Genomic DNA, 576,136 nt, shown 5'->3' with positions numbered 1-576,136 from the left:
ATTGTCGTTATTTTGTCATTCCTTTGTCCGGAGGTCGCGCCTAGCTTTGTTTACATTGTATTCGAATTCGCCGGTAACACAGCACGAAGTGCGTGAGACGTTAGGCGGGAATCCTCAACCTAGGTTCCAGTAGCGGCCGCACGAGCGCTATTAGTTAGAGCGACAGCGCCGCTAAGTGGCGAGTTGGGGGAACCCAACTCGGAACCTCGAAGAGACTCTGCGCAGGCGCACTCCGAGGCAAGGTAGGTCACTGTGCTTTGAGCACATAGATAACAAGGCGTCGTATAGTCACTTTTAGGTGGATTCAACGATTTATTGACTAAATGACAGCCTGTTACATGGCGCCCAACGTGGGGCTAGGTGCCTATAAATTAAGGGCACTCTACGACACCGGGGCCTCATCGACGGTAATGGGTCAACTCGGGCTTAGGTTGGCATCTGATATGGGACTGGGCCTGGACGTCACGCGAGCGGGAGAGGCGAAGCTCGCTGACGGCCGTCCATGTCCCATCTTGGGTCATGTGATTTTCCCCTTCACAGTAGGGGGAATCACAAAAGATGTAAGGGTCGCTATAACGCCACTGCTGTCTGATGACTGCTACGTCGGCGCGAATTTCGTGAGGGAATTCAGCGCCAACCTGAATCCTGATACGGACCAGCTGTACTTGGCGAAAGCCAAAGTGGCGGTACCGTTGGAAGTGGCAAGCGTCACTGGTACGTCGTGCCTCGCACCCGTAGGCCTGGTAGAAGCCACGGAAGCACAGCGTCAAGAAGTGGCTAGCCTCGTCGATGGATTAATTCCAGACGGAGGCGAGTGTTTAGGCTGTGCTGTGGGGGTCGAGCATGAGATAGACATCGGAGACGCTCGACCCTGTAAACAGAAATACTACCCGGTCTCCGACAGGGTGCGAGACGAAATGCACGCGCTGGTCAAGGCCATGCTGGACAACGACGTCATTGAACCAGCAACCAGCGGGTGGTCAAGTCCAGTGGTGATGGTTAAGAAGGCAGACGGCAAATATCGGTTCTGCGTAAATTACCAGAAGGTAAACGCAGTAACCAAGCCGGACGCCTACCCATTACCCTTCATGAGCGACATCCTGCGAAGGATCAGGGATGCTAAGTTCATCTCGACACTGGACTTGAGTAGCGCGTACCACCAGATACCTCTTAAAAAGGAGTCGCGCCCCATTACGGCGTTCACAGTCCCCGGCCTGGGGCATTTTCAGTTCAAGAGAATGCCCTTCGGATTGTCCTACGCCGGCGCGACTTTCCAGAGGTTGATGGACAGAGTGATTGGCCCGGATTTAGATCCTTTCGCTTTTGCGTACCTCGACGACGTGATTATTATCTCGCCGTCTTTTGAGGAGCATAAGCGACACCTGGGATGGGTTTTACAACGAATCCTGGGTGCGGGCCTCACTGTGAATAAGACCAAAAGCCACTTCTGTAAGTCGGAAGTCAAGTACCTGGGGGTCTTGGTGAACCGTGAAGGGGTAAGGCCAGATCCAGAGAAGATCAAGCCCATTATGGAATACCCAGTACCACGGACGATCAGACAGGTGAAGCGATTCATGGGGATGATGTCGTGGTATCGTCGCTTCATACCCGACTTCGCAACAATCGCTGAGCCGATAAACCGCCTGACGAAGAAGAGCATCCCGTTTGCTTGGCAGCAGGAACAGGAACAGGCTTTCGGACGGTTGCGAGACGCAATGGTCTCGGCACCGATCTTGCAGTCGCCAGATCCCAACGCGCAGTTCGTGTTACAAACGGACGCGAGCGATAGTGGGATAGGCGCGGTATTGACGCAAGAAGTCGATGGACAGGAGCGCGTAATCGAGTACGCCAGTCGCTTCTTAAACAGTGCGGAGAGGAATTATACAGTCTCCGAACGAGAATGCCTGGCAGTTGTGTGGGCTATCGGGAAGTTCCGGCCCTATGTTGAGGGGCACCACTTCAAAGTCATCACCGATCATAGTTGCCTTAAGTGGCTCCACAGTATGAGGAATCCTACAGGAAGGCTGGCGCGTTGGGCGCTAGCCCTGCAAGGACACGTGTTCGATATAGAGTATCGAAAAGGAGACCTCAACGTGGTGCCAGACGCTTTATCTAGGGCCTATGAGGAGGGGGTGGTAGAAGTGGGTGCCATGACTCATCAGCCGGAAACTGCCGATGCCTGGTACCTTCAGAGGTACAGGGAGGTATGCCAGGACCCACATTCTCAGCCTACCTGGAAGGTAGTGGGTGGGAGACTGTACCATTACCATCCGTCTGAGGAGAGCGAAGGATCCATCGACAACGAGGAAGCCTGGAAGCTAGTGGTTCCTGCCGAGAAGAGGCATCAAGTACTTGAGGAGGTGCACGATGCGCCAGCAGCGGGACACCAGGGGAGAGAACGAACGTTCTCCCGGGCTAGGCACCTGTATTTCTGGCCAAAGATGTACGATCAGGTCAGAGAGTACGTGAGGAGTTGCCCGGTATGTCAGCAATGCAAGGCAGAGCAAAGGCCGCCTTGCGGGCTGATGGGTCGTCGAGAGGTCTCGCGACCCTGGCAGGTGGTGGCCAGTGACATCACTGGCCCCTTCCCAAAGAGCTCGAGAGGGTTCGAGTATATTTTGGTCTTTTTAGACCTGTTCACTCGGTGGGTGGAATGCGTGCCCGTACGAAAGGCCAACGGAAGGACCATCGTACGGGAATTGCACGAGAGGGTGGTCACCAGGTTTGGGGCGCCAGAGATTTTTCTTTCGGACAACGGGACCGAATTTAAAAATCAAGAGGTCGATGCCTACCTGTCGAGGAACGGCATCCAGCGCGCCCTTACCCCAGTTTACCACCCACAGGCAAACCCCACGGAGCGAGTGAACCGAACCCTCAAGGCCATGCTCATATCGTATGTGGAGCGGGACCATAAGAGCTGGGACGAGCACCTGCCTGAGTTCAACTTTGCGTTGAACTCGGCAACTCACAGCGCGACAGGGTACAGCCCGGCCATGCTGGTCTTCGGTAGACAGCCCACTCCCCCCTCGACCTTTAGGAGGGCCCAGGATCAGTTGGCTCGGGAAGCTTCCGAGGGCCAAGAACTGACCGAATGGGGCGAGCACATGCGCCAGTTACCAAACTTGTGGGAACGCGCTGGCTTTAAGTCCAAGGAGGAGGCGGCCCGTCAGGCGGTCTACTACAACCGGAGGAGACGTCAGGCCGACTTTAGGGTTGGGGACTGGGTGTGGAGGCGGAACCGCGTCTTGTCTTCCGCAGCTCAGGGCATTTCGGCGAAGTTGGCACCGAAGTATGCTGGTCCCTACGTGATTCTGGAGGTATGCGGGACGAATACCTACCGCCTAGGTAACCAGCAGGAAGAGTTGCCCGAGCTGATCCACGCCAAGGACCTCAAGCCCTATTTCGGCCCATACTCAGATGAGGACGACGAGGAACCAGGAGGCGGGGACTCAGCACCGTTGGACGAAGAGGAGGGCGTAGGCGACCCGCCAGCGAAGATCGAGGAATCCAGCGAGGATCCGATATGCGAGCGCGTCGCGAATGCAGCCCCCTCGAACGAGCGTGAGAAACCCGCGGCGGCTCCGGAAGTACTGATCGAGGCGCCGGTTAAGCGAGGTCGAGGAAGGCCGCGCAAGAACCCCGCGCGCGAACCTCGGGAACCAGGTGGAGACAACCTGGATGGCAATGCGGTAAGGGGAAGGGGCAGACCACGTAAAACCGCTCAGCACGTGCGGAAGGTGGTGCTGCTAGCTGCCCCCGCAAATGGGCCATGTCCGCGAGGAAAGCGCCGGGGACCGGGACGTCCTCGTAGACAATAGCGCCGAGCGTTACACGGCGAGGGGTAGGTTAAGGGCTGAGCCTGAGAAATCCCTTGACCCCACTTCTTCTCTTTTACAGATGGAGAGGAAGCTGGTCATCAGTGAGGAGGCCCTCGAGACGGCCACCCAGCTGCTGCTCGACCTGGGATTGGGTCCGGGCGCCGATCGGCTGATCGGCGACTTAAGAAGATTCGTCCGGGCCCAGGTCGAGACGGCCGCTCGCGAGGGCCGCTCTCGCCAGCGGGTGGATGACTTCCTCCGGGAAGGTATGAGGGCCCAAACATCCAGGCCCTCGACCCGGGAAGCATCCACCCAGACCGACGGCCCATCCGAAGAGCGTCGTCGGTCTCAGTCCACTACGGACCAGGGTGTGCAGACCCAAGGGTCGAGCACGACAACAGTGGAGAGCTCGACCCAGTGCCCCGGGCCAAGGGAGGCCTGCGGCCAACAGCACTGGGTCTGCACCCATCCACGAGTCCCCCAGCAGGTAGGTCTCGAGAACACCTGGAGGCACGTGAGGTTGGGCCTCCAGGAGCTCGAGAACGCCTGGGAATTCGTCGGGGAACTCCAGCGCCAGGTACACGTACACCTGGGGGAGTTCCTCGACTTCCGAGGCGCCCAGGAGATGCTGGGGGAGTGGGCTCCTGTAGTCCGGCGGCAGAGGGCCTACGGTGAGGCCCTCCTGCGCGTTGACCGGGGGTTGGAGTCCCCAGAGGCCGCGGGCCCGCCGGCAGTGTTGCCACCGGCGGCCCCGACAAGTAGAGATGCGGCCAGGACTCCGGCCAAGCCCCCGACCAAGACCCAACCCAAGAAGGTCTCGGGGGCCCCCGGTGCCGGGCAGGAATTTGTGGTCCGAGTGGACGGGTCGGTTTCCGACCCGACCGTGGTGGTGCGAACCGTAGGGGGACGCACATCTGCCACGGTGGGCGGCGTTACCTTCATCGCCGCCCCGGCGTCAGCAGCCACGCCGCCCCAACAACCGTCCGGAAGCCAGGGCCATGGGGCGGAGCCCAGCCTCACCAGGAGACCGGGCAGGGGCTGCTACATTTGCGGCCATCCCGGCATCACGACGACGTCGAAATGCCCCAACAAAGCGGAGCACTGGCGCTACCCCAGGCACAAGGCGCCAGGGGGCTCCGGCAGGTGACGGGGGGGCATCGGTGGTCCGGGATGGGCCAATAAAATGTATATATTGAGAATAGGATGTGTTGGTTTCTCTCCTTTACCAATCCTATCCTTGGGGCGCGAGTCAATAGGGTAGTTCGATCCGGTAGTTCGAAGCTAGGAGGGGGCTGCAACGATTGCCGAAAATCGTAGGACTCGCGCGAGGTTAACGAGCGGCTAAACGAAAGTAGCCGCGCTCGGTTCGCGAGAGAGAGAGCGCGTAAGGGGCAATGACCGGGACGGGAGGTAGCAACCAGCAGTACGACTGTGAGACTCAGTCAACCCGTGCGCCTAACCTCCATCCGTTCGAGTTTTCTCGTTTGTTTTCCCTGGTGACATTGCGAGCGTGAGTGCGTGGGTGCGTTAGCAGCAGCAGCAGGAGCAGCAGCGATAACTGCGTTAGCAGCGACAGCAGCAACAGCAGCAATAGCAGCAACAGAAGCAACCACAGCAACAACAGCAACAGCAATAGTTCCGGTGGTGCGGCAAGCAGCGAAGCGGCAGTTTAACAATTCGCTAGTCGGATACGGTTGGCCACCGTATCCACATCGTCCTTGCGGTAGGTGCACCTTCCTTTTTCTGAACTGTTGTTACAATTTGGCGTGCGAATCCGCGCAGCGAGCGCGAAGAGTTTATACATTGCGTGCGAGCAGGTAGTTCGCGTTACTCGCGGTCTTTTCTCTCTCTCTCGCAGTCAGCGTGTTTTGTCAATCACGCGTGCGTGCGTAAGTCTCTCGGCCAATTTCCCGTATAAGTTAATTCGTTTAATAAAGTGCATCTGAATCGTTATTTCCGAGTAAGATTGTCGTTATTTTGTCATTCCTTTGTCCGGAGGTCGCGCCTAGCTTTGTTTACATTGTATTCGAATTCGCCGGTAACACAGCACGAAGTGCGTGAGACGTTAGGCGGGAATCCTCAACCTAGGTTCCAGTAGCGGCCGCACGAGCGCTATTAGTTAGAGCGACAGCGCCGCTAAGTGGCGAGTTGGGGGAACCCAACTCGGAACCTCGAAGAGACTCTGCGCAGGCGCACTCCGAGGCAAGGTAGGTCACTGTGCTTTGAGCACATAGATAACAAGGCGTCGTATAGTCACTTTTAGGTGGATTCAACGATTTATTGACTAAATGACAGCCTGTTACAGTATAAATAGGCCCACCTTTGCACAGGCTAGATTCTTTCACTTCTAGCCTTGCAAAGTGAGCGCATGAGTCTGAATAAACTTGGATTAACACCTAAGTTCTTTCTCTCATTGTGATTAACTAAGCAAGACTAACCTTTCCATATAATTTGAGCTCGACTTATAGAACATCTCGCGCTATAAGAAACTTGGGCCGAATTATATCCTATTAAAGAAAGACTTTAGCTCTGCTTATGGGACAATTCGCACCATAAGAAACTAGGGCATTGTCTGACTTTCCTCGATATATTGCAATTACTTATGTATATTTGATTTACTTATTTATTATATTTGATTTATTTATCTATTTTCTTGACAATTAGAGTAAAATCATCGGAAACAAATTCTTACTCATTAGCTAGATTACGAGAGTTCGAATTATTTTATTTATAAGTGATACGAACATCACATTTGGCGACCGTGACAGGACTCTTGTTACATTAGTTATTGTTAAGTATTTGTTATTTATTTTATATTAGTTTGTAATTTAATTGTGAATTTTTATTTTATTATGCCGAAAAGAAACAAACATATGCGAGCAATACTATGTAAAAATGCGTCACTGGAAAAAGAAATAAGTGAACTGCGTACATTGTATATGGAACTTGCGGAATCGTTTGTTAATTTAGGTAACAATTACAAAAAGAACATGAAATTATTTGATACAAGTTTGAGAAATATGAGCTCTGATTTGAATCATTTGGCTGACACCGTAGAACGTATATTAGTATCTAGGCCTGCTCCAGGCGCATAAATTGTATTATTATTTATAATAAATTTGATTACTACGATATATAATTTGAATTTGTTCTATTATTTGTTAAATCCTATATATTGTTGAAAATTGATTGATTAATATCATCTATATATATTATTTATTATTGGTGTTGAATTAATTGTATGATTTGGATTTTTTTTTGTTGATATTACAATGTGAAACGAAAAACGTTCAATGTATAATTCTACTGAATGTGCTCCCGAAACAATTCTTAACGAACTTAGTGAATCACTAATTGGTGAAGAATTGACCGTGCAACAAAAAAGAACGCACGAATGGGAAAGAGCTGTAGTAGATGAATTAAAAATATTTCATACTGATCAGTTTAAATTACAAAATGATTTTAAAACAATTTGTGAAACTATTAACAATTTAAGTAATAAAGTTGATAGATTAACGAATAAAATGGTTGAACAAGATCAAATAATTAAGAGTTTAGAATCAAATTTAGAAAAGTCAAATGAAATTATTTCTATTTTAAAAGATAGATGTGAAGATAATTTTAATGATATTGTTCGAGCGAAAAATAATGTTACTATGGAAATGAATGAAACATTTTCAGTACTTCGTGAGAATATTGATAAAATTAAGAATAATGAACAAAATAGATCAATTGTTAATGAAACTATTATTGAAACTATTAAGCAACCTGCTTTAACGTGTCCAGTTTTTGACGATAGTTATAAATATCGACCAGTAAAGTATGTAACGGGTTAAAACCGCTTAATTATTATATATTCGCGCGATTATATTAAAAGGACACGCGTAATTGTCAATGCTCACTACTTATCCGGGAGAGCACGAGAAAGTATGCGTCAGTCAACCAATAATCGTTAATAACCTATACCTAAATGAGTGGAAGCTATAAGATATGAGAGACTCAAAGAAAACACTTGTTAGTAATATAAATTGGATCTTTTATTATCCCTCAAAATCTACAAAAGGTCGGCCCGCGCGTTTGTTTACATGAACGCTCGCTCGTCGACAACACGCTTTGCCGGTACGCTCGCTGCTCTTTGTTATTAGAGCCGTTGCATGCACGCATCGAATGTTAGCATCAAATTATTATTCTACGCTCGCGATCGCGATATTAAGCTGGCCAGCTTACCTTCTACTTGCAGGCGATCGGAGAAAAACAGCGACAACTCGCACAGCACGGAACAGTTTTTATAGTGTTTTGTTTTGCTCGCGGGTCGCGGATGCGCGCACGGAGTGGTTTCGCCCTCGATGGCGAAACCTCACACACACACGCACACTACTTGGCCTTAAGCTGGTGGCTGGATGGCTCCTTGGAGGCAGCTGTCACGGCTATCTGGCACTCAGGTTATTGCTGATCTGGCGTACGGTTGACAAGGGCACGTGAATCGGCAAATGCGGTAGCGTAAGCGGACGAACACTATGGTGGTCTAGGCTTCACTGGTTCAAATTACCTATTTTGTCCCCCCCGGCAGGTGCTGCCCTCACAGACAGCAATTAAGCTAAATAGTCAGCGCTAATTTGACGTTTACCGTCACAGCCCCCTTCCAGTCTGGACCTATAGGGTCTTCGACGATAATTCTATTAGCGCTGCCTTTTCCGAGGAGGAGAAGAGGAAGGATAATAAAGGGTTGTAGCCCAAATGATGTTGAATTGGTACTTTATTGTACGACAGGGCGATATATCGGTGGCCCTGCCCACGGGGGCAGGGCATCATCACCTAGCTGGTCTCGGTGGCAGCTCCTGGCCCTGGTCGTCTAACGGGGGTCGGCAGCGCGCCTCCCACCCCAGCCTCTCTTGGACCGGGTCGGCGTGCTGTCGCACGCGTGGGCAGCGGTCCGTGCGGGTCACCCCGGGGTAGTGGCACACGTTGCACCCCTCCCACTGAGCGTGGGAAAGGGTGCCCCGTGGGAGGCCTCGCTCTCTGGGGGTCAGAGGCAACCCGTTTCTACGGTTCGGGGCGGACCATAACGGTCTTTCAACCGTGGAGTCCGCGCCCGCGGGGCCTAAAACCACATTAATGTGGATGGGCCCCGTTGCTTGACCGCCCTAGCTCCCGTCCACATTTGCCACCAGGTTTACCCCGCACTTTTGCGGGCCCTGGTGCGACGTACTCCCCGACCTGGTTTCCGGAGCTGTTGTCCTGGCTCCGGCGATCGGAGACTGGGGGAGGCTCGTGGTATCGCCACTCGCCGGGCCCTCGATGGCCTGGCGGAGGCGCCGCTGGACCTCCCTTAGTGTCGACGCGAACTAGCGACGGCGGGACACCACTTTCTCCCAATGATCTAGATCATCTGGGTGGTGCCCCGCGGCTGTGTACGCGTCGTACTCGGCGTACACAGCCCGTTGGAGGGCGTTGAGGGTCGTCCAGCCTCGCTCGACCTCCCTCAACCCCTCGACTATCTCCTCCCAGGTCCTTTTGCCAGACGGTGGTGTCTGGCTCGGGAACCTGGGGGGCCAGGTCGCGTCGGGGGCACCCTCTTCCGTCTGGGTGCCCACGGATGTCGTCGGGGCCTTCATGGGGATTGGCCCCGCTGGTGGTCTCGACGGTGTCGCGGCGTCGTCACGCGCGATGCCGGGTGTCGTCGATGGCGTTGCAGCGGTCTCCTCCGCCGGGAGCTCTTCTATGAGCACGGAGGACGAGCTCTCGTGAGCTCGAACCCGTGCTCGCTCCTCTTCCTTTTGCTTTGTGGCGAGCAGGTGGAGTGCGGCATGCACCACCCCCTCGACGGCGGGACCTAAGTCCAAGCCGATGAGGGCGGCTGCCGCTTGCTCGAACTGTTCGAGCGTAATCTGCATCCTGTAAATGTCCAGCGAGTTAGTATCCTGAAATAATTTTGGATATCGAAGGTGGGCGCCTGTTCGGCTGCCCAGGGCCTTCGTCGCCGGAGTCGAAGGTGGGGTCCTTGGCGTCGGTCTCCCAGGTCCTTCGTTCGCCGTGTATCATGCATTCACGGTGGTCGCTTTCGGTGGTCTGCCCCTCTTCCTCTTCACGATGATGGGAGGAGGGGCTCGTGTTGTTTGCCGATGTTGTGTAGTGTGTGTAGTTTGCGCGGACTTACGAGGTCTTCCTCGTGGGCGCTTCGTCGGGTTAGTAGGAGGGATATCTAGCGGGACTCGGCTGGGGGGATTACGGTGAGTACGGCGAGGTGATTGCGGAGTTGTCGCGTCGTCATTTCGGAGTGTATTATCTGAAGTGTCGGCGCTCCCGTTTCCGTATATCGATGTATCGCTCGCGTTGGGCGTGACGCTCATCGCCTCGGTTCCCTCGGTGGTAGCGGTCTCGTCGTCGTCTCGTGTTCGGGTCCCATTTTCCGGTATATCGTCATCTCGTCCATAATACGGTTTGAGGTCCTTCGCGTGTATTAGCTCCGTGACCTCTTCCTGTTGGTTGGCGAGGCGATATGAGTTGGCACCGAGTACCTTCGTGACGATAAAGGGGCCGATGAATTTGGGTGCTAGTTTCGCGGAAATGCCCTGCGCCGCGCAGGACATTATGCGATTCTTTTTCCACATCCAATCACCTTCTTTAAACCTGTGGTCCCTGTGTTTGGCGTTGTAATACTTAGACTGCCTCAGGGACTCATCCGAGGCGCTCTCGTGAGCTTGCTGAATGGCGGAACGGCTATTCTGCATGTGCTCGTTCTATTGTCCGATTCGAAGCAAACTCTCCTCTTGCTCGGCGAGCTCGTCCATCCGTTTCCGGAGAGTATTCGGGGCTCCCGGTTGTCTGCCGTAATTGAGCATAGCCGGACTAACCCCGGTGGAACTATGGACGGCCGTATTCAAAGCGAACATGAGTTTGGGTAGCGCTCGGTCCCATTCCCTATGATTCCCCTGCAGATACGACGTTATCATCGTCTTCAAGGTGCGGTTAACCTTTTTCGTAGGGTTAGCCTGAGGGGTATAGGTTGGGGTGAAGGTCCGTTTTATCCCCTGATCTCTCAGGTACCCGTCCACCAACTAATTGCGGAACTCGGTGCCGTTGTCAGACAAGAAGATCTTGGGCGTGCCGAAACGTAGGATTATTCGTTCCCGAAGTTCCTTCACGATCGTCTTGCCGTTAGCACTACGTATTTAAACGTTATGCACTAAGTATTTAAATGATCTCAAACGTTATTTGCAAGCGAGTAATTACAATACTGCTTAATTGTTATGTTTGTTATCTCAATCTATGACGGGAGTAAATTCTTCTTGGTATGATTTAGTACAGCGGGAAATTAGAAATTTTGAAAATTTTGAAATGTTATTTAAAGAGAAATTTTGGAACGCTGAAATACGTAGAAATATTACTCGGGAAATAGAATTTGGAAAATATTTTGGTGGAAAATTATCACGTTATAATTATGCTATACGTAAAATTAATTTAGCTTTTGATATAAATGAAAATCTAGATGAAGAAGAATTAATAGATAAATTATCTGGACATTTTGATAGAGATATGCGTTTATTAGTTCAAGCTAGACATATAAAAAAGATATCAGAATTTATTAAAGTTTTATCTTCTTTGGATAATGATGATTATATTAGTTCACGTCATGCTCAAAAAGATAGCGGCGGAGAACAACAAATTAATAGCATAACAATTGAAAATAGTAAGTCGAATAATAAAAATAATAAAGTAAATAAAAATAAGAATATTGCAAAACCGATTTTACAAGATGTACCTAGTACTTCCTCGGGAAACGAGTAAATGTTGCTTCTCGGAAATCGGATAAATGCAAAAGCTTGCAACGAGTTGTAACAATAAAATCAAGTAACGATTTATTATCAAAAGAATTATTAACTATTTTTGAAGATCCTAGACATGAAATTAACGGTGAATTATCAAATAACGATAATAGCAATGGGGGCAGAATTTGTCCTGAAATATTTCTTTTATTAGAAAACATTCCAGTAAAAGCTCTACTTGATTCGGGTAGTGAAGTTTCTGCTATTTCAGAAGAATTTTACAATCAAAACTTAAGTAATTTTAAAGATAAACCTACTTTGCCGATTAGTGGACACGTTATTAAGGTAGCTACAGGCCAAAAATCGGTGAGATTAAAAAAGCAAATTTATTTGAATGTAAAATGGGGTAGTCAATACATTGATATTATCTTCATAATTATTCCTAGATTAATAAAAGATTGTATTATCGGTTATGATACTATGAAAAATATAAAAACTCAAACTTGACACATTTAAAGTGCAAATTTATTTTGAAATTAATAATACTTTGGAAAACATGAAATATAACGATGCATTTATAGATGAAAGTACATATCAAAGCTTAACTATTCAGTATGATACTGTCTCGGATTTTGGGGAAGACATACCATCACTCATTGACCTAACTCGTAATGAAATAGATGCAGGCATCACAAATGATGATTCTGAAAATCTAACTCGAGGGGAAATTGATGAGAAAGTTGATGAAAGCTCTAACCTTACCGATGCTCAAAAAAATGAGATAGCTTCGCTTGTGTACGAGTTTAAAGATGTATTTCGTAAAAAATTAGGTTTATTGAAAGTATATACTCATAAATTGATTTTAAAAGATAAAGAGCCATATTTCTCAAAACAGTATCCTATACCGTTAAATTATCGAGAAAATGTTCGAATTGCAATCAAAGAAATGCTAAGAGACGGCGTTATTCGTCGATCAATTAGTAATTATATTAATCCAATTGTTATAAGCATTAAAAAAGACGGATCAGTGCGATTTTGTTTAGATGCTCGAAAATTAAATAAAAAATTAGTTAAAGATTATGAAGGCCCACTACATATGGATGATATTTTTCAACATTGTTTCGGAGTAAAGTTCTAGTTTTGATTTGACAAGTAGTTTTTGGCAGATTCCTCTTGATGAAGAAAGTAAAAAATATACAGCATTTATTATCGAGGGCAATACCTACGAATTTAACGTAGTTCCTTTCGGTACATGTACTAGCACTGCAGCTTTAGTGAGAGCTTTAAATTTGTCAATTGGCGATTTAAAACAATTCATTATACCATTTGTGGATGATATACTATGTATTTCTAAAACCTTCAATGAACATATATATCATTTACGAACGTTATTTACATGTTGTCGTAGAGATAATTATACATTGAAATTTTCAAAGTCTAAATTAGTTCAAGAAGAAATTGAATTTTTGGGACATATTATAACTCCACAAGGTATAAAAGCTCAAAAAAGCAAATTAGAAATAATTCAAAATTATGAAGCTCCAAAAAATTTGAAAAGCTTGCAAAGCTTTCTTGGTTTTGTTAATTTCTATACAAAATTTGCAAAAAATTATGCTGAAATATGTAGACCTTTAATGAATTTATTGCAACAAAGTAAAGGCTATCAATGGTTACCTGAGCATGAAACAGCTTTTAATAACGTGAAAAAAATATTTATTGATACAATCACTTTAAAATTTCCTGATCCTAATAAACCTTACATATTAACTACTGATGCCAGTTATCATACTATAGCCGCTGCTTTGTCATAATTAAATAATGAAGGTGATGAAGAAGTTATAACATTTATATCTAGAACTCTAAAAGGAGCAGAATTAAATTATTTTACTACTGAAAAAGAACTATTAGCTGTAGCTTGGTCATGATTAAAATTAGAAACGTATCTAAGAGGTGCGAAAGAAATAATTATTCGTACTGATCATGAAGCGTTGAAATTCTTAACGACTTGTAAATTTACAAATGCGAGATTAGTGAGGTGGTGCTTGTTTCTTCAAGATTACAACATTACGTATGAGTATCTACCAGGAAATAAGAATAAAGCCGCCGATTTTCTATCTAGACATATCACAGACTGCAGTAATAATTATACAGATGAAATTCAAATTGCTATGTTGATAAAAGAACCTTTACGAAATTTGATGAAATACTTCAAGAATATGGAGTCATTACAACAAAATGATGGTTCTATACAAAATTTAAGAAATAAAGAAAATTTCAATCATAGATATATAGTTTATAACAATTTAGTATATAAAAAAGATAAAATTAACAATAAATTATTACTACCAGAAAAAATTGTTCAAGAATTGGTCCAAGAAATACATGAAGTATATGATCATATTGGAAAAAGAAAAATTACAAAGATGTTACAGGAAAATTTTTATATCTACAAACTTCGTAAAAAAGTAGCTGTAACAATAAATCGTTGCGATTTATGTCAGCACACGAAGTATTACACAAAACAGACATTACCTGTAAATCCATACCAATTTTAGCTACTAGAAGATTTATCTTCACTCCAAACAAATTTACAATATATGTAAATATTGGAGAAAATGTGCTAATAATTTTGAGACAAGGAGGGATAAATCAACTTGGATGGTTGTCCGATGTAAAGAACTTTATCTTCCTCCCTCAATATAAATTTTAAAACACATATATAATAAAAAGCTCATAAGGAACTCATTCATGAGACTTCTTATCAGAAATCATTCAGTCTCAAGACGGGACTATGTAACGGTCCTATATATGAGCTATTTATTAAATTATTAAATGACTGCAACTAGTCTAACGTATTTATCTGTTTAGTCAAAACAATACATTAAGCGGCGCTACCTCACTGTTTACGCGACTGTATACAAATAAGAGTCGAGTCAAAACAAACAGCGTGACGTCACAAAATAATAGACATAGATATAATGATCCATAATATTGAGAAAAATATGTTAATTATAGATAATTTGAATATAACAAAGTATCGATTATATAGATTTTAACATGCAGATTCACAATATCTCATTCAATTATAAATTAATAATGAATATCAATATGTAAAGTTAATTTATTTATTAACATATGAAATATTAGAAAAATATAAATAATTTATATGTAAAATGAATAAGCATAGAACATGAGTAAGAATTGGTTTCATTAATAACAGCTAAATAACAACTGTTATTAATAAATAAACAATTAATAATTTATTTAAACAATAAGCTATATATAGAACGAAAATATTAAGTTAATACTTGATAATGATAATTTTATGATTTAGAAATCTTAGATAATTAATCTAATAATCGCATATTAAGATTAGAAGAAAACCGTTACAAATATGAAAAATTAGTCATAATTCAAATGTTATTAATTAATTTAAATAATTAATTTTGGAAAATACTTCCAAAATTAATCAACTATAAAGTTATATGAAATTTTAATAATTTTCTATTGTAAATAATGTAATATCACGTTAATTAACTTTATTAGTTAATAACTTTTGACGACACTATTGGCGATAATTGTATATTGTATAAAATCAACAAATAACTAATTCTGTAAAATTTACATGTGTTAAAAACTTAATATTAATGGTTATTTACTTGTAAATTAAGAAAAATCATTTCTCAAAATTCGCGAATGTCTCTCGAATTTTCGACGAAATCTCTCCTGCAATAATAAGCGGGAAAATCTATGTATAAATAGGCCCATCTTTGCACAGGCTAGATTCTTTCACTTCTAGCCTTGCAAAGTGAGCGCATGAGTCTGAATAAACTTGGATTAACACCTAAGTTCTTTCTCTCATTGTGATTAACTAAGCAAGACTAACCTTTCCTAATAATTTGAGCTCGACTTATAGAACATCTCGCGCTATAAGAAACTTGGGCCGAATTATATCCTATTAAAGAAAGACTTTAGCTCTGCTTATGGGACAATTCGCACCATAAGAAACTAGGGCATTGTCTGACTTTCCTCGATATATTGCAATTACTTATGTATATTTGATTTACTTATTTATTATATTTGATTCATTTATCTATTTTCTTAACAATTAGAGTAAAATCATCGGAAACAAATTCTTACTCATTAGCTAGATTACGAGAGTTCGAATTATTTTATTTATAAGTGATACGAACATCACAAGCTTTTTCTAATTGTTTAAACTACTCGGAAAAGTGATATGACGAAATCGGCGAATAAGTTTAATAGATTTTATTAATAAAAAATCTCTACAGTCTTTGTCGGGCCGAAAGACTGACGCACGCGAATAGGATTTACAATTAAATAACTTTCGGTGAGAAAGAGAGAGAGAGAGGATACGAAAATTGGCGCGATCTAACGCTCGGGGCGAATACAAAAAATATCAACGCTAACACGGTTGAACAAAATACTATATGTATTTTGTCACGCGGTAATTAAGGGAGGTGCACCTACCCTGCGGTGCAATTACGGTAATCAGCCGCAATTGTTGAAGCAAATTAAAGGTGCTCCTCAGATCAGAATCAGCTGTGCTGCCTCGTTCGCAAATCTGCTGTTTAATAGCTGTCACTTTTGCCGCTGCTTCTGTGATGCTGCTACTGTTGCTGCTTCCTCGCTCATCCTTGCACAAGTATCCAAAATCCCAGTAAACTTTTTTATTGGCAAATCGTTGTAACACTGTGCTAAACTATTTTGGCGGTACTACACACATAACAGCTGAGATGTAACTGCTAATGCAAAAGATCGCGCGCCCCCCCTCTCTCTCAATACTTAGAACTAACGCGCGAAAATCAGAATCGCGAACGGTTCGATTAATTGAATCGGCTACCGTTGCAGCCCCTTCCAAGTCCTGACTACCCGGGCAGGACGAATACCCGCGATTCGTTGCCATCAGGAATCTGAAAGTAATAAAGAAGGAAAGGAAACAAAATAATAACTCCCTTCTTTATTTCGGCTAATTTATTTGCCCTCCAGGGCCTACATCATCGTTTAGCAACACCTGGCGCGCGATGTTTCGGGTAGCGCCAGTGTGTAGCCTTCTTCGGGCACCGCTGGGAGTTGGTCACCCCAGGCTCCCCACAGATGTAGCAGCCCCTCAGCTGCGACCGAGATTGAGCAGCCTCCCGATCTTGTGATGGCTGCTCAGCAGCCAGAGGGGACTGCTGGGCACTGACTCCCTGTGAGGCGGTGATGGTCACGCCTCCCACCGTGGCGGTCGCACGTCCATATTGCGACCTGACCACGATGGTGGTATCAGGAGCCATGCGCCCGTCCACATGGACCGTGAGCGTCGGTCCAGCGTCAGTAGCTCCCGAGGCTCTCTTCTCTTGAGCCGGCGCCGGGAGCGCTGCGGAGGACTCTTGTCCGTTATCCACCCGCAGCAGGGCCTCTCCGTAGGCCTTCTGACGCTGAGCCATTCCTGCCCATTCCCCGAGCAGTTCTTCTGCGCCCTGGCGGCTCAAAAAGCATCTCAGGTGCTCCTGCACCTGAGACTGGAGTTCTTGAGCGAACCGCCAGGCACTCTCCACCTCGTTGATCGCCAGACGCACGTGTCTGAAGTCGAGGAGGAGAGTAGGCTGCTCAGGGATCCGGGGATGATTGCAGACCCAGTGCGAGGCCCCACAGGTTTCCCTGGGTCCTGTGCATTCGCTCGCACTGTCCGACGTAAGGAATACGCCGGACTTGAGGGTCTGCACCCCCTGGTCCACTGTGGACTTGGGACGTTCGACACTGTCCTGGTCCTCGGTCTGTGTCGAAGCGTCCCGAGAAGCCTTCTTCGGGGCGACCCACGATGAATCCCGGAGAACCTCTGCCACCGAGGCATTGCGTCGCTCCCTTCGGGTGGTCTCTTCCAACTGGACCCTGGCGAAGCTCCGCAGATCTTCAATTAGCTGCGTCGCATCAGGGCCCAGTTGCAGATCTAACAGCATCTGCGTGACCACCTCGAAGGTCTCCTCTTCGACGACGATTCTCCGGTCCATCTGAAACATCCAAAACAACAAATTTCGGATGAATCTCCCTGCGCGAAGAAAAAATCCTAATAAAAGCCGCATCCCACCGAGTTATACGCTCCCTCGCGATTCTTTGTGGGAACATCCTGGCCCTCGTCGGTTACCGCTTGGTTTTATCGGCCCAACCGTCCTTTGTACGACGGGCACGGTCTTTCGAGGCCTACCTCTCCCTCTATTCTCCTTCACGGGAGAGTTGTTGCTCCTCGCAGGACCGGTGACCGTCTCTGGAACCTTTCGAGGTCGACCTCGACCTCTCTTAGTTGGGGCAGATACCGGTAAATCCGACGTCTCGGTGGGAACTTTATCTACGGCCATGGGGGCTGCTAATTGGATCCGCTCGCTATCCGATAAATCCCCTCCCGGATTTTCGCGCGCATTCGCGGAATCGTTCGCTTCCTCCGACGGCAGTTCATCTGACGGCTCGCGAGGTTCGATGACCTCCTCGCTTTCCCCATCCTCACCCGGACCGTAATATGGTTTAAGGTCCTTTGCATGGAAGAGCTCAGACAGGATCTCCAGGTGATTGCATAGCCTGTACGTGTTGGATCCATAAACCTCTTCAATCACGTACGGGCCGGCATATTTCGGTGCTAATTTAGCTGAAATACCTCGAGCAGCTGAAGATAGAATCCTGTTCCTCTTCCAAACCCAATCTCCGACCTTAAACTCGGGTTGCCGTCTCTTCCGGTCATAATAAGCCGCCTGACGCGCAGCTTCCTCCTTTGACTTGGAGTTAGCTCTCTCCCACAAATTAGGAAGCTTCTCCATATGTTCGGCCCAATCTTCCACAGCCTGACCCTCCGAACATTCAAGGGCCTGCTGATCTTGGGTTCTTCTGAACGTCAAAGGAGGTACCGGCTGACGCCCAAACATGAGCATCACAGGACTATATCCGGTGGCGCTATGAGTTGCCGAGTTCAACGCGAAGTTGAACTCTGACAGGTGTTCATCCCAGCTCTTATGATCACGGCTTACGTAAGACGTGATCATGGCCTTGAGTGTCCTGTTTACTCGCTCTGTGGGATTCGCTTGGGGATGATACACGGGAGTCAAAGCGCGCTAGATGCCGTTCATCTGCAGGTATGAATCGACCTCCTGATTCTTAAATTCGGTTCCATTATCCGACAAGAATACCTCTGGCGCACCAAACCTAGTGACGATCCTCTCGTGTAATTCCCTTGCGATTGTCTTCCCGTTGGCCTTGCGTATCGCAACACACTCTACCCAGCGAGTAAACAAGTCTACAAATACTAAGATATACTCAAAACCTCGAGAGCTTTTCGGAAATGGACCAGTGATATCACCGGCCACCACCTGCCAGGGTCGTGATACTTGTCTACGACCCATCAGCCCGCAAGGTGCTCTTTGTTCCACCTTGCACTGCTGACATACCGGGCAACTCTTTACGTACTCCCTGACCTGATCATACATTTTAGGCCAGTAGTACAAGCGCCTAGCCCTGGAGAACGTACGCTCTCGTCCTTGATGTCCTGCAGTAGGAGCATCATGGACTTCCTGGAGCACCTGGTACCTTTTCTCCCTAGGCACCGCAAGCTTCCACGCTTCATCGTTGTCGATGGACCCTTCACCATCCTCATCAGTCTGATAATGATACAGTCTCCCTCCCACCACCTTCCAAGTAGGGTGAGAGTGTGGGTCCTGGCATACTTCCTGGTATTGTTGCAAATACCAGGCATCAGTGGTCTCCGGCCGACTATTTATAGCACTCACTTCAATTCCCTCCTCCTCATAGGCCCTAGATAAAGCGTCTGGCACCACATTGAGATCCCCTCTTCGATATTCGATATCGAAGACATTGCCTTGCAATGCTAGCGCCTATCGCGCTAATCTTCCCGTAGGATTTCTCATATTGTGGAGCCATTTCAGGCAACTATGATCAGTGATGACCTTGAAGTGATGCCCTTCAATATACGGCCGGAACTTTCCAATGGCCCATACCACTGCCAAGCACTCTTTCTCGGAGACCGTATAATTTCTCTCAGCACTGTTGAGTGATCGGCTGGCGTATTCTATTACACGCTCCTCTCCATCAACATCCTGTGCGAGAACTGCCCCGATCCCACTGTCACTAGCATCAGTTTGCAGTACAAACTGACCGTTCGGATCGGGTGATTGCAGTATTGGGGCGGAAGTCATCGCCTCCTGCAATCTCGTGAAAGCTCGCTCTTGCTCCTCCTCCCAAGAGAAACGTACATTCTTCTTTGTCAGGCGGTTTATAGGTTCAGCGATCATGGCGAAGTCGGGTATAAAACGTCTACACCACGAGGTCATTCCCATGAACCGCTTCACCTGTTTGACAGTCCGGGGTGTTGGATATTCTAATATCGGGCGTATTTTCTCGGGATCTGGTCTTACTCCGTCCTGGTTCACAAGAACTCCCAAGTACCTGACTTCCGTCTTACAGAAGTGACTTTTATCTTTGTTGATGATTAGGCCCGCACCAAAATTCTTTTTAATACCCTTTCTAGGTGCCGCTTATGCTCCTCAAAGGACGACGAAACCACAATTACGTCGTCAAGGTAAGCAAAAGCGAATGGATCCATATCCCGGCCTATTACCTTGTCCATCAACCTCTGGAAGGTCGCTCCTGCGTATGACAGTCCGAAGGGCATTCTCTTAAATTGAAAGTGCCCTAATCCAGGAACTGTAAACGCTGATATTGGACGCGATTCTTCCTTTAAGGGAATTTGATGGTACGCACTGCTCAAGTCCAAAGTAGATAGGAAATTTGCATCCCTTATTCGTCTTAGGATGTCGTTCATATACGGTAAAGGATAGGCATCAGGTTTGGTAATTGCATTTACCTTTTGATAATTCACACAAAACCTATATTTTCCATCTGCCTTCTTTACCATTACTATTGGACTTAACCATCCGCTGGTTGCTGGTTCGATAACATCTTTTTCCAGCATATCTTTGACTAGCGTGTGCATTTCCTCTCGCACTCTATCTGAGACTGGGTAGTACTTCTGTTTGATGGGTCGAGCATTTCAAACATCTATTTCATGCTCAACCCCCACGGCACAACCTAAAGCCTGACCCCCGTCAGGAATCAATCTTCTGACGAAGTCTTCAATTTCTTCAAGCTGTGACTCCGTGGCTTCCCATAGTCCTACCGGTGCGAGAAATGCCGTACCATCAATTCCAGCCACTTCCATTGGTACTTTCACTTGGGCGTCCTTAAGCCATAATTCATCCTCATCGGGATCCAAAATTGCGCGGAACTCTCTTATAAAGTTCGCGCCTACATAGCAGTCATCTGTGAGCAGCGGCGTAATGGCGACTCTGATTGTTTTCGTGATTCCCCCTACTTTAAAAGGGAACATCACGTGACCAATTATAGGGCACGGGCGTCCATCAGCAAGCCTTGCATCGCCCGCCCTGGTCACATTCAACCCGAGTCCCATCTCCGATGCCAATCTTAGCCCTAATTGACCCATGACCGTGGATGAGGCGCCGGTATCATAGAGTGCTCTAATTTTAAAGTCATCTATGTCTACCCGCAACCACCACCTGGTCTCATCCTCTGGGTCATATCCACGAGTCCCATCTTCGCCTCCTTTCATCGTGCTTTTCAGCGGCTTTTTTCTTTCCGCTGCCGCGACGACGGTGGGCTGGCTTCTACTCGTGGATCCCTTCGACAGAGGAGCTTTTTGTGTGGAGAGGCTCTCCCTGGAGTCTTCCCCCTCCTGCACAACCTGTATGTGGCCATCTGGTCCTTTCAGAATAACCACTCCACTATTCTGCCGAGGGCTGACATCGGGTTCAATTGCCTTCCGCTCTAATATACTGCTATGTCCTGGGCTCTCTTGATGCCCTCCCAGGACTTGTTTGGATCCCTGTGTCGCCGACAACTTGCTGTTTTCCATCGGCGACCCGCAGCGAGAGGTCGAATTTACTGGAGGCGCGAAGATGACCTCTTCTCTTCGCTCTCCTTGTCGTTTCCCTTGTTGCAATCTGGGCAGAACTTGCTACTAAAACCCAGCTTGCCACAAGCGGAACACTGGAGAGGCTTAGTAAAGTCTATCTTCCGCCTCTGCCCTTCTCGCCGCTCGCCAGGAGACCTGGAAGAAGGAAAATTTTTCCTTCCTCCACGCCATCGGCTCTTACGCTGTTCTGGAGGGCTGCCTTGTTTGTCAGTGGCCAACTTGCGCAATATCCGCTCGATGCCCTCCAGACGTTCTTCCATCTTCTTATCAGAAGTGAAAGCTTGCGTAGCCGATACCGATGCTTGTTCGGTAGGCCTCCTGGCGAGGTTCTCCACGCCCAGTCCGCGCTGCGGATCTCCCTCCTTCTTCGCACGCGCCTTCCCTTCGCTTGCCATTGCAGCGGTTTGGGATTTACTACCAGCCGTTCTTTTGCTCGGCTGGTATGCATGCTGAGGGAAGATCGTCGAGTTGGGGTCAGTGAATACACGTGGGCGGCGACCATAAGATAAGGTGTTCTGTACCTCGGTCGCCCTCCTGTTGAATTCGCGTATCGACGTCATCTCGCTCCGACGCAGCTGGATTTGGATGCTTGGAAGGAGGTTTGCATGGAGCAGGTCTAATAACCTCTCCAAGGGCATGGGCGGTTCCAGTCTATTGACATGAGCCACCAGGTTGGACACGTAGTCTCGTACTAGTTCGTCCTTACCCTGGAACTGGTTCTGAGCTTCCTGCAACAGCCTTTGTTGCTGTTGCGTACTTGTGCCAAACCAATCCCGGGCGTCCGCGACGAACTCGTCATAACTGATCCACTGGTACTTGTTGTTATCGTACCAGGTCCTCGCGTTACCTTCGAGGATCTCTGATACGGAACAAAGCACTTCGTCGTCAGTTAGTCCTGCATCTACGCGCAGATCCTCCAACCTCGACAGAAACGTATCTACGCTCTGTGCCCTACTGCCCGCAAACCTCAATTTCCATCCGCGGACAATTTTCCCAACATCTCAGGTTGTGGAGAGCCCTGAGAATATCTGATGTCCGATGCCAGATGATCCGCTTCGACTCCTCTGTCGAACGGGTGCGGATCTCCCATAAACTTCCGGATCCTCTTCACCTCCTCTTCGTTGGAGGACTTCCGGTGTGGTGACGTCCTTTCTCCTAGGTATTGGTCTTGGAGGAGCCGGTGTACTCCCCGGAATCCCCGAGTCGTAGTGACAGGTGAATGTGTCCTGAAAGTCCACATTACGTCCGGAGCGCGGTTGAACCGAGTCACGCTGAGAAGCACGGTTAGCACTGGCCATATCATGCATTGCGTCTTCCAGCTCTCGAATTCGTATGCGCATGTCCTGCGCCTCGCGCTTCGCACACACCTGTAATCCCTGCAGAGTCTGAAGGGTTTCTAGGATTCGACCTACCAACTTTTGGTTATGGTCTACTCCCTCCTTCAGATACTCTATTTCCCGGAAGGCTTCACTCAAGGATAATTCTTCCTGAGGTTCCTTCCGAGTGCAGGATTCCTGCGACCTGGGATCCGGATTGCTCTGTCTCCTCTCCCTCTCCTCCTGCTTTTGCGTGCGGAGGGCCTTCTTGATGAGTTCATCCTCTTCTTGGCGGCTGGCTTCACCCTCAGAATCCTCATCCGGGCAGGTGAATGTCCTTGACATATCAGTCAATGATATTCCCTCCCTATTGATGATCTTGAGGGGATGGTCGCTGTTATCGTCCGCGTTGGAGTTTTCCAACTCGTCACAGACTGTGTCGAGCCACGCTTGCTGTGCGTGGTCTCTTAAAAATCTGTGGCGGTGTACTCTCCCAGCAACCATCTCCCAAGCCTAGCCGCCTGTTGGATGACACTTCCATCCTTGCGCAGCTCCAAATCCGCTAAATAGTGTTCGCGCTGTGCGGAGGTCAGCTCTAATGCCCAATTGTCAATTTGAGCTGACAACAGAGCCATCTTGCCTCCGCACGGGTGTAGGATGCGGTTGAGGTTTAAAATTTCAGCCTAATAGACCACTACCGCTTCCTATCACCCAAGGTATGAGCGGGGTGTACACTATTTAGTGTTACTACTTTTAATGCCTCCTTTTATAAGGCTTTTTAAAAGGAGATTATGATCGCGTGCAGTCTCCGCAAACTTTTTATAAATATTATAAAAATATCCTACCTAAGGTCGGAGCCTGCTGTTTGCTTGCTCCGCCTGGCTAATATTTGGACTGCACGCTTGGGTCGCGCTCTCTGCTTTATCGTTGATCAGGTGCTACCAACCCCCCTTTATCCACCAAACTATGGCTGAAATAAGTTAACACCTGATTATCCCGTACGATCTGAAATCACTTCGACCTACCAATAATTATCGCTTTCGGTCCTTTTTAAAATAATCTTAACAATTTTTAACAAAAGGTTCGAAGTGGTTTCGTTTTTTCCCCAGCAGAGGGCGTACCGCCGACGATCTCGCTCTACCACCCGCTCAAACCTTCCTAAGCGCTCGCGCAATCGTCTCTCTCTCTTGTGCGTCGATTACCTTCGACGCACAATCCTATTCGCACGACACGGATCTTAATACCAGTTGGGCGCCATGTAGCGGGGGGATAAGCTGCAAAATGAGAAATTTATTTAAGAGCAAACTCCCACGATGCAGAGCAAACCGCCGCTCCGTTAACACGTATGTTAATACGTGTATTCGCCTTAACGTCAGCTGACTTAACTTAGTTGTCTTCGATCAAGCAGAGTTGAACTCACCTTAAGTCATGTGCCTTGTGACACACGATGTGTTTAAGTGTAAGCGACTTTACTTCTAATCCACTTGATCCCCTAGCTATAATAGGATTAAAACCTAAGCTTTTTCTAATTGTTTAAACTACTAGGAAAAGTTATATGACGAAATCGGCGAATAAGTTTAATAGATTTTATTAATAAAAAATCTCTACAGTCTTTGTCGGGCCGAAAGACTGACGCATGCGAATAGGATTTACAATTAAATAACTTTCGGTGAGAAAGAGAGAGAGAGGATACGAAAATTGGCGCAATCTAACGCTCGGGGCGAATACAAAAAATATCAACGCTAACACGGTTGAACAAAATACTATATGTATTTTGTCACGCGGTAATTAAGGGAGGTGTACCTACCCTGCGGTGCAATTACGGTGATCAGCCGTAATTGTTGAAGCAAATTAAAGGTGCTTCTCAGATCAGAATCAACTGTGCTGCCTCGTTCGCAAATCTGCTGTTTAATAGCTGTCACTTTTGCCGCTGCTTCTGTGATGCTGCTACTGTTGCTGCTTCCTCGCTCACCCTTGCACAAGTATCCAAAATCCCAGTAAACTTTTTTATTAGCAAATCGTTGTAACACTGTGCTAAACTATTTTGGCGGTACTACACACGTAACAGCTGAGATGTAACTGCTAATTCAAAAGATCGCGCGCCCCCTCTCTCTCTCAATACTTAGAACTAACGCGCGAAAATCAGAATCGCGAACGGTTCGATTAATTGAATCGGCTACCGTTGCAATAGATATATTATTTGAAAAATGTTTCATAAAAATTTATATTTTATTCATTTTTTGAATAATTACTGTTTATTGTTAATTTTGTAATAATCTGAATTTCATTTCCAGGGTTACATTTGCGAACCACAGTTGTCATGAGTTTTCTCCCGTTGCCGGAGAACACGACAAATTCCTCAGAGATCGAGGCCCGGAAGGCCAAGCTGCTTCGCGGGGAACGCGAAAGGCAACGTTTCGACACGCGCAAGAAGGAACAGGCAGGAATGGTCAACACAATAATCACTCACAAATTCGTTTAATACATATATTTATCTATACAGTCTAACAAGTCTAATCAGTAATTCGACATGACAACAATCGCGCTCTCGCACTACCGCAGCCGCGAGTTCCTGCGGAAAATCGCATGGAACCCGGCTGGCGCGACGATTACGAGCTATTCTCCACATTTCTCCATAGACCCTCGAGCGAAATAACCGCTGAGCCTCCCTATCCTCCGCGGGTTGCCGGTGACGTGATCTTACGAGAGTGAGAGAAAAACTTGACCAACCTTGAGGGAAAACTGCTCTATGTCCTCGGGTTGTACAGATGCTGAAAACTCGTTCAAGGATCTTCAAAGCTTCTCTCTTAAAAACAACAGGTCTCGTGGCAAACACCTGCACCACGTTGCACATGCGTCACAGAATCAAATCTCGCTCGCTTTACAAAGGCCACAGAAAAACCAAGTAATCAAACGGCGCGGACAAAGCGTGCTACACTCACTCTTTGTCGCAGTCTATCGCCTGGCACCGAGAGCCTCCTACCAAAAACCCTTGAGTAGCGGGGTAGCGGGCAATCGGCGGCGCCTCACGCGTATCAACCCTGCCGACGTCCAAATCATACTCTTGGTTCTCTCTCTCTCTCTCTCTCTCTCTCTCTCTCTCTCTCTCTCTCTCTCTCTTTCTGTCACCGGGAAGGGAGAGACGTTGACAGAGCCAACGGCGCAAGCCGTGGCTCTCATCACACAGTTTAGTGTTTCATAAATAAGTAACCCATCAGGAATATGTATTCTATTATTCTAAACCTATTTATTTATTTTAATTTTTATATTATTTTTTGACATTTTTTCCCGCTGATTTTTTATCGCATTTTGAGGCCATTTTAACTCATTAAAGCCCAGGCCAACAGTAGCAGTATTAGTATCACACTAACTACGCCATCATTTCCATATTCGAAAAAAAATACCCGTGTTTTTTCTTCTGTAATTTGCAGTTGTTTATAACGTTACATTTTTTTATAGTTAATTCTTATTATTAGTTAATCAGAAAACATGCGCTTTTTTAATTCAGCTTATATAAGTTAATCGTATTGCATTACAATAGGTCTCCAACTTTTAAGTTAGGTTGCCACTTCTTATTAATAGTATGAAAAAAATATTTTAATTAAATACGCTATCAACTATTTTCGTTAAATAAGAAATAATACATCTTATATTAATTATTTGAACCCGTTAAAACACATGTTGATATGATTATAAAATGACTTTTAGTCTTTTATAAAAAGGTGCCCATCAAGAATGTGGATTCTATTATGCAATACCTACAGGGTTGATTAGCTAGAACAAAATGGGTTTATGAACGAACAATCTTCCACGATGAAGAGCTAACCGCCGCTCCGTTAAACACGTATAAGTATACGTGTATTCAACAATACATTTGATACTTTCGTTCCTATGTCTTCTTTCCAAACCGAGTTGAACTCACCTTAAGTCACCTGACTTATGACACTCGATCTATCTTATGTGTGAGTGGCCTAATATTTATTCCAACTAATCCCCTAGATGAAATCGGTTTAAAATTTAATCGGTGACGGATCCCTTTTAAACTAAAAGGGAACGAAAGAACGTAATGCGGCGAATAAAATTAAGATCGTTTATAACTAAAAGACTAGTCTTCGTTGGGCCCAAAGATTTACGCACGCGAATAGGATTGAAAATTTTCAATAATACGGGGGAAGAGAGAGAGAGAGAGAGAGAGAGAGAGAGAGAGAGAGAGAATTCGAAATTAGACCGCGAAAACTAAGGCTCGTCGTGAACACAAACGGTCGTGGTAAACAAAATATTCTCCTAAATATTTTATCTCGCAAGAAAACGGAGGTAAACCTACCCTGCGCTGCAATTACGGTGATCAGCCGTAATTGTTGAAGCAAATCAAATGTTGGTGCTCTTCTGGAACCAACTACGCTGTCTCGCTCACGAAGAGCAATTGTTGCTCCGACAAATGCTGCTGTTCGCTCGCTGCTGTGTTTTGCTGCTACTGTGATGCCAAAATATTGTGAATAAAATAAATTTGATATGTAAATTCTGCAACCAATGTGTTCTTTCAGTCTACGTTTGACATTTAAGGAATCTAGACGTGTTATTGCGCTTTGTTCTCTAAAAATTAAAATCAATAAATAAAGTGTAGTAACAGTTGAAAATCAGAAGTAGTGTTTATCTCAACTTAAATCTCATAATAAAAGGGTATAACAAATAGTAACGGTCAAAAATGGCCACACAATCAGGGGACAATATGTCAACCCCAATAACAAGCAACAATAATCAGTAGAAACACACAAACTATAAAAGGTTACCCAGGAGACCAAACCTCTAGTAAAAAAACAAGCGCCACTAATAGTCCGGTCATTCTAGTATATTGATCTATATTTTTTGCGAACAGCGAGATTTTTTTTATTTCGATGCGGAATAACATGTAGATAATGGGAAAAATAGTTTTGATTTCCAAAAGTTTCCGGAACATTATTTTATTAACAATTTATTGCAAAAAAAGGCACTTTTTTTAGTTATTCGCTTATATCTTTTTCCCTAATTACCTTTAAAAAAAGTATAACAGGAAGCCGGTTCGATTTTTCGAAAGTTAATGTTTACGAGCTAGAGCCCGACAAAGTTTCAACTTTGACAGTGTACCGCGGCCGTCCTGACTAGATTTCGAAAAAAAGACCAAATGTAACTAGAAAGGACGATGAAATTTATCGCTAGAAAAAAACTTGATAATTTTTCAATAATTAGAGAAAAAGACGAAAGACTGAAATTGCTTAGTTATAAAATAGAATTTAACAATGAAGTAATAAACATATTAGAATTTAATAAAATTCATTGGATTGGCAATTAATAGATCTTTTATTTTAAAAAAAAGGATCTTTCTACGATAATTAGGAGCCGAGATATTATTATTTTAGTTTTTAATGCATAACTCATCTTGTTTATAACTTTTTTCAAATGCAATTGTTGATTTTGATTTGAGAAGAATTTACTTACACTGAATTTTTTTAAGCTATGCAGGATTTTCATTTCTATAAGCAAAGTTAATTGTCGCAATTGGAGCGCGCCCGCCGCGGCGGTGGTGGGGGTCAGGGGAATGATCCTCTCCTCACGGCTTCGAGGCTTTCCAGCTATCTTAGTTGCAAAATTAATTTACACCGGTAGGGAAAAAATACTTAAAAAAAAAAGAAATTCTACCATATTCAGAAGTGGCTTCCTGTTATACATTTTTTAAAGATGTATCGGCCTTGAAAGTTTAGACAAAATTTATTGAAAATTAAAGAAGATATAAGCGTTTGTTTTTTTTTTTGCAATCTTGGAAAAACCCAAATTATTGTTATTAAAAAAAAAAATTTAATTTTCGAATATGCTTATCCTTATCTAGAATTATCTCAGGAATCGAATTACGTTGAGTTTATATCGATAGGATAATTAGGAAAAAAGATATAAACGAATAACTAGAAAATGTGCCTTTTTTTTTGCAATAAATCGTTAATAAAATAATGTTCCGGAAATTTTTGGAAATCAAAACTATTTTTCCCATTATCTACGTATTATTCCGCATTGAAATAAGAAAAAATCTCGCTGTTCGCAAAAAATATAGATCTATTTTTTTTTGGTACCAGAATGACCGGACTATAACAGATTATTGGCTAAGCCAATCAGTAAACAGATTTTCAGTACTTCAACAAGATGACAATGAAACTCAAAGCCAGCAAGAGAATCCAGCAAAACCAAAGAAAACACACTTCATACATAACAAAGTACCTTCGATATTTGTTTATTATGTGGAGAATAATTAATACAGTAGCCGAAGACGGTTACACTTTGAAAGTGGTAGCATCCAACAAAATGAAAATCCAACCTACAACGTCTGAAAAATACTTGCCGATCTTAAGTCACTAAAAGAAAAAAATACTCTATTCTACACTTATCAGCGCAAAGAGGACAAAGGTCTCAAAGTCATCTTGAGAATTGGGCACCCATCAGTCGTGTAACGGTCCTATCTATGAGCTAGTTTATTATTTCACTGAATCACTGCAACTCGTCAAACTCATCTATCTGTTTACACAAATTAGTATCTTAAACGGCGCCACCTCACCGATTATTCGATTGTCTTGGTATAAGAGTCTAATTTCATAACCCAATAAGGAGCGTGACGTCACAAAGTGATAGATATAGATATAATGATTTTTGTTATTTGAATAAAATATGTTAATTAGACGTAATTTTGATATAACAAAGTATTTCTTATATCGATTTTAGTAAATAAATTGCCAGATTTGATAAAAATTGAATATGAGGAGATTACATACTATATTTATCCAAACACAGGCAATCTTAAATGCCACTTTTGCAAAGAGGACGGACACATTGCCGCTAACTGTCCTAAAGAAAACAACATGCGTATCAATGATACTCAAGACAATCATACTCCAGTAAACAAGATAAATTCAACACAACAATCCTCCTCTGAAGAAAAATCAAGTAATGCCCAATCTGAAAAATCAGACGACCTTGAAAACGATTTACATGACGACACTTTCGCCACTCCTCACATAGAAAATCAAATCCCTCAGACCGAATTCGCAATGCCGCCTGTACCTCAGCAGTCAACAAAGCGCTCTGCTCCCAGCTCGCAGTCTTCTACTCAAGGATCTTCGGAAAATTCCAAAACAAAAGCTAACAAAAATCAACGAGCTCCTCCTAAAAAAAGCAAAAACTCTCACTCTATTAGTGAAGATGAAATTTCTGCCAAACTACTACCCAACGAAAAGCTCTTCACAGATAACAGTGAAACTTACCCGCTAAATTTAACCTCAATGGCAAAATTCCTGTTTACAATGTATGGAAACTCGAACGTAATCCTAGAAGCACAAAAATATACAGCTGACACCCAAGGACTCATTACAGAATTGAATGACATTCATGACCACGTGATGGAAGACAAAAATCTCAAATCGAGAATCAACAGACTTATCAAACGGCTAAAAAGTCAAGCGCCGACCAACGAAGGAGATTCAAGTGCGTCGGAAGATTTTTCCTAAAAATAGATAAGACAAATTGCTCAACTTACTCTTTCTCAAATTTAAAAATTCTATTCTGGAACACGAAAAGTTTTAAAAAGAGAACTTTAGAAATTGATTTAAGATTTAAAAAATTTGACATCATAATCTGTATAGAGTCTTGGCTTACAACCAGAGATACCATTCGGTTTCCGGGCTACCTGACACTAAGAAAGGACAGAAGGAGGAGGTATAATATTTATTATTCCCAAAAATATAGCGTATTTTGAATTATCCTATCTTGCGTTTAATAGTGATCACGTCGAAATGTGCGGCATTCGAATTAATAACGTAAACCCCACTCTCGATGTTATTGCTTGTTATAGACCTTCCGGTCTCACTCTTACTCAACAACAGTGGCACGCTATTCTTGATAATGTAAACAACCGTGAAAACTGCCTTCTTGTAGGTGATTTTAACGCTCACAACGTTAGTTGGAACTGTGACTATAGCAACTCTAACGGTGAAAGCCTTTTTAGTTCAATAGATTCTCACATCCTCCTTATTCACAACAGTGATTCATTAACCTACATCGATATACACCGCGACATCTCATCGAATTTAGATCTAGATCTTTCTTCCGCTGATGCTGGAGACAAAGTCAACTGCCGAATAAGCGATGAGACCTGGGGATCTGACCACTACCCCATCTTTATTAATATAGACGCTGAAAAACAACGATATGAAAAAAAAACGTTCAAATTAAGCAGTGTACAAACAAATTGGACTAATTTCCAAAATCATTTAGATAACAATTTTTGTTTTTTCTTATCTCGAGAGTACGATCAGCTCAAAGCTAGCGAAAAATACGATAAATTTATTGAATTAGTTACCGAAGCGATTCAAATCAGTTCACCCCGGAAAAAAAAACATAAACAAAAATAATAAGATGATGAGAAATCCTGTTGCTTGGTGGGATGCGGAATGCGCGCGTTTGAAAAGACTACGTCGTGCTACTTTTAAAAAATGGCAGTTCTCTAAAAATCTAGCTGACTTGATCGATTATAAAAAACATGCCGCTATCTATCGTAAAACCATCAAACTTAAGAAAAAAGAACGCTTCAAAGAATTTGCGGCTAGTCTAAACGCTCACACCAATCCCAGCTACGTCTGGAACACAAGCAAAGTTTTGAAAAACAGCTGGGCCAAAACCTTTTATCAAAACACTAGCGAAAATCTTCAAAATGATTCGAAAGCTGAAGTAGCTTTAGATAAGTTCAGCCCAGCATGGGCACAATCGGACCCTTCATGGATACCGCCATGCAATACTAATGAATTTTTCGACTCTCCTTTCAAATTCCAAGAATTCAATGTTGCTCTTGATCCGAAAAAAACCAATTCATCGCCGGGCATGGATGGCATTGATTTTTTAACTCTACAAAACATGCCGACAAAAATTAAATTAATTCCAACAGATCTATTTAATGATATGTACCGTAAAAACGATTATCCCCATTGTTGGAAGCAATCCTATGTGCATTTCATTCCTAAACCGGATAGCGACAGCGTGCGTCCCATTGCTCTGACTTCTTGCGTTTGCAAGCTGTTTGAGTCTATGTTAAAAAATCGTCTGACATGGTGGACTGAACATTTCAACATATTTCCCCAAAATCAAAATAGCTTCCGAAAAAATAAATCTTACAGCGATAATCTCTCAGCTTTAAGCCTAAAAGTCGAAGAAGCATTTATCGAAAAAAAAGATGTCTTGGCGGTATTCTTGGACGTTCATGGTGCATTCGACAACATAAACATAGATATCCTTCTCTCGATTCTTGCAGAAATTGGCTGTTCTTTCTCTGTTCTAAACTTCATGAAGTTCCTAACGCACGAAAGACTTATTTTCTCTGAACACATAAAAAGTGGATATAGATGAGTCCACAAAGGAGTCCCTCAAGGAGGAGTGTTAAGCCCTCTTCTTTATATTATATATGTTGCCCTAATCACCTCGAACTTAGCCAAATCTGCAGTTTCATCCCAATTTGCTGATGACCTCTCCCTATATATCAAATGCAAAAACATTTCAAGAGGCAAAAGGATTCTTCAAAATGCAATAAAAAAAATCCAGAAAAATCTGCTAGCTCTCGGTCTCGAACTCACTCCAAGCAAAACTAAATTTATTCACTCCAATAGAAGGAACTTCCGGCCTGGCTCCACAGAAATAAAAGTAAGTGATTGTAATATTAAATCCTCTGAATCAGCACGCTTTTTAGGAGTCATCTTTGATTACAAATTTTCATTCAGAAAACACGTGGACTACGTTGTGAAAAAATGCTCCAAAACACTCAACATTATTAGATTTCTATGTGGTACGTGGTGGGGATCGGATCCTGCTACGCTCATTATCTTCTTCAAGAGCTATGTACGTTCAATTATCGACTACGGGCTCTACGTCTATTACCCGTCGATCCTTAGTCTAGCTGAGAAAATAGAAAAAATTCAACGAAGAGCGATTAGATACGCCATGGGCTATCGCAACATCACCCCTAATAATGTTGTAATTTCTGAGTCCAAACTTATTCCGATTAAACAAAGGGCTACATACCTATGCCTATGCTTCTTAGCAAAAACTCTTTCAAATAACAGTTCAGCTACCGCCAAGATCATTAACAACTTTTCGAAACTATGCAATAGGAAAACCAAGCCCTTCTCTATAAAATATCTAATCAGCAATTGTTCCCTTTCCATCATGTCAGACATAAACAACATAGAAATTAACGAAAACCCCCCCTTGTATACTCATGATTATAATACTATTATCACGACGATACCCATCAACATTGATTTGGGACGAGATATGAAAAATATAACCAATCCTAACACGATTCTCAACGAATACATCAGCAAAAACAATGCGGTGGCCATATACACCGATGGCAGTAAAATTGCAAACTGCCCTGCCGTTGGCAGTGCTTGCATATGACCATCCTTAAATATTTGTATAAAAAAGAGTATCAACTCTCTTGCATCGGTGTACACAGCAGAGTGCATTGCCTTGTGTAACGCTCTAGACCTATCGAGAAGCCCAATTAGAACCTGACAAGATAGCCCTCGAAAATAGCGTTAAAACTGGCTCTAAATACTTCCACCTTTTTCACAACAACAATAAAAAACCTTGGTTCGCAGACAAAAAACTCCCGCGAGAGTTCGTGGTCACCATTAATCGATGCCGAGCTGATCACTACAACTTAGCAGAATCTCTTCATAGGCTTAACTATATACGTGATCCAAAATGTAAATGCAACGCTGAAAATGAAAATCTCAATTACGTGCTATGGCAATGTGCCCTTTAAAACTCTCAAAGAGAACAAATGCTCAATTCTCTTATATCTATTAATATTTATCCTCCGTTCAATACCGAATCCCTACTCACTTGTCCGTCAAGCAATGCGTGTCAATATCTGGCAAATTTTCTTAAAAAATGTAATCTTAAGATATAATGTAAAATTATAAGCGTCTCTGTAATCATAAGAATTCGATTTACTGTATTCATCCTAATGCCAGCCTAATTCGAAGCCTTCTTGGTAACTAACTTTTTGCATACTGTGTATATATAACCATAAAATTATAATGTATTTTCTGCAAAAACATGTACTTTCTACTGTAGCAGTGATAAACCAACAGGTGAAAACTGCTTAATAAATGAAAAAAAAAAAACAAAAAACAATGTGATTCATAGACAATAAAACCAAAAAGTATATAAATATTTAAACATATAAATAGAAATTTATATATTATATATGAAAGTTTAAAATAAGCATAACACCTCACTACAATATTATGCTTCAATATTTGTTAATTTTCGTAATAGCAAGCTCATTTACTTGTTGACTATCTTGTTAGATAGATTGTAAATAAATCTAGAAGAAATTAAAAAAAACATACTGTTATAAATTAAACAATACATATTCATGAGTTTAATTATTGTTATGATTCTTAGTTTCATATTTTCAACGATCCGTTTCATAGCAAGTATGAATATACAGTCAAATGTAAATTAATGACGAGAGTAAGGTGCAATGCTTATTTTGCACGTTTCCGTAGAGCATTGTTTTGAAACAGATTCCTATCTAATAGAAGCATTTACAACGTTTTTCTAAAATCTCTTTGTTTCCTGAATTACCAGATTAAATTTTTATTGTTCATTCTGGCAATAAAAAGCATTCGCTCAAGTATATTCAAAAAATTTGTTGAACTTATTGAAGATGAAATTTGAAATGCATAGTTAAGTTTTCGATTTCGTAAATAGCAACGTGCAATTGATTTAAAATCGCAAATTACGCGGTTCAACAAAATATAACTTTTATCACCTAAGTGGAACATATCAACTTTTCTAGATTTTTTGGCGCTGAATCCAAATCTAGGTACAGAACTCCTCTAGTGCGTCAGATTTTTGATATTTCCTATTTTAAAAGGGCAAAAATCAACGTTTTGACTATATTTGAGGTTATTGTGACGGTAAACGTCAAATTAGCGCTGACTATTTAGCTTAATTGCCGCCTGTGAGGGCAGCACCTGCCGGGGGGACAAAATAGGTAACGAAGGAATTCGGCACGCGAGCAGACGGAACGCGCGCGACAGAATTTGAACCAGTGAAGCATAGACCATTGTCGTGTCCGCCCGCTTTCGCTACCGCATCTACCAATTCCTGTGCCCTTGATAGCTACGCACCCCAAATCAGCAGCAGCCAGTGACCCGGAATTGCAGCCGTCAAGGTGTTATCCACCCGACTGTTCGAGACCAGGACGAGAGAGAGAGTGTGCGAGGCTTCGCCATCGAGGGCGAAACCAGTGTGTGTGCGCGCATTCGCGATCCGCGAGCAAAACAACAATAAACTGTTTCGTGTAGTGCGACTACTCTTCGTTTTCTCCGATCGTCTGCAAGTATAAGGTAAGCTGGCCAGCTTAATCTCGCGATCGCGATCATATGAATAATAATCTGATTCTAACAATCGATGCGTGCATGTAACAGCGTCTCTATTAACAAAGAACAGCGAGCGTACCGGCGAAGCATGTTGTCGATGAGCGAGCGTTCATGTAAACAAACGCGCGGGCCGACCTTTTGTGAATTTTGAGGAATAATAAAGGATACCATTCATATTACTAACAAGTGTTTTTTCGATCCGCTTTTACCTCATAGCTTCTACTCACTCCCGATTGAATATAGGTTATTTACACCTTTCTCGATAAGACGAATTACTGGTTGACTGGCGACTTTCTATACATGCTCTCCGTTTCGTGAACTGAGCATAATTAATTACGCGCGTCCCTTTAGTGTGATTACGCGATTTAATTAATTAAACGGTCTTACCCCGTTACATTATATATCATTCCGAATGTTTTTTTCCAATAATTATATATAGTATCTTAAAATGTAAATTTTGCTCTTTCAAATGTCGTAGAGTTTGTTCAAATATATATTTTTTTCTTCTAGATATTTAGTTTTTAAGTTTTTAAGTTACGTGGATTTCATAAGCCACTAACTATTTAGGTATTCTGGATCTAATTGATAAAAATACTTTTTTATTTTAAAAAGTGCTTTAAAATTCATAGTCGATGATTTTCGGTATCGCTGAAAACGAAGATGACGTCAAAAAATAGCAAATTTTGTTTACAAGATGGCTGATTCAAGACGATGCCGTAAATATCGCTAAAATTACATTTTTATCTGGAAAGTCTTATTATTAATAAATGAATATGAGGTTGGAAAATCGAAAATGAAAAATTTTTTTTCCAAGATAGCGGACAAAATCATTCACGTCAAAAACCTAAAAAATCCACTAGTACATTTTCAGGGTGTAATAGCAATTAAGGTAAGATAAAATATTAATCATAACGAACAAGTGAGTAGGCAGGTAAATAAGCTTACAGGTTATCTAGCAGGCGAGCAAACTAAAAGGCGGGCGAACAGACCAGCGGGAAGGCAGGCAGGCAAATAGACATGTAAGCAGATAGCAAGTCGTACACCAACTATTTTAAACCCTTATATTTCAAGCCTATGAATCAGTGTTATGTGACGGAACATTTTCTTTTTTTATATATGCCTTAATGTATAGCGTAGGCAATTTAGATTCGTACATTATTATTTTCAGACAAATTTCAATTATTTACGAAATTTTCTTTTTCTTTTATTTCATATATAAGAAAAATACGATATAAAGACAATACCTGCAATATGAAAGTTATAACTATAATTGAAGTTGAAAATAAAACATTAGTTATAAATGTCTGGTACATTATGTTTGAAATGCACTATTATATAAGCTTAGAAATTATTAAATTGTCATTAATAGGTGCTTATTCCTGTGAAGTGAATACGCCCTGTAAAATATAGGCCCTTTTTAACAGCTGAGCGGCCTCTGACTCGGGCGGTTGCCAAGCTTTATCGGTAGCCCGGCCCGCCCGCGCTTTGATTATAGAATATGTAGTTATAAGACGATCGCACGATATCGCGATTCAATTTTTTAAATGTATTAAATACTAAATATTACTGTATTAAATATTAAATTAATTAATTATTTAAATATATTATATATATTTATTTATTTATTTATTTATTTATTTATTCATTTACAGATAATTTTCAGTTGCAAAGATTCGTAGACGACAACAGTCCGCAATCCCTACAAATACAATATGAAAATAATAGTTCAACAAGTTAGCATTTTCATTAGCGATTTATATAAAATTATATCGATTTATATTTTTATTATTATTTAATTGTCTTTTCTCTTTTTTCTTTTCAGTGGATCAAGGTGTTACGTCTTACGACGCATCCTTTTTTGTAACAAATGCACATTCATGAAATTCAAAGCTGCTAACCTACTCGCAGCCGAATTTAGAGATATTACTAGCAAAAGCAAGGTCAACATAGATTTATTCACATAAGTAAATTCTAAATTTGTATACGTCGAAAAGCATTTGGGCAGACAGCTGAACGACCTTTACAGAAAAGTCATTACAGATAGGTGCGAAGTAGAGAGGAAAACAATACAAAACTCCCTATCCCTTGCAACCCTCTCCCCTGACGAATTCGCATACAACATCACGAAGAAACCTGGATACATTGCCAGGATCGCAGGAGAAGCAGTTCATGTCATAAAATGCACCCCTACTGTAGTGAAGGCACAGCACCTTAGCGAATGCTACAACGAATTACCAGTAATTTCAGGCAATGAAACCTGGTTTCTTACTCCAAAAATACATATCCTCAAAAGAAGGGGTACTCCAACGAACTGCAACTCCATAATACCTACATACTACAAAGTAAACAACAAATAAATAAAACTAACGCCCAAACCAATGGAAACAATACCACCACAAACACTCAAACCTAACACAAACATAAAATGGAAATTTGAATCCATAGATTGATTAGCAACTAGCGGCATATACTCACAACAAGAATTGGACCAATTACAACAACAAATAATGTTCCCCATGGAAAAAGCATCTCTGTTAAATATTATAGCTAAAGAAATATCAGGAGAAGGAACAACAAAGAACATTTTTACAGAAAATACACTTACAAAATTGGCTGAAAGCATGTGGAATCAGATGTTCAACAAACTAATCACGTGCGGATCAATCTCGTCAGTAATCATAATGATATTAATATTACTGCAAATAATAAAATTGACGATTGATACCATCATCAGAGGATATAAGCTGCACATGGTATATGGCTGGTCTATGAACCTACTATGGGCCTTCTTCAGCTCAATAACCCACCTGCTAGTGATACTAGGACGACAAAACCATGACAGTATGACAAAAAATAACAAACAAAACGCAGAAATTCAACTGGACACAGTACACACAAACGTGAACGACACAGACGTCAAATTACAAATTTACCCTGATACCCACTGTCCTATTCCTCACCAAAGCTTAACTCTCGAATCAACACTAGTCAAATACAAACATGACCTATTTTCAACAAAAGTCTAATTAATTGTCGTGTCGTTCAGCACCCGAAATGCTTTACGTCATGGCTACATTTTAAGCGGGGAGGGATGCGAGATAATCACTTTAAGATATTAGGCTAAGACTGCAAAAAAAAGGAAAAAAATATTACAAAATTACAATTATGTTTACAAATATAATTACACTTATATACAATTACAATTATATCGATGGTCCACACTTGGATCTATGATTACATTGTAAAAATTTTTTACATTGTAAAAACCTCCACACATACTCGACGAAAACCGTTACAATATACTAACAAATCATAAAAAAATAATTCACGAAGATTCCAAGTATCTTCATCTGGACCGTACTCCCCAAGAAGAAGGCCGTCTGCGTCACTCGATCGCAATGCCTCTGAGTACGCACTAATTTCCATCTCTGAAACTAACAAGCAAACAGGAAACAAATTAATCAGATATATCAATATACCAATATACAAATATACATTGTAAAACACTTACATCTATTCTCACATATTTCCGGATCCCGGGTTTGGGCGCGACTGGTAAAGGCAAGCCCTCCCGTCTGGCTTTCTTTACCGCACGGGAATGCTGCCAATCCGCAAACTAGAAAAAGGAAAATATATAATGATAATAATAACAACAAATAAGAAAAAATAGAAACTAAGTAACAAGAACCACAATCAATTTGTAAAATACTTACGCAGACGCTTCCTTGGAAATCCAAACATTATAAATTACAAGTCAAAATTGAACTGTACAAAGTCGAGCAACCACGCTCCTTATATACTAATTAAAGTGCACACATCGCAAAATTTCTGTATAAACCGCTAGTAGCTTTGAATTTCAGAAGTATTTTTATGCAAACATTGCAATATCTTAGGCCCTGGGGTGTTACGTCTTACGACGCATCCTTTTTTGTAACAAATGCACATTCATGAAATTTAAAGCTGCTAACCTACTCGCACGTCAGCTGACGAAACGCGAGGTGAATGACACTCCGAAATAAAGTGTTACGCCTTACGACGCATCCTTTTTTGTAACAAATGCACATTCGTGAAATTCAAAGCTGCTAAACTACTCACACGTCAGCAAAAAGCTGACGAAACATGAGGTAAATGACACTCCTAAATAAAGTCACTAAACGCAAAAATTTATATTCAGCGAAAACAAAATGTCACACCATATCGCAATACTGACCTGAAAAGAGCTGTAAAAGATATAAAAAGGAATGAACAAAATTACTCAGGCAGTTGATCAGTAGTCCGTTAGTCAGTAAATAAGTACCTGTAAGACTCAACTCCGTACACACCGGTCCGACAATTGGTGATTACTTTACTTAATAAACTCGCGACTGTTACAGAGTAATATCGTGCAAGTAATTATTCAACGACCTATCCAATACAATTCAACAAGTAGTTAGAGCCTGCTACATTTATACAACTCTACAAGTAGTTAGAGCCTGCTGCATTTCTATCAACAATTAAAAACTACGATTATCAAGGTAGTGCAATTATCATACATACATATTTACATTTCCACATACTTTTATTATAAGTGAGACATATCCAACCACTAGTCAACGTATTGGAACGTTTCATTCATTAGCTATTCGTAGTTGATGCACGAGACGTAACAAAGGAATCAATAGCGGCAAGATTGTTAGCGCAGCAAGTCGCATACTAAATCGACAAGGTCGTTAACGATCGCGTGAAGGCACAGATATATCAACATAAATATGCGGACGCGATGAGGAAACAAGAATCCGCTCGATTGGAGCGGAAACGAAATGCGGACTTGACCAAGGCAGAGCAAGATGAACTTACTGAGAAAGTCAAACGGAGGCTTTCTAGCTCAAATAAAATTTTAACTAAATCAGTTGGACCATCATCAACCACCATCATGATGGATCATGATGAACCGCCTTCGACAACGTCAATATCATCATCGACGTCGTTAAAATTATCGTCATCGTCGTCATCATCATTAGCAACGTCAACGTTATCATCATCATCAGCACGTCATCGTCGTTGTCAACATCTACGTGCTCTCAAAAAGTAGAAGCACAAGTCGATGTGCCACTCAATTTGACTGCTACGGTAAGTACTTCAATAATAATCATTGTATTCGGCATATGTGTTATTAATTGTTACATTGTCTGTTGTTTTTCTAATATTTATGTCATTTTCAATTTCTATGGCTTTTTTGGACATTTCTTGTAATGTTGTCTCATTGCCCAGTTCGTATTTTATTTCCGTTCGCATTCCTTTTTTAAAACATTTTGCTGCGTCCGCATCTAATTCTTCGTAGAAATTCTTCCTGGCTATTTCATTTGTTTCTTGTATTCTATATATTTCTTTTATTTCTAATACCAATTGACATAATCTATTTGTGTATTGGATAATTGATTCTGTAGTTCCTTGTGTTATTTTGCGTATCCTAGCACGCAGTTCGTGTATGTCTTCTTGAATTGGGTATAAACTTCGTATTGCTGTAATTAATTCGTCTATTGTTTCTACACAGCTGTTTCCTAAAGCTTCTTCTGCCTCTCCCTTCATTCTCACTTTCAATAATTCTACTACATTATGTTCATCTTGATCTTCTACTAAATTTTTTACTCGTCGTAATCTTCTGATGTACTTTGCGGGTGGCATATTTTTGCCATCGAAGTCCGGAACATAATTTACCAATTCTTTAAGTGATAATTTGATTGGGTGTGAATTTGCCATGTTTATTGGGTTTGTTGCTGGACTTGTGATACGTTGGTTTTCTTGAATTTGTCTTTGAATTTGCTGAGTGTTTCTTTCACTCTCCTTTTCGTTTATGTATTGTGTTTTGTTTATTTTTCTAATGTCTTTTTTTGAATTTTCGATGTTCTGTTGTTGGTTAATAGGTTCGTCAGAGTTTTTTGGTAATGAGTATTTTGTGTAGACAGATTCTTCGTTTGTGTTTATGCTGAATAATATATCTTTTGGTGTCCCTAATATTAGGCTTTGTTCACCTAAAAATCCTCCAATGTCTGAATATCTATCGTGTTTTTCTGAGTCAAATATGTCAAACGTCTGGTTTAATAGTGAATATTTGTCTGAATCAGTGTAGTCGGTTTTATTTGTTTGTTTTTCTGTTAAATCAACTAATTGGTCAACTGTTGGTATGATTTTCTTTATTGCTCCTGTGTTTTTCTCTTTTCTTACGATTTCTTCTTGGGTCTTGGTCTTAATAGGTGATCTTTGTAGCTTGTTACTCTTTTTGAAAGCTATCTCATCCAGTCCTTTTTCTAAAAGGTCTTCTAATTTTGGATTCTTGTCGATTTGTGATCGCGTAAGTTTCCTAATTATGGATGATGTGTCCTTCGTTGTGCTGGACTTCTTGCTCATTTATTGCACTTTCGTAATAAACGGGATAAACAAAGGGAATTCGACAAAATCAAAATAGATGAAGCAGGAAAAATATATAAAATAAGATAAATTATTGTTAGCAAAAAATTATGGTAGAAGTATATGGAAACACAATTGCTTATTGAGATGACAAAAATAAAAGGGGAAAAAGAAAAGAAAAAAGGAAATTCTATCTACGTATGGTATTTGACCTACTGGCTGAGAATTATTTCTCGGTCACTTATTTCTGCTGTTGTCTTAGTTTCATAATTTTGCAAAATTGCAATTTTGAAATTCGGTCACTATGAAAGAAAGTGACGTGTGCTGCTTACTTCTGTAATACGACGCCTACTCGTATATCCGCGGTTTTTGAACTCTTTCTTTTATGTTTGATACGTTAATTCATTAATAAGAACTAAGTTTTAATATGTATAAAAATAATTTCCTTTATCTCAATCGAATGTATTTTTCGTACCGGAACCAATTGTTACGTCTCGTGCATCAACTACGAATAGCTAATGAATGAGACGTTCCAATATGTTGACTAGTGGTCGGATATGTCTCACTTATAATAAATATATGTGGAAATGTATGTTTGATAAGTGTACTACCTTGATAACCGTATCCTTTAATTGTTGATAAAATGTAGCAGGCTCTAACTGCTTGTTGAATTGTATGAATGTACAGGCTCTAACTGCTTGTTGAATTGAATAAATGTAGCAGGCTCTAACTGCTTGTTGAATCGAATAATTGTAGCAGGCTCTAACTGCTTGTTGAATTGAATAGGATAGGTTGTAGAATAATACTTGCACGAATATTACTTTGTAACAGTCGCGAGTTTATTAATTAAAATGATCACCAATTGTCGGACCGGTGTGCACGGAGTTGAGTCTTACAGGTACTTATTGACAGACTGACGGACTACTGATCAACTCCTCTCGTAATGATGTTCATTGCTTTTTATATGTTAATTTTCAGGTCAGTATCGAATTGACATTTTGTTTTTTGCTGAATATACATTCTTGTGCTCGGTGGCTTTATTTCGGAGTGCTATTTGTTTCGCGTTTTGTCAGCTTTCTGCTGACGTGTGAATATTTTAGCAGTTTTGAATTTCACGAGTGTGCAGTTGTTACAAAAAGGATGCGTCGTAAGACGTAACAATATAAATAAGTAAATAATTAATCAACAAATATAAATTAAAATTAATATATTTTTTTACAGAGAAATATTCCGATGAGACCGACGGTGAAGAGTGTCGAATGTGTTTGTCGAAAAGTAATTTTAATTCCGGCCCAACCAACGATCAGGAAACGAACTCGCGAAGGTCATCGGATCGAGAAAATTAAAATAATAATAATATTAAAAAAGAAAAACATTTGTAAGATTTTTAAAATAAAATAAAATAAACTAAAAAATAAATAAATAATGCGTTACTTTACTTTTGCGACAACACGTGAGACAGCGCGAAAGATGTATATAGCATATACAGGGTGTCCAAAAAGAAACGATACACCTGAGAAATTTTCTAAGCCGGTTATTTTTTTAACCGGGTGAAGGTTGTTCTTGAAGTAACTTTTTACGAGGAATCCGATGGTATCCTTGGATTTGACCTTGAACCTCATTTTCAAGGTTATTTTGAGGTCAACCTCATTTTTTTAAATGGAAACCTCTATTTTTTATGGCGGAATCGGAAAGAGCGGAAAATTTTACGTCCAGATATGTATTGAGGTATGAGGTTGAGGTAACCCCTAGAGGTCAACTGGAGGTCAAAGTATGAATTCTTAAAAATCTCGCGAATTCAGTGGTTAAACAAAACAAACAAAAGGATAACCCCAGGTAACTTTCAACGGTGCTCTTTAATTTGTCCTTGAACCTCATTTTCAAGGTTATTTTGAGGTCAACCTCATTTTTTTTAATGGGTACCCCTATTTTTTATGTCGGAATCGAAAAAAGTGAAGACTCTCACGTATGGATGAGTTGAAGTTTGAGGTTAATGTGACCTCTAGGGGTCAGATGAAGGTCAAACTGTGGCTTTGTAATAGTACCGGGATTTTAGTGGTACAAGGAAGCAAATAAAGGTCATGGAAACCCCCATTTTCGACAGCGGCAATCGAAAGAGCGGAAAATTGCACATCCAAATATCTACTTAGATCATAAGTCAAGGGCGAACTTAAAGTTTAAGATCAGTCGAAGGTTATCCAAACTTAAAGACGCCCTAAAATTTTTTAAAGTTTTTTTCATAATGGAGAAGGGTATTTATTTAGTAATTGCCCATCGGAGATCCGTGACCTTGAATTTAACCTTCAACCTCATTATCAAGGTTTTTTCAAGATCAATTTTTTTTACTTTTAGCGTTACCCAGGAACAACGACGTGAACGTAGTAAAATCTGTCCCTTTGGGGTGCTTTATTTTCGTGAGTTCCCCTCGCCTATCAACAATGATTTTTTACGCTTATTTTCTTAATAACTTGATTAGCCGGTTAAACTTTTTAAGCTTACTATCCCATACCTATTCATTGAAAATCCACTAACAATTTCACTTGGTTCTATCCTTAGGAAATGTACTATGCCTAACTTTATCGTTTTGAGCTTATTCTTCGGGACAATTGCATTTTCAAAAATTAATATTTAAAAAAGCAACATATTTAAAACGATTTTACCATTCGAAAATCTCCATAAAGCATTAGTGCATTAGTCGGACTGTAGTAGAACTTTTTTGTAAAAGTACACAAATTATAATTTTCATATTTTGAAAACATTTATTTGGGTTGCAAACTTTTTGTTTTTAATTCTGATTGATTTTTGAGTAAATTTCGATTCGCTGACTTAAAATAGAACGCCTCACTAAACGAGAAAGAATATCACTTCTTATGATGAGAGGCTGGGGTGGAGTAGGAAGATCTTACAGGGCAGTGAGAAATCTTTTTAATGAGACATTTCGGGTTAATAGAACTCCAATTGCTGTGTCTACTGTTCAGAATACTATTTCAAGGTTTGTAAATTTTGGCCATGTCAGAAATCTACCTGAGTCAGGCAGACCATGCTCAGCAACAAATGGAGAGAATTTATTAAATGTTCTATTATCATTCACTGAAAATCCACATAATTCCATCCGCAGAGTTGCTCAAGAGCATGACATAAGTACATCGTCCGTACATATCATTTTAAAAACAGCAAAATTCCATCCGTTTAAAGTACACCTGGTTCACAAGTTGAATGAAGACGATTTCGATCGTCGTGTTGAGTTTTGTGAAGATATGATGGCACGCATAATTGAAAATCCAAATCTTCCATCAAACATAGTTTTCTCTGATGAAGCAACTTTTCAACTTGACGGAACATTAAATCGACATAATTGCAGGTACTGTACTCGCTTAAGCATCTTTACCACTTCAATAGTACCTAGTTCACTGTAGGAATACTTATTTAAATTTTGCTTCATCTCAAGTCTATTTTCCCTCCAGCTCATACACACTTCACACCTGTTTATCAAATGCTCAATAGGACCGTATTCTCTTTTATAAAGTTTGCATAATCTGTCCTCAGCTTTTATCCAATATTTATTGCATTTTTTCAGGTTTTCACACCTTATTCTCGCAATTATAACTATATCACTGTCTTTTGTACATCTACCTAGGTATTTTGGTACATCTTTGGACATTATGTTTTTAAAAATTACATTATATCTGTACTCCCTAATTTTGCAATCTAATACCTGATTTTCAATATCTTTCATCCTACATACAATTTCTGCTGCCACATCCATTTCTGACTTTAGTTTTACATTTACAACTGAGGTGCATAAACCTATTGAGTTACAAAATTTTTTTCTTTCCACACTGTACGTATCTATCTCTCCTTGTTTTTCCTTTTCTTTCCAACATAATTTTACAAGTCTATTCTCTTCCATACTTACAATCTTTTATTCATACCTTAAAGCTCTCGCCCGCCATGAATTACAAAGTTTCTCTACGCTAGTTTCCCTATACACGATGTATCTCGATGTACCAAAATCCAGCTTCAAAACCCATCTAAAATAATCAAACTGTATTTTTTATAGCTCTTTCCGTTCTTTCCACCTCCATATTTCAGCACCATAACCCATAACACTTTTGACTAGGTAATCAAATAACATTTTTCTTCTTTTAAAGTCATTTTTACATCTTCTCTCCCCCAATCCCCACACTCTCTTTGCTGCCACAATCCCCTTTTTCTTTATTTCCTCCATATGCGTTTTATAACTAGTATCACTATCAAAAGTAAACTCTAAATGTTTAAAAGAATTTAGCTCTTCTATCTCCTCTCCCTTATACAATAATTTTTCTTTTTTACTATTTCTACTTTTATTGAATACTACCATTTTTGACTTCCCTACGCTCAAGATTAGATCCCTTTCTTCCAAAAATTTTTTTAAAGTTCGCAAATTATCTATTGTTGCTTCCTTGTTTAGTCCTATAAGAACAAGGTCATCAGCATAAGCCAACGACCATATTCTCATCCCTCCAATAACTACACCTCCTATATTTCTATTTTCAAAAGCTTTCTCCAATGCTGCGATATATAAACAAAACAGGATCGGACTCAGAACACATCCCTGCCTCATGCCATGCGTACTCCAGAACCGACTCGAGTAATTATTGTCAACCTTTACCGTAATAACCGTTTCTTCATAGATTTTCTTTAGTCTTTCAATCAGGTATTCACTAACTCCTTCTTCCTCCAGCACCTTCCATAGTTTCACTCTATTCACAGTATCAAATGCAGCCGAAAGATCTACAAAGCACGCATAAATCAGTCTTTTCCTCGCCTTAGCTACTTGCACTATGTGGTTCAAAATATAAATATTGTTCGTTGTCGACCGGCCTTTTATAAATCCAGCTTGTCCTTCTGGGAGGATTCCTTTTTCTTCCACCTCCTGTACTAGTTTATCTCTTAAAATTTTTGTATAAATTTTATGTGCCGTCGGTAGTAAGGATATCCCTCTAAAATTCTTTATATCCTTAAAATCTCCTTTTTTATGTATTGGTACAATATCTGCAACCTTTCAATCCTCTGGAATACCTTGACCTGTCCATATCTTCCTAATCAAGGAAATCAGTCTGTTAAAGAACTGTTCTCCGTAAAATTTACACACTTCATTTGGGATCTCATCAAAATCGGTGGCTTTCCTAGCGATTTAACAGCCCGTAGTATATCTTATTCCGTTAAATTTTCCGATTCCGAATCTTTGACTTTCCTTTTTATACCAACTAATTACTTCTTACTTCCAGCATACAGCTTTCTAAAGTGATTCTTCCACTCATCTAATTTGATGTCATTTTCAATTGTATTTCTCTTCTTACCACAACCCAAAAACTTCCATACATCTTTCTCATATTTAATGCTCCTTAATTGTGCCGCTTTCATTGCCTTGAAACTCTCCTCTTTCGCTTTACACAGCTTCCTCCATTCAGCTCTTTCTTTTAAATAAGTGTTTCTATCCGCCAGGTTCCTTCTCATTTTAAAAGATGTTTTTTAACTCTTCTTTTCTTCTTTTTACATTCCTTGCCCCCCCCCCCCACTTTCTGACTCCTAACCTATATTTTTTGCACTTCATTTCCTTTTTCACTACAGCGTTTTTTACAATATGCCTAATATCGTACCAGATTTCCTCAACTGAGTCCGAGTCTACAGTCTTAAATGTTACTCATAAATCTTCAGCCGCCTGTCGAAAACACCGAATATCCTCTTCCGCCCAAGTTGTTATTGATTTCTTAGTATTTATCTCACTCGCCAACTCCGAGGCTGTACAAACTTCGTTCAGCTCCAGGCTAAGGGGCATGTGATCCGAGTCCGCTGTGCCCCCTACTTAAAAAATGTTAACCCAATCTAAAGCATAAATATTAACTAACCCATAATCAATTACCGTACTCCCCCTCCCCTTATATATGTAAATTTCCCACCCTCATCCCCCCAAACCACCTATTAAGTATATATAGACCCTTATTTTCTATTATCTTCAGGAATTGTCTTCCTTCGTTTCCAATTACCGTATCCTTACTTTTTCTTTCAATCAACTCACCCTGATCCCTCCCTACAAAACTGCCTAGATTATCCATTCTGATATTAATATCACCACCTATTAGAACCTTCATTCTTTCAATGAACTCTATAAATTCTAAAACCTCCTTTAACCCATTAACGTCCAAAATGTCAAAATTTCTTGCACGTTTTCAAAGTGATTTTTTCCTATGTAATTGGCATTGAAAAAATTCTTGAACCACATATTCTGATGTAAAATTGCATGCTCTTTCAGAATCCGTTGCCAGAATCATGATAAAACTCACAGGAAAAGAGATATGCTCGATTGAAACATAAAAAACACCTAAATTTTCGAAAAAAAAAATTTTTAGGATTTTTTTTCGAAGTGTTACGGTGAAGATATCACCTTGCGACCGTGATCAAAGGTGATCATGGGATTTGAAGTTTAACAGGGAATTTTTTTGTTTACCTTGAACCATCGCTTCTTTACAAAATGTCGGAAAAAACGAATTTTTTTTTTTTCAATCTTCATCAACTTTTTTCTCAAAATCTATGATCTTTAGAAAAAAATTCATAAAAACAAAAATGCCTTAAAATCGCTCGAGGAACATTCTGAAAAAATTTTAGGATGTTTCTCGAGTGATTCTAAGACATTTTTGTTCTTATGAATTTTTTTCTAAAGTCCATAGATTTCGAGAAAAAAATTGATAAAGTTGAAATAATAAAAATTCGTTTCGGCCGCTATGTTCACTTTATCAATTTTTTTCTCGAAATCTATGGACTTTAGAAAAAAATTCATAAGAACAAAAATGTCTTAGAATCACTCGAGAAACATCCTAAAATTTTTTCAGAATTTTTGGAGACATTTTTGAAAATTCCATTTCCCAAATTTCCCGGAAAATCAAAAATTGTCTCAAAAAATTCTGAAAAAATTTGAGAATGTTCCTCGAGCGGTTCTAAGGCATTTTTGTTTTTATGAATTTTTTTCTAAAGACCATAGATTTTGAGAAAAAAGTTGATGAAGATTGAAAAAAAAAAATTCGTTTTTTCCGCCATTTTGTAAAGAAGCGATGGTTCAAGGTAAACAAAAAAATTCCTTGTTAAACTTCAAATTCCATGATCACCTTTGATCACGGTCGCAAGGTGATATCTTCACCGTAACACTTCGAAAAAAAATCCTAAAAATTTTTTTTTTCGAAAATTTAGGTGTTTTTTATGTTTCAATCGAGCATATCTCTCTTCCTGTGAGTTTTATCATGATTCTGGCAACGGATTCTGAAAGAGCATGCAATTTTACATCAGAATATGTGGTTCAAGAATTTTTTCAACGCCAATTACATAGGAAAAAATCACTTTGAAAACGTGCAAGAAATTTTGACATTTTGAACGTTAATGGGTTAAATTACCGGAATTGTACACCGACCATACATTTACAGTATTATCATTATAATTATTACAGCTGTCGCCTTTTGTCTTGAAACTACTAATTACAATATTAATTTCAATCGATACATTCCATACACCTTCCTCATTCAGCCAATTCTTACTTACACCTAGCAGAAAACCGCCTTTTGCTCTGCCTTTTTTATTGTCTCTGACTACGGCTATACATTTCCATATAAATTTGCTTGACAGCTTGCGGTGGAAGCTTTCCCAATTCTTTTCTTCTAACCATGTTTCGCACAAGCTAATAAAATCATACCTATATATATAGTTCCAGAAGTCTGTATCTTTATTTAAAACGCCTGCGCAATTCCAAAAAATAAGCTTTCTATTTACCTTACTATTATTAAAAAAGCTTCTATTACCTACAACCTGAAGTTAACCTGAAGTCTGTAACCTTCTTCTAGGCCCTATTAAAAAGATTTTTCTATGTTCCTGCTGATTCTTTGTTTCATATTCACCTTCTTCCGATACTCAATTTCTTCGCCCTCCTCTTCAGTTACACACCTTGTCCTCAGTCCCTTCGTCTGAAAACTGTCATCCCTTGGAAGTGCAACGCTGCCGAAGATCTTATCGTATATTCTCTCCGACGCCATCTCACCAAGCCACTTGTACCATCTATTGTTAATCCAAAAACCTCCAAGATCACACCTTATTTGCGCACCAGTCACTTTCTTAATTTTTATCCATCTTGCTACATTTTCTTTCCTTTTCCTATCCTCGTAGCTGAGGTCATTTTCGATGAAAATTTTCGAACCCTTTAGTTTGTATTCGTTCTTCCAAATCAAATCTTTGTGTTCCTTATTTCCACATCTAACTATATATACACTACCACTTTTCCTTACCTGTAATATCATCACCTCAACGCCTAGCATTTTTTTAATAAATCTATTTAAACCAATACGCCATTCCCCGGTTAGAGACAGGCCTCTAAAAACCACGTTATCTTGCCTATCCATCTCATTCTGCCATTTAACTAACTTTCTCATTGCGCCTATCTCGAATTCCAAGAGACAACTTGTACCGACCACCGATTTCGTTTACCCATTTACCGACCTATCTTGTACTCTTATCGTCCCTATACTATTAGCTATACTACCTTCGTTTCTTAAATTATTTGTTTCGCGCGAGGAAACAGTATTACCGACTAACTTTTCGAACTCATCTAATCTAATACACAATTTTAACCTAAATTCCAGCCATTCGTTGTCCGGTCTCTCCATTTTTTCATTTAAATCTATTTCCAATGCTTTAATCTCTACTTTATTTTTTTCTTCCGTAACGATTTTTTGTCTAATCTTTTTAAGTTCCGTCTCCATCCTTTCTTTTATACTTGCCCTTTCTACAATAAGCGCCTCCCTTTCCTTATTCATAGTTTCTTCCAATTCTCATATCATTAACCTTAAACCTTCGCATCCTCGGCATTCTAATACTTTTTTTTATTATCAAATTTCACTAGCTTCGCAAAACTCTCTGTGATCGGCACCTGTTTATTTCCGGGCACGCCGGCTTTTTCACGTTTTGACTCTGTAGGGCCTTTTAGTTCCCCCTTCCCCCCGGATTCCGCAATAGCGCTAATGTTTTTTTCACACGGACTCATCTCACTTTTCTCACCTCTATCGGTACTTCTCTTAGTGCCTATCACTTTTCTATCTTCCTTTTCCTTAACTTTTCCATACATTTATGCAATTTATGGAATTTCCAGTTCCTGCCTACCGAACCAACTGCCCTATCCTCCACGCACACACAACTTTTTTCTCACTACAGATCACATCCACGCCCTGCGCGACGGCCCATACGGACACGTTTTACAATCAACGCACGCAGCATTACAATAAAACACTAAAATTGTTACACTAAACACTGAAAAATCCAATTACAGAAACAAATACCATGGAGCTTCCTCACATGCGATTATTCACATTCGCGTCACCTAACCAAGTCCAAAATAAAACTTATATAAACTACCCCGATTAGAAGAAAAAGAAAAAAGAATTATTCACACCTGTTCTTGTTAGTAGGACGTCTCTTGTTGCTCTGGTGAAACTAAGTTTACCAACAGCGGTAGAGGCGTCGTAAGATCGATCACGGGTGCTGGAGGTGTCACCAGGTCGACGTGTATCACGCGTCGTGCTGGTGATGGTGGACGTGAGACAATAACCTGGAAAACCATCATCATCATCAGACCTGTAAAAAAAATTTTTTATGAAAAATTAATTGATACCTCTATATACAGGGTGTCCCATTTTAAAGGAACCACCCCGAAATTTTCGACGGTTGGCGTTGTACAAAAAAATTGTTCAGACAATAGTTGTTTGGGACAATGGGGGCAACCTTTCTGTAAAATCCGATTTTACCTTGAGATTCATTTTCAAGGTCATTTGAAGGTCAAAGTCATTTTTTGAATGGGAACCCATATTTTTGATTCCGGATTCGGAAAGAGCGGAAAATTCTACGTTTAGATAACGTATTATGTGTGGGGTGGGGTTAACCCCCGCCCCCTCGCCTAAGGTCATGTAGGGGTCAAATTTATGATATTCTTCATCTATCCACAGGGATGATCGGGCAAGAGTAAGGTTAATTGTAATAACCCAATAACTCAATAACCCAAATAACCCAACAATCCAATAACCCGATAACCCTAACAATGTAATAACCCCAATATCCCAAAAAAATTGTAGGGTCAAACAAGAGTGATCTTGAGCTTAAACTTCAGGTTGATTTTCAAAGTCGACTTCATGTATTCAAAGCCTTCATGAGAAGTGTCATTTTCCAATTTGTGGGATAACATGTTATTTCCATTCTTTTTTCTGGTGTGATTCCGGACAAGCCTACAAAGTTTCAACTAAATTGTTTAATAACACTTTTTTAGTATTGTTTATGACAATAGTGATTCGCGAACAGTCCTTCTCAGGATAGTTCAAGTGTAATTTTCATAGTCGACTTAAAAGGAGGGAATATGCCGGATTATTCGAGAAACGAAATTGTTGATATTCTGTTGTCTCTCGGGGCATGTCAAGGCCGATATCGTGCTGCGGCAAGGTATTACCGCCAAAATTACCCAGGGAGGCTTCACTATTCGAACCACGTGAGAATCCGAATCATCGAGCAAAGAGAGAGACGTCGACCCCGAATACACAGAAATCGTCGTCGCATTATGATGCCGAACAACGATGATCCACGAATTCTCGTCGTTTTGGCAATGGTTGATTTGGATCATCATATCTCGTTGCGTGAAATTCAGAGACGTATTGGAATCCCAAGATCAACAGCCGCTAGATTTTTGCGGCTGTACAGATTTCATCCGTATCATATAACTTTGACTCAAGCTTCGATGCCAGATGATCTCCGCCGCAGACTCGAATTCTGCAATTGGGCACAAGCAAGGATTCGTGAAGATCCTGAATTTTTCCGATACGTCATGTTTTCGGACGAAGCTACATTTCATGGTAATGGGCAACTCAATCGCCATAATAGTCATTATTGGTCTATCCAGAACCCTCATTGGGTACGTCATGTTGATAATCAGCATAGATGGAGCCTCCTAGTTTGGTGCGGTATAATAAATGGTTATCTGATAGGACCTTATTTTTTTGATAGGAATGTCAACGGCGCAGCATATCTTGATTTCCTGCAGAATGAATTACCAGAATTATTGGAAGATGTGGACTTGTAAACCAGAAGACGATTATGGCTTCAACAGGATGGTGCACCGTGTCATCGCTGATTAATGGTTCATCACTTCTTGAACCAACGATACCGAAGACGATGGATAGGCACTGGTAGTGACATTACTGAGTGGTGTCCAAGATCACCAGATCTGACAAGTCCAGATTTCTTTTTATGGGGCTATTTGAAAAATGTTGTTTATGCACAGCAACCAACAACACGGCAAGATATGATGCAACGCATCATACAAGCTTGCAGAGCTATTCCGCGTCACGTTTTGATGTCCACAGTTGAAAATTTTGAACGTAGAATTCAACACTGCATAAATTTGAACGGGGGTATTTTTGAACATCTTATGAGATAAATGTTTGTGTTACAATCTTGACCATAACTCTATCTAGTCAACGTCTTGTCTTGATCGGCTAAGCATTCCCACCTTGCCTTCATTGGCTTGGTAATCAATACTTTGCCTTCACTGGCTGAGTAATCAATACCTTGCCTTCATTGGCTGGGTAATCAATACCTTGCCTTCATTGGCTGGGTAATCAATACCTTGCCTTCACTGGCTGGGTAATCAATACCTTGTCTTCAGTGGCGGGGTAATCGATACCTTGCCTTCACTGGCTGGGTAATCAATACCTTGCTTTCGTTGGCTGGGTAATCAATACCTTACCTTCGTTGGCTGGGTAATCAATACCTTGCCTTCACTGGCTGCGTAATCAATACCTTGTCTTCATTGGCTGCGTAATCAATACCTTGTCTTCAGTGGCCGGGTAATCGATACCTTGCCTTCACTGTCTGGGTAATCAATACCTTATTAACCTCACCCTTGCCCCGGTGGGATTGGTGGGGGGTGTGAACCGATCCCCCAACGTAATACTTTATCTAAACGTAGAATTTCCCCCTCTTTTCGAATCCGGGATAAAATATAGGGGTCCTTATTCACAATATCTCTTGGTTACTGGGTTATTGGGGTTATTGGGGTTATCGAGTTATTGGGTATTGGAGTTATTGGGTTATTACAATTAACCTTACCCTTGCATCATCCCTGTGCATAGATGAAGAAAATCATGAATTTGACCCCTATGTGACCTTAGGCGAGGGGGCGGGGGTTAACCGCACCCCACACATAATACGTTATCTGAACGTAGAATTTTTCGCTCTTTTCGAATCCGGGATCAAAAATATGGGTTCCTATTAAAAAATGACTTTGACCTTCAAATGACCTTGAAAATAAATCTCATGGTCAAATCGGATTTCACAGAAATGTTTACCCCATTGTCCCAAACAACTGTTGTCTGAACAATTTTTTTGTACAACGCCAACCGTCGAAAATTTCGAGGTGGTTCCTTTAAAATGGGACACCATGTATATAACAATATAATAAAAATTAATACACACTAGTGGAAAAAAATAAGGGATCAAAAAAATATTCCATTTTTTTGACGCTTTTTAACTGGCTGTATTCCCTTGAAAATGGTCGTACTGGAATTCTAATAAAAGCGTTTTAAAGTCTGAAGCTTTTAGTTTTGACATCTCATAATCAAAAAATTTTTCAAGCAACTGTTCTGCTCAATCCTCATGAATACCAAAAAAAAAATTTTTATGAAATTTCTTCAGTATTTTTTTTAGTCTACAAACTTCGAAAAAATTGTTCTAACTCAGCCACTATGTGGATCGGATAACTTGTTACTTCAGCTTTAATTTACATTTTTGAAAAGTTCAATATCACCACCTCTTGCTGAGATATCGAACTTTGAATGGAAAAGGATCTTTTTGTCTTTAACCATTAATATCTCAGCAACCGCTGATTGCACAACAAAATGAAGGTAGGTTTTGAAATCTTGAATAAATTTCCCAAAAAACTGAACTACTGTTTTTGAAAAAAAAATTTTTTTTTATTCTTTACATTAATTTGAAAAATCAAGAAAGAAAGGGTATTTTGTGACTTTTGGGATAATCAAGCGCTAAGTTGGAACTATCGAGAAAACCAGAAATGTCAAGCGTGTCTTTTACAGTTCAATATGTCCACAAAAACCCCACAAAGTTTCAATTCAATCGATCATGCCGTTTTTTTGTTTCATTCAATCGAATTTTTGAAGAAAATTAAAGAATCACAATTTTGACTTTAAATGATCATAATCTTGAAAAAATGGCAAAAATTTTTTTTTTTAATTTTGAAGCAGTTTTTTTTAATGACTCCAAAAAATTTTGAACAAAACTACCATCGGCATCAGCATTACCCGAAGCGTATCACATGGAGGTTGCCAGGTCGGATTTACGATCATAAATGATTATAATCTTTGCTCTTTTTAACGCGATTATGTTATTGCATTTCATCATTTTCCTGATTTGTAAACTTCAACGGAATTATTATTTTAATTAATGGTCGCCATCGTGTCACGACATTTCGCGATGATCGGACGATTGTCCGACAAGTTCGATGTTAATCTTTCATCAATGCGAATATCGTGGTAAGAAATTTCTCAACTTGGGTACAACAGCGACCAAGACATCGACAGCAGCATCAAGTGCGAAGCATTTCTTCCCGAACAGTAATCAATCGTTTTCACAAAATTGGGTTAAATGCACGACGTCCTAATCGTGTACCCCTTTTGACAGCGAGACATCGCCGAGCATGCTTAGCATATGCTAATGCATATAGGGCTTGGATATTAAGACAATGGGGAAATATTTTATTCACTGACGAATCCCGGTTCGTCCTTCATGGGAGCGACCGACGCCCCCTTGTTTGCCGTCGTCGTGGAGAACGTTTTCGCCAGAATCTTGTTTGACCGATTGTTGCCTACGGCGGTGCATCAGTCATGGTCTGGGGCGGCGTTTCATGAAATTGGAGAACACCTCTGCTGATTGTACGCGAAAACTTAACAGCTCAGCGCTACACTGACCGGCGGTTGCAATCACGACGCTCTCAGGAAGCTCGATTATAATCCGCTTAGCAAAAACATGGATGATGCACATAGGGCACCATATGGCCAGCCGCGAGGCTGGCCAGGTCACTTTGTGCAAAAATCTTTTGTCAAAGCGGCGGACAGTAATTGTCTTCCTTAGCAGAGAACGGAGACTCCTCAAACAAACAACTCGTTGTTTTAGGAGAGGACGTCGAAAACTTCTCTCTTTTGTGTACGAGCTTATACAAATTCTGAAGTACAAAATGCGTCACCGATTGCCCTCGACAAGCAACTAATGCTAGTCGACCCGAAGTGAATGCAATGTATATTTGAACGAAGACTTGCAATCACAAGTGCGGATGTGTGTACCTTCACTCGGTGGGGCTGAAAACGCTGTCTCTGTAAAGAAACAGTAGGCAAAACACACAACGCTTGCCCCCAGGGCAAAAGGCAAATCGACCAAACAAAAGAAACAACACGGACCATGACAACACGTGGTGAGGTGCGGCCTGTAAACGCCCAAACATTCAACGCGGAGTCTACCACACCCCAAGAGCTCAACTCGAGCCCAGAAAAGCCAAAATCCGGGAGTCACTTGAGGGGAAATCTCTTAGGATTGTGGTACCGCGCGTCCTCTTAGAGGAGCTCCGGGAGCTAGTTGCAGAGGACCAATGGTCCCGGCAATCCAAATTTAATTCGGGTAGATAAGAAATTACTTCCTATCGACTGGCAATCGGTAGGTGCCAATACTGTGGGTAAAGAGTCGCAGCCGTGGTCATAGCAGCCACCCAAAGTTCTTTGCCTCGAGCTCCTGGAGTAAGGCCCCACACCTTTGTGCGAGAGAACAGTCCATTGGGCCGAGTAACTCTCGATGACTAGAACGCACTACGGATGCCGAAACCCTTAGGAAAAATATTTCCACAGAAGGGCAGCATCCTTCCTGCTAAGGAACTGATTAAGCCCTAATAGCTAAAACAATTTTACATTTGAAAGCGAAATTAGTGGCTGTCAGCTCCCTTTGAAAGCGAAAACCATGCACTAGACGTCCATCAGATCCAGTGCTGCTAATGGTGAACACAGGCCAAGATGACAGAAAAGGCAGAAACCCGACATGCTCACTCAAATGCTACTTTGGTTGCAATTCGTCAAATACCTAACCCTGACTTGACCAAAACAAGGTTTGATTAATATCAAACCCAGCGTGAAAGATAAACACGCTGGTACACTCGTAATTAGTTTTAAGTTATATTATAATCAAATTAGTTCTTAAGTAGTTAACAATAATTTAAGCAATAATATAAGCAGTAGTGTAGTAAATAGTAAGAAAGTTACCAATCAAAGTAAAAATAAATAAGAAAGAATCAAAAATTACAAAAAATTATAGATTTAAACCTATAGATTTAAAATCTCTAAATCAAATCAAAAAGAAATAAAATAAAATAAAACAAAATCAAAATAAATAATCTAATAACAGATTAAAATGCTAGAAAAATAACTAGCTTAATCAATTTGTAAATAAAAGAGCCATGGGAAACCATGGAGAAACCCGCCAAGGTAACTAACGAAGCTCACGTCAACACACACAAGTACTCACTGCTCGCACTCGAATGCCACTCGCTTAATTGAACGCGCACGTTAACGCCAGAACTAGAATTGAAAGCCACCCTTCAGAATCGCCAGCAGCGATTCCAAAGGAGGAAATATATAACTAGACATTGCGTTGTACCTTGAAAGCGATATGGTCAACCATTCTAGGTATAATAAGGCGAGAAAACGTAAGCAGGAGGCGACCGTCGAGAAACCAGAGCACTGCTCCAATACTCCGGCGTCAACTCAGTTTCCTTCGCAACCAAACAATCTTGACGAAAGCAAAGACGATTGCCCACCAGTTAAGAGGTTTAAGTTGAACGCACAACAAAACCCTGAACTGGGCCTGAAACTGAGGATCATACAATTGAACCTCAACAAAAGGCAAGTAGCCAACGATGAGCTGGGAGAAATCATGACAGACAGAAATCTTGACATACAGGTGGCACAGGTGCAAGAACCATATCACTGGAATAACGCGATTTCAGTTATGGGCAGCATCGCAGCTATTCATGGAGCCAAAAAAGGCGAAAAGATCCAAGCTGCGATACTTTACAATCCGCACAAAGTCACTGCTACCAAGATTTCTAATCTGTGTGACTCCCACTGTGTTTGTGCACAAGTAGTCCGAGCCTTTGGTGAAATTTATTTCATAAGCATCTACTGCCAGTTCAGCCACAACAGGAAGACCTATCTTGACAAACTAGCTAAGACTCTCAAGCAATTGAAAGGCAAAAGAGTCTTAGTTGGAATGGACGCAAATGCCAAGTCAAAGATCTGGTCTAATACACAGGACAAGAATGGAACAGTCATTGAAGAATTCATAGACCAATACGGGCTAATAGTGGCCAACAGGAGGGGCCAACTTCCAACGTGCCGTAGCACGAGGGGCGAGACGGATATCGATGTAACTTTACATACGTCAAATCTGTCAAACTTCTTGGCTAGCTAGGCGGTGAAAGAATGGATCACCAGTGACCAGAGGCCCATAGTGATCGAACTGGATTTTGCCTCACAACCAGCCAGACTCATACGAACCGAAGAAACACTAGAACCAAGGTTTAACATGAGAAAAGCTGATTGGGAGAAATTCGGGAAACTTTGTAAATTCGAGAACCTAGCTAAACTCCCTTTAAGAACCTCTGAAGACATTGAAACATATGTTTCAAAAATTGAAGAGGTCTTAGTAAGGGCAGCAAAGAACTCTACTCCACGAAAAAAGAGAAGAACGCGCTCTCTACCCTGGTGGAACCCTGACTTGCGAAGTAAGAAGCGAGCGATACAAAAAGAACGCAAAATCGTCGCTCTGAAAGACAAGGAAGGATCGAATAGAAAATAAAGGAAAGCCCTCCAGAGATCACTTGACAAATTGAGTCAAATGAAATCAGAATATGCAACGGCTATTAAAAAAGCCAAACGTAACAGCTAGAGAGACTTCTGCACTATTGAAAGCGAAAAGAATGCTTGGGCGTATCCATACAAACGAGCATCCAACAAAGTCAGAATCTCAAAAGCAATGTGCACGCTTAACCATAATGGTTCTGTTACAAAAGATTGGAAAGAAACAAGCATGACTCTACTAGAAGAATTAATGCCTGATGACGACCCAAGCTGCGAAAATGATACACACGCAAAGATTCGCAGAGATATGCGGGAGGTTCCAGTAACCGGCGACGCAAAGCCTTTCCTAATAAGGGAAGTTGAAATGGCCCTTAAAGCGAACAAGGCAGGGAAATCACCAGGCAAAGATAGAATAGATTCGGAAATGCTTATCAACGCAAAACCATTACACCAGGAACTGACACGACTTTTTAACGCCTGCCTAAAATGCGGAGTGTTCCCCAGAAGATGGAAAAGTGGAATGCTAATCACGTTGCTCAAAGGGGCTGAAAAACCCGAGAACGAGATTAAATCATATAGACCCGTATGTCTACTCCCCATAGCCGGGAAGACACTCGAGAGGCTTGTGATTCAAAGAATTTCCAACATTCTAAACAGCTCGGACTGGTCTTCGGAGGATCAATTTGGCTTTAAGGCAAACAGATCCACAGAAGACGCCATCAGAAGACTATATAAAATAGTAGAAGAGGCAGAATCTGATCCGTCGATTAAGTACGTAGCCGCTATTCCACTGGACGTCTCAGGAGCATTCGATGCCTTATGGTGGCCAAGCCTGCTCTCCCAATTGAAAGAAAGAAACTGCCCGAGAAACATCTATAAGCTCCTCCAGAGTTACTTCAGTGAAACACTGAAAACAGTGACGAAGGGGTGCCCTCCGGGTTCAGTTTTCGGACCGGTAGGCTGGACCGTCATCTTTGACAAATCACTCCGGGCAATCAGGGACGCAGGATACGAAGTACTAGCCTACGCAGACGATGTGCTTCCTATGATTAAGGCAAAAACACGCATTGACTTTGAAAGACAAGCCCAAGAAATCATTAATATAATGACGGACTGGTGCAAGTCTGACAAAATGAACTTGGCAGTACAAAAGTCAGCACTAATATGGCTAAAAGGCCAACTAAGCGAGAGTAGGAACCCTACAGTCAAAATTGGGAAAGACAACATTAGAACGCACAAAACAGTCAATCACCTAGGAATCACAATCTCGAAAGGCTTCCGATTGGAAGAACATATTCGAAACGTGATTCAAGACTGCAATAGCACCTACTTCGATCTAAGTAAAATAGCAAAAGTAAATTGGAGCCTAAAGTTCAATTCTATGAAAGAGATATACAATGGCTTCCTACTATCGAAAGTTACATATGCCGCTGCGGGCTGGTGGCAAAGGACCAACATCAAACAGCAATCTGCTTTAGAAAGATTGCAACGATCGGTTCTTTGCAAAACACTCAAAGCCTACAGATCGATCTCTCATGAAGCGGCGCACATGCTTGCAGCCTCCCGACCGATAGCTCTAGAGCTTGGCGCGAGAGTTGCAAAGTACTGCGTCAGGAAAGGGAAATCGATTAAAATGCACGGCATCCGAATTAAATCGGAGGAACTTCGATCGGGCAGACTAAAAATCTCGAAAGCCATACAACTCATCAATGATGAAATCGAAAGGGTATGGCAAGAGAGATGGCAGTCAACCACAAACGGTAGGAGAACGTACTGCTATTTGCCAGTAATCAAAGACAGATTAAAGAAGAGCTGGCTAAACCCCAATCACTACACAGTACAGTTCATGACTGGACATGGTGCTTTTAAGTCATACCTCCATAAAAGAGGATTATACGAAGACCAACTGTGTAGCTGTGGAGAAATAGAAAGCGAAAGCCATATTCTCTTTAACTGCGAAGAATTAAGGGAATTAAGAAAGCCATTAATAGAGGCTGTTGAAGAAGAAGGCCACATATGGCCTTGCCCAGAAACAGCCCTAGTATCCAGCAGGAAATTCTACAAAGCCTTTGGAGACTTTGCTAGAAAAGTCATAGAGCCCAGGGAAGGAGCACCCATAAAGAAGAGAAAGCGCAGAAACGTAGTTCTAAACTACGGTAGAAAGATGCCGCCTCTTACAAGGTCCCTAACCAAAGGACAAAAACTCGCACAATAATCTAATTTTTGAACCCAGACAAGCTTATAAAGCTTGAAATTTTTGTACGATAATTTTTGAACATCAACTTCAGAACTAAATTCTGAAGTTCGAATACTTGAACGCGATGAACCCCATTTAACCCAACGACGGAGTTTTGAACCGAATGCGTGGCATGACAGGCAAGAATACTGAAAACTGCCTGGAGAGTCGCCTTGTCGGCTAGACGAGACCCCGCCCTGACATAACAGTCAAAAACTAAATCGAAAGAGCAAATATCAGTATCAGCCAAGTCATAAAAACCATTCTTTAGAAAACGAGATCTGAATTTGGGACAAAACGGGGTAACAACAACCTTTCGAATGACGGATACCCACCAGCGTGAGCGGGGATGACCGAAACGCAATGGGAAGACGTACCTCGGTACGTCGAAGCGATGGACCTGTGAGTCGTGGGAGAAATCCTTTAATACAGGTACGCAGGGTGGGATGTTTTTCGAACGCGAGCCCAGGAGGGGAGACTTAGTTGGTTGATCGTCTTAGGAATCTTCCTCTGGCTGTCCTGGCTGAGTCTCCCTTCTGACATCCCAACTTGGGTTGGCCTCTGCGGGGTAGTGGTACCAGGTCAAGCAAATCTCGTAAGATTTGTATGCTGCATGCTTCCGACGCAGTAGACGTTGGGGCAACTAGAGTCCCGTCGTGCCCAAACCAAGGGTCAAGCCTTTAGTTCCGCTCTCCTTGAGCGTCGAACCGTGAAAAGATCGGTACTCCTTTCAAGGAGGTCACCGCCTTAGATCAAAAAGGTTCCGACTCGCTGAGTACGTCAGGGATGTCGTAGCAAACTTGACTTCCGGACCCCTAATGTATTTGAAAGCGAAGGGGTGAAAGACAGTGGGCTATGCCAACTTATTGGCGCCCATAGAGAGGGGTGGAAATGTCTTGATTACGCTATACCACCCTTAAAACGGAAAAGTGTAAAACAACGCATACACTAGCTACATTGACCAAATTTTGAGAACGATTGTATTGCGCAGACGACAACATCAGAGGGCATTTATTCTAATGCAAGATAACGCACGTCCACACATAGACAACATCACCAGACGCTTTATAGAACGACATGACATCACATTGCTGCGGCACCCACCAATGAGTCCAGACCTCAACCCCATCGAGTATATTTGGAACATAATAGGTCGTCGTTTGCGCAGAGAGTATCCAAATTTGTACAACTTGGCCGCATTAGAGCGTGCACTTCTGCAAATTTGGAACACCATTCCGCAACCCCAGATTGCTTGCTGCATTAATATGACTGAACGCTTGGCAGCCGTTATTGAGAACAGGGGTGGCAATACCCGTTATTAAGAGAATTGAAATGCTTTTTTGGAAAAATTATTTTTCCTCATAACATATACACGCACACCCACACACACACACATACATTCTTAGGAGAATGAGTTTGGAGTCATTAACTACGGAGGAACTGAAGGGCCTCCGGGTCTCATTTCTTCTAAAGAAACACACACATGAAGCGTGAATCCAACCGGGTAACCTCCATGTGGTACGCTTCGGGTAATGCTGATGCCGGTGGTACTTTTTGTTCAAAATTTTTTGGAGTCATTAAAAAAAACTGCTTCAAAATTAAAAAAAAAAATTTTTGCCGTTTTTCAAGATTATGATCATTGAAAGTCAAAATTGTGATTCTTTAATTTTCTTGAAAAATTCGATTGAATGAAAAAAAAACGGCATGATCGATTGAATTGAAACTTTGTGGGGTTTTTGTGGACATATTGAACTGTAAAAGACACGCTTGACATTTCTGGTTTTCTCGATAGTTCCAACTTAGCGCTTGATTATTCCAAAAGTCACGAAATACCCTTTCTTTCTTGATTTTTCAAATTAATGTAAAGAATAAAAAAGAAATTTTTTTTTAAAAACAGTAGTCTAGTTTTTTGGGAAATTTATTGAAGATTTCAAAACCTACCTTTATTTTTTTGTGCAATCAGCGGTTGCTGAGATATTAATGGTTAAAGACAAAAAGATCCTTTTCCATTCAATGTTCGATATCTCAGCAAGAGGTGGTGATATTGAACTTTTCAAAAATGTAAATTAAAGCTGAATAAACAAGTTATCCGATCCACATAGTGGCTGAGTTAGAACAATTTTTTCGAAGTTTGTAGACTAAAAAAAATACTGAAGAAATTTCATAACAATTTTTTTTTTGGTATTCATGAGGATTGAGCAGAACATGTTGCTTGAAAAATTTTTTAATTATGAGATCTCTAAACTAAAAGCTTCAGACTTTAAAACACTTTTATTAAAATTCCAGTTCGATCATTTTCAAGAGAAATACAGCCAGTTAAAAAGCGTCAAAAAATAATTTTTTTTTTATCCTTAACTTTTTTTCACTAGTGTTAATGAAACTTACACATTCACCGTCGAACATGATCGGGAGGATGGAGACGGTGGCAGTTCTTGAAGTGGCAACCGACTCCTGCTGTAATAGTATTACATATATATTAATAAATTGATTAAATATACAGTGTATAATAGGAACATATCTATGCTTCATATGAAATTTTCTATATTATAAAACTGAGAGTGCACGAAGCAATCGTGCACTATGCTGATAACGACGACGACGAAAACCGAGGTGTAAAGTAACGTAAAAAGAATGCGATCGAAAACAAAACAAGAAATGTTAAGTAAATTAGAGAGAGAGAGAGAGAGCGAGAGAGAGAGAGACAGGGAACTTAAATTTGAAATTGAGTATATATATACTCTCTCTCTCATATATAAACACACATACATACGTATACATATATAACGAATAATACTATTACATTAATAAATTGATAAATTATCTATATAAAATTTTATCAATTTATCATTTTATTAATACAATATTATTAAATATATAAATTTTTAATAATAAGAGCACATCTAGTCACTATATTAAGACGATTCTCTTTCAAATTTAGTTTTACTCTCTTGTACTCCCTTATCTCATTCTCTTTCGCACTGTTTTTACTTTCGACTGCCTATTTGACACCTCGGTTTCCGTCAGTTTACTTTTGCTTTATCATTTTCTCACATTCCTTATTTAATGAAAAGAACAGAATCTTTTTTTAATGTAAAGAACATATACGAGGTGTGTTCAAAAAGTAAGGAGACTTTTCAAATTTCACGCGCAACGTACTTTCGATTATCGATTTTTTTGTTTTGTTATGTTGGTACACTCTTTCCGAACATCTGTACCAAGTTTCAAGTGTATAGCATTTTTTATTTGGTTGTAAGAGGCGTAAAGGTTATAAGTGTTTTGCTTGCTCGGCGATTTCTTGCTATCGAAAAATATGGATCAAAGGATTTGCATCAAATTTTGTGTAAAAAATAAAATAAAGTGCTCTGAAACACTTGAAATGTTGAAGGTGGTATACGGTGAAATTGTTCTGAGTAAAAAAAATGTTTACAAGTGGTACAAACTCTTCAAAGATGGCCGGGAAGATGCCAACGACGAGCCTCGCTCTGGACGCCAAAGCACGTCAACAATTGATGAAAACGTTCAAGCAGTGAAGAAAATTGTTTTGGAAAATCGTCGAATCACTATCAGAGAAGTTGCTGAGGATGTTGGTATATCGCTTGGCTCGTGCCATGAAATTTTTTCTAACGTTTTGGGCATGAGACGTGTGTCAGCGAAATTTGTTCCGAAATTGCTAAATTTTGACCAAAAGAACCGTCGCATGAGCATCGCTCAAGAACTGTTGAATGACGTCAACGACGACCCAGATTTACTCAAAAGGGTCATAACTGGTGACGAATCATGGGTATATGGTTATGATAACGAAAACAAAGTCCAATCGTTCCAATGGAAGAGCCCAGATGAGCCAAGACCGAAAAAAGCACGCCAAGTTCGATCAAATGTCAAAGTTTTGCTCACTGTTTTCTTCGATTACCATGGCGTGGTGCATCAGGAGTTCTTACCATATAGACGTACGGTCAATAAACAGTATTATGTTGAAGTTATGCGCCGTTTTCGAGAAGCAATACGAAGAAAACGCCCAGAATTGTGGAAAAACAATTCATGGCTTTTGCATCACGAAAATGCCCCTGCTCACTCATCTTTGCTTGTGAGAGATTTTTTGGCCAAAAACAACACCACAATCATGCCTCAGCCACCATATTCACCGGATTTGGCCCCATGTGACTTATTCTTATTCCCAAAACTAAAGAGACCTATGATAGGACGGAGATTTGTAACGATTGAAGAGATAAAGACTGCATCGCTGGAAGAGCTCAAGGCTATACCGAAAAGTGCTTATGAGAAGTGCTTTGAGGATTGGAAAAACCGTTGGCATAAGTGTATTGTATCTCAGGGGGATTACTTTGAAGGGGATAACATAAATATTGATAAATAAATAAATATTTTTTCTTAAAAATACAAAGTCACCTTACTTTTTGAACACACCTCGTATGCTCTTATTATTATAAAATTTATACATATCGTAACTAATACCATTGTTACGTCTCATTTTTCGTGAGGTGGGAATTTCTAATCCTTTTCGGGCTGTGATTTCTCACTTTACCCGGGTAAGGAAAGATTGGTGTTTGCTAAAATACAGAAAAATTTGATGCGAACGGCGCGGGTACTTTTCTAATCACTGAATCTAAATCGATTATTCTAGCGCCAATCTTTTCAGAAGGCACAGAGAATTATCAATTATAGATTCCACTCAGACCTATAAAGATTCTAATGAACCAAGTTCTGAGCGTTAAACTAATGTATCAAGTCTATCATACTCGTTCTTCAACGAGAGGACCGAGCGATACGGAATTTGGAAAAACGAATTGTGAAAGGTGAAGAAATGTAAAAAAATTTAATATTTGAAATAAAATTTACTTTTTAATTTTCGAAGAGTCCTTTAAAAGCTATTTGGAAACTTTTATGATTTTCGAAAAACGAATCCTTGGGCTGCTTGAGAGAGTGTGTATCCTTTGAGCGTAGCACTTCTTGCTGCGGAGGGCGTAGCAGTGGCGAACAGTTCGCGCCTTACTTAGCACATTCCCTCGGGATGCGCTTTCTTTCAAAATAAGGCCGTAAGGGGCTCTGAAGGATTTGGATATGAAAACTTCAAAACTGATTGGTGGAAGTTTTCCCACAATAGGGAAACGTACAGTTTCCTTAAGAGAGATGGAGTTACTCATGCCAAATCGCGTATAAAAGTTCTATTTTACCGTGCAAGGACTTAACATACTTATATTACTTAATTATTATCTATTATAAGTCACTAAATATATATATAAATAACAATTTGAGAGTTATTTTTAATTCTCAAATGTTATTTATTTACATCTTTAAATATCTAAAATAAAATGGAACTTAAATGAGACGTAGCTTAAATGGTAAATCGTACGATTTAATTTATCTAACTGCACAAACTACTCAATAGAATAAAATAATTTTCTAACTTTTGATGACTAAGCTAAACGGAAAAATGAAAACTTGGTGGAAAACGCATAAGAGGAGCTTTCTCTTTTTTTTCTGCATTCCGTATAGGATTTGGGCATCGGCAGCCCATGCTGTTTGTACAAGGACATCTTAAGCATATGGACGCATATAACAAAGGACTAGATCGAGTGATGATCTTATGTAAACGTCAAAGAGTAAAGAAAGAACGAGGATTGGTCAATGATATCATCAATAAACTTCCATTTGAATTCCATATTCCAGGCTATCAATATTGCGGACCAGAAACTAAGTTACAGACATGTTTAGCTCGCGGCGATCCAGGAATCAATCCTCTCAACGCAGCTTGCAAGCAACACAATATAGCGTACTCGAAAAATCGAGAAAATATCCAGGCTAAAAATATCGCAGACCAAATTTTAGCTAAAAAAGCGTTAAATAGAGTCTTCGCTATGGATTCTAGTTGTGGTGAGAAAACAGCTGATTACGCTGTATCTAATGCCATGAAATTAAAATCAAAATTTGGTATGGGTTTCACGAAGAATAGAAAAAAAACCAAGTCGAAAGGACGCAAGAAAACTAAAAAGTTAGTTAATTTGAAAAGCGTGATCAAAGCGGCCACATTCAAATGGTCCAAGGGTAAATGTGCGAGCAAAGTCATCGGTTCTGCTTTGAAAAAAGCTCGTACAACCGTTAAAAAAGCTGGTGGAAAAACAAACATCAACGTTCCACGAATTCTGCTAATATGAACTAAAATGGGTGGAGCTTTGTCCTTCCTCATACCACTTTTTGCAAGCTTGAGTGCAACTGGTGCCGGTCTAGCTGGTGGTGCCGCGGGAATCGCAAAAGCCATGAACGATGCAAAGTCTGCAAAACAGCAATTGGAAGAGAACAAAAGACACAACTAAACGATGGAGGCCATTACTCTGGAAATAAGCTTGTATCTCAAACTTTATACAAAAAGATATGGACTTTATCTCAAACCTTATCTGGGATCAGGTTTGAAAAAAAAAGTTCAAAATAAATCTACCGGATAGAACCCTCATAAACACCGACTTGATGAAGTATGCAAAAATTTTGAATATACCAAATTTCCGCAAAGTCTTCATGAGAAATGACTTACCGAGTTCTAGACCATATTATTACGAATCAGCTATAGTCAATCTTGATGACGTCGAAGGAACAGGACGCAATGGGTGGCTTATCGGAAAATCGGAAAAAACGTCACATAATTCGATAGCTTTGGAGATCTTAGGCCATCTATTGATTTAATGATGTAGCTTGGTGATATCAAGATCAAATATAATACGAAAAGATATCAAGATTTCATTTTTCACGTATATGGTAATCATTGCTTACAGTTTTTGTGCAAGGGTAAAAAGTAAAGACAACGTCAAAATATTGGTTCGGACAGTCATGAAGGATTCGTTAACTCTGACTCTCTCGGGTAATTCTTCACTGTTGGAAGAGCACTATTTCCCACCAATTGAACTATCATAGCATAAACATTACAAGTTGGACTTAGTCGAGTTCCTAGCGTTCAACTCAATACCTAATATCGACGTACATAATAATAAATTTTACATCGTAAATCAAATTATCGATATACGTACCTGTCGGGACCAACGAGATCGACGACATTGATAAATTTCTTCGTAAAGCTGTGCAGTGTCTCTGCACTGATAATAATAATAATGTAATATTAAGTTTGAAATCATACAACAACACCTTGCATTGTACAATCAAGTGTTCTGAACCTATCGATTTTCGACCGCAGAATTCTATCGGACGATTGTTGGGTTTTTCACAACATACATTAAAGGCAAACGTTTCTCACAACTTTGATCTGACCGTCAGTATTCTCAAGGTGAACGCTGTGAGAATCGAGTGTAACATAGCCGCTGGAGCTTACTTGAATGAAAACACCGTTCACGATATTCACGAATTTTTTTCAGCAGTACCCCCTGGATATAAAATTATTAAAATTCCCTCTCACGTGATTTATCTTCCAGTTACGAAAAAGTCTGTAGATTATTTACAATTACGCATCGTCGATCAAGTCGGAAATTTACTTAATTTTCGTGGTGAAGTCATAACCTCAGATTATACCTCAAACGCGTATGATGGAAATTGTTTACGATTCGAAGAGTGGTAGGGGCTATATAAGCACTGAAAAGTGCAAACCCACCATCAGTTGTCGACTGAAATTGAAAACGTCAAGACGGCGAACTGTGGTCATCAATCGTCATCGGAAAGCGAAAGCTTTAAGTTTTAACGTCAAAGCATAAAGTTCCTAAAAAGTCTTGGGTTAAGAGTAGTTGCTGATAGAAAATAAATTGCCTAATTTTTTTTTGCTGCTTTCAACGAAACAAAGGAGAACATTCTAGAAATACAGTCACCTGTCGTCTTCGATGAATCTTTGGCTCATTACGAGATCCACGCTCATCAACCCTATATCAATTCATCGTTCAAAAATAGTGACGAGATTCGTATATCAATTCAACATCAAGACTTATGACTTATACCATGACGCAGCTCGTTACACATTTGTGGACGATTATATAACAACAATAATATTTTGTTAACGAATACTAATTTTGTTAATAATGTCATTTGTCACATGTTTGAAGAAATTAGGTATGAGCTGAACGCTATAGAAATAGATAAATGTAAGAACGTTGGTCTCACAACAGTTATGAAGAACTAGTTATCTCTCACTCCAAGTCAAACCTTGATTGCCGAAAATGACGGATGGATAAATATAGAATAAGAGGACCGTAAAATAACTAATGCTAATCACGACTTCGATATTTTGATTCCTCTGAGCTTCATACTTGGATTCGCTGAGAACTATCGCAAAGTGCTAGTGAATATGAAACGTGAATTAATTATTATAATATCGAGTAGCCATGTAAATGCAGTTTATCAAACTAAGAAGAGCATTGCCGACGTTGAAGCTTACGAAGAATTCAAGATTGTTGTAACACGTCTCGAATGGCTTATGCCCTATGTGACTGCATCGAATGCAAAGAAATTACGTCTATTCGACTTTCTAAAAAGCGAATGGAATATTTTAATGAGTTTTCGTAGTTGGAAACTGTATGAATATCCAGCGCTGCCTGCAAACACAAATCATGTCTGGACAGTTAAAACGATAAATTAGTTGGAGAAACCACGCTACGTCATCTTAGCTTTCCAAACCAATAGAAAAAATGAACCAAACTCTAACGCTAGTATATTTGATCATTGTAACATCAGAAATATAAATCTGTGCTTCAACTCTCAGTGCTATCTATACGGTAATCTCAAATTTGATTTCAGTAAAAACCAGCACGCAATGTTGTATGATATGTATGACAATTTTCAAAACGTATACTACAGTAAGAATGCCGAACCGATGCTCAAAAAACTCGAATATAAAAATTACATGTCACTCGTAGTGGTTAACTGTTCGAAACAAAACGAATCATTAAAGACTACTCTAGTAGATGTGCGCTTGGAGTTCGAAACCAGAGAAAATATTCCCGAAGGACCTATAACGTATTGTCTTATTCTACACGATCGCATCGTTCAGTATAATCCGATAAATGGAGATGTGAAGAAACTTATTTAGAAGAGAGGGGAAGGGTATTAAAGAATTGATTCTTTCTTTAAGTAGCTCAGTAGTAGCTTTCTATCGCAATAGAGTACGTAGTGGATATGCAAGGCTTCATGATATCTGGCAAAACTTATGCTGTGAAAGAGTTAGTGATACTTCCACTTAACTACAACGAAGAACCACTCGTACGCTTGTTCAAACCTTCCTTTCCATGGCGAAGACTAACGGAGAAATATAAGCGAGAAAATCTTTGGTTAGAACTCTACTATCATGGATTAACATGAAACTCTGGAGATTATAAATACGAAGAGCATAAATTCGTCATCACAGAAACACTCAAAGATGCCACAAAAATTTTCGTTTCCGGAGATTTGAAAAAAAATTGGTTAAAATGATATGGCCTCAAAGTTTTCGATTTAAATGATTGGGGCTATTCAACTTTCGAAAAATTAGAATCAGTTGCCGTGTCCCCTAATTATAATGGTAAATACATAACGACATGTGCACATCAAAACGTTAAATTAATGAAAAAGTTTCACATCGATGGCGGTTGTATGGATTGGGAAGAGAGCGATGAATTGATTTCTGAATTGATTTCTGCATATTGAAAGATTTCTATAGTCATTTTGTTTTTTAAGTAAATAATTTATGTTCATAATAAGCAGCAGCAGCAGTTCATCTTTTTATAATAAATTTTGTATTTTTTATGAATAAAAAAATTTATACAACATAGAATTTAGATGAAAAAAAAATGTTTATTTTTGTAACTGAGGTGGTGTAAAATGATTACATGTGTACATATGATTATTAGTTCTTCTTTTCGTTATTGAACTGCTGATAGTCTTTTTATCCAGGAAAATTATTTGCTGTAATGTATTGAACTGTATTGCTCCAAAATTTGGAAATACTTTGTTTCCATGTCGATGATTCTTTGCTCTTCTTTTCGTCCGGGTCTTTCTGTGGAAGACGAGAGTACTTTACTTTAGAGTAGCGATCCATTTTATTGGAATATCGGTTGATGAATGATTCGATAATACCTACACCGAGATATTTTTAGTAGCTTACAACCACGAAGGCTACAAATAAACGAAAGTAAGCAGGATTTTGTGTTACGAGTACATTTTTTCCATCTTTGTCTTCACAGGTACTTGCACTTTTATCTATTAAACCATCTTCGATAGATGAGACACAGACACACGCACACATACATACGCTCGCGCGCACGCACAAATTATAATAAAATTATTTAGGGGGTGGATATTAGTATCACCATAATAATAAATTAATAATATATAAGCCATAAGAACTGTCTGGGGTACCAGTGGCAGTGGCTCTAACGGTAGAGCATTGGCCTGCGGATCCAGAGGAAGTGCGTTCGATCTCCCGACCTGTCCGTCCGTTTTTTTTCCGATAATATTTATCTTATTTTACGTCTAAAAATTTAACACACACACGCACACACTCACACAATAAAATCAAAGCGTGTAACACAGGACGCATGGGCATCAAGAGCACATCAGCTTAGTAGGGGAGGGGGAGTGGGGTGCATAGAACACACGGGTATCAGCTCAATAAAGGGAGGAGGTAAGATGACAGTAAAATGCACGGGCATCGCCTTAGTAGGGGGAGGGTGAGGTGAGTTGTCAGTGCTGAGTTGAAAATGCACGGGCAATAGCTCAGGGAGGACATCTCAGCTCAGTGAGCTGATACCCCTCTGAGCTAAGGCCTCTCTAGTTTACCTACTGATCCTTTTTCCGTCTGCATTTAAGTGACCATCTACAATGATTTTTTCTATACCAGGAGTACCACGAGATCACTTTTTTTATTCAATTTATGACCAAACACGTCAATGCTTATTTTAATACTAATAGATAGTTAGAGCTTATTAAATGTATATATATCTTGCTTCACGTAATTCTTTAAGGATGAAGTGAATTTTATTAATATGACTTGAATTACCAGCTGCTTATTCGGCTTTAAGTAATCTTAGTTGATCAACAAGCTCATTCGTGTCATCTAAGTAGACATAGTCAAATAACGTTGTTTTTCTTGCCACTTTGTAGCGAGGTAAAAGATCAATTCCATCAATAGATTTTCGTTTCTTAGTATCATCGCAACCGTTCCAAGAACAGTTCAGTCAAAACCAATGTAGGTTTTGAATTGTTTTACATACTTATTTGGATATTATTCATTTGATTCCAATCGCTTCCGATGAACATTAATGTTGTCAAGAATTTTCATATAATTTTATTCATTCAATGAACTAATAAATTTAGGATTGGCTTCTTTATGAAAAAGAAATTCCATTAAACCTTGAATCTTGGTATATCTTTCATCATTCACTGTCACTTTAATACTTTCGATGTGAATTGGCGGATTGCCAATCATTATTTTTCTTTAGCTGAATGCCAAATGTTTTATCTAGATTACTTTTCATATTAGGCTGGTGTAAAAGTCAAATGTAGTGTAATGTTTCAAATTATATTACTTTCAAACGCTTAAAAATTTTTTGTTATATTTGTTTGTAACCTGCATTTAAAGAGAATTTGAACTCAGTAATGTATGATCAATTTATTGTTACTTAAAATTAAAAAAATTAATCTTTACATAAACACGCAAATGTGTGACGAGAGCAGACCGTGTGCCGGTCTCTCGTCTGCGTTCTCCCTCCCCCACTCGGCAAGGCGTGTTAGCCAACGTTAGGCGCATTAAAGTATGCGCCTAACACTTGGTCTTTTTGTTTCAGCGCCAAGGATGGGCCAGCGCAGTTGAGCGCAAGAAAAAGTTGAAGAGCGCGGAGAGAGAGTGAGAAAGAGAGAGAGAGAGCGTATTAGGCTCACGCAGGGATTGGCAGGCGCGCAACGCGTGACCGATAAGCGACGCGTCGCGTGCCGTCTAACTAATAGGTCAAGGTAGGGAGAGGAGCGAGCGCCGCTGAGCGGCTGCAAGACGAGCGCAAGAATTAGTGCGTGAGAGAGTCGAAGCCTAGTCCTACTAGAGTGAGGGAGTCGAAGCCCAGTCCTACTAGAGTGCAGTAGTCCCACAGAGAGTGCAGTTTGGGATAGCCGGAAGGAAGATCAACCCTACCGGCAGCGGCTTTGTCAGCAACTGCAGCCAACCCACCTGCTAGGAGAGTCAACGTCGCCTGCGGATATCTGGATCAGCGATAGCAGCCAGCAGCTACCAGCGATCTGACCAGCGACGACGCCCGGTACTTCCTGCGGCAGCGCATCGCTCAGGATTCTCGACGTTGCGAGGAACAGGAGATAAAAGGTCAAGCCTTCCTTTTCTTCTTTCTCTCTACATTCTCTCTCTCTCTCTGGTGATGCGACGGCCGGTGCGCGTTGAAAGAGATAGCCTGGCACTCACGTGCCGGCTATCTGAAGGTTCGCGCTAAGGTTAATTTGTAGTGATGTAAGTTGCGACCGGTGAATTGTCCAGGCGCCCACGTGCCGGGCAATTTACCCGGTATTAGTTCGCGTAGTTTTTAAGTAAGTTTGTAATAGGTTAAGTACGCGATTAGGTATTAAGATGAAATGCGAAATGTTCATTTGTGATTATCTTAGGTAGTTTATTGTTCTATTTGTCGTTTGTTGGTCAGTAATAAGATTATGTTATGCGCGCGTATGTTTAGTGTGAATAATTATTAATAATAATAGGTTGTAAGTGAGATTTGAATTCTGTCTTTCTATAATTCATTTATCAGCCTCTCCTCGTTCTCTTCCCTCAATTGCCTTGAGCGAAAGTGCCTCACTTACCCCGCAAAGAATTGGTAACAAAGGAATGAGTTTTGTTACAAATGTGATGATGATGATTGTGTAAATCGTGAAAAGCAACTAGCAGTTGCTCCAAAATAATATTACGGAGCAATAATTAGTTACAATGGGCTATATGATCAATTCTTTCTACCCTCATCATAGGAAGATAGACCAAACAACATCGGGCCATTAATGAAAGGTCACTCCCCACACTTGTTGATTATGAGAATATAATGATTTGACAATAATCTTAGAAGGATACCGTCTCTCGAATAGAAATAATTATCCGGAGATGATCCGAACTAAGATGAAGAGCAAGGTTCTGAACTAACAAACAGAGAAACAGAATTATTAAATAAAGACTGTTGTCAGTCATTTATTCCACATCAGTCTAACTGCCTGCGTGGTGCTCAGATCAATGCTAATCCAAGCGACGTACGCCGGCCAATCTATATATAGTAGTGGATTGCAAATTTTACCCCACTACTTCAGTTACAAGTTTTCGCACATCGAAAATGCTAGAGCTCCGTTTTGCCTATAAACTCTCGCAATTTTTCATGTATTTTGCTTTAATTAATAGAATTTTATCAGTTTCGATACAATCAATTATTTATTAAACTGAGTAGTCATTGACTTATAAGTATTTTCTAGATATCTACTTATTTTCAATTGACTTATACGTACATGGGCAAATCCACGAAATTCTTAACTTTAGATATCAAGAAAATTTGGAAAAAAATTTAATCGCACACTCTTGTTATTTTGCACATATGTTTATCTACCATCGAGGAGTAATATTCCACGTTTGTGCAACATTTTTACCGAGGGCAGTCAAGGTCCGAAGGTCAAATATAAGTAATTCGAACAAAAATTAAATTTTATTAAATTAAATCATTCTTTATAATCTCTCATTGATAAATAACGTAAATAAACTCAGTGACAATAATAAATAACGCAAATAAGCACAACTATACATAACAATAACAATAATTATACATAACAAGAAGAATCGCAAACAAAATTATTTAAAAAATATAATATGTCGCGTAAAGAATACTTTTCTGCACATCCAATTTTTGTTTTCTTTGGGAATGTATAACTTTGATTTTATCGTCGTTTTATTAATATATATCCATTTTATTTTATAGCAACGGTATAATAACAGGGGTTCTTGCGGCCCTCGTATTTTATGATCATAATTAATGGATTAATGGAATCACAGGCAACAGAAATCATATTAAAATATTGTTAAAGATGTGCTATATGATATTATGGAATTTTTTATGGTTGCACGAATTTTCTTATCTACTTAAAACTCATCTTGTCACGCGTATATCATGCGCACATATTCGTGTCACGGCTAGATCTATTCGTTTTGGTATCAGGAATAAGTAATACGTTCAAATGCTTGGTTATATTGAGGGCCGCGATCACAAAAGAAAAAAATATTGATAAAACATCGATTTCACATAAAGTTATTTCACGTAATTGGCATGGTGTAGGATTGTTATGGGGATTCGCACATCGACATGACTCATGCCACGATTTCCCATTATGGTTAGTTATCTATCTAAAGTTTAATCAATATGATCCTTGAAGGGCCGCGAGTAGGGCATGCGAAAGATTGAAAAAAATGTAGGTTATTTCATTAAAAAATTTCCAGTTTTCAAGGTTTTAACGGCCTATTTTTTTTAAATAAAAAAGACTTGGGCACTCAATTGTTTGTATAAATGTTAGTAATAGAATGCTCTATCGAAATGGCATATAAGTATTTGTTTACAATTTCACATAGCTACAATAATTGCGGTGTTATGGCTATTTCACAAAAGTTAAAAGTTCCGTGGATTTGCCCATATAGCGATATTATCAATCAACATCGATTAAATTAACCTTAGCTGTTTCTCAAGTTATTTGTATTATTTACAAATGCTTATGATAACTTCATGAATTTGTGTAACTACATTTCTTAGAGTTCATGGCTTTTTACTTCATATAACACGTCTATCGACTTAATACGAGTATCTAGTTTTGTTGATGACTGTAGAGTTAAACTGTTATCAACGTTCAAATTTGTGAAGAGAGCAATCGTTGCGTTTGTTCTCGTCGGTATTTTTCCCCATTTCCTCCTCTTTCAACAAGGCACGGTAGCCAGCGTTGGGCGCATTTAAAAATGCCCCTAATGCATGATTTTTGTTTCAGCCGACGGAGATTGCCGAGCAAGGCCGAGCCGACCCGAAGCCGTTTAAGTGGACGACAGAGAGGTGTTAGAAAAAGAGAGAAAGAAAAAGGCATGCGTGCCCCACGCAGATTTAGGCAGGCGCTCGACGCGTAACCAATTAGCGCTTTGGTCGCGCGCTGCCTAATAAGTAGGTCAGATGGGGAGAAACAAGGTAAGTGGAAGGTCGCTGTCGATTGCGAGTTAGTTTCGTGAAGAGTGCAACAGCCGATCGACGAGAGTCAAGGAAAAAGAGAGCGACAGCGATTATCAGAGTATTGTCGCCATCATCTTGGCTACACGAAGCTGTTCCTGATATTCATTACAGTGACAACCACCCACACAGCAGCTTGTTCCCATGGACGTTTGGCCTGCAATAATAAAGGTTACGGATCCCTTTATATTTTTCTTTCTCTCTCTCTTTGGTCGTACAGCGAGTGTATGTAAAAGTCAAGTAGGGGGCAAGGCGTTAGCGAGCCGGCTACTTGCTTGTAATTACATGACCGGCAGTATTTGTTAAGGTAGCGTACCGTCAAGACGATCTGTCGCCGGGCAGTTTCACTTACAAGGGAAGGCAGGGAGATGTCCGTCACCGATTTTCTTTAAACTTTGCATACGATTAGAATATCAAAAAATATTAGACACGTATTTTTTTTTAGCGGGCCATACGGTAATTTAGGTGGTAAAAACAGGGTTGCCAATTATAATTATCTACATACGCTTGAAGCGCATAAGTTGGCGAGACGCTAAATTCAAATTATCATATCTCGGTGAAAGAAAAAGATATCTGAACGATTCAAAATTCATTTTGAAGGGAAAGACTCATACTTTAAGATATATTAATTAGTTTGACCGAAAAAAATTATCTTATAATCTTACATAACCTCAAATATGTTTAAAGTGGTGTTTTTTTGCATAAGTTGGCGAGACGCTAAATTCAAATTGTCATATCTCGGTGAAAAAAAAGATATCTGAACGATTCAAAATTCATTTTGAAGGAAAAGACTCATTCTTTAAGATATATTAATTAGTTTGACCGAAAAAAATTATGTTATGATCTTACATAACCTCAAATATATGTAAAAGTCGTGTTTTTTGCACTTGAAAAGATTTAGTGTTTCTTTTGTAATGTTTTTCGTTCTTTCAAATGGGAAACTCAGTTTTTTTGGGTCCAATTCCAAAAACTGGCCCAAATCTGGCTCAACTTGAAAATTTCAAATGGAAACTACTGTTGCTTATGGCAGATTCGAATTATGGGGGAAATTACACGTTCAAACGTGATATCAAATTTTACCGAAAAAATTTGTATTTTGAGTCCCAAAGTGGCACCAAAAACCTGTGGTTTTTGGGACTTTTTGAATTTCACAAACTTCACTTGTTTTTATTTCTTAATTTTTTTCTATTGTTTATTATAAATATTATGCAAATTTTTTTGAAAAATGATTTTTACGCAGTTTTTCTGGCTCGAAAAATAATTTTATTTTAGTCAAAAATTTTTCTGAAAAAACTATCAATCAACCAGTTCACAGTTTATTATGATTTCTGTTATTATTATTATTAATATATTGTTATTATTAGGAGATGTATTATTATGAATTGTTATTAATTTTCTTATGTTCCTCATCGTATTGTATACCTATAATCCATGTATTACATTGATGTGCATATGAATATAAAATCTTATCACCAAATAAATAATTTTGTATTTTGACAGCATTAATTATATATATAACAATAATAGTAATAAAAATATTGCAGACACTTTGTTGTTATTCTTTTATTGACCACTGTAAATGCGGAAACCGTGATTGATTAATCATATTGATACTAATATGCGGAAGCAGTGCCGCAATAGTTAACGACTGGATATTTTTGACAATGTTGTTCGGTTTTTGTTATCTTTATAATATTATTTTATTATGCTCATAAGGAAAAATATAAAAACACGTTTTATGAAAGGTCGAGTTTAGTTTAAAATTATACTTGTATCACATAACATCTGTTATATTCAGTAAGTGCCAATGCATTTAGATATACAATTCATATAAAAGATTGTTCATAAAATTGTTAAGACTACTTGAAAATAATTAGTTTTACTATCATCGAAAATTCTGTGCTCAGAATTTGATTGCGTGACTTTTCAAATCAGACTTTTCACTATTCGTACATATTGGATACTATATATATTTAAAAAATGCCTGTTGATGCAAAAGTTGTAACAACCTTTCAATGACATTTGATCGGAGCAATAATGGCGAGCCAAAGTTTTTAATCAGTGACGAAGAAATGCAATTGCACAACATACTGAAGAAAATAATAAGACAGCATGCAGAAAATTATGATGTTGATGTTCAAGAAGAAACGACATTGTATTTTTGCGATGAAAATAAAATTAATCCAGAAGCTATTGAGTACATGAAAAACGAAGAACCTGAGGATTTTCTAGAAGAATTAAATAATCCATGTGAGCAAGACAAAATTGACTTTAAATATAAAGAAGAAGCAGTAAAGTTTTGGTTGAGTGGAAAAGGTAAGCCTTATTCATTTAATACTGTAACGCACAAATACAAACAAGTAACTAGCGAGCGACAATTACGACGATGGAAACAGCAAGTTGAAGCAGGAGGCAGTAGATATGATAAATTATTCAAGATATCAGAATATGTTTTTAATAATTTTAATGAAGCTATGATATCGAAGATGACTGTACGAGGTGTGTTCAAAAAGTAAGGTGACTTTGTATTTTTAAGAAAAAATATTTATTTATTTATCAATATTTATGTTGTCCCCTTCCAAGTAATCCCCCTCAGATACAATACATTATGTCAACGGTTTTTCCAATCCTCAAAGCACTTCTCATAAGCACTTTTTGGTATAGCCTTGAGCTCTTCCAGCGATGCAGTCTTTATCTCTTCAATCGTTGCAAATCTCCGTTCTTTCATAGGTCTCTTTAGTTTTGGGAACAAGAAAAAGTCACATGGGGCCAAATCCGGTGAATATGGTGGCTGAGGCATGATTGTGGTGTTGTTTTTGGCCAAAAAATCTCTCACAAGCAAAGATGAGTAAGCAGGGGCATTATCGTGATGCAAAAGCCATGAATTGTTTTTCCACAATTCTGGGCGTTTTCTTCGTATTGCTTCTCGCAAACGGCGCATAACTTCAAGATAATACTGTTTATTGACCGTAGGTCCATATGGTAAGAACTCCTGATGCGCCATCAATTACAGCAAGAAGTTTGTTCAATGAAGTACGGCCCCCTCCTCCGTTGAGAGTAACTGCGATAAACAATCGAGTGAAAATAGATAACAAACAATATTTTGTAAACAACGTATGCAATGACTTTATACTGCAGGCGTATGTGTAGCAAGAGTAAATCGCATTCTTTATATGCTGTTAGTATATGTGTTTAGTTACTATACAATAGGTATAGTATATACAATCCTTACTTACCGAGAACAGCTTTCGTATTAGAGTTGAAGGTTTTTCTCTGCGATGCTCCAATATTGTGTTGTTTGTCTGTGGTGACGTCGTTAGTAAAAAAACATTTTCGTTTTTCAACGTAGTAGGTAGCTCCCAAACCAGAAGCGACGCAACTTTTTGCGTCCAGCAGTGACAATATATTGCAGCATTTTTTGCAAATTAGTTGACGAGCAGTTTCTTCAACATTGATTGTAACGTTTGAGTGTGTCTCGCGTTATTAAAATAATAGTTCGGACTTTTTACATTAAATTCGCATTAACGTCTCCGAGAAAAGCAAGAAGTTGACACGCGCGCAATCTAAATAACAAAAGAAAATCTTTCGAGTGGCAAACCACGAGGCTTGCCAACTCGATGAGCTGCTTCGAAGTGCAATTGATAGCAATCGCATCTATCCGGGAGAGGCCCGACAGCGCCGCGATCACCACTCAATTTGACTTCTCAACAATAAATATGTTTCAGGAGGGAAGATCTCTAAGGCTGCTTTTTTCTCATGAGAGAGATAGTCTCATGAGTTGAGCTCTTAGAGATCAGTAGGAAAGGAGTTCAACAGGCTAACCACTGAAAAGAAATTCGTCTCAGGAAATAGCTGAGGCTTTATTTCTACACAGTGCTCGTGCTGCTAAGCAAGGTAGGAAAGTGAGTCCTCTTGCCGCAACGACGAGCGAATTTATACATGCGAAATGGGCTCCTTTCTACGCTTGGTAGCCCCTACAACGCTATTTTTGTGATTGACGCAAATTTTGTATACGTTTTATCGCAAAATGGCTCGATCGAAATTACAATTATGCGATTTAAAAAATTAAACTGGAAAAGATGAATTTTTTAACATAAATTGCATCTCGAGGAAAAATCGACTCTTAAAGTTATAAGCTATGCAATTTAATAATCAAATTACGCCATTTTTACAATAAAATTATGGAAAATTTTTCCATGGAAAAATCGCTTGTGGTTAGAAGATTGTTATCCATATAAAAGATGATTAATGTTGCTCTCTAATTTTGAATAATAATTAAAAAACAGATTTGCAAATTTCTTTTTTAGCGGTTTAAAAATCAGCAACATAGTGGCAATCATAATCATCAATTTTGCAGATACGTATAATCGATTTGCTATCTAACCGTGTTATTTTAATTGTTTAAAAAAATTATAAATTGTTTATTTATTGATAACTTAATGAGTAATTAGTTATCAAAGTGTCAAATTCTTGCTTTTCTGTTTCAATACGTCGAGATTGTAATCGTATGCTAGAAATAACAATATCATTGTTTATTGCTAAATAACTAACAATGTTAACTTGTAGATTAGATTTGACTAACAAATATCGATTTGAGAGTTATATCAACATGAAATTCAGAATCAGCGCAACAAATTTAACTAAGACATACTTTTGTTCGTTTAAAAAACTTTATAATTGACGATTTTCTGTTGTAAACAATAAATTTTCCCACGGTCGTGACGTCACGCTCCTTATATGGTAATGTTTTCGCAGAGTTGCCCTAACACATTTGCATATACGTGTGAAAAGCGCCTACGCTCAATTTCCGCTTTTCTTTAATTGTCTCGTGTGTGACGAGTTGTCGTTTTGCAGAGGAAAATAGGAGACAAATCAGACCGGACCGTTACATTATGATTCTGTAGCCTTCATCTTTGAGGTCAATAAACTTTCGGTTCGATCTTAGATTCAAATGAGATTTTGTATCAAATGCTAGGTTATGTAGTTCACTGTTCTTCGTTCCGTATATTGAACGAACATTTCTCCTAGATTTTTGCTGATTTAAACGAGCATTGTAGACTTTTTCAGAAACGCGTTTACCTTTCCAATACAATCTTTTTGTTTTTTCTTTAGGCATACTAATATCTGAATATTCTGACTAGGTTTCGATTTTGTTTACACGAGCTGCATAAATGGTATACATGGACACATGCTTGAAAAAGCGACGTTGCCAGATCGAATACTACTTGAGACACTTAGGAGTCAAGCTTTATTATGACTACTACGGTGCCTGAACAACTCCCTTAAGTATGTTATTCGTTTGGTAGATTAAAATTCGCTGCGTAAGATATAATTTCTCCTTAGTTTATATATTAATTCGGAGTTTGACGGAACTTTGAGCGGTCTTTCACCTATTGTGTTTATCTAATTTGACTTTTCGCGCGTGATGTCATAGAGAGATTTGCTGTTTTGTAAGTGCGAAACGTCCGATAGTTTATTACCTCGGCTCGAATATAAAGCGTCCGTTACAGTAGTTTTCTAAAATTGTGTCATCCAGCTGCTGTGATAGATAAGTTTTATTTAAATATGGAGTAGTGTCTATAGAATCATAATCATCAACAAACTTGTAGAATTCTTCACAAACTTGTCGAATTAACAGTATTATCGGTACCATCAGTAGCAGATTCAAATGTAGTATCCAACGGTTACACGGGAGTATTAAAGTCATTGGCTGTACTATTAAAAAATATAGATCTCTTAGAACTGTCTACTTTTGACTTGAATATTTTTTCAAAATTAATTCTACTTTTTTGTTTCAATAGTATTAGTATCTGTTTTCTCAGTAGCTCTCTCTACAAGTCTCTTCAATGGATCAATAACCGGTTTAAATATTTTATTCAGAGTCTTTTCTAAATCTTCTTTCCACGTTTTTATAACTGATATTTACGTCTAATTGCATCACGAGCCTCAGTTAGTCGTTAAAGTGCTATCTTTTCTTGTTCAAATTCAGCCATGTTGTTGTTGAATTAATGGAAGAGAAATAACGCTCGTTCACTTAGTATATATTATTTATAGCAAAAGAATCAAATTCTTTTCCATATCTTCCATGATTTATTAGTTTATATCTATCGATAAGTAAAATCTATGATTATCATCTCTCCAACATTTTGAACAAATCTCCTTAAACCGTTCGAAAGACATATATGAGTTGACGTAATCATTGTAAACATGTTTGATGTTTGAAAGATGCTTTGAAATGTGTACATACGATTGACATAGGAAAAACCTATCTACTTTCTTGTCTTTTCATACAGAGTAATACTCTTATGTTATTTTGTTTCTCAGTGGCTATATTGTCAAAAATCATGATAGGTGTCAAAAATTCGGTTGTGTTTTATCTGGTGAAACGACTGTCTCATGTTCGCTGAAAGCATGATACTCTATGCCACTAAAACTGCACGTATACTGTTAGGCAATAGTTCGTCATGTCTTTTTTCTCATTTTTCCACCTCTACCACTCCATCGAAATTTATGACTGGAAACTTTGTAATAGCGTTGGCGTGCAATGCCGATATATTCACTACTATTACTAATTATTTATAAAGGGGGAAGGCAAGGGAGGTAGTGTATCGCTCCAGGCAAAGCAGGAAGGAGAACAGCGGGCAAATGATTTCACACACACAACTCGTTGACAAACCGTTTATTACAACGCACTACCTAGAGTGCCGGCGAAAGTACAAACACTTATTAACAATAACGCGCAAACTTAATCTAAACGAGATGACCGGCACGTTAGCGCCATGTCACCTCGTTAACCGGCTCAAACAATTACTTAAATTACACACTGCCGAAAACTACGCCGGCTCGGAAAAGCCTGGCGTAGCAACGCGAACCGTGAGAATCGCCGAGGAAAGGAAGAGATATAGAGAGAAAAAGAAATCGGTGACCTGACTAAATTCTGGTGGACGTCGCTGTTGCTGGCAGCCTTGAAGGTGTCCCACCGGCGGCTAGGCTGGAAAACCCCTGGCTGCTGCGTGGCCGGCGACCTGGCAGAAAGGGCTGTTGGGTGTTGCCTCGATGACGGCTTCTTGCAGGGCAACTCCTGACTGCTGCGTCGCTGGCAAAGGAAGTTCCGTCCGGCCAATCTGCTGAGGAATGCTGACTTCTTCCCGAACAAAGGGCAGGCAGCGATGGTCACCAACTAGCTCGTACGACTGATTGCTGTCGCGCGCGTCGCGTAACTCTCTGTAGCGAGTGCATGAGAGCCGGCTTCTCACGCCTTCTCCCACCACTCGCCTCCTAATCGGCGGCACGCGGCAATGCCGGTCGCGACAAGTGCCGCGCGCCGAGCCCAACTTAGACTATGGTTTCTCTCTCTCTCTCTCTCTCTCTCAATACTCGATCACGTCGTCGCGTCCACGGTTTCTCCTTCCACTCTCGTGCGTTGCTGAAAAATAAAAGGGCAGGCATCAGGCACGTGATAATAACGTGCGCTTGATGCCGGCCGTGCGCCTTTGCCTAAGAAGGAGAGGGAGGCAAGCACACGGTGCAGGCCATGACAGGCCTACACCGTCACAACTTAAGAGGCTGCTCTTTGAAATCCAGTTGTTTGCTCCTCACTGATACATTGATGAATAAGTTCGCAGACTATAAAAAGGCTATTTACATATTTTTTATTATTTATATATATTTTTTATATATTTATTATATATTTTTCATTAACGTTGTCTTTCACTAACGCTGTAAAAGAAAGACTGGTACTGATCTAGTAAACAAGATTATCAATAACTTTTCTGTTAAAGTTCATTTGCCTAGATACGAGTATGCTGTGATTCTGGTACTATATTAGAAAAATTACCGTTAATCGTAATAAATTGTTCGAAACGAAATAAGTCTACCAAAAATGCGTCTGTAGACGTTCGGATCGAGTTTGACTTAATCCAAATAAAAGGCGTCAACTAACTAAACAACAACAAAAATATTTATTCTGACGTTGCCGTACCGAAAGGAGTATTATGGGGGACATATAGGAGATTGAACTTGGTTGAGAGTTGACGCTCTATGGTCCGACCCAAGTTTCTGTTCTGGCATTTGCCCTTGAGGAAAACCACAGCACCAAAAACTCAAGCAGAACAGTTCTCAAATTAACAACGGTCACGTATTTCGCAAGTCTATCAGCGTGACGACGACTTGATCTTTTTTTTTTGACGTTCTGACGGACCAATATACTAGATTACTCCCTCTCCTTTGAGATTGTCGTCCCAACAATTTCTTCTTTCAAACCCAAGCCAAAACAGCGTCTTCCAAGCGGACTAATCCTTCGGAAATTGGCCTCTTATCTTCCGGACAAGAGTAGGGAATTGCGCGTCGTAAATCCTTGTTTCTGTCCCTGCTCCAACACTCGTCCAACGGGTCACGGGAAAACCATGGCTCGAAAGAACCGTAAGCAGAGCAGTCTGATCGTAGCTTTTAAGTCAAGTGCCACTTTGCATCGACGCACAGAAGAACCGAGAACCCACGCGGCATCAGACATCACGCGTCGATCAAATCTAGAAATTCGAAAAATAGTGAGAGTAAACAAGTTTCAGATGTTATCGGTCATTAACCTCGCCAGAATCCTATCGAATTAAGCTACGTGACTCGCGATAACTACATTTTTATTAAACAAATTCGTTATCGACACTCACAAACCTAACTATATACGCGGAAATTGACTTAGCTGGTTTATATCGTAGACATGTAATCGACGGAGCAGCAACGCCAACATGTTTTCAGCTTCGAACTTTCAGCTCAGCGCGCAATAGCCGTAGTACATGTGAATCTCGTCTATTTTTTTTTTGACTGCTCCGATGAATTTTTCCAATCTCAGACGAACCCCAAAAATGTTACGTTTACGTACAATCAATAAAAATATGTAAATAACATAAACTAAAACTTTATTGAAGCACACGAAGACTTCGGTAACTTTATTAGTTTTTTAGATTAAAGCTAAAGTGCCTTTCGACCGTGAGTCTACCGGAGCGCTACCGCAGCTGTACACCGAGGCATCTTCTTTTGATTAAGGCTACGCTTTCCGATATGTCGGGCTCTTCAATTTTATGATTGATTTCGATAGCAAAAATCCTCAGGAATACGTAGGAGCAAGAATTTAAAAAAAAAAATACTTTTTAAGATATTAGCAATTGTTTAAACAAAAAGTTAATAACTTTCGAAAAAAAATTTTTATTGTTTATTGTTGTAATTATTTCGAAATTTTAAGGCATTATAAGTATTTTCAAAAAAATCCGACTTCGATATCTTTATTAGTTTTTAAAATATAGCCGTTTGAAAATTTTTTATCATTTTTCTTTAATTGTTAATAACTTTTGATATAATTAATGTATCGTCTTCAAAATTTGGGAAAAATCTCACTTTTATGTGTACAACAATTGTGCCAAATTTAAAAAAAATCCGTAATTAAGGGTTACAAGTCAATCGAAATAGCCAAGAATTACCCATATGCCAAAACCAGCAAACTACAAAGCAATATGATAGTCAACCTGGAATCGCTTTTAAAAAAGGACCTACTATACGATTTATTCCAGAAAATAGGAATATTATGACCGTTTTTGACATCAACTCAGTAATTAACTCACATTACAATTTCACCCAAACACTGGAAAAAATATCTGCAGTTTGCAAGACAATCGAGACATACGATTTCATCAAAAGTACTATATACACAGCCTACGAAGAAACAAAAAAACTCCAATACGCCAACGAAGCAGTCAGCACCTCTCTCAACGCGTACGCTTTTGACACACCCAAGGGGCGGGATGCCCTAGCATCGCCAGACGGCCTCTTACTCGAACATGCCGATAAAGCCCTTGAAGATGTTCTGTATATGCGCGAGAGTAATTTGACCGAACACATGGGCGAGTATGACTTATATTATATTACCGAAAATAATTTACAATCAGAAACAAATCTTTTGCTTTTTAGAAAAACTCGTGCAGATTTCATTACTAGCGCAATGAACCCAGTATATATTCTACACACATTAGCCTTATTTTTAGAATTATAAAACAAAAAATAATAATAATAATAATAACAAGAAAAAACACAAAAAATATATAAGACACAAAAAAATATATATAACAAAACATAACACAAAAAATATACATAACAAAAAGATAACAAAGCTCAACACAAAAAAAAATATATATATAAAATAATACGACATAATACGATAAAAATATGTATGTAGAATGATAAGACACAAAAAAAGATAACAAAAAAAAAAATATATATATATAACAAAAAAAATATATACAAAAAAAGGAGACAAAACTCACCAACAAAGTAATTACAGTAGCGCTCGGAGAGCGCTAGTCCCTTATTTTATCAGCAAAGGACTCCGGAGGGTGGGCATGTCACGTCGATACAAAGAAAACGTACGTGACGAAGTATGATAAGTAAATGTCGAACATAACGGGTTATATATATTATACAGCTTTTCAAAACCGCATATACGACGACAATGTTATGTCTAGGCGAGAAGATGTTACGGCTTGACGTAATATTTAAAATACTGTCACGTTGGTAAAAGTTGGATCTCACAAGGGAACCACCCCAACCCTCCGCCTCCGCTTTTTCTGCAATTAAGATATGCTATAGTTCGTAAAAAAATAAAAGACCCGTATTTTTTTTCATCGGCGAAAAAAGCTATCTAAGGGATGAAATCCACCCCCAAAAAACAGCCCCAAAAGCAGTTCTATAGCAATACCTTTAGTTGTAATAAATATTTTTTATGAAACCGTGCGCGAGCGGAGAGAACAGAGAGAGGACCGTGAGAGGGGGGAGTAGGCGCGAGCGACATTCACGTGTGAACCGGCTTATTGAGAGGATCAGGAAAGAAAGAAGGAAAGTGAGAATTAGAAAAAAAAGAGAGTTCTAGGAGGAGAGCTAAACAGTGCAAAGGTACGAGGATTGGAAGCTGGATCCGACAGGCGTGTCGAGCTAAGTGCACCAAGAGTGAGTGCCATCGCCCAAGTCATAAAAGCTTCAGCGAGTGCCGAAGGAATTCGAGGAGAGAGAACGAAGCACCTCCTGGGCGACGAAAGTCAGCGCACGGGGCCGGAAACCGAAGAGTTGACAGAGGTTTTGTGCAGGACTACAACGAGAAGAAGTGAGTAATCTCACCGGCGTACGATTATCTGCGGACAGATTACGTTTTATTAAGCGTGCGAGGATCGGTCCGTTTATATATATCTCTCTCTCTCTCTCTCTTTCTCTCGCGGCGAAACCTAGCGTATCGTCGTTGCGCGACGCAGCGACGCGTCACCCGGCAACGCTCTCGGCCTCTTTCTCTACGGGATGTAATCAAACCGCTAAACGAATAAAGGGTGTCTGCAACTAATCGGCCGCCTTGTTTACTGACGTGGGCAGAAGCACACGTACCTCCTCTGCCCAGCTATCCGAACCCACCGACTTGCCCGCGCAAGCAGTGTGTCGAGCACGCATCCGACGAAGCAGTCGGTACCACAGCCGGAAGGTAAGTCTCCCTTCAACGAAGCGGCGGTTAGCTTCGCAACGTGGGAGTGACGGTGACCTATTTTGATAACGAGCACCGATTTATTATTTAGATAAATCACGACCGTTACAATGGCGCCCAACCTAAAGTGACTGGGCACAGGAGTACAAAGTCTCCTACGAAAGTGTCAAGGGCGTGCGTGTTTTCTAGCTTTGTTTTGATTCTGAGAGAGAGAGTCGCGGCGACCGACACGCGTGTACACGTGAGTGCGAATGGTAAACACCGAGAGGTAAGCGAAGCGTTGTTCGTCGCATATACTCTGGCCTAGGCATTTCGAATTTTGTAAAACTCTTGTAAGGCCGAGAGTAATACTAACAAATCGAAAGCCAAGGCCAGAGGCGAACAGCAATCGGTGAGGCAAAAGCTCGCGCGACAGACGGAAGGTAAATACTGCCGCGCGCACAATTAGTCAGAAAGACGCACCGACACATATTTACAAAAATAAACACAAAAGTCAACAGGTGCCCATTTACAGATTTGATGTCAAAATTACAGGGCTACTTGCGTTTTTTTTTAGGCTACATTGAGAAAACGAATTAAAGAGTAAAATTTTTTTTTCTATAATTCTTATTTGATTGCAAATAACATTGGCAAAAATTAAGATACCACTTTTCTTTATAATTTTTTTTTTCGTATCTGATCGAAAAGAAAAAAACCTCAATTAAACCGACTGCTAAGAAGCGACGAACAATAGCGAAGAGGGCGCGACCAACAAAAATTAACACAGCTTTACTAACAAACAGTTAGCAAAGCTGATAGGTAGGATTATTGTTTTTATACTTTGCGTAGAAAGGGCGCGCCAAGACAACCTCGCGGGATAGAGCCAACGATTTTGTACGGCTAAATCAAATCGAAGCCGTGGCAATCAGACCGTTTGTTTTTTTTACATAGATTTTTTTCAGAAAAATACGAAACACTCGCACTCACAGGAGCGGACTAGCCACTGTTTAAACAAAACGAGCGCGCGTAAACAATGGCTAAGTCAACAAATCAAACGCTGTTATTCGACTTAGACACCACGTCGGATGAAATACAGACATGGGTAAGCGAATTAGATGACAGACGTCTAAAGGAGACGCTGTCCGGACTAGAGCTGCGAAGCGAAGGCGACAGAGCCGCGCAAGCTAACAGATTGCAGAAGTGGCTACTCGGCAATTACTCCGAGGCAGATTTGGAAGACATAGAGGAGGAGATGCCCACGTTAAAGGATGCAAAGAGCAACCCGATAACAGTGCCACCAGAGATAGCCAAGGTAATGACGGAATGGATAAAACGCCTCACGAAAATCGAAAGGGCAATGACGAGAGAACGGGAGTACGTCCTGTCAATTGCGCAAATGGCACAAACAATTTGCGCAACACAGGCAACGGAAACCACTCGTTTATCCAAAGCACTACACCGCATAGGAGTACTAGAAAATGAGATGTACGAACTACAAGAGAGCAACACGTGCACAACAGAAACCAAAGAAGAGAAACAGTCAAGTAAATCAGTGAATTTTCAAGACACACTGACGTTTCACTACGATACGGTGGTACCGGGCAGCACGCCAAAAAGGCCACAGCCGCCCGTAGGGGCCCGGTGGCCTGCAGACGACCCCCCCGCACAGCCCTTAGGAGGGGGCAGACAGCAGAATTTCACCGCGAATTCTTCTGTAGGCGCCTATTCAAGACCAACAGACTATTCAACGCAGAATTACCCATCAGGGCTGTCGACCACCAGAGATATCGGCAAGATCGTCAGAGGCTGGCGCGTGAAGTTCTCCGGCGGAGAAGAGCAAAGCGTCGATGTATTCTTGGAGAAGCTAGAGGCACAAAGAGTAGCGGCTGGGCTATCCGAGGAAGAGATGTTGTTGGGGCTACCAGACGTGTTAACTGGAGTAGCCCATACATGGTACATCAACAACTACAAGGATTGGATCGGTTACCAGGAGTTCGTACAGGATGCGAGAGAATGGTTCGGCACGAGCATCCAGCAACAACAGAGGCTGAAGAGAGAGGCTCAAGCCAGATACCAAGGCAAGCAGGAACCGGTGAAGGTTTATCTGACCAAGCTACAGGCCATGGTAAATAAGATACAGCCTCCGATGCCTAGTATAGAAGTGCTGGAGCTGATGTACTCGAACCTACTCCTCGAAATAAAGACGAACGTCAAGCGAAGAGACGCGACGTCGGTAAGAGAGCTGTGCCGGCTGGCAATGGAGGCACAGAATGACATTGCCCAGGCACGACAGAAAAGAATATCGTTGGAGCCGAAGGCGACGCTATTCCCAGAGTGGGCATATCAACCCGCACAAGCTGGAGCGGCGGCGAGTGCTCGCAAGCCTAGGGTATCGGCGATAGCAGCCGACAATGACGAAGCCGAGGAAGACGACGCAGAGATCGAGATCGCGGCGCTGAATGAGAAGCAGCCTTCACCGACGGCAATGCAACGTCTGGAGACGATGATCGCGGACATGATAGACCGCAAGCTGCCAAAGCCCTCACTTGTCGAGAAGCCCAATGGAGCGGACGGCGGAAACGGCCAAAGACAGAGGCCGAGAACGCCCAGGCGCGACGTAGACTATACGAAGCCCCTCGCTTGCTCCAAATGTGGGAAACTGGGCTTCAGCGTTCGATATTGCCCCGACTGCAAAGGAGCAGCATCATCGGGAAACGACAAAGGAAGCAACTAGACGGGGTCATAGTTGCTTCGAGTAGTAAAGAGATCCCTTACTCTGGGCGGCAGCGCGACGAGATTCCACGCGAGTCGCCCCCGATATCAACAAGCTCCGCCATAGATGAAAGGGAGCCTACAGAGAAAGTATCAAGAGTGAGAGACAATGGTGATAATGAGATCCAGCCATTACGAGTAGAGGAACATGCGGCCGAGAGTCAAGATACCAACCCGTCAAGCGGGATTGAAGGAGCTACTTCCTCCCCCAGGGTCCGACGTGCGATACAGGAAGATCCTCAGAACATGGCAGGGAAGTGCAGCCGAAGATCGTCGGACGACACAGGGGCGTTGACCAGCGGGGTGCTGGTCAACACTAGTCCAGACGACGACGAAGGGCAGACTTCCGCAGCCATAGGATCAACCGACGGGAAGCACGAAGGCAGCCAGCGAGGAAGAGCTTATACACCCGAAGATGAGACGAGATGGTACGTGCCCATTAATATTGCAGATTACCGAATCAGAGCTTTGTACGATTCAGGTGCATCTTGTACAACAATGGGCACGTTAAGGATCATGATTGCTGCTCAACTGGGGTTAGAGCTACAGGCGCGCAACGCAGGTACTTGCCGCCTGCCGGACGGCTCAACCGTGGCAGTATTAGATCATGTTCGCATGCCCTGGACCGTAGGTGGAGTGACAAAGGACATCAGAGTGGCTATAATCCCAGATCTGAAGGACGAATGCTACGTCGGTGTCAACTTCATCAAGGCATTTAAGATAATGGTGGATCCAGAGGAGGACGTGCTATTCATGAAGGATGAAGAAGTCAGAGTCCCATTAGCATTAGCGAGTTTGGAGGGCCAAATTCGCACAGCCGCGGTAGGCATCGCGGAAGCAACGGATGCCCAGCGTGAGGCAATTAGAGAAATGGTTTCGAAGATAATGCCGGACCGGAAAGTTCTGGGTTGTATCACCGGCGCAGAGCATGTGATTAACGTCGGGGATACTAGACCAATTAAGCAAAGGTATTACCCAGTATCACCAAAGGTAGAACAAGAAATGCACCGACTGGTGAAGGAAATGTTGATCGCGGGGGTGATTGAGCCGTCCAAGAGTGGATGGTCCAGCCCTGTAGTAATGGTCAGGAAGTCGGACGGTTCGTGGCGATTTTGCGTAGATATGCGTCAAGTGAACGCAGTGACAGAGCCCGATGCCTACCCGATCCCCTTTATGCAAGACATACTGCGGCGATTGAGAGACGCAAGGTTTATCTCGACGCTGGACCTCAACTCGGCCTACCACCAGATCAACTTGAAAGAGGAGAGTCGACCATTGACGGCCTTTACGGTGCCAGGGATGAGCCACTTCCAGTTTGTCAGGATGCCCTTCGGCTTATCCTATGCCGGAGCCACCTTTCAGCGGGCCATCGACTCAGTGATAGGGCCGGAGATGGCCACCTTTGCCTTCGCGTACCTCGATGACATCATCATAGTGTCGGCTACGTTTGAGGAACACAAAGAACACCTCAAACGAGTATTAGAGGCCTTAAGGAGCGCGGGAATTTCCGTGAACTTGGAAAAAAGCGCCTTTTGCAAGACGGAAGTGCGATATTTGGGCGTGTTAGTGAACCGGGACGGCGTTAGGCCCGACCCTGAGAAGACGCGCCCTATATTGGAGTTCCCAGCACCCAGGAATGTGAAGAAGCTGCGTAGTTTCATGGGCATGGCCTCGTGGTACCGACGTTTCATCGATGACTTCGCGACAGTAGCGGAGCCATTGAATAAGTTGTTGCGCAAGTCAACGCCATATGAATGGGGCCCAGATCAAGAAAGAGCCTTCTCCGAGTTAAAGAACCTCATGGTGTCCGCCCCGATATTGCAGCCCCCACATCCGAACGGAGAATTCGTTGCACACCGACGCCAGTGATACGGGCATCGGCGCCGTCCTGACCCAGATCGTGGACGGGCAAGAGCGGGTGATTGAGTTTGCTAGTCGCACCCTCACCCGGGCTGAGCGTAATTTCTCGGTGTCCGAACGGGAATGTCTCGGAGTAGTATGGGCCATCGAGAAGTTCCGGCAGTATGTGGAAGGCTATCATTTCAAAGTGATAACTGACCACAGTTGCTTGAAATGGCTGCGGAATATGAAGAATCCCACGAGCCGCCTAGCAAGATGGGCCCTGAAGTTGCAGGGGTATGTTTTCGATGTGGAACATCGGAGAGGGGCCCTGCATCACGTGCCCGACTGTCTGTCACGAATGTATGAACCCGAGGAGGAGGAGGAAACGATGATCAGCGCGGTGTCATGGTCCGAAGAGGTAAAGGATGAATGGCTGCTGGCTAAGAAGCAAGAAATACTGGATGAGCCGGAAGCGCATCCGACATGGAAGGTCGTGGGCGGTAATGTCTACACTTACCGCCCAGACGGATTACTTGGAGAACTAATCGACGACGCTGATGACTGGAAGATAGTGGTACCTAAGGAACATCGAAAGAAAGTGTTAGAGGAATGTCACGACGCCCCCACAGCCGGCCATCTCGGACGTGATAAAACGATTGCCAGAGTGAGGAGGCTGTATTACTGGCCTACACTGATCGACGACACGTCACGTCATGTGCGTAACTGCGTGATATGTCAGCAGTGTAAGGTCGAACAGCGCTCGCCGTATGGGCTAATGGGAAGGCGACAAGTTAGCAAGCCGTGGCAAATCGTCGCCGGAGATATCACTGGACCTTTTCCCCGCAGTGCGAAGGGCTTTGAGTATATCTTAGTCTTCGTTGATTTGTTCACAAGATGGGTCGAGTGTGTCCCTATTCGGAAGGCTATCGCCAAGACAATCGTGCGAGAATTACACGAGAGGATCTTGACTCGCTTCGGGGCGCCAGAGATATTCCTCTCAGACAATGGCACCGAGTTCAAGAATAAGTTAGTCGATGAGTATCTGCACGAACAAGGAATTCAGCACGATCTGACGCCCGTGTATTGCCCACGAGCCAACCCGACCGAAAGGTATAACAGGACCCTGAAGACGATGATAAGGTCATTCATCGAAGACGACCATAAGAACTGGGACGACAAGATAAGCGAACTGATGTTCGCTCTTGACACCGCAATACACAGCACAACTAAGGTGAGCCCTGCCATGCTCAACTATGGACGGCAACCTTCGCCGCCCGCTACCCTTCGGCGAGAACAGGAACAGTTAAGCCAGTGGCGGCTCGAGGATCAGGCTCGTCATGAATGGGCTGACCACATGGGCCTGCTGCCCGGGTTGTTAGAGACAGCGGTCGAGAACTCGCAACGAGAGCAGGCCCGACAGGCCAGATCGTATGACGCGAAGCGTCGGAAAACCCCGTTCGAAGTAGGAGATTGGGTATGGCGAATAAATCGAGTGCTGTCATCAGCCGCTAAGGGAATCACGGCGAAGCTGGCCCCGCCATATGCGGGACCATACGTCATATTCGAGAAGTTGGGCGCGAACACCTTCCGCTTAGCAAACCATCAAGAGGAGTTGGAAGGGGCAGTACACGCGGAAGATCTCAAACCCTTCTATCAAGGTCCCGAAGACGATCAGGAGGAAGAAGAACAACCACCGATGGAAAACGGGGCGAAGAGCGACCCGCCTCAGACGTGCGAGCGGCCGAGCGACGGCAGCGAAGGCGAAGATGCGACGGTCACAGGCGCGGGCCTGTCCAATGGCGGAGAAAAATATCCGGCACGCGCGGACAGGGAGGCCTCATCCCCGCGACGCGGGCGAGGGCGAGCTCGCAAAGTAGCACTGCCAGGAGCAACCGCCAAACCCAGCGCCCGAGGGAGAGGCCGGCCAAAGAAATCGGTGACGACGGTGCGTCGAGAGATAGGTCGCGTTGCGAAGCGAGTCGACCTTGACGCGAATGCTGCGACGCGCGCAAGGGGACGACCCCGAAAATCATAACTATTCTGCGAGCGAGCGTTTCATACCATTTCATTTCCCTCCTCATCCTTCATCACCATCATTTCACCATGTTGCAGTATGGAACAGATCATTAAGGACACCGTGAAGTATTTTATGGGGATGATCGCAATGTTCGACATCCCCGAAGACATCAAGGAGCTGCTCGACGTCGCGATCATCGCCCTAGGGCGACGCTTCGCCGAAGCCGCGGAAGCCCATGGCCAAAAGAACCGGGAGCGGGAGCTCAGCGCGGCCGTTCAGGAGCTGGCAGACACCCTGATGGATCAAAAGATAGGGAGAACCATCAGGGACTGCCTTGGGCACGCGGGGGCGAAATTCCTCGTGGAGGTCCAGCGTGCCCAGAAAGACGGCCGTCTGCTACGCCCGCTCAAAAGTGAGCTCCGCTACATCCCGGCTACTCTGACCGAGGTAGAAGAGGCGCCGGCGAACTGGTCGGTGAGGGCAACCGCGTCCTTCGGAGGTCCTCACTCTTCAATGAAGATATCGGGGGATGAATTGTTTGGGCGCTTCTTGTCACGCGAGTCAGCGCGAGTCACGAGTGCCCCCATACCATCGGGGGGCCGACTCGCGCTTCCCTACAGCCGAGCCGCCGGAGACAGAAGAGGGCGCGAGACAGCCCCCACCGCTCGCGCCCAGATACCGGGGAGAAAGACTCTCCCGGTCATCCTCCGCGACCAATATCTCGATCGAGGCTACATCGTCGGGGGCCCACAGCACGATAAACATGGCTGTGAGCAACAACGGCAGTATTGGGCCCTCTGGGCAGTGCGGTTCCGCGCTGCCCCGAGACTTCAGGATCAAATGGTCCAGGAGGAATTACGACCCGGCCCGCCAGCCCAACCCCAATGAACGGGATCCACGCGGGATAAGAGGCGGCGAGTCCCGATCGGCGGCCGAGGGATGCTCAAGGATACGGGACCATCGACGCTACCGAGAGTGACACGAAAATGAAAATGTAAATAAAACCAGCATTTATCCCTCATTTATCCCTCCACCCATCCACTCCTTGCTTCCGTTAAGCGATTTTCCCCTTTCCGGTTTTATTCGGCACGTGGGGGGGGGGAGTAGGCGCGAGCGACATTCACGTGTGAACCGGCTTATTGAGAGGATCAGGATAGAAAGAAGGAAAGTGAGAATTAGAAAAAAAAGAGAGTTCTAGGAGGAGAGCTAAACAGTGCAAAGGTACGAGGATTGGAAGCTGGATCCGACAGGCGTGTCGAGCTAAGTGCACCAAGAGTGAGTGCCATCGCCCAAGTCATAAAAGCTTCAGCGAGTGCCGAAGGAATTCGAGGAGAGAGAACGAAGCACCTCCTGGGCGACGAAAGTCAGCGCACGGGGCCGGAAACCGAAGAGTTGACAGAGGTTTTGTGCAGGACTACAACGAGAAGAAGTGAGTAATCTCACCGGCGTACGATTATCTGCGGACAGATTACGTTTTATTAAGCGTGCGAGGATCGGTCCGTTTATATATCTCTCTCTCTCTCTCTCTCTTTCTCTCGCGGCGAAACCTAGCGTATCGTCGTTGCGCGACGCAGCGACGCGTCACCCGGCAACGCTCTCGGCCTCTTTCTCTACGGGATGTAATCAAACCGCTAAACGAATAAAGGGTGTCTGCAACTAATCGGCCGCCTTGTTTACTGACGTGGGCAGAAGCACACGTACCTCCTCTGCCCAGCTATCCGAACCCACCGACTTGCCCGCGCAAGCAGTGTGTCGAGCACGTATCCGACGAAGCAGTCGGTACCACAGCCGGAAGGTTAGTCTCCCTTCAACGAAGCGGCGGTTAGCTTCGCAACGTGGGAGTGACGGTGACCTATTTTGATAACGAGCACCGATTTATTATTTAGATAAATCACGACCGTTACAATATATACCATGGACAGGCTAACCCAGCTTCAACCTAAATTACGTCATCCCCACGAACCCTTACAGCCCTTATAAACCACCCCTACCTGAGGAGAGGTATATCAGAGACAATGTCAATGAGATATTCATTTTTTTACAGAAAAGCAGTTGATTAAAATCGCTCTACCAAGGGTTAGGTGGTTTAGTTTGCTTGGGGGTTGGTAGAGGGGGTTTCTGAGGGTTGTTGAGTTTTCTGAGGATAGAGTACATCAAGGAGACAACAGGTAAGCCTATCTGGTTGAGATTTTACGTTCCTCATAGAAAATCAATTGATTAAACTCGTTCTAACCAGCGTTAGGTAGGTTAGCCTGCTTGGGGGTTGGTAGGGCGTTTTATGAGGGTTGTAAGGGTATCTGGAAATAGAGTACGTCAAGGAGAAAACAGATAAGCCTATCTGTGGTTGAGATCTTAGGTTCCTCATAGAAAAGCAGTCGATTATACTCGCTCTACCCAGATTTATCGTAGGTAGGTTAGCCTGTTTGAGGATTGGCAGGGGTGGTTTTTAAGGGTTGTAAGGATTTGTGGAAATGATATAATTTAGGTTAAAGGTAGGTTAGCCTGTCTATGGTATATATCTTAATTTTCTTGCAGAACAGCAGTTCATTGAAGTCGTTTGACATAAAATTCGACGTCGAAACTTTCAAAGCTGTACGAGTATGTTCTGAGAGGTTCAATATTTATGAAATCGAAAAACTTTAAAATACAATATCTCAAAGAAAAAATAAGCTATTTGAGCAAACTCAACGGCGTTTGAAAGGACTAGGCTGCTACTTTAAGATGTCGTTTGTAGTTTTTTGTGTATAGAGAATGTCGTAGTGCTACATAACCTCAAATATAGGCAAAATCGCTATTTTCGCACTTTTAGGCTAGGATATCTTAAAATCCTGACGTGTTGGAGAAACTCTGGGACCGGATTCGGTTTCAGCGCCAAAAATTCTTCGGGGAACCATGTATGGTTTGATTGAACAAAAATCTTGTCGGACTATGTTATCTATTATTTCGAGGGTGAACTACCCCTTAATGTTATTAATACAATAAAGCAGTTGTTAATCGCAGATTATGCTGGTTATTTCATGTTCTATGACGCTCACAAAAGCCAAACAAATGTATACTTTTGTTCTGCTGAATAAACTATTTACAGGGAGAAAGCTACCCCCGAAAGTTACCCCTCAACACCATTTTATAGTGAAATTTTCGTATTTTATAAACAGTTTTCAACGAAACAAACTCTAAAAAATTCTTTTAAAAAATTTCAGCTACAGAAGTTGCAACCCCCTAAGTCGTCTGAAAGAAAAGCTATGTTTTCAAATATTTTCTTGCAAAATTTTTTCAGAAGAAATGAAGTTTATGAAATTCCGTTAAAAATCTAACACAAAAGTATACAGTATCCGTCACCAGGGGCTGCTGCCCCTTCATTGGAGAGTGAACAGAGCATTCATTTGTTACCCTGATCCCCTATCACCCCGAACCCTATTTCCTTAAACCTCGACCTGGTTACCCTGCCACGCTCTAACTCCGAACTTTTACACACGAATTTCATCAACCCTCGAGCTGGTTACCCTGTCAGGCTGTAACCCCGAACTCCTACACCCGAATTTCATCAATCCTCGAGCTGGTTACCCTGCCACGCTCTAACCCCGAACTCCTACACCCGAATTTCATCAACCCTCGAGCTGGTTACCCTGCCACGCTGTAACCCCGAACTCCTACTATTAAAATAGCCTGTACGTATGACTATCACAGAGGTAAAAGGGAAACATATATGTAGGAGTTAAGGAAAAAAAAGGGGATAAAAGTACATTTATCCAATGTATAAGTTGGTAATCAGGGAGAGCGACAGTAGCGCCACCATTATATATTTTCTCTTGCATATGGCATGCATGCTAGCTGCGAGTTGAGTTGAGCTTATGATCTTGTGTCGGTCGGAGCACTGTCGGTCCTCTCTACGATTGAATACAAAGAGTGGTCTCTCTCTCTCTCTCTATATATATATATATATATATATCTTTTCTCTGTCATCCATAAGTGTATTCCACCAACCTCACAATCAATAAAGTTCTTACATCAACCGCATCCGTCTGCCATTTCCTTGGTTCTATCTTTTTGCGAAGGTAAACCAAATAACCGATTATTCTTAAAACCTACACCCCAATTTCCTTAACCCTCGAGCTGGTTATCTTGCCACGCTCTAACCCCGAACTCCTACACCCGAATTTCATCAACCCTCGAGCTGGTTACCCTGCCACGCTGTAACCCCAAACTCTTAACCCAAATTTCCTTAACCCTCGAGCTGGTTATCCTGCCACGCTGTAACCCCAAACTCTTAACACCAATTTCCTTAACCTTTGAGCTGGTTACCCTGCCACGCTCTAACTCCTAACTCCTACACCCGAATTTCATCAACCCTCGAGCTGATTACCCTGCCCTTTCCAATTTTCTAGTCCGAAACCCGGTTCTCTGTTATTCATAATCCCAATTTCGACATATTTTTAATATCTCTGAAGAAAAGGATATAGGCGAAATAATTGTAGAAGATAACGTTAAATTTATTTTATTTTTATGTTTTATTTACGTTATATTAATTCGTCATTTCATCTGATATTGAGATTAGATTTTTTGAGTATAAAAAGACGATCCGCGCTCATTATCACTGTACATATTGTGAATAATAATGATACTCTATAAATAAATGCTGTAGACATATTAGTTTCTTGCACCATGCACATTTTATAATTGCTATTTTCTCACAAATCTCGCAGATGGGCTGTTCTGAAATTTCGAAGCAATATTTAACAGGATCGTCGAAAGAATCAGGTTTTTATCCAGTACCCACTTTTGTACCAAGCATATTTTAATACGCTTTTGAATCTAGGTGAAGATAACACAGGTTTACAAAATAAAAAAAGTTGATGCCTATTTGACCAGACCATATAACTTTTATGTATTTCGATGCGCTGAACACGAATCCGAGGTCCGTTGATCTCCATCACGTCAGGTTCAAGGTCTTTCGAAGGTCAAATGTATTTAATACAACGGAATTCAAAATTTGACTACGGATTCGGAAAGAGCGGGAAATTTTACGTTCAAATACATATTGTTGGTTTTTTCCAACATGACCTTTGAAGGACATCTAGAGCTCAAACAAATAATAAATAGACCTTATTTGCTTTTCATCCATATGAACTTGTTTTTGAGACTTCCGATGGGCTTCTATTGTATACTGTCATGTATCTTTGTATTCTGAACACAAACCTGGAATCCATTTGACCTCATCCAGTTAGGATCAAGGTCATTTCAAGGTTAATTCGTTAATTTTGCACAAAATAACAAATATAACCCTAGTCTTTGAACCCTGGTTGCTTTAACCCTCGAGCCCTGCAACTCTCTATGACCTTCGACCTCCGCATCCTAATTTCCTAAAACCCCGAGAACTTGACCTTAAAACGCCCTGAACCAATCCCTCATACCCCCAATCCCATAACCACCGAGCACTTAATCCTAAGACCCGATTCCCCATACTCCAATGTTCTTAACTCCCCAGCACTTAACTCTGAGACATCTTACACCCAATCCCTAATACTACATTTTCCTTAATAACCGAGTCCTATAAGCTATAAGCGTGCACCAGCGGCTCCGTCCGACGGTCCTTTTCAGGATAGTTGGATATCCGGTGCAGCAGCGGCTCCGTCCAACGGTCCTTTTCAGGATAGTTGGATATCCGGTGCAGCAGCGATTTCTCCAGTTTTTATTTAGTTATTTTGTACAAATACAGCAGGACTTGATTTATGATCTGCAAAAATGGATGAGTGCTCAAAAAGTTTCTGTGTTCTGTGCGGCAAATACAACGTTCATAGAAACTTAATTTCTTTCTCTAAGAAACTTCGCATGATCTACGACGAGTGTTTTAAAACCACTGATGTGGATCTAAACCAACCCTGGATTCCAAAACTCATCTGTCGAGTTTGCGATTCACGTTTAAGACGTTGGAAAAGTGGAGAGCGACAAATGATATTTTCATAGCCTATGATTTGACGGACCTCGAGATCATGATAATGATTGCTATTTTTGTAGAAACACCAAATTTGGATTTAATTCAAGAAACATTCGATCTGTGACTTACACAACTACTTTGCCTGTCACAATGCCAGTCTTAGTAAGCGATACCAGTCATGATGAAGATGAAGCAATGGAAATCGATGTAAGTGATGAAAACATTACAGAATCTTTGGGGAACACGGACCAAGAAAATGACAAAGAAGATAAAGAAGAAGATGACGCAGAACATGATGAAATGAATGACCGAGAATGTTACGAAGAAGATGACGAAGAAACTGATTGTGATGTTAGTACAACGGGTAACGAGATAACCCCTTCAAAGTTCAATCAGAGTGAACTCAACGATTTGGTAAGAGATTTAGGGCTATCTAAAGCGCAATCGGAACTATTGGCATCACGGCTGAAAAAAAAGGTTGTTTACACAAAAAAACAAAAGTAACATACTACAGAAACAGAGATGAGCCTTTTCGAAAATATTTTGTTTAAGGTGGTTCTTTGGTATATTGTAGTGATATAGACGGGTTGTTTAGAACATTTGGAGTTGAACATGATCCTAAAGAATGGCGGTTATTTATTGATTCTTCTAAGAGAAGCCTTAAAGCTGTATTATTAAACAATAGGAATAAACTAGCTTCTGTTCCATTGGCTCACTCTACGACAATGGATGAAAATTACGTGAATATGGAATATTTACTTGATAAAATTAATTACGAGTTGTATAAATGGAAAATCTGCAAGGATTTAAAAGTTGTCACAATCATTTTGGGACAACAATCTGGTTTTACGAAATACCCATGTTTTCTATGTGAATGGGACAGCAGAGCTCATGAAAAGCATTATGATGTAAAGGAGTGACCAGCAAGGGATAGTTTTGTTGTAGGGAACAAAAATCTCAAATACAATAAATTGGTTGATCCTGATAAAATAATACTGCCTCCTCTTCATATAAAATTAGGCTTGATTAAACAGCTGGTAAAAGCTTTAAAGAAAAGAGATAGTAAAGCTTTTCAATATCTCTTCTTGAAATTCCCAGTTATCCGAAGCAAAACTCAAAGAGGAAATTTTTGATGGACCTCAAATAAGAGAACTCATAAAAGATCTCGAATTCCCGAATAGAATGTCAGAAGATGAACGAAAAGCTTGGCAGAGCTTTATTGACGTTTGTACGAAATTTTTAGGTAACAACAGAGATCAAAATTATAAAGAAGTAGTCAACGACTTGGTCGTAAACTACAAAGCTGTTCAATGTCTCATGAGTCTGAAGCTCCACTTTTTAGATTCTCATTTGGACACATTTCCAGAAAATCTAGGAGATTATAGTGAAGAGCAAGGTGAAAGATTTCATTAAGACATTAAAGAGATGGAAAGGCGCTATCAAGGATTTTGGGATGTCAATATGATGTCAGATTACTGTTGGAACCTTAAGAGGGATACTTCAGTTAAGCACAAGAGAAAAGCGCTGAAAAGAACATTCGATGAAAGATGTAGACCTAGCAAGAAAGCACGTTTACATTGAAGAGTGGTGGCTTAACAGAGTAAGAGACATAAACCTCGATGTTAAGAAGTACCCTCCATGAGATTATAATAAAAAATGATTGTTTCACCATGACATTGAAATACTTAATATAAATTTCAGAGACTTCCTGATTTTCATACCTTTAACTGACTTTAAAAAGTTAGAAGATCTTAAATTTCGATTGGATTTCAATTCGATTTCGAGAATATCAAGGTCGGGGCGTGTAGAATTTACTATGCCGTGTTTGGGATTTTTTATGCGGTGGTAAAAAGCAAGCAAATCCTCCTATCTAGAACCCTGTTCTCTACTTTACTATTCGGAGAATCCCAGTAGCATTTGAAGTACCCATAGCACGTAAGCATCTGCGTAAGGTAGAAGTTCACTTCTCCGAAGCTCCTCTCCATCCACGCCCCAATGTCGAGAATTAAGCTTCTCGTCCATACGCCTTTACCATCTCTCGACCACCGTTCTCGCCATACCTCTATTGTTCTATCACTCTCCTCCTTGGCTACTTCTACTTTATTTTCGTTTAACCTTCTGTCATAGATCCTCTTGCGCTCCCTAGCAAGAAGATCTACGGGGATTACACCATCGACAACCAGAATAGCTTACCTCGAGACCGTCCAGTATGCGCTAGATGTCCTCAAGGCCCCTCGCCTCTGTACGCTCAAAAGCCTTTCGCGATATAGATCGAAGTTCATCGCATCAGGGGTTCATGAAATTAGGATGTGAAGGTCGGGGTTGTAGAGTTGCAGGTTACCGGGCTCGGGGCTGAGAAAATTAAGATATGGAGATCGGAGGTTGAGAGTCCAGGGTTATAGTCACGCAGAGATGCAGGGCTCGAGGGTTAAAGCAACCAGGGTTCAAAGACTAGGGTTATATTTGTTATTTTGTGCAAAATTAACGAATTAACCTTGAAGTGACCTTGATCCTAACTGGATGAGGTCAAATGGATTCCAGGTTTGTATTCAGAATACAAAGATACATGACAGTATACAATAGAAGCCCATCGGAAGTCTCAAAAACAAGTTCATATGGATAAAAAGCAAATAAGGTCTATTTATTATTTGTTTGAGCTCTAGATATCCTTCAAAGGTCATGTTGGAAAAAACCAACAATATGTATTTGAACGTAAAATTTCCCGCTCTTTCCGAATCCGTAGTCAAATTTTGAATTCCGTTGTATTAAATACATTTGACCTTCGAAAGACCTTGAACCTGACGTGATGGAGATCAACGGACCTCGGATTCGTGTTCAGCGCATCGAAATACATAAAAGTTATATGGTCTGGTCAAATAGGCATCAACTTTTTTTATTTTGTAAACCTGTGTAATTGATTATGTGTGATTTTATAATATTATTCCTCTCATGTAAACTGATGTCTGATGCGAATAAAATAATGGCATCAGATATTTTTCTTACAAAGCTTTTCCAAAATCGAAAACCGAATACATCCAGTGGTTGAATTTTGCCTGTCGTACCCTTAGGAATTGTCATCAATCGAAAATTTGTATCTGCTTATGTCACTTCTCTTACAGTTCGTTCACACTGTCCACTCCATGAGTCTAGTAATAAAACTACTGTTTTCCCACAGTTAGGAAAAAATACATGTTGCAACCATGTTTCAAGTAATTCACTCGACAGCTTTCCTGATGCACTTACTTGCAAAAATATACTAGATGCATTGAATAGTTTTTTTGAAACAATGGGTCCAAACTCTCCGTTTGTTTCTTTTAATACCATCAAAAGGGGTGATAGCAATATACCTTCTGCAGATATTGTCGGTTGAATCGTATAACTATACGTAGTCGACGATACTGATTGTACTACTGATTCAACTGTCTTCATACCTTTTTCGCTCAATGTTGTGCTAGTATGCTTTTCTAAATTGAATCCACTTTGATCGGAATTATATATGTTACTTGCACTTTTGGTTGATAATTCTGTTTTTATGAAGTTGATAAAATTTTGACAATCTAACTTTAAACTAGCCTCATTTTCAACAGATACTTTAGTCACATATTTAGTTATTTTACACGATACAATTTTATGATTTTTTTTGAATAGTAATATCTAGTTGGGTGAAGCTTTAAACCAAGGCATATCTAACTCATACTTTTTTGTAAAGACCATCTTTTAAGATCTAAATCATGCACTGTTAACTTCCGATCTAAAGTATTTTTGAGTTGTTGTAAAGTATATTCTGAAACTTTAAACGGATTCTCTCTTTTGGTCCCGTCTGTCAAAATTTGCTGTTTTCATGTTCTCAACTGACGATCTGATGAAACTTGTTTATATTTACTCTGGACGGAACTTAAAGACAGTTTCATCTTCTTACCACTTTCCCAGTAATCAACAGCTTTTCTTTTATATCCATCGTCGAGTACCGTATTTGATACCGTACAAGTAGGTACCTCGGTATAGTCTACACCATGTATTTCTTCAAATTGATCGTCAATTACTTCTGGAATAATATCAAAATCATCATCCAGGAAACATAAGTTCTTACTTTTCTCACATTCAATACCTGAATTCGTTTCAATGCTTTTTCTCAATATATCTTCAACATAATCGTGTAGCTGCTTCTCTGCATCGTTTAATATACGTATGCTTTCTACAACCGCACTTATGTGGAATGTTTTCAGTAATTTTTGAATGACGTTGTGAATTTCAATTGCCATTCTAACACAATTTTGATATTCAAAAACGTAGATGTAAAGCAAAGTTCTATTACTAATTTACTGAAGTATGCTGATCTAATATGCTTATATATACTGTAAGTAAATAAAACATGTTTTGAAGTTGTCACCACACAAACCGATATCAAATCAAGGTGCCCGAGGTTCCTCCATTGTTAGATCTTGGCTTATCACATAGTCAACGATTGCGATTTCTATCAAGCAAAAAAACAGTTGCAGTTCCAATCTTGCTATTTGAACCACATGAACAGCATTCGTTGATTGTGGTTTCCACGTCATGCCACAGTTTGATTTTGTTTTGCCACGCACATACTCGAGTGTGTTTAAGGTGGAAAATAAGAGTAACATATTATCTCATGTCAATATTTTTATATTGGCTAAAACGGCCTCACGAAATACGTATATATACCTATTAGTATGGTAAAATCAGTTTGTCTAATGAATTTTTTCGTAATAACATAATAATCGAATTTCCTCAGAGATAGTAGTAATATTTGTTGAACATAATGATTTAAAAATGAAATTCCCCGTAGCTATTTGGAACTTCAAAAATTTGCATAATTTCGTAGTAGCATTTGCTATTTCCTACCTATACATAAATATACATAATTAATTAAACGTTATCTTCTACAAAAAATGTGCATATGTCCTTTTATTTGAAGATATTATAAATATTTCGAAATCGGGATTATGAATGACAGGGAGCTGGGTTCCGGATTTCAGAAAATTGGAATGCAGGAGTTCGGGGTTACAGCGTGGCAGGGTAACCAGCTCGAGGATTGATGAAATTCGGCTGTAGGAGTTCGGGGTTAGAGCGTGGCAGGGTAACCAGCTCGAGGGTTGACTAATTCGGGTGTAGGAGTTTGGAGTTAGAGCGTGACAGGGTAACCAGGTCGAGGTTTAAGGTTCGGGGTGGTAGGGGATCAGGGTAACAAATGAATGCTCTGTTCACTCTCTAATGAAGGGGTAGCAGCCCCTGGTGGCGGATACTGTATACTTTTGTGTTAGATTTGAAACGGAATTTCATAAACTTCTTTTCTTCTGAAAAAATTTTGCAAGAAAATATTTGAAAACATAGCTATTCTTTCAGGCGACTTAGGGGCTTGCAACTTCTATAGCTGAAATTTTTTAAAAGAATTTTTTTGAGTTTGTTTCGTCGAAAACTGTGCATAAAATACGAAAATTTCGCTATAAAATGGTGTTGAGGGGTAACTTTCGGGAGTAGCTTTCACCCTCTAAATAGTTTATTCAGCAGAACAAAAGTATACATTTGTTTGGCTCTTTTGAACGTCATAGAACATGAAATAACCAACATAATCTGCGATTAACAACTGCTTTATTGTATTAATAACATTAAGGGGTAGTTCACCCTCGAAATAATAGATAATAGGAAAACCCCGAAACACGTCAATTTTGTTTTATCATTTTCTACTAGAATATCATTTTAAAAATTATTTTAACATAATTTTTTGATTTTGTAAGGTAAAAATACACTAAAAAATACAGTTTTTCCTCTATACAACGTAGGGGTTGCAACTGCGGGGACCAAATTGATGTGTGTCTGTTACTTTTTTTATAAGTATCTTGTGTTTTTTTGTTTGTGTATAGAACTGCTTTTGAGGCCGTTTTTTGGGGGTGGATTTCATCCCTTAGATAGCTTTTTCTGCCGATGAAAAAAAATACGGGTCTTTGATTTTTTTAAGAACTATAACATATCTTAATTGCAGAAAAAGCGGAGGCGGAGGGTTGGATTGGTTCCCTTGTGAGATCCAACTTTTACTAACGCGACAGTATTTTAAATATTATGTCAAGACGTAACATCTTCTCGCCTAGACATAACATTGTCGTCGTATATGCGGTTTTGAAAAGCTGTATAATATATAGGAGTAAAAGATAAAGTGGAATATGTTATTCTTTTATATAACTTTTTTTACCTAGCTTAAAAAATGCAGAACAAAGAATATAAAAAACGTGTACGCTTCTTACTTGTAGAAGGATCTTTTTCGATCGTTTACTTCTTGATAATTTCGACATACTCAACACCGATTCGGCATTTTAAAAATTTTTAGTTTAAACACAAACAATAAAAATAAACTACCCATTGACAGTAAAAGCGTACGACTGGTAAGAAAAATGAAATGCGATCAACTGTTGACTTGTTTAGTTTAGTGGCAAGCAACAAACGCGAATAGGTCCTGGCGCGATCGAGTTTTGTTTATTGCGCGAAAATTTGGATATGTAATTTCTTTGCGTATAACTGGAGAAGTGCAGAAAAATAAATTATACTTACTTTTTCCTGACAATTGTGATACTATATAAATGCACTATTAATTTCGATGTAAAAATTTGAATAAATCTAGTTTCACATACAGCGTTATCTGAAAACTATTTAAATAATTTTATAAATCATTTGTTGATTTCAAATGTTCAAACTTATTTTCAAATACTACATAAGTGAACTATTATAAATATACATTTTTTCCATTTCCATTCAATTACGAATATAATATGACGAATATAATATGTTAACTGGAATAGCTCTCATCGAGTTACGAAAACTTTTCTCTTCAATAATTTTCCACGTTTGAAAAATAGATAGTTATAGAATTATTATAGCTTGCAATATGCTGTTACTAAAAATATTTTTTACAACGGTCCTATCTTTGTTCTATCTGTCCTATTTTTGGTAACGGTCCTATCTATGAGCTAGTTTATTATTTCACTATATCACTGCAACCCCTCAAACTCATCTATCTGTTTACATCAATTAGCATCTTAAACGGCGCCACTTCACCTATAATTCGATTGCCTTAGTACAAGAGTCTAATTTCATGACCATATAAGGAGCGTGACGTCACAGATTGATAGATACAGATATATAATGATTTTTGTTATTTGAATAAAATATGTTAATTAGACATAATTTTGATATAACTTTTGGAATGTTAAGCTCGTGGAAATTATTGGCAGGATATTTGAATGACTAAATATGTTTTATAAGTTGAACTCTTAAACTTTATTTACTATTAAAACAACTTTCTAATTCTCTTTTGTTAAAATAAACTCTTATCAGAATAATCTAATACACGCTGTTCATTACCAGCTAAACTCGTCATTCAAAACTAAGCAAGTGAGCGGAGAGCGGAACCTCATGAAGAAAGAAGTAGGCAGCGCTGACTGATAGATGGCGTCCTCTAACCCTCCTATTTCAAGCCCTTCATTCTAGCACTCCCTCCGCTTAAAATAAACAATTTCTAATTCTTTTCTTTGGAATAAAAACTACACTACTTTTACAGTGAGAAACACAACAATCTAAATTTCACACAGGGTGCCTTTTAATTTTTGATTCAAGCTTCGTGGTTTCTCTTTACTCTCTATTTTCTTCCGTACCTGCGAACAATACAAAATGCAAAATGATAATTATCCATATAATTTTTATTCTCTTATTTCAACAGTTTTTCTCTTAATTTTAAATGTGAGGGAGACGGCAGGGGTTTCGTCATTATATCTGCGGTATCATCTGCGGTTGCTACTGTGACATCCGGGTCACTATCTCAGGTACGTCTGAGGTGGACGTAATCTCAGGCGCTCTATTTGGTTTGCGTGCGTACGCTTAAACCGGGACGAGCGATTGGAGAATTAGAGCTTTTCTACTTCGCGTTTCGCGTAAAAAGAGTGAAAAAATTAAACTGGACTACAAGCCTTCCATCAAACACCAGGGTCCAATGGAATTGGGACTTGGATGTGAAAATCCCAAACCTTGCCGGAATTATCACATAAAAAGTATTTTATTTTAGTTTAACAGCGCGACTGTCTTATTGAAAAAGTATCCCAATTCCTGCTGAAATACTTTTTCGAAGACCTATTTTTCACGAGTTTCGATCAGCTACTCTAACAAGAAGAGGAAAAGGAGAGATAGTGAATAAAATTTTGTTTCAACTTACTTTTCTTTTATTTAGTTAACTGGTACTGGAGAAGTCAATCTGGACCTGGCACTTGGTCAATGAGATGCACTTAAAACCTTGTGTGGAGCGTGAGAGCGTGAGAGAGCGATTTTCGCTTGCGCATGCCCTTTTAAACCCTGGGGGTGGTTGGGAGGAAAATCCCTCTTTCAGTCCCTCGAAATTTGGGAAGAGTGGAAATGCCAGTGAATTCTAATTGGCCAACCGAGATTTTCCCTCCTTTTCTCTTTCGGATTTCGGGCCCTAATTGGTTCGGGGGCGTGGTGAGAATTGGGGGCGCGCGTTCAAGAGTTTGGGCCTTATCTCGCTAGATGACTCTCCAAGTACCATTTTTAGTACAGTTTCTCTTATAATTATTAAGTTATTTATTATATAAAATTATTACAATTAATTCTTAAAAATAACGCAAGTTCCTTATTATTTAACATATTTTACGCGAAAATCTGTTGATCCTACATGTTTACAATTAGTAACTTAATTAATTAACTCACTTCGTTGTTTAAATAAATTCGAACGAAAAAAAGGGTATTATTTAATTGTGGACTGTATAACTGATTTGCTAAAATTCGTTCAAGTAACTGTTTTCGACTATTTACCTCATTTTTCTAATTTGTAATTTAAAAACTTCGAGTTATTTTCAATGATTGCGCGGCAACTATGTTTCTAATCAAAAAGTGTGTGGGAGGTTTCAAGAAGCTGCGAAATTTTCCTATCATGCTGTTATTTTCCCGATTCATTTATGTAAAATTAGTTATTAAGGTTTTTTTATATAGCAAAAGTTTTGACTTCTAAAAGTGGAAATCTTTTGGGTGAAATCGAGTAACAGGATGCAGGTGGAATTCCGCGGCTCCTTTACTCTTTATCTAAACCTACTCAAAAAACTTTATGATCGTGCGAGGTAAACATCGGAAAGCGCGCGATAAAGGGACGACTATTTTCACGTGTCCTCCAGCTGCTTCAGCTGAAGGCTCTCCTTCGCTAGTTTACCGAGTTAAAATTTAAGCTACACAAAAGTACATGAGGGAAAAAAAAATTTATTTCTAATAAACGGCCCGACGTTACACCCCCCCCCCCCCCCCCCCACTTGAACGGTTACTTAAGGAGCGCAGCGAGGCAAAGTAATCGCTAATTAAGATGTGATTGTAGAGCATGGTAACCAAGATTTATTAACATTTACTGTCGAGAAAAGAAACTATTGTTAGTTTGGATTGAGGACACTGGATGTTCTTTTGGTACGTTGGCATCTGTTTCTTGAACCTGAACTGGTATGTAATGGGGTATCTGTATTGGCATAGGAACTCTACTTGGTTCTTCCTGGGATTTTTCATTTTCCTTCTGCGTTGAATGGCCTAAGTGGATAAGGAAAGTTGTGAGACTGTTCCATATGGCTCCAAAAAGTTGGTAGGACCACCCATAAATACTATGCAGAGCCATGCCGTTGATAAAGATTTCTATCACCTTTTTAATTATTTGAATAATAAAAAGGATAGCTATCACTCCTGCACTGAATGTTCCAAACGTCATGAATTTACCCCACATTCGGTTCCAAGTGGTATGAACTAAGCGTTCTAAAGTGTTCTCATTGAGCAATTTATTAATTACTCCTTCTTGATCTTTCATCGCATGACCTTTGATTTCTCGAGCAACATCATTGATGACAGCTGATTGTTCGAGAGGATACATGATTCGATTTAGAAGATCCTGCAGATCTTGTTCAGTATAAATACCACTTGTAGCGAGAGTTGGAATATCTTGATATTTCCATGTCATTTGGGCAAAAGGCTTCAAAATCTCTGGTGTTCTGGCGTCTACAGGACGTGGCATGAATTTATACCAATTTTCGTTGACATAAAAGTGAGTGGACAGCAGAGCGTTACAATCCACTATTGTTCCTTGAGTCTTGAGAATATGTATTTTGGGTGTCATAAATTTGGTGATATTGTTATGGACTACTTTTAATTCTTCATAACAGTCGGTCCCCGGCGAAATCTTTACGTCTACCGGGATACATTTGACGACGTGAACTACTTCGCCAGCCGTTACCGCCATATATCCAGGTCCTTTCATTAAATTGTACGCGAATTGATCAGGTGAATACGTGGCTATTGCTAAAGCATTTTTTAAAATTTCGCGTTCTTGTCTACAACGCTGTACAACTACATCTCTATACAAACTATTTATTTGATTTTTGATATAACGCTCGACGAATACAAATTTAGAATTAACGTACGCAAATATGTCTAAATTGCTTAATGATAATTTCTTTGCTACGGCAAAGGTTGAGACTCCTCTAGTGGTTTCAAAAATGAATAATTTTGGATGTTCTGTTTGAACTATTTCATATCCACAGATTTGTCTTTTTCCTTTGGCCATTAAGGCGAAGGTAATATCTTCTGTTATCAAGGAATATATACGGTTCTGGTGCTCGTCTATTATTTTGTTAGCTATGCCTTCATATAATATCCCGTAATGATTGAATTTACATATATCCCGTGGTATCGTTTTCCAGAAAGTATTACCTCCTTCCGGGTCTATACAGGTTTCTTCAGTTAATGTGCATTTGATACCTGAGCGTAGTCTTACTTGATCGTTATTTAAGTCAACTGGTGCAGTATAGTCTTGCACGGTTATTTTTACTAAACCTTGAACTACAACATTCTCCCAGGTACCATATGCATCAGAATACACACCACCGTTGCAACTACCATCGATTTTTAAACTACCAGCTAGTGTTAAGGGTCGGATTATGGTTTGGTTAACTTTAATATCGCGTAGTACACGTATCTCATCGAAATATAATGTGCCGGTATTATACAAGTCTGAACAGCGTTTTTGGCTGATCTCGACCATATATTCGTGTATTCCATCTTTGACAGCCGAACTATGGGAGTGCATTCCACAATGATAAATGTGACGTTGTAGTTGTATCTTGCATTGTATCACGTGTACATCCTCGAATTGGTTTAACTGTAATAACTGTATATGGATCTGAGTGCTATTAATTTTTCCGGGAGGTATATCGCATTCTTCTACGCCAAGCAAAGAAACAGTGGTAATGTTTAATGATCTCGCTCCGCAATCGTATCCTATGATGGCTTGGCCTTGATATGCAATGGTAGATAAGATTAATATGTAAAATCCAAATTTATTCATATCCATTTTCTGAAAAATAAATAATGTTAATTCTTATGTTAACTATTAATTGCTGGAACGGAAAACCAATGATTAATTCGGTATATTTATTTATACTTATTATTACTATCATTTTATTACTATTATTTTACTATTATTATTTTACTGGAAATGATATTGTTCATTTTATCTATGATTTATTTATAAAAAAAAAATTTTTTTTTTTTTTTTTTTTTTTTTTTTTGTGTTTTCTAGTTTTATGCCTCTCCTCCTTTTTATGAATTATTATTATTATTAATATACGATATTCTAAGCCTATTCGCGTGAACTACTTTGGTTCCTTTTTTCATTTGTATTTTGACATTGTTTTTCGGTAAAATTCCTATTATTTTAAAAGGGCCTGAATAATGATCTTCTAATTTACCGGGTTTTGGACCACTTTTCAAAAATACAAAATCTCCAAGCTTAAAATTTTTCGGATTAAGGTGTCTGTCATAATATTTCTTTGATTTTTCTTTTGATGCTATTAAATTGTCGTATGCCAACTTTTGAATTCCTGTTATTCGGGTGACTAACTCTGTAATGTACCCTTTATAAGTGGGCAATAAATCTCCTTCTTGTAATGGATAACTTGAGGGCAGTCTAGCTAATCTGCCAAAAACGACTTCATATGGAGTGTGTTTGGTACTCTCTTGAACACAAGTATTATAATTCAATATGGCTAAGTCTAACCATTCATCCCAATTGTTATCGCTATTGGTATATTGTTTCAGAAATTCTGCTAAAACATGATGGGAGCGTTCAAGCGAACCATTAGATTGTGGATGAAAACCTGTGGTCTTTAACTTCTTAATCTTGAAACGTTTAGCCATACGGCTCATCAAATTACTCAAGAAATTTCTTCCTTGATCAGTTAAAACGGATTTTGGACAACCAAATATACAAATGAATTTCTTTATGAATGCATCTGCGATCGTTGTGGATGAAGTGTCGACTAGAGGTACGGCTAGGCAAAACTTACTTAGTTGGTCTTGCATGGTTAAAATGTATTCATTGTTCTTCGGGGTTTTTTTCAAGGGTCCTACAATATCCATTGCTATTTTGTCAAAAGTAGCGGCACAGGTATCGGTGATTACCATAGGTTGTTTGGTCTGTAGGCGAGTTAATTTCTTTAACTGACACTCAAGGCATTGTTGTATTCGTCTTTGAATATCTTCCTTCAAATTCTCCCAATAAAAATTCTGTCGTATTCGATAAAATGTTTTAGAAACACCACGATGTCCTCCGACCGGAGATTGATGACATTCGTAAAATACTATATCACGTTTCTCTAAAGGCACGTACTCAAGGCTATTCATACATATTAAAATCGTTATTCCTGTATTTCTGAAGACAGTATCCAATAAATTTACTACTTCTCCCCATTCTAGATTTCTTATCTCTTTACTTTTGGCGATACAAATTTCCGTTAGCTTTAGGCTAACCAACATATCTCTTAATACATTCAAAGTTGTAAGCATATTGTCTCTTAAATGACTCAACGACTCCGGGTGTTCTCCGCATATACAGAGTCCAAAACGATAGTATTTTTTTCCTTTTCTTTCTTTCACAACTTCTCCTACATTAATAATCTGTTTACTTTCTATCTGATTGTTTTCGATCATCATTTTGGCGCCTTCGTCGCATGGTGCGCCATTACTATCAATAAAATAAACTACGCTGTCAGTACGCATATGGATTGAATCCTTGATCTTAACCAGCTTAGTGTGCCCAGTTGAAGATTCATCAAAGTCACTAAGAATCGATTCATCGTCAGATTGGTTAGAAGCATCGGCATGATCTGGTTCTTCTTCACTTGTCGAAGATAATTGTATCTTCTTTGGTCTGCCTCGAGGTTTTTTTGAATGGCTTTCCGGTGGTTGAAATGATTCGATTGGCGCTGGTTCTGTGTTTCCGGGAATTTGGAGTGGATTTTTGCGAGACCTTCCTCGGGGTCGTTTCTCAGGACTTATCCTTTCGTTAACAGTCGGTGGGGTAGGTATAGCAGATGGTAAATTATCTAATCTTTGTTTTTGTCCTCGTGTCATTATATTTATTTCCGGTATTTCACGGCTTGTTTGTGGGAGTAAGTTTTTACAAGAGTTTTGATTGTCAATTCTAATATTCCGTATACGAAATGGGATAATCATATTTCCAAGGCGCATTGTTCTGGTGTTGAAATTTAGTGCCGCTTTACTCCTAATGAGATAATCAATTCCTAATAATCCTTCGGAATTTATAGGAAAGTCATTAGGTACTATGCAAAATTTATTTATTATGGAAAAGATTTCTATTTGTATGGTACCAAGTGTTTGATAGGTTTTCCCACTAATGTCTCGTAAGATAATTCTGTCGCTTTCATCTATCTTCTCTGTTTCAGTTACATATTGTTTCTTAATTATACTTTGTTCACATATTGTATTAATTGAGAGTTGTATCCGACATTCGAGATTACGAATGTATGAATCCACTAACAACAAATCATCTTTGACAATGTGTAAATCAATATTTCGCATTGCCCTAAATTCTGTTTCATTGTTTTTGCTATATACTGACTTAAGCGGTGTGACTATTCCTGAGTGTGTTAACTGTAATTTATCAAAATCTATTCTACTTCGTATTTCATATAAAAATTTGGAACCAAGGATTCCATGATACGGCAAATCATATTTATCTTCTACTGCATAAAATTCAAAAGTGCGTCCTAATATAGCCAATTCTGTATAGTGTGTTACTACGATATTATTTGAAAAAAGTCCTTGTAGTAATATTTCTTTATTCAGCTTAATTAATAATCCATTGGGTATAGAACTGATTTTGATTATATTTACACTGGAGATTGTATCGATAAGAAATTCGAATTCTTTATCGATCAGACTATTGGTGATGTTCACTACTAGATTTCCTAATTCAATTTCAGGTAAAAACTCTTGAAGAGTGGGCGCTTTTTCAATAACATTTACATCTGCTGGATTTCTTGAGAGTGCATCTGCTGCGGCATTAGATTTTCCTTTGGTGTAAATTATTTTATACTTAAATTGTGATAACCAAAATCGCCATTTTTGTACTCGCGTGTTTAAATCTGCTGTTTCAAACCAAACTAATGGCTGATGATCGGTAATAATTTGGATAGGCCGGTCATATACATAGGATTTGAAAGCTTTGACACTCTGTATGATCGCTAAGGCTTCCTTTTCATATACTTCATAGTTTAGCTCTGATCCACGCAGAACTCTAGAAAAATATGCAATAGGACGGTCGGATCCGATCGGGCCTTGGGATAATATTCCAGCGATAGCAGTGCCAGAGGCATCGGTACATATGTTATACCCTTTGGACAAATCAGGGAATTGTAAAAGAGGTGCATTACATAACATCTCTTTCAATTCAATAAATGCCTTTTCGGCTTTCTCATTCCATTCGAACTTTATATCCTTTTGTAATAATTTAGTTAATGGTTTAGCTATCTTGGCAAAGTCTTTGATAAAGCGCCTATAGTACCCAGCTAGTCCTAAGAATTGGCGGACGTTTTTAACGGTTTTTGGTCTTGGGAATTTTTGTACGGCTTCAACCTTTTTGGGATCTACTTCTAGACCATCCTCACTTATAAGGTGCCCTAAGTAGCTGACTTTTCGCATGAGGAATTTACATTTATTAATTTGTAATTTCAGTTTTGCTTCTCTTAACCGTTCGACTAGTAACTTAAACTTCCGATCGTGTTCTTCAATATTGTTAGCATAAATGACTATGTCATCTAGGTAAACAAACAAATCGAGGCCTTGTAGTCCGCGTAATAAAGTATCCATAAGCCGTTGGAAGGTTGCAGGTGCATTCTTTAAACCAAATGGCATGCGGACAAATTCGTAATGATCAAAAGGGGTACTAAACGCTGTTTTATGAGCGTCTTTTGGGTGCATCTTAATTTGATAGAATCCCATTGCGAGATCAAGCACGGAATAAAACTTAGCTCCTCCTACTTGGTCAAATATCTGTGTGATATTTGGAATAGGATAAGAATCTGCTACGGTTTTTTCGTTAAGCCCTCTCATGTCGAGCACCATTCTGCCGTTCGGATCTGTAGCTTTTGGAACTATCCATACAGGTATATTATACGGTGAATTAGATTCTTTAATGATACCAGCTTTCAATAATTTGTCAATATGATAATTAAGCTTATCTTTCATTGCATGTGGGAACTGGTATTGTTTACAATTCACGGGTATGTCATCAACAGTATGTATTTCATGCATTACTAATTCAGTACCTGGTAGTTTGTCTCCAGGCAAGTAAAAAACATCGGCGACTTTATTGACCAAGTCTATTACATATTCTTTTTCTGTGTCATCTAAATGACTCAATTCTAGATGATCTTCTATTTTTTTCTCAACATCGTTTGTTTCTTCTTCGATGTATAACTCAGCTATGTTAAAATCGACATCGTCAAATTCTTCAATGTTAAGGTCTTGAAAGATTTCACTCTGAGATATATTAAACACATGGCGTACTGCGAAACTAGGTACTTCCATAGGGATTAATTCCTGTAATAGTTTATCGAATTCTGCCTGTGTAAGTTTCTTGTCCAATGTTTCTATGATTAATGGTGCTAGGAAATTTTTAACTTCAAAAGTATTATCTTTGAAGTTTATTCTTGCTTTACTGTCTTCAAAAAATACGGCACCTAATATTCCAGCATGAATCATTTCAAAATTATCCTCGACTACATGGAAAATTGTATCCGTATCGAAAAGCTTAATTTCGGTTATTCCCAGAGTTAGTTGCATATTTCTACCTATTCCTTTTAGGTTAATGATGAGTGAATCGTCAATACTATTACCAGGTGGTAATAATCCTTTTTTAATCAAATTACATTCTGATCCTGTGTCTATTAAGAAATATTCCTTCGAGCCAGTGGGTGGATTCTTTACCTCGATTCTTGGAATAACTCGGTCTATTTTTGATTCATCTTTAACATTATACATGCAGCAAATACCAGTATAAACTAAATCTTTGATTTCTTTGAAATTTATTGTTCTATCTGGTAGGATGAACTGTCTGGTTTCGAAATCAAGAATTATTTTGTTGGATGACAGATAACTTGCTCCTATCACTATATCACAGGGAATTGGGAAATCATTCTCAACTATTAAAAATTCAGTTTCCCTTCCATACACATAGAGAGTAATTACTCCCATGGTTTGGAAACTTTCTAGACCAATACCTTTCAATGTGTGTCGCTTAGTCATGTCTACGTATTCTAAATATTGTTGTAATACTTCAATCTTCATAATATTAACTTCTGATCCGCTGTCTAACATTGTATCATATATAGTTCCAAAAAAACTGACACTTATTATGGGTACTTTGGCGGCAAATCGAGGTTGATTTTTTATGGGAATAGTCGAACATCCTCTGATTCTTCGCTGTTGTCTATCCGAGTCATATTCGTCCTCTGTGTCGGAATTACAGAGGACGGCTTGTCGTTTCCCTGGTTCTGACCATCGACCCATTTCTTCCTATAGCAATCAGCCATTATGTGCCCGCGTTTTTTACAAAAAAGGCATTCTATTTTGGATTTATCAAATCTATTAAAAGAAGGTTGACTAGCTAGAAATTGATTATTGTTAAAATTGGGAGTTTTTGTTTTACAGTCTTTTGCAGTATGTCCTCTGTTATTGCAAAGTTGACATACGATTTCGCTATTTACTTGTGTCCTTTCTATATCTCGACAACTTTGAGCACTGTGCCCCAAATTATTGCATAATTGGCATTTTATTTCATGTATAGCCTGTGTCCTAATTCTATTCCTACACTCTTTAGCAGCGTGTCCCATCTTTTTGCAAATTTGGCATTGTAATCTCGATTTACATTCGCGTGCATTATGTCCTTTTTTTCCGCATATTTGACAAGTTAGGTTATCTAACCTAATTTTAGCAAAGCAATTATTTGTATCGTGACCTGTTTTATTACAGAAATTACATAATTTTTGTTTGTTCACGAGCGTGTTGCAGTTTAAAGCTTCATGTCCGTGTTCTTCACAAATTTGGCATATTCTTACATTTTTCTTTGGTTGTAGATAATCTGAAGTGTAGTTAATTTTTCCTCTTAGATTTCTTTGTAATTCTAATTCTTTTTCTACTTTGATGGCTTCCTTTAAGGCATTAGTGGCAGTAATCCCTGGTGGGAGATTTATTTTTATTTCTGGCTTTAGTCCTCGTTTAAAACATATAAATGCATTTTCTTCTAAAGCATTTTTCTCATCGATGTTTATAGAATCGGTATTGTCTTGTCTTTTTTTTGCATCTATTATCCTAGTGGTTAATAGGCGAATTCTATTAGCGTACGTTAAGACTTTTTCATTATCTTTCTGATATTCATTTCCTAATTCTCCTAATAATTGATTCATGGTTTGAGGTGGCGCAAAGATATCAGCTAAATGAGATATAAGTTCGTTAATGGTTTTAAAATTGATGCCAACCATTGTTGATCTGGCCTCGCCTTCTAGTTTACCTTTTATTAATTTTACTAGATCTTCTTCGCATTTTGAAGGCAGCATATTTAAAGCTTCCCTACAACCTTCTGTAAATGGTACCCATTGGTTAGGGTTTCCATTGAAGTTGGGTACAACGTTTAAGGCATCTTTCAATTGGATGGTTTGCTTCATGGTCCTTTGAATTTCTTGATCCATTTTAGCCGAGTTTGATTTTATGCCGTGATTTTCGCGTATGGACTTATTTAAAACCTCGTCGCTGATCTCTATAGTGACGTTGTCTAAATCTTCACTAGATCCTAATTGACTATTTGGAGCTGACCTCCCTATTAGCCCTTCCAATTCGTTATTTATTTTTAGACTATCTAATTCTTCGTTAAATTTTTTTAACTTATCTAGGTCAGGGTATAAGTTATCGCCTATGTTAGATTTTGGGTTTATGGTTCCTTTCTCGTCAGATTTCTCCTGTTGAAATTCGTCGGAATGCCTAAGCCGCCCAGAACCAATACCTACCGTCCAAGATGTAGACGGATTTCGGGCTTGGCTACGCGTCAATCGTTTGTCACCCGGTTCTTTATTATTCATTAAGAGAGGAAAGAATATTTTATAATTTTATAGGGGAATAGAGAGAGAAAAAAAAAATAACACCAATTTATTATTTTAACTAAAATATATTTTTTTTTAAAAAAGACAAAATAAGTTATAAATTTTTTAAAATTGCTTTTATTTCTTTTTCTTTTAATTTTATTTTCTTTTCTAGCTCTTCTATTTCCTTCGCTCTATCTTCTTCCCTTTTTCTGTTTTCTTCTGTTTTCTTCCTTTCTTCTTTGTGTTGATTTATTTTTTTCAATATTTTTTTATCTGGAGCAAATAGTTTTTTATATAACCTGTTTGGGTCCCTTTTTCCACAATTTTGTTTATTAATTTGTTCCGGCTCTTGCAGACTCGGTGGGGTTATTACTTTCTTAGGGATAGGCCCTAATTTTTCGAACGTCTGCACGCAAAGCCTGCAGTAATACGGGTCGTTCCCGTGTTTGCAGCTGAATGGTTTGTTGTCGGCTAACAAGGTCTTTATCCGCAGGTCTAAGTCTCTTCTTTCCTTATTTATTTGAAACTGTTTTTTTCTTTCGGCCTCATAGATGTGTTTTGGTAGAGCGTCGGGATGTTTTTGGATCTCCCTCGCTAACCTTCTGCGTTGACACTTAGTCAACTTCTTTCTAATGGGCCGATTTTCTGCGTTCACTAAAATTGAACAGGCAAAAGAAAGGAAAAAAAAATTATTAATTATCACGCTTAGTCAAAATACAAACGAAAAACTAACACTATCTTAAATTTCCCTATTTTTTTTTTCAGGCTTAACTAATAAGATTACTATGTAAAAAAAATATTTTAAATTAATTAATTAATAATATTATTTTATAATTTTAAATTTTCTAATTTTAAGGTTAATTTCGCGATTTTTGCGGTTAAAACTTTATTCGAAATTGCGGTTTTGGAGATTAATTTATCTTTAATTCCTGATCGCTTCCTAAGTTTTTTTATTTCCTTTTTTAAGGCTGTGTTAGATTCAATAAGGTTGACGCAGAGATGTCCTAAACTAGCTATCTGGTAAATTCTATTCTTATTTTCTAGCTCTAATTCCGTAACACGTGCACTTAAACTACGACCGTTCTGATTTATTTTCGCGATATCGTTACTATGACTATTTACCCGACTTATTACCGCGTCCTGACTTTCTCTAATTGTTGAAATATCTTCTACAACTTGGTCTACCGTTTCTATTAAATCGTACGAAACACCGCTAAATTCTACAAAGGGAGGCATAACAGGAGGCAGAAGAGAAAAGAAAAAAAAAAAAGGTTAGATTTCACTAAAAAATTTTTTATTTTATTTAATACGTGATAATTTTCTCTAATTTTTCGCTTTTGATTTATTTTATTAATTAAATCTTTGCAACTTCTCAATTTTTGCTACCTCGTTATTTTATTTCAAATTTGTTATATTTTTCAAATTCGTTACTTTATTTCGAATTTTTTATATTTTTATCAAATTCGTTACTGTATTTCAAAAAATTTTTTTTTTTATATTTTTATCAAATTCGTTACTTTATTTAAAAAAATTTTTTTTATATTTTTCAAATTCGTTAATTTATTTCGAATTTTTTATATATTTATAAAATTCGTTATTTTATTTCAAAAATTTTTTTTTATATTTTTCAAATTCGTTAATTTGTTTCGAATTTTTTATATATTTATCAAATTCGTTATTTTATTTCAAAAATTTTTTTTTTATATTTTTCAAATTCGTTAATTTATTTCGAATACTTTGTTTTTATTTCGAGCTCGTTGATTTTTTTTCAATTTCGTTAATTTGTATTGAATCCGTTACTTTTTCAAATCCGTAATTTTCTATACAAGAAAAAGAAGACAGGAAAGTATGAGGTTGTTAGTACCCTATAAAGCTCTTTTTCTCCAACTTATCCCTCCGGGGCCTCCAAAAATTTTATGTGACATCCGGGTCACTATCTCAGGTACGTCTGAGGTGGACGTAATCTCAGGCGCTCTATTTGGTTTGCGTGCGTACGCTTAAACCGGGACGAGCGATTGGAGAATTAGAGCTTTTCTACTTCGCGTTTCGCGTAAAAAGAGTGAAAAAATTAAACTGGACTAGAAGCCTTCCATCAAACACCAGGGTCCAATGGAATCGGGACTTGGATGTGAAAATCCCAAACCTTGCCGGAATTATCACATAAAAAGTATTTTATTTTAGTTTAACGGCGCGACTGTCTTATTGAAAAAGTATCCCAATTCCTGCTGAAATACTTTTTCGAAGACCTATTTTTCACGAGTTTCGATCAGCTACTCTAACAAGAAGAGGAAAAGGAGAGATAGTGAATAAAATTTTGTTTCAACTTACTTTTCTTTTATTTAGTTAACTGGTACTGGAGAAGTCAATCTGGACCTGGCACTTGGTCAATGAGATGCACTTAAAACCTTGTGTGGAGCGTGAGAGCGTGAGAGAGCGATTTTCGCTTGCGCATGCCCTTTTAAACCCTGGGGGTGGTTGGGAGGAAAATCCCTCTTTCAGTCCCTCGAAATTTGGGAAGAGTGGAAATGCCAGTGAATTCTAATTGGCCAACCGAGATTTTCCCTCCTTTTCTCTTTCGGATTTCGGGCCCTAATTGGTTCGGGGGCGTGGTGAGAATTGGGGGCGCGCGTTCAAGAGTTTGGGCCTTATCTCGCTAGATGACTCTCCAAGTACCATTTTTAGTACAGTTTCTCTTATAATTATTAAGTTATTTATTATATAAAATTATTACAATTAATTCTTAAAAATAACGCAAGTTCCTTATTATTTAACATATTTTACGCGAAAATCTGTTGATCCTACATGTTTACAATTAGTAACTTAATTAATTAACTCACTTCGTTGTTTAAATAAATTCGAACGAAAAAAAGGGTATTATTTAATTGTGGACTGTATAACTGATTTGCTAAAATTCGTTCAAGTAACTGTTTTCGACTATTTACCTCATTTTTCTAATTTGTAATTTAAAAACTTCGAGTTATTTTCAATGATTGCGCGGCAACTATGTTTCTAATCAAAAAGTGTGTGGGAGGTTTCAAGAAGCTGCGAAATTTTCCTATCATGCTGTTATTTTCCCGATTCATTTATGTAAAATTAGTTATTAAGGTTTTTTTATATAGCAAAAGTTTTGACTTCTAAAAGTGGAAATCTTTTGGGTGAAATCGAGTAACAGGATGCAGGTGGAATTCCGCGGCTCCTTTACTCTTTATCTAAACCTACTCAAAAAACTTTATGATCGTGCGAGGTAAACATCGGAAAGCGCGCGATAAAGGGACGACTATTTTTACGTGTCCTCCAGCTGCTTCAGCTGAAGGCTCTCCTTCGCTAGTTTACCGAGTTAAAATTTAAGCTACACAAAAGTACATGAGGGAAAAAAAAATTTATTTCTAATAAACGGCCCGACGTTACACTACCCTAACAACTGTTAGTCTTCCCTGTATTACGCAAAACTTTACAAAGTCCCCTGCGTTTCTACCATTGGAGGCTTTTTACATCCCAATTCTCTTTCTATCAATCTTCTCTTTATCTCATCTATGTCGTAGTCAAAAGATTTCAACTTATGACTTCCCTCCATCTGTGTACATTTTCTCGAAGAATCATTATCTATTCTTACTGTAACTGGGTACATTGTTTTTCCCAAAATATCTCTAATTGGCTTATCCAATGCAATTATCTCTTTACTTACTCCACTTACAGCAAGATATTCTGCTTCGCAAGTAGATGTTGCTGGATAAGACAGTTTCTGACTTTTCTAAGCTACCGTATCTCCAAATAGCTTGATTACATAGCCACTTGTCGAATCTGAATTTTCCAAGTCTCGGAAACTTGAGTCTGTCCAAGCTTCCATTACTTTTTCATTACTTTGGTATACCAGTCCTAAATCAGATGTACCCTTGAGATAACGGAAAATTCTCTTGACATCTTGCCAGTCCTCGTTTGTTGGTGATTGTTGCTTTCTTGACATAAAATTTACTGCATATGAAATGTCTGGTCTCGTTGTACCTGCAAGGTACATCAGACTTCCTATTGCTTCTCTGTATCGTGCTGTTGTTGGGGCTTTTAGCATTTCTAACTCTTTGGTGTTCTCTTTGTTTTTTAAATTTCTCTTCTTTACTTGTCTCCTCACCATAGGTGTTTCTTGTGGTTTACATTCTTTCATATTGAATTTTTCAAGCATGTTTTCTATATACTCTGGTTGAGTGATAGTCATTTCTCCTAGTCATTCTATTTCTCATTATTTTCATGCCTAGAAAATTCTCTGGTTCTCCCATTTCCTTTATTTCAAAAACTTTATTTAGATGCGTTGATACTTCATCCATTTTCTCTTTATCGTTGCCAGCTGTTATCATGTCGTCGACATACAATAAAAGCATGACCATTTTACCTTCTTTTCTCCAGGTAAATAAACTTGGGTCGTGGATATCATTCTCTAGTCCCAATTTTGTTATTTCTTCTTTGAATTTTTCGTACCATCTTTTTGGGCTAAATGGCAAACCGTATAACGCTTTGTAATGTTCGTATCACTTATAAATAAAATAATTCGAACTCTCGTATCTAGCTAATGAGTAAGAATTTGTTTCCAATAATTTTAATCTACTTGTCAATAAAATAGATAGATAAATCAAATGTAATCAATAAGTAAATCAAATATATATAAATAAGTACAATATTTCGAGGAAAGTCAGACGATGCCCTAGTTTCTTATGGTGCGAATTGTCCCATAAGCAGAGCTAAAGTCTTCTTTGATAGGATATAATTCGGCCCAAGTTTCTTATAGCGCGAGATGTTCTATAAGTCGAGCTTAAATTATAAGGAAGGAACAGTCTTGCTCAGTTAATTACAATGAGAGAAAGAACTTAGGTATAATCCAAGTTTATTCAGACTCATGCGCTCACCTTGCAAAGCTAGAAGTGAATGCTAGCCTGTGCAAAGGTGGGCCTATTTATACACAGATTTTCCCACTTATTTTTGCAGGAGAGATGTCATCGAAAATTCGAGAGACATTCGCGAATTTTGAGAAATGAGTTTTCTTAATTTACAAGTAAATAACCATTAATATTAAGCTTTTAACACATGTAAACTTTACATCATTTGTTATTTGTTGATTTTATACAATATACAATTATCGCCAATCGTGTCGTCAAAAGTTATTAACTAATAAAGTTAATTAACGTGATATTACAATATGTACAATAGAAAATTATTAAATTTTCATATAACTTTATAGTTGATTAATTTTGGAAGTATTCTCTAAAAATAGATATTTAAATTAATTAATAACATTTGAATTATGACTAATTTTTTATATTTGTAACGGTTTTTTCTAATCTTATCATTATCAAGTATAAACTTAATATTTTCGTTATATATATAGCTTATTGTTTAAATAAATTATTAATTGTTTATTTACTAATAACAGTTATTATTCAGCTTTATTAATGAAACCAATTCTTACTCATGTTCTATACTTATTCACTTTGCATATGAATTATTTACATTTTTCTAATATTTCATATGTTAACGTAATAAATAAATAAACTTTGCATATTGATATTCATTATTATTTCATAATTGAATGTAATTTTTGTTATTATATTATGAATCTACATGCTAAAATCTATATAATCAATACTTTGTTATATTAAAGTTATCTCTAATTAACATATTTTTCTTAATATCCAAAATTATTATATCTATATCTATTACTTTGTGACGTCACGCTGTTTATTTTGATTCGTCTCTTATTTGTATACAATCGCGTAAAGAGTGAAGTAGCGCCGCTTAATGTATTGATTTGAATAAACAGATAGATACGTTAGACTAGTTGCAGTAATTCAGTGATTTAATAAATAGCTCATAAATAGGACCGTTACAGCTTTCTTCAGCTTCCAAACTTTGTTTCTCTTCTCCTCTTCAGGGTAATCATATCCTTCAGGTATTTCCAAATATATTGCTATAGTCAGTTTTCCGTTTAGAAATGCTGTCTTAACATCAGACTGTCTAGCCTCTAAATTTTCCATGTTAATTATGGATCTCGTTATGGACAGAACTACTCTAACCAATGGCATTCTCGACACTGGAGCATAAATTTCTCCTAATTCATACTCGTTGTCGTCTTGATATCCTCTTACCACCAATCTGGCTTTGTGTGTTACTTTATTCTCGACTGTATACTTTCTTGTAAAAATCCATCTTGAGTTCAACACTTTTGCATTTTCTGGTCTATTGACTATTTCATAAGCTTCGTTTTTGTCAATCGACTTTTTCTCTTCTGCAATGCTTTCTGACCATTTTTCTTTCTCTTTGCTCTCTAACGCTTCTCTATAGTTAGCAGGATCTTTGTTTATTTTAGCTAGCATTACATGTCTTTCCTCTTGAGTAATTGTGAATGGTTTATTCTCTTGAAATTTAGATATGTACACGAACATGTTATATTTATTGGGTTTGGGGTTTCTCTTTGATACTCTTGGTTTTTTAGCTTCATTTTCATTTTGTTCTTTACTCTCTTCCAATTTTCTCTTCTTTGGTCTACCTCTCTTAGGTTTTGTCTTTGCTGTTCTCTGATTGTTTAGTATTTTCTCTTTCTGGCTCTTGTTCTACATTATTTTGTTCAATTTCGCTTGCATTGTTTTTTAAATCATTTTCCTTGTCTAAGACTGAGATTTCAAACTTTTGTTGTGTTTCTTTTAATTTATATACATCTTTGTAAACTAATTTCTCGTTAAATTTAACATTTCTCGAGGTTAAAAATTTATTAGTAGTAGGTTCCCATAAAAGGTATCCAGTATTTGTAAAACCTACTAAAATTACTCTTATTGCTCTTTTAGAAAACTTACTTTCAATTTTAGGTAAATGTGCATAACTTACACATCCAAATCTTTTAATTTTCTCTAAATGTGTTTTTAAATTTGGATTCAATTTATTTAAAGGGGTATCAAAATTTAATCTCTTATGTGGTGATCTATTATATACATTAACAGCTGCTTCAGCTGCTAATGCCCACATTTTCTCTGGTAATCCTGAGTCAATCAGCAGGGCACGTATTTTCTGCTGTATTGTTTTATTAAACCTCTCGGCTGTACCATTGAGTTCTGGGGTATAGGGTGGGGCATAATTACCTTCTATTTGATTTCTGTGATTCCGGTGGTTCGGATTCCACCTTAAACTGTAGGTCCAGTCATGATTGTGTTCAACTTTATCCTCCTACATCATTTAAAAAATGATAGAAAAGGTGAGTCTGCATATTCATGACTATAGGGAACCAAGACTAATGCGTACAGGTACTTAGTTTACCTCTGCAGCGTTCCACGTGGACGTAGTTCTTGAAGTAATAACAATAACAATAACAATAACAATTTTCTCTTATTCCATTACTTCTAAAAATTCACCTCCTGTAAATTCTCTCGCATTATCTAACTTCAAATAGCAAATTTTCTCATTTTTACCTAATAGATTTCTCGTCGTATTTATAAAGTTCTCGAGACTTTTTGATGCTTCGCTTTTATATTTAATAGAATATAACTTTGCAAATCTCGAAAATTCATAAATAAAAACTATTATATATTGAAAATTGCCAGGAAAGGATGTTGGTGTGATTTTACCCATAATGTCAGTATTTATGGTATGTAATGGTCTATCTGCTAAAGTTCTCGTCTCTTTATGTGATATCCTTTCCATTTTTGCAAATTTACAGGTTTCACAATCTAATATATTTTTATCAAAATGAATATGTCTTAAAATCTCGTTTTTTCTCTTTAAGTTATTCAGGTATTGTAAATTTGGGTGACCTAATCTAATGTGTCAAAGCATGCCCATGTCTATTTTATCTAATTTCTCATTGTTGGGATTTAACTCTATCATATTTATTTTTTGTAACTCCTCAGAGTGTTCTAGTAAATCTAAATTGCATATTTTTCTATTTAAAATTTGGACATCTAGGTCAAAATCGGTAATTTCTGTATTCTCTATGATTTTACTACTATCTTTCTCCCTCCCAACCTCAAATGGTATCAAATCTGCTTGTAGTTTCTCTTTTTCTCCCTCCGTATCTTTTTCATTTTTTGATACAGATTGAGATTGCGGTGTAAAATCGTTTTCTGAGGTTATTTCTGCATTACAAGTATGCTGTGTATGTTGGGTCATTTTTCTCTACATTTTTAACTGAAAAATTTATTCTCCAATTGGGTTTAATATATTCTCCTGATAAATAGATTTCTTTAGTAATTTTATCAAAAATTTCTAGTTTATCGTTATCAAGATAAATTCCTAGATCTAAATCAGCAAAACGTCTTAGTGATATTAAATTTTCTGAAATATTTTCTGCTGCTAATACGTTAGTTAATTTTATTTTATTATTTTTCGTTTTTAAATATAAATCTCCGATACCGTCAATTTCAATATCTGCTGAATGACCTTTATTCGCGATCTTAATTACTCCTTTAGTACTCTTTTCAAAATTACTTAAAATTAAGCTCTTATTTACTATGTGCTCTGTCACTCCTGAATCCGCTAGGAAAGATATATTATTTAAATATTTATAATTATTATTGACATTACCTTGTATCTGTGTTTTCCTTTCTCTTTCTTCCAGCTGCATGTGCTGCTGCAAGTGCTACTTGTGCTAGTTTGTTGTTGTTCTTAAAATTTCCCCTATTCTTTTTAAATGATCTACCTCTATAATTTCCTCTACCATTTCTCGTGTTATTATTTTTATTAAATTCTTTATTAGGTTTTGTAACAGGCTGCCGTTTAGTCTATGACCCTGCAGACGTACCTTTAATTGCGACTAAACGACGCTTTGTTATCTCTGTGCACAAGGCACAGTAACCTACCTTGCCTCGGAGTGCGCCTGCGCAGAGTCTCTTCACTGTTCCGAGTTGGATTCCCCCAACTCACCGCTTGGCGGCGCTGTCGCCCCTTGCTTGTAGCGCTCGTGCGGTCGCCGCCGGAACCTAAGTCGTCGACTCGCGTCTATCGATAATCGCACGATCCGTGCTACGCAACCGGCGAATTCGAATCCCCTGAAAATAAACACTGGCGCGACCTCCGGACAAAGGAAAGACCAAATAACGACTATTTAACTCGAAAGTAATGATCAACATGCACTTTATTGATGCAATTTAACTACACGGGAGTTTTGCCGAGAGACTTTCGCACGCTCGCGTGAATGACAAGACACGCTATTTGAGAGAGAGAGAAAAAAACCGCGATTACCGCGAACTACCTGCTCGCACGCAATAGATAAATTCTTCGCGCTCGCTGCGCGGATTCGCACGCAAATTATAACAGCGATTGACAATGGGAAGAAGGTGCACCTACCGCGATATCGATGAGGATACGGTGGCCAACCGTATCCGACTAACACGCTGTTGATCGACTGTTCCGCTGCTTGCTGCGCCGCTTCGATTGCTATTGCTGCTGTTGTTGTTGTTGCCACTGATGTTGCGGCTGTTGATGCTGCTGCTGTTGCTGCTACCGCAGTTGCTGCTACTGCTGCTGCTGCTATTAGCACACCCACGCACTCAAGTCCTCAACGTCAATGGCAAAACACAAAACTCGGATGGCTCGGGAAAAACGGAGGTTAGATCGGCACGAACTGACTGAGTGGCACAGTCATACTGCCGGTCGGAGCCTCCCCTCCCGGTCATTGCCCCTACGCGCTCTCTCTCTCGTGCTCTCGCTCTCGCTCGCTCTTAATCCAGTACGCGGATCTAAACGATTTTCGATAATCGTTGCAGTTTATTATTTCTCTTACCATGGCTACCTTTATTAAATTTATATCCTATCCCTCTACCACTCCCTCTATCTACATTATTAATATTATTGTTCTCATTATTATTTTGACCATACCATTTTCTCGTTCGGCAATCAAGTTCCTCTCGTGTATTTTGCTACAGCGGTAGCAGTACCACTTGTCTTCTGGTAAGTCGCAATCAGGTTCCCAGTGACCGTTCCTATGGCATCTGTTGCAAGTTGATTTTGTGCGGTACTGTGCCACGTGGACTTTCTTGTCCTTCTCGTCTGCAGGTGGTACTGTGGCATTTCTCTTCGCCTCCAGCTGTAATGCAAAGCTCTTTATTTCTGCTAACGGTAATTCTCTTTGGTTAAATTGCAGATATGCGATACTATGTAGTGTTAATTCAGGTATCGCTATATTAAGAGCTTGTAATAGAGCTGATCTTTTTTCTTCATCTGTGAGTGGTATAGCTTTATCACAACATTCATATTCAGTAATTAAATTGTCAAACTTTTTACAAAAATCTCCAAAATTCTCATTTTTTCGCATTTTTATTTGATAAAGCTTTGTCCTCACCGAAGTATGCGTTACATTATTGGCTACCCTAACACATTCTCTTAATTTTTCTAGCATTTCTCTTGGCTCTTTTAATGTTAAAACCTGTCTATAAAATTGATCGTCAATATATCGATCAATTACCGAAATATTTGGCTCGTTATTTGAAATATTTGCATTATGAGCGGTAGAGTTTAGAATATTTCGAGGTACCTTGGTTTTCAAGCTTTCAACTTCCTAGGTTCTCTTTTGAAGTTGTGTACGGAGGAGCTCGTTTTCATTTCTCTTTTCCTCCAGTTCTCTTTCTCTTTTTCGTTCTTTCCTTTCCACGTCTATTAACATTCTCTTCAATCTTTCTATCTCTGTTTCCTCTTCCGTATCTTGGACTTCGTTTGACTCCATTTCCTCGTCTCCGTCTAGTCCTTCTTTCGTTTCATCCATAGCATCGCACTCTAGCTTTTCGCCTCTGTCCCTTCTTTTGTGCCTTTTTCTTTCGATTAGGGTATTGCGTAGCTCTGCTTCGTATGCTTCAAGCGCATCTTTCTTTTCCTGGTTTTCAGGATCGCTTAATTGCGCTTGTAGCAATTGATTCAATTTCCTCGTCTCCGAGGGAGTTTTTGTACCCGGCTGTAAAGCTGTCTTTAATATGTCTTCGTCCGAGGTGCGTTTATCCATTTTGTTTTCGTAGCTAGCGAAAAATTTAATTTATTACTCTTTTAATTATTTCTCTTTTCTCTTTATATAAATATTTTTGAAATTCAAATATTTATATTTTTCTCATTTTTGGATATCCAATATAATTTATGAAAAAAAAAAAAAAAAACACTATACCTTTTGCCTAATGCTGTTCTTATATATTATCCTCTTTCTTTGTAGTTTAGTTTTTCCTTCTCGTTTGACAGCATAGAAAAAAAAATAAAATCTATTTTATTTAGGCTTTTGACAAAATATTTTTAATAAATTTTTAAATCGCACCGCAAATCTAAAATTTTCGCATTAAAAATCTGATGAAGATCTCACATGCCCGATATATGCAACACGCACACTCCCCGACGCCTGGTTTTCAAGCACCGCTATCGAAAATCTTCGGGGAGAGGCGTACGCGCACGTACTACACACACTCGTAGCTTGCTCGAAAATTCACCCGACGCCGAATGAATGTTATCCCTTTACCACAGATTTTCGCACGAATTCGACGTATTCTGTCAATGGTATATCATTTTCACTTTTCTCCCCTTCTAGTTTGCTATTATTTACCTTTCTTAATAATAGCCTCTTTTCTCTATTTAAAAAAAAAATTTATTTTCTCGTTCTCATTTCGTACTACTTCTATTAGAAATAGAAACTATCTCGTTTTGGTACTCTTTTATCATAAAAAAAACGTGATTATTAAATCGTAAATTCATTCAATTTATTCTCATTTTTTTTTTAAATTTAACTCGTTATCTTACTTTCGTTTTCAAAAAAAATACTTATTATATTTTCTCTCGTACGGTCTCGAAAATTCTCTGTTTTGTTCTTCATTATATGTTCTATATTTTTAATCTAAAACTTCTCTTCTCGGAATGCGCCGACCTTTGTGTGTTTACGTTGTGTAGCTTATACAGCATGAGCGTGTATAGCTATATCTCTATTTATTGCGCGCCAGTTTCGACCTGCATGTCGGTTGTCGCTTTGTCTTAAATAAAAGAAAAAAAAAAAAAAAACACCCAACGAGTTTCCTCAAAATTTCACGGCATTCATGAATGATCCCGTTTTCTCATTTGATCCTTTTCTCCTATTTTCTTTGTAATTCATTTTTTTTTAATCGCTATTGCAACGATCGCCGAGAATCGTTTTGACTCGTATAAGTTACTAAGCGGCTGAGCGTAACAGCCGCGATCGGTTTGGGTGAGAGAGAGAGAGGGCGCATTAGGGGCAATGACCGGGAGGGGAGAGTTAGCTAGCCAGTATGACTGTATCCTTCAGTCCGGCAGCATCATAGCGAGTGAGCGTAGAGAGAACATAGTGTTTACCCTTTTTCGAGCGAGATCCAGGGAGTGCATCGAGTGCGAGTGTGGAGCGCGAGTGCGAGCACTGATTAACGTGCGTGACCTCGACTCCAGCGAGCGCAACCTAATTGTCTCCTGCCACCGCGCAACAGCAACAGCAGAATCACAACAGCAGAGCAGTAACCGCAGAGGCAGATAATCCGCAGCTGGTGAATCGGGTACGGTTGGCCACCGTATCCCCGACAACTCCGCGGTAGGTGCACAGAATCGTTTACTGCAATTAACGTGCGATCCCGCACAGCGTGTGCGGCGAATTATAAAAAGCGTGCGAGCGACTAGTCCGCGGCAATCGCGAGTTTCACTCTCTCTCTCTCCGATTATATTGTCATCCGAATTTGCGTGCGTGAATCTCTCGGTAACACCCTCCCTTGTATTAGATTCAAGTAAATAAAGTGGTCAGTGGTTTATACGTAACGATCGTATTGTTTTGTCTTCCCTTTGTCCGAGAACCGTGTTATTGTTTACGTTCAATTCGAACGCGCCGGTAATATAACACGGATCACGTAGGCAACGTAAGAAGCGGCTCGCCAACCGAGTTATCAGCAGCGGCCGACGGAGCGCTGTTAAGCAAGCGCGCCAGCGCCCCAAGCGGAGAGTTCGAGAACCCAACTTCGATCGGTAAGGAACTCGGCGCAGGCGCACACCGGGACAAGGTGAGTGAGTGTGCTTATAGCGAACGATAACAAGGCGTCGTTTGGCCAATTGAATAAGTATATTCAATAGGGATTATAGGTTAAACGGCAGCCTGTTACACTATTTACCTATTTACCTAATCTTTTTATTCACTTACACTATATATTTCTCTTTGTTTCACACTTTTTCTCATTTGTCCATTTTTTTTTGCATTTCCCCTATTAAAATTTTCTATTCTAAGCACTTTTCGCATTGCACTTTTAACACACACTTTCTCTTATATTCAGCACTTTACTTACTTGGAAAACAGCTTTTCTCGTAATTAATATCCACCAAATTCGCGGGCTGGCCCGTAACCTTTTGGAATGCTCGTGGAAATTATTGGCAGGATATTTGAATGACTAAATATGTTTTATAAGTTGAACTCTTAAACTTTATTTACTATTAAAACAACAATTCTCTTTCTAATTCTCTTTTGTTATAATAAACTCTTATCAGAATAATCTAATACACGCTGTTCATTACCAGCTAAACTCGTCGTTCAAAACTAAGCAAGTGAGCGGAGAGCGGAACCTCATGAAGAAAGAAGTAGGCAGCGCTGACTGATAGATGGCGTCCTGTAACGCTCCTATTTCAAGCCCTTCATTCTAACAATAACAAAGCATTTCTTATATAGATTTTAGAGTACATTGATTTAGAATATAATAATACGAATTGCTTTTAATTATTAAATAATAAGGAATTTTAATATGGAAAGTTAATTTGTTTATTACTCTATGAATATTAATTATTAGAAAAATGTAAATACACCATATTCAAAATGAATACCTGAAGAACATGAGTTAGAATTGGTTTCATTAATAACAGTTTAATAATAACTGTTATTAATAAATAAATAATCAGTAATTTATTTAAACAGTAAGTTGTATATAGAAAGAAAGAGTTATTTTTATACGTAATAATGATAACTTTAGAATTTATAAATCTTAAATAATTAATCTAGTAATTACGTTACAAGATTATAGAAAAAACCGTTACAAATATGAAAATTTGTTATAATTCAAATGTTATTAACTAATTTGAATATTTCTTTTTATAAATTACTTCTAAAACTAATAAACGATAAAGTTGTGTAAAAATTTAATATTTTTCTATTGTAAATATTGTAATATTGCATTAATTAAATTATTTAGTTAATAACTTTTGACGATACTATTTATGATAATTGTAAATTACACTAAATCGACCAATAATTAATTCTGTAAAGTTCACATGTGTTGAAACTTTAATATTGAAGTTTATTTACTTGTAAATTAAGAAAATTGATTTCTCAAAATTCGCGAATATTTCTCGAAGATTCGAAAACTTCTCGAAGAGAACTCTCTTGCGAAAATAGGCGGGAAAATCTGTGATTAAATACGACCACTATTGCAAAGGCTGGGATTCACTTCTAGCCTTGCAAAGTCAGCGCATGAGATTGAATAAACTTGGATAATACCTAAGTTCTTTCTCTCATTGTGAGTAACTGAGCAAGACCGTTCGTTTCCTATAATTCGTGCTCAACTTATAGAACATCTCGCGCTATAAGAAACTTGGGCTGAATTATATCCTTTACAAGGAAGACTTTAGCTCTGCTCATGGGACAATTGGCACCATAAGAAACTAGGGCATAGTCTGACTTTCCTTGGAACTTTACTCATATTTACATATACTTGATTTATCGATTTATTTCATATTGACAATTAGAGTAAATTTGAATAGAAACGAATTCTTACTCATTAACGCGACTAGACCACGAGTGTACGAATTATTATTTATACTATGAGTGACACGAACATCACAATTACTGTTTGTAACAGGCTGCCGTTTAACCTATAATCCCTATTGAATATACCTATTCGATTGGCTAAACGACGCCTTGTTATCTATGTGCTATCAGCACACTCACTCACCTTGTCCCGGTGTGCGCCTGCGCCGAGTTCTCTTACCGGTCGAAGTTGGGTTCTCGAACTCTCCGCTTGGGGCGCTGGCGCGCTCGCTTAGCAGCGCTCCGTCGGCCGCTGCTGATAACTCGGTTGGCGAGTCGCTTCTTACGTTGCCTACGCGATCCGTGCTATATTACCGACGCTTTCGAATTAAACGTAAACAATAACACGGTTCTCGGACAAAGGGAAGACAAAACTATACGATCGCTACGTATAAACCACTGATCACTTTATTTACTTAAAGTTAATATAAGAGGGGGATTTGCCGAGAGACTTTCGCACGCACTTCCGAATGACAATACGAACGGGGAGAAAGAGAGTGAAACTCGCGATCGTCGCGGACTATTCGCTCGCACGCTTTTAACAATATCGCCGCGCACGCTGCGCGGGATCGCACGCTAATTATAATTAATATGGCTGGGCACCTACCGCGGAATTGATGGGGATACGGTGGCCAACCGTATCCGACGCACGCGTTTCGGATCTGCTGCCTCAGCGGTTACCGATCTGCTGTAGTAGCTCCGCTGTTGCTGTAGCGTGGAAGTAGAGGACGATGATGTTGCTCTAGCAACTCCTGTAGCCGGGCACGTTCAACAGTGCACACACCTGTCACTCCCCTAGCTCTACTCTCGCTGATTACGCTGCACACCCTGGTTCTCACTCAGAAATCGGCAAACGTCGGAAAACTAGATCGCTATTATGCAGCCGGACTGAATGTCACAGTCATACTAGCTAGCAAACTCTCCCCTCCCGGTCATTGCCCCTACGCGCCCTCTCTCTCTCCAACCGATCGCGGCTGTTACGCTCAGCCGCTCAGTAATCTACGCGAGTCAAAACGATTCTCGGCGATCGTTGCATGTTTCAATATTATTGCACAGAAACATTGAAAAAACATCAATTGAGAATCGTCATATTAATTGATATATCTATTAATTTTAAAATTATTTATTCATAAAAAAATATTGGTTTTAAAATGTACCAAAAAATATCGAATCGATTTCTTGATTCGATTAAATTATATTGATTAGTATATCTTTTTTATTAAACTATTTTGTTCCGTTATTGCCATTTTAAGTTATTGCAAAATAAATCTGTATACAATAAATAAAAATATTTTTGTATTTAAATAAAAGATCGTTTCAATTTTTATTCCGCAAAAGCGTTTAAATAAAGTACGAAAAATATCGAGTTAAAAAAACGACAGGACGTGTCACGTCGATACAAAAGAATAAGTACGTGACGAATTATGATAAGTAAATAACGGATTATGGTAACAAACCAGGTATCGGTAATATAATTTCCTATTGTATCAACTCTCCCGGGAACATTTGTAAATCTATCTAGCGGGATGGATTAGGCTAAGCACGTCTCCCATAATATTTCCGCGAATATTACTCGCCGCATATTAATTCAGCAAAAACACAGGAAGGGGCACATCAGCCTACGGTATAAAAAGGCTGGATCGAAATCCGCAATACACAGTTGACAGTTCAGCAGTTTGACAGTTCAAAGCAATTCAGTTCGCGCAACATACGTTTCGCAAAGTACTAATATAGTTATTTTTAAAGTCTAACTATCCGGCTATTCAGAACCGGGATTATACTCTGCTAAGCATTATAAAAATTGTCTTTAAACAATAAATCATAAATCAAGCGCAAACACCTAAGACTGTTCGTAGAAACCTCTTCTGACATCAAATCCTTATAAGGTGAGAAACTAAGTTATCTACTTAAAACGCGCTACATATAATAACGGCGCTATCCCTTTAACCAACCTCTGCTTAACTCCTGACTAAGATCCAACTTTTACCAACGTGACAGTATTTGTATTCATTATTACGTTTAGCAGTAACATCTCCTCGCCTAGACATAACAGACGTAATCCCGAAATCTCGAGCTTTCTGCGGCTAAAAGCATTAGTCGTCCTTCACTGATCAGATACACAGCACGTGTACCCTTTTGTCGACGAATCTTTAAAAAATTTTTTAACTTGTACATCCTCAGGACTAGTGTTGAAAAATATTCGTATTATAATTAATTTGTATTGATAATTCGTGCAATTGAATATATTTTTTTTGCGATATATTATTTAGGTCAATATGCATATGAAAGTTGAAAATATTCAATTTATAGCCGATAATAATTCAAATACCGCTCAGCTAAGCATGCGAAGCGCGTGCGCGCCGGCAGCCAATGAGCGTAAATTAGAACGAGACAGAAGCTTCATGTTATTTGTAGCTATCTTTCTCATTCTACGAAATGATATCGTAACCTAGCATCAACAGTCTATTATTTATCTGTTATGAGCATGGAGACTGTATACAGGAGGCGAGGCAGAGATGATTTATCTAGGCAACTTTCTCTTTTTCTCGGAGGGAATTAGCCGATTTTAGCGCCGCACTCGGTAGTTAGTGAACCACTAGAAGACTTACAATATGAGCGCAGCTTATCGACCATGGAGATGTATACAGTCTCCATGTTATCGACCACGGTACTGTAGGTGACGAAGATAACCCGCTCTTGCATATCATTTTGTAAAAAGGAATCCCTTAATTTTATAGAAAATTAATACTATTTTACGATGAAAAAGTCTTCCAATATATCGTTTTTGTTATTTTTTTAAAATGGTAGAATACGCTTTTCGATCACTCGATTTTAATTATTTTATAGTTTTTTTTGTTTTTATATTTCATTATTAAACAATATAATGTCTAATAATAAATAACATTCGATATACTTAACTTTAATGATAGTTACGATGATTAATGTGGTCATTTGTCAACTATCCACGAAATTTTTACCGTGTAAAATAATTATCTTTTTAATAGAAAAATATTGTTACGAAAGCCATAATTCAATTGTATAAAAAGCATAGATTTTTAACATAAAAATTTACAATAATTATAAATATTTTTTAATTTGTTAGTAATTGTCACCTGTTTTGAATTTAGTAAAAACTAAATGTTGGCAATTAGTTTGATTTTAAATGACAAAAAAAATGAATCAATTATCTTCTTTAGATTGGGAGACGCGACATTTGGACTATTGCCTAGACTAAATGTTACGAAGGCACCCTCCAAAAGATAAAAATTAGATATATTTCAAACTGTCTAATGTTTACACGTTACCAATAGTCAAAGATTTTTTCTGTAGCCGATATTTTGATCCCATCGTGGGTGTGTGTGTGTGTGTGTGTGTGTGTGTGTGTGTGTGTATTGAAAGCTTATAATAACAGCTTTGAAATATTGTCACACGATTAATCTTATAATACTTACACTAAGTTATTGCATTTTGAATAACATCTTCGAAATATAATAACAGCTTAATAACAAACTAATAACAACATAATAACAGCTTCGAAATGTTGTCACACGATTAATCTTATAATACTTACACTAAGGTATTGCATTTTGAATAACACAACTATATAGTAATAGAAAATCGGTACGTTAGTAGTCAAAGTGTTTCATTCTGTTTATACAAATATAGTAAATTTTCGAATTGGTTCAATTTTTTATTATTTATATTTTTATTGTTGTTATTTATTTATATTTATATTGCAATTTTATTAAATATTTATATTTATATTATACTATAGTTACATTTATATAGTTATTGTTTACATTTTTCATTGTGCAATTTTATTGTTTTCAATCATGGTGAAAGTGTGTGTAGTTCCTGGTTGCAAAAGTGGATCAAATGCTGATTTGAAGCAAAGGGCTGAGGAGAAGATACGAAAGTGTAGTTTATTTCAAACACTAAAGGTATGTGTGTTATACATTTTATCAATTAAATAAATATTTTGCAAGTGGCCAATACAAAATTTCATGTTATTGAAAGCTTATAAGCAATTAAAAAATACTTATTTAGAAAACTTATTTTCGTCGACTCTCATTATATGTACATAAAGCGAAAGTATTTGTTTTATTCTAACAAAAATTCAATACAACAATAGAAATGGTCCGAGATATTAGGAATAGAATTAAATGATAATAGTAGAGTCTGTGAACTACATTTCCTATATGAAGATTTGCAATTATATGACGATTGGTTTACGATCAATAATGAATTGACTGTTTCTATTCGAGAAAGAGTAGATCTTAAGAAGAATGTTTTGCCTCAAACAGCGACTGGATACGATACTGTAAGTACTATATATGGATCACAATTATGCATTTTACAAGTTTTCATTAAATGTATGGGTGCGATTTTAGTTTGAACGAAGAAAGCAACGAGAACAGGAGTATTGCAAATGACGAGCAATAATTCGGCAGCAAGAAATGGTGTATAGTAATGCATCCCAGGTAGAAGTAGAAAATACACTCGCAGATAATAAAATGTCTGATGAAGTATTCTTGCAGCATGAGAACAATATGAATATAAATTCAGATTTACCAAATATTCTTGAGACTATGCCATTAAGACAAAACTGGGGATGGACCAAACTAGAAGATGTGATTCTTTTCACATTTTTTGATGTAAATATTTTTCAAATTCGGTGTCTCTTGAAATTGCTCTCTAATGGGAAGATTCAGACATTACTTCCCAATCAAATAAAATTACCAAATTTCTCAACAGTACATTCGGTAGATTATTTAGATAGTCTTAATAAGGTTCTTTCTTATTTGGAAAGTCAATGTTTTTATATCGGCACTTCCACCAGCTCAAAACAAACGTAAGACCTCATATTCTGCAAAATATTTTATAGAAAAATGACATGAGTCTAAGTAATATTGATAAAATTATGCTTTTAGGTGGTCTGAAAAATGTTGCGTAACTACATCATCATTTGAAAACAGTACGTGTTCTCAATATAATGTAGAAATCACGGCGTCCGAACACTATAAAACGTCTCTGAAAGACAAATATTCAGCCTTGATGCAGAAATACAAATTGTTGGAAAAGAAATATGCTTATTGTAGTAAACAAGTAATTTTTATTCAGCTACTATTACATTAATAATATATGTACGTATATACATACGTCCGCGCGCGCGCGTGTGGGTGTGAACGTGTAAGTTGTCATATCAATGAAAGATATAATAATTAACACAGGCCAACAAATCTCAGAACCTGAGACCGGACCTAGTGTACCCGAAGTATTTTGGTGCGCTGAAAACGAATCCGAGCTCAGAATTTAGCCTATACGTCTGAGTTGCGAGATATCCTAACCTAAAAGTGCAAAAAACACCGTTTTTTGCTATTTTTGAGGTTACATAGCATCTTGAATAAAATTTTTTTCCAAAACGAGTAGAAGCATCACAAAGGAGCACTCTTGTCCTTTGAAATCCATTTTTCAGATTCAAGATGGCTTTTTTTTTCGTCGAGATATCATTGATTGAAGTTAAATATATTCGGAGTTTTGTAACAACGTTAAAACAGCCTATGTAGCATATGTGAGGCTATAAGCCCAATTTATAAGTGATCGTATTCGATCGAAAAAATCTATATATGGGTTTTTGAGGTTGCTGTTAAAGAATATAAGGACAGATTTTGAAAATTCAAAATGGCGGATCCAATATGGCGCACGTTTTGAATTTTCAAAATCTGTCCTTATATTCTTTAACAGCAACCTCAAAAACCCATATATAGATTTTTTCGATCGAATACGATCACTTATAAATTGGGCTTATAGCCTCACATATGCTACATAGGCTGTTTTAATGTTGTTACAAAACTGCGAAAATATTTAACTTCAATCAATGATATCTCGATGAAAAAAAAAGCCATCTTGAATCTAAAAAATGGATTTCAAAGGACAAGAGTGCTCCTTTGTGATGCTTTTCCTCGTTTTGGAAAAAAAAATTTATTCAAGATGCTATGTAACCTCAAAATGAGCAAAAAACGGTATTTTTTGCACTTTTAGGTTAGAATATCTCGGAACTCAGACGTATAGGCTAAATTCTGAGCTCGGATTCGTTTTCAGCGCAACAAAATACTTCGGGTACACTAGGTCCGGTCTCAGGTTCTGGAGTTTGGTCAAATTTTGTCGGCCTGTGTAATTGACTAAAATGTTCCAATTGTTTCATTATGAGGAGGCGAAGTTAAAAATCATTGAATTGGAAGCTCGAATAAATAATGAGTGTAATAGTGAACAAGTGCTGGAAAATCTACCGGACATTCAGCAAGAAATAGTTCCTATGTTTTTAAATTTTGATGATATTAAAAAAAATAGGTACCGTTATTCGCGAGAATGGATTTGCGAAAGTTACATAATGCACATAAAGAGCAGTGCTTTGTACGAGTATCTACGAGATAGAAGAATTCTTCCATTACCTAGCGAATATACGCTTCGTTCTTACACTGGATCCCTCGGCTCCAATTATGGTTTTCAAGAAGTCGTTTTTGAAAGCTTAAGAATCAAAGTTGACTATTTAGAAAATAGTGAAAGGCACGTTAAGTGGTTAAAGAATTAATCATTTTCTTATAAATCAGTACATTAAGTACTAATTATAAATATATTTTCCTTTGTAGGAATATTGATTGCTGACGAAATTTCGCTAAGCGAGGCTGTAGCCGTCGATAAAAATTGGATAGTGCAAGGATTCGTAGATTACGGCCCTTATACTTCCGAAAAATTACAACAAGTACAAGCAGACCATGCGTTATGCTTGATGTATATACAATTTAGAGGAAGATGGGCACAAGTAATAAATTCAATCATTTTTATTATAACAATTAATTTAAAAGTTCACAATAATTTTACATACACTTTAACATATTTTACAGCCAATAGCAGCTTTAGCAGCAAGCAAGACAACAGGTGATATACTGGATTGCATTTTGATTGACTGCATTAAAAGAATTGAGCAGGTCGGATTGTATGTGGATGTAGTAGGAATGGATGCTGCAAATGTAAACAGAAAAGTTTGGACCAATAATAATATAAATGAAAATAATATTAGTTGTTTGCATCCTTGCAATTCCTCAAGGAAATTGTGGTTCATTTCCGACCCTTCTCACCTTTGGAAAAATATCCGCAACCAAATAATGAGGGCTTTAGAATTTTGGGTGAGTATGTTTGCTGCAAATGGTAATTCATTTTATTAACTAGTACTATGTAATGTGTAATAACAAAATTTTTCTTGTTTAGACTCCGGATGGTGTAGTAAAAAAAGCGCACTGGGAAGCTGTACTGAAATGCGAATCGCATTTGCAGTACAATCTTAAATACGCTTATTTTTTGACGCTAGACCATTTGGATCCAAAAGGATTTATGACGATGAATGTGCTTATGGCCATTCAAGTAAGTCTAAAAAAAATATAGTATATATTACATATTGAAAATGGATTTTAATGAAATAAATTTGTTCAGATTTTTTCTGAAAGGGTGCACCAAGCAATGACATTATACAAATATGATACTAAAGCCGGAGGGAAATTGCAAGATTGCGAACCAACAATCATTTTTATACGGAGGATGAAAAATCTCATTGATGCAATGCGGTCTAGGAGTGCAAAAGATACTATGTATGCGAGCGACGATTGTGCAACGTTAAAGGTAATATAAATATAATTGTTATATTTATCTATTATGATTAATTGTATGAATATATTTTATTATACTTCTTCATGATTTATTATAATATAATATGATATAATATATAAATCAAATTTTATTTCAGACAATTGTTACTTTTATCGATTACCTGCAGATTTGGCATAAAGGAGCAGCAGATAATAACGTTAAATTCCCATTAACGCAAAATACTTTTACGGGTCTTCTAGTAACTTTGAAAGCATCAGTAGAATTACTGGAATATTTAAATAAAGAGCATAGTTATGAATATTTATTAACAAACCACTTATGCTCTGACCCAATAGTGAGGTAAAAAATAATTTTTTACATAAAATATAAATTGATTTTATAATGATAGCAATGAATTGTGATTTTTCGTTTTCAGAGACTTTTCGGAATCTTACGTATATCTGCTGGCTCCAATGACAATCCAGATCCGACCATGTTCGCGCATTTATTTAAAATATTTTGTACTTATGGGTTGATTAAGGCTCCAAAAGGCAGCAACGTTGTAAAAGGCGAAGTGCTTCAAGTCTTAATTAACACCGAAAAGTCAAAAGCAATGCAACAGGACAATAAAATATCTTTGCAGAATGCAATTTTAAATTGGATCAGCAAATATAGGGAGTTGATACCTGCTCACAAGGATGGCGAATCGGACCATATTTATAACGTGATCAATACAGACGATCGATTGATATCAGACGTATCTGGCTGGGTCGTCCGTGAAATAATCAAGTCCAACAAGTGCGAAAATTGCAATCTGCATTTGGAGTCGTTCTCCAGTGATGCTGCACGCCATCAACTTACAAATGCTAGAGATAGTTTTGGTGGCTTAATTAAATCTAGCGACAATGTTTCTGAATTAATTAAGATGGTTGAAAATTGTGTGACCTTTATAATTGAGTGTAATAATGGCATGACTAGAGATAGTATGCAGTTCATTGTTCAAAAAATAATAAAAACGAACTCTCTAGCGTTTGTTGGTTGTACAGATCATGTAATAAAATTAACATACAAATTCATAATTTACTATTTAGAAAGACGAATGAAAATGGCATGCAAGCGACACAATATTGTCCATGATGGGTGCAAAAAAATTAAAATCTAAAGAACTACGCAAACAGTCAAAATATTAATTTCAGTTTTTATATTCATTATTTAATTGTTTATATTAAATATATGCGGGATCATCATCAATCAAACCCCACACATAATACCTCATCCAAACGTAGAATTTCTCGTTATTTCCAAATCCGGAATCAAAAATAGGGGTTCCTATTCAAAAAATCACTGTGACCTTCAAATGACCTTGAAAATCATTCTAAGTGTGTGTGCGTGTGTGTAACAATCTCACTTAAACAAACTTCTAAAACTTTTTCGAACAATTTAATTTTATATATATATTTTTTTTTCAAGATAGGAAATTCAATATTATTCACTCAACTTTGAAAATGTACATTTACGAACAAAATAGCAAGACTTTTTTATCGTAAAACAGTATTCATTTTCTATAAGACTAATTTATCCCTTTTTATAAAAAAAGATATTCGCGTGCGGGTTATCTTCGTCACCTACAGTACCATGATCGATAACATGGAGACTGTATACGTCTCCATGGGCGATAAGCTGCGCTTATATTGTACACCCAACGTGGATTGAATCGCGACCTCCCCAGTTAGGTTGGTATGAGAATTCCGTCGTTTCATCGGAACGAAGAAACCGCGGGAATATTCAAAAATGAAAATTCGTTTTAAGATACGATAAAAAGCTAAAACGTTACTAATTTGTTTTTAGGTTTAAAATTAATTGTTTGCCGAACAATGAATTTAGATGCATGATTATTTGATTTTAGGTTTTAATTATATAATTTAAGAACGAGCGCTATACTATGGCCGATCTGAAAACTACCGTTACGGACTGAAAGTAGCACTCATAGTCTCATACCAACCTAACTGGGGGGGTCGCGATTCAATGCACGTTGGGTGTACGTCTTCTAGTAGTTCACTAACTACCGGCACGCAGCGCTAAAATCGGCTAATTACTTTGGGACTGTGACTTGAGTTTGCCGAACGCTTTAACATGGGCGGTATAGGTCTGCCTCGCCTCCTGTATACAGTCTCCATTTTCAAACAATCAAAAAATTTCGCCACCGATCACTTGGTGCTCCTCAAGCAGGAAACAATTTGAAGAATATCGAAACCCAAAATCTTACGATTGACACTATTTGTCCTAGTTCCTGCACACCACAGAACTTTCCAAGCTCATTCCTTGCATCAGAAGAAACAACGCAATTATTCAACAAACCATTCTCACTACTTGAGATCAAATCTGCCGTAAAATCATGCTCAAAGAGGTTAAACTCTGCTCCAGGTCTCGATAAAATAGATTATCGGATTATATTCAACTTACCGGATAATGTTATTCATGAACTACTCCAATCTTTTAACGAAATCTACTTCTCAGGTTCATTCCCGAAATCTTGGAAGGAATTTCTCATTTTCTTTATTCCCAAACCAGGTAAAAATAAATTCAGACCAATCTCACTCGCATCTGCAACGTTTAAACTATCCGAAAAGATGATTCAAGTTAGACTCTCTTGGTGGCTTGAACACAACGTCAAGTTACCATTGTCACAGTTCGGTTTCCGCAAATCAAGATCTTGTGCTGACAACCTCTCGATTCTTACTACAAAAATCTATTCAGGATTCACCAACGGACTTTACACCACTGTAGCCTATCTCGATGTCAAAAGTGCTTTTGATGACGTAGACCCTACTTCCCTCGTTTATTTATTGAAAGACCTAGGTCTTCCAGAAACAATTTGCAAATTCTATTACAACCTAACAGGTGAAAGACTGATTTACTTCAACATAAATGGTGAAATTACTGGCCCTTTTGTAACCAGAAAGGGTGTCCCACAGGGTTGCGTCTCCAGCCCGACTCTTTATAGCATCAGTGTTAGTCAACTCATCTATATTCTCATTGGATGCGACTGTCTACAATTTGCTGATGATATCGCCCTTATTGTCACTCACAAAGATCCAAAAGTTGCTCTTAAAATTCTAGAACGTAACTTGAAAAGAGTAAACCTATTTCTCCAAAAGATTGGTCTTTCTCTATCGCTAGAAAAAACCAACATAGTAATTCACACAAATCACAAAGATTCTGATTTTTCGAACCTTTCAGTTACAGTTGACTCTATTCAAATACCTGTCTCTAACAGCGCCAAGTTTCTTGGATTAACACTGGATAAGAATCTATCATGGTCAACTCATCTTAACCACATAGTTAAAAAAATTTCACCGAGCATAAACATTATAAGATCTCTACGTACCACATGGTGGGGAGGTCACCCCAGATCGCTCTTACTCATTTACAAATCTATAGTCTCGGCAGCTATAGACTATGGTCTATGCTGCATCCCAAGCAATACAAATTCTTTCTTCGAAAAAATTAACGTTTTACAAAGACGTGCTCTTAGATTTGCTTTAGGTTTAAGAAATACGACCCCTAATCGAATTGTATACGCAGAATCGCAAATTTATCCTCTTCAGCTTCGACAAGAGAAACTTGCGTACAACTATATAATACGCTCATTCTCGACAACGAATCATCCAGCGACTATTGCTATCTCAAACTTGGTAGACTCGTTAAAAAAAAGCTCTCCTCGATATATTCACAATCTTCCTCTTCTTAAAGCCTTTACTAAGCTCAAACGCTTTCAAAAAAAGGTTTATTCTAGCCCTATACCTCCATGCTACGTTTTTTCCTTGGAAGCACAACAGACAGAGTCAACCATTATCCTCGACAAAGGTGAAACCATTGCCAAAGCTGATAACCCGCCAACTGAGTTTATTCATCAATTTAGCGATCTTTTACAATCACACACTCCATTCTATACAGACGGATCAAAAAAAGATACTGGATTGTATGTTGGTTTAGCCATTCATAGCCCAGACCATGGCCCAGACCCTTTAGACCTTAATCTTAAATTTAAAATTGATCCACACAATTCCATCTTCTCAGCAGAAGCTTTAGCAATTCAATTTACACTAGAACTAATTATTCTCAAGAAAATTAGCAAATCTATCATTTTCACGGACTGTCTTAGTGCGCTCCTCTGCCTTACCCACCAAGAAGCAATTATCGACTCCACGCATATTACAATATTCAGAATAAAAACAAGACTTCTAGAAATTCTCCAGAACCATCAAGAAGTAATTTTTGCTTGGATTCCAAGTCATAAAGGTATTCCTGGCAATGAAACAGCAGACATTCTTGCCAAACAAGCTTGCGGTTCAGGTATTAGTCCATCCAACTTAATACCTCATTCGGACCTACGCCAATTCACTAACAATCTCTGTAGAGATAAATTCAAGAAATTCCTAACACGAGTGGACGTAAACAAAGGAGTCCAATACTTCCAAAACTACTTTAGTCATTCTTCCAAACCCTGGTTTAACAACACTACCTTGTGCAGGACACAAGTTGTAACCACAGTACGCGTGAGAAGCAACCACTACAGTCTAGCATACAGCTTACATAGAAAAAATTTAGTTCAATCTCCCTTATGTCCTTGTGGCAAGGACAATGAAGACCTTAATCATGTTTATTGGTCCTGCGAACGCTTTGACAATCATCGAAAATTGTTACTTTTTAAACTGATGAAAACAAAGATCTTCCCGCCTTATACAATTTCACAATTCCTTTCAGATCCCAAACCATCCCATATAGAAATTTTATGCAAATTTCTCAAAAGCGCTGAGATACTTTTATGATGTACTTAATTTTCACTACTAACACTATTACTACTATTATCACTACGAACTAATTATCAATCTTTTCCTCTTTTCTAGCTTAAACTTTATTCTATTCAATTTCTGATCTTTTCTACTCACTTTTTCAAAAGTTCCGCCAAATTCGCTCTCTCGGCGCACAAGCGCCACATGTCAGTTGATGGCCGTATGGGAAACCGGAGCCAATAAATATATATAGAATAGAATAGAATACAGTCTCTATGGTTATGAGCTTGACCTAGCTTCTTGACTTGAATTCAGTAAGAAGTAAGGATTTGATTACTTGTGATTTTAAATGGTTCTTAAATTTGTATCTATTATTGTTGAATCAAAATTATTATCATGCTATATTAATTCTTTAAACTAATTTCAATAAACAATGTTGTTTATACGTAATGATAATTTCTTTTTTAATTATGCACTATAGTGTACTCTTATACATTTTAAAAGCTTGAAAACATAATCTTTTTATTTTAAAAACAGTTTCTATAAATTATAATTGTAATTACTTCTTTTATTAGAAACTGTTTTTGACTATTGAACTAAATTAAATATGATTGAAAATTACTTTGTCACACACACGCTTATACATTCATTAAAAGTACATTTGAAAAGGGCAATGATATTTATATAATTATTTTGTAAACTTCATTTAATTGCAAATTGAATTTATTAATGTATAAGTTATTTTAAGTTATGAATGAAAATCATGCAATTAAATTCCATTAATTTTAGTATAGATAACTTGAAAGATATACAACCCACTCTTATTATTATACTACAATTGTCATGAAATTGTTTCAAAACAAGATAGCAATTTTTTAGTAAAAATTATTATTGTAGTTTTAAAAGTTTATATAACAATTTATATTGTCAATTCAAGTTAATTATTCATAATGTATACGCATATCAACATTTCTAATATATAATAAAATAGTTTTTAATAATAATTTAAATTTTTTAAATGAAGATTGATTTCAATTCATGAGAGTTTTAGAATGAAATAAAATAAAAAGAATAAAGCTAATGTTTCAAATTGAATTATAATTGGTGGGTTATCATGATTGCATGTGATTGATGTGTGCTTTAAAGTAGTAAACCTTATTAAAGCCTATTATTATTGTTTTTAAGTTTAATATAAGACTTTATTGATATTATATTAATATGGTTTATTGTTGCTTCTCTATTGCTTATAGAGATTAATCAACAGTGTTAACTCATCTACAAATGGCAGACAAAAATAATATTCAAACAAATTTTAATCAATGTTTAAAGTGTTTTATAGTTTTTCAAATATTAATCGTAATATATATAAATACTGATTATAAATGTTAATAAAAATGCATTCTTCTTAATGTTAAACTGTTTTATGTTTTTTATGTTTTCATATTTTATATAAATATGAAAACATAAAAAGCACTGTCATTATTTTTAGACAAAACTAAATTACTTATAGAACTTATGATAAATAAATTATGAATATAAAAATGATCAGTAAAAAGTTTTTATGGGACCCAAATATATATACTCTTCAAAATCATTTAACTTGAATACCAATTAATAATTCAAGAAACTAAATGAATCAATGATTGAGTAACAATTACAGAATATATCTATTTCAACAGAATTCAATGATAATAAGATTGAACAATAAAAAACTACCATTCTTTTCAATCGTAATAAGTAATTTTTAATAAGGCTATGAATAAAAAGTAATTGAATAATATTTTATTGAATTATATTTTATAAATTCTAATAAATTTGTCAGAAAATTATCGATGAATTGTATTTAATCAAATAATTTTTAAAGAATTTTAATAAATAATAAATAAATGAATTATATAACATATTTAATAGATTTTTATGGATTTAAATAAGTAATGAATAAAGGTAACATTTAATTAAATCTGTAACAATTAGAGTTTGTTCCCTATTGAAAACAGTGACGTAATTAAAAGACGTCATTGACAGACGACTTTTAACCTTTAGCGGGCCGGAGAATCAATATACATACTCACGCTACCCGTGATCGACACTTTCTCTATGGGGCAATTCTTGGCTATTTCAAACAGTTTAAAACATCAAATCACCAATTTTGTTCAAAGTTGGTAGATTTGTTACCTATACAGAGAGGTCAACATCTGTGCAGAATTTTAGATCAAAATATTGATAAAGGGCCGACTTATCAACTGTTGAAAAAATATTGGACTTTTTTTTATTAATTCGATTTCTCGGAGACTAGTAACGATATGGACATGATTCTTTTTTTAAAAGACGCGGAAAGGGTTTTACTTTTAAAATGTAAATAGTAAAATACCAAATCATTTATTTATGTCATTGTTATAAACAATTTTTTCAAAAAATTGACGATATCTCCAAAAACGAAATTTATTTTTTTAATTTTTGCACCATCGTGTGGTTCCAACGTTGCTTGCTGCAATTGCCTTCAACGAATAAATAATTTCATATTCTATCAGTCTATATCTATTTATTTAAATAATATATAAATTAGTTAATTAATAAGTAATTAAATTTAAATTAAATTTAATGACTTATTTACTTAATATAACGTAATATAAGTAAAGTAATATAAGTAATATAAATGAACTATTGTTTTGCATAATCTGAAACAACATTGAATGAAACATTTGCTCGGTGCGTTTCATCAGGCGTGAGAATGACGTATATTCAAAAATATATGGCAGAAAATAGGTTAGAACAAATTACTTGTAAATAACTTATTAAGAGTTATAACTATTATGGTAACTTATTATGGTGTAGGTGCGATAAAAAAAACAATTTAATGCGGCCACTTCGTAAATATGCACCGGTCTCAAGCCCGATCAAACGCAAAGAGCAAATATTTTATTTCAATATTATATCAGATTGTATAAAAAAATAGTTCATTTACATTACTTATTTAAACAATAAATTTATATATTATTTAAATAAATACATATAGACTGATAGAATATGAAATTATTTATTCGTTAAAGGCAATTGCAGCAATCAACCGCACGAGTAGCGGACGTTCGAGCAGCCGAGCGGCTGGCGCGCGGTTCGTTTCATTTTAGTGCTGTCTTAATCCTAATAGCGGGCATTTGATTTTCTGAACGGTTTCTTATGTAAAAAATTACAAGGAACACGATGGTGCAAAAATTAAAAAAATAAATTTCGTTTTTTGAGATATCGTCAATTTTTTGAAAAAATTGTTTATAACATAGACATAAATAAATGATTTGGTATTTTACTATTTACGTTTTAAAAGTGAAACTCTTTCCGCGTCTTTTAAAACAAGAATCATGTCCATATCTTTATTAGTCTCGGAGAAATCGAATTAATAAAAAAAAGTCCAATATTTTTCAACAGTTGATAAGTCGGCCCTTTATCAATATTTTGATCTAAAATTCTGCACAGATGTTGACCTCTCTGTATAGGTAACAAATCTACCAACTTTGAACAAAATTGGTGGTTTGATGTTTTAAACTGTTTGAAATAGCCAAGAATTGCCCTATGATCAATCAATGACATAAGATACCTTTTATACCAGTTTTCTGAGAGCGATATGTCCCTTGAAATCTCGCTCTCTGAAAGTTAATTACGTCATTTTCTGATAATGACGTCATTTTCAGCAAGCTTCAAAGTGCGCGTGAAGAAATAGTGTTAAGTTTAATCACGGAATATCGTTATGGTTTTGTGTTGGACGAAGGGGTATGGTGACGGAATTAAATCAAAATTTTAGGTTTTTTACAAAATAAAAATCTTTATTTTTTCGATACTCTGTGCGCAAAGTGTGTCTTTCCCTCACGCTCGACAGAAAACGTGCGTTGAAAATCGCACTTTCCACACGTCATATCAATAAATACGGTACGACACATGTTCGGGAAAGAGTTTCTCGTCTTCTGTATCTTTCCACCATGGAGATCTCATACAGAAGGCGAAGTGGCCTATCTCTGCCTGTGTTAGAGTTTAGGAGCTTCAAGTCCCCCAAGGTACCTTAGAGGGCTACCGCCATCGAGTGGTAACAGCCGACGCATCGAGTTATCGACGCGCGCTAACACATGGTAACTGATCGGCGTTATCGCCAGTATAGTAGTACCCTCAAGAGATTGAAACACAAGCTCTAAAACCCAAGTGCCCTGTACTCTGAGAGTTTATAACGCCATGAGGGATTGGGCCAAGCTCCAAAGCCCGAGAACGCAGTACTCTGCGAGTTTATAACGCCAAGATAGATCGGACCAAGCTCGAAAACCCGAGAACGCAGTACTCTGGGAGCTTATAACGCCAAGAAGGATCGGGCTTGCAGTCCATGTTTTATGATATTAAGTCCTAAAAAAATATTACTTCTTACACGATGACGGAGATTACTTAGTTTCTCAACCTTACCTCACGAAGGTTATATCAAGGTCAATTTAGGAACTTTTCACTTCACTTTCAAATCACTTTTATAATTAAACATTGCAACGGTAGTCGATTCAATTAATCGATCCGTTCGCGATTCTGCTTCTCGCGCGATAGTACAAACAATTAAGATAGAGAGGGGGCGCGCCATCATTTGAATAAACAGTTACGCCTCAGCTGTTTACGCGAGTTTACCGCCGATTTCGTTTTGCACTTTGTTTTCGCCGAATATTAAAGTTTTCTGGGACAATTACGCGCGTGAGTGCAACAACGGTATTGCAGCAGCAAGTAGCAGCAGCGCAGAAGCAGTATTGTAGGAGATTAAAGGCAGAGTGAAGCAGCGCAGCTGATAAGGAGGAGGGCAGCGGCAGTTGATATATTTCATCAACAATTACGGCTGATCACCGTAATTGCACCACAGGGTAGGTGCACCTCCCGTCATTATTGCGTCACAAAATACATTCGGTATTTTGTCAAACGTGATAGCGATTTTTTGTATTCGCGTATTTTTTGTATGTCTCTCTCTTTCTCTTTCTCTCTCTCTCTCTCTCTCTCTCTCTCTCTCTCCCTCTCTAATTTTATTAATTAAAGTTAATTAATTGTATTTGCCGATTACGTCATTTAATTTTCCCATTAGCTTAAGTAATTTGTAAAAAGCTTATATTTTCATCCGATTATATCTAGAGGATTAAGCGGATTATTCGTAAAGTCGCCCACACATAGATTCATCGAGTGTCACAAGGCACGTGACTTAAGGTGAGTTCAACGCCATTCGGTAAAAGACAATTAAGCGAAATCATCTGACGTAAAGGCGAATACACGTACATGATCGTAGGTATGACCTGTTTAACGGAGCGGCGGTTAGCTCTGCATCGTAGGAGTTTGTTCTTAAATAAATTTCCCATTTTTTAGATAACTTCCCCCATTACAACATTAAAAAATTTTGATAAAAATTAATCGGTATTGGATAAATTGCGATGATAAGTCCTAATTAAAAAACAATTCATTGGAATAGATTACAATTATTAAATTGAATTTTATGTATTGAATTGTCCAAACATAGTACCATATAAAATATATTTACATTTATTATTTAAAGCTTTATTGAGTAGCATATATTTTATAAAAAGTATTACAAAAAATTAAAAAATATTAGATTTGTCATAAATATTCTTTACTGTTATATTTATCAATCAATGTTACATAATATTCAATTAATTGTTATTGAAGTTGACGTACTGAGCATTTATAAAAATAAATTTATAATGATTAGATTGAATGAGATTAAAAATTACATTGTATTCAAAAATATTGAGAAATATTAGAAAATATTCCATTAAACGTGATTGAATATAATGTTCAATTAGAAAATATTTAAAAGTATTAAAAGATATTTAATTAAATACCGCAGTTGAAGTACTAACCATTTATTAGAATAAAATCTTAATGATTAGATTAAATATGATTCAATATTTTTTTTCATTGAAAAATATTGGAAGGTATTAAAAATCCTTCTTGGCGTTTGAAAGTCGCAGAGTACAGGGCACTTGGGACTAGAACTTGTGTTTCAATCTGTTGCGGGTACTACTATCTACCGGTGGTAACGCCAACCAGTTACCATGCGTTAGCGTGCGTCAGCGATGAGCATTCGGTCACCCATCCCAAACTTCTTTTTCTCCTATTCATAACGCATCTAGGTCTGTTGTACACTTGTGGCTGTTCTATCATTATACCGTGTCCGAATTCCGTGTTTTAAATTAGTTTTGTTTAAAAGAGGGAAAATAAGAAAATTCTCAATTGTTCAATATATACCTATTGTTCCATCATCAGCATATCAAATTGAAGTCAGCCTCGGCAAGTATTGATTATATATTTTCAAGTACAATTCGATATGTACCCTAGTAGTAAAAGTAAGAGTTCAAAGAAAGAGGTATTGTACCAAATATAATTTATATTCTTATACTATTTTTTGAAGAATTAAGAAAAATGTAGACATGTCATAAATTGTCAAATCCTAATTAGTTTATTCTTATTTAAGCTCTGTAAATTCTTATAGGTCATATGATAAATTTAGTAAATTATAATTCTTGTTTAAAACATTTTAAATTCTTTATTATAGCTAGAAAATGTCTAAAGTGTAATGCTAAATTAAAATTTATAGAGCAAATTGAACAGAGTATAAAGAGTTAACTTTGTTACTGTTATCGTCAGCAGTATGTTTTGACACTTCAGAATTTGGTTCAGACCTGTAATATCTAAATTAAAAAATAATTAAAATCAATCAGTATCAATCTATAAAATTTTAATAATTAAACATACTTTGAAACTGTTTTACAATTACTTTCAACATTTTCAGTGTTAGACTCTGTTTGGACCGAAGTGAACTCTTTCCATTCTGTTCAATTTGCTCTAGATAGAATTATCTTATATTTATTGTCTCATTTATTGTCAGCTGTTCTAGCTATAATAAAGAAAATGTTTCAAACAAGAATTATAATTTACTAAATTTACCATATGACCTACTACTGTGGGCAAAAAGTAAGGTGAATTTGTTTGTAAAATGAAAAATCTTTATTTATTCTTCTACATCAATGTCATCCCCTTCGAAGTAATCCCCTCCCGATAAAATACACTTATGCCAACGTTTTTTCCAATCCTCGAAAAATGCCAAATAGTCCCTTTCCGGTATAGCCATCAGCGCCTTCTTCGATTCAGCTCTTATCTCCTCAATCGACTCGAAACGCGTTCCCCGGAGTGGTCTCTTGAGTTTTGGGAATAGCCAGAAGTCACACGGAGCCAAATCAGGTGAATACGGTGGTTGCGGAACGATATGCGTCGAATTTTTGGCGAATTTTTTGCAAGAAAGTGAGCGTTTTCGGTACCAAACGAGATTTTACTTTTCGTAGGCTCAAATGGTCTTTCAAAATTGTTTTCACAGATCCTTCTGATATTCCGATCATATCAGTAAGGTCTCTAACAGTCAACCGACGATTTTCGAGCACTAATTCCTTCACTTTATTGACGTGTTGGTCATCTGTTGACGTCGATGGTCGTCCGGAGCGCTCCAAGTCATCAACACGTTCTCGACCCTCTTTGAAGTCTTTGTACCACTTATAAACATTTTTCTGCGACATGGTAGAATCACCAAAGGCCTTCCGCAACATCCTCAACGTTTCCGCAGCCGAAATTTCATTCCGCAAACAAAATTTGATGGCACTTCTTTGCTCAATTAAATCAGACATTGTAAAAATCGAAACATGCACTCTTGGTCGTTTGGTAAACACAAGCGTAAATATATTACTGATGATGACATTGACATGAAATTTGTCCCAGATGTCATTCGCAGTCCTACCAACTCAAGAAAAAAAGAACTAGCCCGAAATGTTAAGCCCGCGAAGTTTAAATTGAAAATTCACCTTACTTTTTGCCCACAGTAGTATATGAATTTACAGAGCTTAAATAAGAATAAACTAATTACGATTTGATAATTTATAATATGTTTACATTTTTCTTAACCCATTAATACCCAAGCCGAATCTGGTAGAGATAGCCTTGAAATAACTATTGAGTTCATGTTATAGCTCAAAAATAATTTACACGTGTTTTTTCTTTTTGCATTTCCAATTGTTTATAAAAAATTATTTAAACAAATTGACAAAAGTTTTAGTTTTTTGAAAAACTATTTACGGTAATCGGTTCGACGGGAAAAACCAAGGCAAAAACCTCTTTAGCCTTTTATCATACAATTGTAATTAGAAATCAAAAACCAGTTTCCATCATTTGAATTTTACGAACCGAATGTGAACTAATAATAACTTGAAAAAGATTTTCTACGGTTGTACTGAAATAATCACACCATCAGTAGAAATTCCTCATAATTTTATAATTCTTTCTAATTTTCATTCCTATCTTCATTTCAAATGTAAATCGACTAAATTGTTCGGTGTCATATACTATTTCGACGATAGCTTGTCACTCAGTGAAATAGAAGACCATTCTATTATATTGAATAAATTACTGATTTTGTTCTTTTTACATACTTCAATATAAAAATGTAATACCATGACGAGGCGAAGACTTACTGATTTGAATGAGATTGTTGACGGTGATATAGATGGTGACCATCATGTTGATATTGTATTTCTTCCAACAGAGCATGAGAGCTCAGATGAAGGTTCAATTAATGAAGAAGAAGAATATACTTCACTTCGGCCGCTTCCTACAGGATCGTATGAACATATAAAGAGTTCTTATACTAGTGACCAGAAGTTACTAGAACCGAATCAAAAGTATGATTGGCGTGATAATGCTTTGAATTATGACGATCTTCCAGATGATGACTATGATCTTTCATCTATTTCATCATTTTACTCAAAAAGTTCTTTGGAATTGTTTGAACTCTTTTTTTCTCAATCAATGAAAAACTTTATTATAGAAGCTACTTCCGAAAACCACTTTGAATTAACCAATGATGATTTAGACCGATTCATCGTGATCATTATGATTACTGTAGTCAATTCTAGGAAAAAGCAGTCTGACTATTGGTCCAACAAACGACTTTTGCAGTGTCCATTAATAAAAGAACTTATGCCAAAGGCAAAATTTGTAAAAATAAAAAAAAACATTAGGTTTTATAAACTTCAAGACAAAGATGAAAAAGATAAAGTCTGGAAAGTCAGATATTTATTTGAATTATTTAGGGAAAATTGTATGACATATGGATTTTTTGATTATAATTTGTCAATTGACGAAGTTATGGTCAAATATTTTGGAAGATTCAGCATTAAGCAATGCATTAGGAACAAACCTATAAGATTTTGGATAAAGCTATGGGCATTATGTTCTTCAGATGGATATATATATATGATTTAGATATATATATACGGGCAAGTTTGGTACTGAATCTGAAAATCCTTTAGCTTCTGTTTGTTTGGGATCGAGAGTGGTTATCAAATTACTTCAAAGGTTCCTGGAGACGGTTAAAAATGAAAATCTGGCAAAATATCATTTGTTTTTTGATAACTTCTTTACATCTCCAGATCTCATGATTCACTTAAGAAATATTGGATTATCGGCTACAGGAACTGTTCGTCAAAATCGCGTCAAAGCAAAAATCGATATGTCAAAGAAAGCTGATAGAGGAACCACTATCTCAGTTCACGAAGCCAATTCAAAACTAAATTACATAACGGTGATGGTCTCAAAACCCGTATCAGTTCTCTCAACTAAATACGGAGATGGACCGAAAGTTGAAATGAAAAGATGGCATAATAAAACTAAACAAAAAATTCTCTTTCCTCAAGCTTTCTCAATGTATAATAGGCACATGGGTGGAGTAGACTTACACGACCAGCATTGTAATGCACTTATGCCTACAATCCGAAGCAAAAAATGGACGTGGTGTCTCTTCATGAGACTTATTCAAGCTTCATTAGCTAATGCTACTGTTATTTACAATAAACTCCATCCAGATGAGAAGAAAGGTTCAAAAGATATTGTGGAGGAAGTTTGTGAATATTATATTCAAAAACTCGAAAATACTCATCGACCCAAATGACAGAAAAAAGTTAAAACTCCGACAGAGGAACATCAGATAAAGGTTGGGAAATGTAGAAAGTGTGACAACGAAAATTGTTCAGTATTGACTGAATATTGTTGTTCAAAATGTGATATTTATTTTTGAAAAACTCACAGAGAAAATCATTCGTAATTGTTTTTAAGGATCTGTTTTGAAGAAAGTAGTTCTTTTACCCATAATGATTAACAAAAACAGTTGGGTCGAAAAAAATAATGTTAGAGAGGTTTTTGTCAGCATCACTTCTCCGTTTCAAATTGTTTATAACGAATATATACCAACAAAATCGAGTCTGACAAGAAAATCTTACAGAGGTTTTCTCCTTGGTTTTTCCCGTAGAATCGATTGCCGTAAATAGTTTTTCAAAAAACTAAAACTTTTGTCAATTTGTTTAAATAACTTTTCATAAACAATTGGAAATGCAAAAAGAAAAAACAGGTGTAAATTACTTTTGAGTTATAACATGAACCCAATAGTTATTTCAAGGCTATCTCTACCAAATTCGGCTTGGGTATTAATGGGTTAATTTTTCAAAAAATAGTATGAGAATATAAATAAATATAATATTTGTTACAATACATCTTTATTTGGACTTTTACTCTTATTACTAGACTACATATCGAATTGTACTTGAAAATATATAATCAGTACTTCCCGAGGCTGACATCAATTTAATATGCTGATGACCAAACAATAGCTATATATTGTACAATTGAGAATTTTCTTATTTTCCCTCTTTTAAACAAAACTAAATTAAAACGCGGAATTCGGACACGGTATAATGATAGAACAGCCACAAGTGTATAACAGACCTAGATGCGATATGAATAGGAGAAAAATAAGTTGGGGATGGGTGACCGAATTCTCATCGCTGGCACGCGTCGATAACTCGAGTCGCCACTAGATTGCGGTAGCCCTCTAACAAGGAAAGTACCCCAGTTGTTCCTCTCCGATTTCAATAATACTGAGATATGTTATAGTGCATCAAAAAATAAAAGACACGTATTTTTTTTATCGGCGGATATGCACTTTAAGGTGATGAAAACCACCCCCGAAAGTCACCCTCAAAATATCATTTTTTTCAATATCTTCAGTTCTGTTGATTATTTTTCAATAAAACAGATTGGAAAAGAATTGCCATGAAAAACGCAACAACAGCATCTAGGTTTTGATAATAAAGGTTGCAACCCTTAGATTTAATAGGGGTAAAACTGTATTTTTCTAGAATATTTTTCGTGTAAAATTTCCACAACTGTCACAAAACTATAATAAAATGTTTTTCAAATACAAACTGATAAAAAAAAAGTGATCTGTTTCGGTGTTTCCGCATAATCTTTTGTTACGGGGGTGAACTACCTCTAAACCCTATTATAAAGAAATATGGATAGATAACACAATAAACGAATCCTCGATTTTGATAAAATTGTAGTATGTTACAGAGCACTGAAAAGTAGGGAATATATATCTTTAATTAGCTAATATTCACTGCTAGGGGACGAAAACCATCCTCGAAAGTTACCTTCAAAATCACATTTCCATCAATATCTTCGGTTCTATTCAACATTTATCAATAAAACAAAATGGAAAAGAATTTCCGTGAAAAATGCACCAACAGCATATAGGTTTCGATAATAAGAGTTGCAGGCCTTAGATTTAATAGGGGTAAAACTGTATTTCCCCAGTGTTTTTTTCGTGTAAAATTTTACAGAACTGTTACAACAATATAAAAAAATGTTTTTCAAATACAAAATGAAAAAAAAACTACTCCTTTTTTTTTTGTTTTTTTTAGGAGAGTCTGAATCCATTTACGGACAACTGACGGAAGCCCACCAAGTGTGGGACTCACAGTAGCTTAGGCCACCAATACCCACCAAACATATCTCTCCTTGTTCGCACCGTAACCAGCCCGGAACTGTTTTTCACATTACTTCAGACTGGGCGGCTGTCATTGCGTGTCCAAGCACACATTCATCCCTTTAATACTTATTCATTCCCAAGTAGGCTCTGAAATGTTCTCATTCATTCAATTTTCCAAGCATCCATCCGTCTTTTTGGTTCGAAACACATTCTAAACCTACAGCGCGATCTTACGTCATGCGTCGGCTGCTGTCAACATTACGTTCGTTACGTTTTCTGGCGTAATCGGACCTACTTCTGTCTCCAATCTCAATCTTTGCTCGGCCCAACGGTCGCACATGAAAAACGTGTGCTCCGCGTCGTCTCAAGACCCCCTACAGTACACATAGTCTGGGGAAGTTACCTTACCCATTCTGTGTAGGTATTTTCGGAAGTATCCGTGTCCGGTCAGAAACTGGGTGAGATAGAAATCTACCTTTCCGTGTTTTCTGTCTTTCCACGGACCAACGTCTGGTATCAGTCTGTGGGTCCATCGTCCTTGAACGTCTGTCGTCCATCTTGTCTGCCATTGTTCTGTCATTTTCGTTCGTTCCTCTGTTGCAGCGTCGGCCCTCCCTACGGTCGCATTTCGGTCTTAAATACGTTTCCTCTCGCCTGCCAAGAGGTCGATCGGGATAACGCCCGCGATCGCGAATATCGCGTTTTCCGAGACTGTTCGGTACGCGCACGCGATTCTTAGCGCTCCCGTTCTTTGTACGCTCGTCATAGTCTTTGCGCGTCTCCTCACCAGTAATAATAGTAGTAGTAGTTGTAGTAGTAGTAGTAGTAGTAGTAGTAATTTAATAATAATAATAATAATAATAGTAATAATAATGATGATGATGATGATGATGATGATGATGATGATGATGAACTATAAATAATAATAATAATAAATTCAATAATTTATAATAATTATGTACATAGAGTAATAGTAATAATATGTGTGTGTGTGTGTGTGTGTGTGTCAGATTATGTTAATAATATAATATATAAAGCAGAATAGTTTTAAAAATGTTTACTGTGTAAAACAATCATAATATATTGGTTCAGACTATTTTTACCATCGTATCTTATCTTGAGAATTTATAATGTAGTCAGTATGTACTGTAACGTTTGAAACTATCTCGCGTTATGAAAATAATAGTTCGGACTCTTTACATTGAATTCGCAATTACGTCTCCGAGAAAAGCATGAAGTTGACACGCGCGCAATCTAAATAATAAAAGAAATTCTTTCGAGTAGCAAACCACGAGGCTTACCAACTCGATGAGCTGCTTCGAAATGAAATTGAGAGCAATCGCATCTATCGGGGAGAGGCCCGACAGCGCCGCGATCACTGCTCAATTTAATTTCTCAGCAGTAAATATATTTCAGGAGGGAAGATATCTAAGGCTGCTTTTTTCTCATGAGAGAGATAGTCTCATGAGTTGAGCGCTTAGAGATCTGTAGGAAAGGAATTTAACAGGCTAACCACTGAAAAAGAAATTCGTCCCAGGAAATAGCTGAGGCTTTATTTCTACAACAGTGCTCGCGCTGCTAAGCAAGGTATGAAAATGAGTCCTCTTGCCGCAGCGACGAGCGAATTTATACATGCGAAATGGGCTCGTTTCTACGCTTGGTAGCCCCTACAACGCTATTTTTGTCATTGACGCAAATTTTGTACATGTTTTATCGCAAAATGGCTCGATCGAAATTGTAATCATGCGATTTAAAAAATTAAACTTGAAATGATAAATTTTTTAACATAAATTACATCTCGAGGAAAAATCGCCTCTCAAAGTTATAAGTTATACAATTTAATAATCAAATTACGCCATTTTTACAATAAAATTATGGAAAATTTTTACATGAAAAAATCGCTTGTGGTTAGAAGAGTGTTATTCAAATAAAAGATGATTAATGTTGCTCTCTAATTTTGAATAATAATTAAAAAACAGATTTGCAAATTTCTTTTTTAGCGGTTTAAAAATCAGCAAATTAGTGACAATCATAATCATCAATTTTACAGATACGTATGATCGATTTGCTATCTAACAGTGTTATTTTAATTGTTTAATAAAATTATAAATTGTTTATTTATTGATAACTTAGTGAATAATTAGTTATCAAAGTGTCAAATTCTTGCTTTTCTGTTTCAATACGTCGAGATTGTAATCGTATGCTCGAAATAACAATATTGTTGTTTATTGCAAAATAACTAACAATGTTAACTTGTAGATTAGATTTGACTAACAAATATCGATGTTAAGTGACAACTTTTAAAATTCACTTAATCCTGATATATGTAATGTAAAACTTATATGTATTAGTATTATGTATAATCGCGCCGCGCGTATTAATTGTACACGTTAAGCACGCGTAGGCGGTTCGGCGGCCGCGTAGTAATGCGGTGACGGCGTAGTAACAGTCTCGCGTGGGATGACTGTATCGCCCACGCCTGACAAAGGCAGTCTAGCGCCAGAGCTAATCACGAGCAGTCGTATTCCGTTCAGATTTACATACAGTTTTATTCAGTTGCTTTCATATAGTTTTGATCTCAGTTCTTTTTGTCAATCAGTTTTTATTTATTGTTAAATTCATCAAATCAGTATATTCATATCCTTGCTATCAGCTATTAACGCATTATTATAAAATACACACACACACACACATATATATATATATATATATATATATATATATATATATATACGTATACGGCGTACGTTCAGATCGATTACAGCATAATTACTTGTATAAGGATAACAGTTATTATAAGGACCAAAAAAAAAATAAATAAAAGGATTATATTTCTTGGACGAATATTTTGACAATATACACAATTATATAACTATATAATTTCGAGGACAAGCCTACTAATAATAATAATAAATAAACTTCTAACGAGTAAGTAACTCAAGGTTTATTAGTGTAAACTTATTTTCTTCTTACCTATTTTTCTATAATAATAATAATATTTGGATTAATTACCATTTGGCAAATTTCCGCATATTCATTTTGTGTATAACTACATATATATATAATATACATATATATATATGTAGACGTGTATGCGTTCGTTAAATTTTTAATTATTTTGGCTTTGGTATTTTGCTTTCGCGACTCTTTCCATTTATTATCATAAATACCGGTCGCGCCAGTGTAACGCGATCTTCTCAATTACATAGCATTATAGCCTACGCTGACTAAGTATTTAAAAATTAAGCACGTCCCCGGATAACATGATATGCATGTGTACGGGATAAATCGTACGTCTACGATATTTCGACAAGCTCGGTTCCAAGCTGCTAAAATTCCCGAGTAAGCTTTAATTCGAACTTTATAAAGAACCCCTATATACATATATATTCCAGTTATTTGATTTTTTCCATAAATATACTTATACGTTCAAATATATTTAATAATTAACTAGCGAGTGTTAAGTGAGCGGGGCCTCATGTATGCAGCAATACACCACATCGAGTTATAGTGTCGCTCGTTTGCTAGAAAGACACTAACGACATGTGTGTCTATTAGAACACACATAATAAATGGTAGCAGAGCGTGGTTTCTTTGCTGTTTTGGCGCTCCTAATTAATTAATTATTAACATTTAATATCAAAAAAAATAATATAATAAAAAAATATTATTTACCAAATAAGGTGTATGATTATAATTATAATATATTTATACTATATTTAATATTTGATAATTTAATTAATTTAAATTAATTTTAACTAATTAAGATAGTTATGAATTGATTTAATTAATTAAAATTTATTTATTCTAATTTAATTGATTAATTTAATTATACTTTAATTTTAATATTTAATTTTATTATTTTAAAATTTTATAATAAACTCACTATACCGTCTCCGAAATAAGTAGTAATATTAAATAACGCGTAATAAATCACGTTACCTTAACGACCTATAAGGACACACGTTCGGAATATTAAGTTTTAACTAATTAAGCATATATATATCCTAAAATCATATATATACATATATGTGTTTAATTATATATGTATCTTAAATCGGTAAGTGATCCCTATGATAACGTTTTGAACACATTAAAATAAGAGGATAATATTATGCGATTAGCGTAGAAATCAGGAATAAGACTGACGCATTAGCGTTACTTAACAAAACGAAATGGACACTGCAGCGGTAGCAGCAGCGCAACAGCAGGCGCAAGAACAGCAACAAGCAACTCTAGTTATGCTGCAATCGGCATCAGCGAGTTTTGCCTTACAAAATTCCTTGTTAGGAATCCCGGAATTCGACGGAAAGAATCTTCCGTTAAAAGATTTTATTCAAGATATAAAAAATGGATCTGCCACAGTACCAGTCGCCCAAAGACCGAATTATGTAAAGGCCGTTATAGCAAAATTAAGGGGACCGGCTAGGGACTGTTTGTATGGCAAAACCGTTAATACTGCGGAAGAATTAACGAAAGCTTTAAAGGAAAGATTTGCACCGTGTAAGGATTTTGCTTATTATGATGCAAGACTACATGCGTTAAGAATGAAACAGGGTGATACTGTCGGAGATTTCCATGACCGAATAAATATATTGTTGAATTGTGCAGAACACGCATTAAAAGATGAACTGGGAGCACAATTTAACGAGATTATGTTGACACCATTGAAGTCAGCCGTAGTAAAAATATTTGTAAACGGTTTACCTAAAGAAATAGGGGACTTAGTGGATGTCAAATGCCCTACTTGTTTGAGCGATGCTTATAAAGAAGCCTTGAGAATTGAGGCTCGAAATAATATGAAACCTAAATTTGATGCTAACAAATGGACTGGTTTCAACAAAAATTTGGACGTTGCTTACGTGCAAGAGCAGGGATTGGAATCAGAAGAACAGTTGCCCATTGAATTCGAAGAATTGCCCGCTGAATTTCAACAACTCTACATCCAAAAGAACCAGTACCAACAGAGGCAATTTCAACAAAATCCAGAGAACGGTAATAACTATCAAAACAATAATAATCAGTACTTCAATAACTGAGGCTACTCTGGAAGTAACTCTCAGCATAATAGATTTCAAGGACAGAGGCAATATCAGCCTAGGACTGGGAATTGGAGTCCGAGATTCCAAGGCTCGCAAGGCCGCTCGTATGAATAAAATAACGGAAGACTATACAATCCGGATACAGACACTTATCTGTATCCTACAGGAAGACCGTATGGCATGATTAGTTATGATCAACCGAGACTTGGATCGCCCCAAGGACAAAACGGCCAGTTGAAACAAATTGGACAATATCAACGAGAATTAAGACCGAATCCGCCATATAACCAACCGACGAATGCTGAGCCTTTAAACTCGCAAACGGCTCGTCCCGACATCAAGGTGACGAGCCTCGCAAAACCGACACAAGCAATTATCGAGGAAGCCAAGGCAGTTCTGGCACGACTGGCAGACCAGCCGAGTCAGAAAGAGGGAATGCCATCGGCACCTGTAATGACAGTATTACAGAAACCCCTAGCTACCAGTATGGAGGACCAGGCTCTGCATTGCCGCGAATCGGGGATCTGGCGATGGAGATTGTGATGGAGATCCATGAGCCGACGAGAGTAAGGTTCTGTATACCTGAAACTAATCAAAAATGGACAGTATTTATGGTAGACAATGGCGCTTAGGTAAATATAATTAAATTTAAGACTCTGAGGTGGACAACGACTTTTAATCCGAGGGAAGCTACTTCGCTTAGTGGCATTACAGCTCACACAGTACCGACGTTGGGGACTGTTATGCTAAGCATAAATGGACGAAGTACTAAATTTCATATTGTTTGGAACAATTTTCCAATACAAGAAGACGGAATGTTGGGAAGAGCATTTCTGAAAACTACAAGGGCTGTGATATCTTATCACAACGATGCCTTAATGTTAAACAGCGATGTGATGAACCCAGTGCCGTTCCTACCAGAGAATGTTCCAATAAACAATCTACGTAACGATCTTATCGCTATGTACCCCATCAAGTACCAAGAAATGCTGAAAGAAGGTAAAATACCTCCTTATGAAGGGGAGACCGATTCTTCTGAAATTAATGTAAATGATGCGAACATAGCAAGGTAAAATATAAGATACCTGCAAGGTCGCGCCAAGTTATCCAAATAAACTTGGTACGGACAAATCTAGTGGAAGGTTATCTCCTCCGAATCAACGTAGGAGACGATCGAGTATACATGGGACAAGGAGTAGTAACAAACCAAAATGGAACTTGTAAAATTATGGCTGTTAATACTCATTTTGATAAAGACGTGACAATAGAAGTGGACCCGAGGATCATACTGCCATTCGAGCATATAAATCCCGAGGGTAGTTCGCCTTCGGAAAGTGAAAGCGAATGCACTAGTCCACGGAATGCTGAAATACAGCTCAAACAAAAATATAAGAGGCTACTTAAACTATTGAGAACAGGACATTTGGCACCAAACGAATACAGAAGTATTAAACGTTTGATAAAACAATACCCAAATGTATTTTTACTGCTAGGTGAGCCGTTACCATGTACAAATATTATTGAACATGAAATTCACCTGGAAAACAATGTGCCCATTAACACTAAACAATATCGACACCCACCGGCTCATAAGCAGTTTATAGAAGAACAAATTACGAAACGACTTAAGGATGGAATTATAGAGGAGTCAAATTCCCCTTATAATTCTCCTTTATGGATTGTACCGAAGAAAGCCGGAAGCGATGGCAAACCGCGTTGGCGAATTGTGATAGACTTCCGTGAATTGAACAGTAGAACTATTGGAGACGCTTACCCTCTCCCTAACATCGCAGATATTCTAGACCAGCTAGGAGGCTGTACCTATTTTTCAACTTTCGATCTTGCAAATGGCTTTCAACAAATTCCTTTGAAGGCCGAGGACAGAGCTAAAACTGCATTTTCTACTTTACGTGGACATTTTCAGTATATACGTATGGTCGAGGGTTTGGTGAACGCCCCGGCTACGTTTCAACGAATGATGGACCATTTACTAAGAGGATTGCTAAACGTCGAGATGCTAGTTTACCTCGATGATATAATAGTTTATACAAAGGACTTGGACGACCACGAGAGAAAGGTCAGAAAACTATTCGAAAGATTATCTAATGCAGGACTGGTCCTACAGCCGGACAAAGTAGAATTCTTGCGTAGAGAAGTCAAATTCCTAGGACATATAATTAGCAAACGAGGCGTGGAACCGGACCCAAAACTGGTCTCTGCGGTCATGGACTTTCCACGCCTAACCGGTGTAAAAAGTATCCGATCCTTTTTGGGACTATCAGGCTACTATCGACGTTTTATTAAAGATTACTCGAAAATAGCGAAACCACTGAGTGACCTAACTAAAAAGGACAGAGAATACGAATGGGGACCCGAACAAGAAGAAGCTTTCAATACACTAAAAGAACTCCTATGTAAAGCTCCCATACTGACATTCCCCGATTTCGAGAAACCTTTCACTTTGATTACCGATGCTTCGGACTATGCTGTAGGGGCTATCCTATCACAGGAAGTAGACGGTGTGGAGCGCCCGGTGGCATATTTATCGAGATTATTAAACAAATCTGAAAGAAATTATACGACGACAGAAAAGGAATGCATTTCGTGTCTATATGCCATGAATCAATTCCGCCCATACCTGATGTGCAAGAAATTCACCCTAATAGCCGACCACGAACCATTGAATTATATGCACAACCGTAAAGACCCGGGACAAAGATTGATGAGGTGGATGTTCAAGTTCACCGATTTTCAATACACCTTCAAATTTAAACCCGGTAAATTGAACTGCAATGCCGATTCACTTTCCCGCAATCCAGTGGACCTGAACGAGTATTTAAAAGAGAAAGAAAAGTGTGAACAGGATCTCAATGACAATATACCTAATATACAGGTAATGATGTTCAAGAAGTGGAAAGACAAATCAAAAGAACAGGAAGCCGCTAAAGAAAAGTTAGAGGAAGAAAAGAAAAGAATGCGCAGACGAGCAAACTCGATTGCTGGCGAACCTAGACCGATAGGTAGACCTTTAGGCTCTAAAACCAACAAACAAAGGCCGGAGTTGGAACATAGTGTGATAGCTGGGAGAACGAGGAGTAAGAATCCTGCTCCATTGACGACTGCCGCCGACCCACGGGCTAGTACATCCGGCCAAAGGTCAAAGGCAGGGACTAGATTGCCTACGGATAAAAAGGATCCTACGACACGAGCTTCGGGAACTAGACCGAAGATACCGCAAGGTCAAAACTCGAGTAATGTCTCGACTAACCGAGAAAGCGGAATTAGGACTGACTTTTACCGGAAGCCGCTGGTGCGGAAAGATACGCCCCTAACGACGTCTGAAATAAAAAAAAACATCCGAGAGTCCAAGAAATTCAGAGTCAGGTTGACACCACAGGATCTTATGAGGCTCTAACGGACGAATCTAGTGTAGAAGCCGATAGGATCACTACTAAAAGCCCGACCTTTTTTCAGAGGTCTATGATGTCGTCGACGGGTATAGAGGAAACGGACGTTAGCACACGCAAACAAGGGAGTTCTGAAAGCGAACCGCCGATTCCAGATTTTACTCGTACTGGATTAAGGGAACAGGAGAAAACCGAAAAGTTAGAAGATTCAGCTCAAAATATACAGGACAAAACATTAGTTGAAAATACTGAATCGAGTACACAACAAACGTCGCAATCTGACGAAAGTGATGGATCGTTGGATATTGAAGTGACTGGCCCTCAAACGAGTAATAACACTGACAGTACTAATGACGACGACGTCTTTGAGAATAAACACGATTCTACCGAAAAGGAATTCGTGACCAACCTAACTCAAAATGAACTTGCAGAATCGTGTGCTAGGTTCGAGGAGAGTTTGAGACGGCATCGTAGTGCCGAAGACGTGACGTTTTATTGGGACAATAGAGATTTAGAACCGTACGAAATCAGCCACTTCTCTGATGGGGACGAAGTAGATCCTGAATTACAGAATGTGCTAGGAGAAATGGATCCATACAGTGACGAAAACTCAGACGAAGAAATGGAAAGAAGAATAAAAAAATTAGTGGAATTGTCGCAACATGCTGTGGAGTCCGAAATAGAACAAAGAAATTCTGAACCACAGAGCGATACAATAACGTCAGACAACGACTCTGTTCATATCAGTGAACATGAAAAATCTAACGAAAGGTATGAGCTAATCCCTTTGCAGAGACGAGAACTATCGGTGACGCCTAATGTGAAAATTGGTGAACCTAAAAGCCGAAGTACTCTATTAAATAAGGCACAAACGGGTATTAAATTCAAGGGACTCGAAGAAATACCGGAAGAAAAGGAAAGTGTAAATACCGAGACTACACAATCCCCGGTCGAATTGAATTTTTCGAAGGCTCCCATAGATGATGACTTCTTTTTCATCCTGCCTCACGCAAAGGGACCCATAAGTCAGTATAAAAGATCTAGTGATTATAATAATCCTAGTTCCTCAAATACAGAAGATAGCGAAACCCTTTTGGGTCCTGGGTATTTCACTTTGCAAAATAATGTGAGAAACTCTCAACAATGCTTGACGTACCAGAGAGACAACATAGTACATTTGATTTCACGGGATTGTGATAATACTACGGCAATAGCCAGATTATTTAGCGAGATAGGCGCTATTGACCTACGTAATATGAAAAATAAAAAACCTAAGATTGGACAAATTTTAACGACAAATTATAAAAAACATAAGATATATTCCGTAGTGGTAAAGGACAAATATTATAACTCAACGAGCGTAGAAACTATAAAGGTCGGATTGGCGAATTTAAAGAAGCTCTTAATTCGTGATAAGGTTAATAGATTCCGCATATCTAGGAAAGGTGATTACGCAGATGATTTGGGACCAGGTTTGTTAATGGAACTATTGATCGGAGCCTTTGAAGGTAGTCCGATAACAGTTACTGTATGTTACGGGAAAACGACTTTGCCTCCCAAAGAAGAGAGAACAAATATCATTAAAACGTTACATGATAGTTTAATAGGAGGTCATAAGGGAGTAAACCAAACTTATCAGAAAATAAGGGCCCGATATTACTGGCAGGGCATGAGAAATGATGTACTGGACTATGTTAGGAAATGTCCGAAATGTCTAGAAAAGAAAATAGACAGACATAAAACCCATGAACCGATGATTGTCACCGATACTCCTATAGAAGCTTTTGAGAAGGTCTCAATAGACACGGTAGGCAAGCTGAGGACGACACCTCGTGGTAATTGTCATTTATTAACAATGCAATGCCACCTAACGAAATACGTAATCATTGTACCCATAAAGGATTTAAAGGCGACTACTATAGCCGACGCACTCGCTAGACATCTGATATGTCAATTCGGAGCCCCTAGGGCTATTCTTTCAGATCGAGGGACGAGCTTCTTGTCGGATATAGTTGAATCTTTGTTACACCTCTTTAAGGTAAATCACCTTACTACGTCCGCATATAGGCCTCAAACGAACGGGTCATTGGAACGTAGCCATGCCCCTCTTATGGACTTTATGAGGACTTATTCAGAAAACTTCGATGATTGGGACAGGTTGGTTCCATTCGCAGTCTTTACTTATAACACCAGCGTTCATGCTGCAACGGGCTATACGCCTCATGAACTTGTATACGGACGAATAGCCCGATTCCCAATGATGATACCGCGGGAAGAAAAACTGCGTACTTATAATCAGTACTTAATAGACCTCGTTAATAGATTATCGGAACTAAAATTAGCTGCCGGTACGAACCAAATAACTGCGAAAGTACGATCTAAAAAACGATACGACAGTAAAATAAACATGTTTAAGGGTAAGAAAGGCGATTATGCCTGGGTCTTAAACGAGCCCCGCGTAGGCAAGGCAGATAGTTACTATAAGAACCCTCTTAAAATTATTGAAATACTAGGACACAAAAATGTTATTTTGGAGTTGCTAAATGGTAAAAGAATTAGAAAGCATGTAGACAAGCTTAAGTTAAAACTATAGTATATATATTTTGTTTTAATTTTATTATGTATTTATTAATCACTATTAGTTGCACTATTATACATGTTGAAACTCCTTTCTTCTCTTCTTTTTGCTCCTATTTATTTTTTTTTACTTTTCCCCTTCTATGACGAATCTGTATTTTTGTTCTTTACATGTGATTACATCTATTTTCAGGACTATCCTACTATATTTTTTTTTTCCTCCTCTTTTGCACTAACCGATATGTGTATTCAATTCTATCTACTGTCGTTGCTATTTCTACCTTTCTTATGGACAAAAGGACAGGAAACATATACAATAGAAAAATTAGACAATAATCCTGGACTGTACTATGAACAATTGAGTCAGGTTAAAATGAAAAGAGCTGATTGGAAAGTTTATATAGCTCTCGATATCGCTTATTTAGTAACACAGTCGCGACAATCGGTAGATTTCCGCTCATTTTATGACAAATGTGTTATTCATCTACACATGGCGACCTGTGCCAATACGTTGGGAGAACAAGTACTGGACCTAAAAATGAAAACTTTAAATAGTTTGCACAAGGACGTCATTCATGTTTTTAAAACAATGGACAGTATTGCTCCGCCCAAAATAAGGAGCCCACATAGTATAAGAACTAAACGTCTAACGCCTTTTGGAGGCATTGGTACGCTTAGCCATAGCTTATTTGGACTAGTAACAGAAGACGAAACTAATGAGATAAATAAAAATATAGATCGGCTATTTGCAGACCAGAAAACTATGGCAAATCTAGTAGAAAAGAAAACTCATGTAATATTAACCGGCATGGACAAATTATATACTATGATGGACAAACATAGCGAAATTATAACACGCCTAGAATCGCAAGTTACGGATGTACTAAATAAAATGGAGGACGACTGGAAACAATGGGACTACATTATGCTCTTGTATTCTTACGGAAGAGCACTAGAGGCGCGTTTAGATCATTGTATTGATGAATCCAGAAGACTATTGGACATATTACATAATGTCAGAGAGGGTAGGACACATCCAGACCTGCTTACCGCCGACGTACTACATCAAATAACCTCTGATATCAATCACGCATATCATGACTTGGATTTTCCGATACCTTCAGAATATTTAAGAATGGAAGAGATTGTAAAAATTTCTAAGGTAGATGCAATTCACAAATCAGGACGGACATTCATAGTTTTGCATCTGCCCTTAGTGGACAGAAATTCATATAACCTTTACAGGTTGCATTCCATATTAGTCCCACAACCATACACGTCTACAGGAAATTCAGCCTATATAAGATACAAATACCCATACCTGGCCCTGAACAATGACCTAAAACAATATATGCGTCTGGATTATACCAATCTAAAAAAATGTATAAGTACACATTATGCATTTATTTTCCCGACCAAGGCGCCGCTACTGGACATTAACCTCAACCAGGATTGTGAAGTCCGAATGCTATTACAACCGTCGCAAAAGGAAATCTATAATTGTGACTTGGTAATTAGGACACAACGAACGACGCAGTGGAATTACATCGAATCTGACGGATCCTGGTTGTTTTCAGCGATAAAACCCGACAACTTACGTATCAGTTGTCCGGGTCATAAAGATGAACCTGTCCGTCTGGAGGGCATTGGTATTATTAGATTAGCGCCAGGGTGTATAGGACACACAACTGACGCAACATTAATGACCGAAATAGATAGAAGTGCTACAGAGCAATATATCTACAAACCGGACCTCACCCTCAATGTATCCTTCCTTTACCCTATACTAAACGAATCCCCCAATAACCTCCAAATAACATCATCTAAACGACAAGAAACGATAAAATGGGCACCTCAATTGGTCGGTTGGAAAAATAAAGAAAGAACATTAACCGAAATAATGGACAAAATGGAAATAGTAGGCGAGCATAAACGTGTTACGTCCTATCATTCGAATCTAATCTACGGAGGGTTGGGAGTGAATGGAATTATATTCCTAACTGCTACACTCTTGCTAGCTTATAAATGTTGCAAAACAAAGAAATGGGAAACGTGTACTAACAATACTAAGAAAACTAATGAATTGGACATAAAACAGAACCCTGCTACTATGATTACCTTCACCAATACGCCAGAAACAACTAACGTCACTCGACATGATCTTACTAATATGTTACCCGACCCCGAAATTCCCTTTTCCTTAACCAACCAAGAGACGAAATCGGGACTTCCGAAACAAAGCCCTGTAACAATCTAAACTACTGACTAACACAATTGGGACCATTAGTACCGGACTTTATCTCGTGTATGGAAACAGTATGGACGGACCCGTATATTTTTTTTTAGCCCTAGCTTTCTTCTTGGACATAATGAATAATCAGCTTGCTTTGAGTATTGAAGATCCAAGAGGCATTAGATTCTTGTATTCGACCGACATAAAATTGAGCGACTTACTCATAAAATTGGAATCTGTAGGGACGATTATAGAATTCCACTCCATAGAAAGTATATCAGGACCGGATACAAAATTGGCTCTGTGCCGATACCAAGACACCAAACAGGCTGAAAAGGCTAGAAAGCTGGCGCAAGGCATTACCGGAACCTCCCGAAAGGAAGCCGTATATTCAGCTGACTTGAGATCTCGAATATACAAGAGTATAATAATAAAACCAAAGACACCCGTTAATAAGAAAAGATTATTTTGTAGACTACCTTGGACAGTCCCGGAACAAAATAGGGAAATTGAATTTTTCGAACATTTTGCCGAATTTGGACGACTACTATATCATAGAGTAGTAAGGGACAATAGAGGACGACTTTCATTGGGGTATGTACAATACCGTGATGAGAAGGATGCAACTAGAGCTTTACAACTCAGTAACCCTGAGTATGGTGCGCAATATGCTAAAGACCGTGAACAAGAGGCGAAGCGAACCGTATTATGCTGGTTATGTGACGATTATGTCGATGCAAAACGAGAAGATGAACACTTCTATACTTGCAAGTGGCAATATCAGAGGACATTGTGGTTGAACAAAAATAATTCTGCATTTAACAACGAACAACGTGAAGTTAGCAAAAAACGGCGTACATCGAACTCACTCGAACGACTGTCGGAAAAACCTAGATACATGCCAAATCTATTGGTACAAATAACAAACACCGGAGCCGCCGGCTCCTCTAATACATTGACCGAATCACGAATAGGACATGGAATGGACGTTACTGAAATATACAGGAAGAAACCAAATTCAGAATATGACCGTCCAGAAAGAACGGTCATCGAACAAGACTTGGAAATGACTGACGGAGAAATCAAGACTGAGGTCAACTCGGAAGATGAGAAATACTTAGAAGATACAGCTACGTCATAAGAAAATATTTTTTTTATTATTTTTTTTATTTTTTTTTACTCCTCTCTTACATGAACTATTTTATATATGCAATTTTATATAGCTTCGTAATGTTACGAACATTTTTATTTATCAAAACCTGTATTATTTTACCTTAAATTTTAGTATGTAAAACGGGTAAAAGGACAATAATCATATAATCGGACTTCACAGACTGTCTTTATCACTCACAACTTCATTCATTCATATACTCTCTTTAAAACTCTTACTAATGTCTCTCTCTTGTATATCCTTATCCTACTATTATTTTCTTATAAATGGACATAATCTTACAGGACATAATCATGTCAACGCCCAATAGGATGAACGCCTTAACGAAAGGGGTCACAGTAGCACCCTACCATCAAGAAGAAAACACCTTAGTGATTACTTTCCCTTGGACTACCGCGGAATTTGATGTAGTCCAAAACCTTCTAACTTATGGGCCTATCGAACAACTGCATCAATTAGAGTCTCGACTGGATGGACACAAGTCCCTACGTATACGCTACTGCGCCCACGCGGACTATCATTTGGCCTTAAAAAACTACCTGAATGATAGTATCCAGTCCTTAAATCCCAACTCTCCCAGAGTTGTGATCAGAGAAAACGAATTTGGACATCGGGTATTCCTCCGAATCCCGATGTACTGTTCGCGGGAACAAGTATTCAAAGACTTGGCACTCTGTGGGACTCTGGACTATATGTATTTCACACCTATCACGACATATGGTTCGCACTTCCATTTGACCTGCAGTGTGCGATTTGTGTCCAAAGGTTCTGCTGCTGAGGCTGTCCGACTATACCATAGGGTATATGGGGCCAAATTGAACGAACTGGAGAGGATTGTCTCTACACAACAAGAATCAGTACGTCTTTCATGCACAATGCAAAGGCATTGTCATGAAGAGGGATTTCGAAGCCCATAAAAACCTATGCAACAAGCAAATAGGTAAGGATTGGAAGAAACACTGGATATGTGACAAGTCCTTCGAAAAACGAAGCTTCCACCTCCATCTACGTCAATGTCAATATGAGGACTGGGTGGAACCAGAACAGTCCGAAGAATCTGTGGGACAAAACTTAGTATTCACCACCATCCTAGAAAACATTTTGGACGAGTTGGCAGCGATGCCCATAAACGCTACCAACCTTTAACTTTATCAATCCTTAGAAACCTTTTTTTTTCTCTTCTTTTCTCCTACCTTTATAAAAAAAAATATAATAATAAATAATAATATAACATGAATAGTAACCATTTTAATAGTACATATATTACCCGTTTTCGTCATCCTTAATCATTCATGTTTATTCATTCTCATTGGACATATAATTCCCGAGGACGGTAATCATTCTAAGGGGGGGAGGATGTTAAGTGACAACTTTTAAAATTCACTTAATCCTGATATATGTAATGTAAAACTTTATGTGTATTAGTATTATGTATAATCGCGCCGCGCGTATTAATTGTACACGTTAAGCACGCGTAGGCGGTTCGGCGGCCGCGTAGTAATGCGGTGACGGCGTAGTAACACTCTCGCGTGGGATGACTGTATCGCCCACGCCTGACAAAGGCAGTCTAGCGCCAGAGCTAATCACGAGCAGTCGTATTCCGTTCAGATTTACATACAGTTTTATTCAGTTGCTTTCATATAGTTTTGATCTCAGTTTTTTTTGTCAATCAGTTTTTATTTATTGTTAAATTCATCACATCAGTATATTCATATCCTTGCTATCAGCTATTAACGCATTATTATAAAATACACACACATATATATATATATATATATATATATATATATATATATATATATATACGTATACGGCGTACGTTCAGATCGATTACAGCATAATTACTTGTATAAGGATAACAGTTATTATAAGGACCAAAAAAAAAAAATAAATAAAAGGATTATATTTCTTGGACGAATATTTTGACAATATACACAATTATATAACTATATAATTTTGAGGACAAGCCTACTAATAATAATAATAAATAAACTTCTAACAAGTAAGTAACTCAAGGTTTATTAGTGTAAACTTATTTTCTTCTTACCTATTTTTCTATAATAATAATAATATTTGGATTAATTACCATTTAGCAAATTTCCGCATATTCATTTTGTGTATAACTACATATATATATATATGTAGACGTGTATGCGTTCGTTAAATTTTTAATTATTTTGACTTTGGTATTTTGCTTTCGCGACTCTTTCCATTTATTATCATAAATACCGGTCGCGCCAGTGTAACGCGATCTTCTCAATTACATAGCATTATAGCCTACGCTGACTAAGTATTTAAAAATTAAGCACGTCCCCGGATAACATGATATGCATGTGTACGGGATAAATCGTACGTCTACGATATTTGGACAAGCTCGGTTCCAAGCTGCTAAAATTCCCGAGTAAGCTTTAATTCGAACTTTATAAAGAACCCCTATATACATATATATTCCAGTTATTTGATTTTTTCCATAAATATACTTATACGTTAAAATATATTTAATAATTAACTAGCGAGTGTTAAGTGAGCGGGGCCTCATGTATGCAGCAATACACCACATCGAGTTATAGTGTCGCTCGTTTGCTAGAAAGACACTAACGACATGTGTGTCTATTAGAACACACATAATAATCGATTTGAGAGTTATAACAACATGAAATTCAGGATCAGCGCATCAAATTTAACTAACAAGGAAGGTACCCGAGGTGTACCTCACCGATTTTCTTGAAATTGTGATATGTTGTAGAACATCAAAAAATATTCGACGCGTATTTTTTTATACGTGCCCATAAGCCTATTTAAGGGGTGAAACCCACCCTTGAAGTTCACCCCTAAAAACAAATTTTTTTTAATTTCTCGAATACAATTCGTAATTTTTTACTGAAACAAAGTGGGTAACACTTGTTATTGAAAGGCACATATTTATGCATTGTTTTTAGTCATCAGACTCGTAACCCCCGTTTTTTATTAATGAAAAACTATATTTGATGACCATTTTTTTCACTATACACATTCCAAAATCTGTTAAATCTTGACAAAATTAATTGTTTTATGCACAATAATCAAAAATAAAGTTGACCTGTTCCGGCATTTTCAAAAAAAAATCCCTTGAGGGGGTGAGCTACCCCTAACATTTATACTATTATATTTCATTATTCCATTACGATATCATGGTGTAAATCTCTTGGATACTATTAAAATTGTTAAGTAGTTGATGTAGTTTGAAATTTTCTGAAATCAGCCCTTACAAATGAATTCATCCCTAAAACTCAATCTCAAGTATTATTTTTTCATTACTTGAAAATACCCTAGGACTATTCAGTGGCGTAAAACGTGTAATAATATTAGTTCACATCCTTGGTATTGAATTAGAATTCTTCACCCCACTAATGTATCAACCCCTATTTTTCAATAAAAAAATGACACCCTTTTCCATATGAAAATACTAGTTTCTTGAGTTTGACGAAAAAAATTTTGGCAGTATGCACAATATTCAAATACGAAATCGACTGTTCTCACCTTAATAAAAATAACCTATAATAAGGGGTGTACCAGCCCCACAGGAGATATTGTCGTATCTCTATGATTTTATTCTTTTTCTATGGGACTTTCAAAAGTAATAAAAAATTAATGATTCAAAGTACAAAAAAATTTTAAATTTAATATTTCAATAGTTTCGAGTTTTAATGTTACTTTTTATAATCCTGGCAATAATGATAATAATTAAAAAAATGTTTCAAGCATAATGATTTCTTACACCAAGAGCATCTTACAATTTCTGAGTTAGAGCAACCAGGAACTTCACAACGCTCATTACAATCATTACCAAAACTAAAATCTAGAGTTTCATTTTTGAGAGCAAGAGTGATGCTATTATTTTTAATTAATCAACGCAAACGAATGTTAATCAGAGTACATAATTGTAATTTTACATTATCACTTAATACTAGGGAATCAATTACAAGTTGAAATAATACTAAAAATGTAAAAATTCTATGATTAATTATTATAAACGAATTTATAATATTTGTGTATTTGTCTGAACTTATTGTTACGTTATTAGTTACAATAGACTATTGTTGCTTATGATTCTATTATTTAACTTAAATTGTATATTTTGATGTTTGAAAATGGTGAGCCGATAAAAGAATGAGGAGAGCCATAAATAATTATTTATAATAGAAGGTGAAAGGTTAATTTTTATAATTTCAATATTTATATTTCATTCTCTTTGAATGGTAAAAAATTTTGTTGTCTTCTTAAAAGAGAAGAATTCGGTGGGAAAAATTAGAACGGGAAACAGATTGCAGTTTTATGGCCCTCTTCTCTCATCGGTATCTGAGCGCTCACGTTTTCGGAGGCTGCATGCACTTCATATGTAAGTGCGAAGGTACGAAGGATAGAATAGCGTATTGAAAAAATTTAGACTATAGATTCTATTGCTTGGAGACTATCAAGAAGAATTTCCCTGCGACACTCGGCTCGGTTCCCACAGCTCATGGGAAGCGGGTTCAACTCTGCCGTTGGTCTTAGAAAAATTATTTTTGTGAAATTAAAAAATTTTAATCATATATGGCCCGCCGTCACAAAGTAATTAATTAATTTTATAGTGTTCAATATGAATATAAATCTAATAAACGCGATCAATGTTGTTCTTACGACTTTTCAATCTTTAAATTTTCCCGAAAGTCAAGTTAACTTTAAAGAAATTGAGGTCGCAAATAAAATTGAAACGATTTTATTAGATGCAATGAATGATTTTAATGAAGTGGAAATAATAAAGGATGAAACGTTAGATTTCCAAGAACCATTTAAGGCCGATTCCATCTCAAATCATACGGAGCTCCATGGGCACCCATGAGCAAACCACACCAAACTATTTTTTGGAGATTCTATGATGAAAATAAAGCGACACGTATTTTTTTTTTGCCTTAGACGCATATTTGATTTAATATTGAATTTTGAAAATTCACTTCTAAAATTCAAAGTTAAAAAAAAATTTTGAGAGTTGTATTTCGACTTTCTACTGCCATCTTTTTTTTGGCCCATTTTTTTTTTGGAGATTCGTTGTACCATCGTGTTCAAACGTATACCAGTCCGGTTTCCGGTTTTTGCTTTTTTATGGAGAAAAAAAATTAAAAAAAAAATTTTTTCTTCCGTGTCGAAAATTTGAATAATCTACGTAAATGTATGTTACTTCTATAAAAAAAACTGTAAATCATTGAACGCTCATGTTTACAAATAGTGCCGCATTCTTTGAGTACGCGAGTACTATCCACATACGCATATCTGGAATTTGACGACAGTAGAACCTTGGCTTTCTTGTAGTTATCATGTCTACTCTCGAAAATTATTCTGCAAAGAGACTGAAATGCCCCGATTATTTTCAAATATATCTAATTTTGAATATTTTAAAAATAAAGTTACCTTCATTTGAAGAAATTTTTCTTGCTTTATCAACCATGTAAGCCGTAACTTGTGGAAACAAAGATAAGATTTGGCATTTAGATAATATAGGAGCTATAATGGTCAAGAGCTTGATCTTGTCTGAAATATTCCGACAACTATCAAAGGCTTTAGCTACGTTATCCTTTAATTCTTTGGACATATGACCCAAATAGCTTTGCTCTTCCTCAAGTGGTGTATCATATATTTTTCTTAACTTCCGGCTCGTAGCTTTAGTAAACGATGACACGAATTGTCTTTTTTTTTAAGAATATATGTTTCGATGTTCATGTGGGAAAGATTTCCTTTTTTTCGCAAAGGCGATACTGGATTTTCCAATTTTGAAATAACTGCATTATTGAATTCATCAACATGTACAGAAGAATCCAGTTCAAACTCACTATCACCACCAACGTTAATCACATTCACTTCCACCGAATCGGGGATCTCAACCGTATCATTATGATCTACACTATCATTATGAGCTCTGTAAATACGCTTGTAGCAATTACTACATACACTACTGTTAGCAGTTATACTTTCATATGCAAACTTTGTTTGCAAAAATCCTGCGTAATCACCCGCAACTTGAAAGTTCAATGTTCTACTTTGATACACGCACTTTTTGTGAACTTGAAAATAATCGGGGCATTTCAGTCTCTTTGCAGAATAATTTTCGAGAGTAGACATGATAACTACAAGAAAGCCAAGCTTCTACTGTCGTCAAATTCCAGATATGCGTATGTGGATAGTACTCGCGTACTCAAAGAATGCGGCAGTGTTTGTAAACATGAGCGTTCAATGATTTACAGTTTTTTTTTATAGAAGTAACATACATTTACGTAGATTATTCAAATTTTCGACACGGAAGAAAAAATTTTTTTTTTAATTTTTTTTCTCCATAAAAAAGCAAAAACCGGAAACCGGACTGGTATACGTTTGAACACGATGGTACAACGAATCTACAAAAAAAAATGGGCCAAAAAAAATATGGCCTTTTTGAGATAAATCGGTATTTTTACAGGATGCAATTTTTATGCAAAAGTGCATAATCTTCTGAAAAATGCATTTATGCACATTTTTGATCACGTACATTTGAAGGCCTTCAATTTTGCTACAATATGAAAAAAGTTTCATCCGATTTGGACTAATAATGACCGAGCAGTAGAAAGTCGAAATCCAACTCTCAAAATTTTTTTTTAACTTTGAATTTTAGAAGTGAATTTTCAAAATTCAATATTAAATCAAATATGCGTCTAAGGCAAAAAAAAAATACGTGTCGCTTTATTTTCATCATAGAATCTCAAAAAAATAGTTTGGTGTGGTTTGCTCATGGGTGCCCATGGAGCTCCGTATGATTTGAGATGGAATCGGCCTTAAATATATGGAAGCTGATATTGTTGAAGATGAAATCTTGCATCACTTTCCAGATCGTCCTTTTTCACCAACAAATGAATGTACTAAATATGAAGAAGATATATCGTATGATCATAAATTAAAAGCAGTGGAATACTGGAAAAGCAGTAAACAAAAAAAATTTGAGTCTTGAATCAGTGAAACAAAAAGTTTAAGAAAGTAAGTTCTATAAGGCAGTTGCGACGTTGGGTTGACGCTTTAAATAAAAGAGGGACATATAGAGAGAAAATATCTAGAATATGTCGATTTACATTGGAAAATTTTCAAGCTTCAATTGAAGCGGGATTGGTTGTTCATGATTCAGAATTACGTAAATGGGCAATACAAGCTCAAAAGAAGATAGGCTATGAAGATATTAGATTTAAAGCTTCAAATCACTGGCTTAATCGTTTCAAGAAATACAGAATACAGAATAGTATCAAGAAAAATTAATAAATTCGTAACCAGGAAAACTTTATAAAGTGCCGCAGAGTTAGAAAAACATGCAAATGAATTTGTAACTGATGTTAAATAATGTGCAGAAGAGGTAGGAATGGAAAATGTATTCAACTCTGATCAAAGTGGATTCCAGTTAGAGACACATTCTGGTAGAACATTAGCTGTTAAAGGAGAAAAACAAGTGCAGTGTGTTGTACCATCAGTTTCGTCTACAAACATAGTTATACAATACAGCCTCTAATATCAGGTCATGGAGAATTACTTTCACCACTTTTCCTAGTTTTAAAAGAAAAAAGTGGCCAGTTTGGACCAGTTGTTGAATCTAATTTATTTTGACCTAAAAATGTACATGTTGAAGCATCAAAATCTGGAAAACTGACTTCAGGTATTTATCAATATTTATTTACCGAAAGTAAAATTTTAACGAGAATACCCGCAAACTATACAACAACATTAAAAAACATAATTTTTTCAGATCATTTTAAAATTTGGTTAGAAAAAATATATTTTCCAAAAATTGGTCCTAAAAGTATATTATTATTAGAATCTTGCAGTGGGCATTGTCCTAAAATAGTAGAAGAAGTTACACCTGTTAATAAAGAAGTAAATATAAAAAAAATTCCTAGAGGAACTACAGGAAAAATTCAATCTTTAGACGTATTTGGCTTTCGCATTTGGAAAAATTATGTTAAACATTTTTCAGAGAAAGTAATTTTAAAGTAATTTTAATGGATTATGATATGCAATTGTATAAACGTAATAATATTATTAAACTGCAATCTCTAGTCCACAACCAATTTTCATCGCTAAGATATGAAAATCTTATTAAATATTCTTAGTACAAAAGTGGTTATCTTGATGTAAACCCTGGAAAATTTGAGAACTCTGTTGACTTCAGCTTTGGCGATTCTTGCAAAACGCATTGCGAGATTGAAGGCTGCAGTAATATTGCAATAGTTCGGTGTGCTTGGTGTAAAAAATCTTTATGCTTCAAACATTTTTTTTAAGACATTATTGTTCATCATTTAAAGAATAAATAAAACTAATTGTGAAAGTTCACAAAAGTTATTGAAAATTAATTGAATATTAGCTGATTAAAGATACGTATTCCCTACTTTTCAGTGCTCTGTAACATACCATAATTTTATCAAAATCGAGGATTCGTTTATTGTATTATTTATCTATATTGTTTTATAATAGGGTTTAGGGGTAGTTCATCCCTGTAACAAAAGATTATGCGAAAACACCGAACCTGGTCACCTATTTTGTCATTTTGTATTTGAAAAACATTTTTTTATATTTTTGTAACAGTTCTGTAAAATTTTACACGAAAAAAATACAACAAAATACAGTTTTACCCCTATTAAACCTAAGGGTTGCAACCCGTATTATCAAAACCTATATAGTTTTGTTGCGGTTTTTATTGATTGGCCTAAGAATCAACAGCCTAATTGCCGTAAAGTCCAGGTGTGAAATAGCCCGAAAGAGGGGTTACAATGTCAACGGCGCTAGTTCCGGATGAGAGTGATTTCATTGGTCGCTAGCTAATATAGATGGGTTTCTACCCTCTCCCCGGAGTCACCGTTCGAGATACTTAGCTTGCGCTATGTCTCGTCTCTCTTGACACTTATTCGCTACTTAACCATTACGAATAAAATTACACTGTCTCAACACTGATTGTTCGATATTGTTTTAATGTGTTCTCATTTTTATATTTAAATTGGTCCTTAGTTTAACGCGCTACTATTTAATTAATTTGTTAATTTTTACATGCGAATGTGCATACGTGTATTGTGTAAGTGGTTAGTGTATTGTCTGAGGACTGTACCCTCTTCCTTTTCACAGGGCTACACCCTGCTGGATTACTGCTCAGCTTCATTGTGTCAAGTATGCGTCTATATGTCACTGTGTTGTAAGTGTTTTAGTTTAAGTTTGATTAATTATAAGTTTAGTTTACACTCACAGACTGCAGGTTTTTTATGCCTATCTTTCTTCGTGTTAAATATACGTTGTTTTAATGATAAATTTTGTAATGATGGAACGAAGGGAAATAGTGATAGATGGAAAATCACTTAATTTTAATTACATTCAGCAACGTTTCATTAGCACATTTGCTGACCTTTCAGGCTTTATTAATAAAAAAATACAACAAATTATTAACAATAGAGTTTTCACAAGTAATTTTAAAAGTATATAATTGTAAGTATATGTGTATACCTGATTTATCTCGTAGTTAAATTATTATAGGCTAAAACGAATAAATCGTAGCACAGTCAAAATTAAAGTGAGAAATCAAGTATTTCAACTCATATATATACTCTCCATCTATTGTCTCTTCCTCATCGATCTTAATAAAGGCTTATAGGTGTGACTAAGTTATTGTATATCCTCTTTTCTATTTAACGTATTTTTATGTAAGCCAATGTGTAACATTTCGGATATTCTTCGTTTCTTATAATTCTTTTCATAATCCAATATCTTAGCTTTTTTCCAGTCAAATTCGTGTGAGAACGTTCTTCTATGTGTAGCTACTACTGTATCAATGTTTTTTTTTGTGTTGGTTTAATCTAATTTTTAATGAACGTTTACTTTCACCTATGTAGACCGCTGAACATTGTTTGCAGTTAAAACTGTAGACAATACCATTGTTGTCTAATAAATCAGATTTGTCTTTTCCTAAACGGACAAACTCTTGTAATGGTTTTTGTAATAACGGGATAGGCATAATGTTATGTTTTTTTAACACAGATGAACATTTTTTGAAGATGATGCAATTATTAGGAATAGCGACTGTAGGTAATTTTTGATTTTTTAATTTTTTAGAATTATTATTAACTTTTTTGTATTTATTGATACCTTTTTGTATATGTTTTTTGATAAATAAAACTGGATAATTATTCTTCTTCAGAATATTAGTAATAATTTTTAAATTGTTGGAATAAAATTTTTTATCAGCAAGTAAAAACACTCAGTCAACTAAATTTGAAACTATATTAACTTTTTGATGAATTGTATGTTATGAGTTAAAATTCAAAATTTTATCAAACTTCAAAATATTTATATACTTTTAAAATTACTTGTGAAAACTCTATGTCAATAATTTGTTGTGTTTTTTATTAATAAAGCCTGAAGAGGTCAGCAAATGTGATGACAAAACGTTGTTGAATATAATTAAAATTAAGTGATTTTCCATCTATCACTATTTCCCTTCGTTCCATTATTACAAAATTTATCATTTAAACAAATCATAAGGGAATCAAGACAGTATGTTACGTATACGTTGTTTTATTGTTCTTTCGAAATTATTCATTTTTATTTCTTTTCCTGTCCACACACTTACATACATATATATATTAAGTATTGAGGTCGAGGTCAACTCACGAAAGTTAAATTCAAAACAATTATTAAAAAATAAAAAAAAACCAAGTTAACCGAGGATCGAATCCGCTTCCTTCGTATTACTAAACCAGCAGTTTACCACTTTGCTATTAACGACTGTTAGGAGTAGTAATATTTTTGTTGGAGATATAATTTAAACAGCCTATTTACTTCTACATATTTAGATTATCTTAATTTTTAATTAAATGTGTTGTGTTTTTCATATTTCTTATTTAAGATACTATTATTTAGTAGAGCCAAAATATTAATAAGTAAAAAAAAAATATGTCTAAAAGATACATATATAAAATACTTAAATTTTATTGAAAGTCCTTTTATAATTGAAAAAAATTATTTTCTGCAGCAGCTATGATATACAATTAATATTATATTATAGAAAACTTGTACAATTCTAAAAACTAGTAAACTGAAATCGATTAAATAATAAGGTCAAAAATATCATTTTAATAATCTTAAGTTACGTCTGGATTATTTATCCGGATTAAATCTTAAGTACGGAAAGCAAACGTATGAATATTGACAGCTTATTTTTGCTTTGCATTCTCATGTCTAAACAGTTTACTGAAAAAGCAAAGGTTTGATCTCAAATTGGTAGTATACGAAATTAATAGTCATACGATTATATTATTAAAAGTTTATGTATGAAAACATATAATTATTCTTATCTTTATGTTAAAGTTGTTATGACCAAGAAAAATGTATAGGACACGCATTCAAATTCACAACTTTCAGCTGCACACCTGAATGCCTTTCTTGGGAGCACAAACTAACAAGCGTAGGCTAGTAAGGGGTACAAGAAAGCGTCATCGCATTTGGAACCTATGCAATTTTTTCTAATAGAGTTTGTAGCACGTTCGGCTTATCTAGAAACATTGAAATTTTCAAAAGGTGAATAAACCTCTTCTCTACCTCTTTTTCTTAAAACGAGAACGAGTGAGAAGCTTCTCGATTTATTTTAAAAATACCGAAGTAAGAGAAAAACAAAGATGAATACTTTTATTTTTCATTTTTTAAAACAAATTGTAAAATTTTAATGTAACATTCACAAAAAATTTCACAAAAATACAGAAAAAGACACAATAAAACTAATGAACGAATGACTTTCGAAAAGATTTTCGAAAAAAATTAGGATGTTTCCTACTCTCCAAAAGATACTCTCATCAAATTACAAAAAATCTTTGAAGAAAGAACATCGATTTCGCTTTAGACATTCAGCATGTGAGGGTTTGTTAACGCAACTCAACAAGAAGCTAACTTAAAACCTTATCTCTAACAAGGGAACCACCCCAACCCGACCTCAACGATTTGAATGATTTTGAGATATGTTATAGTACTTGAAAAAAAATTCGATACGTTTTTTTTTATCGGCCCATAAGGGCTTTTAAGGGATGAAATCCACTCTGAAAATCAACCCCTAAAATCAGTTTTTTTAATATTTCTCAGCATCAAATGAATATTTTTCAGTAAACTCAACGTTAAAAAATTTCTTATAAAAAGGCGCTTTTAAAGACATAACATTTATACCGAAGGGTTGCAACCCGCTTTTTAATAGGGGTAAATACACTATTTCTTGTACTGTTTTACGACATGTAATATAGTAAATCAGCTCGAGTGATTTAAAAATCGCATTGATAATAAGAAAATACTAAAATTAAATTGACGTGTTTCCGGATTTAAAAAAAATATATTTAAGGGATGTTTCACCCCCTAGAAACCACCCCCATCAAACTATCAGCAGGTTAATCTACCTAACCCTGGGATAAACAAGTTTAGTCGTTTGTTATTTCTTGAAATAATTTAATCCTATGCATGAGCGAGCTACCTCAACTAACCGACCTGCCTCTAACTCACCAAACCCCCATAATAGTCCAGGCGGTATAGACTCGAACGCAATGTTGGCTCGGGGCAGGCTGGAACTTTGTGTGTGGGTCGTATATAGTATGTACAATAACCAAAAACTATTCGTGGTAATTCGTAGAATGTGTTTATTGTTTAAAGCCCGTTAATTTGACGAATTTTTGTAAAGTTTCACGTTATTTGCTAATAACTTCGAAGCTATTGATTCTACAGGAAAAAACCTGGATACTTTTTTGTTTGTCTTGAAATACCGAACAGAAGTAGCTGTTGCACGAAAAAAACAATTAATTTGTTGGAAAGTTACACGCAAAAAACCAATCAATAATTAATTATAAATAAACTATCGAGAGACGATTATATTTGTATTGTAACGCCTCGTAATTGACATAAATTACTCTCTTCTAACTAGAGAACACGTGTGCGAAATCTGTACTCGGTAAGTGAAATAGTTTACGACTAATAGCGTTATAAACAAATTAACGAAAGCTCACTCTGTACAAACCTGAGTTGAATTCGTGGTGACGGTGATTTTTTCATACGTAGATTTCGTTATGATATATGGAAAACCGTTATTACTTGGCAAAAAAATGCAATTTTGCGACTAAGAGAATTTTTTGTTTGAATTTCCTTAGTTGCAAAATGCAATTAACACTGTTTGCAACTTTTATTTTAAACTTTTGATTACACACGTTGATGGCAAATTCAAAGAGCAATTTTTTGTTCATCCAGGCTGATTTGCTGCTAGTATACTTCACTGGTAACAAAATATTTTCTCCTTTACACTTAGCGAAACATCTTGGTTTTGCAAATTTCCCGACGACTAAAGGCGTAATTTTATGCGATCCCGTCACATTGGCGCAGCACATGACCGTGACTCGTTCCTTTGGCTCTTTAAATCCCGCTCCTTGTCTTTCGTGGCCTGCAGCTAAAGTTTTCCGTGGCAGCGATCTGAAGTATAAGGCCGTTTCATCTGCGTTGTACATTTGGTCCAAAGAGTAGCCTCCTTCTACGATGCAATTCTTCATTTCACTTTTGAAGTCTTCTGCTCCAATACTATCAGCAGACAATTTTTCTCCTTGCATGAATAATTCTCTGATACCATAGCGCTTCTTGAAATTGTCGAGCCAACCGCTGCTCGCCTTGAATTCGCCTTCGAGTCCTTTCGCTTTGTGGAGCTCCAAAGCCTTTTCTTGAAGGTAACTACCCGAGATTGGTGTTCCAGCAGCACGTTCGTCCTCGAACCAAGAATATAGCGCTGTGTCACGGATGTTTTCTTCTGTACGAATTCTTTTACTATCTAATGGTTGCTTTAACTGCTCCAGCGCCAAGCTACGCTTCAATATATCTGATTTTGAAGATCTGGTATTTCTGATAGTTGAAGAATCGACGTTATAGAACTTTGCCAAATCATCCGTCGATTGTCCTTTCTCAAGCTTGGCGATGATGTCCAGTTCGTCTTTAATCGACAAGTTCACCTGGTGCTTCCTGATGATTGGGGATTCTAGGCCTATCTGCTGCTGGCCGTCCATGTCCCTCACTCTCCGGATTGTCCTTGATTATACATTATATTCCTTAGCAAGACTGGCCATCGACTGCTTTTCAAACAGTTTCTGTTTGATATCGGAGATTTGCGCTGCTGTTAAAGACTTAGACATGGCAATCTGAAAAAGAAATTTTTGTTAATAAATAATACAGTAAACAATAGTATATATAAATGAAACATAATTCGTCATTTATTGTACATATAATAAAAAAATAAAATATACGTATTTTTTCTTTTGTAGTTTTCAATGGTTTATAAAAAAATTATTTAAAGAATTTAGTGGAAAATTTTTCATTTTCAAAAAATAAAAGCATCAATCGAAGCTACGAAAAAAATCAAGGCGAAAATATCTATGATGTTTTTACGTCAGATTTTGATTTATCGTCATAATTTTTTTCCATAGAATCGATTGGCATAATTAATTGTCGAAAATCACAATAATTTTAATAAATTTCAATTGCTTATAAATATTGTACACTGACAAAAAAACGTCATAGTGATTTTCGTCTTGGATTTTGAATAGAATCGATTGGTGGTTTCAATTTTTCACGAATGAAAATTTTCATTTTAAATAATTTTTTTCAAACAATTGAAAGTTCCAAAGTAGAAAAAATATATATAATTTATTTTTAATTATACGATGAAAATCGTAATTAATTTGTCTCTACATCATCCATTTTCTGCATGGGCCTTAAAGGATATATACATATGTATAAACAATTTATAATTGAATTTTTCTACTGCAAATAAACTGGATAAAAATTATAAAACTATCAAATACTTGTTTTTACAAGTTTTTTAATAAGTGTAGAAAGATTCTTAAATTTTGATTTATTTTAAATTGTTAATTAAAATTTACTTATAACTTTGTTTTGATAAACAAATTAATTAGCAGATATATAAAATATGTACTTTACGGGTTAATACAATATAAATATCAAATTAAAAATACATTCTTGCGTTATTTTGTAAAGGAAAATTATAAAATTATTAAAACGTAATACACTTACCGTTCAAATATTCACTGCAAAAAAGTCAATCAACATGTACAAATCCTTAAATATATACGTATACATGTATATATATAGTGTATACAACAAACTGACTGACTATGTAAATATAATCAACAGGAAACTAAGCAATGCTTCGAGACAAAATTTTCTATGACACAAACAAACCTACGACTGGATAGATTTGAAAGTCAAAATAGACTGATGTAGCAGACGGTTAGGTAGAGCTAAGCGCGAATAATTAAAATACATCTGACCGATAGATGTCGGACGCGCCGGGAAAACTTCTGGGCAATCCCAATGTTTTCCACAGCAGGTACCGACAGGTGTTGGGGTAATTATTAAGTAATTATATTAATATCTCGGAAAACATTAAGTGTAAGCTGGTTGATTCGACGTGGCAAGCGTCTGCCTGTTGTTTTATGACAACATATTAGATGCGGCATGCCTCCTCAATGTTTCGCTCGTCTGGCGGTGTGGCGATTAGCCAGGGCCGCACGCAACAGCTTGGGTGAAATGAGTGCCGCGTTTTACGCAAGGCTGTCTCAGTCTCTACCAGTTTCGGCTGTGATTCGGGGATGGCCGAGGGTTATCTCGAGATCATTATCACATCTTAGTTCTAGAAGTAAGAGAGGGCAGGTGAGGCCTGCCGGTGAGGCCGTAAGAGAAAGAGAGGGGTTCATAAGTTTAAAATCGGATTATCTGCATCCATAAAACTAAAAGTTTAAAGTCGGATTATGTATGTGTATCCATAAAACTAAAAGTTTGAAGTCGGATTATCCATACATATTCGGAAATCTATTGAAATTATAAAGAGGGAAGAATAAGCCTTCCAATAAGGCCGTGAGAGAAAGAGAGACCCCCTGGTACGCAAGGGACAGTGTACGGCCCTGCCCCTTGAGAAGTGCCGCGGCGCAGCCAGCGAGAAGTGCGGGGGCACAAGAAATGCCGCAACGAGAAGTGCCGGGGTTCGACTGTATTGATTCAATTCTGGGCCTTCTTTCACCAAAACATTATTCATAATTTGTTGTTCTTGTTGGCTAAAATCGCAACTATCCATTATTAGCTTACCCAAGACTGCGTGTACCATTAAATGAGCTCTGTCTGATCTTGAGTAGGCCGTTCCATTCAGTACTTTCTCACAAGAGTTCTCGGCGAAGAGCTCGCAAAATAACTCTCTCAAACCGCTGTCGTTCATAATAAAGTGTACAGAGCTAGTAAATGAAAACCATAAATGGAAGCCGCCTAATCGCAATATTATTTTGTCAAACTGTTTTTGACTTTGATCATCTACAGCTTGAGCTCGACTGTGTGTAAGAACTTCTTGAGCTTTCCAAAAAAGTGGCGAATCGAATGTTATAAACATGTACTCCTGGTTAAGCGTTTGTCGTAATTTTTCTGCCTATATAAGTGCTGTATATATTGTATTGTGATTACTTGCTGGGGCATTGATAAATGGCATGATTTTAATCTTGCTTATTTGATAAGGCTCATTTTTAGTTAACTTTTCCATAAATCCGTTAAAAACCCCGATATTGTTCATTTTCTGAAATACTCCGGCCATACATCCAAAAAAAAATCTTGTTTTGATAATCGAACGTCTCTTGAAATTTTATGGATTTCATCTAAATCTTTTACTTCAATATTCTTGAAGCCACCGTCGTTTGTCTTACGAAAACTTCGAAGATCTATTTGACCTAATTTTGCAAGTTCTTCTGCACTCAATGTATTTCTCAACCGTACGATTGGCTGACTATCGGATACAGCACTTTTGGGTGTAGTTATTTGTATCCGACCCAACACGTGCAACGTGTTTTTGCCATCAGCAGTTTCCGAATTATGATCAGCGTTATCTAGAACGAGTTGAGTGAATGCGCCTTCGCTATATTCATGGTCACTATTGTGCGAGATCACTGACGATAAATATCGCCGTACTTCCTCGTAGGACTCGCAAAATCCATTAGCGTACAATAATTAAATTAATTCTTTAGAACCATACATGTGGTGCAGCACGTTTGCAACATTTAGCAGCACAGGTGATACGAATGACTTGGGTCTTGTTGCTCCAATGATTGAATGTGCTATTGAATTTATAAGATCTTTCCAATCGTCCGGCTTCGTTTTATGAGTAGAAATAATATTTTTTAAAACTCTTCTCAATGATTCGGGAACAAATCGATGACTGTTTTCCAAAAACTTATCTTATGCCGGATAATTGAGCAAATCGTATTTCATGTTCATAATATCATTGAACAGTATTGTAGAACATTCATCAAGTTTTCTCGTTCTCTCGCCGTCAACGTCATTTGGTTTATTACTTGTAAAATTAACCGCGAGTAACGAACGTGCCAAACTCAATTTTGAGATAATAATATCGTCGTTTAATATTTGAATGATAAATTCTGACCCAACTCTTTCTTGCAATTTGCTCTTCAAGTGTGGAAAAGTAGGCCATTCTTGAATATCTTTGTTCGTACTTATTATACTTTTAAGTGAAAATTGACTTTGATCTTGCATTGAGATGTAATTACAAACAAAGTCTGCTACGTCTACCTCGGCTGATTCAGAGAAATTTACAATTACTTTCGTGAATGGAGGATGTTTCATACACTTTTTGTGATACGCAGCACTAGCCTTGACTAAACATTCGACTAACGACATACGATTTATAAATGTTATTGCTTCTGTAGTATTTAATTGACCATATTTTTTTAACAATGAATTTTTCAAATTAGTATTGCATACTTGTGATACTTGTACTCGCGATTGTAAGAACTTCTTGCCACAAAATAAACAATTGTTTGGAAAATCAAAATGAGCGATCGTAGCACGTGTCGTAATTTTTGCCTGCGGTATACCTTCGCTTTTGACTTGAGTTGAAATGTATTTTAAATTTTCTTTCGAACTACACGACTTCTGGCAACTATTGTGAACTTTAACTTCACTTTTTGTTGAAAGAAATTTTTCAACGTGTAAATCACCTCTTCTTCTACTTAACTTTATTAAAGTTTGAATGCCTCTCTGTTTGACCGTCAATGTCTCATCATCGGACGCAATTGGGTTCTCACATAAAACGCATTTGACAGTCCAATCATTCTCGGGCTCACATGCTTCGGCCATCGCAAGAAATTTATTCTCTCTGGAAAAAAAAAGAGTCGTTAATAATTTAATTTTAGTACGCCAAATTAGCAGCATTTTAAAAGAAACAGGCAGCGAGGACAGTGATTTTACTACACAAGAAGAACGGCATGGATATGAAGTTGGTACGTGAATTCATTTAGACAGGTAGAAGGGACAGCACCCTTGTGGCGCACCGGAAAGAACCGTTATTGTACAAGGCTCAGCCAAGTAATTCCAATAGTATATTATACTGTGGGTGCACAGTATATTCGCAGGCATACAATAATTTACTAGATGCCGAAAACAAGCGACGAAGTTGCGACTTTTATGTTAGTGGCAGAAATAAATGTTATTTATAATAAACCTCTTAATGTACTTCCAGAATTACGTGGTCCTTCGTACGTTGATAGAAACAGACGCTATGCCATCACAATTGCTGAATTACACGATATGCCTGTAAAATTGAAACGTTGCATGGTCAATTACATGAGATACACGCTTGAATATACTGTTACATTTAAGCTTTCTTGTTATTATTCAAATATTAAATAAAAATTTGATTGGCTATCAAAATCTCATCAAGTAAATTGGATCTAAAATTTTATTTAAAATAAGAAATTCAATACTTACGGATGATTTGTAAGCGTCAAGATTATTCGTGCGACTCAGCTGCGAACTACACTGTCTGAAAGTCAAGGCACGACTGCCAGCTGTACATATAAACAGTCTAGTCATGGCGCCTTGGGTTCATAATGTGCAAAACCTTTTCTGTATACCTGCGTTCGTCCTTCAGATTTACGAAACCGAAAGAGAAAGTGGCGAATATTTTTTTGAAACGTTCGAATGGTTTGAATATTCATATAAACACGTACTAAATACGCTTATGAAAAAATATGCATCGACAAATTTTGTATTGTAATAATACATTAAAAATATTGCAATCATCATGAATAATTATGAAGTTGATACGAATAATACACACTTTTATTCAATTGGGAAATGATATACAATGTTTTTGTTACAAAAATGTCAACTCATTTATTAATTGTTAATTAATATATTAGATATAATTTATTTAAAGTCTTAGCATCACGTGGACATTAATATTATACAATTTACCTAAACGCGAACGAATTCCTCACATTGCGAGGTATCAAATTAAAAAAAAAACATCAATTTATCTCAACTAGTTCCCGAGTAATAAGTTATTAAAGTCGCGCAGTTGAATTTGAACGTCCGAGTCGACTTTCGCTCGGACTCGCAGCAGCTTCCCCCACCCTGCCGCCACGCAACTGCGCAACGAAAGCATCCGTGTTCCGCCGATGTTAATTAATTTTTTTTTTCAACTTACCTTTACATCGTGCATACGATCTTTGGAGTAATGATATTGGAAAAGCTACCGATCATAGTTATAATTTTTGTTTCTCGCTAAATACTAAAATTGTTGAATAGCTGGTTATAATGTTTATCGAGCCGTAGCTCTTTCAATTTTCAAGATAATTGAAATTTTTTTTTTTAAATGAAAGCTCTTTGAATTTGCCATCAACATGTGTAATCAAGTTTAAAATAAAAGTTGCAAACAGTGTTAATTGCATTTTGCAACTAAGGAAAATCAAACAAAAAATTCTCTTAGTCGCAAAATTGCATTTTTTTGCCAAGTAATAACGGTTTTCCATATATCATAACGAAATCTACCTATGAAAAAATCACTGTCACCACGAATTCAACTCAGGTTTGTACAGAGTGAACTTTCGTTAATTTGTTTATAACGCTATTAGTCGTAAACTATTTCACTTACCGAGTATAGATTTCGCATACGTGTTCTCTAGTTAGAAGAGAGTAATTTATGTCAATTACGAGGCGTTACAATACAAATATAATCGTCTCTCGATAGTTTATTTATAATTAATTATTGATTGGTTTTTTGCGTGTAACTTTCCAACAAATTGATTGTTTTTTTCGTGCAACAGCTACTTCTGTTCGGTATTTCAAGACAAACAAAAAAGTATATAAGTTTTCTCCTGTAGAATCAATAGCTTCGAAGTTATTAGCAAATAACGTGAAATTTCACAAAAATTCATCAAATTAATGGGCTTTAAACAATGAACACATTCTACGAATTACCACGAATTTTTTTTGGTTATTGTACATACTATGCACGACCCACACACAAAGTTCCCGCCTACTCCGAGCCAACATTGCGAAATACTCATTTTCGGGCTATAACGCCTGGACTAATAAACCACCCTTACCGAACCACATGCAGGCAACCCGCCTAATCCTGGGATAAGCAACTTTAGTCGTTTGTTATTTCTTGAAATAATTGAATTTTACACCATAAGCGAGCTATCCCAGCTCAATCACATACCTTTTATCCACCTACCTCTAATCTATCTCACCCCTACCCTTATAAAACACCCTTACCAAACCACATGCGGGCTAACCTTATATAAATAGCGAAAAATAAATGTATTTCTTGAATAACATTCATGTTGCATAACAATATGTTCCAAGTCTTACAAATTTTATGTAATAATTATTATTTTCTTTTCATTATAAATACAAAAAAGATAAAAATAATTAATAACGGCTTATAAATATACGATTTGAGACTAAAATAAATTATAAATAATTATTAACTATTTTGTTTTTTCGAAATTAATAATAACAGTTATAGTATCAGTTTTTTTTAAATATTATTTGCATTGTATTACATACGAGGTGTGTTCAAAAAATAACGAGAATTTTCGTTTTATGAAAAAAATATTTATTTATTCATCTACATTAATGTTGTCGCCTTCAAAGTAGTCCCCTTCGGATACAATACACTTATGCCAACGCTTTTTCCAATCCTCGAAACACATTTGAAACTCGATCTTTGTAATAGCTTTTAGCTCTTTCAGCGATTCGCTTTTAATGTCATCTATGCTTGTAAAACGACGGCTTTTTAATGTCCTCTTTATTTTTTGAAATAGAAAAAAGTCACATGGAGCCATATCTGGCGAATATGGAGGCTGAGGCATCGTTACAGTTTCGTTTTTGGCCAAAAATTCACGAACAAGCAATGAAGTGTGAGCAGGCGCATTATCGTGGTGCAAAAGCCATGAATTGTTTTGCCACAAATCCGGGCGTTTTTTTCGGATTGCTTCACGCAAACGACGTTGAACTTGTAGGTAGTACTGCTTATTGATTGTTTGACCTTGTGGCAAGAATTCATAATGCACTATGCCATTAAAATCGAAGAACACAGTGAGCATAACCTTCACATTCGACCGTACTTGTCGAGCCTTTTTCGGTCTTGGCGATCCAGAATGCCTCCACTGGGACGATTGAGCCTTAGTTTCGACATCATATCCGTAAACCCATGTTTCGTCACCTGTTATAACACGTTTTAGTAGTTCTGCATCGTTATTGACTTCATTTAGCGACTCCTGAGCAACTTCCATTCGCCGCTGTTTTTGTTCGAAATTCAACAATTTTGGAACGAATTTTGCTGCCACATGTTTCATACCCAAAACATTCGAAAAAATTTGATGGCAAGAGCCAACTGATATGCCAACATCATCAGCGACTTCTCTGATTGTGATTCGGCGATCGTTCATAACCATTTCTTTCACTTTTTTCACGTTTTCATCGGTTGTTGATGTGCTTGGGCGTCCGGGTCGTTCGTCATCTTCAACGTTTTCGTGGCCATATTGGAAACGCTTATACCACTCATAAATCCTTGCTTTACTCATAGCAGACTCACTATATGCCTTTGTTAACATTTGACAAACTTTACTACACTTTATTTCATTTTTTACGCAAAATTCAATACAAATTCTTTGATCCATTTTTTTTCACAAACGAAAATCGCCGAGCTCGAAAAACACGTCTAACGTTAGCGGCTGCCACTTAAAAAGTAAGCAATCAATATTGCTGAAAATTTTATCCTACTTCAGGGGCATGTGTACCAACATAATAAAAAAAAATTTTATACAAGCGGACTCTCCAAACCCGCGAAATTTAAAAATTCTCGTTACTTTTTGAACACACCTCGTATAGCTATTGTAACAGGCTGCCGTTTAACCTGTAATCCCTCTTGAATATACCTATTCGATTGGCTAAACGACGCCTTGTTATCTATGTGCTAGAAGCACATTAACTCACCTTGTCTGAGAGTGCGAAAATGACCCTCAAGGTCGAAGTTAAGATCACCACAAGATGCCCCTCTCAAAATGCAACAACTTTTGTCTACATCATTTTTCTCTAAACCACACCGGTCTTAGGTTAGTTAGGTGGAAAGATTAAGAAAAAAATAACATTGAACTTTACGTGATGTTGGGGGCGACCTTGGTGGTCACCCAGACCCCACGTATAATAGGTCATCTGAATGTAGAATTTCCCACTCTTTCTGAATCCGAGGTCAAAAATGGGGGTTTCTATTTAAAAAAACAAAGTTGACCTTCGGATGACCTTGAAAATGAGCCTCAAGATCAGAGTTAAGGTCACCCGATTATGTCCCTCTCGGAGTCCAGCAACTTCTGTTTGAAACATGTTTCACGCATCCTTACCTGGAAAAAGATTTCTGGGTGCTTCGATTAAAATGGTCCACCCTGTATAGAAGTTTTTTATTTCGACCCTGAAATGTTTCTCTACATACACAAATTTGCTATTGAAATACGTGAATAGATCATAGCTAAGTATCCCTTGCTTCGTTTGAATATCATTGTCGTACAAAATATTGAATTGCGTTCGTTCATATATAAAAAGTTTTGGATGTTCAGTTGTGATTAAGATTCTGTTGCAAAAACTCATGTTCCCTCTAGTTAACAATGCAAAGAATACTTCGTTCGTACTTATGCTAAAAATGGTTTCATGATCGGGTGAGCTTATTTTAGTGAACGTTCCTCTATACAGTATATCGTATTGATTCTCGAAACAGTCCTCGTGCGGTAGTAATGACCAAAAGGTGTAACCTCCTTCCATATCGATACAATGTTGGATCGAAAATTTACATACTGTACCCGAATTTAATTTTAATCTATCGTTGTTTAATTCGACTGCTGCATAGCTTTCTAACAAAGTTATTTTTATAAGTCCCTGTACGAGAACATCGCTCCACGTACCAAATCGGTCGGCGTAGGCTGCCCCTGAACAAGTTTTTCCCTTAACGTTTCCTGCTAGATCTAAACATACACTTTTTGTCAAGTTAATCCTTAGGTCGGCTATTGTATGTGCGTTATCATATTTAAAAATACCCGTTTCATGTATAGTTTTACAGTTGTCGTGTGATATTTCGTAAATGTATTCTTGGATTGCATTTTCGGTTGGGCCTAAATGACTAAACATACCACAATGAAAAATTGTTCGCCTTATTTCTATTTTACATTCTATGATTTTCATTTATTTGAATTCCGTTTTTTGTAATAGTTCGATAGTGGCTTATGTGCTATTTACTTGAGTTTCTTGAAAATTGCATTCCCCTGCATCCAAGAGTGAGTATGTCGTAATGGTAGGGTTCGTTGAGCCGCAATTGAAGCCAATAAGTCCTTTGCTTGTTGAAAAGAAGGTGATTATGATTAAGATAGTCATTGATTGTTGCACCATAGTGTTTCCTGGAAAAAGAATAAGATTACAACACTGCCTTTTTCAGTTATTTTTAATACTTCAAAAGGTCCTGAATATTTATTTTTCTCTAATTTCTCCGGTTTTGGTTCTTTCATGAACCATACTTTATTTCCAATTTTAAAATTTACTGGATTTGTAAATCGGTTATAATAATTTTTTGATTTTTGTTTTGAGGTTATTAGGTTTTCTCTAGCCATGTGTGATATTATATTCATGTTTTTTATTAAATTCTCTAGATATCCATTAAAAGTTGGTAATTGTTCGGATTTTTTTAATGGTACACTAGATGGTAATTTAGCTGGAAAAGCAAAAACTAATTCATGTGGTGTGAAATTGTGACTAGTGTGTACGCTGGTGTTGTAGTTGAATTGGGCCAACTCTAGGAGTTCGTCCCAATCACATTTTTTTTATGTAAATTGTTTGATGTATTTGCATAGCGGATGGTTAGCCCTTTCGACAAATCCATTAGATTGAGGTGAAAACGACGTTGTTTCAATTTTTTCGAAATGAAATCTTTTGGCAATTTGCTTTAACATCTTGCTTCTGAAGTTTTGTGCTCTGTCCGTTAGTACTATTTTTGGAGTTCCGAAAGTACAAATAAACCTTTTTATAAAAGCTTCGCTGTTGGCACAGCTTCTGCTGTTTGGTCTTTTAATGCTACTAATGTGATAAATTTAGAAAGTTGGTCTTGAATTGAAAGTATGTACCGATTATTACTTTTTGTAATATGAAATGGCCCTATTATATCCATGGCAACTTTATCAAAAGTTTTGAAAAGTGTATCTGTTATAATCATTGGTTGTCGTGTAGGTTTACGTTTTAATTTGTTTCTTTAACATTCTATACACATGAAAATTCTCTTTTGTATGTCATTCTTTAGGTTTTCCCAACAATATTTATCTTTAATTCTATTGTAAGTTCGATTCACTCCCGAATGACCTCCCAATTTCGAAGAATGATATATTTCAAAAATTTCATTCCTCTGGTCTAACTCACATATATATTCAACGTGATTCATACAAACAATAGTCTTGATGTTAGTTCCTATGAAAGTATCATTTATGATTTCTTCTATTTCTGACCATTGTATGTTTCTTATGTCAATATTTTTTGAAATACTCAGCATAGAGATTTTATTTTGTAATAGAAGTTTTTTCAAATTTTTGAACAATTCGGCTAAATTTTGTTTTACTGTTTCCGTCGCTGTGGCAATGTTCAGACACAAAACAAATATTTTTCGCTTACCGTAGTTTAATGTTTCCAAATTATTACTGGATAAATTTTTGCTTATTTTTAAATTTTTCTCTGCAGGTATGTTACTCGTATTTCTGTCCAGCCCCTCATGTTTTTCAGAGACTAAATAGATAATGTTATCATTACGAAGTTGTATAGAACTTTTATAATAAATGACATGACCTCTATTATAATCATTATTAATGCTACTATTTTTGATACATTTTTTATCTATATTGTTGGATTTGTATGTACGAGTATGTTTCCGTTTGCTCTTTTTCTGAATGCATTCGTGATTTGTAATTTGTTCCTTTTTTTCAATATTTAATGATTTTGTCTGTACAACCTCGTCTAAGGTTCTTTTTCTTTGTGCTCGTGTCATAACACAAATTTTTGGTTCTACCGCAATCCGCGATAAACAGCCAGCTGGACCGTTTTCTTTGCCTGGGCGATAACTTATGTTAAAATCGTAATCAACTAGTTTTAGTCGCCATTTGTGTACTCTACTATTATTATCAGACAACTTTAATGAAAGTAGAGGTTTGTGGTCCGTTACTACCGTAAATTTATTTCCGAATAAGTACGTTCTAAATGTTTTAATAGCGAAAATTATTGCAAGAGCCTCTCTTTCATAAGTCATATAATTCTGTTCTGTTTTGTTCAAAACCCTTGAAGCGTATGCGATGGGTCTATCGTACCCTAATTCTCCCTGGGAAAGGACCGCGCCCAAACTATGATTCGATGCGTCTGTTCTAACGATGTAAGGTTTGTTAAATTGTAGATATTGTAGGATAGGTGCTTCGCATAGTAGTTTTTTAAATTTATTTAAAGCTTCCTGTTGTTCATTGTTCCAGAAAAATTTTGTGTTTTTATGTAAGAGTATAGTTAATGGTTTTGCAAAATTTGGAATAAAACGTCTATAATAATTGCATAGTCCTAAGAATTCTCTAACGTTTTTCGTAATTGTCGGTGTTGGAAAAGCTTCAACAGCTTGTACTTTTTTTTTATCTGGATTAATACCATATTCACTGATAATATGTCCCAAAAAGGATACTTCTGTTTTGAGCCATTCGCATTTTTGAGGTTCAAGTTTTAGGTTAGCTTCTCTTAGTTTTTGAGCTATTTCGAAAAAACGATTATTGACCTCATCCACTGTTTCTCCAAAGACGATTATATCGTCAATAAAACAAAACATGTATTAGCGATTAAGTCCCCCAAAATTGTATTAAGAATTCTTTGAAATGTTCTAGGCAAGTTTACTAATCCGAATGGTAAAACGAGTAATTCAAATCTTCCTAATGGATGTATGCTAAACGCTATTTTGAAAATATCTTTCGGGTGCATTGCCACCTGATGGAAGCCGGATTTTAGATCGACAACATGATAAAATTTTGTTTTCCCGAGTTAATCAAATATTTCTGTTATGTTTGGAATTAGATATGGGTCAGGAACAGTTTTTTCATTCAATTTCCTGTAGTCAATTACTAATCGCCATCTAGCTTTTCCGTCTGCTAAGCTCTTTTTCTTCACTACCCATGTTGGTGCATTGAAAGCACTTTTCGATTTCCTTATTAAATTATTAGATATTAATGATTTTACTTCTTCAATAGCAATATTTCGTAATTTGTGTGGCAAGGGAAATTGTTTGACGTAAATCGGTTTGTTGTCTGTTAAATTAATTTCATGTTGTTCTATATTACATGTACCTAATCTGTCGCCATCGGCCCAAAATACATCTTCGTTTTCCTCAATAAATTCTTTCATTTTCTTATTGTTGTTTCCGACTAAGACTGTCAAATTTATTTTTTCTAATACTCTTTCCTTGTGACTTAATTGATTTCCTTCAATTTTTTTTGTTCCTCTCCTAAAAAATTTATACTACCCGCGTATACAATTTCATTTTCATTGACATTGAAGTCTATATTTTCCGTTAGTTCAATACTGTTTGGAAAGTTTTCTAAGTCAAAAGATAAATATTGATATGTTTGAATTTCTTCTGAAACAGTATTTTCCGAAAGGAATTCTATTCCTATACGAGGTGTGATCAAAAAGTAAGGTGAATTTTTATTTTTCTCAAGAATATTTATTTATTCATCAATTTTTATTTTATCTCCTCCAAAGTAATCCCCCTCAGATATAATACACTTGTGCCAACGCTTTTTCCAATCCTCAAAGCATTTCAAAAAATCATTTTTTGTGATCTTGTTTAGTTCATCCTTCGATGCCGTCTTTATCTCCTCAATCGTGGTAAAACGCCGTCCTTTCATGGGCCTCTTCAGTTTTGGGAACAAGAAGAAGTCACAGGGGGCCAGATCTGGGGAATACGGTGCCTGTGGCATCGTTACTGTGTTGGTTTTAGCCAAAAATTCGCGCACAAGCAACGATATGTGAGCAGGGGCGTTATCATGGTGCAAAAGCCAATTTTTATTTTTCCACAAATTCGGACGTTTCTGGGGGATTGCTTCGCGCAAATTGCGCATAACTTGCGGGTAATATTCCTTATTTACTGTTCTACCCTGTGGCAAGAACTCATGATGCACCACGCCCCTGCAGTCAAAGAAAACTGTAAGCAAAACCTTTACATTTGATCGAACTTGGCGTGCTTTTTTTGGTCTTGGTGATCCAGAATGCCTCCACTGGGACGATTGCGTCTTAGTCTCGACGTCACAACTGTATACCCATGTTTCGTCACCTGTTATAACTCTGTTGAGTAAATCTGGATCATCGTTGACGTCATTCAGTAGCTCTTGGACGATGCTCATGCGACGTTTCTTTTGGTCGAAATTGAGCAATTTCGGAACAAACTTCGCTAACACACGTCTCATGTCTAAAACACTCGTCAAAATTGATTGGCACGAACCAAATGAGATGCCAATATCATCAGCAATTTCTCTAATGGTAATTCGACGATTTCCCAACACTATTTTCTTCACTTCTTCAACATTCTCATCAGTTGTTGATGTGCTGGGGCGTCCAGAACGAGGTTCGTCGTCGGTGTCTTCTCGGCCTTCTTGGAAGAGTTTATACCACTTGTAAACATTTTTTTGGCTTAAAGTAGACTCACCGTATGCCACTTTCAGCATTTCAAGTGTTTTGGAACATTTGATTCTATTTTTCACACAAAATTTAATGCAAACTCTTTGATCCGTGTTTTTAGACAGCAGCAAATCGTGGAGCACGCAAAACACTTCTAACCTTGATGCCTCTCACAAACAAACCAAACATACTACAAAGCTGAAATTTGGAACGTATGTTCTAGACGAGTGTACCGACATAACCAAATAAAAAAGTCGAAGATCGAACGGATGTAGCCCACTAAATTTCAAAATTCACCTTACTTTTTGATCACACCTCGTATTTTCTTTTATAACCGATATAAATTGTTTATAATCATAATTGTCTGCATAATCATCCTTTGTGTTAGTCATTTCATCAGTACTCATTGCTACATTTATATCAGTAATCATATGTTCAATTTTCAAAGGGTCTTCCTCTAATTCAGCTTCCAAATTCGTTATTCCCTTGGAAGAAATGGGTATTAGTAATGAGTTTTACAACTTTTGATCTCGCGTTCTACTTTTAAATCCTTTACAGTCATTGTTTCGTTATTTATTTTATCCGTTGTTGTTGTGCAAGAAAATGTAACAGATTCGGGGTCCTCTAGTATATTTTCCCTTTCTAGTGGATAAGATTTGTTATTTTCCTCAAAGATTTTCAATTCTTCATACTGTTTATCTTTTTCGTTTTATTTTCCTAATTAATGCCATGTAAAATTTTACTTAAAAATCCCTTTTGTTTTTTGTTATCCTTGATTCCTCTTTCTATTTGTTTTCGGTAAAAACGATTGAGTTCATTTGAGTCAACGGTATTGATACAAGTTTTATTTTCTTACTACTTATTTCCAAATAACCTTCATCTAATCTTAACTTATTTTCTTTCAGAACAGGTATGCCAAGAATACCGTCATAAGGGATTGAAAAATCTCTTGGTACAATATGAAAATCAATTAACAACCCATTAATTGTTATTTTTATCAAACCTAATGTTTGAATTGCTTGATCAGTAATACCGGATAATGAAATTTTTTCTGAGTCCAAAATAGCGTTTGATGGTATACAATCGCTTTTTATGATATTGATTTGAGCTCGGCTATATATAAGTAAATTAAAATTAATACCCGAAAACGGATTCGGTACCTGTATGTATTGTAACAAATTTTTTAACTTTAGGAAATACATTGGCATTTTAGTTTCAATGATACTTGTAAGTTCTATATTGCCATTACATTCATTATAGAGTTTCTTTTGTTTGTCATTTCGGAGGCATACTTTATTATTTTTTTCCGTTTTGGTTTGCGACTCATATTGTCTTGTTAAATTTAATGCGTGAGTTTCATTTTGGTCATCAATGTCCATTTTTCGTGTTGTCGTTATTTCGTCTCCTAATTCTGCAGCGATTGACTTTTTATTTATTTCCTCCGCGCACTCATGTTCGGAAGAATCTATTCGTTTCCCTGATATATCTGAAACAACTCGATTCTGTATGATCAGTGCGTTTACAAATTGTACAAAATTTTTCTTGGTTATTTTCTAGTGATTTTATAATTGGACATGACCTATGACTTTATGACCTGATTCCTTGCAATAAGTACAAATACTAGTAGTTTTTGCATTTCTTTCTAAAGCTATCAATTTCAAACAATTTTCAATTACATGATTTTTCATGTGGCAATAATCGCACTTAGTGTTATTATTTCTTTTCCCAAAATTATTGAATCGTGAAGGTCCGTTATCGTGACTAAAATTTCCATTTCTACGTCTATCGTCACTAAAATTTGTATTTGAACTAATTTTATTATCGTTACTTCTATTGTTCTTACTATAGCTAACCAGGATTCTTGCCAATTCACAATTATTGGCTTCATGACCTTTTTCCTTACAGATTGTACACATTGCAAATCTACATTCTTTCATTTCGTCCGCGTTTGGGCAATATTTTACTGAGTGACCGATTTCATTGCAACGCCTGCATGTCACATTCGGGCAATTGCGTATCGTGTGGTCGCTGCTGTCGCAAGCAGCGCAAAAATTGGCTGATTTGAAAGATTTTGAACAGTTGGGTGGGGCGTGTCCGCTTTCCTTACATTTCCAACATACTTCAAAGTCAATAATAAATGGGCATTGTGTAACCGTATGACCCATCACCTGACAATATTGACAATGATTTTCTTTGACTCTGTTAAATTTGCAACCGTCTATAGAATGCCCCTGAGCATTACAGAATTTACATATCAATTCGATCTTTTTATTTACAATTTTACAATTGTTTGACAGGTGATCTTTGTTTTTACAATATACACAAGCTCCTTTGTATCAAAATAAAGCTTCATGGTTATAGTCCTGACAAATTTGACAATTGTATATGTGAGTAACATTTGCCGAAGTATTAACCGAGTCTACATTACTATGAAAAGGACTAGCGATATCACCCCTCAACAATCTTTGTTTTTTTAAGTTTGTTTCAATTTCAATAGCGTCTTGTAAAGCAGTACCCAAATTAATGTGATTTCCTAATTCTAAATGAATATCTTGTAGACCTTGTTTAAAAATTTTTAACGCGTCAGCATTTAATACTGTTTCAAACGTTTTGAAATCTTCGTCAGTTACGTCTGTTTCTAACTTTTTCATTTCTTTAATTTGCAAAACTATTTCCTGTAAACGGTTTGCATATGCTAAAACGGGTTCATTTGGTTTTTGGATGATTTCCGTATATTTCCCATATAAACTATGAATATTGTCAAAGGAGGGAAATAGCTGCCTTATCACTTTGATATAATCATTTATCTTATCAATTTTGATGTTCACTAATGCTTTGTAAACTTCTCCGCCCAATTTAATTTTTAGAATTGATATTAAACTTGGTTCATCTAACTCAGAAACAATTGTTTTTATCTGTTTCAATTTTTCAATATATTCATTAGTTGTCATATTTTTTCCATCGAACTTTGGAACTAAATCTGCAACGTATTTAAGCGGTAAACGCAACGGTTGCATCATTTTGTTGCCTATTTCTACACCGTCGTTATCGACTTGTTCAATGTTATTTATTTGAATGATTGGATTATAGAATGCTACTTGTCTGTCCGTTCCGTTCGTATCTATTGTACGTTTCGCGTATTTGCAAATACTCTCTTCGTTACAAATACCACCAATATCTGTGTATATTCGTTATTATTAAATGAAAATTCGTAATTCCGATCAAGAGTAAAGTCCAAATATAATAATGAATTTAAGTGTTCAAAATTTTGTGTTAATCGTTTAAGTGGATTTTCTACAGAGTTGTTTACGTCCAACGTATTAAATACTTCTTGTCCCGTGCTTTCGTTAGATGTTACTATATTATTTAATGCTTTTTCCGTATTTTTCCTAGTAATTCCTTTAGGAGAAGAGTGTACCAATTTCCTTGATCGTTTGAAAGGATCTATAACAGATGTGCTCGGTTGCACTATATCACTTTTCAACTCTGGTTTATTTTTTACCTGAAGCCGCATGAGTCGTTTTGCTTCAATAGGGCTAGAGAGGTTTTTGTTACTCATTAAAATGTGATTTCATCTAGGATGTTATTTTATATAAAATAAACGCCCATTTAGTACCGGAACCAATTGTTATATCGCGACTACGTAGCCGTGACGTGTGATTTTCGAATATGTATGATCATTCATTTGTTAATAATTATTATTGTGACAGGAATTTACCTGGGTTTATTATTGTCGAGTTAAATTGGCTGCTTAGCTCTATCTCGATGAAGTATATGTGAGGTCGGTAGGTAATGATGCACGAACACTCGATTCAAGTAATTATTTATTTATTCAAGGGACAGAAATGATTTCTCAAAAATAACAATAGATAAATTGTAAGTTATTCGGCCGTCGCGCATCGCGAATCAGCTCGTAAGAACTTTAACAATTTTTTTTAGTGCTATTGAGTAGTCGCGCGTCGCGAATCAACTGCCGAAAAGTCGAGTCTCTGTTTGGACATTGACTTTTCGGCCCGTATTAATGTGTTGAGTAATCAGAAAATCAAAGCGTCGTGCGCCTCAATTTTCGGACTACTCATCTTTTAATTTCGCTGAGTTTGTATTTCGTAAAGATGCCGTTCGTTGTTTATACATTATTTCGTTTTCAATCGATTGCTGATGAAATCAAAATGAAGAAATTTTTACGTCTCAAGATGTAACAACTATAAACAAAGAGCCGTAGAATTTTAGAGAAGCGGAAAAAATAAAAACTTAAAACTGGATACTGTACAACATAGATTGAAAAAAGTTTCATCTATAAGTCAACTTAAACGTTGGGCGAAAACAATTAATAAAAATGGAACTTACCGAGAAAAAATAGCGCAAATTTGCCATACACGTTTGATAATTTAAAAGCCGCTATTGCAGCTGGTACGATAGTGCATAATCGAGATGTACGGAAATGGGCATTGCAAGCTCAAAAAATTGTTGGCCATGAAGATATAAGATTTAAAGCTTCTCAAAATTGGTTACTAAAATTTAAAAAAGCTCATAGAATAGTATCTAGAAAAATAAGTAAATTTATCACCAAAAAAACATTAGAAAGTAAAGAAGAACTACAAACTAATGCTGGTGTTTTTGTAGCTGATGTTAAATCATGTATAGCAGAAATCGGCATTGCAAACTTTTATAATTCAGATTAGAGTGGTTTCCAATTAGAAATGCACTCGGGAAGAACATTAGCAGTTGAAGGAGAAAAGCAGGTGCAATGTCTGGTACAGTCGGTTTCATCGACAACGCACAGTTATACAATTCAGCCAACTATATGAGCAACCGGAAAACTTTTATCACCACTTTTTATAGTATTAAAAGAAAAAAGTGGTTAATTCGGTCCCATAGTGGAATCTTCATTATTTAGACCAGAAAATGTGCATGTGGAAGCATCTAAATCTGGAAAATTAACGACAAGTTAGTATATTTTTGTTTATTATAATGCAATGACATAAAAAAAGTTTGACATTTTTTTATTTTAGATCGTTTTAATATTTTGTTGAAAGAAGTTTTTTACCCAAATGTTGGACCTCAATCTGTACTTTTACTCGACTCTTGGAGTGGACATTGCGATAAAACTGTAAGGAAAACGATGCCGATAAACAAAATTGTTAATATAACAAAGTTGTTAAAAAAAATTTCCACAGGAACGACAGGGAACATTTCGTATCTGGAAAAACTTCGTTCGACGTTTATCAGATCAAGTAATTTTGATGGACTATGAAATAAATCTTCATTTAAGAAATAACATTATAAAAATACAGTCTCTTGTCCATAACCAGCTTTCTTCACCAAGATATACAAATATTTTTAAATACGCTTGGTATAAAAGCGGCTACATTGCTGAAAAACCAGCTAAAACAGATAACCCTGTTGATTTTAGCTTTGGTGATTCTTGCAATATACATTGCAAAGTACAAGCATATAAAAATGTTGGTTGGTGTAATTCTGTTTCAAACACTTTTTCGATGATTATCATTTCTGTAAGGAATTTGTTGAATGATACATTTTAATTTACCAGTAAATAAAAAAAAGAAAAAGATGAAAATTATTATGAAAAATCAAAATATATGTAGTATCGCGTACGATGGCTCTTACGTAAATATATTTATGTATCTACATACGAATGTAAATATATATGTATAGATCTATAAATGATAAGTAGACCTCGTGTTATTCTCGTATTTATTTTTAAGAGATATATCTCGCCATTTTGATACTATTAAAATAAAATGCATTAAACATATTTTTTTTGTCATAAATTATGTTTAAGCTACAGATATATTTTATCAAACAAAAATGGGATACCCCACGTACGGTGTAGAAATCAATTATTTGAAGAAAAAGCAACTGATAAACTCAATTCTCCCAAAGTTAGGTCTATTAGCCTACATTTGATTGGGTAAGGGTGGTTTATGGTGGTTTCGTGGGTTAGAGACAGGTTGGTTAGTTGAGGTAGCTCGCTCAGGCATAGGATTAAATTATTTCAGGAAATAACAAACGACTTAACTCGTGTTTCCCAGGGTTAGGAGGTTTAGCCTGCTTGTGTTTCAGTAAGGGTGGTTTATAAGGGTGGGGGGTTAGATAGGTTAGGGGTAGGTGGATAAGAGGTATGTTATACAGCTGGGATAACTCGGTTATGGTGTAAAATTCAATTATTTCAAGAAATAACAAACGATTAAAGTTGATTGTCACAGGATTAGGTGGGTTAACCTGCATGTGGTTCTGTAAGGGTGGTTTATGGGGGTTTGGTTAGAGGCAGGTTGGTTGTTGACTTTCACGACGCGTGAGCATGCGCAAATCCCTATGTATGTTTCAAGCCATCTGGATCCCCTACGAGGTGGCTTGAAATATATATTGTTTAACTACTCGCTGATTAATCATGATAGTCGCAACTATTTTGTAAAGAAAGAGGACAGGAATCATCAATAACAACAGTCCTTTTCATAGACATTTCTTTTATTCGCATTTTTATGGTTCGCCACTTACAAAGTTTCCGATGCGAATCTAGGCATCAGAAAAATTCCGGGCGTGCTGTCTTCGTGAGAATTCACGCACCGAAAACTAAGTGTTACCTCACAAATAACCGTAATTGATGCACGGGTATCATGCAACTCAAATGTATTCATACCTAGTAGTCGGTATCTCATCGGTTTTCGCGGAAAGAGATAAAACAATGGGCACACCAAGAATAGAGTGAGGCACCTAACCTGAGAAGGGTTGATGATGGTACGGCGAGCTGCTGTCGTTGTTGCTGTCCATCGGCGAGCCCGATTAGTTGTCGCTGCTTCTCCTCAGCACGGCCTTACTTGCTGCTGTAGACCATTGTTAAGAGTAACGTTAGCTAATCGTTTGACCCGACGTGGCTCTTCTCGCTCCTCTGATTTATGCTGCTACTAGAGCCAGTAGCTGATGGTTGGTGTCGACTTACTCTTCCTTAGCAATTCTTCACCTTCCTTTCTTCGTCTCACGCAACTTAAATTCTTTTTATAATCACGGTCGCTGATCAGATCAGTACTGTCTCATGCTCGTACTTCTTATGGTATTCTTTTTCACCCCTTCCTATCGGCCTCAAATGGCCGAGCTTTGCACAGTTACGCACACATGTGCGGGTCGCGCCCGGCGATACTACCTCTCTCGCTCTCTCTTTCTTCTATTCTAACCGCAGCTCTCTCCCTGTCTTAGCACCGGCCATCCCGCTGATTGTATCGCCCGTCACAAAAGCGGATTTAATATGGCGATTGGAAAGCTTGACAAATACGGAGTTTTTCAAGATTATCAAGATAGTATATTTCCGAAGGTATTCAATGGGCTGTATCCGAATTTGACTTGAGAATTGATCCATCACCTAAGGTTCTCGAGATATCCTAATCTAAAAGTGCAAAAATCATGGTTATTTGTTATGTTTGAGATTATGTAAAACTGTGAATATATTTTTTTCTAAAAATCAGTAAAACTATCACAAAGCAATTTTCTGGCCCTTCAAATTCTATTTTTAGATTAGTCATATCTTTTTATAGTAATTGATTGATATTTATTGTTTTAGTAGTTTTAAAACAACATTGAAATCACAGGTTACAGGGGTCGGGTGTTAAGATAATCGAGATTTAAGGGTCAAGAGTTATATGGTTACAGCTACAGTAGTCGGAACTTAAGGCAACTGGGCTTTAAAGGTTAACGTACTCAACTGTAATTAATGATATCTTGGTGAAAAAAGGATACCTGTTTGTCACGACTCTGCTTGTTTTTAGAAAAAAATTTATTTACATAACCTCATAGCAAAATATGGTGATTTAATTCACTTGCTCATTTTGATTCTGTTTGATTCATATGATTTGATACAATTTCAGTTCAGGATATCTGAATAATCTTAAGAGGTAGATCAATTATGAAGCCAGATTCCGATTCAGCACTTAGAAATCTAACGAAAATATACTATTACCTATTCGGAGTTTTTCCATTTTACTTTATCTCTGGAGTGTTCATTCGCAAAGACGAGCTCGTACGGCCTTTTCCTCCAATACTTAAAGCCGCATCGGAGTATTGTAATTGAATAATAAGAGTGAATAAAGAATGTTAGTAGATGAATAATTCTCGATAATCCCTGTACTCTCTCCCTGTCTCATAATTGCAGTACTCAAGATTGCCAGAAGATGAGAGCCCATTGACGCCTTCCGCAACGAAGCAAATGTGCCTTCTGTACCCCCACTTTTATAAATAAATAGGGATGCTACGTTATTTGGGCTATTTTTTTTTTAAAAGTGAATTGTGAAGTCAAAAATTAAAAAAGCGAACGTGTTACCTTAGAATTTTTATTTTTTTTAAATTTCCTTCATTTTTGTTATTATTTTTATCAGCTTGCATACAAGTAACAGGTTTCTTTTGGCACGAATGTACTATAAAGACTTTTTAGTCTACTTTATCGATAATGAATTGAATTGATAATAAAATTTATAAGGTGAAAATTTTTGTCAAGAACTCTTCTTATAAACCAAAGAAGGTGACCACTTACCTTTTAAACTATTTAGACTATACCTTTTACTATAATTTGTTTTTAATAACACTATTTTTAATATTTTCCATTGTGTTTTTAATAATATAACCTTTATTTTTATCACGTTAAATCGATACTAAATAACAGATACTTTTCTGTAATAAATTAATCTCTGTTAATAAATATGAAATATTATAGATAAAACATGTTCTAAGACATTAAATGAGGTTTTTATTGTAAAACATTTTTGTTACAGGTGCATGTTGAAAAGATTTTTTCCTATAGATATATATGATATTTTTAAAGAGGTATTATTACTGGAAAAATCATGTCGAGTATACGATGGGCCTTTAACATATCAAGATGGGAACCTACAGAAACAGAATTTACTTTAGCGTCTTCATGTTTACAACAAGAAGAGAAAAACCGCATTGGAAAATTTATTTTCAAAAAGGATATTAAAGCTTCTTTAGCTGGTCGATTGATGATTAGAAAATGTCTTAGTGAATATACTGGAGTACCATATAATTTAGTAGAAATCTCAAGAGATGTAAACGGTAAACCCATTTATAAAGACAAAAATTCAAAATTACCATCAGTAAGTTTTAATGTTTCTCATCATGGTTCATTCACGGTTTTCGCTGGTGAATATAATCACAGTGATATTGGAATAGATGTTATGAAACTTGAATATAATGGAAGAAAATCTCTCGACGAATACTTTCAAGTAATGAGTAGAAACTTTTCTTTATTAGAGTGGAAAAATATAAACGGAACTTTGAATACGACTGAACAAGAAAAAATTAAAATGTTTTGTAGAAATTGGGCTTTGAAGGAAAGCTATGTGAAAGCTGTAGGCTTAGGACTGAAGATTGATTTATGTCAATTGAATTTCGATATCCATTCAGATTTAAGCATTGATAATATAACTACAAATACTTCACTTTACATAAACAATGCTTTACAAGCTTGGAAATTCGAAGAATCGTTATTAGATCCTTTGCACTGCGTTATTGTTGCGCTGAAAAGAACGACACTTCAAGAAGACATTAATAAGAATGAAGCAGTTTTTAAACAATTAACATCGATTGACTTATTAGAATCAGCTATTCCAATTTTACCACCAGATGACCAATATACCAAAAATTTCTTTAGTAAATTATAAAATAATTATTGAATTTAACAATCACAAAGTATTGTAAACTATGAAAGTGATTATTCCATATTTATATCATCTAATGTTGCTTTTTTTAAAAAAACGTTTTTCGGTGATTTTCTTTGATGGTTTCCATTTATTTCTGAAGGGATACCCGAATATTCTACACTGGATAATCACCGATATAGCTATAAACATAATTATTCGAATTTCTAATACAATTGTTGAATATAATAATTAGGTACACTATTGTACACAATTTTATGAAATATATAAGTGAAATGATTTTTCACATGTTACTTCGTCTTAGCCAGCCAGATTGGAGTTTCTAGAAAGGTCTGGTAAAGTTTATGAGAAACTATAAAATAATTGAATTCGTAAATTTAACTAAACTTTAACTAATTGATTTTTTTGTTTCTGTTACCTATCATTTGTTTCCTTATTATATATTATTTCATTATAGTGCGTGAGTGTTACGTGCCAGTTTTGATGTCTCTTCAAAACTGGCGCGTGTTAGACCGTTTTTAGCTCCGAGTGGTCCTAACTCGGGTGGACCAGCCCTTCAGTACGGTACCCCGACCGTGTCACCGAATGGATCGCGTCTTCACCGATAATATCCGAAGTTCGTCCTTGCGAGAGCCAGGCGGCAGTAATCAGGCGGGAAAAAGGGAGGGGGGGGGCTTCGCCGATTGACTTAAATGAACTTACGCCGGTATGTTAGATAAGTTTATATATATATATATATTTTAATACGTCGAATAATACTTCTAATAATAATATCGCGCTACTATGTGGTTCGCGATTTATTAAAATAAATATTTTAGTTAATAAATATTTAGTAGATTTGAATGAAGTGCCGCGGTTACGTATGCAGGTAAGTAAGCGTGAAAGAACTATGAAGCATGAAAGCCAGAATTTTTAAGCAAATAGGTTTAACTAAAATGAATGCAAAATCGGCGACGGGAGAATCAATTGTATTGAGCTACAGTACAAAATATGTATAAAATAAAATCCTAGCTGTTCAAGTTCTCTAGATTTTCAACTTGAAGTTATTGGACACAAAATATTTGGTGGCTTCTGACAATTCATTGTGAAAATATTTTTTTATCAAAAAATTTTCAAATAAAAGCTGTTTCCCTCCCTCCCCCCTTAGAATCGTTGCCGTCCTCGGCAATGTATCAAGAGCCACAGGGTCTGCAATAGGTCGGTAAGGAATAAATTAGTGACTAAATTAGTAAATATACAAGGTCCTTTATTCCTAGTCCATTAGTATAATCGATGATAGCGTATAAAGAGGGGGGTGGGGGTGTGTACATGTATTTAACAAGGGAATAACCTGGTCCTAGATTATTATCCGTGCTAAATCATCCGAGATGTCCTGCGCCGTATCGTTGGTCCTTGCTGCTGATTCTGTAGGTTCAGCGAGGTCGACTAATGTCTGTTCTTTTACGTTACTGACATAATCAACATTCTTCATACTACAGCCCTTTAGGTGCTGGTCCCATTCTCTCAATTCTATGGACCTGCCGCAGAAGTGGTGTTTTCTTAGGTTACTTCCAATCTGTATATCGCAGAGTAACACGTGCTTGCCACGTTCGTTAGAGGTAATCCAGTGGCCGCAGAGATCGTGCTTTTCGTAGAGGTCCAACACGTTTTCGCCGTATTTTACGATTCTGGGGCGAATAAGTCTGGCTTTCAAATGGTGGCCAAGCTTATTCGCGACCACCCTTTCCGCGTCGGAGGTATGGATAAATGCGGCGAACCCCATTAAACCGTTGCCATTCCGCATCGGGACGTACTTTATGTAATCCATAGGGCCAGACTTTAGTAAGGTCTTATTTGCCATTACTTCGGTCCAATTATAGTGTAATAAGCAGTGAATCCTATTTAGGCGATTGTGTTTAGGACCAAGATTTTTTTGTTGGGGGACCAGGGCGGCACTACTCACGCCGGTGTTTTGCCCATCCTCGTCATCAGATAACTCTGGTTCATTAGCGGCTTCCGAGAGGTCGTTGCTGTCAAATATTACCTTCTCAAGGTGATAATAGGTCGGTAAGTCCTCTTCCAGTCCCAGAATTTCCTTGGAAAACGGTTTCCGATTGTTGAATAAGTGCTCGATTGCTTCCAGAGCATGAGTGGGGTCCGCAAAGTAAAAGATTGTGCATCCTATGCTTTCCCTGAATTTCTCGGGAATCGCCACGTCAATCATCTTTTCTAAGGGTCCATATTGGCAAGCGAGCCACATTGCTTCCGCTTTCCTGTTCGGGTCCATGTATATCATTGTAAGACCATAGTTTTCGTTAAGCATTGGCTCAACGTCATATCTGAGCCATGGGTCCATGTTAAAGGTCTTTCTGAAAATTTTAAGTATGGTCCTTTAGAGAGATAAATGATAAAATGTAGATAAATCGGAAGAGGGATGTACTACGAGAAGCGTTAAACGGGGTTTTACAATTAGTTCACGGGTAGTAGCTACAAACATGCAATTATTCAAGATATTATTTAATCGTCGGCGCGCGTATAACTAAGATTAATAAAAGTGACAAAGGTGATCACACTTGGTTTGAAAGAATTTCCTTTAAGCTACAAAAAGTTCATTTTTTTTTTTTTTTTTTTTTGAATAGATTTATATTTATATTTTAGTGTAATCAGCTTTCTCCTTTTTTCCCCATTTTATACATAAGTTTCTAAATATTCTCGCTCTTGGTCAATGTTTATGTTTATTTCATCCTCAGTTGGAGTATCAGCTTGGTCATTGGATTTCACGTGCTTGGATTCAGGATCAATCGTGGTATTGTTCGTGTTTATAACTATAAGGTTTGACAATGGTCTTCTAACTTCTGATTTTGGGTAACGTTCGTTAGCCTTTTTCTCTCTTATCCTTTTCTGATGTTGCCACGTGCAAGTCTTGTCATGGTCTGCGTAAATCGTAACCTCTATTTGTTCGTCGCATAACCAATGGTGTTTGGTTTCGTAGTCCTGATTCCAACGCCGTTTCTGTAATTGCGCGAATTCTGCGCCATATATTGGGTCACAACCTTTTACTGCTCTGTCTGCGTCAGTCGCATTGTAGTATTGGACATATCCCAGAGCCAATGATCCAGACTTATCCTTCAATACTTTATGATACAGTAAGGGTCCGAATTCTACGAAATGCTCGAAAAAGGCTACTTCTCTTCGATTTTCTTCGATACTCCACGGACGTCTGCAGAATAAGCGTGTGTTATCAAGCGGTCTTGGTGAAGATTTTCTAAAAACTCTGGTCCTTTTTGTGTGCGGCGAATCTTTAGTTATTAGGTCAGGGGTCCATGATTTAGTCCTCATAGCTATTATAGCATGTTCGACCTGGACGAATTTACATAACACAACCTTTACGCAGTTATTGGCCCTTTTTTTTAGTACATGAAACTCCTGAACTGGTCCGATCTGTTCCAATATGCATAGAAGTCCATTTAATGGCAGGTGGTCTGGATAAAGAATTTTTATAGTTTTAGGTTCTTGTACCATATTATTGATTACTTCACTCATGTCGTGTTTTCTTCTTCCCTTTTTTTTTTCTGAAACAAATCGTGAGTTGATCATATAAATATGTTAATAGTCATTAAATTAATTCTGCGATTTGGGTCTGCAGTGCAAGGGTATTGTCGTGTCGTTTTTGGGGGTTAGGTTTCGGTGCAGATGATGCTTTTGATTTTGTTTCGTTTTGGTCCAATGAATTGTCGCTTAACGTATGAACACTAGATTGTCTTGGTTCATCCGTACGTTTAGAATTCTTCCTGGTCCTAGTCATTTTTAGACTTTGGAAAATTGATGTGGTTCTTGCTATAGAGTCTCGGTTAGATTTACGAGCGTCGAGTGATTTGTGAGTTTTGGTGCTATGCGAGGTCCATGTGCAGTTAGTGCACCATCTATACGCAAGTGCAATTAGTAACATTATCATAATAATATTGATACTTAGTCCTCCGTAGATCAGTCCGGATTGGTAGGTAGTAATTTTATTGTGTTGACTTATAGTTTCTGCCTTCTCCATAATATCATTTAAGGCTTTTTCCTGGCTAGTCCACATTCCGGATTGCGGGACCCATTTTTCTAATTTTATATCTGAATCGAATAAGTGATGTACGGTAGGGTATAGAGTCGTTAAGTTGAGGTTCAAATCTGGTTTATATAGGTAAATGTTCGTGTCATTCCTTTTTGCTTCTGTTAACAGAGTCGCGTCACTCGAGTATCCAATACAGCCTGGGGCGATTTTGAGTATCCCTAGCCCTTGTATGTGGATCATCTGGCCCATTCGGTCCGGGCAAGCGATTCGTATAGTGTCCAGTTGATGAGCAGAGAAAATCCACGATCCGTCCATCGAAATATAATTCCATTGTGTCGTTTCCTGACTTTTCAGTACTATATCACAATGGTACAATTCATGGGCGGATGGTTGTATTAGCATTCCTAATTCACAGTTCTTATGCAGATTAACATCTAGAAGGGGTCCTTTTACTGAACATACAAAGGTGTAGTGAGTTCGAGTGCAATCTAATAGAGATTGATGGTCCATTTGCATATACTGTTTTTGATCTGAGCTCAAGGCTAAGTAAGGGTAATTATATTTTATGTATGCTGACCCCTTTTTAGAGATCGATAATTGTGGTACTAATATAGAATGCAATCTATATAAATTATAGTAATCTCTGTCCACAAGGGGCAAGTGCACTGCTATATATGTCCTTCTTTCGCGATGCGATGCATCGATTTTCGAAATTCTAACTATTTCTTCCACTCTGAGATGCTCCGTTGGAATAGGAAAATCAAGGTCCGTTACAGTATGTTTGATATCATTAACTATTTGGTGCAGCACATCAGTGTTTATTAAATCTGGGTGCACTTTTCCTTCTTTTAATGCGCGGAGAATTTCTAGGAATCTTTCTGAGCCTTTAATGAAATAATCTAATCTAGATTCCAACATTCTTCCAAAAGATTGTACAGAGATCATATATTCTAAGCGTGCGTTTTCATTTTCTAATTTTTCAAATTTTTGCTGCATCTGGGTTCCAAGCTGGAAGATTTTGTCACCATGTATGTCTATCATTTTGAATAATCTGTTTATTCCCGTGGTAATAATGTGTGTCCTTTTGTTAAAGAGGTTGATTAATGATTTCTGGTCTTGGTATAATTGATCGATGTTCGCGTCTATTTTATTCGTTTCGTCCACAGTTACTAATTCAAACAAACTGTGGCTTAAACTTCCTATCCCTCCAAATGGTATTAATCTTTTGTTCCTGATGCTTCCGGGCCCCCGAACTCTGGGTGGCTGGATGTTTCCCATGTTTCCGATTGATTCAGTAATTTCCGTTTGTAACTGTTGAAGCGTGAGCTCTTTTATATCCAAAATATCTTTATTTAATAGGTTGTTACACGTAATTCCATCTAGGTGTTTGGTGCAATTCCCAAGCAATATATGAAAGTCATGTATTATGGTGGTCCTTGCCAAGAAGTACTTCGTATCAACCGTAAGGTATACTTTACAATCTGCTCTTTTTATCCTTATGGGGTCCAATCTTTCATAATATAATCCTGGATTTTGGCTCAAATTTTCTATCGTGTAAGCTTGGGGGTCCGCAATAGATAATGCGAGTAAAGAGCATAGGAGAAGAAGGAGAAAGTTTTGCATGTTGGAAAGGAAGAACTTTTTTTTTCTGTAAGGTACGAGATAGTAAGTGTAGATTTATGGCCTTAAAGGGTAGAATTTAAATAGCATATAGTCAATGTTTCAATTTTAGCTTATCCACGTGCTTGCGTACTTTCTTTCCATTCGGAAATTCTAATAAAATATTTTTTCGATTTAAAATTTCGATGATTTTCAAAGGTCGTTTGTAGTAACTATCGGCCTTTCCTATTCGTGGTTCATTTAGGACCCATGCATAGTCTCCTACCTTCCCATTGAATGCGTTAGAATGTCTGTCATACCGCCCTTTTGATTTGATTTTCTCACGTATTTGATTTTCGCCGGCCGCTATCTTTAATTCGGTAAGACGTAAAATAAGATCTTTCAAATATTGGTTATACGTTCGTAATTTTTCTTCTCGCGGTATTTTCATTGGGAACCTAGCAATTCGTCCATATACTAATTCGAACGGGGTGTAACCGGTTGCTTTATGAATACTAGTATTATAAGTGAAAACCGCGAACGGCGTCAAACGGTCCCAATCGTCAAAGCGCTCTGAATATATACGTATAAAGTCTATCAAGAGCACATGGCTCCTTTCGAGTGACCCATTGGTCTGAGGCCTATAACCGGAAGTGGTTAAATGATGGATTTTGAATAGGTGTAGAAGTGATTCTACAATTTCCGACAGGAAACTGGTACCTCGATCTGACAATATTGCTCTAGGGGCACCGAATTGGCATATTAGGTGTCTGACTAGCGCGTCAGCAATAGTGGTTGCTTTAAGGTCCTTTATCGGTACTACAATTAAGTATTTAGTCAAATTACATTGCATCGTTAGCAGGTGGGAGTTTCCACCAGGGGTGGTCCGTAGCTTCCCTACAGTATCAATTGATACTTTATCAAACGCCTCTATCGGCGTATCTGTAATTAACATTGGTTCTTTTGTTTTATGCCGATCAATTTTTTTCTCGAGGCATCTCGGGCACCTTCTGACGTAATCCAGCACATCATTGCGTAGTCCAGCCCAGTGATACCGGGCCCTTATCTTTTGATAAGTTTAATTGACTCCCTTATGTCCTCCAACAAGACTATCATGTAAAGTTCGGATAATCTCTTTTCTTTCGTTCTCTGGGGGTATAATGGATTTACCATAGCAAATTGTAACCTTTACAGGACTGTTTTCGAATATTCTTATTAATATTTCGGTTAATAGTCCGGGCCCTAAGTCATCAGTATAATCTCCTCTCCGGGCTATACGAAAACTGTTCAGTTTTTTCTGCAGGAGCAATTTTTTTAAGTTTATTAACCCTATTTTAATGGCTTCTATACTAGTGGAGTCGTGGTACTTGTCCTTAACGATAATTGAGAAGATATATTTGTTTTTGTATTCGGTTGTTAAAATCTGTCCAATTTTGGGCTTCTGATTCTTCACGTTCCGTAGATCTATCGCTCCGATTTTCTCTAATAGTTTGGAGACGGAGGTCTTATTGTCGCAATTCCGTGAAATAAAATGAACAATGTTATCCCTCTTATAAGTTAAGCACTGTTGGCTCGTGCTGACATTATTTTGAAGGATATAATTCGCAGGTCCCAACGTTTGGTCACCGCTAGTTCCCTCGCTACTAGAACTCGGATTTTGATGATTTTCGGGTCTTTTATATTGATTTAATGGTCCCAAGGGTGGGGGTATCATGAGGAACAATTCATCCTCTACGGGTGCTTGCGAAAAGTGTAATTCTACCGGCGTTTCATCTTTCGTAGCCGGTTCCTCAGTGATAGCGTTTAGTCCCTTAAATTTCACTACAGGACGTCGCCCCTGAACCATGGGTGTACTTTTGGCAGTCGGCGCTCCTACCTTTATGCTTGGAGTCACTGAAATTTCTCTATGACGCGGTATTTCCGCCACCTCGTCACGGTTCTCTTCGTTGATTTTGTTCGGATACTCTTCATCGCTATCACTACTTTGTTCAATTTGTGAGGCAACGACCTTTTGAGATTTATCCACCAATTTTCTTATTCGTCCAGCCATTTCTTCATCAGTCTCATTTTCGTCATCGTATGGGTCGAGTTCCCATAGTGTTTCCTGTATTTCCGGAAACGGTTCATCACCGTCTGAAAAATGTGAAGGCATCTCTATGGTTTTGTTATCTTGGGCTAGACCCAAATCGTCCCAAAAGTACGATACGTTGTCCAAGCTTCTATGTCGACGTAGACTGGCTTCGAATTTCTCTGCCGATGTCCAGACTTCGTCTGGTGTTAGACTGGTCCTTGGCCCCCTCTCTGAACCGTCGTGGTTCCCTTGACCTGCGCTCTTTGCGTTTTCTTCGGAGGTTTCATCCTCAGTTTCCTCAAAACTCGCGCTAGTTTGGGGTCCAGTGATCGGTATTTCAATTGACTCTTCGTTTGTTTCAGATAAAACTCCCTCAGTCGTCGTACCGCTAGCCTTATTTGTCTTCGGGCTCTTCATTTGGGATTCTTGATCCTCACTCGCTTCTATTTCCGTTTCTTTACCTCTTCTTAGTCCGCTATATCGCGGGTCCTCTACGGGAGGCCGGTTGTCCGTACTGTCATGAGTTTCTTCGCGTCCCTATCCTCTACACCAGTCGAGGATACCACAGAACGTCTCGAGGAACTGGGCAGTAGTTTGCTCATATCCGCCTCAGAGTCCGACATAATCGAGCTTTGACTCTCTCGGTCCAATCGATTTAAAATTTCTTGCACGCGCCAATGTAATTTAGGATGAGCCGACTTTCGTTTCTCGTCCTCAATTGCATTTTTGTTTACAACTACTTCTATTTCGGAAGTATTTGCCACGGACTCATAGTTTTGGTCGGCCAGTTGTTTTCTCTGTAGGGTCTCCTCGATGGCTTCTGTACTTGAGTCGTCTGTAGGAAGTTCTGCTTCGCAATTCTTTGGCTCTTGGACTCTTTTCGATCGCATCTTTTCTTTATCAACTGACGCCCAGGTTTTCTTGTGTATTCCAGTAGACTTTGAGGTCGTGGGTACAAGCTTTTTACTTCTCGTTCTTTCCGCTACGGTGCTATGGTCCAACTGTGGTCTTCCTTTATTCGTTTTGGCCCCTACTGGTCTGCCTTTCGGTCTAGCCTCATTGGACGCGGTATGCGCTCTTCTTCGTATCTCTACCAGTTGTTCTGGATCTTCTTCGGTCTGTTCTTTAGTGATTTTCCTTTTAGTCGCTTTGTTTTTCAGCATCATTACTTGAATTTTCGGTATGTTTTCATTCAGTTCTTTCTCTTTTTGTTCCTTTTCATCCAAGTATTCTTGTAAATTTACCGGGTTCCTTGACAGTGCGTCGGCATTACAATTCAATTTTCCCGCCTTATACTTGAAGGTGTATTGGTAATCCGTAAGCTTGAACATCCATCTCATAAGGCGTTGTCCAGGGTCCTTGCGCGTATGCATATAGTTCAAAGGTTCATGGTCACAGACTAGCGTGAATTTGTTGCATAGGAGGTATGGCCGGAACTGATTCATCGCGTATAAAACTGAGATACACTCTTTCTCAGTGGTCGTATAATTTCTTTCGGGTTTACTTAGCAGTCTCGACAAATAAGCTACAGGCCTATCGACTCCATCTTCTTCTTGTGAAAGTACCGCTCCAATCGCGTAATCTGAGGCATCTGTAGTTAGCTTAAATGGTTTATTGAAGTCCGGAAATGTTAGGATCGGAGCTACACATAGGAGTTTCTTGAGCTTTTCAAAGGCTTCTTCCTGTGCAGGTCCCCAATCATATTCTTGTCCCTTTTTAGTAAGATCACTGAGGGGTTTGGCAATTTTTGAATAATCTTGAATAAATCGCCTATAGTATCCGGATAGTCCTAGAAAAGATCTAACACTTCTCACTCCTTTTGGTCTTGGGAACTTCATTACAGCTTCGACTAGTTTAGGGTCTGGCTCGACTCCTCGACCACTTACAATATGCCCAAGGAATTTTACTTCCCTACAAAGGAAATTCACCTTGTCGGGCTGTAGGACTAGTCCCGCATCCGATAGTCTCTCAAAAAGTTTGCCAACCTTCACTTCATGTTCATGAAGGTTCTTAGCATAAACTATTACGTCGTCTAGGTACACTAGCATCTCTACATTTAGCAGCTCGCGCAGCAATATATTCATCATTCTCTGGAATGTTGTCGGCGCGTTCATTAATCCTTCCGGCATCCTTTTATATTGGAAGTGCCCATCAAACGATGAAAATGCTGTCTTGGGCCTGTCTTCTTTTCTTAAGGGTATTTGTTGAAATCCGTTCGCAAGGTCAAATGTTGAAAAATAAAGGGATCCCCCCAGTTGATCTAATATATCCCCTATATTCGGTAAAGGGTAAGCGTCACCGACAGTTTTTTTATTTAATTCTCGGAAATCGATGACCATTCTCCACCTCGGGGTTCCATCACTCGCCGGGCTTTTAGGTACTATCCAAAGTGGCGAGTTATATGGTGAATTCGATTCCTCTATTATTCCGTCTTCCAATCGTTTTCTTAACGTTTGAGAAATAAATTGTCTATGAACAGGAGGGTGCCTATACTGTTTGGTATTTACGGGAATTCTATTTTCAAGATGGATTTCGTGTTCTATTAAGTCCGTGCAGGGCAATGGTTCTCCGGGTAATAGGAATACGTGTGGATACCTTTTTAGTAGTCGCTTAACGCTTTGGAGCTCGCTTGGACTAAGATGTCCGGTCCTGATTAATTGTAAGAGGTTCTCTCCCCTCTTCTTATATTGATCATTGACCTGCCTGGCTACTTTAGATTCCGAAACATCTTCGCCGCCAGAGCTGGAGAACTGCGATTTAAACTGTTCGAACGGCAAAATTTCTCTCGGGTCCACTTCAATGGTAACTTCCTCGTCATCATGTGTATTAATTGCCATGATTTTACAGGTATTATTTGCATTTGCGACTACTCCCTCTCCAAGAAATACCTTTTCGTCCTTCACGTCAATCCTAGGCAGGTAGCCTTCTGTCAACTCGGTTTCGATCAAGTTGATTTGAATAATTTGACGAGATCTTGGTCCTATAGTGTATTTGACCGTACCGTGATTGACCACGTTCTTCACTCGTCCGGGCTTAGAGTTACTAATCCTTTCATTTGCAAGCTGCTCTATCGCATAATCCAGGTCCGAATCAGTTTCAAGTTCTGATATTTCATCGTCTTTCGGTACTATGCGCATAGTTTTGATAAGATTGTCTTGTAAGTGTTCCATAGGCACATTAGTAGGTAGGAATGGTATCGGATTCATTAAATCACTGTTTACCATTAGGGTTCCATTATAATACGATATAACTGCACTCGTGTCTATTAAATAGTCCCTTCCTAACGTGCCATCTTCTTCAATGGGGAAATTATTCCACACTATATGGAATTTAGCAGGCTTGCCATTTATCGTTAGCAATACAGTGCCTAGAGTCGGAACAGTGTGTGCAGTTATCCCGCTCAGTGTAGTCGACTCTCTTGGGTCGAACCTCGTAGTCCAATGTAAGGCATTAAATTTTATAAGATTTACAGCCGATCCATTATCGACCATAAATACAGTCCACCGTTTATCGGTCTCGGGTATTCGAAATCTTACTCTTGTAGGCGCATGGATTTTATTATCTCTTGCGCCAGGTCCCCGATCTGCGGCAACTGCGACGACTGACTCGGAAGCAACGTCTCCGAATTTTTCAGTATCGTCATCACTTTCGCTGGCGGTACTCCCGACTTCTCCGCTTCCGGCGTCTGTCGAACTTCCGTTATCAGAGTTTTCGCCTGTTGCTGCCGATAATTCTGAGCCGGGGATGTCTGAGATGGGCCCGCCGCAGTCACTCCAGGGCGAGCCCCATCGGAGTTTAAATTACCGGGATTTCCTCCAAAGTGTTGATACGGTGGGTTCGGTCTCAACTCATTGAATCTCTGTTGTTGATCGTAGGCAATTGCCCCGTATCTTCGTCCCGTAGGGTTTTGAAACATGTCCGTATCAGGATTGTACAATCGTCCTGGGTGACTGCCGTTATCTTGAAAATTTTTATTCCGCTGGCGTCCCCTCCAATTTCTAAACATAAACTGCCTCTGCCCCTGGGACTGATTTTCCTGTTGTCGAGCCTGGCTTTCCTGGTTCTGATTTTGGTATTGTTGTCGTTGATTATTCTGATAAAATCGTCCGTTCTGTCGTTGGATAATAAATTGTTGCACTTCCGCAGGTAACTCTTCCCATTCTTTGTAGTATGGTTCCTCAGCTTCAACTTGCTGGTCCTGAATATACCCAACATTAAATCCACGGTTAATCGACAGCCACTTACTCATACTAAGGTCCTCATGTTTTGGCTTGTTCTTATTTCTAGTCTCTATGCGAAGGGCTTCCTTGTAAGCCTCCTCAAGAGACTTCGGCTGCTTAATATCGACTAAGTCCCCGATTTCTTTCGGCAGCCCGTCAATGAAGGTTTTAAGTGTGGAATTCTTTATCGGGGTCATCATGACATCACTATAATCAGTTCCAAGTTCTTCTTTCAGGGCGCTCTGTGCGCAGTTTAATAGAATATTGATACGGTCGTGAAAATCTCCGACCGTGTCCCCATTTTTCATTCGCAAATTATGAATATTTGAATCATAATAAGAGAAGTCCTTACACGGGGCAAATCGCTCCTTAAGTATTTTAACTAGTCCCTCGGTTGTATTTACGGTTTTACCGTAAATGCAATCTCTCGCTGGTCCCTTTAATTTCGCTATAATCAAGCGAATAAAATTTGCTTCTTGTTTATCATCTATAAGTGCCCTTCCATTACGGATGTCCTGAATAAAGTCTTTTAGAGGAACATTTTTTCCGTCAAATTCCGTGATTCCTTGCACAATACTTTGCAAAGTGAAACTTGCTGACATACTAGTTAGAAGATTTAAGGTCGCTTGTTCAGTCGCCATTTTCTGTCGTTTCTTGGGGTCAGATGGTAAGAGACAAAAATACGCGAATGGGAAGAAAGAGAAATAGAGGGGAAAGAAACTCTAAAAAAAAATAATATAACACGCGGTCACTAAATTGCGACCAAAATGATTATATAATATAAGAGTAAATAGTAATCATTATTATAGCTAAGGAAAAGCAAAATTCGATTAATAATGATAATAATACTCAAATAGGATCTACACCAGGTAAAAAGTAAACTCAAATTTGAATCGTTATTTTGGGTCTGACCTCCCTAACAGGAGAGAATAATATAAATTTCCTAGTAAGGCGTAAGACAATAAAACGGTCTAAACTTGCAAATAAATTTCTATCGGTCGCTCCCCATTAGTTAAGACTGTTGGCGTGTTACTGATCCCATCTAAATTTTTCGCTAATCCTTATTATTTAAAAGAAATAAGAGAAGGGTGAAATTAATCATTACAACCCACTTATCAGCAAAAAGAAAAATAGATAGAAAAAAAAACTTCACCTTCATAAAAGTATTAAAACAAAAGTACTTAGCGAAAGTAATTGTTTCAATTAAAATTGACCAAAAGGCAGGTGACCGCAAAACCTCTAGCTCAATTTCGTTAATATTTGCAAGCTAATTAGAAAACACGAGGAATTGACTCGAACAGGAAGAATGCAGAAGAAAAGAAAGAGAGAAAAGAAAAAAAAAAAAATAAACTCAGTCAGCAAAAGAAATTCGAGCGCGTTCAAATTTCCCGTTGGTTTCAGCTAAATCAAACGCGTGAGAAAGAGCGAAAATTTCTTCCTCGCTAAACCTCAATTATACGCCGGAAGAAACGCTTCGGGTTCCAACTCCGCGTGCCGCTCCAAAAGAAATTCCAGAGCCAATGTGTTAATTTATATATATATATATAAATATATATATATATATAAAAGAAATCAATAGAATTAAAAGTAGACACAATGATTTTACGGCATTTAATCGAAGGCACTAGCCACGCTCTGCTACCATTTGTTACGTGCCAGTTTTGATGTCTCTTCAAAACTGGCGCGTGTTAGACCGTTTTTAGCTCCGAGTGGTCCTAACTCGGGTGGACTAGCCCTTCAGTACGGTACCCCGACCGAGTCACCGAATGGATCGCGTCTTCACCGATAATATCCGAAGTTCGTCCTTGCGAGAGCCAGGCGGCAGTAATCAGGCGGGAAAAAGGGAGGGGGGGGGGGGCTTCGCCGATTGACTTAAATGAACTTACGCCGGTATGTTAGATAAGTTTATATATATATATATATATATTTTAATACGTCGAATAATACTTCTAATAATAATATCGCGCTACTATGTGGTTCGCGATTTATTAAAATAAATATTTTAGTTTAGGCGGTCAGCGGTGTTTACACACTTGGTCCCGGTACACAATCACGTGGATTCACCGAAAGGGGAACCTTGATTATGCTTAGTAATATTAGAGCGAAGAGAGAGAGATAATAAAATTACGATAAGGAAGAGATTTCACCTTATCGAGGATAGAGCTCAAAAGTACTCACTCTGTCGTCTAGGTCCGAGATATTGTTAGGTTCGTTTTATAGGTAATTACTGGTTTCGAATTAATTCAATAAGCTGGTCCAATATATTTTCTTTATCCAATAATATTCCAATAATATTCCAATGATATTCCAATAGTATTCCAATAGTATTCCAATAGTATTCCAATAGTATTCCAATAGTATTCCAATAGCAAATAAAAGGTCGTTAGAAATAACGATACTCGGCACTTCGATATAATTTTATTATAATATTCTCAAACTCTTGCAGGGAGCTCTTAGTCGAGCGCTGATTCCTGACTGACTAAGGATTGGTTTCGTTGTTTACGCCGGTTCGTTATATATCTTTTGTCCCTCGCTTTTCGTCTCTCTCTCGCACATATACTTTAAACGTTTACGCTTCTCGTCTCGGATCGTCTTACCTAGCTAAGCACGCTGACCGAAGCATGCCGTCGCAGCATGCTGGCGCAGCGTGAATCAGCCTCTGCCGCACGTTCCCACCGAGTCGCGCACACGAATACTGCTGATTATACTATGTCCGAATGGAAGTCTCGGGTCCGAAATATTATTTGACAAAATAAAAAAATAATACAATGAAGCGTCACGTAACAGTGAGTAAATATTATTAAGAGATTAATAATAGAAAACTAGATGGTTATCTATGCTAAGACTTTCCTTAGAGTGACTTAAACGTTGCAAATATTTGTAAATAAATAAAATATTGAACCAAATATCGCGCTGCTACATTTTAACCGAAATATACCTACGAAAAGCTAAACTTTCTTTTTATTATTTCATCTTTCTCCTACGGTACAATATTAATTTTTGAAAACTAATTAATCAGTTCCTTCTTTTCTTTGCGAGCAATTCGGCTTACTCCATGAGAAAGCGTTAAAAAGTTTTCTAATCGGATTAAATCAGCTGCGTTTGCATAAAACGTTTTTGTATCGTAAGAACGAATTCGATCTCGCAGCGCGCGTATAAATGTAAAAAGATATTGCCTGTTTACGAAAGTTGGAAGGAGCACAGAATTCATGTTTTCGTACTTTTTCCAACGGTTCGAGATTTGAATGAAGTGCCGCGGTTACGTATTCAGGTAAGTAAGCGTGAAAGAACTATGAAGCATGAAAGCCAGAATTTTTAAGCAAATAGGTTTAACTAAAATGAATGCAAAATCGGCGACGGGAGAATCAATTGTATTGAGCTACAGTACAAAATATGTATAAAATAAAATCCTAGCTGTTCAAGTTCTCTAGATTTTCAACTTGAAGTTATTGGACACAAAATGTTTGGTGGCTTCTGACAATTCATTGTGAAAATATTTTTTTATCAAAAAATTTTCAAATAAAAGCTGTTTATTCTGACGATTATTAAAACTTCTATTCTTATCGTTTTTGAAATACAATAATTATGCAGAAAATTAGATAGTCATAAATATAAAATGAATAATGAAATGAATAAATGGATAATAAATGTACTAATTGATTCAAATTTATAATGTGATGAATATGGTAATCAAATAAAATAAATTTAAAATAATATTAAGTTTCATAATGGGAGTGATTGACCCTATCGTTATGCCTGTCTCTTCCAGCACTTCAATATATTTTATTTAATTATTAATGATATTCAAACTATCTTATGCTTTGTATAAAATTTTGAACGAGTAACGGTGTGAAAGGAGAGGCAGCAAAACACCGTAAGTTGTTATGAAGAGGAAAAAGAAAGATAAAGACAGGTCGCGACAAGCGTGAGGACCAAAATCTTAACTAATTGCCGCAGTTCCCATAGGCCTCACACGGAGAGTACTCAGAACATTTTCAACTACGCTACCGCATGCACGTGTTTCTACGTCCTGTAAGCGATATCATCGATATTATTATTCTAGCGACTTCGTTGTGCATGCGAGAGACAGTTGTGATCGTCGCTTTCTGTGTTATTGCTCGTGCCGATTTGTTTTGCGAGTACGATTTGTACAACTGGCGAATGGGTGGTACGTACGTCAATGCAGTACTTCCGCAATACACTCATATCACAATTTTCCATGACCAGCGCTTAGCGATTTAGTAAGACACGGCGACATATTTGTAAGTACCGGCAATTACTCTCTTTCTCTCTCTCACTCTCTACTGGCTTATAGCTAGTTCTCTCTCTCTCTCTCTCTCTCTCTCTCTCTCTCTCATACATATACACACACGCTTACGCTATATAACCTTTTTCTTTGTGTAATTATATTGTTTTATTATATCGCTACTCTTACCATAACGCTGCTGAATTATTTATTTTTCCTGGCTCGTGATTTTTCCCTCTACCATGTTACGATCGCGTATTTCGCTCTTTTCACTTTCGCGTTTTTAACAGCGAGGCATAACTGCACGACACTCTCCGCGGGTCTAAGAGCTGGACCGCTTCACGCACAGCATAGCGGTACTGCTGGGTCGGATGTCAATCGACCCACGTCGAGATCTTTTTCCATCAATTGCATTATTGCTTCCTACTTTCACAGAATTTTAAATATATTTCTTTCTGACGGCGATGGCTAAAGCGAGGACGCTAACACTATCCCCGTTAAGTAAGTTATTAAAAATGAATAGACATTAGTAGCTTTATATGTTATTATTTATTTTTGATTACAGGTTTATAATATTTTTTTAATTGATATAAAAAATAAATAATTCCTTTTTTCAATATGGATCATAATACACTACGCAACACAATTATCGCAACATAAATTTAATCAAGATTTTGCCCTTATTTGAATGTACATAACTGCGTCAATTTTCCTCGTATCGAAGCCATTTTTTTTATTTTGTACTTACTGCATGTGCTATTCATACGAATTTTACCCTGGCAGTGGTCAAGTATCAGTTCGCGAATATATAAATATGCGAAGCATGACGTCATTTGGAAGAGCGACTAGATTGCAAATAAGCGACAGATAGCAAACATGAGTGACTACGTAATAAACACGAGCGAAACATATGATGCAAAATATCACTAGCAAAAGTGTTGTTACGTCTCACTTTTCGTGAGGCGGGAATTTCTAATTCTTTTCGGGCTGTGATTTCTCACTTTACCCGGGTAAGGAAAGATTGGTGTTGGCTAAAATACAGAAAAATTTGATGCGCACGGCGCGGGTGCTTTTCTAATCCCTGAATCTAAATCGATTCTTCTAGCGCCAGTCTTTTCAGAAGGCACAGAGAATTATCAATTATAGATTTCACTCAAACCTATAAAGATCCTATTGATCCAAGTTCTGAGTGTTAACCTAAGTATCAATTCTATCCAACTTGTAATGCAACAAGAGGACCGAGCGATATGGAATTGGGAAAATTTGATTTGAAGCCAGGTTACTAAAAGGAAGTTATGTGTTCTATAAATTTAACTTGAACTTACTTTTATTGAAGATCGAAATCCTTCCTCACAATTTGAAGTTACAATTAAAACTTTGAAAATTGAGCCTTGCACGTTCACAACTTAAAAGAATCAAATTATGTTTGACTCTAAACTAGTCCTTGCCACTGAGAGAGAGAAGGTCTGGAGAGCGTGGCAGTCCTGACTGTGGGTGGCGTAGCAGTGGCGAATAGTTCGCGCCTTACTTAGCACATTCCTTCGGGATGCGCTCTCTTTCAAAATAAGGCCCCGAGGGGCTCTGAAGGATTTGGGCATGAAAACTTCAAAACTGATTGGTGGAAATTTTCCCGCAATAGGGAAACGTACAGTTTCCTTAAGACAGATGGAGTTACTCATGCCAAATCGCGTATAAAAGTACTATTTTACCGTGCAAGGACTTAACATACATATTACTTAATTATTATCTATTATAAATCACTAAATATATATATATATATATATATATAACAATCTGAGAGTTATATTTAATTCTCAAATGTTATTTAATTACATCTTTAAATATAAAATGGAACTTAAATGAAACGTAGCTTAAAAGGTAAATCGTACGACTTAATTTATCTAACTGCACAAACTACTCAATAGAATAAAATAATTTTCTAACTTTTGATAACTTAGCTAAACGGAAAAATGAAAACTCGGTGTGGAACACATAAGAGGAGTTTTCTCTTTTTTTCCTGCATTCCGTATAGGGTTTGGGCGTCGGCAGCCCATGCTGTTAGAACAAGGACATCCTAAGCATATGGACGCACATAACAAAGTCGTAAAATTTTTTATGCCTATTTTCTAATCGCAAGCTATTCGGTCAGCTTATCTTCTCTTGGAATTTGAAAAAATCTTGAGAAGAGAAACCATTCAACGTATTTTCGTTTCTCGAAATTGTGCAGTTTAATGCATTAATGTTGTAATACAAAAAAATTTTTTTAAATAAAATAAAATGGCACTATTAATTATCCGACGTTACAATTGGTGCAGATTTACCAATCGTAACATTTTTCGACGGCCATATTGGATTTGCTATTTTCAATTTTCAAAATCTGATTCGTAATAAGTGTCCGTAAAAACTCATGTATATATTTTTAGGTTCACATTTTATAAAATCCAAACAAAAAATTGGCACTTGCAATTGCTAGTCAATCTCCCGATCAGTTTTCCTATAATTTCATGAAAGGACCCAGATATATGGCTGTAACAGCAGGAGAGGTAGTACACATCGTTAAGTGTATACCCGTTGATGTGAAAGTATCGCAAGGAGACGAATGTTACGCTGAGCTGAAAGTAATCCATAACAACCATACCAAATTCTTATCTCCTAAAACTCATATTTCCGAAAGCTTATGGGACAGTGGTTGATTGTAATGCTCTACTACCCACATTCTTTTATTTCAATGACGACTGGTATAAGTTTTTGCCAAGAGCAGTAGAAGCAAAAACTTCCACCACTCTTAAGCCTTTTTCTGGATTAACCTGGAAATACCAGAATATTCCTTCACTAGCCACCAGCGGAATATATACAGAAAAGAATCTACAAGATTTAATGAACAGAATCCTGTTCCCTTTGGAACAACCTGCAGTAATAAATGATGTAACCCGAGAAATTCGTGGACACACCATAAAAGACAGTAACGGAATAATTGGAAAGTTAATGAACGAGAATGTAATGGAACAGTTAGTAGTCAATACCTGGAACAAAATGTGGATGGAATTCATGACCTTTGGTACTTTCAGTGCCGGTATACTTGCAATTATACTAATTGTTCAAACCATTAAAAAATTAATAGAAGTCCTCATCAATGGAATAACTCTACATAGCATTTATGGATGGTCTTTTCATCTGATCGGGGCCATATGGAATAGTTTAACTATATTTCTGATACATTTAGCACCAAAACCTACAGATGCAAAAAGGGATGTAGAATCACCAGCAAATATTGCCACCGCTCCTGGACAGGAATTATATCCAACTCTACATACAAAAGAAAAGAAAATAGCACAACACAACCAGAATAATCCTATTCCAGCATCACAATCTCAAGCAGTTAAACCATCGTTTGGGTTTCTCCCATGTTAGACCAAGACCTTTGAGATTTTTAAATATAAAATATAATGATAAAACCTTGATTACAGCATGATACGATAAGATCGTTATAATCAGAATTAAAAGTTTGATTGCTCTTCCTCGTTGCACTCCTCTAGTAATCGTTTAAATGTGAGGTGTGACGGCGGGCCATATATGATCAAAAATTTTTTAATTTCAAAAGAATAATTTTTCTAATATTAAGACCAACGGCAGAGTTGAAACCGTTTCCCATGAGCTGTGGGAACCGAGCCGAGTATCGCAGGGAAATTTTTCTTGATAGTCTCCAAATGGCAATAGAATCTATAGTCTAAATTTATACAAGCGTGCATTTCTTTCATTACGCTCTTCTGCCTGTCGTACCTTCGCACTTACATATGAAGTGCATGCAATCTCCGAACACGTGAGCGCTGAGGTGCTGATGAGAGAAGAGGGCCATTGGATCGCGTTTGCATTCTATTCACTATAACGTTGCGGATGAATATGTCGCAGATTCGTTAAGTAGATGCGTGTTAGCGCTTGGGCGCCAGGCACTGAGTATATGCAATGGAGCAGTGCCGCTCCTTAATCACCGACTAGATTCGAATTCTCCTAGTGGGAGCAGGTTCCTGTTAATTAGCCAAATAAGAGGGATGAGGAACATAGGGTTGCGAAATAGTCTGATGCGAATGTAAAAGCATGAAAGGTGGATCATTGATACTTAATTTATTATAAATCGAATAGTAATTTAATTGTTGAACACAAATAGGCAAGTATGCAGTATCGATTATTAACAAGTGACAAAATGATAATTAAACTTTGATTAAGTAGTAGTTCGATGAGTAATCTAACAAGTAATTCAAAGATATGTAAATCTACGCGTTGGCTCTAATCGGCTTGACTTCGCAAGAGTCAAGCCAGGCACGGAGCAAAACAAAATAAGGAATCGACGCGAGGTCACTTACAAACGCAAATTAAATAATTGATTCTCTGATAATCAAATCACCTACAGTGCCGCTCACGCCCTTTTACCCCCCCACGGGCAAAATCAGTCTAACTTCAAAGTTTCATATCTCTGGTAGAAATTAGCGTACAGAGACGCGCGTGGGTGCGTTTGAAAGGTCTTTCGGAGAGCTTTCAAATGATATGACTCACGGTTGCCATCGATTGTTTTTTTAAATTTTGCAACAATTATGCAAAATTGAAAATTCTGAAATTTTTTTATTATTTTTGACAATTAGCCAATTTTGGAAAAAAAATCGTACGAAAATTTGAAGTACACCATTTTTTAGCTATTACCAAGCCCTATCTGAATCACTCATCAAAAATTTATTTTCGTCAAATATGACGCGCGCACGGGCATTTTTTCCTGGAAATGACAGTTTTTTTCAACATTTTTTATCTCCGTCAAATTGTAACAATCGAAAAAAATTTATAGGAGAAAAAATGTTTGTTTTTTCACGTAGAATACTGCAATAATTTTTTTTTTGGTTTTTCGAAAAATTTTTTTTTTCGGTTTTTTTCAATTTTTTTTTCTCACAGTCGGTACGCTAAAAAGATAAGAAACCACAAAAAAAAATTTTTTTCCACCCATTCAATAATACTACATAACAAGTATCGTAAATTACATAAAAAAAAAAATCTTTTTTTTTTCGACCTTGAAAAATAATTTAAACCGAAAAAAAAAATTTTTCGAAAAACCAAAAAAAAAATTATTGTAGTATTCTACGTGAAACAACAAACATTTTTTTTCCTATAAATTTTTTTCGATTGTTACAATTTGACGGAGATAAAAAATGTTGAAAAAAACTGTCACTTCCAGGAAAAAATGCCCGTGCGCGCGTCATATTTGACGAAAATAAATTTTTGATGAGTGATTCAGATAGGGCTTGGTAATAGCTAAAAAATGGTGTACTTCAAATTTTCGTACGATTTTTTTTCCAAAATTGGCTAATTGTCAAAAATAATAAAAAAATTTCAGAATTTTCAATTTTGCATAATTGTTGCAAAATTTAAAAAAACAATCGATGGCAACCGTTAGTCATATCATTTGAAAGCTCTCCGAAAGACCTTTCAAACGCACCCACGCGCGTCTCTGTACGTTAATTTCTACCAGAGATATAAAACTTTGAAGTTAGACTGATTTTGCCCGTGGGGGGGTAAAAGTGCGTGAGCGGCACTGTATATGAGCCGGAATTGAGTCACACGCCATGGTTATTCAAGCAATTCAATAATTATAAATATGGCTGATACCTTTGTTGCTTATAGAACCCTGATAACTCACTTACAATGTTGCGCTCGCAGATTAAATCGTGGCAAGATCGTTTACGGTAGGTAATCATATGCGCAATGTATCGACAAACAATAGATAACAATCAAAGCAAATTAATGAGGCACACTTTAGCCAATTAATGGATTATTATGAAACAAAGATTTGAATGCCGGAGAAAGCGTTATCTCGGCGCAGTACAATAACGCGGGTATAAAACGTCCGACATTGACCGCAGCCTAGAACTCTCTGCCCAATTCTTCTCTTCTCCGCCTTTGCTAGCAAGTCTTGCCCCTCATCTCGTTGTGCTTAGATTTCGGGAGTGGGCTTCCTAATTGTTTGTGTTCGTGCGTGTACTTGGTAAGTGTACTGAGTAAGTGCGTGGTGTGACGTCATTTGGCCTTGGCTCAGGGAAACATGAAATCAATACGAACTGTACGTGTAAAATGTGACCTGTACTTTGTCAACGCTTCGCAAGAGCCAAAATTATTAATAACGCATGCGAGAGTCAGCAGCGGTCACTTTGCCTACCGCTGCCGGATCTTGCCGCGCGTTACATCACATCATAACTAATGAATTTTTCCCTTTCCAACTAGAAAATTAGGCATTAGAAATTATAAAATAATATTTTTTGAACTTGAATATTTTGACTTCAACTATATATCAAAAATAATTTTAGCCTCTCAAAATCTCTTATTGAGTTTTCGCTCCGGAGCTTAGTTTAAGCAGAAAATAGAAAAAAATAAAAAAATACGTTAATTTTAATGAATTCACTGTTATTTAGCGAACTTTTACTATAAGAAATTAATCTACGAATTTATATAACGTGGTGTGCGAGATAACAAGCATCGCTCTATTTTTATTATATTTAATTATTAGATAATTATTGATAACTGTATTTTGCGGCGAATTTAATTATAATATTAATTGTTAATATAAGTAGTGTATAAGTTATGTATTCCTCGATTATGTTTGTTCCAACAGCGACCCCAAATACCTTAAGATAGTATATTACTATGACGATCAAATAATCATGCTAATTACGTGACTGAAAGGTTAAGCAATTAACTGTTGATTAAAAAATAAATAATCCTTGAACGTAAACGAATATTACAATAAATCACGAAAAATTCTACAATTAATTAAGTTTAATAATTTATAACTATGAAATTTATTTGTTTAATATATTTTAAGATCCTAAGAAAACTAAAAACTTTAACTCGATATCATAAAAATTGTATTTGTAAAATATAAATTATTAATTAAATATTGTGACGGTAAACGTCAAATTAGCGCTGATAATATAACTTAATTGTTGCCTGTGAGGGCAGCACCTGCTGGGGGGACGAAATTCGTAACGAAGGAACTCGGCACGCGAGCAGACGGAACGCGCGCGATTGAAACCGAACTAGTGAAGCTTCGACTATCGTTGAGTCCGCCCGCTTTCGCTATCTCTATCGCCAATCTACGAGCCGTCAATATCAACACGCTAGAGCAGCAATAGCCAGTCATCCGTGATCGTAGCCGCCCAGGTGCCATCCAGCTACTAGTTCGAGGCCAGGACGAGAGTGTGTGTGAGGTTTCGCCATCGAGGGCGAAACCATATCCGTGCGCGCGTGTTCGCGACCGGCGACAAACAATTAAAAACTGTTCCGCGCTGTGCGGTTTGTCTGTGCTTCCTTAAGGCAATAATGCAATAATAAGGTAAGCTGGCCAGCTTAATTTCGCGATCGCGGTTGCATGATTAATTATTAATTTCCGACATTCGAAGCGTGCATGCGGCGACTCTAATAACAAAGAGCAGCGAGCGTCCCGGCAAAGCGTGTTGTCGATGAGCGAGCGTCAATGTAAACAAACGCGCGGGCCGACTTTGTGTAGTATTTGAATGATAATAAAAGGCTCCGTCCGTGTTATTAACAAGTATTTTTGACTCGCTCTTTTCATATAGCTTCCACTTACTTTTTCCAGATTAGAGGACTTACTGGTTGACTGACGCACGTTTCCACATGCTCTCCGATTTATGTATTGAGCATAAATAATTACGCGCGTCCTTTTAGTATAATTGCGCGAATAAAATAATTAAACGGTTTTACCCCGTTATAATATATAATTATTAGTACTTCTCATTGTACATAATTTGATAAAAAATCTATTTCAAACAGGTTAATCGTTCTCAATTGAGCACAACTTTGATGAATGCTCATTGTGATTATTAATTATTCAATAGAATATTTTACACAAAAAAATTTTTTTTTTAATTTGTAATTAGGTGACTGTGATTTCACTGATAAGATTATGCGATTTTGAAGAAAACGTTGTATTGTAAGTGAACATTGTTTTTCGCCATATTTGTGAAATTGATATTTGATATATACAATAAATTTATTACCTGATGAAGCCTCAAACAAGGGCGGCGAAAAATTGTGCAATTTCTAAGGAGAACTTGTTTTTGAGAGATATTCACTCATTTTACATCGATTTTTATTGAATTGTTAGTTAAATATTTATTGCATTGCTTATGTACATTTGAACTGTATTTTAATTAAATTTTAACACTTTATAAGCGTTAATAACAGAAAAGGTCAATGGTAAATCTAAATACTAACCAATTCAAAGAACGTCTTATCCCGATTAGCACAAAACGTTTTAAAAACGTCTAATAAACGTTTTGTGGTAAACTTTTAAACGTTGATGACTTTTAATGAAAAAAACGTTTTTAAAACGTTTTTAAAACGTAATATATGTCCGCGATTATGTCCAACTAATACGTTTGAAAAACGTTTAAAAAACGTTTTAAAAATGTTTTTCATAAACATTTATACAATAGGCCGATATCACAATACATTTTGAAAACGATTTAAAAACGTTTTTAAACATTTTCAAAACGTTTTAAAATAGGTGTCATAACGTTTTATCGAAAATTTTCTATAATAGGCTGGTATCAGAATACGTTTTAAAAACGTTTTACAAACGTTTTAAAAACATTTTTTGTAAAAATGTATACAATAGGCTGGTATCGGAATACGTTTTGACAATGTTTTAAAAACGTTTTTAAACTTTTTCAAAACGTATTGTGATACTGACCTATTATATACATTTTTCTATAATACGTTGGGACACCCGTTTAAAACGTTTTCAAAACGTATTGTGATACGTATTGGTCTATTGTATACATTTTTATAAAAAACGTTTTTAAAACGTATGTAAAACTTATTCAAAACGTATTACTCGTGGACATATATTACGTTTTAAAAACGTTTTAATAACGTTTTTTTCACCAAAAGTCGTCAACGTTTAAAAATTTTCCAGAAAACGTTTTTGTGTTATTGGGGATGTTGCAAGAAACAGCACACTTAATCCAACCTTACTATAATACTCTTTGATCTTTGTTTAAATTTTGCTTGCTGTCTTATCTAGTGAGTTACTCCTATCCATTAATATTGAATGGATATCTCTGGAGGGTTATATTCTTTCAAGAAAACAATTCCATGAGGCCATTTCCTTTGTAGTGTTATTAATGTTTCGATATCATTTGTCGTACGACAATGCATCTGTTTGAATAATAACAAGGAGGACGTTCTGTTAGTATTTTGCGCCTATTACAAAGGTTATTATTACTGTATTTATAATTCCAACATTCAACAGTAGTCATACGTAAATTCTAATAATAATTAATTCAAATTTTCATTTGCAATAAAACAAAGAAATATTTTTAACAAAAGTCTCAAAATATAAATTAATTATACATATTTCAAATGTATAAAATTAATCCAATTTTATAACAGTCAACGTCGTTTCTTCGATTTTATTCCATTCCAAGCATTCTTTTTTTAATAAAAAATGAGATAGTATAAAGCGCTATCTGAAATTCTCCATTTTTTTTCGAAAATGTCATGTAAACTACCCACGGATCCCGAGAAAAGGGGCCAACCTAAAATTTCTGTCACTGAGAATTTTTCGATTGAATATTAATTTTTAAATCATTATAACTTGAAAAACGTTCATAGGTAAATCGAAAGTTATCCTTCGTTCTAAATATTTAAGAAAAATGATTTTATGTTGATTTTTGTACGATTTTTGCATATTTTACATGTTTTATTGATAATATATTATATATATATATATAAATATATACACACACACACACATACATACATAGATGAAAAATGTACTTTTATATTTAGGAATATAAATTATATATATATGTATAAAATTACTTTTTATTCCTAATATTAATATTCCCATTAATAATGTTATTTTCCACTCGAATATATTTTTTGTAGTCTGAAATATATTAAAGTAGAAGTTTTATTGTTATATTATAGCTTAAAACTACTTTTAAAGTTTCAATTACTATCAAAACATTACATTTTATAATTATGATAATGACAAATTAGAATTTCAATATTACTCTGTAAAAACAAATGTAACATTTTGAATTGAAAAAGTGCTATAGTATTTTTCTTATTGTTTCTGTTATTATACGTTGCAACGGTAGTCGATTTAATTAATCGATCCGTTCGCGATTCTGCTTCTCACGCGTTAGTTCTAATAATTAAGAGAGAGAGAGGGGGCGCGCGATCTTTTGAATAAGCAGTTACGCTTCAGCTGCTCATGCGAGTTTACCGCCGATTTGTTTTTCGCACTTAGTTTCGCCAAAATAAAGTTTCCTTGGAAGAATTACGTGCGTGTTATAGTTGTGGGTGGGGTTGAGCAGAATTATTTTCCGAGTGAAAAAAGGTGTTTCAATTATTTATTTGAACGAATAAGACATAAACAAATTTATAATGTCGCAATACAAATCTGCGAACTAAACAGTGAATTATCTTAAGTTCTAACGGAAGCCGAAGGGACGAGCGACTTGCCCATTTGCCGGTTGATACCGCAATACAATTTTCTTGGCAGCGCGCCACGAGTGCCGTGTCGCGCGTCTTCCCTCTCCCCGCTACGAATTTTCAGCGGTCCCCGCCCCACTTCTGGGCCATAGCGCGGGGCGCTTTTCTTCTCTTTCTCTCTCTCTTCCTCTCTCATCCTCTCTCTCGGTACAGTGCCTCCGGTCCTCGGGTTGGCCATAAGCCTTCCGTCTCCGTGATTTGGGTGATCCACATAGACAGGGAGGACCGCCTCTCCCTGAGGGATCTATAGCCCTCAAGGAGTAAAACTCCTTGAGGCTAGAAAAAGGCGCCATGGCCTTAGCGGCGAGAGAACGCAGGTGCCATCTATTCCGAAACCGAGTTTTGAGAGGAATAGAGATAGAGAGACGCCTCATGGTCGGTTTTTTCAGCTGAAGCTCACGCTGTGAGTAAAGCTGTCGACTCAATTGCACTAATGGATATGAACAAATTTATCATCTTCTCCGATTCAAAAAGTATACTGTCAGCATTGAAGGAATTTAACTCAAAAAATACTGCAATAAAATCAATCAATAACAAACTTTTAGATTTAAAGCACAGGAATAAAATTGACAGCATTGTTATAGCATGGATACCTTCACATTGTGGAATCAAAGAAAACGAGATAGTTGATCAAGCCGCAAAGGAAGCAGCAGCTATGTCCAATGACACTGTGAATATTAAACCTTACCCTCATACAGAGAAAAAGAAAGAACTGTCGTCTGCCATAAATGAGTATTGGAACGAGCTGTGGAAGAAGGCCCCTGCCTTAAAAATTCATGAATTCGTACAAAATTTCTTCGACAATAGGCCAACTCTCGATGTCACACGCAAAGAGCAAGTCATTCTAACAAGACTCAAAATCGGACATACGAACTTAACCCATATCCATCTAATCACTAAGGACAAACCAAATAAGTGTGAAAAATGTGCGGTGTCGCTATCAGTGAAACATTTACTATTGGAGTGCGCGGATCTAGCTGAAGAAAGAAAAAGTTGCAACCTTCCAATTGAATACTCGAACTATTTTGCAAAAAAAAAATCCTGCTACAGTGTACTAGAACTTCTGAAAAGAACTAAGTTTTTTCATTCAATCTGACTGCCTTTACTTTTCTCTTTCCTTAATTTATATGTATATGATCTACTATTTAATTATCTCTATCAATTATTTCTCTTGAATCAATCATGTATACCAATGCAAATGAAAATATTATACCACAATCATGTAAAACGCTAACAATTACATATCTCGACTATTCTTAGGTAGAATGCTATTAATCCTGTAGTCACTAATAACCAATTGCCGGGCTGGTCCAGTGAGTGGTAACATCTCACTGGGCAAATGCTAGCTTCCAACGTCCACGACGTGCCCGGTGGAAACGTTGTCCGTCGCGTCAATGCTCTGAGCAGCAACGCTATAACGGACACGGCCAAGAGGAAGATATGGCTCACAAATGACGCAAAAGATAATGGTATTCTGCCGATGTGTCCAACCATTAATCACTCATACACATACACATACACACACTACGCAAACACTCACACACACACGCCTTCTGGCAAACCGGAGAAGTGAATGCTCGGTGACCCTATAAACGGGTCTTACCGAAAAGCGAATGGTCGGGGACTCCTATAAACGAAGCCGCCCGAAAGCGAGAGAAGGGGAATTCTCTAAACGGACTCTCCCCGTGAATGAAGCCCGGTTTCGCCTATGGGCACTCACGTACACGCACACACCACAGGGGGGAACACTGAACACACAGGGTAAACATACAGGGGGGGGGGACCTCAGGGGCCGTGCGTTGTCCCAGCGCGGTTCGTGGAGTCGCGACCACGAGGGACCTTCAGCACAACGGGACAAAACCAACAATATGAATATGCACAATGAAAACATTGATGTACCTCAAGTGGTAACTCCTTCTCAGGAGGAATCCACCCCGGGTTCCGATCGGGTGAAAGCCCCGGTGGCCACGGGCAGCGGCACGGATTTTGAGGGCCGCACTTTGTGCACGGGAATGGGGGGAAAGACAGGAAAAAACGACAAGAAACTACTGAACATACCGAGACGACAGAGGACGGACAGTGGGTCAAGCGGTGGCAGCGGGGTGAGCTACGTCTCTGCCGCTGAGGGCCAAGAACCGACGACAGGACGAACACCGACAAGAACTAGTGATACACGAGACGTGACGCTACCGCTGCGGCGCATACAAGTGCCACCTGCGCGGAAAAACGAGGGCTCCGAAAAGCAGACCTCCAACACTGACGCCGACATGAAAGACGTGGACAATGACAACGGACATATGACAGAAAACCTCCAGCTGTTTCGCACGCAGCTCAGGCGCATTGATGCCGCGCTCGAAAAGATGGAGGCACGGACTAAGATACAGAGAAATATTAGTACGGACATAACGACTAGTATGGCTGTAATAAAGGAGGCGGTGGAGATTGCATGGAGTGAATGCGACCGCCTAAATCCCCTCCTGGAGTCCGTAAACGATAGGAGGACAGAAAGACAGAAAAGAAAGAGGGAGGACACGGGGGCCAGCCCTGAGCAAGCCGTGGCCTATCAAAGGGTTGCGGACGAGTCAGGCTGGACCACGGTGAACTCCGCGAACAGAAAAAAGAGGAAGTCTAAACAGAAGACTAATGACCAAACGACGGAAACGACTTCCCTCAAACAGAAGACGCAACAGACTACCCCTGTGGTGGCGCTGGGCGCGCGGAGGGAGAGGCCACTAGCTTCGACATCCGCAGCGGCGACGCCTATCCACGGGAACAAACAGCCCGAACTGGACAAGAACCGGCCCAGTGCGGGTGGTTCCCGCCGGAAGGGGGGGACCAACGTTATACTGGTACGGCCAAACGACGGACGAACGTACGCGGATACCCTGCGCCGACTAAAGACGGAGATTAATCCCGAGGGCTCTAAAGTGAGTATCTCGGGATATCGGAAGACTAAGGAGGGAGGACTCCTCATGCGCTTTCGCTGTAACGCAGACGCAAGACGGAAGTTCCAGGAGAAACTCCAGGTTACTCTTGGAAATGAGGGTAATGTACGAGACATGACACACGGACAGACGCTAGAGATACTAGACCTCGACTGTGTTACAGAGACGAATGATGTACAGAACGCATTGAAACGAGAAACAGGACAAGATGCGGACTTTAAGATCCACATTTTTGGACCGAATAAACACGACGTTTGTATGGCAGTGTTCGAAGCAGACAGAGACACGGCCCACAAACTGCTCAAGAAGGGCAGAATCAAGATCGGCTGGGTCAACTGTCGGCTGAGAGAAAGATTGACGGTCCCGAGGTGCTACCGGTGCCTCGGATACGGACATAGACGAACGGACTGCACAGGACCTGACAGAGGACAGTGCTGTTGGAGGTGCGGGGGGACCGGCCATGTCGGGAGAGCCTGCCCCACCAAACAGCCGACGTGCTTCCTATGTTCCGAGGCGCGTGCAACGGAGAGGGCGCACGTCCCGGGAACGGGAGCGTGCGCGGCCTACCGGGCAGCGCTGGAGGAGTGCCGGAAGCAGACACGACAATGACAAGAATCTTACAAGGAAACCTGCGTAGGTGCGAGGCAGCCCAGCTGCTTATATCACAGACAGCGAAGGAACGAAACGTAGACATACTGATACTGAGCGAGCAACTGTAGGACTTACGAGAACAGGACGGCTGGTTCTCGAATACCTTCGGTACGTCGACCATATGGGTCAAAGGTAAACCGGCTAGGAGAATACAAGCGTCTGGCAGGGGGGAAGATTACGCGTGGGTGAGGGTAGATTCCGTCACCTACGTTAGCGTATATTTGACCCCAAACTGCACGATGGCAGTGTACGAGGAAAAAGTCGGTAAGCTGGAAGACGCCCTCACAGGTCTCCCGGGTGACTTTGTCGTCGCGGGAGACATGAACGCGAGAGCGGTCGAGTGGGGTATGACAACGACGGACAAACGAGGAAGGCTGCTTCTGGAAATGGCCGCAAGGCTTGATCTGGTAGTGGTCAACCAAGGGACGACAACGACCTATAGACGACCGGGCTTCGGATACTCAATACCCGATGTGACGATGACGTCAGACAGGATCTCGTCGCGGATAAGAGGATGGCAGGTGACCGAGGACTATACAGTCAGCGATCATCAGCACATCGTCTTTGAGGTGACAGATCAATCGACGAACATACGAAACGGACAAACTAGAGACAGGACTTCAACGTATTGGAACTTACGACGACAAGATATAGAGCTGTTTGACAAACTGCTAAGGGAGGCACCGTTACCCGCCGAGTCTGTCCCGGCAGAGCTTGGTCTGCGGGAGCGTGCCGAATGGATAACGGACAAGACAATGGAACTGATAACGGAACTGTGCGACGCCACGATGACTCGACGCAAGGGCCGAACGCACAAACGAACAATGTACTGGTGGACGGACGAGATTGGCCTCCTCCGTGGGGAATGCATTGCCTGCCGCTGGAGGATGAACCGCGCACGGAAAAAGAGCAGACCAGACGCGGACGAACTATCGACAGCGTACAAGATGGCACGTAAGAGACTGACTACTAAAATAAAGGACAGTAAAAACCGATGCGCTAGACAGTTGTGTGAAGAAGTGGAGCGGGACCCCTGGGGACTTGGCTACAAGATTGTGACCAAGAAACTGGGGGCCCTTGGCCCTTCTGAACCAAAAGACAAAGACACCATGAAAGCAATAGTAGATGGACTTTTCCCAAACCAACCAGAGACGGAAGAAATGACGAACGAACAAGAGACGACAGTGCCAGAGTTTGTCGGGGCAGAGCTTATTAAGGCTGTGTCCACGATCAAGCCTGGTAAGGCACCCGGACCAGACGGTATACCGGGAGAGATCCTCCAGCAGATCGTGGGCGTACGTCCAGGACTCCTCCTGGATAAGTATAACGCGGTCTTACGTGCGGGCATCTTTCCCAGATGATGGAAGACTGCTAGACTGGTTCTCCTGCATAAAGGAAAAGGAGAGCCGAATAGTCCGTCTTCCTATAGGCCCCTGAGTCTACTAGACACAGCGGGTAAACTTTACGAAGCGTTATTGAAACCAAGACTGACGAACGCGGTAACTGCAAACGGAGGACTTGCAGGAAACCAGTACGGATTCAGACGGGGCTGCTCAACTATAGGGGCGATTCGACAAGTGACCGACGCCTTTCGGCGGACGAGGCTCGTGTGCTACGGAGCGAGGCCAATAGTACTTCTCGCGACTCTTGATGTCAGGAATGCCTTCAACTCCGCTCGGTGGGGGGATATTCTGGAGGCCCTACAAACTTTCAGGGTTCCCGAATACCTGATGCGGGTGATGAGGGAGTACCTACACGACAGATGGATTCGATACGAGACGACCGACAGAACAGTGACCAGACGAATCACAGCAGGAGTCGCCCAAGGTTCAATCCTTGGACCCGACTTCTGGAACATACTGTACGACGCACTACTAAGACTACCGATGCCACCGGGGGTGGAGCTGGTTGCCTACGCCGATGATGTGGCTGTGGTGATAATAGCCCGTACCCCGGAGCTGGCGCAAATGCTTCTGAACCGCGCGATGTTACGAATCAATAGATGGATGACTGAACGCGGACTTAGCCTTGCCCTGGCCAAGACAGAACTCATCCTTCTGACGGGAAGCAGGATTAATACCCTGATTCCCATGACAGTCGGAGAGGTATCGCTGCGGACCAGTAGGGCGGTCGAGTATCTGGGGGTGACCCTAGATACGAAGATGACCTTCTGGCCGCACATACAACAGACAGCGAGGAAGGCGGCAGAGAGGACTTCCGCTCTCAGTCGTCTTATGGCAAATACATTTGGACCGAGACAATGGAAGAGACGACTACTGATGACAACGACCCACTCGATCATGCTCTACGGGGCGGAGGTGTGGGCCGACGCGTTGGGGGTCAAGAAATACTGCAAACGACTGACAAACGTACAAAGACAGGGAGCACTGAGGATAGCCTGCGCCTACAGGACAGTCTCGGCTGAGGCTGTCCTGGTGGTGGCGGGGGTTATCCCGATAAACATGCTCGCCAGAGAGCGGAAACGCGTGTACGAACGAAACAGCGACATGACCAGAACGGAAGCTGCCCAGGACGAAAGAACTAGGACGATGACGGACTGGAACAAACAATTGAGGATGAGCACGAACGGAGCATGGACTAGACGACTCATTGACGACCTGAGACCGTGGACGGAGAGGCAATTTGGGGAAGTGAATTTTTACCTGACCCAGTTTCTTACCGGCCACGGGTACTTCAGGAAATATCTGTTTGACAGAAACAAAGTTAACAGCGCCGACTGTAAATACTGTGGATACAAATGTGATGACGCAGAGCATACATTTTTCAAATGCTCACACTGGAACGACGAAAGGCAAAGACTGGAGACGACACTTGGAAACATCACGCCCAACAACATTGTGGCAAAGATGCTACAAGACAAAGACTACTGGACGGTAACGGCAACGTACGTTGAGACTATCCTACGAGGGAAAAAGGCGGACGGTTGCCTGGAAGTCGAGTGTTAGACGAGAAGAATGCGAGATAAATGGTATGAACGAATGGATGAATGTGAATAAACGGACGTAACGAAACGATACAGGACCCGTGGACAACGAGAGGACTTGACGCGGTTCTCCAGCGGGAAGTAATGCTTACGCGGTTCCCCGCTGGAGAATGGTGTAGGTGGACTTTACTACTCTTCCCCGGATGGTTTACCCTCCGGTTGAAGAGAAGCGGGATTTGGGCGGTCAGCTGGTCTTCGACGACCCGGAGGCTCCTTGCGTTCGATTGATAGATCGCTTGAAACAGCCCGGTCTGAGAGGATCAGCGAGTCACGTCACACGGCGGGTGGGAGAGTGTAGGTGGGTAGCTTCGGTGAACTGCCGTCACACTCCAACCGTTATGGTCCATGAGGATTTACCCTGTTTTTTTTACCACCATAAAAAAAAAAAAAAAAAAAAGAGATAGAGAGACTAACGATATCGCACAATGGTATCCAACCGATGATATCGAACACGCGTCTAAGCAATCAGGCATGTCCCTCCCCCCTTTTAGGCACAACTTCAAATCCTTATTCATAACGGCGTATCCGCGCTTATGCTAGTTAACATATCGTGGGTTATTTTTTTTACACAAACTCGAGTCTTATCTCTATCTTAAATTTAGGTTCACGCGCGCGTCGCATTCAAACTAATAAATCAATGCGCAAAGCACTCAGAGAATTCCTCGAGAACAGCCACGCATATTTTATTTTTCGCCGCGCGACAAGAACGGGGCGAGACAAATTAAGCTGTAAAACAGCAGCAAGAAACCTTTCGGCGCCGAGACCTTTTCTCTATTATACACACGGTACACATCTGCGGCGCACGTGTGACTTTCGCGGTGTCCGGGAGTGTGCGGCCGATACGATCTTTTAGACTCATCGACGAGACTCTTTTTATGGGACCAACCGCTTTGCTCGATGCCCAATTAGTCTCTCTTGTCTGCGGGTTTTCCTACGATTGCCCTACCGTGCGCGCGCACCGCGGACCACCCACATATTTTATTACCAGTGCGCGTGACAATTCAAATGAGCCCAACGCTTCTGCACCGCGCCGCCCTTCTCGTCGCTGGTCCTTATTTTTTACGTTTTTAACAGTGCGTGTGTGCAACGACAGTATTGCAGCAGCAAGCAGCGGTGCAGAAGCAGCAAATAAAGGCAGATCGAGGTAGCGCAGCTGATAAATCGAGGGGCAGCGGTAGTTGATAATTTTGCATCAACAATTACGGCTGATCACCGTAATTGCACCGCATGGTAGGTGCACCTTCCGTCATTATTTGCGATTCAAAATACATTCGGTATTTTGTCTAATCGTGTTAGCGTTATTTTTTGTATTCGCGTCGAGCGTTAGTTTGCGGTAGAATTCGAATCTTCTCTCTCTCTCTTTCTCACCGAACATAGTTAATTATAAAATCCTATTCGCGTGTGTTAGTCTTTCGGCCCTACAAAGACTGTAGTGATTTTTATTAATTAAAGTCTGTTAAATTTATTCGCCGTTTTCGTCATTTAATTTTCCTAGTAGCTTAAGTAATTGAAAAAGGCTTAGGTTTTAATCTTATTAGATCTAGGGGATTAAGAAAATTAAGAGTAAAGTCGCTCACACTTAAAACTCATCGAGTGTCACAAGACACGTGACTTAAGGTGAGTTCAACTCCGTTTGATAGAAGACAACTAAGATAAATCATCTGACGTTAAGGCGAATACACGTACTATCATACGTGTTTAACAGAGCGGCGGTTTGCTCTTCATAGTGGAAGTTTGTTCTTAAATAAATTTCCCATTTTTCAGATAACCTCCCCCGTTACAACGTGAATAATTCAGTTAAATATTTAAAAAGTTAATCTATTCTGTTGTATTTTATTATTATTTTTATTTTTGATTCAACAAAAATTAAAATGCAAAAGCTAGCATTTGACGCGAGGGTCATGAGTATAGAATGGAAATGACTGGGATGGTGGAACGAGCGGAATAGGAAAAAGCTCATTGGATGTACACAGTCATGAAAATCCGATGACGCTACAAAAATTATCATTTTCATGAAGTCGAGACGAATCTATATCGTTTGTACGTCGGTTAGTTGTTCTATTTCTCATTCCAGCTTTAGTGATACATTTTCAAAAAAGATTCCGCGAAAACATTTTTATTGAAAAGATGCAAATGTTGTACAAATAGATAATTTTGTAAATTAATTAATTATATTGGTATAATATACTAACTTAATTAATATTATATTCAATGATATGCAGATCAGAATTTTCAATTCATCACTGGTGTACACACGTACTGAAGTTCGCTGCACACTCGGAGCATAGAGCCCTTTTTTTCAGCGATGAGCATTCGGTCACCTACCCCAAACTTCTTTTTCTCCTAAAAAATTTAAAGCATTTTAAACAAGAATTATAATTCTATAATTTATAAAGAATTATATAATTTATAAAGAATTATATAATTTATAAAGAATTATATAATTTATAAAGAATTATATAATTTATAAAGCATTATACAATTTATAAAGAATTATAATAAACAAGAATTATAATTTACCATATGACCTATATGAATTTACAGAGCTCAAATAAGAATAAACTAATTAGGATTTGATAATTTATGATATATTTACATTTTTCTTAATTCTTCAAACAATAGTATGAGAATATAAATTATATTTGTTGCAATACCTCTTAGTTTGGACTTATACTCTTACTTCTAGGCTACATATCGAATTGTACTTGAAAATATATAATGAGTACTTTCCGAGGCTGACATCAATTTGATATGCTGATGATGAAACAATAGCTATATATTGAACAATTGAGAATTTTCTTATTTTCCCTCTTTTAAACAAAACTAATTTAAAACGCGGAATTCGGACACGGTATAATGATAGAACAGTCACAAGTGTACAACAGACCTAGATGCGTTATGAATAGGAGAAAGAAAAGTTTGGGATGGGTGACAGTGCTGGGCATCGATGGTTTATATCGAAAAAAAGAGCTCCCTAGAGCTGACTTCAGTTTGTACACTGAAAGAGCTCTTTCCGATTCCACTCGTTCCACGGTTCCGTTCAGTTTTGAATTGAGAAAAAAAAGATTGTCATGCACTTGCATATAAAAAGTATTAAATTACAATTATTTTCTAATTTTTTTTTGTATATCTTAATTTTTGTATTAATAATTTTATTTACTTTATTTGGATTATTGTTTATATTTTTGTTTTATAAATTACTGAATTGTGTAATGCAGAAAATTTATTACTAATTATTATTATTGTTTTTATAAAAATGTTCTAATTAAAAAAAATAAAATGATACTATCAGTTATTATATTTTGTTATAGATTATCTAGAAGAAATTATGATAGGAGTAGTATAATTATAATTTATATAATAATTTATAATAAATACACATTTTTCTTACGTTATTTATTCAACATTGATCAAATTATATATATATATATATATTGCAACGATTGCCGAAAATCGTTCGACTCGCGCGAGGTAATTAGCGGTTAAGCGAGGTGAGCCGCGTTCGGTTCGCGAGAGAGAGAGAGCGCGTAAGGGGCAACGACCGGGAGGGGAGGCTCCGAGCGCCAGTATGACTGTGCCACTCAGTCGATCCGTGCGCCTAACCTCCATCCGTCCCGAGTTTTGTCGTTTTGGTTTTGGACATTGACATTGTTCCTGGTGAGCGTGCGTGGGTGAGGTGCAGCAGCAGCAGCAGCAGCAGCAGCAGCAACAGCAGCAATAGTAGCAGCAGCAACTGCAACAGCAGCAGCAGCAACAGCAATAACAGCAGCAACAGTAGCGGCAACAACAACTCCGGCAACAGCATCAGAGGCAGAGCAGCGTAGCGGCGTTTCAGCACTTGTCTTTTGGGTACGGTTGGCCACCGTATCCCCTGCGGTATTGCGGTAGGTGCACCTTCCCCTTTTGTTGATTGTAATAACGATTTTGCGTGCGAATCCGCGCAGCCAGCGCGGAGAGTTTATTGTTTTGCGTGCGAGCAGGTAGTTCGCGGCAATCGCGGTTTTTTTCTCTCTCTCTCGAAAAGCGTGTGTTGTCATTCACGCGTGCGCGCGTCAGTCTCTCGGCCAAATCCCCGTGTAATTGATTTTATTAAATAAATCATCCCTTGGTCTTTATTCGAACGAGTTTCCGTTATTGTGTTTTCCCTTTGTCCGGAGGTCGCGCATATTTGTTTACATTCCGATTCGAATTCGCCGGTAGCGAAGCACGAATCGCGTAAGTATCGCTAGACGCGAGTCGACATCCTAGGTTCCGGTGGCGGCCGCACGAGCGCTAATAGTACGAGCTACAGCGCCGCCAAGTGGCGAGTTGGGGGAACCCAACTCGGAACATCGAGGAGACTCTGCGCAGGCGCACTACGGGCAAGGTAGGTTCTGTGCTCTAAGCACATAGATAACAAGGCGTCGTTTAGTCACATTTAAAGGTACGTTTGCGTGATTTTAGACTAAATGGCAGCCTGTTACAATATATATATATATATATATATATATATATATATATATATATACTGATAACAATTCCTAAATACTCTTATAAAAAATAATAATATATATATATATATATAATTTATCGAATAACTTAATCTTATTGTATTTAACCGAATATCGAAAATTATGAAAAATACACATAGCTAAATTGTTTAGATGTTTAAATTTATATTTATTATTTGCTTAATTGTTTAAATATACAATATGCAAGTCGGTCCAGACGATCTCCTTGCAATGAATGCAATAAAAAATCATTTTCAATTATTAGCAGATCATAAATGTTGCATAAAACTAAAGAAATAGTTGATTCAACAGGTTTCCATACTTTTTTTTGAAGAAATATTCGTTTTACAATTATCCTAGAATAAACAGCTGTTGACAGTCTAATAGTTGGCCCAGATGATCTCCGTGCAAAGAGTGCATGAAAAATACATTTGCAATTGTTAGCAGATCATAAATGTTTTATAAAACTACGGAAATAGTCCATTAAACAGTTTTCCATACCTTTTTCAGAAGAAATACTCATTTTACAATTTACGCCAGAATAAACAGCTGTTGACAGTCTAATAGTCGGCCCAGATGATCTCCGTGCAAAGAGTGCATGAAAAATACATTTGCAATTGTTAGCAGACCATAAATGTTTATTAAACTACGGAAATAGTCCATTAAACAGTTTTCCATACCTTTTTCAGAAGAAATACTCATTCTACAATTTATACCAAAATAAACAGCGATTGACAGTCTAATACTCGGTCCAGATGATCTCCGTGCAAAGAGTACATAAAAAATAAATATGTCAATTTTAGCATATCATAAATGTTCTATAAAACTAAGGAAATAGTCCATTCAATCTAAGATGGAGTTTAGCTAAACATGAATATTAGAGTTATTTTTATTGAGACAAAGGTTACATTAGAAAATATTGCTAAGAAAATAGTATACTCAGCGTGGGTGTAATCACCGCAACTAAAGAAAGTATCAACTTCGAAAAGAAATAATTAAACTTCAAATGAAATTTCGTTTGTGAATGTTACTTAAAATGACAATTTGTGACTACTTTCGTATACTTGCCGAAACATATTCAGATAATGGCTTCAGTAAATGGAAAATCAAAATTAATTTATACTTCGATTGCTGATAGCGCTACCATTTTAACACACGATATAGCTTTTATAGAACGTTTATCGGTACCTAAGCTCGAAACGAACATTCATGCTCTTGATGTGAAAGACATCGCAAATAAAAAGAAACATCGTTGAAGACAAACTATTCATGTAAAATTCGACAGTTTTCATAACCCTGATTTGACAGCTAATTTGTATAACAAACTTCCTCGTTCCTCTCTTTGAAGCATCGATGTTCGATTGAATCCTACAGTGAGCAAAGATAAATTGAATTTAATAAGACGAGAAAAAAAGCTTACTATTAAAACACCATTTACATTATTGGCTTAATTTTTTAAAATTACTCACCACTGTTAGTTTACCTTAAAGTTGAATAAAAATATAAAAGTCTTAAAGAAGCCTTTATGAACGATAGATCGTTTGCAACCTGAAAAATGCATTGATAATATTTTAATATTTACCAATTAATTACGTATTCGTAAAACGCTTGAAAAAAAATTTATAAATGAATCTTTGACTCTGCATTAATTGTATATATAATTATAAATATTATTAAAGAAATGTTTATTACTTACGTGTATTGCAATGTACGTATAACTTTTTAAATAAAATCCACACCTATCAAAAAATGGATCTACACAATAATATCAATAATGTCAATTTCTGAAATTAATACAATTTTTATGCACAATAAACACTCTTTATAACCGTTAAAAAAACAACTGATACTAATAGAAGCACGATGTTGCTCTCTAGCCGGCACAAAAGAAACAAATTCGCTCGTTCGATCGTCATTCGGCGGGAAGGCTCGGGTTGTTTTGTTTACATTGCGAATTGCGGAAGTCGTGTATATCATAATAGAATGGGAGTCTGGTATTTAAATAATTTTTATAATTTCATTTCAATATTTAATGACAAATTAAATAATACTCTGTAAATGCTAAAGAATAATTCATTTTTAATAATTATAAAATCAGAAAAGAGTGAAAACAAGGTTACTAAAAAATTACTTTTTATAATTAATTACAGTTTTTATTATTTATTATTTATTACTCTTCAACAATTTTACAATACATTGTATATATAAATAAAATTTTTTTACATGCTAATATGCGAAAAGTATTTTCTTTTAGGGAGTGTCTACACGGGATCCGTCCTCGGATCCGTCCCCGTCCAAATTTTTATAGGCACACGCCATCTTCATAACTTCAAGTTCAGTGGTGAGTTTCAAATTTGATGTGAGAAACGCATCTATACAGTTCTTATATCCGTGATTTACAGCTCCAATTTTATTTATACGTTACACGTTGAACGGTACACTTTCAACGTGTAACGTATAAATAAAATTGGAGCTGTAAATCACGGATATAAGAACTGTATAGATGCGTTTCTCACATCAAATTTGAAACTCACCACTGAACTTGAAGTTATGAAGATGGCGTGTGCCTATAAAAATTTGGACGGGGACGGATCCGTCCACGGATCCGAGGACGGATCCCGTGTAGACACTCCCTTAGAATTCATAATTCAGTGGAACCTTGGAACGAACGGAATCGGAAAGAGCTCTTTCAGTGTACAAACTGAAGTCAGCTCTAGGGAGCTCCTTTTTTCGATATAAACCATCGATGCCCAGCCCTGATGGGTGACCGAATGCTCATCGCTGCTTTTTTTCCAAAGTCAACTATCGAAACTCCACACTGCTGACTGCATCATATCAGCGTACAAAGTTCCAATCGTAAAAATGAATTAAACTGATTGGCGATAGTTAATATATGTTAATATATATTCAAAAATAGAATTGACATTTTTTATGTTTGTCGAATGTGCGAATTAAATCAACCCAGCATTAATTTTTAAAATTTACTTCAAATAAAAATATCAATAAATAATAAAGGTAAAGTTGATTGATGTGAAATCAAGCAATCGTTGCTATTAATTTTTTCATCAAAAAATTCTAATTGAATATTAGACAAATTAATTTTATTGCATATTTAAATTGGAAAAATCTATATCTGTCAATTATAATTTTTTATAATGTATAAAATACAATTATGTTGGCTGTAACAGAAAACGGGACGAAGAATGTAAAATCGTTTTATGTAAATAAAGTAATAAAATTGTCAATTAAAAGTAAATGATTAATGATATAATTGTTTAGTACGTTTCATTATATTATTCAAACTAACAAGCTATTTTTAATCTATATTGATACATGTTGTTAAAGTGTAAAATATTGAACATATAAAAAAATTGCATGTGCATGAAGTGAAAACTACTGTTAGTCGTCTCACTATTAAACATGTTTATACTGAATTCATTGCACTCTTTGGGGAGTATGTATTTCTTTTATAATCTAAATTCTACTATATATTCAACAATTTATCTTTTTTTTCTTATATCAAGTTTATATTCACTAAAAATAAATTTTACATTACCATTAGATTTTATCATTAAGCAAGCAACATTATATAATTTCATGATAATTTTTTTGCTCTTCTAGATATCATTAATTTTGTAGAGATATTTGTAATTAACCATTTACATTAATCATTGTTTTAAAATTAAGGAGTTTTTTCTTTTAATAAAGCATAAATTTTCAAAATTGTTGTAATATTTTTATACAAATGAATTATATGCTTTTTCCATTATCTTCCAGAAATATGGTAAAAAGAATTCAGGATATCAGATATTTTGTCAAATATCAATGAAAAAAGATTGAGCAATATTAATATGACCACTGTCGAGTCTACAAGTAATAAGCTTTACCATGTTTTGAGTCATCTTCAATATGAATATCTCCTTGCTGGAATTGCAGGAGGAACTATGTCAACTTTAGTACTTCATCCTTTGGATTTGATCAAAGTTCGCTTTGCTGGTAATATTTTATTTACCATCATCATCGCCATTAATATATACAGTATATAACATATAAGCATTCAAATCACACAATCTTGTATGATGTTGTAATAAATATATGATATATTTGAAAATATCAAGAAGTATAATGATATACCAAAATAAGAACAATATTTAGCTAAAATACATTTGAGAAATTAAATAGAAACATTATATACATACAAATAATAATTATGTAGAATCTATGATGCAAACAAGGTATTTATAATAAAGTAACAGAAATCAAAAAGGTATTAAAAGATTATATTTTTATAAAGCGCCAGTGGTAAATTATTTAATATTAATTTTCTTTTAACTACAATGACTTAAAGTGATCTCTGTCAGTGGTAGTTACATAGGAGTGAGAGACAATTTATAATACTGGACCACAATATCGTAAGGGACTGTTCATTGTCAAAATACAGTAAAAAAAATAATGAATAAATACAATTACAAGTAAAGAATAAATACTTTCTTAAGTTGATTAGATACAAATGCACTGAAATAGATGAGATATGGCAAGGTGTTGTAATTATAAAAAAGTGGTACTTATACTTATAGGTTTATATCAAATATTTTATTTTTTATATTATTTGAAATCGATGAAAAAATTGTCTCTATTAATATTCATATACTTTATAAGTTTATAGGAAAATGACTATGAACTTTATTTTATCACCTATAATATCGTGCACGATATCATTCAGAAATAAATATATATTCAATGAGCTTTTTTCTTTTGAGATGCTTGCTGCTAATAATAATCCTTAATCCTTCTTATAAAAAAAAAACCTGCCAAAGTGAAGCCAATTTATTCGTGAGCTGATTGATTGAAAGATAGTCACGATGATCAGCTGTTGTGGACTATTATATATAGGTATATGCTGTGTAGGCTCATGAAAGATTACTGTAGATAATTAAATGTTTGAAAAGTGCATCTATATAGTGAGCATGAATTTCATATGAATTGATAAAGTTAACCATAAAAGATATAAATTGACAGATTATCACGATAAAATATTGTAGTTTCAACTTTATTAATAAGTTACATGTGATTAGAAAATTTTTTTTAAAAGGAGGTAATTAGAACTATGAAAGTTTTATACCAAAGTATGTTATTTACGTTGTGAAGGACATGATTATAGAAAATTATGTTTTTAGAACTCGCAATACATTTGTATCGTGTTTTTCAAACTTTCGAATAATGATTTTTCAACGCAGCACTTGGGATGATCAAAACTTGAAATTTCATCGATAACATTTTTAAATCATATGAGTATATAACTGCATATTTATTTATCAATATCGCCGGCTATATCTAATATGAAATAAAAGCAATATCTAATGCTATTTGAATTTTTGCATGTTTTATTTCGCTAATAAAATAAAATATTCGTGAATGACCGATGCGTGTGGCACGAAAATCTAAATGATACTGCCGGTTTTTTAAAGTTGCAACTGTGCACGTAACTAACATTTTTCTCTTTCTCTATCGTTTTCGCGCTCCTCGTAATCGTCATCTTTTGAAAAATAAAAAGAGTAACTATTGATTGTCTCGATTAACAACAATATCTCAAAGCATTAACAGTAATTGTTTTTGCCATTAATTGTTTTCAATGTCATATATAACGTAAACTAATTGAAAGTTACAAATTGATAGAGTTATAAATAGGATTCTTCTTGCGACATTTTCTAACAATGTTGGTCTTTCGATAGGAAAATTCATATGTTGGTGTAAGCGATCGAGATCTTCCGGGGAGTAGATTCCATCATTAATAAAACTGTTTATATCTCTGTAATGCCACGTCAGTTCTTTCATTGGTTGAATTATACTTGGATTAGTAAGTAGTGACTGAGTTCTTAATGGAGAATACCATACGTTGTTAAATTTGAATCCTGCGGGTAATATTGAATTGCAATCTCTCGCGGTTCTGTGTGGTTGTAATATGTGTGTTTTTGGTTTTACGAAGAATTTTTCTTTATTACAAATGACTGGTAATCGTGGTAAGTTTTTAGTATCTCTGAGACGACATTCCGTTGGTTGGCACTGCATAATGTATGCAATTTTACCAACTGCGAGTGCTGTGTGTCCTGGTTGCCATATGATGATCGTGGCAAATTCATTAGGTTCAGTGTATGCCACTAAAAGAGAATTTTGAATTACTTGTCGTTCAAGTTCACATCTGTATTTTATTATATTCTTGTATGCTTGGGAAAATTGAAGTTTAACGAACCTTGCGAAATAAGTCATTTTTGTGTTAAAATACGCCAACAGAAGTTTATCTTAAACATCGATCATCTGTTTTGTGGGAAAGAAACCGCTTAGTTGTGTTTCTACTATGAAAAGTCTAGCTTGTTCGGTGGAAATGAGGCAGTATCTGTATAGATCAAATGAACTCTCAACGGCTAATCCGAAGTTTATATTTCCGGTTGAGTTGGTTTAAATACACGTCTGGAGCACGTGTGATGTTATCGGACACTTTGTGATAATCCGTTATCACAAGAAAATCACGTGCTCACTATTTTCTTTGCTACTCCCGACTCCGGAAATCCTTTTCGCTCAAGAAGACGCAACTGACCGATCAGCTGATTCTACTAGCTCACATACGTTTCTATTCCGCTTCGAAACTTCGTGAATCACGACTTCTCAGGACCCGCCCGACTGATGCGCACCTTTCTTATGTTCTCGGACCGACGCTTCCCCAGGAAGCTAGACAACAAGGAAGTTCGAAGCCAAGATCAGCTGATCCTGTTAGCCGACTTCGCAAGGAAAAGCACCGCATGCACATTAACACCGCTTGCCACCCAATCAACACACCCGAAGGACAGTCCAATGCACACACATACACACACAGTAACCGACCTTCCAGGCACCGAGAGGTAGTCATGAAGAGCGGCAACGGGACGCGAAGTTGATGCATGAGCTGAACCGCGGCCATGTTGCGACGCAATCGGCAACGAACATGAACCAGAGATAGTGAAGGGGGGAGAGAGAGAGAGCGAGAACATGAGTGCGAGCGAGGCGACCGATAGAGTAGGCGTGAGAAGGGATACCGATGCTAAGTAGGGACGATCGGTAGGGCTAATGAGCATGAGAAAGCAAAGGATAGACGATAACAATGTGAGTAACTCTAGACCGATCGGTGCATGCACTCTCGACTAGCTAATGATAATAGACTTAGGGGTATAATAACGAATAGGATAAAACCGACGCTACTTAATTGACCAGTAGAAAAATTACGCAGGATAAAGTAACCAAATAGACAGCGCTGATGATCGGGTTGACGACACCCGTGACCAATAGAATAAAAACTCGCAAGAAAAGAGGAGAGAAAATCGGAGAGACGCGATACAACGTCGCGCTAGTCGCGGCCTATTTCCTTGGAGACAGTAGCCGAGGACGGAAGCAACCAACAAAAGTGCGACCCGACTAAGTGATAAGTGCTACTAGTGTGGACAAGAGAGAGAGGCATGGGCGGGAGTCACGGTCCTGGAAGTTCTACAGCATATGCGAGTATCTATTACGATTAAATCGTGAACGGGAGTGCGCGGAAAGATAATAGGCGCTGCGAACCCGCGAATTGTTCCGATCAACCCTCGGTAAGTCCATAGTACGTGTTAAGTTGTCGCCTTTATCCTCGCTCGTTCTCTGACCGACCAATCGACCGACCTGCAATTATCGCAAGGGCGGGTTGCGATCACGTCACGGTGCACCTAAAAACAAAGAAGCGACTCGCATGCTGCGACAGGGATAGCGTCGGCGAGGATAGCTAAATTGACCCGCGTGGTCTAATAAAATAGAAATACGAGGTCTGTCCGGAAAGTATCGGGCCTACGTTTATATCTTCGCGCCATAGTGTTCGAGCGACCTCTACCGGACAGACCGTCTTGTACACGTAAGTACTCCGGAAATGATCAATAAAATCCAGGACATGGTGTTGAGTGACCGAAGAATAAAATTGCGTGCAATAGTTGAGACTTTCTACGTCGAGTCATGATTGTAGACGAAACGTGGATACACCACTACACTCCTAAGATGAAAGAATAGTCAAAACAGTGGATTGTGAAAGATCAACTAGCTTCAAAGAAGGCAAAGACATTGAACTCGATTGGTAAGTTTATAGGCACTGTTTTTTGGGATGCACGTGGAATTATCTTGGTCGACTATTTAAAAAAAAGACAAACAATCACCAAAGAGTATTATGCGTCGTTGTTGGACCGGTTAAGCGAGAAAATAAAGGAAAAACGTCCTCATTTGAACAAAAAAAACTCTGTTTTGTGAAGACAATGCACGAGTGCACACTTGCTTACTTTCAATAGCTAACATTATGGAATTAAAGTTCAAATTAGTAGATCATCCACCGTATTCACCATATTTGGCCCCTGGTGACTTTTTTTATTCCCAAATCTAAAAACGTGGTGTGTCGGACAACGATTCATTTCGAATGAGCAGGTCATAACACAAACAAATGGTTATTTTGAGGAAGTTCCAAAATTATTTTTTTCTGATGGATTAAAAGAACTTGAAGAACGCATGGAAAAGTGTATCGAGCTAAAAGGATATTATGTTGAAAAATAAAAACAATCTACTAAACAAAATTGATTTTCTATCTTTTTCTAAGGATTTATTGACACATCCTCGTATATATTACAATTATACTGAGGTTCCGGCTTTATTTCCCAGAAAGTATAGTATTCTTCATTGGTGAAACAGTGACCATCAATATAAGTACATTGCGTACCAAGAGGAATATATATTTTGTTTTTCTTTCTCTTTGCACTCCGTGAAATTTCTGAACTATGATTGTAAGTTCTAAGTACTCGTATGTATTTTCGTACCCAATGCTGTATATTACTAAACGAACGTCTCGACATTTTTCTTCGTTGAACAACGAGTCATGGCTGGTGACAGTTTCACGTGTTGTTTCGTTTATTCTGATGTTTCTTATGATGGCTTCTTCAAGTTTGAACTTTATCATATCGTACTATGTCGAAGCACTCATCTGATGAGACCTTTTTCATGTTATTTTTAATGCCGTGTTCAACATCAGAATTGTACAAAAAACATGCCGCAGTGACGTGCTGTACGTTTAACTTGGATCTTTCACTGTCTTACAAATATCTTTTCGTATTCAATTAATTGTAATAGTCGAATATATACCGATGTTTGCGTTGGCTTAATATCTTCGAGATCACAAGACACTGATATCAACAGGAGAGACGGTTGTTATGTTAGATTTTATAGCACGCCGTGTCTTAAATGCGCGTCTAGCACACACGTTTCCATGTCTTAAGTGGCTGATTCTGGCACGTTATATAAGCCTGACTTTACACCGGTTCTCTACGCACACTTGACATTTGTTTTTAGTTATTATTGAAACAATTGAAATAAATAACATATATTCATAATATGATAAAATTAATTTATTCATACAATGATACTCACAAAAAAATAATTTGAAACATATCTTGGACATTGAAAAAACTTCTAATAAAAACAAAAAGTACACAAAAAACATTGATAAAACTATTTAAAATAAGAGACCATTCAAATAGAATATTTTTTTAACAGTATTATAGAAACTTATTAATAAACCTAATCAATAGTTCCATTAATAAGTGGTTTTTCCATTTTGGGCTTCATCAACCATTTTTCAGATAATATGCTCTATCTTCAGATGTAATCAACGAATAGAGCTGAAATTTTATTTCATGTTTTAAACCATTGAAAGAAGGTAAAAAACCTTCAAGAAGTAGAATTTTCATAAAATTTCTTATGTCGCTGAGAAAAGTTATTTTGAAATCAACATTTTCCTCAGCGACATAAGAAATTTTATGAAAATTCTACTTCTTGAAGGTTGTTTACCTTCTTTCAATGGTTTAAAACATGAAATAAAATTTCAGCTCTATTCGTTGATTACATCTGAAGATAGAGCATATTATCTGAAAATTGACCGATGAGGTCCAAAATGGAAAAATCACTTATTTGATGAAACTATGTCTAATTGAAACTTAGAATTAATAATTTAAATTCTTTCATCATTTTTCATAAGTAATAGTGCAGTTTTTCATTATTATTTTATTGTTTGCTGCACCTTGTATTTTTACACTACAATTATTAAGTATAATTGTTTTTTCGTCATTCACAATGCCTTGTAGATACAAACCAACGTCGGGATCATAAAAAACAGATAATTTGGGTTCTTCTTCATTGTTTGGAGATACATTTGTAATAGCATCGGCCTTCAATGCCAACAATTTCGCTACTATTACCGAATTATTGAAGCAGAGGGTAAGGAGGCGGTGTGTCGCTCCTAGCAAAGCAGGAAAGAGAAGGTGTAAACTCAATGATTCTCACACACTCAACTTCGTTAATTGACTGTTTATTACAACTGCACTACCTTGAGTGCCGACGAGAATACAAAGCTACTTATCACTAATAATACACAAAACTTACACTAAACGAGATGACCGGCACGTTAGCCCCATGTCATCTCATTAACCGGCTCAAACTAAACTAAATGACAAAGATACGTTGCGCCGGCTCGTGAAAGTCTGGCGCCGCACACAAACCGCAAGACAATGTCGAGGAAACAGAGAGAGAGAAAAGAGAGGAGAGAAAACTAAACCTGACCAATAAATGTGATGGCTGCTGGGCAGGTGGGCTGCAGGTGAGGCGGCTAGGGTAAGACGTAGCCCAGTTCTCGTTGTCACGGCTCTCACACTCTCTCGGGTTCGAGGCAAGAATGATGGCAACTCGTCCAAGCGCGGCCGATCTCTCTCGCGTGCGTCGTTCTAGTGACGAGTGCGTGCGAGTCGGCTTCTCACGCTTTCCCCACCACTCTTCTCCTAATCAGCGGCACGCGGCACTGCCCAGCGCGACAAGTACCGCGCGCCGAGCCTCACCGAGCTACTTATGATTTCTCTCTCTCTCTCTCTCTCTCTCTCTTACTCTCGATATATCTTCCCTTTCGCTTGCTCGCTATCTTCAGGTTTGGCTGCCTTCTCTCTCTCTCTCTCTCTTCTAGCTGCAATACTGGAAAGAATAAAGGCAGGCATCAGACACGTAAAATAACGTGCGTCCGATGCCAGCCGTGCGTCTTTGCCTAGGATGGAGAGGGAAGCAAGCACACGTTGCAGGCCATGACCAGCCTACACCGTCACAGCCCGTCCGAAGGCCGAAACTCTCCCTTGGAGACAAGGCCTTACCTCTCTCTAAGCTTTCTCTCTCTTTCCGGCAAATGGCTCACGACTTGATCAAACGCTAAAAACCAAAATAACTTATGGATAAACTTAAACTAGCTTAATCTAGGTTCCTTGATTTTTAACGAAGATTCTAATCAGTAACCGATTTATGTAAACTAAATTTACAACATTAAACACAAGAGCAATGCGTGACTTAAACAACTACTCTAAAGATAAATTCAATAAAGGAACGTATAAATATATGTTTTAATTATTACTAAGCCCGATCAAATCAACGGCACATCAGGACGCCGCGCACACGAAACCACTGCTGAAGAAAACCATACCTTTCATTCGGAGACTAGTCTCTCCTCTCCAAATACTTGAGGCGGAGGTCTCTCAATTCCTCCGCCACGGGGGTAAGGGAGCCAGCACCATTGAGCCGTTGACCGCTCGCGACAGTTACTATCGGCGGAGTCGCCTCCGATGTTTCCATCGGGGCAACTTCCGTCGAGAGCGAACTCGTTCCGTTGGGTGACCGAGATTCAGCGCCGCTCGCCTGCTGCCGAGCGCTTTTACGTGCCAGTCTTTCGCGGTACGCCTTTCCCGAGCGATGACGTTTCTTCCGAGCCACTCCCGAGGTGGCTGTCGCGACCGTCGGTTTAACCGAAACTTGGGGCTCCGGTTCTGGGCCTGTCTTGTGGGACAGACACCACACTCGCCGGCGGCTCACTCGAGACCGAGGCCGGGGCGTCCCGAATCGCTTGCAGCCGCGCTTGCTCCTGCGAGTACGCCTGGCTACAACGCTGACAGCTATCGACAATCGTGTCCAAAAGGCCACAATTACGACAGAAGTCGCGTCTGAGCGGCGACCTCGTGCAGTCAGCCCTACGATGGGAGCCCGTCCGACAGTTGAAGCACCGGTACGGTGGGAGATCTAGTTGATCGTTCCACGGCACCGAGGTCAACCCGCAGAGAAAGACTCCCCTCGCAAGCCTGACCTACGGATTTGAGGCGCCTGCTCTAGCCGGCATACTCACCGGTACCAACCTTTCCGCACGTGCTTCCTCGCGCCTTGCTGGTGGGCACACCTCCGATGATGTTGAGGCGTACTCAACAGTCGGCACAGGGAGGACTGGCGATAGCGGCGGAGGAGACGGCGAGGGCGCCGACGGCCCGTCCTCCTCCATAGCGCCGATGCCACTCCCGCAGGGCCTAAGCCTTCGAGCCACAACGTGACTCGCCGCTCGAGCCGCCGAAACCCCGGTACGTTGGGCGGGATCAATCGATGGAACGTCCGCGATCAGGCGAGCCGAAGACGGCGGCATTGGGTCCCGCGAGTGCAGCGGCGACTCTATGTTCACCCGCTCCTCGTGTTCGCGCCTTCTCTCGTCAGCCGAGTAGCCCGCTGGTGCGAAGCCACCCGGGCCACCAGTTCTTACGAACTGGTAGGCCGGGTCGAGTCTCTGAAGCTCGAGGGGCTTCCACGGCAAGGGCTTGTGCTCGTGCCTCTGAGGCGCCACCTTAGGCGCATCAGCGACCCGCACACTCTTCTCGGCCGAACTACCGTCGTCGTCAAGCACTTCGAGCACCCCGTTCGTGCTCGCGGAACGTGCCAGCGAGGGTGGCAGCGGCGTACGGCCGACTCGTCTTCGCGAGTTCGCGCGTGTCTTAGCGGCTCTCCCGATAGTCGGTCTAATGGCGCGATTGGCCGCGGAGAAACATCGGTCCGGCGACGAGTCATCCCCAGCCAGCGGCTGGAACAAACCCCTCGAGGCGGATACCACTAGAGACCATTCCGCGGCTTCGCGTATTGCGAGAGTCGTAAGTCGGAAGGAAGCGCACTTCCTTACCGCCTCCGACCAGGTCTGCACCGGCGCAGCCAAACGAAGCGTCGTGTGTGGAGCCTTGCCTTTCCTGGCAAAGCGCACCAGGTTACCTATCTCGGCCGGGACCGGTCCCGTCGGCAGCGGAGGAGGAATCGGCACGTCGCGGCTCGAACCGACACTGCCAAGCTGTACAGTCGAGGCACTTAAAGGCAGTGGTTGAGCCTCGGCTTGAGAGGTCGCCTGCTCTTCCTGCAAAGGAAAAGCGGCAGGTTTCTCAGCCTGGCTCGATCCCACTTGCTCCAGTGCCATCGACTGTTTGACGCAAAGCGCGGCGCTCGACTCGATCGCGGCAACGGGTTGCGCAGAGCGATCAGGCTCGATGGGTGCGGCTGCTCCTGACTCCATCGATGTACCTTCCATAGTACTATAATATATCAAAACCCATAAACAAAATGAAACAGCACATACATTAAACAACTAAAGTTAAACTAAATATACCGTCTAATTTAAACCTCTAACACTACGAGGCGGCATGTATCGTTTCAATTCCGACACATGAACTCTCGCACTACGGTGTTTGCTGTCTGTCTGCAACTCGTAAATCTCGGGTGAGACTACGCTGATGATCTTAAACGGACCGTCATACTTCGGATCTAATTTCGCGTTCTTACCCGCGGCAACGTTTGAAAGCGTATGGACTTTTCGCCAGACTAGATCGCCCACCTGGAAGAGTACCTGCTTTCTACCTTTGTCATATTGATGCTTTTGCTTTTCTTGAGCTTCTTCAATATGTTTCGCCACTAGGTCTCGAAGCGCGTTTAATCTCGTTAACCGATCAGTCCATGCTTGCGTATCAATTTTCGTAATAGGCATCTTCTTTTCTAACTCTCTCCTAAGACTTTTAACCGGCCGAGGGTCTCTATCAAAATTCAAGAACGCCGGCGATACCTTAGTTGACGACTGCGTCGCGGTATTTAGAGCATGCCTGAACTTGTGCAAGTAACGGTCCCAGCTTCTGTGGATCTTTATCAACAAACATAGCAATCATAGTTTTCAGCGTCTTATTGACGCGTTCAACCGGATCGCTCTGCTGATGATATGCGGAGCACAACACGTGCTCGATGCCATGCTCTTGCAACATACCCTGGAAGATCACGCTCTTGTATGCTTTCGCATTATCACTTATCAAGTACTCTGGCGTTTCCCTTCTAAATAAAATCAATTCCTCCAAGGCAGCGGCAAGAGCAGGCCCGTCCACCGACCTGAGCGGTTTCAGTTCTATCCACTTGGTGAATAGATCTTGAAACACGACCATATACCGAAACCTATTTTTGCTACGTGGTAGCTCGACTACGTCCGTGGCTACTACGGCCCATGGGCGTTCTACTGCGCGTTTTCCCATTAAGTCGAGCGGTGCCTGTTGTACTCTTTTGTACTCCTGGCACTTTTTACACTCGGCAATGAAGGTACTAACGTCGTACCAAACGCCCGGCCAGTAGTACTCACGTGCTATTCTATCGTACGTCTTTTCCCGGCCACAATGTCCAGAGGAGGGCTCGCAATGAGCGTCACGCAACACGCGTTCTCTATGCTCAACCGGCACCACCATGCGCCAACACTCTTCTCTGCTAGTGATCGGATCGAGCAAATGGTTCTGTATAAACTTATAGATCGTGCTACCTTCTACTCTCCACGTTCTATACTTTTTCGGCCTAGACAACACGTCCTGTATCCGTTGCAAATACCACTTATCGCTCGTGTCCTCAAACGCGCATATCTTTTATTCGCCTTTGAATTCTCTAGATAACGCTTCTGGCACATGGTGTAATGCCCCTTTTCTATGTATTATCTCGCAGTCGTGCTGCTGAAACTCAAGTACCCACCTCTCTAACCGGCTTGTAAGTTCTCTTTTATTCAAAATTTTCGTCAGCGCGCTATGATCAGTAACTACAATAAAGTGTGACCCTTCTATGTACGGTCTAAACTTTTTTACCGCGAATAGGACGGCTAAAAACTCTATCTCACTAACTGTGTAGTTACGCTCATGAGTGTTAAGCATTCGATTGGCATAGCATATCGGATGCTCGCCATCGTCGAATATTTGAACTAAACACGCGCCAACCGCAAAAGATGAACCGTCACAGTGCAAGTAGAAAGGGAGCGCGAAGTCCGGGCGCGCAAGAACAGGCGCCCCAGTCAATGCGCGCTTCAACCTTTCAAATGCAACTTGCTGAACCTCGCCCCATTCCCATGGTTGATCTTTCCTAATCAACTTAGTCAGAGGGACTTTGATATCACTTTCGTGTTCAATAAACCTAGCGTACCAGCCTACCATCCCGAGAAAGCGACGTAACTGAGCTACGTTGCTCAGAGCCGGATAATCTACAATCGGTTGCACCTTATTGTCGTCCGGACGTAAATCCTCACTGTCTAAGCGATAGCCCAAGTACGTCACTTCTGTACAGAAGAAATCCGACTTCTCGAGATTGATTTCCAGACCTACGCTTGCTAACCTTTTCAACACCTTTTCAAACCAAAAGACATGACTTTCAAAGTCCGCGCTAACCACTAATAAATCGTCAAGATACCAGAAAACGTGCGGTTCGTATTCCGGCCCAAAAAGTGCGTCCATTACCCTCATGAATGTTGCTGGCGCATTTACTAAACCGAAAGGCATTCTTTCCAACTCCCACAAGTCTAGTCCCGGTACTACAAAAGCCGTATATTGCTTACTAGTTTCCGAGAACGGAATTTGCCAGAACGCTGATTTTAAATCGATTTTTGAAAGATGTACCGCGCCACGCAACCTGTCCAAGATTGAGTCCATGCTTGGTATTGGATAAGCGTCAATCTTTGTCACTTTATTAACCGGCCTAAAATCTAGACAAAATCTATAACCACCGTCTTGCTTACGTACGACTATCGGCGCGCTACACCACTGACTGTTCGACGGCCTGATTATCTTCGATTTCCACAGGCGCATTGTTTCCTCCTGCAGGAAAGCCAAGATTTTCGGCGACATTCGACGCATTGGCGTTTTAATTGGGCGCGCGTCACTGACATCGATAATATGCTCGATAACGTTAGTGACTGCCGGTGAATCTCCAGATTCGGGGACGATCCGGCGAACGAGCGCCATGATCGTCTCGCGCTGAGTCTCTTCGTACCTATTCAAACTAGCGCATTCAACAAACACGTCAACTGACTCGCTACCTTCGTCGGCAAATTGATACCAATCGCTCTGATCACCTGACCGCCAAGCAGGATTCCCGAAATCAATGTTAATTTGCCAGTTCTTACAGAAATCCACGCCTAAGATCAGGTCGTGTTTTAAAGTTGACACGGCCGTCACGGTCAGCAAGGCGATTCTACCACCTATCTCAACACACAGTCTGAGATCGCCTAATGTTCGCGCCTTTTCACCTGAAATACCTTGCACGAATATAGTTGGTGGCCTCAAACGTTCGTCGTATCTTTGTGCAAGCCTCGGTCCTACAACTGACACCTGAGCACCTGAGTCCAACAGCGCGTTATAGACGTCATCGCCTATCTTCACCTTCAAGAAAAACCTATTCTCTGTCACGGCTACTAACGCTTGATCCGACTCTTCCGTTTTTGGCAAAGCTACTGAGTTATCCTCAGTCTCCCCCCTCACCGAAACAGACGGTGCGTCTGTACAGACGACCGGACGCCTATCCAAAGCTACAGAGTTGGCGGGTTCGTTAAATATGTGCGCATTATCTATGCGCGAATTTGTTGAGCCCGCCGTGTCGTTAGATGTGGAAGAGTCCACGTTAAGCTGAACTTTGTTCGTACCGACCGCATCCCACGCATCGTACTTAAGCAATGTTCTGCTTGTCGCCTCGTCCCGCTGTTCATGACCGACCCTAGCACTAACACGTTAAACCGAGGCTTTTCCGCCGTGCGAAACGCTCGATTTTTGGTTCTCTGGCTTTAGGGGCCCGTCCAACGCTGAGGAAATAAACTCTCCACTAACTACGAAATCTGGTCTCTCCAGCTTCTCGTCAGCTACATCGTAAACGACTTTATTACCCGGCCTACAAACGACTTGCTTTCTTTCGTTTGTACCCGATTTTAACCTCTCGTCTACGCCTAATACTACCGGCCTGCAAACGACTTACTTTCTTTCGTTTGCATTCGATTCTACTTCTAACCTCACACCAATACTGCGATCAAAATTCCTTATTTCCGACGTAACAACCGAGTTACTCTTCCTTTTTAGCAACTCGTTTATCCAAACCGCCCGTTCGATTTGCTTTAAGCAGGAGTCGCTGAGATGTCGGCGGCTCCCGCACACGAGTTTCCCTGTCTTGCTTGACTACAAGTCAGACAATTTCGGAAGACAAATCCATCGGTTCCACAAACCTGACACTGCGGCTTGGCCTCCGTCGGTTTCAGTGGGCAATTGTTTGCATAGTGCCCAGGTTGTCGGCACTTTTAACAAACAATCGGCTGCGAATTTTGCGCAGCCGGGCACTGAGACCTCTGAAGGCCAGGCAAACCGCACGCGAAACACGCGCCTACAAAAGGACGTTGTCCTCTCGCGTTGCCCATTTGAGCGCCGTTCGTTTGTCCACGCTATTGTGGAATCAAACTCGGCGCAGAAAACATTGGTAGCTGGACGGCCGGCGGCTGTGCTGCAACATTCGGTTGCGCTACAATATTCGGCTGCGCAGCCTGCTGCGAAGAGCGGTTCGTCGCCTGCGGCTTCGTGCCTTGGACATTAGCCGCGGCAACTTCGCTCTTCGGCTCTTTGCCCTTGACCTTTGCTTTCTTTTTCTTTGAGCTGGTTCTATCTCTAACCGGTCCTATCGTTAGAACTTCATCTACTTCACTCGCTAATTCTTCTACTGCTGCGACTGTTTTATTCGCGGCTTGCTTTTTCGGCTCAGAGTAAGCCGCTTCCGGCACCAATGTAACGTCCGCGCTCGGTGGACGTTGCTACCTTTTCCAACCTATCATACGATCTTCTAACGCTAGGCCGGCTTCTTTGAATTGGCTTAAGTCTTTAAACGTTTTCGTTTCAAGGTATCGCCTATACTGCGGATGTAACCCTTCCACAATAATAGCTTTTTGCTTTTTGTCAGAAACCGGCGGATCGAAGCGTCTCAGGATCGACTGAAAGGCTGCTGCATATTCGGAAATGCGTTCGCGTTCTCTTTGCGATCTCTGCATCAATTCTCTATATAATTACTGCCTACTTATCGACGACAAAAATTGGCTGAAAAGCTCTTTTTGAATTCCGATAAAGTCGCCCATTGCTTTTGATTAAGCTCATACCAAGTTCGCGCCTTACCACGCAAACTAGTGCCGATAGCGTTTAATATTTCTTTATCCGGAATTTTATAGAAGCGCTGACAGTCCTCTAGTCCTGATAAATAGCTAATCGCGCTCGTATTACCATCGTCCGAAAAACGAAGCAACCAGGCATTCAGCGCACTAACACCATCGGCTGGCACGCCATTAATATACTTAACATGCTTTGGACTTTTCTTTTTCTTTTCAGCTTTTGCCGTCTTATCGCTTTTACGTAACGCGTCTTTCTTCTGATCTCTGATCTCTGACTCGGAGGAGCTCGAGTGGTCTACGGTGTTGCCATGGTCCGGCAAAATTTTCGCCTAGACCGGCTTACTCTCTGACGCTCTCGTTGAAGCTCTGGACTCCGAGTCCGAGTCTCCTTTTCCTCGTCTAGACACTCGCGCACCTACTCTAACAGGCGCTCGCACAGCTCTTTCCCATTCAGAGATCCACGACTCTGTGTCAGATGGCGGGCACTCAGGAATGAGAATCTGATTCGCTGGCTGAGCGATCGAGCGAATCTGGTAAGCAGGTCTGGCGGCCGCTGGCACGTTGAGCGCCGCGCGGCCGGCCGTCGGATCGGCTTGCAACGGCTGTTGAGCCTGTTGCGCAGCCTGATTCGCACCACCCTGCATTGCTTCTCTCTCTACCCTATAGACGGTATTTGTGCCATCAGTGATGCCTTGTTGCACTTCCCGTCAGTATATCCATCGCGGAACAGTTGTTATTGCATCCCATACCTGGCTCAAGGTGCCGGCACTACGTCTCTCTGTCTCGGGCGTACCTGTCGCGCGCGCGCCTAACTCTTGAGGAGCGGTTCTTACTGGATTGGTCGTCGGCAAGATAGCCTCCTCGCGCGTTGACGTCATCGCTCTAGCACCCTGCAGCTGGCCGATGCTGAGCGGCAACACTTTGTGGTGAAAAAGTCGCCTGCCCTGGCAAGCCTGGCTCTGCCGCCTTTGGTGATGCGACTCTAACATATTCGACCGATCCAGTCTGGCTTTCGCCGCTGCTAACCGCCGCGTATGTGGGTTCGCGCTGCGAAAGGTCAGACACGTGACCTTCTTTAAAGTCGCTCAGTTGAAGCGGTGCTCCTAACTCTGGCCTTTCTATCGCAAGCGTAAAACGCAAGTAACATTCCCTTAACTCTTCGATCTCGCCGTGTAAAGAGAGTTTCCTATGGCGCATTAACCGTAACAGTGCGACCGGCTCTGTTGAGTCAATGCGGTGCTTGACTTCTTTGACGCGAGCGTCGCGGAGAATCCTACGCATAATTACGCGATCTTTACATGCAAGCGGCATGATCCAAACGAACCGATAGTTTATTAAAAAAAATTTAAATGAAATAAATGCTTAAAAAAAAAAAAATTATTTTCGAATCCAACGGCGCAACCGAGTTGCCAACAGACAGCTAACACGCTATGACAGAAACAAACAGCTATATGTAACCATCCAGAAGAAAATAAACAGAATAAAAAACTATACTCCTTCAGTGTACTAGGCCGGCAAGTTATCGCCTTGCCTAGAACCACAAAGGAATGCAGCGTTCGAGCGTAAACAAACTCGGACGTTCAAGTTCTCGGAAGCAAGCACGTGTTGGCGCGAGCGACCTTTGCGCGCCGCGACCCGATACCCTAATGTTTTCAATTTTCTAAGTTCTTTTTTTTTCTGACAAAGGCGCGTTATTTTTAACACGCTTGCTAACAAAACGCGACAAAATCACTTTCACAAACAACACTCACTGACGAATTCACTGTAAAAACGTAATCACTAATACTACTTTTTAACTATGCGCGCACACACATACGAGGTGTGTTCAAAAAGTAACGTGACTTTGTATTTTTCAGAAAAAATATTTATTTATTTATCAATATTTATGTTGTCCCCTTCAAAGTAATCCCCCTCAGATACAATACACTTATGCCAACGGTTTTTCCAATCCTCAAAGCACTTCTCATAAGCACTTTTCGGTATAGCCTTGAGCTCTTCCAGCGATGAAGTCTTTATCTCTTCAATCGTTGCAAATCTCCGTCCTTTCATAGGTCTTTTTAGTTTTGGGAACAAGAAAAAATTCACATGGGGCCAATTCCGGTAAATATGGTGGCTGAGGCATGATTGTGGTGTTGTTTTTAGCCAAAAAATCTCTCACAAGCAAAGATGAGTAAGCAGGGGCATTATCGTGATGCAAAAGCCATGAATTGTTTATCCACAATTCTGGGCGTTTTCTTCGTATTGCTTCTCGCAAACGGCGCATAACTTCAAGATAATACTGTTTATTGACCGTACGTCCATATGGTAAGAATTCCTCATGTACCACGCCATGGTAATCGAAGAAAACAGTGAGCAAAACTTTGACATTTGATCGAACTTGGCGTGCTTTTTTCGCTCTTGGCTCATCTGGGCTCTTCCATTGGGACGATTGGACTTTGGTTTAGATATCATAACCATATACCCATGATTCGTCATCAGTTATGACCCTTTTGAGTAAATCTGGGCCGTCGTTGACGTCATTCAACAGCTCTTGAGCGATGCTCATGCGACGGTTCTTTTGGTCAAAATTTAGCAATTTCGGAAAAAATTTCGCTGACACACGTCTCATGCCCAAAACGTTAGAAAAAATTTCATGGCACGAGCCAAGCGATATACCAACATCCTCAGCAACTTCTCTGATAGTGATTCGACGATTTTCCAGAACAATTTTCTTCACTGCTTGAACGTTTTCATCAGTTGTTGACGTGCTTGGGCGTCCAGAGCGAGGCTCGTCATTGGCATCTTCCCGGCCATCTTGGAAGAGTTTGTACCACTTGTAAACATTTTTTTTACTCAGAACAGTTTCACCGTATGCCACCGTCAACATTTCAAGTGTTTCGGAGCACTTTATTTTATTTTTTACACAAAATTTGATGCAAATCCTTTGATCCATATTTTTCGATAGCAAGAAATCGCCAAGCACGCAAAACACTTATAACCTTTACGCCTCTCATAACCAAACAAAAAATGCTATACACTTGAAACTTGGTACAGATGTTCGGGAAGAGTGTACCAACACAACAAAACAACATAACAAAAATCGATAATCGAAAGTACGTTGTCCGTGAAATTTGAAAAGTCACCTTACTTTTTGAACACACCTCGTACAAGCACTCTTCTCACTTCTGCTTTGCCCCCTTCCCCACAAGGGATGCCATGTAATAGCGTCGGCCTTCAATGCCAACAATTTCGCTACTATTACCGAATTATTTAAGGGGAGGGTAAGGGAGGCGGTGTGTCGCTCCTAGCAAAGCAGGAAAGAGAAGGTGTAAACTCAATGATTCTCTCACACTCAACTTCGTTAATTGACCGTTTATTACAACTGCATTACCTCGAGTGCCGACGAGAATACAAAGCTACTTATCACTAATAATACACAAAACTTACACTAAACGAGATGACCGACACGTTAGCGCCATGTCATCTCATTAACCGGCTCAAACTAAACTAAATGACAAAGATACGTTGCGCCGGCTCGTGAAAGCCTGGCGCCGCACACAAACCGCAAGACAATGCTGAGGAAACAGAGAGAGAGAAAAGAGAGGAGAGAAAACTAAACCTGACCAATAAATGTGATGGCTGCTGGACAGGTGGGCTGCAGGTGAGGTGGCTAGCGCAAGACGTAGCCCAGTTCTCGTTGTCACGGCTCTCACACTCTCTCGGGTTCGAGGCAAGGATGATGGCAACTCGTCCAAGTGCGGCCGATCTCTCTCGCGTGCGTCGATCTAGTGACGAGTGCGTGCGAGTCGGCTTCTCACGCCTTCCCCATCACTCTTCTCCTAATCGGCGGCACGCGGCACTGCCCAGCGCGACAAGTGCCGCGCGCAGAGCCTCACCGAGCTACTTATGACTTCTCTCTCTCTCTCTCTCTCTTACTCTCGATATATCTTCCCTTTCGCTTGCTCGCTATCTTCAGGTTTGGCTGCCTTCTCTCCCTCTTTTCTAGCTGCAATACTGGAAAGAATAAAGGCAGGCATCAGACACGTAAAATAACGTGCGTCCGATGCCAGCCGTGCGCCTTTGCCTAGGATGGAGAGGGAAGCAAGCACACGGTGCAGGCCATGACCAGCCTACACCGTCACACATTTGCAGCTGTATCAGTAGTACTTTCATTAACTACTATACTTCATGCCTGTCAACTTGTGGATGGTTCACCATGGACTTGTAATTCATTATTCGACTGATCACTGACTGCTACAGAATGAAGATCAGATCTAAACTTTTTAGCTGATTGCTCATTCGACACAGTAATTTCAGAACATCTTGTGTTATTTAGTGCGATTCCCTGGGTAATTTACTGAAATGCCTTCCTTTTATTAGCATGAGAATCTGCGATGTACCCTTCTGCGAGTGAATTTGATTTCTATCCTCCATGGCGTTTCAATGCTGTTATATCGGCTCCTGCATCAACTAATAAAGTTGCCGATGATCGTCTAAACGCATGCCCCGTGTATTTGTCTGCATCAGGTAGCAATAAATAGTTTGCTATATTTTTCGGCATACTACCAAATGGGTTAATCCCTATTGGCTGGTTTATATACTTGCCTTTTGTGTATTTCAAAAAATATCTGTCAGTCGAACAGTTAGCGGGTCTCAAATCCATGTATTTTTTACATGTTGCGTAGATTTCGCCTTCGACGGTAAACGATCTTGGAACCTTGTTTTTTGTTACATGGATCTTCACTAGCATGTAATTTTCGCCTTCTGTTATGTCACTAACTTTCAAATTCACAAACTCACACCTTCTGAGTACACCTGCAATGCCAATGATTAATACGACCTATAAAAGTAATAAATTGTTTCAAATAAACCAAAATGTAATGTAAAACAGATTATAATATCAATATTGATGGTACTCATCCGTTGTTGACAGATATATTTCATCGGGTGCATCTAATAAAAATCTGACAATAGTTTCTTTTGTGAAAACTAAAGATTTTTTGGGGATGTACCCAGAGCTTATTTTTTTTTAAATGTTGATAGATGATTCTATTTACTGATATCTATTTTGTCATAGCAGCTTAAAGTGCTTTTTAATTTTGAATATGTTGCCCATAACGAAGACGGTGAATATTTCTTAGATAGTTCAGAAAAGTAGTTGATAAGAACTACTTCATCGAACGAATTTGTTTTTTTACTTTTTCGCCAGTTCTTAAGCTCATTATACGCAGCGGTGTAATTTTGCTTGAACTTCGTTGGTAATAAATCTAGAGAAATCATTTCTGCAGATCTTAGCATTTCTTCAGGAATAATTCCCTCGTATTTTTCTTCACTACTACTAGTATTCGATGCCATGATTTTGAAAAGGCAATTCTCAACATGTAGGTACTTGTCGAGTAAGCGCACTAACAAAAATCGGTGTTCACAAAGACTGATCGACCGCACGATACGAAAAAATGACTGTTAGAACGATGAAAAAATGACTGTCAAAACGCACTGGAAGTTGACAATGTTTTTTAATTCCTACTTATTAAATTTCAGATTTGATTTAAAAATATATCAGTTTTATAGAACTCATTTTGGTACAGACTCATCTGGCGCATTTAAGACACTCGTGCTACAAAATAGTATACGATACGCGTATCTGAAACGATGAATTAGGCACGGCGTTGAACGCACTCGCGCGCTCGTGCTTCACGCCGTGACAGAATCCATCGTTTCAGACACTTGTATCGTAATGTACTATTCCTTCCCCACCTCCTGCAGGCGGTGAGTGTAGCAATGATGCTGATGACTACGAGGAAGATAAATGCCGAAAGGATTTCCATTTCGTATCATTTCTTCGTATTCTGTTTGAACTTTAGATGAAAATAAACGGTAAAGAAAGAGGAAAAAGATGAGAAAAGTAAATACTTTTTATATTATCTGGCGTATTAAGTTTCAACTTCAGGTTTTTTTCGATTCGTCTTGCTCATGATTCATATTATTGTAATAATTTTTTTATTTGGAATGCTAACTTTCAATGTTTTTTTCTAGACGTTACTAATAAAAAATGCTCACATTTACAAGTCGCTCTTTGTTTCTTCGCTTATCATCGTAGTGCCGTTATTTGTATTATATTAGAACTATTCTTGCTATTATATTTTTCGGTGGAAAGTGTGTTTAAGTTTTCATTATGGCTGGGTAAGGTACAAAAACTATTTGATACTGTAAAACTGATATCGCTATATCTTATGCGAGCTAAGCGGAATTTATTTGGGTGGACTCAAGAAGTGCTATTTTTATATGTGATTTTGATATTACCAGTTTTATTTTCTATTTTTAGAATTTTAAAAGGGCCTCTTGAACTTGTGACAAAATTCTCTCGTTGTCACCAATTCTTTTGCGGGGTAAGTGAGGCACTTTCGCTCACGGTAATTGAGGGAGAAAAGAGAGAGGAGGTCAATAAATAAATTATATAAAGATAGAAATCATATTAAACTTACAACCTATTATTATTAATAACTATTTATATTGAACATACGCTCGCATAATATAACCTAAGTTATTAACCAACTAACTACGAAATAGAACAAAGAAACGATTTAAGATAATCACAAATGAATATTTCACGGTCCATCCTAACTAATAGCTAATCGCACACTTAACCTATTACAAATTTACTTAAGAATTACGCGAACCTATACCGGATGAATTGCCCGGCACTTGGGCGCCTTGACAATTCGCCGGTCGCAACTACCACCAATACAAATTAAAATTAAGCGCAAACCTCTAGATAGCCGGCACGTGAATGCCTGGCTATCTTATTAAATGCGCACCGGTTGTCGCATCACCGGAGAGAGAGAGTGTAGAGAGAAAGAGAGATTCAGAAAAGACAAACAACCTTGACCTTGTTGTGTTGCTGCCTGTTCGGTCGAGAGCTGCAATCGGCGAGGTTGCTATCCCGGAAGAGCTGCTGTAGATGGCGGAGTCGCTTTTCCGAGGAGAGCTGCGACCGCGACGAGATCGTTGTTTCGGGGAGCAGTAGAAGCTGTGGAGGCTGCTGTCCCGGAAGGCTGTGATGGTTGAGAAGGCTGCTGCCGTCGAGTTGTCCAACGGGAACGACGATAAGCTGGTCACTCTCCTCTGCCGATCAAGGGTGTTGTCTTCAAATACACTCTTTCCTGACTCTCTCTTCCTTTCTCACTGCTCGAAACTGGAATGGGCTCGCTCACACATTTTTCTCGCGTTGATCGTCTCGCGTCCGCTCAGCGGCGCTCGCTTCTATCCCACTCTAACCTATTAGTTAGGCGACACGCGACGCGCCGCTTATCGGTCACGCGTCGCGCGCCTGCCTATCCCTACATAGGCCTAATGCTCCCTCTCTCTCTCTCTCTCTCTTTCTCACTCTCTCCGCGCTCCTCAATTTTTCTGCGCTCAGCTCCGCTGGCCCGTTCTTGGCGCTAAAACAAAAAGGCCGAGTGTTAGGCGCATACTTTAATGCACCCAACGTTGCCCACCCCGCCTTGCCGAGTAGAGAAGGAGGGAGAAACGCAGACGAGAAGCCGGCGCACGGCCTGCTCTCGTCACAAACTTTAAAAAGGATATTGGGGTACCTGTGTTCCAGATTTTAGTTCTAATAATAGCAGGTTCTGATAATTACATAATCTCCTACTTTAAAGGTAGAAGGGTTACATCTTCTATCATAGAATTTTTTAGAACGTATTTTAGTATTTATTAAATTTATCCGAGCCAGTTCTTGTACATTGGTCAACCGCTTCTTAAGTCTAGCTACGTAATTACAGTACGTATCAACAGTGTCTTCTTCAAGCGAAGTTTTTGAGGCGGGTACGCGGGCTAGTTTGCTGTATACACATTCGTATGGTGTTAGTTTCGAGTCTTCATGAACGCTCGTGTTATAAAAGAAAGCAGCGCATTCGCATCATGTATTCTATTCTATTTTATTTTTAGTATAGTTCATTAACATACGTTCGATACTACCATTGGATTGTGATCGGTATGCTGTTATATTACACTTTTTTACGCGACAAAGCTTTGCCATATGTGAAAACGCATTTGCTACCGCTTTTGAGTTCGTTTTCGAAAACGGTGCAAACGTAATGTATTTTGTTAACAGATATTGAATTGTTAAGATAAGTCCATTATTTTTTCTGGTTTTTTCTAATGGTCCGACCACACCCAATGCTACTTTTTCTAGGCAAGTACCGGGCGTATCTGTCAAAATCATTAGTTGCTTTATTTTTTGTCTACAAAGCTTATCGATCTCGTAAGTTTTGCAAAGACTAATAAGTTCTTGTATTTGTTTTTTCATATTTGGCCAGTAATAATTTTACCAAAAACGATTGTAAGTTTTTGTTACACCCTTGTGTTCATTTATCGTGGACTCATGAATGTTAATAATTATTTTTTCTATAATGGCACTGTCTGATAGCTGTATTGAATTTTTACTAATCAAGATTTTAGTTTGGCTTCCTTTGAAATAAATTTTTGTTTTTGATATTCTAACGGAAGTCAAACGAAGTGAAAGGCATTCGTCTAGGAGGGATTCTATCCCGCTTTTCTAATTTCTAATTTCTAATTTCTTTTTAAATTTCTGGACCTATTGTGATTCTAATGTTTTCTTTTACCGGCAGTGTTATTAGATGATTGTTTTTATTTTGATGAATTTTTGCCTTACCAAGTGTTGATTCTTGGTGAAATGTAAGTTCATCTTCATTTTGAAGGACAATGGCTCCAGAATCTATAGGTTGATTTTTAAGTGTTACAAAGTAAGTAAGATTATCTTTCACGAGTAAGAAATTATCCCTCATTTCTATAATGTTAGGCACTGGCCTCAGTCTGTTTATTTCACTATGACCAAATTCATATCCATCTTCGGATAGATTGTCATCGTCAGATCTATCTTTAGAGCCATTTTCCATTTTATCTTCGCTTTGGCTGTCTTCTGTTTTGGAGTTTGAATTATTTGTTGATGGTTTAGTTTGATTCTGAAGCTCATTTCCCATCATAGGGTCATCATTGTTAATTTGTTAAGTGTGCATTTGTTAAATTATCAGGGCTAGTGAGTGTTTCTTTGCTTACGGAGAAATTCATAAAGTAGGTCAAATGTATGTTGTTTCGATTTAGTTCTAGGTCGGTAGGAGGGTCTATAACGGTACTATCTATGAGCTACGGGGGTCGTTTGAAAAGTCCGTGCAAAAATAAGAACTGCTTGATTTTTTTTAATAAATCTTGTTTATTTTTCAACATAGTCTTTTTTTAGGCTTATACACTTCATCCAACGTTGCTCTAGTTTGTTAATCCATTCCAAATAATAGGATTTGTCCAAGTTTGTAAAATAGGCATTCGTTTTTGCAATCACCGCCTCGTTTGAATAAATTCTTTTCCCCGCCAGCCATTTTTTCATATTAGGGAACAAATAGTAGTCCGACGGAGCTAAGTCTGGAGAATAGGGGAGATGTGAAACGAGTTGGAACCTTATCTCCATCAGTTTTGCGGCCACAACTGCTGAGGCGTGAGCTGGCGCATTGTCGTGGTGGAAGAGGACTTTGTTATGGGCCAATCGTGGACGTTTCTCTAGCAACTCGGTTTTCAAACGATCCATAACGATGAATAATATTCGCTTGTAATGGTTTTACCCTTTTCCAGATAGTCGATGAAGATTATTCCTTGCGAATCCCAAAAGACAGTCGCCATAACCTTCCCGGCCGAAGGAATTGTCTTCGCCTTTTCCGGAGCAGATTCCCCCTTAGTAACCCATTGTTTAGACTATTCTTTGGTCTTAGGAGAGTAGTGATGTATCCATGTTTCATCTACAGTGATGAAACGACACTTGAAGTCTTGCGGATTTTGCTGGAACAGCTGCAAACCATTCTTGCAACACTTCACACGATCTCGTTTTTGGTCAATCGTAAGCAATCGCGGCATCCATCTAGCGGATAGCTTTTTCATATCCAAATGTTGGTGCAAAATATTATGTACCCGTTTGCTCGAGATGCCTACAGTACTAGCAATCTCACGCACCTTCACTCTTCTGTCAGCCATCACCATATCATGGATTTTATCAATGATTTCTGAAATGGTAACCTCAACACAGGGCGTCCAGAACGTTCAGCGTCTTTTGTGCTCATATGGTCACTCCGAAAATTTTGAAACTACTTATAAACCATTCAAATCGAAGATGCACAATCACCATAATGTTTATCAAGCTTCTGTTTAATCTCCTGAGCTGTTTTGCCTTTGAAAAAGTAATGTTTAATCAATACATGAAATTCTTTTTCGTCCATTTTTTTTGCAACCACTCGATTTCTTTGATTGAAACGAATGTAAAACGCAAAGTAATTGGCCGATCTGGCTGAAACTTGGTGTGTGCTCTTCCAAAATATGCCACTAACTAAAAATAACCTTGATACGCACTAGTAGCGCATTTCTTTGACTTTGCACGGACTTTTCAAACGACCCTCGTATTCTCTTATTTTACTGGATTACTGGAACCCGCTAAACTCGTCAGTTTGCTTACATCAATTAGCATATTAAACGGCGCCACCTCATATATTATATGTTTGTCTTAGTACCAGAGACAAATTTCATGACCATATAAGGAGCGTGATGTCACCTATTTATAGATATAGATATAATAGTTTTTGTTGTTTCATTAAAATATGTTAATTACAAGTAATTTCGATGAAACAAAGCATTTTTTATATAGATTTTAGGGAATAGATTTAGATTATAATAATTTTAATTACTTTGAACTACTAAATTATATTAAATTTTAATGTACAAAGTTAATTTGTTTATTACATTGTAAATATTAATTATTGTAATAAAGCGGATACTCTAAATTCGTGATGAATATCTAATAAACATGAGTAAGAATTCATTTCATTGATAACAGCTTAGTTATTACTGTTATCAATAAAGAAATATTTAATAATTTATTTAAACATATAATTGTATATAGATCAAAAGCGTTAATTTTGTACATAACAAAGATATTTTTATAATTTATTAATCCTAATTAACTAGTTTAGTATTAACATTATAAGATTATAAAAAAAAACCGTTACAAATACGAAAATTAATTATAATTCAAATGTTATTAACTAATTTAAGTATTTCTTTATAGAAATCACTTCTACTAGTGATAAACTATTAATTTATGTAAAATTTCATCATTGTTTTATTGTAAATAATGCGCTATTGTGATATTAACTAACTTTATTAGTTAATAACTTTTGACGATACTTTTTGCGATAATTGTAAATTATACTTAAATGATCTATATCTACTTCTGTAAATTTTATGTTTTAAAATGTCGTTATTACTGTTTATTCTCTTGTAAATTTGGAAAAATGATTTCGCACAATTGCGTAAGCAACTCGAAGAGAGCTCTCTTGCGCAAATAGGCGGGAAAATCTGTGTATAAATACGCTGATTCTTGCATAGGCTTGCATTCACTCCGAGCCTTGTAAAGTGAGCGCTCGAGATCGAATAAACTTGGCTAATACCTAAGTTCTTTCTCTTAAGTGATTAACTGAGCAAATTCTTTCTTTCCTGTTGTAATTTACGCTCGACTCAGAGAACACTTGGCGCTATGAGAAACTTGGGCTGAATTGTATCCTTTTTTCAAGAGAGACTTAAGCTCTGCTTATGGGACGCTTCGCACCATAAGAAATTAGGATAAAGTCTATCTTTCCTAAAAATCCAATTTATATAATCATAGATATGCATTTATAATTTTATTTCAAAGTTAATATTTATAAGCATTTTTGAAAATTGAAACAAATTCTTACTCATTAAAGCGACAGACCACAAGAGTACGAACAATTTTATAAATAAAAGGTGATACGAACATCACAATAACGGGGTTTACTATGTCAGCTGCTGTTCTGTTTCTTGTGGGCATTTCTGCCAATAGTGTTTGACAAATTTTGTAGAGAATTAATATCGTTAGATTTTTTGTGTAATTCTATGTTAATGGAGTTCTTCAGGATCTGTTCTATCTTCTTTCGTTCTTGATTGGAAAATAGGATGTCGTTCCTGGAACTTTTTGGATATACACGTCTGTTAAAATACAGCGAAAATCGCTTTTATCATCATAGTCTGTATTGAAGAGCGTTTTGTCATTTTTGTCCCGGGACAGCCATCAGATTTTGATTCGGTGAGAGCCTTCATATATGTCCTGCATGGCCTTACATAAGTAAAACGTATCATCAATCGTCCTTACGGCAATGAATTCGCCTTTTTCATATATTTATTTGCGTCTTTATTTATCATTTTTTGGACGCTTTGCCGGTAATTGTGCACTTGTCGCTGTTGATAACATGTGATCTCGTTTCCTGATCGCAAGTACGTCTTGAAGTAATGGTGGATATCTAGATAATGGATCGGCAACACGAATATCCTACCAGGGCTATAGAAAATAGTAAAGTCGTATTCTGATAGCTTATACTCCTATCTTTAATAACCAAAGTTTGGATTTTTGAGATTTCGTAGCTAAACTAATGGCTGATGATCCGTGATTACGGTGAATACCCGAGCGATAATGTAATATCTGAATTGCTCTATTCAATATACTATCACGGGTAGATCCTTTTTTATTGTACTGTAATTTACTTCAGCTTTGATGAGTATTCTAGAGGCTAAACAAACTGCTAACTGTAAATGTTCCCGTCTCTGGCTCAGAAATCTTCCTATAGCATATTTCGAGACATCAGTGGTCACGAAAAATCGTTCTTTAAATTTTAGGTGTATCAAGATTGGTGCAGACGTCAAACAATGTTTTAGATAATCCAAGGAATTTTGTTAGGGCTCGCCCCAGGTAAATGAAACATCCTTCTTGAGTAGATCTGTTGAAGGTTTTGCAATTTGAGGAAAATTTGGAATAAATCAGCGGTAGTATCCGGCGATTTCAAAAAGGATTTCACAGCAGTTGGATTTTTCTGTAATGGGAACTTCTTTATTGCTTCTGTTTTCTTGGGATCCGTTTTTATTCCTTCGGGGGTTAGCACATGCCTAAAATAGTTTGCTTTCTCGTGATAGGGTCTGCACTTTTTGGTGTTGAATTTTAAGTTTGCCAAATGAATATTTCAGCTGTTAAAAGAAATTTCTGATTATGTTCATTGATGTTTCTGGCAAAGATGGTAAGATCGTCGATATATGCATAGACAATTTTTCCTTGGATACCTCTTACAATTAGTACATTATCTATCATGCGTTGTAATGTATTGGGCGAATTTTCCAATTTGAAGGATATCCTAACTAATTAGGAGCGGGCAAAGGGAGTGGAAAATGCAGTTTTATGGCGGTCACGGGGATCTAATTCAATTTGATGAAATCCACTTTGCATGTCAAGAATAGAGAATATGTCAGAACCATTCAACTGTGTTAGGTTGTTAATTAAGTTCTGGATCGGGTAAAAATCAGATTTCGTTTTTTGTTTAACTCTCGGAAGTCGACTATAACTTTCCATTCGTTTTATTATTTGGGTACGGCAATTATAAGGTCGTTATAATCGCATCACTATCCGACGGTTCTATGATTCCTGCCACTAAGAATTTAACAACTCATTTTCAACTATTTCATTTTTAACTATTTCTTGCATTTTTTGAGGAATCGGATATTAGCGTATATACAGGGTGGACCATTTTAATCGAAGCACCCAGAAATCTTTTGTCCAAGTAAGGATGCGTGAAACATGTTTCAGACAAAAGTTGCTGATGTCCGAGGGGGACATAATCGGGTGACTTGACTCTGACCTTGAGGGTCATTTTCAAAGTCATCCGAAGGTCAATTTTGGTTTTTTAAATAGAAACCCCCATTTTGACCTCAGATTCAGAAAGAGCGGGAAATTCTACGTTCAGATGACCTATTATACGTGGGGTCTGGGTGACCACCAAGGTCGCCCCTAACATCACGTAAAGTTCAATGTTATTTTTTTCTTAATCTTTCCACCTAACTAACCTAAGATCAGTATGGTTTAGAGAAAAATGATGTAGACAAAAGTTATTGCATTTTGAGAGGGGCATCTTGTGGTGACCTTAACTTCGACCTAAGGATCATTTTCAAGGTCATTTGAAGGTAACGGTTTTCGTAACTCGTTTGCGCCATGTTTTTGCCTGTTCCGCTGAATCTATGTTTCTACATTTATTGCGTTGTTGAAGATTTCTTGCAGCGTTATCCCTTTCCGATTTTCAGTCGGCAGCGGAAATTGAAATATAGACTGTCGCGAAATCCTTCTATGGTTTCGTTGTCTAATTTTGCCTTTTCCATCAAGGACAATTCTGATTTTGTTTCGTTTCTCATTGCATTCACTATGCAATCTGATGTTGGTTATTCTGTTAATGTAATCTAGTATAACCTCGCCGCGTTCTTTTACTATTCCCGTTAGCTCACCGCGATGAGTGTTCGCGCTGTTGCTTAGTGAAAACACTTGTTTGAACTGTGTCGAAAAATCTTTGAAGTTAGTGAATCGAAGGCTCTCGTAGCCACATAGGCCTTGCCATCTAACTTGTTCGTCAAGAGCTTGATTAATTCTGTTTAAGTCTCCGATGGTACCAGTTTTTGAGCACGGCGACATGCGTATAAGAATTTTGGCAAGTTTATACCATCAAAAGAAGGCACTTTTGTAAGGGCTTCTTTAACTGTAACTGAGATCGGTACTATTAAGCTTTATTCGGCAGTAATTTGGTTAAGCATTACATCCTGTCTTGTATAATTTACTAATGTTGCTTTAATATTAGCGGAAGGATTCGAGATTTTTTATTTTGTCTGTTCTGCTAATGGAGTACTAGAAGGCATCTAGAGAGGAAGAGTCTCTTGGTTTTAAATTTGCATTTGTTGAAGAGTAGTTTTTAACCGTTTAATTAATTTTATGTCTATATATTTATTCTATTACGTATTTTTATTGTTACACTGTTTACTGTTAGAAATTTATTGGCGTACAATTTTAAATTTTATTATTGTATCTATAATTTTTTCTTTATTTAGTAATTCATATACATTTTTTTAGTAAAACCAATAAAAAAATTTTTATAACAGATCTCGAGCACCATCTAAAGCTCGATTACACTGCTATAAAAATATGCAACTTTATATACTCTACGGGGCTCGTGTTTGTCCAGAATATCTTTTCAACAATCGATTTTATCAAGCCGATTTGAATAAAATTAAAATAAGTTCAAAAAGTTCTTCAATGCCTGATAATGAAGTAGCACATCTGATGCAAGATTTGATATTAGAAAGTATCATATTATTGCTAAATGAAGCTGCAGCATACGAATTGAGCGAAGATCGCTTGAAAACTCTGACAGGTTTAACTGTTACGTCTCGTGCATCAACTACGAATAGCTAATGAATGAGACGTTCCAATATGTTGACTAGTGGTCGAATATGTCTCACTTATAATAAATATATGTAGAAATGTATGTCTGATGATTGTACTACCTTGATAATTGTAGCTTTTAATTGTGGATAAAATGTAGCAGGCTCTAACTGCTTGTTGGATTGTATGAGTGTAGCAGGCTCTAACTGCTTGTTGAATTGAATAGGATAGGTTGTTGAATAATACTTGCACGATATTACTTTGTAACAGTCGTGAGTTTATTAAGTAAAATGATCACCAATTGTCGGACCAGTGTGTACGGAGTTGAGTCTTACAGGTACTTATTGACTGACTGACTACTGATCAACTGACTCGTAATGATGTTCATTGCTTTTTATATGTTAATTTTCAGGTCAGTATTGAATTGTGACATTTTGTTTTTTGCTGAATATACATTCTTGTGCTCGGTGGCTTTATTTCGGAGTGCTATTTGTTTTGCGTTTTGTCAGCTTTCTGCTGACGTGTGAATATTTTAGCAGTTTTGAATTTCCTGAATATGCATTTGTTACAAAAGAGGATGTGTCGCAAGGTGTAACAACTTTATTTCGGAGTGTCATTTACCTCGCGTTTCGTCAGCTTTCTGCTGACGTGCGAATAGTTTTAGAAGCTTTGAATTTCACGAGTGTGCAGTTGTTACAAAAAGGATGCGTCGTAAGACGTAACATAACTTCCGAAAACATTAAAAAATTGAATTTACGTTTGAGTGATTATTAAAAAATTCACGCAAACTAATAGCTATAGAATGTTTGAGAACTTTTGTATTCAAATTGCGAACTAGGGCATCAAACAATAACATAGCGACTATTTTCAAGTTCAACTGCGATCAGTTAGTCTCTGAAATCTGTGCTGATATTACAACATCTTTTAAAATGTATATTTTACTACAGATTATGAAGTGAAGAGTGACATGTTTGCTGAAGAACGTGATAAGATTAGCAATGTGAATGAATTTGCACTATATTCCTGTTTAGCCCTACTTGTAGCACGACAATTTTCAAATTTTTGGAAACATATTCTTTTGTATTTTTTAACAAGGAATCGAATAAAATAAGTTTCAAGCCTGCACCAGAACTGCATTAAAACGCTAAAAAAACGAAAGAAAACCAAAAAATTACATTTATTACATGAAAAAGCCTTGCAGCCAACAATGAGTTGCTGAAAAAATTTTTAAATACTTATATATGCGTGTCGAAAAAATTTGTCAGGAGTACGAATATCAAGAGAAATTGTAAAAATATTAAGAATATTCAGTTACTGATCAACTGGAGACTCGAAAATCAGCGATAGTGACGATTATACGTTGTTTATACGTCTATAGCGCCTATAGTATGGCGATATTCGAACTTTTTAAGGGATACACTTGTTCAGATGTCAAGGTTCAATAATAGTTGGAAGTAAAAATATATATATTTTATAACGGTCAAAGCAAGTATTAGAGCAGCTTCACGAAAATTGAAAACATTAGACTCAGAGGGCGCGTGACGTCATACATAAATAGTCGCTGAATTGCATATATGTAAACAACTCGAGGGATTGAAACTATATCGTGTTTTGATTTTCGTCTTTTAACTTTGTTTTGTATATGATATGATGCGGCTAAAGAGCGTAAACATAACTTATAGTACGACTTGAGAATTTGAGTAGTTGATAATCGTTTAACTAAAATTAACAAGGCCACTAATATTTTATTAATAAAATGTATCTAGAACTAGCACGATAGTCTATAAATGTTAGCCATGCTATTAACTGTAATGATTGTAGGATACGTGCAAATATATACAATTAAAGCGAAAAAAGAGAAATAACTATAAAATTATATCTAAAATGTAACGAAAGAATAATGAAATTTCAAAGGATAACTAATTTCAATAAAATAAACAATTACATTGGCTTATCAACCGTAAGAAATATTAAAATAGTAGAGCTTAATAGCAAATTAATAAACTTGTTACGTGACGGACCATTTTATTTTTTTTGTTATAATATATCTAATTAGGATTTCGGGCGTGGGTTTCGATTCGTGGAAGAGAGTAGACGTGTTTTGACTGTGAATGCGAGTTTTGGTGAGAAAGTTTGAAAGGAAAAAAGTTTGAGGAGAGAGATAGAGGTGAAAAGAGCGTGGAGGAGGAAGAAAAGTGGAGTAGAGAGAGAGAGAGAGAGGCCTGGAGAAGAGCAGGAAAGAGCAGAGAGAGAGAGGAATAAAGAAAAAATGAAAAATTGAAGTTAAAAGAGAAAATTAAAAAGCGGGAAAGGCAAGCAGAGAGGAGGGGCGGTAAAAAGTAAAGGCGGAGACAGAAAAAGTAAGACAGGGAATAAAGGTGAGATCACGAGTAGAAGTAGAGACATGAATTAAGGCGTACGGGATAGTGATGGAAAGATTTGTGACAACACAAAATTTAAGAGATAAAGGTGGAAGGATAGATAAGAAAGGTACAGAGGAGGAAAAGAAGAAAAGAGTGAAGGTAGTGAAGGGGAGAGAGAGCGGAGAGGGGCTGAGGGAGAATATTAGAGGAGAAATTACAGAGGCAAAAAGATGCAAGAGTGAAAGTAAGGGGAGCGAGATGGAAAGGGAGGGGTGAGAATGATTGGACAACACGATAAGAGAAGTGGAAAAAAATAGCGGTTCAGAGGATATAATGGAAAAGATACGGGCAGATATAAGAGATTTAAGAGAGGTATGGGAGGAAGAAAGGAAAGAATGGACAGAAATGTTTAAAGAAATGATGGAAAAAATGGAAAGAATGGAGACAGAGGAGAAAAGAAGTGAAGAAAGATAGGAGAAAGAAATAGGAAAAGTTAGGAGAGAACAAGAGAGAGAGAAAGAGAGAAGAAAGAAGGAGAGAGACGAAAGAAGAAAGGGAAAAAGCAGAAATTAGAGAAAAGAAACTGCAGGAAAAATGGGGAGAAAGGATGAACTAGTTGGAAGAAGCGTGCGTGAAATTAAAAGAAAGTATAGAAGGAGGAATCGAGAAGCAAAGAGGAACACAAGTAGGTAATAAGGAAGAAATAAAATACATGAGAGAAAAAAATGGATAGAGAAATGAGGTTAAACAATAAAATAGTGACAGACTTAGAGGGTGGGTTAAGATGGGAAAAGAAGGATGAGGCAAAGGACTGGTTAAGAGAGGAACTAGAAATGAAAGGGGAGATAGTTAATCTGAGAAGAATAGGAGGGACAGCGGAGAGGGATGATCGGAGAGAAAGAGGAAAAAAGATGTGACAAATTAGATGCGCTTCATGGGAACAAAAAGAAGAAATCATGAAGAGGAAAAAGAGGCTAGGGCAGCAAAAGATCTTTATAGATCAGAACTGGACGTGGAATCAGAGGAAGATAAGAGAGGAAGTAAGAAAGAAAGCGTGAGAAATAAAAGGTAAAGGTAAAGAGGTAAAGATGTGGCATAACGGGTTGAAGTCAGAAGAAGAAGAATGGTGGTGGAGCGAGAAAGAGGGAAAAATGGTAGGAAAAAGGGCGAAAGGGTTTCGAAAACAATAGGAAAAAGAGAGAGCGAGAGAGGAGGGAAGGGAGAGAGTGGGAAGAGAGGCAGTAAAGATACTACTCTGGAACGTGGCGGCAATTAGGAGCATGTAGGAAGACGACTGGGAATATGTTAAAGAATTTGATTTAATAGGGCTAACCGAAACTTGGGTGAAGAGGCAAGGGCCAAAAGCTGGGGTGGAGAAGGAACTGGAAAGGTATAACATAGAGTGGAGAGACTCAAGAAGAGAAGGAAGAAGAGGAAGAGAAATAGGGGGAGGAATAATGGCGGTAAGAGAGGGGAAAGGGATGAGTAAGGTTGAATGGAAGAAAGAAAGGATAAGTGAGGTAACAGGAGGAGCAATAAAGATCGGAGGGAGGAAATACATGATAGCAACGGTGTATATGCAATATGAGATAAAGAAAAATTATGAATACCTAAGCGAAGAGATAGAGGAGAACAGAGGAAAAACAATAATAATAGGTGGAGAAGAAATGATAAAATGGCAAGAGGAAATGGGCTTAGTAATAACGAATGGGAAAAAAGAAGGAGATGAAGAGGGAGAAATAACATATATAAGTGCGAGAGGAATGTCAACGATAGACTATGTAGTAGGTAACGAGAAAGGTGATGAGGCAATAAAAAGGGTTTAAATAAAAGAGAAGGTAAAGTCGGACCACTTACCTGTAGAAGTGGAATTGGGAGACAAAATAGCAGAAGAAAGAAAAGAAGAGGAAGAAAGAATGATAGACGACTGGAGCGAAGAAGGTATAAGAGAGTATCAGAGATGGATAGACGCAATAGAAGGAACAGAAAAATTGAAAGAGATAAAAAATAGAGTGAGGAGCGCAGTCGTAAAAAAGAAGATAAGGAAAAAAAAGGATAAAAAAAACTGGTGGAGAGAAGAATGTATGATAAAAAGGGCTAGGGTGATGGTAAAGTTAAATAAGGTAAGAAAAGGGGAAGAAGACGGAGGCAAATACCTAGAAGCAAAAAGAGAATACAGAGAGGAAATAAGAAAAGCGAAAGAAGCTGAGGGGAATAGAGTGGCAGAAGAAATAAGAAAAGATAAGACGAGAAGAAAATTCTGAGATAAAGTGAATAGCAATAGGAAGAAAAGAATTGGAATAGATGAAAATATAGGAAAAGAAGAATGGTTAAAGAACTTCATGGGAAAACTAGGAGAGAAAGAAAAGGAGGAAAGCAAAGGGGAAGAAACCGAAGACAGCGAAGGAGAGGAAGGTGAAGAGATCAAAGTAAGAGAAGTAAAAGAGGTAATAAGAAAAATGAAAAAGAAAAAGGCGACAGGAGAAGATGGTATAGCGAATGAAGCGTGGATGGAAGGCAGGGAAGGCTTGTTAAAAGATATGACAAAATGCCTAAACGGAATATGGAACGGAGAAGGGTATCCGGAAGAATGGAGGAAGGGAATAATAGTACCTATACATAAGAAAGGGAGGAAAGAAAAAGTAGAAAATTATAGAGGAATAACGCTGATGGACACGCGATATAAAATATATGCGGGAATACCGAGGAAAAAGCTGGAAAGAGAACTAGAAGCTAAGGAAACGCTAAGCTATACGCAGATGGGATTCAGGAAGAAAAGAGGAACAATGGACGCAATATATGTATTAAAAACAATAATAGGGAAGGAAATAAGGGAAAAAGGAGGAAAACTGTTTGTATTCTTTTCCGACATAAAGGCCGCTTTTGACAAGATAAAGAGGAAGAAAATATGGGAAACAGTGTGAGAGAAAGGCATAAATAGAAAAATTAGGAAAAGAATAGAAGAAATATATAAGAAAACAGGGAGTAAGGTAAAAGTAGAAGAAGAAATAATTGGGGAGTTCGAGGCTTACAAAGGCGTAAGGCAAGGGTGCCCTTTGAGCACCACGCTATTTAATCTTGCCTTCGCCGATCTGGAAGTCAAGATCAAACAGGTGCAAGAAGGAGGGGTAGTGATAGGAAGGAATAAAATATGGACATTAGGATACGCAGATGATACAGTGATGATGGCAAAGAGTGAAAGTGGAATGAAAGCAATGCTGAAAAAATTAAAAAGATACCTGGAAGAAAGGGGGTTAGAGCTAAATGTAGGAAAATCAAAGATGATGAAATGCAGGAGAGGAGGATGAAGGGGAAAGAAAGAAGAATTCGAATGGGAAGGTGAGAAAATAGAGATGGTTAAAGAATACAATTACTTGGGATATGTGATATGCAGAAATAACGGAAATAAAAAGCAGATAAAGAAGATAGAAGGGAAATTAAATATAGGACTCGGATGACTATGGGGGCTAGGAGAAAAACTATTTAAAGAAAATTAGGAGCTAAGGATGAACCTGTTCGATGCACTGGCGAAAAGCGTGATTATGTATGGAGCAGAAATCTGGGGATGGAAGAGATATGAGGAAATAGAAAGATTACAACTAAAATACATAAAGTGGGTATTGGAATTAGATAGAAACACGCCAAGTTACTTAACACGATGGGAAACAGGAAGACAAGAAATAAAAGAAACAGCATTAGAAAGAGTAATGAGGTATGAAAACAAAATAAGAGAAGAAAGAGATGGCTTAATAAAAAAAGAAGCATGGAGAGAATTAAAGAAAAGGGAAAGAAATGAAAAGGATAAAAAGGGTAAGAAGGAGAGAAAGGAAAGGCTAGAATAAAGTAAAATATATAGAGAGAGGGAGGAGGGAGACGAAATGAAAGAGTTTTGGGAAGAATTAAGAGAAGAGCTAAAGAAAAAAGAAGAAAAAGAACTAGAAGAAAAGCTAGAAAAGTCAAGATATATAAACAAGTGGAAAGAACTGAATGAAGAAATGAAAAAATACAGATTAAAGGAAATTCAAGGAGAAGGAAGAATAAAAGGCCTACAAATAAGGGAAAGGTTTAGGTTAGGTAATGAAATGAGAAGAAGTAGGTATTGGAAAAAAGAAGAAAATAAGAGTAGCAGAATGTGTATGAAAGAGGAAGAAAACTGGAAGCACATAGTAGAAAAATGTGAAAAAAGCAAAAAAGATGGGGAAGTATGGGAAAAAATAATAATAGAAGGCAAAGAAAAGATAGCGTGGATGATGGAGCTAAAATGGAAAAGAAAAAAAAAACGAAGAGGGGAAAGAAAAAGAAAAACAAGAAGACGAAATTTCAAGACCCTAAGGACTGTAACAGTCCTATTTATGAGCTATTTATTAAATCACTGAATTACTGCAACTAGTCTAACATATCTATCTGTTTATTCAAATCAATACATCAAGCGGCGCTACCTCACGGTTTACTCGATTTTATACAAATAAGAGTCGAATCAAAATAAATAGCATGACGTCACAAAGTTATAGATATAGATATAATGATTTTGGATATGAAGAAAAATATGTTAATTAGAGATAATTTTAATAACAAAGTATTTATTATATAAATTTAAGTACGTAGATTCAGAATATAATAACACAAATTACATTTAATTATGAAATAATAAATTTTAATATGCAAAATTGATTTATTTATTACGCTAACAATATGAATTATTAGAAAAATGTAAATATGCAAAATGAATAAGTATAGAACATGAATAAGAATTGGTTTCATTAATAACAGTTGAATAATAACTGTTATTAGTAATCAATTAATAATTTATTTAAACAATAAGCTGTATATAGAACGAAAGTATTAATTTTATACTTGATAATGATAGCTTTATAATTCAGGAATCTTAATTAATTAATCTAATAATTGCATTATAAGATTAGGAAAAACCGTTACTAATATGAAAAATTAGTTATAATTCAAATGTCATTAACTAATTTAAATATTCATTTTTAGAAAATACTTCTAAATTGAATCAACTATAAAGTTATATAAAAATTTATTAATTATCTATTGTAAATATTATAATATCACGTTAATTAACTTTATTAGTTAATAACTTTTGACGACACTATTTGCGATAATTGTATATTGTATAAAATCAACGAATAACAAATTTTGTAAAGCTTACATATGTAAAAAGCTTAATATTAATGTTTATTTACTTGTAAATTAATAAAACTCATTACTCAAAATTCGCGAATGTATCTCGAATGTTCGATGACATCTCTCCTGCAAAAATAAGCGGGAAAATCTGTGTATAAATAGGCCCACCTTGCACAGGCTAGCATTCACTTGTAGCCTTGCAAGGTGAGCGCATGAGTCTGAATAAACTTGGCTGATACCTAAGTTCTTTCTCTCATTGTAATTAACTGAGCAAGACTGTTCTTTCCTTATAATTCGAGCTCGACTTATAGAACATCTCGCGCTATAAGAAACTTGGGCCGAATTATATCCTATCCAAGGAAGACTTTAGCTCTGCTTATGGACCAATTCGCACCATAAGAAACTAGGGCATTGTCTGACTTTCCTTGAAACATTGTACTTACTTATATATATTTGATTTATTTATCATTATTAGAATACATTTGATTTATCTATTTATTTTATTGACAAGTAGAGTAAAATTATTGGTAACAAATTCTTACTCATTAGCTAGATACGAGAGTTCGAATTATTATTACTTATAAGTGATACGAACATCACAGGACAGAAGGAAACAGAAGACAGAGACGCAAGACGCGCAGACACATCTACATACGCAAATATACACATAAAGATACATACATACAAACATACACATACGAGGTGTGATCAAAAAGTAAGGTGAATTTTGAAATTTAGCGGGCTACGTCCGTTCGATCTTCGACTTTTTTATTTGGTTATGTCGGTACACTCGTCTAGAACATACGTTCCAAATTTCAGCTTTGTAGTATGTTTGGTTTGTTTGTGAGAGGCATCAAGGTTAGAAGTGTTTTGCGTGCTCCACGATTTGCTGCTGTCTAAAAACATGGATCAAAGAGTTTGCATTAAATTTTGTGTGAAAAATGGAATCAAATGTTCCAAAACACTTGAAATGCTGAAAGTGGCATACGGTGAGTCTACTTTAAGCCAAAAAAATATTTACAAGTGGTATAAACTCTTCCAAGAAGGCCGAGAAGACACCGACGACGAACCTCGTTCTGGACGCCCCAGCACATCAACAACTGATGAGAATGTTGAAGAAGTGAAGAAAATAGTGTTGGGAAATCGTCGAATTACCATTAGAGAAATTGCTGATGATATTGGCATCTCATTTGGTTCGTGCCAATCAATTTTGACGAGTGTTTTAGACATGAGACGTGTGTCAGCGAAGTTTGTTCCGAAATTGCTCAATTTCGACCAAAAGAAACGTCGCATGAGCATCGCCCAAGAGCTACTGAATGACGTCAACGATGATCCAGATTTACTCAACAGGGTTATAACAGATGACGGAACATGGGTATACGGTTATGACATCGAGACTAAGACTCAATCGTCCCAGTGGAGGCATTCTGGATCACCAAGACCAAAAAAAGCACGCCAAGTTCGATCAAATGTAAAGGTTTTGCTTACAGTTTTCTTTGACTGCAGGGGCGTGGTGCATCATGAGTTCTTGCCACAGAGTAGAACAGTAAATAAGGAATATTACCTGCAAGTTATGCGCAATTTGCGCGAAGCAATCCCCCAGAAACGTCCGAATTTGTGGAAAAATAAAAATTGGCTTTTGCACCATGATAACGCCCCTGCTCACACATCGTTGCTTGTGCGCGAATTTTTGGCTAAAGCCAACACAATAACGATGCCACAGGCACCGTATTCCCCAGATCTGGCCCCCTGTGACTTCTTCTTGTTCCCAAAACTGAAGAGGCCCATGAAAGGACGGCGTTTTGCCACGATTGAGGAGATAAAGACGGCATCGAAGGATAAACTAAACAAGATCACAAAAAATGATTTTTTGAAATGCTTTGAGGATTGGAAAAAGCGTTGGCATAAGTGCATTATATCCGAGGGGGATTACTTTGAAGGAGATAAAATAAAAATTGATGAATAAATAAATATTTTTTGAGAAAAATAAAAATTCACCTTACTTTTTGATCACACCTCGTACACATACACACATACACATAAAACACAATTACTAGCAACTACACAAGCGAGAGGAAGCAGGTATTGGATGCAGGAGAAAAAATGGAAAAGAAGAAGAGAAAAAAAAAGGATAACAAGAAGACAAATTATAAGATACTAAAGAAAATAAGTGAAGTTGAGGAAAGGAAACGCAAAGGGAGCAATAGGAAATGAGAAAAAGGTATCAAAGCCCTAACAAGGAGAAAGACAATTGAAATGATTAGCAAGAAAGAGAGTAAAAGCAAAGTAAAGGCAAAGGCGAAAAGATAAAAGAAAGTAACAAAGGAAGAAGTCGGAAAAAAATAAGCAAGAAAGAGGAAAACAAGAGCGGAAAAGGCAGATCTCGGAGAGAGAGAGGAAGAGATGATTAATCAACAGAAAAATGGGAAGAAAAGCTGAACAGACAGAAGCAGGAGACAGGGACGCAATAGTTGCAGGCACATCTACATACATATACATATACACAAAACACACACACATCCACACACACACACACACACACACACACACACACACACTCACACACACACACACACACACACACACACACACACACACACACACACACACACACACACACACACATACACAAACCACATACATTGTCAATTACACAAACTGGACACGAGACACAATTGTAATATAAGAAACGGAAACCAAATGTAACATATAAGTTGTAAATAAATAAACTAACTAGGATTTCGCTAATCTAATTAGGATTTTGCTTTCAAGAGTCCCATTCGTGTCGCGCCAAGGCCAAGAACATAGCGATAAGATACTATGGTCAGCAGTACATGTGTGCGCGCCTGGACGGGAATGAGTGGGAGAAGCTGAGCATACTGCTGCAGCATGCTGCGACAGCATGCTGCACTCAGCGTGTTAGGCTAGGAAATATGGGGCGATTATAAACGCGTGAATTAGAGAGAGAGAGAGAGAGAGAGAGAGAGAGACAGACAGAGAGAGAGAGAGAGAGAGAGAGACAGACAGACAGAGACAGAGTGTAAGAAATGAGAAAGGGAAACGAAAATACACAGACGAATTGTGAGAGTAAGACTCGGTAGTTAGGAGTGAGCGCCCAACTAAGAAGGCTGCAATTTTTTCCTATAATATCATAATTAAATTTATCAGAGTTTACTGAGTTTATGAGAAAGTCTGAATTTATTGAAGTTTAAATTGATCAAAGTTTGAGTTTACTGAATTTATTAAAATCTGAATTTATTGAAGTTTAAATTTATCAGAGTTTGAGTTTATTAGAATATTAAAAAGGTGTTAAGTGCGATCATTCAGATAATTTCTTTCTCTTCTATAAACGAAGACTATAGAAATCTTCTCTATCTTATCTGGGGCTGCAAAATTGAATAATAACATATAAATAAATTGGACCACTAAATTGATTAGAGCGAAGGAAGACCATATTTACATATTAACTAAATAATACCAAGGATCAAATTGTACTTATATTATTAATACAAAGTGAGTACCACTTATTTCAATGTAATAAAAATAATAGATAACGCGAAGCGAAACTTACGCATCTGAATACATATATATACATATTTCTCTCTCTCTCTCTCTCTCATATAGTTATACGTGTATTCGTCTTTACTTTTGATACTTTCGTCTCAGTGTCTTCTTTTCAACCGAGTTGAACTCAACTTAAGTCACTTGACTTCTGATACTCGATCTATCTTAGGTGTGAGTGACCTAATGCTCAATCCGACTAATCCCCTCGGCGAAATCAGATTAAAACTTAATCCTTTATAGATCTGTTAAGCTATTATGAAACAAAATGACGTAAACGGCGAATAAAATTAATGATGTTTAATTAATAAAAAAACTACAGTCTTTCACGGGCCGAAAGAATAACGCACACGAAATAGAATTTACAATTATTGATATACGGTGAGAGAGAGAGAGAGAGAGAGAAATAATTCGAAATTTGCCACGAAATCTAACGCTTGGCGTGAATACAAAAAATAACGCTCGCGAAAGACAAAATACTTTCGATAGTATTTTGTCGCGCTAATAAAGGGAGGTGCTCCTACCGTGCGGTGCAATTACGGTGATCAACCGTAATTGTTTAATAAGCCAAATAAACTGTTGGTGCTCCTCGGATAGATCAACTGCGCAGCCTCGCTCACAAATCTGCTGCTGCTTGCTGCTGCTGTAATGCTGCTCCTGCTGCTTCCTCGCTACACTCGCACGAATCAAACAGCCCAAGAAAACTTTATAAAAAAGCGGCGAAAAACTGTGCAAAATAATTGGCGGTACTATTCCAGTAACAGCTGAGGTTTAACTGAATATTTAAATCCTCGCGCGCCCTCTCTCTCTCTCTCTCTTAGCCGTTCAAACTAATATCGCGAGTGTACCGAATCGCGAATGGATCGATTAATCAAATCGACTGCCGTTGCACGTAATAATAACTAAAATAAATATTATAAATATACATACGTCTTTAAGTTTATCCATATGTTCACCGTTATTATAAACATTAGATTAATTAGTTTACAAACGCGATATTGAGAGCCAGAATCCGAATAACAGTAATATCATTATTGATGCGCGAATGGGCTGGGGTGCTTGGAAGCCTGAGTGCCGCCCGAGTCTAAGGGCGCTCGGCTGTTAAAAAGGTCGAAACATGGGGCAAATTCGCCTCCTGCGAATTGCCACCTATCAATTGGTAGCAGAGCGTGGTTTGCTCAGGCTTCTATCTTTTTTTTTCTTTTTCTTTCGCGTTAAAAATATTATAAATTAAATAATTTTTTATGATTTGTAACGGTTGTTGATTTCTTCGTAGATGAATCGCCGTCCGTTAACAAAATTTCTGTCACCGCTATTTCCCTCTTTTGGCTAGCTCTGTGCTGGACACGCAGCCTGAAAACGAGCGCGAAAGCATGAAACAACAAAGAAGAGCGATGGTTGTAGGTTCTCAGAAAACGTTGCGAAGGAGAAGGGAACGTAGAGAAAATCTGGTATTATCAAGTGAATTCACCGGCTTTTTCAATGCAATCACAGCGGATTTTATTCGTTATTTGTTTCCATAATAGCGTACGTCCCACGTTGACCGAGAGATTCGCGACGCACGGCCTACTTAAACGTACGCGTGAGAGAGAGACGGACGATACAATTTCGTTTGGCGTGTAGCCTGCGCAGTCTTCCGCACGCAAATATTATTACATCTAGATGGACTTACGCGGACGAACGCTGCTGCAGACAGCTTCGCCTTATAATTCGAGCCTGATTGTCCGAAGGTCGTCGCCCAGGATCGTCGAGGCCGGAAGAACTATGATTCGTTTCCCGTGTATTGTGGGCGACGAGCCGGGTCCCCTCGCTCGGATGGTGTCTTCCAATTCGGTCGCCCTGACACGTTAGTCGCCGCAGAACGCCAACCTCAATCACAGCGCTTTCTCTTTTCAATAACTGTTCCACCTCACTCGATTGTTTCACACACAAAAACCAGAAAAAAGGACAATGGGTCTTCGGACGCGTGCTATCTGCTCGCTGGTTTCACGTGTTCTCCTCTAATCCGCGTGTCGTAGCTGTCTCTCTCTCTCTCGCTGCGCGGGTCTTTTGCGCATGGCGCGCTACTTCAAATCTCGCTCATCCACCCCTTAACGAGCCTACTCGTTACAGATTAAAATACGTATATTTTTATGTGTTCAATATAAGGGGGATTATTTAAATTATTCCCCCATTATTATTATTATTTCATATATTATATATTATTTTATTTTATTTTTGTACGATATCTAGGATAATTTAATTATAATCACGATTGAATATTTATTTGTTTGATTTATGATTTTGTGCTTTTGTGGGGCTGAAGGGCGCTGATATCGGACGGACAGGAACAGAATTTTGTTCGTTTAATAATCGCTAAATTACGAGGACTCGCACGCGATTACATTTATGGAAAATCTATCAAAGCAGTCGATGATTTAATCAAAATTTTGAAAGAGCGGTTCATACCCTGCAAGGACTTTGCGTACTATGATTCCAAAATTCATAGTTTACGCATGAAGTAAGGGGACTCGGTTGGTGATTTCCATGATAGGATCAACATTCTACTGAACTACATGCAGAATGCACTGAAGGAAGAATTCGGAGAAAACTTCACCGAGGCAATGATGACTCCAATGCGGAATTCGACCATAAAGACTTTTATAGACCGACTGCCAAAGGAAATTGGAGATCTAGTAGATATTAAGCAGCCCAAAACCCTGAAGGATGTCTATAAAGAAGCACTACGTATAGAAATACAAAAAAAATCGAGGGCAAGGCATGGCGAGTCGAACCCTAATAAATAGACAAGTTTACTGGGCAATCTTAATGTAAATTTTGTACAAGACCAACAAAACGATCAAGAAGAACAATACGAAGATGAGTGGGATGAAAATTCAACAGTTATTCGTACAGCGAAATAATGGACAACAACCATACATAAATAACTAGAATAACCAAGGACAACAGTAGAATCGACCTCAAGGACAGAGGCAGTATTAAAATAGGAAGTGGAAACCTCGTTATAAAAATTATCAGGACAGCAGACCGCATGTAGGGCGTTTATATAACCCTAATAGGGACTCATATCACCATCCCTCCAGAAAGCGCTATGAAACAATAATGTATGACCAGCAGTAAAAAGGTGAGCTTAGATACCCAATCCAAGAGACGAGCAACAGAATAATACGGGTAATTTCAACTCAGATGGGGCTTGCCCAGTAATAAATTGAGCAGGCCCTTGTTAGACGTCCCGCCAGAATCAGGACAAGACCCAACATCAGCAACAGAATGCGAAGACGATGTTTACAGAAATTCAAGAAGTACAGACGACCGAGAATAGAACGTGGCCGACGATAAATTCTTCCTTGGGGAAGGCATAGTCATTAATGGTAACGGGACCTGTAAGATTATGGCTATCAACACCCATGATGAGAGGGAAGTAACGATAGAAGTGGACCCGAAGAAAATTATTCCATTTGAATATTATAAATCGGTATTCTCTAGCGACATAAATTCAGACTAGAAAGGTAGCCTTCAGGGATTAGCACAGGGTATGGATCCAAGAAACGACGTGATAAGTTGCAGTTGACAAGAACAGGACATCTTAGCTCGTATGAACTCAAGAGTGTTAAACGTTTATTGAAAAGATATCCGAATTTGTTCCAACTTCCTGGAGAACCCTTACCGTGTACTAATTTAATAGAACACGAAATACATTTGGAGAATAGAGTACCAGTCAATACCAAGCAATATAGGCATCCACCCGTACACCAGAAGTTTTTATCGGACCAAATCAAGAAACATCTAAGGGAAGGAATAACCGGAGAGTCTAACTCACCCTATAATTCACCGCTCTGGATTGTTCCTAAAAGCCTGGCGACTAATGGCACACCGAGATGCTACCCTTTACCCAATATTGCTGATATTCTAGATAAGTTGGGAGGTTTGACGTACTTTTCAACGTTCGATTTCATTAGTGGATTTCAACAAATTCCCTTAAGGGTTGAGGACAGGGAGAAGACGGCATTTTCGGCCTTTGATAGACATTTTCATTATATCAGAATGCCGGAAGGACTAATGAATGCACCAGCGACCTTTCAACGAATGATGAATGCGTTGCTGCGAGGACTATTGAATGTAGAAATGTTAGTGTACCTGGATGACGTGATAGCTTACGCTAAGAATTTACACGATCATGAAGTTAAGGTAGGAAAATTATTCAAAAGACTTTCTAACGCAGGGTTTATCTAACAACTGGACAAAGTAAATTTCCTACGTCGAGAAGTAAAATTCTTGGGACACATTATCAGTGCTTAAGGAGTCGAGCCAGATCCTAAATAGGTTGAGGCTGTAAAGAAATTTCCCTATGCTCAAGGGAGTAAAAAGTGTCAGACCTTTTTTTGGACTTTCCGGATATTACTGACGCTTTATTCAAGACTACTAGAAGTTAGCCAAGCCTCTCAGTGATTTAACAAAGAAGGATCAAGCATATAACTGGGGATCGCCGCAAGAAGAGGTTTTTAAAAAGCTCAAGCAGATGCTTTGTGAGGCCCCTATTCTAGTTTTTCCTGATTTCGAGAAGTCTTTTACATTGACCACAGATGCTTCGGACTATGCAATAGGAGCGGTTTTATCGCAGGAAGTGGATGGTCATGCAAGGCCTGTAGCGTATCTTTCAAGGTTGTTGAATAAAGCGGAAAGAAACTATACTACCACGGAAAAGGAGTGTGTTGCAGTTTTATATGCGATGAATCAGTTTAGACCTTATCTCTTATGCAAGAAATTTACCCTGATTGCTGATCATGAACCTCTAAACTTTATGCATAATCGCAAGGATCCAGGACAAAGGCTAATGAGGTGGATGTTTAAATTCACAGACTATCAATATACATTCAAGTATAAACCCGGAAAATTAAATTGCAACGCAAATGCACTGTCAAGAGACCCTATTAACTTACAAGAGTATTTAGACGAAAAGGTTCAGAAAGAAAAAGAGCTGAATGAAAATGTTCCGAAGATTCAGGTAATGATGCTAAAACGTAAGACCGGAGGAAAAGAAACAGATGAATAAGACACAGTAGAGCCATGGAAATCGATTCGTAAACGGAAGAGGGCTCATACGATCTCAAACGAGTCAAGGACAAAAGGAAGACCTGTTGGGGTTAAGATAAATAAGGAAAAACCGAATTTAGATCATAGTACCATTGCTGAAAGAACCCGAAGTAAGAAGTCTGTGAAAACCGCAGAAAAAATTCTCCGACTACCGAATAAACCCAGACCCGGCACTTGTAAACTTAAATTGGAGGTTGAAAAAGGGACCAAATTAGACAAGGATAAACCCTTACCCAAGGGGCTAAAGGCGTTACGAAAGACTACGTCGGAGGTTGCGACAGATGGATCCAGATTGAAACCTAGTGAACCAGACAAAGAAACCCTGCTTAAAGCTACAAGGCAGGAGGAAGTAACGCCGACTGGTGAATCTGCCATCGAAGTTGCCGTGAAGGATAATGATAATAACAAGTTTGTTAAAGACTCGTCTTTTGGGCAATATATGCCGAGTGGTCGATACAAACGAGTACAAGACATCTTAGATCGACTGGAAAGGGAAAGCATTAGTGCCAGTGTTTCGGACTTTGATAGCGAGATTGGCATGAAATGGGCAAGTTCCTCTCGGCGATCTTTATTATCCTCAACTAGGATGGAGGATAAAGATTCGAAAAACATCCAAGATAGTACAGATAACAGAGCTCCAATAATGGACCCGCGAAATAGTGGGCTAAGAAAAGAGACCGAAACGGAACCAGGAGACAACTCAAGTGATGAAGTTCAGAGTGATAAATCGGAATCTACTGAACGAACGGAGTTAGAAGTTAGTGGACCTCAAACTAGTAGGAGTTCCGAAGCAGATGATGAGTTAGCAGAAAACGCAAGTACTACTAAAAGATATGAGGAACGAGCCCCGGCACAGGGGACTAGTTTATTGGCTAATGAAGTTTGGAAATCGGCAGAAAAATTCGAAGCCAGTTTGCGACGGTATAAGAGTTTGGAAAATGAGCCATACTATTAGTATGACATGGGCTTTACACGAAACAATGGAACTAAAGAATTGCCTTCTCACTTCTCAGATGGGGACGAGCCCCTGCCAAAACTACAAGAGACACCATGGAACTTTGATCCATATGATGAAATAAACGATTCTGATGAAGTAATGGCGAATAGAATAACAAAGTTATTAAAAAATTCGCAAAAATTAATGGAAACTCATCTAGAGCACGACGGTGATTCGGACACAAACCGCTTAAATGAATATGAAAACCAACGTCTCTCAGGCACGACTAAAGGAGTAAGTTCTTTAAGAAGTAAAGAAGTTGAAGAAGCCTTAAGGCAGCCAAGATTTCGAGAGATATCAGTAATCCCGACCATTAAAACAGGAATACCGGGGGCCAGAAGTACTCCCATGTTTAAAGGACCTATGATAAGATTCGAAGGGCTCGAGGACATACCCGAAGAATCAGACCTTAGTAACAAATGCCCTGTGAAATTACACTTTTCAAAAACATCAGTAAATGAGGAATTGTTCTTCTTGTTACCGCCGCCAGGACCAATCAACCAATATTGAAGACCAGAAAATTATAAGAACCCAAGTTCAAGCAGTGAAACCGCCAGCGATAATTTTTCATTAGAACCTGCAAGATATATTCTACAAAATAATGTAAGCACGAGACAACAATGTTTAACCTATCGACGAGATAATATTATACATTTTATATCTCGAGACTGAAATGATCAAACCGCTATTTCAAAGCTATTAAGTGAAATTAGGACTATAGATCTACGCAACATGAAAACCTTGAAACCAAAAGTCGGGCAAATCTTAACAACTAAATATAAAAACCATAATATTTTCTCTGTTGTTATAAAGGACAGACATAATGACTCTATTTCTATAGAAGCTATGAAAGTCAGACTTATAAATTTGAAGAGAATATTGCTTAAGAGAAACGTAATAAGTTTCCGGATTGCTAGACGAGGGTTTATATTATAAATAAAGTTATATTATAATATAAATTTAGATTATACCGATGATCTTGGACCTGGTCTATTAATAGAAATACTAAATATTAAATAAGAACCTTTGAAAAGAGCCCTATAAAGGTGATTGTATGTTATGGGAAGACAATTCTTCCTCCGCCAGACTAGCGGACGGAAATAATTAAGACCCTACACGACAGCCTACGGGGTGGTCATAAGGGTGTTAATCAGACGTATCAGAAAATCCGAGCGCGATATTATTGGCCAGGATTACGAAAAGATGTATTAAATTATGTACGGAAATGCCCGAGTTGTCTCGAGAAGAAAATTGATCGCCACAAGACTAAGGAACTGATGTTGATCACGGATACACCAATTGAGGCGTTCGACAAGGTATCAATAGATACTGTAAGGAAATTACGAACCACTCCTAGTGGAAATTGTCCTTTGCTGACCATGCAATGTAATCTGACCAAATACTTAATCGTAGTACCAATAAAGGATCTTAGAGCAACCACTACCGCTGATGAGTTGGCTAGATATTTAATATGCCAATTCAGTGCCCCGAGAGCAATATTGTCAGATCGCGGGACGAGTTTTCGTTCAGAGATTGTGGAATCTTTATTACACTTGTTTAAAATTCACCATTTAACGATTTCCTGATATAGACCTTAGACTAATATGGGATATGAACTATTAAAGAAAATGTGTAAGTTGTAGCCACTTAGGTGAAACTTTATAATTTATATATGTATAAGTTTCATAACGAAAAGAAAGTTCAATAAGTTGGGAAGATGTGTGAAATTAATAAATCATAAAACTGAGCTTTAGTGTAACACTCGTAGCTTTAATTGAACAATGAAAATGAATTTTACTTATCCAGCATAAAAAACCTCAGTCACATGTGGGGGAAAAGCCATCTAAATACAAACTAAATTAAACAACTAATAAAATATAAATGTTAACCGAGTTAGATAAAACGCTTGTGATGTTAATATTACCTATTATTTATTATTATATTCGTACTCCCGTGGTCTGTTGCATTAATGAGTAAGAATTCGTTTAACTTTGAAAAATATATATGAATATTGAATTTGAAGTAAAATTATAAATGAAATAGCTATAATTGTTAGGATTGGACTTAAGGCAAGATAGACTTTATCCTAGTTTCTTATGGTACGAAGTGTCCCATAAGCAGAGTTTAAGTCTCTCTTGACAAAAAAATATAATTCAGTCCAAGTTTCTCAGCGCGAAATGTTCTAAAAGTTGAGCACGAATTACTCATATTTTCTTTAATTGTGCTGAAATTACGTCTCTGATCAAAAACGTGCGTAAAAATTATTGTCAAATTTTCTTTCCTATCACAAATTTTTGGCTTCTAAAAGTGGAAACTCTTGAGACAAATCGTGTAACGGGATGTAGATAAAATTCCGCGGCTCCCTTGCTCTATATCTAAACCTACTCAAAAAAAACTTTACAACTTTTCGGAGTAAAATTCGGAACGTGTGCGACTAAGGAGCATCTGTTTCGACTTTGAAACTTTTACCATTTTTTTTATTTCAACTCCGAATGTTCTCCTTATACTCATTTCCAAATTGAAACCTAAGTTACACGTTAAACGTATATAAAAAAAAAACATTTTCGCTAAATTAAACGGTCCGACATTGCAAGACAATAGGATATTCAATATCTCAGATACAATAGTATTTTTTAAATTTTTTAAATAGATTTATTTTTATTGGTTATCTAATACCATATTATTTCATAACTTATTATTCCATAAAATATTTTTGCATCCTTGTTTTATTAATAGGCTTTACTAATAATTCCATATATTAATGTGATTAATTTTGTATTCTGATCGTGTTTTTTTCATTGTTTTTCAGTTTTACTTGTGTCGTGTAACTTCTCGCTCGTATTTTGTATTGAGTTTTGTGACTGCTATATATTATATTATGACTACTAACTTGACTATATTGTTTATTTTAATTTAATTTTTGAATAAATTACCTGATGAGGCTAGAAGATAAACCAACAAAACGTTGTTGAAAATAAATTGAGTTGAGATAGTTTTTTTTATAGTACTGGATGTTACTCTTATATTTCTTTGCTTTATAATTTCGTAATACTTCAAAAACATAATAATAATTAATTATATTCTTACAATTCGCAATGTTAAAAAAAAAGATTTATCATTATAGTAATAAATGCATTATTTTGACTATCACATTTTCCTGTTACATGGAAAGTGGCAACAAAATACTTATTCCAAAACCAGGTAAACCATCGGAGCAAGTTTCGTCATATAGATCCTTCAGCCTACATTGTACACTTTTCAAATACGTGAAAAAAGAAAAATAAAAAATGTAAATAAAGTATTATCAGAATAAAATATAATTCCTGGCCATCATTTCTATTTTCGTAATAACCACGCGACACTAAAACAAATTAACAGAGCCATCGCTAAAATCAAAAATACTTTCGAAAAAAACAAATATTGTGATGCCATATTTCTTGATGCAGCTCTCTCTTTTGATAAAGTCTGACGTGAAGGCCTATTGTATAGACTTAAAAAAATCGTACCAAAAAATCTCCATCTATTCTTAGAATTATTCCTAAATCAAAGAAGTTTTAAAGTAAAAATAAATAATGATACCACAAATCTTTCCCCAATAAAATCCGATATTTTTCAAGGTACTCTTCTTGGCCCTATATTAAATTTAATCTACACCCGAGATCTTTCAACCATAGAAAACTTTAATATCGTCACTTACGTAGTCAATATAGCCTTATTAATAATTTACTTAAAAGCAACAACCGCATCTGATAATACGCAAAAATATCTAAACAAAGCCATACTTTGGTTTAACAAATGGAGAATAAAAATCAATAAAACAAAGTTAATTCAAGTAAGTTACACCTTAAAAAAAGAAACTTGTCTTCCAGTGTATATAAACAACGAACTAATACGTCAAGCAAATGAAACCAAATACATTGGAATAAATCTGAATCGTCGTCTAACGTGGATTGCGTACATATGAACCAAACGCAAACAACTAAATCTACAACTCAGAAAATATTACTAACTACTAGGTAGAAAATCTAAAATGTCAATTGTTAATAAACTATCAATATAAAAAAGCATTATTAAACCAATATAGATATATGGTATTCAACTTTGGGGTATAACTACAAAATCAAACATTGATATCATTGAAAGATTCCAAAATTAAGCTTTAAGATTTATCACAAATGTACCATGGTTTGTTATAAAAGAAATAACCAGTGTAACGGTCCTATCTATGACCTAGTTTATTATGTCACTGAATCACTGCAACCCGTTAAGCTCACCTATCTGTTTACGTCAATTAGTATATTAAACGGCGCCACCTCACCTATTATTCGATTGTCTTAGTACAAGAGTCTAATTTCATGACCATATAAGGAACGTGACGTCACAGTTGATAGATATACATATAAAGATTTTTGTTATTTGAATAAAATATTTTAATTAACACGTAATTTTGATATAACAAAGCATTTCTTATATAGATTTTAGTACATAGATTTAGAATATCATAATACGAATTGCGTTTAATTATTAAATATTAAGGAATTTTAATATGCAAAATTAATTTGTTTATTACACTATAAATATTAATTATTAAGAAAAATGTGAATATTCCATATTCAAAATGAATATTTGCAGAACATGAGTAAGAATTGGTTTCATTAATAACTGTTATTGATAAATAAATAATCAATAATTTATTTAAACATTAAGTTGTATATAGAACAAAAGCGTTAATTTTATACACAATAATGATAGCCTTAGAATTTATAAACCTAAAATAATTAATCTAGTAATTGCATTATAAGATTATAGAAAAAATCGTTACAAATATAAAAATTTGTTACAATTCAAATGTTATTAACTAATTTGAATATTTCTTTTTAGAAAATACTTCTAGAATTAATTAATATTAAAGTTATGTAAAAATTTAATATTGTTCTATTGTAAATATTGTAATATTGCATTAATTAACTTTATTAGTTAATAACTTTTGACTATACTATTTATGATAATTGTAAATTACACTCAATCGACCAATAACTAATTTTGTAAAGTTTACATGTGTTGAAACTTTAATATTGATGTTTATTTACTTGTAAATTAAGAAAATTCATTTCTCAAATTTCTCGAATATTTCTCGATGATTCGAAAACTTCTCGAAGAGAACTCTCCTGCGAAAATAGGCGGGAAAATCTGTGTATGAATACGCCCATTATTGCACAGGCTGGTATTCACTTCTAGCCTTGCAAAGTGAGCGCATGAGATTGAATAAACTTGGCTAATGTCAAAGTTCTTTCTCTCATTGCGATTAATTGAGCAAGACCTTTCCTTTCCTATAATTCGTGCTCAACTTATAGAACATCTCGCGCTATAAGAAACTTGGGTTAAATTATATCCTTTACAAGGAAGACTTTAACTCTGCTTATGGGACAATTCGCACCATAAGAAACTAGGGCATAGTCTGACTTTCCTTGGAACTTTACTTATATTTACATATACTTGATTTATGGATTTATGTCATATTGACAATTAGAGTAAATTTGAAAAGAAACGAACTTTTACTCATTAATACGACTAGACCACGAGAGTACGAATTATTAATTATACTATAAGTGATACGAATATCACATCAGAAAGAACGGAATTATACGGATTGTTAAAAAAGACAGAAATTGCTTGTAAAAGGTACACCATACGACTAACAGAATATCCTAATTGTTTAGTGATGAAATTAATCCCTACAATACCACGAGTATCAAGATTTAAAAAATATAAATCACCATTTATAGATGTATAACTCAGTTCTGGATCTGGATATAAAAGTACTGGTACGGATCAATGGTGATAAAGTTATGGAAAAGTACCTTCATGTAATATGGTTTTTGCAATCATAAAATTAGCATTATAGTAATATTATTCACTTATTTTCTATGGGCAGATTTATAACGGGGTTTTTGCTCAATGCAAAGCCCGCTATAATATATAATGGAAAAAAATAATATATATATATGTATGTATAAATTAATAATGAGTAGGGTGAGTTGCAAGCTACGACACGGTTACTCGAAGACTGGTTCGGTCGATCAGATATGCCGCTTATAAGGCTTACCTGCCTATGGATCCGCGGAGGTGTCGTAAGTCCTTGTAGTGCTGTGAATCGCGAAATAGAAATAGCGTAGTCACCGACGCGGGGAATCGCAGAAGGATAGGACGGACAGAGTCAGGCACGTATAAAAAATAAGATGACAAGTAAAATAGAAATAGATATAATTAAACAAAGAACAGAGAGAACAAGTACATGATAAACGCAAGCAGTGTGAGAGAGATAAGCGTTGCGATGCACGGAGAGAGAGAGAGAGAGAGAAAGAGAGAGAGTTGGTAATCGAAAGAGTACTTACATACCGATGCCGCTTGAGAAGCCACGAAGTAGCTACACTAACAACGCGTTCGCTCGCACGCTCGCCGAATTGGCAAGAATCGTCCCTCGCGAAGCTACAAGCACGTGCGCTTAGCAGGATGACGAAGCTGCGATTGCCTGTCGGTAGTCTCTCTCACGCATGTGTCTGCGCACGTCGTTAATAAGTGGCCAATCAGGACTCTTCTTACTTCGCGCGCTCTACTCTTTCTCTCGTGCTTTTTTTTACTTACGCATAAGTTGATTTGGTGGACTGCTCTTTCTCTCACACTTATCTGCTAACTGCTCGCTGCTAGCGATGTGTACATATGTATAATGTGTTTGAGATGAAAAAAAAGGTATCATGTATATATACATGTATAGTAAGGCAAAAAAATATCCATATTTTAGTAAAGAGGAAAAGGGATATAACGAGTGATCTAAAACTCGTTATAGAGTGTAAATAAAAAAATTGAAAATAAATAAAATGGAAATGCAAGATTTTTATTTATACAAATCATAATATGTTCAGAAAACTTGCCACAGCGATCGTAATAATCTTTATTTCAATTATAAAAATGTTTTACTTTATGTGGCCGAATTTTAGCTGTCTGCAAAATTTCAAGAACGATAATGTTATGTGATAGACCATTTTTTTTTAAATTTTATTTGTTTTGCCTAATGCCTACATAAAGAAAAGTTTGCCTGCGAGAGTCTCAATTGCCAAGGCCAAGCGCATAGCGATAAGATGCTATGGTCAGCAGCACGTGTGTGCGCGCCTCGACGGGAACAAGTGGGAAAGACTGAGCGCGCTGTTATACGTAGCATGCTACTGCAGCATGCTGCAACAGCACACCGCAGCCAGTATGTTTACATAGGACTAATACAGCGATTAAAAAGTCAATCAGAGTGAGAAAGCGTGAAGGAAAAAGACAGGGAAGCAAAGCGACCGAAGTAATAGCGAGGACCAGGAGAGTCAGTCAGAAGTGAGCGCCCAAATAGTCAGACTGCAAATATATCTCTGACACTGATTTTGTCATATAGTAGATATTTATATACGGGGCGTAACAAAAGTACCGAAACGGTCCTGTATTTTTTAAAAAGGTTAGGGTTAGGTCTTTCGTAACTTTTTGCAAGGAATTCAATTGTGACCTTGGATTTGACCTTGAACCTCACCTTCAAGGTTATTTCAAAATCAACTTCTTTTTCAAATGGAAACCCTTCTTTTTCATAGCGGCAATTGAAAGAGTGAAAAATTTTACGTTCAAATATGTGTCGAGGTCCAAGGTCAAGGACATCCCTAGAGGTCAAATAAAGGTCAAACATGTGTTGTTAGGGAAACATCCGGAAATGTCGTAGGATTAGTAAAGGACATAAATGACAAATTTTTTCAAACGAAAACTTCTATATGTGATATCGGCAACGAAAAATTTTACGCTGTGGTAATTTGTAGATTATAAAGGTCACATCCCCATGGTATCAGTATTGTTGAAAATACAGCATGTACAGTGATTTTTGGGATCACTAATCACGAACTTAATTTTCAGATGTTTCCCTAACAACACGTGTTTGACCTTTATTTGACCTTGGATCTCGATACATATTTGAACGTGAAATTTTTCGTTCTTTCAATTACTGCTATGAAAAAGAGGGGTATCCATTTGAAAAAAAAATTGACCTTGAAATAACCTTGAAGGTGAGGTTCAAGACCAAATCCAAGGTCACCATTGAATTCCTTGCAATAAGTTACGAAAGACCTAACCCTAACCTTTTTCAAAAATACCTTACCTGAAAAATACAGGACCGTTTCGGTACTTTTGTTAAGCTCTGTATATACTCGTATATGGGTAATTCTTGGCTATTTCAATTGACTTGTAACCCTTAGGTTACGGATTTTTTTTTAATTTGGCACAATTGTTGTACACATAAAAGTGAGATTTTTCCCAAATTTTGAAGACTATACATAAATTATATCAAAAGTTATTAACAATTAAAGAAAAATGATAAAAAATTTTCAAACGGCTGTATTTTAAAAACTAATAAAGATATCGAAGGATTTTGTTGAATATACTTATAATGCCTTAAAATTTCTAAATAATTACAACAATAAACAATAAAAATTTTTTTTCGAAAGTTTATGTTATTACCTTTTTGTTTAAACAGTTGCTAATATCTCAAAAAGTATATATATATTTTTTTAAATTCTTGCTCCTGCGTGTTCCTGAGGATTTTTGCTATGTAAATCAATCATAAAATTCAAGGGCCCGATGTGTCAGAAGGCGTAGCCCTAATCAAAAGAAGATGCCTCGGTATACGTCGCAACGGCAGCGGGACATCTTCGTGGTCTTACGCCGAGGCGTCTTCTTTTGATTAAGGCTATGCTTTCCGATATGTCGGGCCCTTGAATTTTATGATTGATTTACATAGCAAAAATCCTCAGGAACACGCAGGAGCAAGTATTTTTCAAAAGAAATATATACTTTTTGAGATATTAGCAATTTTTTAAACAAAAAGTTGATAACTTTTGAAAAAAATTTTTTATTGTTTATTGTTGTAATTATTTTGAAATTTTAAGGCATTATAAGTATATTCAACAAAATCCGACTTCGATATCTTTATTAGTTTTTAAAATACAGCCGTTTGAAAATTTTTTATCATTTTTCTTTAATTGTTAATAACTTTTGATATAATTTATGTATAGTCTTCAAAATTTGGGAAAAATTTCACTTTTATGTGTACAACAATTGTGCCAAATTAAAAAAACATCCGTAACCTAAGGGTTACGAATCAATCGAAATAGCCAAGAATTACCCATGATCATAGTTTTGAATTTCTATTCATGAACTGTAACGGGGGAGATAAATCGGAAAATGGGAAATTTATTTAAGAACAAACTCCTACGATACAGAGCAAACCGCCGCTCCGTTAAACACGTATGATAATACGTGTATTCGCCTTAACGTCAGATGATTTATTCTAGTTGTCTTCTATCTATCGGAGTTGAACTCACCTTAAGTCACGTGTCTTGTTACACTTGATGAGTTTTAAGTGTGAGCGACTTTACTCCTAATCTTCTTAATCCCCTAGATGTAATTGGACTAAAATCTAAGCCTGTTTCAAATACTTAAGCTGCCAGAAAAATCAAATGACGAAAACGGCGAATAAATTTAAGAGACTTTAATTAATAAAAAAATCACTACAGTCTTTGTTGGGCCGAAAGACTGACGCACGAAAATAGGATTTTACAATTTAATTATGTTCGGTGTGAAAGAGAGAGAGAGAGAAAATTCGAATATTACCGCGAACTAACGCTCGGCGCGAATATAAAAAAATATCGCTATCTCGAATATACAAAATACCGAAAGTATTTTGTATCGCTTAATATGACGGGAAGTGAACCTACCATGCGGTGCAATTACGGTGATCAGCCGTAATTGTTGTTGTAAAATTTCAACTGCCGCTGCTCCTCAATTATCAGCTGCTCCGCTTTGTATTTCCTCTATCAGCTGTTATCTGCTGCTTCTATACCGCAGCTTGCTGCTGCAATATCGTCGTTGCACACTCGCACGTATTTGTCCCAGAGAAAACTTATTATTTTTGCGAATCAAATTTCAAAACACAAATCGGCGGTAAACTCGCGTAAACAGCTGAGGCGTAACTGTTTATTCAAAAGATCGCGCGCCCTCTCTCTCTCTCAACAGTTCGAACTAACGCGCGAGAAGCAGAATCGCGAACGCTTCAATTAATTAAATCGACTACCGTTGCAGAACATAGTTTTGAATTTCCTGCATCCAAATAGTTAGAAAGAATTACGTTGTGTCTAAATACAGAAATGAATTTATTGGATTTACTGGACCTTTGGATTTGATTCGATTTATTGGGCTTGTTGGATTTATTGGATTCATGTGAAAGGTCGTTGGACCAACAATAAATAAAAAACCATACCAATACCTATTACCAAAAAAGAATCTATTTGATTGCGACTATTCGGTTTCGGTATTCGTCATTAACCCGATAGGGAATAATAAAACTTGTAAATCTGGATCCCAATCTCGTGCAGTCCTTTTATAACTAAATATCATACAATAAAAGCGCGGACGGGTCGGCGTGCCCGTGAAGCTTGGAGACCGCTCGAGTCCGAGGCCGCTCGGCTGCTTAAAAGGGCTACATTATACGGAACGAATTCGCGTGAAGCGAATCCTCGCCTATCAGATAATATTATTGACATTATAGTCTTCATTAATCCTACGAATGGAGGTATTTTCGTTTAAAGACAATAAATCGTTTAAAGATTTCTTAATTTACAGCTGACCTTGATCTTCCTAAGTTTAGTACGAGGGTGGTTTGATAAGTACTTAGCCTCACCGCCCGATGGCGCCACTCTCGTAAAAGAAATATTCTATCACGTAGTACAACCTCCTCGATTTTTACTGTCAAGATTTCAGCCGGATCGGAGTTGTAGTTTATTTTTGAGAGCGTGTGAAAGCAAGTGTGTCCGTTGATTTTTGAAAAATGGATAAAGAGCAGTATCGGTCGGTGATTCGATTCTTGTTTTTGGAAGGGAAATCGCGCAGCGAAATCAAAAAGCGCTTGGATGCTGTGTACGGTGACTCTTCTCCTTCGATGGCGACCGTCAAAAATTGGTTTAACGAGTTTCTACGTGGGCGCACGTCGATTTTTGAAGAGCCACGTCCAGGTGCTCCTAAAACGGCTATCACGGAGGATAACGTGACAAAAATTCACGATTTCGTATTGGCAGATCGACGATTGAAGGTGCACGAGATAGCTAAGATCGTTGGCATCTCAAAAGACCGCGTGGGTCATGTTCTGCATGACATTTTGGGCATGAGAAAGCTGTCGGCGCGATGGGTGCCGCGTTTGCTCACTCCGGACAACAAGCGCAAGTGAGACAATTTCAGAGCAATGTCTGACGGTGTTTAAGCGCAATCCGAAGGAGTTTCTGCGTCGTTTTGTGACAGTCGACGAAACATGGATCCACTGGTATATACCAGAGACCAAGGAACAGTCGAAACAGTTGACTTTACCCGGCGAAAGTGCTCCGAAGAAGGCGAAGACTGCCCCATCGGCCGGAAAGGTGATGGCCACCGTTTTCTGGGATTCACAAGGTGTGATCTACATCGATTACCTGGAGAGGGGCAAAACGGTCACAGGGCTGTACTATGCCGAATTATTGGGCCGATTCGACGTCGAATTGCAGAAAAAACTGCCCCATTTGGCGAAGAAAAAAGTGCTCTTCCACCATGACAACGCACCGGCTCACACCTCCGCCGTCGCCATGGCCAAATTGGTTGAATTAGGCTACGAACTGCTGCTCCATCCACCGTATTCTCCAAGTTTAGCCCCGTGCGTCTTCTTTTTGTTTCCAAACTTGAAAAAGTCACTCACCGGACAGAAATTTGAATCGAATGAGGAGGTAATCGCTGCCACGGAAGCCTACTTTTCAGACCTCAAGGAAACGTATTTTTCAGATGGGTTAAAGAAGTTGGAGCATCGCTGGGCGAAATGTATCGAACTAAAAGGTGACTATGTTGAAAAATAAAAGCCCATTTTTCCAAAATTTTCATTTTTCTTTTGTAGGTTAAGTACTTATCGGACCACCCTCGTATATCCCTCAGTATCTATTGCATGGAACCATCTAATAGTTCGTTCAGTTGTTTATGTTGAAACTTTAACTACCTCATTCCTAAATGTGTCGTTAAAAGCATTTTTTACATTCCTAATTCTAATCATAAAAAAAGATATTCTTTTTCTTTCGCTTAATCTGTCCATCTTTTAAATTAAAGTGAAAACTAAAATCTGAATTTCTCATAAAATTTGGTAACACAAGATAATTTGAAAATTGTACTTTTCAAATATTAATGTAACAATTTATGTAAATAAAATATTGATACTTAATGTTTTCTTGTTCAAATCTTAAAATTATTTTTTTTTTCTAATTGTTCGCTTCTAGTCCGAACAAACGTTTGTTTTTCTTCTTTTTCATGCTTTATCTTATTATTCAAAATCGATTTTCTTTCTTTAATTTCCATTTTACAGGTCAGCTACTATGAAATTAACCAAATTTAATTGCTTGGAAATAATTTCAAGTGCATTTTTTAGATCTGGAAAAATGGTTAAAAACGAAAAAACTGCTTACTTTTCAAGTTGACCATCGTTGTAGTCAATATTTATTACAATTAATATTAATAATCTAATCAAATGGTGTGGGTAATGTATCTCGAAACGTGAGATATTTTATTGAGAATGAGATTGTTGATTAGCGATTCTATAAACTCCCTAGGTAGTATTTCCAGTTTTTTTAACACATAAAGTTGCTGATCCACTGCATGATACTCTTATTGATCTTATCGCAATCTGAACTGATGACCTTCATTTGACCTTTAGATGTTACCTTGACCTTGGAAATTAATACATATTTGAACATAAAATTTTCCATTCTTTTTATTTTCGGAGTAAAAAAGGGGCTTTCCAATTGAAAAAAAGGTCGACCTTGAAATCGCTTTGAAGGTCATTGCCGAGATAAAAATAAAGATTACCATTTAATTCATCGTTAAAAATTCCTAACGGTTACAGCTTAATGCTTTCAAATAATAATGTACCTTACGAGTTATTCAGGTATCTCATAACATTTGGAATATCTTGTATATGAGATATGGCATTCTCCATGATCTTTAATGCAAGATATGGCAATACTGCGAGTAGTGATCTAATTAGTGTTCTGCATGAAGACAATTCCATGGTGGATGAGAGCAGTGAGAAGAACAAATCAACAATAAACAAGAAGACTCAAAAATTCGACATATATGTTATGTTAAGTTATGTTAGCGCAAGTATAGGAAAGAATTGTGTTTTACTTGTTATTCAAATTACTGTAAGTAATTATATAACATATAATACGTTATATAACATGGACATGCAAGTAACGATGGTATGCAAGTATCTTTATAAAGACATAAAAAGTCCCGTGGATCCATTGAAATCAAGGGTGAAATGCGCAAGGGTACCAAGGTAGGAAGTTTGTTAATTCTCAAAACTAAATCAGCGCATTGTAATCGTATCCGATAAAAACACTACTTCGTAATTACTCGTCTGTGATGCGAGCAATTATTAAAAAAAAATGCACAGAATTCGTTAGATAACGAATTGCTTCAATCATTCAATAAAGAATAGATTAGCGTACTGATCGTAGTAAAGAAAAGTAGTGGCATTCATTGCTTAAGCCGTGATCTCCACTCTATAAATAAAAGTACAAGATTCAATACATACTTGATACTAAGCGTGAATTTCACGTTAAATGGTTTGCATCATACCTGTTCTATTTCAAAGATAAATCAGAAAAGCGTGTGTTTTTAGATGACGTTGGATAAGAATAGTGAAACCTACATGTTGATATATAGAAGATCAATATGATGATTTTAAGTTTATTAAATAAATTTGTTTTATTTATGTTCTTAATATATAACTATTTGGCAAGAGTTGGGAGCCGCAAGAATTTAAAAATTGAAATGATATTATTATAGTCACTAAGACGTATGAGAAGAATTAGAAAAAGATATATCACATTTAATCGAGGCCGGACTAAGGCAGAATAGGATCAGTGAAGAGCAGATATGAACTTTAAAATAAATTTGCTACGTGGAACCTCTAGAACCCAGTTGTTGGCAGTTAAATAGTCGCTCTAGAAACAAAAAAAGGCCGACATTAACGACAGCTCGTTAAAGATGCGTAAGAGAGCGAAGTATAAGTAGATCCCGTACTTCTAAAATTATGAACTTACTTTCTTCCGAAACGCCAACAATCGAATCGGAACACTATTTCGACGGGTGGATTACTAACATTATCTGTCGTAGATTCATCTACGAATATTAATAGTCGGAATTTACCACCGGTGCCAGCTATCCAATGTACCGTCAGTCTACCTTGATATCTTCCTACCTGATAACCTGGTGGAATGATGAGGAGTATATACGCCTAAGCATTTGAAAGTCGATCGACTTGACTGTGCGGCAATCGCAGGCAGCAACACGTGATTAGCTGCCTTAATACAGCGTACGGAAAAACATTATAAATTTGCCTGAGATACACTTTGGCTTACATGGAATAGTAAAGTCGCCATACAGATTACTTGATCACATATTTCAATCGATTTTTTTAAGCGTGTAACATCTAATTGTTGCCGAGTATATTGATCAATGATATTCATTACAATCTCTGCGAACGAATGTAGCTGTTACCGACGATTTTGAGTGGCGCTCCCCGCCACCGCCTTTAGTAGTGAATACAGCAGCAACGCATGACCGAAGAATTCACGACTAGATACCCGCGTCCAAGTTCAATGAATGGTGTTTTTTAAAACCAAAAATGCCAGATAGTGCAGATAGCGCCGTATACTGAAGGAGATAAGCCTCACTCCTTTATATCTGCTCCCTTTAGGGCTAACAGCAAAGTGGTGCGATCGCAGTACTGCCCGGCGGAGTGTGGAGCTAACATAAATATCATCAGAAAAAAATAGCAAGTGCATATCTCTAAAGACTGCATGCACGATATTTTCAGATGCGTGGGGCGATAAGAGAACTAAAAGAACTTCAGAGCGAGTAGCATGAGCTATTGTCACCTCCGCAGTCGATGCAAAAATGAACAATGCAATCACTGTAAGCTCTGTTGCTTATGTCATGAATTGATCCGAATTCATTCGCCAATGTGTTAATGTTGACTGAGCACAGGACCTCATAGAATAAATGTTGTAATTTATATAATTTGTAGCGCAATCTTGTAAAAGCCACCTTTTCTCCTTTTTCACAAATATCAAGGATATTCTTCTTCTCTTTTATTTCATTCCAAAGCTTAACAGTGAACACCTATGTTATATATTCCTTGGTTACTTTAACAATGTTTATACTCCTTCTCCTCCTCTTTTCGTACCTGTTACAGGACTACTGATTTGGGATCCGCATGGTGAAATTATACGTGTATACGTTCGTACGTGTATGTGTTTGTGCGTGAGTTTCCATATCATATAATTAATTTTCCATTATTGATGTTCTTCTTTATGAAGATATTTTTTATTGCAATTGAAAAATAACTGAATATGAATTTCAAAAAATATGAAATGGTGACAGGTCTTTTGACATAATTTTTTTTATTTGCAGTGAATGACGGACGTTCAAAATCAATACCGTCTTATAATGGATCAGTTAATGCTTTTATGAAAATTATTAAAACAGAAGGATGTCGGGGATTATATAGAGGGATGATGCCTAATGTCATTGGATCTGCGAGTTCGTGGGGTACCTATTTTCTAACGTATGTATTGTTTTTATTTTTAAAACGTAGTAAATAAATCAAAGCCAATAAGTTTCATCATTTCTCAACTCATTTTTTAATATCAAAGAACTGCATTTTTCCTACGTTTTCGATAAAATTATTACAAAAAAATATTTCATGGAGCGAACGAAAAGATGAAATTTATACTTTTTACAATTTATCTCAATCATGTAAGTTCGAATAAATAGCTAAAACGATGTGACTATACGACTGTAAACTTTTCTCTTCATGTTGTCGAAATTAATCAATTTTAACTTTTTTGAACAGTTACATTTTTGTGATTAAAGTTTTCCTGATTTTCTGTTTCAAAATTTGTTTGTAATCTTATGAAAGAAGATTGAGCTTGATGAATATATGACGAGATCAAACAATGTGCTTGCTTGTCGTCTTTTCCTTCTCTCTCTCTCTCTCTCTCTCTCTCTCTCTTTCTCTATCTTCTGCTTGGGAAGGCAGTGTGGTCAGCGTTGGGCGAATGTTTGTATTGCGCCTAACTAGTGGCCTTTCTATTTTTCTAGCCGCCGATGACTGACGAGCACGACCAAGATGGCCCCAAGAAGGAGCGACTAGAGTTAGAGAGAGACGTAGAGAAGGTTAGAGGGAGAGAAAGAGCGCGCTATGCATGCACTATACAAGTTGAGTCAGGGGTGCGGCGCATGATCAATTAGTGTTGTCGCCACACGCCGCCTAATAAGTGGGAGAACCTAGCGAGAGCGCAGTGACTAGCCACAGCAAGAATTCCGGACACTTTTTGTTCCGAGAATTCTATTTATCGACTCGCTAAACCAAGCGACTTCTTGCGCTAGTTGCTCCTTGTCTGGTTTTGAGCGCATTCTTGCCATTGGTCTCAGAGGGCAGTACGACGTTGGTACTGCGTCTTCCACATTAGCAACATTGATTGGTCCAGGAGTTAGATCAACTTCGCCGCAGCTACCTTCGCCACCTAGAGATCTTCAAAGGTCAAGTCCTCTCTTTCTCCTGGTCATTGTTCCTCTCGCGGTGATTAGCGGTTGCGCGAATTAGCAGGTAGCCAGGCGCTCGCTCGCCGGCTACCCTGACGTTGTGATTTGTTTAGTTGATAAAATGATATGTTCAATGATTAGGTTAAGTGCATTTTATTCATTGGTAAAATAAGACGTGAATTTAATTGAATAAGTAGCAAACTTATTTATTCGACCTATGTTTTCTATTTTTCGATTGTTAAAAGCGAGTGCGTTTTTCTTACTTCCCCCTTTTCAAAGAAATGGTGACAACAGTACCAGTAAAGGCTGCTGATCTGTTACAAGTGTAGGTAAGAAAATGATAAAACAATGTTGACCTTTCATTAAATAACGATAGTTAAGCAATTTATGTTTCAGATCAATCGTAAAAGTTCGCGTGATAGCGTTTTAGAACGCCTGCGGGAGGTTTCACCAGTCGCGTATAGTTGTACGTATGTTGTAAGCAGAACAGCTGCGGCGGATCCGCGTAATCACGCGTGGTTGTAAGTATATATGAGACCACCGATGATGATTGAAACGTACATACGCAGTCTCTCCTACTTGAAATGAACGGGAATAGAATATGGTTTCTAGGTCTGCCACCAATCATCGAGAGATTGCTGCAGTGACTTTCGGTCCCTCTCTAGAGCTATTGTTGTTAAAGGTTAAAGATAGACGAAAGCAAAGGACAAAGATAAGAGCCTAAAGATAATCTCTTTCTTTTCAAGAAAAGATTTTATACTAGACATCAAGATATTTTTTTTCTTATAAAAGAAAGATGGTTGAAAATAATTTTTAATTTGCAATAGGTATTACAAAAGGCTGTAGCGACTCCAACTACCGGAGCCTGAGCGCTCGGAGCTCTTCCACTGTAAGTGGAGGTGAGCTTAAACCGGATAGCCTATAGCCGGCAACCTCAGCCGCCTCAGGCCCAGTTACCCTGGCGTCACGATTCACCGGCAGACTCGTGGATACCGGCGCCCGTTCCGTCCGCGTCGTGACCTCTGTTCGCGCGTTGCTGGTCGTGCTGGCTCCAGTTTGCTTTCCCTCTGCGGCAAGTATTTTACTCGCGAGCCTCTCCCTGTGCCTCTTACCGCACCTGTGTCGGGGTTTCTTCGCCTTTGGCTCCCCGACGAAAGACTCAGGACTGGCTATCTCTGGCCTCGCCTCAGGGACCCTTGACTCCGGCTCCACGGTTTCCGACCGCAAAGCCTGGAGTCCTACCGGATCACTGGAGCGTTCCCGAGCCTTTCCCTCCTCTACAAGCATCCTACGCGCCTGGTCCACCCTAAAGGCATCGCGGCAGCGCTGTTTTACGTGTTTACCCATTAAGCCTTGAGGCGCCTGCTGGACTACCTTATAATTCTGAAATTGAGAGCGCTTATCTACGAACATCCTCACATCATACCACACTTCTGGTCAATAATACTCGCGAGCAATTTGATCGTAAGTTTTTTCACGGCCGAAATGTCCGGAGAACGGTTCGCAATGAGGGTCTCTCAACACCCTTTCCCGGTACTCCAGCGGCACCATCATGCGCCAGCATTCCCCGCGATTAGTTATCGGATCGAGCAAGTGATCGCGCATGAACCGATACAGAATGTTATTCTCTACTCTCCAATTCTTGAATTTCTTCGATCTTTGAAGAATGTCTTTCAGGCGTTATAGATACCAAGCATCCTGTATCTTATCGAATGCGCAAACCTCGAATTCATCCCCAAATTCTCGCGAAAGTACGTCCGGAACATAGTGCAGCGCTCCCTTTCTATGTACTATTTTGCAATCTAACTGCTGAAATTCTAATACCCATCTTTCCAATCGGCCTGTTAGCTCGCGTTTATTTAGGATTCTAGTGAGCGCACTATGATCCGTAACGATGACAAAGTGTGAGCCTTCTATATAAGGTCTAAATTTTTTTACCGCAAAAAGTACTGCCAAAAACTCGATTTCGCACACAGTGTAATTTCGCTCGTGCGCATTTAGCATCCATCCGGCGTAGCATATGGGATGCTCGCCGTCGTCGAATACCTGGAACAAACACGCGTCAACCGCGAAGGAAGAGCCATCGCAGTGCAAGTAAAAGGGGCACGTAAAATCAGGGCGCGCGAGTAACGCCGCTTTTGTTAATGCGCGCTTTAACCTCTCAAATGCATCTTGCTGTTCTTCCTTCCATTCCCATGGCTGGTCCTTTCGAATAAGCTTGGTGAACGGGACCTTTATCTCACTCTCGTAGTCGATAAAACGCGCATACCATCCTACCATACATAGAAAACGGCACAATTGAGCTACGTTACTCGGTGCAGAATAATCTACTATTGGTTTTACTTTGTCCTCATCCGGACGCAATCCCTCGCTATCTAACCTGTATCCTAAATAAGTTACCTCGGTACAAAAGAAATTGGACTTTTCTAAGTTGATTTCTAGATCAACACTTACTAAACGCTTCAGTATCTTCTTTAACCAAACCATGTGGCTATCGAAATCCACGCTAACTACCAGCAAATCTTCGAGGTACCAAAAAACATGCGGCTCGTATTTTGGGCCGAAAAGTGCATCCATAAGACGCGTGAAAGTAGCCGGCGCGTTTATCAAACCAAACGGCATTCACTCGAACTCCCATAAACCGAGACCAGGGACAGCGAACGCCGTATATTGTTTGCTATTCTCTGAAAGCGGAATTTGCCAAAACGCCGCTCGCAGATCTATTTTCGACAGGTAGACTGCTCCGCGCAACCTGTCTAAGATAGCGTCAATGCTAGGCATCGGATACGCGTCTACTTTCGTCACCTTATTTACTGATCTAAAATCGAGGCAAATCTATAACCACCGTCCTGTTTTCGTACGATTACCGGCGCACTACTCCATTGACTATTCGATGGCTTAATTATTTTCGCTTTCCAAAGCCGCATAGTTTCTTCTTGCGTGAACGTTAATACCGGAGGCGACATTCAACGCATCGAAGTCTTTATCAGGTGCGCATCACCTACATCGATGACGTGCTCGACAACTCTTGTAACCGCCGGAGATTCACGAGATTCAGGGACAATCCGGCGAACTAACGCCAGGATTGTTTCTCGCTGAGCCTCCTCGTACTTACTTAAACCTGCGCATTCCGCAAAAACGACTGTCTCGTTACTACTCTGCTCTGCTAACGAATACCAATCGCCTTGATCACTTGCTCGCCAAGCGCGATTACCGTAGCTAATATTTATATTCCACGCTATCCAAAAGTCGGCTCCTAAAATCAAGTCGTACTTAAGCGTAGATACTACCGTCGCAATTAACCAATCCGTCCTACCGTCAATTTCAAAACTCAGCTTTAAGTCGCCCCAAGTTCGCGACTTCTCACCCGAGATGCCCTGTACGAATATCGTAGGCGGCTTTAAACGGTCTCTAAACCGTAAGCCGAGATTCGATCCTACTACCGATATCTGAGCACCTGAATCTAACAGCGCTGTATAGACTTACCCGCCTATGTCGACTTTGATAAAGAACCTGTTCTCTACAACTGCGGCTAACGTTGCGTCCGATTTATTAGCCGTTTTCTTCGGGATTTCTCAGTTCCACTCAGACCCTCCCCTCACCAAAACGGAAGGTGTGTCGGCACCAATGACCGAACGTCCACACCCAAATCTATTATCAACAAGCTCACCTCTAACGCGCGTGACCATGACCCTTGTCGCAGCCCGCTCCGACGGGAGCGCAGGGCCTGAGCTCGTTTTCTCATTAACAAATTCTACCGTAGGTTCGCCCTGATTTCCAAAAGCAACGGCCTTTTCCGAAGCCTGCCCAACCGTGGGCGAAATACTCGAACCTGCCTCACTCGTTTTCGTGCGCAGAAATGGCAACTCACTTTGCCTCGCTGGGCACTTCTTGGGCGAGCTAACTATCACGCAAAATTTATTAAACCCAATCGCGTCATGCGCATCTTTATAGGGCAAAATTTCCTCCGTATTAGTGTGTCGAGCTTTTTGAAGACTTTCCGCGTCTTGCTGTAACGAGTCGCGTTTATTTACCTCTTCGGATTCATTGCTGATCCTACTAGGGAAATTCACGCCCTCGTCACTCTGCGCCCGAAACTCTTTCAATGTCGAACTACTAAACTCGCCTTTATATACGTTTTTAAACTCTACAATTTCCTTGCTACCTTTTTCCGGATCCTCATATTCTACAAATACTGCACGCTTGACTTTAGCCTTGACTTTCAAAGATTCTCCTACTACCTTATCTAAGAGAGGAGGCGCAGAACCGGCAATTTCTGCCTTGTTGTTGCCTTCCCTTTTTGCCTTAACTCTATTTCTTTCTTCCAGGGTGCTTTCGCTCCTTGTGCGAAGCATTTTCTCTACCTCAATGGCCCGCTCGATCCATCTTAGGCCGGAGTCGTCGAGCGGTCGACGGCTCCCGCACTGAGGTTTTCCTGCTTCACATGGTTACAAGTAGGGCAATCTCTGTACACGTAGCCGATTGTCCCAGAAACCTGACAGTAAAGCGTCGGCTCCGAAATTCGCGCCGGGCAGTTGTCAGCATAATGCCCTGATTGTCAGCATTTGTAGCAAACTACCCTCGGATTAACCTGAGCTACTGGGCATTGAGCTTTCCTATGCCCTAACGCATTGCAATTGAAACAAGCCCCCGTAAATGGCCTATTTGAACTGCTACCTCCTTGATTGCGCTGTTGCGGAACCTATCTAGAGGCTACACCTGCAGCCGCGGTCCACGGAGCCTGCGCACTTTGACGAGCAAGCGCGGCTCCGTTCGCAAGCTGGTTCGTCGCCTGTGGCTGTTGCTTATCAGCTGTAGCCACGGCAATTTCACTATTTTGCTTCTTGCCCTTCTTTCCTAGATTCTTGCTCTGCTTCTTCTGCTGCTGCCCTTTCTTTTTAGAGGGTTCAACCGTTGGGACCTCATAAATCGCGTCGTTTACACTGTCGATAGTTTCGACCGATTTCTGTTTACCGGTAGACTTCTTCGTGTCTGCTTACACTGATTCGGGAATTAACGTCGCGTCGGCCGTTGGCGGCTTTTGCCACCTTTCCCAACCGACCATACGATCGTCGAGCGCCAAATCTGCCTCTTTAAAACTATTTAGATCAGAGAAGGTTTTAATTTCAAGATATCGCTTATATCTTGGATGTAGACCCTCTATGATCATCGCTAGCTGGCGTTTTACCGATGCCGGTGGGTCAAAACGACGCAAAATCGTTTGGAAAGGCGCGACGTAATCCGTTATCTTCTCGTTTTCACCCTGTGTCCATTGACGCAACTCACCGTAGAGTTACTCTCTATTTAATCGCCGGCAGAATTCGCTAGAAAAACTTTTTTTAAAGTCTTTCAACGTCTTCCACATATCGCGATTAACCTCATACCACGAGTGCGCTTTATCGCGAAACGTAATGAATATCGCGATAAGCTACTCTTCGTCGGGAATACCGTAATAGCGCTGATAATCGCTTAAGCCTGATAGAAAACTTAACGCTTTCATACCGTCTTTACCCGAAAAGCGGAGAAACCATAAGTACGTTTACCCCGTCCGTAGCGTATACCATTGATATACGTTTTTCGCGTAGGGCCGCTCTTTGCTTGGCTTCTCTACCTTTTTTTTAAGCGATTTTTCTGTCCGTGTATCACAACTATCAGTATCCAACGGGCACGTGCTCGTGTCGCTAACCCCGAAAGTTTCTATCTTTCTAGATTGTCTTCTCTTAGACCGCTTTACTCTAGCTACGCTACCTTTGCCTAACGAGGCTGGCACCCGCACTTCATTTGCCGTAGTTGTACATACTCCGCGCTCCCAGTCTTCTACCCAAGAACTTACCCTAGGCGCGTGGTACTTTGTACTCACCGATATATCTCAATCGGCGTAGATGGACGCACTACCTGCTAAATTATTTCGCGCACTCATGTTAGCCGGTGGCTCAGTCGCAACCGCTAGCGCGTTTAGCGCCACACAATCGCTGAGCGGCTTGGTCTGTGGCGGCAAGGAAGCCTGCTGCTCGGCCTGAGTCGCTCCACTGTGAACCGCCTCACTCTCTACCCTAAAAACTGCATTCGCGCCATCCGTGATACCCTGTCTCACTTTGCGCTTATAAATTGAGCGGTACTGATGTAAAAGCCCCCCAGATTTGGTTTAGCGTACCAGTGCTGCTTTCGCCCTGGTTTCGGCGTTCCTGCTCGCGCGCGCGTACATTCGATGGCAACCGAGCTGCTGACGGTGGCTGGACCGCCGAAGATAGCACATCTCCGTTGACAGCCGCATCTGTGCCCCTGCCTGGCGACTGGGCTTGCCTGCGCGGAGCGGCAACGCTTGATGCCTGCGTTACCTGCTCTTGTTCGCGGGGCAATTTAGCCGCCAAGGGCGTAGAAACTATTGCGGCCTCATCGCCGAAATTCGCGCATCGCGCGCTGTACAATGTCATATCACGTGATTCGTCATGCAACTAATCCGGGACACGACCAAGCGTAAAGTCGCTTGGATATACCGGTTGCAGCAAATCTGGTCGCTCTTTTCTTAATAAAAACCGCAAGTATCGGTCTCGCAGCTCTTCTAAGTCACCGCGCAGAATAAGTCCGCGATAGCTCATTAACTTAAGCAGTACGGCCGGTTCTGTTAAGTCAATTTCGCGTTTAAGGCTTTTCGCGTGCACGTCGCGTAATATTCTGTGCATTATGATTCTGCGTCTACAAGCTAGCAACATTTTCCGTGGGAAACCAAAATTCAAAATATCGAGGCAGCGTACCTTTATTGCGTGTTATGCAGTTCGACACCACCGAAATTTTATCTCAAATTCTCTTTCATGCTTTAAGCCGGCGAGTGATCGCCTTGCATAAGCCTAACAAAGAAAACTCGAGATATGCCCAATTCCAATGTTTAAGTTCGGGTCCCGTGTCAAAACAACCAAATAACGCACTCGTGGCCACTCGACTCCTTCACTGAGACAAGGTCACTAATTATCCGAGGATAATTCGGACTCCTAGGAAAATAAACACGTAACTAGAGGTTCTTTTCTTTGTGCGCGCGTTTTGCCCTTAGTACACAACGGAAAATTCCCAATTAACCATTCATTAATTTACTGTTTGCTATTCCGTTATCTCAATTGCTAGGCCCACAAAGGATACCATGTAACGAAAGATCGTTCGTTATCAGTTTTTAAGGTGGGCAAGTGAGGCACAATCACTCATAGCAAGCGAGGCGGGAAGGGGGAAAAGGCAAAGAAATGAAAGTGGTTAAAGAATTACACACAACAAAAATTTGTATTTAAACAATTCTAATTCAAATCAAATCAAAGTCAAATTACACTTAAATTTCAAAACCGTACATGAATAACCGCAAAAGAATAATCCGCATTATAATACGAACTCTTACAATCACCTTTTACAAACTCTTAACATAATGAACACAACGGTGTTGCTAATACGTCTTAACATATATAACAATAGAGAACAAAGAACAAGTTAACTAACTTATCACGCTTACAAATCTATACGATACACAACGAATGTTGCCCGGCAGATGATCGCTTTGACGACGAACCGTCTTAGCCTACTTAACTAAAATAAAAAGTCGTCCGGCAAGGGATCGCCTGGACGATTTTCTATTAGAACGATTTATGACGCCGACCGTAATTAGGGCAGGTAGCCGGCGTATGCATGCCTTGCTACCTACCGGACGCTTACAATTACGCGCTGTGTTATACCGCTGAAGAGAGAGAGAGCGAGAGAGATTAGTTTGCGAGACTTGACCTTTAATACTGGAACGGGAGGCCTGGCTGCGCACTGCGCACGATGTTGCTGGCCGTCGCTGTGTAACTCCTGCCGACTTCTCCGCGTAGCATCCCGAACAGATGCTGGAACAAGGCAGTCGTCCTCTTTCCTCTCGGTCTTTGTCGACCCTTAGCGGCGTGTGCGTTCGGCTGGCCCTTTGTCCTCAACTGCACTTCACTCACCGCTCACCGTCTACCGTCTCAATGGAAACCTTCTGACTCTCTGACTGTTCGACTCACTACCGCCTGTCTTCTAATCGGCTGGAAAACCTTCTGACTGGCCGCTCGACTTACTACCGTCTGTGTCGCTCGTTTTTTCTTCCACGATCGACAGCTTCTTCCTCGTTCTTTTTCTCTCCCCACTTGACCTACTTATTAGGCGCCGCGCGACCAATCCGCTAATTGGTTCGCGACGCGTGCCACCTAATCTTGCGTAGAGCACGCATGTCCTCAACTATCTCTCTCTCTTTCTAACACCTCTATATTCTGTCGTCAACGAAACAGCTTCAGGCCGGCTCGGCCCCGCTTGGCAATCTCCGTCGGCTGAAACAAAGCCCATGCATTAGGCGCATTATTAAATGCGCCCAACGCTGGTCACCGTGTCTTGCCGAGAGATAGGAGGGAATTCCGACGAGAACAAGCGCAACGTTTGCTCTCGTCACAACGTCATAGCCATTACTGAAACCTTCCTCTCACCTGATGTCTCCGACTCCCACCTCTCCCTCCCTGATTTCAATTTTTTCAGGCTTGACCGGATTGGAAAGCGGGGTGGCGGGGTTGGCCTGTACGTCAGATCTCTTCTTAAATTTAGTTTTCTAGCTACTTCAGATCCAGTTTTGATGACACACCTGAATTCATCCTTAGCGAAATAATGTCCGACAAGACCAAGCTTTTGATGGCAGTGGTATACTTACACAACCTCCACATCGTATCCACTGATCCATCGATCGATTGTCTCGATATAAAGCCCCCTTCCCTCACTATACTTGACCTCTTCATAGTGAAAGACCCTAATGTCATCCAGAACAGTGGGAAATCCGATACTCCTTTTATTAATGGACATGATTTTATCTCGCTCACCTATCATTACACTACGAACAAGCAGGTCACCAGAGTCATCAGGTCTCGCGGGTTAAATTGGGTAAACGAAGCAACGTTAAATAGGACCCTCAGCAGTCTTCTCTCATCTCTGATCGACAAATCTCCAGCACGATTGAAGCACTCTTTGGACCCGCCGATGGATGCAGACCTGCATTTTTTGGACAACTCGGTGCATTCTCTTACTGAAGTCCTTATAAAGTACTTCGATGCGGTAGCTCCTCTCAGGTGCATCAAGTTGTCTTCTAGGCGTAAACCCTGGGTGACTCTGAGCATTCTCGCTCTCATGAAAAGGCGCGACGCTGCCTATAAACTGGTATCCTCCTCCCGCTCGGTCAGTGATGTCGCTGGGTATCGGAGACTTCAAAATGACATCTCCAATGCTCTCAACTCAGCTAAAAATTCCTGCATCTTAAGCAGGCTGTCCTCCACAAGTGCTAGTAAGGCCAAATGGAGCGAGTTACAAAACTTGAGAGTCACTAAATGCGTTCTTCCATCCCCATTTCGATTTTTTTCCCCAGCCGCACTAAACACCCACTTTGCCAACATAGTTAACTCGTCTCCTCCCATGACATGTGACTTTTTTGACACCCTTTTAGCGAGTCCCCCAAATGTTCCTCACGCCCACTCCCCATTCAGAACATTCGGTCCCGATGGTATGTCTGTCAAGGTGTTTAAACTCGTCTCTTCTATTTGTCTCTCGTCTCTCACACATCTTGTCAACAAATCATTATCGTGCGGCGTTTTCCTGACCTCCTGGAAATAGTCTCTCATCATCCCTTTTGCCAAAGTACCTTCACCCTCTCTTTTATCAGAAATCATACCGATATCAAGGTTATACAAGATATCAAAGGTACTTGAGAGGCTCGTCCATGCACAACTTTCATCCTATCCGGACCGCTGCAAGTTGCGGATCTACGGTAGGCCGGTTTCGTGAGGTTTCACAGCACTCAGACTGCACTCCTGGGTGTCCTTGATGACATCCGCAGGATCATTGAGGAGCATAAAATTACAACACTCGTCCTGCTGGATTTTTCTAAGGCTTTTGACGTTACCCCCCATGGTCGTCTAATGGTCAAGCTCAGGGACCTATGCCTGTCTGATACTGTTTTGAGATTGTTTTTTTAACTATCTGACTGACAGGTTTCAGGCTGTTGTGGGGGAGGACTGTCTTCTCCTTCACAAATTATATGCTTTATGCCTACGACACGCAGGTCTACCTTCACTGTCATCCTGGCAGCCTTGCGGAGGCTTTGGAGAGGGTGCAGCTTGATGTGCAGGCTATAGCGAACTGGGCCCTAAGAATCGGTATCTCTCTCAATCTCACCAAGACTAAGGTCATGATATTAGGCAGCGAACAGTACGTTAGGGCTATAAGCTTGAACGACATCGCGAAGATTACCATTAACCCATTTGCATCAATGCGCGGAATATTCCGCGAACTACGACTGTCTACTATCACCAAGCGCGGAATATTCCACATACCTGCGACTGTCTACTATCACCAAGCGCGGAATAATCCGCGAACCCGTGACTGTTTCTTATTGTCAGTTGCTAAGTACTCTTTAGATGTGGCAGACCATATTAATCGCTTATGATAGCATTTTATAGGTTTATTCTACACGTACATCAGTTTATTGTAAACAAGTTTTCCTTTTTCGCGATAATCTGTTGATTCCTGAGAATCTTTCGTGAGTATTTAAGTTTAACAAGTCCAGGTTTAAAAACCCATCTAATTTTATTATTTAAACTAAAATATAGTTGCCCCAATGGATTTTAAAAGTCTTGATTCGGATTCAAGTACTGAGATTGGACCTACTCGAAAACGTGTCCGTATGATTTCATCAAGTGATGACAGCTCAAGTGATGAAGTTGAACAGTGCGGCAATTTTACTAATGAAGGTTTCGTGTGGAAAGCCGAGAATCATACGCCCATTATACACGGTTTTTCTAGTGTTGGTGGTGCAACCGTAGATACACAAAATCGGTCAAGAAGGGAAATCTTTGAATTAATTTTTAACCAAGAATTAGTTACAAAAGTAATTACAGAAACAAATAAATATGGTGCAACCGATGAAAATTTTATACCTCTTGTAGACGATGAACTAAAAATATTTATTGCTGTAAACATTCTAATGAGTTTAGTTTGTGAGCCCACGATTCAGAGCTATTGGAGTACCGATAAAAGCTTAGAAACACCATATTTTAAAAATATTATGACCCGTACCCGATTTACATCAATCGCCAACAATTTACATTTTTCTAGTATTATTAAATCTAAGGACCCACTTGTAAAAATTCGAGAAGTTTCTGAAATAGTAAAAAATACTTTCATCCGCATGTATGTACCAAATAAAAACATTTCGATTGATGAGTCATTAATGTCATGTAGAAGTCGCTTGCATTACATACAATTTATTAGAACAAAACGATCGAGATTTGGCATAAAGTTTTACAAACTGTGTGATTCGTAATCGAGATACATACATAATTTTAAAATATATGTAGGAAAAGATAAAACCGTTACTGGATCTGCTAGTAGAAACGTTGTGATGAATTTATTGAAAGAAAGTCAGTTATTGAACAAAGGATACTGCTTATTTATAGATAATTGGTACAGTTCACCGATCTTATATCGAGAATTATACAGTATGAAAACGAATGTATGTGGAACCGCGAGAATTAATAGGAAAGAAATGCCTCAGGAATTCAAATCACAAAAATTGCAAAGGGGAGAAGCTATTGTGTTTTCTACAAGAGAGATGACGGCAATAAAATGGAAGGATAAGAAAGATGTCGTTTTACTGACGACTATGCATGGCTTAGAATTTGCTGAAACTGGAAAAATAAACCGATATACCGGACAAAAAAGTTTAAAACCAACCGCAGTACAAGATTATAATCAGTATATGAGTGGAGTTGATGTAGGCGACCAAATGCTAAGTAAATTTCACACCATGCGAAGAAATAAAAAAGCCTATAAGAAAATATTTTTTTATTTTGTCGACATGATGTTGCTAAACAGTTATATCATTTTTAAAAGTCATAAAAAAGATCGGTCATTTCATGTTTATAAACAGCTATTAGCTGAAGAAATTATTGAAAAATATTTGCCCAATATAAAAATAAATAACGCACCTATCAATGATTCTATATCGCGATATACTGGCAGGCATTTTCCTATACGGATACCACAAACCTTGGCAAAGGGTAATAAAACGTCAAAACGATGCGTAGCATGCTTATCTAAGTCTATTCGAAGAGAGACAATCTTTCAATGCCATATTTGTAAGGTAGCATTATGTATTGATCATTTCAAAGAATACCACGAAAAGTAATTTAATTAAATTTTCGTTGTATTATAAATAATTTTATTTCATTTATAAAAAAAATATTTGTTTCTCAGTTTGTGTAAAAAAAATAAAATAAAATGTTTGATGTATTAGTTATTGCGTATTAGTTGTTTTAGACACTATTTTTTACAAAATTCATAAAAATTTTCTCAATGTCGGTTTCACACCCATATACCCAACAACGCGCGGTGATACGCGACAGTCGTCTGTCGTTCGGTTCTGATGTTCAGGCGCGGCGGCCTAAGTAGAGCGATGATGCAAATGAGTTAACGAGGATCCACTCGACTATATTACCAGTGCTTGTAACCTGGGCGTGATCCTGACTCCAATGCTAACTTGGTCTGAACATGTCAGAAGCGTGAGGAGGAGAGCATACGGCTCTCTGGCTTCACTCCGCTTCCACAGGATATCTCTCTCGACTACCCTTAGAAAAGTTCTTGTCGAGCAACTCATTGTCCCACATTTCGACTACCTCTCAGTGGTCTGTATTCAGCTCGATGGAGAGCGCTCGTCTAAGCTTCAAGTTGCCCAAAATGCCTGCGTACGCTTCGTAATAGGATGGATCCCATATATACCTACTCTATCCCTAAACAGCCACATCACCCACCATAGATTAGCCCTAAGCTGGCTATCACTTATCCCGAATAAGTATAGAGCCCTCACCGTTCTGACCTACTCTGTTGTGTCGAGAAAATCGCCACTATCTAGCTAAAAACCTGTCAGTTCTGCTTGATAGTGTCATTATCCGGCGCTCGGGTCACCATCCACCGTCGGTATTTGAATACAAAGTCCCTCGAACTGAGGCCTGGAACCATTCTTTTGCGTTCCTTGCACAGAAAATACTCAACTCATTGAGCGTGACCCTGTTCTCCACCGATCGGATCTCTGACTTCAAGGATTGGACACATGATCTGTTTTTAAATTATGAGGCTAGAGCATGGATTGAGAGGGCGACTCGCGAAAAACTAATGCCAGTGCCGGCACTGTCCGATTACACTCGTATACCAAACAAGGTCAATCCAGTCACGTTCTCCCAAAATTACCCATCCTCCCACAAATACCCCTCTATCGACCTTTGGTTCATTAAATAGCTAATTAAACTTGGTTGTTTTTTAGCCAAATGCACGTCGCTCCACTTTTACACCTTCCTCCTTTCAGTCCGTTTTCTGTAAAATAGGTGCCATCGCGCTTTCATTACTTTCATTATTTTTATTATTTTTTACGATTTTTATTATTTTTATTATTTTTATTGTTCTTATTATTTTTATTATTTCTCATCTTTTATTATTGTTATTTTTGTTCTTTTATCTGTTATTTTAACTATATTGTTCTTCATATATTTTTATTTTACTATATTTTATATATTTTATTCTATTTTTCATTTTTATATACATATTCTGAGTCATCTTACTGTTATTGCCATTGTAAACTCGGTGCTCACCGTACATACCATTTACGCATTTCATCTAAATTCATCTTCTTTAAATAGTTAAATGCGTTAATATTTGTGACGAGAGCAGGCCATGTGCCGGTCTCTCGTCCGCGTTCTCCCTCCCCCACTCGGCAAGGCGTGTTGGCCAACGTTAGGCGCATTAAAGTATGCGCCTAACACTTGGTCTTTTTGTTTCAGCGCCAAGGACGGGCCAGCGCAGTTGAGGGCAAGAAAAGTTGAAGAGCGCGGAGAGAGAGTGAGAAAGAGAGAGAGAGAGAGAGAGAGTATTAGGCCCATGCAGGGATTGGCAGGTGCGCAACGCGTGACCGATAAGCGGCGCGTCGCGTGCCGCCTAACTAATAGGTCAAGGTAGGGAGAGGAGCGAGCGCCGCTGAGCGGCTGCAAGACGAGCGCAAGAATTAGAGAGAGAGTCGAAGCCTAGTCCTATGAGAGAGGGAGTCGAAGCCTAGTCCTATGAGAGAGAGAGTCGAAGCCCAGTCCTACTAGAGTGCAGTAGTTCTGCCAGATAGTGCAGTTTGGGATAGCCGGAAGGAAGGTCAACCCTACCGGCAACAGCTTTGTCTGCGACCTCAGCCAGCCCACTCCTGCAAGGAAAGGATGCCTGGTCAGTGATAGCAGCCAGCAGCTAGCAACGATCTGACCAGCGACGACGACCGGTACTTCCTGCGGCAGCACATCGCCCGGGATCCACGACGTTGCTAGGAGCGGTGAACAAAGGTCAAGCCTTCTTTTCTTCTTTCTCTCTACACTCTCTCTCTCTGGTGATGCGACGGCCGGTGTGCGTTGAATAGGATAGCCAGGCATCCACGAGCCGGCTATCTAAAGGTCCGCGCTTAAGTTTAATTTGTAGTAACGTAAGTTGCGACCGGTGAATTGTCCAGACGCCCACGTGCAGGTCTCGCGGGTTAAATTGGGTAAACGAAGCAACGTTAAATAGGACCCTCAGCAGTCTTCTCTCATCTCTGATCGACAAATCTCCAGCACGATTGAAGCACTCTTTGGACCCGCCGATGGATGCAGACCTGCATTTTTTGGACAACTCGGTGCATTCTCTTACTGAAGTCCTTATAAAGTACTTCGATGCGGTAGCTCCTCTCAGGTGCATCAAGTTGTCTTCTAGGCGTAAACCCTGGGTGACTCTGAGCATTCTCGCTCTCATGAAAAGGCGCGACGCTGCCTATAAACTGGTATCCTCCTCCCGCTCGGTCAGTGATGTCGCTGGGTATCGGAGACTTCAAAATGACATCTCCAATGCTCTCAACTCAGCTAAAAATTCCTGCATCTTAAGCAGGCTGTCCTCCACAAGTGCTAGTAAGGCCAAATGGAGCGAGTTACAAAACTTGAGAGTCACTAAATGCGTTCTTCCATCCCCATTTCGATTTTTTTCCCCAGCCGCACTAAACACCCACTTTGCCAACATAGTTAACTCGTCTCCTCCCATGACATGTGACTTTTTTGACACCCTTTTAGCGAGTCCCCCAAATGTTCCTCACGCCCACTCCCCATTCAGAACATTCGGTCCCGATGGTATGTCTGTCAAGGTGTTTAAACTCGTCTCTTCTATTTGTCTCTCGTCTCTCACACATCTTGTCAACAAATCATTATCGTGCGGCGTTTTCCTGACCTCCTGGAAATAGTCTCTCATCATCCCTTTTGCCAAAGTACCTTCACCCTCTCTTTTATCAGAAATCATACCGATATCAAGGTTATACAAGATATCAAAGGTACTTGAGAGGCTCGTCCATGCACAACTTTCATCCTATCCGGACCGCTGCAAGTTGCGGATCTACGGTAGGCCGGTTTCGTGAGGTTTCACAGCACTCAGACTGCACTCCTGGGTGTCCTTGATGACATCCGCAGGATCATTGAGGAGCATAAAATTACAACACTCGTCCTGCTGGATTTTTCTAAGGCTTTTGACGTTACCCCCCATGGTCGTCTAATGGTCAAGCTCAGGGACCTATGCCTGTCTGATACTGTTTTGAGATTGTTTTTTTAACTATCTGACTGACAGGTTTCAGGCTGTTGTGGGGGAGGACTGTCTTCTCCTTCACAAATTATATGCTTTATGCCTACGACACGCAGGTCTACCTTCACTGTCATCCTGGCAGCCTTGCGGAGGCTTTGGAGAGGGTGCAGCTTGATGTGCAGGCTATAGCGAACTGGGCCCTAAGAATCGGTATCTCTCTCAATCTCACCAAGACTAAGGTCATGATATTAGGCAGCGAACAGTACGTTAGGGCTATAAGCTTGAACGACATCGCGAAGATTACCATTAACCCATTTGCATCAATGCGCGGAATATTCCGCGAACTACGACTGTCTACTATCACCAAGCGCGGAATATTCCACATACCTGCGACTGTCTACTATCACCAAGCGCGGAATAATCCGCGAACCCGTGACTGTTTCTTATTGTCAGTTGCTAAGTACTCTTTAGATGTGGCAGACCATATTAATCGCTTATGATAGCATTTTATAGGTTTATTCTACACGTACATCAGTTTATTGTAAACAAGTTTTCCTTTTTCGCGATAATCTGTTGATTCCTGAGAATCTTTCGTGAGTATTTAAGTTTAACAAGTCCAGGTTTAAAAACCCATCTAATTTTATTATTTAAACTAAAATATAGTTGCCCCAATGGATTTTAAAAGTCTTGATTCGGATTCAAGTACTGAGATTGGACCTACTCGAAAACGTGTCCGTATGATTTCATCAAGTGATGACAGCTCAAGTGATGAAGTTGAACAGTGCGGCAATTTTACTAATGAAGGTTTCGTGTGGAAAGCCGAGAATCATACGCCCATTATACACGGTTTTTCTAGTGTTGGTGGTGCAACCGTAGATACACAAAATCGGTCAAGAAGGGAAATCTTTGAATTAATTTTTAACCAAGAATTAGTTACAAAAGTAATTACAGAAACAAATAAATATGGTGCAACCGATGAAAATTTTATACCTCTTGTAGACGATGAACTAAAAATATTTATTGCTGTAAACATTCTAATGAGTTTAGTTTGTGAGCCCACGATTCAGAGCTATTGGAGTACCGATAAAAGCTTAGAAACACCATATTTTAAAAATATTATGACCCGTACCCGATTTACATCAATCGCCAACAATTTACATTTTTCTAGTATTATTAAATCTAAGGACCCACTTGTAAAAATTCGAGAAGTTTCTGAAATAGTAAAAAATACTTTCATCCGCATGTATGTACCAAATAAAAACATTTCGATTGATGAGTCATTAATGTCATGTAGAAGTCGCTTGCATTACATACAATTTATTAGAACAAAACGATCGAGATTTGGCATAAAGTTTTACAAACTGTGTGATTCGTAATCGAGATACATACATAATTTTAAAATATATGTAGGAAAAGATAAAACCGTTACTGGATCTGCTAGTAGAAACGTTGTGATGAATTTATTGAAAGAAAGTCAGTTATTGAACAAAGGATACTGCTTATTTATAGATAATTGGTACAGTTCACCGATCTTATATCGAGAATTATACAGTATGAAAACGAATGTATGTGGAACCGCGAGAATTAATAGGAAAGAAATGCCTCAGGAATTCAAATCACAAAAATTGCAAAGGGGAGAAGCTATTGTGTTTTCTACAAGAGAGATGACGGCAATAAAATGGAAGGATAAGAAAGATGTCGTTTTACTGACGACTATGCATGGCTTAGAATTTGCTGAAACTGGAAAAATAAACCGATATACCGGACAAAAAAGTTTAAAACCAACCGCAGTACAAGATTATAATCAGTATATGAGTGGAGTTGATGTAGGCGACCAAATGCTAAGTAAATTTCACACCATGCGAAGAAATAAAAAAGCCTATAAGAAAATATTTTTTTATTTTGTCGACATGATGTTGCTAAACAGTTATATCATTTTTAAAAGTCATAAAAAAGATCGGTCATTTCATGTTTATAAACAGCTATTAGCTGAAGAAATTATTGAAAAATATTTGCCCAATATAAAAATAAATAACGCACCTATCAATGATTCTATATCGCGATATACTGGCAGGCATTTTCCTATACGGATACCACAAACCTTGGCAAAGGGTAATAAAACGTCAAAACGATGCGTAGCATGCTTATCTAAGTCTATTCGAAGAGAGACAATCTTTCAATGCCATATTTGTAAGGTAGCATTATGTATTGATCATTTCAAAGAATACCACGAAAAGTAATTTAATTAAATTTTCGTTGTATTATAAATAATTTTATTTCATTTATAAAAAAAATATTTGTTTCTCAGTTTGTGTAAAAAAAATAAAATAAAATGTTTGATGTATTAGTTATTGCGTATTAGTTGTTTTAGACACTATTTTTTACAAAATTCATAAAAATTTTCTCAATGTCGGTTTCACACCCATATACCCAACAACGCGCGGTGATACGCGACAGTCGTCTGTCGTTCGGTTCTGATGTTCAGGCGCGGCGGCCTAAGTAGAGCGATGATGCAAATGAGTTAACGAGGATCCACTCGACTATATTACCAGTGCTTGTAACCTGGGCGTGATCCTGACTCCAATGCTAACTTGGTCTGAACATGTCAGAAGCGTGAGGAGGAGAGCATACGGCTCTCTGGCTTCACTCCGCTTCCACAGGATATCTCTCTCGACTACCCTTAGAAAAGTTCTTGTCGAGCAACTCATTGTCCCACATTTCGACTACCTCTCAGTGGTCTGTATTCAGCTCGATGGAGAGCGCTCGTCTAAGCTTCAAGTTGCCCAAAATGCCTGCGTACGCTTCGTAATAGGATGGATCCCATATATACCTACTCTATCCCTAAACAGCCACATCACCCACCATAGATTAGCCCTAAGCTGGCTATCACTTATCCCGAATAAGTATAGAGCCCTCACCGTTCTGACCTACTCTGTTGTGTCGAGAAAATCGCCACTATCTAGCTAAAAACCTGTCAGTTCTGCTTGATAGTGTCATTATCCGGCGCTCGGGTCACCATCCACCGTCGGTATTTGAATACAAAGTCCCTCGAACTGAGGCCTGGAACCATTCTTTTGCGTTCCTTGCACAGAAAATACTCAACTCATTGAGCGTGACCCTGTTCTCCACCGATCGGATCTCTGACTTCAAGGATTGGACACATGATCTGTTTTTAAATTATGAGGCTAGAGCATGGATTGAGAGGGCGACTCGCGAAAAACTAATGCCAGTGCCGGCACTGTCCGATTACACTCGTATACCAAACAAGGTCAATCCAGTCACGTTCTCCCAAAATTACCCATCCTCCCACAAATACCCCTCTATCGACCTTTGGTTCATTAAATAGCTAATTAAACTTGGTTGTTTTTTAGCCAAATGCACGTCGCTCCACTTTTACACCTTCCTCCTTTCAGTCCGTTTTCTGTAAAATAGGTGCCATCGCGCTTTCATTACTTTCATTATTTTTATTATTTTTTACGATTTTTATTATTTTTATTATTTTTATTGTTCTTATTATTTTTATTATTTCTCATCTTTTATTATTGTTATTTTTGTTCTTTTATCTGTTATTTTAACTATATTGTTCTTCATATATTTTTATTTTACTATATTTTATATATTTTATTCTATTTTTCATTTTTATATACATATTCTGAGTCATCTTACTGTTATTGCCATTGTAAACTCGGTGCTCACCGTACATACCATTTACGCATTTCATCTAAATTCATCTTCTTTAAATAGTTAAATGCGTTAATATTTGTGACGAGAGCAGGCCATGTGCCGGTCTCTCGTCCGCGTTCTCCCTCCCCCACTCGGCAAGGCGTGTTGGCCAACGTTAGGCGCATTAAAGTATGCGCCTAACACTTGGTCTTTTTGTTTCAGCGCCAAGGACGGGCCAGCGCAGTTGAGGGCAAGAAAAGTTGAGGAGCGCGGAGAGAGAGTGAGAAAGAGAGAGAGAGAGAGAGAGAGTATTAGGCCCATGCAGGGATTGGCAGGTGCGCAACGCGTGACCGATAAGCGGCGCGTCGCGTGCCGCCTAACTAATAGGTCAAGGTAGGGAGAGGAGCGAGCGCCGCTGAGCGGCTGCAAGACGAGCGCAAGAATTAGAGAGAGAGTCGAAGCCTAGTCCTATGAGAGAGGGAGTCGAAGCCTAGTCCTATGAGAGAGAGAGTCGAAGCCCAGTCCTACTAGAGTGCAGTAGTTCTGCCAGATAGTGCAGTTTGGGATAGCCGGAAGGAAGGTCAACCCTACCGGCAACAGCTTTGTCTGCGACCTCAGCCAGCCCACTCCTGCAAGGAAAGGATGCCTGGTCAGTGATAGCAGCCAGCAGCTAGCAACGATCTGACCAGCGACGACGACCGGTACTTCCTGCGGCAGCACATCGCCCGGGATCCACGACGTTGCTAGGAGCGGTGAACAAAGGTCAAGCCTTCTTTTCTTCTTTCTCTCTACACTCTCTCTCTCTGGTGATGCGACGGCCGGTGTGCGTTGAATAGGATAGCCAGGCATCCACGAGCCGGCTATCTAAAGGTCCGCGCTTAAGTTTAATTTGTAGTAACGTAAGTTGCGACCGGTGAATTGTCCAGACGCCCACGTGCCAGGCAGTTCATCCGGTATAGGTTCACGTAATTTAAGTAAGTTTGTAATAGGTTAAGTGCGCGATTGGAGATTAAGACGAGATGCGAAGTATTCATTTGTGAATACTATGAGTAGTTTATTATTCTTATGTAGTTGGTTAGTTAGTAATTAGACTTTGTTATGCGCGCGTATGTTTAGTCTGTACAATGATTAATAATAATAGGTTGTAAATGAGATTTGATTCCTGACTTTCTATAATTCATTTATCAGCCTCTCCTCGTTTTCTCCCTCAATTGCCTTCAGCGTAAGTGCCTCACTTACCCCGCTAAGAATTGGCAACAAAGTATCGAGCTTTGTTACATATTTATTCCTGCATCTCTTCTTTTGTCATTTTTAAATTTTTTTATTGTTTGATTTGTACATTTTCTAAACTGTTAGACGTGGTTCCACTTCATTGGCGCAATAAACGAACTGATCGAATCTATTCTCTCTCTCTGTTTATATCTGCATCTTTCTAACTGCTGTAACATGAAGCTATTTAGTCCAGTCAAACAGTCTGATTTAAAAAAGATTCGCGGAAATATTGCCAAAATCTTCATAAGAGGTTATCGATCTCCAGGAACATAAATGCCTATTTTTCTTGTAAGTCGGTGGAAAATCCGAGAAAATGGAAAATTTATCGGTTTTTCGCGTTTTATTCGGAATCGACTTTTTTTTATTCTAAAAGAAGTATACAATCGTGTTTTATATTGAATATGACGTATTACACTGAAATTTTCGTTATAAATTGCGTCAACAAAAAAAAAACATAAATTCCATGAAAATTGTGACAGGCGACGCCATTGGTTTTCTGCACACGCTCAGATTATTATCGTATAGTATATATCATGTTTACATCTTGGCGGATAGCGACTAGCAGCTAACCGCATTCAATTTGTTTTAAGGGCAGCGTTCTTTCGTTAGTAAATGGGAATAATACGTTTCAATTTTAAACTGATTTTTTTGGGTAACATAATTATAAAAAATATTTAATCCTACTTTCGGAGCGTACACTCGTTGCTGAATGGGAAGGATATGGCATTGCAGTTTTATCATTTTTTTAATAGAGTTTCACTAATTGTTATAAATATAATCTAGCTACACAACTCATTTGCATTGTCTATTCTATTGTAAAGAAGAGAAAATGATTTTGCACATTTGCAGAAACAGCGTGAAAAGGGCAATCCTGCGTTAATGGGACTTTGAAATTTGTGTATAGATAGTCTCTAGTTTGCACAGGCTGGTATTCTCTCCTAGCCTTGCAAAGTAAGCGCTCAAGATTGAATAAACTCGGCTTATATCTAAGTTGTTTCTTTCTAGTGATTAGCTAAGCAAGCCTTCCCTCTCCTATTATGATTTAATCTCGACTCATAGAACAGTTCGCGCTATGAGAAATTAGGGCTGAATCACATCCTCTCAAAGAAAAGACTTAGGCTCTATTTATGGAACACTTCGCACTATAAGAAACTAGAGTAAGGATGGTTTCATATGAACGCGTGTAAAGAACAAACGTGATATTTATTAGTAATATGCGGATAAGTAATAACAGAAAATAAATACCAGAGCGGCGAAGTAAAAGGAGAGAGAGAGAAAGCAAGAAGCTGAATTGAGAAATAAATGAGGTACGCAACAGTACTTACAAATCGCTGCCCCATAGAAGTCGGTTCGCAGTAGGCGTTCCGTTTACAAACTTATAAGCCCGAATAGGTAGGCGTCAGTGGCAGAAGGCCGTCACATCACACACTCAACACTCACTTGCTTTCTCAGTTTGTTAACTCTCTAAACTCCACTCTCTTAATTCACGTTGACAACGGATTTTGTATTTTAAGGCAAGGGTGTCGTGTTGCTAGCTGGACACGTGCACTCGCGTCGAAGACTACTCGCTGAATCTGTCGTGCGAAGAAAACCGAGCGCCTTCCTCGCGACCCGCGCTTCCGATAATCGAACCGTCTCTCTCTTTATCCGACTCTCTCTCTCTCTCTCTCTCTCTCTCTCTCTCTCTCTCTCTCTCTCTCTCTCCCACTGAAACTTAAATGACATATGTTATATACATTTAACTTATACAATTATATTAGAACATGGAAGAGAGAGACATAACGAGTAGCATTCGCACTCGAAATATGCCCCTTCCCCAGTCACAGATACCGGTGCAAAACCTTGGTCTCTCTCTATAGGGTTGATAAATAAAATATATCATGTGTATAGCCAAATAAATTTATTAATATTAAAATAGACTGAAAAATATAAAGATAGAAATATAAATAAATAATAAAATGTAATACAGGAAATAGAAAAATAATAAAAAGGAATCTTAGGTTTAATGCTTGCTCTCTTTCTCTCTTACAAGGGAATTATGGCATCTGTGCCGATCGATGTTGAGGCATAGGAAATGCCCTCGCTTAAGCGTAAGACATTTCGCGCTTATGCGGCCGGTGTAAGATCTTCTCTATGAGCGGAGAGTGGCAAAACCGGGATGTTTAGTCATAGAAGTATTTGGCCATGTAACCGTCGACCCACATCCAATGGATGGCGGCGTTTGGGCAGCTTGAGGAGCTTTACCGGCCTGGTCTCGGCTTGATGCTCAAGATCCCCAGGCTCGAGTCTCATGCTGGAAAAGCTCTTGCTTCTTGCGGAGCTCAACCAGCTGAGCTTGGATGGGTTCAATCTTTTTCTTTTTAGCAGCTCTTTCTTTCTTCAGCTCCTGCCTCTTCCTTTCCGCCTCGTCATGCTGCTCCCTTTCTTTCTGCCATTGAGTTGTAGCCGCCTCAAGTACTTTCCTGAGGACAACCGCGTTCTGGATCTTGTCTATGAAGTCACCGGGTAGGGTCCATGCGCGTCCTCCGTCGTGTTCAGCAAATTTAAGGATGCTGGCATAAGCCGCGTCCTCTTCGACGGCAGCCGCTATGCGGGCACGTCGGGCTGTTCGGGCTTTCGTCTCCAGCGGAGCCCACTCTTCCCGAAGACCGGCTCAATAGCGCTCTTCGGAAGTAGGTTTAGCCTTAGATTCTTCTTCAGGATCTTCCAGCTGGGTCTGCAGCACTTTGCGGATGCGGGCCAGCTGATTTATAACATCCGGCTTCTTTGTACTCGAGCTTGATGCTGGTTCATCAGCGCGGTGATGGCCCGTTGGCCAACCGGTATCACAGTCCCCATCGTGGTATTAATCCGACCGGTTAGCTTAAAGATATCTTCGAGCGTCACTCCGGTGTTCAGTGGTGATTGGGGCCCGAGAGCATTCAATAATCCGGCCACAAAAGACTGGACTTTCAAGGTCCTCCTCCCACAGGAGGATTGACTTCTATGGGGTCATGGCCATAATGCTGCTGAAGAAAATAGAAGATGTTAGATGATCTAAACAAGGATAAATATGTGTATAAGGCGTCAAGCAAGCATGCGAAAGTGAAAAAGCAAAACAAGCGAAGCAAAACAAAATAAAGAAAAAGACAGGCGGTTGTAGATGTTATTCGCGCTCGCAGGGTTACCTTTTGAAGCGCAAACGTCGCGGCGATGTGACAACTATCGCTGGAATGACTTTCTTGGAGCCGCGCGGTCGACCTCGTCTTTTCGGTGCTGTTGTCGCGTGCGCTTTACTAGCGTCGGCATAGCTCGAAGCACGATCATGGAAAATCGCAAGTTCAGTGTCGTGCGCAAGAGCTGTTGCGTTATGAATCTCATTTTTAGTAGGAGAATCATCGTCTCCTGCTTCGTCGGAAAACTGTTCCTTGGCGCTGCAAAGTTTGAGATCGCAAATGGCGGCTTTACCTATATCAATTCCATTTTCACTTTGGAGTTGGTACGTGTTGGCACCCAGACGCGAATTTACGAAAAAGGGTCTAGCATACTTAGGGCTTAGCTTAGCTGTGACAGCTTGTGCTACAGAGGAAAGCACGCGATTTCGAACCCAGACCTTATGTCCCACATTATAACGAACAGCACGGTGCTTCGCGTTATAATAGTTCTCTTGTTTTGCTTGTGTGGCTTGGGAGTTTTGGTGGGCTTTAGGTCTAAATTCCTTGAGCTTTTGCATACGAAGACGCCACTCGTCAAGCGGGTCAGACTCAAGTTAATCAGTAACAGCACGTTCTTCAATTCGATGCGCTGAATGAAGTGGCTCGGGATTGCGTCCATAGTTGAGGAAGGCTGGGCTACTTTTCGTAGATTCGTGGATGGCTGTGTTATAGGCGAAGGTAAATTCAGCTACATGCACATCCCAAGTAGTATGCTGTTTCTTGATAAACGCGACGATCATCGTTTTGATCGTCTAATTTACTCGCTCCGTGGGATTACTTTTGAGCGAATAAGGGGCGCAAGTCGCGTGCAAAACTCCCTGTGCTTCGAGGAAGTCGTACACTAACCGATTTTTAAAGGCGTGCCATTGTCGAACAAGAACACGTTCGGTACCACGAAGCGTAGAAATATCCGCACGTTTAGCGCGCGCTTTATAGTTTTGGTATTTGCCTTACGAACGGGTATACACTCGATTCATCGAGTGAACAGGTCCAGGAATATGAATAGGTGCTCGTATCCCTGGGTCGACTTCGGGAACGGACCCATAGTGTCTCTGGATACAATTTCCCATGGACGTGATACGATTCGCTAGCCCATTTATCCGGCAGGGGCCTTCTGCTCGACTTTGACTTGTTGGCAGACTTGACAATGGCGTGCATAGTAGGCGACGTCTTTATAAATCTCGGGCCAGTAGTAGCGCAAAGCAACACGCTCATGCGTCTTATTGCGGCCTAGATAGCTTGCCGTCGGCTCTTCATGGCATTCTGACAAATTCTGCGCACGCTGCTCGCGTAGCGCCACGAGCTTCCACGCATCGTCATCGCATCCCAGCAAATCGTCGACTACGGGATTAGGCCGATAAATATATAGGTGACCTCCCACTACTTTCCAGTAGAGGTGAGCTCGTGGGTCGTCTAGCACTTGTCGAACCTTGTGGAGGTACCAAGGATCTTTAGTATCTTTGTCTACACTCAATGGGGCTATGGCTGCAGGCTAATCCTCTTCAGTTTCAAACATGCGTGAAAGCGCGTCGGATACAATGTTGTCCTATCCTGATTAACCAACACGCCCGAGTAGCGCACTTCTGGCATACAGATGCGAGATTTCAGGTGATTTACTGTCAGGTGTGCTTCGATAATACGCCTAAGGACGAACTTGAGCCATTTAAGGGGTCTACCCACTACTCGACTTTTGAAAAATCGATTTTTTTTTTTACATTTTTCGAATGTATATGTATGTAAGAATATTGTGTCAAAATTTTATATAGATCTGAGCAGTGTAACTATATATTTTTGTGACCTGTACATCACTACCTCGGCGCGCCTACCTGAGCGCGCTACGCCAGCTGCACGCGCTTGCCCGCCCCTTCTGCTGGCTAAATCTCTTAGACAATAAATGCTGCTGCTACCTGAAGTAAATCGTATATTCTCTTTTTCAACTATGTTTTCGACCTTTTTTCTTTGAATTTAAGTGTTACTATATAGTTTTTGGAGGGAAATAAGCCAGCTCTAGTGCTGTTCTTATATATATTTCGACAGTCAGTTTTGTCTGTGATCTCGTACGACCAGCATCATGCCGAAAGGGAGCAGAACAAACCGAGTTCGTGCAGGTTTGACGGGGAAGAAAAAACAACAATTTCGCGGGAATCAATTCTCCGACGAAACCGGAACTGACCATGCAAGTAAATCAGCTGAAAAACTCAAAAATTCAAAAGATGCCACCTTAGACATACACGAAGATCCCACGTCTGGTTACGTGTTTATAAGTTTTGCTGCAGTTTTTTGTATGTTACAAGAATATTTAAAGTGTAAAGTGTGTAACGGAGCAGTTAAATTTACGAAATATGCTCAGCATGGACTAGGTTTCCAATTGTGTGTAGCTTGTGAAAAGTGCGGAGAAAAGTATATCAATTCTTGTCCCAAAATTGGAAATGGCTATGAAGTGAATCGTCGCTTAGTATTTATTTTTCGGTTACTTGGAATTGGACTAACAGGTATAAATAAATTTTGTAATCTGATGGAACTAGGCATAGGACTGCGTTCGAAAGCTTATTATAGTAAGCCATCGCGCATCTCAACGGCGAACCGCAGGAGTAGTCAATCTTCTAAAGAGTCCAGGTCAGCACGAAAGAAAGCTAGATTAGCAAAGAATGAAGAATTTGAACAAGAAGAAGATGAAATGTACGGTGCTGGTATCGCAGATTGAGTTTAGGTAAGATTTTTAAAGAATTTTTCATTAAAAAAAACTTTAAACGCGTTTTTCTCAAAACAACGTTTTCAAAGGTGGTACCACCATTTTAAGCATAACTACTCGACCGATCCTCTTGAAATTTAAAACACGTATTCTACATATAAAAGCCGAGGTTTGCAAGCTATTTTACATTACAATATTATACTTTTAATACATCTTAACCTCAAAAAACAGCGAAAAAATCAGTGTTTTTTTTTATATTTGTGATTTTTTGGCAGCGATTTTGTTATTTGTTGCTAAATATTTGTAAATATAGCTCGCAAACCTAGCTATTGTCATACTGAATCTAAAAAAGTTCGATTTTTCTGTTTCAGACGAGCCGTTCTTCAGAAAATGGTGGTACCGTTCACCTCGCTTATTTTTTAGGACTTACGTTCAGCCATGGTTTTTGTTCACAAAATTTAAATAAAATGGATTAAAAAAAATTTTTTATACAGTTTTAGACATTATTTATCACACCTAACAATATTTATATCAATATGGTTCACAATATGTTTTAAAAAAATTCCTAAAAGTAGGCATTTTTTTTGAGGGCGAGTAGTGGGTAGACCCCTTAATATGGTCGACGAAGGTTCCTGTGGCAATTATCAAGTCGTCCAGATATGCAAAGGCAAAAGCTCCATTTCGGGTGTGTCTATTTTGTCATTCAGCGTCTGAAATGTAGCGGGAGCTCCTGCGAGTCCAAAAGACATCCGGATGAATTCAAATAAACTTATTCCTGGAAGAGTGAATGCGGTAATCGGAATAGCTCTCTGCGTAAGAGAAACCTGCCAAAAGACGCCGGACAGATCTAGCGTGATCAAGTAGCGGGTATGCTGAATTTTGCGAAAAATGACATATGAATATATGAAATTCATAATGAAATTCATTTATGGTAATGGATAAGCGCAAACACACGTTAACGCATTCACTTTCCGAAAATCGATGCAAAAGCGGTACGAGCCATCTGATTTTCGAATCATCACAACTGGATTCGACCATTCGCTGGTGGATCTGCGGATTACTCTATTTAGATTAATCTAAATAGAGTAACTCTAATCGACTCTATTTTAATTACTATTAGATTAAATAATACGAATGCGTTTTTAATTCGAGCATGCGAGAAAAGAAGCGAAAAGAAAAAGAAAAGAAACAAAAAAAACAAAAACACTGTTATACGCACGGTAACAGAAGCTTACTATCGCTTATATGGAACACATACAACGAAAAACTTTTCGGTTTTGTCGCAACAGTTGTTTAGTTTACTAATCGATGTTAGCGAGAGGTAGGCCTTAAATATACCTATAACAAAGGAAATTCTCTGCGCTGATCTATACGCATTGAGTAATATAAATATATGTATATATTAATTTATGTATATACATATACGTGCCTTCGTGCGTCTTCAACGTTTTAATGAAGAAATAGATCGGCGAAAATAAATAGCGTTGCGTCTATTAAATTATTTCGGCGCAATGCTGAATTGAGACGATATAGAATTTATGTCCTTTGTTTACTTCGCGCGTACACTCGAGTTCACGAAGTAAACACTGGCATCGACGCGCGCTCATTTTCTAGAATCCGCACGAACTCAAATTTTCGGCTGACGCTTATGCGAAGGTTGTTTATGTTTACGCGACTCGTGTAACCTAACCTGCGAGTCTATACCTCGTCAATGGTTTACGTCCCGTTGAACGTTGGACGCCAAATTATGTAACGGGGAACTGTCTTGTTAACATAAAAATTGATAATAAACAATGGAAATAAACAAATCCAGGATCAGTTAGGCTGGAACAGCTCGGCTTGTCATACTGCTGAAGAAAGAGAGAGAGAGAAAGATTAGTTCGCGGGACTTGACCTTCAATACAGGAACGGGAGGCCTGGTTGTGCCCTGCGCACGATGTTACTGGCCGTCGCTGTGCAACTCCTGCCGACTTCTCCGAGTAGCATCCCGAACAGATGCTGGAACAAGGCAGTCGTCCTCTTTCCTCTCGGTCTTTGTCGACCCTTAGCGGCGTGTGCGTTCGGCTGACCCTTTGTCCTCAAATGCACTTCGACTTTGCACCGCTGACCGTCTACCGTCTTAATGAAACCTTCTGACTGCTCGACTCACTACCGTCTATCGCTTGTTTTCTCTTCCGCGATTGACAGCTTCTTCCTCGTTCTTTTTCTCTCCCCACTTGATCTACTTATTAGGCGACGCGCGACCAATGCGCTAATTGGTTCGCGACGCGCGCCTGCCTAATCTATCGTGGGGCACTCACGTCCCTAACTCTCTCTCTCTCTCTTGCTAACACCTCTATACTCTGTCACCAGCGTAACAACTTCGGGTCGGCTCGGCTTCGCTTGGCAATCTCCATCGGCTGAAACAAAGACCATGCATTAGGCGTATTCTTAAATGCGTCTAACGATGGTCACCGTACCTTGCTGAGAGAGAGGGGAATTGGTGAAAATTCCGACAAGAACAAGCGCAGCGCTTGCGCTCGTTACATGATCACTAAGGAAATGGGAAAATGGTAAGCGGTAAAAGACAAAGAAGTAGTCCAGAAAACCGAACTCAAAACAAAAAACGACAAGCACAATGATCGGATTACTGACGAAGTAACACAAGAAACAGGTAACAAATACTTCAAGAAAATAAAGAAAATCATAGTGAAGAGGAAAACAACGAAGCAAATATGTTGAAAAGCAAACCCCTCCGATCTTTGTTTAAAATGTAGAGAATATTAAACCGTTCAAAAATCTACTATGCTCATTAGCCAAAGAAAATTATACCTTAAAAGTGGTAGGACTAAACAAAATTAAAATTCAGCCAACAACTTTCGAAAAATATTGACCAATTATTACTGCATTGAAAGAAAGAAACACGCAATTTTACACTTTCCAGCGCAAAAGAGAAAAACGTTTCAAAGTTATATTAAGAAACATTCTCCCATTAGTTGATATAGATGTGAATGAAAAGCAGCCATAGAAGAACATGGATCTAAAGTATTAAGTATTCATAATATAAGGCATTGCATCACAAAACTATCATTGCCGCTATTCACAGTTGAAACTGAACATGATTATACAAGCCAGGAAATTTATAACTTAACCGACTATTAAACACGGTAATCAAATTAAAGCCACCGGACGTTAATAGCGAAATTCCTCCATGTTAAAATTGCCAAGAATACAGGCATACAAAAAACTATTGTTACAAAAGTGCTGTGTATGTAAAATGTATTTAACAACATCAAACTAAAGAATGTTCAATTAAACAAACAGTAAAAGAAGTAACATGTGCAAAATATAAAGGAAATTACACCGCAAACTATAGAGAATGTCCAGTTCGTAAGCAATTCCAGCAAAAACTATTTCCTAGATTAAGAGAAACAACGTTAAAGTAAAACAGTATCCAAGATCATCAAAATTCAAATTGAAATTTAAATGCTAACCTCAATAGAGTTATACCAAATATAACATATGCGCAGGTAATATTAAAAAAACAATCAGAGTTATGTATCAAAACAAACAGTTGTTCAAGCAGAGGTAAATAGAGGTAAATAACAAAGTAAACCCAAATAATAAATTAGAACGTATAATGAAGCAGCTCATGTAAAGAATGGATACTATGTTGAATATTTTAACTGTACTGATAAACAAAATGGCATAATGAGCAGTCTAAAACTCGATATCTGGAACGCAAACGGGTTTATGTAGAGTCCCATAAACCACCCTTACCGAATCACATGCAGGTTAACCCACCTAATCCTGGGAAATGCAACTTTAGTCGTTTATTATTTCTTGAAATAATTGAATTTTAAACTATAAGCGAGTTATCCCAGCTGTATAACATACCTCTTATCCATCTACCCCTAACCTATCTAACCCCACCCTTATAAACCGCTCTTATAAACAACCCTTACTGAAACACAAGTAGGCTAAACCTCCTAACCCTGGGAAACACGAGTTAAGTCGTTTGTTATTTCCTGAAATAATTTAATCCTACGCCTGAGCGAGCTACCTCAACTAACCAACCTGTCTCTAACTCACCAAACCCCCATAAACCACCCTTACCCAACGAAATGTAGGCTAATAAACCTAACTTTGGGAGAATTGAGTTTATCAGTTGCTTTTTCTTAAAATGATTGATTTCTACACCGTACGTGGGGTATCCCATTTTTTTTTGAAAAAATATATCTGTAGCTCAAACATAACTTATGACAAATAAAAATATGTTTAATGCATTTTATTTTAATAGTACCAAAATGGCGAGAAATATCTCTTAAAAATAAACACGAGAATAACACGAGGTCTAATTATCATTTATAGATCTATACATATATATTTACGTAAGAGCCATCGTACGCGATACTACATATATTTTGATTTTTCATAATAATTTTCATCTTTTTCTTTTTTTTATTTATTGGTAAATTAAAATGTATCATTCAACGAATTCCTTACAGAAATGATAATCATCGAAAAAGTGTTTGAAACATAATGATCTTTTACACCAACTACATCGTATTATAGCAACATTTTTACATGCTTCTACTTCGCAATGTATATTGCAAGAATCTCCAAATCTAAAATCAACAGGGTTATCTGTTTTAGATGATTTTTCAGCAATGTAGCCGCTTTTATACCAAGCGTATTTAAAAATATTTGTATATCTTGGTGAAGAAAGCTGGTTATGGACAAGAGATTGCATTTTTATGATGTTATTTTTTAAATGTAGATTCATTTCATAGTCCATCAAAATTACTTGAACTGATAAATGTCGAACGAAGTTTTTCAAGATACGAAATCCATAAACATCAAGTGGTTGGATGTTCCCTGTCGTTCCTGTGGGAATTTTTTTTATATTAACAATTTTGTTTGTCGACATCGTTTTCCTTACAGCTTTATCGCAATGTCCACTCCAAGAGTCGAGTAAAAGTACAGATTGAGGTCCAACATTTGGGTAAAAAACTTCTTTCAATCAAATTTTAAAATGATCTAAAATTAAAAAATGTCAAAATTTTTTTATGCCATTGCATTATAATAAACAAAAATATAATAACTTGTCGTTAATTTTCCAGATTAAGATACTTCCACATGCACATTTTCTGGTCTAAATGATGAAGATTCCACTATGGGACCGAATTGACCACTTTTTTCTTTTAATACTATAAAAAGTGGTGATAAAAGTTTTCCGGTTGCTGATATAGTTGGCTGAATTGTATAACTGTGCGTTGTCGATGAAACCGACTGTACCAGACATTGCACCTGCTTTTCTCCTTCAACTGCTCATGTCCTTGCCGAGTGCATTTCTAATTGGAAACCACTCTGATCTGAATTATAAAAGTTTGAAATGCCGATTTCTGGTATACATGATTTAACATCAGCTACAAAAGCATCAGCATTAGTTTGTCGTTCTTCTTTACTTTCTAATGTTTTTTTTGGTGATAAATTTACTTATTTTTCTAGATACTATTCTATGAGCTTTTTTAAATTTTAGTAACCAATTTTGAGAAGCCTTAAATCTTATATCTTCATGGCCATCAATTTTTTGAGCTTGCAATGCCTATTTCCGTATATCTCGATCATGCACTGTCGTACCAACTGCAATAGCGGCTTTTAAATTATCAAACGTGTATGGCAAATTTGCGCAATTTTTTCTCGGTAAGTTCCATTTTTATTAATTGTTTCAGCCCAATGTTTACGTTGACTTATAGATGAAACTTTTTTGAATCTATGATGTACAGTATCCAGTTTTAAGTTTTTGGTTTTTCCGCTCTTCCAAAATTCTACGGCTCTTTGTTTATAATCAAATGTGATTTCTTCATCATCATTTATGCACTGATTTGTTGGTGCAAAATCAGGATCAGGAAAGTGATGTTGAATTTCATCTTCGATTATTTTAGCATCAATATCTTTATAATCTTCATGAAAATCTAATGTCAACAATCATATCAATATCATTAAACTCATACACGGCATCTATCAATATTTCTTTCAACTTTGCTGACAATTTAATTTCTTTGAAATTAATCTCGCTATCTCGTATTTGTAAACTTTGAAAATATGCTAATAATAAATTGACTACGTTCAAAGGATTGATCTTCATGTTTTAATCTAAAACAAAATCAAGATATAAATACTCTTTTTTGCAGTTGAATAATTTTACAAAAGACAAAAGAAAACCTAGTCTATAGATAGAATTCGATCATACGTTTTTAACAGTTATATTTCACATGTTTACAAATCAAAATATTTGAACAAAATTATATATGATAAGTGACATAAATACTTACGTAGTAGACAAAAACTTTTTCTCTTGTTATGTACTATATTTTCGTGTTCGGGAAATTTGTATGTAAATATAGAAATAAGTTTATTTACAAATCCAGCACTATAAAAAAACTTGAACTGTTTAAATACTTGACTTTTCTTCAACTACTATGAATAATGAAATATGTATCGGATGTCTTATTATGATAAGGGGCGTAGATTTGATATAACTTATCTTTTTCGAACCATTGATAAGACAAAATTGTAAATAAAATAAAGTGTACAGCAAAGTCAAGTACCAACAAAAAGTAAACTAAACCAGTGAAATTTGAAAAAAGTAAACAGTTTATAAGTATAGGAATTGACACTATAATAACTATTTATAACTATTAATATAATCAATTATTTGTTATAATTTCTTTTCTCATTGACAAATTTTAAATGATTAAAAAAGAAATAATAACTATATTAAACTTCCACTTTTGAAATTAATAATTTTCAATTGTTATTACTTGTTATTTATCTTTATTACGAATTAACTTTACGTTTAAAAAATAATAACTATTATTATTACTCATTTGTACACAGCTATATGTAATACAATGAAAATAATATTAAAAAAAAACTGATACTATAACTGTTATTATTAATTTCGAAAAAACAAAATAGTTAATAATTATTTATAATTTATTTTAGTCTCAAATCTTACATTTATAAGCCATTATTAATTATTTTTATCTTTTTTGTATTTATAATGAAATAAAAATAATTATTACATAAAATTTGTAATACTTGGGACATATTGTTATGCAACATGAATGTTATTCAAGAAATACATTTATTTTTCGCTATTTATATAAGGTTAGCCCGCATGTGGTTCGGTAAGGGTGGTTTATAAGGGTGGGAGGTTAGATAGGTCAGGGGTAGGTGGATAAGAGATATGTGATTCAGCTGGGATAACCCGCTTAGGTGTAAAATTCAATTATTTCACGAAATAACAAACGACTAAAACTGCTTTTCCCAGGATTAGGTGGGTTAGCCTGCATGTGGTTTGGTAAGGGTGGTTTATGGCGGTTTGGTTGGTTAGTTGAGGTAGCTCGCTCATGCATAGGATTAAATTATTTCAAGAAATAACAAACGACTAAACTTGTTTATCCCAGGGTTAGGTGGATTAACCTGCTGATAGTTTAACGGGGGTGGTTTCTAGGGGGTGAAACACCCCTTAAACATATTTTTTTTAAAAATTCGGAAGCACGTCAATTTAATTTTGGTATTTTTTCATTACCAGTGCGATTTTTAAATCACTCGAGCTGATTTACTATATTACATATCGTAAAACAGTACAAAAAATGGTGTATTTACCCTTATTAAAAAGGGGGTTGCAACCCTTCGGTATAAATGTTATGTTCTTAAAAACGCCTTTTTATAAGAAATTTTTTAACGTTGAGTTTACTGAAAAATATTTATTTGATGCTGAAAAATATTAAAAAAACTGATTTTAGGGGTTGATTTTCAGGGTGGATTTCACCCCTTAAAAGCTCTTATGGGCCGATAAAAAAAAACACGTATCTAATTTTTTTTCAAGTACTACAACATATCCCAAAATCATGTACACTATGCGATACTACAACAAAATAACTACATTCTGATATTCACTGGAGAATTAAGATACTGGCCTACAGATATAAACAAGCTTCCGGATTTGATTGACTAAAGGTATAAACAAAAATTATTTTGAAGTGGCAACATGCCTAGATTTATCGTCAGATTATTTTTCGTTAATAATTACTCTACTACGTATTGAAAAAAGTAAACAATAACATTAAAGTTGACTGGAAAAAGTATGCTCTTTAATAGAGGAACGGATAACGTGCACTGTTCCTCTTAGAATTGGTAATAATGTAAAAAGTAGCATCAACTCACTCAACGTATTTCTAACTGAAACTATTAACAAATGATCTACTGTAATAAATAGAAATAAAACACAGCAAATCATGTCCAATAAAATAACCTAAAAAATCGGACTTGGTTAGTCGGCATTAGAAAATTAGCCTATGAAAACTTGATAGCTTTAAAAGAAAAATCGAAAAAGCTATTTGACCGACATATTAACCCTAAAAACTTCAGGCTAGGTGATTATGTTTTCTTAAAATCTGGCCCTAATCCTGGTAAGCTAGAAGATCATTGGACAGGACCATATAAAATTGTAGGAATACTACCTAGAAATAACATACGAATACAGATAAAGAAAAATCCGAAAGTAGTCCATGCTAATAGGCTCAGAACCTCCTTTATACGAGCATAGATAACACTAGAAGTAAGAGAACAAATAATTGATTTTTTTTTATTACAGAAAGACGAAAGTATATTTTGATTTCCGCTTAAGCAATGCACCGCCTACTTCATCTCTTCGTTTTTTTCCTGCGCCTTCAAGAGTCGTGCCATAATAGCATATGACTGTGGAGCTCGCTCCTTAAACATAACTACGGTTTCTTTATTAGATGTCGCGCCATGCGATATGCCTTCCTCTTCCATCAATAGTACGAAAGTTTGCATACAGTTAATGCAGTTAAATCAATTTGAAGAAGCACATATAGTGCAATGTAAATTAATACTGCAACGTACTATCAAATATTGCGGGGTGCATTTGCATAATTCCGATGTGAAATTCGGAACTTTAGAATATATGATAGAAGTAAGTCGGAAACAGTGCTTAGAATTGTATGCCTCTGGCACTTTGTATTTAGACGGCGCTCACGTATTCCGTGATATTAGTATAAATCGAACAACAACTTGACCTGTAATCCTAGCAGGATCTATTGACAAGGATGGATCTTGCAAGGGAGCCTTATACTCCGATGTCTACGGTGCTTGGAGTAATGTAATCGTGCAAGGATTTGTTAAAATTACCGTACAAGACTCTTATGGAGCCGTCGATTTAGAGAATAGTTTCTTAAGATTGCGTTCAGGAACTAAATGCGTATTGTCCGATTAATCCTGTATCGATAGCGAAGGTGGTAATACCTTCTGGAGGGCTTTACCTTCAGACACTTGTGAATTCGATCGCTATGGCGTACTATTCCATGGCAGCGCTGAAAAAATCTTCGACGAACACGGCAATACTATTTATTCGCTAATTAACCAACAGATTACTTTTGCATTAATGATAAAAGGAAAAAAACATATGTGGTTTCGAAATATTTAGCTCTGAGCATCCAAAACTATTTATACACAAAATTAACGGTGACTATAGTTCTGGATTAGAGATACGTGTCTTTGAAATGTCTTTGAATAATCTTGATATTTTTGCATACGTAAACTCCAAATTCGTTTTCGTTGAAAGACACTTAAGAACGCAAATTATTAATTTATACAGGGACGTAGTTATACACCAGTGTGAATAAGAGCGTGATGTTCTAAAAAATGCTTTAGCGATAGCTCATCAATCGCCAGATCAGTTTGCTTACAATTTGATGAAGGGACCCGGTTATATGGCTGTAAGTGCCGGTGAAGTAGTACATGTTGTTAAGTGCATCCCAACCGACGTTAAAATTGTTCCAAGTGACGAATGCTATTCAGAACTCAAGGTTTCACATAACAACGAAACTAAGTTTATGACACCTAAGACTCACATTGTAAAGGGTCATGGTACGATTGTGGATTGCAATGCTGTTCTGCCTACCTTCTTCTACCTCAATGAAAATTGGTTTAAATTCTTACCTAAGCCAGTAGATGCTCGACCACCAGAGATCCTGAAACCTTTTGCAGAAATGACTTGGAAGTATCAAGACATTCCCACACTTGCTACCAGTGGTATTTACTCAGAAAAGGACCTAGAAGAATTATTGACCAGAATTATGTATCCTCTCGAGCTTTCAGTAGTAATCAATGACGTAACTCGAGAAATCAAGGGCCATCTCGTACGAGACAACGAAGGAATGGCAAAAAGATTATTAAACGAAGATGCAATGGAACGTCTAGTATCAAGTACTTGGAACCGTATGTGGTCAAAATTTATGACCTTTAGCACAGTTAGTGCTGGCATCATGGCAATTTTCGTGATACTTCAAGGAGTCAAGATGCTAGTCGACTTCCTCGTGAATGGAATTGCACTTCACAGTATATACGGTTGGTCATTCCATCTTTTAGCAGCTATCTGGAACAGCTTAACAACATTTCTAATCCACTTGGGACCTAAAACACCTGAAAGTCCTGATCCAGTTAACTATATATTTCTGATTTTGGTATTGAATCATAAAATTTTTCTCCTTTTTTCCATACATACTCATGTAAAGGTTCTAGTTTTTTATTTGAAGAAATGAGGGATTCGTCAACTATTCGATACCCTTCTGGACAATTGCGTCCTTTAATAATCTGAACACTGTTTCTAAATAAACTTTCGGATAAATTAGAAAACGTTTTATCTGCTCCGTCAACATGATCGGAATCTAAATCCATAAGCTCAGTAGTTTCAACAGTAATGCTACTGTCGGATTGCTTTGTGTTTTTCTTTGGCATACTTTACACCAGATGTTATTTTGTAAAGTTATTCAAAATTATAATATTATGAGGTTCAGAAATATTATAATAAATCAATCGCAGTAGTAGTCGAAGTTTTTATATAAATTATTATTATTGTAATACAATAGTAATATAAATTTTGTAGTTTATTTTTTTTAAGTATACAAATTTACGGAAAATATCGGGTACCTATATGGATTTAGGATTGCAGATTTTACTGCAAGTACAAAAAAATGACTGTTCGCCACCTAGCGGCCGTTTTATAAGTGAAGTATGATTTGAAATAATTATTATTTAGAAAATTAATGAATGCTAAACCTGTGGATTTTTGCTAGAAAAAATATATTTATAAAATAAATTAAGTATATCAGCCATTTCGAATGCTCGATATTGATTTTCGATGCAAGAATTTTCAAAAATCAACACCAGATATCAAATCAGCACCCTCAAAAATACAAGAAATATATATTTTCTTATTTTCCTTCATTTTTCAGAATTTTTCTATTTTTCGTCCGCCATTTTAAATTTTGGATTTTCAAAAATATCAATAATCGATAACAGAAGTCCTACAACCATAATGATAGTGAAATAAAATTGTTTAGTAGGTATACGTTACATACTTTACTCGAAAAAAAAGGAAATTCAGTTAACATGAAAAATGAAATTTTCACTAAGTTTGAGCAGCCATATTGTTTTTGGATCGCAAAATTTTGAAAATCTGTTTGCAGATTCGGAAAGAGCAAGTCTTTTTGCTTTGGAAATGGTATTTTGCATGTCGATTTCAAGCGATTCTACCCATTTTACAAGACGATAAACCAATCGGTAATCTCATGGTCGATTGGAAAGAAATGGGTTAACAGGGTACCCTTTTAACGTTGTTACTAAAAATATATTGCCTTACCTTTATTCAAGACATGTTTTACAAAATCTAAGGTTATTTAACAAGGTCTTCGATTGAAATATCCATTGATATGAAGAAAGGTAATCATCTTCCCGAAAACAATGTTGAAATACACGTTGAGTTTATCGATTCATTGCGGATAGTACCGAAAATTAAATTGTTCAAAGCCTGAGTCGATAGCACAGACATATAACAAAGATGCGCGTTGTCACCAAGGAAATAAATATACACACCGTTTACCAAACTACATAATCTTATTTTTAATCATTAAAAAACAATGAACGAACAAATTCAATACAGATCCCTTACCACTAAGAAAGAATAGAAAGAGACACATCCCAATGCAATATTTGTGATCAAAACAAATCAAGTTTGAACTACCTGGCGGGTGAACGCCTTAGCAGCTCACTACCTGTCCCCCGCACTTAACCAATTAAGCCGCTGCTCGGAACATACAGGAATCTCAGGTAGCCGACGCATGATTGCTTGGCTACCGAGTATTCCCGTACTTAAATCTACTGTAATCACAAGTTTGCCATGGCGAGAAAGATTAGAGAGAGAGAAAACGAAAGCCTGACTTGTTTTTCTTTCGGGCTGGTTGGCGTGGTGAAGTAGGCGGCCAAGCGAAACTGCATTGAGTAGCAACTCTTCTTTTTCAATTAGCAGGCGTCCAAATTGCGTACCTTGCAACAAGTCAGCTTGTATTACGTGAGCAGCTGGGCGAAGACTCTCGCGTGTGGTTACAGTCCTTATTAGCGTCTTTCTATGCAGGAAGGGACTCGCTGTATCCTTCTCGCTCTCACTACTGGAGCCCCTCGAGTCTCTTCAGTCGCTTTTCGGCAATCTTCGATATTGAAACAAAGGGTAAAGCGTTAAGCACATTTCTAATATATGCCCAATGTTGGCCACTGTGTCTTGCAGAAAAAAGGGGGAAGAGGGAGGGAGGCAGACTATAAGTAAACGTACTGCTTGCATCGTCACAGACATTATCTCTGAATACGAAATCTTCCCTGTAATCGCGCAGACCGTTTTCAAGCTAAGCTTAACCCATTAAGGCCCATGTCAAAACAGCATGAGACAGCGCTAAACTAACTATGCCATTCATAGCATAAGTGAAAAAAAGTACCCGTATTTTTTCTTTTGCCATTTGCAATTGTTTATAAAAAACTATTTAAACAAATTACCAGAAAAGTTAATATTTTTAAAAACTGATTGCGGCAATCGATTCTACGGGAAAAAATATGACAAAAACGTATGTAACGTTTTCTGGTCAGACTTAAATTTGACGCTAGGAAATGACTATAAAGTCTATCCTTTCATGGATTTTGCTTAGAATTTGGCGTATACGAGGTCTGTCCGGAAAGTATCGGGCCTACCCTTATATTTTCGTGCTAGCGTTATTATTTATCATCTGGTGGGTGGCATCCTTCAAAGTAATCCCCACTTGATTCAATAACACGGTTCCATCGATGTTTCCACTTTGCAAAACAGTCTTGGAACTCACTTTTAGGGATAGCCTTAAGTACACTTGACGCATTGTTTTCAACCGTTGTTTTGTCATCGAATCGGTGTCCTTTGTGTGGTTTTTTTAGTTTTGGAAACAGCTATAAGTCACAAGGGGCTATATCGAGACTGTATGGAGGTTGTCGAAGCAATGCGATATTGTGTTTGCTCAAAAACTGCTGCACAAGGTTGGATGAATGCGCTGGCGCATTATCGTGATGGAGAAGCCAGTCACCACTTTCCCAAAAGTTCGACCGTTTTCTTCTTACTGCATCACGCAAACGTTTCAAAATTTGAACATAGTATTCTTTATTGATTGTCTGACCTGTTGGTGCATATTAGTGATGTAACAACACCTTCACAATCGAAAAAAACAATCAATATTGACTTAACATTGGTCCGACTTTGACCTGCTTTTTTCGGTCTTGGCGATTCAGAATGCTTCCACCGTGAAGATTGTTCTTTTGTTTCAGGATCATAACCATAAACCTATGATTCATCACCTGTAATAACTTTTCTAAGCACATTATTATCATTATTGACCATTTCCAGATTGTCTAGAGCGATTTCTAAGCGAATGTTCTTCTGCTCTGCTGTGAGCAATTGTGGGATGAATTTCGCACACACGCGTTTCATTCATAAATTTTCGGTTAAAATTTCTGAAATGATAGTTTTTGGTATCCCAAGGTCTTCTTCTAGTTCTCGCACAGTCATACGACGTTCTTGTTCGATTGCAAGTCGCACTCGCTCAACATTATCTGCGGTTTTTGTCGTCGAAGGTCGGCCGGAACGAGAATTACTATCGACAGAAGTGCGACTATCCTTGAACCGTTTATACCACTCTTTTATTCGTGTTTTGCTCATACACTCGCTTCCAAAGGCCTTTTGCATCATTTCAATAGTTTCCGAACTCGTTTTTCCGAGTTGAAAGCAAAATTTGATGCAAATTCGTTGATCTTGTTTTTCAGTCATTTTTGACAATATCTAAATCCGACGAACGCGAAAAAAGCACTGTAAACAAAGACACGCTGCGCATGAACTATACGTCCGGCAGGTGTCAGTAAGTAACCAATAGATTCGTGAGGCTTTACTGTTGACGTTTCTGTCCGGTAGAGGTCGCTCGAACACTATGGCGCGAAGATATAAACGTAAGACCGATACATTCCGGACAGACCTCGTACACGTAAGCCTGTCAGGCCTGCAATTGTTTATTGCAGTTTTACACTAACAATTTGAAGTTTGTCTAGAAAACGTAATATACGTTTTTATCATTTTTTTTCCATAGAATCGATTGCCGCAATCAGTTTTTTAAAATATTAACTTTTTTGGTAATTTGTTTAAATAATGTTTAATTAAAAAGTGCAAATGACAAAAGAAAAAACAGGGGTACTTTTTTTTCACTTATGCTATGAATGGCATAGTTAGTTTAGCGCTGTCTCGTGCTGTTTTGGCATGAGCCTTAATGGGTTAATACTCGTAGGTCACCGAAGTATGAGTAAGGAAAACAGTTAGTCCAGTCATTCTAGGACATTTATCTATATTTTTTGCAAACAGTGAAGTTTTAAAAAATAATCATGAGAACAAAAAAGACCACATAAATATAAATTTAATGTTTATTTAAAATATGCATATTTTTGGAAATTCCGACCGCTTATAAAAACATAATTTTCGTAACTATCAACCTTTAAAAATCGAAATAAATAATAAATTATACGATTGAAAGTAATTGATATAAAGCTGTCCTTTCGAAGAAATAAAAAAAAGGATATAATTATTTTTATTCCAGATACAACTCTATAAAAACCTGTATACAAGATACAAGTATCAATGAACAATTAAGTCCTTGGATGCACATGACGGCGGCCGTAAACGCTGGAATTCTTACACTCTTGCTGACTAATCCAGTATGGGTTATTAAGACTAGACTTTGTTTGCAGTATGCTGAAGATATTCATTTATCAGTTTCAAAACAGTACTCAGGAATGATTGACGCATTAAATAAAATCAGAATAACTGAAGGAATTACTGGATTTTACAAGGTGTTTGCCACAGTATTTTTTTCAAATAATCTAAATTTAATTAATTCAATTCCCTTTGCATTATATCTACAGTCGGACCTTTGCTACTACACGCTCTCGGGAGTTAGTGCCCTCCGCCACTGCCCGCTACGGGCTCTCTGGCGTTAGCCAATAAGAGCGCTCCGTCAGGTACGGGCATTGAGTGGCGTGCCGCGCTGGTCTCGAGGGGGGGCCCGGAGAAAATGTTACAAATTTAGGTACATATCCCCCCCACAAATTGCAAGAGTCATAAATTACAAGGAGTGTAAATCATAAGTCACAAATTACAAGGAGTCATCTTGTACTTGGAGATATGCAAGATATAAGAGCGACGCGTCGGCGCCAGACTCATAAAAGTGCGCCGCCGGCAGGTGCCAGGTAAGCGACCGAAAGCGTACGACACTGCCTCAAGTCATAAATCGGGCAGTTAGAGAGGCTAGGTAACGGGCAGTGGCAGAGGTCGGGCAGTTGCGGTGGGTGCAGTAGCAGAGGTTCGACTGTACTTTCTTTGAATAAAATGATATTTTTTTTATTTATTTATCTTTTGACGAATAGCACATCATCGATTCAATTGAAGTTTGCGAATTTTCTAATTCCCGTTTAACTGATCCACTAGCTTTTGCTTTCTTTTTCATGTTTTCGTATTATTTTTAATTTGCGCAGAAAATATAAGGAGCAGTTAGCATTAAACAAGTTCAAAGTATATCATAGCGGTGACGTGTATCATTATTTACATAAATAAATTACCAAAGAAACACGATGAGCCCTAATAAGGACCAAATATTTAACTTTTGCCTTTACCAACTATCACGAATAATGTATTCCAATGTACTAAGAATCCTTTACTATGCACTATTTCACAGCATTTGCTCCTATGGGATAATTGCATGAGAAGAAGCCTATTCAGAATCAATTAAAGGATTAAAGAACCTACATACTAGATTACTGAGAATAGTTCACCAAAACCATTTCATAACAAAAAAACAGCCATTAAATATTTACTAAACATTTTCTATAGAATCACTATTATTCTAGTATGAAGTTTTATCTCATACGTATAGAGTGTAAGATAAAATAACTAGATATAATAGTATACTACTACATGCCGTCATCTACTTTAGGTTCCCCACCGCAAAATTAGTCAAAATTTAAAGTTCAATGTCTCTGGTAAAACTTAACCTACAGAGTCGCCTTGGAGCGCGTTTGAAAGGTCTTTACAAGAGCTTTTGAATGGTATAACTCAGGAATGCCACTAATTATTTTTTAATTTTTTGCAAGCAATAATTCAACATTGAAAATTCGGAAAATTTTTTGCTAACTTTCAAAATTTATCAAATCTAGAAAAATAATCTTACAAAAATTTAAGTCAAAACGTGTTTTAACTTTTATCGAGCTCTATCTGAATCACTGCTCAAAATATTGTTTTCGTCAAAACCAACGCGCGGACGGGCATTTTTACCGGGAAGTGACAATTTAAACATTTTTTACTTCGTAAATTCTAAAAATTCAAAAAATGTATAGGAGAAAAAATGTTAGTTTTTGAAAGTGGAATACTGTACTATTTTTTTTTTATTTTTTCGAAAAAAAAATTTTGTCGATTTACAAAATTTTATTTAATCACAGCTGGTACGTCAAAATGATTAAAAACTATATCAAATTTTTTTTTACTCATTCAATATTATTCCATAATAAATATCATGAATTTTACAAGAAATAATTTTTCTCTTTTTTTGGTCTTAGAAAAATTTTTTGTCAGTAAAAATATGAAATCTCAACAAATATCAACAAAGTCGAAATATTTTTTTATCCCATAAATCAATAAGTGAGCTTTATAAATTTACTTCAGATGTTAAGTTCAAAATGAATAACTTAGAATCCAAAAGAATTTGATCTATAGTCACAAGGAATTTACTTTAGGTTTCGATCACCAATTTCAGTCACTTGTAATATGTTGTAGAACATTAAAAATTAAAACACGCGTATTTTTTTTACGGATAAATGATATTAGGAGATGAAACAGACCCTCAAAGTTACGAGTATCAAAGAATTGTTTACTGATTTCAAATAGAAAAAGGTTATATCTTTCAACAAAACTAGCTGAAAAATCCATGTTACAAGAGTGGGTCAATAAGTCCTTAGAAAGAGATAGAAAAACAATTTTTTGCGAGATTTTCTTTATTTTTCAACATAATCTCCTTTTAGCTTGACACACTTTTCCAGGCATCCTTCAAGTTTTTTTAAGCCATCAGAAAAAATAATTTTGTAAGTTAAAATAACCATTTATTTATGTTATGACCTGCTCATTTGAAATGAATCGTTGTTCGGCAAGCCACGTTTTTAGGTTTAGAATGCAACGGTAGTCGATTCAATTAATCGATCCGTTCGCGATTCGGTAACTCGCGCGTTAGTACGAACAATTAAGAGAGAGAGAGAGGAGGCGCGCGAACATTTAAATTAAACAGTTACGCCTCAGCTGTTCACGCGACTTTACAGCCGATTTGTGTTTTGCACTTTGTTTCGCCGATATAAAGTTTTCTTGGGACAATTACGTGCGTGAGTGCAACGGCATTTCCGTGTCAATTAACCCATTAAGGCCCATGCCAAACCTGGGAAAGATAGCGCCAAACTAACTATGTCAATCGTAGCTAAATCGAAAAAAAAAATACCCCTGTTATTTCTTTTGCCGTTTGCAATTGTTTATAAGAAATTATTTAAAAAAATTATCAAAAAGGTATTATTTTTAAAAAACTGATAGCGGCAATCGATTCTACGGGAAAAAACATGAAAGAAAGGTATATAACGTTTTTTTGTCAAACGTCAATTTGTTAGTGTAAAACGGCTATAAACAATTGCAAGTCTGTCAGGTACATGTGTATAAGCCAAATCCCAAGCAAAATCTATTGCCGATAGCGCCAAACTAACTATGTCAATCGTAGCTAAATCGAAAAAAAAAATACCCCTGTTTTTTCTTTTGCCGTTTGCAATTGTTTATAAGAAATTATTTAAACAAATTATCAAAAAGGTATTATTTTTAAAAAACTGATAGCGGCAATCGATTCTACGGGAAAAAACATGAAAGAAAGGTATATAACGTTTTTTTGTCAGACGTCAATTTGTTAGTGTAAAACGGCTATAAACAATTGCAAGTCTGTCAGGTACATGTGTATACGCCAAATCCCAAGCAAAATCTATTGCCGATAGCGCCAAACTAACTATGCCAATCGTAGCTAAATCAAAAAAAAAAATACCCCTGTTTTTTCTTTTGCCGTTTGCAATTGTTTATAAGAAATTATTTAAACAAATTATCAAAAAGGTATTATTTTTAAAAAAATGATAGCGGCAATCGATTCTACGGGAAAAAACATGAAAGAAATGTATATAACGTTTTTTTGTCAAATGTCAATTTGTTCCAAAAACAAATAACTGTAAAATAAATGTACTAGAAATGTCCAAATATACTAAAAACTTTTGTAATGAAAACTGAATCCATAATATTACATAAAACCGTTAGCCCGCCACTCAAACGTGATCTCTAACACGGTTTCAATAGAAAAAAAATTTTGCAAACTCTTTGCAACTTCGTAACCCAACAATTACTATGTTAGTCAAATTTCCAAATGTACAATTTGTGAAAATTCAAAGCTTTCTGTCCTACTACTGTGGGCAAAAAGTAAGGTGAATTTGTTTGTAAAATGAAAAATCTTTATTTATTCTTCTACATCAATGTCATCCCCTTCGAAGTAATCCCCTCCCGATAAAATACACTTATGCCAATGTTTTTTCCAATCCTCGAAACATGCCAAATAGTCCCTTTCCGGTATAGCCATCAGCGCCTTCTTCGATTCAGCTCTTATCTCCTCAATCGACTCGAAACGCGTTCCCCGGAGTGGTCTCTTGAGTTTTGGGAATAGCCAGAAGTCACACGGAGCCAAATCAGGCGAATACGGTGGTTGCGGAACGATATGCGTCGAATTTTTGGCGAAATGGTCACGAAGAACGAGTGCAGTGTGAGATGGTGCATTATCGTGATGTAAAAACCAAGAGTTGTTGGCCCATAATTCTGGTCTTTTTAGACGAATTGCTTCACGCAAACGACGCATAACGCTCAAATAATATTCCTTATTAACAGTTTGGCCGGGTGGAAGGAATTCATAGTGCACCACACCACGAAAATCGAAGAAAACTGTCATCATGACCTTGATTTTTGAACGACTTTGATGTGCTCTTTTCGGTCTGGCCTCGCCTTTAGCACGATATTCGCTTGATTGGTCGGTTGTTTCAGGGTCGTAAGCATAAATCCAAGTCTCATCTCCCGTAATCATGCATTTGAGCTTGTCCTGATAGTCAGAAAGCATTGTTTCACACACATCAACGCGGCGACTTTTTTGCAAGAAATTGAGCGTTTTCGGTACCAAACGAGATTTGACTTTTCGTAGGCCCAAATGGTCTTTCAAAATTGTTTTCACAGATCCTTCTGATATTCCGATCATATCAGTAAGGTCTCTAACAGTCAACCGACGATTTTCGAGCACTAATTCCTTCACTTTATTGACGTGTTGGTCATCTGTTGACGTCGATGGTCGTCCGGAGCGCTCCAAGTCATCAACACGTTCTCGACCCTCTTTGAAGTCTTTGTACCACTTATAAACATTTTTCTGCGACATGGTAGAATCACCAAAGGCCTTTCGCAACATCCTCAACGTTTCCGCAGCCGAAATTTCATTCCGCAAACAAAATTTGATGGCACTTCTTTGCTCAATTAAATCAGACATTGTAAAAATCGAAACATGCACTCTTGGTCGTTTGATAAACACAAGCGTAAATATATTACTGATGATGACATTGACATGAAATTTGTCCCAGATGTCATTCGCAGTCCTACCAACTCAAGAAAAAAAGAACTAGCCCGAAATGTTAAGCCCGCGAAGTTTAAATTGAAAATTCACCTTACTTTTTGCCCACAGTAGTATTTTCTTAAACAAATTGACGTCTGACAAAAAAACGTTATATACATTTCTTTCATGTTTTTTCCCGTAGAATCGATTGCCGCTATCAGTTTTTTGAAAATAATAACTTTTTGATAATTTGTTTAAATAATTTTTTATAAACAATTGCAAACGGCAAAAGAAAAAACAGGGGTATTTTTTTTTCGATTTAGCTACGATTGGCATAGTTAGTTTGGCGCTATCGGCAATAGATTTTGCTTGGGATTTGGCGTATACACAGGTACCTGACAGACTTGCAATTGTTTATAGCCATTTTACACTAACAAATTGACGTCTGACAAAAAAACGTTATATACATTTCTTTCATGTTTTTTCCCGTAGAATCGATTGCCGCTATCAGTTTTTTGAAAATAATAACTTTTTGATAATTTGTTTAAATAATTTTTTATAAACAATTGAAAATGGCAAAAGAAAAAACACGGGTATTTTTTTTTACGATTTAGCTACGATTGGCATAGTTAGTTTGGCGCTATTTTTCCCAGGTTTGGCCTGGGCCTTAATGGGTTAACAGCAGCAGTGCAGAAGCAGTATAAGCGCTGATAGAGGCAAATCGAGGTAGCACAGCTGATAAATAGAAGGGCAGCGGCAGTTGATATATTTCATCAACAATTACGGCTAATCACCGTAATTGCACCGCAGGGTAGGTGCACCTCCCGTCATTATTTCGTGACAAAATACATTCGGTATTTTGTCAATCGTTAAAGCGATTTTTTTAGTATTCGCGCCGAGTGTTAGTTCGCGGTAAAATTCGAATCTTCTCTCTCTCTCTCTCTTTCTCACCGAATAATATTCATTGTAAAATCCTGTTCGCGAGCGTTAGTCTTTCGGCCCAATAAAGACTGTAGTTATTTTTATTAATTAAAGTTAGTCAAATTTATTCGCCGATTACGTCATTTAATTTTCCCAGTAGCTTAAGGGATTTGTAAAAGGCTTAGCTTTTAATCCGATTACATCTAGCGGATTAAGCGATTAGGCATAAAGTCGCTCACACCTAAGATTCATCGAGTGTCACAAGTCACGTGACTTAAGGTGAGTTCAACTCCGTTCGATAGAAGACACTTAAGCGAAATCATCTGACGTAAAGGCGAATACACGTACAATCATACGTGTTTAACGGAGCGGCGATCAGCTCTACATCGTGGGAGTTTTGTCCTTGAATAAATTTCCCATTTTTTCAGATAACATTCCCCGTTACAAGAAATAAAAAAGTTATTAGGGACCAAATATGGTGAATACAGTGGATGGTCTACTAATTCAAACTTCAATCACTGAATGTTAGTCATGAAACAAAGCAAATGTGCACGAGTGCGCTTTGTCTTGATGAAACAGAATTTTTTTTTGTTCAAATGAGGACGTTTTTTTCTCGCTTAACTGGTCCACCAATGACGCTCAATACTTTTCTATGATTGTTTGTCCTTTTCGTAAATAGTCGACAAAGATCATTCCACGTACATCGCAAAAAACAGTGGTCATAACCTTGTCGGCTGATTTTACTGTCTTCGCCTTCTTTGGAGCTGGTTGACCTTTCATAATGTTTTGACTGTTTCTTCGTCTCAGGAGTGTAGTGATGTATCCACGTTTTGTCTACAGTTATGAATCGACACAGAAACTCGTCCGGATTACGGTGGATGCTCGCCAAAAGGGCCTCAGCGACCACCAGTCGACTGCGTCTGTTCTCGACTGAGAGTAAACGCGGCATCCGTCTTGCCGAAATTTTTCTCATACAGAATTGAAATGACTCTACCTTTCGAAAACCCCTGTGGCCTCAACTATTTGGCGCAATTTTATTCTTCGGTCACTCGACGCCATATCGTAGATTTTATTAATCATTTCCGGAAGGATCACATCTATAGGACGGCCTGAACAATGTTCAGCTGCGGTTGATATACCATCATGTTTAAATTCATTTACTCAATTGTAAACAGTTGCAAAACCAGGGGCAGATACACTATAAACTGCATCTAACTTAACTTAGATTTCTTTAGGTGTAAGGCCTTTTAAATAAAAATATTTTATAACCGCTTAGAACTCACTTTTTTCCATTGTTAACAACAAATAAAAGTTGTTCACTATGATCGACGAAACTATTCGATAGATCTGGCTGAAACTTCGGCAGCACTCTATTTAATAGTGATGCTTGCTGGTGCAATATAAGTTGAGATGCTTCCAGTGCCATCTCTTGGATTTTCTAAGAACTTATTAACCTACCCTCGTGTAATATAATAATGTTAGTATAAAATACGAGGGTCGTTTGAAAAGTCCGTGCAAAGTCAGAGAGATGGCGCTACTAGTGCGTATCAAGGTTATTTTCAGTTAGTGGCATATCTTGGAAGAGGATACACCAAGTTTCAGCCAGATCGGCCAATTACTTTGCGTTTTACATTCGTTTCAATGAAAGAAATCGAGTGGTTGTAAAAAAATGGACGAAAAAGAATTTCGTGTATTGATTAAACATTACTTTTTCAAAGGCAAAACGCCTCAGAAGATTAAACAGAAGCTTGATAAACATTATGGTGATTGTGCATCTTCGATTAGAATTGTTTATTTTCAAAATTTTCGGAGTGGCCATATGAGCACAAAAGACGCTGAACGTTCTGGATGCCCTGTTGAGGTTACCACTTCAGAAATCATTGATAAAATCCATGATATGGTGATGGCTGACAGAAGAATGAAGGTGCATGAGATTGCTAGTACTGTAGGCATCTCGGGCGAACGGGTACATAATATTTCGCACCAACATTTGGACATGAAAAAGCTATCCGCTAGATGGGTGCCGCGATTGCTCACGATTGTCTAAAAACGAGATCGTGTGAAGTGTTGCAACAATGGTTTGCAGCTGTTCCAGCAAAATCCGCAAGACTTTAAGCATCGTTTCATCACTGTAGATGAAACATGGATACATCACTACACTTCTGAGACCAAAGAACAGTCTAAACAATGGGTTACCAAGAGGTAACTGGCTCCGAAAAAGGCGAAGACAATTCCTTCGGCCGGGAAGGTTATGGCGACTGTCTTTTGGGATTCGCAAGGAATAATCTTCATCGACTATTTGGAAAATGGTAAAACCATTACAGGCGAATATTATTCATCGTTATTGAATCGTTTGAAAATCGAGTTGCTAGAAAAACGTCCACGATTGGTCCACAAAAAAGTCCTCTTCCACCACGACAATGCGCCAACTCACGCCTCAGCAGTTATGGCCGCAAAACTGATGGAGATAGGGTTCCAACTCGTTTCACATCCCCCCTATTCTGCAGACTTGGCTCCGTCGGAACACTATTTGTTCCCTAATATGAAAAAATGACTGGCGGGGAAAAGTATTTTATTCAAACGAGGAGGTGATTACAGAAACGAATGCCTACTTTACAGACTTGGACAAATCCTATTATTTGGAAGGGATTAACAAACTAGAGCAGCGTTGGATGAAGTGTATAAGCCTAAAAGGAGACTATGTTGATCAATAAAAAAGATTTATTAACAAAAATCTAGTAGTTTTTATTTTTGCACGGAGTTTTCAAACGACCCTCGTACAGTGGGAGGAGAGAAAGACATTATGAGGTGAAATTAAACTCGTTATAATATTAATGACTTTTTACAAATTATTATAATTAGTTGTTATGTTAAAAAAACTATTATTTTAAATTTTTTTACTCATTATAATTTCTTTGTATTCAATATCTCCAGTCAGATAATACTGAATTTATCGCGTGATAATAAAAAGATGTTTTTATTAGCTTTATAACAAGTCGTCATATATGTAAAAAAATTTGTATTTCATTGTGACGGAAGCAAGTAAGGTTCTTGCTTTCCGTCTGCCCTTTGCTCTCTTCCTCTTCCCTTTTTTGCTCGGCAAGGCAGAGTCGCCAGCGTTAGGCACATATCAGTATAGCGCCTAACTAATGGCCTTTGTATTTTTCCAGCCATCGAAGATTGCCGAGTCCTTCCGAGATAGCCCGAAGAGAAAGAGAGAGTTAGAAAGAGAAAGAGAGCTCGCGTGTGTATACAGGTTAAGGCTATAACATACACATAACCGAACTGGATAATATAAGAGAGCAACGAACCACCGTAGTTCGTAGATTCATAATAGGCTTAGAGAAAAATGTAAATAAGAATCACACGCAAAGACAGTAAATATAAGAGCGGACGAGCTTGGTGGGGTACTTTTACTTTGGCCATCCCAGCGAATTGACGTGATGATGTCCGCTAACGTGCAATTGAATTTCGTCGTTAGACGAGAAGAATCATGTTTAATAACTTAAAATATCCTGCCAGGAGGCCCACCGAGCAGGTAACGGCATCGGCTGCACAAACCTCCACTTCTGATAAGAAGATGGAGAAACGACTGGAGGGCATCAAGAGAATCGTACGCAAAATGGCCAAAGAAAGGAAAGACAACCCTCCAGAACAGCGCAAAAGCCGATGGCGTGGGAGAAGGAGGAATTCTCCTCGCCGGTCTCCTGGCGAGTGGCGAGAAGGACAGAGGCGGAAGATCCACTTCACGAAGTCTCTCCAGTGTTCCGCTTGTGACAAACTGGGATTCAGCCGTAAGTTTTGCCCAGATTGCAACAAGGGAAACGGCAAGGAGAGCGAAGAGAAAAGGTCATCTTCGCGCCTGCAGTAAATTCGACCTCTCGCTGCGGGTCTTTGATGGGAAAGAGCAAGTTGTCGGCGACCCAGTGATCCAAAGAGGTCTTGGTAGGGCATCAAGGGAGCCCAGGACCTAGCGGTACATCGGAGCAAAATATGATCGAGCCCTATGCCAGCCCTCGGCAGAATAGGGGACTGATCATCCTGGAAGGACCAGGTGGCCACATACAAGTTTTGGAAGAGGGGGAATACTCGATTGATATGAGGAAAGAGCAACCCGAAGACCTGAAAGGTTCGGGCCCATCCACACAAAAAGCTCCCCTGCCGAAGGATTCCACGAGTAGGACCCTATCGTCGTAGCAGCAACGGAAGGAAAAAAGCCGCTGAGAAGCACGACGAATGGAGGAGAGAAAGCGACTCATTGATACGACCCAGAGGATGAGACCAGACGCATGTTGCGGGTAGACAGGGATGACTTTAAGATTAGAGCACTCTATGATACCGGAACCTCATCTACGATTATGTGTCAGTTAGGGCTGAGATTGGCATCGGAGATGGGACTCGGACTTAATGTGACCAAAGCGGGTGATGCAAAGCTCGCCGACGGACGCCCTTGCCCTATCATTGGTCACGTGATGTTTCCCTTCAAGATAGGGGGATCATAAGAAAGATAAGAGTCGCTATTACGCCACTATTTACGGATGACTGATACGTAGGCACGAACTTTATAAGAGAGTTCCGCGCAGTTTTCGATCCCAATGAGGATAAATCATGGCTGAAGGACGCCCAGGTAAAAGTACCCATGGAAGTGGCGGGAATTAATGGTACGGCATTTCTCGCACCGGTAGGACTATGGGAGGTCACGGAAACACAGATGGAGGAAATCGAAGACCTCGTCAGAAGATTGATTCCTGATGGAGGAGAGGTTTTAGACTGTGCTGTGGAGGTTGAGCACGAAATAGATGTTGGAGGTGCTCGACCCATCAAACAGAAGTACTACCCAGTTTCTGACAGAGTGCGAGAGGAAATGCACGCGCTGGTCAAGGATATGCTGGAAAAAGATGTAATAGAACCAGCGATCAGCTGATAGTCAAATCCAGTGGTGATGGTAAAGAAGGCTGATGAAAAGTTTATGTTTTTCGTGAATTACCAAAAGGTAAACGCAATAACCAAACCAGATGTCTATCCTTTGCCATATATGAATCCTAAGACGGATAAGGTATGTAAAGTTCATATCCACGCTGGACTTGAGTAGCGCGTACCATCAGATTCCCCTAAATGAAGAATCGGGTCCGATATTGGCGTTTACAGTACCTGAATTCAATTCAAGAGAATGCCCTTCGGAATGTCATACGCGGGAGCGATCTTCCAGAGGTTGATGGACAAGGTTATAGGCCCGGATATGGATCCATTCGCTTTTGCTTACCTCGACGACGTAATTGTGGTTTCGTCGTTTTTTGAGGAACATAAGCGGCACCTAGAAATGGTATTAAAGAGAATTCTAGGTGCGAGCCTAACCATCAACAAAGCCAAAAGCCACTTCTGCAAGACGGAAGTCAGGTACTTGGGAGTTCTTGTGAACAAGGACGGAGTAAGACCAGATCTCGAGAAGATACGACCGATACTGGAATATCCAACACCCTGGACTGTCAAACAAGTGAACCGATACATGAGAATGACCTCGTGGTATAGACGTTTTATACCCGACTTTGCCATGATCGCTGAACCTATAAACCGCCTGACAAAGAAGAATGTACGTTTCTCTTGGGAGGATGAGCAAGAGCGAGCTTTCACGAGGTTGCAGGAGGCTATGACTTCCGCCCCAATACTGCAATCGCCCGACCCTAACGGTCATCTTATATTTCAAACTGATGCCAGTGACAGTGTGATCGGGGCAGTCCTCACGCAGGATGTCGATGCAGAGGAGCGTGTAATCGAATACGCCAGCTGATCACTCAACAGCGCTGAGAGGAATAATACAGTCTCCAAGAAAGATTGCTTGGCAGTGGTATGGGCTATTGGAAAGTTTCGGCCGTACATCGAAGGGCATCACTTCAAGGTTATCATTGATTATAGTTGCCTGAAATGGCTCCACAGTATGAGAAATCTCACAGAAAGACTAGCACGTTGGACGCTATCATTGCAAGGCAATGTCTTCGATATTACGTATCGAAGGGGAGACCTCAATGTGGTGCCGGACGCATTGTCTAGGGCCTATTAGTAAGAGGGGACTGAAGTGAGTGCCATAAATAGTATGCCAGAGACCACTGATGCCTGGTATTTGCAACAATACCGGGAGGTATGCGGAGATCCACACTCACACCCTACATTGAAGGTAGTTGGGGGGAGGCTGTATCACTATCAGCTCGATGAGGACGGTGAAGGATCCCTCGACAACGAGGAAGCGTGGAAGCTTGCGGTGCCTAGAGAGAAATAGTACCAAGTGCTCCAGGAGGTCCATGATGCTCCGACAGCAGGGCATCAAGGATGAGAGCGTATGTTCTCGAGGGCTAGGCGCTTGTACTACTGGCCTAAGATGTGTGATCAGATCAGGGAGTACGTAAAGAGTTGCCCGGTATGTCAGCAATGCAAGGTGGAATAAAGAGCACCTTGCAGACTGATGGGTCGTAGACAAGTGTCACGACCCTGGCAGGTGGTGGTCGGTGATATCACTGGCCCATTTCCCAAAAGCTCTCGAGGGTTTAAGTATGTACTAGTCTTTGCAGGCCTTTTTACTCGATGCGTGAAGTGCGTGGCGATACGCAGAGCCAATTGGAAGACGATCGCAAGGGAATTACACGACCGGATTGTCACTAGGTTTGCCGCGCCAGAGATATTCTCGGATAACAGAACCGAATTTAAGAATCAGGAAGTCGATTCATACCTTCAGATGACGGCATCCAGCGCGCCTTGACTCCCGTATACCATCCTCAAGCGAATCTCACAGAGCGAGTAAACAGGTCGCTCAAAACCATGATCACGTCGTACGTGAGCCATGATCATAAGAGCTCGGACGAACAGTTGTCAAAGTTCATCTTTGCGTTGAACTCGGCAACTTATAGCGCCACCGGGTATAGATGCTCATCTTTTGGCGTCAGCTGGTACCTCCTTTGACGTTCAGAAGATTAACAAGATCTTGAGTGTTCGGAGGACCACACTGTGGTTGATTGGGCTGAACATAAGGAAGATCTCCCTATTTTATGGGAGAGGGCAAACTCCAAGTCAAAAGAGGAAGCGGCACGTCAGGTGGGTTATTACGACCGGAAAAGACTGCAACCCGAGTTTAAGGTCAGATATTGGGTATGGAAGAGGAACAGGATTCTCTCCTTAGCCGCTAAAGGCATTTCAAATTAGCGCCGATATACGCCGGTTCGTACGTGATTGAAGAGGTTTGCCGTTCCAACATGTAAAGATTGAGTAATCAGTTGGAAATCCTGCCCGAACTCTTCCATAACAAGGACCTCAAACCGTATTACGGTCCGGGCGAAGAAGAAAGCGAGGAACCGACCGAAAAAGAACCTCGTATGTCGCGCGAAGAAGGACCGTTGGTGGTGAGCGATTCTGCATAGGCGTGCGAAAATCCGGGCGGGGATTTATCGAGCCAACGAATTGAAGTAGCAGCCCCCCACGGCCGCAGGTAACAATCCCACCGAGGCGTTGGATTTACCGGTATCCGCCCCAACCAAGAGAGGTCGAGGTCGACCTCGGAAGGTCTCAGAGACGGTCGCCGGTCAGGCAGGAGGCGACAACTCTCCCTTAAACAAATGTAGAGGGAGAGGTACGCCTCGAAAGACCGTACCTGTCGTATAAAGGACGATTGGCGCTATAATTCCGAACAAGAGCGGTAAGCGACGAGGGCCAGGGCGTTCACGCAAGGAAAAGCGGGGAAACGCATGACTCGGTAGGATGCGGCATTTGATAGGATTTTTTTTCGCGCAGGAAGTTTCATCCAAAATTTTTATTTTTTTATGTTACAGATGGACCGGAGAATCGTCGTGGAGGAAGAAACCTTCTAGGTGGTCACTCAGATTCTCTTAGATCTGCAGCTGGGTCCTGATGCGAGGCAGTTCATTAAGGGTCTGCGGAACTTCGCCAGGGTCCAATTGGAGGAGGCCACCCGAAGGGAGCACCATAAAGGATCGGTGGCGGACGTTCTCCGGGACGCCACGTGAGTCACCTCGAAGAAGGCTTCTATGGACACCTCGATCCAGACGGAGGACCAGGACGAGGTCAAGTGTCCCAAGTCCACCGTGGACCAGGGGGTGCATACCCTCAAGTCCGGCGTACCCCAGACGTCGAACATTGCAAGCCAGTGCCCTGAACTCAGGAAAACCTGTGGGGCTTCGCACTGGGTCTGCAACCATCCCCGAATCCCAGAGAAGCCGACTCTCTTCCTTGACTTTAGACATGTGCGTTTGGGGCTCAACGAGGTGGAGAGTGCCTGGCGGTTCGCAGCAGATCTCCAGTCTCGGGTGCATGAGCTCCTGAGATGCTTTATGAACCGATGGACACACACATGATGGATATACATTTACACCCGCACTTACACGTACACATGTATGCGAACACATACAAGTTCCCTCATTGTAATACAAACGTTACCAAAAAAGGTGTACACCTCGGACATTACAAGAGGTTATTTGCACTTATGTACTTTTAGTACAAGTTGAGGTGAGCTAGCACAAGTAACTTAAAGTACACTAGGACACTAATTACTACCTTTATGTCTTAGGTACAACAATGTACTATTACATACATGTACAACAACTTTTTTGAAAACGTTTAGTTCATAGATCGATACATACGTTCTTGATGCAAAACTTAATACTACTAAGAAAAAGTAAACTAAGAATAGTTATCGAGTAGTAACTGTGTTAATAAAAACTATAATTGAAAAAGATAAATTTAGAACTATAACAGTGACTAGCAAAGAGAAAACGCAGAAAATTCCGTCGCTGATTGTCAAAGAAGAATTTCGTACATAACATTCTTAAATCTATGAAAATAATTTTGTAATATTAATTCCAATATTTAATACCATTTTAGAATGTATTAACGATATCATCGCTGATAAACAAAGAATGTTCAATACTGAATATCGAAACGTATTAAAGGAAATATCCATCAATTGTTGTAATAGATAAATTAGTTATTGATGACTTCTTGAACCTATTGAAATTGTTGTTAAAATAAAGTTGAACTCAAGACTATACCATGAACTTGCAAACATTCTCGGAAAAGACCGCGATTATGTACTTGAAAAAATTCTTGAAAATATACTCTGGAAAGTCCTCAAAGAAGTACTCTAAAAAATGCTCAAAAAAGTGCCCAAAAAAGTGCCCAAAAATGTCCTTGATAAATTTCTCGCTAATATTCTTGAAAATGTATTCATAAGAGTCCTCGAATATGTACTCGGAAAGTGCTTCCAAACGTCTTTTTTTAAGGATTTTTCCGAGTACATTTCAGAATACTTTTTCAAAAACTTTCTCAAGTATGTTTCCGAGTATCTTTTTGAGTATTACTTGATTATACTCTGTAAGTAAGTAAGTACTCTGTAAGTAAGTACTGAGTACTTACTTGATTATATATCTGAGTACATTTTCGGGACTTTATTGAGTATATTTTTAAGTACATTTCCAATTATTTTTTTGAGGACGTTTTTGAGTAGATTTTGAAGTAATTTTTCTAAAAAGCTTAGAATTTTATTCATATTTCAATAAAATCTAATCTATAAACAATTTTATCTCATGAGATAAAAAGAATTAGTGACGGAATAATTTTATTTACCAAAACATTTAAATATAACACAATAAACTCAGAAGAATCTTCTTGTATCTTGAATCTTCGTAGAGAATTCTTCTATTTACACTCCTAGTCAGAACATCGTGATCACCTCCATTATCTACACAATCTTCGCCAATATCATCACCATAATCATCACCAGCCAAATAATGCTCAAAATGACGTGTTTGTTCCTGAATACACAAAGTAGTCCGGCGTCTTATCTGATGTGTGGCTCTAAGTAATTAATCAGCTTGTACGTAGGTGTTCGGTGTGAGCTCGAATTCTGTCGATCATCTCGTTACGACTATCATGGCCGCTATTAATTAACTAATTATATATTATATATTATATATAATTTATTTGTATTATTTACAGTACAATCTACTTCTTTTTTAGTTTTTGAATAAAATGGTGTTTTTAATAGATAGAAGTCTATTTACAACTTTTTTAGAAAGTTGATGTGATTATTCCTGTAAAATTACTCATGTAAATTTTTGAAACTGTAATATGAACATTTGCCAAAGCTATAGCGAGTCCAAGACTAAATATTATTACATTTTATTTTCATCAAAAACAATCTATTTTTTTAATAACAAAAAAATATAACATGTACGAATTTTCATACAATAGAAAAAAAATTTGCGCTAAAGCATTCTCTAACTAGATATCTTTTCCAATTTAAGATTTAAGTAACTTTTAAAAATTAGACTATTGTACAATTAATAATTTAGTTTGTGATGACAGCAAGTTATGTTCCTGCTTCTCGTCTGCTTTCTCTCCCTCGCTTTTTTCGTTAAAATACAGTCTTGCCAAGTTATTCCGCCAGTCTGGGACTTTTAGATCACACTGTATGTATCACTAAATAATGAAGAAGTTGAAGCATTGCATATAGATTCAACTGATGCTATGGTCATTTAGCCTAATTTAGAAGAAGATTAAAATATGGAGTCCTTACAAGAAAAAATTAATGAATTTCCTTGTAAAATGATAGAAAATACAAAGATTCAAGTGACAAAGATTTCATAGATAGTTACTGCAGTACATGCAAGTAACGAGGAAAAAACTCCACATTATACTGAAAAGAAAAAAGGAAAATACGATAATATCTGTAAATGATCTTATTCGCGATTGAGGTCTGCCAAAAAACGGTGTCGAGTATTTAGCATCATGGATAAAGAAAAATACTAAAGAAGCTGAAAAAATTAAATGTTCGCACTACCGCTATAGAGATAGGAAATTGCGTAAATATTTTACAAAATATGTAGAATTCATGTTAATGTAATGCAATGATATATTTGGATCGATGAAAGAGCTTAAACCAGGATTTTACAAACCAAATGAGTGAAAGAATTTCATTGCTTCGTCCACAACAAGAATCGAAGTCGTTCTTTTACATAACACAAATGTTTATTAATCCATTTCCAATGTATATTACAGTTATAGTGGACGAAGAGTACTGTAGCATAAAGGTAATCTTAGACAGAATCAAGTACGATGAACATGGATACTAAATTTGATGACTCAACTCATGAGTAGAATGGATACAATGCTCAATCTGCTTACCACGCTCATTAATAAAATAAAATAAATACTGAAATAAAAATAGTAATATGAAACGCTAATGGTTTAGTGCAAAGAAGCATAGAAATCAAACCATTTCTTATCAAAAATAATATAGATATCATGTTAATATCCGAAATACACTTTATAAATAAAAACTTCTTAAAAATTCCGCAATACACTCTATATACTACAAATCATCCTAGTGGCAAAGCACACGGAGGAACAGCTATAATAATTAAAAACACAATCAATCATCACGAAACTAAAGCATATAAACACGACTATCTGCAAGCAACTAATGTTGCAATTACAGATAATAATAGTCAAATCGTATTATCAGCACTATCTGCCCTCCAAGACACGCAATAACCAGGGAACAGTACAAAAAATATTTCGATAGCTTAGGAAATCGCTTTCTCGCTGGAGATGATTATAATGCTAAACATCCATGGTGGGGATTACGGTCAATAACTTCAAATCCTAAAGGTGCAACTCTGTACACAGTAATGAAAATTGAAAACTTAACATCAATATCAACAGGCGAACCTACTTACTGGCCTTCAGACATAAATAAACTACCAAACTTAATAGATTTTGTAATAATAAAAGGCTTAAATACTAAGCATTTAAAAGCTAAATCGGGTCTCGACTTAACATCAGATCATTTCCCGATCATTATTAAAATTATATCAGTAATTAAATTAAACTCAAAAAACATCCCTCTTTATAACAAAAAAACAGATTAGCATTCTTATAAAATAATGTTAAATGAAAAACTTTCATATAATACACCATTAAAAACAAAATAAGATATTGATATCGCGATTAAAAACCTGAATAACAATACTTATAATGCTATTAAAATTGCAACTCCGGAACACTTGATGAATAAAAAAACAAACACAACAAATTCTTTAACTGTTACCGGAAAGATTAAAGAAAAAAGAACGTTATAACGAGTTTGATGTCAACTCGTTATGTCTCTCTCTCTCTCTCTCTCTCTCTCTCTCTCTCTCTCTACGGCGATAATATTAAAAATATCATATATCTATAATGATATATTATTTGAATTATGTTTCTCCTTAGCAGCAGCAGACGATGACTGCGGAGAACAAGGTAAGAGAAAGTGCCGACAGAGAGAGACCACGCTCGCGTATAGGCATAACTATATATGTGACGAGCCGCGCGCCGCGTGCCACGTGACGAAGGGCCAACAATTAGCCGATAGCTCTCGAGCCGTGCAGAGGCATTTGGTCGCGCGTATATGCGTTTTAGCTTTTTTTTGTGAATCGCCTCGTGGCAGGAGAGTGTCCTTCGATTGTGACTAGTTCGTGAGGTGTAACTGTGCGTGCGACACCTTCTCTCCTTCGTGACAGGCGTTACTCACAGGTGATGTCGTCGTCCGGTCCGCCAAGGCTCTCGTTCTTTCTTTCTCTCTTCCTCACCGTGGCACACAAAGGAAAAATATATGGCTTCACTCATTTGAAGATCCGATCTGGGCTCAGCTGCGGCTTCCAGGAGAATAGGCTGTGGCTAGCGCGGTGTCGTTTCGCCTCTCCCTTATCACCCTCCTCTTACGGTCGCGGATTTTTGTTTCATTGGTCGAGACTGTCGTCAAGTCGATCGTCAGCGCCGTCTATTATAGCTTTTTAGCCCACGTAATTTTATTACTGGTCGGATTATGGCACCTAATTTCCTTATATAAACAGTCGGTCTACCGCTATCTTACTCTATGATTGGCTAGCCAAGTTGCGCGCGTCGGTCAGTTTCGCGTCGTTATCGCCTATCCTTTACGCGTACCCACTCGTTAGCCCTAACGGTCATCCCTACGAGAGTATAGGTATCGTCTATCTCGCTCACACGCATGCTCTTCTCCATTCCCCACTCGCGCCCGATCACTCTCCTAACGGTCGTCTCACTTGCATTCACGCGCTGAGTCTCTCCCTCCCCTCCCCACTCTCGCTCTGGCTCAAGCTTGCTACCGAGCACGTCGCAACATGGCCGCCGCTCAGTTCACGCATTAGCGTCGCGTCCCGTTGCCGTTCTTCGTACGTGCTTCCCGGTGCTTAGAAAGTCGGTTAATGTTTGTGTATGTGTGTGCTTCGGACTGTCTTTCGGGTGTGCTGACTATGTAACCACCAGTGTCTGTGTGCGTGCGGTGCTTTCCTTGCAACGTTAGCCAACAGGATCAGCTGAACTCGACTCCAAACTTCCTCGTCGCCTAGCTTCCTGGGGAGCATCGGTCCAGGTTCCTGTGTGTGAAAGTGTGTGTGCGGGGGTGTAAAGGTGGTACGCATCAATCAGGCGGGTCCTGAGATGTATTTTCACGAGGTCTCGGGACTGTTTATATGCGCGTATGTGAGCTAAGCGGCATCAGCTGGTCGTCCGTCCGCGTGCTCTTATCGTGAGAGGATTTTGCGCGAGCCATGTACTCATAGGTCAGGTTTTTCGCGTGATGACGCATCATCACAATTATCAGCAAAACAATTATATAACAATCATTTTTACTATCTTCGCGATTCACCGTGCATCCGCATTTAGCTCATATATGTTTATAGCACGCAATCTTGACGACGACAGCGTACGGACCAAACGACACATGATAATAAAGCTCAGAAGTTTTCTAGAACGGAGGAGAAAAAATATTATACAAATTTTTGCTTACTGTGAAATAATTCATGCAACCGTTTTGATACCTCTCGTTCGATCCCCTTCGAGAAAATCAGGCACAGCTTCTTCGTTTTTAAGATTTTCCACGATTCGATGAGCACCAATTACTTAATGATTAGCAGCATGGTGTGCTACAAGAATGAGATTTCCATACTCACGACCGTGTCGAACTGCATCTAAGATAACATTTAGATTTGGAAATCTTAAAGGAATTCTGTGCATACATTTCCAATGCAGCATTGGCATTAAGACCAGCTTGACCATAAGCAATCAACATCTTTATGTATTCAGCGCCAGTATAAAGCATGCTATGACCTCTTGCACGACCACCATTTCGACCTTCACCACGCCCACGAGCACTCACATTACCGTAACGCAATAAAAATTGATTGTAAACCAGTAAAATGCGAACCACAAAGAAACCTCACGTAAACAATTAAAAATCGCGCCACCGCATATTTGGAAGAAATGTTGACAACAAAAGCACATTAAATTTTTTAATTTACACTAGAATTTTGTTTAAACGTTTTAATTGATATTTCTTCACAAATTTTGTCGATTCGGAAAATTTTTTCCGATCCATCGAATCGACCAGTATAAAGCGATTCGTGAAACTATACGAAACATTGAAATATATCGTTTGAGTTCTGCTAAACAATGATTTGATGTTAATATTACGACTCCATTATTGAGAGATCTAAAAGAATTCTAGAGTAATGAATCAGGATGGTTTTTGGAGTCTTTATTAATTTTCAATTTAAACATTAAAAAATTCAATTCGATAAGTAATGGAAGCTCTTACATACCATTGCCCAAATTTTTACGAAACAGACATCCGTATATCAATGTGAAAATTGATGATAATAAGTGTTTTGTTTGGGTTATTTTGTCAGCATTATATACACCCTCGAATCATCCTCATAGACGGAATCATTATATAATATATCAGAACAAATTGATTTTAGATGGAATTAAATTTCCAGTGTCTTTAAATCAAATACCTTGGTTTAATAAATTAAACAGCAAAATATCAGAAGAGAAAAAAATAGTTTCCATATATCATACAAACAATAAAAGATTAAATCATGTAAATCTATTATTAATTCGTGATAATTTTTCACCGATTCAATGTCTTGTTAATAATTGTCGCTACATTTATATAAAGGATCTTGCAAAATTAGTAGAAAGCAGTTTATCACGCAATAAAAATAGAAAACATATTTGCAATAAATGTCTGCGCTATTTCACTATATTGAATAAGCTTGTTGACCACGAAAAAAATTGCAAATAGTTCAATTAGTGTCATGTGCAAATGCCAAAAGTCAACTAAGATGTAATTGAGATCAAGAATTATCAGTTCAAATTAAAATCACCGCTTATAATTTATGCAGACTGTGAGTCTACTGAAAAAAGCATTCGTTGCAGAGCAAGATGCTAAAAAAAATACCGTTACACACGAGCAACATGAAATATTTAGCATACGCTACTATCTTAAATGTAGTTATGATGAGAATTTGTTAAGGTATAATTCTGATCGCGGATAAGAACTATCGAAATGGTTTTTCTGAACAATTAAAAACCATAACTTTTGTCAGGTTAAGAGTATATATTATAATCTAAAACCAATGAATAATTTAACATCAAAAGAAATAGATGCTTTCAAAACAACAAATATACGTCATATATGTAAGAAAACTGTTAATGATTCAGCAAAAGTTCATGATCATTGTTATTTGACAAAAAAATATAGAGATATAGCACATCAAGATTGTAATCTAAAATATTAAGATTCGTGAATAATACCAGTAGTTTTTTATAATCTTAGCGGTTATGATATCCATTTCATTATTCGTGATATATCTAATCACTTTTCTGGAGATCTCGAAGTTCTGTCTCTGACAAATAAAAAATATATTTCTTTTATGAAGACTAATAGACACAAGAATCAAGCTGACATTTATGGCTTCATCCCTCGACAAGTTGGCTTCTCCTTAGAAACTTATAAGATTGTAAATTTAAAATTTTCTAATATTGCATAAGAAAAGGTTAATTTGTTGACGCAAAAAGAAATACTTCCATATAAATACATCGATAGCTAGGAAACACTTGAATAAATTCGATTGCCTGAAAAGAAAGAATTTTTCAGTTGGCTTATTGATTCAGACATTTCTGATAGAGATTACATGTAGGGCTGATTCCACCTCAAATCATGCAGGGCACCGGGTGACCGGTAACGAAACAACATCAAAATACTTGGATAATGTTCTAGGCCCAAAATAAGACGACCCCTATTTTTTCTTTTCCCCCCAAGATGCATAGGTGCATCAATAACGTACTTGAAAGATGCACTTTCAGAAAACAGACTAACAAAAAAAAAATATCGTATTCAATTTCAATCGATTTGCGCATGCTTATTTATCATCGGAATCGAATAAATCTTTTTTTATACGATAGAGAAATACAGAGCCTTCAAATCTATGCATTAAAATAAATGCACTAATGCATTTCCGAGAAGATTATGCACTTTTTCCAAAAAAATGCATCTCATAAAAAACTAGATTTATTTAAAAAACCCCACTTTTTTTTGCGCTCATAATTTTTATGGAGATTCTCTGATACGCTACCTTCAATCCAGTATAGGTCCCATTTTCGGTTTCTACTTCGTTACTGAGAAAAAAAAATTTTTCAACTAGAAAATTTTTTATGTTGACTATCTTGCATTCACACTCACGAGCATTTAAATAACATGATAATCGACGAGTATTGACTTGTTATGATGTCAGCTGTTGTCATAGACCTTTATGTGTGTAGTCCTGTTTGTGTATATAAATTCCATGATACTTATAAATAGTCTTATCTTTTATTCAGTAAGTAGCGACAGTGCGTGTTTGAATTTCTGCTTGACAACATGTCAGCTATGTTAACGTATTCTACGCAAAGATTAAAATGCCCCAATTATTTCAAAGTACATACTAAAGTGGTGTATAATAGCAACAAAGTGAATTTTCAAAAAATTGGTGACTATGCTGTATTTTTACAAGGAAAATTTACAAATCCTGATATAAAAGCTAGTGACAGTGTGTGTAGTAACTGCTATAAACGTATCGTTAAAGCTTGCGATGCAATACAAGCAGAAAAAGAAGAAGAAACAATGTCAGATGACAATATTTCAATGGAAGGGAATGACGAAGAAGACAAGTTTATAGACACCTCAATTTTCATGGATGAATTTAATGATAAAATAATTGCTAATTTAGAAAATCCAGTATCTCCTTTGCGTAAGAAAGGAAACATAAAAAATACAAGTGTTGAAAAATATGTTATGAAAAAAAAGAGAGAGCTTGTATCATCATTCTCTGAAGCTACAAATTGTAAATTACAAAAGATTTATGATGTACCTATTGAGAAGCCTGTAAAAAAATTAAATGATTATTTCCTTCAAGAATTGAGAGAAAATTTCTCTAAGGCCTTCAGTAATTGCTCATGTTTTTCAGAGGTGATCAAACTCTTAACAATTATCGTTCCTTTGTTAACAAAGTTCGAAATTTTGACGTTATTTCCTGAAGTTACTATTTACATGATTGATAAGGTAAGAAAAATTGTTTCAAATCAAGGTAAAAATATAAATTTTTTGTTATGTAATAACAATCAATGCACAATTTTTTTGCGTGTTTTATTTTTATAGCTATTGTTATATTATCTCTAATCCAGGTATTTATACTAAACCAGAGCAGTACAATGGTCATCCACTGGATAAAAAAACAGGCGATATTGTCATGCAATATTATTTGAATGATGACTTCAATTGTTCGAGACAAAGTCCTAATAAAGCAGATGTTATAACAGTAAGAGAAAATGGCACGAAAGTTAAAAAAGTCAAGCGTTTTTTAACCCGAAGTTTAAAGGAAGTATATCACACTTTGAAAGAAGAGAATCCGGGTATAAAAATTAGCAAATCTAAGTTCTATTCCATGCGTCCAAAGCATGTTCTAATCGAACCAATGAATGAAGTATGCTTATGTATTTATTGTGCCAACTTTGAGCTGTACTTAATTGCATTGAAAAACTTTATTGGTAAAAGTAGTGTTGACGTTTGCCGCTTACGTTCGACAGTTTTATCTTCTGTAGTATGTCCAGCACCTCAAGAAACGTGTTACTATCAAGAATGCGAGTTGTGTCCAGGTGCTGCGGGTGTCACATTTGACGTTTTGCATATAGATGAAACAGAGAACGATAATAATATAACGTTTACGCTGTGGAATAAAGGAAACTTAGAAACTAGAACAGTATCCGTCGCTACGTTCAAAGAAGAATTTACTAATCATGTAATTACAGTAACATCACATTTACGAATCAAAGAAGTACAGCGGTTAGCAATTAAAAATGAAAAAGAAAGAGTAAAATTATATCCCCAACATTTGCTAAGACATATAGATTTTGCTGAGAACTGGTCAGTGATTTCAAAAAATCTAGTTCAAGGCAATCACTGGGTAAATAAACAAGTCTCTCTCTTCACTGCTATCTGCTATGTAGGCAATGTCACAAAAAGTTTTGTGGTAGTAAGCGATGACTTAAAGCACGATTATTCCCACGCTTTACTAGCGATGCAAAAAATTATCGAAATTATTAGCGAAATGGAGGAAATTAATGGTGGTTCAATCAATTCTATTAGTATAGTATCTGATGGAGCTGCGAGTCATTTTAAAAACCGCTTTCAAATGCACGAATTCAAAAATTCAAAAATATTTAAGAAATGGTTATTTTCTGCGACTGGACATGGTAAAGGTTCTGTTGATGGTATAGGAGGTTTAGTGAAGCACTATGCCACAGTGCATAATTTACGTAGTTCTGAACTTGAAGCCATTCAAGATGCGAAGTGCTTCGTTGAACATGTTCAAAAGTACACTACGTCGATTAAATTGATTTATATGGAAGCATTTGAGGTTCAAAACTTTCGTAATCAGAAAATGGCAGAACGAATGGTGTCAAACAAATTCGAAGGCATTCAACGATGTCATATGTGGAAGTCAGTGATATCTGAAGGTAAATCGACATCGTTCATAGCTCGCACTGCTGTTCACTCTTGGGTAAAAATAGAAGAAAATAAAAAGAAAAAAAAATCAAAGGAAACGTAAAACAAAGAAAGTTTCGGTTAAAGCTGGAAAAATGTCTAAGAAACCTAAGAATGTCAAGAAGGCTAAAAAGAAAAAGAATGTAAAAAGAAACAAGACAAACAATAAAAAAATGTGATATAATCAATAAAAAGCTGTTGTACTTCTTTATTCATAAGCTTGCGAGTATGAGTGCATGATTGTCAACACAAAAATTTTTCTAGTTGAAAAATTTTTTTTTTCTCAGTAACGAAGTAGAAACCGAAAATGGGACCTATAGTATACTAGATTGAAGGTAGCGTATCAGAGAATCTCCATAAAAATTATGAGCGCAAAAAAAAGTGGGGTTTTTTAAATAAATCTAGTTTTTTATGAGATGCATTTTTTTGGAAAAAGTGCATAATATTCTCGGAAATGCATTAGTGCATTTATTTTAATGCATAGATTTGAAGGCTCTGTATTTCTCTATCGTATAAAAAAAGATTTATTCGATTCCGATGATAAATAAGCATGCGCAAATCGATTGAAATTGAATACGATATTTTTTTTTTGTTAGTCTGTTTTCTGAAAGTGTATCTTTCAAGTACGTTGTTGATGCACCTATGCATCTTGGGGGGAAAAGAAAAAATAGGGATCGTCTTATATTGGGCCTAGAACATTATCCAAATATTTTGATGTTGTTTCGTTACCGGTCACCCGGTGCCCTGCATGATTTGAGGTGGAATCAGCCGTAGGCGAAAAAAGTTTGGAATCTATTCGAAATAAAAACTCTTGGCGAATATTTTAATTTGTGTATAAAAACTTATATACTTTTGGTTGCCGACGTTTTCGAAAATTTTCGTAAACAATATTTGTCAGCATATAGTCATAATCAAGCACAATATTACACAATTTAAGGTTATTCGTGGGATGCAATCCATAATATACAAAAGTAAAATTGAAACTTTTGACAACAAATGTGGATATGCACTAGTTCATAGAATGTGGAATTCGCGGTGGTTTGAGCCAATGTTCAGGTCGGTATGCAGTAGCTAATAATAGGTATGTGAAAACAAGATTTGATAATGATAAAGAAGAAATATACATTACCTATCTAGACTGTAACAACTCATATAATTACGCAATGACTCAAATTTTACCACACGGTAAGCTTAAGTGAATTAAAAATATTGACAGCATTGAATATTTGGATCTTGAAACTGATACTGAAATTAGTTATACTCTCGAAGTTGGTTTGGATTATTCAATTTACGACAAACATAATGATTTACAATTTTATCCAAACGAACGTTAAATCACCTGGTTCTAAACAAAAAAAAACTATGTGCTATACTCATGAGTAAGAAGAATTATGTGATACATTACACAGGCCGACAAAATTTAAAAAATGGAAAAACCCAGAAACCAGACAGTACGTTCCCAAACGTTTTTAGTGCGCTGAAACCGAATCTGACCTCAGAATTGCTCCATCACCCTAGGTTTTCAAGAAATCCTAACCTAAAAGTTCAAAAAACACGATTTTTCACTATATTTCGCGTAGTATCACGTCGTAAGCCAATTTTATTTTAAAAAACGAGTAATGCTATCTCAAAGTACTACCCTTCAAAACCCTTTTTTCAGATTTAAAAAATATTTTTTTCCATCGAGATATCGTAGATTGAATTTGAGTGATTTAGCGATTTCGTTACAGCACGAAATAGTGGCGAATTTCCGAATAAGGAGTCATAGTGTAATTATATGTTTTTTGGGTCACTGAATCCAAATTTAACGTCAGAATGACTCTATAATCTCAATTCCCTTAACCCTAGAGCCCCATAACCTGCGACCCTCTAACCCCTGACCGACATACTCCAAAGTCCTTAACTCTCGAGCCCTTTAACCTGCTGCGGATAACCCCCGACCCTCACACCCCAATTTCCTTAACCCTCGAGCCCTTTAACCTTCTGCGGTATAACCCCCGACCCTCATACCCCAATTTCCTCAACCCTCGAGCCCTATTACCGCGACGCTATAACCCCCAACCCTCATACCGAAATTCGCTACGCAGAATACCTCAAGCCTCCAAATTATATTAAACCCCCGAGCCCTGCAAGTCTGCAACCTCAGACTCCTTTGCCAGAATTTCCTCAATCAGCACTTCAAGCTGCTATCGTATAACCGTATGTCTCTAAATTTCAATCCCTTCAATATCCAAGCCTTGTATTCTACGCAGCTTTCAATTACGCGTTTTAAATCTCATTTATTCAGTTTGTGAGTGTTGCATCTGAATATCTGCAACCCTACAGTTTTTTACTTCTTTTTTTTATGAAAACGCTGTCGTTTACCTTGAAATGAACGTTTAAGAGATTTGCGTCTATGATGATCTGTCAATGTATCGTGTCGGTGTAGAGCCCAGTAATAGTCAGCCATCATGCTCTCATTACATCTACCTTGATAATGTTCCTCTTTGTTTCTGAAATCTTGATGAAATCTTTCACCCATTTCTTCACTGAACGCCCCAACATTGTCCGGAAAGTATTCCAAATGTGAAAACAAAAAGTGTATTTTCAGGCTCATCAAACACCCTGATTTTTGAAAATTCTGTAGCATTGTCGACACAATAGTTTTGTATTTAGGGTCCCAGTGGTTTCCGAGAAAATTCTCGGTGACACTTTTGAAACTTATCCAAGCATTTCTCTCATTAGTCGTCATTGTCAACAGGAATTCATAATCTTTCATAAGTGCTCGAATGTCTGGTCCTACAAATATGCCTTCCTTAATTTTCGCTTCAGACAATTTATCACTTCCTTATCTAGTGCCTTGACGAATTGCTTCATCAAGCCTAGTTTTATATGGAGTGGAGGTAACAAGATATGTTTAGTATCAACAAGGTTCTCATGGACGACATTGTGTGATCCAACAACCATTCCGATTCTTTTCGTCCATTCTTTCCGAACCCAATGTTCTTCTCGTGCACGACTGTCCCAGAGATATAAAAAACAGGGGTGCTTCGTATTTCCAGATTGCAAGCCAACTAATATATTGATCATCTTGAAATCGCCACAAACGAGCCATTTGTATTCATTGTAATTGATTTTCTCAAGAAGGAATCGAAAGTTATCGTGAGACTCTTTTATCACAGTGGAATGAGTAATGGGAATAGCTGCATACTCATTCCCATTGTGCAGAAGTACTGCCTTGAGACTTTGTACAGATGCATCCATGAAGAGTCGCCAGTTCTCTGGATTATAACCTCCTTGCACTCCATGCGGAAACGTCCTAGCCCTCGTCGGTTACCGTTCGGGTTTATCGGCCCAACCGTCCTTTGCACGACGGTTTCGAGACCTATCTCTCCCTCTTGTTTCCTTCATGGGAGAGTTGATGCTTCTTATTGGACCGGTGACCGTCTCTGGGACTTTCGAGGTCGACCTCGACCTCTCTTGGTTGGGGCAGATACCGGTAAATCCGACATCTCGGTGGAATCCTTATCTACGGCCGTGGGGGGCTGCTAATTCGATCCGCTCGCTATCCGATAAATCTCTCCCTGGATCTGCGCACGCGTTCGCGGAATCGTTCGCCTCCAACGGTTGTTCAACTTGCGGCTCGCGAGGATTGATGACCTCCTCGCTTTCCTCATCCTCACCCGGACCGTAGTACGGTTTAAGGTCTTTGGCATGGAAGAGCTCGGACAGGATCTCCAGCTGATTGCCTAGTCTGTACGTGTTGGAACCACAAACCTCTTCAATCACGTACGGACCGGCATATTTCGGCGCCAATTTGGCTGAAATGCCTTGGGCAGCCGAAGAGAGAATCCTGTTCCTCTTCCAAACCCAATCTCCGACCTTAAACTCGGGTTGCCGTCTCTTCCGGTCATAATAAGCCGCCTGACGCGTAGCTTCCTCCTTTGACTTGGAGTTGGCCATCTCCCATAAATTAGGGAGCTTCTCCATATGTTCAGCCCATTCTACCACAGCTTGACCCTCCGAACATTCAAGGGCCTGCTGATCTTGGGCTCTTCTGAACGTTAAAGGAGGAACCGGCTGACGTCCACACATGAGCATCGCAGGACTATAACCCGTGGCGCTACGAGTTGCCCAGTTCAACGCGAAGTTGAACTCTGACAGGTGTTCATCCCAGCTCTTATGATCACGGCTTACGTAAGACGTGATCATGGTTTTGAGTGTCCTGTTTACTCGCTCTGTGGGATTCGCTTGGGGATGATACACAGGAGTCAAGGCGCGCTGGATGCCGTTCGTCTGGAGGTATGAATCGACTTCCTGATTCTGACTCCACATATCCTGACTCCATATAAACTGATGAGATGCTTTATATCGTTGCAGTAAACAAGGTTATCCACGCAAATAAAATATGGCCGAAATTTAATATCTCTCTTCCTGTAAATAGAAACTTTTGTCTCAGGTAATAAAAGATTTCTTTCTTTTAGTCTTGAAGCTAAGAGTTCTGAAGAATCTTTCGGAAGATTCAAATCACGGATCAGATCATCCAAAGTATTTTGGTTGAAAAGTTTGGGCTTTTCTGAGTCAGAAAAATCTTCTTCATCACTACTGCTGCTTTTGTCTGTTACCGGAACTTCTATTGGTTGAAGTTTTTTTGGCTCAGAATCAGAATTTTTTTTCTTTCTATTTGTCCATACTGAGCTACTGTTACACTAGAAACGTTCGGGTAAAGGAGAGAAGCTTTGTTATTATGATTAAAACCTAAAGTATCACATTTACAAAAGTAACAGTCATCATGTTGATTTTTAGGTTCACGCCATATTGTTGGTTGGAGAACAACTTCGGTTTTAGTTTTATTCCAGTTTTTCAAACTTCGGCGACAGTCTTCACAAATATATTTAGGAACCCATGGTTTGTCTAAATTCTTCATAGGTGTCTCTTAACATTCTTCAAACTAATCTTTAATGATATCAGTGATTGATCGACGAAGTCGAGCTACCTCAAATTTACCGCAGATATTACAAAAGGAATCGATTTTTCCTTTGCATGAAATTCTACATGCCGACATCTTCAATAACTTATAAGTTAATTGGAAATCACGAGTAATATTATAAATAATATTATAATTAAATTTCTAGAAGACAAAGTAATAATAAAGATCAGTAAAAGTACTGCACGCAGTGTTATATGAGAAATACTAGAAAGTATTTAATTCCAGTGACTTCTCCGTTAGCCTGCCGCTCAAACACGATCTCTAACACGGATGAAGAGTAAAACACAAAAACTTGGAGTTTTCGAGCAGTGTTAAAACACGAATAATATTATAAACTTATTCTATTACCGGAATGGGGTAATGATAAAATTTCTGAAAAATGAAGTTATAATAAAAATTAATGAAAGTACTGCACGCAGTGTTGTACGAGAAATAATACCAAAAATTCAATTCCAGTGACTTATCCGTTAGCCTGCCGCTCAAACACGATCCCTAACATGGATGAAGAACGAAGCACAAAAATTTGTAGTTTTTGAGCAATGTCATCCACGGTTATCCTCAAGTAAGGAAATGTAGGCCCTAAGTGAATCCGATATCTGCTAACGTAGATACTTTCTTCATCGTTAGTAGACCAGAAAAATGTAAGATTAAAAATCCTAGCTGATCGATTTCGCAAGTTATAGACACTTGTATGTAAACGTAAATTGTACTTGTATACGTAAGTTGGATATGAATTTTCCTATCACAGACACAAATTCTTCTACCTTCTTTTACTGCAGAAATGACGTCTATCGTTGTTCCATTGACCCAGCGGTATTCCCCGTCCACCAAACCCGAATTGCTTTAACCCTCGATAGGGCCGGGGGTTATAGCTTCGCAGGTTAAAGGCTCGAGGGTTAAGGAAATTGGGGTGTGAGGGTTAAGGACTTTGGAGTATGTCGGTCAGGGGTTACAGTGTCGCAGGTTATGGGGCTCTAGGGTTAAGGGAATTGAGATTATAGAGTCATTCTGACGTTAAATTTGGATTCAGTGACCCAAAAAACATATAATTACACTATAACTCCTTATTCGGAAATTCGCCACTATTTAGTCCTGTAACGAAATCGCTAAATCACTCAAATTCAATCTACGATATCTCGATGGAAAAAAATATTTTTTAAATCTGAAAAAAGGGTTTTGAAGGGTAAGAGTAGTACTTTGAGATAGCATTACTCGTTTTTTAAAATAAAATTGGCTTACGACGTGATACTACGCGAAATATAGTGAAAAATCGTATTTTTTGAACTTTTAAGTTAGGATTTCTCGAAAACCTAGGGTGATGGAGCAATTATGAGGTCAGATTCGGTTTCAGCCCACCAAAAACCTTTGGGAACGTACTGTCTGGTTTCTGGGTTTTTTTCCTTGTCGGCTTGTGTTATTTAGCCTTTAAACAAACCGTCGCACATCAGCTTCAATAAACTAAAATTCATAAAGTTTTGAAATTTGAGCAATCTGCATGGTTGAAATTATACGTTGATTTGAATAGTTCAATAAGAGTAAAAGGTGAAAATTAATTTGAAAAAAATCTCTTCAAACTTTTAAAAATAGTATAGATGGAAAAACCATCGAAAATGTTCGCAAACATGTCAACGTCCAATTTTTAACAAAATCGGATTAATTATATGGCATGAAAGACCATATATCAAAAACCAGTTTTTATAGCAGTACTATATTTGGTGAAGACTGTGTGGCTATTCAATTAAGTAAAACTAAAGTATATTTGAGAACACCCGTTAATATTGGTCTTCTGATTTCAGATGTTTCAAAGACCTTGATGTACAGTTTTCATTATGATTATATGCGAAAAATGTATAATCATAACTGCAAGCTTCTCTACGTTAATATAAGCAGTTCTATTTATATTTTAAAATGTCAAAATATCTATGTTGACATGAAAGCTAATATTCATCATTTTGACATTTCAGATTATCCTACAGACAATGTATTTAACATTCCGCGTATAAACAAAAATATTGTCGGCTTAATTAAGGATGAATATAATGGTAGTATATTAATAGAATTCATTGGTTTGAGGAGTAAAATACACTGTACTCGTGTGAATGGCATTGATGGTATGAAAATAATCAAAGGTACAAAGGCTTTTGTTATCAAGAATACTACTGTCTTTAATAACTATTTGGATTATTTCTGAAATCTATGTATTCATAAAAGAGAGCAATGTACAATCAGATCCAAGTTGAACAATATCGAAACTATACAACATAGAAAAGTTGTTCTGAGTCATTATGATGACAAAAGATAGTTAATCTCAGACAGTATTGATACACTTGCTCATGGACACTTTAAAATCAAGTAGGCAAATATTACACTGAACAACAAAATTCGAGGACCTAAATGTCTCATTGACGGGAATATGATATCTTTATGTATTTTGAGTCGTAGAATTCGAAAATGACCTCCGTTTTGTCTCAGCACGTCAGGTTTTTTTTAAATCGCGAAAATTCGATTTTTCGAAAATTCAAATTTTTTTTTCTTATCGCTTTAATAATATCTACGATCAAAATTTTTATACTTCCGGATATAAGTTTTCCTACGTAATTTTTGCTATAAATTCCAAATCCGTCGTCAGAATTGAGCTAGCATCCAGTTCAAGGTCTCAAAAATGCATTTAAACATGAAAAAAGTCGATTTTACCGACTTCACTTTCAATGAGTTATATCTCGTCATCTATAACGAATTTTTTAACGTGCAACTGCTCATTGGAAAGCAATTTTTCTAACCTTTAAAAAGAGATGTCGCTCATTAAATTCGATCTATTGTAGTCTGAGTTATTGTAGATTCAAATAAACTGATTTTTCCGGATATCGTACGAAAATAAAATCTAGCTTACGAATAGCAAAGTGAGCAATAAAGCGAGAAGCATTGCATTCGCGGTCTATAGCTTTCAATACAAAACAAAAACATGATAATAGTATATGCTCGAAGGCTGCGAGTGTATTTGCGAGATAACACTATAGTTGGCGCGGCAGTCGCACTGCACGAACAGCTGATTTACCTAGATATAACGTTTCAGTGTGAATGTGTTGTGAACATCAATTCACATTACATTTCTTATTTTTCCTTGCATGTTACAATGAATTAACTATTTATTTATAAAGCAAATTGATCAAAGTCTATAAAATGTTGCAAAACAGAATGTACCAATGTGTGAATAGTCTTAGTAATGTTAGAATAGTTTCCAATATAATAGTAATATTAGAATAGTAACCAATGTTAGAATAGTTTTGCTACGTGTGTGGTGAGTGTGTATTTGATGCAAATAGGAGACAGTTTACGCCGGCATTACAAAGTGCATATGAAGCTTTTTTTGGTTTTGAAATAAACAATTGGGGCAAATCGTGGGTTCCTGATGTAATATGCTTAGATTGTTTAATAAAGTTATCAAGCGGAGATCGTAATCTTCCTTATTCTGTACCTACATTGTGGAGAGAGCAGAAATACCACGTGCATGACTGTTATTTTTGTCTCACCAAAATACAAGGATTTTCATTCAAAAACAAAAGTCATATAAAATATCCAGTAGTTTCATCAGTCACAAGGCCTGTACTTGGCGTTCCACCACACAGATCAGTCTCTTTATCAGAGAAGCTCACGAATTCAGAAGCATCATCACAAGAAGTAGTTGAAAGTTAACCGGTCAGTATGGAATACTCGTTGTCCGACTTTGAATCTAATTCGCAATTACAACGAAACTTGACCGAACCAAAGCTATTTAATGAAGTAGAACTTAATGATCTCATCCGTGATTTGAATCTCTCCAAGGCTAAAGCTGAAATATTAGCTTCTCGCCTCAAAGAAAAAAATTTACTTGAAAAAGGTATTAAAATAAGTTTCTGTAACCGAGAAGAAAGATTCAGATATTATTTTGCAAAAGATAATGACGCGTTGTTTTGTAATGATATCGAAGGTCTATTTAGTGAACTTCAGCTTGAATTTGTAGTTAACGAATGGCGTTTGTTTATTGACTCTAATAAGACAAGTTTGAAATCTGTGCTCTTGCACAGTGGTAACGAAGAGCCATCCATACCAGTTTTTTATGCTACACAAACTAAGGAATGTTACGAAAATGTAAAAATTTTGTTAGAAAAAATTGATTATGATAAGCATTAATGGAATGTATGTGGAGATTTCAAGATAATAAGTATTATTTTGGATTTACAATTAGGCTACACAAAGTACATGTGTTTTTTATGTGAATGGGATAGTCGAAATAAAATAGCACGTTACACACAAAAAATCAATAATCCGATGGATTATTGATTCTCAAAACGTGTTCTTACCACCGTTGCACATCAAATTAGGTTTAGTGAAAAGTTTTATTAAGGAACTAGTCAAGCAATCTCCTGAAGCATATTTATATTTACAAGAGAAGTTTTCTACAATCACTGTTGCTAAATTGAAAGAAGGCGACTTGTTGGTCCTGATATAAGAAAACTTATACTAGATAACAATTTCGAGAACAAGCTCGTAGATGTACACTTGAAGACATGGAAATTAATACAAAATGTGATTAATAATTTTTTAGAGAACAACAAATCAGATAATTATGCAGTACTAGTCAACGAAATGATTGAAAATTTCCAAGAAATGAAAGTAAATATGTCTTTAAAAATTCACATCATGGACTCCCATTTAAATTTCTTCACAGAAAATCTTGGAGCAGTGAGTGATGAACATGGGGAAAGATTTCATCAAGAAATAGCAGAATTAGAAAAGTGATACAAATCTACAAAAAGTGCGAATATGTTAGCCGATTACTGTTGGTCAGTTTTATCCGAAAATTGTACAGATCACAAAAGAAAGGTAACCAGAAAAAGTTTTCCAATATCCGATACACTCGAAGAATAAGTAAAAGAGCCAGTAAAAATTATGATTGTATATAATGTAAATAAAAATATTCTAAAATGTAGTTAATATTAGAATAAAATTGCAGTTTTTTTTTAAATGAAAAAAAATTTGTTTTATAATATATGCATCCCAACGTTATCAGGCTCTTAACAACTAACAAAATCAGGCTAGCATTTAAAATGTAAGGGTTTTCTATCATCTTTTTGTTCTGTATTGAAAGCTATAGACCGCGAATGCAATGCCTTATTGCTCACTTTGCTATTCGTAAGCTAGATTTTATTTTCGTACGATATCCGGAAAAATCAGTTTATTTGAATCTACAATAACTCAGTCTACAATAAATCGAATTTAATGAGCAACATCTCTTTTTAAAGGTTAGAAAAATTGCTTTCCAATGAGCAGTTGCACGTTAAAAAATTCGTTATAGATGACGAGATATAGCTCATTGAAAGTGAAGTCGGTAAAATCGACTTTTTTCATGTTTAAATGCATTTTTGAGATCTTGAACTGATTGCTAGCTCAATTCTAACGACGGATTTGGAATCTATGGCAAAAATTACGTAGGAAAACTTATATCCGGAAGTATAAAAATTTTGATCGTAGATATTATTGAAGCGATAAGAAAAAAATTTGAATTTTCGAAAAACCGAATTTTCGCGATTTAAAAAAAATCTGACGTGCTGGGACAAAACGGAGGCCATTTTCGAATTATACGGCTCAAAATACATAAAGATATCATATTTCCGTCAATGAAACATTTAGGTCGTCGAATTTTGTTGTTCAGTGTTATTTATCCAACTATCAAATAATGTTATCATCCTTTACAGTAATTCATCTCCATTAAATGAGCTATTTAAAATTTCAGGTTGGAAAACATATCATCCAAAACGTGTAGAGAAAGTTCGAGTACGTCATATGATCGCATGTGCATATGCACGTCAAACAGCTCACTATAGAGAATGGATGCAGATTACTCGTGATCGAGAACGTTTCAAAATGAGAATAGAACGATTGAATGAAATTGTTACACCAATTCTTGTAAAGAAATGGTGTAACAATTGAAGAACAAATGAATAAAGGAACACATTGAATACTATAAGAATTTTTGTTTATTATTTATTTTTAATTATTACATATTATCTTTATGAACATAACTATTATGTGCTTCATCGAATTCTAACCATTTCACCAAATAATAATCACCTCGCTATTTTATAACTTTTTTTATTAAATAGATATTAAGATGTTTCGTCTTCAATAATTCTTCTTCATAGAATTCGCAGGCGATTGGTTGACCTTTATAATCTATCAGATGCTAAGTAAATATAACTGTCTTCATGATTTTATCAATGGTGAAAATTTGAGTTGACTAGTTGGGAGTATAACCTTTTTCAAAAATTTGTACCTTTTTACTCACTATTTCCTCATCACCAACTATGTTCTTTATTTATGTAGTTAGTGGTTTCATATTCAGTATGATTACTACGAAGGTGGGTCAATAAGCCCTTAGAAAATCCAAGAGATGGCGCTCAAAGCATCCCAACTTATGTTGCACCAGTAAGCGCCACTATTAAATAGATTATTAATTCGAAGTTTCAGCTGGATTCATCAAGTAGATCCGTTTTTATCGTCGACCAAAGTGAACAACTTTTGTTTCTTGTTAACAATGGAAGAAAGTGATTTCCGAGCGGTGATAAAACATTTCTATTTAAAAGGTCTCACACCGAAAGAAATCAAAGCTGAGTTAGATGCACTTCATGGTGTATTTGCTCCTGTGTTTGCAACTGTTTACAATTGGGTAAATGAATTTAAATGTGACCGTATATCGACTGCAGATAAACATCGTTCAGGCCGTTTTGTAGACGTGAGCACTCCAGAAATTATCATTAAAATCTAGGGCATGGTGTTGAGTGACGGAAGAATAAAATTGCGTGAAGTAATTGAGGCCACAAGGGTTTCAAAAGGTACAATCATTTCGATATTACATGAGAAATTAGACATGAGAAAAATTTCGGCAAGATGGGTACCACGTTTGCTTTCAGTTGAAAACAGACGCAGTCGAATGGTGGCCGCTGAGGCTGTTTTGGCGAGCATCCACCGTAATTCGGACGAGTTTCTGTGTCGATTCATAACTGTAGACAAAACGTGGATACATCACTACACTCCTGAGACGAAGAAACAGTCAAAACATTATGAAAGATCAACCAGCTCCAAAGAAGGCGAAGACAGTAAAATCAGTCGGCAAGGTTATGATCACTGTTTTGTGCGATGTACGTGGAATTATCTTTATCGACTATTTACGAAAAGGACAAACAAGCATAGAAAAGTATTGAGCGTCGTTGTTGGACTGGTTAAGCGAGAAAATAAAGGAAGAATGTCCTCATTTGAACAAAAAAAAATTCTGTTTCATCATGACAATGCACGAGTGCACACTTGCTTAGTTTCAATGGCTAAAATTACGGAATTGAACTTCGAATTATTTGATCATCCACGGTATTCATCAGATTTGGCCTCTAGTAACTTTTTTTATTCCCAAAGCTAAAAAAGTGAGTTGCCGGACAACGACTTATCTCGAACGAGAAGGTTTTAACCCAAACAAATGGCTATTTTGAGAAACTTCCAAAATTATTTTTTTCTGATGGTTTCAAAAAACTTTAAGAACGCCTGGAAAAGTGTATCGAGATGAAAGAAGATTATGTTAAAAAATAAAAAATCTACCAAAAAAAAATTGTTTTTCTAACCCACCCTCGTATTTCGAGCTATTTTATATAGTGATGTCAGTGAGAAACTTTTACCTTGAACTGATGATTCAGTTGATGTGTTGATTAATATAATATTTCGATACGTCTCACTTGTTTGGAGACGTAATTTTCCCTCTTCAATACAATATTTTCTATAAGCCTTCGTTGTTTGAACGATGTGACCATAGTTTGTTAAATCACTTAACGTTACCACAGAGGATTCATGTTTTTTCTTGAAAAATCACTATACGTTACCACAGAAATTTCAGGTTTTTTCTTGAAACTCTAATAATCCATTACTTTTGTTATATATATCATTACTTATAAAAATTTCATGATTATAAAAAGTTATTGGTTTATTGCCAATCATAAGAGTACCATTTTGAAGTTTGCGCACGCCGGATATTATATCTAACGTTATCGTTTGATTTTTATTTAACATAGATTTATACTTTTCGGATAGATCAGTTTCACTAGTATAAATAATATCATATTTTTCTAACTCAGGCGTTTCTACAGCGAACTCTCTTTCCTGATATGAATCTGTTTTGTATGGTATGTTTCCTTTTTTGTACGATTCGATAGTCGTATAAATAACTTTATCATCTATTCTCTCTTCTTTTTTGAACCGCTGTAAGATTTTATCTTTTATTTTCTTACACTGTCTAAGATTCAACACATTATAAGCAATTTTTTTGAGAGGTTCAATCATATATTTGAAAGTTTTTAACACTTTTTTCAGTTTCGTATTTGTTGGACTTTAACGATTAATATTTACGCTTTATTACATTATAAGCTTTTTTCATCTGACGAAGGACTTTAATGTATCGGTCGAACTCAGCCATGTTGACGGTTTATTAGCTGTTTGCAAACTATCAATCTTGTTATTGAATGGTTTGTATTTATAATAAACTTATCAATCAATCAGCATCAATGTTTCAATTTTTGTCTATTATCAGAAAACTATAGTTATTTTTCCAACAAGTTGAACAAACCTCTTTGAAATTTTCGTATGACGTATCGGTGTTAACATGATCGTTATAAACATGCTTCAAATTCATATCATCTTGACGAAAACTTATTAAAATATTAATGTTATCATGAAATAAGTGTTTGTGCAAAAGACTGACACAAATAAAAGAATCAACACTTTTATGTCTACGCATGTAGAAAGAAGCGTTTACATTATCTTGCTTCTCACATGCAATATCATCAAACACAATATTTGAATTTTCTCTGCTATCATCTGATGGTAGAACTTCTTTGTGCTCGGCAAAAGGTAAGTATTGCACTCCTGTGATAGGTTCAAGAAGTTTTTATTAGTTTTTATTAGTTTTTTAGGGTCAACAAAATTTATACTTTGGTTGGTTTAGTGATTTAGACTATTTATAAATGTTTCCAAACTTTAGTTCATTAGGATGAGTTAGGAGTTATGATAATGCATTCGCCTTCCCCAATTGGATGAACCGCAATATACAGCACGGATACTATTTGCAGTAGGTCTCAATGTTGATTAACTTTTTTCCCTTTACTCTCTGTCAGAGTATCTAAAATTACTGGGAGCTCTAATGACTGTTCCTGAATATCAATTTTGTACTGAGTTATTATAAAAACTGAAATACAAAACTATAAAAGTTTATTTATAAAAACTGTAGCTCATTCATTCGAGAGCACTTTAGTAAAGATGATTGTTCACGGGAAGCAAAAAAAGAAAAGAGGTTAGGGGTTCGTGAACAATCTTATAAATAAGCTGCCTTTTAAAGCTCATTTACCTGGATATTAGCTCGTGGTGATCTTGGCATTAATCCTCTGGACAACGCATGTAAATAACATGATATTCAAGAATCCTAGAATCAAGATATTTAAGTGTAAAACGTTGCAGATAAAGTATTGGATGCAAAAGCTTGGCAATGCGCACATAGTTCTGAAACTGTTTGGGTGAAAAAGCTACTGATTACGCCGTTACAAACATCATGAAGGCAAAAATCAAGTTTGGAATGGGTGTTAAAAATATCGATAGAATAAAAAAAAGATTCTGCTTGGTAAGAAGCGAAAAAATTTCTATTAAAAGTGCTTTAGATGCAGCACATAAAATCGTCGTGACTGCTCGTGAAAAGAAGAATATAAGTTTACCAAGAATTATAAAATAAAATAGCACAGGCTTTAAATCGAGCAAGTTTAGCCAAAAGACAATTGGAAGAACAGACAAGACATAATAAACGTGTTGAAGTTCTAGTACTTGATAAAGGTTTGTATTTGAAACCTTATTAAAAAGGTTTTGGCTTTGTTCTCAATAAAACTGGTAAATTAATTAAAATTAAGAAAAAAACTGTTGTTGAGAAAAAATGAAATTTATGTTGTATAATTTAGTATCATCCTATAATCCTTATTTTAATATAATGATATTTATGATGACAACTTGTAATGAATTTTTTTTACGGAAAAAATAAATAAGAATGAAAATTCAAGCATTGCTTTTTTTTACTTACCTCTATTGCTATTACTATTTAATTGAAAACATCTAATTCCTCTTAATCATTTAAAAATTGAGTGTCGACGTGTTTGGATGTAAACTAGGAGATACTGAGAATAAACGTGGTTTGACTACATTACAAGTAGTCTGTTGATGGAAGTGCGAACTATACCAAAATCTATACTTGAATTAAAAACATTAACAGAGAAGAAATTGATATGAATTTCATTAACGTTTACTATGATATTCATAACCTGAAAGAGAAAATAAACAACACATAAAAAAATGCATACACAAACGGATTTACAAATATAAAAAAGATTAACAAATATAAAAATATAAAATATATAAACTACCTACAGGCGCTATTCCAAATAATTGCAACATCTTTAAGAAATGTTCTTCTGTGTTAAAAAAACATGACGTTATTGCTATCTCTTTATTATAAAAACCATTACAAGAATTCATACGTTTAGGAAGAGACAACTCTGATTTATTAGACAACACTGGTATTGTCTACAGTTTTAACTGCAAACAATGTTCAGCTGTCTACATAGGTGAAAGTAAGCGATCCTTAAAAATTAGATTAAATGAACACAAAAAAACATTGATTCAGATACAGTAGTAGCTACACATACAAGAACTCTCTCACACGAATTTTACTGGGACAAATATTCGAACTGTTGCACATCGGCTTACATAAAAACATTTTAAATAGAAAAGAGAATATACGTACAATATCTTAGTCATATTTATAAGCCTTTATTAAGATCGATGAGGAAAGGATGATAGATGAAGAATATATATATATATGTATTGAAATATTTGATTTCTTACTGTATTGTAACGTGACTGGCTACGAGATATTCGTTTTAGCCTATAATAATTTGACGAGAGAAATCAGGTACACACATACGAGGTGTGTTCAAAAAGTAAGGTGACTTTATATTTTTAAGACAAAATATTTATTTATTTATCAATATTTATGTTGTCTGCTTCAAAATAATTCCCCTCAGATACTCACTTATGCCAACGGTTTTTCCAATCCTCAAAGCACTTCTCATAAGCACTTTTCGGTATAGCCTTGAGCTCTTCCAGCGATGCAGTCTTTATCTCTTCAATCGTTGCAAATCTCCGTCCTTTCATAGGTCTCGTTAGTTTTGGGAACAAGAAAAAGTCACATGGGGCCTAATCCGGTGAATATGGTGGCTGAGGCATGATTGTGGTGTTGTTTTTGGCCAAAAAATCTCTCACAAGCAAAGATGAGTGAGTAGGGGCATTATCGTGATGCAAAAGCCATGAATTGTTTTTCCACAATTCTGGGCGTTTTCTTCGTATTGCTTCTCGCAAACGGCGCATAACTTCAAGATAATACTGTTTATTGACCGTAGGTCCATATGGTAAGAACTCCTGATGCGCCACGCCATGGTAATCGAAGAAAACAGTGAGCAAAACTTTGACATTTGATCGAACTTGGCGTGCTTTTTTCGGTCTTGGCTCATCTGGGCTCTTCCATTGGGACGATTGGACTTTGGTTTCGATATCATAACTATATACCTATGATTCGTCACCAGTTTTGACCCTTTTGAGTAAATCTGGGTCGTCGTTGACGTCATTCAACAGTTCTTGAGCGATGCTCATGCGACGGTTCTTTTGATCAAAATTTAGCAATTTCGGAACAAACTTCGCTGACACACGTCTCATGCCCAAAACGTTAGAAAAAATTTCATGGCACGAGCCAAGCGATATACCAACATCCTCAGCAACTTCTCTGATAGTGATTCGACGATTTTCCAGAACTATTTTCTTCACTGCTTGAACGTTTTCATCAGTTGTTGACGTGCTTTGGCGTCCAGAGCGAGGCTCGTCGTTGGCATCTTCCCGGCCATCTTTGAAGAGTTTGTACCACTTGTAAACATTTTTTTTACTCAGAACAATTTCACCGTATACCACCGTCAACATTTCAAGTGTTTCAGAGCACTTTATTTTATTTTTTACACAAAATTTGATGCAAATCCTTTGATCCATATTTTTCGATAGCAAGAAATCGCCGAGCACGCAAAACACTTATAACCTTTACGCCTCTTACAACCAAATAAAAAATGCTATACACTTGAAACTTGGTACAGATGTTCGGAAAGAGTGTACCAACATAACAAAACAAAAAAATCAATAATCGAAAGTATGTTGCCCGTGAAATTTGAAAAGTCACCTTACTTTTTGAATACACCTCGTATACATATAATTATATGCCTTTAAAATTACATTTGCAACTTTATTGTTAATAATTTGTTGTTTTTCTGTTAATAAAGCTAAGCAAATGTGCTGACGAAACGTTGCTGAATATAATTAAAATTAAGTGAATTTCCATCTCTCACTATTTCTCTTCTTTCCATTATTGAAAAATTTATCATTTAAGAAAACTATAAAGGAATCAAGACAGTATCTTACGGAGAAAATAAATATTGAAAAGCTTAGGTACAGAACAAAAACGAGGCTCACCCAGATTTTTTCTCCAGCAGAAGCAATACCTCTGGATATATAAGCAAATAGTTTCTATTACAAACGACACTCATTAGTATACATTTGTATTTATTAACATGGGCTAGAACAGTGCACAGTACATTCGTCTTCAAGAGACCAACGAGCTCGAAAAGTAAAAAAGGAGACCAACAGTCTACATGGAAATCAGTTACAATAATTATTCATTCAAAAGATTTCAAAAAACTTTGAAACGTCATAGGTTCAACTTATTTTATATGTCTCTTATGAATGATTAAAAAAAACTTTTTCTAACATATAACAAATCGGTTTTTGTTTTCTTTCCACCCATTATTCATCACTTACACGTCCGGGACCATAGGGACTCTTATCCCACCATCACACACCGATAATGAAAACATTTGTATACGCGAGGCCGATAAAAGAAATGCCGGCACACCAGAGTGATTACTCTATCAACTACAGGTATGGAAGAGAGCAGTTGCTGGGATGTAAATATGGGCCAGGATACAAGGGGAGGTCAATAAGTCTTTAGAAAATCCAAGAGATGGCGCTCATCACGCTTAAATTATGATGTTTTTGGCAAGCAATACTACTAACTATATATCGTACAAAGTTTCAGCTCGATTCATTCAGCCGTTTTTTTGTGAGCGTTGGTTGAACAAAAAGTTATTGGTTTATTTGAAAAATTGAAAAAACAGAGTTTCGAGCGGTGATAAAACATTTTCATTTGATAGGCCTTACACCAAAAGAAATCACAGTTGAGTTGAACGTTGTTCATGGCAAGTCTGCGCCTGTGTTTAAGACTGTTTATAACTGGGTAAATGAATTTAAACGCTGCCGTACAACAACAAATGATGAACCTCGTTCAGGACGCCCCGTAGAAGTGAGTACGCCCGAAATGGTCAACAAAATCTATGATATGATGTTGAGTGATAGAAGATTAAAATTGCGAGAAATAGTTGAGGCCACAGGGATATCAAAGGGTACCATCATTTCAATTTTGCATGAAAAATTGGGGATGAAAAAAATATCAGCAAGATGGCTGCCGCGTTTGCTCACTATTGAAAACAAACGAACCCGCGTGGTCACCTCTGAGTCTCTTTTGGCACGCATACGTCGTAATCCGGAAGACTTTTGGCATCGAGTCGTAACTGTAGACGAAACATGGGTACACGCCTACACTCCTAAAACCAAAGAACAGTTCAAATAATGGATTACCGCAGGAGAACCAGCCCCAAAGAAGGCAAGGACAGTAAAGTCAGCTGACAAGATTATGGCCACGGTTTTCTGGGATGCGCATGGAATTATCTACATCGACTACTTGGAAAAGGGCCAGACGATCACTGTACAATATTATGCGTCATTATTAGGTTAGCTGATTATTAGTTATTATATTAATATTAATATTAATATTAATTAATTAATTAATATTAATTAACTAATATTAATAATAACTAATTATTAATATTAGTTATTACTAATATTAATAACCAGATTATTATTAGTTCTTATTTTTTTATTAGAAAAAATCCAAGAAAAACGTCCTCACTTGAACAAAAAAAATGGCTCTATCTTCAAGACAATGTTCGAGTTCACACGTGTGCAGTTTCGATGGCAAAAATTACCGATTAAAGTTCGAATTAATTGACCATCCACCATATTCGCCTGACTTGGCTCCCAGTGACTTTTTCTTATTTCCTAATCTCAAAAAATAGCTTGCCGGACAACGATTCACGTCGAATGAAGAAGTCATCGCCGAAACAAATGCCTATTTTAAGGGTTTTCAAAAATCATATTTTTTTGATGGCTTAAGAAAACTGAAAGGCCGTTTAATAAAATGTAGCGACCTTCAAGGAGATTATGTTAAAAAATAAAAAAAAATTATATACGCAAAACTTTTTTTTCCTTCTTTTTGTAAAGACTTATTGACCCCCCTTCGTACTTATAGCCCCTAATACTTTAATGAACTTTCAATAATTAGTTAACGTGTAAAGTTAATTAATATATGCATATACATAAATAGTTTAGATAATAAAAGACAAGTGAAAATGAAAATAATATATAAAAGATCATCTCAGATGGGGCCCTGATTTTTTAAACGCCTAGAAAAATCTTGGCATTTTTCAGCCAATTATGAGGAAGAAATTGAAATTGTTCTTTCTAGGATTCCTAAAAACTCAGAATGCTATCCTAACTCTTTAAGGGTTTAGAAGAAGGCCTTGCTTACCAAGACGCTCTCTCCAGTGCCTATTACGCAGTAAAAAAATAACTTCGACACTTCACAACAAGATCCACATTGTATCTGTTTAGTGTATGTGTATATACGTAGGAAAAAGGAAATTCCCACACAGTAAAGGACAAAAATAAGTAAATAAGTAAATATAAAAATATGTAAATAAATAATATTGTACTAAATAATTTCTTTCTCTTTTTTTCTTTTTTTCTATTTTAGCTTTCACGTTCGATGATTTAATAAGTTACACTTAATCACCAAGCGTGTAGTAAAGTAACATGATATCTGACCATATCACCAAGAATAAGGTATGATGTATTCGTAGGTTCAATCTTATGACATGAAATAGAGCGATAGTACTAATACACATTGCGGTTTGTAACGGTCCAGTCTGATTTGCCTTTTCTCCCACTGTAAAATACGTGCAACCCGTCGTACACAAGAAAACTGAAGAAAAGCGGTATCAGAGCTGAGGCGGTCTTCACATATACACGTAAATGTGTTAGGGCAATTCGGCGAAAACAAGACCATATAAGAAGCATGACGTCACGAGCGTAGGAAAATTATTGTTTACAATGCAAAATCGATAATTGCAAAGTTTTTTCTAATGAACAAATGCATTTTTCAGTCAATTTTTATGCGCTGATCTCGAATCTTATAGTCATTAAATATATATTTGTTAGTTTAATTTAATTTACAATTAAATGACGCTAGTAATTTTGCAACAAATAAATATATTGCAAATTCGAATATACAACAGCGATCGTAGCGCATTAAAACAGAGAAGCAAGAATTTGACACTTTGATAACTGATTTTTGACTGAATTATCGATAAATAAAAAATTTATAATTTATTTAAACAATTAAAATTGTGTTGCGAGATAGCGATTCGACTATATATATCTATAAAATTTATGATAACGATTGTTATCCATTTGTTGATTTTATGATGGCTAAAAGAGGAATTTACAAATTCGTTTTTTAATTATTATTCGAAAATGGATTTTTAAGTTAATCGTTTTTATTTTGAATAATGTTTATCACAAGCGATTTTTTTATATAAAAATTTTCCGTAGATTTATTGTAAATTCTATGTTATTTAAATATCTAGCTTATACCACTTATAATTTTAAAAGATTGATTTTTTAAATCACTAATTTTTGATTTCGATCGAGCCATTTTCCGACAAAACCTATACAAAGTTTATGCTAATATCAAAAATAGCGTTGTAGGGACTACCAAGCGTAGAAATGAGCCAATTTCGCAAGTATAAATTGGCTCGTCGCTGCGGCGAGAGGATTCACTATCCTACCTTGCTTAGTAGCAGGAGCATTGAACGAAATAAAGACTTATCTATTTCCTGAGACTGATTTCATTATTCAGTGGTTAGCCTGATAATTCCTTTTCCTTACAATAATCTAAACGCTTAACTCATAAGACTCTCTCTTATGAGAAAAAAGTAGCCTTAGACTATCTCCTCTCTGAAATTAATAATTGTCTAGAAATTAAATTGAATATTAGTTGCGGCGCTGTCGGGCTTCTCCTCGATAGATACAACAAATAATGAATTGTATTTTAAATAATTAACGGGGGAAATTATCTGAAAAATGGGAAATTTATATAAGAACAAATTCCCACGATGCAGAGCAAACCGCCGCTCCGTTAAACACGTATGATAGTACGTGTATTCGCCTTAACGTCAGATGATTTATCTTAGTTGTCTTCTGTTAAACGGAGTTGAACTCACCTTAAGTCACGTGTCTTGTGACACTCGTTGAGTTTTAAGTGTGAGCGACTTTACTCCTAATCTTCTTAATCCTCTAGATATAATTGGATTAAAACCTAAGCCTTTTTCAATTACTTAAGCTACTAGGAAAATTAAATTACGAAAATGGCGAATAAATTTTACAGACTTTAATTAATAAAAATTACTACAGTCTTTGTAGGGCCGAAAGACTAACGCATGCGAATAGGATTTTACAATTAGTTATATTCGGTGAGAAAGAGAGAGAGAGAAGATTCGAATTATACCGCGAACTAACGCTCGACGCGAATACAAAAAATAACGCTATCACGAATATACAAAATACCGAATGTATTTTGTATCGCTTAATATGACGAAAGGTGCACCTACCATGCGGTGCAATTACGGTGATCAGCCGTAATTGTTGTTGCAAAAAATCTCAACTGCCGCTGCCCCTTGATTATCAGCTGAACAGCTGAGGCGAAACTGCCTATTCAAAAGATCGCGCGCCCCCTCTCTCTCTTAACTGTTAGAACTAACGCGCGAGAAGCAGAATCGCGAACGGTTCGATTAATTAAATCGACTACCGTTGCAATGGCTTATCGAAACGGCGAATACTGTGTTCGCTATTCGATGATTATTGAAATATCAATAAGTATAGAGCATTTACGTGTCAACTTCTTGCTTACTCTTGGAAACGCGATTATAAATAAAACAATTAGAGTCCGAACTATTTACTTTACTAACGTAAGATAGAATCAAACATTACAGGTTATTGACCGAAAAGTGAGTGAGTATACGACTACTTCAAGTCATACTTGAGAGTTGTGTTATATTCTACTGATGTAACATGAAAACAAGAATAAATATCTTCCTTTGAGATTATCAAAGACTGAGCGGTAAAGGTATAATAACAAGCTGAAGACATCTCTTATAATTCAGTAAATTGGCAACATGTTTATTATTATTTTATTCATTTAAATAAGAACAGTCATTGATAAAATGTAATTATTATGCCTTTTGGAGTTTTATAATTTTATGAACAATTTGAGCTTTACAAAGAGTGAATTCTCAACGTCATTGAAATATTTTTATTATTTATAATATGTATTATAGCTTAAAAGAATCACAGAGAAAAAATTTGTTTAATTACCGTATTTCTACTTCATAAATTAATTGAGCGAATTTCTTGTAAAAATATTTTACTAATATAATAATACTAGTGCTTAAATAACTGTCATCGTTACTGAAACTAATCATTGGACCCGAGGTGAAAAATATTAAAGCAAGAAAAATCTTGTCATGTTTATTTTTATTACGATTACATGCACAAAAAAATTGCAAGCTCTCTTATGGTCTTCATGTATTGCTCTGTTGTAGTATCGTGATTAAGCTCGATAACTTTAAAGATGTTCCAATAAATTTGCAATTTTCTCTCTCTTTCTCCCTATTTTATCTGTATGATAGCATATGTATGGATACTCTCTGGTACTTTTTTACTAAAAATAATGAAGTAGTTATTTGACTTATAAGAACGATTAAATGATTATATCCTTCATACCATATATAATTTGTTTAGTGTATTGTTTGTAATTTTGACGTATTTACTTGTTATTTACATATTAATTAGAACTAATATTTCACAGGGCTTTATTCCCGGACTATTCGGTGTTTCTCATGGTGCTATACAATTCATGATTTATGAGCAAATGAAAATCAAATATAATATATATAGGAAGAAATCAATTACTAATAAATTAGTAAGTATGTTTTCGTATATATGTCTGTCATCAATTATTACATGTATTTCGTTGGTTTTATTTTATTTCGTTTTTGGGATACTCAATGGGGTCCTTAGATTCATCGGTGAAGAAGTGGTCAAGTGAGGCGGCAAAACGTCAGTGCGTGCGGCGCCGTAAAGTGAAGGGCCACGAAAATACCGGGTAAACAAGGGGAACAACAACAAAAAATGTTGACGCGTTCGTCTTCAAGTACCCGCGAAGAGAGCGAAAAAAGTAACTTCTCAGTCGCACTTCTCTCCCCAAGAGCCACCGAGAAAGTCCTTTCCCTAGCCGCTCGCGCACGTGAGCAAAATGAGTGTCGCTCTCTCTCTCATTCTCTCTCTCTCTCACGCTATCTCTTCAACTTGCCCTGTACGTCATCTGTCGAGAAAGAAAAACATATTATAATTATAGTATGATACAGGATAAAGCAGGTCGAGAGCGAGGAGAGAGACATAACGAGTAGTGGACGCTCTCGTTATAAAACTCACTGCATCAATCAATACTATAGGAAAAATTATCAAAATATTCACTTCATTATCTATTAGGATCGAATTTGTTAATGGATAATAATATTTTTTACATTATTAATGTATTTTTCGCGAGCAATCTCGATCAATTACCACCTTCTTGATCCAAGTAAAACTACGCGGATCTTTTGCGAAGCGAGAGTGTCGGTGAATTTTGAGCGGTTGAGTTGTCTTGGAGTAGGAAAAATAACCGATTGGATTATTCCACTTCAAACTTAACAATTTATTTGTACTACTATTTACAAAGGTTGACTAGTTAAAGGCAATTGAATTTAATAAAAAAGAGTTGAAAATAACGGTTATAAAAATGGAGCGATGAGGCACAGCACGCACTCACCGAACTCCAAATTCAAAAGTGAGGGTCAAACGAAGCGACGTTCGACTGCGCGGAAATGGGAGAAGCAAAACACGGTCCTCGCACTCCCGCGAGAGTGCGCGTGATAATTAGCGCGCGAATTCAAATGTGTAAATAAAATATAGACTCTTGCCTGGCGGCATCGGTCTCAACACCGCCCGCCTCGTTGTGAGAAACAACGACGGTAAAGAGAGTAACTGTTTCATTACATACTAAGTATCAAATTAAGAAATAATAAATATCAAATTAAAAAAAAATAATAAATCTTCAAGATTAAATAAATGGCAAGCAAATTCAGGAATAAGAGAGAGCAATTAGTCTTCGCTAGCGCTGGAAATTGAGTCGTTGGCGTCCGAGACGTCGTCACCGAGGCCGCCCGCCGTGGAGACATTGGGGCCGCCCGCCATGGGATTGTCCGGGAAGCCAGCGTCTAAAGCCTCGGTTTCCACCGAGAGGCGGATGAGCTTCACGAAGGGGCGATCCAATGTCGTTGTAGCGGTCTTGAGAGTCGCAACACGAGGGAGGCCATCTCGGCCAACATGTAGCTGAAGTACTCGAGCTATGGGCCACTTGGTAGCAGGAAGATTGATGTCTGTGATGAGCACGAGGTCACCTTCCTTCAGAGTTGAATTGCGGGTGAGCCACTTGGAGCGCAGCTGGTGCTGATGTATCACTTCCCGCTGCCAGCGGGACCAGAAGTGATTCCGCATCACTGTAGTCAACTCGTAGCGTGCGACACCTGCAATTTGACGAGAAATATCACAAGGCTCGGGGACAGCTGTGAGAGCCTTGCCGATGTGGAAATGTCCAGGAGTGAGCGCTGTCGAATCCTCGGGATTGTTGCTGAGAGGGCAGACAGGACGAGAGTTTAGGCAGGCCTCTATCTGCGTGGTGAGGGTGGAAAACTCCTCGAACGTCAGTGTGGCGTCGCCGAGGACTCGCTTCAAATGATGTTTGAAGGATTTGACTCCAGCTTCCTAGAGGCCGCCGAAGTAAGGAGCGCGTGGAGGGATGAACTCCCAACTGACACAGTCTGCTGCGAGGGCATCCTTGACCTCCTTTGAAAATGAGGAAGCTTCATCGAAGAGGCGAAGAAGCTCTGCACTGGCTCCCTGAAAAGTCGTTGCATTGTCGGAGTAGACAGTGTGTGGAATTCCCCGTCGTCCGGTGAAGCGAGAGAAGGCGTCGAGAAAGGTCCTCGTTGTCATGTCCGAAACAACCTCCAGATGAATTGCTCGGGTGGCGAAGCACACGAAAACGCAGACGTAGCCTTTGGTCGACTTTTGTCCTCGTCCCTTGCTTGTGCGCACCGGAAACGGGCCGGCATAGTCAAGGCCGCAGGTAGAAAATGGAGAAGACTGTTCTCCTCGACAGGCTGGAAGCGGAGCCATTTGTTGCTCTTCCACTCGGCCTTGGAATCGGATGCAGCGTACGCAGCGACGAACAAACTGCCGCACGGTGTTGCGCACTTGCGGGATCCAAAAGCGTCGACGGATGTAGCTGAGGACAAGTTGAGGTCCTCCGTGCATGGTGCGAAAATGGTCGTCGCGTATGATGAGAGTGGTGAGACGACTCTTCAAAGGGATGATTGGTGGATGAGCTTCGTCGTATGACAATCCAAAATTGTCCAGACGGCCGCCAAGGCGCAGAACTCCGTGCTCATCGATGAACGAACCGACGACTTTCGTGGAAGAGGCTGGTGCTTTCGTAAGCATTTGAGCTCGACGGCGTAAAACTCACCCTGAATTGCTCGAATGATAAAGCGAGTAGCGCTTCTCACTTCGTCGGCAGTCAAACCTCTACCAGGCTGATGATCCTTGTCAGGTAGCGCTTTGCGTTTCCTAATCGCAGGCCACCGTAGAACGTAGGCGTAGGCGTAGATGAGGACTTTGAGGCTGGAGAACCTGGTGATGTAGCTCTCGAAAGTCGTGTCTTGCTTGGCCGCATGAAGGACCACAGACTTCGGAGACTTTCGCTCGAGATCCGACGACGCCGACTCTGGTGTGGGATGCCATGAAGACCAGTCCTTGCAAAGCCAGGATGGTCCATTCCACCAGAGCGTGTGGGCTTGCAGCTGCTCCGGAGAAAGGCCTCGTGAGGCGTAGTCTGCTGGATTGTCCTCGGAGACGACGTGATGCCATGAGACATCAGGCAGCAGCGTTTGGATGTCACCAACTCGCGTGGCTACGAACGTTTTCCAATGGGAGGCGCGCTCGCGCAGCCAAGCGAGAGTGACAGTTGAGTCGCACCAGCAGAAAGTCCTGGCTGGTGGATGTAGAAGCTGCGGCGTGAGCGCAGCGATGAGACGAGCTAGCAGTTAAGCCCCGCATAACTCCAGCCGTGGGATGCTGACAGTTTTGATGGGCGATACCTTGCTCTTGGCGATGATGATGGATGACGACCACTGTTGATTTTCATCCTGGGTTACGAAGTACAGGACGGCTGCGTAGGCTTGCTCAGAGGCATCTGAAAACCCGTGAAGAAACCAGAGAGGTTTCGAGTTGCAGCCGAAGTACCTTGGAATTCGAATTGCTTCGATGTCTCGGAGTTGCTGGTGGAACGCTGTCCATTCGTCCAACAAATCGTCGATGAGAGTTTGATCCCAGTCGTATCCTTGAAGCCACAGCAGCTGGATCAAAATTTTCGCTCGGATGAGAATGGGTGCCAGCCAACCAACAAGGTCAAAGAGACGAGCGACGGTGGAGAGGAGACCGCGCTTCGTCGGTGGAGCCTCGGCAGCCAGTGATTGTACCCTAAAACAAAACTGGTCGAGCGAGGGTATCCATCGCAGGCCCAGCGTGGAGACAACATCATCAGCGGAAAAATCCAGCTCCTGCGTGTTGACGTCGTTGAGCGAGGTGAGGAGACGATGATCGTTGGCCGACCACTTATCCAGTTCCATTCCGGCAGATTTGAGGATGCCGATGAGCTGTGATCGGGAATTCAAAGCCTCCTCGATGGTGTTTGCACCGGCAAATGCGTCGTCCACATAGGTGTGGTTCTCGAGGATGGACGCACCCAGCGGAAACTTTTCTTTCTCGTCCTCGGCTAACTGTCGCAGCGCTCGATTGGCTTGGTAGGGAGCACAAGCCGTGCCGTACGTCACAGTGGTGAGACGGTAATGTTGAATGGCCTCTTCTATGGTGTCGCGCCAAACGATGCGGAGCCAATCGGTGTCCTCTGGATGGAACCGGAATTGGCGAAACATCTTCACGATGTCGGCGGAGAAAACGTAGCGATAATAACGCCAGCGTGTCATTATCACCGGAGTCTCCGTCTGTGTTTTGGGTCCAGCGTGTACCGTGTCGTTGAAGGAAACATCGTTCTCAGCTGGCTGTGAAGCGTTGAAGACGACCCGAATTTTCCCACTGCCGTCGGCCTTGAAGACAGCATGGTGTGGAATGTAGTACATGCGTGAAGAGTTGACGTCGTAAGTCGGCACGCGCTCCAGGTGCCCCAGCTCCTCGTACTCCCGCATGAAGTTGACGTAGGCCTGGCGCTCCGCGGGCTTGCGGTGGTAGCGCCTCTCGCTGCTCAGTAGCCGGGATCTAGCGATATTGAGGCTACCTGGAAATTCGGGTTCTTTTGAGAAAGGTATTCTGAGGACGTACCTGCCTGTCTCATCTCTGCTGTGAGTGCGCACAAAGTGTTCCTCGCACTCCTGTTCCTCAGCAGAGAGGGGTACCTTCATTGGAACCTCCTCGAGTTCCCAAAAGCGACGAATCTCGTCACGCAGTTGGCAGCAGCTCGTGGATGTGTGAAAACATCGCACGATGTGGTATGCCGATGAGGCAGCTGATGACGATGTGGCCGCTGTGGGTCCCGTCAGTACCCAGCCAAGAGCGGTATTTTGAGCAACCGGCTCGTCCTCAGCACCTCTCTTCAGACCGTCCAGGATGAGCAGGTTGTACACGTCACCTCCTAAAAGGCAGTCAGCACCTCCAGGCACGTAGTACTTAGGGTCCGCTAACTCCAACCCTGCGATGTGACTCCAGTCACCATACTGGATGGGCTCTGCTGGGAGCGATGTGGTGATCCGTGGTACCACCAGGGCAGTCAAGTGCAGCTTGAAGTCCTTTGAGCCATTGGACTTCACCATGAGGTTCACCTCTCCAACTGATTTGGTTCCAGTCTCTCCTCCAACGCCAGTGATTTTAGTGCAAGAGCGTCGCTTGGACAGACGCAGGGCTTGCACCACTCGTTCGGATACGAGAGACACCTCGGAGGCTGGATCCAGAAGGGCACGCACCAGCAACGTCTCACCAGCTGCTGTCTCCAAAATTATACGGGCTGTGGCCATAAGTATCACTCGCTTACCTCTGCTCTGTGTGTGATACGTTGAGGGTGAAGATAGGGATGGTCCAGTTGGCTCATTCGAAGAGGCAGCAGCTGGGCCCATACTGTTACCATGGAGGAAGGAGTGATGAAGCTGGTTGCAGTTCGTGACCCTGCAGCGTATAGGTGATGGGCAGGTTGATGAGTTGTGTCCCAAGCGTAGACAGTTGACACATACTCCCAGCTTCTCCATCAATCTCCATCTTCCAGCACAGTTGGTGTTCACAAAGTTGTGACAGTAACCGAGGGAGTGATTTCCCTTGCACGACAAGCATGGCTCTTTCACTTTGGCCACTTTCTTGTTGTCGGCACTTGGAGGTGGCTGCTGGACTTGGGTAGCATGACTGCTGTGTGTCTTGGCTGAATTCTTTTTCGTTGCACCATTACTCTTCTCCAGAGGCTTGGATTTAGCAATGGATGTGACTGGTTCAGTATCCATGGTTGATGCAGTCATCAGCGTACGGCACCTACACTCCAAGAATTTTTTCAGATCCTGGTAGGGAGGAAATCCATCATTCCTCTCAATGGATTTTTCCCAGTCAGTCTTTGTGACCTTGTCGAGTCTCCTCTCAACAAGCTGGACAAACCAGTCGTCCCACTGGTCGACTGGTCGCTCAAGCAACTCAAAGGATCGCTTGGCCTCTTCCACAGTATCCAGAAGTCTACCTATTTCAGCAGCGGAAGCCTTTGAGACAGGTGGCATGGTGAAGAGACGTCCCATCTGATCTGCCAGCTTGACACGTATATTGTCGTAAGTGCTGAGCAGAATATTCCAGGCTACAGTCCAGTTGGCATTGGTAATCTGGATACCCTTGAGCCTCTGAGCAGCCTTGCCTTCCACACAAGACAGCAGTCGATCCAGTTTCTCAGAGTCCTCCACATGAGTCTTCTTGATCACCATGGCGTCGAATCTCTCCTTGAACGCTTCCCAATCTCTCTGCTCCCCACTGAACACTGGGAGTTTCAAGGCTGGAAGTGCTGATGGCGTGGAGAACATTTGGATGTTTGGAGCGGTGCTTGTACCTGGAGCGGATTGGATTGGAGTTGCCATGGGAGCCATGCGAGTGGTTAGCTCTGTCTTGGCAATTGAGTACTCCGACTCATAAGTGTGGTAGAGATCATCCTTGAAGTAAGGATGCGTGCTGGTCAGAGCCTTGTTTTCCCTGCGTACCAGCGACCTTCTGTCCTTGATCGCCTGCCAGTAGCTCTCGAGCAGCTGCAGTCTAGTGGTGAGGAACTGGAGAGTCTGGTCCTTCTTGGCCTTACTCTTGTCAGTGTTGGTCACAAAGTTGATGATGTTTTTGCCATCATCAAGCTGATCTTCCAAAGAATCTGATGGTTCACCCATGGTGACTCTTCACAGCAACACAGCACAAGATTACAATTTTTCACTGTAATCACTCCACTTTACCACACACACACACACACTATTTATTGCTACCACCAACTAGCAATGAATAGTTACTGGTCTCACGGCACGAGCTCCAGCACTGCGTGACAGCTGTCACAACAAGTTGTCGTTTGAAAGCAGACGAAAATTTTAAGATGTCACGTGACAGTTTGGTTTCAAAAGAAATCAAATGGTCACGTGGAAAGCGCGGCTCGGAGAGAGATCAAGCTCGAACTCCAGAAAATCCGCAGGGGGTCTCTGTGAGAGCGCGGACCTCGGAGAGAAGGAGCGCGCAAGTGCGTGTGCACCTGAGGGCAAAAGTGATCGAGAGGGAGAGGGAGAGGGGTGTCGCAGCAGTGCGTGCGAGGTCACTCACCTTCCGCCCCTTTCACTTTCGTTTTGGCGTGATGATGTTCCGGCACTGTGATTCGCCGAGAAAACCGACGCCACCGTTAACGGTCGCTTTTGCGTTCTTGAAAAACTCGCCGTTTTTCCTCCAACTTTCACGCTTTCCGTGAAAAGCCCCAAAAAACCGCAATTTACAAAACACGGGATCGTCTCCTCGGCGTGTCTTGTAAATTAAGGGCAAAAAAAAAGGAAAAAAAAAAGTTTTTTTTTTTTGCACTTTCACCTCGCGAACTCTTTTTCACTCAACATATCACCAGGCACTTTATTTCACCGGAGATCGAAGATCCGGCTCGAAGGACCATGTATTTTTCACGAGCAATCTCGATCAATTACCACCTTCTTGATCCAAGTAAAACTACGCGGATCTTTTGCGAAGCGAGAGTGTCGGTGAATTTTGAGCGGTTGAGTTGTCTTGGAGTAGGAAAAATAACCGATTGGATTATTCCACTTCAATCTTAACAATTTATTTGTACTACTATTTACAAAGGTTGACTAGTTAAAGGCAATTGAATTTAATAATAAAAGAGTTGAAAATAACGGTTATAAAAATGGAGCGATGAGGCACAGCACGCACTCACCGAACTCCAAATTCAAAAGTGAGGGTCAAACGAAGCGACGTTCGACTGCGCGGAAATGGGAGAAGCAAAACACGGTCCTCGCACTCCCGCGAGAGTGCGCGTGATAATTAGCGCGCGAATTCAAATGTGTAAATAAAATATAGACTCTTGCCTGGCGGCATCGGTCTCAACATTAATTTGAAAATATTATTGTCTATTACTATTATATACTAACAAAATAAAAGATCCAGACAGGTTGGAAACATGAACTTTTTTTATTCATGTATTACTTATGGAATTTTTTATTTTAGATCTTTAAAAATAAACTTACCATAAAACGGAGTATTAGAAATTAGTCTTTGGCTAATTTTACTTGGTTTTTTAACTGCAGCTAGTCGTAAAACCGAGACAGGTAGACGTGAATATCGTCGAATCCTGTGTCAACGGCACGCGGCTATTTTCAACATTAGAAGTCGCACCATCAAACGTAGTAGAAACAGCTGATTTTTGAGCAGCGATAATGAGTAGCAGGAATGAGAGCAGTAGTAAGAACAGCAGCAACATCATCAACACATATTGATTTATGTTATAAAAGAAACACAATATAGCAAACACACGCTAGTTTCAAAATGATAATATTTCCAAAACATGAAGATGGTATATTATTGTGACGTTTGATTCTACGAGGGGGGGGTCAATAAGTCTACAAAATCCAAGAGATGGCGCTCGTCCCGCTTAAATTATGATGTTTTTGGCAAGCAATACTACTAACTATATATCGTACAAAGTTTCAGCTCGATTCATTAAGTCGTTTTTTTGTGAGCGTTGGTTGAACAAAAAGTTATTGGTTTATTTGAAAAATGGAAAAAATAGAGTTTCAAGCTGTGATAAAACATTTTCATTTGAAAGGCCTTACACCAAAAGAAATCACAGTTGAGTTGAACGCCGTTCATGGCAAGTCTGCCCCTGTGTTTAAGACTGTTTATAACTGGGTAAATGAATTTAAACGCTGCCGTACAACAACAAATGATGAACCTCGTTCAGGACGCCCCGTAGAAGTGAGTACGCCCGAAATGGTCAACAAAATCCACGATATGATGTTGAGTGATAGAAGATTAAAATTGCGAGAAATAGTTGAGGCCACAGGGATATCAAAGGGTACCATCATTTTAATTTTGCATGAAAAATTGGGGATGAAAAAAATATCAGAAAGATGGGTGCCGCGTTTGCTTACTGTTGAAAACAAACGAACCCGCGCGATCACCTCTGAGGCTTGGGATCTTTAGGATAAAATCTATGCCTTTTTCTTTCTTATAAAAATATGAGTATTCAAGTAGAAATTAGTGACCCAAATATGTTTAGGGGGTGAGAACCACCCTTCACACTCCCAAAAATCAATTTTTTTAATATTTCGAGATTGGATCGCAATTTGTTGATAAAATGAACGCCTGTTTATTTCTTATAAAGTAGTAAGTATTCAAGCACAGTTTAGGGGCTCAAATATATCATAGGGGTGAAAACCACCCTCAAATATATTCTTTTTAAATATATTCATTTATGTAAAAATTAGTTATTTTACTGTTAAAAAATTAGAATATATTTTAGAATATAATTATTACATGTTCAATAATATCACAACTTAAAAATTGTTTGTGCTTAATGATATCTACGTAGATAGAGATAAGCTGAAAAACATTTATAAGGTAATAAGAAATATTTATGAAGTAAACAAGATATATTTTTGTTCGAGTTTAATTTGTTTTCTGTATATTGGTGATTCTGTATATTGGTCTGAGCGAAACGTGGAAATAAATAAAGGAATTTATAAAAAATATTAAATAACAAATTTAATTTAATAAAATACAGTGAAAATAGGAGCATTATTAAGAACTAAGTAATATAATAATTTTAATAATATAAAATATATTGATAAAAGTATGATGTCTATAATTGACGTAAAATATTATTTATATTGATTAATTTTGTTATTGATTTAAAGATTCTTTAATTATTTTTTCTTTTAATACAAAAAAATTGTTTGACCTTTCAAATTCATACATTGTACGTACATAAGTTTATCACATATTTATTTAATAATAATCATTTAATTTTACTAACAGCTCTTTTTCATTAATGAATAAATACTCTCAATTATATGTCTTTTTAAAAATGCTTTATTTTGAATAAAATGTTGTATATAATTATATATAATAATTGGATATGAATATATATAATAAAATTGGATTGAAAATGTATTTTTAGTTCACAGTAACAATACACCCATATTGCTATTAGATTCATGGAGCGGACAATGTGAAAAAACTGTTAACGAAGCTATATCAAATGACAGAAGCATCGTATTGAAAACAATACCAGAAGGCACAACTGATCAGATACAGCTTCTTGATGTATATGGATTTAGAGTATGGAAGAACTTTATAAAAAAATTATCTGACATAACACTTCTTATGAATTACAATGTCAACTTACACGAAAGAAATAATATAATCAAGATTCAATCGTTAACGCATAACATATTTTCTTCATAAAGATTCTAAAATTTTTATAAATACGCATGGTACAAAAGTGGGTACTTAACCGAAAAACCAGCAAGATTTGAAACTCCAGTAGATTTTAGATTCGATTTTGAAGAAGAACCAATTTGCAGTGTATGTGGAGAGATTGCAATCGTGCGGTGTGGATGGTGTAAATACGAGGGTGGTCCGATAAGTATTTAGCCTCACCGCCCGATGGCGCCACTCTCGCAAAAGAATTATTTTATCACGTAGTACAACCTTCTCGATGGTTACTGTCAAGATTTCAGTCGGATCGGAGTTGCAGTTTATTTTTGAGAGCGTGTGAAAGCAAATGTATCCGTTGATTTTTCAAAAATGGAAAAAGAGCAGTATCGGTCGGTGATTCGATACTTGTTTTTGGAAGGGAAATCGCGCAGCGAAATCAAAAAGTGCTTGGATGCTGTGTACGGTGACTCTTCTCCTTCGATGGCGACCGTCAAAAATTGGTTTAACGAGTTTCAACGTGGTCGCACGTCGATTTTTGAAGAGCCACGTCCAGGTGCTCTGAAAACGGCTACCACGGAGGATAACGTGACAAAAATTCACGATCTCGTATTGGCAGATGGATGATTGAAGGTGCGCGAGATAGCTAAGATCGTAGGCATCTCAAAAGACCGCGTGGGACATGTCCTGCATGAAATTTTGGGCATGAGAAAGCTGTCGGCGCGATGGGTGCCGCGTTTGCTCACTCCGGACAACAAGCGCAACCGTGAGACAACTTCAGAGCAATGTCTGATGCTGTTTAAGCGCAATATCATGGAGTTTCTGCGTCGTTTCATGACAGTCGACGAAACATGGATCAACGAAAAAACGGCCTCATTTGGCGAAGAAAAAAGTGCTCTTCCACCATGACAACGCACCGGCTCACACCTCCGCCGTCGCCATGGCCAAATTGGTCGAATTAGGCTACGAACTGCTGCCCCATCCACCGTATTCTCCAGATTTAGCTCCGTGCGACTTCTTTTTGTTTCCAAACTGAAAAAAGTCACTCGCCGGGCAGAAATTTTAGTCGAATGAGGAGGTAATCGCTGCCACGGAAGCCTACTTTTCAAACCACGAGGAAACGTATTTTTCAGACGGGTTAAAGAAGTTTGAGCATCGCTGGGCCAAGTGTATCGAACTAGAAGGAGACTATGTTGAAAAATAAAACGCCACTTTTCCAAAATTTTCGTTTTTCTTTTGTAGGCTAAGTACTTATCGACCACCCTCGTACATCATGAATATGCACCAACAGGACAGACAATCAATAAAGAATACTGCGTTCAAATTTTGAAACGTTTGCGTGATGCAGTAAGAAGAAAAAGGCCGCACTTTTGGGAAAGTGGTGACTGGCTTCTCTATCACAATAATGTGCCAGCGCATTCATCCAATCTTGTGCAGCAGTTTTTGAGCAAACACAATATCGCATTGCTTCGACAACCTCCATACAGTCCCGACATAGCCCCTTGTCACTTTTGGCTGTTTCCGAAACTAAAAAAACCACTCAAAGAACACCGATTCGATGGCAAAACGACGGTTGAAAACAATGCGACGAGTGTACTTAAGGCTATCCCTAAAAGTGAGTTCCAGGACTGTTTTGAAAAGTGGAAACATCGATGGAACCATGTTATTCAATCAAGTGGGGATTACTTTAAAGGATGCCACCCACCAGATGATAAAGAATAACGCTAGTACGAAAATATAAAGGTAGGCCCGATACTTTCCGGACAGATCTCGTATACAGGCTGTTTCATTTTAACCCATTAACACCGAGAAAGCCAAAAATCTTAACTTTACTTTGCGTTTATTTTTGAAGTACTTAAATATCAAGAATATATCTAAAAATAACTTACTTTATGTTTTTGGAGTCGCTCTACAAGATTCTAAAGTCAAAATGATGATTAGATTTCAAGGAAAAAAAATATGGCGACTTTTTTCGAAAAAAGCACTAAAAAATTTGACGAGAAAAATTTAAAAATCAAATTTTCTATCAAAATAGCATGTTTTTATTCAACAAAAATGAGCACAAGTTTGTACAAATATTTTAAGCTTTCGAAATATGACCTCTAAAAATTAAAAATTCCGAAATGTACGTCACAAACTGGCGACGAAGTAGAAAATTCTTTTTTAACTTCAGAAGCGTTTTTCTCGAAAACTAAAGACTTTTGCGAAAAATTTCCCGGAAAAAAAAAGTCTTAAAATTGGCAAAGAAATACTCTCAAATTTTTTCAGATTTGTTTGAGACAATTATTGATTTATTGGAAAATCCGGAAAATCCAATTTTCCAAAAATGTCTCTAAAAATTCTGAAAAAATGTGATAGTGTTCCTTGACTGATTCTAAGACTTTTTTGTTCTTAGAAATTTTTCGCGAAAGTCTTTAGTTTTCGAGAAAAACGCTTCTGAAGTTATAAAAATGTTGGTTTTTGAAGTAATTGTGTATGCTGTATAAAGAGTGTATCTATATATTGTATACAAGCGAGTATGAGTATGAGAATGCGCTCGCAGCGACGTATGTATGTGTGAATAGAGCGCGAGCAGTTGAGTCTGTCTGTCACATTGCCAGAGCGAGCGCATCTCGTAATGGCTCTTATGTATATACGAGACGTAATGAAACGTAACATAATTGTAATTTATCAATTTTTGTAGTTATACAATAAACACTATATTGTTTATTACTTAAAAGTTAAAATGTGAATTAATGAACATTTATTCATCTATCCTGCCTCACAATATTTAACAAAAAGGAATTTCTACTTCGCCGCCATTTTGAGACGTACATTTCGGAATTTTTAATTTTTATAGGTCATATTTCGAAAGCTTAAAATATTTGTACAAACTTGTGCTCATTTTTGTTGAATAAAAACATGCTATTTTGATTGAAAATTTGAATTTTAAATTTTTCTCGACAAATTTTTCAGTGCTTTTTTCGAAAAAAGTCGCCATATTTTTTTTCCTTGAAATCTAATCATCATTTTGACTTTAGAATCTTGTAGAGCGACTCCAAAAACATAAAGTAAGTTATTTTTAGATATATTCTTGATATTTAAGTACTTCAAAAATAAACGCAAAGTAAAGGTAAGATTTTTGGCTTTTTCGGCGTTAATGGGTTAAAATGAAACAGCCTGTATACAAGATCTGTCCGGAAAGTATCGGGCCTACCTTTATATTTTCGTACTAGCGTTATTCTTTATCATCTGGTGGGTGGCATCCTTTAAAGTAATCCCCACTTGATTGAATAACACGGTTCCATCGATGTTTCCACTTTTCAAAACAGTCCTGGAACTCACTTTTAGGGATAGCCTTAAGTACACTCGTCGCATTGTTTTCAACCGTCGTTTTGCCATCGAATCGGTGTTCTTTGAGTGGTTTTTTTAGTTTTGGAAACAGCCAATAGTGACAAGGGGCTATGTCGGGACTGTATGGAGGTTGTCGAAGCAATGCGATATTGTGTTTGCTCAAAAACTGCTGCATAAGATTGGATGAATGAGCTGGCAAAAAATCAACGGACACATTTGCTTTCACACGCTCTCAAAAATAAACTACAACTCCGATCCGGCTAAAATCTTGACAGTAACCATCGAGAAGGTTGTACTACGTGATAGAATAATTCTTTTGCGAGAGTGGCGCCATCGCGCGGTGAGGCTAAGTACTTATCGGACCACCCTCGATAGTGCGGCTAGGCGCGCGCACTGGCCACGCTTGGCTTGCCGCGTGACGCCGATTAGGCAAGTGAGTGGGAAGGGCGTGAGAAGTAGTCCCTCACGCACTGTTGCGTCGTTTTCTCGCGGGCATTAAGGAAGTGACCCCGCAAGCGAGAGCATACTAGCTAACGCACCAGCACAGTATTCTCGAGAACGGCTTTTGTCCACCAATCACGCCATATCTGAGGAAGTCACCAGTTGGTAGGAAGAAAATCAAAGTGCCAGCCCAGTGGACTTCGCCAATTAAGAGGTCATACTCTCTCCTCTCGTTTCTCTTCCTTAATCGGTTTTACCCTTTTTGGCTATTCGCGACTTGTGCGCTGTGCCAGACTCTCACGGGCCGGCACAGCTGAACTAGTGGTTAAGTTTCTTTATTATGTATCGAGTCGGTGATGAGATGGCAAGGCGCTCACCTGCCGGTCATCTCATTCAGTTAATAATAAGTTATTGTGTATTAGGTTAAGGTTTGATAGATTGTTCTGTTCGTCATCGCTCAAGGTAGCGATTTTATAATAAATATATTTGGTTGGTAAAAGGTTAGAGTGTTTATTACGATCGCCTTTCCTCTTCTGTCTTGCTGGGTGCGATACACCGTCTCCCTTACCTCCTCCTTAAATAATTAGGTGATAGCGGGAAAGGATTATCGGCCAAGAATGGCCGACGCTATTACAAAATCATTCAAACGATAGCGATTCGTTGACAAAAGAAATGGTTGAAAATAATGTGACAAACATACTCAAGACTATCCCTAAAAATGAATTGCAGAAATGTTTGTAGAAGTGCAAATATCACTGGAATTATGCTATTCTAACATGTGGAGATTACTTTGAAGGACGCTACCCGCCTGATGATGAAGAATAACGCCAGCATGAAAATATAAAGGTGGGCCCTATACTTTCTGGATAAAATATATATATACTTTGCTCACTAACCCCTGTATGATAAATGACATGAATTACTAAATTTATATTTAAAAAATTGCAGCAGAGAGTAAAAAGGCAACGAAAAGATGAAAAAAGGTAAAAAGGGGTATATAGTCGTAAGCATAGATATTCTCTTAACCTTATCTACCTATATATATAAACGCAAAGAGGTCACCAGTTTTCTTCCCTCCCCCCATCTCCATAGCGTTTTGTTGTATAATAAATAAAAATACGGGTTTTTAAAGTATTTTTACCGTGTTTTTGAAAATAATTAGAAAATGTTTTTAATGTGATCTCTTCCGAATTAGAAAAATAAGTTATGGCCCCTCTTTCCCCCTCCCTAAAATCTCTATACAGAAAGAGTAGTCGTCAAGAGTCAATTTCTATTCAGTATCTAAAAGCGTACATAAACTATTGATAGATCCTTTAAATATTTTGCATCATTCTCTTTTTATAAAACTTGCACTGAAATAGAGGTTTGGTTGAGTTACACAGAATTTTTTAGGTAATCAAAAGTGTGAAGATTACGTCACTTAATACATATCTTCGCAAACTATAAAGTGTTTAATAAATTTTTTCATTCTATCACAATTTACAGACAAAAATTAATTCTTTCACAAAATATGAAAGTTATTTTTTTCATGTATGAAGGTCACTTAAAAAGTCCGTTCAAAGTCAGAAAAATGACGCTACTGATGCCTATCAAGGTTATTTTAAGTTAGTAATTTCCTATGTTGATTAAAAAAGCTAAATGTCTGAGGAGACTAAACAGAGGCTTGATAAATATTATGGCGATTATGCACCTTCGATTCGAATGGTTTATAAGTAGTTTCCAAATTTTCGTAGTGGCCATATGAGTACAAGATACACTAAATTTTTAGGGCATTCTGTTCCGGTCACCACTCCAGAAATTATTAATAAAATCCATGATGTGGTGATGGCTGACAGAAAAGTAAAGGTACGTGAGTGCTAGTATTGTAGATATCTTGAGCAAACGGGTACATAATATCTTGCACCAACATTTGGACATGAAAACGCTATCCGCTAGATGGGTGCCGCAATTGCTCACGATTAATCAAAAACGAGATCGTAGAAAGTGTTACAAGAATGGTTTGCAGCTGTTCCAGCGAAATACAGGTGAATATTATTCATCGTTATTGGTTCGTTTGAAAATCGAGTTGCAAGAAAGACGTCCACGATTGGCCGATAAAAAAGTCCTCTTCCATAACGACAACGCACTAGCTCACACCTGAGCAATAGTAGCCGCAAAACTCATGGAAATAGGATTCATACTCGTTTTATATCCACCTTATTCTTCAGACTTGGCTCCGCCGCACCATTATTTGTTCCTTAATACGAAACTGTGGCTAGTGGGAAAACGATTCTATTCAAACGAGGGGGTGATTGCAGGAACAAATACCTATTTTACAAACTTGAACAAATTCTATTATTTGAAGGTATCAAGAAACTAGAGCAGCGTTGCATAAAGTGTATAAGCTTAAAAGCAGATGATGATGAAAAATAAAAAAATTTATTAAAAAATTATGTAGCCTAGAAGGTTTAAAAAATATTTCATGTGCTAAAATAGCAATATAAAAGTCTTATATGAAATAAAAATTTTTATATCGTATTAATAATAGAAAGTTTATTTATATAAATAGAACTGATTTCATTGTAAACCAATGTCAGTTAAATTATATATAATTATAGATTAATTATAGATATATTATATAATATTATGTAATATTAAATAATATTAAATCTAGAAGGGGTAGACTGGCAGTCTGTTACATTTTGCAGTATTTTAGATTTTGTTTAATTATTATACAAAGTAAATATCACAGTTTATAAACAGTAGACTTAAGGAGTTATCTATTTTGCAAATGTTATTATCATATATTAACGGTTTCTAACAAACATTTTAATTTATTAATAGTCACGTAACGTTTTTTTACAAAACAAATTAAATTACTACTCCTAATTGAAAAATAAAATTATACACACAATCTGACTACAATTTCTATGCTGCGCGTATGCAGTATACGACTAATCAAGGTGTCAAAAATTAAAATTAATAGCATTCGTGTCATATTTCTGTCAGAGTTGTTCTCTGAATATCCAAGTAGTCCGGTTGAATTATTAGAAAAATGACTAAATTATAATTTAATTTAATTTTTTTATTGTATCAATAATTAATGATATAATAAAGAATAATAACTAGAACTTGAAAAATTTTGTAAATGGAATGAAAGTAACTTAATATGTTCATACTTCGAGATTTTTACAACTTTGGTTTACAACCAATTTTGCATGCTCGAACTTAACTGAGAAACTAAGCTTGTAGTAGAAGAAATAGAAGTGTATAAGTCGATTCGGAGTCCGCTTTTTAAAGGCTTTTTAAGAAGAAGGATCTCTTTCATTAGTTTTAGGACCCCATTTACCTCCCAAAAAAAATTCTTCTTCTAATTGGACGTTCGTTTCCTAATTTAGAAAGGGCTTCGCGTGGCCGACTTTTTCTGATTTCTAATTTTGGCTATGCATAACGCGCATATATCGAATTAGCCTGAAGTATAGTAAGATTATAGTTTTTTGTTTAATTGTAATAATTTCAATTGCGTGTAAAGCTTTCACTTTTATCTCATATAAAAATACAAACTCAAGTTAATTATTATTGTAACGGAGAATCTCGACTAGGCCGATTTTGTCCGTTTGGCTCTCGCAAATGTCCGTGCGCCGCGCCAAGCTGAGAGTGTGTGCGTGTAGCACGCACACTCATGCTTGGATTTTTGTTTTCGAGGTGCTGTATACAGACTGAGCAGACGGCTGGAGTGATCGAGATGGCGCAGAAGAAGAGAGAGAGAGCGCTCTAGTTGCAGATCATCGCGGAAAATTTGGAGAGTCTCCTAAGCTTTGGGCAGAGAAAGTCGCGCGCGCAGATTAAACCGAAAAAAATGGATTTTTGAAGTTGGCCCCACGACCTCGTAAACGTTTTCGTTTTCGGGGACACGCCCGGTGCGCGAACGAGTATTGGAGTATGAGGCTAGGTCACGCTCATCCGTGTCCCGAAGGATACCCGGCACTGGTGCGTCTGGGTAAACCGGCGAGGTGCGCGGGTGCGCAGGTGCGCGCATGAGCGGACTTTATCGCTGCTGCAATATAGAGCAACAGAAGGTCAATGGAAGCAACAACAACAGCAGTCAACGAGCGAATCAACAGAGTAAGGCAGCAAGATTGATAGAGCAAACGAGAGGACGAATAGCGACGACAATAACACCAGCGAGGCGGTTAGCAAGAAGGAGCGCACCAGTGACGTCACACTGTAAAGCGTTCTAGCTGTCGGAGAGGCTGAAAGTCGAGGTCAGTGCCGTGTTTTCTCTTATTTCTCTCTCTTGCATGTTTGGGCGCCAGCTGATGGGCGGTAGCGTAGCAGACCTGCTGGCTACCCTGTGGATGAAATAATGGCGGAAAGTGTTTGTCGGGCATTATTGTAATAATTTATTTTAAAAGGGGAATGGGCAGGCTGACCAGGCACCGATTCACCTTCGCGTTCGGGTTTATTATTGCGCCGCTCAAGGTATATAGACGAAGATCGCCGTCTTGTAATCGATTGTTGACAAGTAAAGGATTAGTGTGTTAATCCGCTGTTGTGTTTATTCGCCGCTGTATCATTCCTCATCTCTGCGTTTAACGTGGTTGTGCTCGATGCGTTATTCAGTCTTCTGCTTCTCCATATAAATAATTTGTGCCGACGGCCGCGAGCTACCCAGACGGGAACGGTCGCAATTCTCCGTTACATTATAATGGTTACAAAAATTAGTTGTAATTTAAATCTGTCTATTGAGATTGTGCAATATTATTTATTTTATAATAATTTCGATTAATGATTGACTTTCGCTTCCATTAAATTAACAAGATCATAAGGTTTTTATTCAAATTTAAATTGTAACTTGCTAACAGAAACTTACAATCATTGACGTTTCCGATCTGATAAGTTTATCCTTAAAATTTAAACGAAATCCATCGTGGACTGACTTTTATAAGAATAGTACGGAGCCCTATATTATTGTTAAAATGCAATTATTCTTATTATTATATCTATAACAATTATTTTTAATGAAACATTATATCGATATTTTTAGTTATTAGGGTGGTTGGCAAGCGGAGCAAGTAAGTGGGCGAAGTATAGGTACATATATACATATATTCTGTGGTTGGAAATTTAATTACCTTAAGGTGCACACACTAATTTGCCCCACAATGGCCGATAGCTATTGGTTTTGACGACTTGATTGAGGTTACCAGACCACAATTCCTAAAATCAGCGATCGTCGGGGATTCAAGTCGAAAATTACTGTGCACCGTGCGACTGCGCAATGGGTGCGTATAAGGGCTTCGTCACTGCTACCGGACGGATTTCTTCGGATTGTTTCTCTACTCCAATGCTCCTTGCTTCTAGATGGTCGCTGCTGGTCAGCTTGGTTAGCACGTCTTTCTCTCCGGGTGAGGGTATGAGTAGATAATGGTATGAAAGCGGCTATTTCTCTGAAAATGAAAACGTTGTGCAATCTCGGAGCGCCTCAACTGTAAATTCCGATCGCGGCTGTAAATGAATCATGTTATCGTGTACGGAAATTTCGGTTAGCGAGGCAACTGTTGATAACACCAGTTTAACATTTTACTTCTTTATTCCCAAAAACAGAAACAAAATCATCTACACTTGAGTCGGTCCGAAAATGGCGGTTGATCAGCGCGATTTGATCACAATTATCCTATTCACGAGGGTGACGGATCCACGTGGCCCGGCGAAATAAATATCACGACGATCACGGACGCCAAACCAGTATTTTTACTAAAACGAACAGCACTTTACTTACTTACTTCCAGTTTGCTGAGTCGTTTTCACCCAAAATTACTAAGTTTCGATAAGGCTCGTATTACTGCGTGTAACTAGGGCGTCAACCAGTTTATTTTTACATGTTACTCCTGTATTTCAGTCATTTTTTTCATACAATTATTATTCTAATATATTACGTAGCATCCTCGCAGTTAGATTAATATTCACAATACACTTCTCACTGTCATTTTCATTTTTCGCTTGTCAGTAAGTGTCAGATAACAACTATATACACCTAAATGTAAGATACTGTCTTGATTCCCTTATGATTTTTTAAATGATAAATTTTGTAATAATGGAAAGAAGGGAAATAGTGATAGATGGAAAATCACTTAATTTTAATTATTTTTAGCAACGTTTCGTCAGCACATTTTCAGGCACTGATCTATAAATCCGCGGCAAAAATGTTGACGAGCAATAATGACGACGAGCATCGACATGCAGTTTGCTTAGCTAACAGTCAGGTCTCGAGGTCAGTTACAATAAAGTCTTTATTGTAACTTGACTGTGCTACGATCTATTCGTTTTAGCCTATAATAATTTGACTACGAGAGAAATCAGTCTGAAGAGGTCAGCAAATGTACAGACGAAACGTTGCTGAAAATAATTAAAATTAAATGATTTTCCATCTATCACTATTTCCCTTCTTTCCATTATTACAAAATTTATCATTTAAACTATATACATCAGTTCGTATGCTCATACAAATAATTTAAAAGATGTTGGTCGGTTACGAATGTGCGCCGTTAGTCTTTTACTGTCTTCTTCTAGTCGCTCTCTCTCTTTCTCTAGCTCGCACTCTCTCTAGTCTATCTACTTGTTGCAACTCATCAAAATGGCTACCGTCGTTCGTCCACAACTTAGAATTATTTTGTATACAATTTGAATGAAAGATTTTTAAAATCACCTGTATTTAAAATAATTTTCGGTAAAAAATAGTATTGTCAACTTTATCACCAGTTATACCGGGTGTCCACAACCACCCGTCCACCCCTTTTATTTCTTTAGCAACACGTTTTTAGGAAATATGATATATACGAAAGTTTTAGCAAATCAATCAAGGATTTTAGCGGTGTCCTTTAGTTTGACCTTGAAGTTGATTTTCAAGGTCATTTCAAGGTCAAATTTCGTTTTTTAAATAGGAACCCCTATTTTTTATACTGGATTCTGAAAGAACACGAAATTTTGAGTAAAAAGTGTTTCCAGTATTTTTTTTATTAGACGCATATTTAGCGAGAAAAAAATTCAGAAAGAATCTTGCCATTGGTTTATTTTTATTTTTATTTTATTTTTATAATTTATTTTATAAAAAATTTTAATTTTATAACAAATCAAATAAATAAACTGTAATCTGAATAAACATAATAAACTAGCTTTTTTATGAAAACATAAATAATGTCCATTCTTGTTTCCCTAAATAAACTTTTTTTTTATTGGATTATTTATTTTAGTGTTCGAAATGCGCTCCACCTTGCAAAATGCATGCCTGCACTCTAGCTTCAAAATTATCAACAGCTCTTCTAATTTCTGCTACTTCAAGCGAGCGGATTGCTTCTGTGATTCTGCGAATCATGTTAGCCCGCGTAGTTGGACGCTCACGGTAAACTAAATCTTTTACTCTTCCCCATAAATAATAATCTAATACTGAAAGGTCCGGGGATCGAGGTGGATAATTGACAGGACTGTACTTTCCAATCCACTTATTCGGAAATAAACGATTCAAAGCTCTTCGAATGATAAGCGCAGTGTGCGAAGGACATGCATCTTGCTGGAACCACATGTCACGACGTATCTCAAGATTAACATTTTCTAATAAAGGGGCTAATTCTCTTTCTACAAGATGGAGATATCTAAAGCTATTAAGGTTTCCTTCGAAAAAAATTGGGCCTATGATTTGGTTATCGATAATGCCGCACCATACATTAACTTTCCAAACCCGTTGGTGGTCTTCCATTCTCAGCCAGTGCGGATTTTGCGCTGCCCAATAACGAAAATTCTGCGTATTAACTTCACCATCACTTTTGAAAGTACATTCATCCGAAAAGAGTACGATTCGATGAAAATTTTCTCTTTGGCCACTCGCCCAGTTGCAGAATGCAAGACGTTGTTCAATATCAACATTATTCAGATCTTGATGTAATTCCATTTTGTAGGGATGAAATTTATTGCTCCGAAGAATAACACTGATAGTGGATTTGCTTATACCAGAATCACGTTCCCGGCGCCTTACAGAATCATTTGGCTCAATGATTGCTGATGCGACGATATCCACAGACCGTTCATCTCTAATTCGTCGGCGAATTTTCCTTCCCTTATTGTGATGAGGTTGGACAAGTCCTTCATTCTTGATTCTTCTAGATAGACGCGAAAATACTTTACGAGAATGAGGAAATCTGTTGGGGTAACGCTCTTGCCACAACCTTTCAGCAGCAAGGAATGACCCAGCTTCAAATAAAACTTGCAACATGTCGTGCGCTTCTTCTTTGGAATACACCATAGGTACCTATTTGAAAAGAAAATAAATCTAATTTGTCATTTAGTAAGAGAAACGCAATAAAATGGTTCAAATTCTTTCCGAGTTAAAACTTACCTCTGAAAATGATGAATTTATAATTTATTTCTTTAATGATAGATAATTTCCAACGTCGGGTTTAATTACGAAATCACCTCTGACAAAGTAAACTTAATTTTGCATAGTATTCGTACCGAACATTGCATTTTGACTACTCGAATTTAAAAAGAAAATTTTCATTTTCTTTTATTTATAATTACTACTAGGTGGTACATTTTTACAATAAAGATTTTTAAACAAAAGTTTCATACCTAGATATTTTTTTATGTGGAATCGATGTAAAATCAAAATCCACGATAAAAAAGTACTACACCATTTAAAAAAAACTGACTTCCTGTCCCAGTAGGCTACTTTCGGCCGGAAGTGAATGTTAAAAGCATCACCAATCAATAGGCACAATGCACTTACTAGCACAAGACTTCGAATTTTACTATTCGCTGAATAGGTATTCTACCTAGATTTTAGAAGAATTAGACGGATGGTATGGACACCGGTATCACTGAATTTTTTTCTCGCTAAATATGCGTCTAATAAAAAAAATACTAAAAACACTTTTTACTCAAAATTTCGTGTTCTTTCAGAATCCAGTATAAAAAATAGGGGTTCCTATTTAAAAAACGAAATTTGACCTTGAAATGACCTTGAAAATCAACTTCAAGGTCAAACTAAAGGACACCGCTAAAATCCTTGATTGATTTGCTAAAACTTTCGTATATATCATATTTCCTAAAAACGTGTTGCTAAAGAAATAAAAGGGGTGGACGGGTGGTTGTGGACACCCGGTATTTTCAGGTTCTATATTATATTTATGTAATGCTCTTATCATTAATCTCGTTCCGTTATACATATACTCTCGTCAATGCTTAAAATGCGTATTAAATTTATTATTGTACCTATGAAAATTCTAATTTACATAGAAGAAGTCCTTCTATATAATTAGTTAAAACTTCCGTAAAATCACAGATATATATCGATATATATTGTGATTTCATCCACTTCTCTATGAGTTGCGCAATTTATACTATAATAAGTTATTACTTTTCTATCAAGTAATTGTAATACGCAATAGTTAAATATTACATATAGGTATAGTACTATAGCTACTGTTGGGTGCAGTAGTAGTAGGACTGCACGTCAATACATAAAAGGTTGGACTATCATGCTTCTTGATAATAACCGGTGCGCTACACTATTTGCTCTATGACGGTCGAACCAACCTTTTCGCATGCTAGTTCGTGATCTCCTTTCGAATAAACTCCGATCATCTATGGCGGTAGCGGCGCAGAGGAGATTTCAGCCGTATCACCCCCTGATCGTTAATGACGTGTTCAATCAGATTAGTCTGCGCTGAGGATTCTTTTGGTAACGTGCGCTCCACTAACGCTTCGATCTATTTCTGTTCTGGGTTCTGCAGGACTGATAGTCCCGCCAGCTTTGTCACCAGCCTTGCAACTCGGTAGTCCAGTTTAACGGGGAAAGCAACTTAGTTGCACTTATTTTGCGCAAACGTATGCTAATTGTCCTGTCCTCCGACTCGCCATCCATCATTCGCGGTATCCATACCTATCCCAAACTCCTGGATAAAGTCCTGACTAAGCAACATATTGTACTGCACACCGCTAGCGTACGCTTTAATTATATGTACCACTGTGTCAATCTTTATCGACAGCTACAAGAGCTCGACAATACTCACTGGTTCACCCAAGAACCCTTGCATTCTCGCTGGCGGTCCCTCCCTGAATTCTAGACCCAAACTCTCACGTGATGCGGCGATTTAATATTGTGACCTATGTTCCTGTATATAACAGAGTACTGAACGGTTTGCCGCCGAATTTTTCCACGAACAACGATTGATTTTGTCATCTCCACGGCCATAACTTCCCCGGAAATGACGATGAATCCACTTCATTTGTCGTATTTTCAACTATCGTACGTCAGCCTTGGTATGCCACCATCCCAGGCCTTACGTTCTCGGGATGGTGGCATATAATATATATTTATATTATATGCCACCAAAATATCATTTTTTGCCAACGGAAATATCATTTTTTCTTATTTTTGATCAAAAATTGTACATTTGACATAGGAAAATGTAGTACATTACTTAATTTTGATGCAAATTGTAAACATTTTTATTACATGTTAATATTTGATGAATATTGTTAAAAAAACTTTCGCAGGAAATTTAGACAATTTTTACGGTACCATATTTGTTAATATATTGGTTATACATTAAATACCAACATATTCTTGTGAGAAGTCGAATAACTTCACATTTATCTTTGTGAACGCTTCCTCCACTATTGTACCACTGAGGAGCAATTGATAGCTCACGATATTGATTGTTCACAAATTAATAAGTGTAAAATCAATCTACCTAATGACGCAATCCTAAAATTCAAACATTCGAAACGTAAAGAAGTGTTTCCATATGTCGCATATGCTGATTTAGAATGTTTGTCAAAACCAACTGTAACGGTCCAGTCTAATTTTTCCCTTTTTTCCCTCTGCAAAGTAGCAATCCGTCGTACACGAGATAATTAAAGACAAGCGGCAAATGAGCGAAGGCGCTTTTCTCACACATATACAAATGTGTTAGGGCAACTCAGCGAAAACAATTCCATATAAGGAGCGTGACGTCACGACCGTGGGAAATATATTGTTTACAATGCAAAATCGACCATTGTAAAGTTTTTTAAACGAACAAAAGCAATTTTTTAGTCAATTTTGATGCGCTGATCTTGAATTTCATGTTCTTATAATTCTCAAGTCTGTATCTATTAGTTTAATTTAATTTACAAGTTAATAGTGTTTGCAATAAATAATTATATTGTTCATTCGAATATGCGATTACGTCCGCGGCGTATTGTGTTATGTCGCGACTACGTAGCCGTGACGTGTAGTTTTAGAATATGTATGATTATTTATTTATTAGAAATTATTATAGTGACAGGAACTTACCTGGGTTATTATTTCAAGTTAAATTGGCTGCTTAGCTCTATCTCGATGAAGTATATGTGAGGTCGGTCGGTAATGATGCACGAACACTCGATTCAAGTAATTATTTGTTTATTCAAAGACAGAAATGATTTCTCAAAAAAATAGCAATAGGTAAATTGTACGTTATTCGGCCGTCGCGCTTCGCGAATCAGCTCGTAAGAACCTTAACAAATTTTAATGCTATTGAGTAGTCGCGCGTCGCAAATCCGCTGTCGAAAAGTCGAGTCTCTGTTTTTCTATTGACTCTTCGGCCCGTATTAATGTGTTGAGTAATCAGAAAATCAAAATGTCGGGCGCCCCAAATTTTCGGGCTACTTATCTTTTAATTTCGCTGAGTTTGTATTTCGTAAAAATGCCGTTCGTCGTTTATACATTATTTCGTTTTTAATCAATTGCTGATGAAATCAAAATGAAGAAATATTTACGTCTCAGGACGTAACAATTGAAACAGAGAAGCAAGAATTTGACACTTTGGTAACTAATTATTTACTGAGTTATCAATAAATAAAAAATTTATAATTTATTTAAACAACTAAAATTGCGTTGTTAGATAGCGAGTCGACTATACATATCTGTAAAATTCATGATAATGATTGTCACTAATTTGCTGATTTTCAAATAGCTAAAAAAGAAATTTGCAAATTCGTTGTTTCGTAATTATTATTCAAAATTGGATAGATATATTAATCGGTTTTAATTTGAATAATGTTCCACTAATCACAAGCGATTTTTTTATGTAAAGATTTTCCGAAAATTTATTGTAAAATTGGCGTTCTTTGATTATCAAATTGTATTACTTTTAACTCTAAAAGGCGATTTTTTCTCGAGAAACGATTTATGTCAAAAAACTCGTTATTTCATATTTTATTTTTTTAATCATAAAATTGCAAATTCGATCTAGTCATTTTGCGACAAAACATGTGCAAAGTTTGTATCAATTTCAAAAATAGCGTGATAAGGGCTACCAAGCGTAGAAAGGCGTAGAAAGCGCAAGTATAAATTCGCTCGTCGCTGCGGCAAGAGGATTCACTATCCTACCTTGCTTAACAGCGCGAGCATTGATTAGAAATAAAGGCTCAGCAATTTCCTGAGACTAATTTCTTTATTCAGTGGTTAGCCTGCTAATTCCTCTCCTTTTTATACCTAAGCGCTCAACTCATAAGACTAACTTTCTTATAAGAAAAAAATAGCCTTAGAGTCCTTCCTTCAAGTTTATGAGTTGTTGAGAAGTTAAATTGAGTATCAGTTGCGGCGCTGTTGGACCTCTTCCCGATAGATGTAATCACGCTCAATTGTATTTCAAGACGGTTCATCGAGATAGAAAACTTTGCGTTTGCTACTCGACAAATTTTGATATTTCATTTCTAGTAGAATATACACGTGTCAACTTCTTGCTATTCTCGGAAACGCGATTACGAATACAACAGAATGAGTCCGAACTATTATTTGATAACGCGAGACAAGAATCAAACGTTACATAATAGTAGTTGATAATAGTAGTGCTTTTCAAGAACGCGAAGCTTTTAGCATTGGATATAAAATGTAGATATGACGATAGTAAGTCAGAGTATAAGTCTTACAAAAAATAAAAAATTTAAGAAGAGACGCCTGCTCAATGGATTATAAAATAATTTAAAATATTATTATCTTAGTTAGAAGAAGTATATAAAAATGTTTTAGCAATGAATTTTTCCTTTATACGAGGTCTGTTCAAAAAGTATCACGAATTTTGTATGTTTTCAAAAACTATTTATTTATTCATGAATATCTATTTTATCTCCTTCAAAGTAATCCCCCTCGGATATAATGCACTTGTACCAACGTTTTTTTGAATCCTCGCAGCACTTAAAAAAATCATTTTTTGTGATCTTGTTCAGCTCCTCCTTCGATGCCATCTTTATTTCCTCAATCGTCTTTTCATGGGCCTCTTTAGTTTTGTGACAGGAAAATGTCACAGGAGGCCAGATCTGGGGAATACGATGGCTGTATTATCGGTACTGTGTTGTTTTTGGCCAAATATTCGTGCACAAGTAACAATGTGTGAGCAGGGACGTTATCATGGTGCAAAAGCCAGTTTTTGTTCTTTTACAAATCCGGAAGTTTCTGGCGGATTGCTTCGCGTAAATTGCACATAACTTGCAGATAATATTGCTTACTGACCATACTACCCTCTGGTAAGAACTCACAATATACCATGCTCCTGTAATCAAAGAAAACTGTGAGCAAAACCTTCACGTTCGACCCAACTTGGCGCGATTTTTTCGATCTTGGCTCATACTGCAGCTTCCATTGGGATGATTGAGCTTTGGTTTCCACATCATAACCATAAACCCATGATTCATCACCAGTTATGATCCTCTGGAGCACACTTGGGTCGTCATGGACCGAGTCCAACATCACCTGAGCAATGTTAACGTGACGCTGTTTTTGGTCGAAATTGAGCAGTTTTGGCGCGAATTTCGCGGTAACCCGATTCATGCCCAAATTAGTTAAAATCGAATGGCATGAGCCAATCATTATGTTTAAATGATCAGAAACTTCTCTAACGGTGATTCGACGATTAGCCAATACTATTTTCTTCACTTTATCTATGTTTTCGTCTGTTGTTGACGTGCTCGGGCGTTCGACATGTTGTTCGTCGGTCACATCTTCTCGGCCCTCTGAGAATATTTTGTACCACCGATAAACATTGCTTTGGTTTAAGGTAACTTCACCATATACCACAATCAACATTCGGAATGCGTCCACGCACTTTATTTTGTTTTTCACACAAAATTTGATACAGATTCTTTGATCCATTTATTAAAATAGGCAAAAAACAAAGACGAGCCAAAACACATCCAAGTAAAACAGCTGTCAAAAATTAACAAAACATTCAAAATGACCGATCTTATCAGCATAAGTAAGGGACATGAGTACCAACATAACGCTATAAAAAAATCAAAAATCAAATTTACATAGCCCGCGGAAATTCCAAAATTCGCGATACTTTTTGAACAAATCTCGTAGATGAGTATATATTTTAATGGGCTACAAAGTGCCACATTTGCAATAAAACTTTTAAGGAAGAAGAAACGAAAGTTAGAGATCATTGTCATTTAACAGGTAGATTTAGAGAAGCTGTTCACAATCATTGTAATTTGAATTATAAACAGACAAATTTCATTCCAGTAGTATTTCACAATTTTATAGGCTATGACTTTCATTTTATTAAACAGATATTGCTACTAATCCAGATTTCGAGGGGAAAATTTCTGTCCTACCAGAGAGCAAAGAGCGTTACATATCTTTTACAAAACATATGCAGGATTATGTCATTAGTTTACGTTTTATTGATTCGTTTCGTTTTATTCCTTCATCTCTAGATAAATTAGCATCATATTTACCTTAGCTAGATATTATAAAAAGATAATTTGAGAAAGTTAATTTCACAGCAAGACAAATTGATTTACTTAAAAAGGAAAGGTATCTTCACAGACGAATACGTTAACAGTTTAAATAGTCTGACAGAAAATCAATTACCTCCTATTGAAGGATTTCATAATCAATTAACAGATAGCGATATATCCATGGCAGATAACATCCACGCAGAAAACGTTTGGAATATTTTTTAAATTAAAGGTTAAGGTCAATAACCTGATCTTTATTTCAAAACAGACGTTTTACTATTAGCTGATATTTTTGAAAATTTTCTTATAAACTGTATGAATGCGTATCAACTTGACCCAGCATATTATTTTACAACTCCAGGATTAATATGGAATGTTATATTAAAGTGTATAAATATTGAACTCGAACTATTAAGTGATATTGATATGGTCTTATTTATTCAGAAAGGCATTCGTGGAGATATTAGCCAATGTTCTAACAGACATTCAAAAGCAAATAATAAGTATATGGGAGCAGATTTTAATAAGAATGAACAAAACAAGATTTTGATGTAAATAATCTATACGGATGGGCAATGACATAACCTTTACCATATATAGGCAATTTGAGTGGATTTCAAATGTTAGCGATTTAAATTTTTTCAATATTGCTATTTTCAATATTGAATAGTGAGATACGATATATATTAGAAGTAGATCTAGAGTATCCGAAAGAGTTACATGACGAACATAAGGATCTTCCTCTTTGTCCTTAGCATAGTCAACCACCTGGTTCGACTCAGAAAAAACTTTTGACTACGCTTTATGATAAAGAGCGATATGTTATTCATTATAGAGCGTTAAAATAGGCTATAAAGTTTGAACTATAACTCAAAAAGATTCATAGAGCACTAAAATGTAATCAGAAGTCTTAAAATTTCATTTGATATTCAAAATAAGGCTTAAACCTTATGTGGATTTGAATACAGAAAAAAGGAAGCAAGCTACAAACGAGTTTGAGAAATTATTTTATAAGCTAATGATTAACACTGTTTATGGTAAGACAATGGAAGACGAGAGAAAACGAGAAAACGTTAAATTAGTTATTCAATGGCTTGGTCGGTATGGTGCAGAAGTGCAGATTGCCCAACCTAATTTTGTTAGTAGCTCTATCTTTCATAAAAATTTAGTTCCAATACAACTATCATGGACGACTATTCACATTAGAAAACCCATTTACATTCGTCTTTGTATGCTGTATCTTTCAAAAACATGTGTCTATGAGATTCACTATGGATATAAGAAGCATAGAATCGGTGAAAAATGTAAATTGCTTTATACTGATACTGACAGTCTCATATATGAAATTCAAGACGTTCACATGTATAGAATCATGAAAGAAGATATCGATAAATTTAATACATCTGACTATCCGATTAACAATCAATTTGATATACCTCGAGTTAACAGAAAAGTTCTCGGTATAGTGAAAAATGGAAACATTATGAAGGAATTCATTGGCTTAAGGAGTAAAATGTATAGTATTGAAGTAGAGAATCAACTAGTGATGAAAACGGCGGAATGAATCAAAACGCATACAGTTAAGAAAACAATTTCATATAAAGATTATCTCAGTTCTTTAATCGATTTGAAAATTATAACTCGAGAGCAGTGTAATATTCGAAGTATATTGCATCAAGTACGAACTGAAAGGGACCAGAAGATAGCTTTAAGTCCTCTTGATTATAAAATATGTACACTCGATGGAAAATCTGATACATTTCCATGCAGACATTACAAAATGATAGAAATCTGAAAACTGAAATATAGAGTTGCAGTGCTACGCCGAAAGAGAGGTGGAAAAGAATTAGAACATGAAGAAAATTACCATAGAGGGCAGCATAAAAATTCTACTTCAGGAATATTCAATAGATGTCGCTCAGTAGAAGGTAGTAGTGGCAGAGAAGGACCTCTTAGGAAAAGGAAAAAGTTGGAAGAGAGGAAAACTGCATAGATGTCACTCAAGACAGAATAGTGGACGAAAAGAGAAGGAAATGAGGAGCTCTAAGAGAGAGGATGCTGGTTATAAAGCGAAGAACACGCTCGAGTTCAACCCAGTTGTTCAGCATTCGCTTAAAGTAGCAGTCACTTCCTAATCCTCCTCTTCCTCTACTAGTAGAAGCTCTCCAGTAAATTCAATAAAAGTAAGTTTTTTGTATGGTTCTCTAACTCTAACTCTAATAGTAATAAAAAAGTATATAGTCAATTAATGATTGATTTTTTTTATAGAATGGATTTTTCATCAATCAATAAGATTGCACGATCAGTTTTCTTACCTAGAAAGACTATGTCACAGATAAGAATTGTACTCGTACATATATGGTATCTAAATTGAGATGGCTGAACACTTGCTATGGATTTAGCGTTGAAGTACGAAAGGGGGGTCAATAAGTCTTTACAAAAAGAAGGAAAAAACAGTTTTGCGTACGTAATTTTTTTTTATTTTTCAACATAATCTCCTTGAAGATCGATACATTTTATTAAACGGCCTTCCAGCTTTTTTAAGCCAACAGAAAAATATGATTTCTGAAAACCCTCAAAATAGGCATTTGTTTCGGCGATGACTTCTTCATTCGACGTGAATCGTTGTCCGGCAAGCCATTTTTTGAGGTTAGGAAATAAGAAAAAGTCTGTCTCAAGAATTAAGTAGTAACTGTTCTAGCAGCAGCAGCAGCAAGAGTAGTAGTAGTAGTAGCAGTAGCAGAAGAAGACGTAACATTCTAGATCTCTTTGTGACGAGAGCAGGCCGGGTGCCGGTCTCTCGTCCGCGTTCTCCCTCCCCCACTCGGCAAGGCGTGTTGGCCAACGTTAGGCGCATTAAAGTATGCGCCTAACACTTGGTCTTTTTGTTTCAGCGCCAAGGACGGGCCAGCGCAGTTGAGCGCAAGAAAAAGTTGAAGAGCGCGGAGAGAGAGTGAGAAAGAGAGAGAGAGAGAGAGTATTAGGCTCACGCAGGGATTGGCAGGCGCGCAACGCGTGACCGATAAGCGACGCGTCGCGTGCCGCCTAACTAATAGGTCAAGGTAGGGAGAAAAGCGAGCGCCGCTGAGCGGCTGCAAGACGAGCGCAAGAATTAGTGCGTGAGGGAGTCGAAGCCCAGTCCTGCTAGAGTGCAGTAGTCCTGCTAGAGTGCAGTAGTCCTACAGAGAGTGCAGTTTGGGATAGCTGGAAGATCAACCCTACCGGCAACGGCTTTGTCCGCGACTGCAGCCGCCCACCCGCTAGGAGAGTCAACGTCGCCTGCGGATATCTGAATCAGCGATAGCAGCCAGCAGCTACCAGCGATCTGACCAGCGACGATGCCCGGTACTTCTTGCGGCAGCGCATCGCTCAGGATTCTCGACGTTGCGAGGAACAGGAGATAACAGGTCAAGCCTTCCTTTTTTTCTTTCTCTCTACACTCTCTCTCTCTCTGTTGATGCGACGGCCGGTGCGCGTTGAAAAAGATAGCCTGGCACTCACGTGCCGGCTATCTGAAGGTTCGCACTAAGTTTAATTTATAGTGATGTAAGTTGCGACCGGTGAATTGTCCAGGCGCCCACGTGCCGGGCAATTTACCCGGTATTAGTTCGCGTAGTTTTTAAATAAGTTTGTAATAGGTTAAGTACGCGATTAGGTATTAAGATGAAATGCGAAATGTTCATTTGTGATTGTCTTAAGTAGTTTTTTGTTCTATTTGTAGTTTGTTGATCGGTAATTTAGATTATGTTATGCGCGCGTATGTTTAGTGTGAATAATTATTAATAATAATAGGTTGTAAGTGAGATTTGATTCCTGTCTTTCTATAATTCATTTATTAGTCTCTCCTCGTTTTCTCCCTCAATTGCCTTGAGCGAAATTGCCTCACTTACCCCGCAAAGAATTGGTAACAAAGGATCGAGTTTTGTTACATGGCATCCCTTGTGAGTTTGGCAATTGAGAGACAAATGAGAGAAATGGTTTGATGATGAAATTTGGAAATAACGGTTAACTGATTTTCTTTGTGAACTAAGGGCAAAAGAGTGCGCGTAAAAGAATTTCGAGTTTTCGGTATTTTGAATTCCTTGTTAGCGCTTGCCAGTGACCTTTCTTAGTAGCGGTGTCGGATGACAACGGTGCGTCATTGAGTCGCTTTGACGCTAGACGACTGCGTTCTTTCCTCGCTTTAGTTTTTCTTTGTTTTAAGAATTTTACTAAACTGCCTATTCAAAAATTACGGTAAGTAAATTTTGATAAATTATAATTTCTTTCCTTAGGCGTAAGCAAGGCGATTTTTTGCCGGCTTATAGCTTGGAAAGAAATTAGTTAGTAGGTATCAGGTTACACGGACCGGTCGAGACTTGCTTAGCCCCATAAGCTCGCGTCGTAGTCAAGTTACGGATTTTCACTTTAAGAAATAACAATGTCGCTAGCGTGTAGAGATAAAATAGTCTTGTGCAGAATATTACGCGATGCGCATGCGAAAAAATTAAAACGCAAAATTGATTCCACAGAACCGGCTGTTCTGTTGGAATTAATGCGCTATCGCGAACTTAGCTTACATGGCGACCTTGAAGAGTTACAAACCCGGTATTTTCGATATAAGCTGTTAAGAGAGCGGCCAGATTTGCAGCCACCGTTGCGCTCGAGCGATTTTGCGTCAGGCCGGATCCCGGAAAAGCTGTACGACGAACAGCAAGAAACGACGGTAAGCAGTGCGCGAAATGCGAACCTGCGCGATGAGTTCGCGGTAGCTGCAGCACCTTTGGCGGCCGAATTATCATGTGAACAAGAGCAGGCGTCACAGGCTAAAGCAAGTGTTGCCGCTTCTTGTGAACAAATTCGACCGCCGGGCGAAAATGCAGTCGCGCTCGGTAATAACGACGTGTTACCGATGGCGGCTCGCTCGCCGTCGGACAACAGGACCGAACGCGCACGCGAACAAGTCGCGCAAAACCAAGGCGAGCGTAGCACTAGCGCCTTAAGCCAGATTTGGGGAGCCCTCACAGCAGTACCGCGTTGGATATATAGACGAAAAGTGCGGCAAGGTGTTACAGACGGCGCGAATACAGTATTTAGAGTTGAAAGAGAGGCGATGCACAGTAGAGCGGCTCAGGCCGAACAGCAGGCTTCATTGCCGCCTCAGGCCAAGCTGCTCGGCGACCGCGAGACGCTAAACGCGCCAGCGGTTGCGACTGAGCCATCGGCCCACGCGAACGCACCAAACAATAGAGCAGGTAGTACATTCCTCTATGCCGATTCAAATAGATCGGCGAGCACGAAATATCACGCACCTAGAGTAAGTTCATGGGTTGAAGACTGGGAGCGCGAGGTACGGGTAGCTACTAGAGAGGAAATGGAAATACCAGCTCCATTAGGTGACGGTTCGATTATTAGCGAGAAAAGCGTAATGAGCATAAGGTGACCTAAACAAAAGCAGGTGAGACAGGTAGAAAATATCAGTGGAAGCGACACTAGCTCGAGTCTATCGGATACTGATAGCTGCAACACCTATAAAGTTAAATCGCCGCGGAAAACCAAGCAAGCAAGAGCGGAAAGACCGAGCAAAAAGAGTGCTCCTCCAAGAATCAAGTATATAAATGGTATACCTGCGGACGGAGTAAGCGCGCTCAATTCTGGTCTCTCCGTTTTTCCGGTAAGGATAGTACAAACGCACTAAGTTTTCTATCAGGTTTGAGTGATGGCCAGCGCTATTATGGCATCTCGGATGAAGAGATGCTGATAGCAATAGGCACTGCATTCCGCGATAAGGCGCGTCCGTGGTACGAGGTTAATCACGGTATGTGGAGGACGCTGAAAGACTTTAAAGAGAGTTTTTCTAGCGAATTCTGTCGACGATTGAACAGAGAACAACTTTACGGCGAATTACGTCAAAGAACACAGGGCGAGAATGAGAACATTACGGACTATATCGCGGCTTTTCAGACGATTTTACGCCGTTTTGATCCACCCGTTTCGGTGAGACGCCAGTTAGCTATGATTATAGAGGGTCTACATCCAAGATATAAGCGATATCTTGAAACTAAGACCTTCTCGGATCTAAATAGTTTTAAAGAAGCGGGTATGGCGCTCGAAGATCGCATGGCCGGTTGGAAAAGGTGGCAAAAGCCGCCCACGGCTGACGTAACGCTAATTCCGGAATCCGCGTACACAGAGACGAAGAAGTCACCCGGTAAGCAAAAATCGGTCGAAACTATTGACGGTCTAAACGACGCGATTGATGAGGTCTTAATAGTCGAATCTCCTAAAAAGAAAGCGCAGCAGCAGAACAAAAAACTAGGAAAAAGAGCAAGAAGCAGAACGGTGAAATTGCCGTGGCTATTGCCGATAGGCAACAGCCACAGGCAAGAAACCAGCCTGCGAACGAAGCCGCGCCTGCTCGTCAGAGCGCGCAGGCTTCGTTGGCCCCGGCTGTAGGTGTAGTCCCTAGTCTGGTCCCGCAGCAGCGCAATCAGGGAGGTAGCAACTTAAATAGGCCATTCACGGGGGCTTGCTTCAACTGTAACGCGGTGGGACATAGGAGGGCGCAATGCCCGATAGCTCAGGTCAATCCGCGGGTAGTTTGTTATAAATGCCGACAACCTGGGCATTACGCTAATAACTGCCCAACGCGAACTTCAGAGCCAACATTATATTGTCAGGTTTGTGGGACAATCGGCTACGTTTATAGAGATTGCCCCCCTTGTAATCAAGTGAAGCAGGGAAACCTCAGCGCGGGAGCCGTCGACCGCTCGACGACTCCTGCCTAAGATGGATTGAGCGGGCCATTGAGGTAGAGAAAGTGCTTCGCGCAAAGAGCGAAGACATCGTAGAAGAAAGGAATAGAGTTGAGGCAAAAGAGGAAGGCGAGAACAAGGCAGAAACTGCCAGTTCTGCGCCTCCTCTCTTAGACGAGGTAATAGGAGAATATTTGAAAGTCAAGGCTAAGGTCAAGCGTGCAGTATTTGTAGAATATGAGGATCCGGAAAAAGGAAGTAAGGAAATCGTTGAGTTTAAAAACGTGTTTAAAGGCGAGTTTAGTCGTTCGACATTGAAAGAAGTTCAGGCGCAGAGTGACGAGGGCGTAAGTTTCCCTAGTAGCATCAGCAATGAACCCGAAGAGGCAAATAAACGTGACTCGTTACAGCAGGACGCGGAAAGTCTTCAAATAGGTCGACACACTATCACGCGAAAAACTTTGCCCGATAAAGACTTGCATGATCCAATAGGGTTTAATAAATTTTGCGCGATAGTTAGCTCGCCTGAGAAGTGCCCAGTGAGGCAAAATGAGTTGCCATCGTTGCGCACGAACACGAATGAGGCAGGTTCGAGTATTTCGCCCACGGTTGGGCAGGCTTCGGAAAAGGCCGTTGCTTTAGAAAATCAGGGTGAACCTGTGAAAGAATCTGTTGGTAAGGAAACGAGCTCAGGCGCTGCGCTCCCGTCGGAGCGGGCTGCGACAAAAGTCATGGTCACGCGCGATAGAAGTGGGCTTGTTGATACTAGGGTTTTGTTGTTTGGACGTTCGGTCGTCGGTGCCGATGCACCTTCCATTTTAGTGAGGGGAGGGTCTGAGTGGAACTCAGAAATCCCGAAGAAAACGGCAGATGAATCAGATGCAGCGTTAGTCGCAGTAGTAGAGAATAGGTTCTTTATTAAGGTCGACATAGGCGGGCAAGTCTATACAGCGCTACTAGATTCAGGTGCTCAGGTATCGGTAGTAGGACCGAATCTTGGTTTACGTTTCGAGGACCGGTTAAAGCCGCCTACGATTTTTGTACAGGGCATCTCAGGCGAGAAGCCGTAAACGTGGGGCGACTTGAGGTTAAGTATTGAAATTGTCGGTAGGACGAATTGGTTAATTCCGACGGTAGTATCTACGCTTAAGCACGACTTGATTTTAGGAGTCGACTTTTGGATAGCGTGGAATATAAATATTAGCTACGGTAATCGCGCTTGGCGGGCAGGTGACCAAGGCGATTGGTATCCGTTAGCAGAGCAGAATAGTAACGAGATAGTTGTTTTTGCGGAATGCGCAGGTTTAAGCAGCTACGAGTAGGCTCAACGAGAGACAATCTTGACGCTCGTTCGCCGGATTGTCCCGGAGCCTGGTGAATCTCCGGCGGTTACAAAAGTTATCGAGCACGTCATAGATGTAGGCGATGCGCGTCCGATAAAGACGCCGATGCGCCGAATGTCGCCTTCTATATTAGCATTCACGCAGGAAGAAACCATGCGGCTATGGAAGGCGAAAATAATTAGGCCATCGAATAGTCAGTGGAGTAGTGCGCCGGTAATCGTACGTAAACAGGAAGGCGGCTATAGGTTCTGTCTCGATTTTAGACCAGTAAATAAGGTGACGAAAGTAGACGCGTATCCGATGCCTAACATTGACGCTATTTTAGATAGGTTGCGCGGAGCAGTCTACCTGTCGAAAATAGATCTGCGAGCGGCGTTTTGGCAAATTCCGCTTTCAGAGAATAGCAAACAATATACGGCGTTCGCGGTCCCAGGTCTTGGTTTATGGGAGTTTGAGCGAATGCCGTTTGGTTTGGTAAATGCGCCGGCTACTTTCACGCGCCTCATGGACGCACTTTTCGGTCCAGAGTTGAGCCGCACGTTTTCTGGTATCTTGACGATCTGCTAGTAGTTAGCGCAGATTTTGACAGCCACGTGATGTGGCTAGAGAAAGTTTTGAAGCGTTTAGTAGGCGTTGGCTTAGAAATCAACTTAGAAAAGTCTGATTTCTTCTGTACCGAGGTAACTTACTTAGGGTACAGATTAGATAGTGAGGGTCTGCGTCCGGACGATGACAAGGTGAAGCCGATAGTAGATTATCCTGCGCCGAAGAACGTAGCTCAATTACGCCGATTCCTAGGTATGGTAGGATGGTATGCGCGTTTTATCGAACATGAGAGTGAGATAAAGATCCCGTTGACCAAGCTCATCCGAAAAGACCAGCCATGGGAATGGAAGGAGGAACAGCAAGTTGCATTTGAAAGGTTAAAGCGCGCATTAACGGAGGCGTCAGTACTCGCGCGCCCTGATTTTACGCGCCCCTTTCACTTGCACTGCGATGGCTCTTCCTTCGCGGTTGGCGCGTGTTTGGTCCAGGTATTCGACGACGGCGAGCATCCCATATGCTACGCCAGTCGGATGCTGAACGCGCACGAGCGAAATTACACGGTGAGCGAAATCGAGTTTTTGGCAGTACTTTTTGCTGTAAAAAAGTTTAGGCCGTATATAGAAGGCTCACACTTTGTCATCGTTACGGATCATATAGTAGTGCGCTCACTAGGATTCTTAATAAACGCGAACTTACGGGTCGATTGGAAAGATGGGTACTAGAATTTCAGCAGTTAGATTGTGAAATAGTACATAGAAAGGGAGCGCTGCACCATGTGCCGGACGCACTTTCGCGAGAATTTGAGGACGAACTGGAGATTTGCGCATTTGATAAGATACAGGATGCTTGGTATCTACAACGTGTGAAAGATGTTCTTCAAAGGCCGAAGAAATTCGAGAATAGGAGAGTAGAGAATAACGTCCTGTATCGGTTCATGCGCGATCACCTGCTCGATCCGATAACTAATCGCGAGGAATATTGGCGCATGGTGGTGCCGCTGGAGTACCGAGAAAGGGTGTTGAGAGACGCTCATTGCGAGCCATTCCCTGGACATTTCGGCCGTGAAAAGACTTACGATCGAATTGCTCGTGAGTATTACTGGCCAGGAGTATGGTATGATGTGAGGACGTTCGTAAGTGAGTGCTCTCAATGTCAGAAGTACAAGGTAGTCCAGCAGGCACCCCAAGGTCTAATGGGTAAACGCGTGGTAGAAAGACCATGGGCCGTAGTAGCGACTGACGTCGTAGAGCTGCCCCGTAGCAAAAATAGGTTTAAATACCTGGTGGTTTTTCAAGACTTATTTACTAAGTGGGTAGAGCTGAAACCACTGCGATCGGCGGACGGCCCTGCTCTTGTTGCCGCGCTTGAGGAGTTAATCCTGTTCAGGTGGGAAACTCCGGAATATATCATTAGTGATAATGCGAAGGCATATAGGAGCAAAGTATTTCAAGACAGGTTGCGAGAATATGGTATCGAACATATATTTTGTCCTGCGTATCATCAGCAAAGTGACCCGGTTGAGCGCGTAAATCGTACGCTAAAGACGATAATAGCGATGTTTGTAGATGCCGATCACAGGAGCTGGGATAGGTATTTGCATGAATTTCGTCATGCTATCAATACGGCGACTCAGGCGTTTACAAAGGTATCGCCGGCGTTTCTAAACTCTGGTAGGGATCCGCATCCGGTAAAGAGTTTAAGGCGCGAGATCGAGACAAAGGCCCCTATTGTTAAGATAGATACGAAGGCGTGGGAAGATAGGCTATCACGTTTAAATGCATTACGCGACTTGGTAGCTAGGCACATTGATGAAGCTCAGGAAAAGCAAAAGAAACACTACGATAAGGGTAGGCGTCAAGTACTTTTTCAGGTAGGTGATTTGGTTTTGCGCAAAGTGCATACGCTTTCGAGCGCAGCGGATGGTAAAAACGCGAAACTTGATCCGAAATTTGACGGACCGTTTGAAATTATTTCAGTAATTTCACCCGAAATCTACGAGCTAACGACGAACAGTAAGCATCGTACAGCTAGGGTACACATCTCGGAAATTAAGCGATATATACCACCGCGTAAGGTAAATAAATAGTGTGCGAAATAGGACAGGTGTAATAACTGAATTGTTCTGTTTTAAGGTACAAGAGGTTCATCGACGTCAGGTGATGATAGCCGAAACCGAGGAGTCGGGCCGCATCGCTCAAGTCGCCGAAGCTCAAACACCTACAGGCGACGTGACCGCATCGGTGAACTCGGTGGGAATTGCTGAGGCTATGGAGGTAGACCGAGCGTCGGAGTCTGCCGCCCGGTTTTCAGGCCTTGGGCAGGCGGCCTCCTTTGACGTCGAGGTTGCCTCCTGTGTTTCATAGTTGGCACGGGCGTCGGTTGGCGGAGGCGGTGACGGGCAGGCGAAGGGGTTCCCTTTGCCGCCGCCTTTGCCTTCGCCCCCGACACCGTTCGTGAGCGACCGGCGAGGGGTCCGTTTGCTAACGGGAAATCGCCGTGCGGGTTCGATAATTCGTCTGGCTGCGCCCACGCGTACATGGGACGAGGCGGTATGTCGCAGCGCAGCGTTTCGGCTCATGACGCTTTGCATACGCGAAGCATCCGAGAAGTCGAGAGTTATCGCCGCAAAAGAGGGAATTGTCTTCTCGCAGGCGGGCACGAGAAGCCAAGGCGAGAAATCGCCGGGCTCTCGAGCTGCCGCAGGAGGATATCTCGCGGATAGGGCGGCAAATCGGAGCCGTACCGCGAGGGCTTGTTTGGAAGGGGAAGTTGGAGTCCCACAAAGCGAGGCGCCACCAACGGTATACTGGAGGTGGTGCTAAGCTCGAGCGACTCCGAGGATGAGGCGATGCTGGTGCAGGAGCTGCCTCGAGTGGCTCCACAACCACACGTCCATCCTAATCTCCCTTTCAAACCGCTCGCGTTACAGAGGCTAGACCCCGCGTACCAATTCGTCCGCAGGGGTGGGCCCGCGCAATTCTACCCAGCGGGGTATTTGGAGGACGAGAGAAGGAAGGAGGCTGAGACTCGCCAGAATTTGGGTAGGAGGAAGCGCACAATGCGTTTCAATCTATCCGCGTGTAATTTTGAGAGGCCATCCTCCGGTTCGACGCCAACTCTACCCGAGATGGCGGAGGGAGCCGTTGCTGAGGCAACAGGCGCCCTCCAGCCACCGGTTTCGTTGGCTGCTGGCAAAGGGAGGGCCGCGGGAGTTAGTACGAGCACAATCATCGAGAAGACGGGAGAGGCAGGCACAAGGATGGAAGTGGTGGTGCCGTCGACCCCACGACGAGTGGAGCCGGTTGTGCCGGAGCGACCAACCCTTAGGCCGGTACGACCTGTCCCGACTCCTCAGGTGGCGAGCCCGGCCTCGTCCTCTGCGTCGCTGTGTTGGGTCGACGAAACAGGGTTTCGGTTGGTAAGAGGTAGCTTCCTGCAAAACCTGGCTCCGGTCCTCTGGGATGAGGAATTGGACGTGCCCTCGTTCCGCTGTTTCAATTGCAGAACGGGATCACATCCCAGGTCAACCTGCAGAAACCCGCCGCTCTCGCGTCCGGTTTGTAGAAACTGTGGGCGACTCGATCTCCGCGTGCAAGACTGTCCGCGTTGCTGCGACGCCTTCATGGCAGACCAGGCGCGCGCACGATCGGTGGAGGAGGTAAGGGTTCGGGCTCGCCCGGGCGAACCAATAGAGCTCCCGGCGACGCAGGCAAAGACTGTAGAGCCGGAGCTCGAAGTTTCTAGGTCAATGCCCGAGGTAGCCAGCCCTGAATCCTCCGTCGGGGAGCCCAAGGGGAAAAAGCCCAGGCACCGATGTGGCAAGCGTTTTCGCGCTAAGCTCACGCGTAGGTCACAGGCGCTTGCGGCAGAGCGAGCCGGGATTGAAGTCGGTTCGGCTAAAATTACGGGGATGGGAGTCGCGCCGCGGACGGAGCAGGCGTCGGTCCCCGCGGGTGAGCCGAGCGATCGGAGTGCCGAGGTGATTGGGTCCGAGGTGACTGATGATGCCGGCCAAAGACTATCCGGGGCAAGTGCCTCGTTTCCTTCGGCGGAGGAGCTTCGAACGCTCAGGCTCCGGTATTTGGAGCGGCAGTAAATGGTAAGATTCTTGGTTTAATTGGATACTGAGTTAGTCGCGATCTTGGCGCAGTGGATTAGTCGGCTTGCTATGACGAAAGGTTAGGCATATCACTCGGATTAGACTATTGGGTTTGTTAGATTTTGCTCTTAGTTGATATGGTTGTTACCAACTTAGAATTAATTATGATTTAAGCTAAGTCTAAGATATTATAATATAATTTAGCGTCTATCGTTGGTTGCCACTGCCGGTCGACAGGGAGAGAGAGAGGGAGAAACGGAGTCAGGCCGTTCGCGGGTTGCGAACTTTGGCCTTGGAAGGGGGTGTGATGAGAGCAGGCCGGGTGCCGGTCTCTCGTCCGCGTTCTCCCTCCCCCACTCAGCAAGGCGTGTTGGCCAACGTTAGGCGCATTAAAGTATGCGCCTAACACTTGGTCTTTTTGTTTCAGCGCCAAGGACGGGCCAGCGCAGTTGAGCGCAAGAAAAAGTTGAAGAGCGCGGAGAGAGAATGAGAAAGAGAGAGAGAAAGAGAGAGAGTATTAGGCTCACGCAGGGATTGGCAAGTGCGCAACGCGTGACCGATAAGCGACGCGTCGCGTGCCGCCTAACTAATAGGTCAAGGTAGGGAGAAGAGCGAGCGCCGCTGAGCGGCTGCAAGACGAGCGCAACAATTAGTGCGTGAGGGAGTTGAAGCCCAGTCCTGCTAGAGTGCAGTAGTCCTGCTAGAGTGCAGTAGTCCTACAGAGAGTGCAGTTTGGGATAGCTGGAAGATCAACCCTACCGGCAACGGCTTTGTCCGCGACTGCAGCCGACCCACCTGCTAGGAGAGTCAACGTCGCCTGCGGATATCTGAATCAGCGATAGCAGCCAGCAGCTACCAGCGATCTGACCAGCGACGACGCCCGGTACTTCTTGCGGCAGCGTATCGCTCAGGATTCTCGACGTTGCGAGGAACAGGAGATAACAGGTCAAGCCTTCCTTTTCTTCTTTCTCTCTACACTCTCTCTCTCTGTTGATGCGACTGCCGGTGCGCGTTGAAAAAGATAGCCTGGCACTCACGTGCCGGCTATCTGAAGGTTCGCACTAAGTTTAATTTATAGTGATGTAAGTTGCGACCGGTGAATTGTCCAGGCGCCCACGTGCCCGGCAATTTACCCGGTATTAGTTCGCGTAGTTTTTAAATAAGTTTGTAATAGGTTAAGTACGCGATTAGGTATTAAGATGAAATGCGAAATATTCATTTGTAATTGTCTTAAGTAGTTTATTGTTCTATTTGTAGTTTGTTGGTCGGTAATTTAGATTATGTTATGCGCGCGTATGTTTAGTGTGAATAATTATTAATAATAATAGGTTGTAAGTGAGATTTGATTCCTGTCTTTCTATAATTCATTTATCAGCCTCACCTCGTTTTCTCCCTCAATTGCCTTGAGCGAAAGTGCCTCACTTACCCCGCAAAGAATTGGTAACAAAGGATCGAGTTTTGTTACATCTTTACTGAAGCAAGATGAATTTTGAAATGTTACTCCAATAATATTGGTAAAGTTCTTCGACGTACTTCCTGAAAAGTCATCATGAATTGTATAAGATCAAAATTACCTAATAACATACATGAGACAAGATGAATCTTGAATTATTCTTGAACTCAATCATGAGTTCGAAATTATTCTGCCGGACCAAATTTCAAAAGCAATAATTCATCATTATGATCTTTTATTGATCTATCCAAAAAAATTTTAAAGATATGACTATTTATTCAATATCAAGTATGTGATCGATTTTAGTTTATTATTTAAATGTTTTTTTATATCTTCTTATAACTCAATAAAGATTATATTATATAAATTTATTTTATGGAGAGGTAAATGTGTCATGAGTATTTCTATTAAATCAGGTTTCGCCTTGTCTTAATGAACTCACTAGAGACGAAGACAAAATGGAAGTATTTCGCAGGTAAGAACGAAGGTTAGGGCTAAAATAAAAAAAAACAATGTAATATTTATAAATGAAAATAACACTATTTATTTCAATAACAGCTAGATACATATAAATTTATATTTGTAATTCATTGATTTATAGTCTCCTTATTTATCCAAGATTTGTGAGTATTGTCAAAGCCGAGCCATTTTACGAAGACTTCAATACCCTGTCTTCTGAGAATTTTTTCTACAAGATAGATATCAGGATACATAGCTTTCTGTAGTTCTTGCTTGTAAAAACCACCAACAATGGTAATCTAGCAGGTGATATGTTACAGGTTTAATTCTTGAAATATGATGAATAGTAGAAATTTATGTAGACCAATTAGATGTATATCCTTTATGAAAAATGTGTTTAGACTTGCTCACTCGCACTTTACCGCCTATCTAAAATTTCGGTTTTTTGAAAAGACGTTGGTCGTAAGAGAATCGTGTCAAGACATGCATTTCATTTTCTTTTGTCACTCTTTAGGCTTCATATTTATGATATATTCTTTAAGTCTTTGTCCTTATTATTATTATTTTCTTGTAAATGTTTAATCACTTCTCGATACGTTTATAATTCCGACCTTATTATTTTTAGAGATTTTCTAAGATTATTTATTACAGTTGTAAGCATAGTAACATTAGTTTCACTAGTTTTTCGCAACGTTCGTAAGTTTTCAGCATTGTTACTCTCCTGAGAATCGGCTATATTACAAATTCTTTTGTCATCCACGTCATATTATCCGTCTTTAGTGATTTTATACCCTACACCAGGAGGACCTCGATTACCCTCCTTTTCATTCAATCTATGACCAAACACATCAACACTCATTTTCATACTCAGGAATATTTAGGATTCTCTGAATATATGTAGTCAGCTTCACGTAATTCTTCAATGATAGAATGGATTTCTTTAACATGACTAGAATTACCAGCAGTTGGTTCGACGATAAGCAATTTTAATTGATGAACGAGCTTGTTTGGATCATCTTAATATACATAATCACATAATGTTCCTTTTCTTGCTGTTTTATAGATAGTAAAAAGATCTCTTCCATCAATAGTTGATTTTCGCTTGTTATGACTACCGCTCAAAGATAAATTTGGATCTATATACGAGGGTGGTCCGATAAGTACTTAGCCTACAAAAGAAAAACGAAAATTTTGGAAAAGGGGCGTTTTATTTTTCAACATAGTCTCCTTTTAGTTCCATACACTGGGCCCAGCGATGCTACAACTTCTTTAACCCGTCTGAAAAATACGTTTCCTCGAGGTCTGAAAAGTAGGCTTCCGTGGCAGAGATTACCTCCTCATTCGACTCAAATTTCTGCCTGGCAAGTGACTTTTTCAAGTTTAGAAACAAAAAGAAATCGCACGGGGCTAAATCTGGTCATGGTGGAAGAGCACTCTTTTCTTCGCCAAATGGGGCCGTTTTTTCTGCAATTCGACGTCGAATCGGCCCAATAATTCGGCATAGTACAGACCTGTGACCGTTTTGCCCCTCTCCAGGTAGTCGATGTAGATCACACCGTGTGAATCCCAGAAAACGGTGGCCATCACCTTTCCGGCCGATGGGGCAGTCTTCGCCTTCTTCGGAACACTTTCGCCGGGTAAAGTCCACTGTGTCGACTGTTCCTTGGTCTCTGGTGTATACCATTGGATCCATGTTTCGTCGACTGTCACGAAACGACGCAGAAACTCCTTCGGATTGCGCTTAAACAGCTTCAGACATTGCTCTGAAGTTGTCTCACGGTTGCGCTTGTTGTCCGGAGTGAGCAAACGCGGCACCCATCGCGCCGACAGCTTTCTCATGCCCAAAATTTCATGCAGGACATGACCCACGCGGTCTTTTGAGATGCCTACGATCTTAGCTATCTCGCGCACCTTCAATCGTCGATCTGCCAATACGAGTTCGTGAATTTTTCTCACGTTATCCTCCGTGGTAGCCGTTTTCGGAGCACCTGGACGTGGCTCTTCAAAAATCGACGTGCGACCACGTTGAAACTCGTTAAACCAATTCTTGACGGTCGCCATCGAAAGAGAAGAGTCACCGTACACAGCATCCAAGCGCTTTTTGATTTTGCGAGAGTTGCGCCATCGGGCGGTGAGGCTTAGTACTTATCGGACCACCTTCGTATATCGTCAAAAATCATGATGGAATTGGGATGATTTTTATTTGGTGAAACAACTATCTTATTCTCGCTAAATGCATGATTCTGTATATCATCAATCGGTTCCAATAAATCTTTTAAAAATTTATACTTTGGTTGATTGAGGGATTTTTAATAAACATAAACGTTTCCTAATCTAAGTCCATTAGGATGTGTGATTATTGTTAGCAAACAATTAGTTTTCCCACAGTTATTAGGATCACAGAAAACTGTTCGTATATTGTCAGGTATACAAACAGTTCACCATGTCTTTTTTTCTCGTTTGTCCGTCTCCACCACACTATCAAAATTTATGACTTGCAACTTAAGTGGTTGCTCTTTGAGACCATATTGTTTTCAAGTCACCAGTCGAACAACGAATGAGTCTACTGACTATAAAAAGACTGATTATATATTTTTAGTTTCATTAAGACTTTATCTTCTAAAGAGGTATGGTCATTCATCTTGAAAAAAAGATTGGTAGTGGTGGCTTAATGAACAAGATTATGAATAACTTGCCATTTGAAACTTATTTGCTTGGTTATCAGTATTACGGACCAAGAACGACTTGCTCGGGGAGATCTTGGAAAAAATCTGCTAACCGCTGCTTGTAAAGATCATGATATTGCTTATTCTCAGAATCGAGAGAACATTGACGCGCGAAACGAAGCCGATCAAATTTGAGCTACACAGCCTTGGGATAGAATGCTAGCGAAAGATAATGGTTTTGTTGAGAAAGTTGCTGCGTTTGCTGTAGCAAACATAATGAAAGTTAAAAGTAAACTTGGTATGGGTGTTAAAATTGTAAAACGTGAAAAGAAACGAGGTAAGGGATCAAAAAATCGTCAACAACAACGACAACGACGACGAAAGATACCTGTAAAAAGTAAAAATCTATCAATTGCATTGAAAAAAATTACTAAAACTGCCTCGAAAAGTGTTGTGCCTAATAATAGATCACTCTTCGTCAGTGGTTTAGTTATAAAAAGCGCCAAAGAAGCTATAAAGGAGGCTGGAGGTAGAAGAAGAAGAAATATGCCCGTAACGGAGAATATCAGTCGTCCTTCCTCGGATAGCTCACGACTGCCCGTACAGATTATTTATTCGGGGATTCGGGAAGCAAAATTCGTTCCCACGGCTAAATAACGCGCCGAACACACGCGTTAATCGTACACGGATTGTTACGCGGGATCAGGAGTGACTGTGAGGGTAATAAATAAGGCCGAGTTTGAACACAATAATCTTTAATAATAACGATAAATGGTGGAACTTATTATATATAAATTGATTTCAATATAAATTGATTGAAACAAAAGGAACTTACTTAAAATATAAAATAATCGGAGGGTACAAACCAAAGAAAATTATAAAATAAAATGAATTACAAAATAATAGAAAATATACAAATAGCAGAAAATACAAAATAAAGAGCAAATACAAAATAAAGAAAAGTACAAAATAAAGAAAAATACCGTTCACATACAAAACGGCAACCGTCCGAACAAAATAAAGCGCGATCACGCAATCGGCAGAGCTGCCGAACTGCGAGGTGTTTATCCGACGCCTCGGATGAAGAGAGAGATAGAAAGAGAAAACACCACATCGACCTTGCCTCGAGTCGACTCCGGGTATCTATCGGCGACCTTTGCCCTTGTCGAAGACGGAATGCTCTGGAAAAGGCAAAGACGAATAGCTAGATAACAGGTCTTCTTCTGCTTCTCGAATCTTCTCCCGATCGAAGTTTGGCGATGATGTTAGTGTTATTATTACTATCGTTGTTATTCCGGTTATCGTTGTTATTAATGTTATTGACGTTATTTCTGTTATCGTTGTTACTGATGTTATTGTCGTTACTCCCGTTATCGTTGTCAATACTGTTATTGTCGTTATTCCTGTTATCATTGTTAATAGTATTATCATTATTAATAGTGTTGTCGTTGTTATTGCTGTTGAACGTTGAAGTGTTGGTGTGTTGGTGTATTGGAGACCCCCGAACGTGACTGTGTGTGTGTGTCTGCGTTGACTCGAATTTCGCCTCGTGCCCAGGATCGGCTAGCGGTTTTTGCTCACCACAATTCTCCGAGATGGCCGCACGCGCGCACACTCCCGCGTCACCTCGCCGGTCACCCACGTGTATCGGTGCCGGCTCCGCTACCTCCGCGGACTGATATTCAGACAGACGACACTCCGCGCACCGGACACGTATTCCAAAAATCACTAGTCGTCGGCGAGGGCGCGGGGACTCACAAATCACAAACAAGGCTAGGAAAACCAGAAGAAAATCCGTGTGCGCGCGGCGGACCGTGCGACTGCTCAACCGATACTGCCTCACTCCTCTTCACGCCAGCGAGATCCGCGCGCAGATCTGCTTTCACCTATCTTCTGTCTCTCTCTCTCTCTCTCTCTCTCTCTCCCTCGCTGTGCTCTCCACGTCGGCTCCCTCCGATCGCTGCCGTCGCCGTCGCACCTCAAAAGGAAAAACAAAAAAAAAAGACGGAGCCATTACAGTGTGCTTAACTAGCGCACACTCTCAGCTCGGCAAGGCGTACGAGGGATTAGTGAGAGCCCCGCGGTCGAGCCGTGATTCTTCGTCACATGCCTCGTATTTTACCGATTTCAAGTAAAGTAGGTGGAGCTCTCTTTTTTTCAATTCCATTATTTGCCGCTTTGAGCGCCACTGAAGCTCAAGTTGGAGGAGCTGCTTCAATAGCAAAAGCCGTTAACAATGCTAAGGCCGCTCAAAATTAATTGAAAGAAGCTCATAGACACAATAAAACTATGGAAGCTATTGCTATTGGTAAAGGACTTTTGAATTTCTTTTAATAAACTATAGAAGAGATGACTAGTATAAAAAATACTCATTCAAAGAATGACTATTATTTGATATAAATCTATCATGGAGAACACACTGACATTGAATCTCTCGAGAACATCATCTGTACTCGAAACACATTATTTTCCACCAATCGAACTGATACCAAACAAAAAATATTTCTTGGTCTAATTGAGCTATTAACATATAATTTAATACCAAACATTGAATTTGGTTATAATAAATTTTACATTGAAGGTCAAGAAACTTTCACTTTACTGACTGATAGCTACGAAATAGAAGATATTGAAAGCTTTCTTAAAGCATTAGCACCCAAAGGTATATCGTTTAGCCTGAAATCAGATAATAATACTTTACGTAGTGTCATTCAGTACAGTCAAAAAATACATTTTGAACCAGAGGACTCTATATTAGATCAATTTTAGGCTTCACTAGTCACACACTCATTAAAAACGAAACGCATAGTTCTGACTTACCCGTGACTATTCTCAAATTTAACGCTTTAGATGTAGAGTGTAATATTACTACAGGCTATTACATAAACGATCTGCAAAGTACATACTATATATGAATTTTTCCCAGTAGTGCCACCTGGATATAAGATTATAGATCACCTCTCACTTTATTTATCTTCCTGTCGCTCTGAGGAGCATTGATCATTTTCAAATTCGTATAGTTTATCAAGACGGAAACCTAGTTAACTTTAGAGGAGAAGTCATGACAGTGCGAGTACATATAAAGCCATATCTTAGTAATGGACATCATTTACAATATAAAGATCGGTCGAGGCTATATTAAAAGACAGAAATGTCAATCAGCGACCAGTTAACAGCGAGCTATGAGACCGCTCATACCTCAGAACATTCACTTTTTGAAAAGCTTGAGACTAGAAGTCGTCGAAAATCGTGGAAGAAAATATTGTGCATATTAGTGTGTTGTATAAAACAACAACAACAATATAGAGGGAATTCTAGACATTCATTCAGCTGTCGCTTTCGATGAGTCTATAGCTCATTATGAAGTTCATGTGCATCAGCCTTATTAATTATCATATTTCAATAATAGCGATGAAATTCATAGAGCAATTCAACATCAAGATTTATCTCTGCTTCCATCGCGCAGTATGATTCATATTTGTGGTAGGTTAACCAAGCCGGACGGTACTACACCAGTGGAGAACACTTTATTAGTCAACAACGCCCTGTGTCATTTGTTCGAGGAAATACGATATGAAATACATGCTATTGAAATAGATAAAGTGAAAAATGTAGGCTTAACAACTCTCATGAAAAATTGGCTTTCACTCAATCCATTTCAGAGCTCTATCGCTGAAAATGCCGGTTGGAATGGTGATAACAATGAAGTTTTAATATGTAATGCTCTAGGTTTTTTTGATGTTACTATACCTCTTAGTATGTTGATGGGCTTTGCTGAAGATTATCGGAAAATTGTAGTCAATGTCAAGCATGAACTTATTCTCTCAAGATCAAGAGATGATTTGAATGCTATTTTAATCACTCCGATAGGGAGTCCTGCTGCTTCAGAAAAATCAAAAATTACTTTAACTAAGGTTGAATGGTTGATGCCATATGTGATGTTTGCAGACAAAGAAAAAATCAAATTACTCAATCAATTACGAGATCGTGCAATTACAATGAGTTATCGTACTTGGGAAATCTATGAGTATCCAAAATTACCACGTACATCAAAGCATGTTTGGAGTGTTAAGACTTCCAATCAATTGGAAAAGCCTCGCTTTGTTATTTTAGCTTTTCAAACTAAACGTAAAAGTTCGGCGAGAGTTAATTCTAGTAATTTTGATCATTGTAATATTAGTAATGTGAAGCTATTCCTCAATTCACAATGCTATCCGTATAGAAATCTCAATTTGAATATCAATCAAAATCAGTATGCTGTTCTCTACGATATGTATACTAATTTTCAAAAAGCCTTCTATGGTAAAGAAAACGAGCCGTTACTCAATAAAAAAGATTTCATTAATAAAGTACCGTTAATAGTTTTAGACTGTTCCAAACATAATGAAACATTAAAAAGTGCACCAGTCGATGTCACCGAGAATTTGAAACTCGGACCAATTTTCCTGAAGATACTGCGGCCTATTGCTTAATATTACACGATCTTATTGTACAATATAATCCCATTAGTGGTGATGTTAAAAAATGAGTTTTAAATGACCAAGACATTTTGTAATCAATATATACAATGCTTTTCTATAAAAAAAATATATATACATTATTTGAATTTAATACAAACTACCTATAATCATACTATATAACTCAGGAGGGGGGGATACGGTGACTATGACGCCCTCTACTTTCGATGAGGTATGGGCTTTATATAGAAAAAATGCATGCATGTACTCTCATAACGGCTTTGGTATCTCGTAGAGTTCACATTAACTTCTTTATCTTTTCAAATGGATTCCGTATTATATATTCAAGGCTTTCAAGGCTCAAACGAGTCTTTTGTATGTAAAGAACTTACCTATTTACCTTTATATATTAATACTTTTCCAACTGTGCTTTTCTTTAAACCATCGCATCATTAGCTTAAACTTCCTATCATATATCGCACAGTGCTCAAAATTAGACAAAAATCGCTGCAGATCGTAATTTTTATTCGATTTAAGTCTTTTGGGTCTCAAACAAAAGTTATTCCTTTTTGGAATAATGTAGGGATGCTACAGTAATGATATATAATTCCTGACTAACAAGGAAACCCCCCCAACCCGACCTCACCGATTTCAATAATCCTTTGATATGTTATAGTTCATCAAAAAATAAGACATACGTATTTTTTTTTATCGGCGGAAAAACACTTTGAGGGGGTGAAAACAACCCTCAAAGTTCACCCCTAAAAATAGATTTTCCAATGTATCTCAGCATCTAATTGATATTTTACGACCAAACAAATTTCATATCACTTCTCATGTGAAAAGCAAACTAGCACATGCAATTCCGACCACAAGGGATGCAACCCTTATTTTTTTTATTTAAAATACTACCTATTTCATGGCTATTTTTATGAAAAAAATTAAAATAACCCGAAAAAAATTGGAAAAAATATTACCCTACATAAAATACAAAAATAAAGTTAATCTATTGAAGCTTTTTTTCAAACTACTCCTTAAAGTTGAAAAACCACCCCTAAAAAATTGTTTTCAATACATTACAGGTGGTGTTGATAATTTAGTGTAAAATACGTTAAGCATCATTTATACTGTACAAACACAACTATCTCGTGCAGTTTCGACCACAAGGGTTGCAACCCCTAATTTCTGTCATCGAAATTTTTACCTTCTTTGTACCTATTTTTGAAGAAAAGTTCATAATGAGCTTAAAAAAATTAGAAAAAATATTACCATGGATAGAATAAGAAAAAAAAATTTACTTCTCATTTTTAAAACCACCCCTAATTTCGAAAAACCACCCCCAAAAAATTGTTTCCAATACATTACAGGTCCTGTTGATAATTTACTGTAAAATACGTTGCTCATCAGTTATAATGCACAAACACATTTATCTCGTGCAGTTTCGACCACGAGGGTTGCAACCCCTAATTTATGTCATCGAAATTTTTACCTTCTCCATTCCTACTTTTGAAAAAAAGTTCATAATGAGCTTAAAAAATTGGAAAAATTATTATCGTGGATAGAATACGAAAAATATGTACCAATTCAAAATTATATCACCCAACAAGACCCAGAACTGGGACAACGTTTTTCCAAAGTATTTTGTTGCGCCGATTCCGAATCTGTCCGGAAAAATGATCCATCACCCAGTAGCAATTTCTAAAACTCCCCTTATATCCCAATGGCAATTTCCCGCACTAACCCGCACTATCAGAATGCTTACAACCCCCCCTAATAACCCCCTAAAAACCTCCAATGAAAATGCCGTTAGCCCCCCACTAATAGCCCGAAGACATAGCTGAGCCCCCTTGCAACCTTATGGCAATGCTTGCAACCCACCGAATAACATAATGGCAACGTTATCAACCCTGCTAACTACTGGGGTTATTAGGGGGTTATTAGGGGGAGGGTCTTATTGGGGGGGGGGGGAGTTATTAGGAGGTTAATGGGGGGTTGTAAGCAATGCCATTGGGGGATATTAGGAGGGTTATTAGGGGGAGGTTTATTACCATCGCCATTCGGTGATTAGGAGGGTTGATAGCATCGCCATTGTTTTTGTTGGTTGAGTTTTTCTCCTTTCTTGTGACTAAAATTGTAAACTGCCAAGTAATATATATTTAATTGATTTTTATATGCGTTACTATAATTCATTCAGTTACCAATTAAAAACAATCAAAAAAATTAGGACGGATTTATTGTTCATACTTCTTACAATAATGATATTCTTCATAGAAGTGCTCGAAACATAATGATTTTTTGCACCAACCGCAACGTATAATAGCCACATTTTTGCATCCTTCTATGTCACAATGTGTATTGCAGGAATCTCCAAAACTGTAAGCAACAGGATTGTCAAAATTTTCTGGTTTTTTAGTGAGGTAACCACTCTTGAACCAGGAATATTTAAAAAGATTAGTATATCTTGGTGAAGATAATTGATTGTGGACTAACGACTGAAGTTTAATGATGTTGTTTCTTTTATGTAAATCCAAATCATAATTCATCAAAATTACGGTATCTGAAAATTGGCGGACAAAGTTCTTCCATATGCGAAATCCAAAAACATCAAGTGGCTGAATTTTTCCCGTTGTGCCAGTCGGTATTTTTTTTAAATATATAATTTTATCACGTGGAGTTACAGTTTCTATGGCACTGTCACAATGACCGCTCCAGGAGTCAAGCAACAGCATCATATTGGAACCTACATTAGGGAAATATACTTTTTGCAGCCATATTTTAGAGATCTAAAATCAAAAATCTTATTTGTAAAATCATTTATAATGACATTAATTGTAACTAGATGGGATTATGTATACCTGTAGTCAACTTTCCAGATTTAGATGCTTCTACGTAAACATTTTCGGGTCTAAATAAAGTGGTTTCAACAATGGGTCCAAACTCACCGCTATATTCCTTCAAAACTAAAAAGAGTGGTGACAGTAATTCTCCTGCGGCTGATATGAGTGGCTGTATAGTATAACTGTGGGTTGTTGAAGAAACTGACTGTACTAAACACTGTACCTGCTTTTCTCCTTCAACCGCTAGCATTCTTCCGGAGTGCATTTCCAGTTGGAATCCGCTCTGATCATAATTAAACACATTATGAATTCCAATTATTCTTATGCCTGCTTTAACATCAGCAATAAAAGTATTTGCTTTAATCGTTAGTTCTGAATTACTTTCTAGTGTTTTCTTGGTTATAAAGTTATTTATTTTCCGGGATACTATTCTATGAGCTTTCTTGAATTTACAAAGCCAGTTATCCGAAGCTTTGAATCTTACATCTTCTGATCCTATAATCTTTTGAGCTTGCAATGCCCATCGACGTATGTCACGATCATGAATGATGTAACCAGCGTCTACTGCTGCTTTAAAATTATCAAAAGTGTACTGACAAATTCTTGCAATTTTTTCTCTATAAGTACCACCTTTGTTGACTGTATGAGCCCAACGTTTCAACTGACTCACAGATGAAACTTTCTTAAATTTTTGACGTACACTTTCAACACTTAAATTTTTTTTTTGCCACTTCTCCAGTATTCTACGGCTCTTTGCTTATATTCAAAACTGACATCTTCATTGTCTTTGGTACAATGGTCGGTGGGTGCTTCGAAATCGTCAGGAAAATGGTGTTGAACTTCATCTTCTACTATTTTTGCAGCATGATCTTTGTAATCTTCTTGAAAATCTAATGTATCTTCAACGATCATATCTACTTCATTGAAATCATTCACGGAATCTATTAAAATGCTTTTAATTCTTTCCGACAATTGAATCTCTTTATAATTTGTCTCACTTTCAGGTATTTGTAGAGTTTGAAAGTAAGCTAATAATAAATTTAAAACGTTCAGAGCGTTAATTTTCATTTTTTAATCTGAAATAAAAAAAAATATATATATATATCTTATATATCTTCTATTATATTAAACAGAAGGCGCGAAATTCTCCGTGCGTCCGTCCATCCATCCGTCCCCTTTTTTTCCTTATTTTTCCTCTGTATAGGTCTCTCCTGATATCGCTGGGGAATAAGAAATAAACTGAATAACAAATAAACAAATTAGGATAAAAACAAATAAATAAACAAATTGATAAGTAAACAATAATGATAAACAAACTTATAGAAAACATTCATGAAAAAAATTAATTAATAAATTAAAAAGTAAACATATTAATTAATAAACAATAATAATAAACAAATCAATAAGTAAACAATAATTATAAACATCATTAATTAATAAATCCTCATAATCAGTGTAATTTCAATTTTTTTAATAACAAATATTAAAAAGCCTTAAAATTATTTGCATATAAAAAATAATTTTATAGTTATACTTACGTAGCAGGTACTACGAAATACGAATTAACGAAATAGTATCTTATTATTATTTGTACTTATAATCTTATATTCTTATTACTATTTATTATGCTGTTAGTTCAATAATCGATACAATACGTCCAACAACAAGAAAGTTGTGTTGGCTACTGATGAAGAATTACTTACTCATATTTATCAATCATGAAAATAACAGACAATCGTCAGAGACGCTGATAGTAGGACGTAAATAAAATTGTGATAATACTATTATTCATATACCAAAATTTTTGCGCATCCGAGAAACTATACTTATCTTCTAGGTATACTTATAATATTATATTATTCTTGACTTGTTTTTTTATATAATAAAAGTTATTTATTTTTTGATAGAATTAATAAACGATAGAACGTAAAAGATTTAAAAGAGAGCAACAAAATAGCTATGGAATCATAGCTTATTTGATTTAGAAGAGATTGCAACGATATGTCAGAAACTTTTTTTAGGATGGTTTTTCAACATTGAGGGTGGTTTTGAAAATAAGTTTGAACAGGTAAATTTTTTATTCTTATTCTATCCACGGTAATATTTTTTCCAATTTTTTTAAGCTCATTATGAACTTTTTTTCAAAAATAGGAATGGAGAAGGTAAAAATTTCGATGACATAAATTAGGGGTTGCAACCCTCGTGGTCGAAACTGCACGAGATAAATGTGTTTGTACAATATAAGTGATGAGCAACGTATTTTACAGTAAATTATCAACAGGACCTGTAATGTATTGGAAACAATTTTTTGGGGGTGGTTTTTCAACATTAGGGGTGGTTTTAAAAATGAGAAGTAAATTTTTTTTTCTTATTCTATCCATGGTAATATTTTTTCTAATTTTTTTAAGCTCATTATGAACTTTTCTTCAAAAATAGGTACAAAGAAGGTAAAAATTTCGATGACAGAAATTAGGGGTTGCAACCCTTGTGGTCGAAACTGCACGAGATAGTTGTGTTTGTACAGTATAAATGATGCTTAACGTATTTTACACTAAGTTATCAACACCACCTGTAATGTATTGAAAACAATTTTTTAGGGGTGGTTTTTCAACTTTAAGGGGGTAGTTTGAAAAAAAGCTTGACTAGATTAACTTTATTTTTGTATTTTATGTAGGGTAATATTTTTTCCAATTTTTTTCGGGTTATTTTAATTTTTTTCATAAAAATAGCCATGAAATAGATAGTATTTTAAATAAAAAAAATAAGGGTTGCATCCCTTGTGGTCGGAATTGCATATGCTAGTTTGCTTTTCTCATGAGAAGTGATATGAAATTTGTTTGGTCGTAAAATATCAATTAGATGCTGAGATACATTGGAAAATCTATTTTTGGGGGTGAACTTTGAGGGTTGTTTTCACCCCCTCAAAGTGTTTTTCCGCCGATAAAAAAAAATATGTATGTCTTATTTTTTGATGAACTATAACATATCAAAAGATTATTGAAATCGGTGAGGTCGGGTTGGGGGGGTTTCCTTGTAAGTCAAAACTTATAGTTATGTAAATTGAAAAAAAAAATACCCAAACTAGACCGATATTTACTCGAACTAAATTTTCTCCACAGATCTTCCTGAAGTAACTTTAGATCAGCAATATAATAGTAACCTTGACTTTAACCTTCACAATGATCTTCAAGGCCATTCCACGGTCAGACATTGTTTTTAAGTAAAAATCTCATTTTTGACATCGAAAAATTATTAAGCGATAAATCTTACGTTTGAATCTGTATTGAGCTCATATTTCAATTATTTAGTTCTTTAAAATGTCATTTAAACCTAAATAAGTTCCAAATATCTTTTCAAGACAAGATATTTTATTATTTATGAGAAAATTTAGTTCGAGTAAATATTGGACTAGTTTGGGTATTTTTTTTCAATTGCGCCGCTGGCGGTATCGTACCACTATTCCTGAATCCACCGTCGTCCTTCCTCAACGATCACTCGCCGCGCGCACCAATGGAGGACTTTTTTATGATGTCTCCGTTGATGGTCGTCGTTACTGCGATCAATTGACCTGTATCTCGCCTGGTATGTAGTCGTGCTAGAACGCGGGCGAAGAATGTGAAGACCAGCGATTTTAACTAATTGAGAAGCGGGAAAGGATATTTTCCTTTTTAATAGCATGAACTTGTTTATTTTTACTGCTCTTACAACGCATTTGGCCCGCGATTAGACATTTGCTCAAAATGTGCGACAGCGTTACGCACCGCCATTTTGTTCGTCATTGCTCATTTGAGTCTTTCGCTCGCTCGCTCACCGCCGATTTCGTAACGCTCGCGCACGATTTTGTGAGGGGAGAGTTATAATATTACGCGCGGCTGTTCGACATAATTATGACGCGAAACTGGCCAGCTTACCTTAGTTAATTTGTCGCGTTACCAGGGGGACCAATCTGTCGTCATCTCCCACTGTATCGCTCAGGTCGCCGCTTTCGTCGCAAACGAGGCCTCCTCGATCGCCCCGCTGCTTCCATCGGGTCAATTCGATAATCTAGAAACGGCCTACGATGACGTATCGGCTATCCGGTGTCGTTATCAGCAACAACGGATTAATTACAATTGACTAATTCCTATACTTTTTGTTTCCGAGGTCAACGGTTCCGCCCCATCTCGGACCGAGTTCCCTTTTTTTTCCTTCAGCCGGCTGCTGCTGCCCTCGCGGGCAGCCTCACGATCGAAACGTCAGCGTGAACCGAACGCTTACCGTCATAATAGAAATATTATATATTTATATTATATATTTTATATTATATATCGGTAGTACTTGCGATGCTAGAGCGAACGTCTAATTGTAAGAGAGAGAGGGGGGCGCGTGAGAGTTCAAAATTTCAGTTAAGCCTCAACTATTGTAGATAGAACCGCCAAACGTAATCCACCTCGTTATAATATATACATATATATATATATATAAATCATTTGTATTTTTTAGCACTGTCAATATTGAGTATAATTAATGATAAAATATAACTGTTGCTATTTTAGTTAACAGGACTGGAGGAGTCTATAAAAAGTACAAAAAGTTTATAAAATGCGAACTTTTCTGTTTAGTTGTGTGTGTGTGTGTGTGTGTGTGTGTGTGTGTGTGTGTGTGTGTGTGTGTGTGTGTGTGTGTGTGTGTGTGTGTGTGTGTGTGTGTGTGTGTGTGTGTGTGTGTGAGTGAGTGTGTATGTTGTTGACGACTTTTATACTAAACATATGTAATAGCGTCGGCGTGCAACGCCGATATCTTCACTACTATTACCAATTATTTATAAAGGGGGAAGGCAAGGGAGGCGGTGTATCGCTCCAAGCAAAGCAGGAAGGAGAACAGCGGGCAAAATAACTTCACACACAATTCGCTAACACACGTTTATTATAAACGCACTACCACAAGTGCCGACGAGAACACAAATCACTTATTACTATTAACACGCGAACTTATTCTAAACGAGATGACCGGCACGTTAGCGCCATGTCACCTCGTTAACCGGCTCAAATAATTACTTAAATTTACACACTGCCGAAAACTACGCCGGCTCGGAAAAGCCTGGCGTAGCAACGCGAACCGTGAGAATCGCCGAGGAAAGGAAGAGATAGAAAGAGAGAGGAATCGGTGACCTGACCAAATTGGTGGACGTCGCTGTTGCTGGCAATCTTGAAGGTATCCCACCGGCGGCTAGGCTGGAAAACTCCTCGCTGCTGCGTGGCTGGCGACCTGGCAGAAAAGGCTGTCGGGTTCTGCCTCGGTGACGGCTTCTTGCAGGGCAGCTGCTGCGTCGCTGGCAGAGAAAGTCCCGTCCGGTCGATCTGCTGAGGAATGCTGACTTCTTCCGGACCAAGGGCAGGCAGCAATGGTCACCAGCTAACTCTCGTACGACTGCTGTCGCGCGCGTCGCGTCACTCTGCGTCGCGAGTGCATGAGAGCCGGCTTCTCACGCTTTCTCCCACCACTCGCCTAATCGGCAGCACGCGGCAATGCCCGTCGCGACAAGTGCCGCGCGCCAAGCCCAACACTCAAACTATTGCTTTTCTCTCTCTCTCTCTCTCTCTCTCTCTCGCACTCTCAATACTCGAGCGCGTCGTCGCGTCCACGGCTTCTCCTTCCACCGCTCTCGTGCGTAGCTGAAAAATAAAAGGGCAGGCATCAGGCACGTGATAACAACGTGCGCTTGATGCCGGCCGTGCGCCTTTGCCTAGGAAGGAGAGGGAGGCAAGCACACGGTGCAGGCCATGACGGGCCTACACCGTCACAGCCCCTCCGAAGGCCGAAGCTCTCCCTTGGAGACAAGGCCTTACCTCTCTTTAAGCTCTCTCTCTCTTTCCGGCAAATGGCTCACGGCTCGGTCAAACGCTACAAACTAAAAATAGCTTATACATAAACTTACAACACTTAAACTAGCTTAATCTAAGTTTCATTATTTAAACGAAGATTCGAATCAATGACCGATCTATACGCGCTAAGTCTTACAACATCAAACACAAGGGCAAAACGATTATTCTAAAAGAAAATGAATCCAAAAAAAAAAAACCTTTAATTAACGCAAAACCCGATCGAATCAACGGCGCACTAGGACGCCACACGCACGTATCCGCCTCATAAAGAATACCATACCTTTCTTTCGGAAACTAATCTCTCCTCTCCAAATACTTGAGGCGGAGGGCTCTTAATTCCTCCGCCACTGGGGTAAGGGAGCCAGCACCACTGAGCCGTTGACCGCTCGCGACGGCTGCTATCGGCGGGGTCGCCTCTGATGTTTCCATCGGGGCAACTTCCGCCGGGAGTGAACTCGACCCGTTGGGCGACCGAGACTCAACGTCGCTCGTCTGCTGCCGAGCACTTTTTCGGGCCAGCCTTTCGCGATACGCCTTTCCCGAACGATGGCGTTTCTTCCTAGCCACTCCCGAGGTGGCCGTCGCGACTGTCGGCGGAACCGAAACTTGGGGCTCCGGTTCTCGAGGAGCCTGCTGTGGCGCGAGCCTGTCTTGTAGGACAGACACCACACTCGCCAGCGGCTCACTCGAGACCGAGGTCGGGGCCTCCCGAATCGCTCGCAACTGCGCTTGCTCCCGTGAATACGCTTGGCCACAACGCGGACAGTTGTCGACAATTGTGTCCAAACGGTCACAATTCCGACAAAAGTCGCGTTTGAGTGGCGGCCTCGTGCAGTCAGTCCTGCGGTGGGAGCCCGTCCGACAGTTAAAACACCGGTACGGTGGGAGATCTAGTTGATCATCCCACGGCACCGAAGTCAACCCGCAGAGGAAGACTCCCCTCGCAAGCCTGACCTCAGGGTTCGAGGCGCCTACTCTAGCCGGCGTATTCATCGGCAACGACCTTTCCGCGCGTGCACCCTCGCGCCTTACTGGTGGGCACGCCTCTGATGATGTCGAGGCGCGCTCAACAGTCGGTACGGGGAGGACCGGCAACGGTGACAGAGGAGACGGCGAGGGCACCGACGGCCCGTCCACCTCCATAGCGCCGACACCACTCCCGCAGGGCCCAAGCCTTCGAGCCACAATGTGACTCGCCGCTCGACTCGCCGAAGCCCCGGTACGTTGATCGGGGTCAATTAACGCAACGTCCGCGACCAGGCGAGCCGAAGACGGCGGCATTGGGTCCCGCGAGTGCAGCGGCGACTCTACGTTACACGAGGATAGGTTGAGCCGACCTCGATTTCGCCTCCGTCCCGCGTTCACGCGCTCCTCGTGCTCGCGCCTTCTCTCGTCGGCCGAATAACCCGCCGGTGCGAAGCCACCCGGGCCATCAGTTCTTACGAACTGGTAGGCCGGGTCGAGCCTCTGAAGCTCGAGAGGCTTCCACGGCAGTGGTTCGTGTACGTGCTTCTGAGGCGCCACCTTAGGCGCATCAGCGGCCCGCGCACTCTTCTCGGTCGAACTACCGTCCTCATCGAGCATTTCAAGTACCCCGTTGGTGCCCGTGGAACGTGCCGACGGAGATGGCAACGGCGTACGGCCAACTCGTCTTCGCGAGTTCGCACGCGTCTTCGCGGCTCTCCCTATTACCGGTCTACCGGCGCAACTGGCCACGGGAAGTCGGTCCGGCGACGAATCACTCCGGGAGTCCTCTCCAGCCGGTGGCTGGAACAAACCTGTCGAGGCGGACATCACGCGAGATTTCTCCGCGGCTTCGCGTATCGCGAGAGTCGTCAGCCAGAAGGAAGCGCACTTCCTCACTGCCTCCGACCAGGTCTGCACCGGCTTAGCCAAACGGAGTACCGTTTGCGGAGCCTTGCCTTTCCTAGCGAGGTGTACCTGGCTACCCACTTCGGCCGGGACCGGTCCCGCCGGCAACGGGGGAGGAATCGGCACGTCGCGGCCCGAACCGGCACTGCCAAGCTGGACAGTCGAGGCACTTGGAGGCAGTGGTTGAGCCTCGGCTTGAGAGGCCGCCTGCTCTTCCTGGGAAGGAAGAGCGGCAGGTTTGTCAACTTGGCTCGACTCCACCTGCTCCAGCGCCATCGACTGTTCGGCGCGAAGCGCGGCGCTCAACTCGATCGCGGCAACGGATTGCGCAGAGCGATCAGGCTCGACGGGTGCGGCTGCTCCTGACTCCATCGGCGTACCTTCCATAGTACTAATAATATAAAACCTACAAACAAAATAAAACAGCACATACGTTAAACAATTAAAATAAACAGATATACAGTCTACTCACAACCTTTAACGCTACGAGGTGGTATGTATCGCTTCAGTTCCGACACATGTACTCTCGTGCTACGGTGTTTGCTATCTGTTTGCAACTCATAAATCTCGGGTGAAACTACGCTAATAATCTTAAACGGACCGTCATACTTCGGATCTAATTTCGCGTTCTTACCCGCGGCAGCGTTAGAAAGCGTATGGACTTTCCGCCAGACTAGATCGCCTACTTGGAAAAGTACTTGCTTTCTACCTTTATCATATTGACGCTTCTGCCTTTCTTGAGCTTCTTCAATATGTTTCGCCACTAGGTCTCGAAGCGCATTCAATCGCGTTAACCGATCCGTCCACGCTTGCGTATCAATCTTCGTGATAGGCAACTTCTTTTCCAACTCTCTTCTAAGACTTTTAACCGGCCGAGGATCCCTACCAAAGTTTAAGAACGCCGGTGATACCTTGGTTGACGACTGCGTCGCGGTATTTAGAGCGTGCCTAAACTCGTGCAAATAACGGTCCCAGCTTCGGTGGTCTTTATCAACGAACATAGCAATCATGGTTTTCAGCGTCTTATTGACGCATTCAACCGGATCGCTCTGCTGATGATATGCGGGGCACAACACGTGCTCGATGCCATGCTCTCGCAACATACCTTGGAAGATCACGCTCTTGTATGCTTTCGCATTATCGCTTATCAAATACTCTGGCGTTTCCCACCTAAATAGAATTAATTCTTCCAAGGCAGCGGCGAGGGCAGGCCCATCTGCCGACCTAAGCGGTTTCAGTTCTATCCACTTGGTGAATAGATCTTGAAACACGACCATATACCGAAACCTGTTTTTGCTACGCGGTAGCTCGACTACGTCCGTGGCTACTACGGCCCAGGGGCGTTCTACTGCACGCTTTCCCATTAAGCCGAGCGGCGCCTATTGTACTGTTTTGTACTCCTGGCACTTTTTACATTCGGCAATAAAGGTACTAACGTCGTACCAAACGCCCGGCCAGTAGTACTCACGTGCTAACCTATCATAAGTCTTTTCCCGGCCTAAATGTCCAGAGGAGGGCTCGCAATGAGCATCGCGCAACACGCGTTCTCTATGCTCGACCGGTACTACCATGCGCCAGCACTCTTCTCTGTTAGTGATCGGATCGAGCAAGTGATTCTGCATGAATTTATAGAGCGTGCTACCTTCTACTCTCCAAGTTCTATACTTTTTCGGCCTAGACAACACATCCTGTATTCGTTGCAGATACCACTTATCGCTCGTGTCCTCAAACGCGCATACCTCATACTCATTTTCGAATTCCCTAGATAACGCGTCTGGCACGTGGTGTAATGCCCCTTTCCTATGTACTATCTCACAGTCGTGCTGCTGAAACTCGAGTACCCACCTCTCTAACCGACCTGTAAGTTCTCTCTTATTCAAAATTTTCGTAAGCGCGCTATGATCAGTAACTACTATAAAGTGTTACCCTTCTATGTACGGTCTAAATTTCTTTACCGCGAATAGAACGGCTAAAAACTCTATCTCACTAACCGTGTAGTTACGCTCATGAGTGTTAAGCATTCGGCTGGCGTAGCATATCGGATGCTCGCCATCGTCGAATATTTGAACTAAACACGCGCCTACCGCAAAAGATGAACCGTCGCAGTGCAAGTAAAAAGGGCGCGCGAAGTCCGGGCGCGCAAGGACAGGCGCCTCAGTCAACGCGCGCTTCAACCTTTCAAATGCGACTTGCTGAGCTTCACCCCAGTCCCACGGTTGATCTTTACGAATCAATTTTGTTAGAGGAACTTTAATATCACTTTCGTGCTCAATAAACCTAGCGTACCAGCCTACCATCCCGAGAATGCGACGCAACTGAGCTACGTTGCTCAGAGCCGGATAATCTACAATCGGTTGCACCTTATTGTCGTCCGGACGCAAACCCTCACTGTCTAAGCGATAGCCCAAATACGTCACTTCTGTACAGAAGAAATCCGACTTCTCGAGATTGATTTCTAGACCTACGCCCGCTAACCTTCTCAGCACCTTTTCTAGCCAAAAGACATGACTTTTAAAGTCCGCGCTAACCACTAGTAAATCGTCAAGGTACCAGAAAACGTGCGGTTCGTATTCAGGCCCGAAAAGTGCGTCCATGACTCTCATGAACGTTGCCGGCGCGTTTATCAAATCGAACGGCATCCTTTCAAACTCCCAGAGACCTAATCCCAGTACTGCAAAAGCTGTATACTGCTTGCTCGGTTCCGAGAGCGGAATCTGCCAGAATGCTGACTTTAAGTCAATTTTCGAAAGATGGACCGCACCGCGCAACCTACCTAAGATTGAGTCCATGCTTGGCATTGGATACGCGTCAATCTTTGTCACTTTATTAACCGGCCTAAAATCTAGACAAAATCTATAACCGCCGTCTTGCTTACGTACGACTACCGGCGCGCTACACCATTGACTGTTCGACGGCCTGATAATCTTTGCCTTCCACAGGCGCATCGTTTCTTCCTGCAGGAAGGCCAAGATTTTCGGCGACATTCGATGCATTGGCGTTTTAATCGGGCGCGCGTCACCGACATCGATAATATGTTCGATAACGTTGGTGACTGCCGGTGAATCGCCAGACTCGGGGACGACCCGGCGAACGAGCGCCATGATCGTCTCGCGCTGAGTCTCTTCGTACCGATTCAAACCTGCGCATTCCACAAACACGTCAACTGCTTCACTACCTTCGTCAGCAAATTGACACCAGTCACTCTGATCACCTGACCGCCAAGCACGATTCCCGAAATCAATGTTGATTTGCCAGTTCTTACAGAAATCCGCGCCTAATATCAGGTCGTGTTTTAAAGTTGACACGGCCGTCACGGTCAGCCAGGCGATTCTACCACCTATCTCAACACACAGTCTGAGATCGCCTAATGTTCGCGCCTTTTCACCTGAAATACCTTGCACGAATATAGTTGGCGGCCTCAAACGTTCCTCGTATCTTTGTGCAAGTCTCGGTCCTACAACTGACATCTGAGCACCTGAGTCCAGCAGCGCGTTATAGACTTCATTGCCTATCTTCACCTTCAAGAAAAACCTATTTTCTGTCACGGCTACTAACGCTTGATCCGACTCTTCCGTTCTTAGTAAAGGTACTGAGCTATACTCAGTCTCCCCCCTCACCGAAACGGACGGTGCGTCTGTACAGACAACGGACCCAAAGCTACGGAGTTGGCGGGTTCGTCAAATATGTGCGCATATCTATGCGCGAATTTGTTGAACCGGCCGTGTCGTCAGATGTGGAAGAGTCCACGTTCAGCTGAGTTTTGTTCTTTCCGACCGCATCCCACACATCGTACTTAAACAAAGTTCCGCTTGTCGCCTCGTCCCATTGTTCATGACCGGCCCTAGCACTAACGCGTTGAATCGAGGCTTTTCCGCCGCGCGAAATGCTCGATTTTTGGTTCTCTGGCTTTAGGTGCCCGTCCAACGCCGAGGAAATAGACTCTCCATCAACTACGAGATCTAGTTTCTCCAGCTTCTCATCAGCTACATCGGAACGACCTCACTACCCGGCCTACAAATGACTTGCTTACTTTCGTTTGCATCCGACTCTAATTTCTCATCTACACCAAATACTACCGGCCTGCAAACGACTTGCTTTCTTTCGCCTGTGTCCGATTCTATTTCTAACCTTACATTAATGATGCGATCGGAATTCCTTATTTCCGACGCAACAACTGAGTTGCTCTTCCTTTTTAGCAGCTCGTCTATCTAAACCGCCCGTTCGATTTGCTTTAAGCAGGAGTCGCTGAGCGGTCGGCGGCTCCTGCACCCGAGTTTCCCTGTCTTACTTGACTACAAGTCGGACAATTTCGGAAGACAAATCCAACGGTCCCGCAAACCTGACACTCTGGCTTGGCCTCCGTCGGTCTCAGTGGGCAATTATTTGCATAATGCCCTGGTTGTCTGCACTTGTAGCAGACAATCGGCTGCGCATTTTGCGCGGCCGGACACTGAGACCTCTGATGGCCAACCAGACCACACGCGAAACACGCGCCTGCAAAAGGACGTGGTCCTCTCGCGGCACCTGTTTGAGCGCCATTAGCTTGTCCACGCTGTTGTGGAATCAAACTCGGCGCGGAGAACATCGGCACCTGGGCGGCCGGCGGCTGCGCTGCAACGTTCTGCTGAGCTGCAATATTCGGTTGCGCTGCAACGTTCGGTTGCGCAGCCTGCTGCGAAGAGCGGTTCGTCGCCTGCGGCTTCGCGCCTTGGGCATTAGCCGTGGCAACTTCGCTCTTCGGCCCTTTGCCCTTGGCCTTTGCCTTTTTCCTGCTAGCGCGCGTTTCTTTAGCCGGTTCTACTGTTAAAACTTCTTCTAATTCGCCCGCGACCTGTTCTACTGCCCCGATCGCTTTCTTTCCAGCCGGCTTCTTAGGCTCGGAATAAGCGGACTCCGGCACGAGCGTAACGTCCGCGCTCGGTGGACGCTGCCACCTTTTCCAGCCCGCCATACGGTCTTCTAGAGCTAATCCTGCCTCTTTAAATTGACTTAAATTTTTAAAGCTTTTTGTCTCTAGAAAGCGCTTGTACTGGGGGTGTAGCCCTTCCACGATTATAGATACCTGTCTTTTATCGGATACCGGAGGATCGAAGCATCTTACAATTGATTGGAAAGCAGCTACATAATCCGAAATACGTTCGCGCTCTCCTTGCGACCTCTGTCTCAGCTCTCGGTACAGCTGTTCGCGAGTAAGCCGGCGACAAAAGTTAGCCGAAAAACTCTTTCTAAATCCTAAGAAACTTGCCCACTGTTTACGGTTAAGTTCGTACCATGAACGCGCCTTGCCCCGGAAGGTAGTCCCAATAGCATTTAGCATTTCTTCGTCCGAAATACCGTAATAACGCTGGCAGTCTTCTAACCCTGATAAATAACTCATCGCGTTCATGTCATCATCGTCCGAGAAACGAAGCGACCATGCTGTCAACGCACTAACGCCATCGGCCGGCACGCCATTTATATACTTAACGCGTTTCGGTCTTTTTTCTCTAGTTTTAGTTTTAATCGGCCTGTCGCTATGCTGCGATACGCTTTCCTTGCGATCCCCGATCTCTGACTCGGAGGAGCTCGAGAGGTCAACCGTGCTTCCATGGTCCGGCAAAATTTTTGTTTTCGCCTTGACCGGCCTGCTCTTTGACACTCTCGTGGAAGCTCTAGACTCCGAGCCCGAGCCTACTTTGTCTAAACCTGATGCGCGCGCGTATTCGCTACAGGGTGCGCGTACAGCCCTTTCCCATTCACGAACCCAGGTCTCTGTGTCAGGTTGCGGGGGCGATTTATAGATAGTTTCGAGAGAGCTGTTTGGGAATAATATCTGATTCATCGGCCTTTCTTCACGCGGAGGAACGCCTGGGTGAATCTGATAGACGGGGCCGGCGGTCGCTGGCACGTTCAGCGCCGCCCGGCCGGCCGACGGATCGGCCTGCAACGGCCGTTGAGCCTGTTGCAAGGCCTGATCCACTCCTCCTTGCACAGCTTCTCTCTCTACCCTATATAATGCCTTAGTACCGTCAGTGATACCTTGCTGCACCTCCCGCCGGTAAATCCATCGTGGGACTGCTGTTATCGCGTCCCAAACCTGACTAAAAGTACCGTTGCTACGTCTTTCTAACTCGGGCGCAGTCGCAGCGCGTACGCCTACCTCTGGTGTTATCGCACTAGCGGTAGCGGTGGCGGGTAAAATTTTCTCCTCTGGGATAGGAGTGATAACCCTTTCGCCCGGCGGCCGAATTGGCTCAGGCAGAACGGTAACGCGGTCGGGTGATCGCGCCACCTGTCCTGGTGATCGCCATTCTGCCGCCTTTGGCGGCGCAACCTTAGCCGATTCGACCGTCCTATTCTCGCTCTCGTCGCTATTAATTACCCTATGCATTGACTCGTCGCGCGTTACATCAGGCACGCGACCCGACGCAAAATCGCCCGGCTGTAAAGGCGACCCAAGCTCTGGCATCTCCGACGCGATCGTGAAGCGCAAGTACCTTTCCCTAAGTTCGTCCATGTCGCCGTGCAACGCTAAACCACGGTAACGCATTAACTCAAGTAGGGCAACCGGCTCCGTCGAGTCGATACGGCGCTTGACTTCCTTGACGCGGGCATCGCGGAGAATTCTACGCATGGTTACGCGATCCTTACATGCAAGCGGCATGGTGCGATCGAATCGTTAACTTAAAAAAAAAAATTCAAATGAAAAAAAAAATACTTGAAAAAAAAAACTATTTTCAAATTCAACGACGCGCGCGAGTTGCCAACAGACAGCTAACACATTAAAAGAAAAATATAAACGGAAAAACTACACTATGTAACCAACCAAAAAAAAAGAAATAAATAATAAACGAATACAAAAAAACTATGTTCCTTCAGTGTGCTAGGCCGGCAAGTTATCGCCTTGCCTAGAACGAGAAAGGAATGCAGCGTTCGAACGTAAACACACTCGGACGCTCAAATTCTCAGAAGCGAACACGTTATGGCGCGAGCGACCTTTGCGCGTCGCGACCCGATACACTGATGCTTCAAATTTTTACGTTTTCTCTCAAACAAAGGCGCGTTGTTTTTAACACGCTTTGCCCTTGCTAACAAAACGCGACAAAATCACTTCCACAAACCACACGACCGAATTAACCGTAAAAAAAAGAAAATGTAACTACTAATGCTACTTACTAACTATTCGCGCACACACATACAAACACTGTTCTCAATTCTGCTTTTGCCCATCCCCACAAGGGATGCCATGTAATAGCGTCGGCGTGCAACGCCGATATCTTCACTACTATTACCAATTATTTATAAAGGGGGAAGGCAAGGGAGGCGGTGTATCGCTCCAAGCAAAGCAGGAAGGAGAACAGCGGGCAAAATAACTTCACACACAATTCGCTAACACACGTTTATTATAAACGCACTACCACAAGTGCCGACGAGAACAAAATCACTTATTACTATTAACACGCGAACTTATTCTAAACGAGATGACCGGCACGTTAGCGCCATGTCACCTCGTTAACCGGCTCAAACAATTACTTAAATTTACACACTGCCGAAAACTACGCCGGCTCGGAAAAGCCTGGCGTAGCAACGCGAACCGTGAGAATCGCCGAGGAAAGGAAGAGATAGAAAGAGAGAGGAATCGGTGACCTGACCAAATTGGTGGACGTCGCTGTTGCTGGCAATCTTGAAGGTATCCCACCGGCGGCTAGGCTGGAAAACTCCTCGCTGCTGCGTGGCTGGCGACCTGGCAGAAAAGGCTGTCGGGTTCTGCCTCGGTGACGGCTTCTTGCAGGGCAGCTGCTGCGTCGCTGGCAGAGAAAGTCCCGTCCGGTCGATCTGCTGAGGAATGCTGACTTCTTCCGGACCAAGGGCAGGCAGCGATGGTCACCAGCTAACTCTCGTACGACTGCTGTCGCGCGCGTCGCGTCACTCTGCGTCGCGAGTGCATGAGAGCCGGCTTCTCACGCTTTCTCCCACCACTCGCCTAATCGGCGGCACGCGGCAATGCCCGTCGCGACAAGTGCCGCGCGCCAAGCCCAACACTCAAACTATTGCTTTTCTCTCTCTCTCTCTCTCTCTCTCGCACTCTCAATACTCGAGCGCGTCGTCGCGTCCACGGCTTCTCCTTCCACCGCTCTCGTGCGTAGCTGAAAAATAAAAGGGCAGGCATCAGGCACGTGATAACAACGTGCGCTTGATGCCGGCCGTGCGCCTTTGCCTAGGAAAGAGAGGGAGGCAAGCACACGGTGCAGGCCATGACGGGCCTACACCGTCACACATACACTTGCATATACTAAGCTATATTAGACCACCAGAACCCAAAATATATCAAAATAAATATTCTAGCGAGCTTATAACGATTAATATATATCCTATATAAATATGATGGCATTTGGCGATTTCAAATTTTAGCATGCATATTATTCAAATCAACAAAACCAAACAAAATCGTAAACCAAATCAATTTAATGACTATTTCTTGAATTGAGAACAATTTTTTGCATCATATTATAATGTATCATTATTGCTATTATTAACTGTTGTTACTAATTAATGACAATCTCATCATCCAAGAAGTCGCTGAATCATACAATCGTATTACGTACTAAGGAGGTACGTATTACATTAACTTGAAAGTTACTAACTCACTAAAAAAAATCTCTAATTATTTTCCAATAATCAGAATGCTATGATGCCCCGTAAAGAAAGTCGAGTTCCTTAAAAGTTTTACGAAAAGACAACAGTCGTCTATGAAACCCCTCACAAAAACGGAAAACCAATTATAATAAAAATTATTCACATTAAATAATAATGGAGTAAGATCGTCCTGAGTTTTGCGAACGCTATAGTCAGGTTCTATCGAAAACGCTAGGGCTAGGGTTGGGTATTTACATTTTTACAAATAACATATATACTGGATAAAAGGTGAAGGATGCAATCGTCTAGAAGCGATCGAACAGAATTATAATCGATGAAGTCGCTGAATGCATTTTGTGGTGTTATATGCTTAGATGGTATGTATGCAAAATAGGCTCAAGGATATTGACACTTGGAGCAAATCTATAATTAACCATTGTATTATCTCATCATCTGTGAATTTCGCACTAAAGGAAACACTATGAATCCTATCCATTAGTAAATCCGAAAAAGGCGCTGAATGCACATAGTGATATTCTATATTAAGGTGGTACGTCGTATTTATATTATATTGAATGTTTACGCACTCAAAAAGTCTCTAACTATTTTCCAATAGTCAAATTGCTATAATGCTCAGTAAATAAAAATGAGTACCCTAATCACTAGAGAAATCTCCTGGAATCCAAGGAGACTCGATTCTATCTGCAATTGACGAAGGTACTTTACCGAATTGGAAATTCAGGAAAATAGTACGATGAGATAAATTAGTTCATAGGATTAGTTTCAACGGTAGGTATGCGGTCATTGAATTGAATAGTTCTAATATGCTTATGTCTATTAGGAATCGATTCCCTCTATTTATCATAACGAAAATAATCTGCTCATCGAGAACCATTATAGTGAGGTTAAATCATGATCTACCTCAATACAGATATACCGTTAATGGCTGGTGCAATTGAAATTAATTCCCGTTCACAATCATATGTATTGACGAAGGTTTTCATTCATACATCTTTAGTATGTGTCTTCAAGATCTGCTTTTCATGATATTTCTATTAATGCATCAATTGAGAAATACGGTAGAACCTGTTGTCATATAACGAATGAAACAGTGTTTTGGAAATCTTTCTGAGGAAGAACTGAATCTTGTGAAACGATTCTGCATTATTAAATGGTCAGAATAGGATAATATGCACATATAACCGAGTTATGAGTGACTTCCATCTGCATTTGACAACGTTACATTAAGAATTACAATTCAGGAAAACATGACACTCAGATAAAACACTTCATAGTTTATTCTCGAGGACAGGTATGCTGTCAATGGCGTGAATAGATCTAATATGTTGATGACTATGACTTGATCAGAAATCGATTCTCTTCATTTTTCGTGATATAAAATATCTTTTGATCAAGGGTGTCTAACGTTTGGGGGAATCATTATCTATCTGGATACAATAATAAAAGTAATGGCTATAGGGATTTAACTTAATTGTCTTTGACAATTATATCGAATGATAAATGTTTTTATTAATATACCTTTCATATGTGTTCTTAAGTTCTGCTTTTCTCAATATTTCTATTAATGCGTCTATCGAAAAATTTTATCGAATCTTATTGTTCTATAATGAATGAAACCATTTTTGTTAATTGAAACACAGGAAAAACTGAATTTTGTGCAATCACTCTATTTTTTAATATATTAGGAACCATCGCACGTTGTTAATATTATTGTCGTATGAGTTATTTCAATCTTTTTTGACGATGCTATTGATATCAATTACTAATTTTAAAAAATATTTCACTAAGAAAACAATGCTCAAACTGTTATTATCGGTGATTGGTATGCGGTCGATGACTTGAGCAGATCAAATATGTAACGGTTCATGCGTTTTTCTTGGTTATTAATGAATTCTCTTCGATATTCATGACAGAAAATAACTATCGATTGAATTCTACTAGCATACTAACATGAGGCTATATATCAATGCTTCTTAGGAAATAATAATATATTTTTATTTGTGACAACACATAAATGCTTAAATTTCCAGAAGAAGCGTGATACAATGTTAGGTTTAAAACATCATTTCTGATTATACGCCACTATAAGATGCTCATTTTGATTGGTATGGTTTTGATGATGTGACGTCGGTTGACGAAACAATTCTTAGGCGCACTTTTTGGTCTATCCTTGCGGACAGTAACCGGGACGTGCGTTACCACTATCGCGGGAAATTCCTTTTTTCGGCGACGGAGGATCGAAGCTTTGCTGTACCACACGCTAGGCAATACAGCAATACTTCGCGTTATTTTACCACACTCTTGGCAATAAAATAACGTAAAGGGAGCCTATCTAATATGCACTCGACCACACGCTTGGCAATCGAGTGTAACTATCTAAAAAGACAAACCGTACGCGAAACAAAAATAGGAAAGAATAAGGAGAGAAAAGAATGTAGAAAGAAGTTAGAATAAAAAAAATTTTATTTAATTTTTCTTACTCACTTTTTTTTTATGGTTTTCCCACACACACACTAAAGATTAACTAGGTCTGGACGAACTTGAAATAGCTAACGAATAGTTGTACGAACTGAGTCTGAGCTGCTGACTTCGAATGAACTGAATTTCGAAAAAATAATAGTAGTAATGCTGAATTTTCGTAAAAAGATCTCTTTTATACTTTTTTACAAGAGACTCCCACTCGAAAATCTTTGTCATTTTTGGGCAGGAAGAACTAAAATTTTCTCAACTTAATTGGTTGGAAAATTTGGGGAGTATCTCAGCGTAAGCAAGGTTCGAATCCTAATTGGCCGGGGGCGGAGTGTGCGGGTGTGGCTTCATTTTAGTATTTTGGGCCCTCTTCGCATAGATGGCCCTCTATGTACTATTCTGGCCTTTATCTATTTAAACTAATTTCATTTAAAATTAATTGTGTGTGTGGTACTCTAATTTTACAAAAATGTTTCTTAATCTATAATAAAACTAAATGATAGAACAAAAGTTAAGAATTACATTTATCTAAAACAATTAGAATATTAATAGTTTTAACTATTAATTGATTATTAAAAAGTTTGAGAAATGCTGAAAAAATCAGAGTTAATTGCAACAAACATAATTAATAACTTTCGTTCAAGCCATTCTTAAATTGTTTAACGCAAAGTTGAGCGCACCCAACAATTATATATACGAAACTCGTAAAGAAAATGAACCAATAAATACAGGAAGACAAATTTCGCAATTTTTCGAGAGACCTGCAAGCAAATCTGTTTCCTTTAATTTAAAAGAAATTAGCAAAAATGAAAATAAATTATTTAAAATAAAATAATAGTACTGTTGGCAGGATGCACATGTGCGCTACAGATCTCTGCTCTCTAAACATGCGCGCAATCTGACTACTCCGGATGACGCGATCGTAAAATCGCCCTGATAATCTCCAGTACCCGAAAGTCGCCAGATGCACGAGCCGAAAACTGCTGTTCACAGGAAAAGTCGTTTTTATTCATCCGCACGCAGTTTTTCATCTTAATTTACGAGCTAAATGTGTGGTCGGTATTTTTTTATTTTTAAATTCTCTTTTCTTGTTTGAACCGCCGTTACAATGATACTTGTGATTGATTATTATCAAACGTTAATTTAAATGTAAAAACCAAAATACCATTATTTCTACCATTAATGCATACCGAAAAGTTTTTCATAAAAAATACACTACTAATACTACTGTATATTAGTCCGGTCGTTAATTTTTTGTTACTTGGGAGACTTTCTCTCTGGGTTAAAATGTATTCTATAAGATGCAAAAACTCTGCGCAAACGAGAATTAGCTTTTTAAGAGTGATTTAACATGTGCTTCAAATCACTTCAAATTTTCTATCTATTTTAAATAGGAAAAACAGGTTAAATCTTTTATCCTTCTAAATGCCATTGAAACTTTCGGAATTTCATTCTGAAATCTGAATTCCAAACCAGGTAATAAAGATGTGATAAATAATGTAGAAGTTAGTGCAAAAACGTTACCTTACTTGAATCGACTTTTTTAAACTTTGCACTGAAAGTTGTACTTCGATTACTGTATATTCTATTTTGGTTACTATAGAATGCCACATCGTCAAAAGTATATAATAATCGCATATACCTTGAAAGTATCTCAAATAACGGATAGAATATAGTATCCCTAAATGAAAGATATGCGTCTAGTCTCAACTGTACAATTTTCTACAATGATCCATATCACATTTCTTCGATTCATATAATTTAGATCATTTATGAAATAATCCAGATTGTATATCGAGACCAACAGATCGTCGAAAGCAGGTCTCTCTGCTTCATATGTCCTCAGTATATACCACGACTAACGATACTTATCTTGACAGTGTAAATTTTGGGTGATAGTTCATTTAATGGAAATAAGTACTTTTTAGGCTTAATAATGTCGCAATAGCCTGAAGCTCGTAATTCGTTTTTCTGTCTCCCCTCATGGAACATTTCCAAAGTCTGAATTATGTTCCTAATCAGGTAATAAAAATGATATGAGTAACGTAGTCGATAATAAGAAGAATTTTCGGAATTGAATCCAGTTTTCCAAAGTCTACAGCGAATGCCACTTCTTTATTACAGTATATTCTAGTATTATTAATATAGACACATACAACGTCAAAAGTATATAACAATCAAATATACCTTGGAGGTATCGCAAATCACGGAAAGGGTATAGTATCCCTAAAAGACATGCACCTAGTCTCTACTGTACAATTTTTCTTAATGATACTTATCATGTTTTCTTCCATTCATATAATTTAGATTATTTATGAAATATTCCCGATTGTATGTCGAGACCAACAGATCGTCATAAGGAGGTCTCTCTATCTCATATGTCCTCGGTGTCTACCAAGACTGACGATAGTTATCCTGACAGGGTTAATTTTGGATGATGTTAATAAATATTAATTGGTAACAAATAATTAATATGAGATAAGTAATGTAGCTAATAGACCGAATAACTTTTCGTATTTCCATCGAGTCTTTTGAATGCTAGTACGAATGTCACTCCTTGATTTCTCCGTATTTCAGATTTTGTCAGAATAGGATACGTCATCAAAAGTACCTAGCAATTTCATATACCTCGAAAATATCTTAGGCGATATTTCTGTTTTTTTTTTTTTTTTTTTTTTTTTTTTTTTTTTTTTTTTTTAACGTCGCTCTATTTATGCTCCATCAGTGCTAATCAGCGACGGAGGCTTGCAATGTGTTTGAGAACAAAGCACATGAAACTTTTTTCAGTGGTGCTTGTATCAATCAGCAGGAACTAGGAATCGAACCCGGGCCTACCGGGTGCGAGTCCGTCGCCCTACCGACCGAGCCATTGCAGGCCTCATATTTCTGATTAATGAAAGTTTTAGTTCATCTACAATTTCAGATAAATCACATTTGAGTCAGAAAAGAATACTTAAAACGCCGATAGTCTTTCGAAACACGTTCATACTGGAGTATTTGTTCATAATTGATTCCATATTCCATCCAATCAAGTAGTCTTTTCTTACGGGTCTGCACTCATTGAGAATAATTTGAAACTGCCTGTGATATGGTTTCCAACATATATACAGATTACACATACATGCATTCGGCGACTTTTTCATATCTTGTGTTCCGAACCGTCATGTATGGAGAACAGAATACTTAAGACGTGGATTGCAACTTCTTACAAACGTAGATAACGTTTTGAATGACGTTTATACTGGAGCAAATGCTTATAATTATTCTTATTGTTAATCAAATTGTATCTCCTGACGGATCTGTACTGATCGACGACCAATTGATGACTACCTGTGATCTGATTTACAACGTCTGTACAGAATACAGGTTTGTGCTTTCAGCGACTTTTGATGAAGACGTCATTTGGCTGACAAAAACTCGTTACTATCAGAAACGTTATCCCAGCAGTCATCTAGTTAATAATAACGATTTGCTTTTCGTAAAGAGCTTTCCTACACTTTCTCGTTATTTCCAAATTATATTTAAATATTAATTTCGGATAATCATGGCTGTTCTGTTATTCTATCCACTATCATTGAAAGTCGCCAAATGCAGTTGCGGATATCTAAGTCATTTCTGACGACATCGCCAAATGCATATAAGAATATCTTGACTAAAGGCGACAGTCGTCAAATGCACGAAAAGTCGTTGAATGTAGATAGTGACACCTAAAAAAGTCGTCATAAGCCGGTAGTGATGAAAACACACACACACACACACATACGCATATCAGTACAAGAATACTCTTTAGTATTCTTGTAATAAATTCTTGTTGATCTGTGTAATTGATAACTATGAAATTTATAGAAATATCAATGTCATCATTCCTGTAAAATTTCAAAGAAACTAACAAATTTAATTTTCCATTATATAAAAAGAAAATTTGCAAAGTCAAAATTATTCGTCAACATTTATTATATTGCTTGTGTATATTGAACTATATTTTAATCAAATTTCAACATTATATAAGTTTATACACTTGTTCATATCCTAAAAGTTCACGACAAATCTGAATTCTAGCGAATTCATAGAGCATAATTGCGAAATTTCACACTTTCAAAAGTGGAGAGAAATTCGTACATATTGTCTTATACATAAATAGGCCCTTTTACGTCGCAAGGAACAGCACTCTTAACACAATCTCGCGCGCGATGCGGGCAGTGAATTGATTTTAATATATGATCAAAAATTTCATTATTTCATCTTCATTTGAATTCCGTTTACTGTCTTGCCTTGCGAGTCATTCCCTATCTTTCAAAACTGGATGGATATCTTTGGAGAAATATATTCCTTCAAGAAAAAGATCCTACAAGTGTTGATTCCTCAATTATTTAATTTATTAACATACTAAAATCCTTAAGAAACTCTCTAAGGTTTCTCATAATGCTACATAGGCTTTGTTGTTTGACAGTACGACTGAGTCTTAAAGAGATTTTTCAAGGAATGTCAAACGAAGGTTTAGTTTTGCGAAAAATTAACTATCTCGTTCGACAAATTTCAATTAATTCAAGGTAGTGCATGACTGCGAATTAATACTCCGATGCTGTTGAGGCTAGTATTCTTTATACTGATGATAGAAACTTGTAGACATAAGCCTATCATAATTGGAATTGTTACAATTTATTTATAACTAAAGTAATTTTCAGGTTTTTTTTTTACAGATGTAAACTATAGAGATTGATGCAAAATATTTAATATGATACTATCAAGACCATTTCCCTCGTAATGTTATTGATGTTTTATCATGGTACGTCATACGACAATAGATCTGTATCTAGTTTGAATAATAATGAGGTTAATGTTCTGTTGGTAGTTTGTATTTACAACAATAATTATTATTACTACATTATGCTCAGTTCAATTTTGGTGATATTAATAATTTACGTGAATTATACGTAAAAATAATTCAAATTCTCATTTACAATAACGTGAGCGCATAATTTTAACACAAGTTTGACCTTGTAAATAAGTTATGGATATTTCAAACGTAGAAAATTTATTTATCACAATAGACTATATTGAAATTAACGAGTTTTAAACGCCATTTTTGCATCCAACTCATTTATTGCATCGGTTCCAACAATTTAAGGCTTATGAAATTAAGAATATTGCAAAGTCGATGCTTCACATAATAATGTTTTTAATTTGTTGAAAGGTTAGTGTTGCTCTGAATTCCAGAGTAACTTAGTATTATTATGCAAAAATATAGTCAGAGGTTTTATTATCTCAGTCAAATTCTGAATAAAGTATCTATAATAATTGTAAAAGCAAGAAATTCTCTTTCGTTTTTGGTGGTTTTGGTTTGGTTTTGGAACAAGCTTCAATTACGTTTATCTTTTCCATATCAGGTTTAATAATTAATAAACTGATGTGCTCTCAAAAAGAGATTTCTAGCCAACGTCAATGACACTTTTGAGGTTCAAGTTTCAAGCCAGCCTCTCTTAATTTCTGAGCTTTTTTATGTCACACGTTTATTTAATTCGTTTGCCGAAAAAAGTCACCGACTATTTAGAAGGGAAAGTCCATAAGGCTATAATGCTTTACGAGGGCATTCCTTAATCTCCGAATCCTGTAACTTTTGATTAAAAGTTCTGAGATTTGAGAAAATACAATATACCTATATCTATAAAGATGTTTTTCTCTTCAAAATCGTCGTCGAGAAATGCGTGGAGAGCACAATGAACAAGTGATGCATTGATGCACCTTGTTATCCACTCACATGCCAAAGAGACAGTCCATGCGGATATACTCAGATACAAGAGTTAACGCGAGAGAAATAAAAAAGCGATGATCACGAAAAATCTCTTTTGCACATAACGAATTCTATCGAATGGTCTCTAGACCACGTCAATACAGAAACACGTGTGTACGACGGCACAGCAGAAATCGTTTTGTCTATCCTCCGCGGAGATGCCTATGCGAGCCACGGCTATAAGTTGATATCGTTGCTCTTAGGCACGTCACGACCTTTTTTTTCTTTCTCTTTCCTCTTCGTAACAACCTACCGTGTTCTACTGTCTCTCTTCTCACGTCGTTAGTTTCTGATATTAATATAGTGTAATACATTTGGGCTAAGTACCTGTATTAAAAATTTTACCGTTACTCCACATATTTCAATCTACTCGGAGAAACTCCTCTCTGCCGGTGTTATTGCTTCGCTGCATTACATCTCATAACCTAAATTGTTCTTGCGTTTAGTCATCGCGATGGCCATTTTTATTTTATTCGTTCGACTATGTTAAATCGTGTTCCTTTTCTACAATTCATTTAATATTTAATGTAATTTCCTGCGTTCGCTTCATCAATCATTTTTCTCATTTCATTTTGCGTATGTGCTACTTGTTTGTTTTATGCGTTTTAGTCATTTTTAGGTTAATTTGCGAATCGCTTTACCGCCTCTTGTGAATGGCATCATTTTACTCCCGAATCTCCCACTAATTTTAATCCTTATCTTACAGAGTTGGTGCCACTGAGGCACCAATTTTCAAATCTTTTAAATCTTGACGTTTCTCAGCTCCTGTTTATGACTGGTCAGTGACTCAAATTTTCGCGCGAAATTTAAACTTTTCACTTTGTATTATCTATCTGTTCTTTCAAATTACCTTTTATATTACAGTTTCTTGTGAGGTTTTGAGACCTGGGGAGGAGAGATGGGAAGCTTTTTGACACAATCTATGAATTTTTATTTTTTGTCGTAATTTGTTCTAAATTCCAAACGGCTCACTTTTATCAAATGGTCTTGTCTTGATGCGCCGAGTGTGGTGAAGCACTGAGGTATCGGGGTGGTAATATCTCGCAGTGCGAGGCTTATGATAGATTTTTCCATCAGCACTGTACTGATATAACCTCAAACCCTGATCTTGCGACTTTTATTTGCCGTACCTGTTCTATTGAGTCTACGGTCTCGGCTAACCCTCGTCAAATCGGTGGCGTTTTTTTACCATCCCCTCCTTCCACTCAAATCGACTCTGCTTCAGCTAGCACTTTGTCTCTCGTCGAAACCTTAGACCGAAAGAGACAAGCATCACCCTACGATCTTTTTCCATCGAAGACGTTGAAGGTGGAATCCCGAAGTGATTCCTTGAATACTGCCTGATCAGTTGTCCTTCCCACTGTTTCTCCCCCAGTGCAGACCAAATCCTCTTGCTCGATAGTATGGCTCCTACCACGGGCGACAAACCGCCATCATGGTTTTTCGGTTTCGTAAATAATGAATTTACCGCGTTTTAAAACGAGATTAGAGCCACCCAGACTCCCATCCTGACCAAAGTCATTCGTGTCGCCGACAGGTGAAGAGCCTTAAGTCTGCAATGGGTCTCAAGGATCGCTCCGAGCTCCTTATTCTGGGCCTTCCGCAGGAGTTCCAGGGTTCGCTGGAGGATGCTGCCGGTATGCTCTTCGAGGCGATTGGCTACCCAAGCGCTAGAGGTCGCATAGCGGCCACCAGAAAATGGACTGCCACTCGCTCACGTCCTAACCCGACCGAGACTGCCCTGCGGGGTCAGACGCATGCTAAGTCCGCATTCGTTGTGCGTATTGACTCCACGGTGGTGCGTGATATTATTTTGGGGCATGGCTACTACATACTTCATCTCCAAGATGGCTGTGCAGCATACAAGAGGGTGAATAGCTATTTAAGAGACTACCGCTCCCATCTCTTATATATATTTCTTCGTTACACTCGTGATCAGGTTATAGTGAATGATGCGATCGTGCAGAATGAGGCAGTAAGTTGTAGTATCCCCAGGAATATTTTCTCTTGTTTCGAACTCTAAGCGCACACCTACTAAAGCTCTCTTCAGACTCTCGCTTTATTTAGAACAATCAATCACTTTAAGAAAAATATGATTTCTGTATTCAAGTCTTTTCAGCATTGGTTCTGGTTCCTTACTATAGTATGATGTTTGAAAATTAATATACTAATCTAATGGATAGTACAAAGAGTTTACACAAAGTTTAACATTATTGATATTACAATAATCAATTCAACTAGCATTAGCAACTTTGGAATTTTTGTAGCGATCTTCAGATTCTTCAGTCTTTGTAACGATCCTATCTATGAGCTAGTGTCTTATTTCATTGAATCACTGCAACCCGTTAAACTCATCAATCTGTTTACATCAATTAGTATATTAAACGGCGCCACCTTATCTATTATTTGATTGTCTTAGTACAAGAGTCTAATTTCATGACCATATGAGGAGCATGACGTCACATACTTATAGATATAGATATAATAGTTTTTGTTATTGGAATAAAATATGTTAATTAAAAGTAATTTTGATAAAACAAAGCACTTTTTATATAGATTTTAGTACATACATTTAGATTATAATAATTTTAATTGCGTTGAATTATTAAATGATATTGAATTTTAATATGTAAAGTTAATTTAATTATTACATTGTAAATATTAATTATTAGAAAAATGCGAATACTCTAAATTCATAATGAATATCTTAAAAATATGAGTAACAATTGGTTTCATTGATAACAGTTTAATTAAAACTATTATTAATAAATAAATAATTAATTTAAGCATTAAGTTGTATATAGATCGAAAGATTTAATTTTGTACATAATAATGACAGCTTTATAATTTATAAATCTTAATTAATCTAGTAATTACATTATAAGATTATAGAAAAAACCGTTACAAATATAAAAATTTATTATAACTCAAATGTTATTAACTAATTTGAGTATTCTTTTTAGATTTTACTTCTAGAATTGATAAACTATGAAGTTATATAAAATTTTAGTATTGTTTTATCGTGAATATTGTAATATTACATTAATTAACTTTATTAGTTAGTAACATTTGACGATACTATTTGTGATAATTGTAAATCATACTAAAACGATTAAAAACTATTTTTGTAAAGTTTACATTGTGACAAGAGCAGGCCGTACGCTGGCTTCTCGTCTGCGTTTCTCTCTCCTTATCCACTCGGCAAGGCATGGTGGCCAACGTTGGGCGCATTAAAGTATGCGCCTAACACTCGGCCTTTTTATTTCAGTGCCAAGGATGGGCCAGCGAAGCTGACCGCAAGAAGAACTTGAGGAGCGCGGAGAAAGTGAGAAAGAGTGAGAGAAAGTGAGCATTAGGCTTATGCAGGGTTAGGCAGGCGCGCAACGCGTGACCGATAAGCGGCGCGTCGCGTGCCGCCTAACTAATAGGTCAGGAAGGGATGGGAGTGAGCGCCGCTGAGCGGCCGTGAGACGATCAGCGCGAGAAAAAAAATGCGCGCGCGAGTTGAGTGCAGTTTTGGGCAGTTAGTAGGAGAGAGAGCAGAAGGAGCCCAAACTCGTAGTCCTCAACAATAGGAAGAGTTGAACCTCGCCAGTGACAAGAGTTATCGTCGCCTGCAGCAACGGCTTTTCTGCGTCGATCGCGGAGACCCTTCCCTACAGGCCCAGGACGTCAGCTTCGCCAGCGACAACTCTCCTTCACTTGGTTGGCAGCTTAGCGCCCAGAAAGGTCGAGTTTCCTTTGTCTTCTTGAATCTCTCTCTCTCGCTAAATCCTCTCTCTCTCTGTCGGTATGACTGACAAATACGTGCAGATAGGTAGCGAGGCGCTCACGTGCCAGCTACTTCACTACGTACGCTCGTTAGTGTATTACGTTAATTTTAGTTTCATATTGCTTCCTTTCACTGTTGCGTTTAGTTTGTATAATTAGAGGACGATGGGTTGTCAAGGCGCTCACGTGCCGGACAACTCGTCCGGTATAGGTTTGCGTAATTTTTAATTAAGTTTGTAAATAGGATAAGTGCGTGATTAATAGGTTAGTTAGGTAAGACCGCGATACATTTATTCGCGATGATGCTAAATCGTTTCTTTGTTTTATTTCTTAGTCAGTAAATTGGTAATTCTGTATTATCTCGCGCCCGTACATATTTTGATTTGAATAATTGTTAGTAATAATAGGTTGTAAGTTTGATTTGATTTCTGTCTTTGTGTAATTTTTTTTATGACCTTCCCTCTCTTTTCTTCCTCAATTTCCGTGAGCGAAAGTGCCTCACTTACCCCGCAAAAAGAAATGGTGACAGCGAGAGAATTTTGTCATAACATGTTATAAAACTTTAGTATTAATGTTTATTTACTTATAAATTTTGTGACGAGAGCAAGCATTGCGCTTTTTCTCTCTCTCGGCAAGGCACGGTGAACAGCGTTGGGCGCATTTAAGAATGCGTCTAATGTATGGTCTTTGTTTCAGCTGACGGAGATTGCCGAGCAGGCCCGAAGCGGCTACGCTGGCGACAGAGAGTATAGAGATGTTAGAGAGAGAGAAATAGTCGGGGGCGTGCGTGCCCTACGCAAGATTAGGTAGGCGAGCATTTAGAACCAATTAGCGCATTGGTTGCGCGCCGCCTAATAAGTAGATCAAGTGGGGAGAGAAAAGATCGAAGGAGCAGCTGTGGATCGCGAGGAAAAACGAGCGACACAGACGGTAGTAAGTCAAGAGCAGACTCAGAAGGTTTTCCGAGTCGATCAGAGCAAGACGGTGGACGGCCAGCGGTGAAAAGTCAGAAGTTCAGCCGAAGACAAAGGACCGAGAAGAAACCGAGAGGAGATGGCGACTTGGTCCTGCAACTACTCGGGACGCTGCGTAGAGAGCCGACAGGAATTGCCCAGCGACGACTTGCAACACCATGCGCAGGGCGCAGCCAGGACTCCCGCTTCAGCACCAAAGGTCAAGTTTGCAAATTAATCTCTCTCTCTGTTTCTCTCTCTCTTCATCGACGGCACTGTGCGTTATTTTTAATATTAGGTGGGTAGCAAGGTGTGCACACACTGGCTACCTGCCCTTATGACGGTCGGGTAATAAATCACGCAAAGAGAAATCGTCCAGGCGATCCCTCGGCGGGTGACTTTCTCTTTTAGCTAAATAGCTTAAGTCGGTTTGTCGTCAAGGCGGTCATCTGCCGGGCGACTCGCGTTGTGTTTTGTATAGGTTAGTAAGCGCGATTAGTTAGTAATTTGTTCTCTTTGTAATAGGTGTTAAGAACGTCGTTGTGTTTATTAGGTTAAGAGTATATGTAATACGGCTTATCATTATGTGGTTTGTTAATGTGCGGTATTTGTGAAATTTGAGTGTAATGTGACCTTGGATTGATTGGAAATAGATTTCTTAAAATGCGAATTTATTGGTGTGTATAATTTGTTAACCATTTTCATTTCTTTGTCTCTTCCCCCTTCCCGCCTCAATTTCTATGAGCGAGTGTGCCTCATTTGCCCACCTTTAAATAATAGTTCACGAACGAGCTTTTGTTACAATTTAAAAATTCATTTCTCAAAATTGCGAATATTTCTCGAAGATTCGAAAACTTCTAGAAGGGAACTCTCCTGCGAAAATAGGCGGGAAAATCTATGTAAAAATACGCTGATTTTTGTACAAGCTAGCATTCATTCCTGGCCTTGCAAAGTGAGCGCATGAGATTGAATAAACTTGGCTAATACCTAAGTTTTTTCTTTCATTGTGATTAACTGAGCAAATCCTCCCCTTTTCTATTATAATTCATGCTCGATTTAGAGAACACTTCGCGCTATAAAAAACTTGGGCTGAATTATATCCTTTATAAGAAAGACTTTAGCTCTGCTTATGGCACAATTCGCACCATAAGAAACTAGGCAAAGTCTGTCTTTTCCTTGAAATTTTACTTACATATTTATATACATTATTTGTTGATTGATTTCATATTAATAATTAGAGTAAATTTGAAAGAAACAAATTCTTACTCATTAACGCGACAAGACTACGAGAGTACGAACTATAAAATAAATTATAAGTGATACGAACTTCACATCTTAATGGTCCAAACGTGGTTATAAATAGTATTAGATACAAGGGTCAGTCAATAATTCCACGACATTAAATAAAACAACATTATTTATTTATTCCAATTTATCTTCCGACATAGTCCCCTTTTAACTCTATAGATTTATTATAGCAGTGATCAAGCTTTTTATTGCCCTCTGAAAAGTAATTTTTGTCAAACTCCTCAAAATTCTCATTTATCGCAGCAATTATCTTTTCGTTGGATGAAAATCTTTTACCCGCAAGCCAAATGTTCATATCAGAAAACAAAAAATAATCTAAAGGGGCCAAATTTGGAGGTGGATGATGTATTTGGTAGCATAAATAAAATAATTTGGCCGTTGTAATGGTATAAGCTGATGCACTGTCGTGGTAGAAAAGAACATTTTTTCGACAGATGGAACCACTTGTCCTTCGGTATGGCATCAAATTGGTCTAATAGAGACTCATAATATTCTTTTATAATAGTTCTTCTACTCTGTAGGTAATCGATTAATATTATATCACTTGAGTTCTAAAAAATTGTAGGCATGACTATTCAATTTTTCAACTCAATCATTGCTCAGCTGTAACCACATGAGCTCGCTTGTTATCTGCTGTGAACAAGCTCAGCACTCATCTTGCAGACAACTTTCTCATGCCCAAAGATTGATGTAAAATATTCCATCTGTGCATCTTACTGAAATGTTAAGAGTCTCATAAGGGAACCACCCCAACCCGACCTCACCGATTTGAATGATTTAGCGATATGTTGTAGTACTTGAAAAAAAATTAGATACGTGTTTTTTTTATCGGCCCATAAGGGCTTTTAAGGGGTGAAATCCACCCTGAAAATCAACCCCTAAAATCAGTTTTTTTAATATTTCTCAGCATCAAATGAATATTTTTCAATAAACTCAACGTTAAAAAATTTCTTATAAAAAGGCGCTTTTAAGGACATAACATTTATACCGAAGAGTTGCAACTCCCTTTTTAATAGAGGTAAATACACGATTTTTTGTACTGTTTTACGATATGTAATATAGTAAATCAGCTCGAGTGATTTAAAAATCGCACTGATAATGAGAAAATACCAAAATTAAATTGACGTGTTTCCGGATTTAAAAAAAAATATATTTAAGGAGTGTTTCACCCCTAAGAAACCACCTCCGTCAAACTATCAGCAGGTTAATCCACCTAATCCTGGGATAAACAAGTTTAGTCGTTTGTTATGTCTTGAAATTATTTAATACTATGCATGAGCGAGCTACCTTAACTAATCAACCTGCCTCTAACCCACCAAACCCCCATAAACCACCCTTACTGAACCATATGCAAGCTAACCCACCTAATCCTGTGAAAAGCAACTTTAGTCGTTTGTTATTTCTTGAAATAATTGAATTTTACACCATAAGCGAGTTATCCCAGCTGAATCACATACCTCTTATCCACCTACCTCTAACCTATCTAACCCCCACCCTTATAAACCACCCGTACTGAAACACAAACAGGCTAAACCTCCTAACCTTGGGAAACACGAGTTAAGTCGTTTGTTATTTCCTGAAATAATTTAATCCTACGCCTGAGCGAGCTACCTCAACTAACCAACCTGCCTCTAACCCACCAAACCCCCATAACCATCCTTACCCAACCAAATGTAGGCTAATAGACCTAACTTTGGGAGAATTGTGTTTATCAGTTGCTTTTTCTTAAAATAATTGATTTCTACACCGTACGTGGGGTATCTCATTTTTTTTTGATAAAATACATCTGTAGCTCAAACATAATTTATGACAAATAAAAATATGTTTAACCCATTAATACCCAAGCCGAATCTGATAGAGATAGCCTTGAAATAACTATTGAGTTCATGTTATAGCTCAAAAATAATTTACACGTGTTTTTTCTTTTTGCATTTCCAATTGTTAATAAAAAGTTATTTAAACAAATTGACAAAAGTTTTAGTTTTTTGAAAAACTATTTACGGCAATCGGTTCTACGAGAAAAACCAAGGCGAAAACCTCTGTAGCGTTTTTTCGTCAGACTCGATTTTGTTGGTGTAATTTCGTTATAAACAATTTGAAACTGAGAAGTGATGCTGACCTCGTTGTATCCCAAGCCGAATCTAGTCGAGATAGCCTTGAAATAACTATTGGGTTCATGTTATAGCTCAATAATAATTTACACGTATTTTTTCTTTTTGCATTTCCAATTGTTTATAAAAAGTTATTTAAACAAATTGATAAAAGTTTTAGTTTTTTTAAAAACTATTTACGGCAATCGATTCTACGGGAAAAACCAAGGCGAAAACCTCTTTAGCCTTTTATCATACAATTGTAATTAGAAATCATAAAGCAATTTTCATCATTTGAATTTTACGAACCGAATGTGAACTAAAAATAATTTGAAAAAGATTTTCCACGGTTGTACTGAAATAATCACACCATCAGTAGAAATTCCTCATAATTTTATAATTCTTTCTAATTTTCATTTCTATCTTTATTTCAAATGTAAATCGACTAAATAGTTCGGTGTCATATACTATTTCGACGATAGCTTGTCACTCAGTGAAATAGAAGACCATTCTATTATATTGAATAAATTACTTTTTATATACTTCAATATAAAACTGTAATACCATGACGAGGCGAAGAATTGCTGATTTGAATAAGATGGTTGACGGTGATGATAGATGGTGACCATCATGTTGATATTGCATTTTTTCCAACAGAGCATGAGAGCTCAGATGAAGATTCAAGTAATGAAGAAGAAGAATATACTTCACTTCGGCCGCTTCTTACAGGATCGTATGAACATATAAAGAGTTCTTATACTAGTGACCAGAAGTTTCTAGAACCGTATCATAAGTATGATTGGCATGATAATGCTTTGAATTATGACGATCTTCCAGATGAAGACTATGATCTTTCATCTATTTCATCATTTTACTCAAAAGTTCTTTGGAATTGTTTCAACTCTTTTTTTCTCAATCAATGAAAAACTTTATTATAGAAGCTACTTCCGAAAACCACTTTGAATTGACCAATGATGATTTAGACCCATTCATCGTGATCATTATGATTACTATAGTCAATTCTAGGAAAAAGCAGTCTGACTATTGGTCCAATAAACGACTTTTGCAGTGTCCAATAATAAAAGAACTTATGCCAAGGGAAAAATTTGTAAAAATAAAAAAAACATTAGGTTTTATAAACTTCAAGACAAAGATGAAAAAGATAAAGTCTGGAAAGTCAGATATTTATTTGAATTATTTACGGAAAATTGTATGATATGGATTTTTTTATTATAATTTGTCAATTGACGAAGTTATGGTCAAATATTTTGGAAGATTCAGCATCAAGCAATGTATTAGGAACAAACCTATAAGATTTGGGATAAAGCTATGGGCACTATGTTCTTCAAATGGATATATATATGATTTAGATATATATACGGGCAAGTTTGGTACTGAATCTGAAAATCCTTTAGCTTCTGTTTGTTTGGGATCGAGAGTGGTTATCAAATTACTTCAAAGGTTTCTGGAGACGGTTAAAAATGAAAATCTGGCAAAATATCATTTGTTTTTTGATAACTTCTTTACATCTCCAGATCTCATGATTCACTTAAGAAATATTGGATTATCGGCTACAGGAACTGTTCGTCAAAATCACGTCAAAGCAAAAATCGATATGTCAAAGAAAGCTGATAGAGAAACCACTATCTCAGTTCATGAAGCCAATTCAAAACCGTATTACATAACGGTGATGGACTCAAAACCCGTATCAGTTCTCTCAGCTAAATACGGAGATGAACCGAATGTTGAAATGCAAAGATGGCATAATAAAACTAAACAAAAAACTCTCTTTCCTCAAGCTTTCTCAATGTATAATAGGCACATGGGTGGAGTAGACTTACACGACCAGCATTGTAATGCACTTATGCCTACAATCCGAAGCAAAAAATGGATGCAGTGTCTCTTCATGAGACTTATTCAAGCTTCATTAGCTAATGCTACTGTTATTTACAATAAACTCCATCTAGATGAGAAGAAAGGTTTAAAAGATATTGTGGAAGAAGTTTGTGAATATTATATTCAAAAACTCGAAAATACTCATCGACCCAAACATTTAATTAAACGACAGAAAAAAGTTGAAACTCCGACAGAGGAACATGAGATAAAGATTGGGAAACGTAGAAAGTGTGAAAACGAAAATTGCTCAGTATTGACTGAATATTGTTATTCAAAATGTGATATTGATTTTTGCAAAACTCACAGAGAAAATCATTCGTAATTGTTTTTAAGGATCTGTTTTGAAAAATTATTCTTTTACTCATAATGATTAACAAAAATAGTTGGGTCGAAAAAAATAATGTTAGAGAGGTTTTTGTCAGCATCACTTCTCAGTTTCAAATTGTTTATAACGAATATACACCAACAAAATCGAGTCTGACAAGAAAATCTTACAGAGGTTTTCGCCTTGGGTTTTCCCGTAGAATGGATTGCCGAAAATAGTTTTTCAAAAAACTAAAACTTTTGTCAATTTGTTTAAATAACTTTTTATAAACAATTGGAAATGCAAAAAGAAAAAACACGTGTAAATTATTTTTGAGCTATAATGAGACGTGTTTTCGAGTAGACACACACGTCGTTAGTGTACTTTTAGCAAACGAGTGACACTACAACTCGTTGTGGTGAATTGCTGCAGGTATGAGACCCCGTTCACTTAATGCTCGCAAGTTATTTGATAAATATAACTTATATATATGTATATTTATGGGACAGAAATAGTAATTAAATAAAATCAAATAACTAAAATATATTTATATAGGGATCCTTCTATTACTATCGGAAATATAGGCACAATTATTCATATGTATAATAAAATAATGATATAGATCGAAACTCTTATTAGTCTCGACTACACTGGTTAAAGACAAAGATATAAAAGGTAGTAATGGCTGCGTTTGACGAGCAATTTGAAATTAAGTTCTTTTAAATATAATCAAAATATTGCAGACGTACTATTTATCCTATACACATGCATATCATATTATCCGGCAACGCGCTTAATTGTTAAACACTTCGTCAGCGTAAGCTATTATACGACGTTTTCGTAGAGGTCGTATGACGCTAATCCGACCGGTCGGCGCGAGCGGTATTTATAACAATAAAATAAAAAAAGTCGCGAGAATAAAATGCCAAAGTCAAAATAGTTAAGAATTTATCAATCACGCATATATATATATATATATATATATATGTATTCACATATACGAGGTGTGATCAAAAAGTAAGGTGAATTTTTATTTTTCTCAAAAAATATTTATTTATTCATCAATTTTTATTTTATCTCCTTCAAAGTAATCCCCCTCGGATATAATGCACTTGTGCCAACGCTTTTTCCAATCCTCAAAGCATTTCAAAAAATCATTTTTGTGATCTTGTTTAGTTCATCCTTTGATGCCGTCTTTATCTCCTCAATCGTGGCAAAACGCCGTCCTTTCATGGGCCTCTTCAGTTTTGGGAACAAGAAGAAGTCACAGGGGGCCAGATCTGGGGAATACGGTGCCTGTGGCATCGTTACTGTGTTGGTTTTAGCCAAAAATTCGCGCACAAGCAACGATGTGTGAGCAGGGGCGTTATCATGGTGCAAAAGCCAATTTTTATTTTTCCACAAATTCGGACGTTTCTGGCGGATTGCTTCGCGCAAATTGCGCTTAACTTGCAGGTAATATTCCTTATTTACTGTTCTACCCTGTGGCAAGAACTCATGATGCACCACGCCCCTGCAGTCAAAGAAAACTGTAAACAAAACCTTTACATTTGATCGAACTTGGCGTGCTTTTTTTAGTCTTGGTGATCCAGAATGCCTCCACTGGGACGATTGAGTCTTAGTCTCGACGTCATAACCGTATACCCATGTTTCGTCACCTGTTATAACCCTGTTAAGTAAATCTGGATCATCGTTGACGTCATTCAGTAGCTCTTGGGCGATGCTCATGCGACGTTTCTTTTGGTCGAAATTGAGCAATTTCGGAACAAACTTCGCTGACACACGTCTCATGTCTAAAATACTCATCAAAATTGATTGGCACGAACCAAATGAGATGCCAATATCATCAGCAATTTCTCTAATGGTAATTCGACGATTTCCGGTATATAATTCGACGGTGTCAATTATATCGCTATATTTATATATGTATTAATGGACTTGTCCTTGGATTTATATTGCTATATATGTGTATATCTTGTTAGAATGTTTGTCCAAAGGTATAACCATTTATCTCGACTGGTCCTTATAATAGTTCTTGTCCTTACAATAAGTAATTATGCTTGAATTTTGCCGCACGTAAGCCGTATACGTGTATATATATATATATATATGTGTGTGTATTGATTTTAGAAATTAATGACAAAAACTAATTGATAAGAAAACTGAGATGAAAACCGATTATAAACAAGATAGACAAATTTACAAAAGAACTGAATATAATCTGTATAACATAATTCTAAAGAGAACAAAGTTGTGGCACGACTGTCCGTGATTAACTCTCGCACGGGAATAATGAATTATTGGGCGTGGGTGCTACAGTAATGCAGTGCGGGAGCGCCACCACGCGCGCTCAATGCGTACAACTAATACGCGCGACGCAATTATACATAATACTAATACACAATATTAATCAGGATTAAGAAAATTTAAAAGTTGTCACTTAACATATAACATGAACCCAATAGTTATTGGGTTATTGGGTTATTGAGTTATTTCAAGGCTATCTCGAGTAGATTCGGCTTGGGATACAACGAGGTCAGCATCACTTCTCAGTTTCAAATTGTTTATAACGAAATTACACCAACAAAATCGAGTCTGACAAAAGAACGCTACAGAGGTTTTCGCCTTGGTTTTTCCGTAGAACCGATTGCCGTAAATAGTTTTTCAAAAAACTAAAACTTTTGTCAATTTGTTTAAATAACTTTTTATTAACAATTGGAAATGCAAAAAGAAAAAACACGTGTAAATTATTTTTGAGCTATAACATGAACTCAATAGTTATTTCAAGGCTATCTCTACCAGATTCGGCTTGGGTATTAATGGTTTAATACATTTTATTTTAATATTACCAAAATGGCGAGAAATATCTCTTAAAAATAGTCACGAGAATAACACGACGTCTAATTATCATTTATAGATCTATACATATATATTTATATTCGTATGTAGATACATAAATATATTTACGAATAAGCCATCGTACGCGATACTACATATATTTTGATTTTCCATAATAATTTTCATCTTTTTCTTTTTTTTATTTATTGGTAAATTAAAATGTATCATTCAAGGAATTCCTTACAGAAATGATAATCATCGAAAAAGTGTTTGAAACATAATGATCTTTTACACCAATCACACCGTATTATAGCAACATTTTTACATGCTTCTACTTTGCAATGTATATTGCAAGAATCTCCAAAACTAAAATCAACAGGGTTATCTGTTTTAGCTGGTTTTTCAGCAATGTAGTCGCTTTTATACCAAGCGTATTTAAAAATATTTGTATATCTTGGTGAAGAAAGCTGGTTATGGACAACAGACTGCATTTTTATGATGTTATTTCTTACATGTAGATTCATTTCATAGTTCATCAAAATTACTTGATCTGATAAACGTCGATCGAAGTTTTTCCAGATACGAAATCCATAAACATCGAGTGGTTGGATGTTCCCTGTCGTTCCTGTGGGAATTTTTTTTATATTGACAATTTTGTTTGTCGGCATCGTTCCCTTTACAGCTTTATCGCAGTGTCCACTCCAAAAGTCGAGTAAAAATACAGATTGAGGTCCAATATTTGGGTAACAAACTTCATTCAACCAAATTTTAAAATTATCTATAATAAAAAAATGTTAAAATTTTTTTATATCATTGCATTATAATAAACAGAAATATACTAACTTGTCGTTAATTTTTCAGATTTAGATGCTTCCACGTGCATATTTTCTGGTCTAAATAATGAAGATTCCACTGTGGAACCGAATTGACCACTTTTTTCTTTTAATACTATAAAAAGTGGTGATAAAAGTTTCCCGGTTGCTGATATAGTTGGCTGAATTTTATAACTGTGCGTTGTCGATGAAACCGACTGTATCAGACATTGCACCTGCTTTTCTCCTTCACCTGCTAATGTTCTTCCCGAGTGCATTTTTAATTGAAAACCACTCTGATCTGAATTATAAAAGTTTGCAATGCCGATTTCTGGATACATGATTTAACATCAGCTACAAAAGCATCAGCATTAGTTTGTAGTTCTTCTTTACTTTCTAATGATTGTTTGGTGATAAATTTATTTATTTTTCTAGATACTATTCTACGAGCTTTTTTAAATTTTAGTAATCAATTTAGAGAAGCCTTACATCTTATATCTTCATGGCCAACAATTTTTTGAGCTTGCAATGCCCATTTCCGTATATCTCGATCAGGCACTATCGTACCAGCTGCAATAGCGGCTTTTAAATTATCAAACGTGTACTGGCAAATTTGCGCAATTTTTTCTCGGTAAGTTCCATTTTTATTAATTGACTTATAGATGAAACTTTTGAATCTATGTTGTACAATATCTAGTTTTAAGTTTTTGTTTTTTCCGCTCCTCCAAAATTCTACGGCTCATTGTTTATAATCAAATGTGATTTCTTCATCATCATTTGTACACTGATTTGTTGGTGCAAAATCAGGATCAGGTAAATGATGTTGAACTTCATCTTCGATTATTTTAGCATTAGTGCTTTCTGCTTTTTTCACATTTTTCTACTATGTGTTTCCAATTTTCTTCCTCTTTCATACACACTCTGCATCCCTTATTTTCTTCTTTTTCCCAATACCTGCTTCCTCTCGTTTCATTACCTAACCAAAACCTTTCCCTTATTTGTAGGCCTTTTATTCTTCCCTCTCCTTGAATTTCCTTTAACCTATACCTTTTCATTTTTTCTTTCATTTCTTTCCACTCGTTTATGTATCTTGATTTTTCTAGCTTTTCTTCTAATTCTTTTTCATCTTTTTTCTTCAGCTCATCTCTTATTTCTTCCTAAAACTCTTCCCTCATTTCATCTCCCTCTTCTCTGTCTCTGTATATTTTACTTTTTTACAGCCTTTCCTCTCTCTCCTCCTTCTTACCCTTTTTATCTTTTTCATTTCTTTCCCTTTTCTTTAATTCTCTCCATGCTTCTTTTCTTATTGAGCCTTCTCTTTCTTCTCTTATTTTGTTTTCATACCTCATTGCTCTTTCTAATGCTGTTTCTTTCATTTCTTGTCTTCCTGTTTCCCATTGTATTAAGTAACTTGGCGTGTTTCTATCTAATCCTAATACCCACTTTATGTATTTTAGTTGTAGTCTCTCTATTTCTTCATATCTCTTCCATCCCCAGATTTCTGCTCCATACATAATCACGCTTTTCGCCAGTGCATCGAACAGGTTCATCTTTAGCTCCCAATTTTCTCTAAATAGCTTTTTTCCTATCCCCCATAGTCTTCCGATTCCCATATTTATTTTCCCTTCTACCTTCTTTATCTGCTTTTTATTTCCGTTATTTCTGCTTATCACTTATCCCAAATAGTTGTACTCTTTAACCATCTCTATCTTCTCACCTTCCCATTCGAATTCTTCTTCCTTCCCCCTTCCTCCTCCTCTCCTGCAATTCATCACCTTTGATTTTCCTACATTTAACTCTAATCCCCTTTCTTCCAGGTATCTTTTTAATTTTTTCAGCGTTGCTTTCATTCCACTTTCACTCGTTGCCATCATCACTATATCATCTGCATATCCTAATGTCCATATTTTCTTCCTTCCTATCACTACCCCTCCTTCCTGCACATGCTTGATCTTCACTTCCAGGTTGGCGAAGGCAAGATTAAATAGCGTGGTGCTCAAAGGACACCCTTGCCTTACGCATTTGTAAGTCTCAAACTCCCCAATTATTTCTCCTCCAACTTTTACCTTACTCCCTGTTTTCTTGTATATTTCTTTTATTCTTTTCCTAATTTTTCTATTTATCCCTTTCTCTTTCATTGTTTCCCATATTTTCTTCCTCTTTATTTTATCAAAAGCGGCCTTCATGTCTGCAAAGAATACGAACAGTTTTCCTCCTTTTTCCCTTATTTCCTCTCCTATTATTGTTTTTAATATAAATATCGCGTCCATTGTTCCTCTTTTCTTCCTCAATCCCATCTGCGTATCACTTGGCGTTTCTTTAGCTTTATTTCTCTTTCCAGCTTTTTTCTCAGTATTTCCGCATATATTTTATATCCCGTATCCAACAGCGTTATTCCTCTATAGTTTCCTACTTCTTCTTTCCTCCCTTTCTTATATATTGGTACTATTATTCCCTTCCTCCATTCTTCTGGATATCCTTCTCCGTTCCATATTCCGTTTAAGCATTTTGTCATATCTTTTATCAAGCCTTCCGTGCCTTCCATCCACGCTTCATTTGCTATACCATCTTCTCCTGTCGCCTTTTTCTTTTTCATTTTTCTTATTACCTCTTTTACTTCTCTTTCTTTAATTTCTTCACCTTCCTCTCCTTCGCTGTCTTCGGTTTCTTCCCCTTTGCTTTCTTCCTTTTCTTTCTCTCCCAGTGGTTCCTTGAAGTGCTTTAACCATTCTTCTTTTCCTATATTTTCATCTAACTCAATTATTTTCTTCCTATTGCCATTCACTTTATCCCAGAATTTTCTTCTTGTCTTATCTGTTCTTATTTCTTCTGCCACTCTTTTCCCTTCATCTTCTTTTGCTTTCCTTATTTCCTCTCTGTATTCTCTCTTTGCTTCTAGGTATTCTAGGCCTCTGTCTCCTTCCCCTTTTCTTACCTTATTTAACTCTGCCATCACCCTATCCCTTTTTGCCTTACATTCTTTTCTCCACCAGCTTTTTTTTGATCCTTATTTTTCCTTATCTTCTTTTTTACAACTACGTTCTTCACTCTATTTTTTATCTCTTTCCATTTTTGCGTCTATCCATCTCTGATACTCCCTTATACTTTCTTCGCTCCAGTCGTCTATCATTCTTTCTTCCTCTTCTTTTCTTTCTTCCGCTATTTTGTTTCCCAATTCCACCTCTATTGGTAAGTGGTCCGACTTTACCCTCTCTTTTATTTAAACCCTTTTTATTGCCTCATCACCATCCTCGTTACCTACTACATAGTCTATCGTTGACATTCCTCTCGCTCCTATATATGTTATTTCTCCCTCTTCATCTCTTTCTTTTCTCCCATTCGTTATCACTAAGCCCCTTTCTCCTAGCTATTTTATCATTTCTTCTCCCTCTGCGTTTAACACTTTATCCTTGGCCTTTATTTCTTTTAGGTTTTCTTCTGTCTCCCATTCTCTCCCTTCATTTCCTGTTCTTGCGTTGAAATCTCCTCCTATAATTATTGTTTTTCCTCTGTTCTCCTCTATCTCTTCGCTTAGATATTCATAGTTTTCCTTCTTCTCATGTTGCATATACACCGATGCTATCATGTCTTTCCTCCCTCCGATCTTTATTTCTCCTACTATTACCTCAATTGTCCTTTCTTTCTTCCATTCAACTTTACTCATCCCTTTCCTCTCTCTTACCGCCATTATTCCTCCTCCTATTTCTCTCCCCCTTCTTCCTTCCCTTCTTGAGTCTCTCCATTCTATGTTGTATCCTTTCAGTTGTTTCTCCACACCAGATCTTACCCCTTGCCTCTTCACCCAGATTTCCGTTAGGCCTATTATGTCGAATTCCGTAACATATTCCCAGTCGTCTTCCTCCATGAAGACGCGTAAAGATGCATTTCAGGGAATATGATTGCCTCATAAAGATGCATTTCAGTGAAAATACCTGTTCAAAATTTTGACGTCATTATATAGTAAGATAAACGTTTGAAACGTCATAGAGACTTATTTTCTAACAGTATCAGAGTAGTTGCTTGTGGACTCAATGAAGTTAGATTTAAAAATGTTTTGTGTTTACTCAAAATCTTTCAATCAACCAAAATAACTTAAATATCGGGAAGAGATAATGTTGACAATATTTTGATAAGACGAAATAAATATGAGTCATATATATGACAATCATGTGAATTCAGACATGAGTTATAATGAGCTTAAAAATTTATGTGCAGAATATTGGCTGGATGATAAATATAGATTTTTGGTAATCGACAACGATCGACCTATTAATTCTGGCAAATATTGAATAGGCTTTGGTTGTTTTGCTAAATATATCTAAATAATTGCATGAAATGCAGTCTACTTGAAGTGCTGGTATCATGGACGATCATCAATGAAAGAAACATGTGCTTAACCAATTTGTGGAAGCCGAAAAAGCAAGCAGATATTATTAAAGAACGATCGCACTGATATCGATAAATTTTCGAACGAAACATTCAAAACAGAGGTTAATTCACATAAATCCATAGCGATGAAAGTAGATCCACTAAAAAATTTTGTAAATGAAAAGTGTGAAAATGAAATTCCCATCGCTCAGAAATTTAAAAATTATACAGGGTGTCCTAGAACTATGGGATCAAACTTCTAGGGGATATTTAGTGCACTAATAGTAGACATTTGAGTATAACAACCCATGTCCGGAAATGTCTCCTTAAAGCGCTGCGGCCCTTTAACGCTTTAAGACAATAATGTGTTTTTTCGAAATTTTATTTTCGGTTTTTGTACATAATAGCTACAGTAGTTGTTCAAAATGTCGTCCTTGAAGTTGAATACAACTGTTTAAATGGCGTAAATTATTTCTGCGGACCCGATTGAAAATTTGATAATCATTTTGAATCACTTAAAATGCCGCAGTAATTCTTGCAAGCAGGTCCTGCTCTGTTTCCACAGGCGTTTCGTAACTTAGAGATTTTACATGCCCCCACAAAAAGAAATCTAAAGGTGTTAGATCGGGTGACCGGGGGGGGGGGGGGGGGCACGAAACTGTGTTATTCTTTCTTCTTGTAACAAAACTCTATCCTTTGTTACCAATTCTTTGCGGGGTAAGTGAGGCACTTTCGCTCATGACAATTGAGGGAGAAGAACGAGGAGAGGTTGATAAATAAATTACATAAAGACAGAAATCAAATCTCACTTACAACCTATTATTATTAATCATTGTTCAAACTAAACATACGCGCGCATAACATAGTCTAATTACTAACTAGCCAACTACATAATAGAATAGTAAATTACTCATAGTATTCACAAATGAATATTCCGCATTTCGTCTTAATACCTAATCGCGCACTTAACCTATTACAAACTTACTTCAATTACGCGAACCTGTACCGGATGAACTGCCCGGCACGTGGGCGCCTGGACAATTCGCCGGTCGCAACTTACACTACTACAAATTAAACTTAAACGCGAACCTTTAGATAGCCGGCACGTGGATGCCTGGCTATCCTATTCAACGCGCACCGGTCGTCGCATCACCAGAGAGAGAGAGAGTGTAGAGAGAAAGAAGAAAGAAGGCTTGACCTTTATTCACCGCTTCTCGCAACGTCGTGAATCCTGAGCGATGTGCTGACGCAGTAAGTACCGGTCGTCGTCGCTAGTCAGATCGTTGCTAGCTGCTGGCTGCTATTGCTGACCAGGTATCCGCAGGCGACGTTGACTCTCCTTGCAGGAGTGGGCTGGCTACGGTCGCAGACAAAGCTGTTGCCGGTAGGGTTGACCTTCCTTCCAGCTATCCCAAACTGCACTCTCTACACTCTAGCAGGACTGGGCTTGGACTTCTGCACTCTAGTAGGACTAGGCTTCGACTCCTTCACGCACTTATTCTTGCGCTCGTCTTGCAGCCGCTCAGCGGCGCTCGCTCCTCTCCCTACCTTGACCTTTTAGTTAGGCGGCACGCGACGCGCCGCTTATCGGTCACGCGTTGCGCGCCTGCCTATCCCTGCTTGGGCCTAATACTCTCTCTCTCTCTCTCTTTTTCTCACTTTCTCTCCGCGCTCCTCAACTTTTTCTTGCGCTCAACTGCGCTGGCCCGTCCTTGGCGCTGAAACAAAAAGACCAAATCACTAAACCAACGAAAGTATAAATTTCTTGAATACTTCCTTTAACCTATCAAAGCATTACAATACTTACCTTTCACCGAACACAAAGACCCTCTACTACCAGATAAAGCTCGAGGAAATGCAATTATGCTGTTTGATGATATTGCATGTGAGAAGCAAGATAATGTAAAAGTTTTTTTTTATGGGTAGATATAAAAGTGTTGATTGTTTTTACTGTGTCAGTCGTATGCACAATTACCTAAACACTTAGTTCGTGATAATGTTAATTTTTTAATAATTTTTCGTCAAGATGATATGAATTGAAGGCATGTTTATTAATAAACATCGCATAATGATTATGTGAACACCGATATGTCATACCAAAGTTTCAATGAGATTAGTTCAACTTTTTGGAAAGATGACTATAGTTTTCTGGTGATAGACAAAAATCGAAAGATTGCTACTAGCAGATATTGAAAAGGGTTTGATAAGTTTATTACAAATACAAAACATTCAATGCAAGACTGATAGTCTACAAACAACTAATAAACTCTCAACATGGCCGAGTTCGACCATTACATTGAAATCCTTTGCCACTTGGAAAAAGCTCGCAATGCAATAAAGCGTAAATATCATTCGTTAAAGTCGAACTAATATGAAACTGAAAAAATAGTTAAAGAGATTATGAAACTTATGATTGGAGATAAAATAGTTTATAATGCGTCGAATCTTAGACAACGTAAGAAAATAAAAGACAAGATGTTATAGCGACTTAAAAAAGAAAAGAAAACTGTTGATAAAGATGTCCATACGCCTATCGAATCGTACAAAAGAAAAACAAACAAACCACACAAGACAGATTCATATTAGGAAAGAAAGTTCGCTATAGAAACACGTAACTTAGAAAAATATAATGATATCTTTCATACTCCTGAAGCTGATCTTTCCAAGGTAGATATCTATTTTAAATAAACGTCAAACGAAAACATTAGATAGAGTATACGACGTTCGCATGCTTCAAAATGGTACTTTCATGATTAGCAATAAACCAATATCTTTTGATAAAGATGAAATCTTTTTAGATAATTATAGATATAATAAATATAATGGGATTAGTAAAATTATTGTTCAAGAAAAAACCTGAACCTTCTTGGATTTGATATACGTAGAGTAAAATGACAGAGTGTTTCCAGCAAATTTTCTTACATATTTGATATAAATGCACTAAAATTATAGAGTATTACTGAGTAGAAATTTTTTTAAAGTAAAATATTTTATTTGATAAAATATTTTATTTGAAATTTTCCTATATTTAATGAAAATTGAGTATTATTATAGAATGATTTCATTCTAGTAAATTCTTGATTAAAGATCTATGTTCATATTTAAGAATTTATGCTACTTAATGTAATAACGTTTGCTATAATTTGACATAACTTCTTGTTAAATTCCTTCAAAATAGTATTTTAGATTTATCGGAATTTAGTTTGAACTTTTACAATAATTTTAACCAATTTAAATTTTTCACAACTTTGATTGTTTATAATACCTCTCAAAAATACGATTAAAAAACGAACGAATTGTGTCAATTCGTGTAGACAAGTAAAGGAGATATTTTATAATGTTTTTGAAACAGTAAGAATCTGAATGAAAATTCGCAGCTCCATTCAACAATAATACTTGCACTACCATACTAGCTTATATTTTGGTATAATCATCCGTTGTTTTAATCAATTTGAATTTGTATTTCTATTTCGACACCGAGCACTGAGATATCACCCAGCAGCTGTTTGCGTGTAAAGATTTATCTCAAGCTTTCTCACGAAAATGACTAGCTGCGTAATTTCTTACTCGCTGCAGTTCTGAAACGAATCAAGTCTTATACGAGTTGTGCCTGTAAGCTGATACTGTCTTTCCCGGAGAGAAACATACATAGTTGTGCACCTAATGTGCTCTTTCGGAGAAAAGTTTATTGCGAGAGTGGAAGAGAGAAGAGGTCCTTTTCTCTCACGCTCTTGTGAGAGTCGTAGAATAAAGAGGAAGACCCTCTCACGCGGTTGATCTCGTGGCAGTAAAATACAGAGCAATTAATCCATAGGCCGGCGACAATTGTTATCGCACCAATGAGCGACTTACTTTTGCATTCGCTGTTGAGGGTTAATGGAGAGGAAATAAGAAGATTTCGGCGAGGGACACTTGCTAACGGGAAAGGAAGGATCACGGTCACGTATTGCGAAGTCAGGAATCTGGCGTAAAAATCGCTAAATTATTATACCACAAATTTGAAGTACGAAAGAAGAATAAACTTCAATCCAATCAATTACAATAAAATTTATTTAAATCCGAAAAATGTCTTCGATCCTTCTCGACTTATGCATTGTATGTGGCTGGTAGCGGTATCTCAGGTACATTTAATATCATCTGCGAACTCGTCAAGCAGAGCCACTTTAAGAGAGGACGGAAGAAATAGAGATAGGAAAAATTATCTTGCGACCCTAGGTTTTTCTTTCAATTATTATCCGTTAGCCTCATATTATTACTCATTTATTTCGCGATATTATTTCAAATAGGGCATAATGTATTACTTTCAATTTAATTGAATTTCATCTTATTTATTACCTTCCATTCGAGTTGAAACATGTTTTAGTTTAATAAAGTATTTACTTTGTCCTTCACTTATTTTTTCGAATAATTGCTTTGTTCACTTTAAAAATTTAATGAATTCTTATTACGAATATTTAGAAAATTATTTCTTAAGTAGAATGAATGTACTGTAACGGGGTGTAACCGTTTAATTATTATATTCGCGCGATTATATTAAAAGGACACGCGTAACTGTCAATGCTCACTACTTATCCGGGAGAGCACGAGAAAGTATGCGTCAGTCAACCAATAATCATTAATAACCTATACTAAAATGAGTGGAAGCTATGTGAGATGAGAGAATCAATGAAAACACTTGTTAGTAATGTGAATTGGATCTTTTATTGTCCCTCAAAATTCACAAAAGGTCGGCCCGCGCGTTTGTTTACATGCACGCTCGCTCGTCGACAACACGCTTTGCCGGTACGCTCGCTGCTCTTTGTTATTAGAGCCGTTACATGCACGCATCGAATGTTAGAACCAAATTATTATTCATATAATCGCGATCGCGAAATTAAGCTGGCCAGCTTACCTTATAATTGCAGGCGATCGGAGAAAACCACGACAAGTCGCACAGCACGGAACAGTTTTTGTATTGTCTTTATTGTTATGCTCGCGGATCGCGAATGCGCGCACACACTGGTTTCGCCCTCGATGGCGAAACCTCACACACTCTCTCTCTCGTTCTGGCCTCAAGCTCGTAGCTGGACAGCACCTTGGCGGCTGCAACCCTGGATCACTGACTGCTGCCTTTTTGATGTGTGTAAACGTCAAGGGCACGTGAATTAATCGATGCGGTAGCGTAAGGGGACGGACACTATGATGGTCTAGGCTTCACTGGTTCAAATTCGGTCGCGCGCGTTCCGTCTGCTCGCGTGCCGAATTCCTTCGTTACCTATTCTGTCCGCTCGGCAGGTGCTGCCCTCACAGGCAGCAATTAAGCTAAATAGTCAGCGCTAATGTGACGTTTACCGTCACAGTACCTAAATGAATAAGCTTTGTGTTATATATTGAATATAATAGAATGAGGAAAGAAGCGAAAAAAGATTCCGAAATTCTCCTGAAAAAGTAAGAAATATCAATGAGATCTTTAGTATGGACGGAAGGAGGAAGCGAAAGAATGCGTAGATGTACGCATGATTTTATTGAGATATCTCCTTGAGAATTGGATATCATGTAGATTTATCTCTAGTTGATTAGCATTAGTTTAGTTTTAATTTGGCTATCTGTTTTTTCGTTTCTATTGTATTTTATTGAGCAATTAGCATGTAAGTTTATTGTATTTGTTGTTTCAATGAGCGTTAAACAATATGAATTATTACGTTTATAAACCTTTTGAGTAGTTCGCTTATGAAATACGTTCATATAAGTAAAGGTTAATCAAATAAAATATTTTTTCTATTTTCGACTAAATGAATTGTGACGGTAAACGTCAAATTAGCGCTAATTACCTAACCTAGTAGCTGCCTGCGGGAGCAGCACTTACCGGTAGACGAAAAATGTTACACTGGAATTCGGCACAGTTAAGGTTCGCGACCTAATTGCCCGTACGTGCCCCAGAGTCCTGAGTAATTGTCATCGAGCTACACAGCGTGCAGACCTGAGCCAGCCGAAAAAGCAGCATTGTTACCTGCGGCATCAAGAGTGTGTGTGTGAGGTTTCGCCATCGAAGGCGAAACCACGTGCGCGCGAATTTGCGATCCGCGACAAAAAGAACAATCAGACTTTCCCGCAGTGCGAATTGTTCCCTTCGTCTTCGTGCGTCTGCAGAGTAAAGCTAAGCTGGCCAGCTTAATCTCGCGACCGCGATTGTATGCATGTTAATTAATCTCCCGTATTCGATGCGAAGCGTGCATGTAATAGCTCTACGGACAAAGAGCAGCGAGCGTCCCGACACTGCATGTTGTTGTCAAGCGAGCGCCGATGTAAACATATACATACGGGCCAATTCTAGTGTAGCATTTGAAAGATAATAAAGAGTTTTCGTTCGTGATGTTAACAAGTACTTTCGACGTGTTTATTCCGTATTGATTCCACTCCTGTAGATCTGTAGATTTGTTGGTTGACTGACACCCGTTCCCTCTTGCTCTCCGACTTTCTTATTTGATATAGGTGATTGCGAGAGTATTTACGCGATCGTCTTAATAAAAATAATTAAACGGTAAGCAACCCCGTTACAGAATATAGCAACCAGGGGAAATATCTTCCAAAATAAAAGATAATAATCTAATATAATAAAAAAAATTATTTTGGTCTTACGAGCTTCGTAAATATTATGACTAATTTAATAATTGTTACTAGCTATGATTTGCGGGATTGAAAATGAGATTTGAAAAATTAAAGGCGTTTCGTTCGTGCTATTCGATTGGATACTTAACTGTGCAATATTTAGCAGCGAGTCATCCATGGAATACTGTTGGTCTTAATGAGAAGTTCAATTCAATAATAAGGACGAAACAACTTTAACTTTTGAAATCTCATTTCAAATCTCGCGAAGCATGGTGTGCTGAACAAGTGACAATTATTAAATTGGTCGTCATTTATGGGCGAGCTCGGAAAAATGAAATATTTTTTTCAATTTCGTTACTGATAACAAGACGAGCGTCATAATTTTATTTTTTTAATCTGGCACAGTGTTTGAGTCATTCGATATTAAAATTAAGTGTTGTACGTATTTGATATCTTCTTAATATCTCTGTGCTGTACTAAAAAAATAATTTCAACTTGTATAATGACGTAATTAGTCTTCTTGATAAAGATGACTCTAAAAAATCATTAAAACATTAGTGTTTTAGTTATTTATTTTTATTTTATTTATTTATTTTTATTATTTATTTATTTTTATTTTTAATCTAATTTGCTAAGGAACTATAAGTGAAATATTTTCGTATGATTTATTTTCACTTCTTCTTTTGAGAATATAAATTATTATATGTTAAATTATAGTTTAATCGAAAAACTGACAATCTATACAAAAATGTAAGGGCTAAACATTTAGTCACAACTCATAACATTTCTCCAAATTTTTAAATAAACCTTTTTCATATATTAAACCATAGATTCCTCTAACAATAACGTATGCATTAGAGTATTATTATCTCTTTTAATATTTTACTTTTATTAGAAGCAATTTTTGGATTTTCTAACAATTAATTAAAATTATAGGATACTACGGAGTATATAATCTGTGCAGCTATTTCTAAACTGATTGCAGCAGCCATAACATACCCATATCAAGTGTTAAGGGCAAGACTCCAAGATCATCACCACAACTATCGAGGAACGCTTCATTGCACTCTAAGTATATGGAGGTTAGAGAAAATAAAAAATAATAAAAAATATAATTCACATATCTTTTTTGTTGATGTATTTTTTCTTGTTCGTTTTTGAGACTATTTTAAAACTTACAATAGCTTGAAGATAATCGAAACAAACATTAAGTTATTAAATAAGACTACCAATGGTTTATTTTAATAATGAATTTCAAATTATTTTGTTGTGACGGAGAATTTTTGGGGGTAAACCTACTAGCAACATCTCGCTACTAACTCTCCGTTGACAACTCGGCTCTTCAACTTATTTAACGAGTACCAGACTGGTCTCCTTGAGTTGCAGCAGTCATCGGGATTTCCAGTCGGAATCGCGAAAGACATATTCGCACAGCACCAGTCCACCGCGACGGGTGTTATAGTTTGTGTTTTCAACAGATAGGTTTTTTCGTCATAAAATGGCAGACTGCTTTCCAACAGCTCGTCTTTGGTCCTTGCTCATACAATTCTAGATGTTGGTCGGTTTAGCTCTCGTAGGCAACTCTTACTTCAGGTCAGGGTGTGAGCGTAATTAATAATTAGGAAAGTTTAATTGACCTTCGAATTTACAAGATCAATAAGAAGTTTTTATCGGTTTGACTGAATCGTGTTTGACGGTCAGCTTTACGCAAATCTATGTTTACACGCCAGCGAATTTTAGCGAGAAATCCACACATCCCGATTTCCTATACCTAAGGCGAAGTTGCAGCGACATATAACTAAAATCGGCTATCGTAAACAAATTATTCGTGGCACTTTACCTCTACTAATTTGCTGGATCCACTTGGCGAAAATGACGTAGTCGGCAGTTCAACAGCTTCACAGTTTGGACAGTAAAAAGAACAGAATATTTGAATATTTTGAAAAAACGTTCATTTGTTCTATCAAACTTTTATTTATTTTCCGGAGTAGTTAAATATAGAGTACTCCTAAAGTTGGAAAGAGTATTCTAATTAAATTTTTGTGGTTTCATGGCATTGTAATAATAACAGGTCAATAAATTTAAGAAAAAATCTAGAGAGCAGAATTTAGGTTTCCGACAAAAATTGACGCGCTGAATCCGAATCTGACCTCAAAGATGATCCATAATGCTAGGTTTTCGACATATTTTAACCTAAAATTGTGAAAAAGACGATTTTTTCAGGTTATATAACATTGCGAAAAAAATGTTTTTTCTTTTTTGCTCTTTTAGGTTATAATATCTTGGAAACCTAGGTTCATGGATCATTTCTGAGATGAAATCAGGATTTAACGTGTCAAATTCCTTCGGAAACATTTTGCTCGGATAATATGTGAATTTTTAGATGAAAATTATAATGTAAGGTGGATCGAAAGAAGAAGTTAACTGGTCTTCTAAATCATCAGATCTAGCATCTTCAGATTTTTATTTAAGGGGCTTTATAAACAAGCTATTGTAACGGTCTAGTCTGATTTGCTCTTTCTCCAACTGCAAAATAGCAACCCGTCGTGCACGAGAAAACTAAAGAAAAGCGGTAATTGAGCGAAGGCGCTCTTCTCATATACATGTAAATGTGTTAGGGAAATTCAGCGAAAACAAGAACATATAAGGAGCGTGACGTCACGAGCGTGGGAAAATTATTGTTTACAATGCAAAATCAACAATTGCAAAGTTTTTTCTAATGAACAAAAGCAATTTATAGTCAATGTTGATGCACTGATCTCGAATTTCAAGTTATTATAGTCATTAAACATGTATTTGTTAGTTTAATTTAATTTACAAGTAAATAGTGTTAGTAATTTTGTAACAAATAAGTATATTGCAAATTTGAATATACGGGGTGACCCATTTTAATCGCTACACCTGGATTTTTCGAATTCCAAGACAGATAGGAAAAAATGGTTCAGACAAAAGTTGTAGGGGACGAAGGGGGCCAAACAATGGTCCTAACAAATTTGACCTTGAACTTGACATTCAAGATTATTTCAAGGTCAAGTGGTTTTTTTGAATAGGAACACCTATTTTTGACCCCGGATTCGGAAAGAGCGGAAAATTTCACGTTCAAAACCATATTGAGACATTTTTTTGCACGGTCATTTCAAGGTCAAATCAAGGTCAAACTCCGAAAAATCCATTTTAAGTCGTTTTTCCACGAGTCACAGGCTTAAGTGGTTCAAACTGATCGTAGATTTAGTTACATCACTTAATTAAAGTAAGTCCCTTCGCCTCACACTGTACGGCATGCTTGATTTAAGTGAGTCCCTTCGCCCTTACCTTGAAATACTGATTTCCGATTGTCGCACCACGATAATTACTTCAGCTTTCTCCTAAAAGTAACGTCGTGTCAATAATCTTTTTAGGCTGATAGTCAACCATTTAAGAGCCAGCCATTAATTACTATTAAATTTAAATAGTAAAATGGTATCAAAAATATTCATAATTATAATATTCGCCTGTATGTGGTTGCGACTAAAAAAGAAAAACGTTTGTCACACTTTATTAATTGTAAATTTTATAAAAAACTAATTTGATGCTTTTTGTAAAAAACAGAAATGTTGTATCTTTATTTATTTTTTCGAAAGTTATGAGAAAATTGAAGATATGAGCTGTAAATAATGTGATTGTTTAAAAAGAATAGTCATAACTTTCGAAACATCAAAAAGCATCAAAGCTATTTTTTCTAGAATCAAACTAGAAAAATAAAGTTTAATATTAAAAATGTGCGGAAAATATTAAAATCGGTCAGCAGTTTAGATATTATTACAAGAATCTTTGACTGAACAGAATTTATTTGTAAATGTGCTTTTAATGATTACATTATCAATGTTAGTGTTTTTTAAGTTTGAACGGAAATAATTCACAATATTTAAAATAAAAGCAAGTTTTAGTATTATGTGCAATTCAAATTAGAAATAATTTAATGATTATTACTTTATTATAAAACTTACAATTACAAAAGTGTGACAATCGGAACACTTGTGGCAAATACACTTAGTCAGATAAAGTTACCGTAATCTAGAAACATTTTTCTTTTTTGGTCGCGACCATATACGGGTGAATATTATAATTATTATTATTTTTTATACCATTTCACTATTCAAATTAATGGCTGCCTCTGAAATGGCTGACTACGCGCCCAACGAGATCGTTGACATGACGTTGGCTTTAAGAGAAAGCCGAAATAATTATCGTGCTGCGGCAAGAATTTATGCTGAACGCTATCAAGACAGTCGACACCCCGAAGCTATGGCTATCAGACGTTTTACTCAAAGAGCTCGTGGTGGATACATGGTTCGTCAACGTGGGCGCCATCAATATGATGAAAATGATAATCGGGTTGTGACTATTCTGGCAATAATTCATCTTGACCCACAGATAAGCGCTCGTCGAGTCGAAAGGGAAATCGGTAATCCAAAAAGTACATTTTTAAGAATTATGAAGGTGCTTAGATATCATGCATATCGTATGACTCTGGTCCAAGAGCTACAGTTTGCTCATTTTCAACAGCGTATTGTGTTTTGCCAATGGGCTTTACAAATGATAGAAAATGATCCAGACTTTTTTAATTTTGTTCTTTTTTCTGATGAGACAAAATTTCAAAGTGATGGGGAATTGAATAGACATAATTGTCATTACTGGTCTGATGTTAATCCTCATTGGATCAGAACTGTAAACCATCAAAGACGTTGGAGTATTATGGTATGGTGTGGGATTATTAATGGATATTTGATTGGCCCTTACTTTTTCAAAAAAAATGTTAATCAACACACGTATTTAACGCTAATAAGAGATGAACTACCTGTATTGATGGAAGATGTTGACTTAGAAACGCGACGGAGAATGTGGTTCCAGCAGGACGGCGCAGCACCATATTTCGCTCGAATTGTCAGGACTTTTTTGAATAATCAGTACGGTAACAGATAGATTGGTCGAGGTGGTCCTGTTGAATGGCCTGCTTGCTCACTCGAGCTTACATCACCAGATTTTTACTTATGGGGGTACTTAAAAAATGCCGTTTTTGCGGAAAGGCCCACCACAAGATTAGACATGATGGACAGAATTCGTCGAGCTTGCGATGCCATTCCAAGGCAAACTTTGTTAAACACCGTTCGACACTTCCAAAGGTACTTGACTATGTGCCTGGAAGCAAATGGTCGTAATTTCTAACATTTGCTTCGAGGCTAGATAAACACATAAGTGAGAGGCGAAGGGACTCACTTAAATCAAGCACCTTGAACAGTGAGAGGCACGGGAACTCACTTAAATCAAGCACCTTGAACAGTGAGAGGCACGGGGACTCACTTAAATCAAGCACCCCAAACAGTGAGAGGCGAAGGGACTCACTTTAGTTAAGCACCCTGAACAGTGAGAGGCACGGGGACTCACTCAAGCACCCCAAAGGAAACAGTCCTTACTACGTCCACGTCGTTGTTTCTGGGTAGCGCTAAACGTAAGGTTGACACATTTACAACAGAAGCTTCAATGATCATGAAGTTTCCGTTAAACAAACATCATACATGGGATAGAGATGTGTGGGACTGGGGGATGTCTGGTGTAATAGTTTAGCATGTGAGGCTATGAAGAGAATGGGGTTCGGATGTGCAAGTTCGATTTTTGTTTACTAGGATGTGAAAGTTTTGGGTGTATGGGTTTCCGTTTTAAATCAACGATCAATTTGAACCACTTAAGCCTGTGACTCGTGGAAAAACGACTTAAAGTGGATTTTTCGGAGTTTGACATTGATTTGACCTTGAAATGACCGTGAATAAAATGTCTCAATATAGTTTTGAACGTGAAATTTTCCGCTCTTTCCGAATCCGGGGTCAAAAATAGGTGTTCCTATTCAATAAAACCACTTGACCTTGAAATAACCTTGAAGGTTAAGTTCAAGGTCAAATTTGATAGAACCATTGTTTGGCCCCTTTCGTCCCCTACAACTTTTGTCTGAACCATTTTTTCGTATCTGTCTTGGAATTCAAAAAATCCAGGTGTAGCGATTAAAATGGGTCACCCTGTACAATTGCGATCGTAGCGTATTAAAACAGAGAAGCAAGAATTTGACACTGTGATAACTCATTTTTGACTGAGTTATCAATAAATAAAAAATTTATAATTTATTTAAACAATGAAAATTTCGTTGCTAGATAGCGATTCCACTGTATATATCTATAAAATTAATGTTAACGATTGTTACCCGTTTGTTGATTTTTAAATGGTTAAAAGAGAAATTGACAAATTCGTTTTTTAATTATTATTCAAAATTGGATAGTTAAATTAATCGTTTTTATTTTGTATAATGTTCCACCATCACAAGCTATTTTTTTATGTAAAAATTTTCCGTAAATTTATTGTAAATTTAGTGTTATTTAAATAGCTAAAGTATATCACTTATAACTTCAAGAGGCGATTTTTCCTCGAGAAACGATTTATATTAAAAAATTTATTATTCCATACTTGATTTTTTTAATCTATGAATTTCAATTTCGATCAAGCCATTTTGTGACAAAACCTGTAGAAAGTTTATGCTAATTTCAAAAATAGCGTTGTAGGGGCTGCCAAGCGTAGAAAGGAGCCAATTTCGCAAATATAAATTCGCTCGTCGCTGGGACAAGAGGATTCACTATCCTACCTTGCTTAGCAGCGCGAGCATTGAATCGAAATAAAGACTCAGCTATTTCCTGAGACTAATTTAATTAACCAGTGGTTAGCCTGTTAATTCCTTTCCTCACGATAATCTAAGCGCTCAACTCATAAGACTCTCTTTTATGAGAAAAAGTAGCCTTAGAATATCTCCTCTCTAAAATCATTAATTGTCTAGAATAGATAAACTATCTACTTTTAGCGATAAATGTTCAGCTGTGCCATCACTAGCACACACTTCCGGGGGGAGGTTAGATTTCACTCGAGGGGAGTGTGGACGTGTCTTGGATGTGAGCGCGAGTTTTGGTGATAAAGTCAAAGAGGAAAAGTGTTTGAGGAGATAAATAGAGGTGAAAAGAGCGCGGAGGTGGAGGAGGAGTGGAGAAGAGAGAGAGAGGCCTGGAGAAGAGCAGGAAAAAGCAGAGAGAAAGGAATAAAGAAAAAAATAAAAGTTGAGGTTAAGAGAGAAAATCAGAAAGCGGGAAAGGCAGGCAGAGAGGAGGGGCGGTAAGAAGTAAAGGCAGAGACAAAAAAGGTAAGTCAGGGAATAAAGGTGGGATCACGGGTAGTTATAGAGAGTCGAATTAAGGCGTACGGGATAGGATGGAAAGATTTGTGACAACAGAAAAATTAAGAGATAAAGGTGGAAGGTTGGATAAGAAAGGCCCAGAGGAGGAAAAGAGTAAAGGTGGTGAGGGGGAGAGAGAGAGCGAAGAGGGGCTGAGGGAGAATAATAGAGGAGAAATGAGAGAGTCAAAGAGATGCAAGAGTGAGAGCGAGGGAAGCGAGATGGATAGGGAGGGGGGAGAAGGATTGGACAACACGTTAAGAGAAGTGGGAAAAAGTAGTGGTGCAGAAGAAATAATGGAAAAGATACGGAGAGACATAAGGGAATTAAGAGAGGTATGGGGGGAGGAAAGGGAAGAATGGACAGAAATGTTTAAAGAAATAATGGGAATAATGGAAAGAATGGAGGCATAGGGGAAAAGAAGAGAAGAAAGGTGGGAGAAGGAAATAGGAAAAGTTAGGAAAGAACAAGAGAGAGAGAGAGAAGAAAGAAAGAAAGAGACGAAAGAAGAAATGGAAAAAGCAGAATGTAGAGAAAAGAAACTGCAGGAAAAATGGGGAGAGAGGATGGACCATGGGAAGAGGAGTGCGTGAAACTAAAAGAAAGCATAGAAGGAGGAAACAAGAAGCAAAAAAGAAGAGAAGTAGACAATAAGGAAGAATTAGAGCATATGAGAGAAAAAATGGATAGAGAAAGCAGGATAAACAATATAATAGTAACAGACTTAGAGGGTGAGTTAAGATGGGAAAAGAAGGGAGAGGCAGAGATCTGGTTAAGGGAGGTACTAGAAATGAAAGGAGAGATAGTGAATCTGAGAAGAATAGGAGGAACAGCGGAGAGAGATGATCGGAGAGAAAGAAGAAAAAACATGTGGCAAATTATGGCCCGTCATGGGAACAAAAAGAAGGAATTATGAAGAAGAATAAGAATCTTTGCACAGAAAAAGATATACATAGATCAGGACTGGACGTGGAAGCAGAGAAAGATAAGAGAGGAAGTAAGAAGGAAAGCGGAAGAAATAAGAAGTAAAGGTAAAGAGGTAAAAATGTGGCATAACGGGGTGAAATCAGAGGAAGAAGAATGGTGGTGAAGTGAGAGAGAGGGAAAAATGGTAGGAAAGGGGGTGGAAGGGTTTCGAAAACAATAGGGATAAAAGAGAGAGAGAGAAGAGAAGGGAGAGAGAGGGGAGAAAGACAGTAAAAATACTATTCTGGAACGTGGCAGGGGTGAGGAGCATGGAGGAAGACGACTGAGAATATGTTAGGGAATTCAACATAATAGGGCTAACGGAAACCTGGGTGAAGAGGCAAGGGGCAAGAACTGGTGTGGAGAAACAACTGAAACGGTACAGCATAGAGTGGAGGGACTCAAGAAGAGAAGGAAGAAGGGGGAGAGAAATAGGGGGAGGAATAATGGCGGTAAGAGAGAGGAAAGGCATGAATATGGTAGAATGGAAGAAAGAAAGGACAAGTGAGGTAATAGTAGGAGAAATAAAGATCAGAGGGAGGGAATACATGATAGCATCGGTGTATATGCAACATGAGAAGAAGGAAAACTATGAATACCTAAGTAAAGAGATAGAGGAGAATAGAGGAAAAACAATAATTATAGGAGGAGACTTCAACGCAAGAACAGGAAACGAAGGAAGAGAATGGGAGACAGAAGAAAACCTAGAAGAAATTAAGGCCAAGGATAAAGTGTTAAACGCAGAGGGAGAAGAAATGATAAAATGGCTAGGAGAAATGGGCTTAGTGATGACGAATGGGAGAAAAGAAGGAGACGAAGAGGGAGAAATAACATTTATAGGAGCGAAAGGAATGTCAACGATAGACTATGTAGTAGGTAACGAGGAAGGTGATGAGGCGATAAAAAAGGTTTAAATAAAGGAGAGGGTAAAGTCGGACCACTTACCAATAGAGGTGGAATTGAGAGACAAAATAGCGGAAGAAAGAAAAGAAGAGGAAGAAAGAATGATAGACGACTGGAGCGAAGAAAGTATAAGGGAGTATCAGAGATGGATAGACGCAATAGAGGGAACAGAAAAATGGAAAGATATAAAAAATAGAGTGAAGAACGCAGTTGTAAAAAAGAAGATGAGGAAAAAAAAAGGATCAAAAAAAAGCTGGTGGAGAAAAGAATGTAAGGCAAAAAGGGATAGGGTGATGGCAGAGTTAAATAAGGTAAGAAAAGGGGAAGGAGACAGAGGCAAATACCTAGAAGCAAAGAGAAAATACAGAGAGGAAATAAGGAAAGCAAAAGAAGATGAAGGGAAAAGAGTGGCAGAAGAAATAAGAACAGATAAGACAAGAAGAAAATTCTGGGATAAAGTGAATGGCAATAGGAAGAAAAGAATTGAGTTAGATGAAAATATAGGAAAAGAAGAATGGTTAAAGCACTTCAAGGAACCACTGGGAGAGAAAGAAAAGGAAGAAAGCAAAGGGGAAGAAACCGAAGACAGCGAAGGAGAGGAAGGTGAAGAAATCAAAGAAAGAGAAGTAAAAGAGGTAATAAGAAAAATGAAAAAGAAAAAGGCGACAGGAGAAGATGGTATAGCAAATGAAGCGTGGATGGAAGGCACGGAAGGCTTGATAAAAGATATGACCAAATGCTTAAACGGAATATGGAATGGAGAAGGATATCCGGAAGAATGGAGGAAGGAAATAATAGTACCAATATATAAGAAAGGGAGGAAAGAAGAAGTAGGAAACTATAGAGGAATAACGCTGATGGATACGGGATATAAAATATATGCGGAAATACTGAGAAAAAAGCTGGAAAGAGAACTAGAAGCTAAAGAAACGCTAAGTGATACGCAGATGGGATTTAGGAAGAAAAAAGGAACAATGGACGCGATATTTATATTAAAAACAATAATAGGAGAGGAAATAAGGGAAAATGGAGGAAAACTGTTCGTATTCTTTGCAGACATGAAGGCCGCTTTTGATAAAATAAAGAGGAAGAAAATATGGGAAACAATGAAAGAGAAAGGGATAAATAGAAAAATTAGGAAAAGAATAGAAGAAATATACAAGAAAACAGGGAGTAAGTTAAAAGTTGGAGGAGAAATAATTGGGGAGTTTGAGACTTACAAAGGCGTAAGGCAAGGGTGCCCTTTGAGCACCACGCTATTTAATCTTGCCTTCGCCGACCTGGAAGTGAAGATCAAGCATGTGCAGGAAGGAGGGGTAGTGATAGGAAGGAAGAAAATATGGACATTAGGATATGCAGATGATATAGTGATGATGGCAACGAGTGAAAGTGGAATGAAAGCAACGCTGAAAAAATTAAAAAGATACCTGGAAGAAAGGGGGTTAGAGTTAAATGTAGGAAAATCAAAGATGATGAAATGCAGGAGAGGAGGAGGAAGGGGGAAGGAAGAAGAATTCGAATGGGAAGATGAGAAGATAGAGATGGTAAAAGAGTACAACTACCTAGGATATGTGATAAGCAGAAATAACGGAAATAAAAAGCAGATAAAGAAGGTAGAAGCGAATATAAATATTGGACTCGGAAAGTTATGGGGGCTAGGAGAAAAGCTATTTAGAGAAAACTGGGAGCTAAGGATGAACCTGTTCGATGCTGTGGCGAAAAGCGTGATTATGTATGGAGCAGAAATCTGGGGATGGAAGAGATATGAGGAAATAGAGAGACTACAACTAAAATACATAAAGTGGGTATTAGGATTAGATAGAAACACGCCAAGTTACCTAATACGATGGGAAACAGGAAGACAAGAAATGAAAGAAACAGTATTAGAAAGAGCAATGAAGTATGAAAACAAAATAAGAGAAGAAAGAGATGGTTCAATAAGAAAAGAAGCATGGAGAGAATTAAAGAAAAGGGAAAGAAATGAAAAAGATAAAAAGGGTAAGAAGGAGGAGAGAGAGGAAAGGCTGGAAAAAAGTAAAATATACAGAGACAGAGAAGAGGGAGATGAAATGAGGGAAGAGTTTTAGGAAGAAATAAGAGATGAGCTGAAGAAAAAAGATGAAAAAGAATTAGAAGAAAAGCTAGTAAAATCAAGATATATAAACGAGTGGAAAGAGCTGAAAGAAGAAATGAAATGGTATAGGTTAAAGGAAATTCAAGGAGAGGAAAGAATAAAAGGCCTGCAAATAAGGGAAAGGTTTAGGTTAGGTAATGAAACGAGAGGACACAGGTATTGGGAAAAAGAAGAAAATAAGTCATGCAGAATGTGTATGAAAGAGGAAGAAAATTGGAAACACATAGTAGAAAAATGTGAAAAAAGCAGAAAGGAAGGGAAAGAATGGGAAAAATAATAATAGGAAGCAAAGAAAAGATAGCGTGGATGATGGAGATAAAATGGAAAAGAAGAAGAAATGAAGAGAAGAAAGAAAAAGAAAAGCAAGAAGACGAAGCTACAAGACCATAAGGAGAGACGGAAACAGAAGACAGAGAAGCAAGACTCGCAGACACATCTACACACATATACATACACACACAAACACAAAACACAAACATACGCGCAAACATAAACATACACATGCACACATACACACAAGACACAAGTAAAAGCAACTACAAAAGCGAGAGGAAGCAGGTATTGGAGGATGGAGCAAAATGGAAAAGAAGAAAAATCGAAGAAGAGAAAGAAAAAGGTAAACTAGAAGGCAAATCATAAGTTACTAAGGAAAAATAAGTGAGGTTGAGGAAAGGAAAGGCAGAGGGAGCAATAGGAAACAAGAAAAAGGTGTCAAAGCCTTAACAAGAAGAAAGATAGATGAAATGATTAGCAAGAAGGAGAGCAAAAGCAAAGGAAAGGCAAAGGTGAAAAGGCAAAAGAAAGTAATAAAGGAAAAGCTGAAAAGAAAACAGAAGAGCGGAAAAGGCAGATCTTGGAGAGAGAAAGAGGAAGAGAAGATTAATCAGAAGAAAAATGAGAAGAAAAGAGGAACAGGCAGGCGCAGAAGACAGGGACACAAGAGTTGCAGACACACCTACAAAGGCACATATTTACACAACACATACACACACACGCACGCACGCACTCACACACACACAAAACACATACATAATCAACTACACAAACTGGATACGAGACACAAATAGAAATTTAAGAAATGTAAACCAAATGTAACATATAAGTTGTAAATAAATAAACTAAACTAACTAAACTAGATAAACTAGAGAGGCCGTAACTCAGAGGGGTATCAGCTCACTGAGTTGAGACACATGAGCTGATGCGTGTGCATCTTCAGCTCATCACTGTCAACTTACCTCACCTCCCAACTAAGTGGCCCGTGCATTGTCGACTCACCACCCCCCTACTGAGTTATACCGATGCGTTCTACGCACTCCCCCCTCCCCTAATGAGTTAATGTGTTCTGATGCTGTGCATTCTTCCCCCTCCCCCTGCTCTACTGTGTTGTGATGCCCGTACGTTCTACGCACTCCTCCCTTCCCTACTGAGTTGTTGTATTCTGATACCGTGCGTTCTCCCCCCTCCCTCTGCCCTACTGTACTGTGATACCCGTGCGTTCTACGCACTCCCTCCCTCCTATACTGTACTAATGTGCTCTAACGCCCGTACGTTCTCTGCACTTCCTCCACCCCCTACTGATCTAATGTACTCTCGATGCGCACGTTCTGTGTTACGAGTTTTGATTTTTTAATGTGTGTATGTGTGTGCGTGTTAAAATTTTAGATTTATCGGAAAAAAACGGACGGATCGGGAGATCGAACGCGCGTCCTCTGGATCCGCAGTCGGATGCTCTACTGCTGGAGCCACTGTCACTGGTACCACGGACGATTCCTATTGTGTATATATTGGCTACACGATTGATATAGGGAGGGCCCAAGCGCTAATACATACAAATAATAATAAATTTAATAAATATACTAATATTATACATATATATTTATTATAATTAGTATTTCACGAATTTACGTCATCGTCGTTATCGTCGTGATCAGCGGAGAAAAATTTTGCTATTTTATAACGCGGGGCGCCATCGACTGTGTCGTCCATGACGCACAGTCGCTTTTTTCCCGTGATGAGATCCCGCATTTGTGAATGATTCTACGAGGCTACTTAAGGGAGTTGGCGACGGCGATCGGGACGACTGGCGCACAGCGGGGAAACTTTCGGGAGTGGGCGACCGCGATGTAAATTATCGGCGCACCACGTGTCTGACCTGTCCATTCCGATCGACGTGCCGCCTACTCCCGCGCTATGGTGGTGATTCCACCTACTGCGGCTGCCGATTGCAGCGACCAGCGGCGCAGTATGCGCAATTCGATCCCTCGCATACTGGCATAGTGTCATCGTCGTCGGCGTCGACCTACAACAAAAAAAATGAAAACTTAGAACAAACTACCCCAATTAGAAAAAAAGAAGAAAGCAAAAATTTCATACCTCTTCTTATTGGCGGTAGGGCGTCTCTTGTTGCTCTGGTGATACTAAGTTCCCTAAGAGCGGCTGTGGCGTCGTGATATCGATCACGGGTACTGCTCAAGGCGTCACCAGGTCGACGTGTGTCACGTGTCGTGGTGCTCGTGGTAGTGGTGGACGCGAGACAATGACCTGACAAACCATCTCCACGTCGTCGTCATCGTCATCAGACCTGTTAAAAAAAGATTCTATTTCAAAAAAATTAATTCATATATCACTATATGTAACAATATTAAAAAATTAATAAATATTAAACTTATACATTCGCCGTCGAAGACGATCGGGAGCATGGAGACGGTGGCAATACTTGGAGTGGCGACCGACGCCTGCTGTAATAGTATCACATATATTAATAGGAACATATCTATGCTTCGTATGAAATTCTCTGTATAATAAAACGAGAATTCACGAAGTAACCATGTACTATGCTGACAACGACGACAACGACGAAAACGAGACGTAAAGTGACGTAAAAAGAATGCAATCGAAAACAAAACAAGAAATTTTAAGTACGTGAGAGAGAGAGAGAGAGGGACATTAAATTTGAAATTGAGTATATACTCTCTCACTCTCATTTACAAATACACATACATACATATATATATATATTGTAACGAGTGTCGCTCGTTAAAGGTAAAGCCTAAGCACCCCCATCGCGTGGGGCGACGCAAAAGCCGGCCCGTGAAAACAAATCAGAGAAGGAGAAGCGCCCGTGAGACGAACGAACGAAAAAGTGAGAGAGAGGAGAGAGATTAGGGCGCCGGCTAGCGCGTGTTAGGCGCGCGTAGCACGGGACAGTAGGAATAATGGGGAAGGGGAATGAGAGCAATTAAGCCACCGGCCGGCGTCCGCGAGTGAGGAATGCGTACGAGTAGTCAAGTCCGGACCTGTGGGCAAGAAAAACACGAGTGACGAGTGAGTGTATTGGAAATTGAAAGAGCTTCTCGACCGATATTACGCGAAGACTCGGTGGTTCCAAGGTCGCTGAGAATCACGCCCCAGGGAAAGGTCATTCGCTGCCCATTACTGCCAGTTGCCCAGAGCGATTTGAGGCAACAGTCGAGGATCGCGGGCAACTGCGAACCCGGGCAGGGAAAACCTTGACTGAAAGGCGTGCCGCGAGGAAGGGCCGGAAACCGACGCAACTCGCGAATACCGTCAAGGATACCTTTGGCGGCAGCAACTCGACCCCGCAGCGTAAGTTCCCGACATTAAATGTAAGTGCGCGCGGCCAGAAAGCGAAACTAGATAGTGCGCGTCTTTCTCTCTCTTATCGCGAGCGCGATATACCCTGCGAAATCTCTCGGCCACGGCGTTACCTTAGTATGATCTAACGTGGCAAAGGAGAATAAATCTGTAAATCTTGCGACAACTGGCTGAGACTTTTCCTTTCGAACTTCTTTTGGTTTTCCTCTCCTATCGCCCATAACAGAACCTGCCCGACCTTGAGTCACTGGGCAACCCGGAATCGCCTCACGTGCCCTCCACGTGTGGGCTTTCTCGGGCTCTAGGACGAGACGTCAGAAGATCGAGCTGATCCGAACGAGCTGATCGAGGTGGCGGTCAGCCTCGCAACGCAAGGAATATCCTTTCTCTAACGGGTGAGATTTCTATTCGCGCCCCGAAAGAAATACCCCGTTACAATATATATATATATATATATTGTAACGGGGGGGTAAACCTGCAAAATGAGAAATTTATTTAAGAGCAAACTCCCACGATGCAGAGCAAACCGCCGCTCCGTTAACACGTATGTTAATACGTGTATTCGCCTTAACGTCAGCCGACTTAACTTGGTTGTCTTCGATCAAACAGAGTTGAACTCACCTTAAGTCACGTGCCTTGTGACACACGATGAGTTTCAAGTGTAATCGACTTTGCTCCTAATACACTTAATCCCCTAGCTATGATCGGATTAAAACTTAAACCTATTTCAATTGTTTAATCTACCAGGAGAAATCATATGACGAAACCGGCGAATAATTTTAGTAGATTTTATTAATAAAAATTACTACAGTCTTTGTCGGGCCGAAAGACTGACGCACGCGAACAGGATTTACATTTAATTAACTTTCGGTGAGAAAGAGAGAGAGAGAGAGAGAAGATACGAAAATTGGCGCGATCTAACGCTCGGCGCGAATACAAAATTATCAACGCTAACGCGGCTAAATAAAATAATAAATATATTTTGACACGCGATAATAAAGGGAGGTGCACCTACCCTGCGGTGCAATTACGGTGATCAGCCGTAATTGTTGATGTCAGTAAAATGTATCAACTGCCTCCGGAACTGTTATATCAGCTGCGCTGTCTCGTACCGCCTATCAGCTACAAATATGCTGCTCCCGTGATACTGTAATCTGCCGATCACGTTGTTGCACTCGCGCGTATAATTACTCTTGGTAAAACTATCACTCGGCGAGAAAACAGTGCAAACAAAATTCCGGCGATATCCTCTCGTATCAACAGCTGAGACGTAACTGCTAATTTGAAAGATCGCGCGCCCCCTCTCTCTCTCAAAACTTAGAACTAACGCGCGAAATTCAGAATCGCGCACGGTTCGATTAATTGAATCGACTACCGTTGCAATATATATAACGAATAATACTATTACATTAATAAATTGATAAATTATCTATATAAAATTTCATAAATTTATCAATTTATTAATACAATATTATTATATATATAAATTTTTAATAATATATAATAATAAGACTACATCTAGTCATTATATTAAGACGATTCTCTTTCGAATTCAGTTTTTACTCTCTTATACGCCCTTATCTCGTTCTCTTTCGCATTGCTTTTACTTTCGACTGCCTATTTGACACATCGGTTTCCGTCAGTTTACTCACTTGCTTTATCATGCTCGCACATTCCTTATTTAATGAAAAAGAACAGAACCTTTTTTAATGTAAAAAACATATATACTCTTATTATTATAAAAATTTATGTATAACTGATAACATTATATTAATACATTAATAAAATTTAAATATAATTGTTTTATTAGTATGATGGTATTAATTATATATATATATATAAATTTTATAATAATAAGAACATATCTGTTGATTTATGTATAACTAATACCATTATATTAATAAATTAATAAAATTTAAATATAATTGTGTTATTAGTATAATGGTATTAATTATATATAAATTTTATAATAATAAGAACATATCTATTTACATTTAAATAATTTTGTTCTTTATATTATATAAAAAACAGAATGAGAGAGAGAGAGAGAGAGAGAGAGTAAAAGATAATGAAAAAATAGGTACTTACAATATTGATGGTGGAGGTGTCAAGGGCATCCGAATCGTTACAGCTTCTTGGATGTCGTCGTCTCTCCTCGGTGTTGGTATTCGCGGCTGCTCGACGACTTCGTCCACCGCCGCTTCAATATGTGGCACCATCACTCCGAAGACTTCATCTTCGAAAAGATCACAGTCCTCGCCTAATGCTGCCATAGTTTCGTCCAGCGCGTCTTGCCACGGCCTATCGTCCAGCGAAAACAATTGTTCTAACACTTGCTCTCTCACTGCACTATCATCTTCGCGCTGCATCTTACTACACTAAACTTAACTTCACAACTAAAAAAATCACTATGACGTATCGTTGCGAAGCGATCGAATTTTTATTCATTTTCGGAAATACTTGCCGCGCTTTGGTCATTGGTTGAAGAATTGGGAGTAGGAGTGGGAGACTACGCGACAGCACTGATTTTGTCGCGCGCATAAGACGATCATAATTAGTGGTGGGAGTAGCTAAAGAAATAGCGATTAGTGCGGAGAAAAGACGCGAATGTGTATTAATATAGGATAGCGCGTGCGCTTTTTTTCTCACGCAACGGATGAATCGTAAGTGGTGGCAATCCGTTGGTAGTGACAAGTTGCAGCGAAGGAATGATCGGCCCTTTTCTGGGTCACCTTTTTTTTTCAAGTTGGCGAAGCTATACAATCCCGACAGTTAATTGATATCATCGATTAATATAAATTTAAAACAGCACTTTTCAGTGCTAAATTTCAATTATAGACAAACTATTTGTTCAATAAAAAAAAGCACTTTTCAGAGCTAAATTTCAATTATAGACAAACTATTTGTTCAATAAAAAAAAGCACTTTTCAGTGCTAAATTTCAATTATAGACAAACTATTTGTTCAATAAAAAAACTTATATAATTTTTTATAAATCAGCACTTTTAAGTGCTATTCAAACGTATGTGCAAATATATCGTAGCCGCAAAGATAAGTACTAAAAAATAAACGTTTCAACAAAAAAACAATAACAATTCCAAATTACGAATGAATTCAACCGTGTGTTTTTCTTTATTCCTACCCCTCCATTTTCAGCGAAACGAGCAGGTAAGTATAAGGTAAGTATTTTTTATTTAGTTGAAAAATATACTATATTAAAATAGTTCGTTTAATTCAGTGTACAAAATAATACTAAAAAAATGATAATTTTTTCCTAAATCATGAAGTAATATACAGTTAGTACGCACTATCTTCAGAAAGAGCGACAATGGCTCAGACGGTAGAGCACTGTCATATAGATGCAAAGGAGGCTAGATTCGATTCTTCTATATGTCTATTCTTTTTTTTTTAATTTTTTTTTTCTTATTCTTAAGTGAAGTTTAATAAATTAATTTTAATAATTAATAATTTTAATAATATTTTATTACTGAAAAATTATTACGAGAAAAAAATACGATAAATAATCTTACTAACGTTTTTCTTATAGAGTATTAGATCTAGACAATTAATAATTTATATGTACATGTCAACAATTAAATTTAACAGAAAGGAGAGGTAATTTCTTCTTAATTGAAATAATTGAAATATCGTTATTAAAAAAACAACAATAAAAAAATGTCCCTAAAATCAGTGCGTATATGCGACAGTTTTAAATGACGTCACTTGTATAGACCGTTGAGTCAATTCCCCACGAGTCGTATGGCTTACATACGCATACATACGCGCACGTGTATGTATAACTCATAAAAAATTAAATGAATTTTTTTATGGAATGTATGGCATGTATGGAATGAATGGAATGTATGGCACGTATGGCACGTATGGCATGTATGGAATTTTTTTAATGGAGGATGGAGGGGGAAATCTCAATCGTTCGCTATAAAAATGAGCTGCATCTCATGAACAGTCGCATTCGCATCGAAAGTGAACTAGTGTAAAGTGCGAAAGAAAAAAAGGTAATACGAGCATTCTACAGTGAGCTCCAACAAGATTGACTATAGGTAATTATTTGTTTTATTGTTTATAGAACATACTGTAACGGGGTGGTTATCTAGTAAAAATGAGAAATTTATTTAAACACAAACTCCCACGATGCAGAACTAACTGCCGCTCCGTTAAACACGTATAGTTATACGTGTATTCGCCATTACGTCTGATGATTTCAAATCAGTGTCTTCTTTCCAATCGAGTTGAACTCACCTTAAGTCACTTGACTTGAGACACTCTATCTATATTAAGTGTGATCCGCCTAATCCTCTAGATGAAATCGAATTAAAACCTAAGCCTTTATAGATCGATTAAGGTAATTGGAAACAAAATGACGTAAACGGCGAATAAAATTAACTAAGTTTAATCAATAAAAACTATAGTCTTTTATGGGCTGAAAGACTAACGCACGCGATAGGATTCACAATTATAATTTATAATTAGGTGAGAGAGAGAGGGAGAGAGAGAGAGAGAATTCGAAAATTACTGCGAAAACTAACGCTCGGCACGAATACAAAAAATTCAAGATTGCGATTGACAAAATACTTTCGAAAGTCTTTTGTCGCGCAACGATAAAGGAAGGTGCACCTACCCTGCGATGCAATTACGGTGATCAGCCGTAATTGTTGTTGAAGGAAATCAGCTGTCGATGCTCCACTAATTGATCAGCTGCGCTGCCTCACTCTCCAATTTGTTGCAATTTGCTGCTGCTATACTGCTGCTGCTTGCTGCCGCTATAATGCTGTTGCATTCTCGCACGTAAAAAATAGTCCCAGAAAACTTTAATTGAAACGGCAAAACATAGTACAAAACAAATTGGCGGTATTCTCTTGAAAATAGCTGAGGCTTAACTGCCTATTTTCAAACTCTCGCGCGCCCTCTCTCTCTCAATTGTTCGGACTAACACGCGAGTAAAAGGATCGCGAACGGATCGATTAATTGAATCGACTACCGTTGCAATACTTTATATTCTTTTCAATATTTTTTTTATTTGTGCAGATTTGAGCAAGTAGGGCTGGATAGCTTCACGTCTCAATGGACATGCGCACACGTACGACCAGCAGATCTTGCTGCGGCCGGCTTTTATTATACGAGGCAGATCGATCGAGTGCGCTGTTTTGTTGGCACAGTCCCCATTGCCACCTTATCCATTGCTGAACCTGTGGTGAGCAAGCGTAGCTAACAATCGATATACGAACCTCTCGTTATTTTGGATATACTTGGTGAAAGTCTCGAACCGGCTACTATTACTACTACTACTACTACTGCTACTACTACTGCTACTGCTACTGCTACTGCTACTGCTACTGCTACTGCTACTGCTACTGCTACTGCTACTGCTACTGCTACTGCTACTGCTACTGCTACTGCTACTGCTACTGCTACTGCTACTGCTACTGCTACTGCTACTGCTACTGCTCCTGCTACTGCTACTGCTACTGCTACTGCTACTGCTACTGCTACTGCTACTGCTACTGCTACTGCTACTGCTACTGCTACTGCTACTGCTACTGCTACTGCTACTGCTACTGCTACTGCTACTGCTACTGCTACTGCTACTGCTACTGCTACTGCTACTGCTACTGCTACTGCTACTGCTACTGCTACTGCTACTGCTACTGCTACTGCTACTGCTACTGCTACTACTACTACTCGTTTCCCGGACTTACGTATGTATTTTAAAAGAACAATATGAACGAATGCCACAATTTTATTTTTGCTAGGCGATGATACGATTTTATGTATTAATAAGAAATACATAAACATTGTTAAATGTTTTTAATAATTACAGTAGTCACTTAGTATTTACATATGAAATAGAGTTAAACAGTAGCTTCAATCTTTTAGACATCACACTGATAGTTAGAAATAATAGAATTATTACAAACTGATATTAAAAATCCACCTGCTTAGATAGAATTTTAAATTACAATTCCAAACATTCTATGCAACAAAACTGTAGTATCATTTCATATCATCAATTAATAGTATCGTAACCATAGAGTTATTATACATAGAATAGGAGAGACATCGGTACATACGTAAGTGGAAATGTCCTGCTGATAGAAAGAGAGAGAGAAGATGAGAGACCTCTCTCTGTTCTTTCTCTAATCATACTTGCGCAAAAGTTGCAGTATTGGGAAGAAGACAAACTGAACCTTTAAATTATACTAGCTGACAATGAAATGTTTGAGAAAAATCTCACTTTCACGTGTACAACAATTGTGCCAAAGTAAAAAAAAATCCGTAATCTAAGGGTTATAAGTCAATCGAAATAATCAAGAATAACCCAAATAAATATTCTCACCAAGCTAAAATAAGTATAATTAATTTTTTTTTTAATTCCGCTGGATGATTATGTTTTTTTTACAGATATGTACTTATATTATACTGTAATTTTCATTTGCATCAATTATTTATTGCACTCTTCATGTTTTGTTATTAGTTAGATCCAAGATTGGAAGAGTCAACCCTTCGTATTTACTGGTAAAAAGGCCAACAATTAAAACCACATCTCTTCTCGATAACGTTTCGTTCGCATGGTCACCAACCTCCTCAGATCTTTATTAATTCATAATATACATAATCAATATTAATTATAAATATGGTCAATACAAAATCACAAAATAAAAATTCTACTAACCAATTACATTTCTTAAAATTACATTCTATAAAACTCGACAAGCTTTTCGTCAATAAATAAATACATGTCCACCGCATAAGAATGTGATGTTCGTATCACTTATAAATAAAATAATTCGAACTCTCGTAATCTAGCTAATGAGTAAGAATTTGTTTCCACTGATTTTACTCTAACTGTCAAGAAAATAGATAAATGAATCAAATATAATAAATAAGTAAATCAAATATACATAAGTAAGTGCAATATATCGAGGAAAGTCAGACAATGCCCTAGTTTCTTATGGTGCGAATTGTCCCATAAGCAGAGCTAAAGTCTTTCTTTGATAGCATATAATTCGGCCCAAGTTTCTTATAGCGCGAGATGTTCTATAAGTCGAGCTCAAATTATAAGGAAAGGATAGTCTTGCTTAGTTAATTACAATGAGAGAAAGAACTTAGGTATTAATCCAAGTTTATTCAGACTCATGCGCTCACCTTGCAAGGCTAGAAGTGAATGCTAGCCTGTGCAAAGGTAGGCCTATTTATACATAGATTTTCCCGCTTATTATTGCAGGAGAGATTTCATCGAAAATTCGAGAGACATTCGCGAATTTTGAGAAATAAGTTTTCTTAATTTACAAGTAAATAACCATTAATATTAAGTTTTTAACACATGTAAATTTTACAGAATTTGTTATTTGTTGATTTTATACAATATACAATTATCGCCAATAGTGTCGTCAAAAGTTATTAACTAATAAAGTTAATTAACGTGATATTACATTATTTACAATAGAAAATTATTAAAATTTCATATAACTTTATAGTTGATTAATTTTGGAAGTATTTTCCAAAATTAATTATTGAAATTAATTAATAACATTTGAATTATGACTAATTTTTCATATTTGTAACGGTTTTTTCTAATCTTAATATGCAATTATTAGATTAATTATCTAAGATTTCTAAATCATAAAGTTATCATTATCAAGTATTAACTTAATATTTTCGTTCTATATATGGCTTATTGTTTAAATAAATTATTGATTATTTATTTATTAATAACAGTTATTATACAGCTGTTATTAATGAAACCAATTCTTACTCATGTTCTATGTTTATTCACTTTGCGTATAACTAATTTACATTTTTCTAATATTTCATAAGTTAATAAATAAATCAACTTTGCATATTGATATTCATTATTATTTCATAGTTGAATGAGATTTTTGTTATAATATTATTAATCTACATGCTAAAATCTATATAATCGATACTTTGTTATATTAAAATTATCTATAATTAACATATTTTTCTTAATATCATGAATCATTATATCTATGTCTATTATTTTGTGACGTCACGCTGTTTATTTTGATTCGACTTTTATTTGTATACAGTCGCGTAAACAGTGAGGTAGCGCCGCTTAATGTATTGTTTTGACTAAACAGATAGATACGTTAGACTAGTTGCAGTCATTCAGTGATTTAATAAATAGCTCATATATAGGACCGTTACAAGAACAAACAAACACATATCAGACCATACAACATTTTGATCCAAAAAGTGATCATGTCATTAGTTAGATTGCACTAATAATTGAGCCGACCATAACTATATATATCCAGAAAAAACTAATAGTGGCGCTGACTATATGTATAAGGCGGGAAAACCATACTTTGGTACATACTATGTACTATATTACAAGAAACAGGTAAAACAGAAAACTATGTTACCCATTTTTCTCTATCCAAAAAGCAATAGTTAATTAGTAATATATTCATACAATCTTTGGTATTGTTTACTTAGGAATTTAGTATCCTCTTGTCTATTAATAGTGTTCTTATTTATGTTAATGTAAATCATTTCAGCAGTCAGCCTTTTTTGTTTATTAATCTCTCTATGTAAAATATTAACATTATTAAAATCAAAACTATGTGAGGGATTTTGTTTAATATGTAATGGTATCGGTAGTAGTTTGTCTACTGGTGTATTTTTATGTTCATAAATTCTAGTTTTGAGGCTTCTTTTTGTTTGTCCTACATAAGAACATTGACACTCCTTACAAGAAAACTTATATATCACATTAGTTTCTAACCATTTATCCAAAGTATCCTTTCCTAAAGTAACAGTATTATTAAATTTATTATTCATCAATGGAAAACAAGAAATAATAAATTTTTTCAATTTTGATTTACAAGTGTAGAAAAAATTTTTAAGAAAAGGCAAAGAGATAGAAAAAGAGAAAGAAAAGTTTTTTCTCGCACAGCGTGCGCAAAATCGAAGTGTGCAAAACTCTTGATTCCCGCACGCTTATCGTAACACGGAACTGCGCATGCGCAAACCCATTCCCGCACGGGGAAATACTTTGCGCACGCTAACTGCGTGGGGGAAATACTTTGCGCACGGAAAAAATGCGTCAATGCCTACAAAGTTTAACGAGGGAATACTGGGGAAGATACATTTTTCCCGATTACTGTAATTGGCGAAGACAAATTTTCGCCAGTTACTGTAATTAAGGAAGATAAATTTTCTCCAATGAAAAAAATCTAGGAAAAATCAATTTTATTTTTTATCTCCAGACATATTTATGATTACATTACAGTTATAAAAATTTAATGTAATTTAAATGTTTTTAAATTTAATGTTTATTTAAATCTATTGTATTTGCCAAATTTATTTCTGTAGCACCTTTTGTTTAGACATTTTTGTTGAATTGAAAGGAACTAGAAAGGATAAACGCGAAAGGACAACTGCCAAATTTGTACTGGCAGAATGTTTTCCGTCGGACCTCAAGAACATAGTTTTTGAATTTTCATTTTTAAAAATGAGTTGCGTGGAGTGGGAAAGGACTTCGTTTTCCCAATATTTTTCGCCATCTACATTGTCAATGGGGAAAAAAATGTTTTGCGTGTTTTTCCACATTTATTCCTTAATTATAAAACCTTCTTTTTCCTCCCATCTCACAAATTCAAAGTATAATCGAACTTTTCGCATCTCGTACGAGAAAATAGTAGACGATACGCGTGCGAAAAGTAGGCGATCATGCACGCGCGTTACCGACCTCGCTTCGCTCGGTCGGTAACCCTCCCGCGTGCGGGAATCGCCTACTTTGCGCACTTGTATCGTAATGTACTATTCTATCTTTTTGCCTTTTCTTAAAAATTTTTTCTACACTTGTAAATCAAAATTGAAAAAATTTATTATTTCTTGTTTTCCATTGATGAATAATAAATTTAATAATACTGTTACTTTAGGAAAGGATACTTTGGATAAATGGTTAGAAACTAATGTGATATATAAGTTTTCTTGTAAGGAGTGTCAATGTTCTTATGTAGGACAAACAAAAAGAAGTCTCAAAACTAGAATTTATGAACATAAAAATACACCAGTAGACAAACTACTACCGATACCATTACATATTAAACAAAATCCCTCACATAGTTTTGATTTTAATAATGTTAATATTTTACATAGAGAGATTAATAAACAAAAAAGGCTGACTGCTGAAATGATTTACATTAACTGTAACGGTTGTGATTTATTAAGTGTATTGAAATCGTCGTCCGTTAGCAAAATCTGTGTATTATCGTCGTTCGTTGTTTTCCTCTTCTGGTTAGCTCTGTGCTTGTCGCGCAACCTGGAAACGAGCGCGAAAGCACGAAATATTAAAAGAAAGCAATGGTCGAAGGTTCCTAGAAAACGTTGCGAAGGAGAAGGGAACGTAGAGAAAATTCGGGATTATCGAATTTGCCGACTTGCTTAGCATATCTCCAGCGGATTTATTTACTGCTTATATCCACATTAGCGTACATTTGACGTTGGCCGAGAGATTCGTGATACGCAGCCTAATTATACGTACGCGTGAGAGAGAGACGGAAAATATAATTTCGAATGGCACGCAGCCGACGCTGTTTACAGACGCTTGCTTCCCGGAATTCTCGCACGCAATACTGAGACAACGAAGGAGACTTAGGCGGGCGAACGCTGCTGCAGACAGCTACGCCTTGGATCTCGATCCTAGCTATTCGACTAATGTCGCCCAGAGTCGTCGGGGGTGAGCGTCCTGCAGGCCGGTTCTTGTGGGTGGTGGGCGACGTGTCGAGCCCCTCGGCTCGTGTGATAGCCTTCAATCGGCCCCTGTTGATCCTTGCTCGTCGTCGATTTTTCCGTGCACCCACAACACTCGCTCCTCACTGTTCTTGCTTGTCACCACACGGGATCGATTCTCCGCTCGATCTTTCGATGAAAAAAAACAATTCGAGGGCTTTCATGCGCGTCCATTCTGCTTACCGGTCTCACGTGTACTCCTCGGCTCGCGTGTCCTAGCTATATCTCTCTCTCTTTCTCGCTGCGCGGGTCTTTTGCGCATGGCGCGCTATTTCGAAAATCGCTCATCCACTTCTTAACGAGCCCGCTCGTTACATAACATAAATAAGAACACTATTAATAGACAAGAGGATACTAAATTCCTAAGTAAACAATACCAAAGATTGTATGAATATATTACTAATTAAATATTGCTTTTTGGATAGAGAAAAATGGGTAACATAGTTTTCTGTTTTACCTGTTTCTTGTAATATTGTACATAGTATATACTATAGTATGGTTTTCCCGCCTTATACATATAGTCAGCGCCACTATTAGTTTTTTTTGGATATATATAGTTATGGTCGGCTCAATTATTAGTGCAATCTAACTAATGACATGATCACTTTTTGGATCAAAATGTTGTATGGTCTGATATGTGTTTGTTTGTTCTTACGCGGTGGACATGAATTTATTTATTGACGAAAAGCTTGTCGAGTTTTATAGAATGTAATTTTAAAAAATGTATTTGGTTAGTAGATTTTTAATTTTGTGATTTTGTATTGACCATATTTATAATTAATATTGATTATGTATATTATGAATTAATAAAGATCTGAGGAGGTTGATGACCATGCAAACGAAACGTTATCGAGAAGAGATGTGGTTTTAATTGTTGGCAAAAAACCAGCAAATACGAAGGGTTGACTCTTCCAATCTTGGATCTAACTAATAATTCATTTGCATCAAACAAGGACGGGAAATGCTGTTTCAGTTGTATTTTGATTAGCTAATACAGCTGTTTTACTTATCCATATCATATCATTTGGTATTGTTGCTTGCTATATTGGGTGTACAAGTAAGTTTCCAGCGTTTTTTTTCTAAGTTTGAGGCTTTATTATGAAAATATGGTTACATATCCTTCATTCAAAATATTGTCCATCAGAAGTTACAACTTTTTCCCATCTTTCAGGCAATTTGTGAATTCCAGACCAAAAAAATTTTTCATCTTTCGAGCCCAAGAATGTATCAAGCCAATTTTTGATTTCCTCTGCTGAAGTGAAGCGTATTCCCGTAAGAGCGTTCTGCATCGACCGAAACAAGTGAAAGTCCGATGGTGCCAGGTCTGGGCTGTAAGGCGGGTGAGGCAGAATTTCCCATCCACTATTCTCCAAATAGTTCTTCACCGAAGTCGCAACATGTGGCCTAGCGTTGTCGTGCTGCAAAATGACGGACTCATGCGTAGTCTCATATTCTGGCCGTTTCTCCTGTAACGCCCGCTTCAGACGAATTAATTGGGTTCGATACAATGGTCCTTTGATGGTTTGACCACTCGGAAGCAGTTCGTAGTATATGACACCCTTTTGATCCCACCATATGCAGAGCATGACCTTATTCACGTGAATATTTCGTTTCGGCGTCGGTTGGGCGGGCTCGCCGGGCTTTGTATACGAATGTCTCCGTTTAGGATTGTCGTAATAAATCCATTTTTCATCGCCAGTGACAATACGATGCAAAAATGATTTATTTTTGTACCTCTGCAGCAACATTTCGGACATGCAAAATCGCCGTTCGACGTCCCTTGGCTTCAATTCGTAGGGCACCCAGTTTCCAACCTTTTGGATGAATCCCAATGTTTTTAGGCGCAGGGAAATGGCTTGTTGTGTGACGCCCAATGCTGCAGAAAGTTCTTTTTGAGTCTGACACGAATCCTCACTCAGCAAAGCGTCCAATTCCTCGTCTTCAAAAGTTTTCGGCTTTCCGGAGCGATCCTTGTCTTCAACTTCAAAATCACCAGTTTTGAACCGTTTGAACCACTCGCGGCACGTTGATTCACCAATACATTCCGTACCATAAGTTTCCGAAAGCAAACGAAAGGCCTCAGCAGCACTTTTCCCCATATTAAAGAATAGAAGCAGCGCTTCCCGCAAATGACGTTTATTTGGCTGGAAACTTGCCATTGTTTTGCTCGATAGAATATACGATACTGATAGAAATGCTCAAATGTCATGCTGCATAGTTGTTTACAGATGCACAACCTACAAACATAACACATGGTGTCTGACATTTCTGCCCGAGATCCACTGGTGTCGCCTTCTTTTGACAAACGCTGGAAACTTACTTGTACACCCAATATATATATATATATATATATATATATATATATATATATATATATATATATATATATTTATAAAAGAAGGAGATGAAATTTTGAATACTTCCGTTGGAATTTTAACTGTTAGTTTGACGTGTGTCATGTTTGAAAAATTAAAAGGTACATTCTGTTTACAATGAATTAAATGTAGTTATTAGCAGCAAAAAAAACAAATGATTTTGTAAGTAATTTGTTTTTGTATAGAAGTAAAATACTGAAGAAGCTAGAAACGTATTCAGCGAAATATATACCAGATATGATAACTTAATCTTTATAATGTTTTTCTCTGGAGGTGGCTCTATTATTTGAATTGACTGATATCACTATATATATTTATAGTTAGAGAAGAAAGTTAGAGAAGAAAGAGATATAGAAGGAAGAGAAATAGAGTAAATAATAAAAAAAATAAAAAATAGAAAAGTTACAGGAGAAATCGAAAGCCCGAATAAGGTATGGAAAGAAAGAAAAAAGGAACTGAAACAGGACAATATAACAACGTGCCTGAACAAAATTTTTAATTAGAAAGGATTATCAGAAAAATGAAGAAATGGAATTACAGTGTTAACATATAAAAAGGAAGTAATCAACTACAGGCGAATAACATTAATAGATACAGGGTACAAAATATAATTAGTTTATTTATTTACAACTTATATGTTACATTTGATTTCCATTTCTTATATTACAATTGTGTCTCGTATCCAGTATGTGTAATTGATAATGTATGTGTTTTGTGTGTGTGTGTGTGTGTTTTGTGTATATGTGTACGTATGTAGGTGTGTCTGCAACTCTTGCGTTCCCGTCTTCTGCTTCTGTCTGTTCAGCTTTTCTTCCTATTTTTCTGTTGATTAATCTTCTCTTCCTCTCTCTCTCTCCAAGATCTGCTTTTTCCGCTCTTCTATTTTTCTCTTTCTTGCATATTTTCTTTTCAACTTTTTCCTTCGTTACTTTCTTTTGCCTTTTTACCTTTGCCTTTCCTTTACTTTTGCTTTCATTCTTGCTAATCATTTCATCTATCTTTCTCCTTATTAGGGCTTTGATACCTTTTTCTTATTTCCTATTGCTCCCTCTGCCTTTCCTTTCCTCAACCTCACTTATTTTTTCTTAGTATCTTATAATTTATCTTCTAATTTACCTTTTCTTTCTCTTCTTCGATTCTTCTTCTTTTCCATTTTGCTCCATCCTCCAATACCTGCTTCCTTTCGCTTATGTAGTTGCTAGTACATGTGTTTTGTGTGTGTGTGTGTGCATGTGTATGTTTATGTTTGCGCGTGTGTGTGTATTTTGTGTGTATGTGTGTGTATGTGTGTATGTAGATGTGTCTACGAGTCTTGCTTCTCTGTCTTCTGTTTCCGTCTCTCCGTAGGGTCTTGCAGTTTCGTCCTCTTGTTTTTCTTTTTCTTTCTTCTCTTCGTTTCTTTTTCTTTTCCATTTTATCTCCATCATCCACGCTATCTTTTCTTTGCTTCCTATTATTATTTTTTCCATTCTTTGCCTTCCTTTCTGCTTTTTTCACATTTTTCTACTATGTGCTTTCAATTTTCTTCCTCTTTCATACACATTCTGCATCACTTATTTTCTTCTTTTTCCCAATACCTGCTTCCTCTCATTTTATTACCTAACCTAAACCTTTCTCTTATTTGTAAGCCTTTTATTTCTTCCCTCTCTCTTACCGCCAATATTCCTCCTTCTATTTCTCTCCTCCTTCTTCCTTCCCTTTTTGAGTCTCTCCACTCTATATTATACCTTTCCAGTTGCTTTTCTACCCCAGTTTTTACCCCTTGCCTCTTCATCCAAGTTTTCGTTAGCCCTATTATACATCGAATTTCCTAACATATTCCCAGTCGTCTTCCTCCATGCTCCTAATCCTTGTCACGTTCCAGAATAGTATCTTTACTGCCTCTCTTCCCTTTCTTTCCCTCCCCTCCTCTCACTCTCTTTTTTCCCTATTGTTTTCGAAACCCTTCTGCCCTTTTTCCTACCATTTTTTCCTCTATCTCGCTCCACCACCATTCTTCTTCTTCTGACTTCACCCCGTTATGCCACATCTTTACCTCTTTACCTTTACTTTTTATTTCTCTCGCTTTCCTTCTTACTTTCTCTCTTATCTTCCTCTGATTCCACGTCCAGTCCTGATCTATGTATATCTTTTTCTGTCCCAGCTTCTTTTTCTTTTTCGTAATTCTTTCTTTTTGTTCCCATGAAGCACATCTAATTTGCCACATATTTTTTCCTCTTTCTCTCCGATCATCCTTCCCCGCTGTCGCTCCTATTCTTCTTAGATACACTATCTCTGCTTTTATTTCTAGTTCCTCCCTTAACCAGTCCTCTGCCTCTCCCTTCTTTTCCCATCTTAACTCATCCTCTAAGTCTGTCACTATTATATTGTTTATCCTACTTTCTCTATCCATTTTTTCTCTCATATTCTGTAATTCTTCCTTATTGCCTACTTCTGTTCCTCTTTGCTTCTTGTTTCCTTCTTCTATACTTTCTTTTAGTTTCACGCACTTCTCTCCTAACTGGTTCATCCTCTCTCCCCATTTTTTCTGCAGTTTCTTTTCTCTATGTTCTGCTTTTTCCCTTTCTTCTTTCGTCTCTTTCTTTCTTTCTTCTCTCTCTCTCTCTCTCTCTTGTTCTTTCCTAACTTTTCCTATTTCCTTCTCCCACCTTTCTTCTCTTTTTTTGCCCCTCTGCCTCCATTCTTTCCATTTTTCCCATTATTTCTTTAAACATTTCTGTCCATTCTTTCCTTTTGTCCTCCCATGCCTCTCTTAAATCCCTTATATCTGCCCGTATCTTTTCCAATATATCTTCTGCAGCACTACTTTTTCCCACTTCTCTTATCGTGTTGTCCAATCCTTCTCCCCCCTCCCCTTCCATCTCATTCCACTCGCTTTCACTCTTGCATCTCTTTGCCTTTCTCATTTCTCCTCTATTATTCTCCCTCAGCCCCTCTCCGCTCTCTCTTTCCCCCTCACCACCTTTACTCTTTTCTTCTTTTCCTCCTCTGGGCCTTTCTTATCCATCCTTCCACCTTTATCTCTTAATTTTTCTGTTGTCATAAATCTTTCCATCACTATCCCGTACGCCTTAATTTGACTCTCTAATTCTACTCGTGATCCCACCTTTATTCCCTGTCTTACCTTTTCTGTCTCCGCCTTTACTTCTTACCGCCCCTCCTCTCTACCTGCCTTTCCCGCTTCCTGATTTTCTCTCTTAACCTCAACTTTTCTTTTTTCTTTATTCCTCTCTCTCTGTTTTTTCCTGCTCTTTTCCATGCACCTCTCTCTCTCTCTCTCTACTCCACTCCTGTTCCGCCTCCACGCTCTTTTCACCTCTATTTCTCTCCTCAAACACATTTCCTCTTTAACTTTTTCACCAAAACTCGCACTCACAGCCAAGACACGTCCACACTCTTCCACCGGCCTTCTATATCCCCAGGGTACAAAATATATGCGGAGATATTATGGAACAAACTGGATAAAGAGATAGAAGAAAAAAAAGGTCACTAAACGGTACACAAATGGGATTTAGAACAAAAAGAGGAACAATAAATGCAATTTCTATACTCAAAACAGCAATAGATAAGAAAAATGGGGAAAAAAGGGAAAGTATACGTATTCTTCACGGACTAAAAGAAGCATTTTATAAAGTCAAAGAAGTAAGACAAGGTAAACATCATTCTTTAATCTTATTCTCGCAGAGTGGTGATATGAAAGAAAATAACATGGACAATAGGATACGCGAATCATAAAGTGATAGAAAATAATGAACAAGGACAGAAAAAAATGCTGAGAAAATTAAGAAAATACCTAGAAGAAATGGAACTAAAATTAAATGTAGAAAAATCAAAACCGATTAAATGCAGAAAAGGAGAGGGAAGAGGAAAAGAAGAGATAGTTGAGTGGAAAGAAGAAAAAATAGAGATGGTCAAAGAATAAAACTACTTAGATATGTAACGAAAGCTCGTTTGTTATCAATTTGTAAGGTGGGCAAGTGAGGCGCAATCGCTCATAGCAATCGAGGCGGGATGGGGGGGGGGGGGGAAGGTAAAGAAATGAAAAAGATTAAGGAATTATACACACAACAAAATTCTCATTCAAATCAAATCTGATTCTAATCAAGTCAAATTAAAATTACACTTAAACTTCAAAACCGTACATAAACAACCGCAAAAGAACTAACCGCATAATTCTACTTATAACCAGCTTTACAAATCTTAACTTAATGAACACAACGGTGTTGCGAATACGTTTTAACACTATAGAACACAACGGTGTTCTTAACACCTATTACAATAGAGAACAAAGAACAAATTAACTAACTTATCACGCTTATAAATCTAACTGACGTACAGCACGCGTCGCCCGGTAAATGGCCGCCATGACGACGAACCGACTTAGTCTACTTAAACTAAAAGAGAAAGCCGCACGGCGAGAGATCGCCTTGACGATTCTCTACCTGAAGATTTAAGAATGCGCCTAACGCTGCTCACCGTGCTTTACCGAGAGAGAGGGGGAATTGGGGAAAATACCGACGAGAACAAGCGCAACGCTTGCTCTCGTCACACCCCCTTCCAGGCCAAAGTTCGCACCTGCGAACGGCCTAATCTACACCCTCACAATCTCTCTTTCTCGACTGGCAACTGGCAACCAACGCTAAACGCTATGTTAAAATAAACAATTTTAACATAGCTTAATTAAACTTAAATCTAGGTTGGTAACAAACAAATTAGACCAATTGTGAAAGTTTATCGTTTTACTCGGAACGTAAAATCGAAATACCAAGCCCGTCATCGCGGAGAATCGATTAATTCACGATGCCCTAAAGATCGCGACTTAACAAAAACTTAAACTGGACAAAAGAAACGTACCACTATTGTTGTCGCTCAAGCGACTCCAAATATCAGATCCTGAGCTCTCGGAACTCTTCCACCGTAAGTGGAGACGAGCTTAATCCAGAAAGCCTATAGCCGGCAACCTTAGCCGCCTCGGGCTCAGTTATCCTAGCGTCACGATCCACCGGTAGATTCGCGGATACCGGCGCCTGTTCCATCCGCGTCGCGACCTCCACTCGCGCGGGGCTAGTCGTACTGGCTCCAGCTTGGTTTCCCTTCACGGCAAGCGTTTTACGCGCGAGCCTCTCCCTGTGCCTCTTACCGCACCTATGTCGGGGTTTCTTCGCCTTTGGCTCCCCGACGGAAGACTCAGGACTGGCCATCTCTGGCCTCGCCTCAAGGACTCTTGACTCCAGCTTCACGGTTTCCGACTGCAAAGCCTGGAGTCTTACCGGATCACTGGAGCGTCCCCTAGCCCTTCCCTCCTCTACAAGTATCTTGCTCGCCTAGTCCGCTCTAAAGGCATCGCGACAGCGCGGACAATCGTAGACGAGGACACCGAGTAGCCCGCGATTCCGGCATACCGGAAGCGAAATAGGCGGGTCCCTGCAGGCCGACCTGATATGTAACCCCGTTCTGCAATTGAAACAGCGAAACGAGGGTACGTTCAACTCCGGGTCTCAGGAAATCGGGGCCAGACCCTACAAAAAACTACCTCGGACCAGGCGAAACCCTGTCTCATCTACCTAATAAGGAGGCGTTGAGAGGGAGGTTGAGCTTGCCGCCTGGGAAAACGTAAAGGATCATACCGACCTATGGGCTGGTCGCTCCGGCGCTACCGGCTCCACTTTCGACTTCTCGGCAGCGGTACCCGTACCAATTCCCGAGGCTTTTCCTCTATCAGCCGCCGAAGTAACCGGTGGCTGGAGAGTGCTAGTTGCCTCAACAACAGCTCCCTCCGCCGCCCGGGATGCTGTCGACGTCTGACTGGAGGAATTTCCTTCGCCTTTCCGTCTTCGCCTTCATCAACCGACGTCCTGGCCAACTGCGAGGTGCAGGAGGCAACCTCGGCGTCGTAAGAGGCCGCCTGCCCGAAGCCCGAGCGGGGCGACAGATCTCGACGTTTGGTTAACCTCCATAATCTCAGCAGCTTCCGGTGAATCTATCCGTGCGATCGTGACGCCTGAAGGTACTTGGTTCTCGACGATGTGAGAGATGCGGATCGAATCTGCGGACTCAGCCATTACCACTATTCGTCATTGCACTCGTTAAATCTTAAAAAAAAAGAAACAAACAAAAATTATCATACCTGAATCATCCTATGAACTGATTTACCTTTCGCGGAGGCACATAACGCTTAATTTCAGAGACATGCACTCGAGTAGTACAATTTTTACTGTTTGTCGTTAACTCGTAGATCTCCGGAGAAATTACTGAAATAATTTCAAACGGTCCGTCGAATTTCGGATCGAGTTTCGCGTTTTTACAATCCGCTGTGCTCGAAAGCGTATGAACTTTGCGCTAAACCAAATCGCCTACCTGGAAACGCGGCGGATACCTACCATTATCGTAGTGTTTCTTTTGCCTTTCCTAAGCTTCATCAATATGCCTAGCCACCAAGTCGCGGAACGCATTTAAACGTAAGAGCCTGTTTTGCCACGCTTTCGTATCTATCTTAACAATAGGGGATTTTACCTCAATCTCACGCCTTAAACTCTTTACCGGACGCGGATCCCTACCAAAGTTTAGAAACGCCGGCGATTCCTTTGTAGACGCCTGAGTCGCCGTATTGATAGCATGACAAAGTTCATGCAAGTACCTATCCCAGCTCCTGTGATTGGCATCTACAAACATCGCTATCATTGGTTTAGCGTCCGATTTACACGCTCAACCGGGTCACTATGCTGATGATACGCAAAGCAAAATACGTGTTCGATATCGTATTCTCGCAACCTGTCTTGAAACACTTTCCTCCTATATGGCTTCGCATTATCACTAACGATATATTCCGGAGTTTCCCTCCTAAACAGGATTAACTCCTCAATCGCGGCAACAAGAGCAGGACCGTCCGCCGAACGTAGCGGTTTTAACCCATTACGGCCTAGCAGGACGTTTTTCGGTTGCACTTTTGAACCACTGTATTTTTAGTATAATCGGGGTCTCAGAAATATCGGAGTAGTCATTTTCGACGTAAAATTTGATGATCTTTCAGAATCTGACCTTCGATTTTGCAAAAGATGAGTGGTTTAAAAGTTATAAACAAATTTATTAAAAAAAAACATGGTTTGAGAAAAAAAAATCGCTTTCATTTCGATTTTCAAAATGGAAATCATTGAAATACTTGCGTCATACGTACAAATATCGCGTTTTCGAACCCTAAACTAATAGTTATGACGATTTAGATCGACTGAAAAACGTTTAAACGCACAACATGGCGGCCAGGCCTAAAAAAATGAAATAAAAAATTTCGGAATTTTTAACTCGAAAACGAAGAGCTTTAGGGAAAAAAGTTATAGAACAAAAAGCGCTTAGAATATATCAGAAAACTCGTGTGAATTTTTTCAGAATTTTTGGAGGTGATTTTGTAAAATCGGATTTCCCATATTTTCCGAAAATCTATAAATCTATCAAAAAATTCTGAAAAAATTCACACGAGTTTTCTGATATGTTCTAAGCGCTTTTTGTTCTATAACTTTTTTCCCTAAAGCTCTTCGTTTTCGAGTTAAAAATTCCGAAATTTTTTATTTCATTTTTTTAGGCCTGGCCGCCATTTTGTGCGTTTTAAACGTTTTTCATTCGATATAAATCGTCATAACTATTAGTTTAGGGTTCGAAAACGCGATATTTGTACGTATGACGCAAGTATTTCAATGATTTCCATTTTGAAAATCGAAATGAAAGCGATTTTTTTTTCTCAAACCATGTTTTTTTTTAATAAATTTGTTTATAACTTTTAAACCACTCATCTTTTGCAAAATCGAAGGTCAGATTCTGAAAGATCATCAAATTTTACGTCGAAAATGACTACTCCGATATTTCTGAGACCCTAATTATACTAAAACTACAGTGGTTCAAAAGTGCAACCGAAAAACGTCCTGCTAGGCCGTAATGGGTTAACTCAACCCACTTGGTAAATCAGTCTTGAAAAACCACGATGTTATTAAACCTATTCTTGCTACGGGGCAGCTCTACAACGTCAGTCGCTACCACGTTTACCCATTAGGTCTTAAGGCGCCTGCTGGACTACCTTGTACTTCTGACATTGAGAGCACTCATCTACGAACGTCCTCACATCATATCACTCCTGGCCAGTAGTACTCGCGAGCAATTCGATCGTAAGTCTTTTCACGGCCGCAATGTCCGGAAAACGGTTCGCAATGAGCATTTCTCGACACTCTTTCCCGGTACTCCAGGGGCACTACAATGCGCCAGCATTCCTCGCGATTAGTTACCGGATCGAGCAAGTGATCGCGCATGAACCGATACAGGATTTTATTCTCTTCTCTCCAATTCTCGAATTTCTTTGGTCTTTGAAGAACGTCTTTCATGCGTTGTAGATACCAAGCATCCTGTATCTTATCAAATCCGTAAACCTTGAGCTCCTCCTCAAATTTTCACGAAAGTGCGTTCGATGCGTCCGGCACATGGTGCAACGCTCCCTTTGTATGTACTATTTCGCAACCTAACTACTAAAATTCTAGTACCCATCTTTCCAATCGACCTGTTAGCTCGCGTTTATTTAGGATTCTAGTGAGCACACTATGATCCGTAACGATGACAAAGTGTGAGCCTTCAATATAAGGCCTAAGTTTTTTCACCGCAAAAAGTACCGTCAAAAACTCGATTTCATTCACCGTGTAATTTCTCTCGTGGGCGTTTAGCATCCGACTGGCGTAGCATATGGGATGCTCACCATCGTCGAATACCTGGTCCAAACACGGGCTAACCGCGAAGGAAGAGCCATTGCAGTGCAAGTAAAAGGGGTGCGTAAAATTAGGGCGCGCGAGTACCGGCGCCTCTGTTAATGCGCGGTTCAATCTCTCAAATGCAACTTGCTGTTCCTCTTTCCATTCCCATGGCTGGTCCTTCCGAATAAGCTTGGTCAACGGGACCTTTATTTCACTCTCATGTTCGATAAAACGCGCGTACATGCCTAAACACACCTACGAAACGGCGCAATTGAGCTACATTACTTGGTGCAGAATAATCAACTATTGGCTTTACCTTGTCATCATCCGGACGCAACTCTCACTATCTAACCTGTACCCTAAATAAGTTACCTCGGTACAGAAGAAAACGGACTTTTCTAAGTTGATTTCTGGACCAACACTTACTAAATAATTCAGAACCTTCTCTAACCAAATCACGTGGCTATTGAAATCTGCGCTAACTACCAGCAAATCGTCGAAATACCAAAAAACATGCGGCTCGTATTCTGGACCGAAAAGTGTATTCATCAGACGCCTGAAAATAACCGGTGCATTTACCAAACCGAACGGCATTCGCTCAAACTCCCATAAACCAAGACCTGGGACCGCAAACGTCGTATATTGTTTGCTATTCTCTGAAAGCGGAATTTGCGAAAACGCCGCTCGCAGATCTATTTTTGACAGGTAAACTGCTCCGCGTAAGCTATCTAAAATAGCATTAATGCTAGACATTGGATACGCGTCCACTTTCGTAACCTTGTTTACCGGCCTAAAATCGAGACAAAATTTATTACCACCGTCCTGTTTACGTACGATTACCGGTGCGCTACTCCATTGACTATTCGAGGGCCTAATTATTTTCGCCTTCCATAGCCGCATAGTTTCTTCTTGTGTGAACACTAATATTGGAAGCGACATTCGACGCATTGGAGTCTTTATTGGCCGCGCATTACCTACATCGATGACGTGCTCGATAACTCTGGTAAACGCCGGAGATTCACCAGGCTCTGGGACAATCCGGCGATCTAACGCCAAGATTGTCTCTCGCTTAGCCTCCTCGTACTTACTTAGACCTGTGTATGTCGCAAAAACGTTACTACTTTACTCTGCTAACGGATACCAATTGCCTTGGTCACCTGCTCGTCAAGCGCGATTACCTTAGCTAATATTTATGTCCCAGGCTATCCAAAAGTCGGCTCCTAAAATCAAGTCGTGCTTAAGTGTAGATACTACCGTCGTAATATACCAATCCGTCCTACCACCAATTTCAAAACTCAGCCTTAAGTTGCCCCACGTTCGCGGCTTCTCACCCGAGATGCCCTGTACGAATATCGTAGACGGCTTTAAACGGTCTCTTAACCGTAAGCCGAGATCACTCAAATCCTCCTCTCACCAAAGCGGAAGGTGCGTCGGCACCGACGACCGAACGTCCACACAACAAGACCCTATTATCAACAAGCTCACCTCTATCGCGCGTGACCGTGACCCTTGTCGCAGCCCACTCCGACGGTAGCGCAGCGCCTGAGCTCGTTTTCTCATAAACAAATTCTACCGCAGGTTCGCTCTGATTTCCAAAAGCAACGGTCTTTTCCGAAGCCTGCCCAACCGTCAAAATACTCGAACCTGCCTCACTCGTGTTTATGCGCAACGATGGCAACTCACTTTGCCTCGCTGGGCACTTCTCGGGCGAGCTAAATATCGCGCAAAATTTGTTAAACCCGATCGCATCATGCGCATCCTTATTGGGCAAAATTTCCCGCGTATTTGTGTGTCGACCTTTTTGAAGACTTTCCGTGTCTTGATGCAACAATTCACGTTTATTTACCTCTTCGAATTCATTGCTGATCCTACTAGGGAAACTCACGCCCTCGTCACTCTGCGCCCGAAATTCTTTCAATGTCGAACTACTAAACTCATCTTTAATCATGTTTTTAAACTCTACAATGTCCTTGTTACCTTAGTCTGGATCCTCATATTCTACAAATATTGCACGCTTGACTTTAGCCTTGACTTTCAAAGATTTCCCTATTACCTCATCTAAGAGAGAAGGCGCAGAACTGGCAATTCTTGCCTTGTTCCCGCCTTTCTCATTTACTAAATTTAAGAGAGGAATCGCAGAATTGGAAATTTCTGCTTTATTCTCGCCTTCCCTTATCGCCTCAACACTATTCCTTTCTTCCACGATGCCTTCGTTCCTGGCGCGAAGCATCTTCTCAATGGCCCGCTCGATCCAACTTAGGCAAAAGTCATCGAGCGGTCGACGGCTCCCGCACTAAGGTTTCCCTGATTTTCCTGATTGCAAGTAGGATAATCTCTATACACGTAGCCGATTGTCCCACAAACCTGACAGTAAAGCGTCGGCTCGAAATTCGCGTCGGGTAGTTGTTAGCATAATGCTTTGGTTGTCGGCATTTGTAGCAAACTACCCGTGGATTAACCAAAGCTACTCGTCATTGAGCCTTCCTATGCCCTAACACGTTGCAATTGAAACAGGCCCCCATAAATGGCCTATTTGAATTGCTACCTCCTTGATTTCGCTGCTGCGGAACCAAGCTAGGGGCTACACCTGCAGCCGGGGCCCACGAAGCTTACGCGCCCTCACGAGCAACCGTGGCTCCGTTTGCAAGCCGGTTCGTCGTCTATGGCTGTTGCTTATCAGCTGTAGCCATGGCAATTTCACCATTTCCCTTCACTCCTAGCTTCTTGCTCTGCTGCTGCGCTTTCTTTTCAGAGGGTTCAACCATTATGACCTCATCAATCGCGTCGTTTAAACTGTCTGTAGTTTCCACTGATTTCTGTTTACCAGTAGACCTCTTCTTGTCTGTATACGCCGATTCAGGAATTAACGTCGCGTCGACCGTTGACGGCTTTTGCCACCTTTTCCAGCCGGTCGTACGATCTTCGAGAGCCAAACCTGCCTCTTTAATACTATTTAGATCAGAGAAGGTTTTAGTTTCAAGATATCGCTTATATCTTGGATGTAGACCCTCTATGATCATCGCTAGCTGACGTTTTACCGATACCGGTGGATCAGAACGACGCAAAATCGTCTGGAAAGCTGCGACGTAATCCGTTATCTTCTCGTTCTCACCGTGTATCCGTTGACGCAACTCACCGTAGAGTTGCTCTCTATTTAATCGCCGGCAGAATTCGCCAGAAAAACTTCTTTTAAGTCTTTTAGCGTCTTCCACATACCGCGATTAACCTCATACCACGAGCGCGCTTTATCGCGAAACGTTGTTCCTATCGCGATAAGCAACTCTTCGTTGGGAATACCGTAATAGCGCTGACAATCGCTTAAGCCCGATGGAAAACTCAACGCGTTCATACCGTCTTTACCCGAAAAGCGGAAAGACCATGCATTGAGTGCGCTTACCCTGTCCACAGGTATACCTTTGACCTCTTGTTTCCTACCTTTTTTCTAAGCGATTTTTCTTTTCGCGTATCACAACTATCGGTATTCGACGGGCACGTGCTCATATCGCTAACCCCAAAAGTTTCTATCTTTTAAGCTTTTCTTCTTATAGACCGCTTCACGCTGCCTACGCTACTTTTGCCTAACGGGGCTGTCACCCGCGCTTCATTTGTCGCAGTTGTCCGTACTCCGCGCTCCCAGTCTTCTACCCAAGAATTTGTCCTTGCCGCGTGATACTTTGTACTCGCCAATCTATCTGAATCAGTGTAGATGGATGCACTACCTGCTAAATTATTTCGCGCACTCGCGTCAGCCGGTGGCTCAGTCGTAACCGCTGGCCCGTTTAGCGCTGCGCAATCGCTGAGCGACTTGGTCTGAGGCGGCAAGGAAGCCTGCTGCTCGGCCTGAGTCGCTCCACTGTGCACCGCCTCACTCTCTACCCTAAAAACTGCATTCGCGCCATCCGTGATACCCTGTTTCACTTTGCGCTTATAAATCGAGCGGTACTGACGTAAAGGACCCCCAGATTTGGTTTAGCGCACCAGTGCTGCTTTCGCCCTGGTTTCGGCGTTCCTGCTCGCGCGCGCGTACATTCCGCTATCCGACGGCAACCAAACTGCCGACGATGGCTGGACCGCCGAGGATAGCGCATTTTCATTGAGGGCCGCATCTGTGCTTCTGCTCGGCGACTGGACTTGCCTGCACGAAGCTGCGACGCTTGATACCTGCGTTACCTGCTCTTATTCGCGCGGTAATTGAGCCGCCAAGGGCGTAGCATCTATTGCGGGCTCGTTGCCGAAATTTGCGCATCGCGCGCTGTCCGCTGCCGCATCACGCGATTCGTCATGCAGCAAATCCGGTATCCGACCAAGCGTCAAGTCGCTCGGATATATCGGTGGCTGCAAATCTGGTCGCTTTTTTCTTAGTAGAAACCGAAAGTATCGATCTCGCAGCTATTCTAAGTCACCGCGCAAAATAAATCCGCGATAGCTCATTAACTCTAGTAGTACGGCCGATTCTGTTGAGTCAATTTCACGTTTGAGGCTTTTCGCGTGCGCGTCGCGTAATATTCTGCGCATTATGATCCTGTCTCTACAAGCTAGCGACATTTTCCGTGGGAAACCAAGATTCAAAATATCGAGGCAGCGTACTTTTATCGCGTGTTATGCAATTCGATACCACCGAAATTTTATCTCGAATTCTCTTGCATGCTTTAAGCCGGCGACCGATCGCCTGAACAACCGCAAAAAAATCTACATGAACAACCGCAAAAAAACTAACCGCATAATTCTACTTATAACCAGCTTTACAAATCTTAACCTAATGAACACATCGGTGTTGCGAACACGTCTTAACACTATAGAACACACCGGTGTTCTTAACACCTATTACAATAGAGAACAAAGAACAAATTAACTAACTTCTCACGCTTATAAATTTAACTGACGTACAGCCCGCGTCGCCCGGCAGATGACCGCCATGATGATGAACCGAGTTAGCCTACTTAAATTAAAAGAGAAAGTCGCCCGGCGAGGGATCGCGTTGACGATTCTCTACCTGAACAATTTATGTCGCCGACCATAATTAGGGCAGGTAGCCGGCATGTGTACGCCTTGCTACCTACCTGACCGTTACAATTACGCGCTGTGCCATACCGCTGAAGACAGAGAGAGAGAGAGAGAGAGAGAGATTACGAGCCTCGACCTTCAATGCAGGAACGGGAGGCCTGGCTGCGCTCTGCGGACGATGTTGCTAGCCGTCGCTGGGCAGCTCCTGCAGGCTTCTCCCGATAGCGTCCCGAGCAGATGCTGGAACAAGGCGCTCGACCTCTTTTCTTCTCGGACCTTCTCGGCTCCTTGACGACGTGTGCGTTCGGCTGCCCCTTTGTTCTCAACTGTACTTTCGACTCTGTACCGCTGACCAACTACACCGTCTGTACTTCCGATCGACTGGAAACCTTATGACTGACTGCTCGACTCACTACCGTCTGTGTCGCTCGTTTTCTTCCGTGATCAACAGCTTCTTCCTTGTTCTTTCTCTCCCCACTTGATCTACTTATTAGGCGGCGCGCGACCCATGCGCTAATTGGTTCGCGACGCGCACCTGACTAATCCTGCGTGGGGCACGCACGTTCCTAATTCTCTCTCTCTCTCTTTCTAACACTTCTATACTCTGTCGTCAGCGTAATAGCTTCGGGCCGGCTCGGCCTCGCTCGGCCCTATCTCCGTCGGCTGAAACAAAGACCATGCATTAGGCGCATTCTTAAAGGCGCCTAACGCTGGTCACCGTACTTTGCTGAGAGAGAGGGGGAATTGGTGAAAATACCGACGAGAACTAGCATAACGCTTGCTCTCGTCACAGATACATAGTGAGTAAAAATTATGAAAATAAGAAGCAGTTAAAGAGGACTGAGAGAAAGATAAATGCAAGACTAGGCAAACTATGGGGAATAGGAGAAAAGCTATTAAAAAAATATAGGAATTGAGAATGGAGCTCTTCCAAGTACTATTAAAAAGTGTAATAATGTACGGAGTGGAAATATAGGGATGAAGAAAAGAAGATAAAATGAAAAGAAATCCGCCGAAGTATATAAAATAAGTGTTAGGACTGGAAAAGAATATTCCAAGTTACTTGATAACATGGGAAACTTGAAGAAAAGAGTTAATAGAAGCAGCGTTACAGAGGGCAATGAAATATCAAAAGGAAATGTGGAAAGAAAGATATAGACTAATTATAAAAGAAGCATGAAGTGAGATAAAAAAACAGACAGAAGAGAAAGAGAAAGAAACGTGAAATAAGGGGAGGGATTAGGAAAAAACAAAAAGTATTGTAACGGTGTAGGATGGTCATGGTCTACACCGTGCGTCCCTTCACTCTCTCTCCGACATCGGCAAGGGTTCATGGCGGGCATCTGGCGCACGTATGTTTCGTGCCTGATGCCAGTCTTTTGTTTCAGCATCGGTTTCTCTCTTCGTCAAGAAAGAATGAGAGAGCAATAACAGTATTAGTGGCCAGGAGCGCGCAACAACATGCGCTTTCGTTAGTCAAAGAGAGAGAGAAAGAGTGTTGCTATAGTGCAATTATAGTGCGGCTAGGCGCGCGACACTGGCCACGCTTGACGGTGCCGCGTGCAGCCGATTAGGTAAGTGAGTGGGGAGGGCGTGAGAAGCAGTCTCTCACGCACTATTGCGTCGCTTCTCGCGAGCATTAAGGAAATGACGTCACGCCATATCGAAGGAGGTCACCGGCCGGCAGAGAGACGATCAACTCGCCAGCCCAGAGGACTTCGCCAATTAACAGGTAAAATATTTTTTGTGTTCATTCTTATTATTTTTAAAGAACGATATGCTGGCACGAAAAAAATTAATTAATAGCAAAGTACCTTTCTACAAACCTACAATATAAATAATACAAAGAAAACTACAAATAATATACTTACCAGAAACTTCAAATACCTTAAACTTCTTTATAGCTTTCAAAATTATTTTTTTTCGACCCAAGGTTAAAAATTGATACAAATAACAGTTTATACTCAATTTATTGAACTAACTTAATGAAAATGATTATAAAATCTGTTAAACAAACACAAATCGTTACTTAATATTAATTAATATTACTTTTCACATAAAATTATGGCAAGGCGTTTTAACCAGTAGAGTAAATTGCACAAATATTCATTATTTGTGAATAAATGAACCTACCGCATCACGGCTAATATCGATTATCTGTAATAGTTTGAATAATATTTGTTTCGATTTCCAATCGAAAAACGTCATCAGCAGCGAAGCTAAATTAATGTAAATACATATGTTAGGTAATGGTAAAGCTTTTTAAATTAAAATTTTTAAAAAGAATAAATAATTTGAAAACAGTAAAGAAAATGAATATAATTTTGATAAGAAAGCATACTTACCAAACTTTACTATTTGAAGAAGGTATTTTTGTAGGGGGTAGGGTGAGATATTTCATAACTTTTTCAAGGCGCTCAATGGTGACGTCGGGGTCACTCTCAGGTACGCTTGGAGTAAACGTAAGCTCAGGGTTGCTCTGATTTGGCTTGCGTACAATGCTAAGCTACGAGGAGCAATATCGTTGCACAGAAAAACTACTAACCGGGATATAATAACTGAGTGTTATTATTCAACACTCCAGACTCTCACTTAATGTGTTCTTAAGCGACACTAAGGGAAATGCGCCAGACTCACGCTTAACGAATTTCTAGAAAGAAAAGTGAACTAGAGAGAAAGAAAAAAAAGAAAAAACAGAAAAAAAAGAAAGGAAAAGATAGACACTTACAAATTTCACTTACTTTTTATTTTATTAAACTGCTTAATACTTAGGATGCGTACTCTCTGCTCTTTGACCTCTCTCTCTCTCTCTCTCTCTCTCTCTCTCTCTCTCTCTCTCTCTCTCTCTCTCTCTCAATTCTAGATACACTTGATTGACTTCATGGCTGACTTCTTGGTTCACTTCTTGGCTGACTTCTTGGCACTACTCTGCACTATTGATTCTTCTCAAAAAAACGTTCCTATCCTTCTGTGTTTCCTCCAGCATGGGCCCGTGGTCTTGTACAGAGCTTTTTTATAACCATGGGTGGTTGGATGAAAATCCCCTTCTTCCGGCCCATGCCATGATGACGATTAAAATTTTCTGTATTAGTAGGAAAAATTTTCTTCCGATTTGGTATTTGTAATTGGTCGGGGGATATGAGTTTTTAAAGAGAGATAGGGCGGTCCTTTCTTAACTTGAGCCTTTTTCTCCAGAGATGACTCTTGGAGTGCCACATTCGAGAGCAAAAGTGACGCTATGGTTTATAATTATTTACACAAAATTGTTATAGACTTAGTTAATTTTAACAATACATGGTGATTATTTAATCGTGAGGGAATTATAATAACTATAAATTACAATAATTCAGTAATTAACTATTATAAAAATTTAGAAAAATCCATAAACTTCTAAGAGTCATTATAAAATTCATTACAGTTCTATTGTTGTTTTTGCTTAAAACATGAAATTATTTATTAGTTATTTTGTTCTTACAAGAGTTGAACTAGATAAATAAGATATCTTAAACAGATAAGCATTATGGTAAGATGGTTATTAAAACAGTCACTATTTGATTTCCTATAATAGTAACTTACAAAATTGATTAAAAACAATTTAATATTACGGATATTCTCTTAGGATTTTCTTTTTTTTCTGACTAAAATGATTTTTAGAATGAGAACTTGATTATAGGTTTCAGGAAGCCAGAATTATCTATTAATAAGAAAAATTTCCGGATCTCAACAATGTTATTTTATTCGTTTTATTTATTTATTTATTTTAGTTATTTATTTATTTATTTTATTTCAACAGTAAGTTGCAAAATTTATTACAAAGAGAAAATTTGGTGGGAAAAAAAGATAGATTATATTTTTATGGCCCCTCTTCTTATCAGTGGTATAGTGCTTCAAAATATATACGCAATGATCGTAGGCTCCTGTCAACACATGCGAATGGGACAGAGCAGGATAAGGCAGCGATTGTAAGGCTCAAGAACACATCGAGTGATAAAACCTAGTATCAGGTTTTATATCAACACCTTATTCCAGATGTGCTTTCCTCATGGGAAATATTAGTAGCGACTCTTAATCCTACTCTTTTTATATATCTTAAAGTTTCTCATTCTGTTCTTAATTCATTAATATTAAATTCTATTAATTAATTAGGAATTAAAAAAACTAATTACGGCCTGCCGTCCCATAATAACTTGACGTAAAATTAAACTGATAAATTTATTATTTAATTTTTTCTATTGGGAGCTTAAGATTGTTGTAGGAAAAATATAAGCATCTTTTGAGCCTTTGAGCCATGGTTTATTTCTAAAATTAAAAGTAGGTGCGTCAAACTAGTTATTACCTTTGCGAAGTACATTAAAATAGTGTATATTATGTAGATTATTTCCAGCACGAAATACAGCACTTATGATTTGATAACACCTATTGCCTATCATAATTTTTGCCTTGGGCACTTCCTTCACTTTAACAAGGGAACCACCCCAACCCGACCTCACAGATTTGAATGATTTTGAGATAAGTTGTAGTACTTGAAAAAAAATTAGATACATGTTTTTTTTTATTGGCCCACAAGGGATTTTAAGGGGTGAAATCCACCCTGAAAATCAACCCCTAAAATCAGTTTTTTTAATATTTCTCAGCATCAAATGAATATTTTTCAATAAACTCAACGTTAAAAAATTTCTTATAAAAAGGCTCTTTTAAGGACATAACATTTATACCGAAGGGTTGCAACCCCCTTTTTAATAGGGGTAAATACACTATTTTTTGTACTGTTTCACGACATGTAATATGGGGGTTTGGTGGGTTAGGGGCAGGTTGGTTAGTTAAGGCAGCTCGCTCATGCATAGGATTAAATTATTTCAAGAAATAACAAACGACTAAACTTGTTTATCCCAAGGTTAGGTGGATTAACCTGCTGATAGTTTGACGGAGGTGGTTTCTAGGGGGTGAAACACCCCTTAAACATATTTTTTTTAAATCCGGAAACACGTCAATTTAATTTTGGTATTTTCTCATTATCAGTGCGATTTTTAAAAGCCCTTATGGGCCGATAAAAAAAAACACGTATCTAATTTTTTTTGAAGTACTACAACATATCCCAAAATCATTTAAATCGGTGAGGTCGGGTTGGGGTGGTTCCCTTGTAAGACCAGTTAATTTCTTATTAGTTGAGAATATATTGAACCAAATTATTAATATTTTTTCTGGTTCACTTTGCACAGAAATCTTCCTTTATTTATAATATTTATATTTTGCATCGCACTTTTCTTGTGGTTCTTGCCATAATATTTTCATCTATAAGTTGTTGGAATATGTGTAAATCCGATATTTTCATCGTTCAAATTTATAGCTAAATGGCGGTTATTCTTTATGCATAGATCTGGTCTAAATTCACAATCTGAATACCTAGTTAATTCTAACCTCGACTGCATGTTCAATAGTATTTTTAATTAGATCATATTTTTTACAAATAACATCTATAAAATCCGTTAAATCATATTAATATTATGATGAATATTAAATGTCAAGAAAATTAATCAAAATAGAAGATTCAATATCACTTCTAGTAATATATTAATTAAATAATTGTAACAAAGGATCCTACTCTTTACTCTTTAATTAATTCTGTCGACCTTCAAGAAGATTATGTTGAAAAATAAGAAAAAATTACATACACAAAACTTTTTTTTCCTTCTTTTTGTAAAGACTTATTGACCCCCCCACCCCCGTATACTTATATATATATATATATAGTTCGTACTCTCGTGGTTTCTCGTGTTATTGAGTAAGAATTCGTTCGAAATTGAATAAAGTAAATATACCAAAAATTACACAAGTCGACAAGGAAAAAAACCCAGAAACCAGACAGTACGTTCCCAAAGGTTTTTGGTGCGCTGAAACCGAATCTGACCTCAGAATTGCTCCATCACGCTAGGTTTTCGAGAAATCCTAACCTAAAAGTTCAAAAAACACGATTTTTCACTATATTTCGCGTAGTATTACGTCGTAAGCCAATTTTATAAAAACGAGTAATGCTATCTCAAAGTACTACTCTTACCCTTCAAAACCCTTTTTTCAGATTTAAAAAATCTTTTTTTTCCATCGAGATATCGTAGATTGAATTTGAGTGATTTAGCGATTTCGTTATAGCACGAAATAGTGGCGAATTTCCGAATAAAGAGTTATAGTGTAATTATATGTTTTTCGGGTCACTGAATCCAAATTTAACGTCAGAATGACTCTATAATCTCAATTCCCTTAACCCTAGAGCCCCATAACCTGCGACGCTGTAACCCCTGACCGACATACTCCAAAGTCCTTAACTCTCGAGCCCTTTAACCTGCTGCGGTATAACCCCAGACCCTCACACCCCAATTTCCTTAACCCTCGAGCCTTTAACCTGCGAAGCTATAACCCACGGCCCTATCGAGGGTTAAAGAAATTCGGGTTTGGTGGACGGGGAATACCGCTGGGTCAATGGAACAACGATAGACGTCATTTCTGCGGTAAAAGAAGGTAGAAGAATTTGTGTCTGTGATAGGAAAATTCATATCCAACTTACGTATACAAGTACAATTTACGTTTACATACAAGTGTCTATAACTTGCGAAATCGATCAGCTAGAATTTTTAATCTTACATTTTTCTGGTCTACTAACGATGAAGAAAGTATCTACGTTAGCAGATATCGGATTCACTTAGGGCCTACATTTCCTCACTTGAGGATATCCCTGTATGACATTGCTCAAAAACTACAAATTTTTATGTTTGTTCTTCATCCGTGTTAGGGATCGTGTTTGAGCGGCAGGCTAACGGATAAGTCACTGGAATTGAATTTTTGGTATTATTTCTCGTACAACACTGCGTGCAGTACTTTCATTGATTTTTATTATAACTTCATTTTTCAGAAATTTTATCATTGCCCCATTCCGGTATTAGAATAAGTTTATAATATTATTCGTGTTTTAACACTGCTCGAAAACACCAAGTTTTTGTGTTCTACTCTTCATCCGTGTTAGAGATCGTGTTTGAGCGGCAGGCTAACGGAGAAATTACTGGAATTAAATACTTTCTATTATTTCTCATATAACACTGCGTGCAGTACTTTTACTGATCTTTATTATTACTTTGTCTTCTAGAAATTTAATTATATTTACCCATTTCGTTATTAGAATAAGTTTATAATATTACTCGTGAATTCCAATTAACTTATAAGTTATTAAAGATGTCGGCATATAGAATTCCGTGCAAAGGAAAAATCGATTCCTTTTGTAATATCTGCGGTAAATTTAAGGTAGCTCGACTTCGTCGATCAATCACTGATATCATTAAAGATCAGTTTCAAGAATGTTACGAGACACCTATGAAGAATTTAGACAAACCATGGGTTTCTAAATATATTTGCGAAGACTGTCGCCGAAGTTTGAAAAACTGGAATAAAACTAAAACCGAAGTTGTTCTCCAACCAATACGGCGTGAACCTAAAAATCACCATGATGACTGTTACTTTTGTAAATGTGATACTTTAGGTTTTAATCATAATAACAAAGCTTCTCTCCTTTATCCTAACGTTTCTAGTGTAACAGCAGCTCAGTATGGAAAAATAGAAAGAAAAAAAAATTCTGATTCTGAGCCAAAAAAACTTCAACCAATAGAAGTTCCAGTAACAGACAAAAGCAGCAGTAGTGATAAAGAAGATTTTTCTGACTCAGAAAAGCCCAAACTTTTCGACCAAAATTCTTTGGATGATCTGATCCGTGATTTGAATCTTCCGAAAGATTCTTCAGAACTCTTAGCTTCAAGACTAAAAGAAAGAAATCTTTTATTACCTGAGACAAAAGTTTCTATTTACAGGAAGAGAGATATTAAATTTCGGCCGCATTTTACTTGCGTGGATAACCTTGTTTACTGCAACGATATAAAGCATCTCATCAGTTTATATGGAGTGCAAGGAGGTTATAATCCAGAGAACTGGCGACTCTTCATGGATGCATCTGTACAAAGTCTCAAGGCAGTACTTCTGCACAATGGGAATGAGTATACAGCTATTCCCATTGCTCATTCCACTGTGATGAAAGAGTCTCACGATAACTTTCGATTCCTTCTTGAGAAAATCAATTACAATGAACACAAATGGCTCGTTTGTGGCGATTTCAAGATGATCAATATATTGGTTGGCTTGCAATTTGGAAATACGAAGCATCCCTGTTTTTTGTGTCTCTGGGACAGTCGTGCACGAGAAGAACATTGGGTTCGGAAAGAACGGACGAAAAGAATCGGAATGGTTGTTCGATCACACAATGTCGTCCATGAGAACCTTGTTGATACTAAACATATCTTGTTACCTCCACTCCATATAAAACTGGGCTTGATGAAGCAATTCGTCAAGGCACTAGATAAGGAAGGCGAATGTTACAAGTATCTTCAGGGCAAATTTCCTAAATTGTCTGAAGCGAAAATTAAGGAAGGCATATTTGTAGGGCCAGACATTCGAGCACTTATGAAAGATGATGAATTCCTGTTGACAATGACGACTAATGAGAGAAATGCTTGGATAAGTTTCAAAAGTGTCACCGAGGATTTTCTCGGAAACCACCGGGATCCTAAATACAAAACTATTGTGTCGACAATGCTACAGAATTTTCAAAAATTAGGGTGTTTGATGAGCCTGAAAATACACTTTTTGTTTTCACATTTGGAATACTTTCCGGACAATGTTGGGGCGTTCGGTGAAGAAATGGGTGAAAGATTTCATCAAGATTTCAGAAACAAAGAGGAACATTATCAAGGTAGATGGAATGAGAGCATGATGGCTGACTATTGCTGGGCCCTACACCGACACGATACATTGACAGATCATCATAGACGCAAATCTCTTAAACGTTCATTTCAAGATAAACGACAGCGTTTTCATAAAAAAAAGAAGTAAAAAACTGTAGGGTTGCAGATATTCAGATGCAACACTCACAAACTGAATAAATGAGATTTAAAATGCGTAATTGAAAGCTGCGTAGAATACAAGGCTTGGATATTGAAGGGATTGAAATGTAGAGACATACGGTTATACGATAGCAGCTTGAAGTGCTGATTGAGGAAATTCTGGCAAAGGAGTCTGAGGTTGCAGACTTGCAGGGCTCGGGGGTTGAATATAACTTGGAGGCTTGAGGTATTCTGCGTAGCGAATTTCGGTATGAGGGTTGGGGGTTATAGCGTTGCGGTAATAGGGCTCGAGGGTTGAGGAAATTGGGGTGTGAGGGTTGGAGGTTATAGCTTCGCAGGTTAAAGGCTCGAAGGTTGAGGAAATTGGGGTATGAGGGTCGGGGGTTATAGCTTCGCAGGTTAAAGGCTCGATGGTTGAGGAAATTGGGGTATGAGGGTCGGGGGTTATACCGCAGCAGGTTAAAGGGCTCGAGTGTTAAGGAAATTGGAGTGTGAGGGTCTGGGGTTATACCGCAGCAGGTTAAAGGGCTCGAGAGTTAAGGACTTTGGAGTATGTCGGTCAGGGGTTACAGCGTCGCAGGTTATGGGGCTCTAGGGTTAAGGGAATTGAGATTATAGAGTCATTCTGACGTTAAATTTGGATTCAGTGACCCGAAAAACATATAATTACACTATATCTCTTTATTCGGAAATTCGCCACTATTTCGTGCTATAACGAAATCGCTAAATCACTCAAATTCAATCTACGATATCTCGATGGAAAAAAAAGATTTTTTATATCTGAAAAAAGGGTTTTGAAGGGTAAGAGTAGTACTTTTAGATAGCATTACTCGTTTTTATAAAATTGGCTTACGACGTAATACTACGCGAAATATAGTGAAAAATCGTGTTTTTTGAACTTTTAGGTTAGGATTTCTCGAAAACCTAGGGTAATGGAGCAATTCTGAGGTCAGATTCGGTTTCAGCGCACCAAAAACCTTTGGGAACGTACTGTCTGGTTTCTGGGTTTTTTTCCTTGTCGGCTTGTGTAATTTTTGGTATATTTACTTTATTCAATTTCTAACGAATTCTTACTCACTAACACGAGAAACCACGGGAGTACGAACTAAATAATAAGTGATTAGCGATATTACACCATCGTCACCACCCGAACAAAATATTTCTGTTAAACGCAAATGTGTATATGTATATATATATATATAAGTATACGGGGGTGGGGGGGGGTCAATAAGTCTTTACATAAAGAAGGAAAAAAAAGTTTTGCGTATGTAATTTTTTCTTATTTTTCAACATAATCTTCTTGAAGGTTGATACATTTTATTAAACGGCCTTCCAGTGTTTTTAAGCCATCAGAAAAATATGATTTCCGAAAACCCTCAAAATAGGCATTTCTTTCGGCGATGACTTCTTCATTCGACGTGAATCGTTGTCCGACAAGCCATTTTTTGAGGTTAGGAAATAAGAAAAAGTCACTAGGAGCCAAATCAGGTGAATATGGTGGATGGTCAATTACTTCGAACTTTAAATCGTTATATTTTGCCATCGAAACAGCACACGTGTGAACTGGAGCATTGTCTTGAAGAAAGAGGCATTTTTTTTTGTTCAAGTGAGGATGTTTTTCTCTGATTTTTTCTTTCAGCTAACCTAATAATGACGCATAATATTGTTCAGTGACCGTCTGGCCCTTTTCCAAATAGTCGATGTAGATGATTCCATACGCATCCCAGAAAACCGTGGCCATAATCTTGCCAACTGACTTTACTGCCTTTGCCTTCTTTGGGGCTGATTCTCCTGCGGTATTCCATTGTTTGGACTGTTCTTTGGTTTCAGGAGTGTAGTAGTGTACCCATGTTTCCTCTACAGTTACAAGTCCACGCCAAAAGTCTTCCGGATTACGACATATACGTGCCAAAAGTGCCTCAGAGGTGACCACGCTGGTTCGTTTGTTTTCAACAGTGAACAAACGTGGCACCCATCTTGCTAATATTTTTTTCATCCACAATTTTTCATGCAAAATTGAAATGATTGTACCCTTTGATACCCCTGTGGCCTCAACTAATTTTCGCAATTTTTATCTTCTATCACTCAACATGATATCGTGGATTTTGTTGACCATTTCGGGCGTACTCATTTCTACGGGGTGTCCTGAACGAGGTTCATCTTTTGTTGTTATACGGCCGCGTTTAAATTCATTTAGCCAATTATAAACAGTCTTAAACACAGGGGCAGACTTGCCATGAACGGCGTTTAACTCAACTATGACTTCTTTTGGTGTAAGGCCTTTTAAATGAAAATGTGTTATCACCGCTCGAAACCCTGTTTTTTTTCGATTTTTCAAATAAACCAATAACTTTTTGTTCAACCAACGCTCACAAAAAAACGACTTAATGAATCGAGGTGAAACTTTGTATGATATGTAGTTAGTAGTATTGCTTGCCAAAAACATCATAATTTAAGCGTGACGAGCGCCATCTCTTGGATTTTGTAAAGACTTATTGACCCCCCTTCGTAATATTGGATATCATCGAAATCTTGTCAATGATAATAAGATCAACGTCTTTCAAACTTTGTCTTTGTTTTATTACATTATCAGATAATTCTTTTTTATATTGATGTACGACCATGTTCTACAGGTAACTGCAACAGACTGTGTACAGTGAATCTATGAATATCGAATGCTGCAATTCCTGTCAATGCCATTACTGTCGGTCCCTCTGCCTCTCCCCTTTGCCCTCGGCAAGGCTCAGTGGTCAGTATTGGGCGCACCTTTTTCTTTGTACGCCTAATACTGTACCTTTTTTTTTAGCCGCCATATATTGCCAGGCTCGGCCGAGAAAGCCGAAGGTAAACGTGACGCTGCAGCTGAAGAAAGAAAGAAAGAGAGAAAACCAGAAAAAAAGAGAGAGAGCGCTCACGTGAGCACGTACTAAACGGTTATAGGCAGGCGGGCGACGCGCTACCAAATAGCGTTTCGTCGCCCGCCGTCTAAAACTAGGCTAAATAGGGATAGTCTATAAAAGCACGGTCATTGCCCGCGCAGGAATATTGTGTGGCGTCACTCAACGTCAGCCACTAATATAGGTCAGTCGACCCGAAGAAATTAGCTCGCGCTGCCGGTCATCTTGGCGATTGTTTTTCCTGCAAAGAAGAGGTTTGCCTGTTTTCTACCCTGTGCAATCCCACCTCCTGGCCTTTCGTCAAAGCACGCACCACCTGCAGCAGCGTCAACGACGAGAAACCGAACAATTGGCCTGCCCTACAGTTGCCACCTTCTCTCAGGGATCACTAAGGAGAAAATAAATGTCATTTTATCTCTCTCTCTCTCCCGGTTGTTCTCTCTCTCGCAGTGATGTGCGATCGCACGAATTTATAGGTAACCAGGCGATCACTTGCCAGCTATCTTTGTTTAATTCCTCTCCGTTGATTATTTGTATTGCATGTTTAATTTAGTTGTAAGTACGCAGTAGTCAGGTGATCACTCGCCGGCTACTTTATAAGTTTCTTTGTTAGAATAAGTCGCATTTATTATTCGGTTAAGGACAATAATGTTGTAGATGTACGATTAAGGTGTTTAGATTTTTGATTAGTTTGTGCGCGCGTTCGTTTTGAAATATAAAGTAATAAAAGGTTTTGTTTGGTATTAATGAAAAACTGGTTTATTTTCTCCCTACTCTTCCGATTGCATTTAGAGCGAAAGCGCCTCTCTTATCTTCCCCTTTTAAAAAAAGGTAGCAGCGCGTCAAACTGGTACAAACCAAGTTATTGGCGTTATCAATAGCATCTTGAATTTTTTTAAATTTGTCATGATATTCGTGAGCATTATAACTAATTCGTCTTGAACATCAATAAAAGTATTTCTATAGGTTTCTGAATTTCTTTTCAATTCATCAATACCGAGCCATCGCCTAAATAACATAAGTAATGAGATATAATACTGATCAGGCTATATTCAATTAGGATTATATGTTTGATGATTGATTAAATAACATTTTTTTTGTTTTTTTACTTGTCATCATTCATCAGAGTTCTTATATCGGGTCCTATCAAAATATCTTTTATGTTTTCCATCACTTAAATGTGAAAATTTTGATTAAAGATATTTAAAATATTTATCATTTTTCTCTAACGATTGAACAAATTGCTTTATTAATCCGAGTTTAATGCGAAGGAGATTTAACAAAATATTGTTACGATCTACAAGATTTTCATGAAGGACATTATTAAAGTCAATAACCCACTCTTTTTTTTCTTGGCCAATCTTTTTTGTATTATGTTGGCTTCGCATTCGACTATCCCATAAACAAATAAAGCAAGGATGTTTTACACATCCTTGTAAACCAAGCACAATTTGAATCATTTAAAAATGACTGCAGATAAGCCATGTATGAACATTATAATTTATTTTTTTTCAAAAAAAGTATGAAATTTTAAAATAATTCTTTCAATACAGTGGAATACGAAATGGAAACCGTTGCAAATTTATTACCGTTGTGTAATAATACCGCTTTTAAACTTGTTTTAGAAGAATCTATAAATAGACGCCAAACTTCGGACTTATAAATACCTGGTTTATATAAGTTAATCAAGCCTTCAATATTATTATAGAATACAAGAGAATTTTCATAGCAAAAATATTTCATAAACATCTCATCTCTTATTCTATGCGCTGTAATTTTTGTCCCAGGCAATAACAAATTCCTTTCTTTAAGTCTGGAAGCTAATAGTTTTAATGCATTTTGAGAAAATTGAGATCACGAATAAGGTCCTTTAATCAATTTTAGTCAAAAAGCTTAGAATTGTCAGTCCTTTGTAACGGAGAATATGCGACCGTTTCTGTCTGGGTAGCTCGTGGCCGTGCGCACAAATTATTTATTCGGGGATTCGGGAAGCAGAAAACGTTTCCACGACTGAATAACGCGTCGAGCATAAACACGTTAAATGCATAGATTCGAAGTCGGGATGAGGAGTGATACAGCGGCGAATAAACACAACAGCGGATTAACACACTAATCCATTACTTGTCAACTATAGATTACAAGACGGCGATCTTACGCCTATACACTACGACCGGCACAAAAACAAACGCGAATGCGAAGGTGAATCGGTGGCTAGTCAACCTGCCGATTCCCTTCTTAAAACAGAATGTTACAATAAATGCCCGACAAAACACTTTCCGCCGTTAAACTATTAACGGGGTAGCACGCAGGTCTGCCGTGATACCACCCATAAGCTGGCGCCCAAACATGCAAGAGAGAGAAACAAGAGAAAAACACGGCACCGACCTCGACCTTCAGCCTCTCTGACGGCTAGAGCGCTCTGCAGTGTGACGTCACTGGTATGCTCCTGACCGTCTCGCTGATGTTTGTTGTCGTAGCTGTTTATCTTCTTGCTCGTCCTCTCGTTAGCTCCACAATACTGCTGCTTCCATCCGTTGTTCCGCTCGATGATTGCTGTTGTCGTTGTTTTCGCTGCCTCTCGGTTGTTCGGTATTGCAGTAACGTCGAAACTGCTCGCGCGTGCACCTGTGCACCTCGCCGATTACTCACACGCACCAGTGCCGGGTATCCTTCGGGACACGGCTGGGTGCGACCCAGCCACACACTCCAATACTCGTCCGCGCACCGGGTGTGTCTCCGAAAATGAAAACGTTTACGAGGTCGTGGAGCCAACTTCGGAAAACCATTTTCTTCGGTTTAATCCGTGCGCGCGACTTTCACTGCCCAAAGCTTAGGAGACTCTCCAAATTTTCCACGATGATCCACAACTAGAGCGCTCTCTCTCTCTCTCTCTCTCTCTCTCTTCTGCGCCATCTCGATTACTCCAGCCGTCAGCTCAGTCTGTATACAGCACCTCGAAATCAAAAATCCAAGCATGAGTGTGCGTGCCACACGCACACACTCTCAGCTTGGCGCGGCGCACGGACATTTACGAGAGCCAAACGGACGTTATTTTTTACAGTCTTTTTTATAATATAATATGTACCTTATATAGTGATTGATTAATTATGTATATATATATATATATATATATATATATCATAAAAACTATCTTCAGAAAATTCTAAAAAGAGCCCAGCCGGGTAAGCATGTGAAAAGTGCCCTTAGACCTTTCGAAAAAGTGACAAAGCCCAATGTTCCGGCTTATAATGAAACCCCCTCTGCCAAATTTTCAGACCCATATTGACCCATAGGGCAAAATGGGACACTATTTTGTGGTTTTAGGTTTTTTGACAATAGCTCGGTTGGTTGTGAAGATACCTAAAAACTGTAAATACAAAAGTTGTAGGGTTTTTGAAGAGCTACAAACCTATAAACACCAAAATTTTTTTAGCGCGAAATTCAAATTTTTAAAAGCATTCGAAAATTCCATCTTAACGCCAATTTTGTCCATTCATACCTGCAACTCCGAAAAAAATCTTGAATGTTTCTCATAGATAGGAGTAGATGTGTGAATTTTTTCAGATTTTTATAGGTGGTAGAAGGTACCTAAAAAAAATAAAAACCACTAAAAACGAATAAAAAATCCAGTTTTTCGATTCTAGCTCTTTTTGGTTTCATTCCACGATAAAATCAATAGCGCCATCGTATTTTACGTTAAAAAATACGTCGAAAACATGCATAACACTTTTATCATCAGACCTATTACACCCTAAGAAATCGACGACTAAACTCCCAATCTTAGCCTGCCCACATGTAATACATGGAAAATCGAAGGTCGCACGTTTCATTGTCGATTTTTCATTACGCGGTAGAGCTAACGATGAAAGTATGATACATGTTTTCGACGTATTTTTTAACGTAAACACAATGGTGTAACTGGTTTTATGGTAGGCCTAATCCCGAAAACGATAAAAGCGAAAAATTAGTGGAAAGCAGCTGCTTTCCAGTAGTTTTTCGATATTTTTTCGACTATAGCACTTTTCAATTACATTCTACGATAAAACCAATCGCGCCATCGGGTTCTACGTTCAAAAATACATCAGAAACATACATCATACCTTTATTATTAGTATCATTATACGACGAGAAATCGACTATTAATCTCTGAACCTCCGTTGAAAGGCTGAACCCAATATTATTATTATTCCTGGCTACATGCATGACTTATGTTTACTACTCGTACCTTGATAATGATAAAAAAATATTATTTCCCTGTTCACGACGAAGTGCTAAATATCTTAGGATGTTCTTTGTGAAAAAAATCTGTAGGATTTTTCATCAGATTTTTGCACTATTTGGTACTGCGGCACTGTTGAATAAACCACGTAGTTTTAAAATCCCTATTACTTACTTTTATTTTGCACCCAAATCTGTCGAAGCTCTAAAGACCAAAAAAGTGTATTTCCTTATTTGGGAGTAAAATCTATGTAGTGTAAAAACATATTTGCTTCAGAATTTATATTTATAAAATCTTTAATTTAAGATGAACTAATAAGCTACATACATAATATAAATAATTATTTACATATCTGAATACTTTATACATTGCGCTCTCTGCTTTATAATCATCCCTCGTGAATAATATAATATCAAAACTCATTGCACGTTACGTACTTTTGCTAAAGGGAAGTAACGTCTATTCAATGTATCTAAACAGTTAAATCTATAAACAAATAAATATCAGTGTTGAACAATCAATCTTCGTCGCTGTCGTCGTTGATGACGGGTGATACTTTTTCAACGGCAAAAATAGAGCTCAAGATTTCTGCAGGCTTTACTATTTTGGAAAGATATCTACCATGCGAAAGGTAATAAATAACAGCAGCAATGTAAGCACAGCAACCAATAGTGCGGTTACCATTTGCGCATTCGCAGTAGTGTCTCCTAATGCCCTGATAGCCTATAGAATTTGGTCGGTAGTGTATGTAAGAATTATATGTTTTTCGACTAACGTGCCTCGATCTCACTTGGACTTTCAGAATTTCATTTGTTTCTTTTAAATAGTAAAGTTCAATTTTGTTATCTTCGTCCATCATTTCTGCCAGGTAAGATATGGACTGTTGCAATTGATACGTCCCAGTGAAAAATATTTTTAAATCTCTTTCTGTCAATTCTGGAAAGTCTAACAGTTGATCTCATGTTATTAACTGGAAAGGTATTTTTCTCCTACTCCAGTGACCAGTTTCAACTTCTGAAGCTAAAGTATTCTCCAAATTTCTCTGTTCAATCATACGCGAGACTATTTCATCTGTTAAAGATGGGTCAGTTATAAAACGCTTTCCAAACTTGTTCTGTAAAAAACAAACTACTTTGCAATAGAGACCAGCTTTCGGCAACATTGTGTTGTAGAACTTATGTCGAAGCAATTTGTATTTATTCCCAATGACACCATGTACCACTTCAACTGGCCAACGTATAGCAGTAACAGAACGACTGTGGTTAGATTCTTCTGCTGTTAACTGATTACGTTTACCTTTAAGTGCTGGCATTAAAACTTTGAATCCTAATGTTTCAAGTTTCTCTTTAACGTCACGAAAGCCTCTGTCAACGACCCATAGATCATTTTTTTGCATTAACTTTCGTAAACCGTTAGGATCTTGCATCAAACATTCCATTATTTAAGCATCGTTGAAATTAGCCTCAAATGGACCTGCAGAGTCAACAATATACCCATCTAAAGTACATATTGTGAACGGCTTGCACAATGGTACTTTTTTTTGTCCGGAAAAAGACTTTCTTTGATAGTTATTATTCGAACTTTTTTCGTATCGAAGGTAAGTTCCATCTGCAATTAATGCCAATTCATTATCTTTGATGTCATGTAGTGCTTTAGCAACTGGAGTATTATGGTTTATTAACTCTTCTCTACTGATCACTCCTATTCCAAAACGTGTAGGTAGTACATCTTTTTCAAAAGATGTCAATATGGAATTACAAAAATCAGATACTTGTTGATCACGCTCGAGTCCTAGAACGGCGCAAATAATTTTGTTCGAATTACCACTGACCAATTTAAACAAAAGCTTGTGTCACATTCCGAGAGACTGAATCTCTTAAAGATGTCATCATACCACGTAATTCAATTATGTTTTCCCAAGTCAACCCAGTCAGTACTATTAACCGTTCCTCCGGAAAAGTGAAATCTCCAACTTTATCATGAATTTCAGCATCTACTCTAACTGATAACTGTTCCAACAGTTTTGATAACTCTGTTACGGTAATTGTGCTAGTTGATGAATGAACTTTAATATTATCCAATTCATCTTGATAAAAACGGTTTTTAATAAGATGTTTACGACAACATCTATTACCAGCTGGTATATATATTCTGTTATGAGCGTAGACTTGCATGCGAGCTTCAACTGGAACTTGAATTATTCCCGAAAGCAGCTTACATAAGAAACAATATGCATGAGTACATATTGTTCTCTGAATCGACATCTCAATTAGTTCTACCGGTTCTTATGGTTTTGGTTCTGGATATACAACTTGTGACCCATCCATGGATGATGATTGCGATGATGATGCGAGTTGAGAGTCAATAGAAGATTCAGGAGTTTCTTGTTTAGATGGATCTTGCTTGCTCTTCTGATGTGAAACTAATCGAAGCTTTGAATAACATTTTGAACATAATTCCACATTCATATCTACGTTTTTGCCAAACGCTTGAAGAAAATTTGATAAGTCGTCCTCTGTGTGTGTGTGTGTGTGTGTGTGTGTGTGTGTGTGTGTGTGTATGTGTGTGTGTGTGTGTGTGTGTGTACGGGGGAGGGAGGTTCGTTTTGTACTAATAGTAGTGTACTAATAGTACTTAAGGCTCTGTTGCCGTTACCGACTGAGCAAAATAAGTTATTCAAAGTTTTCTCTTAAACAAATAAATGAATCAAGCTGAAACTTTTTAGGGACATTCATTGTGCATAAGCGAAGGGTGCTCAACTCTTTATTTCATGAAAATTTCCATAGAAATCGAGAAAAGAAATAAAAACTAGAAGTAGTTTTCCCTTTTTTTCCATCGATTTCCATGGAAATTTTCATGAAAAGAAGAGTTGAGCACCCTTCGCTTATGCACAATGAATGTTCCTAAAAAGTTTCAGCTTGATTCATTTATTTGTTTAAGAGAAAACTTTGAATAATTTATTTTGCTCAGTCGGTAATGGCAACAGAGCTTTAACTACTATATTTCATCTATAAGGTGGGTTCCTAGCGAAATTTTCATTATTTCAATTTTTGGACCTAGGATCCTGAAACTTTGCACATATATTCTTTGGATAAAAACTAACATTTTAAATACTTGCTCAATTTCCTTCAGGTTTTGAAACTCACTCTGTAGGCAATTTGAATTTTTTACCAAGCTTCATTTCAAAATATTCCGTACGCATACTATTTTGGCTAAGATAGCTCTCAAAAGCTTATTATCTTTGATGAATTAAGCCTTATAAAAGTTTCTTAAAATATTTACTAAAACCTATATCAAATTGAAATAAGCCACGGAACGTGAATTAAATCTGAAAAGGTAGTGGAAAATCGACCTTTTGCAACATTTCATAGCTTATTTCAGTTTGAAAGAGGCTTTAGTAAAAAATTTTAAGTATTTTTTATAAGGCTTCCTTCATCGAACAAAATAATCCCTCAAACAACTGCTTCAGTCAAAGTAATGTGCACATAAAACATTTAATATAAAAAAGAAATAATCAAACTTACATGTTCATAATTTAGAAGTATGGTAATAGGATGAGATTCATGTCAAAAGATTTGTCTTATAAAATAGAACAAGTGATTTGTAAATCCTACATAGGAAACTTGTAATTCTATGATTAAAAAAGTGTTGGAGAAAAAGTATGGAAAATTACACGAGCAACTCACCTTAAATAAACAGCTTTCAGTATAATTCACTACAATTTTTTATAAGTAGTAGTGAAAAACCAAATAAAATCAATTGGTATTTTTGTTTGAATTAACTAACTAATTAATAATTAGCTAATGAGCGTCACAGTTTGAATCCGTAATGATTTTACTAAAAACTCCTTAATGATTTTTTAGACAGATATTAATGAAATTCAAAAGCATTTATTTATATGCTTTATTATATTTATCCATCTTTTTAAGCAATAACGATTCATGTTGAATGCAATGAATAATTAGTTTGTCTTGAGCTTAATAATATATATAAGTTATAAATTGCATACTGTTTACGGCATGAATATTGCAATAGCAAGAATCATATAGGATATCAATTCAATTTGCATGGTCAAACAAATAAAAGGATAACAAAATTATTCATTCATCACCTACAATGTACGTTGTTACATGCTTAAAAATATTGAAAATTCAAGCAAAGTGGTCATAACTAAATATTTGGAAAAGAAAGATAGGCTTGACTAAATTGTCACATCAGTACGAGAGAAATCCAGGACAATCTTTGATTTTATTTACGTAAATATGTGCTTTCAACAATTAAATTATTATGTTCAAACCAGTGACTTTTTATTGATACTCTATAAATAATGTTATGAAATTATTGAAATCATAATATCATTCACTTATGTTTACATTTATGATAATTAGCAATAATTGGTATACAAAAATTAGTTGAATTACTTTCTTAACATAATGATATGATGATGTGAGTACATATAGAAGAATATATAAGTTTCAATAATCCTAAATTATATATTACCTTAAAGAATTCAATAATTCTCTGTTAATCGAAGCTTATTGATTATATTATATGATGCAAATATTCACGTTCTATAAGAAAAAAACATATATTTGAAATAATCTGTTTATTGAACAATTATGATTCGATATTAATATTTAATTTTTCAATATTAAAAGCAACTTTCAAAAATATATTATCATTTATTGCAAATATAACTCTAATGATATTTGATATCACACTTACATCTACCTTAATACAATCATTATACTATTCTAGATTGTTATAAGATTTTTATAAGATTTTTATAAAATGCCTTGTTAGTACTATATATACCATGCCTTGTTAGTATTATATAATAAATTACAACACATTAATGTAAATGAAAAAAAGTATTATTATTAACCTATGCTCACTCTCTATAACTTCTATTTATTTATCCATAAACGATGAACGATGATCAATTGATACTAAAATATTCAGTGCCCTCGTAAGATACGGCTCAGTGATTACCCATAACATACAGATCAGTACCTTTTGTCCCAACTTTCTATATGCTCAATTAAGTATATTATGTATATAATATGAATAATAAATACACAGAACACAGAAAAGAAGTCAGAACTCACTCATGTCTACTCATGTCCATGTTTTATGTTTCTGACTAGACCTACAGACCGTGCTGCATACAGACCCAAGCGCTCGTAGCGCTATACGGTTTATGGCGAATTCATAAACTATCAGCGGTGAGAATCGAGCACGGTAGTATAGACAGGTCCGGAGTATCTCGTGGAGGGGGAGGTTCTTTTAATGTGGCAAGGTATCGTTTCGCAAATGGCCACCAGGGCAGCACTGCGATCGAATAGTCGATGGAATACCGTTGTTTTGAGTTTTGGAAATATTTAATAGTATTTTATCACTTTTAAAAATCCTAGAATTTTTTGCACTTCGTCGTGAAAAGAAAAATAATATTTTTTTATCGGAGATTTGGGTGCAAAATAAAAGTAAGTAAAAAGAATTTTGAAACTACGTGGTTTATTCAACAGTGCCGCAGTACCAAATAGTGCAAAAATCTGATGAAAAATCCTACAGATTTTTTTCACAAAGAACATCCTAAGATATTTAGCACTTCGTCGTGAACAGGGAAATAATATTTTTTTATCATTATCAAGGTACGAGTAGTAAACATAAGTCATGCATGTAGCCAGGAATAATAATAATATTGGGTTCAGCCTTTCAACGGAGTTTCAGAGATTAATAGTCGATTTCTCGTCGTATAATGATACTAATAATAAAGGTATGATGTATGTTTCTGATGTATTTTTGAACGTAGAACCCGATGGCGCGATTGGTTTTATCGTAGAATGTAATTGAAAAGTGCTATAGTAGAAAAAATATCGAAAAACTACTGGAAAGCAGCTGCTTTCCACTAGTTTTTCGCTTTTATCGTTTTCGGGATTAGGCCTACCATAAAACCAGTTACACCATTGTGTTTACGTTAAAAAATACGTCGAAAACATGTATCATACTTTCATCGTTAGCTCTACCGCGTAATGAAAAATCGACAATGAAACGTGCGACCTTCGATTTTCCATGTATTACATGTGGGCAAGCTAAGATTGGGAGTTTAGTCGTCGATTTCTTAGGGTGTAATAGGTCTGATGATAAAAGTGTTATGCATGTTTTCGACGTATTTTTTAACGTAAAATACGATGGCGCTATTGATTTTATCGTGGAATGAAACCAAAAAGAGCTAGAATCGAAAAACTGGATTTTTTATTCGTTTTTAGTGGTTTTTATTTTTTTTAGGTACCTTCTACCACCTATAAAAATCTGAAAAAATTCACACATCTACTCCTATCTATGAGAAACATTCAAGATTTTTTTCGGAGTTGCAGGTATGAATGGACAAAATTGGCGTTAAGATGGAATTTTCGAATGCTTTTAAAAATTTGAATTTCGCGCTAAAAGAATTTTGGTGTTTATAGGTTTGTAGCTCTTCAAAAACCCTACAACTTTTGTATTTACAGTTTTTAGGTATCTTCACAACCAACCGAGCTATTGTCAAAAAACCTAAAACCACAAAATAGTGTCCCATTTTGCCCTATGGGTCAATATGGGTCTGAAAATTTAGCAGAGGGGGTTTCATTATAAGCCGGAACATTGGGCTTTGTCATTTTTTCGAAAGGTCTAAGGGCACTTTTCACATGCTTACCCGGCTGGGCTCTTTAGAATAATAAAAATCTCACAATATGATATTGCAGCAAAAGAAAATGATATATGTCATTTGAAAGTTCAAACTTGTAGCTTTTTAGGTATACTAAAACCTGAAGAGTAAAATAACCTCAAAAATGGATAAAAATGTTTTTTTGCACTTTGAAGAGATAGAGTAATTCTACGGCAGATTTGGGATACAACGCATCAGAATACTCCGAAAAAGTATACTCGAGTTTTTGGGAAATAAAATTTTTCAAATTTTGTTAGCTTGTGAAATTAATGGTTGTAGGGAGTTTGCGTTAAGTTTTGACTTTCTGCCGAAGTTACACCGCGATTTCTTAATCGTGATTCTTTTGTATTTTTTTTCCAAAAAATATAATGGGACAGGCTTCAAGATAACGTCTCGAAGGCTTCCTAGTCAAAAATGAGAAAAAAAGACAAAAAATTTAAAAAATTGCATTTTATCATTTGAAAAACCATTATAGCAGTCTTCAGCCCATCAGGAATACATCGGAGAAAGACATATTTTTGAAGATTTTTTTCATGAGTAAAATTAAAAAATGCTCCAAAAATATTGATTTACGACAAAACTATCGAAACATGAGAAAAAGTAAAAAATTACGATTTTTAGCGTTTTTTTTTTGCATACAATTTTGGCCCTTTAGCGTTTCACGTATAAAGGCCCTTCTTAAAAGTGAGAAGGAGGTTTCATTTGTTATTACAAAATATATAAAAATTTACTTGAATGAAAATTATCGGAGCAAGGATACTCGCTTTTCACCAAGTTTCCATTTTTTTCACGAAATAAAATGTGAGTATATAATTTGCGACTATATCAACTGTGATGTCTCAGTAGCAACAACAGCAACAGCAGCAGCGGGCGATCGAATTTGAATATCCTCCTTTCCTAAGTCACCTTAAAGATTCTTTCTCCGTTTCCGTCTCATTTAATTTCCCGGCTCCCGGAAGAAAGTTGATATGTAAGAGTTGTATGATTTACGTACAAAATTGCTAAGATCATGGCAGTCTTGCATTTTATTTCTCATTAATCCTTCGTTGAGTTCCCATGTACATCAACTCGTACAATGGAAAGATCGAGGACCTATTGCAATGTGTCACGGCATTAAAAAATTGTTAGTTAAATAGAATTTGTGATAAACTAGCTTATTAATGCTTCCCGTAGTTAAAATTTAAAATGTTGGCGTTGATCCAATCAAATTCGTAATTGAGTTTATGCATACGTATATTTGTGATTATATCTTTGTTCTTATTATTCTTATATTTAAGAATGCATATTTTCAATGTCCCTTTGGTTTTATCAATATATATTTCATCTCATTCGATTTACAATTCAGATTCGACCATTTTTATAGTCATGTCTTTTTCTAATCTTCTTATTATATTTAACGTTTTGTATATTTAAGAGTATTACGCCTATATTATTAGTTTTTACAAGTTTCGCAATGATATCGTACCTTATGTTATACAAAATGGTTACTGAACTTATAGAATAATAAATTTATTAACTCCGTTATCCATTACGATATAATGCTAGTAATTACGATTTAAATTATATATAATTTATATATATAATTTTAGTTTTGTACATATGTAACTTAATTCACATTTTTATATTACTTTCAGATACGAAGGATGGCACGGATACTATAAAGGACTGAGTATAAATTTAATCAGAGTAATACCAGCAACAATAATAACATTTGTTGTATATGAGCATACGTCACATTGGCTCTTAAATGCATAAAAATTCATAGATAACCAAAAGATTTACTTTTAGAATTAAACATTTTATCAATCTTAAAAAGTTATATTTTGTATTAGGAGTTTCAGCATAATAAATAAAATACTTTTTTTAATTTCTACTAAATTTTAAATTATTTATATACATTTTCGAAGCTGGGTTCTTGGTAAAATAAATTAAGTTAAAAGATAATGAAATTAGAATTAGGAAAGAACGTATTCCAGATATGCAAATTTAATTAGTTAGTCATGCTGCACTCAACTCGAAACAATACATACGCGATTATTTCCCTTACATAATATATATCACGTGACCATATCTCAACCATTTTTATTTTAATCATTTTATGAGCGATAAGATTATGAATGAAATGCTTTAATAAGGCATCTATTACTTTTTATAAGGGGATAGGTAAAGAAAACTTTACTTCTTTACTTCAATAGGAATCTAAGTATTATGAGTTTCTAAAACCAAATTACTATGTCATGAGACAAATTATCACAAAATACAATGCAATAAATGCGATTGAAATGAGGTCACAGGCACACAGGCACAATGTTGGGCTCATAATAGAATGAGCCTAACACTTGGCTTTTTCGTCAACGTTGATGATTGCCGAGAAGCGATCGAAAGAATGAGTGAGAACGAGAAGAGAGAAAGTGCACGCACTATGCAGATCTGCGATACATAACAGATAAGCGTTGCGTCGCATGCCGCCTAAAAATTGTAGGTCAAATGGGGATGAAGGAAAGCGCAAGCCGAGGACTGCGAGAAAGCCCCGGCTGGTAATGAGTCGTTCACTTTCTCCTCATTCACCCTTGCAAGAGCATCTTAGTAAGCCATTGCAGGAGAGTGAGTAACCACAGGCTCTCAACCGTTGTACATCAAGCCCCCGCTGCAAGAGGTAGAAGAAGATAACGAGTACTAGCGATAGACATCTTCCCCCAGCTGTCCGCGCAATACAAGGGAGGCTTCCCTTTTGCGAAGTACGGTTAAATGTGTTAAAAAGTCCTGTCAAAATATTTAGAGATATTTTATCACATAAGTAGTAGGGGCTAAGGGGATCTTGAGCCACTTACCATGCGATTTTTCGATGCCTACTCTACCGACGATCGGTAACGTTATAACTCCTCATATTGGCGATCTATGAGCTGCATTATCGATCAATGTATATCGACCTGCTTGACGGGAATCGTTTGCGACCGACTGTGTGCCGACGTGCAGACCCCATGGGCCCCGCCGGCAGTTACCGACTCTTGTATTATCGACGTGCATGCCCCCGTCCCCATGCCCCATGCCCCTTGTTCTATGCCAAAATAAAAAAAATGTTTGCTTTATGCTGATTGATTGTGATTGAGTAGAAAGTGTAGGTCTGTGTAAGTATAAAAGTTTTTTATTATCATCTTTCGGGGTTAGGTTTATTAAATAATTAGAGATATAATTTACATGAAAAAAAAATCTATTTATTATCATAAATTATAAACAACTAAACAATTATTGAAGTCGAGCGTGATGATTATATGCTTACAATGATTATACATGTACATATGATTATTTGTTTTTTTTCTTTCCGTTGTCAAACTGTTGATTTGCAGAAGACGAGAGTACTTCACGTTTGGATAGCGGTCCATATTATTCGAATGTTTGGTGTTGAATGATCTGATGATGCTCAAACTGCGCTACTTATAATAGCTGACAACTGTATTTGTCATAAATTCAAAAGAGTAAGAAGGATAGTTACGTTCAAATTTTTCCATCATAGTCATCAGAGGTTCGAGTTCTGATAGGTTTGAGTTGAGTAAAGAGGAATAGTTTCCACTTTGAACAGCTTGACTTTTATTTTTTTTGGAGATTGATTGCTAATTTGTTCTTGATACACAGCTGTAAAAACAATGTCTACTTCCCCTAGAAATGCCTTTTTGACCAAATTAAATACCGTGGCTTGAACACATTCAGCCACATATTTGAAA

General features: G+C 38.4%; 5 protein-coding genes across 10 annotated transcripts; 3 read left to right on the top strand and 2 right to left on the bottom strand.

Moving 5' to 3' along the window:
• The first annotated feature begins 143,764 nt into the window (after positions 1-143,764).
• On the top strand, positions 143,765-145,966 carry LOC131664020 (uncharacterized). Its single transcript, XM_058934888.1, has one exon. The coding sequence runs from the start codon at positions 143,765-143,767 to the stop codon at positions 145,964-145,966; it is 2,202 nt and encodes a 733-aa protein (XP_058790871.1).
• A 189-nt stretch (positions 145,967-146,155) lies between these two features.
• On the top strand, positions 146,156-210,359 carry LOC131675342 (L-aminoadipate-semialdehyde dehydrogenase-phosphopantetheinyl transferase). Of its 4 annotated transcripts, none has more exons than XM_058954274.1 (2): positions 146,156-146,251; positions 209,135-210,359. In XM_058954274.1, exon 2 carries the CDS (start codon positions 209,207-209,209, stop codon positions 210,041-210,043), a length of 837 nt encoding a protein of 278 aa, XP_058810257.1. In that variant the 5' UTR covers positions 146,156-146,251; positions 209,135-209,206; the 3' UTR covers positions 210,044-210,359. The 4 variants fall into 4 exon arrangements, with proteins under 4 accessions (XP_058810257.1, XP_058810273.1, XP_058810283.1 ...); XM_058954290.1 differs by having other exon boundaries at positions 146,217-146,282; XM_058954300.1 differs by lacking the exon at positions 146,156-146,251 and adding an exon at positions 146,273-146,376.
• On the bottom strand, positions 185,375-186,331 carry LOC131663939 (jerky protein homolog-like). The gene has a single exon (XM_058934769.1). It carries the CDS (start codon positions 186,329-186,331, stop codon positions 185,375-185,377), a length of 957 nt encoding a protein of 318 aa, XP_058790752.1.
• A 7,878-nt stretch (positions 210,360-218,237) lies between the features above and the next one.
• Positions 218,238-222,607, bottom strand: LOC131663872 (uncharacterized). The gene is made up of 5 exons (XM_058934643.1): positions 221,800-222,607; positions 221,353-221,706; positions 220,342-221,065; positions 219,312-219,876; positions 218,238-218,864 (listed from the first exon to the last, which is right to left on the bottom strand). The coding sequence occupies exons 1-5, from the start codon at positions 222,605-222,607 to the stop codon at positions 218,238-218,240; spliced, it is 3,078 nt and encodes a 1,025-aa protein (XP_058790626.1).
• Positions 222,608-250,616: 28,009 nt separating this feature from the next.
• On the top strand, positions 250,617-574,249 carry LOC131671894 (mitochondrial folate transporter/carrier). Of its 3 annotated transcripts, none has more exons than XM_058948718.1 (7): positions 250,617-250,877; positions 251,640-251,858; positions 314,228-314,381; positions 356,839-357,091; positions 405,010-405,123; positions 508,846-508,991; positions 574,049-574,249. In XM_058948718.1, exons 2-7 carry the CDS (start codon positions 251,714-251,716, stop codon positions 574,167-574,169), a joined length of 933 nt encoding a protein of 310 aa, XP_058804701.1. In that variant the 5' UTR covers positions 250,617-250,877; positions 251,640-251,713; the 3' UTR covers positions 574,170-574,249. The 3 variants fall into 3 exon arrangements, with proteins under 3 accessions (XP_058804701.1, XP_058804869.1, XP_058804785.1); XM_058948886.1 differs by having other exon boundaries at positions 508,846-508,981; positions 574,049-574,176; XM_058948802.1 differs by lacking the exon at positions 250,617-250,877 and adding an exon at positions 250,912-251,316.
• Positions 574,250-576,136: the final 1,887 nt, after the last annotated feature.

The sequence above is a fragment of the Phymastichus coffea genome, unplaced genomic scaffold (assembly GCF_024137745.1).
Source record: "Phymastichus coffea isolate CEN01 unplaced genomic scaffold, Cenicafe_Pcof_1.1 PCOF00001, whole genome shotgun sequence".
Taxonomy (NCBI): Eukaryota; Metazoa; Arthropoda; class Insecta; order Hymenoptera; family Eulophidae; genus Phymastichus; species Phymastichus coffea.
The sequence above is the reverse complement of the archived record's forward strand: the minus strand, read 5'-3'. Positions and strand labels throughout refer to the sequence as shown.

Bases quoted from the DNA above. Each gene is read 5' to 3' on its own strand.
- LOC131664020 (XM_058934888.1), top strand. From the start codon at position 143,765: ATGATTCAAGTTAGACTCTCTTGGTGGCTTGAACACAACGTCAAGTTA.
- LOC131663939 (XM_058934769.1), bottom strand. From the start codon at position 186,331: ATGGACGGCCAGCAGCAGATAGGCCTAGAATCCCCAATCATCAGGAAG.
- LOC131675342 (XM_058954274.1), top strand. From the start codon at position 209,207: ATGTCGAGTATACGATGGGCCTTTAACATATCAAGATGGGAACCTACA.
- LOC131663872 (XM_058934643.1), bottom strand. From the start codon at position 222,607: ATGGCGACTGAACAAGCGACCTTAAATCTTCTAACTAGTATGTCAGCA. The intron at 221,066-221,352 runs GTCAGTCGTCGC...AATTCCATATAG, and splicing joins TTCGGAGACGTTGCTTCCGA to TGTGGAATAATTTCCCCATT. The intron at 219,877-220,341 runs GTATCCACACGT...CCAATATAAAAG, and splicing joins GTTAAGCGACTACTAAAAAG to GATGCCGGAAGGATTAATGA.
- LOC131671894 (XM_058948718.1), top strand. From the start codon at position 251,714: ATGACCACTGTCGAGTCTACAAGTAATAAGCTTTACCATGTTTTGAGT. The intron at 405,124-508,845 runs GTAAGTATGTTT...TTAAAATTATAG, and splicing joins AATCAATTACTAATAAATTA to GATACTACGGAGTATATAAT. The intron at 508,992-574,048 runs GTTAGAGAAAAT...TATTACTTTCAG, and splicing joins TGCACTCTAAGTATATGGAG to ATACGAAGGATGGCACGGAT.